The sequence below is a fragment of the Trichosurus vulpecula genome, chromosome 8 (assembly GCF_011100635.1).
Source record: "Trichosurus vulpecula isolate mTriVul1 chromosome 8, mTriVul1.pri, whole genome shotgun sequence".
Classification (NCBI taxonomy): Eukaryota; Metazoa; Chordata; class Mammalia; order Diprotodontia; family Phalangeridae; genus Trichosurus; species Trichosurus vulpecula.
This window is the reverse complement of record NC_050580.1, coordinates 139408915-139963791: the sequence shown is the minus strand read 5'-3', so window position 1 is coordinate 139963791 and position 554877 is coordinate 139408915. Positions and strand designations below refer to the sequence as shown.

General features: G+C 38.1%; 4 protein-coding genes and 2 pseudogenes across 8 annotated transcripts; all 6 read left to right on the top strand.

Annotated features, from left to right (window-relative positions):
- The first annotated feature begins 116317 nt into the window (after positions 1-116317).
- On the top strand, positions 116318-373276 carry PCSK6 (proprotein convertase subtilisin/kexin type 6). 4 transcript variants are annotated; one of them, XM_036735030.1, is made up of 22 exons: positions 116318-116655; positions 159694-159798; positions 189574-189684; positions 190078-190221; positions 192751-192827; positions 195564-195652; positions 219772-219944; positions 226407-226619; positions 235143-235243; positions 244430-244533; positions 248052-248169; positions 274141-274329; positions 284073-284209; positions 327899-328078; positions 328216-328254; positions 335933-336035; positions 338135-338331; positions 339557-339644; positions 350618-350721; positions 365828-365957; positions 370242-370354; positions 371659-373276. In XM_036735030.1, exons 1-22 carry the CDS (start codon positions 116362-116364, stop codon positions 371754-371756), a joined length of 2907 nt encoding a protein of 968 aa, XP_036590925.1. In that variant the 5' UTR covers positions 116318-116361; the 3' UTR covers positions 371757-373276. The 4 variants fall into 4 exon arrangements, 3 of the variants coding, with proteins under 3 accessions (XP_036590925.1, XP_036590926.1, XP_036590928.1); XM_036735031.1 differs by lacking the exon at positions 328216-328254 and having other exon boundaries at positions 116341-116655; positions 371659-373270; XM_036735033.1 differs by lacking the exons at positions 350618-350721; positions 370242-370354; positions 371659-373276 and having other exon boundaries at positions 116341-116655; positions 365828-365953.
- On the top strand, positions 239415-239920 carry LOC118828441 (annotated as a pseudogene).
- A 22936-nt stretch (positions 373277-396212) lies between the features above and the next one.
- Positions 396213-406719, top strand: SNRPA1 (small nuclear ribonucleoprotein polypeptide A'). The gene is made up of 9 exons (XM_036734167.1): positions 396213-396374; positions 398690-398837; positions 400529-400607; positions 402502-402548; positions 403069-403171; positions 403703-403782; positions 404170-404245; positions 405439-405532; positions 406393-406719. Exons 1-9 carry the CDS (start codon positions 396293-396295, stop codon positions 406449-406451), a joined length of 768 nt encoding a protein of 255 aa, XP_036590062.1. The 5' UTR covers positions 396213-396292; the 3' UTR covers positions 406452-406719.
- Positions 406720-410233: 3514 nt separating this feature from the next.
- Positions 410234-425396, top strand: SELENOS (selenoprotein S). 2 transcript variants are annotated; one of them, XM_036737151.1, is made up of 6 exons: positions 410234-410402; positions 411540-411677; positions 413464-413570; positions 419362-419454; positions 419557-419632; positions 424475-425396. In XM_036737151.1, exons 1-6 carry the CDS (start codon positions 410252-410254, stop codon positions 424552-424554), a joined length of 645 nt encoding a protein of 214 aa, XP_036593046.1. In that variant the 5' UTR covers positions 410234-410251; the 3' UTR covers positions 424555-425396. The 2 variants fall into 2 exon arrangements, with proteins under 2 accessions (XP_036593046.1, XP_036593047.1); XM_036737152.1 differs by having other exon boundaries at positions 410252-410402; positions 419560-419632.
- A 1660-nt stretch (positions 425397-427056) lies between these two features.
- On the top strand, positions 427057-443734 carry LOC118829632 (annotated as a pseudogene).
- A 27595-nt stretch (positions 443735-471329) lies between these two features.
- On the top strand, positions 471330-554273 carry CHSY1 (chondroitin sulfate synthase 1). The gene is made up of 3 exons (XM_036735699.1): positions 471330-472416; positions 485299-485794; positions 547814-554273. Exons 1-3 carry the CDS (start codon positions 472046-472048, stop codon positions 549404-549406), a joined length of 2460 nt encoding a protein of 819 aa, XP_036591594.1. The 5' UTR covers positions 471330-472045; the 3' UTR covers positions 549407-554273.
- The last annotated feature ends 604 nt before the right edge of the window (positions 554274-554877 follow it).

Genomic DNA, 554877 nt, shown 5'->3' with positions numbered 1-554877 from the left:
CCATAGATCAGGACCCTTCCTTCCCCCAAAAAAAGAAATTTAGAAATTGTTAAGAGAATTGGATCTGTATTGACTAAAGAAGGTAAGGAGGAGGACTGTTCCAAACAGATAGAGCTTTTGCAGACTGAATTAAAAATTAAGGTCTGCATCCATTAATTTATTAAACATTTTCATGCACTTTATGGTCTGCTAGATCCTGAATATAAAGAATTATTCAATCAGTACCCACCACCATCACCTTCCAAGAAACAAGCTTGAAAATAAATACATTTAATGCGCTCCTTGCAACTCACAAGGCACTGACAAGCAGCCAACTGGTGTGGTGCATTGTGATAATTTAACCGAAGTCCAAAACACCTAGATAATTAAGGTGAAGTTCATATCCAGCTAAGCAAGTTGCTCCCTCTATGCCAAATAGAGGTGGAAAAAAGGTACTTGAGTCACAGATGTTGCTATGAGAAACCTAAGCTGCAAAGAGCAGAGATTGACCCCCAAAAGAGGGAGCTAATTACTACGCAGCTGCATGCACTAGATCTGTGGCTGGCAACTTTTTAAATGAGCCGTGCCAAGGTTCTGACCCCTTTCCTTCTGGCATGTGGAGTGGGGGAAGGGAGGGTGTGTGCTGACCTTGAGCCAGCCTGCAACTCACCAGGAAGATGGAGCAAAAGAGAAGTTAAAGCACATGTTAGCTGCCAATTCTTGCAGAGAGTTGGGCCATGGGAGGAGTAATCAGTTCAAATGCCAATGAAAATCAGCCCATGTGACACCTTGGCACACATGCGGTGGGCTGCCAACCCCTACCCTACTCTGGATGTTTGTTCTTGTTACTAGCATCACCAAGGCTGCTGGGAAAAACAGAAACTTCTCTCTTACTCCATCTGGACATTTCTACAGTATTAACTTGTCTGTGGGCCCAGGGATCCTATAATGGATGAGCATCAAAAGGATCAGTAGAAATAAGGAAGGGATGAGCTGAGTGTTGGCAGGTGTGGCCTTTGAGCCATTCCTCACTCACTCCCCCAGGGATTAGAAAATGGTCCAAATTCCATTGAGTGTAAGTGTTTTAATATCAGTGTCTGTTAAATTTCTCTTACAATATAGAGAACTATATCTTGTTGGCTATCTCGGTCAGCTTTAGGATATTGGATTGAGGAAGAGTCATAAATTTTGTTTTCAATTTTGTTCTTTGGCTTTTACACTTCAGTCTGCCCCCAAAAGCTGAGCTTCTGCAAGTCACACTTGATATTCAGGTAAGGGAGAGACAAGAGGGGGAGCATGGAGCCAAAATAGGCTTCTCTCCTAAGAAATGGCTATCCCACTTTGAAACCGTGATCATAGATTTAAATGAGACCATTCCCAACAGAAAGGTTATATTTCACCATATAGCAGAGTATAGTAGAGGAAAGGATGCTGAATATGACATCAAGATAAGTAGGCTTGAATATGGTTTCTGCATCTTACTGCCGGAGCGACCTTAGCCAAATCACTCAACTTTTGGGGATCTCAGTTTTCTCAAGATCAAATGATCAGGTTAGACTAAGGTGATCTCTAAAGGATGTTCTAGCTCTAAATCTTTTGCTAAGAAGAATTTTTTACCAACCAATTCCTTTTTTTAATTTTCTTTTTTTTTATCCAAATGATCTCATATGTCATCCAATGCTCAGTGAGAGGTCTTTTCAATAGACTCTGAGCTTTCATCAAAGTGTATCTTTCTCCTGTTTTCTGTGCATTGCTGCAAAGTCAAGGAATTTTTCAGTTCTGATCCTCTGACATTTTGGTGCCCTTCTCTATGAGGGACATTTTTATACCCTTGGCTTTTCCCACTGAGAGCACTTCAAATACATTTCCACACCTGATGCAGTAGCACTCATGCTTGATGCTGTTCCTCTCATTATCTCTGCTTCTGGCTCTTTCTCCAGGGAGCATATTTTAGTTTCTATCCTGATTGCTAAGTAAAAAAGATCACTTTGGAGTAGGTAAGGAACTCTTTCCAAGCCTGCCTAGTAATTTCAAGAAATCATATAATGGTGGCTTGAAGTATAGGGACTGGACTGTGATTTTATTGATATGGGGAACTTCCAGGTGAGGAAACTCCTTCTACCAGTGCAGGTCAGCACCTTCTCTGAAATTTAGTCTTGGAGCATGGAGAGGTTGAGTGACCTGCCCTGGGTCACACAGTCACTATGTATCGGAGACGATACTCGAACCCAGGTTCTCCTGACTTCAGTCAGCTGTCTATTCTTCTATGATCTGTGTTTAATTCCATTTGTATATAAAGTCATCTAATGATCACGTTTACACAGTTCTTTTTCCAGTGGACTTCTCTCTGTCTCCCCCTCTTCTCTCTCTCTCCCCCTCTTCTGTCTGTCTGTCTGTCTGTCTGTCTGTCTCTCTCTCTCTCTCTCTCTCTCTCTCTCTCTCTCTCCCCCCCTCCTCTCTGTCTCAAACAAATAGGTTTATGATATGCCCTAGAACTGAAGCCTGATAAAAATCCTGTTATTGTTGGGTTTTTCCTCATACAACAATATGCACCTGATGAGTAGCAGCTACTATCTCCCTCCTTAAGTACCCCCACAGGCTGAGAATTGGGGTCTTGATGGGTTTTGCCACTATGCTATAATAGCCTGTTGGTTTTAGACCAGTAATATCTCTGCTTCTTTCTGATTCCATTTGCATTTATTACGATCATTTCATCTCTATTCTTTCCCTGGCTCATGTTACCATCAGCCTCTTTCATTTCTCCTCTCTCAGGCTTTTCTTCATCCTTTCTAAAGAAAATCTCTTGAATAGAGGTCCATCAATGGACATTGACTTGTGTCTAAAGGGTCACTGAAAGGTATAATATACCACATTAAATCTCCCAGGATCCTTATAAGGGATCATTTAATGTCTACATAAGGAAATCAAGACAGCAAAGGTCAGTGGCAGAAACTTGAATTCAAATTTTGAGAAAACTCAGTGGTCTTGCCACTAATAATAATAATAATAATTCAAATAATAATAATAATTCAAGTTTCTGTAGTACATTGCAAAGCCCTTTCCTCACTACAGTCAGTCAGTCAAAAAGCATTTATTAAATGCCTACTATGTGCCAGGCACTGTGATAAGTACTGGGGATGCTTTTGTTGTTGTCAAGTCGTTTATCAGTAGTGTCTGACTCTTTGTGACTCTATTTGGGATTTTCTTGGCAAAGATACTGGAGTGGTTTGCTATTTCCTTCTCCAGCTTATTTCACAGATGAGGAAATGGAAGCAAGCAGGGTTAAATGACTTGCCCAGGGTCACACAGCTAGTGTGTCTGAGACCAGATTTGAACTCAGGAAAACGAGTTTTCTTGACTCCAGGCCCAGCACTCTATACACAGTGCCACCTAGATAGAAAGAAAGGCAAATGACAGTTCCGTCCTTTGGGGAGCTCACAATCTAATAGGTGAGCCCACATCCTTGGTAGATAGCATAAATTTTATTATCCTTATTTTGCGGATGAGGAAACTGAGGCTCAGACAGGCTAAAGTGATGTACAGATAGTGAGCAATGGGAATATCATTCAAATTCAGGTCTTCTATGTCAAGTCAATGAACAAATCAATTCACAAGCATTTATTATATCCCTGTGCTAAGCATTGAGATACAAATACAATCCCTACTTTCAAGGAGTTTATAGGCCAAAGGGAGAGAGAAGTACACATGCATATATATATATATATATATATATATATACATATATATATATACACACATACATACATATATATACACAGAAAAAATATAAAGAATATATAAAAGCCTATGGTCTTTTCACACTACACTGTTTCTCACAGCAGGCATTTAATAAATGATTGCTTATCAATTGACAATAATTCACATTTATGTGGTGCCTTTAAGTACTCAGGATACTTTTCTCACAAGCTCCTCGAATCTTTTGCATTGTTTTGTATCCCCATTGTGGTTAGCACAGCTCATGGTACACAGTAGGTGCTTAATAAGTGTTTATTGACTGACTGAGCCTAATAATGCAAGTTGTACAAGTATTATTAATTTGCATTTTGATAATGAAAATCCGAGGCTAGAGAAGTTAACTGACTTGCTCGCTAAAGCTTGTGTTGTATACATGTACACATGCCCCCACTCTCTGGGACCACATCTATCTCCTTAATTCCCATCATCCCTGTTAATTTCGTTAAAAAGCATTAACTTAGTCCTTTCAATACAAATCATACCAACACTTGTTTTCTCCCAGGGATTTCTTAAGCAGGGAAGGAAGCTGGCACTATAATTTATCAGGGCTTATTTCTGCAATTATTTAAGTGCATTACTGGAGTGGGGATAAAACCACAGGTGGGCTGACTCTCCAGTTTTACACATGGCATTCCACACAGAGAACAGGAAAATCTCAAAGAGAATAGATATTGCTGAGTGTTTGTGAAGTAGTTCATTTGTTACCAAAATGAGCTAGTTCTCTTTCCTTCTCATGAAAGGTTTGGTATTCTTATAGGAAGTGATAAAATGGGATCCTATAACAATAGACTTTTCAAGCTAGAAGAAACCTTAGAAATTGACTAATCCAACCACCTCATTTGAGAGATGAGGAAAATGAAATCCAGAGAGGTCAGGGTTTGACCAGAGTCACCGAGCTAGCACGGGTAAGCGACTTGTCCAATTGGTCAAGCATTAGCTGCGCTATTCAATGTGTTTTACTTCTTTGTTCAGTAAATGGTGACATTTTGACTTAGATTATCTTTGTAGCCTTGCATCTCCCAAATGTCTTTGTGTTTGGAATGTGCATATAGCCTGTCTGTCAAAGTGTGGCTTTAAGGGGCCATATGCCTGCTTTTCATAGGGAATGCCATATGGGCGAACCCGAAAGTACTGATCTTGATGGTATGCTGCAGTTAGAAGTGCTGAGAAGTACACATGTTTAGCAGAATATTCAGTAGACAGAGAACAGGTAGCATATGGCCTGGTTCATTAGGAAAACTCATTCGGTTCTATCTTGCTAGAATTTTAAGCAGTGGATCCTTACATATTCTCATAGTAGAACTTACATTGCATGATGCACGACTTTAATGCTTTGTGTTTCTGATGACACTTCAGATCTAGTAGTATCTCACTCTTTCTTTTAGCCTCTTTCCTGGCTGTGTCTGCTCTCTTACTTAGTCTGACTTTCAGATTAGACATATCAATGATGTGGCAAAGACCTGGGAAAAGTAGCAGGGCGTGCGAAGATCTAGGTTTTAGTATTAGTGCTAATCTCACTAGCTATGAGACCTTGGGCAAGTTTCATAATCTCTCTGAAATTTTTTTAAGTATGGAAGACAAAGCAACATTTTATCGTGTCTGGGGAAGAGTAAGTAGATTGTGGGGTAGGCTGCATGAAGCATGAGGGTGCAAAGCAAAGTGTTGGAGCTCTAGAACAAAAGTTGGCCGTTGGAGGCACTAACTGAGCAGGTGAGTGAGAGGCTCTCCAAAAAAGGCAGAAGAAACAACAGCTGCTTCCAGGGGGTGGAAGTCAGTCCCAGTAGGAGTGGAGAAGCTATTGAGCCTGCCTTCCTATGAGATTGCCTCTGACAATGCACAGATCTTTGCCAAAAGATGATCCTTGCTGTTCCTGACATTTGTCTTTGAGTCGTCCAAGAGTTGACACGCCTTGGCATCAGAATAGTTTGTGAGGCAGAATGTCCCATATGTCTTACAACTCTTCTCAATGACCTCTGAGCAGTCACAGTTCACTTTGTCAAAAAGTGGGAAGCGCATGACCATGGGTCCCTTCTCCCTATCAAAGATGTCAGAGGGAGCCTTGGCTTCTTGGTTGAGCTTAGCCTCATCCACCAGAGGGAAGAAGATATTGTAGATTTGCAATGAGTTTCTTCATCTGTAAAAATGGAGATAATACTTGTGTGTGTGTGTGTATTTCTTACAACAGTCTGTGTGGTAGGTAGTATTATTATTTTCATTTTTACAGATGGAAAGGCTAAATCTTAGTCTGAATAGATAAGTGATTTGTTCATGATCACATAACTAATAATAATGATAATAACTAAATTTAGATAAGTTTTGCAGAGCACTTTTAATATACATATATATGATCCTATTTGATGTTCATAATTTTGAATTAGGTGCTATTATTATCCCCATTTTTACAGATGAGGAAACTGAGGCTGACAGAGGTTAAGTGATATACTCAGGGTCATACAGTTAGTAAGCATCTGAGCCGGGATTCAACTTGCATCTTTCTGGTTCCAAGTTCATCACTCTGTTCACCATGCCACTTAGTGTCTTACTTAGAATTTGAACCCAAGTCTCCTAATGTTGAGGCCAGTGTTCTATCCATTACACCATACTGCTTTCTGATTCCTGAATAACAACTCTGCTAAGTATATAAGTGTGAGATTGTAGAAGCATCTTTATTTTCCAGATGAGAAAACGGAGAATCAAGGAAATAAAGTGACATATCCATGATTATTTGACTACTAGGTATCCAAACTGAGATATAAGCCCAGCTCTTTGGATTCCCAATCTGGTTCTTTTTCTAGTTCAATGGAAAAGGCAGCGAGGCAGCATAGTGGGTAGAGTGCCAAATCTGGAGTTAGGAGGCTATAAGTTCAAATATTACTTCGGATAATTATTGTGTGCCCCTGGGCAAATCACTTAAGTTTTTTCAGCCTCAGTTTCCTCATCTGTAAGATGGCAAAAAAAATAAATAATAGCACCTATCTCAGAGGATCAAAGGAGATAATATATGTAAAGTGCTTTGTAAACCTTAAAGCACTATATAAATGTTATCAGTATTATCATCATCATCATTATTATAATCATCCTCATAATAATTATTATTACACTTTCTTTCTCCATCATCTTCCCAGTCTCCCAGGATCAAAAATGTCTGAATAATCTTGTTAGGGACCTATTATTCCCAGTTATGTAGCTCTCATTTATGCCTTGTGCTAAATTTCCCTTTGTCTCTCCTAAATTCCCTGCCTCCCCTCTTCTCCCGCTGCGCCCCACCTCCCATAGATACATATACACACAAATTCTTTTCCCATATGGAGACTGCAGGAATCTCAGAAAATTGCCATTCATGTATGCTGTGCAAGACAAAATATGACTATGCTTGTCATCACAATTCTCTAACCCTGCGGGGTGGGGAGTATGTTGAGGGAGGGGGGCAGTGGGTAGGGCTCAGAAAATAACCCAACCCCCAAACAGCCACATTCACACTAGAACCAACTCCTTATGCACCTGCCAGGGCTGCAACCCCCTGCATTATACTAATGCCCTCCCAACTCTTCCTCGTTCTCTCCTGTTCCCATATTTACCCCTTCTGCCCCAAACTGCTGTTTAAGCGGAAGGCAGCTAAGTAGGCAAGCGCATCTAGTTTTGGACTTGGCGTCAGGAAGACCTGAATTTGAATCCTGTCTCAGACACTTTTTGGCTGTGTGATCCTTGGGTAGGTCACTCAATCTTTTTCACCTCCATTTCCTTATTGGTAAAATAGGGTTAATAATAGCACCTATCTCCCAGGGTTGCAGCGAAGCTTAAATGAGATAACATATATAACGCATTTAGTAAATGTTATGGTGCTATATAAATGCGAGCTTTTATAACTACAAACTTCTAGGGCTTTATGCCTTTAACACTCCTGCATACTGTTCAATCGTTTCATTCCCCTCCTCTCTTTCCAAAATGCCTTTCAACTCGTTTACTCTATTCTCTGTTTTTACTCTTTTATTCAAAAGTGCCCATGCCATACCTTCTTTCACATACAGAGGTAATTTTCTTCTGCCATGCCTTAAATATGTTGAGAGTACGTACTAATGGGGACTTTTGTCTGTACTTTTAAAAAATTTATGCTTTTTGTTTTTCTACTATAGTTATTTCTGAATAAACTTCTTTGCCCATGACCTGTGCTTTATAAAATGACAAAAAAAGCAGTTAAAATCATCCAAGAGTCTGTATTGACAATCACGCAACATTCCACTTTCATAGTTCTCCACCTCTCTGAAGAAAAGAAGCTGATACATTTCCTCATCTCTTCTCTGGCGCCGAGCTTGGTGACTGTGATTAGTGTTCAGTCTTCTTTTGCTGTTTTTTTTTTCCATTTCATTATTGTAGTCATATTATTTTCCTTTCTGCTTACTTCATTCTATATCAGTCCATATAAGTCTTCTCATGTTTATTGGAATTCTTCATATTTGTAATTTCTTACCATTACATTCATGTATTACAATTTGCTTAGCCATTTGCCAGTTAGTGGACAACCCACCTTATTTTCAGTTCTTTCACTACCACCAAAAGTGCTGCTATGAATATTTCGGTATATATCAGGCCTCTCTATGTTTGACTCTCTTGGGTTGATACACACACACATATGTATATGTATATGTATATGTATATGTATATGTATATGTATATGTATATGTATATGTATATGTATACACATATATGTATATGTATACATATGTATATATAGGGGCATATATAGAAGCATATAAACAAATACATATATGTATAGGTATATCTATATATGGGTATATATACATGTATATATGTGTATATTTGTGTGTATGTGTATACATATACACATATACACAATACATATATACATGCATATACACACATATACATACACACATATATACAAATATATACATATATACACATACACATATATACACACATACACACATATACATACATGCGCATATATATACATATACACATATACATGCACACATATACATACATGCACAGATATACGTACATGCACATATATACATACACATACACATACACATATATACATATACATGCATGCACATATATACAAATATATACATATATACACATGCACATATATACAATATATACATATATACACACATATACATGTATACATACATATACACACATATACATACATGCACATATATACATATATACAAATATATACCCCTAGGAATTGGATCTCTGAGATTCCAGTATTTTTAAATTAGTCCTAGGGCATAACTTTTAGGAAACCACAAGAAGCCCTGTACCTCTACAGCCTTGAAAGCAAAGTCATACCAATTTTGTTAACGTCCTCAAAGTTAGACATATCTTTGATATACGCTCCTCCTTCTCCCCAATCTAGTCAGCTTTCAATTCCTGTAAATTCTTCTTTCCTAACTCTGTTGCATCAGGTCCTTTTTATCCATTCCTATTGCCATTGGCACCCCTCCCCCACAGTTCAATTCAGTTCAACAAACATTTATTCAGGCCATTGTCATCTCTTCTTTGAATAATTGCTATAGCCTCCTAACTGGTTTCTCTGCCTCCTATCTCTTCTTTCTCCAATCCATCTTGCACACTACTCGATCCGGTTAATCATGGCAGAAACTACTCAAAAACCTTCACTAGCTTGCTCTTACCTCTCGTTAAAGTCCAAATATCTTAATCAGTTTGACATTCAAGGTCCTCCATAATTCGGTCCTATTCTTTCTAGTTTACCTAATCTCCCCCAGTGTGGACCCTCTGCTTTCGCTTTAGCCAGGCTGGTCTGTTTACTTCCCTGGAGAACAACTCACTCATTTTTACCTTCACTTGTTGACTCATTATGTTTCAGAAATCATAGTTCTGGCACTTAGAAAATTGTAGGGTTCCCTATTACTCTCTTTTCTTAGATTATCTAAATCTTATCCTAGCTAAACTTATCCTTTAAAGAGCAACTCAAGTCCTCTATCTTCTATGAAATCTTGTCTAACCCACATTACTCTTTCCCTCTTCCTGATACCAATAACACTTGTTGTTTGACATATGAAAAGTCCAGGAGACATAATTTCTGGGTAATTAATCATTTTATTAATTATGGCTAGTGAATAATTAATAAAAAGATGGCCATTTGGCTTTCTCTTGTAAACCAAAGATGAATCATGAGGCCTCTCAATGCTTATATGCCATGGGAAGAGTGGGTGTTCCCAATAGGTGGCAATCAACTCTGATTGCCAACAATTAATGAGAGAATGAATATTATAATGAGAGGTAGACCTATTCTAATGAGGGGCCGGGGGATGACTTTGATTATGTTACTCTTACTCTCACACCATTACCCCATTACCTGGGGTAATCTAGACAAAGGGATCTACCCTTCACCCAGTCCTGAATTAGTAGGACATAATGGGCTGGAATTCACCTAGATTAGATTGGCTTTGTAAGGTTTTCTAGTTGTGTGGGGTAACAACTCCACCTAGATAAAATAGTCTAGATGGGGTAAATGTTGGGGCACGGTCAATAATCTTGAGAGACTGGATGAGGAAATAGGAAGAAAAAAACAACTCTGGATTCCACCCCCCCACACACATTAATTAGTTATTGATATAAGAGAGAAATAATGATTTCTCTCATGTGTCAATGAAATTATAAATTCTTTGAGGACAGATACCAAGTTTTAAAAATCCTCATATTCCCCCACGGTGTTAAGTGTAATGCTAGGAAAATAATAGATGTCAAATGAAGGAATATATGGACAAAGAGGAAATTAATCTTGGGTGCCGCATGTCTTCTCTTGCATAGGTTAGCTCAGCTACAAGGACATTTTGATGTGGCATTTTGATTATCCTGCATCTCAGTCGCCATATAAGAACACCCTGCAGACTGGGCAAAGCCTTCTTCATGATAATAATAACAGCCTAATATGTTAATGGGGGGCTTTTGTGTACCTTACCTCATTTGATTATCATAAAAAAATCTGTGAAGTCAGTAGGGAATGCACTGAAGAGAGAGAATGAGGTGGAGAGAAGTGATTTGCTCAAAGTCACACCTTGAATAAATAGTAGAATCAGGAATCAACCTTGGTCTGCTGACTCCATACAAAACTACAATTCCTTCCCCACTACATGACGCTGCCTTTTGCTTGGTGGGTATAAAGAAACATCACTTTCTAAATTCCAAGATTCACAATTCTTCCTCTTGGAAGATTATAGGACAAACTGAGGGGAACAGACAAAGTTGACATGGAACTAGTTTGTAGCTTTGAGTAACCTGGCTTGAGCTTTTTGGTTCTAGATTGGCCCTTGGAGAACCCAGCCTGAGATAGGGTGTGTATTAGTGATGAGTGTGAGAGAGTATATAAAATTATTATTACATAATTAATAATTAGATAATACAGATATTATTAGATATTATATGGGGGAAAGGAAAGCAATAAGCATTTATTAAGCACCTACTATGTGCCACCTACTGTGTTAAACACTGTACCAATATTATCTCAGTTGGTCTCTTGGAGTTCCTGAACCCCCTAGAAAAATGGAAACGGTGGCAATTTTCTCTAGTCCTGAGGTCTGGGTATGTAGAGGGAGTCAAAAATGGCTCCCTAAATCTGTTACTACAGTACTATGTCATTAGTCACAGAGGCTGAGTAATACCATAAAGAGATCATGTTTCTGCCTTTTTGAATGTTCACTGAGTAAAAAGAGAAAGGAAGGAGGTTTTTTTTTTCTTGCCAATGTAGAAAGACAATGATTTTGTTGTTGCAAGGAAGTAGGGTAGAGGTCTTCAGTATAGTGCCTAAGGCTTGTATGGAATTATAAACATATGATTGGGAGTTGAGAGTAGTAGCTGCTTTACCCAACTTCTTTGCAATTTTGCCAAGGGGAGCCCTGGGAATGATGTTCTATGACCAGGAGATAATAAAGGAATTTTTAAATCATAACTCAAATGAGTTAAAAGGAGAGATGTAAATGCCCACAGAGGAGACAAAGTACTAAAAAGACAGACTTTAAAATGTTCAAGGGCACTACTAGTTAGGTGACTATGTACAACTGCCTGGACCTACATCACAAAAGGATTAACCATATCCACCGGGTTAGAAATTAAAAGGCCCCAAAACCTGCCCGACTCTGATGCAGAAAAAGAAGTCACACCGCCTTCAAAGACCAGCTGTTGGTAGTAGAGAGCAGCCGCAGAGCCGGCCAGCAAAACAATAGATCAGTGAGTAGTGTAGACTAGTCCAGAGTAGTGGAAGACCTCAACTTAATGGTGACAGCAACTCACCTAGTGACATCACCAGAGGACAAGAGCAGCTCTGCAGCATCAGAAGTAGGAATTACCCCAGGCATATGGGTACCCTTCACTTGTTCTCTGAACAAACATATTCCCCATACTTTTCTAACTGGAATTATGATACTTGTTCATATGTTTCTTGTATGTGTCCCTTCTCTCACTATTGGTGTGGTAGCCTATAGCATAGTGTACCCTCTGTGAATGGGAGATCTTTCTTGTCACTTATTTTGCCATGCTGTTGGATAAAATGCCTTTCGCATTGAAATAATACGTCCTTTGGATGGTCCAGTAAAAGTAAAAATGTTGATGGGGACTTATGAACCTCCATGAGTTTTTGAGTGGATTCTGACACCTCCCTCCCCAAATACCTGAAACTTGGGTTAATTTTCTGGGGGCCCATGTCTAAATAGGGATTAAGATGCTATATCTCTTTCTATACATAATTAATTCATGCATTGAGGGTAGAGGAAGGGTGCCCCTGAACTTTGTACATCTTCAAAAGAAAGACTCCTGCAATGGATATTTTGATTCACCTTACTACAAGGACTATACTGACCTTACTATTATTATGTGCATCAGTAGAATTATTCTTCATACATCAGTCCTTCAAGAATCCATTATCTTATCTGTGCAGGTATGCCCTCCATTAATGCAAATTTGGACTCCTCTATACATTAGACAGTTTCAGGAATTACTAAAACCTCCATCATTTATCAACTTGTAGACAACCCACTGGTGACAAGCCTCTCTGTTTTTAGCTCAGCTTGCTCTCATATAATATGTGTATATGTATATATATATATATACATATACATATATATATATACATATATACGCAGTATTATGAAGCCTATAAAGACCTAAAAGCAAAGGTGCTCAATTTCTACCTGTTTTTTTTTGCTAAGATAGATAATTGGGATTTATAATAAAACGTGAGATCTATTGGTTTTAAAAGTACCAGTTTGGAGCTTGTCTTAACGGACTGTTGAATTCAGTGGTATTGTTCAATACAAGACAGACATCTTACATCTCCTGGGCTCTGACATTGTTATTGTTCTCCAGTCTGGATAAAATTAAGAAAAATCTCTTGCAGCTACTGCTCTTTCTACCACTGATTCATTTCCTGTTTGGTTGACTCCATAAAATACCATCTATCTCCAATAGACACATTTGGTAAGAAGCAGATAGCTGCATTTTTCAACTGTTTGATTGTGACAAAGAGATTGCTTTTTGTTTTTCTGCTCCAATGAAGGCTCACACATCTCTCTGGAATGAATTTCAAGAAACATTCATATTGGGAATGGTCCTTCCTTCACCTGAGCCAGTTGCAGCTCTCATTTATTCCGAGTACCCAAAGACCAGGCACAAGCTCAGATAGCAGATTGTCCTTTTCCTCAATTTCATCTTTCCTCAGAGGAAGCCAAAATAATATCCTTCTAAGGATTTGATTTGTTCATACATTTCAATAGCAGAAAAGGAATTTGTTTAATTGTTACAATGGGGAATTTCAATTGCATAATTGTCTCTCAAAAAGCATTCTACTGATTTAAAAAAAAAGCCTTAGTTTTGTTCCTGTGTGATATTCTTAGGTGGAGAGGGGAAATGTGCTCTTCTGGAAGGAGATAAAGTTTCTTCCAGAAACTTCTTCCCTAGAAAGTCAGACGATGTCACCGTCACTCCTAATTAGTTCACATATTCCCATAACTGGTTACCAACATGGAGTCCAAACACTACAGAAAACCTCAATGGCTTAATAGAGATGCTCTTGTCCTAGTGTGGGAAATGTTAGGAACAGCTTGACATGGATGAGAGTTTTGGGTTTCACTTTGATTGCTAATGACCTAGGAGTAATTCATAGGAATAGAATAATAAACAAAGATCTTGCCAGATTTCAAAATCCCAGCTCATTCCTTCCAATAGCTTCTTTCAGCTCTGCTAGTGTGTTGATAAGTAAGATGTGCACACCACAGACATCTTGTTTTCTCTTTCCTGAAGTCTGCCACCTTTTATCTCTGTACTCCTTTCTCATCTGTCATGCATATTTTTGGTTTCATTTAAGTCATGGATCCATAAAGCCCCATTTATGTGTTTTTTTCTTCAAGAGAAGCAGTGTGGTATAACAGAAAGATTTCTAAACTGGAAGTCTCAGCTCTATCACTAATTTCTGTGTGACCAGAGGCAAATCTCTGAGTCTCAGTTTCTTCATGTATAAAATGAGGCAGTAGGAATAGTGTGGTCACCAAGAACTTGTTATTTAGTTGTTTTTTAGTCATGTCCAACTCTCTGTGACCCCATTTGGGGTTTTCTTACAAAAATATTGGAGTGGTTTGCCATTGCCTTCTACAGCTCATTTTACAGATGAGGAACTGAGGCAAACAGGGTTTGGTGACTTTCCCAGGGTCACTATATTAGGAAGGCAGAATTTATGATTTCAAAGAGAATCTCATATGTGCCTGAAAGGTTCGGAACTGCAGGATATAAGGAATTCTCTAGGCAGAAGGCAGGAGAACTAAAGCATGTATTTACACTCCACAGTAATAGGCCCATAAACCAGCATCCCCATTTTGATATTTTCATCAAAAGCTTCCAGGCCCAATAAGTCCGCCTCACAAGGGTAACCAGGAGGCCACAGAGAAGCAAGATGGTATAAGGCAAAATCGTATACATGCTTCCCCTCTACGGTACGAAGATTACCCACTGGCCTCCAGTCCTTGCTCAGCACTCCTCACTCCACGTGGGTCAGCTCTGCTATGGGCAGCTCAGCTTCGCCTGTAGGCGTCTCTGGCTCCAACCGGATTGGTTCTTGAGCTGGCCCCTCCCCCTAGCGAAGACTAGGTTAACACCCAACAGGGCGTGGCTCTGGAGTTAACACCTCCCCCCAGCCAGCCCCATGACTCATCACACAGGAAGTTTTCTGCTCGCAGGCCATGAGTCTCTGGACTTCCTGCCCCGGAAGAGGTCACACAGGAAGTTCTCCGCTCCCAGGTATAGCCCAGCGAGGCTCAATGAGGTAAGCTGAGTCACTCAAAGAAAACAAAGGCCACTCTGGCTACAGTCACACAACTAGTAAGTGTCTGAGGCTGGATTTGAACTCAGGAAGATGAGTCTTTCTGACTTCAGGCCCAGCCCTCTATCCACTTTGGCACCTAGCTGTCCCTTCCAAGAATTCTTCCAGCTCAAGTCAATCCACAAGCATCTATTAAGCACCTACTATGTGGTATGCAATATGCTAGACACTGGGGATTACAAAGACAAACTGTCTCAAGGCACTTACATTCCATCTCTATGTATACTCTAAACTTCTCCAAGAGACAGGAGGTTTTGTTCTAAATCTTTATAATACTCAACTACCAAATACATTTTATATGTGAATTTGTTTGGACTTTTCATTTTGGCACTTGAAATTATGATTTTTATTATAATAGTAATAACTAATAATAGCATTTGCATAGTATTTTAAAGTTTGCTTAGTATTTCATGTATACTCCTTCGATTCCTTTAATTTGGAGGATAGCTTATGCACAGACCCAAAACTAGGGCAGAGCTTTCTTCCAGGATACCAAAATTTAGGGAGCAGAGGACACTGACAGTACTTGTACTCTTTCAGCAGGCATAAACAACCAAGCTTAGCATATAATTATCAAGAATAATTAGTTATGATGCTGAGTGAAGTGAGCAGAACCTGGAGAACATTGTATACAGTGACAGCAACATTGTGCGATGATCAACTTTGATAGACTTGGCTCTTCTCAGCAATAAAATGACCTAAGACAATTCCAAAAGACTCATGATGGAAAATGCTATCCACATCCAGAGAAAGAACTATGGAGTCTGAATGCAGATCTAAGCATACTGTTTTCTTTCTCTCTCTTTTTTTCTTTCTCATGGTTTTTCCCTTTTGTTCTGACTCTTCTTTCACAACATGACTAATGTGGAAATATGTTTAATGTGATTGTACATGTATAGCCTATATCAGATTGCATGCTGTCTTGGGGAGGAGGGAAAATTTAGAACTCAAAATCTTATAAAAGTGAATGTTGAAAAGTAAAATTAATTAATTAATATAAAAAAGAATAATTAGTTACAATAGTAAACTACTAGCTAGTACACTTCTCATTCCAGTGGTTACACTGTAGGTGAGATCTTCTTCGTACAGACCTCAACCTGCATCCTTTCCTAGAAGCAACCCCAGAAGCCCCTCCAACCCTACCACTTAATTTTTTTAAAAGTCAACTTGAAGGTATTTTTCCTTTTATTCATGCTGCTTGCATGATGTGCAAGTGTGATTCATAGTGCTTGCTTTGGGTGCCAAAATCATTAGCTTAACAAATGTTTTTTGATTGACTGAAAATAGTTGATAAATATTTTTTACTCTTAATATTTTATTTTTTCCAATTACATGTAAAAACAATCTTTAGCCATCTTCTTTTTAAAATTTTGAGTTCCAAATTCTCTCCCACCCTTTCTCCCCTCACCACTCACTGAGAAGGCAAGCAGTTTAATAAAGGTTATACATGTGCAGGCATGCAAAGCATACCTCTATATTTGTCATATTTTGAAAGAAAACACAGATAAAAAAAAACTTCAAGAAAAAATAAAGTAAAAAAAAAACCCTTGATTTGCCTTCAGAGTCCATCAGTTTTTTCTCTGGAGTTAGACAGCATTCTTCATCATAGGTCCTTGAGAACTGTCTTGGATCTTTGTATTGCTGAGAATAGCTAAGTCATTTATAATTGATCATTGCACAATTCGTACAATGTTTTCCTAGTTCTGCTCACTTCGTTTAGCATCACAGTTCATGTAAATCTTTCCAGGTTTTTTCCAAAAGCATCCTGCTAATCATTTCTTATAGCACAATAATATTCCATCACAATCATGTCCCACTTCTTGTTCAGTCATTCCCCAGTTGATGGGCATCCCCTCAATTTCCAACTCTTTGCCACCACAAAAAGAGCTGCTACAAACATTTTTGTATATATAGGTCCTTTTCCTTCTCTTTCTTAGATTTTCTTACTCATTTCTGCAGCATATGATTTTTTTAAAGCATAAATTAGTTTAGATTATTTGTTTGACCATCAAGCATAATTAACTAGTGTTGTGATGATTTAGCTCATAAATCTCTTCAGTTGAGTAAGGGTGTGTGTTTTTTGGGGACTACAGCACTAGCTTTGCCATTTATTTGGCCCTAAGAAAGGTCCATAGGGAAAAAAGGATTATAGTCTCATGGAAAGAGCACTAGCTTTGAGGTTAGAAGAGCCAAGCTCTTCTTGACACCAAGCTCTGATTAGAGATTACTGTCTCCATGACCTTGGGCAAATCATAACAGCTCTCTGTCTTTCATCATTTGCAAAATAATGATGACTGTAGCTATAGTATAGGTTACATGAATTATTGAGGATAAAATGAAATACTAGATGGAAATTGCTTTGAAAAACTAGACCAATAAGTAAATTCCAAGTGGTATTTTTGTTAGGCTATTATTCTTATTTGGATTTTTCTATTAATCATTGGAGTCAGGAGTTAGAAAAAGAAGGCTATGGTTATATAGTATATGGTTAGAAGTTATCTTAAAGCATACCACACAGTATATAATGCATAAATTCTAGGCCCACTTTCCCAACTCAAACTCAAAACACCAGATTAGGTATCCAAACAGTGACTAGCTATGTCTCTCATCAGGATTCTAGGGATACTCCTGGGGGGCTAGGATATGGAGATACATACATACATATACATATACATATACATATACATATACATATACATATACATATACATATACATATACATATACATATACGTATTTGCAAGGCAATCCGGGTTAAGTGACTTGCCCAGGGTCATGCAGCTAGTAAGTGTCAAGTGTCTGAGGGCAGATTTGAACTGAAGTCCTCCTGACTCCAGGGCTGAAATATCTTTCTTTCTAATACGATTACTCATGAGCCTTCATCTAGTGTGTCGTAATATCAATTGCCAGTTTCTCTCTCCAACATGAGATGAGGAAATATAGCACAAACCATTTTTGATGAGAAAGTACAGCAAGAACCAAAGTCAATTTGTCTTGGAAACCAGGAGCTCATCATCCAGCACGTCTGTTTCTGGGTAGAGTAGATTAAAACTTAAAGTAGTGATTTCTGGCCATTCTTCTCTCCTCCCCACTTGGCCAAGTTAGTTTCTAAGTGTGACATAGCCAGTGGATGAGTTACTCTCTTGCTTGAAGGTCATGGTGTCTTAGTTGTTAGATCAATTTGTTGCTGGCCTGGGTCAAGCAGGTTGCTACTTAGGGCTGGCTCTTCACTGGCCATGATGGGCAATGCTACCAGCAGACTCTGCTATGGACTCCAGTTGCAAGACTTCTGGTGAATCTTTTAACCTTTCAAAACTTATAAGGCCATAACCTGATCTGTCCTATTTCTGATATTCATTCACCTAAAATCAGGAAAGAATAAATTCAACAGAGAGAAAAATAGTGAGCCATGTGTTCATAGCCACAGAGTGACTAGGCAAGATATAGGGGCTCAGGCCCCTCCTTCATCCAGAGGCTCACAGTGGTTCTTCCTCCTTACTTGAAAGCTGGGATAGGGAGGAGGAGAGGGAGGGAAGGAGGAAAGGAGGGATGGAGGGAAGGAGGGAGGGAGGGGGAGAGAGAGGGGGGAGTTCATCTGTTTGTGTCTTTCATATACACATTCAGTTCCAGCTTAGTAGCAAATTAAAAAAGGTTTTATTGCCACACAATAAGGCAATAGGAAATAGAATACCTGTCGGTGCTCTGCAGAAGGGAAAGGATCCTTTTATCACACAGTTTTGGAAGTAGTCTCACCAAGCCTCCATATAGATTGCAGCAGGAAGAATACATTGTGCATACTTGAATGATTGATCCTTATTGGCCAGAATTCATCCCTCCAGTACAGATGTAAACGTTTTCCATATTGCAATACATAAAAGGGGGTCCTACCCAAAGTACATGAAGGGTAAATTTGTAGGTATTATGGGCTGGAGATGGTTGTAGAGGAGTGCTTAGTGTCAGAGATTTGGAGGGGATTGCAGTTCTTCTGGAAGTAGACTTTCTATTACCACTATCAGGAAGGTAGGAAAATTGAGTTGTGGAAACAGGAAGGCAAAAACTATTGATAATAGCCTTGATAAGGGTATCCCATTCTGAAACTAGCTGTAGTTAGCAGACATAAGGTGAGAGGTTCAGGGCTTCTTTGCTGGTGTTAAAGGCTGGCCCATTATGTGGTAGATGTAGTTGTCTTTGAAGGAGGAAAAAAGTTTCAGGTAAGACCTATTCACAAAAAATAATACCGCTGTGAGAGTCTAATGTTCCTGGATAGGTTTTTTCCCCCTTTGTCTGTCTATGTGTTTTCTGGTGCTGTCTTCCTGAAGAAGTCCTGTGTGACAAACTATGCTGTGGATTGCCAGGGTTCTTGGACACAGAGATCAATAGAGTGTTTGGCAGTGATGAGTCTATGTAATGAAGTCAGCGACAAAAGCCTCTTTATAACACCTAAGACTTTAATTACTTAAAGTTGGGAAACTACCAGCAAATTTGAATGAACTTTCCCCGCAACTCACTCCTCTTCCATTCTTTCCTCATGGCAGATTCCCTATGAGCATTTTCAAACTAGAGTCCAAGGGTCTTTCTTGAACCCAAATAGGTCAACATCCCTTTCCCTACCCCTCATCCAAGGCCATGTATCATGTTGCTCAATCAAGGCAAGGCTTGTGGTACTAGACACCAGAGGCAAAAAAATTCCCAGTTATGTCTATGGTACTGATTCAGTTTTTTGCCTGGATTTCCTCTTTGGACTCTAAGCCTTCCATCTATAGCTTTATAACCAATTTTTACTGTTGTTCAGTCATTTCGGTCATGTCTGACACTTTGTGACCCCATTTGGAGTTTTCTTGGCAAAGATGCTGGAGTGGTTTGCCATTTCCTTCTCCAGCTCTTGGCTCTATGTTGCCATGCTAAATGCTTTGCCTTCTGTTTCTGTTATAGCCTTCTCCTGCCCACAGAGAAGACTCAGACCCTCCCATCCCTGGTACCACTCCTAGGGGCATCTGGGAAGAACATTACAAGGCAAAACTATTAAGATGAAATTTGATAGATAAATTCAAAGTCCCACATACAGAATTTATTTTGTAAAAAGAAAGATAAATTTCGGAGGTATAGAATAGAGAAATTTCGGCTTATCAGTAGTTCAGTTGAAAAAACTCTAGAGGTTTAGATGACTAAAAGCTCATATAAACCAAAAGAAGGATCAGAGTTGCAAAAGTAGCTAAAGAAATCATGGGATAAACTAGTAGAAAATAGTGTCCATGTTAAGGAGTGCAATAGTTCTACTACTTTAGTCTGCATGGGTCGGACAGTGTTTTATACCATGTTTTAATAAGTATATTGACAAACTCAAGCATGCTTAGTGAAGGGTGACCAGGATGGTGATAGTCTAGAAACTATCTTAAATGAAGAATAGTTGAAGGAATTAGGGATGTTTAGTGTGAAAAAGAAGAAACAGGAAGAATATTATAGTTATCTTAATGCATTTGAGAACTCTCGTGTGAAAGAGGGATTAGAATCGTTCCGTTTGTATCCAGAAGGCAGAAATTGCATACCTGATTACCCCCTACAGGATTGAGGGCTACTCTCATGCTCCTTGAAGCAGTGGGCCAGGGAAAAACTTGCTTTTCATTCTCATTCCCCAGTCCATCCTTTGGCCACTTTCCTTCTGTGAGGTCCAACCCATCCATCTTAATCACCCAGCCTAAAATATCATCATAGGACATTAGGATCTATTCTAGTTCTGACAATTGCCTGCTGGCCTAACTCATAGATTCAAGACACCCTGATGAGTGAAGTACTGAACAAAAGGCCCTGGGTGAATGTTAACCTGCTCAATGTACCAATTGCATGCTTCAGAACCAGGAGATTGGTCCAGGAGAGTTGAGTTAAATGAGAAATTCAGGCCATCAACAAACTTTGGCACCTTTTTGCTTTGTATAAGCTCTTGATTGCCTGTCTAGGGGAGAGTTTCTCTCAAGAAAGTTTCTCTTTGCTTTTCCAGTAAAGGCCACAAAAAAACAAGCTCTAATCTCTATAAGAATATGCCCAAAGACAGCTGTGAATCCGATTTTCTCTCCATTTCCATTTCTTCCTCCTCTGTCTCCTCAGTCACTCACAAGGATCAAAGATCTAAAATATAGCTCTGGATGCAGAGGTAATAGTATCTTGCTTCCCTACCACTCACTATCCTGAAAGTCACAGAAACTGAAGGAACATTTCTAATAAACTTCGGAGATTGAACTTTTCTTGTATAGAAGGAGAAAGTTGGTAAGTGATTTTGGGAGCCACCACTTCCTCACCCCAATTTGGACATAGGGAACCATAGCATTACCTCCTGTCTCCAGTCTATCCTGAAGCCTCCGTCAGCTGAACTGAATATCTTTTAATAAATCTCATTTAGCATGTAAGTCTAGTGTGAGGATTTTCTCCTTTTCCTTTCCACAATGAGGATGGTGACTCATTCCATAATCAAAGATTTGCAGAGATCTTTGCCTGCTAATGTAGGAACTGAAATGAGTACTGGAACCTATCAAGTCTCTTCATTTTATAACTGACACTCAGGCAAATAGCCCTCATTTGAATTGCTTCAGTGAGTGGGCTCAATATATACAGTCATGCCTTTATTCTTCCTTTCTCAAGGAATTCAGTATCTGGTTTGGAGTCTTTTCCCCTGCCAATCCCTGCCCTCATACTTGGGGACTTTGGTGAACAGATTTTCTCCCTCGTTTTTCCCCTCAAACACCTTGGCCTCCTAATTCTCAGATTTCTGAAATTCCAGGGCCCTCCATCTTCATATATCTGCCACATATAGATAGTCAAGCCCTTGTTCTGACCATCTCCTGTAACTGTTTCACCTACGTGACTTATTACTCCTAAATTCTCTTCTTTGGTAGCTATCTCCCATCCTTCTACATTTCCTGCTTTTTTATTCCTCTTAACCCAATCATCTTTGACCTCTCTCTGTTCTCCCAATCCACGCCCCCTGCTCTAGACTTACTTAACTCTTGTCACAGTCTTGACCTATGATTGGCTAATTCAAACATAACTATACTCACTTGCTCCCTTGTTTTATTCACATTTTGCCAAATATAACCTTGAGTTAAAAACTGCCTCCTTCTCTTATTACCGAAGTGCTACTGAGCACAGCTGGACAAAGTCACACAACCACATTGACTGGACTCACTGCAAACATGCTATCTGATGTTACCCGAGCCTTCAGTGCTTAACAGTAACCATTTCATTCTTCCCTTATTGATTATCAAATGTTCTGTAGCAACTATTCCAAATTTCCTTTCTCCCCAAATTTCCTCTGTCCCCAAATTTCCTCTATCTCTTCTTCCTCAGTCCCTATTAGCAGAGGACCTCACTTCCTACTTCCCTGAAAAAAAAAACAGAGCTTATCTGTAACAAGTTCCCTCTCCTCCCCTACCCCATACCCCAAAACTCCTCTTCATCATCCTCCTTTCTTTCCTCTTTTGCTACAGGCTCTGATCAGTGGCCATTCTCTTCATCAAAGCCAACCCCTCCCTTGGAGCTCTTGCTCCTTCATTATTTTGTCTCTCTTAGGAAGTTGCCCTACACAATCATTCTCTTTCTATCATCTTCAATCTCTCCTTATCCACTAGCCCTTTCCCTATAACTATGCCTCAGTCTCCCCTATACTGAAAAAAAAAAACATGTCCTTCATTTGACCTTGCTGTCCTCTTAAACTATTTTCCCTCTAACTCTCCCCTCTCCTATAACCAAACTCCTTGACAGGGTCATATACACGAATTGCCTGCATTTCCTCACCTTCTAGTCATTTATCATTCTTTTGCAGTCTCTCTTCTCACCCTATCACATATCCTGAACTGCTTTTTCCCAAGGATAACACTTCTCTCTTAACTGTTAAACCCAAATTTGGATGTCCTACAGACATGGCGAATATAACACATCCAAAATGGAACTTGTTATATTTTTCCCAAGTTTAATCCCTCCTCTCAACTTTCCTACTTCTGTTGAGGGAGCTACTACCTTTCCAGTGACTCATTCAGCTTGAGACCTTGGAGTCATCTTCAACTCTTCTGTACTCCACACCCATACGCTATGAGTTGCCAGGTCTCATCAATTCAATTTAACAACTGACTTTCAGTGCCTGTGCTTGTAGGTGGGGACATAAAAGTAACAAATAAAAAACATCCTAACCTCTTCAACGTCTCTCTCGTGTCTATCCCTTTCTTTCCCTTCACTTAGCTCCTACCTTAAGACCTCATCACCTTCTCATTGCCTATGGCAATAGCTTCTTAATTAGTTTCTGACTTTTAGTCTCTCCCATATCCAATCCATCCTTCCCACAGCTATCAATCAACAAGCATTAGTTATGAGCCTGCTATATGCCAGATTTGTGGTAGAGCCTTCTAAGCTCATATTGGTCTGATCATAATGATTCATGGATGGGGCTAGCCCCTCTGGTGTGATGGCTTGCCAGCTCCTTTTCAGGGCTGGTTCCATCTTCACCCAACTCTCATTTGTGGCTCTAAGAAGCTGAAGCACATACAGTAGACATATCTGGTGAAACTATCTCAGCAGATGGGCTAAACCAGGTTGATGGTAACCAACAGACCTCAAACTCATTTGTGAATTAGAGGGGATGTCTACCCCAAGTATATGAAGACTTCCCCTAAGGCAGAATGTACAGATGAGAACGATTTGTTCCAAAAGCCATGAAGCAGGATTGGTGGAGCCACTGTATTGTGGCCCATCACCAGTTTTCCTGACTTTTGTCCTGCCACTGGACTTCTATGACTCTGGAAGAGAGAGTGAGGCTTATAGCTTCATTCAACTCCACCTCACTTAAATCCAATTCATGGATGGGTCGAGACATCATCTGATGATGTCATTGATTATCTCCCAAAGGAAGGAAAAACAACTAGCATTTCAGCTGATTTTTGAAGGAAACAAGGTATTCTAAGAGTCAGAGATAAGGAATGGTAGGATAATAGGCCTAGGGACAATGGATATAATGAAGGGACATGGAGTTTTATGTGTGAGAAACAGCAAGAAGGTCATTCTGGCTGGAGTAAAAGCCACAAACAAGCACGTAACATACAACAAAGATGGGAAGGTAAGTTGGGGCCAGATTTTGAAACGCTTTAAAAGATACAGTAGTTTACATTTGAGCCTTAAGGCAATAAGAAGCCATTAGAGTTTACTGAGTAGGGGAGTGACTTGGTCAGATGCCAGCAGCTATCAAGTTCCTGAGGCCCAACTCCCTAACCCTAAGTCCCTTTCTTCTTTAAGGAAGGTGGGCATAGCCCTGAGGCCTACAGCTTTTATCAGACTAGGGAGATTTCTAGGCCTGCCTAGAGAGAGGCCTTAGAGGCTAGACAGAGGGACCTTAGACACTCAGTTTTTTCCACCATTCAGTTGACACACCATCTACCTAAAGACACTGGCAGCGACCATTCCTAGAATTTGAAACTGAAGAAAAAATGGCCTGGAGGCTGTCACCTGGAAGCCACCCCCCCTCAATTCCACTGAGCCCTCTTTTTCCTCCCTCACTCTTCCTCCCATCTACTTCTCTTAAGCAGTATGACTCATTCAGGGTTTGTCATGCTGTTTCCCTGCTTGTCCTCATCTCTAGTCAGGATCTGGATATCACTGGAAAAATGTGTCATCCTCTTGGCTCTCCCGACAGTGCCTCATGTCTGCTTGTCAGAGGAGGTCATATCTTTGGTGGGGCAAAGAGGGGAGGGAAGGTTTCAGCACCGAGGGAACTTAGATACAGTCATAATATCAAGAGCAGATCAGGTGTCTTAGCTCTCCCACCGTTCCATCATCTCCTGTCCCTCTTCCCTATCCCACTTCTGTCAATTTTCTCCCTGTTATTTTCCTTCGTATGCTTGAGAACAGACATGAGTACATGCTCTGTGTCAATAAAATGCTCAGCCAGAAGTGGTATTTTTTTTTCTTGTGGTTTTACCTCTTGATTTCTTTGCGTCTCTATTCTTAATGGTATGTTCTATCATTATAGTCTCTCTCTGTGTCTGTGTCTGTCTGTCTCTTCATCTCTTCATACATACACATGTGTGTATATATATATGTATATACATACATATGTGTATATGTATGTGTGTGTGTGTGTGTGTGTGTGTGTGTGTATGTTTGGGTAGTATCTAAATGAAGGTGGCCAGGTTGGTGAAGAGCTTCAAGTTCATGTCATGTGAGGCTTGGTTGAAGTAAGTGGGGATGTTTCATATGAAGAAGAGTATAATGGGAGTGGGGAGGTAAGGGGGAAGGGCTGCTGCCTTCAAATATTGGTGTCCATCAAATATGAAGGGTTGTAATGTATAAGAGGGAGTAGATTTGTCCTTGGTCTCAGAGGGTAGAACTAGGGACAACAGATGGAAGTTGCAAAGAGGCCATTTTTGGCTAGATGTAGGGAAAAGCTTCCTAAGAATTAGAACTCTCCAGAAATTAAACAGATTGCCTTGGGAAATAGCAGGTTCCACCTCACTTCAATTTCTCCAGAAAATATTGGATGACTACTTATTTAGTGCAATAGCTAGGTGGTACAGTGGATAGAGTGCTGGGCCTGGAGTCAGGAAGTCCTGAATTCAAATCTAGCCTCAGATATGTACTAGCTGTATGACCCTGGTCAAGTCACTTAACCCCATTTGCCTCAGTTTCTTCATCTGTAAAATGAGCTGGAGAAGGAAAAGGCAAACCCCTCCAGTATCATTGCCAAGAAAAACACAGATGAGGTTGGGAAGGGTCAGACATGACTAAAAATGACTAAACAACTTTAGTATGTTTTCCAGGGGACTCTTTATCAGGTACGGGTTAGATCTGAGTTCCCTTCCATCTCAGCTTGGTCCCAGGTAGATTCAGTTATTGACTTCTATTTCTTTATCACTGATCTTGATACATGCTTAGTTATAGTGTTTGATGCAGATCTATTTAACACTGGAATCTCTTCATTTCAGTTTGTCAAGGTTTGAGGGCCTCTCCTGTAACTGCTGCCCTAGCAGAAGGAAGATGTATTTAGGTTCAGCTTAATGAAGAACTTGGTAACAATTAGAGCTCTTTGTTAAAAAACAAAGAAACCACAGAGCTTTTTGTTTTATTTTTGTTCAAAAATAGAACGTACTTCCCTGGGAGGTAATGAGTTTTCCTTCACTGGAAGTGTTCAAGCAGAGCAGAATTCTCTCACGGGGTGGGAAATTGGACTAGATCTCTTCTACAATTCCTTCCCACAATAAGACTCTATAATTCTAGCAATTCATGACACCCCTTAGCTGTGTGACAGTGCTCTAAGACTCAGTTTCTGCATTTGTAATGGGAATAATTATGTAATAGTAATCTTTTAATGCTATGAGGAAACCAAGGACAGTGCATTGTAAACCTTAAAGCACAATGTAAATGTGAACTTTTATTTCAGGATGGTTGGTTGAGTGAAATTGAGATTGGTTTTTTTCTCCCCCCAAACAAGTTTGTGTGTGCTGATACAGCTTCAATATCCTTGAAATAATTCATTCCTGTTTCCTGCACTGCTTAGAGGATCGTAGTATGGATTAAAGAACTAATGTTTGCAAATCCCCTGGCAGAATTCACAGGGGAAAAACACATAATTCATGCAGAAAATATTATTCTGCATTCTATGGCTGTATTACCTGGATAGTTGCAAATGCTGCTTTCTAGACTAGTATGCTCTTCCCACCATTGCGTCATTCAGGGAAAATAAATATTTTTCAAGTTGAAGATATTTGACTTCCTGTCCATCAGTGAAAGATGATGCAGTCACTTTAACAGGCAGCTGAGAAAAGTGAAACTACTAAAAGATGAGATTCAGTCATTTAAAATCTGACAGGAAGCAGAGAGGGCTTTGGATGACTAATGCTTTTATCTATTGCAGCTGCCAGGACCGGCTTCTGATCTTGTGCCAAAAGACTTTGTAGAAATGCCAGGTAGATAGTTAAGAACAGATGTGTCCTATATGAAGAGGTATTGGCTTTAAATACAAATACAGGAGCAAGACTGGGTAGATTGTCTTTCCACATCTTGAAAAGTGCTTTGTGCCTTTCAGGAATGACACATTTGCAGTATATGCCATCTGCTTAGAAGACCCATGCAGTATAAAAAGTGAAACCCTCACTGAAGTGTCATCAGAATGTTACAAACTTGTCTACATCAGCCAAACTGGTCTTGTCCTAGTCTGCTTCAGTAAGCTGGACATATGTTTCTTTCTATACCCTCTGGACTGGAAGTTTATATTGTCTTATTTTTTTTGTCAACTCCTAGTTCTCTTTGGACTCAATCCTTTGTTCGATTCAATAAGATGTCCTAAAGAATTTCTTGCACTTAATGGAAAAGTTAATGTGTTTTAAGAATGCAGGCACATTTCCTGTATTAATGGAGCGCTACTAATGATTCAAGACCAAAAACTCATGCTGGATGTTAGATCTCAGCCCTGGTATTCAGTGCGTTGTTTTTTTTTGTTTGTTTGTTTTTTGCTGGGGGTACTCCCATTGATACTAGCATTATTTGCATTGAACGAATGTAGGAGTGAATGAATGAATGATAAAGATTTTTATTAAGCACTTAGTATGTGCCTTGTACTGTGCTAAGCAACGAGGATATGCTTGCATATAAGAAAGCAAAACAGTCCCTACTCTCAAGATGCCTACATTCTAATGGGAGAAAACCACATAAAGGGGACTTAGAAGGGGTGGGAGGAGAACCAGTATTAATTTCTTCAAAAATGCCTACTGTTGCAAGCTACATCTTCCTGATTCAGGCTAGGTGTTGGTCTCATTCAACAAATGTTATTAAGTTCTGAACACTTACTGTGTAGTCAGCCCTATTATGCTATGGAGGAGACAGAATAAAAACAAGAAATTCCCTGCCTTACACACACACACACACACACACACACACACACAAAATTTATAGCAGTGCTTTTTATTATAGCAAATAACTGGAAACAAAAGTGATATCTATCAATTAGGGGAATCTCTGAACAAAGTATGTACATAAATGCAATGGAATATTATGTCATAAAATGATAAAAGGGGTGGTTTCAGAGAAACCTGAAAAGACTTACATGGACTGATGCAGAATGAAATGAGCAGAACCAGGAGATTATACAATAACAGCTTTACTGTAAATAAAGACAGTTTGGGAGGACTTAAGAATTTTCACTCTTGCAGTGAGTTATTACTCCAGGGGACAGAGAGGTAATGGACTAAAATGTAGAATGAGACACATGTTTTTGGACATGGCAAAGTATGGATTTGTTGTCCTTGACTGTTTTTTTTTTCTTTTAAATCTATCTCTCTGTCTGTCTAGTCTCCTTATCTCACCCAAGCTGGAATTAAGGGGCCTACTTACAGGCTAAAGCCACTGTGATTGGCATAAGAGCTTTGATTTGCTCCATTTCTAACATGGGTGTGTTTGCCCCTCCATGGGTAACCTGGTAGTGTCCCCTGCCTTCCAACAGCTTGTCACATCTACTGCAGCCAGTGCAGACACTTGTTCAGCTTAATCCACTGCAGCTCAGAACTCTCAAGCTCAAAGATCCACCAGCCTCAGCCTCCTTGATAGCAAGAATGACAGGTATTGACCACCATGCCTAGCTTATTTGTTTATTTACATGCATCTATAATCTATTCCTCTGACCTCCCACTGAATAGCAACAACAACAATAAAAACCAAACCTAAAACAAAATAAAAATGAAAACCCTCATCATAAACACCCAGTCCACTAAAAACAAATACCTATATTGGCCACGCCCCCCAAAATGTTTCTGCATTTTAAGTTCATTCTCTCTCTGGCAGGAGGTATGTGTTTCATCTTCAATGTTCTAGACTCATGGTTTGTTGTTGAATTCATCAGAGTTCTAAAGTCTTTTAAAGCTGTTTTTCTCTAAAATGTTATTATTGTACAAATTGCTCTCCCAGTTTTTCTCACTTCTTTCTACATTAGAACATATACTTGTTTCTTTTGAAACTGTCCACTTTGTCATTTCTTATGGCATAATATTTTATTATATTCATATATCATTATATACATCCCAATTTTATATATATATATATATATATATATATATATATATGTATGTATATATATACTTTCCAATAAGAGGATACCCCTTTAGTCCATTTCTTGGCTACTATGAAAAGAGTTGCTACAATCTATAGACATTTTTGTGCATATAGGTTCTTTTTCTCTTTATCTACTCTAATAGGTCTAGTATATAATCTATAGTCTATAGTGTATAGCCAGGTCAAAGGATATGGACAATTTCATACCTTTTGGGGGCATAGTTCCAAATCACTCTCCAGGATGGCTGGATCAATTTGCAGCATGACCAATAGTACACTGATGTGTTTGTTTTTCCCAAAGATCCTTCAACATTTGTCATTTTTCTCTTTTATCAGACTATGCTTACTTGTTACAAGGACTGTTTTCTTTCTTTCTTTTTTAAATGGAGGAAGACAGCAGTTAGGGTTTGCTTATTTTTAGGGAGCTATAGCTGGCAACAAAAAGAAAAAGGTCACTGAAGCATTATTTTAAATGCATACAAGAAAACTAGAGAAAGTTCAGAAGGAAACACAAGGAGGATAGCTTTGAAAGTAAATGTTAATTTTATTATATACTGAAAAAACAAGTTCATAATAGATTTATATTTTCACATATAATCTTCTTTTTCTGTTCTGCATTGCATGTAGAAATGTTCCTTTTTTGGTGTTCATTAAAATCAGAATAAAAAAAAGAATTATTTTAAAACTAAAAAAAGAGAAATGGTCCCTGCCCTCAAAGGGCTTATAGTTCAGTTCACAAAATCATGGGGCCACATATCTATGTCTGGGAGGAACCTCTGAGCATCTAGACCAACTCCTCATTTTTAAAAAATATTCAAATCTATCTGTGATCTCATAGCTTTAGAAGTCCCCTTCAGTGATACAGATGATAACCTATGGATGCCTGCCCATTCTATTGCCAGGTATTCCCTTAAGGCTGCTATAGAACGTCTAGTCACCATGTTTGAGGCCCTCCTTGTTTTCTCCTGACATTTTGAGAGTACAAGTGAAGCTCTCTGGCTGTCCACTTGTTATTCCTAGTTCATGTCACATGACCAAATCATCTTCTCTTCCTATCATGCAATTTCTTGATGATATCTTTTACTCTTATTTTTCTTCAGAGTTCCTTATTGGTTATATTTCACAGCCTGCTTAAACCTACTATGGACTTTTCCATTGCCCTCTGTTTTATATACTGATTTTCAATTCCTTAGAAACAATTGCATTCCATATCTGGCTATCACCTGTAGAACATTAGTACTGAAAAGATAGGTCTTTGTGCTCATGGAAAGAAATTTCGCTATTTCTTCAAACCAACCAAACTTACTCTCCCTCTGTTCAATTCTAGCGCCAATTTTCTTATCCATTTGCACCGTTTGTCTCAGATATACACACTGATGGACAAACTCTGTATGGTGTCCATTCAAATGCATGTTAAAATCTGAACAACAGACATTTCTTCTTCTACTTTGTCTTTCCTGTGTGGATGGACATATTAAGCACCTTTCAGTGATTGTAGATCTTTTCCAGGAGGCTAATGTTCTGGGGCTTGATGTAAACATCCACAAGTAGAAGTTTCTCACCCTACACTGAGAATTCCTCTTAGACCTTGGACTGTGTCATAGATCTCTCTTATTACAGTGATATTCCTTTGGGGGTTATACATCTCGCTGTTTTATGTCTTACCTGAGCTTTATTATGAGGCTATCGAATAGGGTTGTTTCTGTTGCTATATTTTCCAAGGAATATTGAATGATTTTGATATATGAATGGGAGACACCTTGTAAAAAAAATTAAAACCCTGTAAAGCAATACCTTGGTTGACAAATCAAATGAGTTTCCATAATAATCAATAAATACAATGTTCTCTTCCCTCCCACCCCCCAGTTAATTGTGAAATGGTAAGGATGTGGTTCATCGTTGAATATCACTTGCAAAATCCCGCTTTTTCCCCACTAATAACTATTGTCAATAAGAATGTCCTTGATTCTTCTACGGATGATACATAATGATTGATTTTGTGTAGATGGGAGAATAGACATATAGGTTGGTATTAATTGATGTTCTTTCTGTCTTTTTTTTAAGTATTAAGAAGTTCCAAGATTTTTTCCCATGGTTTTAATATGGATGAATGCATGAAGCATTTATTGAGCACTTTTGGGATGCCTCACACTGTACTAAGTATTGGGCATACAAATACAAGCAAGCAAGACCTCTTACCTTCAAGGAGCTTATATTCTTTAAGATTTTTTTTATTAATTTAATATATTTAGTTTTCAGCATTGATTTTCACAAAAGTTTGAATTACAAATTTTTTCCCCATTTCTACCCTCCCCCCCACTCCAAGATGGCATATGTTCTGGTTGCTCTGTTCCCCGGTCAGCCCTCCCTTCTGTCACCCCACTCCCCTCCCATCCCCTTTTCCCATTCCTTTCTTGTAGGGCAAGATGAATTTCTATGCCCCATTGCCTGTGTATCTTATTTTCTAGTTGCATGCAAAAACTTCTCTTCATTCAGGTATCATGTATATTGGAACCTCAAGACTCTCACTGTTGTAATATCTCCAGCATGGGCCTCTTGTAAATATACTTGGTCCAATCCAGTTGCTTTTTCCTTTTTTCTTTCTTTTTAGTACTATTTCTACTTCCTTTTTAAACACATTGAGGACAGTGATGTCCAGGTCCCAGGTGTGGTGATTCCACTGTCTTTTATGATGTAAATAGCTTGATGAAATAATGGTTGCAAATATTTCCCCTCCCCTGCCTTCTCCTTCCCTTATCTTTGTAGTACCTCCTTTTCTTGCTGGAAAACCTTCAGGATTGCTTTGCCTGTTGTCATATCTTGCCAAGTTTTCTTTAAACTGGTTTTTACCCTCTATTGCTTCTCTCTGCTTTATGAGATGATATTGCTCATAATTATCCATCATCATTCATATTATTTTACAAGCAAGTTTTATACAGGGTGCTCTAAATGTTTTAATACCTTAAAATGACACTAAAACTTTTGTGATACACTGTATTATTACCTAGTACGTGGCAGCTGGCCAATTCTGTTTGTCAAGTGACTCTAGTATTTGCTGGCTAAGGCATTTTCTGGGCTCTTTGGTCTCCTTTTGTGATAATTAATTTACATTGGTTAAACTTCTGGATAAAATTATTACAGTTGATGTTGATGTCATTTCTTTTGTCCATTCCCCAATTTTTATTGTCAGTTACTTGTTTAAATAGCTTAGAGTTAATTTGTTTCACTTGTAAGTTATGTTTTTTTTACTGTTATTCTTTATTCTCCCTCCCTCCCTCCCTCCCTCTCTCTCTCTCTCAGACAATTCTGATCTTAGTTCTGTTGAGTCAGTGACCTGGCTGTACCTGGTGTGGCATACGAGCTGATTGAAAGATAATTCCTCCTATCACTAATTAATTTTTCCTGTCTGTTAAAATATTTATTTCATTCTTTATAGTATTATTTGGTGTTTGCCACATTTAGCACCTAACAATTCCTTTTTGGAACAAAGTATCCATGATATTGATCCACATGTCTTTGGCCTTTCTCATTCCTTTTTTCTAAACCATGCTTATTTCTACACTTCCTTACATTTTCCCACCTTTGCCCTAAAGTCACCAAGTATCAGAGTGCATGACAATTTGATTTGAAGCAAGTTATCATTATAGAATTTCTCTTTCACTCCATCCTCAGTAACTCTTTTGTTTAATAGGTTCTAATTATTTTTATGGTAATCTTTTTGAGATGGCAGTAGCCAGTATACTGATAAATTTCATGCATAAATTGACCTGTGCTGAACTGATGCTAAGTGAAGTGAGCAGAACCAAGAGAACATTGTACAGAGTATTAGCAATATTGTGTGATGATCAACTTTGATAAATGTGGCTCTTCTCAGCAATGCAGGGATCTAAGAGAATTCCAAAAGACTCATGATGAAAGAACTCAGAGAAAGAACTATGGAGTCTGAATGCAGATCAAAGCATACTATTTTCACTTTTTTGTTGTTTTTTTCTTTCTCAAGGGTTTTTCCCTTTTGTTCTGACTCTTCTTTCACAACATGACTAATGTGGAAATATGTTTAATATGATTGTACATGTATAGCCTATATCAGATTGCTTGCTGTATTGGGGAGGGAAGAGGGAAGGGAGGGAGGAAAAAAATTTGGAACTCAAAATCTTACAAAAGTGAATGTTGAAAACTAAAGAAAGAAAGAAGTTGACCTATATGCCTTTCAGCCTGTGTAAACTCACGAACAATTTTCCTAAATGGCACCCTCTTGAGTAGAATAGGGGAGATTTCTGTCTTCTGTATGACATGATCCCAGAATCAATCCATAGAGGTGTCATTTTCTATATAGCACCACCTTGGTAAATGGCCTGCAGGTAACTCCAAGCATGACAGTAGCTAAGAGTGAGAATTAGGGGATCAGGTCTATTAGAGAAAGGGAAATTTCCCAAGTAATATTGCCTCTGAGAAAGAAAAGGATCCTTCATTGGGCAGTGAAAGGGACCCCAACTTGGGGAAGCTAAAGACCTAAACATTAGCATACCTGTCGATATTGAGTGATATGGGCAGTTAGGTTCAATGGGAAGTGCTGTTGCTTTTTCTGCAACCCCAGTTACCTTCTCTTGGGAATATAGGGGCTATCTGAATGATTTGTGTTTTCTGGATCTGCTTATAAGTTCTTGTAAGTCCATTGAGAGTCTGTCATATGTGTGCTCTGTTTCTGCTTATAGCCTTCTGTGAGCCTTCTGCATTTTCTTTGGGGTGAAAGAAAAGCTGTCTCCTATCTGTTACTCATATTGTTACTTGATAGGCTTGTAGAAGAACTAGGATCCTTTTGATACACATTTCTGTAAGCCTAAGTTTAAGCTCTATTTAAGTTATATTTGGAGTAAACTCCAGCTGGAGGCCTAACAAGTCAAAGACAGAAGGAATGACCCTCCTTTGGTGTGCCCAAACGACTGGATTTAGCATTATGAGCTTAGATCTTTGAGAGATCCTGAGCCACGGGTTATACCTCTTTTATAAACTGCTTCATTATGCTTCTCAAAGAAGGGCAATGGTGAAAAGTGATAGACAAACAATTATTACGTAGCCATAAGTTACGCAAGCCATCTTATGAGGAGGACATTAATTGAACTTTTAAAGAATGATAATATATATTGCTTTTAAAAATCCTTTTCTTGTTTTTATATCATCTACATTTTCCACTAGAGCCCTTGCTATCCTCCTTCCTCTCTCGGAGAGATATTCCTTATAACAAAGAATAAGAGCGAGGGGGAAAAAATAACAAGGCTAACCAACATGCCAACCAAGTTAGACATTATAGGTAAGAGTTTCATGTGCACACTCTCCCCCATTCCCTCCAAAGAAGGGAAGAAGGTGCAAATGTGAAAATAATGGACATTTCTTATAGTGCTTTAAGCACATACTTTTCTCACAATATCTCTGTGAGTTTAATAGTCCAGGTTTTAGTGTCCCCACTTTCCAGATGAGGAAACTGGGGTTCTTTTTTTAGGGTCACAAAGCTAGTCAGTGAGGGAGTTCAGATTTCATCTTAGTTCTTCTGACTCTATATCCTATAATTAATTCACTATATTGCATGAATTAGAAATAGGAGCTTTCCACAGACTATGAATTTGGCCTCAGATCATTTTAATTGGTCTGACACATGTAGAATCCAAAAAGCTCCATTTACCTTCCATGTGGTCAATAAAAGGCAACACTGGAATTCACCTTTCATGTAGGATTTATATATTTCCTGGATGACAGCCCAAACATTACTGGCACTCCCTGGCAGCTCCCAGGATGAGATACGTTGAAGGCTCTGCAAGCTTGTGATCCAACATGTAACAATGGTAATTTCCTGGGTGGCACTTTTTAGATTTCTACATTCATAGAAGGAAAGCTATTGGGGAAACTCTCTTTGAAGTTCAGTAATAAAATGCATCTTGCTTAATCAAGCCACATGGTCAAATCTGTAACATATCTTTTTTTTTTTATTAAAACGCTTTTTTTTTTTTTACGAGATCTCATGTGAGAACCTAATAGCTCCTGTGAGGGCTGTTTGGAATCTGTAAACAATGCCAAGTGATTTCTCATTTCACCATGAAAATGTGCCAAAGTCAGTAAAATAACTTGATTAGTCAAAAGCCCCTTCAATGATATGCAATAAATACCTGACCACAGTGAAAATACTTTTCATCTGTGGATATCAGAGCACTTTGGAAACATTGCAACTGCATATCTTCAAATAGTGTTAGCTCAGTGTTAGAAGGAAATAAAAGGCAAGTCCATAAGGAACCGTCAACATTCAAAAGAAAAAAAATACTAAGGGGTGGGGGTGCAGTGTGGCACAGTGCAAAGGGTTCTGGATTTATCATTAGAGTTCCCTATATTTGAAATCCTAGCTTTTCCACTGTGTCACCTTGGGCAAGTTATTAATGTCTCTGGAATTCAGTTTCCTCATCTGTAAGAAGTGGGGGTTGGACTCAGTGGCTTCCAACATCCTTTCTAGTGCTATATATCTATATACATATATATTACCATATACACATACATCCATACACTAATACATAACCATTCCTTTTTTGGACACTTGCTTTATGGATAGCATTTTACTGGGCATTCGTAACAGATGAGAGATAGTGTGTTCTACAGGAGATAGAGTTAGCCTTGGATTCAGGAATACCCAGATTCAAATCCTGCCTCCAATAAGTGCTGGTTGTAGGACCTGAGGCGAATCAGTTAACCTCTCAGTGGCCTCAGAGGACTTTCTAAGACTTCAAGTTGCCAAGTTTATGTTTATCTGCCTTGGTAGAAGGTACTTTCTCATCTCTATTTCCCTAAATTAAAGAAATCACAGGACCTTATTTTTGATTATCACTCTGAACTACTTTTTGCTATTACAACCCAATTCCTCTACAGAGCAAGCATGACACACACATATGCAGAAGAATCCATAACATGCCTACTTCTATCCTAGGTCCTTTTTTCTTTCCCCTCTATACTTTTGGTAAACTAATGGGCTCCAGTTATCTCCATGTAGATGACTCCCTGATCCATGTACCCAGCTTCAGTCTGCCCCCTGAGCTTATGTCTGGCATTACCTCTTGCTATTGGACATTTCGAACTCAACGTCCTGGAGACATTTTAACAGAAGGTTCTTAATCTGGGTCTGTAAATTTTTAAAAATTTATTTTTAACATTCATTTTAAAAACTTTGAGTTCTAAATTTTGAGTTCTCTTTCCACCCCTCCCCCCATACTCTATGATCCAGCCAAACTGGCATTCTCTCTGTTCCTCACATCCAATACTCCATCTCCTACCTCTATCCCTTTGAACTAGCTATTCCATGGGACTAGAAAATACACCCTCCATAATTATAGCTCATAGAGTCCTTCTCTTTAAGTTGCAACTCAAGCATCATCTTCTGCATAAAGACTTTCCTGATACCCCCTAACCCTCCCCTTCCAAGCTACTTGCATTAAACTATTTTGTATATGTTTGTATTCACTTTCTATTTATATGTGTTCTTATTCTCTACACCATCAGAATGTTAAGCTCTTGCAAGTAGGGATTATTTTATTCTTTCTACTTGTATCCTCAGAGTTTAGAACAGTGCCTGGCACATAGTAGGTAATTAATAAATATTTGTTGATTGTTGATTAACTACAATTTAAAGCACAGATGAATGTGCCATATATCTTGTTTGTACATAGTTATTTGCATATTGTCTCCCATGTTAGTCTATGAGCTTCATGGAACAGGGACTATTTTTTGCTATTTTTCATATCCCCATACCTTGGCACGGTCCTTGGGACATAGTAGGTTCTTGGTAAATGCTTCTTGACTTGTACTATATCATTTATCACTTAATTTTATGTACTCTTATGTTATTCACTTTATTTCATATGTATTAGTCTAATTTCTAAAGACCTCAAGAGCATCAATCATAACTCATAAATGGCATTAACGATCACTTTTGTATGTCCCTAAAGAGCCTTGAATAATTTAGTTAAAAGATCACTAGAGAAGACCTGGATCCAAATCCTGATACTTCCACTTAGACCCCCAGTGTGGGCTTGGTCAAGTTATTTAATCTCTGGGCCTCAATTTCCTCAATCCATAAAATGAGGCTGTTCATCTGGATGATGTTTAAGTTCCTTTCTAATATCCTATCATTCAAAATTGAGCATATATTAGAATAAATTGAGTGCTAGGATAGTTGAAAGATTATGCGAAACAAAAGAGAATCTATAAGATGCCAATGGCAGGGGAGTTTTCAGAAGGCAATTAAGATTCACGACCTTTGTTGGAGGCTGTGTGATGTTACATACTCGAACTATTCCATGAACCTAAATTTGTAGAAAATCTGAATCTTCTATGAAGGACTACTCTACCTTCTGCATCCTCAGCAGGGGGTTCTGTAAGACTCAGTGGTAGTGGGGACAGGTGGCCAGGGACAGGAGGAGCAAGATGTAGGAAGAAGAAATAAGAGAAGAAATAGATGTTTTAAGAGCTTTATAGCTGTAGTGGGACTACAAAATCTCCTTCTTCTTTGGCACTGATCCCTTCTTAATGCAACTTTGTTAGTCCCTTGGAAGCCAGATTTGAACTACCCCTATCTTTTGGAGATAATTCACAGATAAACACCAGGATAATTTGGGAAAGCAAGCCCAGCTTAACTGTAGGAATGTGGGGAACAGAAAGACAAGTGGGGAGAGAGCAGGAGTGTTCCTCTAAACTCTAAGACTCACAGTGGGAAGAGGGATGTATTTGTAATAATATGAGTGGAAGGCATGTACCACCTGCCCTGGGGTTTGAAAGCAGGCAAACAATGCTGATCCCAGAGTAAGTGGCACACACATAATTACACACATTCCTTTCCCCATCCAGTCTTGGAGTTTAGAGAGACATCCCTATATGGATTTCAAGAGAGAGACTTGTTTGAATAGTGCAGGAAGGGAATATTCCTATAGAACCTTTAGAGATATGGAAAGTAAAAGTTCAAAGACTACATGACTTGGTGGACAAAGCATATTAAAGAATTTTGAAAGAATGGAGGTCTTTTTGCCCTGAGCTATGTTTTTTTTTAACTATAAACAGTCAAAAGAGTTAAGGGCTCCAATGTGGTCATTTCATATGAAGCCATGGTTAAAGAACTGATCTTCTGGGGGGTAAATCAATATTCTCCATCTGCTGGAGAAGAGAAGAACTGTATGTCAGCAAAGGAGCTAAACTACAGGGAGGGAAGCAGAAATTTATAGGAATCTGGGACCAGCAATGTCTAGTGAGAACTGCCAAGGAAAAAGAAATGAGTCACAAAGATGCCCTGGAGAAGAGCATTGATATGTAGGAGCAAACTCTAACTTTTCCATTTTGCCAATGCACTTGGTACCACCTGAAAAACTAAATAGGTCTCAAGAAGCAAGGTTGATCAGAGAGAAGGGAGGAAAGCACAGGGAAGAGTTTTTTTTTTTCCTTTAACTTCTTGAGCTTGGAAGTAAGTTATTTCTGTGTCTGCTAGTTTGTAAATAAACTTGTTCTTACGTTTTAGCCTTGTGAACCTGAGTGCTTGTAAAAGGAGCTGATGGCTTCCCTTGGGGGAGCAATTATATGAGAGATCATCAAGAGTAGAAGAAGAAAAGATTATTAATGGTAGCTGGTGACTCTCTGCTGAGCCATACTGAGGCAACAATTTGTTATATTGATATTAACAGAAGTATGCTCCCTTATTTTAACAGAAGTATGCTCCCTTATTAGAACAAATTTCCAAGACATGATGAGGATTTCAAGATTAATAAACATGCATTGATTTAATTTTTAAATCCCTTTCTTCATTATAGTCATAAAAAAAGTGGTAGGCTATCCTTTTCAGTCATTTCAGTCATGTCCAACTCTTTGTGACCCTATTTGAGGGTCTTTTTGCAAAGACACAAGAGTGGTTTACCATTCCTTCTCTGGCTCATTTTACAGATGGGGAAACTGAAGCAAACAGGGTTAAGTGACTTGCACAGGGTCACACAGCTAGTAAGTATCTGAAGCTGGATTTGAGCTCAAGTTTTTCTGACTGACCCCAGGTCTGGCACTCTATCCACTATGACACCTAGCTGCCCCCCTTAGACACTTTAGATCCAGTTTGAGTTTTTTCTTTCTTAGAAATTTACATTCTGGAAGGCATCTTTTTCCCCCCTCATAAGCCTGTTTCATTCACATGAAGAATATGTTAATCAGTGTCTCTATTTTCTTTGATTATTTTCTTTAAAACATTAGGATAGTTAGCTGTCCCGTCCTCATCTGCCCTGGTCTCTCAGGTATTTTTAACATAATGCAATTGAACTCTATTTTTTGTAAGCAATTAAACCAACCAATGCTGGAGTAAAAATTCTGCCACCACCCACTTCATTTTCACTTTCTTTCACTGCCTTAAATACACTTGAAGCTTTTGTCTGGATGACTACTCTGCTAAGTGAAATGCATCTTTTATTAGAATTCTCAATCTATACAGCTAAAAGATGGTCCATTTGTATCACTGTAAGACTTCTGTTCCTTGTAGTTGTAATGCATCTTTGCCTTTTTCTTTTCCTTTGCCTGCATGTTTGATGATGCTCTGTGGTGTAGATGCAGTTATTCTGACATTCTCATTCTATTTTACAGTTCCTATGACCATGTTCAAGACATTCAATTTCACCACATTTTTTTTTTCAGTGTAACAAGCCTCTTTTTTTAAAATTTGGCAGTATTTCCATTAAAGTCTTCCTCTTTTTTGTACATTCTGTTAAGGGCTCTTTTAAAAAATTAGCACAGTTGTTGGTAATGTGGTGTGCAGCAGTACATCACATCTACATGTAATGATAGGCAATTACAGACGGACAATGTAGTGGTTAAATGTTAAAACCTTTGATCCACTTTGCTCACAACACATAATTGAATTTTGGCTCACCTTAAATGCAACGTGGTATCATTTTATAATTCCCAATTAATTGAATTTTGCACTATTTGATCATGAATTGCAACCTAGTTCTAGTCCCCTGAACCGAGGGTGCACTCTCCCTATTACACTCATTTTTGGTGGAGAGTGGACTCAAAGTTAAAGTGGTTGCTACAAAGCATTCCTCCCCCATCCTGGGAGGGCTACTCCGTGGATCTGGGAGCCGTTTTCTACCTTTGAGAAGTTCCTACTAAGTTTACTGCAGGATGTGGAGTACCCAATAGACAAGTTCTTTCTTGTAGGTCATAGTGTCTCAGCTGTTGAGCTGATTCACTCCTGGGCTGGGTCCCTGACTGATCCTCAGGGCTGGCCCCTCACTGGACTTGGCTACTGATGCTACTCGCTCTAGTTGTTGAGGGGTCCTTTAATGTTTCTCCCAACACAAGGTTGTAACCCAGTCTGCTTTGTCTCTGATACACACTCACTCTGTCATTTGCAAAGGCAAGTAATAAAAGATGAATATAAAAGCTTGGCACAGTCCTGAGATCAGAAAAGAACAAAACTTTGTTGTTGTTTTCAGTCATGTCTGACTCTTTGTGACCCCCATCTGGGGCTTTCTTGGCAAAGAAAATGGTGTGGTTTTCCATTTGTTTCTCCAGCTAATTTTACAGATGAGGAAACTGAGGCAAACAGGGTGAAGTGACTTGCCCAGGGTCACACAGCTAGGAAGTATCTGAGGCTAGATTTGAATTCACAAAGATGAGTCTTCCTGACTTCAGACCTGGAACTCTATCCACTGAGCCACCTTTCTATGTACCACTGAAGAATAAATATATAGGGATAAAAAACAAGCAAAGAAAAAACACCCAAGCAATGCATTCACACCCACAGCCAGGTAGGAGAACTCACAGAAATTACTGCCTCATTCACCACCAGAGAAGGCAGAGAAAGTTCATTTGTTCAAACTTTTTGTACCCAGTCAGTTCTAGCACAGCAAATAATTACAAGGCTTTTCAGTACCATCCAGCAAGCAGACAGGAAACAGGATGCTTTTGTGGGTACTGAAGCACAAGAAAAGGGTTCCTCCATCATGCATTTCTGGAAGCAGGCTCAACAAGTATCCACATGAATCAGACAGTGGAAGAGAATATCGTGCATGCTGTTAAGGCCTGAGACCACGTTGGCCTGTCGCCTCGTTATGGTAATGATGGGCAAATTCAATCATTTGGATGTCTGCTGGATTTCACTCTCTCCCAAAAGAAGAACAGCTTATACTTTCTTGGCTTGCCTTAATGATAATCTTATCTTTTGAAAAGTAGAGGAAACAATGGTGGGGAGCTGCTATTCTAGTCCTGCTTGTCACTAATAAGAAGGAACTAGTTGCTGAAGTAGACATGGTGAGAATCTTGGGCAGAAGTGACTACTTGGTCTTAAAATTTGTAATTGAGAAGGTGAAGAAATCTGAGCACAGTCTGACTTGTACATGAGATTTGGGGAGAACAGATTTCAAATGCTTCAGGGAAAAGACAGGTTGAATCCCAGGGACTAAAATTCGACAGAAACAGTCAACTCATGAGAAAGCTCTCAAGAATAAAATTCTGAAGGTACTAAAAGAAACAATTCTTGTGAGTAGGAAAAGGGGGTGTTGCCTAAAACGATGAGTGTGGATACAGAAGGAACTCATAGATGAATTTGGAGTTTAATAAAGTCATATAAAAGAGATGGGAACAAAAGCACATGATGGAGGAATGAATACAAAAATATGGGACGCTCCTGTTCTTCTATTAGAAGTGCCAAATCGGGGCAGGTAGGTGGCACAGTGAGTAGAGCACCAGTCCTGGAATCAGGAGGACCTGAGTTCAAATCCGGCCTCAGACACATGACACACTAGCTGTGTGACCTTGGGCAAGTCGTTTAACCCCAACTGCCCTGCCTTCCCCTCTCCAAATAAATAAATTAATTAATTTAAAAAATGAAGTTCCAAATCTCAGAATGAGCTGAGGCTATTAATGAATGGTCTAGAGTAACAAAAAAGGTGGAAGTTTTCAAAGAAACAGAAGTATATGCTCAAGGTTACACGGCTGCCAGGTCAGGGGAAGAATGAAACAACATTTATTGAGGACCTGTGTTAAGCCCTTCACAAATACTGACTCATTCGATCCTTAAAACAACACTTTATAGCTAAGGAAACTGAGGTATACAGCCATTAATTGACTTGCCTGGTGTTGAGACTGGATTTAAACTGGACTGGAGTCATCTTCCTGAGTTCAAATCTGGCCTCAGATACTTACTAGCTGTATGACTCTGTGCAATTCATTTAACCCTGTTTGCCTTAGTTTCCTCATCTGTAAGATGAGCTGGAGAAGGAAATGGAGAACCATTCGGTTTCTCTGCCAAGAAAACCACAAACCAGGGTCATGAAGAGTCATTCACAACTGAAATGACTGAACAATAACTTCCTAACTGAAGAGAACAGAGCCCGGTGCTCTCTCTACTGAGCTTGTAGGTGCCTCTGTAGAAGAGGTGGTTTCCCCACCCAGAGGCTTACAACATCTTTTTCTCCTCACTTAAAATCTACCAGAGAGAGAGGTCAAATTCTTCCGTTGGACCCTTTTGTATGTATTCAGTTTGGCAGAGTAGACAATTAAAAGGCTTTTTATCACCATACAGAGAGCAAACAGTCACAGAATAATTATAGATATTATGAAATGGAGGTAAAAGCTCTCTTTATTCATGCCTGCAAACAAGGATAATGTTCACAGCAAGCCCCCATGCGGGTTGGATGCTTTGGGGTGGAGGGGATGATGATAGACAACAGAAAACATAACTACCCGATGATGCTCATTTTGATTAAGGTCTCTCTGCTAAGGAGCATAATCTTTGAATTGGTTTAGAAAATGGCAGATAGGGAGTTGATACCAAAGATAAGCAAAACAGCAGCTGGCTCCCCTTCAGGAATATGTCAGCAGACCCAGATGAACTGCATCCCAGCGTAGTGAATAAACACTAGCATTCTGCATATCACATCTATGGATTTTCACAGCTGTCCCACATGTGTAGATTACACTCCCACTTCATCTCTGCCTCTTAGAATACCTAGCTTCTTCCAAGGCTCCTCTCAGATGCCACTTCCTAGAGGAAATCTTTTCTAATCCCCTGAGAAATTTTCTATCTCTCTATCTCTCTCTGTGTCCCTCTTTTCAAGTTGTTTTATTTACTTATTCATTTGCTTGTGTATATTCCCTAATAGAACATAAGCTCCTTTTAAAAAATATTTTTAAAATGAACATTTCCATATACAAAGTAGAGTAGATAATAAGGATCGTAAATGAAACCACAAATCTCTCTTATGTACAGCCAGATTTTCCTATTAAGTAGATAATAAATTCTACCTTCCTTTCAAAGTTGTCCTACTTGTATATGTTTCCTTCTGAACTTCCTTTTGTTTGCTTCTATGCATTTAAAATGCTTTCATGATCCTCTTTCCTTTCTTTCCTTTTTTGATGATAATATTGCTAACTCACGTTCCCTCCCAATTCTTCCTTGGGGGAAAAAAAGAAAAAAACGAAATCCTTGTAGTGATAATAACAAGAATGTTGTTCAGTCATTGCTGAGTCATGTCCAACTCTTCTGACTCCATTTGCGGTTTTCTTGGCAAAGATACTAGAGTGGTATGTCATTTCCTTCTCCAGTTCATTTTACAGATGAAGAAACTGAAGCAAGTGAGGTTAAGTGACTTGCCCAGGGTCACACAGCTAGTACGTGTCTGAGACCAGATTTGAACTCAGGAAGATGAGTCTTCCTGATTGCAGGTCTGGCACTCTCTCCAATGTGCCACCTATTTGCCCTAATAACAATAATAGCCAACATTGATAGAGTACTTTAAGGTTCACAATTTACTTTTTAAATAATACCTTCTTGATCTTCACAACAATCCTGGGAGGCAGGTATTATTATTATCCCCATTTTATAGGTGAAGAAACTGAGGCAGAAAGAGGCTAAATGACTACCTAGGGTCACACAGCTAATAAGTATCTGAGGCTAGATTTGAACTCAGGTCTTCCAGACTTCAGGTCCAGAACTTTATCAGGAAATTGTCAAGTAAAACAAATCCACGTGTTGGCTGTGTTCAAAAACGTATGTCTTATTCTGCACCTGGAGGCCATCACCTCTCTGTTATGACATGGGTAGCATGCTTCATTGCTAGTCCTCTAGAGTCATGGTTGGTTAATTCATTGATAATTTTTTTTTGTCTTTCAAAGTTGTTTTTCTTTACTAATTCTACTTTACTCTGCTTCAATTCACCAAATCCTCCCAGGATTCCTGAAACCATACCTTTTATCATTTCTAACCAGCAATAATATTCCATTGTAGAACACAAGCACCTTGAGGGCAGAGCATGTTTGAAATTTCTGTGCTTTGCATACAGTAAATTCTTAATAAATGCTTGTTGAATGAAGTTACTGAGCCATTTGAGTTTTTGAAGAATGGGAGAGATATCATAGGACTGAAGAAAGGCAAATGTCAGTTTAAAAAAAGAAAGGAAGGAAGTGGAGTCTGAAAACTATAAGCCAGTAAGCTGCATGAGAAGATTAAAATCAATTCTGCATCATTTATTTATTGATCCTATTATAAGTAATTGATTTTGTCCTGTAAATAAATGCTTTTGTCTAGTTACTGCTTAAGTTCCGGTTCTTTGTCTCTGAACTTAGAGTTCAGCTGGCCTGTAATAGGTTAAGTTTAAGTATCCAGCTCTTCTTGCCTCAAGGAATTTAACTGGCATTGGAGAATGCATGTGAACACAAGGGAGTCTGGGCTTCATAGCTTTAATCCACCAAGCTGTCCTTCAGGGATTTCTAGTTTGCCATCCAAAAATCTGGGCCTATCTTGTACCTGAAGTCAAACAACGAGCACTTCTTAGTCTCGTGAGAAAAGAAGCCAGCTCATTGCTGGCCTCTATCATCAAACTTCCAACCAATCATGTTGTTCTCTGGGCCTTAGCTTAGTAATCAATCGTTTTGTACTTAAATCCATAATGTCATCTAGCCTGTTCTATTCTTTGCTCTGTACTCCCCAAAACTTATTTTAGGGAACTGTCCATCTGCTCAAGGTCTCTGAAATAATGGAGGTAAACCATTGGTCCATTTATTGGCAGGCAGCATGACCCTGTTAATAAATGTTATCTTGCTCGGAGATTTGCCCAGATTTACATAATTAGGAAGTGTCTGAGGCTGGATTCAAACTCAGGTTTTCCTGACTCCTAGTCCAGTGGGTGCCCCTAGCTGGACAAAACATATATGTATCACACACACACACACACACACACACACATGTGCACACGCACAGATGTACATAGGCTTTGTTTTTTTTTTCTTTTTTTCCAGTTGGAGGGGAAAGTGGGAAGGAAAGAGGGACTGTGGATAGATTTTAAAAAAATTAAATTAAATTAAAAAATCAACCCCTGCACCCCCAGGTATTTCTAGTCCTACCCTTTAAGTCCAAGCCAAATAAGCTTGCTTCTTCTTCCACATGAAAAGCTTTTAAATATTTAAAGACAGATCAAGTTCTCACTTCTTCATGCTATAGTTTCTTCAACACCTTTTTTCCTTTTTGGAGGAGAGTGTTGCTAATTTTTGAAACCCCTTCTAACAATACAGACCAGCAACTTTTCTGTAACTTATACTGTTAGAGAGTTGCTCGAGGGCATTGAGAGTTACATATACTTATCCAGGGTCATGCTGGCATTTTGTATCTCAGACAGGACTTCAGTTTGGCTCTTCCTCTATTCACTATGTCATGGTCATCTTCATAGGGTGGGTTTGTTTGCTTGCCTCTGTGTGTGTGTGTGTCTGTGTGTAGATATATAGTAAAGTAAAATAAATTCCCACAATGGTTGTGTCTGAAAATGTATATCTTATTCTGTAACTCGAGTCAATCCTCTCTGTCTGGAGGCAGGGTAGCATACTTCCAACATCAATCCTCTAGAAACATAGTTAGTGATTGCGTTGCATTGATCATAGTTCTTCAAGTCTTTTAAAGTTTTCGTCACAATAATTTTATTTTTATTGTACAAATAGTTCTGATTCTGCTTACTTTTCTCTGCATCACTTCATACAAGTCTTCCTAGATTTCTGTGAAACAATGTGGGGGTAACTTTGCAAAGAGGTCAAATCAGGCTTGATGAAAGAAGAACCTACTAACAATTAGAGCCCTCTAAAAGTGAAATGGGCTGGCTTGAGAGATACTGACTATGGAGGGTCCTGGATCATGGGAACACCAAGACAATAAAAATATAATATAGTAGAAAACTTTTAAAGGAGGAGAAAAAGATAAGGGGGGAGTGTTTACTTCCAGAAGTGGGGGAGACCCCAACACTGTACTTGCAATGTAGACAGGCTAAAAAAGGAAATTCTCAGCATCAGAAATTGGATCCAGGTGGACCCTTCCTTGAGTGCGAGCTCCAGGTAATCAGCCCCCCTTTAAAGAACTCTTTAAAAGCTCTTTGTCTAAGAACCAGTCAGTAAGTGGGTTCTTCAGTGTTACAGAACACAGAAAGACAAATACAAGGATTTATATTTGCCTAGTACAGGCAGTGGTAACCACACCTTTAGAATCAAGAGGGAACTTTTGTTCAATCTGTCTTTTCATATAAAGTCTTCTACAAATTCCCCCTGGGCAGCTAGGTGGCCCAGTGGATAGAGTGCCCCGCCTGGAGTTAGGAAGACTCATCTTCCTGAGTTCGAATCTGGACACTTCCTAGTGGTGTGACTCTGGGCAAATCACTTAACCCTGTTTTCCTCCATTTTTGTCTTCATCGTCCTCATCAATTCAACTCAATTCAAATCAATTCAATTCAGCCAATATGTCTTTTTTTTCCCAATATGTCTTAAAAGTGCTCACAATATGCAAGACATCGGATTAGATATTGGGAACATTTGTGATAAGTGTAACAAAGGTTTAGAAAACTATTTCCCAGACATATTGGTAGTCTATGCTTCGGAGCATTGGACATCCCTATTAAATTGAAGAGGAAAAAGAAATACCCTCCATCCTTATGCTAATGATCACTCAGTCAAGGATTTTCCTCCAGTTGATAAACTTTGTTGTGTAATATTGTGAATTGCATGCTCCACTGTTGAGGATCCATTCTTTTATACTGAGAGAAGCGTGCAAATACCATTCCAGCTTTTCTGGGCTATAAACCCCTTTTCATTGGCTATGAGCCAAGAAAGCAAGAAAATGTACCTGGGTTATTGTTGATGTTGTGTTTTGTCCTTCATTCTGGAAGAGGACCTTGACATCGGGAAATGATGACATGACTTGCAATTGACTTTGATTTGAGTGAGAGAGGGCTGTGCAAGGTAACCAGCCTCACTTTCTCCTCCAGAGCCATCTGGGTTCAGTGGCCTGGTATTTACCAGGACGACTGGAGATGGGCAGGATACATAAATATACCTGGGAGGAGAAAGCAGAAGGAAGCTCAGAGGGGGGTACAGATAATCAGGACAGTTTTGTTATTGCATTAGTACTAAGTTTCACATGAACTTTAAAAAAACTGTATAAAACAGAAGCTCAGGTTTCCTACATAGTTCTCTTGTCTTCTTTGTATGTTGAAATGTTTGTTGACATTTAACTTTACAATAAAAATAATTTTTTAAAAGAAAGATAAGATACCTGGACTCTACATATCATAAGGAAGACTTGAGCACAGGAGTTAAAGGAGATTTACCAGTTCCTTCATGAACCCCTGAAATACAATCAAAATTCTGGCTGTTAAAGTGCCCATCATGTATACAATCAAAGGCCAAGAAAAGTTAAGACCATTCCTTTATCTTGTTGACAAAAAGGCTTACTGGGGGCTAATCCTAAATCCTGTTATTTTAGTTTTCTTTCTCAAAAAACGTACATATATCTGTTTCCATTTTCCTGTCAACTTCCCTGAAGCTAGGAGCCCTGCCATCACACTATCCCAGGCTCTTTATATGAAGTGAGTGAATTGGACACAAAGCCTCAAAATATGGATTTCTGAGAGTTAAGTCATTTAACTTCCCCATGTCTCAATTTACTCATCTTAAAATGGGGAGAACCACCATCTCACATGCCTTATGAAGTTTTGTTGTCTTTGTTTTGTTAATCATATGAGAGGATATAGATGAAAGAGATTTGAAAAATATAAAGTGCCACACAGATACAAAGTAGTTGTTGTAAGAGCTACCTGATTCCTGGGGTTGTGGTGAGCTAAATCAGACTTTAGAGGGATAATGAGGAAAACTATGATTTCACAGATGGAGAGTGAAATGTTCTCTATGCCAATGCAGGTTGGCACCTTCTTTGAAAGGAATGTTTCCTAGAGCACTGAGAGCCAAGTGACATGCCTGGAGTCCCAATGCCAACATTTGTCCAAGATGGATCTTCTTACAGTGGAACATCATTCTGTCCTGCTGGCCCCCTTCACCCATTGGTGAGTTCCCCTGGGAGCCTCCATTTTGGGGAAGGGCCCAGCCTAACCAATCTTCATGTCCTTTCTTGATGTGCTTCTGACTTTCTGGACTTCAACATCATTCTTTCCAGTGGCTATCTTCACCACTCTCCCTTTTTAAGTCTTTTGTGTGTTGTCTTTCCCCAACAAAATATAAGCCCTTTGAGGCCAGGGATTGTCTTTTTGCTTGTGTTCTTATTCCTAATGCTTAATTCCATAACTGGGAAATAGCACTTAATAAATGCTTGTTGTCTTGCCATCCATCCATCCATCCATCCACCCAGACCATCTCATAATCTGCCTCCCACACTTCCCTCACTCTTCCACCTCCATCAATCACTGATCCCCAGTCCACTATATGTGTCCTCTTCCTCTATAGGAATGTAATTGTCTCTCTCAAATATATTTCTTATCCCCAACATTTATCACAGTCCCTAGCACGTAATGCTAATAAATAAATAAAGCACGCAATAGCTTAATAAATGCTTTTTCATTCATTTATTCATTCACTGAACCATGCTAATCTCCAGCCAACTTACTATTTAAAAAGTCTTAGGGACTGATTTTGTTTTTCATACTCTAGCCATTTCCTAATACACCACTCTCCTCAACCTCCCACAACTCCACATCGAATCCTCTCTTATAATAATGAAAAACAATTAAGTGAAACTGGTGGACAAAATGACCTCATCTAATAGCATATGCAGCATTCCCTCTCACAGGGCCTCACTCTCTTCTCTGAGACCAAGATTGGTTCTTGAACTTAAGTTGAATTAGTCTGAGTTTTAGTATTGTTTTCATTTACATTATAGTGGTGGTTGAAAATATTATTCTCTTACTTCAGTGTACTTTGATCCATATTAGCTCATAGAATTCTTTGCATGTTTTTCTGAATTCCTCATAATCATTATTTCTTACAGTACAATAGTATTTTGTTGTTGTTGTTAAATGGGTTCAATTGTGTCCAAGTCTTCTTGACCCCATTTGAGGTTTTCTCAGCAAAAGAAAAAAACTACTGAAGTGGTTTGCTATTTCCTTCTCCAGTTCATTCTACAGATGAGAAACTGAGGCAAACAGGGTTAAGTGACTTGCTTAGGGTCACACAGCTAATAAGTGTTTGAGGCCAGATTTAAACTCAAGAAGATGAGTCTTCCTGACTCCAGACTTGGTGCTCTATCTATCATACCACCTCACTGCCCTGTATAATAGTATACATATGCCCAGGGATGAAATCTCTGAGTCAAAGGGTATAAACAATTTTGTATCTTTTCTTACATATTGGCAAGTTATTTTCCAGAATAGTTGGACTGATTCACAGCTTCACACTGTACCTCACTGACTGCCTACCGACATGTTCAGGGATGACCTTGGAAAAGTCACTTTAACTGTCTTAGTCTCAGTTTTTATCACCTATAAAATAAGAGGTTTGGATTAGATAGTATTTAAGATGCTTTCCAGTTCTGACATTTTCTGAATCTATGAACCTATGGATATAGGTATAATAAATGGATTACTAAAAGTGACACAGTTTAGAGGTTTTCAGAGAAAAGTCCCTGACAAAAATTTTGGCCCCCAAACACCATACCCTTGGATCAGAAAAGTTGGGAGTAAGAAGAAGGTACTGGGCGCTAGTGGGAGGGGAGGGATACAGAAAGGCAGAAAGAAGGGGCCTGAACACAAGTGTCACCTGAATACCAGTTTTGACTAGAATCTGCCTCTGAACATCAACATTGAGACTATCAGATGTCCTGAATGTTACTGGGTTTCAGGCCCTTCATAAGGCAAAGAATTGGGAGGAAAAGGCAGAGATTATAGCTCCAGGGAGGAGGGCTTCTCTTATGATGGAGGGGAAGCTGCAATCAGTGAAACAACACAGCAAGTCCATTTCTGGGTTCGGTATTGTTATGCTACCACCTCATCACCTCTAATCATGACACCAACATTCTCCCTTCTTCTTCTTCTTAGCACCTACTCCCAACCTAATCATGTATTAGTAGGAAGAGTGAAGGAGGCAAAGAAGCCTGGTTCAAATCCTACGCTTGCCCCTTACTATCTATGTTGCTTTTGGCAATTCATATCATCTCTCTGCGCCAAAACATGTAAAACAAAAGGATTGGACAAGATATTCTCTAGGTCTGCTCCAGCTCAAAATCTGATCACCCAGACCAACATTTCATGAGTCAATGAACAAACATTAAATGTCTACTCTGTGCCAGCCACTGTGCTCACCTCTGGGAAAAGAAATATAAAAAGGAGATAGTCTTTTCCCTCAAGGACCTCTCATTCTCCTGAGGGGACCCATGTTCACAGATAAGGAAAAAAAAGATGAATATAAAATAAATACCTGGTGGAACAGGAAAGGAGGTGAATGGGATGGATAATTGTGAAGACTTCACAGGGTATGTCTAATCGAGTAGGAGAGGTTTTGGGATTTGGCTTTGTGATTTTGGAAGGTCAGGGCCTGGAGCTGTGGGCATGCCCTTCCCCCCCCCCCCCCAGATGTTAGAAGATAATGAACTTCCTGTGAGCTATTTGTTCTCTGCTCCAGGAAGGTCTCTCCTCTCCCTGCCCCCCCCATTTCTTCTCCTAGACTTTCAGATGCCACCCTGGCAGTTGAGTTCTGATAGGGAAAACTTGAATGGACCAGATTAATCTTGGTCTTCTGCCTAGTTTTCACACCTAGACTGTAAGCCCACCTCCCAGCCAATGGTGAGAAGGGATAGAGGTGGGTGGGGATCTTTTTCATTAAGAGTATAAATTAAGGCAGGTTCCCTTTTACCTCGCCTCCTCCATTATGGAGGTATGCCCAAATCTTGCAAGGTTTGTAAAATAAATTTATTTTGTTTCTCCTAAGGATGTCTCTCCTATTATTTAAAAATCCTGTCCCAAACAGAGGTATCACTTGAGTGGATATTTCCCCTCCAGGTTGCACCCTTGACTGCCCTATACTTTCTTTACTATGCCTTTCTTCACCTTCTAAGCTTACTCTACACCCCCCCTTCACCCCCCCACCCCCACTGACTTCACAGAAGTACCGACACCCTCTCCCTTTGATTGGCTTGTTCCTCCTAGGACCTTCATTTTAAAGAGAGCCCTCAGGCCAGACTCTTCAGGCTGCTATCCTGACTCTCCCATGCTTTATCTATAATGTTCTATACCAAGTATTTTCACTTCTTTTCTCCTCTCTCCCCCTTTTAAGCTTCTTTTTACATGTTTCATATGTTACATTAAAATATAAACTGCTTGAGGGCAGGGGCTATCTTTCTGCTTGCATTTTTATACTCAGCATTTAGTACAGTGCCTGGTGGGCAATAAACACTTAACAAGGACCTGTTAGAATGTTGACTTGATTTGACTAGGGTTCCCAGAGGCAAACATGAGGAAAAAGAGCATTCCAGGCAGGGAGGGTGATTGTGAAATTCCATGTGGTGTATAAATAAGGAATAACAAGTAAGCCAATCTAGCTGGAATTCAGCATGTATAAGGGAGATTAATGTGTAATCAGCCTAGAGCCGTAACCAGGATCCAGACTGTGAAGACCATTAAATACCGAACAATTTCCTCATCTATAAAATGAGAAGAATGATCCTAGAGATAATGAGGAGGTAGGGACATTTCTTGAGCAGGGGAGTGACATGGCTATACCCGTGCTTTGAGAATAATAATTTGGACAGCTGTGTGGAAGATGGATTAGAAAGGGAAGTGGCTCAATGCAGGGAAAGTCCAATGAAGAGGCTGTAAACACCTGAGCTAGGTAAAGTATCAGTGGTATGAGTAGAAAGAAGAGATGTTGAGGAGATCTGATCCACGAGACTTAGTAACTCATTGCAAATTCAGGACAAGTGAAAATGAAAAGTCAACGATGAGTCCTAGGTTGCAAAATTGGGTTTGGGTGACTGACAAAAAAATGTGGTGCTCTAAGCAGAAACAGAGAAGTTAGGAGGAGGGATGGGATTTGAGGAGAATGATAATGTGTTCTGTTTTGGACATGTTGAGCCTGTGGTACTTATGGAACATTCAGATAAAGTGTGTAGGAGGCAATTGGAGATGTGGGACTGAAACCCAGGAGAGAGATGACTTTGACCTGTAGGCTTGGGAATTATTTGCATAGAAATAATTATTGATTCTATGGTAGCTAATGAGATGAGCAACAGAGGGAGAAGAATTGTTTATATTCTGATTTAGAGATCTTAACACTGGGTATATACCCCTAGGACATCAAGGACAAAAAGAAGGGGTCGGTATGTAACTACATATGCATAAAATCACAATTTTCAGTGGTAGCAAAAAAGTGAATGCTGATTGATTGGAGACTGCTGAACAAATGGTGAAGTATAAATATAATGGTATACTATTGCCCTGTAAGAAATGATGCATTTGAGGAATTCAGAAAAACATGGGAAGAATTATATGAGCTAATATAGATCAAAGTAAGTAGAAGCAAAGAAACAATATAAACTACCAACTCCTATTCTTATTGACCTCTAAAGGGATTCAGCCTGAGCTGAGAGATAACTAGTTTATCCCTCTCACTCTCTAGCTTAAATGGTACCTAAACTTCCTAGCAAATGCTTTGTTCTTGCTTAGTTCTGTCTGATTCTTTATGACCTCATTTGGGATTTTCTTGGCAAAGATATTAGAATGGTTTGCTATTTCCTTCTCCTTTGACAGAGATGAGAAACTGAGTTAAGTGACTTGTCCAGGGTCACACAGGTAGTAAGTGTCTGAAGCCAGATTTGAACTCAGAAAGATGAGTCTTCCTGACTCCAGGCCCAGCACTTTATATACTGTTCCACCTAGCTGCCCTTTCTCTTAAAGATCAAGGAAAAGTTATCCTACTACAAATTGTCATCGCCTAAAATGAAATGTGAATACTAAATTGGGAGTGAAATTTCTTTAGCTTAGAAGTTTCCCTATGTTATTTGCAAAGCTAAATAAGCCTTATGGAGCAGGGGCAAGAAAATGAAACCCAGTGTAGAAAATGCATTAAAGATCAGACTATGAAATGGTACAAGGAATATGACAAATAAACAAAGGCCGACTGGTATAAAGAGAGTTTGTTTCCAATGCTCTTTCTGTTTCCGTGAGCTAAGCCACTATCAAAACTGGCAAAGAAATCTGTTGACTTTGAAAGAAAATTATCTTGACCCTTCCTGTGTTCTATATTTCTGAGAGATGCAGCTCAGATACCATATCTCAATAATGCCATTTGTTAGCATGACTTTTTCCTAAGATGGTTCAGTAGGAAATGTCCTCTGTAATTCAGTGGGGGCAACAGAATGCATTTGTCTCTAGGTTGATTTTGAGTGTTCATTTTCTAAATGATTTCCCTGGCAAGCACTGAAGCAGCTGCACTTCAGCATTTAATTAGTCATTTTTTTTTTTTAAAGCGGGACTGGGTCAAAGAATCCTTAGTTTGGAAAGACGAAAAAGAAACCTTCCTCTGTTCTCCCCGGCCCCACAGCTTCTCTCTTTAGGCTCCCGAGTGCCACAAATTCGGTGGCTCTGGTGCCAAATCTGGGGCTGTCCCCACAAAGTTAGGTTCAAAGGTGGATTTTAATATTTAATAACCCCCCCAGGTATCCGCCATAAGTTTATCCAGTTAAATGTGTAATTGGGAGCTCCTGCCCATAGACTGGTGCCTCTGTTGACAAGACCTTAAAGACCAGTTTCTCACTGGTTCCTAAATAGGCTTTTATAGCCGAGGCTTACAGATACAGTACTTTTTTTCAAAGGCTTTATACAGCAATTAATGAACTGCAAGCAAATACCTAAACCTCAGATCCCGAAAGACTTGCCAAATTCTTTGCTGCTGGTGGAGATTCTAATAGCAGTATTTGTTCTCTTAAGTTACCCCAAACAAGGAATATTTTACATCCATAAATAGCTGCTTTTTTGGGGACAGGTGAGCCACAGCAAGGATTTTTTTTTAAAAGGAGAAACAGAAAATGCATTATGCCTGAAGAAATTCCCAAGGATGTCCCATATATTCCTGGCAGGAAATACCATGTAATTTTCCTCACTTCAATGCCAATTTTCCTTATTTTTAATTTTAATGAATGAAGGTTCCAGAATTACCCTGTTAATGCCACTCTTTCCATTCCCATTCCACTCCCCCTCCCCCTTCCCCATTATTGTTATTCTGAGACTTGCTTTTCCTCTCGTCTCTTTTCCGCCCATGTGCTGGGTTGCTGTGAACTTGGCTGTTAGAATAATACTTGTTGGCAAGGAGGTCTGTGACACTGGACAGCAAAGTTTCTGTGGAAGAGTATATAGCCAACATAAAAAACCCAAGCAGAGTCAAATCAGTCAGGGGATAAAGAGAAAGAGGGCCATTCCATCTCCCTAGGTAGTAACTATGGCCTTTGCAGCTCAACAGACCACTGTAATTTCTTCCTAACTTCAATTCAGCAAAACAAAAAGAGGAGGCAATAAAACAGATGTTCCTCCCCACCTCATGCTTCACGCACCACACATTATGACAATATGAAACACTGCAGGAAGGGTTTCAAGGACTTCTGTATCTCAGTGGATCTCATTGACATGTATACCATATCCAGCAATACACACGACAATCCATCCACTCATTTGTGTCCCTTGATGAATCCTCCCAACAGGATTTACCCAAGGTGTTAGAGGCCTTCCCCTGGATCTTTTAGCATTTGCTCAATGGAGCATCCAAGTTGTCTGTCTCATCCCTCAGTCTCTTTATGTGACCAGCCACCTTGTTTTTTGATCATACATTTCCTAGATAACTTCTTTTCCACTGCTTTAAGGAGTACAGCTCACTGTTGGCAATATGGTACAGTCATATTGTCCTTTTTTCACCCCCAACTTTGATTCTTTTGAGATTTTTGTCTTCCATGATTTCCAATCATACGCTGGGAGAATAGTGTCTGAGATTTGGAGCTAATAATGCATCAAAAATAGTATTTTTTTATGTATTTGTTGTATCTTTTATGTACTTGCTATGTATCTATATGTTATTTCTCCTGTTTGAATATGAGCTCCTTGAGAAGAGGGATGGTTTTTGTCTTTTTTTGTATCCCCAGCACTTAACATAGTGTCTGGCACATAGTACTCCTGTTTCATAAATCATTTTTCATTGATTGATTGATCTTTTCCCTGTATCATGATGCCTCTAAAGCATCAGTATTAAAAAATGGGTTGTTATGGCAGGGAGAAGCTTGGAATAATTAAGAGCCTTTTGCAATTAACCAAATGCACTAATTCAATGGACTACCCACTCAAGAGTATTGGCTTTGGCATTTGAGGAGTTGAGTTCAGATACCACTTCTGAAGCTTACTACCTGTGTAATTTGGGGCAAGTCATTTAACCATCCTAGGCCTCAGTTTTCTTATCAGTAAAATAATGAAGATGACTTCTCAGTTCCTTTCTTTCTCTAGGTCTGTTATCCTATGATCTTTTGAGCTCCATGTTATAAACTGGACAAGAGGTATTTTTCTTCCATTTGATTTTTCCTATGTGGATTCTTAAGCCAATCCATTTTGAGTAAGTCTATAGTATTTTGGGAGTTGATTCAACCAACCTAATATCATTTGCAAAGAAGAGATTAAAGAGGACCTCCCCAACTCTAAAGCAACCCTTTTCTATTTGGAGTCTATGAGTAAAGAACAAGGCAAATCCTCCCAATAGGAGGCAATTATAAACACCTTTAACCAATGTTCTTCATGATAATCAAAAGATGGTTTGGACAAACTTAGCTCTACAACTGCAACTATTTGCAGTGTTCCAAATGCTCAAATTTTTAGCTTATGGTTGTATGAGTCTTATATGACCCAGAAGGACTGGAATTTAAGAATACTTCAAAGAACCATACAAATTTTTACATCAATGAGCATGCCTGATCCTTCTAGTGTTAACACATACTCAGTCAAATTATATATGTATGTGTGTGTGTGTGCATATATATATATTTAAAAATCAACAGTAAATACAATAGTATCTAAATTATATGGCTCAAACTTGTAGTTTATTGTAGAAAATCAACCCTGAAATCCTTCCTTTACTCTTACTTTTATTAAGGCTAGACTTAATATATTTGGAGATCATTCTCACATGGATTTTGTAACGATGAGACAGTAGGCATATGATTCTGGGTTGATAGTTGCTCGCATGCTTTTGATCACTTTGGGGATAATTATTCCATGTGTGATTTAAAAAACTGTTTAAAATTTTGAAAATAAGTCTCTCAATGCCTTCAAAATCATGTCAACCCCAGCATGTATTTCCTGACTTCATCCCTACTGCCATTTATACTTCCCGATTTGGGGTGCAGGGGGTGTTCAGGGAGGATTAGCACCTCTGGTGTGAGGCTCTGCCAAGTCCTTTTCAGGGCTGCTCATTCACCTTTAGTGTCCACCTTCATCCAACTCTGAACTGTGGCTCCAAGAAACTGCAACAAGAGTGGGGAACCTGTGGCCTCAAGGCCACATGTGGCCTTCTAGGTCCTTGGGTGTGGCCTTTTGGCTGAGACCAAGCTTGCAGAACAAATCCTTTTATTAAGGGGATTTGTTCTGTGAAGTCTGGATTCAGTCAAAGGGTTGCACTTGAGGACCTACAGGGCCACATATAGCCCCAAAGTAAAACCGTTTTGGCAGACAGGCTAAACCAGGTTGAAGGTAACTGACAGGCCTCAAATCCATCAGTAAGTTAGAAAGATGTGTACCCCAAGCATGTGAACATTTCCCCTGGTGAAATGGGCAGATGAGAACAAGTTGTTCCAATGACCTTGAAGGTGGCTGAAGCAGGAGCTGCAAGCACTTAGATCTTGGTCAGATATCATAGAAACATTGTAAAGTAGACCAAGGTTTTTGTGGTTACCCATATTTTATTCCCTTTCACCTCACTGTAGCCTAGGTATCCCCACAATGCTTTTGAACCCCTAGAGGTTAGTAGGCCTGAAACCTGACCTCCATCAGAATGGGTGGATAAGAACAATTTGTTCTAACAACCATGAAGTCAGCTGAAGCAGGTGCTGTGGAGGGCTTAGAGCTTGGTCAGACATCAAAGATGCCCAAGTCATGCACGGCATCCTGGGCCAGCCGGTCATCTTGACTTTTGTCTTGCCACTGAACTTTGGTGACTCTGGAAGAGAGACTGAGGCTGATGACTTTGTGCAACTCTGTCACACTTCAATCCAATTCATGCACAAGTCAAAACATCACCTGTGACGTCATTGGTCCTCTTCAGAAACAAAAGATGAGCAGCAGCATCCTGATATAAAATGTAAGGGACAAGACTGCTTAAGTCCAAATGTGGCAGGACCACTGTGACTGATGATGAGAAGAGATCACAGGCTGAAAATTCTGTTTCATTTTGCACTTACTTGCTGTCACCTTGTCCTTCCTGGCCTTGGAGACCTTTTATAAGTGAAGGTCCAAATACAGTTGACATTCCTCACTGACACCCAATTACCCAACTGCAAAGCACTTTTTCATAAGGAAGCATTGTTGTAAGTATCAAATTAGATGCTTTTAAAGTAGTTATCACATTACCTGGCACATAGTAGGTGCTTAATAGATGTCTTGTTCCCTTTCTTCACTATTTTTCTTTTTCTCTTCACCTGCCTTTACCGCTGTCTGTGCCCTCCCTCCTCGACTCTCTCTTTCTGACCCTTTCCTTCTCTAGATACAACAAAGAAGTAAAGTATATTTTATTATGTATTCATCTTTTAAAGTTTCATGTTTCCTCTTCTTAAAAACCATATTAGTTTTCTGTTTTATATTTCTCCGATAAAATAGCTAAAGTTAGTTGTAAGTTGCTTTTTATTTAGATGGGAACTTCATTCTCTTGTTATTCCCTGTAACTTAGTGGTCCAGCCCATCCTTACATTCAGCTGCAATGTTTTTATGTCTAATGGTTCCATTTATATTAAGAATGTTAATATTGATAAATAAAGTTGTGTATAACCCAGCAAAAGTAGGTAACACTTGTTTTATATGCGGAGTTTGTTGCTGAGTTTGTTGGTTCCTGAAGGTCCTGTCTTGGGCTAAGTAGAATATTAACCCACCTACCTCTGCATCATTTTCAGTTGAGAGGAAGGATGGCATAGTGAAAAGAAAACTGCATCTGCTATCAGAGTAGCTGGGTTCAAATCCCAGCTTTGCAACTGTACCTGTATTACCTTGGACAAGTCAGTTTACCTAGTGTATATATTCTATACCTCAAATAGACGAGCTTTAACATACCTTTTAGTTCTAAATCTATAGACCTTAATGATCACTGAAACTTTCTGGTAACTGATAATTTTACCAGAAATTCCTTTTAGTCACAATTCTTGTTGAAAATAATTTGAAACACATGTACACTTTCCTACCATCATGAACACAATATGACGAGCTTCATTACATTGTTAATTGATTCCTAAAGACTTTCCAGTGTTTCAGAGTCAACTACTACACCTGCATTCCCTTTGTAAAATGCTAGAATGATTTCTCTAGAAGGCGTGGAACTACTACCTTACAGGGGAAAAAATGTATGAAGTTTGCAAATAAAAAGGAACTTACAACTACCTGTAGCTATTTTATTGGAGAAGTATAAAACAGAACAGAAAACTAATACAGTTTTTAAGAACAGGGAGCAAGAAACTTTAAAAAATGAGTACACAATAAAATATAGTTTGCTTCTTTGCTATGTCTACAGAAAGAATGAAAAGGGGAGAGAATTAGGGAGGGGAAGTTCAGGGAGAGATAGAGGTGAATGAAGAGTAAAGAAATGGAGAAAAAAGGGGAGAGAGGAAAGGAAGGGAAGGCAAAAGAAGAAAAGAACAAGAGGGAGAAGGAAAGAGAGAGAGAAGAGAGAAGATGAGAGAAGAGAAGAGGAGAGAAGAGAAGAGAAGAGAAGAGAAGAGAAGAGAAGAGAAGAGAAGAGAAGAGAAGAGAAGAGAAGAGAAGAGAAGAGAAGAGAAGAGAAGAGAAGAGGAGAGGAGAGGAGAAGAGAAGACTTATGACAAGGAAATAAAAAGTAGTAGAGAGACCTCACTACAGCCAGAAAGAGTCAGAGCCAGAGATAGAAGCTACCACCTCAACTCTTTCCAGTAACTCCTGTTTTCCATACCTGACCTATCACCTCTCCATTCTACCTTACCTCCTAATTCCCCGACTCCAACTCATTAAAATCTCCCTCCTCCAGCTTAGCACCCAGTTTATAATTGGCCCAGAACCTGAGGCACCAATACCTTCAGCCTCTCACCTGCCCATGGGGCCTGAGAATCATGGCTACTCTCATTTCCACCAGTTCCTTACTTCATCACTCTGCTGCCAAAAGAATTCTAGAGAACTTACCTTTAGAAATCTGCCGAGTGTCAGTTTCTTTGTCACTAAGACTACCACCTCAGAGTTCATCAGAAAGGTAAAGATGCCTCAGTGTGGGACACTGGCACCCGTATCTTACTGTAGAAGCTCTCAGGCAGGCACACTATTGTGTTGGTTGACATTGATGCCAGAAAGGTTGAGGGTGACAGTAAACTTTAGAAGTCTCGCTTTGGGATGATTATATTTAAAGTGAGTAGTAAATCTTGTCTCATGGGCATAATGACTGTAGAATTGAGAGAGAGAGAGAGAGAAACACAATTGTTTTATTTTCTTTAGGAAAAATTGCTTTGCAGTTCGGTCATTGCCTGGATGTCAGTGAACAATATCAACTGTATTTGCACATAAATATCCACCTACAACAGGGCTTTTAGGATAAGATGAAGTAGGAAATATGTGGCCCAAGGTGGGGACAGCCCAAAGATCTTCTAACACAATACTACCTACCAGTCAGTTATTTCTAGAGATCACCCTGTCTCTAGCATGTATAAACCATCCAAAGGTTTCACAGAGTACACCACAGAATCAGAGATATGAATAGTAGATGGCTATCCTCTCAAAGCATTAAGATGCTGGTCACATATACATGCGGGGTAAGGAATATAGGTAGGAAAAGAAAGAAGGAGGACATGGGGAGAATGACTGGAGTCAAGGAAGGTGTTAGCAATAATAATGTCATTGAATGAGCCTCATTGACAGATATCTGGATTCTCTCAGCAAACAAAATTGGGGTTTCCAAATGCCTCAGCTACCTTTGTGGCCCTGGTGACAGCAGCAATATGGTGCCACCACAAAGTCCATCTGAATTCAAGCTCTTAAAAAAGTAATAAATCCAGCAGGGCCATCCCAAAGAGTTGTACATGTGTGGGACAAAAAAAAAAAAATTAAACTCAGAGGCTATTCAAGTAGAAAGTAAAAAGTAATTTTATTACTACCCCACAGGAAAGGGCAGTCTCTGAACCCATAGGAAATCAGTAGGGAGAGGCAGAGCCCAGAGGGCAAAACTTAGCTTTTATACCCTAACACAAATAACCCACCCCACCACTGACCTTTTACTCTCATTGGTGGAGTTCAGGCTCACAATCTCGAGAGAAATCTAACCCAGGTACAAGGAGCAAGAAAACGCTAATTGAGCCAATGACAATTCTTAAGAACACTTCTATCCTTATTTGGAGAGGCTCATGCTGAGATGGTAGTGGGGAGGAAGTGGGTCTGGCTTCTCTAAATTCCGGATTCCTATAGGTCAGGTGATTTCTTAGTAACTCGAGACTTAGGCCTAGCTGTCAATCAGAAGCCCCGAGTCCCCACCTCTATTAATCCCACTTAATTCACAGAAAGGCTGAGACCCAGATTCCATGAGAGGGCTTCACCATCCCCCTCATATGTGAGGGCAATCACCATGAATGCTCCCTCCTTCCCCCCTTTCACCAACATGTTTATAGCATATGAAATCAGGTCAAAACGAGCATCAAGGGCAACCTGAGGGTTGTGTGAGGGAGGGGCTAAGGGCAGTCTCATTCACTTTTCCCTGATAATTGGGGTAGAAGTAGAATGATGAGTGGGACCTCTCATGAAATCATGAAATCTAAATCTCAACCTTTCAGTAAATTGAATGGGATCAGCATGGATCAGGGCTTCTGATTGACAGCTAGGTCTAAGTCTCTAGTTACTGAGAAATCACCCGACCCATAGGAATCCGGAACTTAGAGTAGCTGGACCCACTTCCTCCCGACTACCACCTCAGCACGAGCCTCACCAAATAAGGAAAAAAGATGTTTTTCACTTCCTTGTTCCTGGGTTAGATTTCTCACGAGATTGTGAGCCTGAACTCCACCAATGAGGGTGAAAGTCAATGGTGGGAGGAGGATGGAACTGCTAAGGTATACAGTCACGCTTCACTTCCTGTACTGCACCTCTCCTACTAGCTCGCTGCTGGTAGCGATGACACCCTTTCTCATGAGATCGTAATAAAGAAGTTTTCTGTTTCTACCTGGAGAAACCTCTGGGTTTTTTTTTTTACTAAATGCTGGGTGGTCTCACCCCACACAATGGGCTGATTCCATACGTAAGAGTCTTAGATTTGTTTGGCATCAAGCCTCTTTCTTGAGCCTTGATACTTCCTTGAGTGACTACCCAGTCACCAGGGAGCACAGGACTGAAGCAAACATCTTTATTTTTCCACATGCTCTAGGGAGAGCTCCAGTAGTGATTGAGGTAGCAATTAAACATATGAAAGGCAAGAGAAATAAGAACTGAGAGGAAAGGTCAAAAGAACTGGTATTTTATCCTGAAGAAGACAAGTTGTAGAAATTGTTTTCTCTGGCCAGGAGAATTATCCTTGGACTAGAAAGGACAGAACAAAAAATGGCTAATAAAGAGTTAAATTTTAACCTAATAAAAAGAGACTGAGAGAACACCTTCCTGCCCTGGCTAAGTACAGGCCATTAGATTCAGGTGAGCTATATCCCAGGGTATTAAAAGACTGGCAAACAAGATTGCTGAACCACTATCAGTGATCTTTAAAAGATCATGGAATATGAGAAAAGTGCAAGAATACTAAAGAAAAGCAGGGCCTGTCTAAATTCTCAAAATGAAAGAGAGTTGAGTCTGCAAACTGTATAACAGTGGTACTGATCATTCTGGGGCAAAGTACTAGAACATGATTACTAAAGAAGTAGTTAAGTAACATCTAGAAGAAGAAACAATGAATTAGTTGTTCTAGACTAAATACATTTCTTTTTGTCAGGATTACTAAACTGATATAACAGGGGAATGATATACATAATATTTAAAAATTTTTTGACAAAGTTCTGATGTTATTCTTGTGGACAAGATGGAGAGATATGGGCTAGAAGATGGTTTGGTTAAATGTATTCAGAACTGGTTTAATTTCTGGGTCTAATGAGAAGTCATTAATGAATTGATATCAACTTGGAAGGCAGTCATTAATGGACTGTCCCAGAAATCTGTTTGGTCCTGTGTTGTTTAGTATTTTTATCAGCGACTTGGGTAAATGCATAGATGATGTGCTTGTTGAATTTACAGATGACAGAAAGCTAGGAGGGCTTGCTAAGATAGGATCATAGGACAACAGATCTAGAGTAGAAGGTGCCCCAGAGGTCATCTAGTCCAAGTGACTTCTCCAAGACCATCCAGAATCTTCTATCTCCAGAGTCAGGGTTCTTTATCCTGTACCATAACATATTAATCACAATCAGGATCCAAAAAGTACCAAACATTTGGGTGGTTGGCAACACTCCCAAGTGGGCCTGAACCAGATTAAAATGTAATTGGGAAACATTTAACAAAATAAAATACAATAAAACAAAGATAGCATTACATCTAAATCAATATGTGGCCCACAGGGGTCATTATGCATGGATGAGTGTCCCTCATTTCTATTTGAATTTAACACCACTAGTCTACATCATTGAGTTGAACCTAAGAAAGTAAAATTTGAGAGGAATGAATATAAAGGTTTATACTTGGGCTCAAAATAATCAACTTACATATACACGTACATCAGGGCTGTCCAAAATGCACCTGCCGGCTACATGCGGCCCCCAGTGCGATTTATGATTTATGCAGTCTGCCTACAAGCATAGAAATTTACAGAAATGCTTTAGTAAACGAAGCCGAGCTACCACAGAGCTCTCGCTAAAATGGCAAATCAAAATATATTGTCTATTGTTTCAATAAAAACCTAAGTTGGACAGCCCTGATATACGTTATGGAGAAATTCAGGTCTAGAGAGCCATTTTTCTGAAAAGGATCTAGGAGTTTTAGTAGGCTGGACAAACAATAAAGTCAACAGTATCATATGGCATCCCAAAAGACTAATGTGATATTGGACAATATTATAAGCAACATAATGTCTAGGACTTAGGTAGGTGATAGCCATATTACAGTCTTTCCTAGTCAATCCATACTTGGAGGATTTTATTTAGTTCCATGCACAACATTTTAGTAATGATATTGACAAACCTGAGACTATCCAGAGAAATCAGGATGGTGAAACAACCGGAGATCAGTGCAAGGAACCAGGAATTGTTGTTTGTCCTTCATTCTCAAAGAGGACCATGATGTCAGGAAGGTGATACCACAACATGCAAGTGAATTGGATTTAAGTGAGGGAGGGCTGTGCAAAGTCACCAGCCTGACTTTCTCCTCTGGAGCCATCTGGGACCAGTGGTAAGCTATAGATCAGGATGACTGTAGATGGCCCGGGATGTAGTGGGAGACCTTGGCCTTTTTAAGCTAAGGTCTTTAATGGGTCTTAGTCTGACTGAGGCAATGCCCATTCAGTGATTAAGGCTAGGTAAGAAATGAGGCAAAGAATGGCCTCTTTTACCTAGTTAAAAAAAATCAATCTGGAAGGAGAAGACCCTTAGGGTTTCTGGTCAAAACAGAAACAGTTGCTATTGTCATTCACTCTGAGCCATCATTGTTATCCAATCAATGAAAGCCAGAGTGATTTGGGTTTCCATGATCAAAATTTACATTCCTTTGGGCAGAGGACCTGCATGTAAGGGTATTATACACTATGTGGACAGAGGGAGAGGAAGGAGGAAAGAGGGAGAAGAAAGAGGAAAAGAGAGGGAGGAGAGAAGACGAAAGGAGAGGAAAGGAGAGGATGGAGGGAAGGAGAGGAGACTGAAAGAACCAGAAATACTTAAAGTGAAGAAGAGAAGACTTAGGGGATATATGTTAGCTGTCTAAAAGTATTTGATGGTGAGAGGCAGCATGGTGTAGTGGCAAAAACATAAGCCTTGCAGTCAAGAGGATCTCACTTTGAATCTTGCCTCTGCATTTATTAGCTATGTGACCTTTGGTAAGTCATTTAATTTCTCTAAGCCTCAGTTTCCTCATCTGTAAAATTATATAATAATAATCTCCACCTCACAGGGTTATTGTGAATATCCAATGAGATACTGTATGTAAAGCAATTTATAAGCCTAAATGTTAGCTGTTATTATTTGGAGGGCTGTCATGTAGGAGGATTGTATTTGCACTGTTTAGTTCCAGAGGGAAGAACTAAGGGCAATGGGTGGTAGAAACTGCAGAAGGCAGATATGGACTCCATGGAAGGATAAACTTTCTCATGGAGTCATCCAAAAATGGAGTGGGCTGCCTTGGGAAGTAACCAGTTTCCCCTTAATTGAGCCTTTCATGTGAAGGTTGGATAACCACTTATTTGATATGTTTTATGATCCCTTCAAAGTCTGTTTCTGTGACCTGACATAATAACTACATGTCCATGGAGACTTAACCTATCTGAGCCTGTTTCCTTTTTTATAAGATGAGCATAATAAGATACTTTTTCTACCTACCTTACAGAGTTAATTCAAAGGAAATGCTTCATAAACCCTAAAGTGCTATAGGGACAGCTAGGTGATGCAGTGGATAGGGTGCCTGTCTTCTTCCTGAGTTCTTCCTGAGTTACTAGCTGTGTAGCCCTGGGCAAGTCACTTCACCCTGTTTGCCTCAGTTTCCTTATCTGTAAAATGAGCTAGACAAGGAAATGGCAAAGTACTTCAGTTTCTTTGCAAGAAAACCCCAAATGGGATCAGGAAGAGTTGGACATGACTAAAATGACTAAACAAAAAAAGTGCTATAGAAATAAGTTATGTGGACTTGGATTATGGTCAGTGGTCCTCTAGTGCTACTGACTTAACAATAAGAGAAAATGGACTTCAGATTGTATATGGACTCATTTCTTTGTTAGGATTTTTAAACACAACAATGAGTTATTCAGGGAGTCCATGGAATTTCCTTCCCAGAATGGCTTAGGGAATCATCTACATCAGATGATTTGTTCGCTATCTCCCACATCTTCTTGTGAATATAGTAGCCACATAAAGACCTCATGTGTTTTTTTTTAATCATCCTCCATATTTTTTTTTTCTCACTGAAATGGAAACCATCGCAGAAACCAATACACATTGATATTCCAGGTGAGAATATTGCTTGTTGAATGTAGGAACAAAATCTGCTGTGTTTGTTTCAGGAACCTTGAAAATAGAAGACATACTGGTACTAGTGAAGTACAAAATCAGATGGGCACAAATCAAAAATTCAATTTTTAATTTCCATAAAATTCCAAATTCTAAAGAAAGAGTTAAGTTCAGTTAAACAAATATTTATCGAACTGCTACTATATGCCTTACATTAGCCAGCAAAACAAAGTTCTGGCATGAAAGAGAAACAGTACTTGATGCTTTCCATATTTAAATGAAAAACAAAAACAAGATGGAGCATGAAATATTTTTTTTTCCTTTCTACTTAATGGAATGAGGAGGCCATGGCATTGTTCCTAAAACACTATTCGGTCTTTGTTATTCCATTGATAACATCATGTTGAACCCTCTATATTTCATGTTGAAATCTGCTGTCCTCATCACCTAACAGTTTGCACTCATCACACCAAACTCTGGAAGTTTGCATGAATACTTTAATGAAGTCCTTGGCTTTGCCATTTGAGGCCACGCCACTTACTTAGCATGAACTTGGACAGAGTCCGAACACAAAAAGTTCAGCCAGAAAAGTATCACTGTATCCAGCAGGAACCAAAACATGCACACATGTGCAGACAAACCCCAATTTCCCAATTTTGACTAACCTCCAGTAAACACAGGTGCAGGAATGATTCCTATTAGAGAATGAAGTTACATTATCAGCATCCACTCTACTCCTGGCTACATCCTTTCAACACAAAACAATGTGTAAACATTGCTACACTGGACTTTGAGGAAGCTACAAATGGCCCTGAATGGCCTGAAATGCAATGCCAAAATGTTCCTACATATTTTATCCAATACTCATTTCCATATGGGAACAGTATTTTAAAATTAGTCGCCTTTCACAGACTATTTTTTATCTACAAAAGGACTGAATATGAAAGCAGTCTTAGCAAGGACCTAACAATGTGAACATAGCTTGGGGCTTGATTTTGCCTTTCTTTCCCCCTAACCCCCATTCTTGCGTGAATTCAGTTGAAGCTACAAAGCAGGCATTTCTGGTGATTAGAACATTGGTTTAGAAATTAGGAGACCTGGACTCCCTCCTGTCCTTCTACTGGATTTTCTGAATAGCTAAGTAGGCTATTTCATTTCTTTGCCATGATTTCTACATCTGTATAATGAGGATAATGTTACCCAGGAAGGAAGCTTAGTGAATTTTAATTCTATTCTGTCCTTTCTCTTCTGTGTTCTTATTTCTGATTTTGATTTTTTGCTCTTCTTTAGTCTATTCTTCTTTCTGTCCCAGGTCACTTTGTGGAATGTGAACACTGAAACATGGGTAGTAATACGACAGCAATGCCTAGCACGTATAGACTATTTTTATTTGAAAGAGCTTAAGGTGCTTTATATCATTGTCATCTCATTTGTCTGTACAAAATTTAAAAAAGAAAATGAAAGAAAGGGAGATTTGGAAAAAAGAGAGAAAGGAAAGTTTGGAAGAATTCTGATTCTATGAGTGTAAGGAAGGCAGTTGCTACCTACTATTATTACTGTGTTACTGGTGGGGAGATGATGACTGTGTAAAGTCATATATCAATCACCATGTTGGAGTTACAAATAAAGACAACAGATTTTGTTCAGTACTCAAACACAGAATGCAGACATTCAGTCTGGTAGTCAATTTTCCTAAGGAAAATGAAATTCTAAAAATATTTGCTCTTACTTTAAAAAGTGCTCCTGTTGAAACTTCCCAATTTTAGCTGCATTCCTGACTTGGGTGTCAAAATTGTTGATCTTTTTATTTTCCTTTTAGAGTTTAAAGATGAATTTTTGAGAGAAAATTGCTTGCAAATGCAAGAACAATCCAAAGAAGGGAGAAATGTTAACTCCTTTTTGAAAAATCTCACCAATTTCAAATGATATCATAATGCTGCCCCCACAGATATCCATTCTTTCTTAAAAAATTCATTTCATTTTTAATTTATGGAATAAAACAAGCATTTCCATAACACAGTATAATAAAAAAGATGATTGCACAAGAAACTTCAAATCTATTATGTACAACTTGCTATTCCTTTTAAGTATATAATAAAGTTATCATGTAAATTTCTTTTTCTTTTTTAGATATCCATTCTTAGAGGCTTCCCTCACTTCTAATTATGCAGTTCACCCAGTAGTTTGAGGACACAAAAATGGTGCTAAGTAGCAAATCTCTTTGAGTTGCTATAGTGAGACTTTTGGAGTATCCAGTATAATTGTGAATACCAGTTAGGCCAGCACAAAAGGAAGCAAGCCCCCAGGTGAAAGTTGAGCTCACAAATTACGATGATGACTCACTCTGAACAGAGATGTTCCTGGGGAGGTGTTATGCCTCATCCCAAGTAATTCTCTTCACATGCTAGATTTTTATCTTGACCAGTACAGCCTCCAATTTGCAAATTTTATTAATAGACGTATATTAGCACGCAGGCCTATTTAGAAGCAGAGTCCTTCCAATTACCTAAGAATAACAAAGAGCATAACACTGTTAGAAGCAAGAGATTGGAGAAGTTGGCTTGCACCTAGGTCCTCTGGGACTTAGTGAAAAAGTCATTGTATGATAAACACTTGATCAACCCTGAGCCCTCTACTGGAAGCAGGACTGACTCTTTTAGAATTGGGACAAGTAGGAACTGTGGCTTCTGATCCACACTCTGATGCCAACTAGCTGGAATCAGCCTCAGTTTCCTCAACTGAATATCACTCCTCATTGTAGGACTCCTCAAAATTGCTTTTATCCTCAACGCACTCACAAGTTCACATAGGAGAGAGACTTGTTTATAGTTTGTTATTTTCCTTTCAGAGTTCTTCCCCACGGCCCAGTTGCACAATTATCGTTGGGCTTGCAGCTGTTTTAGGGAGATGAGTTGAAAGAGCACCCGACTGGAAAGCAGAAGATGTAGGTTCTCCTCCTGGCACGGTTGCCAAGTAGCTGTGCAACCACAGGCAAATCACATAACCTATCCAGGCCTCAGTTTTCTCCATCATAAAATGAGAGGGTTGGTAAGGTTGGCATCCCTATAAAAGCCAAATCCAACTGTTTGGCAAGCAGATCAATAATCCCTCTCTTCAAGCTTAGCATTAACTGACCCAGATTTTGGTTAGTTTCTCATCTTACTCCTGCTAGTCATCCTATTTATCCTCAGATCCTCCCTAGGCTCATAACTCCACTGTCCAACTTATTCCCTGGGTATTTCTCATCACTTCTATTCTGTCCTTGTCTAACGCCTAGACCTTGGCTCAAATTAAGACTACTTTTCCCAGCATTCCCTGACTGCCAATGATCTGTACTAGTAATGACCAATAGCTATTGACCCTAGGCTGTCATTCCCTGGATCAGGTCTTGTGCTAATTATGTGATATCCTGAACAGAACTGAGATAGGTATAGAAGTTATTTCTTCACTCACCACTGGTTATGTGTGCTTCATCTAGACCCTCTGATATCTGATCCTCTGTCTGATTTCTTTTGGGTCGCCATATATTTTCCTTTTAGGCCACAAGTATGTGTTTGCTATTGTAACTAACCTCAAGAATTGTAATAAACGGGACTATGAAAACCCAACTGCACAGGGAGTAGTGGATACAGTGGTCAAATTAGGGTCAGGAAGACCTGAGTTCAAATTCTGTTTTAGATATTTATTAGTTGTATGTCCCTGGGTAAGTCACCACCTCTCTCAGGCTCAATTTCTTCATGTGTAAAATGGGGTAGTAATAGCACTTACCTCAAAGTGTTCTTGTGCAGATCAAATGAAAGAAAATATGTAAAGTCCTTTGTGAAGCATTATTTAAATGTTAGTTTTAATTGATGGACTTTTAAATTTGTAGCTTGGCTGTAAGAATCAGGTGGATGAAAACTTTTGGATCTTTAAAGGTATCACCAGTTGACTTCTAATGATGGACTCCCACTGATAATAAATCTCTACATATTTACTGGCTTTTCCCTGGCTGCCTACAAACCAAAATACCTAAATCTCTCCATTATTGAAAAAACCCAAAAAGTTCATTAGATACTACCACACCAGCCAACCATCATCCTCTCCTCATCAAACTCCTTGTTAGAATTTAAGTTCCTTGAAAATAGGCACTTTTTCTTTTGCTTTTTCTTTGTATTCTCATCATTTTGCCTAGTGCCTGGCACATAGTAAGCACTTAAAAATGCTTAATTAATTGACTCAAAATCATCAGAGATGCACAGTATGTCATTCACTCCATCAATCCATTTATTCATTCAATAAATATTTATTAGATCCCTATGATCTGCTCAGGATTGTGTTAGGTATCATAAAGTTATTTTTAAAAAATTATATTTATTCCTTGTTCTCATCCAGTCAATAAATGTTGAGTGCCAGGCACTGTGCTAAGCACTGGGGATACAAATATAACTAAAAACAACAATTTAATAGGGGAAGACAACATATACAAGAAAGCTGAGAAGTGGGGAAAGGAAGTAGGGAGGAAAAAGGTACCTGTTGGAGCGGGAAGTGAGGAGAATGACAGTTACAAAGAAGTCCAAAAACCTTAAAGCTGATGGAAAATGGGGAGGAAAAAATGTGCTGAAGCCTCTCCCTTAAACAGAGGCTCAGGAGGCCATTGCCCTGTCCTCTAGTCAAAGGGTCTAGTCAGAAGGGCAGAAGGTATTGACAATATATGAGCACCAGATAGATTCAATCTTGCAGAATAATGAAATTTCCAAATGATGAGTTTCCTGGGGAAGGAAAGCATGATGGAGAGATCTAGAGAGGTCCTAAAGCAGGGTAGCTAATGGGAAATGGGGAGCTTCCTCAAGAAGCTTATAGTTTAACTGGGAGGACAAGACCAACACATTGGAAAAACTACATTGACAGAACAAGATAATGTATATATGTCACAAAGCTGTAAATAGTTAAGTGCCAAATGATTTAGTCCTGTCTGTACCTGACAGTAAGTGCTATGAGTTTATGGGAGAAAGTTTCTGTCCTGGAAATTTGGGACAGTGACTGCCACTATCATACTTGTTCTCTAGGAGTCTTCTGATTGCCTAAATTTCTTGGCCTAAATGTGGATACTTTCCCCTTAATTTGGCAAAGATAAGATAGGAATTTTCAAGAGGAGCTTTCCTTGATAACTAAGGTAAGTAGAAAATGAAACAACAGAAATCACAAAAGCAAAGAAGAATTCTTGTTTGAAGATCTGCTTGGTTGACACAGCGTATACAGAACTCAGCCCTCAATTCTATTTCTTGTCTCATGTTAAAGGGAAGGAAAAAAAATGATTAAATGCTTACTATGTGCCAGATGCTATACTAAGTGCTTTACAAATATCTCATTTGATCCTCACAACAATCCACAGAGGTGGGTGCTCTTATTACCCTCATTTTACACATAAGGAAACCAAGGCAGACAGAGATTAAGTAACTTGCTCAGAATCACACAACTAGTAAGCTTCTGAGGCTGGATTTCAGGTCTTCCTGACTCCAGGGATGATGCATTATTCACTTTGCCAACTAGATCACTGGCCCTAACCATTATTCTTTGAGTTTCGGATCTGTGGTCACTTCCCCCACCTTTCCTTGAGTTTTATTGGGGGGTCGCTTTCACCCGCTTTCCTTGAGCTCTGAAGTCCTGGATTTCTAAAAGTCTTCCTGCTCTCAATCCTTTTCTCGTTGAGTGTCAGTTTCTCTGCTGTGAAGACATTCCCCTCTTTTGCTCCCTTCATCAACCCACAGAAAAACTATCTTCACTCTGGCCTTTGTCTTTCTAAGTCCATGTGGTTCTGATCAGCAGCACCATCACTGAAGAAAACTATTTGCTTCATGTCAATCCCCTTTAATGGGAAGCATCAGACCATTTTCTCCTCCTATATCAAAGCTTATCTATCCCCATTTGAACCTCCCAATCTCTGCGGGATAACTTTAGTTCTCAGCTTATTGCAGAGCTAAGATGACTGACATCCTATAAATCCTATCATATCTTTCCTAGGTTGTTACCATCTCTACCACTTACTCAGGTTGTCTTTGGAGACTCAGCATCAACACTGTGATGTAGTAACACATTTCCTGGGGAGTGGTCTTTGAGAACCCTATCATCACAACTCTATAATATGAAAAATACTTTGAACATATAATAATAACAATACACTATGTATACCAACAGAGGGTTGCTTCCTTCATAATGTGCAAAGGAGGTATCCTACTAGGATAATTTTGTGTGTAGGTTCTCCTTTATTAACCTCTCCCATTGCTTCTCCCATTCTCCTTTTTGGAGGGGGGAAGTGTAGAAAATGGATAAAGAACTGACCTTGGAGCCAAGCTCTGCAGGGGATAGACTGGATTGGGGGGAAACTTTAGGTAGGGACCAATTAAAAGACTATTGCAACAGCCCAGGACAGAGGTCAAGAGGACCTAAACTAGAGTGGTGGCTTTGTGAGTGGAAAGAAAGGGATATATCTGAGAGATGTGGAGAAAGAAAGTCCAAAATTTGGCTACTGAATGACTTGGTGGGATGAGTGAGAGTGGGGAAGAGAAAGTGACACCAAGGTTGTGAACCTCAGGGACTGGAATGATGTGACTTTGGAAAAAGCAGCTTCAGTTGAATGAGAAGTTTGGAAGTCAGTCTACAGAGTATGAAGAATCAAGGGAGGAGAAGTAGAGGCCTCTAGTGTAGACAGCTTTTTCAAGGAGGCTAACCAAGAAAGGAGGAGAGATACTATATTGAGGGATTTTTTTTAAGGATGGAAGATGAATGCAAATGTTTGTACACAGCAGAGAAGCAGCCAGTAGACAGGAAGAGATTGAGAGAGGAGGGATTATTGTGGAGGCAATCTCCTGGAGATTGTGCTTTATAATAAAGCCCGGGTCTGACCATGTCACCTCCCCATTCAATATATTCCAGTGGCTACCTACTACCTCTGGGATCAAATATAAAATCCCATTTGGCTTTTAAAACACTTCATAAAAGCCTTTCTGTTCCTCTTCCCACCTCTACTTTCTCATCTTCTTTCACCTTACACCTCTCCATGTATTCTCTAGCCCAGTGACACTTGGCCTCCTTATGGTTCCTCATATACAACAACCCATCTCCTGACACTGGATTTTCACTAATTGTCCCCATGTCTGGAATGCTCTCCTTCCTCATCTCCGTCTCTTGACTTTGAGTTGCATCTAACATCTGCTTTCTGCCAGAAGCCTTTCCCAACCCCCTTTAATGCTAGGGTCTTAGAGCTAAGATTATTTTCAATTTATCCTATATCTATCTTTTTTATACATAGCTGTTTGCATGTTGCCTCCTCCATTAGACTGTGAGCTCTGTAAGTATAGGGACTATTTTTTTGCTTTGCTTTGTATCCCCAGAATTTAATACAATGTCTGGTACATAACAGGCTCTTAGTAAACGCTTGTTAACTTTATTTCACATGGTTTTTAGTTCAGTGATTTTTTAGTCATGTCTGATTCTTCGTGACCCCATTTGGGGTTTTCTTGGCAAAGATACTTGATGGTTTGCTATTTCCTTCTTCAGCTCATTTTTCAGATGAGGAAACCGAGGCAAACAGGGTAAAGTGACTTGTCCAGGATCACATAACTAGGAAGTGTCTGAGGCCAGATTTGAACTCAGGAAGATGAGTCTTCCTGACTCAGGCCAGGTACTCTATTGCGCTGTGCTACCTAGCTGCCCTTCTCAGTGTTTAGCTGGGTTATAAATGCTTATTAACTTGACTTGATACTTGCAGATGGGAGGGGATCAAAGGTACATGTAAGGGGTCAGCCTTGGAAAGGAGGACATTAAAGAATTTTAAAAAACAATATAATAGGGTGAAAGTCTGTTGGAGGGTTTTACATAATCAAAGGTCAAGTTTTCCTTCACAGCTTCAGTCCTCCAAAAATCTATCTTCCAAATAGGATATAGAGTGGCAACACATTATTATTTCATATAAATCAACCCAAAGGTCATTGGACATAATTCATAGGGAAGTAGCTTATTAATAGGGAAATGCTAGTAGCAAAGTACTTAGGTCCTACCAAGTTCCCCACCCCTGTCCTACACTCTTCGACAAACTCTTTTGAGTCAATCCTTAAGGTCCACATCTGACCAACACAGGAACAGTGTTATTAGCCTGATGAAACGAATTTCCTGCACAGGCTTTTTTCTTCCTCCCTTTACTTCTAAATAAAGCATCTTTTGGTTCTTGCTGCATAATTGCAGAGCATGATTACTTTTAGAGTGGAGGTATTCTTACCTTGGCTCTCAGGCTCTATGTGGTTCTTTCATGTTTGATTTCTGTCTCTTTTAAGCCTCTAATTTTATATTTCTATATTAGCTTACATTAGTTTCTAAAAGGCTTCCAGTGATCATGTGACTCTTTTACTTAATGGCAATTGCCAACATGGTTCCCAAGTTACATAATTCTAGAGAGCTTTGGGCTAATCACCTGGCCTCTACTTGTTTTTATGAAGAAAAAAAGCCAAACAAATATTTAAAATAGATAAAAAACTATTTGTACTTGGTTGGTGTGCAATAACTTGAAAAAAAAGAATAACTAGGTTTGCACTTTCATATTCTCGTGTCCCTGAATCCATGTTTTCAACTTTCAGACGACTTTAGAAACAAGTTCTGTAGGGTAGTTATACTTGTAATGAAAAGTCAAAGATTTAAACATTATTAGATATGACGATCAATTTTTTCTTAGCAAAAGTAACAATGACCTAATACAGAGCCCTAAAACCTTATGTAAATATGATAACAATCATACACTTAACCACAGTGTTTTACTCTGTCTGTCATGGCATATCTATCAATAAACTGGGCCAAAACACTATCCCAGTTAAGCACATACACTAGTATTGGTAGGAATGTCAGAATCAGACAGCTACCATCAGTAGCTCAGGATCAACCTGAATTTGAAAGGTAGGAAGGACAGTGACTTGTAGTAATGTCCCACAGGAGTCAGCCCTAGGTCCAATATTATGCAATATTTTAATCAGTGACCCAGATGATGATGAAATAGAGAACATTCTTATTGGTTTGCAGATAATAGCAATCTTGGGGTGGGATGGGGTGGGGGAGGTATGTATGACAGCACCTAGGAAAATGGAAGTGGAATGGGATTAGAATTCAAAGTTAGACCCCAATAAGAGTACTCACAATTGAAGAATGACTTGTAGAAGATTCATGAAGGGCAATGTCAGAGATCCAGGAAGATGATTAAATGATGGAGAAATAAAAACCTGTAGTCAACAGTTCAAGAAGACTGAATGAAAGATGTTACAAATAAAGTACATGGCTCTTTGTAGACTCCTCTATTATCATGGAGAACAATGGGAAGGAGGGAGAGAAGGAGTCCTTCCTGCTGAAGGACCTTGAGAAGAAACTGGAGGGCAGGCCCAGCAACACTCAACCAGGCATGGAAACTCTCTTGGACTCACAGAGTGGCAAAAGATAATGCTTTGTCTAGCTCAATATCCTGTCACTTATTTGTCTGGTACCAAGTAACAGAGATGTTTTCTTGCTATTTGGCTTTCCTATGCTTCCTGGTTTTGCCTAAGCCCTTTCAGCCTCATGAATCCTCTGTCTTGGCCTTTGCCCTTGACTTGTTGGCACCATGGCCAAAGAAGTATAAATTTAGAGCTGTCAGGGTACTTACAGGCCATTGAACACACGCTTCTCATTTTACAGATGAAGAAACTGAGACCTGGAGAGATTAAATGGCTTGCCAAAGTCATACAGGTAGCAAGAAGCAGAGTTGAGATCAGAGCTGGCAGGGATTTTAGAGGTCATCTGGTCCAACTCTCCCAGTTCACAGGTAAGGTCCAGAGGAGTTCAGTCACTTGGGTAGTAAATGGAAGATGTGGGATTAAAATCCAAGTCCTCTGACTCCATATCCAGCATTTTTTCCACTGCATCAACTCCTTTTTTTATGAATGATTAAGTATAGTAGTAGCTAAAGGCAATGGAGAAAACCAGATATTCATTCAGGATCCCTTCCAGGCCTGTAATGCTTTGATTTATTCTTTAGCATCAGATGACAGCTAGGTGGCATAATGCATAGGGCAGTGGACCTGTATCAGGAAGACCTCCTCAAATCCAGCTTCAGACATTTACCATTTGTGTGATCCTGGGCAAGTCATTTAACATCAGTCTGCCTCAGTTTCTCCATCTACAAAATAGGGATAATAATAACACCTACTCCCCCTCCCTGGGTTGTTGTGAGGGTAAGTTATTAGTAGATGACTTTTCTTGCCACTTAGAGCAATTGTATTTGCCTTAAAGAGATCAATGTCTCTAATTTATTTACCAAGCCTGGCAGTTAGTTGGTGTAGTGTCCTTTCTCATATTTGTATAGAGAGCTATCAAATGGTGGAGGGAGAGTGAGGGGGAGTCATCTTTACTACATGAATAAAATTCACCTGCAGAAAGAAAAGGTTGTTCCAGTTGTGGGTTTACGGGTTAACTAAGAGCCAATCCTAAGTGTCACTTTGGGTCCTTCCAGCTGCAAGGCTGTGTTTCATGCCAACCACATTTAGCTGAAAGCCAGGAGGGCAGAAGCTCTGTATCATTAATAGATCTCACTGTTCCCCTGAGGCCAGCGTAATGGGTGCTTCCTTCCGTGGCCTAAGCTTTGCTGTGATTCCTATTTACCTAGAATGGATGTTGGACAATAACCGTGTCCCCTTAAAAATCTTTCCACCGCCAGGAGACAGTCTGGGGTGTTTGTTAAATCCCTCATATAAATAGTTGTTTTTCCCAGTGACTGACCATCTCTCAATGTTAAATATTAACAAAAAGCTGCCTCCCCAGCTGCTTGGAAAGCTTTCTGTTTTAAATATTTAAATAATTGCTTTTCATGTCCCCGAGTGACTGCTTGACTCAAGTGGTTCTGTAACTAGTTTTGTCTGTTTGGTTATTAAATTGCAGTAAATGTCAAACATTTATTTTGGGTTTTTTATTATTGTTATTGTCCTTTCTGTCTGAATGGTTTTAAATTTTAAAGAATTGCTTCTTATACCTCCTGGAAATCTTAGGACAACATTTGGCTCCAAAGCAAATCAACCTAGAGGTTGTGTGGTGGATGCCCTGTGATTTTTCACTCCTGTTTCATCTTTATATCAAAGGATTGCTATCACACATTGCCTTTAAACTCAGTCAAATGCACGTGTCCCTAGTACCCAGGCCATTGTGTCGTGTAGGTATGGGGGAGGGAGAGGAATGGGATGAGGTGTAAACATCTAGTGACTTGTGGAAATGTGGGAGCTGAGCATACACATTTGGCCCTAAGACATCATCTCTCTGTTCTCATCAGGATTTTATGCTTCTACAATGACTGTTATCTGCTGCGGGCATCGTTTTGATGTGCAGAACAGAGGATTATAAACTCAGGTAAAGACTAAACAGCAGGAGCAGATGAACATAGCACTGCAGCTGTGGGGAAACTATGTTGTGCTCCATAATGGAGAGAGGGTGGAGAAAAGGGATCACAGCCAACCAGGAGGGCAATGCTTGATTGGAGGGGCTTGGGTTCTCAGATGTGCTGAGCTGTACTAGGGGATTCCAGGTTCCACCAAAAAATTCATTGCAACCACAGAATTTTGTGACATCCTGCTAGAAGCCGCGGGTCTCACCCAAATTCAGCTGCAAAAACTTTGATGGTCCCCAATTGAGGTTGCTGGAGAAAGCCATAATGTGTATGAATTTGTTTGGATTTCTGCTTCCTTGGTTTGTGGTTTGTGGATGAAATTATCTCGCAAGTCACTAAAACTCCATAAAAATGGGCAGCCAGTTCATTTGACCTCCATTTACCAAGGAGAAATGGAACAGGTGCACCTACTTCTCCCCCTTCAAATTCTAGTGTGATAGGAGTTTAGGAAATATGAATTGGACTCGTGATTTAATTGATATAGGGAAGTCCCTCTACCTAAACAGGTTCAGACCTATTAGGAAACTTATAGTCTTAGAAAGTTGCCTAGAACACTGAGAGGTTGCCCTGGGTTAAACAGTCAAACATTATCAGAAGTATTTGAACTTATATCTTCCTGACTCTGAGACTGGCTTACTACCTACTACTGTCTCTGACACTTACTCATTTCTGGATTCTCTCGCTCTGCCTTTTCAGCAGAGTCCCAGAATGCCACTCAGTGGGAAGGGAGGGAGGTTGAGTTTCCAAAATGTATAGTATAGGCCAATGATCCCTAATACAGGCTTTTGCTGTATTCCAAAGGATCCCCAAGTATCTTAAAGGCTTCACTATAAAATCATCATGACCACTGATCTCAACCTGGAAGGGACTCCAGAGGCCACCTAATCCAACTCCTTTATTTGTACTGATGAGGAATCTGAGGCCTGGAGAGGCTAAGGGTGAGAATACTACAATATTCCTTAGAAACAAAGAAGAAATCCTCCAAAGCAAAGCTAATTTTAACTTAATTTTACTTCGACCAAGGAATCATGATGAAAGCCCCAAATTCTCTCTAATTTACTTTCACTTTATTAAGAAATATTTTTGTTATATATAATAGTTTTGTGAGACAGGAAGTAGGAAAGGAAATAGGTGTTGCAAAATCAAATTAACAAAGATATAGCTTGTGAATTACAAAAAGATTGGGAATCCCAGGATTCCTCCCAAAAAAGGATTACATTTTTTTAAAAAATCCCTCTAACATGTTTATTGGTGGTGCCTTACAGGGAAATTAAGGGCATAATTAGAGAGATTATACTCCATGGTTAGAAAACAGATCTTAGGAGGGTCAGAATACGCAGAGGCTGAGGCAAGGGTCAACAGTGATAAAGAACGAATGAAGATAAGTCCAAGAAATAGAGAACACAGCAGCAGACTCTCCCCCAAAGAGCATTTCATCAAAGTTTCCCATGAGGGGTCAGCTGTTTCATTAGCTGTGGAAGTGCTCCATATTTTGTTTTTTGGTTCTATGTCATTGATTTCTGAAGGCATTTAACACACTGTTTTCCTAGAGTTTCCTGGAGATTTTCTGGATCTGTTTGTCTCAATGAAAGTAACACAAGGCTGGTATGTGTCTTCCCAAGCTGGCTTTTATTTATTTAACTTCTCAAATTTTTGCTTCTGGACAAAAGCATGTTTGCCTTATCTCTTTTGTGCTCTGTCAGGATTGCTGAGACATCCCCAAGTTTTCAGATGCCTGAGAATTTCATTTAGGGAAGGAAACTGCCTACGAGTAAGGCAATCAGTCACTTTACTAGTGAGCAAAGCCCTTTACATATATCATCTCTTTTTTTTTTTGGAGGGGGAAGGCAGGGCAATTGGGGTTAAGGTCACACAGCTAGTAAGTGTGTCAAGTGTCTGAGGCTGGATTTGAACTCAGGTCCTCCTGACTCCAGGGCCAGTGCTCTACGCACTGCACCACCTAGCTGCCCCTACATACATCATCTCATTGGATCCTCACAACCCTGTGAGGTAGGTGCTAACCTCATTTTACAGATGAGGATACTGAGACAGACAGAGGTCATACAGCTAGTGTTTGAGGCATATTTGGAACTCAGATCTTCTTGACTACAAGTTTGGCATATCGTGCCAACTGGACAACGAGGTGGCACTGTGAATAGAGTGCTGGGCCTCCTGGTGAGTTTAAATCTGCCCTCAGACTACTTCCTAGCTGGGTGACCCTGGGCAAGTCACTTGACCCTATTTGCCTCAGTTTTCTCATCAGTAAAATGAGCTGGAGAAGGAAATGGCAAACCACTCCAGTATCCTTGCCAAGAATACCCCAAATGGGGTCATACGGAGTCAGACACGACTGAAAATGACTTAACAACAATAACATCCTGTGTCAAGCTGATGATCAGGATGGTTTCAAGTAGGACCAACCGGTACAACACTAGTTGTTGTACTATGTAGTATGTACTATTATACTTCATATATTTTTTTGATTCTTAGGAGCCAGTGGTATAGTGGTATAGCCAGAGCCCAATTAACCAGCATTACAAGGTTCCTGCCAGGCCTTCAAAGCTACTGTAGGGCACACAAAATTTCAACTGTATCTCATCACTATGACAGGCATTCTCCCTCTCTGTTGTTGCCCCCACCCCATGGCACGAACACACTTTGGACTTTGAGGTTACTTTGTGATTTCTGCAAGAGCAGCAGCCGCTGCCACAGCATCATTATCTGTCTCATCTTTTCAAGTAGAGTTCGGTTAGAAATGATCCTGGGACAAATCTCTATATGGCTCTTATTCTTTTATATTGAATATTCCTCAGACGATTGCACAGACAGATAAAATAACTTCTTTTTTTGGAGTTGAATAAAAGCATTGGGACATAAGTTCATCTTCCTTAGGTTCACTGAAGTCACCTTGAGGACAACTCTGGTAGCAGGATGATATGTAATTTATTCTGTCACCATAAGATTTTGATTTCTTCTGCTAGGTTTTCATATTAATAACATACCTTGGGCCATCTTCCCCATGTAATTCTTCATTTGTAATGTGTTGCAGCCTCGTCATACCCGTCACTTGCCTCTCCACTGCCTTTTAGGTGATCCTCAACTTCAGTTCTTTGGAAACTGTGATATTTCACAATTCACAACCATATAACAACACTGGGGAAAAAACCCTGATCTTAAAAACATAAGCCATTGTTTTAGGGAGAAGCCTGGAATTACTAGCAGCCTGGCATGATTTTCCAAAGACAATGCTACTTATTGCTCCTTCTCCTCCTCTTCAATTCTTGGCCCATATCCTCGTCCATTTGTTGTATCTGCCCATGATACGTGTAATAATGATGGACCAGCTTTTATGTGCTGTCCATACAACTTCTTATTGTAGACTGCAACATAGACATTCTTTATCCATTTGCTTTTTTTCCTATGAGGATAGTTTGATTGAACCCTAAGATCTGAGTTCAAATTTGGTCTCAGATACTTTATTAGTTGTGTGACCCTGGACAAGTCACTTAACCCTTTTTTATTTCAATTTCCTCATCTGTCAAATGAGCTGGAGAAGGAAATGGCAAACCCCTCCTGTATCTTTGCCACAAAAATTCCAAATGGGGTCACAAAGAATTGGGCATGACTGAAACAACTGAACAACAGCAACCTTTAAGTGATGATGTATTTTGTTCAGGAGGCTCTGCAGTATTCCGGAGCTTGATGTTGTCAGTGCCACGTCATCTTTTGAGGCATCTAGGTGGCACAGTGGATATAGCGATGGACTTGGAGTCAAGCATTAATAAGTGGTACAACCCTCGGCAAGTAACTTAACTTCTATCTGCCTCAGTTTCCCCATCTGAAAAATGGGGATAATAAGAGTACCTACCTCCAAGGATTGTTGGTTGGAAGAATAAAATGAGATAAAGTTTACAAAGCACTTGGTAAACCTGAAAGACTATATAAATTCTAGTTGTCATCATCGTCGTCGTCATCATCATCATCATTATCATCAGTGAGCAGAAGCATCTGGAAGACCCTCCTTCATTTGTACTCTACACTGCTTTTGGATACAAATCCTACTTCCTATGGTTACTAGCTGTGTGATCTTGGCCAAACCATTTAATTTTTCTGGGCCTCTATTTCCTAATCTGTATAATGTCATGGTGATGACTGATCACATCAGTGCCTAATAGATCGCTAGGCATCCTAAGTGCATGTAATGACAATTGTGCCATTCCCGTCTGAATAGTTTGGAGCCCAAACGTGGAAGTATATAGAAACTTTGGGCGGCTAGGTGTCCTGGAGTCAGGAAGACTCATCTTTCAGAGTTCAAATCTGGCCTCAGACACTCACTGGCTCTGTGGCCCTGGGCAAGTCATTTAATCCTGTTTGCCTCAGTTTCCTCATGTGTAAAATGAGCTGGAGAAGGAAATGGAAAACTATTACAGTATCTTTGCCAAGAAAACTACAGATGGAGTCATGAAGAGTAGGGCACAACTAAAACACGACCAAACAACAAAAAAGAAACACTGGAAACAAGCAGGCCTAAAAATGTGGCCAGTGCTACTTAAAATAAATTAATAGGATCATAGATTTTAGGGCTAGAAGAGGCCATCCAGTCTAACCTCTTTGTTTTACAGGAAACTGGGGCTCAGAGGAATAGTGACTTGCCTAAGGTCACATCGCTAGTTAAATGGTGGAGCTGGAATGTGAACCCAGCTACTATAACTCATCTATCACGCTTTCCACTAGAACATGCCGTATTCCTGTCACATGACTTTTTTTCTTTTTTGGCAAAGAGCATCAATGTGCTTAACCTCATTAAATGTTTGTAGGAGGTTAGTCTAGTACAAGGGTGAGATATTCTTGGTGCCCATTTGATGAGGGTGGAGCTGAAACTAGTAGAAATTTTAAAGGATGCATGTTTCTTCTGAATATACCAGGCAGCCAGGCTGTTATATTCAATGCTGTAACTGGGGCTGGGCATGGCAGGGCTATTTCTCAACAATAGTTCTTCCAGGTGGATGTACTCTGGCTCAGTAAGAGATTCTATCTTCCTCAGAAATAGGCCTGTGTTTCACAAGGCAACCTACCTGGCTGCCTGTCTCGTTCCCAATCATCACCTGCAGCAGTGCAACCAAGGGGAGGGGCTCAGATGCATGAAGCAACTCCCAAATAGTTGTTTCTTTCTCACCCCTGAAACCCTTTCTTCTTGGCTGCCCTGACCCCTTTTCTATCCTCTCAGGTGAGGTGACTAGCTTTGCTGGTTTGGTTTGGATGGTCTTAGTTTTTGACAGCCTGTCCCAGATGAACAAGCTCCCCAGGAAATGTCCTTGGCAAACTCTCTTCTTTTGTTCCCTTGGCCCCAGACAAAAATACCAACAGACTGTGAAGTGCTTAGAGTTATTTTGCGAATTGCCATTTCTTGTTGTTCAGTCATTTCAGTTGTGTCCGACTCTTCATGACTCGTCATTTGGGGTTTTCTTGACAAAGATACTGGAGTGGTTTGCCATTTCCTTCTCCAGCTTATTTTACAGATGGGGAAACTAAAGCAAATAGGGTTAAGTGACTTGCCCAAGGTCACATAGATAGCAAGTGTCTGAGGCTGGATTTTGAACTCCTGACTCCAGGACTGGTGCTCCATCCACTGAGCCACCTTCCTACCCTGAATTACCATAGCTGAACTTAAAACAAACACATATATATCTAGTTATATGGTACTTCATAAAATAATTGTCAGGGTTTTGAAGATTATCTACTTCTTGGAAACTGAGACCCAAAGCCTGGAGGACAGAGCTACCCAGAAAAAAGGCTTCCTTCATCCCAAGTAATTTTTCCTTGGGGACTATTCCAGCTAAAACAATAGTTCTTATCCTTTTTGTATCATAGATCCCTTTGGAACTCTGGTAAAGCTAATGGATCCCTTTTCAGAAAAATATTTTTAAATGTATAAGATCGGACATACAAGATTACAGAGTAAACCAGTTGTATTGACATGCAGTTATCAGATATTAAAAAGGCAAGTTCATAGACCCTAGCTTAAGAACCCTTGAGCCTCATCACCATAGGAGGCTTTGGAGAATAAAAACAAATTCATTCTTCTCATTTTCTTGCAACCTGCCTTCACTGACACTTATCCCTACTATCCCTGGCTTCTGCCCATGTTGGCTAATTAGAACAGTTATTTTACTCTTGGAGATTCTAACATCTCTTCTCTCTTGAATGACTTAATGGTGAGGGAAAGAAAAAAATCAGTTCCCTCTAGTACTTTTTACATATTTAGAACTTCAGTAAGGATATTTTTTCCTTGCCTTTCCAAAAAATCCACTCCAGTAAATATTCTGCCCTCCCAATTGTCCTTTTAGACCAGACCTCTTCTGGTCTCTATGCTCTTTTCCTCCTTACATTTTTGCATTCATTCAATTTTCCCAATTTCCCCTTTGTGTACTCATCCTCCAATCTTGTTTTCTTTTCTCTCTCTTTTAGGAACATGATCACATTGATGGGCTTAAAGATCCATTAAGAGAACATGTATGTTTAGTCCTGATGATGCTATACCCCAGTTTTTAGATTCGAATAAAGATGCATAGATTGTACTATGTTTAATTTTTTTCTTTTTTTTTTTGGCCTTGTAGTTTCAATATGTGGAAATTATGTAAATAATGCTTTCCTTTTGTATACAAAGTGTACGTAGACTGATATGCAAATTAACATTTTTCTTTTGATTTAAAAGTCCTGGCAGTTTTTCAGGTATTACTATAGCAATGCACATATGTTCCCATCAAAACTAGTTTGGGTTTTTTAAAATAGCATTTAAGACAAAGTTTGGGGCACAGGTATATACCTTTTCCTATAGGCTTTGCCTTGGCATTGCCTTACTCGTTTCAATTTTTAATTTGATCAGAGTTTTTTAGGTTTAATACTTTAGCATTTCCGTTTTGACGATATTTTTTAAATGACTGCTATTAACCCCATGATAGGCTTACATATCATGAAGTTCAATAATTCTTACATCCATCCACTGCTCTGCAATATTTATATGATGGGAATTAAAATCATGTAGCTGCCATGATAAACTTTCATTCCCTTACTACCTCCTGTACCTTCTCATAGAACTGGAGTGTGGCACTATCCCAAGAAGAATAAACTTAATATTAATGATGATAATACTTTTTACTTGGTCTAGAAAAAATATTTCAAATATAGCAGAGGCAAGGACATCAATGTTGACTTGGGGCTATTTACCAGGAAATGCTTGTACTTGTTATTATGTCAAGAGTTTGTATACTGAAAGTAAGATATTTTTTTTCTTGTCACTGGGGGCCATATTTCTCTAGAACTGCTACATCTAAAATCAAATAGGATGCTGTAATACAAATTTCAATGATTTGCTTTGAAATCCCTATGACTTGCTTGCAGACAAAATGGTGATAGTGGAGAGGTGGCACGTATTTTCCCTTGAGAGAATAATTTCCTTTCAGAGCTGCTCTACTTGTCATTCAGTCAACAATAAGTATTCATTAAACACTTACCAGCACTTAGCCAGGCACTGTGCTAAGCACTAGATGTGTGTACATTATTGGTTGAGTTGTAGGTTATGTTTTCTTCAGTATGTAATAATAGGTTGTCCCTCATGAAACACTCAGCATCCTGGCATACTGGCCAATAACTATATACTATATAAATGCAGGTAGTGATGTGTCCTAAAAGCAAACATCCAACCTAATGGATCAAGGTGGCCCACGTGGAATCCTGCCCTTTGTCCTTGTACCTTTGAGAAATTGCAAAGGCCTATGGGTCCTCTTTAGGTGGCAAGTTTGGATTGAAGTTGGTTATCTTCAGAATGTCATTCTTAGCTTTGAGCATATAATAGAAAATTGAAAGGGTGGAGGGATGGTATACGGCAGTGGCACAAACTTGAATAAAAATGAAGCCACCCAACTATAAATAAGGATCCCTGTGGGCCGTGTATTGACCTAGCTTTAAAATGTAATGTTAACTCTTTTATTGTATTTTAATTTTGTTCAATATTTTCCAATTACATTTTAATCTGGTTCAGCCACTTGGGATGTCAGAACATGTTTGCCACCTCTAGGGTAGCGATAGGCATTAGATGACCAGTAGTTGCTATAGATGCCTTATATATTATAGAACACCTCTAGTGTTCTATAATGTTCTAATACAAAAATTGGAGTTCTTGGAAGATCCGTAGGCAAATAGTATAGTAGCAGAAAAGCTACTGGTCTAGGAGTCAGAAGACCTGGGTTGGAATCTCAAATGCAACAGTTGTCAACTGCATGACTGTTCAAGTCACTTGACCACCCAACTGCAATTTATTTATATTTAAGATAGAGAAATAACTCTCTTCCAGAGTCACTGAAGTCCAGTAGCAAGACAAAAGCCAAGATGACTTGCAATGGCCCAGGATGCAGCCTTGGTGTTTTTGACATGCTCCACAGTGCCTGCTTCAGCCACCATAATGGCTGTGGGAACAAATTATTCTCATCTACCCACTCGGGTGGGAAAAGTCTTCATGTACTTGGCATAGACCTCCCCTAACTCACCAATAGGTTTAAGACCCATCAGCTCTACCCTTAACATCAGTTTACTGGGGTATGGCCACTGTGTATATTGCAGCTTCTTGGAGCCACAGGTGAGAGTTGAGTGAATCAAGTGGACTCCAAAGGTGCATGAGCAGCCCTGTAAAGGGCTGGGCAAGCTCTTGCACCAGAGGTGCTAGTCCTCTCTGATCACCCCATACACCCTTCTGGAAACCATAAGGTGCCATGGAAATGTTAAGTATTATGATTGTTATAATTATAAATGAAAAAGCTGCAAGTGGGGTAAGATCTACAGTCCAAGTTTCAGCCATCTGAAATAGAAGACTTGAGTTCTAGTGTAGGTTCTTCCACAGATTTTCACAGTTTGACCTCAAATAATTTCCATACTTGAAATCCTGATGGTAAGCAAGAAATACTAATTCTTTTTAATCCACCCCAAGTCCAAAGTGTTTTGACAGTTACCATCTATATGGCTCACAGAGAACTTTGGATAAATGGCTCATGTTAGTACAGAGTTACTCCAGGTTCCAGGATTTCTTTCGTGAGGGCCATAGTTCAAGAATTACTTGGAACACTGCTGGATGCATTATGCTAAGGCAGGAGAAATAATCCTGGAGAAGTTAAATGAGCATCCATATTCTTTCTTAGTTGACAGAAGAAACTGTTTTTTATACCTTGCATGTTAGCTGGCTCTTCTCCAGTAATGATTACAGAATTTTCTCCTAGAGTTTTTTTTCCACCAGGGACCATCTTTTGTGTAATCCATCAGCAGTGTGACTCACTCAGACAATGTATTCTGCTCAAGCATCAATAAAACAACAGCCCTTTGATGATGTGTTAGCGTAATACATCATCAGAGCAACAGGTCACTCTGATGAGGTATTACTACTATCTATCATCAGCATGAGACCTTCTGATAACATATTATTCACAAAAGAGCATCATCCTAGGAACAATAAACCCAAGCACTAACTCAGCTTAATTTCAAAATGAAAGAGATGCAGCTTTGAGTTGCTCATTTGATCCATGATGCAAAAACCCAGTATTTTTTTGAGTTATGATAACAGATCCTGCTGCAAAAAATTCAGTTTTAGATTCATCCCTGGCAGGCCATAATGTCACCATCAAGCCCCTGCACAGTTTGCACAGTTAAGTGTGCATGGAGCTAGTTGTTCAGAAGCTCAGAAGGTCAATTACTTCTTATTCTCATCTAAGGGGAAAGCTAATAATATTTTCATGCTGCGGATCCTGCAGATACAGAAAGGCTTATCAAGGAACAGAAAAATGGGACACCCTCAATGAAATGCCAACAAACAAAAATGATCACGAAACTGATACCACCCAGGTGCTCAGGAACACTGCTAATGGCTCTTCAAAAATGCATCCTGTTAGAGATTTTTAAGCAGCTCTAAAGGTTTACAACTGAATGAATTCAAAGAAAGAGGAAAAGAACTGATAAGTACAAAAATAATTATAATTCTTTTATGGGGGCAAAGAATTGGAAACTGAAGGGATGCCCATTAACTAGGGAACGGCTGAACAAGTCATAGTATCTGAATGTGATGGAATACTATTATTCTGTAAGAAATGATGAAGGCGGTGATTTCAGATAAGCCTGGAAAGACTTATGAACAGATAAGGTGTTATATTGGAATTTTACTCTAATTGAACAAGGTATGATGTAGTTGGCTGCCAGCTTGAAATCTACATACATTGCTGTGCAATGCTAGAACCGTACTGGTTTGACGAAGACATTCCACCTATATGCTGTTCTTATAAGTTGCTAATGTGAAGTGTCTACAGCTTATTTGGATAGATGGTCAAGGCCATTTTGCATTACAATTAACATAGCCACAGAACAATCTCTTTAGCTCAGTAGACAGGCTTGCTGGCTCAGTTTTATGTTCTGTCTTTCTATACAACAAGAGATTTTCTTGTTCTATATTCATAAAGGAAGGGAAAGATTTTCATTGCTTTCCATTTTGTTCGGTACATTGAGATGTTTCAAGCAAAACTCTCTTTAGGCTATGTCTACACTGAAGAGACTACCATGGGCAAAATTGACAATCAGTATAATCGATTCTAAAATGGCAAAATGTCCATAAAATGAGAAAATCTGATTCTTGCTTTATAAATATACAGTGGTATCCAGGAGTAAGCTTGGGCAACTTAACAAAGTTAAAGGATGAGACGTTTCTTTGGGACTTTGATTATGCATCCTTGATAGGTTAGAAAATTCCATTGATCAACTGAATTCTTGCATCAAGGGATAATTAGATTGGGTCAGGATTTTATAAACCTGAATTTCACCTGATGCTCAGCCTATAAAGAGACTCAGAGCTGAAAGACCAGAGATCTAAGAGTGAATTTTGGTCTTTACAGTAGTGAAGCCTATACATTATCACAGACTCCCAAAGACCACAGACTCAACTTAGTCCCATAGAAGGCAGCTATGGGAAGAGAGTGACAGAACCTCCTACCTTGAGAGATGGCAGAAACTAGGAAACTTGATTGAGTATTGAGATCTCCTGGACTAGGAATTCTTGGGTTGAGCTAGGTAGAGGTGATTAGTGGTGTAACCTTAACCACAGAAGTGGCAGCTATGGACAAGGGATTCACATGGCGCTAGGAGAGGAAACAACCACATGTCTTTAGCGATGGAAGTAGTAAAGGATGGTGGTGGAGATAATTGGAGTTCCAGAACTGCAAGTCTCTGGAAGAATTACCAGGGATTCTAGACCCATCTTCTGGAGGAGTATTGACGACCCCAGTGCCAAGCCTTCTAAGAGAGAAGGAAGATTGCCAATGCCTCATGAAGGAAAAAAGTAGTTCTTTCAAGATGCTAGAATACTAGAGAGAAGAGGAGAAAGTATGTGTCTCCTGGGGCTGTAGGAGCAGCAAGGCACTGAGCTACAATGTGAGTGGGGGAGCAAACCTGAATCTACTCCCAAGATTCAGTCACAGTACAATAGAAAGAGGTTGCTTCACTAAGTACACAAATGGGAAATTTCTTTCAAGGGAGGTCCAAACCCTTAAGGTAGTACTATAAACCTAGAGGACTATATAATTCCCTAATCAGGGGTTAATTTTTTACACATCATGGACTCCTTTGGCATTTTAATGAAGTCCATGGACCCCCTTCTTAGTATATTGTTTTTAAATGCATAAAATAAAATTCATAGGATTATAAAGGAAACCAATTATACTGAAATATCGTGAGTAGATAGGAAATCTGTATTCACATCTTAAGTCTAGAATTTTAACTCTCATCAAAACAATATTCAACCACAGTTCTAATAGCTATAGTCATATTGGTCTATGGTAAATTTGGATCTAATATACATAGTAATTTTGAAGTAGTAATGAGGATAAATGACATTTTGAGATATCAGTAACAACTGTAATGTCATACGAATATATCTGTGATCTCTATTGGTGACAAAGTCACCAAAAATGTGACTACTACTGTGGTTTATTGCTTATATTCATAATTAACAGAAAAGTTAAATTTCAGTTAGAAGTTAGTGAAAATTAAGATGTATTTTTCCAATCAAAGTTCACAAGTCCCCTGAAATCAATTCACACACACCTTGAAAGTCTCTGAATACTAGGTTAAGAACCTCTCCTGTAACTCTGGAGCTAGAAGGGCCCTCAGAAAACATCTAGTCCAATTTTGCACCATGTCAGACAGGTAGTAAGGATGAAACCCAGGATTTGGACTCAGGGTTTACGACTCCAAGGTCAGTGCTTTTTCTACTATACCATTCTGGTGAGGGGCTTTCCAGAGTTATGGGTTAATTCTCTAGCAATATCATGTGCAAAATTCAGCTGTCTCAAGCTCTTAGGGTAGTACTATTAGTCTAAAGGAGTTTGTATATCCCTAGGGGAGTTGGAGAACTCAACAGGTGGTCAAGAGGTAATTCTCTAGGACTTCCAAATTTGTTTACCTTCCTAGGAGAGTTTAGACCACAGAGTGATGCTGTGAGTCTGAAGGACTGTATTGGTCTATAAGGACAGAATATGACTCAGGGGAGGGAAAAGCCAAATTATATCAAACATTTATGGGCTATTGTGAATCCTTTACATAGTTGTGCATTTTTTGTGGGGTGGAAGAAAGGTCTCCTGTACATGGTACAGGAGTGCTTATTACAGCCCTTATACCCACATCTATGCGTAGACACAAGATAAATTCTGACATTTCTGGAAAAAAGCCTGGCTGGAGGCAAAATGAGATAACTTCTGTGGTTCCTAGGGGAAATTCTGGGTAAGAAGTCCTTCAAGATTGAACTTGTACAAATATAAGTTTCAGGTTCTAGACCACAGATTGCATAACCCTATATATAACTCTTCATTCTACCCTACTAGGAATTCATTTTATTAAATCCAGGAGGAATTCTTTTGTTGGATTGGAGGCTGGACCAGATGATTTCTATCCCCTAACTTTAAGAACCAATATACAAGAAGAGGAGAGTTTCTCTAAATAACTCTTTCGCTAAAGGTTTCCCTCTGCTTATCATATGATGCTGTCCTGGAAGTGTCATTGACTACTCTAACCTTTTACCTGCATCTGAGGTTTCCTGATATAAGAACATCATTTATATATCACTTTGATATTTTCCATTTCAAAAAAGGTGATACATGGTTATAAAAATGGGCAGGTTTATTAATTCCTCCAGGCTACTTTCAATGTCATTATCTTTTGCACAAATACATGGCATTTTACTGTCACTACATTTCCTTTAATTTTAATTGTCCCTCTGTTTCTCTTCCCTTCTACAGTAGGCTAGCCCCCTTTAACGATGCTGCTGGGCAGATCCCCAAAAGTATGTTTATGTGAATGACAATGTACTGATGCCCCATCACTTAAAATGAGAAATCACATCTAATTTCTGTAAGACATATGGGAAAGATAAGAATGCATAATCATGGCAACGAATAGTTCTGAGTGTACACAAGGGAGAATTATTATGAAACTGATGGGCTGTTAATACATGGTTTGAAAGGTACCTAGATATTCATTGACATGATAGATCATAATTGCTCCAAAGGAAATATTAATAACCAGATCAGGACTTTGATCTATTTTCCATTATATATCTGCATTGAATTTAAATTTCCCTATAGCTTAGGGCTAATGAATTATTTCAAAATTTCTCTCTTAGAAGAATGTTAAGGTAATATGTGAATAGCAGATGTAGTTGATAGTGTGACAATACTTTGCCTTTTAACCTGTTGATTTTGGTTTTCATTTTTTCCAACAAAGTTTTATCTCTTTCTCTCACTTCCTTTTCCCTCTCCAAAAGAAAGAAAAACAAAACTCTCATAACAAATATGCTTAGTCAGGCAAAACACATTTCATATTGTTAATGTAAGAAAAAAAATCTATCCTGTCCTGCACCTTGACTCTATCATTCCTCTGTCAGGCACTGGGTAGCTAGTGTGTTCTATCACCAGGCTTCTGCAATCATGGCCGGTCATTGAGTCGATCAGAGTTCTTCAGTATTTCAATAACTTGTTGATTGTGGAAATAGAGCAGCCTTCCTAGTTTTTCTGTCCAGTCATGAATCACTCAAATGCAGTCCTCTTAGAAAACAAGGGGGAGTATGGTTGGCACACCCTAACTTACCATTAAAAGGAAGCCATGTGAGGTACATTCCCATTGTGTAGTGACCTGTTTCCTTTCCCTGAGTCTGCTTGAGGATTAATCACACTCGACAGGCTCCCAGTTCCTAATTATTAGTTATCATTTTGGTTCTCTAGTTCACACTGTCTCCATTTCTTGCTACTTGTTCATCTCAGTTTTTCCTTGGCTATGCTCTGGTATATATTGTTGACTACTCCAGAGGTTTTAGCATTCTGGTTTCTTTCTCCATTTCATATCCCTTCTCTATATCTATCTCTGGATCCCTAGCTATAGATGCAAAGTCTGACTTTTAACACATCTTAGGCTCAGTCTTGCTGTTAGTCTTTTATCTCTTGACATACTTTAACAGAACATGATACTTTTTTCGCAGATCTGGGATAAAGCATTTATTTGTTCTAGGAATGGTTTGAAAATTGTAGCCCCTAAGTGTTCCTGTCCACCAGAGGATCAGGGTTTCACTGTAACATGGGAGACTTGATTTATGATGGAATAAAACATTATGTGTCACAGAGAATGTAATTTTACAAGATTAAAAATGTGTGCATTTACTAGCTATGTGACCCTTGATGAGTCGTACAGCCTCTTAGTGCTCTAAACAACTCTCGAAGACTGCGTTGCATGGAAGGTACTGACATGTATTAGAAAAGGGAGTTTCCTCCATGTCAATGAACTCCTAGGTCCAGTTCTTATTACTATCCTTTCCTGCATCACTAGATAGCTGCTGACCTAGCTACCTCTAGTCTTGGCTCCTCTGTTGTTTGCAATCCACTCATGGACTACCAACATTTAAGAATTCAAAAAATAAAAGAATATAATTCAAGGCCAAAACTATAGTGAATATAACTTGATTTCTATTTGCTGATTTAAAAAGCACTTGCAGATTTTGCAGTCCCTTCAGCCATCAAGAACACTAATTATTGTATTTTAGATACTGGGAAGTGTTAGTTGATAGAGAGTTTCAGTTGATAGTATGCTGGATAAATCATTTTTACTGTGATTTCTTCTTCGATAGAAAATGTTCTACCCCCTTTTCACTCTTTACCTTTATGGTACAGTATTTTTCATTAAAAGACTATATTGTTGACAGATGGCTTTTTCTCCTCATAGCAGACTCCTCATTGAATGCAAGAGTGAACGAATGAACTGGTTATAATGGTTTGTGTAATAGATTACAGATTTACTCTCTTGTTTCCCTGTTTCCACCCTTAAACATAGCTGGCAATATTAAATGAAGTATGGTTTCCCCAGGAGCTTAGTATGGCAAGAGATAACTGTTATGTTTACATCTATTTGGCTGCTCCATTCAAGAGGAAGAAATGCATAAGTTTAGTGAAAAAAGCAAAGAATGTATAGATAGCATTGCACATGTGTGTGTGTACACATGTATTGGGGAATGAGGGTCTCCTCAAACAAGTTACGTTCTTTGAGATGAGCTCCTGACTTAAAATTTATCCTAATGGCCATTAGAAAAAATAATTTAAAGGAAAGCAATTAGAAAATATTGGGGGGTGGGGAAGAAGATATTATTAAATAAGGGGAAGTAAGAGGGAAGAAAGAAGAGGTCCCTTTGTGTCTAACATTACACCTTTTGTAAAAAGTTTTCACTGTTATGTCCATATAGGTGGAGAAGGGAGAGTAAGTTCTTTAGAAAGAAACTTTGCAGGATTTAGTGCTATATGAATCGAACTACTATGGAGTACTTTAGAGAGTTAGACAAAATAAAACAACATTCATTTGGAGGATAGGGGTCTAGAATTTCAAGGGAAATAATGAAAAAAAGTAGGAATAAAGAGGGAATAGCATTTCTAGACCTCAAATTATATTACAAAGCAGTAGTAATCAAAACTCTTTTGGTATTGGTTAAAAAATTTAAAACTAAATCAGATAAACAGCCTATATAAGAAAGAATCAGAAACAATAAAAAACAATAACCCATTTCTCAATAAACTCGAGAATATAAATTATTTGGAAGAAGTACTCTCTTTGGGACAAGAATTCCTGTGAAAACTAGAAAGCAATTTGGCCAAGATTAGATCTATGCCAACCACAAAAAATCTAAAAATGGATAGTTAAGTCAAATATTAAGGGTTACACCCTAAAAAATTAGAGGAGAACAAAATTAGATACAGCTATGACTAAGGGACAACTTCTCAACCAAAGAAGTGATAGGGGTGACAACAAAGAGTAAAAAACAATTTCAATTACCTGAAGTTGAAAAACTTTTGCAAGAACAAAATTAATGCAACTAGAATAATAAGAGAAATTGTTAATTGGGTAAAATCTTTGCATCAAATACTTCTGATGAGCTTCTAATATCCAGGGTATTTAGAGTAATATAAATATATACAACCTAGAGTCACTCACACAAATATAAAAAAAAGATTAATAAGTAGCCCAAGGATTCAAATAGTTCTCAAAAGAATAATTAACAGCTCTATAAATTATTAGCCATATAAAATTGCTCTAAATAACCAATAATGAGAGAAATACAAATAAAAACAACTCAGGTTTTGTTATAGATGGCAAAAATTTATTGAGGATGTCAAAAGATGCAAAAAAGAAAACACTAGAAGAGTTACAGAAAGATAGGCATATCAGTACACTACTAGCAAAGTTATGATTTAGTCTGATCATTATGGGAATCAGTTTGGAATTATGGTTTTTTTTTAAAAAGTGACTAAAATGTCCATACCCTTAGCCTCAGAGATCTCACTTCTAGGCTCCTATTGGGCCCTTAAGGTAATAATAACAATAGTTAGTAATAAGGTAATAATTAAGACTAAATATTAAATATTGATAACAATAAGTAAATAATAAGGTAATCATGGCCTCTAAGGCAATCATAGCAATAGCTAGTATTTATATCATGCTTTGAAATTTGCAAAGTACTAGACATATGTCATTTCATTTGATCCTCCTAACAACCCTGTGAGGTAGGTGTTATTATTACCTACATTTTACTTTTAGTGAAAATGAAGCTGGGAGAGGTTAACTGACCGACCCTGGTTCACACACAGATGAAGTATCTGAGGCAATATTTGACCTCAGATCTTCCTAACTCCAAGCACAGTGCTCTTATCCACTACACCGCCTAGCTACCTAGGTCTACAGGTTCCCTCCTCTTCCACTTTAACGAATTTATTTTAGATAAAAGGTACGAATTCAATTACTTTTGAGTCCCCAGGAAGGAAAATTACTAACATTTAGGGGGCTTGGTTTTTCTACTGAACTTTAGATTTTTCTTCAGCTAACTCCTGCCTTCTTTGTGGCAAAATTAAGTTTATTGGAAATGTATGGGCAACAAAATATCATATCATATTATTATGTTATGTTACATAATATCATGTAATATCATATTATATATTATATTACATATTTTAGTGTCTATGAATAGACAGACACTTGCATGGGAAATCTTATCTTTTCTTGGGACTTCTCTCAGCCTGGGTTTCCTACTCAGACCCTTCTTGATGTCTCTCTTCTCTTCCTCAGGTCAGAGTTACCTTTGCTCCTCCTGGGTGTTTTACGATGGAAACTTGCTCCAATTTCTGGAATCTAATACCTTCTTAACTTCTTTGATAATTTACATGTGATTTTTGAAGATTTACCAATTTTCCTCACCCTACCCAAACACAATTCTTGTGCAATATATTCCAGTTCAAATGCCTTTTAACATTTAGTCTAAGGCCTATGAATGTTTGATTGATATACGCTTATCTATCATGGCTAAAATGAGGTGGGGATGATTTTAACCTCACCCTTTAAAAAAAAACCCTGCAGGTTCTCTCTGTCGTTAAACAATGTCTTGTCCTCACATTTACTTTGCTCATTTATTCACTCAACAAGCATTTATTAAGCTACTACTGGTAATTACTACACTAAACACTGGGGTTACGAAAATAAAAACTAAATAACCCTTCCATCAAGGAGTTTACATCCTATTAGAGGAAATCAACATGAACACAGAGAAGCAAATATAAAAATATCTACAATGTAATTTTCAAAGGAAAGAAAACTAGCAATTTCTTCCCTAACAGGAAGAAATTGGAAACCCTCCTTTATGGCAGGTAGGTCAGGATGTGAGGTAAGAGCAGACAAAAGATTTGCTCTCCCAAGTTTCTACATCTTCCCCTTCACCACCTCCTCCTACTCCCAATTTCATCTCACTAAGCCTTCTCCCTTACTTAATTCAAATAGCTTCTCAAATACCATCTTCTACAAGAATGGATTACTTCAGTTCCTATATATACATATGAGATTGTTCCATGTTTTAGTGCCTACTCCTCTTTTTTTATTGTATCAAGACCTGTAATAAGCACCAACATGAGCTTGGTTAGACACTAACAAAGAATGGCGTTAGTACATAATCCTTTGGTCTAATCATAGTACATTCAAATATTTTCAACCTAGAAACTGATTTCTCTCTATGAAGCTTTCTGTCAAAACATTACTGATAGGTTTTCCCCAACCTAATTTCATTTTATGCATTTGACTCTCCCCCACTACCACTAAATGCATTTAACCCTTGGTTGACACTTAAGCTTGGTCTCATAGAATGTTAGAGTTGGACAGGGCCCTAAAAATCATCTAATGCAACACCTTTGTTTTAATTATGAGGAAACTGTGCACCAGAGAAAGAAAATGACCTGCCCAAGGTTACATAGCTAAGAAGTGACAGAGTCAGGACTAGAGCCCAGGGCTCTTGATTCCCAGCCAATTCTCCCTGTATTCTTCTTCAGAATGTAAATACTTAATCTTTCCCTGTGTGTTTCCATGAATTCATGATCTTACTGATGTAGTACTCCCCCAGCAGTGCAGTTTGTCACTCATTTATACCTTCTTATCCTGTGCTATTTTTATCCATGTTCTCTCATCAGTCTTTCAGATGACCTATTCAATGCTCTGTAGGCCTTCCTCCAGGTCTTTTAACATTCCATAGGCATTAGTTGGATACTCAGGCTATCCATCTATTATCTTTATGTAAAAGGGTGGATGTAATTCTCTCCTCCATACACATGCCTGCATGGCCACACACACACACACACACACACACACACACACACACATACACACACCCTCAATTGGTGTAGTCACAGATAGAGAGTTTTTAATGTGGTAACACTGTGTTTAAAATGCAAGTCTGTGTCCTTCTGAGGTATGAACAAGTCTCTGTATTAGTAAGGCAAGATTCACAATGTGGTATTGATGGTGACCATGAATATGCTTGTATAGTTCAAATCACAAAATATAAGAGACTCTATATAGAAGGCAGAAGAGTAAAACATTTATTCAGAGACCAGAGGATCAAATCCCAAAACCAATAATTCCAATTCGACATAGCAACACTTGTATCCCAAAAACCAATAAATCCTCTTTAATGTGACAGCAAGGAAATTAAAACACAATATTACAGCAAGTAGCCAAGGCATCCTGTAACTTTCCTCTCTGCTAGGGCCCTCCCATACACTCACTCAGGAATTCTAACTCTCTGCTTGCCTGTGTCCTCCCTCAGTTCTGAAAGCCTTTGCAGTTCTCAGAGCCCTTCCAGTTCTCTCTTCCTGTCTCTGACTCAGTCAGCCATCTCTAGCAGTTCTTGCTTAAAGGCTACCCTCAGGGTATATACCCTGAGGTATATGTGTGTGTGTATGTATGTGTGTGTGTGTGTGTGTGTGTGTGTATTACACATATACCTGGTTAAGGGCCCCAAGGGCTTCACACCCAATCAGCAAAAAAAGTGTGGGCCTGGGGCTTCACACCTAGTTAGCAAAAGGGTGTGGGTCTTTCTACAAACAAGTCTCCCCTAATCAAGCTTCCTTTAACTAGCTCCACCTGAGGCAGGGAAGATCTTTAATCACATTAACACCATAGTCTCTTAAGTGAATCAGAAGGATCAATATGATTGTATAAACAGAACACTGGTCATGCCTACAAGGACCACTAGAAGGCTGAGTTGCTAATTCTAGGAATTCTAAGTCAAAAGAGGCAGAAGAACCAACCCTCTGAAAGAAAATCACTTGTGTGTGTCTGGGTGGGGTAGGGAGAAATAATGTCTTATTTTAACCGATACTTGAATAACTTTGCTAAGAACTAACTCTAACGGCTAATTGTTATTTTTTTTTGTCTTTGCAATCCTATATATTTTATTGAATTCATTTAAAAACATAATTTCCTTTGCTACAGTTTTGTACTTTTTTCTGCTTGATTGATGTATTGGATACAGTACTGGTTTACAGAGGTTTTTACATATTTTAAAGGTCATTCATGTGTCCAAGTATCTTGCAAAAATAATTTTTTTCTTTACCTTTGACTTATTTTTCATCTTTTACTTTTTTTCTAGACTCTGTGGTATTGTGGGGTTTTTTTAATCAATATAAATGAAATCTACTTTGGCACAGTTTAGGAATTGTAAATGACTAAGAATTATTTTGTGAGCATATCCTTTGAACACTATACATGAATGAATACAATTTTTTTGCATATCAATAAAAGTTCTATACTAGTGCTAGTTGGAGGTATTTATTAAGTAGATGTTTATTTAGACTAATGGCTAATTGTTAATGGAAAACATGGTGGCATCTTGTGAACTCTAGTCTTAGAAAGGGAGCCTCATAGGCTGTCCCTAGAATTTTGAAGTGGTAACCATCATTTAAGGAAGATGCCACTTCTTTTGTTTAACTCATCATTGGTAATGAGCTGCAGCCGTTTTATACCCACCATACAACTCTCTAGTGCCCTTTAGGCCACCTTAATTTTCATTCCTTTAGATTGTGATGTTCCATGATTCAAAACCACATTTAATTACCAGGAGAATATATTTTGTTAAAAAGATGAATGTTTTTTCACCCCAGGAAGCAGCTGGTATCATTGAAAATGCTAAGCAATCTCAATAGTGCACTTCAGTCTACTCTCCTCCCTCTAGGCTAGATGTTCTTAACCTTTTGTGTGCCATGGACTTCTTTGGCAGTCTGGTGAAGCCTATGAATCCACTCTCAGAATAAAGTTTTTAAGTGCAAAAATAAAAGATTATAAGAGAAACCAATTATTTCAACATACAATTATTCAAATATTTTTTAAAAGTTCATAGGCTCTAGATTAAGAATCCCTGCTCTAGGCAATTCTGGGTAGTGCATCCACGAACAAGAGCCATGGGAAGAACAGTGTCCCTCAACCTACCAGACTTGTTTCTAGGCCAGTCCTCTAAGATATTGAGGGGAGAAATCATTGTTAGATATGGGGCCCACTTTCCTCATTACTATCAGTGACAACTACTGACCAACTACCATCAACAGGAATATAAATACAGGAGACCTGGGCATGGCAGTAATACTCCCCAATGCATCTAGCCCAGGCCTCATGACCATCATCTGGGAGGGCTCCTGTAGAGAAGGAGGCCAGTCATCCCCGCCAAATGCCAACCAACTGCCACTCATAAAGGGGAGCCAGAAAACCAGAAGGCAAGGGAAGGAGGAGAAGAAGGGTGTTAATGTGACAGGTAAGAGGATGAGGAATCTGGAAACAAAGTCCAGACATGAGTGAAAGGGAAGCATGACTTGGGCCCCAGGGTAAAAATCAACAATCAACCTTTTCTGCCTCTTTGCCACCATCACCGCAAAAAAACAGAAGAGAGGGCACACAGAACTGAGGACCAATTTGAATTTTGCTTTATTTATGGGTTGCCAAGGCCAAAGAATTCATCATGACCAGCAATTGGTGATGAGCATAAAATTGTATTTAGCTACAATGATCTTTGGATGACAAACAGTCTGTGTCTGGAGTTAAACTTGATGCCTTTTCCAGCTTCCTAGAACCTGTAAGAATTTTTATTCCACTAGCATTGCCTTAGAGGGCCCAGGATCACTTCCATGCTAAAATGAGACATTTACATAAACATTTTGTAAAGGACAGAATTTTTTTTGTGTGTTGTCTATCATCTATTGCATGCTGTGGTTCATTCATTGATCACACTGTTTGGATTCATCAGCTTCTGTTTTGAATTGCAGTCCAATTCAAACACAATTTAAATTGTGTCCAAGAGGACACATTTTTATGGGTAGCACTTAGCACCTAACACCTTGCATGAATGTATACTTAATACTTGCAAAAGCTTTTGATAATGATTTAGATGCTACAAAAAGGAAATCCTTGGAGAACTACTTGATCTTGTAGTGGGCAAAAACAGTGAAAATGAAATTCAACCCTCTCTTCTAATTTCTTTTAGCTTTCAGGAGGCAGCAAGGTGGTAGAATAGAAAGACAGCTAGGGCTGGAGCCAGGAAGACCTGAATTCAAATCCAGCCTCAGACAATTACTAACTCAGGGACCCTGGACAATTTCACTCAACCATGGTCTGCCTCAATTTTTTCAACTGTAAAATGGGGATAATAATGGCACTTACCTCCCACAGTTGTTATGAGGATCAAATGAGATAATATTTGTAAAGTGCCTGGCATATAGCAGATGCTACATAAAGTCTTATTTCCTTCCTTCCTTCCTTTCATAGACTCTTAGATTTGGAAGACATTCTGGCAGTCTTCTAGCCTAATCTTACACCCAAAGCAAGAACCCCTCTGCATCATCCCCAGACAGGCAGACATTTAGCTTCTGCTTGAACATTTCTAATGATTAGGTGCTCACTTGAGACAGAGAGAGATTAAGTAACTTGCCTGAGGTCCTATCGTTAGTAATGGTCGAACAGGGATTAGAGCTAATGCCTCCTGGCTTCTAATCCTGTCTGTTTTCCACTGTACCACATCATGATCCTGCTGCTCAGAAAGGCTGAATTTTTTTTTATGTCATAAGTTACTACCTGTATAACCTTGGGCAAATCATTTTCCCTCCTTCCCTTCCCCCCCACCCCTACCCCGGCCTCAATTTCCTCATATTTAAAATGAAGAGGTTGGACTAGATGGCCTCCAGCTGTAGATCTATGTTCCTATGAACACCATACTGAAAGAATTTGAATAGAAAATATGCCTGTGTGTTTGTAAGCATGGGAAACTGGGAGCTGGATAAAGCTGTCACAGGTAATGAACATATTCCTGACTCTGCTCCATGCCTCCTTGCCTGTCATGAAGAAAACACAATGACTGACAAGAGGATTTATTTTCACCAGTGAGAGAATGGCTTATAATTTATGGCCAGCAGAGTCAGCTTCTACCAAGTCATTAAAGTCTTCTTTTTGTAGACAGTAATAAATTGTCATATCACCAATGCTGACATAACATGTTCCATTTTAAGTGTCCCATAATTTTTATTTTTAAGAGAATATTCATATTGGATGGCAGAACTCATGGGCTTTTGAGTGCTACTCTGGAGAAAAGCACTTTTTTTTTTTTAAAAAGTGTGTGCTATTTAACTTCCAAGATGCCATTTGCAGGAATAGGTTTGACTTTCTGACAGACATCAGGGGGCGGCAAGATGGCTCTGGCCCATCATGCAGCACTGTGACTTGTCCTTCAGGAGAAAGGCTTCAAGTAGGCTAAAATAGCACACTGCTAATGAACTATCTGTGGAGGTGGTCTGCTTTTCTTATCTCAAAAGGCAGTGCTCTTCGAGAAGGTATTCTGTCAGATCAAAAAGCAGATAAAGGAGAAGACTTTGCATATTCTCCCCAAAGGCATCTGTCTAGGACTCAATAAGAGGAAACTCCAAAGTAGGGTATACAAGAAAATTCATTTGGGTACAAGTGAAATATTAGACTCTCTATTTACCTCTTTTTAGGTCTAAAGAAAAGAGAAATAAACTAAGCTTTACTGATATTTAATGTACAAATTGACACTGGCACCCTTAGTTGGTCCACGTGTCATACAGAGTATTGTAGGGGAGTTGTAGTGAGGTGGAAATGATCCTGACATTCTGAAACACCATCTTTGGTACTTTTCCAGTTTGGGAATATATCACCCTCAGGCACACCACACTCTGTTGGCTGGGTGCCATTTCTCTTTCCATGTTTGTCCACTTTAGAAGATGATACATTTTGTTTCACATCCCTAAAGAGAGTATTATAAAGAAGGGGAGACACTCCTTTGTGTATCTGGCAACACTGGGTATACTGATATCTATATCTACAGGTCTTAAGTGTTCAAAGGCTATCATTTGGATGAATAGTATCTCCTCCCTTACCTTGTAGTAGAGAGACCACCATTGATAACCCTCCTCTCCATCTTTGTTCCTTTGAATCCTTTGATTATCATCTAAAACCTTCATGCTACTATACCATAATGGAGGAGCAGAAGGTGCCCTTTTAGAGGATTGCTCAGTTTTTTAAATCTTCCCCCTTCTTCCCTTTTACCTTTCACAGGAATGTATGGTGGTATTTTATACTACTAGTGCTTCAAGAATAATATGGAACATCTACAAAGGTATTTGACTGGGAAGAGGGGATGTCTAGCTGGATTTTGGCCATCTTAAAATGAGACAGTACTCCTTAAATGCTGCAGAATGGTTACAATCCAGGTCTCATACATTCTTCAGCTACCCTAATCCTCCAGGTTTATTCCACTTATCTCTTTATCTCATCTGTGACTACTTTTAAGAGGCAAATACATGTTAATAATGATGATACTGATACTCTTGCTAGAAACTCTCTAGAGGTTGTTCTTAAATGATACATTTACCTTTCCAACAGGAGGGTAATATATAGAGGACTGTCTTATCTTTCAAATGAAGTATAAGACAATTGATGTGTAATGACCAGAAGCACAGAATACCAGAGTTGGAAGGGACCAGAAAAGCCATTTAGTACAACTGATACCCGGACAAGAAATCCCTCTAAGACATACCCGAAAATAATCATTCAACCCTTATTTGAAGACCTCTAGTAGAGTACTGGAGATGGGGAGAGAACAACTATACCCCCATGATATTTCTCCTAGGAATAGGTGTTATCTGTGGCAATATCACATGGACTTTTCCAAATTCAAACATTAGTCTATGCTAAAGCTATGGTCTTATTCAAAATCTTATCTAAGTCATTTTTATTGAGTTTGGATAAATTCTCCTTGCTGTTCTCACTGGAAAGAATATTCTTTTTCTCCTTGTTATGTTATTTGATAGTGTTGTGCATTGGTGAAAAACTATAGTTAATGCCTGTAGTAGAGGTGGCTGCATTTCAAAAATTAGCACGTCATAATATTTGTTTATCTATTTCAGCAGTGCTAGCTTAATTAGACTCTTTCTTTAATGAGGATGAAATAAGCTGTGATTCCTGAACAAAGATCGCCATTCAGTACACAGCACTATTGTGTTTTTTACTGGTTTATGGTGAATAACAAAATATGGGGGGGGGGAGTTAGAAAAGGATAAAGAACTAGTCCAAATGTTCATGAAAAGGGCAGTCCACTAAATCATTTGAGCAGCAGAAAGACTATGTTTACAAACATTTCAAAATTTTCAAAAAAATTAATAGCAAGTAGTTGGAATAAATACTATTTGCCTGAACTTTCTAAAATATGTGACAAGAATGAAAATGGTGGTTTATTCTGAACTGTTTTGTCATAGTAGAATGTCCCAGAGGTCTCAGATATGGAAAAACAGAATGAGAATATATTGATTGGCTGGATTGAGAAGGTATATACAGAGTTGTACCTAGGGTGGCATAACTGGGGCTCAGTTCCCATGATAGTGAAATTTAGAGGGGACTTTAGAGAGCAGTAGCATAAACATAGCTGTGTTTTATACTAATGGATATAATCCAAGAGAGCTCTTCCACAGACTGTCCCATCAGCATTACATTGTCCCATAGTATCTCTCCCTATGATACCTGGTGTCTCACACTTTCACCAACTAAATTTCTTATGAGTAGATAGGAGGGCATTTTTTCACATTGCTTGGTCCTTTTATAAAGCTTACCCCCAGCACCAAAATTCCTAGTTAAGGCTCTGGGAAGGCATCTTTCCATCTATTTCCTGGCTATTTGAAGGCCTGAAAAAACAACTGAATTTGGATAGCATTGGTGCCTTTTAAAAACACTTTTGCAGTATTGATTAAAAAAAAGTCTCAAATATATTTTAAGAAACCATAAATCCATAATGTAGATTCAAATCAGATAACTGGAAACCTATTTTAGATGTCATTTATGTTTAAATAATCCCACTCTTGCTCTCAAACTTCAGCTAAATTAGGGTTCCTGTCTCTGCTATTAACAAACAGTTCTAAATGTCTGTCATCCCCCAAATATAAGTTTAAGTTAAAGAAAGGTTAATAATGAGAACAGTTCCATAGGAAGTTATACTGAAATCACAGCTGTGGCTCAATAGCAAAGATATTTTGTTACTTACAATGAGCACAAATGAATACAAACTCTGCTAAAGGTTCTTAAATCTCTATCCTGGTCTTAGGAGTAGGAGGAAGGTAAGGAAAAGGAGATAGTTGTCAGCATAGCTTCTTCACTCATAGGGCTCTTATTTTATTGAACACACTGACTCATCTTCCAAATATTTTGCACTTACATAGTTAACATACCTCCTTCTATGCAGGAATCTCAAAACCCATTAAGTATTGCAACACTCTAGTTACAGGGATATTAAGAATAAACTACAGTATGAGGGTAAAAATTTGCTCTGGGTTTGGTCATGTGCATATGCTAGGTGTCTCCTCCATAAGTGTAAACAAGACAATGCATCTCTCTAATGCTATTCCTTAATTGTCTTGTATTGTATAAAAGAGGAGTTTATAAGGGACAAGATGTATCTATCTGGACAGGTTTGTGACCAAATCTTGAAGAAAATAACATCAGATTATGTTTCAATTCCTTTATAGAAAACATCCTGGGATTTAATGTATCTTAAAAAGCTATTCATTCCTTTCTTCCCTAAATCAGCCCATGTGACACTAACCACTCCTTTCTTTAAACCTATTAGAAGAAAGTAACTAGCCTAGTAAAAGAAATAAATGATTACATCTATGATCTTGCCTTATTTAAATTGTGGGTCAGGAGCTTACAGGAATTTTCTCATAAAGTATGCTAGGCAGTTATAATATGGTTCAAATTTTTGAGATGAAATTTAATAGTGGGGATAAATATAAGATTCCACACTTGAATCTTTTTTAAAAAATTAACTGTTCAACTATAGGATACCCTAGGGTGAAGAGGCTAGATAGCAGTTCATGTGAAAAAAGACCTAACCTATTGTAGGGGCTGGGCTATCACACCTGAGCAAGACTGACTCTATGTTGTCTAGCCAGCCATTTTTGATCCCTGAATGTTCCAAGGCAACACTCATGCAAGTTAAGTAAGGCTGGGCATCATACAATGCTCTTTCCCAGATATGCTCTTACCCAAACATGCTCTTTTTAAAAACATGCGCCTAATCCTTATTCCTTAAACTTGTTCTTTGTTCACATTGCAACCTGTTTGGTGGGCTCACTTCTGACCACACACATTTTCTGGTGACTGAAATCCCATATATAAGACATCATATCCTATAACCAGGGCTTTGGGGTATAAACCTTCTATACACATGATTCCCAAACTACTAAGCCTAATAAATGTGTTCCTTGCTCTGATCCCAGCAACATCAATGTTAGTCTTTCTGTGACCTCCTCTGGCTCTTTGCCACCTGTCAGCTATTCTATAGACTTTAATCTCAATATGAGTCAGTAGTGTAATTTGGCCACCAAAAAAGCTAATATATTCACAGGCTGCATTAATAGTAGGATAGTATCCAGCACAAGCAACCTGATAGTCCTGCTGTATTTGACCTTGGTCAGATCATATCTGGAGTACTATGTTTATTTATGGAGGAACTACTTTTAGTATTCCATTCAATTCATTTTGTTTTGATTCAACAAATACTTTTGGTATACAGAGAACTGTGGTAGATGCTGGGGAGATACAAAGTTTAGTTAAGACATGATCCCTACCTCCAGTAGGGGGATAAGATAGGAAGACATCGACCAGATGAAAAGTACCAGAAGATAGTGACAAGGGTGGTGAGGGTAATCATAGGTATGTCACACAAAGATCAGCTGAATGAATTGGAGAGAAGAAACCAATATATTCATTTCTCTGAACTAAGTGTAGCCTAGAGAAGAGAAGACTTATGGGAAATAAGAGAGTTGTCTTCAAATATATGAAAAGAGGCTATTAGATTTATTTTCCTTGGCCCCAGCAGACAAAATTAGGATTAGTGGGATAGAAACCACGGGGAAGCATATCTCAACTCAACACAACTTTATAACCATTAAAGCTGGCTTTAAAAAAATGCACTAGGCTGCTTCAGGAGATATTTAGTTCTTTGACATGAGAAATCTTTAAATGGAAGTTGGGTGATCACTTGTCAGTGATAATAAGAGCAACAGTAATTCACTTCTATATTTAAAGTTGACAAAGCACTTTCTTCACAACAATCTTATGAGGGTAGGTATTACATATATTTATCTCTTTGAGAAAATGAGGCCCGGGGAGGTAAGGTAATGTTCTCAGAGTCACACATCTAGTAGAGGGAATTAGGTTTCAGGTATGATTGGATTAGATGACCTTGTAGGATCATAGAATTTAAAGCTGACAGGGACCTTAAAGAATACCAGTCTAACTCTTTTGTTTCCAACTTGAAGATTCTATGTATATTGGAAAGACTTTTTGCCTTTTCATTCCCTGCTATTTAATATTCATGACCATCTGCATATGTCTACAAATGAAATTCATTCTTCTGTACTCTTCTTATGTACTCAGATTTAAAATAACTTTTGATTACTTAAAGTCATAATTTCCTGCCTTTCTTCTCCTTCTCTCTTCAACCCATTTTTCTACCTTGCTTCTTTCTCCATAATCAATAATCTATAGCAACAGGTTATCCTTTGAGGATGGTGATTTTGTGAGCTCTAGTGTCTGTAGTCAACTTTTTGCAAGCACATTCTATAGTTACATCAGAAATTAATATGGCTATCCAGCTCTTGAGGGAGAAAAACAACGACAAAAACACTTCCAAGTTTCAAGTTTTCTTTGATACGGGGCACAGAGCTTTCTGCCTATCCATCTACTTGGTTTCAGTACAGTGCCTGGTACACAGTAGATACTTAATAAATGTTTACTGAATGAATGAACCTTTAAGACACAGCTTAAATGAGGTCTTCTCCATGATGCCTTTCATGATCTCAACTGAATGTGATCTTTTACTCCTAGAACTTTGCATAGCATTTTCTACTTCTCTAATGTTGAAACAGAGATGTACAAGGGGTAGCTGGGTAGCACAGTGGATAGAGTGCTGGGCTTGGAGTCAGGAAGACCTGAGTTCAAATCTAGCTTGGATACTTACTGTGTAATACTGGGATAGTCACCTAATATCTCTCATTTTTCTCATCTGGAAAATGAAGATATTACCTGCTTCATAGGGATGTTTGGAAACTCAAAGGCAATAATATACATAAAATGCTTTATAAACTTTAAAATACCTTATAAATAGTAGCTATTATTATTGTGCTTAATTCCATTATGCATATATAAATGTATATATGTGTACAAGTACATAAATACACATACATGTATATTTGTGCATATATATTTATATGATAAACACATGTGCATATGTCTGCATGTTTATATACATGTACATATATACATATATTTCTATACATATATACATAATAAAATGAAGCACAATACAATTTATATTTTATATGTATATAAATATGTATGTATATATATATAATATATCTATCATGTCCCTTTACTATTTTGTGAGTTCTAAGAGGGCAGGTATATATCTTATCTATGTTTATGTAACCCTCAATTTCAAGTACAGATGTTTCTGCAAATAATAGTTATTTAACAAATTGTTAAATTGAATTGAAGTAGGTAAAGTGGGCAGCTGCTAATCATATAAGAACCTGGACAACAGGCCTGGAAAGAGACAGACATAACCAGAAAGGAGTGCCAAGAGCCATGGCAATGCTAGGAGAAACATGCCATGAGTTCTTCCCTCAATTTTTTTTTTATCATTTTTCAATATGTTTTTCAGTTTTCCCTCTAAATAGGAGTCTCCTCAGAAAACTTCAGTCTATGGTAATCATATATCCTATATTTGGGGAAGATGATACTAATTTCAAACATTCCTATCCCCTTAAGCTGTCAAAATATATCAAACTGCCAACATTTTGGCAAAAAGCAACTGAATATATGATCAGGAAGCATTTTGATTACACTATTGAGAACCACAAAAAATAAGAACTATAGGCTCAAGAAACATGCACATCTGTAGCCAGGTAAACAGTATATATGCATAGATTGTGTGCAGTATAGGTGGTGTAAACCAAGCTAAGAGGTGGCAATGATTGGCCATTGCCTTTGAACAACATGCAAACACTACCATCAAAGTTCAGTTGTTTTCAATGCAGAAATGACTGACCTCACGTTATGATTTTTGATTTGTAAAATATGGTCATTGGAATCACAGAACATATTTATGAAAGTTGAAAAACTAACTTGAAGTTGAATGAAAATTTATATCCAGTTACAGAACTGGAAAAACCCTTAAGTAAGAAATAGTAATGACCTGAGAGTTTCAGGGTAGGATAGTTGGATTGATAATTACAAAAGAACAGTGAGTTTGGACCAGGGAGATGGTAAGAACATTATTAAGTACAAAGAATGTGTTACAGATTAGGGGTGGGATCACTGGATTTATAGCTGAGAGAATCCTTCAAGATCATCTAATCCAAATTCTATAGATAAGGAAACTGTGACTTAGAGTAATGGTGTCAAACTCAAATAGAAAGATCTCTGCAGGCCACAATTGACTTAGAAAACCATAAATTAATATCTATGTCCTATTGTCTTTTCATTTATTTTGTTAAACAATTAGCTGTACTTGGGGGTTTTGCAGGCTGCATGTGGCCTTCCAGAGCGGTGAGTTTGACACCTCTGACTTAGAGGAAGGAAGTGGGGCCATCAAGGTCACACAGGTAGTATGGAGTAGAGCTAGGAATACAGCGTAACCTATATTCTCTTTCTCCAAATCTAGTGCTCATCTTCTTTCATCCTGGGACAATGACCCCAGTGAGAGGAGAATACCATAAGCAGAAGATACAAAATTTTCATTATAATTTAGGTAGACTAAAACATTTAGCTGCACTTAACTCAGAGAAATTTGAGTGTATAATGGCTTTGGGGGGAGGGTCAGTGCAATGGACCCTAAAAATATCCAATCGTTTCACAGTGACATTTCCCCCACCTTGCAAAAAAATCCCACTGGGACCATCTTCACTCAAATGATATAGGCTGGTTAGCTTTCCCAATGGACATCCTAAATCAACTCGCGTCATACAGACTTCCTATTGATTTATACAATGGCAGGATTAGCTCAACGTGTTATGTTGTCTGTTGCACTGGAAGAATGCTGGCTATCGGTCAGTAAGAAAAGGAAGCATCCTTATCCTACCCCTTTCCTCTCCCTTCCCGTAGGGAACTTGTTAGGTGAGGAAAAAAGGCTTCTTGGTGACAGTAAGGACAAGGAAACTCTGAGAGGTTAATTTCTCTCCCCAGGGTCCTTTGTACCTATTATATGCTACATATTATATGTTGGAGTTGAGATCAGTTTTAACATTTACTCTTTAATAGGCAGAGGCAGTATTTGTTAAGCAAGGCTCTAGGAATCAGTAAAATCCATTATTACTACTGAAAAAAAAAACCAAACAAGCAATTCCTGAAATTCTTTCATTGAAGTTATCTAGATGATTTGCCATCAGTAGCCTATTTTGAAAATGACAAAATTAAATACAGGTGTACTCTGCCTTAATCACCACATTTGAAAATCCAAACTCACATGGCAGATAAATTAGTATTCTTCACTTTACAACTGGGATTCACTTCAAGTTTCTTTACACTCCCTACCCCACTAAAAAAAAAAAAAAAACCAAACAACTCTGTTACATTTAAAATGTCATATGGTTTGGTTTGCAAAAATTCATTTAGATGCATATTTTCAAGAATGTTATCTATTGCCTAAAGTGATTTCTAGATCCAGACAAAATATTAATGAAAGTGTTTGCCGCCCTGTAATTTTTTGTATTGAATATTGCTTGGAATAAATGGGCCATAAGCTGGTCCATAGAGCTCTTGAACAGTATTTGTTCAAATAGACTTTGATTTGTAGTATCAAGGAGACTGAGGACATATAATTAAGATGTTGAAATTATCATCATGAACTTTTCTTTACACTGAGTGTTTCAGGGGAGATGCACTACACTAAGAACCTTTAAAGGAATTAATTCTCTGTTTCCCATTTCTGCCTTAATTTCTACTTTGTTTATGACGAGTTAAATAGCTTATATAGACTGTAAAATTCAGGATTTGGCAGTGTTAAAGTGGTATAGCCCTGAAGTTCTCTCTAGAAAGTTGAACACTTAGCACGTAATAAATCCGATCCCTGCAGGAAGAAGAGTAAAGTCCTATTACAGATCCTATCATGATGCAAAGGGCTGCTACAACAGTGATTGAGCTAGCTAATCCTGCCACAGTATAAATCAATAGGAAGTCCATATGAGGTGAATTGATTCAAGATGTCCATTTGGGAAAGCTAACCAGCCTATATCATTTGAGTGAAGAAGATTCCAGTGTTTGTTTGGGTTTTTTTTGGGGGGGGATGTCTGAATTGATTGGATTTTTTTTAGGGCCCATGACACTGACCCTCCCCCCCAAAGCCATTATACACTCAAATTTCTCTGAGTTAAATGCAGCTAAAAGTCTTAGTCTACCTAAATTATAATGAAAATTTCATATCTTCTGCTTGTGGTACTCTCCTCTCATTGGGGTCATTGTCCCATGAAGAAAGAGCTGGTCGTAGGATCATAGATTTAGACATGGAAGGGATCTTAGAGGTCATTGCATTCAATCCTTTAATTTTATAAATAAGGAAACAGCTTTAGTTTGGACCTCAGGGAGGTCCAGGGTCACACTGGTAGTAAATAGCAGAGCAGGATTCAAAGCCACTGACTCCAAACCTAATCTTCTTTCCATTGCAACACACAGCCTCTAAGTACATCCTGCTAAATAATATACCTGACTGCCAAGGGCAAGTTTGGTGGTTTAGGGTGTACCCTGAAAAAATGGCTTAGATTATATGCTGCTATAGATTTACATTTAGACTGAATGGCTGTGCAGCTAGGTGAGAAGGTTATTTGTGCCTTTGGAGAGTTTGAGAACCCTAGCTTCTCTCTTCAGGATGGTCTTTTTCTCTAATTTAGATTTTTCCAAAACATGGTTTCAGGACTCTTAAGGCTTTTTAGGACTGTATAAGGAGCTCAAAGAGGAAGATGAAAAGAACTGCTAAGGAGCCAAATTTAAGTGAAAGTTGAAGAGATTGCAAATTAGTTTTCTAACCTTTTTTATGCCATCAATCCCTTTGGGAGTGTGGTAAAATCCAAGCTTTTGAAGCAATAACTCACTTTTGGACAAAAACCACTGGGAAAAATGGAAACAGTCTGGCAGAAACTAGGCATGGACCAACATTTCATGCCACATTCCAAGATAAGGTTAAAATGGATACATGATTTAAATATAAAGGGTGATATCATAAGCAAATTAAGAAAGCATGAAAAGAAATACCTGTCAGTTGTGTGGATATGACCAAAGAAGAGATAGAGAGGATCACAGGAGATATGGATAATTTTTATTACATTAAAAAGATTTTACACAAACAAAACCAAAATAAGAAGGAAAGTAGGAAACGAGGGGAAAATCTTTTCATAGGAAGTTTCTCTGAGAAAGGTCTCATTTCTCAAAGATTGAGCCAAATTTATAAAAATAAGAGCCATTCCCCAACTGACAAAATGGTCAAAGGATAAGAACAGGTAGTTTTCAGAAGAAGAAATCAAAGCTATCTACAGTCATATGAAAAAATATTTATGAAGCCAGGTTAAGACTACCAGCAAGCCATCTAACCTCAGTCTCACTTTTCTCATCTGTAAAATAAAGATTATAATATGGTAGGATTGTGAGGACCATGTGAGATAATACATGTGAAGTCTCTTCAAACCTCAAAGTGCTACATAAATGTTAGCTATTGTTGTTGTTTAAAGCTGTTAACAAGAATTAAATGCTTACTAAGCCTATGAACAAAGGAGTCTGGTAAACTTGTAGAGGGGAATGAGTATGTCTATTTAACTTGATCTGCATCTTGCTGAGTACAGTGTTACGTGAAAAGACAGAAAGCTACCTTATGCCAGCTGTGAAGCATAGTATGATTAAGATAAATTTAGGTACAGAACTCAGAAGGAAAGGGTCCTTGAAATTTCAAGATGCCAAAAGGAGTCTTAGAAAGAAAACATTTGGGAATGTTGGACATAGTTTTTCCTCTATTTCACATCATGCCTTGTATTCTGCCACTTGTTATGGGATGAATCATAGCAGCAGAAAGGATGAATCACATTAATTATGGAACTAAAAACCTAAGTCTAGAAAGGATGTTGAGAAGTCATCTAGTTTAATCTAGCCACCCTCTGCTCCCCTAGTTTCTCCTTCCCTCCATTCCTCCCCCTATTCAACTATTAAACTATAGATTTTGGAGAGCTCATACTTCTGCTTGGCAGGGCTCAATATAGGCACAATCATTGTTAGCAACAGAAGATCAGATAAGAAACCAATTCCATACCTCCTTCAAGGTCCCAGTATATTTTACTGCTTCCTTCAGTAAACAGATTAAGAATCTGAGATTGGCCTAAGATGATCTCTCAAATCCTCTTCATCTCTAAATCTATGACATTGTGAACTTGATCCTTGTAAAAGCTGGAAGAGTCTTCAAGAGGGGTAGGAAAACATGATATTCTGAAGAAGCTATAGAATGCCTGAGGAAATACCAAAAGAGGGAGGTCTTCTATACTTCTGCTCTCCATCTAACTACCTGCATCCATAGAACCAAACTCTAGAGTTGGAAGGGGCCAACCCTCCTTATTTTACAGTTGTGGAAATTGAAGCCCAGGCAAGTTATGATTTGCTCAGGGTCATACAGGTAATAAGCATTAATGGCAAGATCTGAACCAAGGTCCTCTGACCCCCAAACCACCTGAACTCTGCCCTTTGCATGTCCATAATATAAAAATTTAGATCAATACTTCAAGAATCTGTGATTTTTGTTGGTGTGAATACTCCCTTCACATCACACTGCAGTCCTCAGCAGCCTGTATTTGTGATATGCTCTGGCCAAACATTTCATTTAGGGAGGAACCTCTCAGAATTCAGCTAGGCTAGTCTTCAACTATAGACACATAGCCTATCGAGATGCTCATAGTTAAAGCCTTTCTAGCTTAACATGAAGGGCCTGCTACAGCCTGCGTTCTGTTGGCATAAATGACTAATCCAATTCAAATGAGATATGTTATTAAATAAGATAACATATGTAAACCTTTTTTGCAAACCTTAAGGTATTAAATGAATGCTAGCTCTTTTTTTTTAATAGGCAACTAGACTTCATGGTAGATAGAGTGGAAGACCTAGTCAGGAAGACCTGAGTTCAAATGCTGCCTGACACTTATCAGCTGTGCCACTATTAGCAAGTCTGTTTCTCAGCCTCACTTTCCTCATCTGTAAAATGGGAATCGTAATAGCACCTACCTCATAGGAGTGATAGAGAGTTGATAGAGAGATCAAATGAGATGATATAATGCTTTTCAGATCTGGAAGTGCTGTGTAATATGGGCTGTTACTATTATGGTTCAATTCAACAAACATTGAATGCCTACTGTATGACAGACATAGGACTAGTTACTAAATATACAAACAAAAAAAATGAAAGTCCTTACCTTCTAGGAGTTTACTCTCAGGGTGGGGAGGAGATAACATGAGCAGAATATATATATATATATATACGTACGTATATGTATATATATATGTGCATACATACACACACACACACACGTGTGTGTGTGTGTGTACATACTAATATGGAAGGGAAGGGAACACTTGAGGTGGAGGGATAGATAGTCTTTTTGTTAGAAGTACCACTGAAGCTGAACACAAAGAAAGCTTGGGATTTGAAGATATAGTGGCAAAGGACAGCTAAATTTCAGGCATGGGGACCAGTCATTGCAAAGATCCAGAATTAGGAAATGGAAGGTCATGTTTGGGGGAACAGCAAGTGAGTTTGGCAAGAACACTGAGTATGTTAGGGAAATTAACATATGATAAATAAGCCTGGGAAGGTAGGCTGGAGCTGGATGGTGATGGACTTTAAAAATCAAACACAGGAGTTTGCATTTTCACCCCAAAACAAGAGGGAGACCTGGAAGTTCCTAAGCAGGGGAGTGGAATGGTCACACCTATGCTTTAAGAACCAAGGGTGTCCTTCATGCCACAAGGAGGCATCAGAGAACTGTTTTAGGAAGGGAGGAAGGAAGAAAAAGAGGAAGGAAGGGGAAAAGGAAGGAGAGAAGAAAGGAAGGAAGAAAAAAGTAAGGAAAGAAGGAAAAAGGAATGGAGCAAGGAAAAACAGAAGAAAAAACAGCAAGGAAATAAAAAAGGAAAAAGGGAGGGAGGAAGGAAGGAAAAAAGGGAGAGGAGGAAGAAAGAGAGAAGGGAAGGAAGTAGGAAAAGAAGGTAGGAAACAAGCATTTATTAAGAACCTAATATGCACTGGGCACTATGCTAAGTGCTTTACAACATCCCATTTGATCCACACAACAACCTTGGGAGGTGTGTGTGTATAAAATTCCCATTTGACAAATGAGGAAACTGAGGCAGACAGACGTTAAGTGACTTGTTCAGAGTCAAATATGGGAAAGGAATAAGAATTTACATAGCACCTACTATGTGCCAAGTACTGTGCTAAGCACTTTACAAATATTATCTCATTTTAGTGCAGGAATATCAAAATTTAACACATAAAACTTGAAGACATTCATTGTATGTTCTGGATGTTTGTCTGCTTTATCTTTGACTGCCTAGTAAACACTAGAGGGTAAAGGCAATCTTTGTTGAACTCTGTAGAGTTTCTAAGCTCAGTGCTTTATACCAGTGAATATGTCTTATAGAAAATGCTTTGGATGATATTTAGAATTGCAAGCCAGAGCTCTATAAAAGGGAAACAGGACGGGTGAAATGGGCAGATGTCCACTGCATTTGAAGCTCTACCATCCCCAAACTCCAAGGCCCTTGGAATTAGGGTGCCATCTGAGCAGGGAGTTCAAACTTCAAAGGAATTTTACAGTAGCATTTTCTATTTAAGAATGCCTGGCATAGGAAAAGGACACACTTTTCCTGTGCAATCTGGGATCACAAGGCCCCTAGAAGAAATAAATGGGATGAAGATGGGAAGGGAGATGGAAATGGATGTTCCTCACAAAAGATCCTGGACTCTGCACAAAGCGCTGCTCAGTCTAAAGACTTGCTCTGTTGACCAGTGGGCCTCTGGAAAGAGCCACCTAGTGTCAGCAGAGAATACTTTGCCGTAACATTGCACAAAACTTAGCACTTAAAAATACCAAATCACCAGATTCAAAGATCTAAGAAATCATTAAATTTGAAACCCAAAAATGATTTATGTAAATAAATAATTTAAATATAAGCTATAATTTACTGCTATCCAGTTATCTAGTCCAATCCTCTCATCTTACAAATAAGGGCACTTAATGATAAAGAGGTTAAGTGATTCATAAGGAAACAGCTAAGTTAGTAGCAAAGCCAGGCCTACCATCGTACCTTTGACCCTGCATTGATAATTCCCTATGGCACCTCTTGGATACACAGGACATAGACTTAGAACTGGAAGCGGCCTTGAGAAATTACCTAGTCCAAACCTCTTATTTTACAAATGGAGAAACTGAGTTCCACACAGGTTAACTAACTCAGCAGAGTTCTTGGCACATAGGTTGATTAATGGAAAAGCACTCCTTGTGTCTTAACTCTAGACGCAAAGTTCCAAGATATCTCATGAGTATAGAGGCTCCATAGCTGAAAAGCTGGAAGGAACCCAAGAAGTAATTAGTCTAGCAACACCTTCGTTTGGTTGGAGGCAGCTAGGTGGAAAAGTAGCCAGAGTGCTGCAGTTGGAGTCTCAAAGACTTGGATCCCAGTCCTGCCTCAGACAGGAGCAACAACTAACAGTATAACGTTGGGCAAATCATTTACTCTCAGCCTCCCCCGCCCCTCGCCCCCCCTCCCGTTTCCTTGCCTGTAATATGGAGATAATAATAGCCCTATTTCATAGGGTCATGGCGAGAAAATAAAGATAATAGCACAAGGTCGTTGTGAGAATCGAGTGAGATAATAAATTATTAAGTAATAAATTAACTCAAACGAGATGACAAATGTAAAGCGCTTTGCAAATCTTAAGCTCCATATAAATGTTAGCTGTTTTACAGATGAGGAAACTGAGGCTTAAAGGTACTAATTGGCATGTCCAAAGTCACAAGCCCAAGTGGAAGCAGCACACGGCACACTGGAACCTCTGTCTCCGAATCCAGCACTCTTTCTACTCACGACGCAGCCTTGATCTTGTATCCCATATCCCTAATTGTTTTATATGTTGTGTCTCTCTTTCCTAACACTGCGGTAACTTCCCTGAAGGCAGGGATCAAGTCCTCCATAGCATTTCCCACATAGCGCGTCAGTCAGTAGCTGGGAGCTCTACCCTACCTGACCCTCGACCCACTTTCCCGGGGCCGGCGGACTGGCTGCCTCGCGCTCCCCGAGGCGCACCGGGAGCTCGGGGCGGCGCGGGGGATCAGCCCGTGAGGCTCCACACGAGCGCGGCACGAGTCGGAGCTCCTCCCGGGAACTTTCCTGGAGCCTCGGCGAGAATGCGCCTCAGCCTTCTTCCCTCCCTCGCGCCCTCCCACCCTCCCTTCCTCCCTCACGGCGGCGCTTCCCAGGAGCGGCGCTGGCTTTAAAAAGCCCCAACCCCACCCCCCCAGCCCTGCACTCTGCACAGGCACTTGAGCAAGCCGGGCTAAAGCCATGCGGTGCTCGCAGCTGCCCCGATCCCTTAGGCTGCTGCGTGCTGGAGGAGGAGAAGGAGGAGGAGACAGAGGAGGACGCGGCGGCGGCGGCGGTAGCACCAGGAGGGGGACAGGCTCTCGGCCGCTGGCTATGCGCTGCTGGAGCTGGCTCCTGGTGCTCGCGCTGCCCACCGCTTGCGCGGCGCTGCGGTCCCCCACAGTCTATACCAACCACTGGGCTGTGGAAGTGCTCGGAGGACCAGCCGAGGCGGACCGAGTCGCTTCGGCGCATGGGTATCTGAACTTGGGACAGGTAAGTGGCGAAGGGCAAACTTTTCCCCGCGCGCGCTGCAGGTCCCCCGTGGTGTCCTTGGCACCGAAAAGGAAATGGAGCTTCCGTCCTCTCTGACCTCGCCTTACCTCTTTTCATCTCCTCTTCTCTCCCACAAACCCCTGTCAGGGAGTGGCTGCTGGCTCCTGCGTCCCAACAAGCCCTAACCTGGGCACACCAGTGCGTCCTGACCGGGTCCTACCCTGGGGAGGGTTGAGGTTATCCCCAGCTGTGCTAGGAGTGCACAGGGAGGGAGGAAGAGAAAGAAGATGAAATACAGCAGCGGCAAGAGGCTGCGGGAGGAGGCAGGACGCCGGCTGCCAAGAGATGGGCAAAAAGAAAGCCCAGTTCATGGGGTCAGAACTGAACTCTGAAGTTGAGGTGCCCAGCTTTAACTTGGCGGTCTCTTTCTTGTTTGGGATGGTGTGGATGTGTGTGTTTGTGAAGAGTGTGGGAGTTGTGGACTGGCGCCGCCGCAGCACTCAAGGTTGTTTGTGACGATAGATGAAGACTTCAGTAAGTGTCGATAACTTATGTCGTGCGCCTATACACAGACGCGTACGGTTTGCGGCAAGGTAAAAGAAAAGTAGTTTTCGAAGGATAGAAAAGTACCAGGAAGCTTTTGGATTTCATCCTGGAAGCCTGGGCTTGGACACTTGGTTTCGAAAGCGGGTTAGGGAAGCTCGCCGGGTGTTTGAACCAGAAACTGGGTAAAAAGAGGCTCGACCCACCTGTCTGCTTTTCCCTTTGGCTGAAGAGGAACTCACTCTTCCCCCCGCCCCCGAACGCCCCCACCACTCATCCCCCCCTCCTCTTGCCTCCCATTTCGGCAAACTATCGTGCTCTTCCTTCCTACAATTCTCCCAACTCCCATGTCCTCTGTGGCTGAGGTTTCTGCGGCTGAATATAAAATTCCACGTTCAAAGACTTCTGTCCTACAACTCAGGCCAGCTCTTTTTTCTAGTCTGACCCTAGTAGAATTTCTCGGTTCTGGGTGTGCTTGTCGACTTGTAGGCAGAGGCGGATGGGGAAATTAGGGATCTCAGCACTATACTAACAATTGGGCTGGTGAAGAGAATTGTTAAATTCAGCAAATCATTATTTAATTTGGGCAGAATCACATGAGTCTGTATCGTCCTCAGCTTGTGCATAAAGCGGAACGATTTTGACTGAGCCCAGAAATGCAGGTGAATACCTAAGGGATGAGTAGGGGATGAAGCATGTAAGGCCATTGAGTAAACAACGGCATATGAGACCTAATAGATCCATCCTAAACTAGTGAGAGCCTTAGTCCAAACCATAGACATTCTAGTCCAGGGATTTAGTCTTCTGTACTCTGTAATGGAAACAACACATAGAGAAGAAGCAAGGGGACCCCTGAGAAATGAGCAACTGTCTCTGCATGTTGTCAATGATGATTGAAATGAATGTCTTAACAGCAGTAGTATGCCCATGGAAAACCCAGTGGTGCTCTAGATGAGACGTGTAAGCTTTCTGGAAGTGAATGTGCCAAATCATATTCTTAGGGGAGGAAAGTGACTTTGTAAGTAAACGAGCCATGGCCGAACCAAATTACTCCCCGGATTATTTGCAGGTAAAACCGAAGAGAGGCAGGACTGAGTCCCTCTCTCATTACTCTGAAGCCAGCCAACAGTGTAAAGGGTTGTCAGAAGTATGAATGGGGTGGGGAGGAAGAACGAGATTTATAGTTCACAGAGAGAGCGATTAGTAGGCTGAAATGTATAGCCTCATCTGGGAATTACACTCCAAGATGTGGTTAACAAGTATATGCAAACTACAGACATAAAGGATCAAATCAAGTTAAAGATAAGCTCTTCTTGTAATTCAAAGTCCAGCACCATGCAGTGTTAAATTTAGTTTTATCATTATCCATGACAGAACCCAGCAAAGTGTGGTGCTGCCTAATCTAAACGGAATTTTCTTTGCATCGTAAGTCTTATATTGATACTGTTAATGTGCAGTGTGTGGTCTTCTGTAAAAGTAATCTCAGTCATTTGAACTGTATTTGTGGTTTTATCAAATTTTTGCAATGGCTGGTCATAGTTTATCTGAAAGAATATAATTAACTGGGTGATTTTTTTTTCTGGTTCAAGTCCCTTCAAGCATTGCTGTGATTTAACATTTTACTTTCATCATATAACTGAATTTGTTTCTATCAGTAGTTCTTAAATCTTTATTCTCTAATTCTCCAGATGTGAAAAGGTGTTCCTCGGGGTTTTATCCTGGGTTTATTGCTTTTCATGTTTGCTTAGAGTCTGCCAGCTCTGTGTTCACAGTTCACTGCCTCTCTGTCCAGGTGGCACTGCAATTTGTCTTACTGTCAAGGTATCTCTTGAAGTATGCTATAAATTACAAAGAGACTGAATTGTTGGCTTGTATAATTAAACATACAAACTGGAATTTAAGTTAAGGCATAAGTGCCTGGACCAGACCAAAGCAGTGCTTTGAGCTCCAATATCCAATATCCAGTGTACAGTATCCTTTCTACAATATCTACAAATGAGCCAGTGATGGCAGTATAATTCTTCCGACTCTAACTTCATCAGAAGTTCTCCAGGCAGGTCACATAGTCTATTCCATCCTTATTTTGTGGGTGGAGAAGGAAGGAAGGAAGGAAGGAGGAGGAGGAGATACTATGACCCTTACCACACAAGGAGTTTGTGAGTTTTCCAAGGTCACAGTAAGTAACTGCTGTACCACATGGGATCATCCACATAACTGAATTAAATCTATTAAAATAGTGTCATGTGACTTCAGTATGAGGTAGCAACATGTCAAGAATACTGAGAATGAAGATCCTTTGAGAACACTGATTGATAATTTTAAAGTAAAAAAGAGATACACTGTATAAGAACTTAATGTTTGAATGAATTGTTATATTTTGAGGAGTTACATACAGGGACCTATGATTGCATCTTTAAGCACAAACTTCTTGTATGGAAACTTCCTCTAGTTTATGTAGATTGGCAACTGTTCTTCATCTTAAAAGTCTTAGAGATATTCCTGCAACACTGAGAGGTTAAATCAGCTAGTATGTGTCAGAGACAGGAGTTGACCCAGGTTTTCCTTACTCCCAATCTGGCCCTTTATTTTTTATGCCTTAAATGCCTTAGTACTTAGCACAGAGCCTGGCCCACGGTAGGTACTTAAATGCCACTCGACTTGACTCTTTAATGATTATTAAAAGGAGACTTTTGAAACTTATGAGACCTCAACTAACAAGTGAAAAAAATAGTCCTTTGTTTTCTACTACTTTTCCTCTCTTCTGTTCCCAAACCAATCTTGCTTTACTTTTTCTTTTAAACGAACTGCTCCTATGGAAAAAGGCCAGGAGCATTCAAGCACCTGCTTAACAACTCATAAAAAAGAAAATCTAATTTGTAGTTTTCAGCTGGGAGTATTTGTGAGTATTGGATGAAGGTATTAACTCTCTTTTTCAAGTGAGCCAATCAATGAACAGAGGAAGGGACTTGTACAGTTTCACATAGAAATTCAGGTTTCTTCCTTATGCTTTCTTTAGTCACTAGTCTGAATACTCTTTTTTCAAAGCAACTTAAAAAAAAAACCTCTCCAACTTAATAGGCCATTCAAATTTATGCTCTATTCCTACCCTAGCCCTGGGTCCTCGTAGATCTTTGTTAAGCTCTACATTAATGCTTAATTATTTTTCTTTTAAAGTAACTGGTATCCTTATTAAATTAACATGGTGCAAAGATATTTTAAATTATCTAGTCTCTTCTGACTAGTAAGGTCATACTGTTAATTAGTAGCAGAATCAAGGTATCCTGACTTCTAGTTACAGTGCTTTCTCCATTATAGTGTGTTGCCCTCTATAGATTGATCTTTAAAGAAATGCTGTACCTACTCAAAGTATTGTGTTTTTGCCGGTGACTTGGAATGCTGATGACTTGGAGGGAGGAGTTTATAAATGGGTAACCTAAAAATTAGATGATCTTTGCAATCAAACTCAAAACAGTTCTGTGTTTAGCTTATTCAAATTACCCTTTTCTTTAGGGATGGGCTTAAGCTTTACACTTTCCCTTAAATTCTTACTGTAGCCTAGGGTTCTGAGCTGGGGATAGGGGTGAGGGTGAGAGTGGGGATGGGGAAGCAGGCTCACTGCCAAATCTCTAAAATGTCTTCCTGCCATAGATGATTTTAAGCCTGTCTTAAATGTTTTTTACTTATAATAGTGGCTGATCACTGCACACCTGGCATTGAATTTCAGATGGTCCTTAAGCAATTCCTGTCAATGAGAGAATGATGATGCTAAAGACTTCTTGTTCTTATGATTAAAAAGTAAAGCTACAACCTGAACTGAACTGAAGGGATAAGAAACAGTTATTAAAAAGTTGCAACAACAAGAATGCCAATAGGAACAGGATAGAGGAGGAGGTTTGCAACACAGTAGTCATGCACTATGTCTTTTTTTTTTTTCTAATCTGGCATTTCAAATAACATATTGTTGCATCGGAGAATGTGCTTCGAGTCATCTGTCCATCCTTAGAACTCAGAGCCTAGGGCAAATTAGACTGTGTGTCTCCTTCCCTGGTGTTTTATATGGGTGAAATTAGGCTAAAATGAACATGAAGGGCAACCTTGAAGAAAAGGAGCCCATATGATACAGTGTATAGCTCACTGGATTGGGGGCATGACTTTATTGACCATGTGTCTTTGAGAAAGTCATTTAATCTTTCTTAGCTTCAGTTATCTCATCTGTAAAATGGGTAAGTTGGACCAACTGATTTCACAATCAATATCTTAGATATCATCAAAGGGCCACAAGAGAAGTGTCTGGGAAAGGGAAGACCCAGTGCTTTGTCTTGGCTTGTGGGCAAGAGAGGATTGTTAGGGGTGATTTTTATATGTTTTCCACCAGCTGGTCATGCTACTACCTCTTTCTTTCCAAAGTACTTTAGTTGGCAGTTAGCAAAGACAATTGATCTAACGTAACAGAGATGTCCCCAAATCTAGGGTATAAGGCCCTTTAACTCTTTTGCTCTAACATTGGCTAAGGTCATGATGTTCTGAATTTCCTCCCTGGGTCGTCTATAGAGACATACCAAAAGTTATGCCATGCTAACATCTGGCTAGCCACATTTTCATAGTTCTTGGACCTAGATATGGAAGGAAACTCAGAGCTGTTTTAGTCCAGTCCCCTCATTTTATACGTGAAGGATATGAGGCCCAGGGAAGTTGAGTCCAAGGTCAAACTGGTAGTAAGTATAAGAAGCAGGATTTTAACCCAGGTCCAATAAATCCAGAGCCAGTGTTCTTCAAAGGTGCTTCTCATGGTAACTGATTCTGTTATAGTCTTAGTAAAATAATTAGTCATTCTTTGATGTCCCTGTTACTCTTCTGCTTGGGTATTTTGAAGACCTAGCTGTATTTACAGGGTCCTTAGTCCAGTTTCACTAAATAATGGTGATGAATAGCCCCTTCCGCTGTCTAGCAGTTCACACTTCATAGGATGAAATTGGCAGACACGTGTAACCATAGTAACAGGGCCATCAATACCCTTAGTGTAGTAATGATGGCACTGCAAAGAAGAAACACTTTCTCATTGTTTCGCACTTAGTCACTGCAGACATAAACAAGCTGAGCTCTGCAGTACAGTACAACCTAAGACTCAGACGTAGTTTGATTTACCTTTCTTCGCATAAAACTGTTCTTTGAATTTGTCCAGAAAGAGAGAATCAATTTCAGTTTCTAACACACTTCAGTGGCACCTGAATTTCTGCCATGGGGCAGAATTGTTCGTTACTGGAATCCTAAGCTGATCTGCCTCTTTCTACCCAAATATTGTGTAAATCAGTCTCTTCTGTGGGCACTAACCATTGCAACTGAATAATACGCCTGAAGACCCCAAGACTAAATAATCAATAAGACTATACCTTTATGACAGTACATATTTTGTCAGTGAATAAACAGAGAACTTGGTTTCCCAGCCTTTATTTCATACAACAAAATTTTCTACAATATTCAGAGGAGTTACAATATTCAAAGGACCAGGGATCCTTTATTGACTATTTAGATTCATCTTGTCTATTTTTCAATACTTCCTTCTTGTTTTATATATATTGTTGTTGTTTGTCCTTCATTCTTTTTTTTTTAGTTTTTTTTAAAATTTATTTATTTATTTTTAGTTTACCACACATGGTTCTACATAATTTTGAGTTCCAGATTTTCTCCCCTCCCTCCCCCCTCCCTTCCCAAGACGGCATGGAATCTCATATAACTACCATGTATAACTTCGCATTGAATTAATTTATACACTAGTCAAGTTGTGGAGAAGAATTATGACCAATGGAATGAATCATGAGAAAGAAGAAACAGAACCAAAAAAAAAAAACCAAAAACAAAAGAGAAGCAAAAAAGGCAAGCATGTAGTGCGCCTCAATCTGTATTCAAACTTCACAGTTCTTTCTCTGGATGAAGATAGCATTCTCCATCGAGAGTCCCCTGGAGTTGTCCTTGCACGTTAGGTTGCTGAGAAGAGCAAAGTATGTCAGGGTTGGTCCTCATGGAATCCATATATCTGTGGCTGTGCACAACGTTCTCCTGGCTCTGCTCCACTCACTCAGCGTTATGTCGTGTAGGTTTTTCCAGGTTGTTACGAAGTCTGCATCATCCCCATTTCTTATGGCACAATAGTATTCCATCACCTTCATATACCACAGCTTGTTCAGCCATTCCCCAATTGATGGGCATCCCTTTGATTTCCAGTTCTTGGCTACCACAAAAAGAGCCACTATAAATATCCTTGTACATATGGGTCCTTTTCCCACTTGTGTGATTTCTTTGGGATACAACCCTAGAAGTGGTATTGCTGGGTCAAAGGGTATGAACATTTCTATAGCTCTTTGGGCATAGTTCCAAACAGCTCTCCAAAATGGCTGAATCAGCTCACAACTCCACCAGCAATGCAACAATGTTCCAATTTCCCCACATCCTTTCCAGCATTTATCATTTTCCTGTTTTGTTATTTTAGCCAATCTGACAGGAGAGATGTGGTATCTAAGAGTTGTTTTGATTTGCATTTCTCTAATCAGTAGTGATTCAGAGCATTTTTTCATTTGTCCTTCATTCTTGAAAAGGACCATGACATCAGGGAGGTGATGCCATGACATATAAGTGAATTGGATTTAAGTGAAGGAGGGCTGTGCAAAGTCACCAGCTTCACTTTCTCTTCTGGAGCCATCTCTGTCCAGTGGCTAAATATACATATACATACATACATATATACATATATGTATGTGTGTACAAATATATGTATGTGTGTATATATGTCTGTGTGTGTATGTTATATACACATATATAGTGGGAGGAAAGAAGAGGGATATGGAAAAATTCTTGGAGTAGAAGAATTGTGTTGATGGATCTATGTGGAAAACAATGGAGACTCTTTATGATTCTTCAAATGAATAGTTCATCTTGGACCCGTTCTTCTATAGAAGTCATATAGGGTGAACAGGGCAAAAGGCTGATTTCATTAATGTTGCTACATACATAACAATAACTCCACTAAAGTCCTACTTGGATCAATGCCTTATGGCACAGAAGTGATCCTGGATTCTTGGAATCTGTCAGCAGAGCCCATAATCTGCCAGATTCTACTAACCTTCAGTTAGTAATTAGCCTGATGATAGACTTTCTATAGTTGGAGGACCAGACCAGCTAAGTTCAGAATCTGAACACTAAGGGGCTGGCTGTCAGGTAGGGAATTATTTTTGGGTGCAGCAACTCCTAGAGACCATTTCACAAGGGGTTAAAGGGTTGTGACCTGTGTCAGCGGAGGAACACATCAACAAAAAAGAAATTTCAGAAGAACTGTTTTGGGCCAGTGAGTATTTATGATAATTTCTTAGCAGTCACATTTTCTGGGTTATCAAGTCTCTTGCCACTTACTTATATCTAACAGTTAAGCAAAGCTTACTTCATAAACCAAAGACCGAGTGCCACCAGTGTGTTCAGTTAATGCTTATGGGTATTTCTTTGTGCTATTAGACCTAGAGCATAAGCAAGGGGAAGGAAAAAAGAGAGTGGAAAAATATATGGGAGTAAGAGGCTAAGAATCAATATATGTAAATTTTTACAAAATCTTGTAGCTTTTTTTCTTTTGTGTCCCCTCCCTATCACTTTTAAAAGTTTGTGTACCTATCAGCTTTACTGAATTTTAAAATATATCCATAGTTGTTGTGTTGGTCATGTGATATTGGATGACCAGTCTATTGAGTTCATTTGTCGGTGTGTGTTTGTGTGTGTGTGTGTGTGTGTGTGTGTGTGTGTGTATGTATGGAGGGGTAGGGAGAAGGGAGGAAGGGGGGCTAGGTACTGCAGATAGACAATGAATTAGGCCCAAAATTTAATAGGAGGAAGAGAGTAGGATGGATTGCATTTGGAAAATTATGCAGTGCTTTTAATGATCTCAAGCTGCTCTCCTGCGTGTGCGCACACCCATACACACACACACACACACACACACACACACACACACACACACGCACACATGCTTCCTTTTAAAACAAATGTTCTCCAAGTGATGCTTGATGGTCATAACTTGTGGAGTCCTCTAACTGCTGAAGGATAAAAGTTGTGAATGACTCAACTAATAGATGCATTCTGGCTGAAAGCTGGTTGTTGCTTACTTCCAACAACTACCTACATACAAGAAGTGAGATAAAGTAAGTCATTCATGAAAATATATAATCAGAAAAGGAGATAGGCCAATCATTTAGCAAGAGCACATAGTGATAAACAGTTGAAGTGCTATTATGGGGCCCAAAAGATATAAGCAGTTCCAGAAGGCGGCCTCAGTTCATTAAGTAGATACTTTTTTGGAGAATTAATGAGAGAATATGGGAAAGAATAACACAGAATGAGATTTGGTTGGAATGTGAGCTGTACTGATGGAGGTAATACCTACATCCACAAATCATGAAGCCACTGAAGAATGTCCTTTTATGTGTTTGGTGCTGCCTATTCTGTCTTCTTTTTCTTCACTTCATATAATTCTTTGCATATTCTTTATATTTTATTATGGTGGAATGATATTCCAAGGAGATTCCCATGTGGATCAGATGGTTGGCTCTATGTTGTCTATCTTTAGCCCTGCCTAGCCATTTCACTAGTGCATGCCATTGGTTACAAAACTGACTCATTCTTTCAGCAAACATTTTCAAAGCACCTATTACTTCCTATAACAAGGCCTTTGTGCCTTTTCTATTTTCCATTTTATCATCAGTTCTTCTGAGGGCCCCTCCCCCCAACCCAACCCATCAGGTCGTGAGCAACGAATACTTGATGGCTCAGGAATTCGGAACTTGAAGTCTATTTAGTTTTCCCATTTTTTCTTTCGTATATGGTTACATTGGAGGTGTGTAGTTTTGTGTGTATTAGACCCCAAATATCTGGACTTATGCCTTGTTGTCTCAGGCTGAATTTACTTAGGTGTGTCTGTCCCAGGACAGGTTTTAAAAAAGGTCAATGCCCATTTTATTAAAAAAAAATATGGCCACCATGTCTAACCACACATTTTGAACTTTACCCATTTTTTCCCTTAAAAAAATGGCCCATGTTTGCATGCCTGCTGATAAAGCTTCATTTCTGTGAAGAAAAAATAAACTTTATTTTTGTCACACTGTCAAAATAACTTCATAGCTGAACTCACTGACTATCTCCTTGTGCATATATCTTAATTTCTTAGTTGCAGTAAGATGAAGCTAAGAATAGAAAGTTAGGCTTAGTTTAGTGGCTTGAACCAGATGTTTACTTGTCCCAAGGCTTTGCCAATTCACAACTGCCACAGCACATCATTTTAGGATGAGATGAAAAGTCCAGTGATGGAGATTGTTGTTCTCTGTCCCTATGGTGCTTGGTGCTTGTAACTTGTAACCGAACAGACGCTTCCTTGTCCAAATACGTGTTTGTGGTAAATAAGCATTTTGTTTTGTTTTGCTTTTTTTTAGAGAAACATGTTTTCCTATGTGCCTGTGAAAAGTGATTATGGTGGGAACACAGTAAACCCAAGTCAAATTTTCTGGTACATTTTCCTTTACTATTATTGACTTCTCGGTGCTTTTCAAATCTTAAAGCACTGTGTCAGTGTGAGATGATGGTTGTTGTTATTATTAGTAAATGCAAGCAAAACTCCCTGGTTGAGTATTTTTTTTCCAAATTAATAAACTGAATGTAGTAAGAAACTTCTTATAAAGCTAGTGTTGGGTGGGGGCGGGGCAGAGCTAACACTGATAGTTCAGGCTATGTCAGGATTTTCTTGTATAAAGAGATGATTCAACCTATGATGCATATGCATCTGTGTAAAACAAGCTGTGTCAGAAAGTTGTTCTTTTGTATTCAATTCTAATTAAGCTAGGTAATTTCCCAAACTGATAATTTTGCTATCTTTTTTAATGCTTATTAACAAATACCCCTGAAAGTTTCCATGTTCAGTATGTGTTAGAGCTAAGTGTTTTTTTCTTTTCTTTTCTTTTCCTTTCTTTTTGGCAGGTAAGAGTTTGATAAGCGTTCTTAGCCACATATAAGTCAATCTTCGGGGTACTCTCTTTTTCTTACTGAAAGTTTATTCTACTTTCCAGTAATTTGTTCCTTTCCTGAAGTTAGTCACTTAAACCTCTTCTTTTTACTTCATCCATACTGCCTTCTATGCCAAAGGTTGCCTTTCTCTCCTTGCCAAGAGACTAGTCATTCCCCTCCCTAAGTCTCTCCTGGAAATTTGCTGCCTCAAAGAAGTCTTTCAATGACTAGCCACCACCATTGAGATTTTTTTAAAATACCAAGGAAACTTGTCCTTCTGAGGGTTGCACATCTTTTCCCAATGTGTGTCTCTGTTTTTTTGTGAATCATGCAATCTGTATAAATGAAATTGGAAAACTAGAGAGCAAGGCCTGTGTCTCTACATGTGCCATACAGAACATAGCATTGATGCTCAACAAGTAATTAGGACTAATTTACAGAGGCATGAGGAAGTAATTATCTGACTGAACCTGCCTAATCCATTTTGAATGACGTGTTTTTATCTTTTCATAGATTCTTGTAAATGTTAAGTGCAGTTTGGCTTAGAGTTGTCCTTGATAGTTGAAGGCAAGATCTATTCACATTGTTAGATGGATGGAAAGATCCAAAATGGCCAGTAGTTCTTTCTATAATTAGCATGTATTAATGACTCTTAACTATTCTTTGAGGTCTGTTGCTTTTTACAACTTGTCCTCTTTGCCTCATAGGGATCTTTGATTCATATGAGCCATTCCTTCTCTAGATCCAGTACTACAGGTTTGTCTCTGTCAGCTGGTTTCCCAATAGCCAATGGTTGTGGCATCTGTTTGAAGTATGGGTTTACAGTGGGTCATAGTCTTTCTTAGGCCTTCCTTGCTTATTCATCTAACCTCACCATTAAAAATATTCTTAGAGTCAGGACTCAAGGGCAAAAAGAATTTTTGAAATATTACCGATATAGTAGGAAGTACAATACAAAGTTTTTATTTAAAGAAAAGAGGATATGTAGTTTTCTAGGAATAGAAGCTTAAATTTAAGTAGACAGAAATGTGATCAATGGGATTTTCTATGGGATCCGTGTGTGTGTATGTGTGTGTGTGTGTGTGTGTGTGTGTACATGTGCATGCTACCCTTTTAGATCACTGAATTGTACTCTAGAGACATAAAAAAATTAATGTGACTGCCTAACAAAAACACTTCTTTCCTTGAGATTTATGGGTTGTATGATCAATGAGATGTCAGATTAGTCACTTAAAATATTTTCACCATTCTCCAAATCCCTTCCATACCCAAAAGAAGTTATGCATGAGATTTAGTATAACTACAATTAAATCCATAGAAGAAGAGGACAAAATTCTAGACCAGATAAAATCCTTTATCAATTAACATTGGAGAACTCTAATATGTAGAATGTTCCCCAAACATTTCTCCCTCACAAGCCTCATTGCTCCCAGAATAGGAGCACAGACAAACTTAGGGGCTTGTATAGAGCCTGACCCTAGAGACCTATGTTGTTTCAATGACTCTGCCTAAACACCCTGCAAGAAATGGCAGATATAGATTCTACCCAGTTACATGAAGGAAAAGAGAGAGGAGGAGAAATTAAGTAGGCTTAAACATTCTCCCTTATGACTGGGGTGTGGCTCCAGAGTAGGGACTATCCTCTCACCTCTCTGCAGCTTTAATAACTCTACCTGAACATCTTAGCTCTTTCCCAACTCTGTTAGAAGCTTCAGATATTGACTCTGCTCAGCCGTGTGAAAGAAGGAAGGAAAAGAGAGGTGCCAGCATGCATGGCTGATACCAGTCCTATCTCCCTCCACAAAGGTTACTCAGGGTAGAGATCCAAGATGACAGACTTTATGTCCTCTGATGTTAGAAAGTTGAGGCAGCCTTTCACCATCATTTCAGATGCCTGCTCACCAGGGAGGGTGGGAAGCCAGATAGTACGTGATGAAGAAATAAAAAAGAGGCCAAAATGCTGAAGAATATCAAGAGAAAAAGCTTCAACAAATGTCTCTCACATGCATGTACTTTCTCAACAGAGATAATCCTAAAACCAGAAGGAAAAAAATGAATAGCATGTTAGAGAATACAACACTTTTACCAAATATTATAATAAGGAAACTAAGCCAAATTTGAAGAAAGAATCTAGTAGTAGTAATAGTAATAATAGCATTTATAGAGTACTTAGAAGTTTTTAAAATAATTTATATATTGTCTCAGGATAGTCTCACAGCAACCCTGGAAGGTAGATGCTATTATCCCCATTTTGTTGTTGTTATTCAGTCATTTCAGTTGGGTCTGACTCTTTGTGACCCCTTTTAGGGTTTTCTTGGCCAGGATACTGAAGTGGTTTGCCATTTCCTTTTCCAGCCCATTTTGCAGATGAGGAAATTGAAGAAGATAGAGGTTAATCGACTTGCCTAGGATCACATAGCTAGTAAGTATCTGAGGTCAGATTTGAATTCAGGCCTTCCCGACACCAGGTCCCACACTCTGATCCAGGTCTATATACAACCTATATACAGCCCAAGGGCTGCTTGCAGCTTGCCAAAGGATTTCAGGTGGCCAATGGAAAACATCCTTTGTATGTAGAGGAAATCCTTTGGCGTGCTGTGACTCATGGCAAGCGACCCAGCAGGCTGCAGGTTGTATAGGCCTGCTTTAAACCCTGTACCATCTAGCTATCTAGCTGTGGATGCCCCACAGAACATGGAACAACAAGAAACTCTAGAAGAATTCAAAAGAGAAATACAATCCATCAAGTAAGGAATTAAGAATGAATATAGGTTAGAAATTGAATCTCAATGCAGAACTTTTCAAAAACACAACAGATTTTTAAGGAAAAACTAAATCAATCATAAAAATCTTTCTAAAGAGTTGAAAAGATAGATTTATTTAGAACACAAAAATACTAAAATGAAGGAAAATTTGGCTGAAAAACAGTGAAGGGCAGTAGCATTAAAAGAACACATGAATTCTATACAAACCATTTGAAGATAGGAGAAAAACAAAGTACCTTTGGAATCAAAAGAATCCCAGAAGAATATGACGAATGAAAAACCTGAATATCACAATGAAGGAAATAATACAAGAAAATAGTCCAGAACTTGTGCAAATATATAGTGAATCTATTGAGAGAATACATGGGTCACTGCCAGAAAAAAAATCTCACAATTAAAACTCTCAGATACATAGTGATTAAATGTTCCAAGTGCAATGTCAAATTTTACATGTGTCCAGGAGAAAAACTGTCAAATATGAAGAAAAAGGAAGTTGAGTAACAAGATTATTCTTTAGTCTCAAGAAATCACAGAAGGAAATGGAATAGGATATGCAGGAAAAAAAAACCAAAGGAACTCATTATGCAATCCAAAATGACATACCTTGAAAATATAAGCTTAATCATGAATGGAAAAAAAACATTCAAGAAGAGATCATCCTGTCGTATGGGAAAACAAAACAAGTGATCAGAATATTAAACATATAAAAACTCCATACAGAGGGAATATAAGAAGTAAATAAGTACAGGTACCAAGTAAGGAATAAATAATAAAATTATTTAATGTTTCCAGGTTATTACTTTTTTTTTTTAAAGCACTTGATTTGAAGACAAAAGACCTCCAAGTTGGAATCCCACCTTCAGCATTCCCTAGGTGTGTGATTTAAGACAATTCATTTAACTATTTGAACCTCAGTGTCTTAATCTATAAAATAGAGATGATATTTGCTCTGCCCACTGTTATAAGAATCAGATAAGATAATGAATGTAAAAGACTTTATAAACTTAAAGCTTTAAGCAAATGAAAGTAGTGTTTGTAGCTCTTATGGTTCTTCAATGCATAGAGATGACAGTGGGTTTATGAAGACTGTGCCAGCAGAGCCCAAGGTCTGGAAGGTCCTACCAAGATGGAAAGGATTCAGGTTAGGGCCATTAACACACTATGTTTCTGTCAGCCGAAGACTAGGCTAACTAACACTAGAGAAAGACCTATCAATCACCTGACTGACTAGAGTGATGATTTTTTTTTTCAAATCTACTGAGGCATAGCAGGGGTGGGAAACCTGTGGCCCTCTAGGTCCTCAAGTGTGGCCCTTTGACTAAATCCAAACTTGATGGAACAAATCCCCTTAATAAAAGGATTTGTTCTGTAAAACTTGGACTCAATCAAAAGTCCACACCCAAGGACTTAGAAGGCCACATGTGGCCTGGAGGCTATAGGTTCCCCACTCCTGGAGAGCCATTATATGTGTCAGTTGAACCCAATTTCTAGAAGGTGGTAGTAGTAGTGGTGGTGGTGGTGGTGGTGGTGGTGGTGGTAGTAGTAGTGGTAGTAGTGGTGGTGAGAACAATGTACAAATTAATACCAAAGCATCATTTTAGAATAATAAGGGCTAAATTGTGGTGATAACCACCTTTTATTATGTCTTCCTGTACATGGGAGGTAAGGCTTTCAGGAGATACAAAAGACAGAAGAATTAGAATTTGTTTTTCACACTCAATCATTTTTCATTCAATTCTGTCTCATTAGGATTTTCCTAATAATATTATGTGAGTTACTGGCTTCCAGTGGAATTTGCAGGTTATCTTGACCTGTTTAAATGAAACATCACCCTATAGTCCCTATAAAAAGAGGTATTCCTTTTAGTGCTATCTTGTTTGTCACAGCTTGAAATTTCCAAGTTGTATGTAAATGTATTATGTCAAGTAATTTCTTTGTTTCTTGCTGCCTAGGCCAAATGTTGAAGTTGAAATTATTAAGAATTTTATGTGTACAGCATCTTTTGTTTTATATAAAACCAACTCATCACTTACTGGTAATTTAGTACATTTACATAAAATGGGAATGAGGAGAGATGAGAAGAATAAAAGCATTTTTGTAGTAGTTGTTTTATTTATAGATTCTTCTAATTCTATTAAAACAAATGCCTGAGGGATATAAAGCTTGGAATAAGTAATACATAATAGAAGTGGAGGAATTTGAAACTCAAAGAAGAAACCATTAATGCTGAAATAAGATTTGATTCTTAGTATCATGAGGAGTAAGTGGCATTTTTCTAAAATAAAACAATCATATAGTATGCCATACGGGGAAGATGAATTAAAATAGGTACTTGGTAAAGGGAGAATTTGAAAGCAAAACATAAAATATCACACAATGAAAAGGAGAAAGTGTTAAGTTGACTCAAGGCAGAAAAATATACAGATAACAGTAACTATAGTTTACAGACAAGTAAATAAAATGACTGTCATAAAAAGCACTAAAGCTAATTAAATATTTAATGTGCTTTAAAAAAGTTGGCAAAATATGATGTATTAAATATGGTAAAATATGTAAATAAGTATAATATTTGCCTGGCATGTTCAGGCACCAGTTCAGTGCCTCACTTCCAATCTCTTGCACATTAAAACATGGACTTTTAATTAGAGACACTAAACTTGAGAGACAGTAAGCCAAATCAAACAAGCATTGCTTATATTATGAAAGCTAAAAGGCACTGTCTAGAAAGTCAACCTTGTGTTGAATAAATGAGTGAGTGAGATAATCACTACTCTTAAAAGGAAAGGCATTTTTAAGGATTATTTGAATAAGGAAGTAGGACTGCCTTCTGGCTTCCAAGAATAAAATCTAAAGAAAGAAGAAGCAGCTCAAAATGAGACAATACCAGAATTGGAAAGGACCTCAGAAGCCATCTATCTAACCTACATTTGAACATCAACAAGAAGCAGTCATCCTGATGCCAGCTTTAAAACTACTATAGAGGCAAAACCCACATTCTCCCGAGGTAATCCATTCTAAAGTATTTAGATAGCTCTAATTATTGGGAAGTATTTCCTTATATCAAGCATAAGTCTATGGCGGCTTTCTAATGTAGCTAGTGTGTCCCTTTGGAGCAAGCAGAACAGGTTTTAACCCTTTTTCCACCTGGTAGTTCTTTAAATACTTGAAGATAAGCCTCATGTCTCCCCTAAATCTTCCTTTCTCTGGGCCAAACAGCCCTAATTCCTTCAAAATTAGGTAAGACCTGATTGCTGCCCTTTTGGAGCTTATAGGAGGAGGAGACATGAACGTATAAAATTATAACACACATCTTGTTCAATTCAAGGTCATCCCCCTCATTTTATAGATGAGTATATTGAGGCCCAAGGAGGTGGTGACTTACCAAGGTCACATAAATAGTAAGCACCAGAGTTGGTATTTGAATGTAGTTTCTCCTACTCTTGGAGGCAGGATGACCTGAGTTCAAATCTAGCCTCAAACATTTGAGGACAGGGACTGTCTTTTGCCTCTTTTTGTATCCCTGGTGCTTAGTGCAGTGGTTGGCACATAGTAGATACTTGATAAATATTTATTGATTGATTGACCTTGGCCAAATCAGTTAACTGTTATTTGCCTCAGTTTCCCTGTCTGAAAAATGGGGATAATAATAGAACCTACCTCACAGAGTTGTTGTGCAGATCAATTAAGATGAAGCAATCGAGTAAATTTACAATTAAGTAAAGTGCTTAACACAATGCCTGGTGCACATAGTAGGTGCTATACAAATGTTATTATTATTGTTATTATTACTTTAGAGCCAGTGTTCTTTCCACTGTACCATGCTGTCCTGAGTAATATCATTTTAGAACTGATAGGAATCATGAAGAATATCAAATCCATTAAACTGCTCATGAGAGAAAGAAAAGAGAATAAAGATCAAGCCCTAAAGGAAGCTGTTAACAACTTCCTATGTAGGGATCAATGTAAGATACATTTTTTTTTGCTTTGTTTTGTTTTTATTTGTATATTCTCAGAAAAGAATGTAAGCAGGAACCCCAACTGGAATAGAAAAATAACTGGTGAGAAGCTGATTAAGTTATATATATCTATTCAAGTCCAAAAAATGTGATAAATATGCTCTTAATGATGCACCTGAGATTATTGAAGAGCCATTTTATTGCCCTTGGTCAAATGTATATCAGGCATATACAAGTGGTGACTTTTGTGCCTGTCCAGAACAAATATTGAGAAGTACAGAACTAAAAGCATGGGTGGTTAATGCTACTGATGCCAAAAAGCAACATTCTTTCTTTCTCTCTTTTCTTGTTTTGTTTTTTTCTCTTTTATTCTTGCCTTTTTCTTCTGTCTTTCCACCTTGTTGCAATAAGTGATTAGAAAGGGTAGGATCAGGTGTCATGAAACACATCCATTTTGGCCACTACCCAACATAAAACCTTACTAAGGATTGGTTTAGCACATCATTTCTCAAAGTATGATCTGTAGACCCCTCATCAACCTTTTAGGTGATTCATGGGCACAAAACTATTTTCATAATAATACTAAGATTTTTTTGCCTATTAAGATAGGTAAACATCTCACTATTTACAACTAGATTTTAGTATTTCCAACAACCTATCAGTGTGAGGCCAGATTGATTCTCTTCATGTACTTAAAAAAATTATATGGCCCAGACTGAATGCAGAAGCAGATATGAGAGTCCAGCTGTCTTCTATTAAACCAAACATTATAGAGATTTCCAAAAATATGTAAAAGAAGGCCATTCTTTCCACTGATTTTTTTGGTTTCAGAAAATTATTATTTTTCATGAAATGTTATATTACTATGTTATTGGTTCATTGTTATTTCAAAAATAAATTAATAAACATTTTGAAAATTTATCAGTTTTAATATCTAACATAATGAGTATCTGTATATATAATCCACAAAAACAAAAACACTTCGGGATTCTCAATAATTTTTAAGAGTGTAATGAGGTCCTGAGACCAAAAAGCTTGAAAATTACTGGTCTACAACCTAAACATGAATATGTACCACACATTTTTCTAGTAACTCACTTCATTGAAGCTATGTACTCTGTGTGAATGTTATTGTCATGTTTGCAGATTACAACCTTTTCATCCTATGTAATTCTTGTCTGTGTCCTTCCATAAATGATCCACCTAATATTCCAGAGGTCTTCTTTTAATACTTTGTGACTACTTAGGGCAACTAGTATCTTTCTCTCAAATCACATGAAGAACCTGCCCTTTTTCTAGTCATATATGTTATGGACATATTTTGTACTACCTCTTGTATATCAGTCATCATTGGCAAATTATTGATTTTGCCTTTGTAACATTTCTTGTATACTCCCCTGACCCTGCCACCACCCTGATGTCGGTTCTTATTACTCATGCCTAGACTTCTGCAATAGCTTTCTGGTTGGTCTCCATGCCTCAAGTTACTCTCCACTCCCGGCAGTCCTCCATTCATCTGTCAGATTGATTTGAAATGGCAGGTCTGACCACATCATCCCCTATTCAGTAACCTCTAGTGACTCCCTATCATGTTCAGAATCAAATATAAAATCCTCATTGGCATTCAAAACCCTTCATAACCTGGACCCCTCCTATCTTTTATTACCTGCCTACCCCCATTACCCAATCCACCCCCTTACTCTGCATCCAATGACACCAGCCTCCTTGTTGTTCCTAGAACAAGGACATTCCATCCTCTGACTCTGGGCATTTTCATCAGCCAATTCCTTTGTCTGGGATTCTTTCCCTTCTCTTCTGCTTACTCTGCCTTCTTTTAAGTCCCAGCCAACATCCTACCTTCTATAGGGAACCTTTCCTGATCTGTCTTATTACAAATGCCTTCCCTCTCTTGATTATCCCCAAATTATCTCGATATCTTGAGTGGACATAGTTGTTTTTCATGTTGTCTCCCCATTAGACTGTGAACTACTTGAGGTCAGAGGGTTTTTTTTGCCTTTATTGTTTCCCCAGTGCTTAGCAAAGTGTCTGTGCCACATGGTAAAACTAATCTAAGAAATGTACATCCTTCCTCTTCTTTATTTTTCCTATTTTGATGACTAGGTTTATCGCTTTTTAGTGACAATGTGACTCGTTGGGAAGGTTCTGTTGTGTTCTGAGTCTTGATAAAATCATCCACAAATAAGAACATCTATAGGGCTTCTTCATCAATACACAATCTCTTGCCAGGTCATGTGAGCAATAGGATAGGGAACTAGACCTTTTCTCCAGTCCCCACTAACTTCAGGGGGAAAACCCCCAAAGAGGAATTGTGCCCCATATGTAGAGCACTTAGAATTGAATCTATAGGGCAAGAAGCCCCTAAAGGGAAAAGCTCATAAGTTAATAGTGAGAAACCTTAAGGCACTACTCACTCAGCTCTCCTTCACCAAGAGCCTCCCTATTCCAGAAGGGTATACAACTAATGCAGGGTTTGTGCTTTGGGGACTCACTTGTGCAATTCCCTGTTGCTCTAGCGATTCTGCTGGTGTATTCCTCCCCTGCCCTTCCTCCCTCATACTGTTGCAGCAATCAATGCACAATTGTTCTGCACAGCTATATGAGGAAGAAGGAGTAGTAGAGGAACCGTGCTTCCCTCTGCTTGGGGTAAGCCCTAGCCAAGTCCAGTGGAGGCAAAAACACGAAGCAACCACTTTATGATCCTTCAACTCTGTAAAAAGGGGCAAATGCTGTCTATTCAGCCCAGTCAGGGAACTAAAGAAAAGAGAGAACTGGGGTTGGGATTTAGCATGTGTGGCTGCACCAGGCCTGAAATAAAGAGGATTGGAATTCAAGTTGGTTCCAGTTTAGTTCCCCCAGAAGTTACTTGAGGCAAAGACTGAGGTTGCTGAAAAGCAAATTCTCTAATGTGAGATGAGCCAGAGACAGTGTTATCATCTAGGCTTGTAGGAATATGCTGCACCAAAGGGGGAAGAGTCAGAAAGTAAGCAAAAGGAGAAAATAAGCAGAAAAAAGGTTAAAACTACAAAATTTCATCAAAAACCTGGAGTACAAGCAGATAAATCAACAGAGAAGACAACTAAAATTAGAAGGGAGGACAACTACCTAAACATCCAAAAGATTAGAAACTTTTCTAGATAACAATTACAAGATAAAGGAAATGGAACAATACCTGATGGAACACAAAATACTGTTGATTACCAGGAGAACATGGAACCGCAATAGGATGTTCCATGGTGATTCAAGAAAGAAAGTCTTGAGAAAAGATAGAAGAGGACAAATGGAAGGATTTAAGTCTCAGGGGACTGTGATGCCTGTCTTCAGCTATTTAATGCACTATATGAAGGAGAGATTAGACTTGTTCTATTTAGCCTCAGAGGGCAGAACCAGGAATAATGGGTGGAAGTGGTGACAATTAACTAAGTCAGAAAAAAAAAATTAGCAGGCTGCTTCAAAAGGTAGTGGATTCTCTCTCATTGGAGGTCTTACTGCAGAGGCTGAATGACTGCTTGTCAGGTATATTATGTGGAAATTCCTTTCATTTATGGAATGGGTTGGATTGCCATAGAGGTCCCTTCCAACAAGAAATTGTGTGTGTGTGTGTGTGTGTGTACATACATATGAATATATATGTATGTATATACACAAATTATCTATATATATGTACACACAAATATACATATATATACACACACACACACGGGGGGGGGGAAGCAATTCAGCTAGTAAGGAGATCTATTAATTAGAATATGAGGAATCATTTGAAAATGTTTGAATGAATCTTTATTTGCTATTATGGAAATAAAAGTTTTGAGAGTTGAGAGATGCATAGCAGAGATTTAAAAAAGAGTATAGCTTCTGCAGGAGCTTTTTCCTTTGAATCTGACTAATTTAAACATTACCCTCACCTTGCCAATTAAGTGTTGGAAAGAAGACCCTAGGAAAAAAGAAGCCAAAAGGCAAAGAACTTACAAACACTTGTGCATTGTGTTGGTAAAAACCACATATTCTGTTTTGTTATTCAATGAAAGAGAACAAAATTAGTTGTATTAAAGTATTATTGTAAGAGTGAATAGAAACCACAAGTGAGGTGTGATAGAATTAACTTTTTTGATTGAAAGTTGTCTGAACATTAGTTATCCAGGAAAGTGTTAGAATGCCTAAGAATAAGCATAAAGTGCTTCAGGTCTTTCCATATGAGGACAAAAGGTTCTTTTATGCCCTCTAGAAAAAAAAATACAGCAAAGGTTAAAGTTATTGTAAAGACTTTATAAAACTGGTGTTTTAAGCAGCTTATTTGGTGTGTTGAAAGTTTGCTTCAAGGCACTGAAACAAAATTACTTGGAGAGGAAAGGTGGTGAGAATGAAGCAAAGGTGTAAGGTACAATAAAGGCCTCCCCCGAACGCTTGAAATGATGAAAGGAAACCTGACTAGATCTAGATCTGTCACACTTAACTAGTCAAACTCGACTAACTGACTTGCCGACATAGAGGTTGAGAATTTTGAGAACAGTGGTACATTTAGCCACTGTCTTGGACCTCTTTGAAAAGTTAAAAAAAATACAGGAACAATACTAGAACAAATCACACATGAATTTAAAACAGAGTGTGTTTTGACATGTGGGCCACTCTGAAGATTAGGCCTATATTAATATATAATTGGATATAGAGAATATGGAAATGTGACTGTTTAGTATCATTTTTTAAAAGTTTTTCACAGATAAATTTTTATCTTAATGGATAATGTAGGGTACTATTTAGGTTGAAAGAATTTGAAATCTAGAACTTTCAGGAGTAGGTAGGTAGAAAATTTCACTGCTACCAAAGTATGATAGTGCATCCTAGTCTTATTAGGTATCATAAACTTAAAAAGACAAGGAAATAGATTAAATTTGGAAACTTTGGATATAGGTTCAGAGGGAGATAGTTTTGTAATTGTGGGTTTAGGGGAAATTATCAAAGGGAAGATCCTACATTTGAGAAAGTGCTCCAGATTTCTGAAAGTGCTCATTTATAGTTCATAACACTCAGTATGTTACTTGACTACCGTGTTAACATCTTTTTCTCTGAAATTTTCAACTCTATCTAGTGTAGAATTTTTTTCCCTGAGAAAATCTGCTTCTTGTGAAGATAAAAGGAAAATAAGATTTGTTTTATGGAAATTTACTTTGTTTCCAACCTTATTGGAATGCATCCTTTCCATAAAATGAGAAGTAAATACCTTTATTTTATTTAGCTGTAATACCTTTATTTTGCATGAACAAAAGAGGCTGAGAAATTAATCTTTTTTCTTGTTAGAAGAAAAGTTGCACCATCTTTTAAAAATCTTACGGTCATTTTTCCCCTTCCAGCCCCATCCTGCCTTCACATTAAAGAATCAACAAGTAATGATATTCCACCACCTCTGACCTCATCCCTCCCCCATAGAAGGGATACCTTCTTGGTTCCTAATATTAAAATGTATTTTTGCCTATCATTTCAATACACATCTGTGAAATGGGAATTAAACTTAAGAAGTGTGGGAAAGGTGGTGAAGTTAATGTCCCATTATTCCTATCAAACCTTTTTATAAGTAGCTTAAGAAGCAATGTGGTGGGAAGGTTAGAAGCATAAATCCAATATATAACAGAAAACAATCCCCTAACTTAATAAAATATAGACAAACTCATACGAGATACAAATGTAGCCCATGGCACCGACCCTCAATATGCTCTCTTCTTGGGTTGGGTTTAGCATGCTCACCCCACCTATGCCATGCTGTCAGGTCAAGGCGGTTCCCCACAGGGGTTGACCTTGTGGCTACAACTCACTCTTGGTATTCTAGGGATAATCCTGGTGTGGATCAAGACATGTATCTAGGGGCAGCTAGGTGGCTCAGTGAGTAGAGCACTGGTCCTGGAGGCAGGAGGACCTGAGTTCAAATGCGGCTTCAGACACTTGACACACTTACTAGCTGTGTGACCTTGGGCAAGTCACTTAACTGCAATTGCCCTGCCTTCCCTCCTGCAAAAAAAAAAGACATATCTACTACTCACAATTGTAGGTCTTGAGTCGCACTGGTACACTTCCCATTTAAACAAATCCATCAAGATAACACCATTCGCTCTTAGTTATGAAACCTTTACTAACAGGAGGCAAAACTGATAGTAACCATAAAATGTCTATCCATTAACTGGGTTTACACTCTTCCACAAAGGGATACGGTATCCATGGCAGAGAAGGGGCATTCATTTTCCAAAATCTAACAAGGAGGTTCATGAATAGGAAAATACAGGTACCTGGTATAGTTTCCAACTCTGGACCATAAACCTTGATACCCTTGATTGCTTTAGGGAACAGTTTGTGGTACATATCACTCACTGGAAGGAACTATTTATTCTATATCTCTTCACTGCCCTACTGGGTAAGGCCCCTTTTCTTCTATGCTTGGACTGCTAAAGCAGTGTTAAACTCTTTTAGGAAGCAGCAGCATTAAACCTGGTATCTACATCAGGGGTGGGGAACCTGCCTGTGGCCTCAAGGCCACATGTGGCTGTCTAGGTCCTCAAGTGCAGCCCTTTGACTGAATCAAATGAAGTTTGGATATATATTATTGGAGATACATAGATAGACCTTCCCAGGTCTGCTTCCGTGGTTGAGTGATAATGCAGTACTTTCAGTGAAAAGCAGTTACCTTAAGCTTGGAATCTACACAAGTATTCAGGTCTGTTATCTGTACTTTGAGGGGTTTCCTCCTCTCAAGCCATAGAGAGTAGTAAAGGGTAATGCATGCAAATCTCTGAAGGTTTTTTCTTCTCTAAAACTTCTCTCAAGATGGGACTAAAGAGCAAAACAGATTTTTCTAATCCAGTTCTTTACACGAGAGGATTCTTCTTCTATTCAGCTCCCAGCATCAGTGCTCTCTTCTGTTTAAATCAGTTCCCTGAATCAACTACAGAGCCTGCCTTTCTCTAGTCATCTGGTCTCAGATGTGCTCTTCTTCTGGCTTTTCTGTTCTGTTGGCTTATATTTTCTATCTTCTCTCTTCTGATACTAGTTTTTACATCTGCTTCCCTAGCCACAATTTCTTGTAGCTTCTAATACTCTGAATCAGCATCTCCTCAAGTGTAGTGACCTACCTGTATCTAGGGGGATAAGGACTGGAGCTGTGATTTCATTGGGAATTCCAAGGTAGGAAAATTCCCTCTCCCAATGTGGGCCAGCACTTTCTCTGCAACTTATGTTCTTAGAGGATTGCCTAGAACAGAGTTCTAAGAGGTTAAGTGACTTGCCCAGGGTCACAATGGCCACTATACACAATATACAAGTGTAACTTGAATTTAGCTTTGAGACCATTTTACTACTTACTACACCATGCTGTGTGTCTCTTAGGCTAAGAAACCAAAAGTCCACATTTCTGTCAGGTGTGACGCAAAAAGTCCATGAAATGTGGAATTTTGTTTATACATACACATATGTGCAGATATGCATACATACACACATATCTATGTATATGTATATATATATGTACATATGTTTCCTAATAGTCCCCAAACAGTTATTTTATTCATAACAATAAATTTCTAAGTCCTAAAAATAGTCATGTATGTAGCTACTGGGAAATACTTTTGCCTCTGAGGTACTGTTTTTTCTCAGGACCTCTCAGAATTGTCTTTTTCCCGAAGCCACATTTCTGTGTGCTTCTCACACAAATTGCCCCTTTCAGTAAATAAAATATCCAAATAAGAATAGGGTAGTACTTTGCACAAGCCTAATGTGGTAGCTACTGCAAATGAACGAAGGAAACTGTTCTTTACAATTTTTAATATGATGCCGTATTAAATACCTTATTTTGCTTTTTAAATGTCATGCTATAATTAACTTTGAATGGAAATGGAAATTAGGGTGCAGGGGAGAGAATGTGACAATTTTTTTTAATAATGATAAAACATCTAAAAATTTTCCCTTCCAAGGTCTTGTACCTAAACTCATTGATGCATGCTGGGAAGAGTTAAAGACTTCATTGAGGAATATCCTCGTGAATCTATATAATATCAGGTACAAAAGACCCATAATGCAAAAAAATAAAAAAGGTTAAAGCTACAGTCTTGGTTGGAAACTTAGTTATACAGTATATTGTGATTTAAGGGAGGGGTGTCCTCCTTCAAATTGTATTTTGGTGAAATCATAACAGATGTCTCATCACTTAGCTTTTTTTTCTTTTTAATTATTGGCCTGGAGTTGGATCACAGAAGCAAAATGTCATCTCTTGCTACCCTCTACATCTGCTGTTAATTAGAATTCTTGAAGTTTGTGCATGAATATAGAAGTTAATTTAAATTTTTCTTATCTTAAAAAAGCTGATCCTGAGCCATCTTAATAGTCTGTCAGATCTCAGACACAGAATTTTAGAGCTGGAAATCACCTTAGAGGTCATCAAGTCTAACCCTCTCATTTTTTATGGATTAGGAAATTGAGGCCCAGTGGGGTTAAATAATTTTTAGCCCAAGGTCACACATAGCTAGTTAATGTCAGAGCTTAAACTAAAGCTTCATTCACAGTGAAATGGATGATCTGGGGTCCTGCTAGGATGAATCTCAGTTTAGCCACTATATCAAGTGCCTTCTATGTGCCAGGCCCTGGAAATACAAAGAAAGAAGTGAAACAGTCCATGGGAATTCATAAATAAGTAAGTAAAGGTTATATACACATAGTACGAATGGGGTGAGGGACTTAAAATTGTGAGATTGGTTCCCTAACCAACTCTGTTGATGTAATTACAGATAGTAAAGGACATGTAATAGAGAAAATGTGTTGATGTATTCAACTAAGTGCCAATAGGAATCGATACCATTTTACTCCTTTATAATATGTCAGGTATTCTTTTTAATGGAATTGGAGAGGCAGTTTTGCATTGGTTAGATGAAGATTGGGCATGTTACTAATGGCTCTTGAAAGATAAGCCTGCCAGACTGTCAGGGGATGGAGCAACTTTGTGGATCATAACCCCTGTGTCTCTACCAGAGGGCAATGGGATGGGGTAGAGCATTTTCTTTCCTGCATGAGCCGTCATCAGTCTTGGTATCTTGTTGTGAAACTACTTCCCTGTAAGGAGACACTTCATCCAACAGGGAGCAGAGATAGACTGAGAGAAATAGAGAGTAGAGGATAGTAAGCAGCTTTGAGGAGCCGAAGCAGAAAGGACAGCCAAGCATGGATTCAAGAGAAAATAGCTGTGGATTTGAGAATTAAGCATTCGAGAAAAATAGACCTAGTAAGTTAATCTTGCCCTGCAGAGACTCGGTTCCTAAGGAGAGCAGTACCATAAAAAGAGAAAGTACATCAGGATTCTGTAGTACCAAAGATGTAATTGCCTTTGTTTTACATATGTATATGTATGTATAGATAGATCTAGATCTCCTATAAGTGTGCCTCACTACCATAGTATTTTGAAGTTTATGCTTACTCTTTCCACAAATGTTATATGTGGTATGGGAGACTCCACCATAGTGTTATATATGGTAGAGTGTTTTGTAGCTACTGTCCTTGTCCATCTTAATAAATGTCTTTTCTTTGAGCTAATTACATCTACTGGCTCGCTATTAAGAGTAAGTTCACCAGTGGGGACTCGTGTACTATGGTTTTAATAGTACAATCCCTACTCTGAGGTTCAAACTGAAAGACCTAGAAGTGTTGATTTGGGGACATATCCCAGAGGAAATTCCATATACATAATAAATCCAAATTATTGGGTGGGGAGCTAAGGAGGAGAGAAGTACTAGGTAGGAGAATCAAGAAAAGTCTTTTGAAGGAGGTGACATTTGACCTGAGCTTTAAAGGAAGCTAGTGGTTCCAAGAAGTAGAAATGAGGGAGAAGTGGATTAGAGGCATGAGAGACAACCTATGCAAAGACAGAGCAGAAGATGGAATGTCATGTCTAGGGACAAAGTAAGAAAAACCAGGCTAATATTTAAGTGCCTGGCTAAACTGTAACCAGGTCACATTTGAGTCACTCCATTGTCATCAGTTTATGAGAATATTAAGTGTACTTTGGTGGCTTTTCTGATGATAGGAATCCTCTTCTTGGCTTCTGTTTTCCCCTTCAAGAAAAACCACATAATAAAAGGGGTCACAGGAGTTAAAACTGTTTGGGGCTGAAAATCATCTGTAATTATACTTGGTCCATGTCAAAGGAACATTATTTCTCTTCCATTTCCATCCTGTGACCTTGATGGATGTCCATACCTTTGGCAAAGACACCTGAATTATTCAACTACAAACATGAATGTTGTGTGTGTATTTGTATTCGAAAGTTCTTGTTTGGAAAAATTATGGTCTGAGTTAGAGTTCCTATTAATAGCATGTTCCTAGTTAACAGGATTTCTAGTGATTAATTATGGCATTTGGTTTTAGGAAAAAATACCAGGGTAGGGGATGGAAAGTTAGAGAAGAAATTGATTATTTTAAAAGTTTAAAAACTGAAGGGCCATTTCTTTGAAAATATTCTAAAATTCCTTTGAGTTGAGGACCACTCAACACTTCTTTTATTTCTTTGTTTCAAACCTAATCTAAAATATTCCTATGAAAAGGACTGAAAACCCTTCTAATTTTTCGATTTATTTAAAACACCATATAAGTGTTTTTTTAGTTCAATTTTCAGTTCCAAATTCTCCCTTCCTCCCCCATTGAGAAGGCAAGAAAGAACAGAACCCATTACATATATTATATATGTATATATAGTCATTCAAAACAAATTTCCATAGTAGCCATATTGAATGGAACGAAGGAAGAAAGAAGGAAGGAAAGAAAAAAGGAAAGAAAATATGCTTCAGTAGGTGAGTCCGTTGACTCTCTATCTTGAAGTGGATGGCATGTTTCATCATGAGTCCTTAGGAATTGTGATGAGTCACTGTGTTAATCAGAGTTACTAGGTGTTTCAAGTTGATTATCTGTGTAATATTGCTGTTACTGTATAAACTGTTCTCCTGGTTCTACTCATTTCCTTTTGAATCAGTTCATACAAGCCTTCCCAGATAAACAATGACTTGTTTGGTCATTCCCCAATTTATGGACATCTCTTTCCTCCCCCGCCCCCCCCCCCGAGTTTCTCTGATTCTTTGCCACCACAAAAAGAACTCCTAAAAATATTTTTATACATGTGTTCTTTTTTTTTTTTTTAGATTTTTTTTTCCAGGGGGGAGGCAGGGCAATTGGGGTTAAGATCACACAGCTAGTAAGCATGTCAAGTGTCTGAGGCCAGATTTGAACTCCGATGCTCCTGACTTCAGGGCCAGTGCTCTACTCAGTGCACCACCTAGCTGCCCCTTAAATGTGTGTTCTTTTCCTCTTTCTTTAATCTCTCTAGGGTACAGACCTAGTAATGGAATCCGTGGGTCAAAATGCACAGTTGAATAGATTTTGGGGTTTAGGAATTGTTAGACTAGTTCACAGCTCCACCAGTAGTGCACCATTGTATCTATTTTTCTACATCTTCTCCAGCATTTGTCATTTCCTTTTTTTCATCTTGGCCAATCCAGTGGGTATGAAGTGGTACCTCAGAGTTGTGTTAATTTGCATGTCTCTAATTATTAGTGACTTAGAGCATTTTTTAATATGGCTATTGACAGCTTCGAAATCTTCCTTTGAAAACTGCCTATTCATATTCTTTGACCACTTATCAGCTGGGGAATCAGCACCATACAAACATGAGCCTAGCAACCTCTCTCTCTGACCTTCACAATTTAGCATGGTTTGGAGCACATTCAGAAAGGATATGGTAACGTTAAGTACAAGATAGAAGAGCTTCATAGCCTCAACTATTACACAGATTCTACAGTATTTCACATATTTATAACATGTTAACTGTTTAGATATTTAACTTTTTAAGACATCAGCCCTGAATTTAAGTTGGAATAAGCATAACTAGTGAAATAAATTATTTCTTTCTGAACCAACTGTAGACTAGAAGCAGTAGATTACACAAGCCACTTGACAATTTTTTTTTCTGTAGGCTGGACACCCATAAGTACTGGAAATTAAATATGTGTCTCTAATGAACCAGATCCTTTACTCTGTGTCTACATGCCACCAAAGCAACTGATTTAAAAGTAGGAAAAAATTGAATTGATGTCATAGAAACACAAAAACTTCATTTTCTCAGAATTTACTGATTTCTCCCCTTTTTTCAACCTCAATTAAGTTGTTTGATGTTGTTAATGGAATCAGTAGAAACATTTATCCTGTCTCATTTCTTAAGCATATGCTACCTTCAAGTATAGAAGTGTTGTTACATGTCATTGGATATAGAGTTAAGGGACTTTAGAGATTATCTTAGTCTAGCCATCATTTTATAGATGAAGAAACTGAGAGAGGGGGTGACTTAGCTGAGGTCACATAAGTACTGGAGCTGGGACCCTGATCCTGGTTCTGTGGCTCCAAATCCGGTGTTTCCATCGCATTTCACTGCCCTCTCATATTTTCTTCTTCTTATTCCCTCTTATCCTTGGCTCTATTCTCTTGGCTCATCCTCAAGCGCTCCTGGCATCTCGACGCTCTCTCTCTCTCTGACTCTCTCTCTCTCTCTCTCTCTGACTCTCTCTCTCTCTCTCTCTCTCTGACTCACTCTCTCTCTCTCTCTCTGACTCACTCTCTCTCTCTCTCTCTGACTCTCTCTCTCTGACTCTCTTTCTCTCTCTCTGACTCTCTTTCTCTCTCTCTCTCTGACTCTCTTTCTCTCTCTCTCTGACTCTCTTTCTCTCTCTCTCTGACTCTCTTTCTCTCTCTCTCTATGACTCTCTCTCTCTCTCTCTCTTCAATACTGGATTTCTTTCACCCAACTCTGTGTTTATTATTTTTATCCAATTCAAGGAACTTCTCTATGTAACCTGCAATAAGGCATTTTAACAGGTTGGAAGGAGTTTGTTTTATTTAAACAACATGAAATGCACCGCCCCCATCCTCAGCCCCTGCCCTAGACAACTTCAGTATATGTTATATTTTAACCACTAGGAACAAGAGACTCCCAGGAACCCTCTGGTCTCCAATATGTCAACTCTGAGTACTTAGTAGGCTTTTCCTATATTGTGTGTTAACTGCAATTATGTCCCCTTTCTTCTTAATGAAGTATCATAAACTGCAAAGCCTGTCTGAAACAACCAAATGGATCCATTACAATGCTTTTGTAACCTTATCTTACCTTGATCAGGCTAACTGAATTGCTCGGTGTATATATCTATACACCCATTAATAGCTTTTTAAAAAATGGGTCACACTTTATGTCTACTTGTGAATTGAAGAACCTCTTTGTTAGGACAAACTTGGAGTTACTACTGACCCTGGTCAAAAGGGGACATTTGTTCAGCAGTCCTGAGAATTGTCAGTGTGAAGAAGCCTCTTTCCCTGCCTTTTCCAGTGCTCCATAAAGAAAATGGAGAGTATCATGGACTAAAAGCTAGAAGGGACCTCAGAGGCAGGCCACCTAGTCCAACCTCTTCATGAGACCCAGGGTAGTTAAGTGTCTTGCACAAAATCATATAGTAGTATCTTTTGGGGGGGGGCAGGGCAATTGGGGTTAAGTGACTTGCCCAAGGTCACACAGCTAGTACGTGTGTGAAGTGTCTGGGGTCGGATTTGAACTCAGGTTCTCCTGACTCCAGGGCCGCTGCTCTACTCACTGCGCCACCTAGCTGCCCTATATAGTAGTATCTTGACTAAAATGACACAGGTAGTAAGTAGGAGAGGTGAGATTTGAACCTGGAGCCAGTGCTCTTTACAGTGCACCCTCTTGCCTCTAAGAGGTATGAGAATCGGGGCCAGGGAACCAGGCAGAGTAAGTATACCATAGGAGAACCAAATTAGCATTATAAGTACATTGCACAGAATCCGTTGGCTTGTGGAACCAGCTGCACTTGACAAACAACCCTAGAAGGTAGCATCCCTCTCTTTAAATGCATACTTCCCATTGTTAATCAGGCCACATGCATTTTTGAAGAGCTTAATTACACAGTGTTATGTTTTGAGTGATAGGATGAGAACAACTTGGAACCATGCCAACTTACCCTCTAGGAGTTCACTGTTTGCTGCCCTTCACATAAAGCTAGCCTTCTTTGTGCCCAGCACACATATGCATGCACTCCTCCCCCACCCCCCACACACTCTTAATCAACCTTAGTTTTCAGTAGAGAAGGGGGTTGTGGTCCCTAACATGTAGTAACAGATTTCTCACTTAGATACAGAGTTATGGGGAAAATTCCAAATAAGTGATTGTTAGTGCTGAAGAAAGACTTTATCATTAATTCTAGACCATAATTTCTTTTTCTTTCATTAAAAAATTTTTAAAGGCATGTTGTGCTGGAGATTATAGATTTGGATATGGAAAGGACCTTAGAGGTCATCCAATCTAACCCCTTCATTTTACAAATGGGGAAGGTGAGGCACAGCAAAGTTATTTGCCCAAGGCCATACAGGTAGTATTAAGGAGATTGAATTTAGGAAACAATTGGAAAGATGAATTCTAAGTGTCCCAGAAGAAAATCCTTCTCCAGGATGACTTAGAAAAGTTTTATTCAAAGTGAGATGTTGAAATCTCTGAGATTTCATATTCAGAATTTCTGACTTGTGTCTTAGCTAGACTAGGCTGTGGCCAAATCACCACATCAAACCTCCTCATCTGAATACAGAAGCCATGGTGGTTTAGACATACATAGCTCAACAGTTGAAGTTAAATGATTTTGTTGTTTATAACAGGTCGAACAGCTCTGTTGTGTACTGTGGAGATATGCAGTGTAGTAGGACCATTTGGGGAGCTGGAGGGAGTTGCGCAATATAAATACTGGGTTGTAAGAGACCTAAGTTGTGATTATTTTAATAGCATAATGCTACTGTTTATGTATTTGTCTGAAATAGGAAGTAGTTTATTTTTTAAATGCATAAAAAACACCATCTCCCCCACCCCCACTTCCTTAACTTTAAATGCTGGGAGCCCAAATGCTGGCTAAATATAGAGCCTGTCTCCCTTCTTATTTATAACTTTCTCCAGACTGAAGTCGCCAGGGTGAGCCGGAATTAATTTGGTGTGTGTTTTTATAGGCTCTAATTAGTTGGGTGTTTTTTTTTTCGTTGTTGTTGTTTTTAAGCAAACGGACTGTGATCAATAATGTCACATAACTGCATTCAAAATCCTGGACCTCTAGGAAGTCTCTTCACAGAAAGTCACGTCCAGATGATGACCTTGAGGAGGCATAGCCCCTTGAATGCAAACACAGTGCAGCTGCTCGGCAAGTTGTGTCTCTGAACATCTGTTTTGCAGCCAGGGGGAGTCATCATGAGTGATAAAATGAATAGCATTTTTGCAACGTCAGAACATACATCTATAATCCATTCTTTCTGAGACCTTGAATTGTGACATTTCTTGACTACTTGACTGTTCTCCAAGGAAGGGTTTAATGGCATATGGAGAGATAAGTGTGTCATTTTTGTGTACGGAAATATGCACTTTGCAACACAACCTCTTCTCCAAGAGTATTGCTTACTCTTGGACTTATGAAGTTGCACATGTGTTGGAATCTACATCACATGAATTGTACTAAGATGCAGCAGGGTTGTGTCTTTTATCAGAGGAAGGAGTATACTGATAAAATCATAGATCCCTGAAATATTGAAGGAAGGAAATGTCAGCATCCTCACTGAGTTTGCCAGATGATACAAACGTAGCTTGGATGAACAAGACAAGATTTTCCTTCTCATCCTCCACCCTTGTCCCTCCGGGTGTTTATAAAATATTACAGTCTCTTATTGTCTTTTAATATTCAGCAATATTTGGTGAGCTAAAATCACTCAGGGTGTCTATAAGCCTTTACTACTAATGTCTCCCAGCACAACTCAGTGCAAATGCACCATGTTTCCTACAAGGATGGAATTTGAGGCTTTCCCTCCTCACTCTTTAAAAAGAAAGAGTTGAACTTCCTATACACAGACACAGACACACACACACACACACACACACACACACACACAGAGTCATCATGGGTCTTACCTTTTCACATTTGGCTTAACACTCTTTCTTTATTTGGTATTGCTTATTGACCAGTGGTCTTTGATGAAGATATTCTCCACAATTATTTGTGTGAGAGGACATGTACACCCAAGGGTATATTTTGTAGTAGGCAAGGGGCATTAAGGGAGAGCTTCAAAGTCTAAAGGATAAAATATTTCCATGGGATAACAGGGTACTTCTTTTTTAAAAATTTTATTTTTTTGTTTGTTTTTAGTTTTCAACATTCACTTCCATAAGATTTTGAGTTCCAAATTTTCTCCCCCACCCCAAGACAACCTGCAATCTGATATAGGTTCTGCATATGCATTCATATTAAACATATTTTCACATTAGTCATGCTGTAAAGAAGAATTAGAGCCAATGGGAGGAACTATGAGAAAAAAAAATAAACAAAAAAAAGAGCAAATAGTATGCTTCAATCTGCATTCAGACTCCATAGTTCTTTTTCTGGATTTGGACAGCATTTTCTATCATGAGTCTTTTGGAGTTGTCTTAGATCCTTGCATTGCTAAGAAGAGGTAAGTCTATCAAAGTTAGTCAGTCATCGCACAATGTTGCTGTTACTGTGTACAGTGTTCTCCTGTTTCTCCTCACTTTACTCAGCATTGGTTCATCTAAATCTTTCCAGGTTTTTTCTGAAGTCCACCTGCTCATCATTTCTTATGGAACAATAGTATTCTATTACATTCATATACCAGAACTTGTTTAGCCATTTCCCAATTGATGGGCATCCCCTCAATTTCCAGTTCTTGGACATAGCAGGGTACTTCTAATGAAGAATTCTGTGTTATCTTAACCAGGAACCACTTGTGTGACCTTAGGCAAATTGTTTTACTTGTCCTCAGTTTCTGTATCCAGAGAGGGGAAAATGCTACAAAACTAGTTTTCAGGCATGTTGTGGGATGTTCACTTAATGCTTATGGTCATTTGGCTTTTTTTTAACCCAGGATTACAAAGTGGGATCCAACTGAGATGCTAATGTAGAGTTTTTGTTATATGATTCTGTTGTTTAAAATTCTTCCATCAATACATACTGCCTACATGATAAAAAACCAAACTCCTAGGCATGTATTTAAGGCCCTCTGTGATCTGGACCCAACCTATATTTCCAATCTCTACTACTTATTTATACACATCTTCTCAAACAGGTACTGGTCTTTTCATCCTCCCTGATTTACTTGTACTTTCTCACTTCCATTCCTTTGCCAACATTGGTTGCTGCAAGTGAAATCTTACCTGTTTTATCTTCTCAACCACATCCTCCCGTATTTTAAGGCATATCTGAAGTCTACCAAGGCCTTCTTGAAACACTTCTATCCATGATACCCCTCATTGAAGTCATAGCTCTATGAGATCTTTGCTCTTTTGTGATTAAACTTTATAGTGTTTGATTTTTCAGGTATATTTCATACCCCCAATTATAACTATCTTATCTCTTTGTAAACCACCCTACCCCTCTATGCACTACCACCCCAGCACTGAATCTAGTGATTTGCATAAAGTAGGTGCTCATTAATTGTTTGGTTTTTTGAGTTTGTTGTCATGACTAACCAAAACATACAAGTTGTTTATTTAACACTCTCCTGTCAAAAAGAAAATCTAGATTTTTTTCATTGTATGTACTTGGATCCTTTTCCTTCATATGTTCTTTGCCAAGAAACTTTAGTGGGAATTCTTTTATAATTAGTTTCTATCAGCTGACAGGTTTAATTATAATCTAGTACTGTGCTCCCCAATGAAGTGGGGCCCAACATATATAACCATATCTTAAGATTGGCCAAGATTTTAATATTCTTGATGTTGCTATTGTAGTTTTGTAAGTAGCAAGATCAGATTAAAGGCATAGATTTAATTTACAGGTATGACATTCTTTTGTATTCCTTATAGGGAAGAGGTCTAATGATCTTGGTGTGGAGGGCATTAAATCTCTTATACTTCTAGGATCCAGGATTAGGCTTTTGGCAAGGTAGAACTGAATCGTAACATATCTCAAATAATCTTTGGAGTTATACAATAAAAAAACATTTTCCGTTCCTAGGAAAGGGAAAGAGAGGGCTAGCCATCTCAGAGGGATAATCGTGCTGTAAAAACTATTATTCCCTGTTAGGAAAGCAAACTAGTTGCTGTCTGAAGCTAGGACACCATTTTCCAAAGTATAATTAAACAGTATAGTATGAACACTCTTATAGCAGAAATATACTATATTGTTGCAGGAAAAATATAGCAATTGTGAAATGGCACAAAGCAGCTGGTTCAGATGGAGGAACTGATTTAATTACAATAAAAATACTCATTTGAAGAAACAGTATTTTTATAAAGAGCATTTTTTAAAAACCTACATTTTGATTTTTAAAAATATATCTGGTCTCAATATGTTTTTGCTCTTTTTAATCTCTTTACATAAGAAGTGTTTTTAAATGGAGGATCAAGTAAGATGTGTATAAAGCCTTTTTGCAAACCTTTACGCTCTACATAAATGTTAGCTATCATCATGAGTATTACTACACACCAACACTTATCCAACTATCCTTGAATATTTACAAAGAAAATGCCTTACTGATGTTGTAAATGAATAGGAACAATTCTGGATTTGGCTATTTTTGTGTCTATGTATCTGTTGATGTCCAAGGGGGATGTCCATAGTGAGAGTATAGTGGACAGACAATTAGACCTGGAGTCGAGAGAGCCATGGGCTTCTGTAGCTTCTTTTGCCTCATCTGTGCAATGAATGGTTTGAATGAGTTCTTTCTCCTGTTCATTTAGTCTACACTGTTTTAGGAGAAATATCTCTTCTCTGAGTTCACATGGTGGGTAACTGCTGCCAAATACACACACACACACACACACACACACATATACATACATACATATATATATATATATATATATATATATATATATATATATATATATATACACACATATACATACACACACACCACAACACAAAATATGGAGGTAAAAGCTTAGGTTTTATCATTATGCTCAAGTATAATAACATGGTTGTTCAGGACTTGGAGAAAACCTGAACAATCATGAGAATTCTGACAAGGCTTCTTATAGGCAAAATGAAGTCAGAGTGACAGAGAAATAATTCATTATCTGTTGCAATCTTGTACATTCCTCTTAGGTCATAAAAGTTAAAGAGAAGATAGATTCATAATCCCGTACTTCCTTCAATGTCATAAAACTTGGACAAACTTAGTTAAACAGAGTCAATCTTATAGATCCCCTAAGGAAACAAATTTCATCAAACAGACTCTGTAGGTAAACTAAATCAGGTTACAGATTAAACTACATTTAGAGGGCTTACAAATAGACCCATTGAGGAGGAGGATTTACATGTTGCCAAGGAGTCAGGGACAGCTGAGATTCTTTCTCTGGCTTCTTATCTAAGGAATGCTTAAGGCTAAATTTTCACATCCCATGTGGGACACATTTTGGTCAGATGAGGTTAATATTAAGACAGACTTTTAGTTAACCAAAATTTTCAGGAGGAATAAAAGGAAATAAAAAATTCCTATAACAATATCTTACCATAGGGAGACCATCAAATGTGTGTCCTACTTTTCAAGTTCATGGAATTATGTGTGAGTGACAGCTAGACTAGATGTTGATGTTTCTGTAATCCTGTTTGAATTTCAACAAGGTAAAGAGAGGTTAAAAAAGTAAGATTCTAGGACTGTGGCTTCAAACTCAAATATAAATGGATGCCTACTGTTTGCATATTGACTTAGGAAACCACAAATTGACATTATCTGTGCTGTATTGTATTTTTATTTTGCTAAACAATTCCCAATCGAGTTTTAATCTGGTTTGCCCACAGGCAGGAAGGTGCCTCTGCTCTAGAGGATGCCAAGTAAATACTATAAGACAGCCATTTGCTTTAGCTGAGATTCCCTTTATAGGGCCAACTATGTTTCTTGATACAGAATGCTTGATGTGACAGAGCCATATCTGTGTATGCCTGAATTAGTGTTAACAGCAAGCACCCTACCATGCCCAGGATGGCCTGCTAGCACAGGTTCTTTGATCTGCTTTTAAAGGGGTCAACAATCTTACTTTAATTAAACATATATATCATTCACTTAGTTCAGGTGAGAGGTCAGCACCCTGAATGTAGAGAAAATACAAGCAGAGAAAACAGCGCAGATCAACAGACAGGGCTTCCAACTGTCTGACCAAAGCAATATATACATAGTCACCAGAGAAGGAAGCACCAACATCTGGGTTTTCAAAGTTGTGGGGGGAAGGAAGAGGGGCTCTCCTTAATAGCTACTCAGAGTTTTGCTCCCCAAATCACAGGAATATTCTTCCCGTGAGTGAGCCCTGAAGCAAAATGCAAACCTCAGAATATACATACAGCCTATATACAGCCGGAAGGCATCACAATGCTCATGCTTCAGTGCCTAATTACCAAAATGGTAGCCTTCAAGCAAGCAAGCTTCCCCAATAAGCAAGCTTTCCTTTTAAGCAAGCTCTTCCCCACAGTGGGCTCCACATAACTCAGGAAGTATCACAGCTGTGAAAGCAGCAAAACATCCGTGGCTGAAAGCATGTGGTCACATTAACCTATTAATGGACAGGGAAGATCTTCCTATTCCATTAACATTATACTTGGTGGCGGTGGGCAAATCATATCACCTCCCTGATCTCCTGTTTCTTCATATTTCAAGTGTGGGGGTTGAATTCAATAATTTCCAAGTGTCCTTCCTGTTCTATAATTTGATATGACTATGAATCCTCTCTACTCTTCCCTCCCCTACCACCCATATTCCCTTTATACTGTTTACACTGTTCCTATGATAAAAACCTTGGAGTTGGATTAGATCTCCTCCAAAGTCTATTTGAGCTCTAAATTGATGTTTCTATTATTTGTCAGCATAGGACTAAATGTAGGAAGGCCACTGATTCCTAGATTATGGCATAGCAAGTGATAGAGTCAGGCAAAAACAAAACAAAACCAATGGTAAAAACTGAAGCATGATTCAAAAAAAATATGCTGATGTTTTATTTTTAGATAAATTTCCTTTAAATTTATGTCTTCATGCACATAGATTCATACAAATACTTCTTTATAAAAGCAAAGCTTAGCAAGTCTGGACTCTTACTTTTAGTGTAAAGGTCCCTATTTATGATTCAGGCACTTTCAACTTGCATCCTTCAATGTAAGACTTGAGATTGCATCTTGGCCATTTGACTCTAATCATGAAGTTATGGTTGTTGTTATTTTTCAGTCATTTCCTACTTTTTGTTACCCAGTTTGCAATTTTCTAGGCAAGGCTATTGGAATGGTTTGCCATTTTCTTCTGCAGCTCACTTTACAAATGTGGAAACTGAGGCGAACAGGGTTAAGTGACTTGCCCAGGGTCACACAGCTAGTAAATATCTGAGGTCACATTTGAACTCAGTTCTTCCTGGCTCCAGGCTTTGTAATCTGTTCACTTAACCACCTAGCTCCCCTAAAGTGAGGGTGAGGGTGGTGGTGGTTATTGATAGGAATAGATGATAGGATATCAGTCTACAATCATTTATTAAGTGTTTGCTATGTGCCAAACTTTGGCAATACAAATGCAAGCAAAAATAAAGGCACTCTCTGCCCTCAAAAAGCTTATATTTTCATGAAGGAAGAAAACACATAAAAGGGAAGTTGAAAAGTGGGGTGAAGAAGAAGGTACTTAGACTTGAGCATAGGATCATGGAGGATAAGTTTGGAGGGGCTGGGGGGGGTAGACTGAGAGAAAGAGAAAGTGAGAGAGATGATCTGAAGCCCTTTCTCCACTTTGGGGAAAAACTTACCAGTGGCGGAAGGACCAGCAGGAACAGAGTCAGGAGGCAGCCAAGGTGTGGTAGTTAAATCCAGAGAATTAGGGATAGCTAGCCTGGAGGCCTTCACTAAAATGGTGCTTGTGGGAAAAACACAACAATGGAAGTTTTCCCTTCATTCCTCCCCCCTTCATCATGACCTCTAGAACAAGGGCCACCAACTCCAGGCACAGCAGAATCTAGGAGAGATAACTTCCTGTTATTTTCAGATTTTTTCCCTTTTCCACCCCAAACTTTCCTCTGGCTTTGTAGTAATAGGAAATAGTAATGCTGGTGTCTTTGGCTGCCACCACTCCTTTATGCAGTCTCATGGGCTCAGAGTCATTGGGAGTGGCTCTTTCTATGACTGTGATGGGCTGGATACCACAAACAGAAGTAGAGTACTGGTTGCTACAACACACAGGTGTTCCTCTGCCTGGTCAGCCCCATGGGGATCCATCAGCTCTGTGGTCAGCGCACTGATGGCTTGAGAAGATCTGTCCCTGCAGGCTCTGGACTTGTTGAGTAGCAATTAAGCACTGACATGACGATGAAGGAAACAGGAAAGAGGATGTTTGAGCGATTAGTGAACTGCTGCAAAATTAGAGAAAAGGCAGCTCTCAGTAAGTTAGAACATACCTGCATGTATGGTGCAACCCAGAGGGTGAGCAAGCTTAGCTGCCCCCAGAATTTGATGTGGTGTGCACGTGTAGATTGACAGCTCTTTTACTCTTGCCAATTGAGAATTTATTTTACTTCGAGTTTCTTCTTTTTCTTTGAATAGTAATCAGCTTGAATGGCTACAGTTTAAGACCAATACACAGCAAGCAGATAAGTTAACATAACACCTCCAAGGAATGGTGCTAGCTTGTAAGTAAACATGGTAATTAAATATTGCCACAAGTTAAGACTTCATTAATGCCTTCAATGTATAAATAGCAGCCCTGACTTAGTTTATGAGCTAGGCTTTTGACATAATTTTTCACTTCATTAAAGACAAGTGTAGGGTTCTGTACCTGGGGGGAAGAAAAATAAAGTCCACAAATGTAAAACAGGGAAGAAAAAAAATGCGGAAGTATGGCAGCAAAAGGTCTAGGGGTTAGATCCACTAATAAGCTAACTGATTGCATTAGCTAGAAAGCTCAAAACTAGAAGGAATAAATAAAACTCTAGCATATATGAATGATGAGGGAATAAACAATACTACTTCACGGTAAAGATTATTTAATGAAGGATGATGACCAGCTCTGAGCTCCATAGGTAAAAATGATTGTAGAAGATTCAGAGAGGGCTTGCAGGTTAGAAAATGAGATGTTAGGAATTGGGAATTATTTAGCCTGAAGACAGGGTTTTTGAAGGCCTATTTAGTATATTAGCAATTTATAAACATAAAAAGGGCTACAGTTTAGAATTGGAGCAGCTAGGTGACACAGGGGGATAGGGTGCTGGCATGGGAGTAATGAAGACCTGAGTTCAAATTGGGCCTTAGACACTTACTAGCTGTGTGACCCTGGGCAAGTCACTTAATCCTTTTTGCCTCAGTTCCCTCATCTGTAAAATGAGCTGGAGAAGGAAATGCAAACCACTCCCATATCTTTGTCAAGAAAACTCCCAGTAGGGTCACAAAGACTTGGACATGACTGAAAAACAACTTAGCCATCACCATAACAATTTAGAATACCAGGACTAGGTGTCTCAATAGTCAATGAAAGTAGAATGAACAGAAGGCTTTAAACTATAGCACAATGGATTTAGGATAAATATTAAAAGGTTCTGACCTCCGTGATTGTTGTACATTGGAATGAGTATGGAGAAAAGTTGCAGAATTTCTTTCCTTGAAGATATTTCAAATCAGAATAAAAGTTTTATTTCTTGGGGTGGGGAGTGGGGGTATGCAGCTTAAGTATGGTGGTCCTGCCTGAAGACAGGAGACTATACCACTAGATTATGTTTCAAGATATCTTCTACCCTTCAGAATGTATGATTCTGTAATTTGTTCTGAGAAATTGCATTTAAGCAGAAAATGGGAAAACTCCAGGAATTTTGATAATTATCTAGCTCTTTCACAATGAGGATAAAAGACAACTATTTGTGTTTTTATTGGACTCATTATTTCAGCTCAGTACAAACATTTATTCTTAGAAACTTTACCAATGGGGTAGAAAGGATGGAGTATTTTTCCTTCTTTAAAAAAAAGATATTTTGGTATTAGATTGAGCCTTAAAAATCATCTGGTCCCAACACCTTCATTTTATAGATGAAGAAACTAAGAGAGAGATATTAAGTGACTTGCCCAAAGTCAAACAGATAGTAAACGGTGAGGCAGAATTTGAACTGGTTTCTTTGACTCCAAATCCAATGAACTTTATGTCATTTTGGCCACTAGAGAATTTTAGTTCAGCCTTTAAGTAGACTGGGCCCTGAAAAAACACAACTAGCTAGTGAACGTTTAGATGGTAGTGTGATATTTAGTCTCACAACATTCAGTGGAAAATGTTTTTTGGTAATATAATTTATCAATATGTATCTAAAAGAGATATTTTAATTCATCTCTATGTTAATTTCATTTCATTTAATTTCATTTACTCTCATGAGTTCAATTGTTATTTCTGTGCAGATGACTTCTAGATCCAAACAACTGACTCCAGGTCTTCACTTGAGCTTTAGGCCCATTTTATCAACTACTGATTGGACATTTTAAACTGTATCTCCAGCAGTCATTTCTAACTCTACATGCCCCAAACAAAATTCACAATCTTTTCTTCTCAAACCTTCCCTTCTTTCTCATTTCCCTATTTCTATCGAGGACGCTACGACCTCTATTTTGGATGAGGACACTGTGGTCAGCCAAGTTTACAAGTCTGCAAATCATCCTCAGCTTTTCAAACTCCCTCGTACCATTGACGCCTCCTTGTCCTGCAAGTCCTATTGATGCTGTCTTCACAACATCCCTTCTTCCCATTTAGATAACTACCACTTAATCCCATTTCTATGGAAGTATTGCAGTAACCTCTTAACTGGTCTGTCTTCCCACTTCAGAATCTCTTGCCTCCCCAATCCCTCCTTCACACAGCTGCCACATTGATATTTTCAAAGCAAAGTTTTGACCACTCCCGTTTTCAAGGGGCCCTGTTGACTTATAAGATCAGGCCTTCCCTGATATCCCCAATGACTAATGCCTGCCCCACTCTCCAAAATGATGTTATACTTAATTTGTATATATTTTGTTTTCTTAAATGCATTCATGTTGTTTTCTCATAATAGAGTATAACCTCTCTGAGGCCAGGGACTGCTTCATTTTCATCTTTGTACCCTGAACACCCCAGGCATAAATAAGCATTTTAACAAATGATTGTTAAATGAGATAGAAGTTGAAGAGTTTATAATATTTCAATGGCAGCAAGCATTAGTGATGCCAAAAATAAGAGGGCCATTGAAACTTTTTTTTTAAATGTACTGAAAACATTAGAAAGATGTTTACAAGGAAGCACAGATTACCAGGACACTTTTGAAAGTAATATAGAGAATATATTATATATGTGTATATATGTGTGCATGTATATATTTGTGTGCATGTATGTATGTATATACATATATGTATATATATAAATATACATATATATACATAAGCAAGCAGCATAAAGTAGAAATTCATGGTTTAATAGAGAATCCTCTGTATTCTGTGTATAAAATGCATTGTGGGGAGCATTTAAGATCAAAACTTTTTAAAAATTATTTTAAAATAATATATAAAAAGGCAAAGTTTTCTTGAGAAACAAAACAAAGTTCAGTTTGAAGAAGTACAAAATTGTAATAAGGATTGGTAGATTTTTCCACCTACTTACAAGATTGCAGTGACGGCAATATCCTTTTTCTTGTTTTGCAGATTGGAAACCTAGAGAACTACTACCATTTTTATCACAGCAAAACGTTTAAAAGATCAACCTTCAGTAGCAGAGGCACCCACACCTTCCTCAGAATGGATCCAAAGGTAAATATTTCTGGTCCCCAGGTAAAATTCCTATCTGAGATGCAAAATAGTGTTTTTTTCCCCTTTGGTTCATGCCATTAGTTCCGAACAGGGCTGTGAAGAGGAGTCTGTAACTTTCTTTAGATCCGTTTCCAATAAAAATCAACTCAGTGTCCGCCTGTCTGGATAAGAACTGGACAAACTAAAAATATTACTTGGCAATCTTACTTTTAGGGCCAGCCTGGTGTGACCATTAGCTAAGAATTAACTTACTGGTATCATAAGTAGTTTTGAAACCACCACAAAAAACAATTATAAGAAACTCAGTATCTGAATCTTTCTGTAAAGATAGGAAGCTTGAGTAATTTTTCCAGTATTGGAATTAGAAATTAGGTAACCTTCCCTCTGAGATCACTTTCAGTTTTCCTCAAATGTCTTGCTCATCTGTGATTGTTTGCATGTAGTGTTATTGCCAATTAGAAGGTGAACTTCGTGAGGTTGGGGGATGTTTTTGCTTCTCTTTGTTTCCCCAGCAGTTGGTACAATGCCTGGCACATAAGTAGGTACTTAACAAATGCTTATTATTGTTGTAGTTAGTAAAATCTAACATTGGGGCAGCGAGGTGCCGTAGATAGCGTGCTGGGCCTAGAGTCAGGAAGGCTCATCTCCCTGAGATCAAATCTGACCTCAAACACTTACTGGCTGCGTGACCTTGGACAAGTCACTCAACTCTTTGCCTCAGTTTCCTCATCTGTAGCATGAGCTGGAGAAGGAAACAGCAAACCACTCCAATATCTTTGTGGGGTCACAAAGAGTTGGACACAACTGAATAACAACAAGAAGCATTGACATAACACATTAAGGTTTATACTTTACATATAATTTTCTCATTTGACTGTCATAACAGCCCTGCTAAATAGGTGCTTTTATTATCCCCATTTTACCAGTGAGAATATTGAGGCTGAGAAAGGTTAAGTGATTTACCCAGTGTCACATGGCTTCTAAGTTCTCGCTGCAAGATTTTAACTCAAGTCTGCTGGCCTCTAAGTCTAGCACTCTATCCACTTTGCCACTCATATGCATATCAGTTTTATGACATTTAATGTAGCAACAGTTAATGATGAACTTAAAAACATAGATGGAAAAGTTTATTCTTTCCTTACACCTTTTAGAAAGTGGTTCCTTATAAGTTCATGTGTGCATCTAGCATTGCCATTTTGATTTTTATTTAGCTTCATCATACACATGTGACTGTTTGAAAATTTATGTAGATGCTGTTGTGATTAATAAAATATAAATTTACTTAGAAGTATTACTGAATGCCTAAGGTCTTTTTGTCATTTTTTAAAAATCAATGGATTCTTATAGTATAGCTACTTTGGTGATGGGGTCTGATAATTTTTTTAATGTAAAAATGGGTTGCATTTGCTCCCCAAATTGGAATTCATTGCTTAGATCAAATATGTTTAGTTTTTACAGTTCTTTATAATGTGTCCTGAACCTGCTTTTTCCTATATGCAATCTTTATTTTAGCCAAATTGGCTTTCTCGCTTTTCCTCATACATAGCATTCTGTTTTCAATCTCCACGCTTTTGTAGTGGTTGTCTTCCATGTTTGGGAGGAATTTCCACTTCATAATGTATCTCTTTCTCTTAGACTGTCACATATTTTCTACCTGAAGACTTTCCTGATTGGCCTCTCCCACCAAAATTTACCTTGTGTGTGTGTGTGTGTGTGTGTGTGTGTGTGTGTACTTATTTAAATGTATGATGTCTCCCTCCATAGAGTAGAAAATCCTTGGGGGTAAAGGACTGTTTAATTCTTGTCTCTGTATCCTCTGCACCTAGCATAGTGCCTGGCATATAGTAGGTACCCAATAAAGCTTGTTGGTCGATTGACTGAAAAGAGTGCTAACAAGAAGGAAATTCGTAAACATGCATAATCTGGAGGAAGTGTTCCATTTTTAAGTTTTAAATAATTCATCTTTACTAGATGGTTATATTGACTTCCTAAAAGATCTAATCTTGCTAAATATTGATGCTCTTTAAATGTTACAATATTAAAACAGTGTTGTTCAATCAAGTTATCTCATTGGTCTTTCAAAAAGCAGCAGTAGGCACAGGCAGCCTCCGACTCCCCAATAGGTCATATTCCAAAGGTTTATTTGTAAGTTGCCTCCTTGGAGCACAGATGCATTTTTCCATAAAAATAGTGCTTTAATGGATACCTAGGTCCTTAGGCCAGGCTGCAAAAAGCTTATTTAACCTAGAATGTATTTGATGTTTTAGTACTATTTCAACTATATTTAGCCACCTTTTAAAACCCTGTTATATGGAAAAATAAATTTTGAGTTTTAACTTTGGATACCACATCTCGCCTTGCTCCTGCCTTGATGATAGTAGCTCTCCAAGCCTTGCAACTGGAGAGCTGTTGGCTTTGTCTAGAACATGAGTCTTTAACCTCGGAGTTCATGAATCTATTTTAAGAAAATTTTGATAAGCCTATTTCAATATAGTTCTAGGTGTTTTTTAGGTGTTTAAAAACATCTCATCGAGGTGTTCCTAGGCTTTATCAGACTACCAAAGGGGTCAGTGGCCCAGAAAAAGTTAAGAACCCCTAGCCCAGATTGAGTAACTTTTTACTTTCTCTATGTGTGTGTATGTGCATGTGTATACATACACACATATATACATTGACATATGTGTATATGCATTTACACATATATGCATTTATGTTTATACCTATGTAGATATGTCAAAGGTCTCCTTTAAGCCCCCGATTTTCTGAAGTGGCTAAAAAGTCAGGGAGAGCTGCCTTTGGAAAAGGTAGATGATCTGACATGGGTGCTTCTTAATGAGGCTCACTTCACCTTTTTTTGGAGGATGTTCGTAATGTTTGAAGCATTTTTATATGCAATAATTTCTCATTTCTTGAACATTTTTGTTTTCTTTTTTTACTGTGAACCTTAGTTATCAAAGAGACGTTTCAATATTCAAAGAAGAATGAAGAGAGGCTTTTCTTCTATTTTTTCTCCTTGGTTTATGATAGATGTGGAACAAGACTGTATTTCTGGATGGGTACTTGGATGGCAAGGTTACCAAAATGCCCAAAATGTAGTCTTCAGTAAGAAGTAAAGCAAAGTTTTCAATTGTATGTTCCTGAAGACTTAGGTAGTGGGAGGAGGGCAGGCAGACTTGATTGCATGCATTAGTTTGTCTGAATTCATGTGAAGCCACGTGCAAAAAATAAACAGAATCTAGTCATGGAGGAAATGTGAGCTATGTGGTAGTGCTGAAATGGAAGAGATAAGGTTGCAAGTGGTCTACCATAGTTGAAAGAAAAAATCTTGGCTGGGGAAGAAGGTTAATCTGGCTTTTTATTTTCTCCCTTCCTTGGCTATAAGCAAGCAATTGATCCACTATGAAGACAACATCTTACTCAGCGTTAGAATCGCAAACATTAATTGAATGGTCAGCACTCAGGTAGAATGCCCTGAGAACCAAGCTATTTGCTGAAATACTGAGAATGCCTTGAAGAGGGGAAAAAAAGGAGAACTGTTACTTTTCTGCATAGTTCTTTATTCTTTGAGGCCTCTAAGGAATCTGTTGTTACTTAAACATAAGAGCCAGGAATCACTAGAAATTTGAGACTTCCAGATTCTAATCTGTGCTCTGTCAGTGCTAAGTGGAATCTACTTTCCCTTGTTTTTTTTTTAAACATCCAGTTTTTTCTTTAAAATGGTACTGAGTTGCCAAGCTTTTCTGCCTTATTCTTCCATTCATTCTCTGAAAAAATATTTAGTGTACTCTGTGCTCAGTCAACAAGCTTTTATTAAATTCCTACTATGCACTAGGCACTAGGGATACATACAATGAATTAAACAATCCCTATACTATGGGATGAGTTTTTGGGGACAGCTCTTTACCTCAGTTTACAAGTGAGGTATATACCTTTATGACATTTCTAGGATGGTTATCTATTATCTAGGTGGTGTTGTTCAGTCCTTTGAGTCATATCTGACTCTTTGTAACCCCTATTGGGGGTTTTCTTTGCAAAGATACTGGAGTGTTTTTGCCGTTTCCTTCTCCAGCTCATTTTACAGATGAGGAAACTGAGGTAAACAGGGTTAAGTGACTTACCAGAGTCATACAACCAATATGTGTCTCAGGCTGGATTTGAACTCATGAAGATGAGTCTTCCTGCTTCCAAGCCTAGTCCTTATCTACTGTGCTACCTAGCTACCTAGCTGCCTCTAGAGTGTGTCCCATGAGTGGATTCAAACTCTTAGGAATGTTTAGCTACTTTATTTTACTCTGTCTTTGACTGGAGGAGCCAGGGCTGAAAGGAAGCCTAGAGGTCTTCTAGTCCAACCTCTTCCATTTTACAGATTAGGAAACTGAAACCTAGAAAAGTTGTGACTTGCCCAAAGTTAAATGGATAGTAAGTAGCAAAACCATGGCTCAAATCAAGGTCTTTTGACTCTGAATCCCATGTTCTTTCCAGTTGTCTCCTCAAGGAATTCAAAAGGGTGGGCATATGTATTCTTTCTGAAACTCTTTTGCATAGTTCAAATAGAAATTCCTTTCATATAGTACTTCTTAATAACCTTCAGAATGGGTTGACATCAAAGCCATCCTGCCAGTAAAAAAAGGGGGGGGTAGGATGAAGAAAAGGCAAGCAGTCCAAACATTCCAGCCTAGCTAAAAACTTGACATGATTGGCTGATTGTTTCTCACTGTTCTAATTAAATTTGTAGCCCTAGGGAAGGCATAGAAAGCATCTGAACCAATTATGTATTCAGAATTGAAACTGAAATACCTCTGTTTAAATTAGCCTAGTTTAATGCAAACCAAATCAATTAGCTGTCCGTCTTACTACTATTTACTTTACCCGGCCTTTCTAGCCAAAAATTTGGCAAAATTAGTTGACTTTTATGTAAGTGTTTAGCATTATCCTTTATTGTAGCCAATCTGTAATTTTCTGTATTTACAAAGTATTTTGCAACACGTTGGCATGAGGAGCCCTATATGATTAATATTCTTCATGAAAGGAAAGCTGTGGTTTAATATTATTCTGAGGCATTGGGAAGCAAAGTCACCATAGTTTGAATGAGCAAACCAGAAATGAATGTTATAGAACTTATAAAGAATAAAGCTCAATCAGATGCAGATGGTCTTGTCTTTTCCTTCTCCTTTGTCCCTAGAGTATAAAAATACTTTGGTAAATGGTGGAATTTATAGTCTGCCCCTCTTTCTGTGCACATAAAGCTGAGAGATTGTGCATATTGTGAAAATGGATAGGGCAGTACCCTCTTTTCCACTTCAACCTATCAAAAGGCCTTTAACTTTTCAGGGAAGGAAGAGGTCATAGCACTCTGCTAGGCACTCTTCAAAGAGAAACTTACAGTCTATATTCATCATCTGTTTGGTGTTCAGTCTACCATGTTTGAAAAAAGAATCAGGGAACATGGTCAGCCACTGCTGGAATGTAGGCTCATGTTGGGTTGTTCAGTCAGCCCAACCACTGAGGGTTCTCCTCAGTGTGAAATATCAGTCATAGAGCTTTTCCAAGGGCTGTCATTTAAGCAAACTGAAAGCATTTGTTTTCAACTTGTACTTTTGCCAGAAGTCTGGAGAAGGGTGGATGCTGCAGATCAGCCAATAGTTGAAAAGACTTACAAATAAAAAATTACTTGTTCCAAATGCATTCCAAACTGGCTGATGGTAGGAGATTGCTGCCTATGTTATCCAAATCTGACATTTTAACCTGATGACTTTGGTCTAGCTTGCTGTTTTCTCCCATCTCTCATTCAAAGACTTAAAATTGCAAAAGAAAGGAGTTCTCTTTGATTAACACTTGGCATTTTATAGGTGGAAGAGACAAAGCACTTAGGGGAGGGGTTTACACCCCTACTTCACTGCCTCAATTTTCCACAAGTCCCTGATAAGCTGTTTGAAGACCTGCGGTAGGCATTAAGCTTTGCAGTATGGAAAGTTTCTCCAAGAGCCTTGCATTTTCCAGCAGTGATGGAAAGCTTTAAGCAGATCTTTCCATTACCTGCAGCTGGGATTTTATCTGACAGTTTTGTTTGCTAGAGTTGCTAAACAGACAAACAAGACTTTCTGGCAAATGAAAGCAAATAACAAGCGATCGTAATGACCACAGGGTTTGCTTAATAATGAGCATAGTCCCATTTTAATCGGGTCCTTCCAAAACTATCCCTTGTAGAGCAGAAACCAATAATATGAAGTAGAATCCAAGAGCTACTATGAAGCATAGATAGCAAATTAAGTCCTGCTCATTTTCTCGCCCTCATCATGCCCTACTTTGTTGCATAGTGACCTCCCAAGAAGATTTTCTACCTGAACCACAGAAAGGATTCAGGACAAGATGTCTTTTCATGTAGCCAGTAAAATCTTACTAATTTCTACTGCCTTGTAGAAGAAATAGTGTGAAGTGGTAAAATGTCTGAATTACTAAGAAATATATTTTTATTACTTCTAAATATATACAAAACCTGTAATAAATTTATAAGTAAGTTTTTCTAAGAAGTCCTGCTGAGCCTACTTTAATTACTAGGCAAGATGCATTTGTAATTAGCACATTGTAAGTAAATTGATGATGCTTTGAAATACCCTCTTAAGTCAAGGAGTCTCCCTTGCCATTCTGTCAATACTATAAGTGCCCCCCTTTTAAAAATGCAACAGATTTTTTTTTCTGAAAGTTTGTATGTGAATTGTATTTTTGTATATCAAGTAATTTCGAAAGCCACTGGAACACTTGACAATGAAAAAGTGAATAAAAAGCTTCATTTTTTTCTATTTATGGATATTTATGTATCATGTTTACTTAAAGCCTTGGGTCTTCTTCAGTGAGATCTGATTACTCATAAGCAATTGTCCTGATAGTTTATAAAGTTAAAATTGGGATGGTACTGGACCTGTGATTTTATTGATATAGAGAATCTCCAGGTGAAGAAACTCCCACTACCAGTGCAGGTTAACACCTTTTTCAACTTACAACCACAGAGAATTGCATGGGAACACTCAGAGGTAAAGTCACTTGCTTAGGATGACACAACTAGCACGTGTCAGAGACGGAATTTGAATTTTAATGCAGGTCTTCCTAATACTGTTATTCCATGTAGTCTTTTTATGACACGGAATTGGATGATGAGTACATTAGCATGTAATTCTGGAACAAATTCTGCAGATGGATATTGAGTTGAGCCCAGAGTTGAGCAGGTGGAAGGAGGTGGTCTGCAGAGCATTTGGAAAACTACACAGTCCTTTTAACAATTCTAAACTGCTGCCTCAGGCAAAAACCCATCTTTTTACCATACATGTTCTTCTGGTGATGTTCTATAGTTGTGATCTTGAATTCAGTTCGTCAAGAATTTAGTAAGAGCCTAACTAGTACAGGGCATGGTGCTACGCTGGGAACGCATAAATTTTTGAGAAATTAATGTGACTGATTAATTAAAAAGCATTTATTAAGCATATCTTATATGACATGCCCTTTGTTAGGTACTGGGATACAAGGACAAAAATAAGATAGTTCCTGCCCTCAAGAAGCTTCGATTTTATTAGGGATCTCTCTATTATGGCATATAAAAGGATGGTGGCCAGAGCAGAGAGTTTTGGTCCAGGTCAGGGATTCTTAAACTGGGATCTTCGAACTAAAGTTTTGATAACTATTTTCAAAATAAGTGGTTTCCTTTCTAATTCTATGTATTTTATTTCATGGACTTAAAAACATTCTCAGAAGGGAACAATAGGTTTCAAAACTACCAAAGGTGTCCATGACACACAAAAAAATGGTTAGGACTCCTTGACGTAGGTAGTCCTAGAGCTTGTCAGCGGAACCATGGAGGGTGGGGGTATATTATCATGACCTTCCCAGTAGCAATGGCAGCATTGATTTGATTATTACTCCTGGAGCAAAAGGTGAAACATCAGGATTGGACCAGAGGTGGGAAAGGGAAGTAAAGAGCAGTTTGCAGGATGCTGTCACTTGGTATTCTTCTGTATGGTTTGATAAGATGACCCAAAAGTCAATGGAGAGACACATGGTGGGCACAAGTGGGTTGTAGCATATTTGCATTGATTATGCACAAAAGGTGCATAAGGCATATTATTGAGGAAATAGATGATTGGAGAAGGATGTGAAGTACTATGACTAATACAAGAGATAAGATGTATGCCTTTAGTGAGCCTTTCATACCTCAATGAAATCTAAAAAGACCCAAAAGAAGACCTTGAACATGCTGGGTAAACATTCTATAAAGTATCTATGGATGAAAATGACACAGGATGAGAAGGCATATGTAGATTGTTATAGGCACTACTAGAGGAAGTACATCAATTAAGATTTTAGATTCATTGACATGTAAGCTTAAAGCAAATTATAACTTGTGAGATTCCTCAGAAATGTACTACAGCCCTGGTAAATTATTAGAAAATCCAAATTAGTGGCATTCTGACTTTTACTAAGTGTTGGTATTAACAGTTTTAATCAAAATGTAAAAAATGAAGTTAGATTTTATAGCTAAATGTGTGACCTTAATTACCAACACCAGAAAAAATAACTGACATAAATAATGTACTTTTACTCTTGCAAAAATGCTTTATATAGGAGTTCCTATTCTATCTTAGGATAAAAAGCCTCATATTTGAGCCTCACAACAACTTCATGCAACAGGTACTTCTGGTATTACTGTCTCTACATTTTACAGATGAGAAAACAGGCTGGGAGAAGTTAAATGAATTGTATGGAGTATTAAGGTTAATAATTGTTAAAGGCAGTATTCAAGCTCAATCTTCCTAACTCTGTATTGGGATTCTGTCCAATATACCATGTGACCTCCTAGAAATATCATTTTGGTGGCAGCTATAGACTGATGACATAAAATAGTCTGATTATATGATTACTAACTGTATCTCAGGTGCAGGAGGAGAAGACTAGTGTGTTCCACTTCAACCTATTCTGTCTTCATTTTCAGTAAGCAGAGGCAGGTACCATAGAATGACAATTGACATACTGATTTCTTTCAATAAAAATAATTCTAATAATATTGTTCAATTCTGTCCTTTTTTAATACTTAGAATACTTTCATACTTCTTTACCTCATTTCATCTTCCCAAAAGCCCTGTGAGGTATGCAAGACTGGAATTACCTTTAAAGCTGTGGCTACTGTGGTTACTTGAAACTTCCAGGAACCCCGAGGCATTTGCATTTTCACTTTTGAATATTATGTTTGGACATTGGCAGTATTTGGATTGTTTTTTTTTAAATAAATTTTGGATCCATGATTTCATTGGTAAGAATAATTTCATGGGTTTGGATTTCAACCTTTCCATGCTTCTTTACCTTGTGTGATTTTTTTCCACTTCTTTTCATAAAGCCTTTCATGAAGGCAGATCCTCACTAAATGTACTAGATACAACTAGTCTGTTTTCACTCATACTCTTCCTCTCCCCTTTTCCCCATGTAAACATACATGAAGTTCAAGCCCTCATTAACTCTTGTTATCGTAACAGGCTCCTAACTTGTCTCCCTGCCTCTCATCTATTCCCTCTCCAAATCCATCTTTCACATAGATGCCAAAGTAGTCTTAATGGACAGGTCTGGACGTGCCGCATTCCTGTTTAACAATCTTGAGTGGCTTCTCATCCTCTCTAGGATAGAATATGAACTCCTAAGGCACCCTGAAATTTGGAACCCATCCACCTTTCTAACCTTATTCCACATAACTCCCCTTTACACACTGTGTTCAAGCCAAACTGGACGACTCTTAGCTATACTTTGTTCTCAGCTTACACATACTTGTCTCAATGCTTTTCTTCAGGCTTTCCCCCAAGCCTATAGTAAACTCCCTACACATGTCCACCTGTTGCAATTCTTCACTTCCTTCAAGATTCAGCTGAGGTATAACCCTTTTGTGAAACCTTACCTTACCTTTCCACCCTGGCCCCTAAATAAAAATGACCTCTCTTCCTCTACAAATCTCCTAGGAGTATTTTGTCTGTATCTCCTTTTTCTTTATAATATTCTGCCATGTATTATATTTATCTGTAAAAACACTGAATAATAGGGGCAGCTAGGTGGTACAGTAAGTAGAGCACTGGCCCTGGAGTCAGGAGGACTTGAGTTCAAATGTGGCCTCAGACACTTGACACACTTACTAGCTGTGTGACCTTGGGCAAGTCACTTAAACCCAATTGCCTTACCTTCCCCCCCTCCAAAAACAAACAAAACCACTGAATAATGTCTGTTAGCCTATAACTTGAGGATGTAGATCATATCATTTTTAATTGTTGTATCCCCAGTGCCTACCAAAATGCCTTATGTACTCATTCAAATGGACCAGTGATTTCACTGATGTGGGTATTTCCTCCAGTGAAGCAGATTGCAATTCTACCGTGCCTACCCATTGTGTCACATTTTTATCTGTCTCCTCATAAGTTTGACACTGGAGACCTTATTTTTTCTTGACATTTTTTAGACGATAACCTTGGAGCATAAACATTGTACTTTGGTTTTCTCCTGCTTTTGCCCTGATAATAAACCATCTTTTTCATTTATATGATTCTTTTTTGACTTCTTTTATTCCAGTTCTCTTTCATGATTCTTTGTGTGTAATATGCTGTAGCCAGTTCATACTTACCATGTGCCTCTCCATCACTTTCTGGGTGATATTCCTTTTTATTTCTCTGAAGACTGTAAGGTTCCATGGTTAAGTATACAATAATGAAAAAATATTGGTGTTAAAAAAAGGGCTTTTGTTTCAAGAAGATTGGGATCTTTAAAAGCCCTTTGCTCTTTTCCAAAGGCAATCCAGCCATACTTCTTTTTAATTCTGGGTCAAATTAATTATCCCCCTGAAGTCTCAGTGTCTCTCTCTCTCTTTCCTTTTCCCTCTTCTTTTTTCTGTCTTTCACATGTTACAAAATTGATAATAGCAACATGTATACATGTGTCTATATAAATATACACACATTGCTGTTATAAACATATATATTTATCTATACATACACATCAATGTGTGTGTATGTGTGTATCTATATACAGACAGACAGATATAGACAAACCCTATAGGTTATCCATTCCTTCATCTCCTTGGTTTTTCACATGAATGCTTATCAAACTCTTGAGTGGCTATAAATTTCATAAGGAGGCTCTCTAATGTTCCAGGGCAACCAACACCACGCCATACACAAACAGATGCATCTGAGTTCCAAAGACACTGTTTCTTTTGTTGTTCTATCATTTTCAATCATGTCTGACTCTTCATGACCCCATTTGAGGTTTTCTTGGCAAAGATACTGGATTGGTTTGCCACTCCTTCTCCAGTTCACTTTATAGATGAGGAATCTGAGACGTACAGGGCTAAGTGACTTCGCCCAGGATCACGTAGCTAAGTGTCTGAGGCCAGATTTGAACTCAGGAAGACAAATCTTCCTGACTTCAGGCCTGTCACTCTATCCACTGTGCCACCTAGCTGCCCCACCATTTTTAGGGAATCCTTATGTGACATGGAATTGACACCAGATCTTCTTCGTGACAGTGGTAAATACCTTTGGTGAGCATACATATTGCTCTATGCCTCACTTGATAGTAAAGACCAAAATGTCATCAAACAAGGTTATCCCTGTTTTGTGTTCTTCAAGCAGTCATATAATTTTGATGTATGTATGTAAGATACTTTGTTGGAAAAGAGCCTTTAAAGTAGTCTTCTTGCTCCACTGAAACAAATGCTTTTTATAGTAAAATAAAATAAGTAAAGTGGGATCTTTCAGTCAACTGTATGATGATAAAGGTGTGCCATACCGAGGAATATCACGTTTTAGGAATATATTCCTGTTCCTTTTTAATATCTGCTTAAAGCTATGTACAGTGATGTATAGATAATTTTCCTGTAAATTTTTATAAATGGAGCAATAGATATCTGTCTCAGTACTTGCGAGTATTTTCTTTAGTCATCTTTTTTTTTAAGTAGTGATAAGGCTCTAGATTGTTTTCATCCCTTTAGTATCTCTCCATCTTTCAGATCCCTTAAGAATCAATCCTTCAGCTCCATCACAATTGTTGCCTCCAGCATAGACTTCTCTGTGTATATCTGGTCTGATCCAGCTTCTTTTCTCAATCTTGTTCTCTTTGGTATTATTTCTAGCTCTTCTAGAAGCAAATCTGGGATTATGATATTATAGTCTAAGTGTAGTAGATTCCTTCATGGTAAAAAGAGGTATACATACTTTTGCAGATCTTTTCTATATTTCATTTGCTCGTTGTCATCCTTCCAGTTTTATCCTTAAGTGCCTCTGGGGTGATTTTGCTTAGTTGGGTCTTTTGCCAAGCTTTTCAAGTGGTTTTAACCTCTATTGCTTTGCTCTGTTTTATGAGGCAACATAGCTCATGATCTACTACCGTCCTCCTCTGTAAATTTTACAAACAAATTTATATTCTAAACTGGTGTTGTCTTTGGCTGCCATATTTCACTACTTGGCAAGTATATCAAGAATTTATTAAGGTGGTTTTAAAGTTTTTTGTTTTAATTAATGTGACAGTTGCTTTATATCAGTTAAACTTCTACATAAAATTGTTCTAATTGGTGTATAATTGGTATAATTGGTCCTTTCTTTCATATAATATTTTTAAACATCATTAACTTCTTTGAGTAAATCAAATTCAATTGTTTTAATTATATTCCATCTTTTAAAATTTTTTATTTTTTATTCTAGCTTTGCATTAATGTTGATCTTGTTATAAAAAACATTTGTGATCTGACTGTACACAGACAACTGATTAACAAATGAGCCATTTCCTGTCTAAAACAGAATGCATTATATTTTCCTCCCAACCCTCTCCTTTTCCCATCTTTCCTATCACTATTGAGAGCACCACAATCTCTCCAGTTACCTAGACTTCCAACTTCAGTGTCACCCTCAACTCTCCACTCATATTCACTCTACATATCCAATCTGCTGTATACACACCATGTATTTGATATGCTATTGAATTTTGTCATTTCTTCCTTTGCAACATCTCTTGAATAAATCACCCCTTTCCTTCCATTCATGAAACTCCCACTCTGGTGTAGGCCCTCTTCAACTCTTGCCAGGACTATTGAAATAACTTTTACCTGATTTCCCTGCGTCAAATCTCTCCCCATTGCAAATCTGTCTTCCAGTCAGCTGCCAAAATGACTTTTCTAAAGTATGTCTGCCCATGTCAACCCCCTATTTAATAAACCTCAGTGGGTTCCTGTTACCTCTGAGCTCAAATATAAAGTCCTCTGTTTGGCATTTAAAACGCTTAACCTGAATGCTTTTTGCCTTTTCAGTCTGTTTACATTTTATTCCCCTCTACAGACTCCATGATCCAGCTACGCAGGCTAATTTGTTGCTCCTCCATATGACATTTCATCGTCCAATTCTGTGCCTTTTCATTGGATGTCACCCATTGCTAGAATGCTTCCCCTCCTCACTTCTGCCTTCCTTCAAGACTCATCTCGAATCCCACCTTCTGCAAGAGACCTTTCCTGGCCCTCTCAGCTCCTAGTGTCTTCCCTCTAAGATTGTCTTTCGTTTACACTTTGTGTATCTTTTATGCATATATCGTCTCCTCTGTGAGAATGTGAGGTCCTCAAAGGAAAAGATTGTGCTTTTCGCCTTTATTTGTACCCCCAGCCCTTAGCACAGTGCCTGGCACAGAGCAAGTGCTTAATTAATGCTTGTTGACTCAAGTGACTCATCTCTTAAAATATAATCAATGTTATTTTTAAATGATGTTTTCTCGCCATGTCCAGCACTTTCCAGTGTTTTCTCAGAGGAAGTATTCGTGATGTATAAGCATGAAGCTTCTATGTAGTCTACAAGTTTTTAGCTTCTTCCCATTTCTCATTTCTAATCCATATTTTTCACTGTTCTTGTTTGTTCTCACCATTACATCGAAGTCGCTGAGGATCAAAGTATATGTTGATTTAATTTGTGGTGTCACTTCAGTTTTGCATATACTCTTTCTTCCTTTTCATCCTGTGTAACAGATATTGGTGCATAAGGTGCAATTATTTTCATGGTATTCTTTTTGCAGGTACTATGAAATGACCACATATCCCATGACATGATGTGGATGCACAATAAAACTAGTCATTTATTTGCTTGTCTAGGCATGTGAGCCATCCTTTCATCTTTGCTACAATTTTCATCTCTATTCTGTTTTTTGGTGAAAATTCTAAGATTTATACAATTAAGTTCCTCTAGTAGCATGTGCTGAGAGTATCAATAACCAGGTTAAAATTGATATAGAATCTGAAAATTGTGTGATTCTTAGCACCCCCTTAATAAAAGCATTTGTTCTGTAAAACTTGGACTTGAATCCAAACCTCACAGAACAAGTCCCCATTAATAAAAGGATTTGTTCTGTAAAACTTGGACTAAAAGGTCTGCACTTGAGGACCTAGCTATATGTGGCCTTGAGGCTGCAGGTTCCCCACCCCTGGTTAGATTATCTTATGAAGTTCTTTGTTCCAGTCCATTCTTGAGGTTTGGGAACTTAGAGAACGTCTTGCAGTGGAGTTGGATAGGCCAGTAATGGTTGGTGCAATAGGCCTTTATTTTAGTACATTTTAACTCACAAAGGAGAAGAGTTGAGACCTAAAATAAGATTTTCATAAAATGAGAGAGCTGGGCCAAGATACCCAAGATCTCTTCTGAACTCTACATCTATGACCCTGTTATTATAAATCGCCCACAAGCTGCCAGGGATCTTTACCCTCAAATTGCCTAGGAATCAACATCAGAACAACCCCCACAAATACATGCACTGACTCACAAAAATTAACACTTCTTCTGCTTCCACGTAGTCATATCATTCTCTACAAACACTTTTACTGTACTTTCTTGAAGCACAACATTAACATTTGGTCCATACTAAGGTCCCTGCATTCCATACTTGGTGACAGAAGGAATTGGAAGCTATTGAGTAGAAACACCCAAGGGCTGGCTTCTAGTCGTGTTTGTCCACTGATTAACAGAATTTTGATACTCTTTTCAAGGCCAAGGGGAGGTAATTAATGATTGTAGACATCTGCACTGTCTGCCTCTTCCCTACACAGCTGTCTGGCTGCTCTTGGGTTCTTAGTCCTAACATCTGCTTTCATTTATAGTGAGAATGTCAATATGAATGAGGTTCAGTTGTTCCAATGACCATTAGGAAATGATTACTTTAAGAGTACCAAACATTAAATTAATGTTTTAAAAACTGTTTCTTAATACCCAGTAATGCCCATTTCTAGCAGGACTGAGGCCCTTTATTGGATAAGTATCTATTTTATGAATGTCTGTGGCAAAAAATAAATATTATTGAGAATATGAAGAATTCTGAAAAAGACAGATCACTGAAACTCTTATCTCATTTGATCCTTATAACCATAACTGATACAATACTTATTTGAGATTTGCAAAGTACTTTACATAGTATCATAACTTGATTCTCATAATAACCTTGTGAGGCAAGGTACTACAGGTGTTTTTATTCCCATTTTATAGATAAAGAAACTGAGACTCAGAGAAGTAAAGGGATTTGACCATAGTTATAGAGCTAATAAATGTGAAAGGCAAAATAGGCATCAGTATCCATACTTTATACATGAGGTACAGAGAAGCTATGATTAACCAAGGTCACCTGATGAGGAAGATAGCTGGGACTAGAATGTAAATCTCCAGCTCTTGCTTCATTTTGCCTATCTATAGGATTTTGACCAAACATGTTGGTGTGCAAAGATGTATTCATCAGAACCCCAAATCTATTTTCACATCTGCTCCTCCAGGCTCTTTATAAATTTATTCTCACCCTGAACATGATGCCAGTTTAATAGACTTAGAAACAGGAAGGATGAAGGACTTATCTCAAGTCTATGGGAATCATGCGTTCTAGATATCCCAACAGATAGGCTCAACTTCAAGAAGAGAATACACACGTTATTTTTGACATTCTATTTTTTAAATTTGGAATTCTAAATTCTCTCCTTTCCTCCAGCCCTTTCCCCACCCATTACGGAGGCAAAGCAATATGATACCCATTACACGTGTGAAGTCATGTAAACCCACTATAAGATAGGGGTAGTCCCGAGAGACCAGCCATGGTACACAGTTAGAGTCTGTGTTTACCAGTTTACCAGTTTACCAGTGACCAGTCTGTAGAAGATGCTTAATATCTCTTCCTCTGGTATTTAATAATTTAAGAATGGAGAGGTAGCAACATAATTGTTCCACATTATTGATTTTGGGACTCAAAGAAAAGGAGAATAGATGAAGAATTTGGGCTAAAACTTTTTTTAAAAGAACTTTGGCTGTTGTAAATTCAGTTACTGTCTTCTTGGGTTCTCTCTTTTTCTCCAATCTACCAAAGTGGGATTGGCGAATTTGACCCCTAACTCCCAAGGATCCAACTATAATCATTTACTCTCCTTTTTTCATATATTGCATTAGAGTTTTAGAAAAATGTCCAAACTGTCTGAGAGTTGTCATTTCTAGCTATACCTTAAACAAGAATTTAGATGACTTCTGAAATTAACTGACTTCCTTTCCATCCCCTTTCTGAGTAGTATCTGGGCTCTCTCCTTCCTGTTCTTGAGCCAGTCATCCCCTTCCTCCCTTTTCCCTAGGTGCCAATGGTACCTCTGCAATACCTCTAACTTAGTGTAATAGGTCCCTATAACTCTGATCTATTAGCAAATTCAAGCGGCCCTATCCTGTCCAACTGTATCATATAGTCTCAGGTATTTAAGGATGGAGTTTAAGCTTTTTATGGTCCAAATTTTAAATATCTAGGAACATATCTTCCTTTTACAGTGTTGCTGCTATGATTGAATTAACCACTTCTAGCAATTGTTTTACTGAAATTTAAATTTTTTCAGAATCAAGACAGGGAATACCTGTTATAAATCTCCAAAAAAGAAAGCAGATTTTTCTATGGTCACTGTTGTAGTCCAATTGGGTAAATGAATAGTAATCTGTGTTGACTGACAGTTCCTTCTTCACTGCCAGCCAATCCAATCTGATGATTTATAGATCTGTTCAGGGGATAGTTATGAGCTGGCCTAGCATTCAATAGACTTTCCCTGTTTAAGGAAAAGGATAAATGAGGAGAGGATAGTGCAGACTGCTAGGATTCATCATAAATACTTCAGAGAAAATAGGGAAATACCTTTCAGTTATATGGTCCATCAATAAACATTTATTAAGTTACTTTACTTTAGTGAAGTCTTTTGTAGTTCAACTGTCCAGTATTCGACTAGCCAATGAGGAATGTCATCAGGAGTATTGGGGTACTGCTAATTAAGTAGCTTTTGTTTCTTCCTTGAATCTCTAGATCAGAGGATCTTTGAGATAGAATTGGAAAGGAGTTTAGAGGTTGTTGCATCCAACCTCTCATTTTATAGATGAAGAAACTGAGGTCTAGAAAGCTTGAGTTACTTGCTCGTGGTTACAAAGGGTAGTAAGTGGCAGAGCTGGAATTCTAACCAAATCCTATGGCCCCAAATTTAGAACTTTGTACCACACTGTTGCCTTTAGGAACAAATGCAAAATTCTCTGTTTGGCATTCAAAACCCTTTTAAACCTATCCTCCTCCTACCTCTCCAGTCTTCTTACACTTTATTCCCTGACATAGTCTTTCATTGAGTGACACTGGCCTCCTAGCTGTTCTATGAATAAGACATTCCATCCATCAGCTTCCACCATTTTCTCTGGCTGTCTCACATGCCTGTAGGGCTCTCCATACTCAGCTCTGACTACTGATCTCCCAGGCTTCCTTTAAGTCGCAACTAAAATCCCACCTTCCACAGGAAGCCTTAATATCAGATTATTTGATTATTTCCTATTTATCTTACACGTGACTTGCTTTGTATATATTTGTTTGCATGTTGTCCTCCCCTATTAGATTGGAAGCTCCTTAAAGTCAGGGACTGTCTTTTGCCTCTTGCCTCTTTTTTGTATCCACGGTGCTTAGCACAGTGCCTGGCACATAGTAGGCACTTAAGAAATGTTTATTGATTGATTAATTGATTGAAAGAACTTTAGATATGCTGACAACAAAGATTTCCCCCTCCAAATTCATCATAAAGATTTCTTATGCAGACTCTGAATTTGTTTTAAGGATGACAGATAAGGTCTTCAGAACAGTTCAGCAAAGATCTTCATTTTGGTAAAGACAGAATTTCACAAATGTGGAATGTTAGAGTTGGTAGGATCTTTAGAAGTCATCTTGTCCAATCATCTCTCCCCTTGTACCTGAGGAAGCTGAGCGCTAGAGTGGTGAAGTTATTTTCCTAAGTGTCTATAAGAGTTAGATAGTGTCTATAAGAGGATTCCTGTTCTCAGAATTTGCTTTAAATTGGCCAAAGCAGCATATGGGAATTTCTCAGATTGTTGTTTAGTTATTTTAATTGTGTCCAACTCTTTGTGACTCTATTGGGGGTTTTCTTGGCGAAGATACTGGAGCAGGTTACCATTTTCTTCTTCAGCTTATTTTACAGATGAGGAACTGAGGCCATCAAGTTAGGTGACTCGTCCAGGGTCACACAGCTATTAAGTATCTGAGGCTGAATTTGAACTCACAACGTGAGCCTGCTGACTGCAGGCCCAGCACTCTATCCACTGGATCACCTAGCTGCTTCGATTTCTCATGCATAAAATTTTTAAAAGGTTATTGAATTTCTCATCCTCTTTTCTGAACAACACATCCAGAGCCAACTTCCAGGAAACATTTCAGAAAAGACCTTCTTTCAGTCTGTAATTTCTGAGGAGTGGGTAGGAATCAGCTCCCCAAAAAGGCAGAAGTTGCTTTGGGAATGTTTGCGAAGAACAAGGAAAGAGTTATCTGGTTCGTGCCACTTGTCATTACTTTTGCACCTTCTACAAACTAATCAGTTCCCAGCAAATAATTGGCCCCAACCATCTGAGAGAGCAACATCTTTAGCAGGTGGGTAATTCACACAGCTTTGCAGTGTTTAAATCAAGTGTGCTTTATATTTAATGCTTTGCTTTAGGATCCCTAATAGCACTCTCTAAGTTGGCTTTTTTTGAGTTAGTCAAAACTCTGAGTAGACAGGGGACTAGTCTTGCTCCTATAGATTTGAGGTGGGTCTCATGGAGCCCCATGAGTCTCTGTACCTTCTCCTACCCCACCCCAACACCCAAACCTTACTAAGCTATTCTGGTAATGTCTACAGTTCTCTGTACTGCGTTCTAGCTGAAAGAGTTTTAGGGCAGAGCTTGTGTTTGAGGAATCAATATAGATCAATAGCCTTGTTTAGAAGGACAGCTGATGTGCTTCTCTGCCCTAGTGTTTTCAGTTATGTGACATTGGTTCCATGAGTGTAAGTTGCGAAACCACCATCTGTTGTTCACCTTATCCAAGACCAACAGTTTGTAATGGTTTTCCCTGATATTTTGGCAGCATGACAGTGGCTTACAAGTGAAAAATAAGTAGCGAAAATTTAAAAGGCATCCTTAAGGAAACCACGCTAGAGCACTCTGTACACCTGAGATCATGTTAATAATGGAGTAATTCCAGATTTAAAGGGTACATGTTCAGAGCATTGCCAAGACTCTTTGAAGTCTCTTTATTTCTTCTGACAGTTTGGTATGGACTTTCTTTTTGTTTCATTTTAGATATTGATATTGATAAGTGAAGAATTTTGCTAACATCCTATGAAGATGCCTTGTCATGGAGCGGATGGGGTTTGGGGGAGGAACTAAGTTATGACAGCACAGCACAGCCTTCTGACAGCTCTTGCTACCTTGGAAAGGCTTCAAGAATAGACCTGGTGATGCACAATATGTTTGTCATCCAAGGACCAGCCTGGCCAAGATTGAAGAGGCTCAGTGCCAGAAAGTTGGCTGCCAGGAGCTGAATGTTTCTGGCCACAGGAGTTCATGAGGAGCATGGAGGGGTTGCTATCTGTTTCAGTGGAGGGAGTACACTTAGCACAATGACTGGCGTATAGCGTGCGCTTAATACATGTTTATAGATTGATTGCCAGTGAAATAACAGATCTCTTGATGTGTATAGTAGCGAAGGAAACAATTTGAGCTTCATCTTTCATCCATTTGATCAGCAAAGCATTTCTTTAGAGTATACTACGTGCTAGGCACCATGCTAGGTGCTGGTATGTTAAGAGTCTAAGGAAGGACTTTGCAAATGGGGTGGGGGGGAGTTAGAAGGGAAAGGGGCTACATCCCCCTGCTTTTTTTAAAAACACCTACTGACTAGAAAAATCCAGGTACTTTATACAGATTCCCTAAGAAATATGATTTGTGTTTGTATGGGCTGAAAGTGGCATTTGGCAAACCTTGCCCTTTCCAAAATCACTTATATTTGACCTTCCTGAATGTCAGGCACCACTAAAAAGCCAACAAATGTCATTCTCGTAGACATTAAAACCCAAACTACACTTCCTTCTCAGAAGCATAATCTTTTAAAGCTATTTTTGGTTACAGCATATTTGTAAAGTTTAGAATCTGAAACCTGCTAATTTCATTTTAATGGTGGAGCCCTTGGAGAAAGCTCTAAGCAAACCTCAAATCCTAAGGTGACATTTCCCCTTGTGCCTAATTTCTACTTTTTTTTTATTAAGGAAGATAAAGTACTTTTGCTGCTACTGCATTTGGGGAAAACCCTTTGAATTTGTTAGAGTAAGTTTGCCAACCAGTAAATTGGCACCTACCTATGTATCTTAAAGCCCTACCTGGAAGGGTAAATCTTCAATAAGTGCTTACTAGGAAAGGAAATAAGCATTTCTCTAGCACCCACTCCATGCCAGGCACTGTGCTAAGTGCTTTACAAATATTACCTCATTTGATCTTTTCCTGATCATTGTGAGATGGGTGCTAATTATTATCTGTATTTTAGTTGAGGAAACAGGTAAGCAGAAGTTGAATGATTTAATCTGAAGCCAGGTCTTCTGGACTCTAGGTCCAGCAATACATCCACTCAGCCACCTATTGCCTATTATGTGCCAAGGATTAAGCTAAGACAAAAGCCAAACACTTCCTGCCCTCAGCCTTACATTATATTCTGGGAGACGACATGTGCATATGTAAGTAGACACAACCTTAGTTTGGGGAGGAAAAGTAAATGTAGCTTTGAGAAGCAGGAAAATCTTGAAGAAGGTGGTATTTGAAGGAAGCTAAGGATTCAGAGAGGCAGCAGTGAGAGGAGAGGCATTCTAGACATTGAGGAATTGGCATGGCAAAGGAATAAAGACAAGAGATGGAGTGATGTGCACAAGGAACAGTGTTATTGTTGGTGGCCAGTTGTTTTAGTAATGTCCAACTTTTCATGACCCCATTTGGGGTTTGTTTAGCAAAGATACTGGAGTGGTTTGTCATTTCCTTCTCCTGCCCATTTTACAGAGGAGGAAACTGAGGCAAATAAGAGTTAAGTAACTTGCCCAGGGTCACACAGCTAGTAAATGTATGAGGCCAAATTTCAGGTCTTCCTGACTTTAGGCCTGACACTCTATCCACTGTGCCACCTAGCCACCCTTTAAGAAATAGTACTAAGGCTGATTGGGTAGGACTGTTGTGTGCATAAAACCAAGTAAATGTAATAGGCTATTAAGGGAAGAGGACCAGGTTGTGAAAAGTGTTAAATGTCAGAAGAGCTTACAATTTGATTCTAGATATAGTAGGGAGTTGCTTAAGTTTTAAGTAAGGGAATGACATGGTTAAATCTGTACTTTAGGAAAATCTCTTGAGCAGCTGAGTACAGAATGGATTGGACTGCAGAGAGACTTGAAGCACTTACACCAGGTAGAAGAATATTTCAGTAGTCCAAGCAAGAGTCATTCCCTGTTTGATAAATGGTTAAAGGATATGAATAGGTAGTTTTTTGATGAAGAAATCAAAACTATATATAGTCATATTAAAAATGCTCTAAGTCATTGATTAGAGACACTCAAATTAAAACAACTTTGAGATATCATCTCACACCTACCAGATTGGCTAAAATGATAGAAGAGGAAAATGACAAATGTTGGAGGGTATATGGAAAAATTGGGACACTAATACACTGTTGATGGAACTGTGAACTGATGCATCCATTTTGGAAAGCAATCTAGGATTATGCCCAAAGAGTTATAAAAATGTGTATACCTTTTGACCCAGCAATATCACTGTTAAGTCTGTTTCCCAAGGTAATCAGGGGAAAAAGGAAAAGAACTTATATGTTCTAAAATATTTATAGCAAAAATTGATTTTACATGTAACTGGAAGAAAAATCAAATATTATTTAATAAAAATATTTATAGCAGCTCTTTTTATAGTGGCAAAGAACTGGAAATTGAGGGTATACCCATGAATTGGGGAAGGGCTACTGATAAACAGAAGTATGCATAGTATGGTTTTGTGTGTGTGTGTGTGTGTGTGTGTGTGTGTGTGTGTGTGTGAGAGAGAGAGAAATGGTGGCCTTCTCTAGTGCAGGGTGGGGAGAAAGGGAATTTGGAACTTAAAATGAACAAATAAATAAAATAAAACTCCTAAATTAATTGAAAAAAAATAGTCCAAGCAAGAGATATGATACGAGGGGCTAAACTAGGATTGGTGGCCACCTGAGCGGGAAGAAAGGGACAGATGTAAGAGAAGTAGGGAATGTAGAAATGACAAGATTTGGCAAGTGAATAAGGTACCAAGAATGAGATCTGGTTTGTAAGCCTGGATGACTGACAGAATGCCTTTGACAAAAAATAGGTGCATTTGAGAGAGGGGTTGGTGTGCAGGAAAATATAAATGATGATGGGAATCCTTGGAATTCCCATCGGTGAGTGTCCTCTCCTTTGCTTTGCTAAGAGATTCCCTTTTCAGTTCATTACTTCCTCTAACTCTCCTCTTCTAGCCCTTCCACACAAATGAAAAGCAAAGATTCTTCCTAAAATAGTTGGGAAACTATGTTCTAACCATACATTCAAATTTTCGCTTTTTTCTTTTTTAGTTGTTACTTTTTAACTTATTTTTTTACTTTTAGAAGTATTTTTATTTCTAAATTCCCATAGCTTAGAAGTCAGTATGCACAGTGATGTGGAAAATATATGCTATTGTGAGCTTACAGATGATTTTTTTTTAAGTAGAAACTCCTAATGCCTAGAACATAGAAGTTTTGAGGGACTTGGTGTCAGTATGTTTTCCTTCCTTTAAAGTATGACATGATCAAAAGCAAAGCTTCAATTTAAAATACCATCAAAATAAACTGCCTCAAAATACATAATGTGCCTTTTTTTTCCTACCCTTTGGCACTGTGTTCACATTCACGTGCATGTCTGTGTGGTGTCCTTGCTAAGTAGAACAGTATTTTGGAGTGTGCTAAAGAATTTTTCAAAGAAAAACAACAAAAGCAGTGATCTTTCAAGTTTTGAGAGATGAAGCTCATCATTTCTTCACAAGTTCTGTTAACTTAGCCAATGAGATATCTGTGCAAATATTATATTTCTTCTACAGTTCTTTGGCCATATATAGTCTACTAACTATCCTATACTGAGGTATAGAAAGAATTGACCTTATATGAAGGAAAGTCTCTCCTTACTGCAATCTTTTAAATGACTTTTTTTTTTTTTTTAGTAAATTCCCTTTTGGGTGGGAAGATGTCATCTTCGTGTGTTATCGGCTAAATTACTGTTTCTTATGTGCTAAAGCTGAATGCTGAGTTAATTGGTAATGAGTCACCAAAATAGTCTTCTGACCAGGCAAGAAAGACAGAATAACACTAGCTTTCAGCTTAGATCACAGATCCAAAAGGAAACCCAGGTGTCTGGGTGGCTGATTGAAGATAATTGCAAAAAGAATTAAGTCAAACAGAAGCTGAGAACTGATAGGCCAGGAATGTAACTCTGCTTAGACCAAAGAGTCAGAAGAAAGGGTCTTAAATAGACTCTCCTGCTTCCCTGGCGCAGTGCCTATCAATCAGTCAGTTAAATAGCTAACATTTATTAAGCACATACTATTTACCAGGAAACTTTGGGAATATAAAGAAAAAGCAAGAAGAGTCCTTGACATCAAGAAGCTTACCTTCCAAGATTGTTGTTTGTCCTTCGTTTTTGAAGAGGACCGATGACATCATGAGATGATAGCTTGATTCGTATATGAATTGGACTTAAGCGAGGCCAGCTGCAGGAAGTCATCAGCTTCACAAAGGAAATACAAGGTAGCCTTAGAGGGGAAGGCATTAGTAGCTGTGGGGGGGGGGGGGGGGGACTAGGAAAGGCCTATGACTCTTGAAGGAAGCTAGAGATTCTAAGAGGCAGAAGAGAGGAAGGATGGTGTTCCACACATATGCTAGGTGGTTAATTAATAAATGCTTGTTGATAGATTTATTGATTGAGATGGCGACCACTGAAGCCCAGGGCAGGAAATCCCAAACCTCAATCTTTTCCTGGGACTCCCTTTTCTATAAAAACAGCATCCTTGGCTTCGCAAAATAATGACAGCAAAATAATGTGGGGGCGCAGTGCTTTACAGATAATAAGCAAGTCAAAGAAACCTCCTCTAACAAATTAAAGAACAAAGCTGGAACAATGTGAGTTAGATTCCAAGCAAGAAATACCAAAAGCAAAATGTAATCTCATTAGAAAAATATCAACATAATTTATCATTTTATACCAAGAAATATTTTAAAGGTCATATGCTCACATTAGAAGATGTAGAAAGGGTCTTTGATAAAATTTAATTCAAGTCAATAAACATTTAATAAGTACCTGCAAATGTGGAAGACACTTTATAGGTACTGAACATACAAAGACAAAAAAAAGACAAACTTCTTGCCCTCAAGGAGCTTACAATCTAGTTGGGGGAGCAGGGGAAGGATACAGAATATAGTTAGATAAGTAATAAGAAAAATATGAGGAGAGAACACTAAATAACTAGAATCAGGGAAGGCACTATAGAAGAAGACAACTGAGCTAATACTTGAAGTATGGCTGAGGATTTTAAAGAAGAAGATTTTTCCTCAAGTAGATGAAAGGATTGGGTAGAAAAACAAGGGTCAACATATAAAATAAAACTACTCAAAGCATTTCTACGGGGAAAAAACAGATACAAAACATGGAACATGCTATTTATACCCCCATTCTATCCCCATAGGTTGACCCTGGATGAGGTCAGGGTTGGAACCTGTCATAGGCAGGTTTCCGGGCACTGTTGGAAGCTTTCCCACTTTCGGTGAGTTAGGGGAATGCTGTAGCAGAGAAGTTTGTGTACTAAGCATTAGGGGCTAGAAACTCCAGTGACAAGTCCAACCAAGGGCACTTGTCAAGATATAGGCTGTGAAGCTGACTGATGGAAAGGAATGTCTGGAATGGAAGCTGGGTCAAAATTAGGCTCAAAAAAAGTCAGAGGGAGCAGTGAGGTCTGAGATCAGGCTCCAGGACTTTGCTAATAAATTTGAAAACAGGAAGTTGGACTTTGGCAAAGAATTCTGCTACATGTAATGCTGTCAGTGTTTGCTAACTCCACCCACCAACTTTGTCTCAATTTAACCTAGCAAGATAGTACCTGCTATGGCTAGATTCGTCAATAGCCATGGCAGTATTGAAATATTTGGGTGCCCAATTTAACCACTTCTATTGACTGTATGTATTATCAGAACTGTTAGCAATCACCATAAAACAAGACAAATATTGGTGAGATTAACATAGCAAATGAAGCAGTCCAAATAATGTTTACTGATGGCAAACTTACATACTAAGAAGATCAAATGGTCCCAATAGTAACTGAAAATAATTGTGGCAGTAAGTAGCTGTATCAAATTCTCAGACTCAAAAGCATTAAGCAATTATCAAAATGATCACGTATGGGGCAAAAACATAAAAATAGATCAGTGGAACAGAATGGAGATGCCAGTATCCAATAAACCTACAGAAGATAGAAACTACAGAAAGGGTTAATTATTTAATAAATATTGAGAAGAACACATAGTAGGATGGCAGAAAATAAATTTTGATAACCTCTCTGTATGATACATCAAATTCCAGTTGAATAATAGATTCTTGCTTTAAGGAATTGTGATTCATCAGCGCGGGATATTCCAACAACAGCATAGATCAAAACTCCCCATGATTTCACAGTCTTTTTGGGTTCTTGCAACCACAATAATGTTAACTTGTGACTAACTTATACAATTCATCACAAGGCTAGCACTCAAAGCCTGTCTAGCTGGATAGGATTTGTCAGAGCTTGTGTTCTTCTATCATAGCCTTAAAGAACCCAGAGGTCTCTCCACTCCATGATAAGGCATCAAAATGGGATTTTACTGATGGAACCATAGGTTAAGCAAAATAACCTATAAGAAACAGAATAAAATGGGATTATTTATTTATGCATTACTCGGGAGATGTTATCTATTGAACATATAAAAGTCCTATTAGATGATTCAGTTATATAAACAGAAAAAACTCTACAACAAAAAATAGTTTAACTGAAATAAAAAGAAAAATTATAGATTGAGAAAAATATTTGTTGCAAATGGAACAAAACTTCCAAAATTTTGCAAGAAACAGTTACAAATATTCTAATGGAAAAATGCTCAGACAACACACATAAATAATAACTTTTAAAATTCCACTTTTCTAATGACCAAAGAAATGAAAACCAAAACACTTCTGAGATGCCTACCAAATTAACAAAACAACCAAAAGCCTAACAATGACTAAACGATACTGGTGGAGCTGTTGATAAATAAATATATACTTACATTGTTGTTGAAATTGCCAAATGATGAAATCTTTTTGGGGAGCAATTTGATACTTGGAGAACAGTCTCTCCCTCCATTAGATTTTTCTACCCATTGGATTATGAGCTTCTCAAAGGACTCTCTTGCTTCTTTGTGTATCCCTAGCACAATTGTGAAAAACTGGGAACAAGCTACATCTAATTTTATTCAACAAACATGTACTAATCATCTACTTTGTGCAAAGTACTGGGAATACAAAGACAAAAATCAAACATTCCCTGCCCTCAAAAAAGATCTTCCTTCCTAAACTCAGTCCTCCCTGGCTAGAAGCATGTTAGCCAGTGGCCAATCCCATTGCTGATGTGGACATAAGTTTTGATGTGCTCCATTTCTGACCCTTTCTAGTGCCCCTGGCTTAGGCAGCCTGGTGGTTTCCAGCTCCTAGCAGCTCACTGTATTGATGTCAGATTTAGTGTAGAAACCTAATTGGTCTTTCACCCTTCTGTAGCTCATAACTCCCAAGTATAAGTCATCCACTAGTCTTTACCTGCCCAGGAGCCAAAGATTTCATGACATGTATACAGAAAAAGGAATACAAAGAAATTTCAAGAGAGAAAGAGCTACTTAGAAAGGGAAAGTCTCACTATTGGTGGGATCAGGAAAGACAGGTCTGAGATCAGGCTCCTGAAGTGTGCTTTAAGGAAAGCTAGCAATTCTAAGAGGTGGTGTTAAGGAAGGAGTGCATTCCAGACATGGGAGAAGGCCTCTTCAAAGGCAAGGAGATTACACATAAAATGCTGACTTCAAGGGAACAATTATCAGACATAGGTATGGACAGAACATGGACCACCAGTACTTGTAGGCCAGTTTGTATACCTGTACCTTAACTGTCTCCCTGTACATAGTTTTGTCTTTATAAATCCTTATACCTTGAATTACAACATAAACTCCTTAAGAAAAGTGATAGTTTGGTTCAACCTATTTGTATGCCTAGTTCTTGTTCATTAAATGCAGTAACTTACCTGAGGGTGTTGCTGTCAGAGGCTTGCTACAAAGAGGTGTCCAAAATAAGGACCAAGTTCTTGGGTTGTGGGAGCCTGACATATCATCATATCCTAACATCAGGACTATCTTATGAGAGAATAGCAGAATATTCCAAACTTGGTTATCTGGAATCACTCATCAGTGATAATTTAGGTGCCCAGGTTCTCACATTAATTCTTCCAAACAAATGAATTGAAGTCAGTGTACTTTACTAAACACCTAACTGTTAACCAAGGAGTAACTTATACACTAGGCAAGTGAGGTTCTCTGTGTGCTCATTATTGCAAATGAAATACTAGGTAACTTGGTCTTTTCATTTGTATTCCATAGGAGATTGCCATGGTTATTTCAAGCAATAGGCTATTAATGAATAGAGTAACTAGCATGATACAATGCTGGGAATGTCTCTGTACTACCAAAAAAATTAATCCTGGAGAGCTTATAGTCATTTAATGGTATGTGCGATTGTGTTTTTAAAATATGGTATCTAAAAGTGACTTCATTTGAAATGAAATGTTGTCTTAGAATGCAGCTATTTTCTGTCAGGTAACAGTTATTGTATTCTAGGAGATAGGTGTGTATGTGTGTATCTATCTATCTATCTATCTATCTATCTTTAGTAAGATGAACCTGCAAAGTGTCATCAGGCAATATGATGAACAGTGTCTGAATTTATTGGCTGACTTGCCATAGAAATATTTGATAGTTCATTTAAATTACCTGGCGGTTTACACGTGGGATTTTTATTTACTGTTCACTCTGGAGTTTGGATTGTGTTTTACTTTGTAGAGATCATATTTTACTTTGAAGAGAAAAAATATGTTATTGTTGATCAGTGTTTAATAAGCTCACATGAGCTTTGTTGTAGTGAGTGCTGCAGTACTGTCCTCTTATTTTTAAGTTATACCAATCCTTTTTAAGAAACCATTTTGTCCCAGCATCCTAACATGTTTTTGTCACAAAATTGTCATTTTTTGCTAACTTGTTTTGAAACCTAATCTGTGGTTTCACTTGGGTAGTGAATGCAGTTAGCACCTACTCTTCCATTTCTAGCCTTGGAATTGCCTGGGGTCATTAAGAGAATAAATGACTGAGATGACAGAGCCAGTTTGTGTCCAAGGTGGAACTTATGAAGGTCTTCCTGTATAAACTACACTGACTGGATTTATTCCATCCTTTTCCCTAGTGGTGATCCATGTGACGACAGGCTAGAAGAGTCTTTCCTACCCTTTTGTTCATGGACCATCTAAGTAGCACTCTTCTTTTGCAGAGGCAATTGCCCAGTAGATTCAAGACAGATGACCAAAGTCGAAAGCCAGTCTAGGTTTTTGCTAGAACCAGTGAATTCCTTTTTCTTGCAAAAGTTCCCAAGAGAAAAAGATTATTATTTTCTTACTTACATTATTCCCTTCTCATCATCATTCTGTGTAATTGCTTACTTTTCCTCGAACCTCTTCAGGACTAAGGTGACCAGGCATCCCAATTTTGAACATCTTTCAGGAGAATGTCCTAAAAAATCTTGCCAATCCACCTTTTTTCCATTTCACAAATTTAATCACTGGTTCAAATTCCTTCACTATTTTAAAGATGCTTGATTTTGTAGGTATGAGTATTCTTTTTGTCATAGATCATAGTTCCATACCTTAATAAACAGACCTCACAATTTGCTCTTGGTGAAAAATTCATCCTTTTGCAACAACCCTTCTGGTCTATGGGTCTTTCTGAACTGAGCTTGGGTGGTTCTTAGGCAACAGACACTTTACACTGGTCAGCCCCATCCTGTACTCCAAGCCTTGGTAGGATGTTCTGCTGCTTATACCCTACTGGTATAGATGTAGAGAATCAACATATATCAAATGAGATAACACCTATAAAGGGCTTAGCACAGTGCCTGGCACATAGTAAACACTATGTAAATGTTAGCTATAAGAATGATGACGATGATGATGATAATGATGCAAATAGAAATCTACATTACATGTGACACAGCAGAAAGTAGGAAGTAATAGAATTTTTCTCATATGGTAGGTGAAGTGGCTACAACAACAAGAAGTTAAACGGAGAGTGAAGAGGCATGTTCGAAGTGATGCACATTCCATTTATTTCAATGACCCGATATGGTCCAACATGTGGTACATGGTAAGCAGAAGTGCCTTCCTTTCAGAAGTATTTTAGGTATTAGTAAGTCAGTTTTATCCATATTCTTGTGACTAAATGATCAGGTGCCCCAGAAGAATACATGGATAGGGAAAAACCCACTGAAAAATGGATGAAGCTTCTCTACGGAAATGATGGAGAAAGCTTAGAACAGAACAACCAAATGCAATAATTCATCTTTACTCCTGGGGAAATAAATTAGTTATTTGAAATAAAGCCTATTACTTAAAGCATGAGGAGAGTTGTTATTTTATCATTTGTCCATAAGCATACATGAATATAGTCATGCCTGAGCTCTTAAATTACTACCAGTTGGATAGATGGAATGTATTATGGTTCAGCTTCTGTGTTTTGGGGATTCATTTATTTGCTTAGCACTGCGGGGATAAGCACAGTCGCTGCCGATCGGAAATGAATGTCCCTGCAGCATGGAAGAGAGGCTACACGGGAAAAAATGTTGTGGTGACCATTCTGGATGATGGAATAGAGAGGAATCACCCAGACCTGGCAGCTAACTATGTAAGTTGAACTTTATTTTATTTATACTTCCCTTGGTGTAGATGCGATAATGTATAGCCTCATAGGATTGTTTTATATTGTCTGTTTATTTTTCTCCAAAGAGAAATAGCCTTTAAAAGGCTCTGCCTGGATTTTCCAGACAATTACATCCTTCTACAAAAATTTTAGTTTCTTCCATAGCAGCTTCCACTTTAACTTTGCTTAAATTATTTTGAGTCTTAAAAACCAAGGATTTGAATTCAAATTTCACAAGCAAATGCTTGTTATTTTGTTTCATTTTTTTAACATTGAAAAATCACATTTTCTCAACTTGCTATCTGGCTTCATCTCATCCTGACTGTCACCCGTGTCCAAAATCATATTGCATACTACAGGCAAAGAACATAAATGTAGCCAGCTGCAATGTGATAGCACTATTTGATAGGTAGGTAGGTGGGAGGGAGGGAGGGAAGAAAGGAGGGACAGTTATTGACCTCAAGAAATTTCTATTCACCTGGTGGGATGAAACATGTCATGTAATGTCAGAAGGAAAGGAACTCAAAGAACCTTTAAAAGAAAATTAGCCCTAGAGAAGAATGAGGTTAATTCTACTTCCACAGCTGAGAATGATAAAATATAAATTCAGTGGATGGTAGGTGGAAATATAGCCTGTTGCTTGTACATGTGCTATGGTGTTGCAGCTGTCTACATTGTCCCTGGCATGAAGTTCTGTTTGGGACATGGGCAACGGTCAAACGAGGATGAAGCCAGAAATCCAGTTGATAAAAGCTGATTTTTCAGTATTAAATATATACACACATAATATACACAAATATATATACACACACACACACACTTTTTTTTCCTAACCACTACCACAGGCAATAGCACGGCTACTATGATACCTTCAGAGAATCATTTGACCAGAGTAAGGAGATCCTTTCATTCTGAGGCTCAAGAACAAATTTTGTGTTTGAGCATTGGCCTTTGAAAACATTCTGGAGATGATGATAATGATGATTTTTTATTAAGATAACTGCTTTTGGAGGCTGAATAAAAGAAATTAGCTATAAATATATTCTCTGTAGGCTCACTGGCAACACCCTTGATACAACTCTAGGAGCAGACAGGACAATGAAAATGATATTATTATTATGATTATTACATGCAGCGTATTTAAAAAGTCTTAGTACAACTTTAAGCTATTAAAGTTTAAAACTGAACTAAGACTTTTGGGACAATCCTGTATTTTCTGTTACATTCTTCTGTCCTGGGGTCTCTGTCTGACCCTTCATTCATTCTGGCCTTTGGGGCTGCTGAGGATGGCTTAGCACAGTTCCTGGCACATAGTAGGCACTTGATAATTGTTGATTTAACTTGACATTATTATATAATAATGTGTAAATAGCATATAGTATTACTATATTTTATTATAAGACAGGGACTGGACCACTGACTTCATTAGCAAGAGCAACCCTCATGTGAAGAAATTCCTTCTACCAAAATGAGTCTCAGAGAATTGCCATATGGCACTGAAAATTTAAGTGACTTGCCCAGGTTCACACAGTCAGTATGTGTCAGAGGTGAGACTTGAATGCAGATTCTCCTGGCTCTAAGGCCAGCTCTCTATCCACTATCCCATCCTGTCCATATTAAATTATATGATATGTTACATTCTATAAAAAGGAATTGGGTTGTGGGATATTATTATAATAATATCACTGTTGTCCTTTCTGCTCCCACAGCTTAGCCAAAGGATGTTTTAGTGAGCCTACAAAGACTGCACATACGTCATCACATTTTTATTCACCTGTAAAAAGCAGCTACCTGAGCAGTCATCCATAGGACATTAATTATAAAGGAATAATAGCAGGATAGGAACTTGTCTCAGTTCCATTTCTGTCTGAATCCTATTGTAAAAGATGAGAATAAGATAAACACAAATTAAAACCATGAAGGAGCAGGACAGGGTAATGCCATTCCTGTTGTTCTATCTGAAACTGAAACAATCCCAGGGATGCTCTCAGAGAATCTCTGTAGACTCTTGTATCCTAATACGCTTATTTGTTTGCGCAACAGATCTCAGAACATTATATATACAAGAATATTTAAGGAATGCAACTTGTCCTTGGACTGTTTCTTTCTGAACTTCATTAAAATATGAAAAGAATGAAGTAAAAATAATTTAGATGATAATAATAACCGGAGACTATAAGATACATAGTATTGCCAAGCACTTTATATGCAGGGCTGTTACAACTGAGAATTTCGGCTTATTAAAGTTATGAAGATTGTGCTTGGACTATAAATTCAAGTTTAGATTTTAATCTCTACCTAAATTATCTGATTGAAATAGAGAAATTACATGATAGGACTGTTGTACCCTGTAGATCAGGCACTTTTGGTAGACGTTTTCTGCAACCATTGTCCATCTATTTCTATTTTAGAAAAAGAAATAAAATGTAGATTGTGAATGCTCTAAATGTAGATAGGGCTTCTGTGTGTTGTCTAATTTGTATTCCTTCACTTACTGAGACACATTAATTTTAGGATGCCTATGCAAGTTATGATGTCAATGGAAATGACTATGATCCTTCTCCACGCTATGATGCCAGCAATGAAAATAAGTATGTCTTTTCTTCTCTTTCTCAGACACCTAAAAGTAATATTATACACAGAGAAGCCTAATAAAATAAATGAAATTCAAATGCTTACTTACTTTCGGATGTGGTTTTAGGTTCCTTTGGAAACCTTAACGTTCATAAGTTGATAAGAGGCAAGGTAGCATAGTAGAAAGAGCACTTAGCTTGAAGTCAGGATCATAGATTTAGAACTGGAAGATACCACAGAGGTCATCTAGTCCAGCCCCTTCATTTTACAAATGAGGAAACTAAATTTAAGTGAATTGCCTAAGGTCATACAAGAAGAAAGTGGCAAAGTAGGATTCGAACCCAGGTCCTCTTACTCAAATCTAGTATTTTTTCCATGATCCCACACTGCCTCCCTTGTATAGGTTTGAATCTTGCCTTAGATATTTAACTAACTATGTGACACTGGGCACACCCCTGTTCTTTCTCAGCCTCAGCTTCCTCATATATAAAATGTATTCACAATAGTACTGATTTCATAGGGCTGTTGTGAAACTCAAATGAGATAGAGAGATGAATATAAAGTATTTTATAAATCATAAAATGCCATGTAATTATCAGCTATTATTATGTACTTTTGTTTTATTACTGTATAAAGGGTATCATATAGGAACACACAGAAGTTTAAAACTTCTACTGTAACACTTTAAGGTGTGCAAATTGTTTTATATGTTATTTTATTTGGCTTTCACAACATTCCTGTGAGGCAAGTGCAGTAGGTATCACTAGTCCCATTTTACAGACAAGGAACCAAGGCTGAACGACTTGCCCAAGCTCACATGGTAAGTATCTAAGGCAGCATTGGAATCTAGGTTTTCTTGAGCTCAAGTCCAGTGTTTTAGCCATTCTACTACATTGCTGACTTAGAACTGGTCTTTTCCAGGCATCAGTGGGCATTAGTCACTGATACTGGTCAATAATAGCTAGAAAAAGCCTTCTCTTTTTCTTTATGTATTCTAATTTTTATACCCTGTTTCATTAAAAACTATTCTAAATATTTTGATATTATTCCTAAGTCTGGCTCCTCCCTGACTGCTAGACTTTGAAGTAGTTGGTAATTATGTTCTGAGCTAAAGAGGACTCTCAGCTGCCCACAGAAAGGAATAGCCCCTGGACCATTAGAAAACGTCAGAGCTTTTTTCCTGTTGCTGGTAATTGGTGGAGTAGGCATTACTGGTAGTTGGCTCCTGCGTCTTTGTGACAGAGTATGTTGAAAGTGAAATACACAGTTTGTGGAGAATAGAGTATTGTTGGAGTGTTATTGTTAGACTTGGAATGATTCATAGCATAAGAGAGAGAGAGTGGTTAACTAGTTAACACCAGAGTGAGAGAGCCGAGGGTGTGTGAGTCAGTGCATGTGTTTGTGGAGGTTGTTAAGGTGTGGATCCCTAAGCAATTTGAGGGTGTGTTTCAGGCCTTTCAATGCAGATCCTTGGAGGGGTAGGGAACAAGGAGAATGAAGGTCCTGAAACTAGGTGGAGGCTGACAATCCTCCCCTTGTGACTTGAGCCTTGAAAACAAGTGTGCCCTTGGTCCAAGCCTGATTCCTATAGAATGCTTCTAATAATTGGTAACAGTGATTATAAAGCTCTAGAAGATGGAGCTAGCCAATGAACACAATCCGGAACCCGCAGTAGTCTCCATACATGAAAAGAGAGAGCTTGGGGTGGGAATGTGACAATGGAGGAAGAAGAGTAGAATACAGACTTGTGCAGAATCTGTATGAGAGTGTAATTAATGACAAGCAGCGCCTGGGAGGCCGGCATGATCATAGTGACTGGAGAGCTGGCCTCAGAATCAGGAAAATGGGTTCAAGTCCTGCATCTGACATAAACTGTCTGTGTGACATGAGGCAAGTTGCTTCATTTATCCCCATAGAGCTATGTATAAAAATGCTGGGCCCTGATAATTTAATAAATGAAATAAAATTTGCTAAGGTCGCTCTACCAACCAGTCAAAAACCCTGCTTCAAAAGTTCTGTTCATACCGTACATCCTAAGTTGTTCAATATGAAGGACTCCCCTCACAAAATGTAGAGTAATTCTGTTGTGAAGTTTTGATTCCTGAAGAGCAGGCTTGAATCTTGCTGTTGAGAGAGTGGACTAAGGGAATCCTGTTAACAGCAGTAGATTGAACAAGTCAGTGAAAAATAGAGAATCTCTTTGAAAGGACTGAGTCATAACTATTTTTAAGGGAGGCCTTTAATTTGGCTAATGATACAAATCCTCCATGGACTCTCCTCGTGGTTTTCATTTTTAAAGCTCCCCATATTTTTGTTTTCCAGTAGAGGGATTGACAGGAAGCAGCACATTTTAAAACGGGGTCATTCCTGTGAAAGGCAATTCATTTTGCTGGTAATTTCTTTGTAGTCCCCTGGCTGCTGTTGAGCATTAAATCAAGAGCATTCTTTCTCAGCTTCTGTTTAAATGGCTGTAGGAATGAGCACCATGGCATTGTTGCAGCATCACATGGGAAGGGAATACAGGCTATGATTGGGGATAGATATTGGGGTGAATAATGGCATAACTACACGAGACTATTAGCAAAAGTGCTGGTGGCAAAGAGGATGAAGAATATGAATCATCAGTAAGAGTCCCATGCTTGCAAATATGTGTCTTGCTGCACTTAACTTGGGGTAATGCTGTGAAATCTTTGAAACTTTCTGCACACTTCTCCTGATCTCTTTTTTTTCCCTCCTCCCCCCATCTGCTCTAGGCATGGTACTCGCTGTGCTGGTGAAGTCGCTGCCTCAGCAAACAATTCCTATTGTATAGTGGGCATTGCGTACAACGCAAAGATAGGAGGTAAGTGGAGGCTTGGGTGGCTTCTCTTTCACAGGACTGATCTGACAACTTAATCCATTACATTTCTTCAGTCATCCCCGGCCATTTGTCCTAAAGTCTTTACAAGAGTCATCTACAGGTGATTTAGGAGCATCCTCTAGGAGGTTATTAGTAAGTAATCATCTTTATCATTTCACAGGTAATGCCGTGCATGTAGTAGGTGCTTAATAAATGCTTGTTGACTGACTTACTAACTGAAATAGGTAGAAACTCTAAGATCCCTTTGTATTTATTGTTTGTTGATTTCAAAAAAGGCATGTGCTTTGTTACAACAAAAGACTGCCTTATAGACTCTTTTACAACAAGCTGTCTCCTGGTCATACATCAAAATCATTCAATATATCTTAGAAGATATGACAAGAGAAATAGTCCTATTCCATACCACCCCCACCCCATATTAAACATCAGACAAAGCATAAAATATAATGGTTTTTTGCTTCCTAAAGATATTCACCACTGTGGTGGAAGAGATCCTACCTAGAGTTCAAGTAGAAAAGATTTTCCTTATAGGTGGTTAGATCCTCTAGATGTTCTTGTTTTTAGATGACATCATACTAATTGCATTGAGCCCCAGAACATTGTAACATCTATAGGGAGAGATATATAATCACTCAAAGGAGTTTAGTCTATCTCTTTTGCCCAGATTTCAATGTGCATTTGTGGTGTTGTCCTATGGAGTTTGTCCATCATTGTGTATGTCTAGTACAATCAATACAAATGGAGTACAAGTTGGATCCAGAGTGCCATAGGAAGATAAGAACAGGTTGGATAGCCTTTGGGAAACTGCAGAGTTGCTTTACTCACCCCAAGCTTCCCACAAAATCCAGGGCCCATTTTTTAATACTAACATTCTACTAGGAAAAATGGGGGAGAAGGAGAGAGAGAGAGATTGAAGCATCTTTTTAAAAATTGCACAGAAGATAGCAAAAGAGGCAGAAAAAATCACAGACAAGCAGGACAACTTTGAAAGTTATATGTTGAATTTATCATATATTTGAAAAGATATACACAATATGCTAAACCATATATAAAATAGATTCACAGTTTCATGATCAATCTTGTTTTTTGTTTAACTATGTATGTGGAAAAAAACCAAAAAATAATATCCTGCCATTTTTGCTATGTGGTAGGAAGACATAAAATACAATGGCCTCAGAATAAGCATAATAAGTATCAGACAGAAGGCAATAGAGAGGCACATGGTGGATGTGAATAGGCTGCAAAATATAACTAGTGAAGAACTTGAAAGAGAAAAGAAGCATTATCAAAAACTGTATAATAGGAAGAGAAGATGGACTGGTCATGTGGCAAGAGTGATGGATGACAGGTAGACAGAGCGTTCTACTGGTGCCCTCGATTGTCAGAAGAAATGGGAGGATTGCCTTCATCACATTGAGTAGATCCCTTGTGGTAAAATTACAAGATGACATGAACAAAAACCACAGAATGAGCAGACATCAATAGGTTGTGTGTGATCTGCATTACTGGAGGGAACTTCTGAATCTGTGAGATCACAGCCTTTTTATCATAATGGATAGAATTAGGGCTCCTGACTGACTTAAGTTTAAATACTGCCTCAGACATTTACTCTCTGTGTAACCCTGGGCAAGTCATTTAACCTTTGTCTTCATCAGTTTCCTACATGTAAAATGAGGATGATTTGCATCTACCTTACAGGGTTGCCATAAGGATCACATAAGATTTTACACACACACACACACACACACAGAGTGTACTTTGAAAACCTCAGGTACTTGTCAGCTAGTATTTCTTTGCTCAATCTACATTACATGCTACTGCCAGACTGATATTGCTAAAAATACCTCTTTGCCCAACACCTGCCACTCCCTACTCAAACCTCTCCCCCCCCTCCCCCGCCCCCACCACTGGATCCACTTCACCTCTAGGAGAAAGTGCCAGTTCCTTAGCCTAGTAAGGAAAGTCCACCATTATCTAACCTCACCCTAGCAATCTTGCAAGAACCCTCTGATTTAGCCAGACTGGGCTACTCATTATCCAATACTTCTGCTCTCTTTCCTTGTCTTCTACCTCCCCCCCCCGCCCCACCATTTTCTCATGCTAGTCCTACTAGCATTCAAGGACCAGCTCAAGTTCCATAGCCTCCATAAAGTCTACCCTGAGCATCATGGCACCCTCTTACTACACTAGTACTGAGCATAAGGAGGAGGAAAAGATCCTTACTTATTGTTTGTACCTTTCATTTGGGATAGCTGATTATATACTGCCTTTCATGTCACCTGCTCTTTATTTTTTCATATATGCATGCCTTGCCTCTCCATGCTTTCAAAGAGCATGAAATACTGTGTGAAGTTTCTTCCTATCTTTTATGGTGCCTATCATTTTCTTCTTCATTTGTCACATATTTATTGAGCACCTACTACATGCATCGCACTCTGCTAACAGATGAAAGGATGCAAAAAAATGTTTTATGTAGGTAGTTGGCACTCAATAAATATTTATTGAATGAATTTATAGTAAAAGTCAGTAAGTATTAGGCAACTAGGTAACCAACCTCCTATATAGCCTTTCCAATCATTCTCTTGTTTGGATGTGTACTCATTATTCCTTCAACAGATGAGTTTCAGAAAACAAATAGTGAGGAAGGCGGCACTTCTACCTTTCCATCTCTTCCTTTTTAATTTAATTTAATCCTCTCCCTTTTTAATTTCTCTCAATGTAAGGCAGCTTTCTCAGAGTGGCTTGCATATAAATAAAAGAGGAGGGAAAACAGATTCTCTGGAATCATCTTGCTTTAATGAAGTTTTTCTGCTTTAAAAGCAAGAACTTGGGGCAGCTAGGTGGCGCAGTGAGTAGGGTACCGGCCCTGGAGTCAGGAGGACCTGAGTTCAAATCCAGCCTCAGATGCTTACTAGCTGTGTAACCCTGGGCAAACCACATACCCCTCTTTGCCTCAGTTTCCTCATCTATAAAATGAGCTGGAGTAGGAAATGGCAAACCCCTTCAGTTTTTTGCCAAGAATACCCCAAATGGGGTCACAAAGATTTGGACACAACTAATGGACTAAACAACAAACAGCAAAAACATGCTGGGCACTGGGAATACAAAAAGAAAACGAAAACAATCTCAGCCTTCAAAGCACTTCAAGTCTATTGGGGGGAGACAACATGTACACATGTAGGTATATACATAATAGATACAAGGTGACTTTGGCAGGGGGGAAGATACCACAGCCAAGGAGAATCAGGAAAAGCCTCATGTAGAAAGCAGGATATGAGCTGAGCCTTGAAGGAAACTAGGCATCAGATGAGCTAAGAGATCTGATGTAGTACATTTGGAAGATGCTAACATAGTGTCTTTGCTACCATTCATTTCTCTGGTGTTAGGCTGAGAATGTAAATAGCCTACCTGGCTAACCAGCTACCGTGAATTTTGCATTACTCCACTGGAATTTACCACTGGGGAAATTTAAAAAAAAGTTTTGCTGCTTTTTATGTAAGTAAAACACATTTAGGTCTGTGTTAACAGATATCAAAGGATAATGCTTGGATATTCCCAATCCTGTACATTTTACCCTGAAGAATGAGAAGCAATATGGTGCTGAGTAAAGAACACTGAATTTCAAAAATCATGGACCTGAGATTGAATACAGACTCTGCCATTTATCATCTGCGTGTCCTTGAATGAATCATTTAAACTCCCTAGGTCTTGGTTGCCTTAAATGAAAAAATTAAAGCGTTAGATTAAGATAAAGTCTAAGATCTATCAAGCCTATAAACAGAATACAGTTGGGATGGGGAGCATCTACAAAGTAAGTCATCAAGTATTTAGTGTGTACAGCCCCATATGAAGAGCCGAGAAACATGCAAATGACATGTTCTCTGCCATCTCTGGCTGGGGTTTCATGGTTAGGAGAAAAGTACTGAAGGGGTCAGAAATGAGCAGGGCTGAAGGGAGAGAATATGTGTGTGTGTGGTCGGAGATGGGCACAATCAGTCAACCAGCATAGTTCTTTAGATGCTTAATTCTTAGTCATTGGGGATACAAATTCAATGAATGAAAATATCCCTATGCTCTGGGAGCTTATAGTCTAACAGGGAAGACAAGAAGTACATATGTGGGTATTTACAGAATAAATATAAAGAGAATAAATGTAAATAAATACAAAGTAGTTAATACAGGGCCATTGGAGAGGGATGGCATGAGCAGTTGGGGAAATCAGGAAGGACTTCATGTAGAAGGTATTGCTTGAGCTGTCTCTTAAAAGAGTTCTCTGAAGCTGAGGTCAGGAGAGAGGGCATTTCAGGAATGGAGGATGACCAATGCAAAATTATGGAAACAGGAGATGAAGTGCCATCTATGAGGAACAGAGAGAAAGCCAGATATTGTAGAGTGGGGGAAGAGCAGTAATGTCATTGTTGTTTGTTTTTTCTTTTCAAAGAGGACCAGTGATATCACAGATCATGATGTATTGACTTGTGAGTGAATTGGACTTAAGTGGGGCAGAGTTACACAAAGTCATCAAACCAACTGGCGATGGCCTAGGATATAGTGGATGACCTTGGTGTCTTCAATGTCTGACCAAGCTCTAAGCACTCCACAGCTCCTGCTTCAGCTGCCTTCATGGCCATTGGAACATTCTGCCAGGGAAGGTTTTCACCCGCTTGAGGTAGACATTCCCCTACCTCAGTGATGGATATTGAGGCCTGTCAGTTACTATCAGCCATCTACCAGGGGGTGGTCACTGCACATGCCACACCTTAGTAAACCTTTTCTGCAGACAGGCTGACCCAACAGTGTCAAATACAACAGACAGGCTGAGTCCAAACCTGATGGACTGAAAAAAAGACCATCAGATTGGGCAATTAAGAAGTGGTTGAAAAGAAAATAAGGATAGAGACCTATGTAAAACTGAGTGTCAATTATAATCACATGCTACTATAGGTAGAGACAGTCAGTGAAAGTCCCAGAAATAAAAATTGTCTTCCTTGAATTGAAAGACATATAAAAATAACTTACCTAGTAAATATTTTAGTGCCACAAATTTAATTACTTTTCAATGTACTCCTACGTATATTTCTTTTCAGTGGGCGCTTTTCTAGGGATTTGACTTAAATTTGAGGGTGGTCTGCATTTAAACATATGTGTGACATATTTCTACACTGTGAGCCTCTTCAAGTTCTTCAGCTAAAAAAAGAGATAACATTGCTACATTTCTGAACTCTAACGATTTCCAAGGTCCCTTCCACCTCTAAAAATATATGCTTCTCAATTTCTAACCACAACTCCAGAAGATTTATGATGAAATATGCTACCCACCTCCTGATAGAGAGATGAAAGACTCAAAGTGATGATTGAGATATTTATATTTTTTGGACATGGCTAATGTAGGAATTTGTTTTGCTAGGCTACACATTTGTTGCAAGGGCCTGTGGGTGAGGGCGATGAGAGTAGGAGGAATGGGAGGGAAAGAATGTGGCTTTTGGTTAGTCGAAAAAAATTAGAATATAATCTGAGTTTAATGTATGTGCATATTTATGTGAATATATATGCAGATATATGTTTATACATACATGTATAAATATGTATGCATGTGAATACATAGATAAGTATGTGTATGTATGCATGTGGATATATGTAAATATAATAACTAATGTTTATATAGCTCTTACTATGTGGCAGGCACTGTGCTAAGTGTTTTACAATTATTATCAACTTTGATCCTCATAACAACCCTGTGAGGTAGGTGCCATTATTATCCCCACTTCATAGATGAGGAAACTAAGGCAAACAGAGGTTAAGTGACTTGCCCAGGGTCACGCAGTTTTTAAGTGTCCGAGGCCAGATTTGAACTTAGGTCTTCCTGACTCCAAGCTCAATCCACTGCACCACCTAGCAGCTATATATATGTATCCACAAATATACATTAATATTAACTTAATCAATCTGATCTGAAATTTCAAAAGAACAAAGGAAGCCTTTCCTGTAACATGCTCACACTTAAGTATTTCCTTTCTCATTGTAATTGAGCCAAATGAATAGTCTGTATCCTTCTCACTTGAATTGGCCTTGCATTATCCAGTGCTCCTGGCTGTCCTCTATCTTTCTTCATCCTGAAGTATAAAATCTAAGCCAACAGAACTCACCATTTCACAAAGATGGCCCTAGGAAGAAATATCTATGTAATCTTTTAAAAAGCACTGTTATTTTAGTGTCCTTGAAGACCATACCTTTCAGCTTATTCAGAGGAATAGAGTTAGATTAAGTTTTCTGAAACACAGGCTCTATCTGTGTGCAAGAAGCAGATGCCGTATGGCATGAGAGCCACCTGGGTGTTCTTTTTGACTCCCCATGATTGATGCAGATAATTGAATGGCCAATTTTATTATACTTAGCAGTACTGATTATGGAGAGGGCCAAAATAAAGAAGGATCTGTGCTCTAGTCTGGTCTTTCACTCTTGCTGTATGTCTAAACGTGACTTTGAGGAACTCAGGATTACAAGAGCCAACTCTATATGTAGTCATATATTTATGTACAGGTATTTCTTCATAGAATTGATGGGTTCTTGAAGCGGTAGCTGCAAAACATGCTTCTGTAAATTGAATCTCATTTTCTACCTGGCATTCATTTTAAAATTGAAATATGTCCTCTAGAAAAAAATAACATTTAAATATAAAAATTACAAGAAGTATCAACCATATTTTCATAGGTGTAAAGTTAAAGCAATAGAACATTGCTATCATTGTTCTAGAAAGGGTGAGTCAATGGATTGCCCTATTGTTCCACTCCTCTGTCATCTCTGTGTCTTCACAGACCCAAGCTTCCAAGGCTGGCCACCATTCCCCTATAAGTGCTCTCTCCCTCTTTAGAATATAAGCTTCTTGAGGGCAGAGATTGTCTTGCCTTTGTATTCTACCCTTAAGGCTTGGCAAATAGTACACTCCGGAAAAAAATATATTTTCATTCATTGACTCATACAGCAAAATCGTTCTAGTACGTATTTGATGAAACTCAAAAAGTATGATTTTATTCTGAAACCTTATTCCCATGAGGCCAGATCCATGTGACAGAGAGATATACCTTGGATTTTGTCTAGGCCTCTAAACTTAATCTATGTATCTCTCAAATTAAATGTTTTCTATTCAAGCCCTCAAGCTTGTGTGCTATCTGTTGAACTGTCATGGAATTGGGGAGCAATCACTGAACTTTGTGTCATTTTTAATATTCCTTCTAAGTCCTTCAGTTTAACAAACAATGAGCATCTGCTGCCTCCAAGACATTGTGTTAGGCACAATACCCATACAAGGCTAGAATTAGCCCAGACTCTGCAGTTGAGGAGTCTATGAGTTTATGGGTAGTAGGACAAACATGATATAGGAGAGTGAGAGAAAGTCAACACAGAGATCGAGTCAAAGGCTATAAGAAACTTGAAGCGGGGACAGCCCAGTTTCATGTGAGGGGAAGGGGGACGAATGATGTCAATACTCCTCATGGAAGAATTGTCAACTGAGTTTAGACTTCAATAGACAGAGATGGAGGGTGACATTCTGAACCCTGAGAAAGTCACTTCATTCTTCTGAGAATGTGTCCTCATCTGTAAAGTGAGGATAATTTTATCAATAGTATCTCCATGAGGTTGTTGTGAAGACTGAGTAAACACAATGTACTCAAAGTACTTTACAAATGCTATACAGGAGGTCCCAAAAGAATTAATGCCATTTTAAGCTATTGGAGCTTAATAGCTCGTGTGTGTGTGTGTGTGTGTGCGCGCGCGCACGCGCACGCAGATGAGCTATTGACCTCTAATAGCTTTAAACTGCTCTAATTCTTTTGGGACACCCTGTGTAGCATTTGTTAATAGAAATGTGCACGTGTGTGCTGGCACACACACCCCAAATGCTATACGGGGTGTCCCAAAAGATTTAGTGAAGTTTTAAGCTTTTAGAGTTCAACAGCTTGTGTGTGTGTTTGTGTGTGTATGAACACACACACATTTCTGTTAACAAATAGTATACAGTATCCCAAAAGAACTAGTTCCATTTTAAGCTATTACAGCTTAATAGCTCTTACACAGACACACACATGCACACGCGCACACGCACACGCACACACACACACACACACAGAGCTTCTATTAAATACTATACAGTGTCCCAAAAGAATTAGTGCAGTCTTATGCTATTAGAGCCCCATAGATTAAAACTGCTCTAATTCTTCTGAGACACCCAGTGTAGCATTTAATAGAGATGTGTGTGTACACACATGCACACACACAAATATATGTATACATATAACAAAGCAATTAAACTTTAATAGCCTAAAATTGCACTAATTCTTTTGGGACACCCTGTATAATTTAGCAATTATAGTTATTTTTGTTATTATTATAGGTTGGAGCCAGATTGTGGAGAACCTCAAATTGCAGAGTTAGGATTTTATTTGGTAGGCAACAGGCAGCCATGGAATGTTTTTGAGTAAAGAGCGACAAACATAGTGGTATCTTTTTTATGGTTTGGACCTGTGATCTCATTGATTTAGGGAGCTACCCAATGAGGATACTCTACCAATACATATATGTGGCTGTTCTGCAGCTTATAGACTTAGAAAGCTCTCAGGGACACTGAGAGGTTAAATGATTCCCAGGGTCATACAGCCAGTATATGTCAGATATAGGACTTGGACCCAGATCATTCTGTCATTAAGGCCAGATCTCTGTCCAATGTATCACACTTCTCTCAGGACTGTTCAACAATCCCTTCTGGCTCTTTTTCCAAAGAAGGAGTGGTACTTTAGAAAGATGACCTAGGTAGCCATGTGATGGATGTCTTGAAGAGAGAATAGACTGTAGGTAGGAAGAAGATTAGGGCCTGAACTGGGGTGTTTGCAGTGGGAGTGGAGGGGAAAGGCTGGATGCCAGGGATAGTTTGGAATTAGGAACAACAGGATTAGATGTGTGGAGGGAGGGTAAAGAATCAGGAATGACTTCAAGGTTACCCAGCCTGGGAGCCTGGGAGGATAGCAGTGGCATAATAGAAATAGAGAACAGAAGGGAGGGGAAGATTTAGAGGGAAAGAGAGGATGAGTTCAGTTTAAGACACATTTAGTTTGAAGGACCAGCAGAACATCCAGGGAGAGTCAGCCAGTAGGCAGTTAGGAATATAGGACTGGGACTCTGGTGAGAAGCTGAGGGTGGAGATACAGGTCTGACAGTGATCTGCATAGAGGTGATAATTGAAGCCATGGGAATGGATGAGATCACCCCAGGAGACAGTATAGAGCAAGAAGAGGGCCAAAAATAAAACCTTGGGGAAGGAGGAGGATGTAGAGTCAGCAGAAGGAACAAAAGGAGTGGTCAGAGAGTCATGAGACTTTCTTTTCCATGACAGCCTGCTTATCTTTCTCAATGGGATATTTGGTAGATCATTATCATCATTCACAACTTCTTTACTTTAGATTTCTTCATAGTGATTCTCCCTGTTTACCTTGTTAGTAATAAGCTATAATTCTTAATCGTTTATAATGACTTCTACCAGATATTCTTGCTGCTTGATGACTGAAACTACTTTCCACGTCCCATCCACTTCATTAAGTAATATTGGTTCTTAGTGTTCTGAAATATGAGAGAACCATATGACAAAGGTGTAGGGAATTAAAAGTCTGACTCTGAGTTTGTCATATCTTCCAACCTCCCATTTTTCACTTGTAAGGTCGAGGCTGGTCATTCTGCTTACAGAAGTCATTGAGAAATAAAGTTGCTACAAAATACATATATTACTATTGGTGATGCTGGTAATGTTAGTGAAACTGGAAATTGTGTTAGAAGCTGCAACATCTCTGCCTGAATTTCATTTTCCAGGAGCCTAGGAATGAATCGGCATCCAAGTATTTGCCTTCTGGTTTTAACTCAAAGGCCACAGTTGGTTAGTGGTAAAAACATTAGATGGATTGTACCACTATCCTGTTACAGGCAAATCAGCTCATTTTTCTGGGCCTTAGGTTCCTCATCTGTCACATAGGGACATTGAACTAGATGACCTTCCAAGTGCCTTCCAGGTCTACCATTCTATGAGTCCAAAGTGTGCCCAGGGCATTTGAACTCAAAGGAGGCTTTGATGGTAACCTGTCTGCACCCTTCTGTTTACAGAATTCACATTCCCTTTTTGCATCCACTGACCTTTTTTCCCCCCCTCTAATGTAAAAATCAAAGACTAATTCTCTCCTCCTTGATAGAGAAAATAACACAGAGACCTAAAAAAAGAGAAGGGTGCATATTATTCTGACTCTTCTTTCCTCCCATTTAATTCTCTCATTTCCTTTGAATTCTTAATTGTTTTGTCCTTTCCCCCTTTTCCCTTGCTAATTTCATTCCTCCTGTTTTCCTATTTGTCTCTCCCTGGCATCTCCCATGAAAATAATAATAATGACTTCCCTCTCTGTAGTGCTTGAAGGATTTACTAATCTATCTCCTCCCAATACCCCTCTGAAAGATGCCATTTCTCCCCTTGGCATGTGACCTGTTTCTTGTTTGCATCATGTTGGGTGCGACAGTGCAGTGACATTCACTGATCACTTTTAAATTTGGCATCTGAGCTACTGTGGGTGAAGGCTTTTGTGAGGAATAGGAGTTTTCTGTTCAATCAGTTCTACATAGGAAGGTAGTGTTTGTAAAGGGAAGTGAGGGGTGGCAAAAGCAGGGCTAGACGAAATCAGCCAGTTACATTCTTGGGGAAAATGGGCTGTTCATTTGTCCAGTTATCCCTTTCCCCCTCTTCCCAAACTTTTGAGTAGTCCAATGCCATTCATTGATTTGCTCTTGGCCAATGGACTAACTAGCTGGTGCATATGTGTTGGCATGCCACTGGGGAAACCAGAAACACACTAATGCTGTCCCATTGGCTGGAGCTGATGTCAGCGCTGCTCCTGAGTGCAATGACTTCATTCCTGGTTCTAGGCTAAAAGTTGCCCTGTACCAAAGCACACAAGGTAAGGGCAACCTCTCAAAGGAAAAGAACTTTTCAATTAGAAGAGCAAGTTGAATCTAGATCTCTAGAAGAATGAAAATTGAATTAGAATCACCTCAGTGTTCCTGTTTGGGTTCTCATAAGACTCCAGTCTGTTTAGCATGACTCCAAACCCAGAAGACAGTAATAAAAAGAATCTAGTAAGTCAGTCTTTCACTTATTAGCACTGAGTCCCTTTCCTAATCTACTATTATGTAAGCAAATTTTCCCTTTCTCTGATTTTGCAAGGACCCCCTTCTAACACTTCTCATACCTGCTCACTCCAAAGCCAAGGGAGTGTCAGAATCCTACTGGACATTACCAGCCTCATCATCCAACCTCCTTTCTTATCCAGTTAAGGCTCATGTCACTGTGACAAGTAACTACTCCAGAGGAGGTTCATAGAATCCTAAAATTAAAACTAGAAAAGACCTCAGAGATCCTCTAGTCTAACCTCCCTCTCTCATTTTACAGACAAGGAAACAGACCTAAGGAGGTTAGGTAACTTGCCTAAGTGCTTAATACACAGGTATTAAGCATTAGAGGTAGGATTTGAACCCACCATTCCCCTCGAATCCAGGGCTCCTTTTTTGCTGTATCACAACTTGCCCTTAACTTTCTTCATATTAGTAAGCAGTAGCAGTAGTGGAAAGAACTCTAGATGTTGGAGGATCTGCTTTTGAATTCTCAAAATGTGCTACTTACTACTTGGGTGACAAGTAACATAACCTCTCTGAGCCTGTGTCCTCATCTATAAAATTAGTTTCCTCTTTTATAAAATGAGTTCTCTTCTAACCCTAAATCCTGTGATCCTGTAACCTATCTGACCTCTATCACTTAACCCTCTTCATCTATAAAATCAGAATGATAATACTTACATTGCTAACCTAGGATTGTTAAGAAGTACTATTATAAACCTCAAAGCTCTATAGAAATAGGATTTCCTATAAGCATAACCTATTGAAAGTATTCTGTTTTTCTGGTCTATTTCCCAATATGCAAAGTCAAAGGGGTCTTCTTTGACTTTTGATAAAAAAGCTGTTCAGGGGGGAAAGAGAATTAAGTTGCTCTCTTTAATGTGCATGGCAACATAACATAGAGGCCAAGGCAGGATAGAGATGCTAGTATTTTTTACTGAACTGAAATTTTGAAGCCAAATGCTTTGTCACATGGGTATACTCTGCTTGTATTTGTCTCATTAACTGGGAGACTCACCTGGAGGATAAAATAGGGACTATTTCCAGAATCTCCTCTCCTCTACACATTTCGATTAAGAATATGCATTTTTCTTGTTTATGTTTACTATTTTTTCTCGGAAGGAAAAGTAAACACCAAGCACCACTTTCCAGTAAATGCTCAATATTTTGTGTGGGAAGCTTAATCATTTCCCCCCCTTTTCATAAACATGAAAATGTTAAGTACATAATAGCCAAATTAATCTGTGCTGGTAAATTGGCTAATTATGCTAATTTTGAATTTACAGAATTCAGTCTCATTAGTATTTTCATTAACCAGTTCAGACTTTTGAGTATTTTAAGGGAAGATTTTAAGCTACAGATTAATTTCAACAGCTACCAAGTGCATTTTCAGCAGTAATGGGGATTAAAATATGTTGAAAGGTTTCTGAGATTAAGCAAATTTATTTATGATGCCAATTTAGAAGCTAGCACTAACAAGCGAAAGGTTTGCTTGCTGTCTTCTTTTCATTACTCGTTTCTGGATTCTGAGTTGCCGTAAATAGATAAGAGCCTTGTGTCAACCCAAGGTACTTCTGCTTTGATTTTCATTCTTCTAGAGTCTTACTTCTTTTTTGTTCTCTTACCTGGGCAGTTCTTCACTCTTGTCTGGATGCTCCTACCTTGTATTCTTTGGTGCAAGTGAAATATGGAAATTTAGCTTTGGGACCAAGGATAAAAACCCACCTCACTGGGGATATCAATTGAGTGCAAGGTCAAATTTAGATTTCAGCATGAAATGGGTGCTGCCACTGCCATCTACTTCTGGATTTTTCAGTAGATTGATCTAGACCATATTTGCATGAGTAGTGCAGATAATCCAAATCATTATATTAGTTATGTTCATGTTGTGGTCCCTCAGGATCTCTTGGTATTGAACTACCCCCTCTTCTCAGACCCAGATAGAGATAGTAGGTCCTGCTTCCAGCCCAGGCCCTGCAGCCATCAACAAGGAAAAAAAACCACTGTGTAGAAGGGATCACCTTTGCCAACACCAATTGGCAGGTAATCCCAAGAGCCTCAGGAGTGGCAGGATCCCCCAGACTTTGGGTCCTATTTTTAGGCCCAACCTTTGTAGCCATCATAATGGGAAACAACCTTCATGGAAATGGTGCCTGGTACCTGCTTCTGTGGGAGCCATAGCTACTGAAGATCCAGAAAAAAAGAGGGGGTTGCCATGATAGTACTTGGTGGGTCAAATGGCTCAACACCAGAAACGTGATTTCATCAGTGGAAGTGATGTTGAAGATAATGCGGTAGCATCTGCTTCACCGCTATACCCCAAGAGTCATGGGACCTCTCCATCTGACTTGCAGCCAAAAACTTCTGCATGTGTCGTCTCTCTCGTTAGAATGTAAACTACTCAGGAACAAGAGCTGTCTTCTCTTTCTATTTGTATCCCCAGTGAATAGCACAGTGCTTGGTACACTGTAAGTGCTTACTAAATACTTTTCCCCTCCATTCATTCATTCAAACTTGAAGTCCAGGATACTGAATGAATATGATCTCAGGCTATATAACAATATACGATGCTGGTTTGTAGCTCTGTGCTTTTCTTAATATCAGTTCAACAAACTTTAAAAAAAATTTCTACCATAGAAAGGCTGATTGTATTTAAAAGGTATGTAATTCCTGCCTTGGAGAAGGTTGCTCGGTGAAGAAATAGGTCGTTTGCAATAGTAACTCAAATTTGTATAGTGCCATACAACTTGAAAAGGCATTTCCATACAATAGCCCCGTGGGGTGGACATTAGTGATATAGTTCTCTCTGGTGCAAGGCTCAGTAAGGTTAAATGATCTGTCAAAAGCCCCAAAGTGTCAGAATTGAGACAAACTCAGGCCTTTTATTTCCAAGCCTAGCATTTTTCCTACTACATCACCATAAACGTATGTACGTAAAAGCAGTGAATGTCAGAGCTCTAAGGTTGCTTATAGAATCCAGCCGTCTCATTTTTCGGATGAGGAAGCTGACATTCAGATACATCAAATCCATGATACAGCAGAAAGAGGGCAGGGTGTGGGGTCAGAGAACACAGCCTCAAAGTGTGACATTGCCACTTACTACCTATGTGACCTTGGACAAGTAACTTTATCTCTATTGGGCTCAGGTTCCTAAATTGTAAAATAAAGAGGTTGAACTAAATGGTCTCTGAGGTTCTATCCAGTTCTAAATCTATGATCTTATGAACCTATAATAATATATTAATTATATATTATATTAATTACATATTATATTACATTATATATTACATTAAGCTAGTCACCATAGAGCAAAATATATTATAAGGTAATAATTTATTATATTATATTATTGTCATATGATAGCATTTACATGGAGCTTTAAGGTTTGCAAATCACTTTTCAAATATTATCTTCATTTGAGCCTCACAACAATACTGAAAGAAAGGCACCATTCTTACTATTCTTGCCATTTTACAGTTGGGGAATTGAGGCATACCTTGTCCAGCTAATGCTTATCTGAGGCTAGATTTGAACTCATATCTTCCTGACTCCATATCAAGTCTATCCACTATACCACCAAGCTGCCTAAAAAATATATTTGTCTCAGACCTCACTAGAGAAAGTTAAGTGTCCAGAGGACCTCATTAGAAGGCATTCCATCTGTACTCAGTATTTAAATACATAGGCCATCTCATCCATGTTGGTATTTCCTCCAGCCATGCAGATTGCAACCCATCTAGACTAGCCCCATCCTGTGTGACTCCTGTCCATATCCTCCCTTTTCACAACAGGGGATCTAAGGAGTTTTACTTGATTTCACTTGACATTGTGAAGATTTTTGTTTCTTTGTACCTGTGATTTCATCGATGTAGGAGTCATATCTAACTCCCTCTGCCAATGAAGGTTTACATCTATAACTTGATAATCTTAAGGAATGAGCTCTCTGAGATGATGACAGACTAAATGACTTGCCCAGGGTCAACGTGTCAGAAGTGGGACTTGAACCCAGGTCCTCCTGACTCTGAAGCTAACCCTGTCTACCATGCCATACTTCTTCCTTGAGAACAAGTTGACCAAATGGTTCAATGCTAATGTAATGTACTTTATAGTGGTGAACTAATTCCAGTTACTATTTCTTCTTTGGAAAGAGGTGATGTGGTAACCAGCTAGAGGAAGGCATGAAGAGCAAGAAGCTTCCTCCAGCTCTAATTTATGACTGGGTAACAGCTTATCTCCCAGGCGTTTCATATAACAAATATGAATGCAAATATCCCCTGACAGGTTTGGAAGCCACAGCTATGGCCCCTTTTTTAATTTGCCTTTTCAAATGAGTGTTGTGATGTGTGTGCATATTTAGAGGAAATGAGATCACTTTGTCTCTAGCAACAATAAAAGCTGACAAAAACCCTTAGATTTGTAACGTTTCTAAGCAACTTCATAGGGAAAAAAAAAACAACCAAAACTCACTTTACGTAGAGCTGCTGATCATGAGCAGAACCTACTGTAGTTCTCACTGAAGAGCTATTCTCAGAGAATTTACTAAAATGAACTCGGGATTAATGAGCAAAAGTTGTTGGGGGAGGCCTATTTGTCACACTCCAAAAGCAACACTCTAATTTTATTTGCCACTATTCATTGCTCTTGCATTACTTTCCCCTAGCTGTGGGCAAAATACATTACAACTCAATAAACAAAAAAATGGGTCTGGCATTTTCCCCCCTTCCATGAAATTCCTTACTGTCTGTACTTTCAAGCTTTTATTAGAGGAAATTCTTTGGCCTCCCTCTTCCTTTTTATTGTTTTTGAGTTTTAATTTTCCCAGAAAGTTTTCAGGAAAGAAAAAAAAATAGTTGTCATGTGGGAGCACTGGATTTAGATGGTAAGCTTCTTGAAGGCAGTAACTGGTTTTTGCCTCTTTCTGTATCACCAGCACTTAGTACAGCGTCTGGCACATAAGAGGCACTTAATAAATGTTTGTTAATCGATTAACTGATTTGGAATTTTTGTTCATTTGTTTCAGTTGTCTCTGACTCTTCATGACCCCATTTGGGTTTGTTTGGTTTTTTTTTTTTTTTGCAAAGATACTGGAGTGGTTTGCCATTTGACAGATGAGGGAACTGAGGCAAACAGGGTTAAGTGATTTGCCCAGGGTCCCACAGCTAGTAAGTGTCTGAGGCTGGATTTGAACTTAGGTCTTTCTGACTCCAGGTCTGGTGCTCTATCTACTGTGCCACTTACCTGCCTGTCAGGAAACTATTGAGAAAGAATCTGCCTTAATACCACCCTAGGTTTCCTCAATGAAAATCAGCCAGAGACACAAAGTAATGGGTTGCTCTGAAGTGCCATCTTCCACATAACGTAATGGCTATATTTTTGCCCCACAAAAGTTGTCTCTAGGATTTCACTTTTGAATTATAGCTACAGTACCATGCTGGTAAGCTCTACACCTGTCACCTTGAAAAGAATCTTTCACCGAGGCAACAACATCAAGTCAATTTGCAACCAAAATGATTTGTCCAAATTATTTTTGAACCTAAAATGTATAAGAAATGGTCTTTCATTAAAGAAGCAATTATTATTTTTCTTCCATTTGTCACTCTCTGATCATTTGAAACACAAATGACTAATATGGGAACAGCAGGTTTGCTCTGAAAGTATTTATCTTTTCTTTAGGCAGCTTGTCAGTGTTGTTTGTGAAAATATATGCTTCATTAAAATCCAAATAAATTATGCTTTAGAGTGCATCAGTCAGACTTTTAAAAATGATGATGAGAGGCAGATATTTGTAAATTGCCTGAGTCTTTTATTTCTATATATTTTTAGATGTTTCTTGAAAGCTATTTGTTCCTGTTCAAAAATTATGCATTATAACAAAAATGCATGGTTCATAGACATGGAGGTTTTAAAATCATCAAAGTGGCTCTTTATAACAAGAAATTTAGAATTAGGCCTGGGTAATCTATAGATTGACTGGTCTATATATAAGCTCCTCTTCTGAAATTTTTTCTTTGACAGATTGCATATCTTTATACAAGAAGATTGAAGACAGTGGATTTGTAATACTCTGCCTGCTAGAGACACTGTTTGGGGAGCCATACAATCTAAGATAGATTTGGTGGTCTATTTGCGACCTTTGTGGGAGTCGTGTGAATAGTAGCTGTGCTTTTCAGTCTCTTCATAAAAAGAGGATTTAGTGAGTGTGGAAATCCAGACTAACATGACTACCCTGGAATTCTCTCAACCCAGAATGGATTTATCTTGGAGGAAAGAGAGGATAGGATGGATAGAGTGAAGAGTTCAAAATTATTCTTTTCCAGGCTTAGGCAGTTAGGCAGCACTGAACTTAAAATCCAGAAGACCTGACTTCAAATTGTATATCACGCACTTAATGACTGTGTGACATTGGGCAGATCACTTAACTTCTCTGTACCTCAGTTTCCTTATCTGTAAAATGCAGATAGGGGCAGCTAGGTAGTGCAGTAGATAGAGTGCCAGGCCTAGAGTCAGACTCATCTTCCTGAGTTCAAGTCTGGCCTCAGACACTTACTAGCTGTGTGACCTTGGGCAAGTCACTTAACCCTGTTTGCCTGTTTTCTCATATGTAAAATTAGCTAGAGAAGGAAATGGCAAACCACTCCAGTATCTCTGCCAAGAAAATCCCAAGTGGGGTCACAAAGAGTCAGACACAACTGAAACAACTGAACAGCAACACTTCACAAGTTTGTCGTTAGGACCAAATGAGATAACAGTCATAACATGCTTTACAAACCTTAAAGAGCTATATAAATGCTATTATTATTATTATTTGTAAAAAGAGGAAATCGGGATTCAATGATCTCTAAAGTCTCTTTCATCTCTAAATCTATGATCCTATCCAGTGTTCTTACGAACCTAGTTGGATAATATGGCAAGCATCATTCTATGTGTCAAAGGGAAAATAAGTAAAATTGCAAATATCTAGAGCATTATAATTGATATGAAAAGTTTCTGGACCCACAGCTGTCTGTCTCAGGCAGAGAAGTCATATGAGAGAAACTTGCTGTGTCACCGACACCTACTGCTCGCTTTCAAAATGTATTCTTCATGACCTACCCACCTCCCCCAACCTACTATGTGGTTATCCTCGGAACTCTCAATTGAACAATCATCACACCTAAATCAGATATTGGACCAAGCTTTCTTTCTCCAAGAGGGTTCTTTTCTTGGAGCTCTCTTAATTACCCCTAATCATGGGGTAGGATTCAGTACAAATAAGAGCAGACAGGGCTCTCCTTTCAGAGTTAATGGAAGTTTCCTGTGGATCAGATAACTGAGGAAGCAGTATCAAATGTGGCACTATCGTCTTAATAACCTGAAAAAATGGAATTAACTTTTAATAGACTAACTGACTAACCATCTGAGCCCAGATGCTCAAGGTAGCAGGAGTCTGAAATCAGTTCCCAAAATGGTAAGGAAATGTCTGGGTACTAGGAGGAAAAATGATGATCCTGAAGTTAAATTTATTTGCCCTGTTTCTTTTCTTTCAAGGCCTCCAAGCTATAAAAAGATTATTCTTCTAATGGGTTCAGCTTGCTCCTCAATCACAAGTCATGAGCAATTTGGCTGACACCTTTCCAATGGCCCATGGCACTGTTGTTGAACTTATGACGTCTCCCTGTCCTTGGCCTTGGGTATTATTTTGCTATAGTTTTTTTACTCACAATTCATTTCAAGTAACATTACCATCCATTTGAATTTTTCACTCAGAGAGCCCAGGAATTGAGACCTGTGAGTGGTGTCTGGATATACTTATGTTCCAGTCACTCTGACCTATGTTTTACTGGATTCCCTGGATCAAGATGCTGTCAGTATTTCCATGGACCAGTCAATCACCTCACTGGCTGGGAGAACCTAGCACAAGAAGTTATAGATATATTTCTAAAGCATTATAGCATGTTTCATTTAAGAAATACCTAGGAAAATGTGAATTTCCAAAGTTGATAAGTTTAGGGAGTTCTTTATTCTTTTTATAAAATGAATTTGGGGAATTCTTTAAATAGCAAGTATCTTCTACACAAAATCCATTTAAATGTTCTTTTACAAACCATTAACTACAACTTGACAGTGTGGCTAGAGGGCTGATGGATGTAAAAACTAATGTGTTAGGGATTACAGCCAATTGAATATCAATCAGAAATGAAGATAGAGCATCTCTAGAATAATAATTTAAGTCAATGAGAAAATAGGATTTAATTAACAGATAATTTCTCAGGAACTTGGTTATTGCAGAAAGCTAAGTATATCCTCCAGGGAATGATCTCCAAAGTAGGGGCTGTGCTAGACCTTGCTGGGGATATATAACCTTTCCCCAAGGGGTATGGGAACCAACCAATGAGAAGGTGGGAAGATTGGTCACATCCCTCCCTTCCCCTCATAGTTATTTATGGGACTTATCTCCAACAAATCCACACCTAGTCTTGTTCCTCAGCATTTCCCCATTTTTGGTCCCCGCTTCCACCAGCCCTGTGTAAACTTTTGCTACAACCCCCCATTCTGAACCCAGACTCCCCTTGTTAGTGCAGTTACAACTTAAGCACTGCCCAGGGCAGAAACCATGCAGTGTTATCAGAAAAATCCGCACCCCCCCCCCACACAATACAACATACCTATATCCTCTACCCTCTAAATTACCTAGGTCATTCCTTGAAGGGCCAGCTTTGCATTCTGGGGTCCTGAGGTAAGAGCTTCACCCTACCTTTTGAATGGTACTCAATGAGTCCCATAGAATGAGCAGGTATGAAAAAGTTGCAATTTGAGTTACTGATCTCATTGCATTGTTCCCCCTCCTCCCCAACCCAACTCTCTTCTGTACTTCCTTATTTCTGTTCAGTGTGCCATCATGTCACCTAAGTCTTCCACCACAGCACCATCTTTGGTTCCTTGATCTCTTTCACTTTACCTATCCAATCAGTTGCCAGATCTTGTTGTTACCAAGACCAAATGTCTAGCACCTTTTCTTCTCTCTACTTACCATAGCCACCACCCTAGTCCTGGACCTAATTGGCTCTTGTTTAGACTTTTGCAATGGCTTTCTAATTAGTCTCTCTGCCTCATCTCTCTCCACTCCAATCCATCTCCCAAAGTTATTTTCCTGAAGTAAAGGTCTGACTGAATCACTCCAATTGTCAATAAGCTCCAGAAGCAACCTATTGATTCTAGAATCAAATGTTATTTCATGTTTGTTTCATCCTTTTCAATTTCTTTTTTGTGTATGTAAATTTTATAATATAAACAATTACTACTTCAGTACTATGGCATATCATTTATAAATAAGCAAATATCCACATTCTTGGGATATTTGCTCAAAAACATTTTACTAGTGGGGCTATGTGGTCCAAGAAGTTTGGAGACCACTGTTTAGCCAGAGCTAAGTCTAGGCTCTTAGTGATTCAAAGAGGATTGAAAGCTAAAAGGAACTTTCATTAGATACAGAAACTGAGGGCTAGAGATGCTAAGTGACTTGACCATGCTTGCATAGATAAATAGTTTAACAGAGCTGGAATTTAGAATCAGGTCTTCTGATTTCAGATCCATTACTCTATCTGTTATACTGCCACTGATGCATCCTTTTCCGTTCTGGTGACAGTGCATATGCCTGCCTCACTAATACCCTTATATTGCTGTCTTCACTTTCTAGGCTAATTAGTCCTCCTGCAAGACAGAAGGTTTAAGAAATTTTAACATTTTACCAGTGAAATAAGCTATTTTAGGCTAAATACCTCTTAAAACATTTATACTTGCTCATTAACTCTAATATGGGGTTGAAATTTAAATTTTCATTTCATGGAAGAATTCATTATCTCACATCTGAACTCGGTGTGTTAGGGGTATACACCAGAACACCTGGGTGGGGTACCCAGATTGCTGAGGAGGCCAATCTATTGAATCACTTAAGATCACGAGGTTCTTATGGATAGGAAAAAATTTTTATTCATACATCTCCCTGCCCCACCTCCCTCCCAGTAGAATATCCTGCCTTCTACTTGACCGAGTGTGAATTTCCTCTTCTCCTCTATTCAACATCTCAAAACCCCTTGTCTCCTCCTTCAGTCTGCTGAAGAGGCAGCCCATCTCCTGATCAAGGCCAACATGTACCTTTGATCCCATCCCTTTCCATCTTTTCCATCACATTCATACACCTCCCCCAAGAACCTAATCTCCCTTCTCCCAATTGTTTTCTCTAATTTCTCCTCATCCCTGCTGCCTGCAAGCAAATTTAGGACTCCTCCATCATTTAAAAACAGCCACAGCAAAAACAAAAACCTCTCTCTTAACCCTACCATTCCCTCAGGTTTTATTCTCTCATCTCTCCTCCTTTCATAGCCAAACTACTAGAAAAAGACGTCTATGCTCCTTGTCTCCACTAGCTCTTCCCTTACTCATTTATCTCCTTGAAGTCTGGCTTCTGACCTTGTCACTGAACCAAAACTGCTCTCTTCAAAGTTACTCTTACTGGCCAGCTCCATTAGCCTTATCTTAGTGCCCAGCCTTCTTGACCCTTTTGTGGCATTTGATGCTATTGCCCAGTCTCTTTGCCTAGCTAATTTCTCCTTTCAGGGTTTTCATAACTGTTCTTTCTTGATTCTTTCTTGTTTCTTCTATGTATCTGATCAATCCTTCTCAGTCTCCTTTGCTGGATCACCACCATTTGTGTCCTGCCCTGTAGGTATGGTTGCATCCTGACATTCTGTTCTGGACCTTCTCATCCCTCTCTATGCCTTTGCTTTTGGTGATCTTATGGGTTCAGTTATTTTCTCCATGCAACTACTTCCAAAATCCACTTTTATCCACTTGCCCAAGCTCTAATATCCCATCACTAACTTCTCATTGGACATTGACAACTGAGTGCCTTTTAGTCATCTAAAACTCAGTATGTCCAAAACAGAACTCATTAAAAAAATCCCAATCCCAAACCCACCCCTTTTCCTAACTTTCTTATTTCTGTCTAGTCCACCACTATCCCCTTCAGTCCCCAAGTTTCACAACCTGGAAGTCATAATCGACTCTTTATTCTCATTTACTCCAGTATCGTATTTATTCTACCTCCACACATCTCTTGCATCTGTTCTCTCCTTTCCTCCACCATGGTCTACCCACCTCTCATTGGAATTATTACAGTAGCTCCCTAATTATTCCCCCAGACTCATTTCCCTCCTCTCCATTCCATCTTCCACTCAGCTGCCAGAGTGACATTCTTACAGGATGGGCCTAACCATGTCACTGCCCTGCACAAGAAACTTCAGTGGCATTCTTTGACCAAACAGGCCTCTACTGGCTTTTCCTTATAGACAAAACATTCCCTCTTCTATCTCTGAGCCTTTACACAGGCTGCAACCCTAGTCACCCACCCTCTCTAGAAGATACTTCCACCACGTGCCACATCTTCAAATCCCTATTCCCTTCAAAGCCTAGCCCCTCTTAGATGAGGCCTTCCCTGAGCCCAGCTCCTAGTGTCCCCCTCCACAAATTATTCTGCATTATAGTGTATATATATTTGGTGTTCACTTATAAAGGTACACATAAGTGGTCCCCCCAATAAATACAAGCTTCTTGAAGGAAGTTACTTTTTCTTTTTGCCTTTGCACCCCCAGTGCCCTAGCATATAGTAGGCCTTTAATAAATGATTGTTGATTGATTTGATGGTAGGTACTTAATAAATGTTGGATTTGTTGATTGAATAAGTGAATGGTTAGGGATTTACTGAGTTTGGACCAAAAAAAATCTTTATTTTCTATTTTAATGATGAGTGGGGCAAGAGGCAACTGTGGAATGACAGGCACAGGAGATGTGGGTAGAACACCACCCTCTGGCCATCTTTCTTCTTGGACAGTAATGGGGATGAGTGCCCTTCCTAGAAGGTTTGATACTGATAGTTCACCCTGGTCCAAATGGTTGATGATGATGATGATGATGATGATGATGATAACTAGCAATTATGTAGGACCTCAAGGTTTCTAAAGCACTTGACGTATCTTATTTGAGCTGCACAATGGTTCTATGAGTCCTATTATTATCTTATTATTATATAATATAATTATTATATATTTATATGTGATATTTATATAATTTATATATTATAATTTATATTTATATAATATTTTATATTTATATATTATATCAGTCCTACTATGATTTTACAGATGAGGAAATTGAAGTTGACAGATCCCCAGGATCACAGAGCTACGAGTCAGGATTTGTATTCAGACCTTCCTGACTCCAACTCAAGTATCCTAGCCACTGTACCACTTAGGTACACTAATATAAGTGATATGGTGGGTAACCCCTTGGACCCTCCACGAAAGGCCTGCTGCCAGAACATCGAGGAGAGGGCTTAATATTTTATAGGTGTAAAAACCAATGACTCGATTATTCATGAATTTAAATGGGGGGGGGTGCAGGTAGAGAATTGATGTCAGTTGAAATAATTAAAAGATCCTAGCATCCATTTGTAGATATACGAGTTGTGAGTTTGGGGGTGAAAAAAGGCAAAACCGGATCAGCATGAGTATGTTGGGGAAAAAACGGTCCACCTTATAAATTTTAAAGTTGTTTTGCTTTATTTGCTTCTTTCTCATATTAGAAACACTTTACAGTGTGGCCTGAGGTGTCGTTTTAATTCTTTCACATCTAGGAACAAATCCACCGGTGCAGAGAGGGAAGAAAGGTTTCCAAAATAACTTTTAAAAAAGAAATTCATTCTAGGGAACTCATTAGGGTACACACAGTGTCATTGTTTTAAGCTGTTTGGGCCTTTGTAAGGCTTTCCGTGTGCCGCAGTGGCTCACAGAGGCCTTTGATTGTAATCACTGCACTTTCATAAAAGCCGTGAAGCACTAACTCCTAATGTTGTTTTGTGCTTTTAGGCATTCGTATGTTAGATGGCGATGTAACAGATGTTGTGGAAGCGAAGTCACTTGGCATCAGACCCAATTACATTGACATCTACAGCGCGAGCTGGGGGCCGGATGACGATGGGAAGACAGTGGATGGTCCTGGCCGCTTGGCCAAACAAGCTTTTGAGTACGGCATTAAAAAGGTGTGGGTAACGGGGTGCTGGAGAATAGCTCTCCTGTTGATGGTATTTCATTTTGTTTAGATTTAAATGTCTCCAGTGTAAATAACCCCATTAAGTTTGACTGCCATACTGTGTGGATGTGCAAGCAGGTGTGTAATTGTGGTCTTACAAAATAGCCATCCAGAAATTCAGGCAGAGGTACTCTGAATTCAGGCTACAGATTTATAGTGCTCGGGGAAAATGGGCAACGTTGGGTTTTGTGTGTCTACTCCGAGAAGCTCGCTCACACAGAATGCCTTCTAATTAGACCTAATGGAAAACAGCAATATGTTATTTTCAATTAGTGGTTCCATCATCAGTAGGAAATTCTAATTTAGAATGGCCACTCTTTATAGTGGTACAGTATGTCATGATGGAAAACTACCGGATTTAGAAGACCTGAGTTCCAATCTAAACTCTGCTAATTACTACTTAAGGGCAGCTAGGTAGCTCAGTGGTTAGAGCACTGAGCCTGGAGTACGGAAGACCTGAATTTAAATCCAGCCTCAGACACTTACTAGCTGTGTGACCCTGGGCAAGTCACTTAACCATGTTTGCCTCAGTTTCTCCATCTGTAAAATGAGCTGGAGAAAGACACGGCAAACCACTCTAGTATCTTTGTCAAGAAAACCCCAAAAGGGGTCATGAAGAGTTAGGTATGACTGAAATGACTGAGCAAGAACAAAATTACTACTTATATGATCTTGGACAAGCCTCTTACCCTCTCTAGTGTTATTTCCTTATTTGTAAAAAAGAATATGCTTGACTTTGACTCCTTCTAGCTCCCCTTATATTAAGATAATATTTAGGATTTCTTAAGTAGATACCTCCATTAGATAAATCAGGATATTGGTAAGGCAGGCTCTGTACTCCTAGCACCTGAGGGGTGTCAGTTCAGCAAATATTTATTAAATGCCTACTATGGGCAAAATTGAGAGCTGGGGCATATAAAGATGAATATAACAGGTCTTGCCTTCAAGAGGCTTACATTCTCTTGCCTCTTCCCTCTTGCTACAGACTGTGACTACTTTGGGACTTAAAATGTACTTAGAGGTCTCTTGTGTTTATTTTCATTAAGACATTTTGAAGAAACAAAATAAAATATTAGAGGAATAAAAACTTGGCTCCAATTCTCAGATTTCTCTCCTTTTTTTATCCTTGTTTCAGCTTTTAAAGTTTCTAAACACACCTTGTTTCTTCTAGTGACACGAGAGGAAGCCTTATATAGTAGGAGAAGCACTGAACTGCAAGTCGAAAGACCTGATTTCTAATTCCAGCTCTGCCACTAAGTAACCATGTGTGATAGGATCAGTATCTCCCAGGGTACCCAGGGGACTAAGACCAAGCCAGGTCATCTTTGATGCAGCTTGCTGGTGGGCTCAGGCTGTGTTGATATGGCTTCCTGCACCCTTACGGGCATAAAAGGCCTAACTAATGTGGAGTCAGAGGCTCTTCAGATGTGGCAGATGTCTTAAAACCTTTAAGTAACTAGGTGACTCAGTGGATAGAAGACCAGACATGAAGTCAAGAAGACTCAAGTTCAAATCTGACTTCAGTCACTTATAAGCTGTATGGCTCTGAGTAAATCACTTACCCTTTGTCTGACTCAGTTTCCTCATTTATTAAACGAGTTCAGACTAGATGATCTCTAATATTATTTTGAACTTAGAAGGTATATGATTCCATTTGATTTCTTCAGAGACCTTTGTACATGGTAGGTACTTAAACAAATGTTGAATTCAAATATTTTTGTTGACCTGGGCCGTATAAAAAGGCATCCCTTAGTCAGTGTTGTGAAGCTTGACCTTTGAGAGATGTGTGTTTGTTGTGCTTCAGAAATGATTGACTAAGACTGAGAATTCAGCTCCCGATGTCTTTGGACCTTTGGACAATCGTTCGGTGGAGCACACTTATATTTTTGTAAGATAAAATGTATAGAGAGAAAAAAAGGGAAACCAGATTCATGTCTATATGAAGCCACAACAATAGCAATAGATAGCATGTGAATTTTTAAAAATTCAGCAGCTTCACAAGAAGTGTCACCAGCAAATGTATAGAAGTTATTATAAGAAAACATTGGAGTCTTTTATTCAACATGCCTGACAATCTATGAGCTTATTTGTATCAGATGTTTCTTGGTAAAGAGGAATTAAAAAATCTTAAAATAAAGCTTAGATTAATCTTCACAGTGGGGGCCTCCATTTCCTAGGTAGGAAGCATCACTTTTAATGTTTTAATTTCCTACTGTCATGTGTATAGAAATAAGCATATGACGTTGTAAGACTTCGGAGATGGTCATTCTTTATGGTTTCAAGAGACCTCTAATACTACAAACTCCAACTTTAGATAAATTCCTGATTAGGTTTATGCAAACAGTAAAAATAAAATCACACACATATTCTGTTACCTGAAATATCAAAATAATTAAGGCAGAAGTGTTTGGGGCTTGAATTGTTCATTCACTTGATGTTATCTAATATTGTTTTCATCACAGTACTTGTACACAGTTGAGGCAGCTAGGTAGCATAGAGCTCTGGGCCTGAAGTCAGGAAGACCTGAGTTCAAATATGGCCTCAGACACTTAGTGGCCATGTAATCCTGGGCAAGTCACTTTACCTCTGTCTGCCTCAGTTTCTTCAACTATAAAATGGGGTAATAATTGCACCTGTGTCCCAGGGCTGTTGTGAAGCTCAAATGAGATAATATTTATAAAGTGCTTAGCCTAGTGCCTGGCACATGGTAGGTGCTTAGTAAATGTTTGTTCCTTTCTCCTTGTACATATTAGACACTCAAGAAATGTTTAGTGTATGGATGAATGGGTAGAAAGTTTGAGTAATACTTTATTTTCATTCTCTTCCCTTAAGGCAAAAAAATATATGATTGGGTTTTCATCATTTTAGCAAAGTAGAGAAATTTCAAATGGAACCAAGCAGTTTCCCCCAAATGTGCTTGTCACAGATTTCTGAAATATTAGATTATGATCTAAGGGAAGGAGTACTGGCCCTAGGAATCAGACAACAAAAAAAACTACGCTCTGGGCCCTCTGTATCAAATTAGTTATGCAACTTCGATGAGCCTCTGTGGGCCTCAGTTCCCTCATCTGTAAAACAGGCTTGGAGTACATGGTTTTTAAAGACCCTTTAAACTGAAGTAAAACGTCCTGTGTGAGGACCCTTAAAAGTGAAGCATTCTATTGCATTAAATTGAAAATTCTCTTACAAATGGAAGGACCTTGAGCCATGCCACCATTCTCATTCATTCTTATTCATCCCACTCCCAATTTTTTTCATAAATTCCTTCTTTGATACGAGGTGATGGTGGTGATATGGGTGGGAAAACTTTTAAATTCATCATTAGGCATATAATAAAACCTCCTCTGAATGGTTTGGCATCACAAAATGCTTTAGCGCACGTATGGATTTGTCATTCTGCTGTGAGAGGCCACACGTTGCTGTAGCTGCTAACAGATGGCAGACATTTACTAGACCTCGGCAGCGGAGCTTTTGAGTTCATGGATGAACTCTTCTGCTCACAGGCACAAAGCTGATGGATGTTTTGATCAGGTCAGTGCTGTGGCTTTAATGAATAAAATATTCGAGTTCAAGGGTAGGGTTTACATTTCATGTGATACCTTCATATTCTACCATAAGCAATTTAAGCAACAGCCTATGAAAATACATACCTTAGCTATTGATGCTTTGAAGTGTCTGAGTTTACAGGTAATAAACATACACTGAGAAAATGGTAAACAGACTTCTTTTTAAATGTGTAATAGCATAAGCTGTGCTATTTCTCTCCCTCCTCTTCTTTGCCTTCTGATTTCCTTGGCAACCCTCAAGTCTCAGTTAAAATCTTTCCTCCTACAAGAAGCTTTTCCCAATCGTCCTTAATGCTATTTCCTTTTCCCTGTTGATTATCTCCAATATATTATATATATGTATGCATTTATTTATCTATTTATATATAAGAATATATACATATATCTACATGCATCTATTTGGAGATATATAAATATTTACATATGAATGCATATGTATACACATGTCTTCAATGTAAATTGGAAATAATATATAGATATCTAAACATATGTATGCACATGTATATATTTATACATGTATTATGTATGTATTGTTGGCATGTCATTTCTCCCATTAGACTGTGAGTTCCTTGAGTGTAAGGACTGTTTTTGTCTTCCTTTATTTCTCCAGTGCTTAGCACACTATCTGGCACACAATAGGTCCTTAATAAATGTTTATTGGCTTGATTCTTTAGCCAGAGTATATAGCTGTTTAGATCATTTTGACTGACATTGTAGTAAAAGTGATGCATGTTCTACTTTGTCAAAATGACAGTATTTTATAAAGAACTTTGTTGAATGCATGTTGGGGAGGGGGATAATATTCTTCAAAGTCAGATTAAATATGGGCAGGAAATATTTCTTGAATTGGATTATTGTTACTGAGAATGGACTGATTTGAGGTGTTCTCAGCTCTTTGGAGATCATGTATATGCACAAATGTATCTATTTGTTTTGTGGAGTCAGGAAGATCCGAGTTCAAATTCTACCTCAGACACTTCCTAGCTGTGTAATCTAGGCAAGCCACATAATTTCCCTTAGCTTCAGTTTCCGCATCTGTAAAAGTGAGATAATGATAGCACCCAACTCCATAGGGTTGTTGTAAAGATCAAATTAATATTAAATATTAATAATGAAACTTTAAAGAATTACATAAGTGTCAGCTGCTGTTATCAGCATCCTCAGCATCATCATTATTACTTTGTACATTGTTCCAAAGGGTTGACTCATCAGATAAATGTGAATAGCCTTTCTACTCATGTTTTGGCTGTGCTAATTATTTTAGTCAAGTCTGACAATCCCACTTTTTAAATTTAGAAAGGAATCCTTATAGTGTAGTAGCTTATATGCAGAGACAGTGCATGCAAATGAATAAATTTTTCTTATATTCTCTGTTAACTTCTCCTTGCTGGAGAAAATGCAAAGAATGATAAAAATAAAATAATCTGACAGGCCATTTGATCTATGCATACAACTAGCTGATGGGTTACTGCACAGAAAGACCTACATGGTAGAAGTTGGCTTTAATTTTCTGAATGTGATTTTGGTATTTCCTACCAGGAGCAGGGTCTCAAAATTGCATCAGCCCAAAATTAGAAACAGGATTTTAGATTTGAGGTTGAAAACTGTCTCCAAATCTAACAGTGAGCTAGCCAAAATTAGGAACAGTAGTGCTACTTCACCATATATCTCAATCCCCAATTCAGTTGGGGTTAGCCATTTGGTCTGGAAAGCTTATGTCATTGAGGGTGAATAACAAGCACTGGCCAAGATTTTAGTGATTTGGGGAGACAGATGGTGTGGTTCTGGGTAGTTATTGCTGAATAGCAGGGCTCTTTTTAGCAATTTGATTAGTTCTTTCAGGCTAATTCAGTTAGTTTGACCATTTTCTTACAGTCAAAATGATTGACAACACAGATGTATGCATAGATACATCCTATGCGACTCTAGTGGCAATACACTAAAACCTACCTGTAACATGTCATTTCTGTTGTTTTCATTTGTACTCTAAAAAAAACTTAACATAAATATACTAAATATTCCTAGGTTTTACTCTCTCAATCTGCCATCACATTGGTGTGGTTGTGTATTATTTTCATTAGGCCATCAAGGAGCAACACAAACCCCCACGAAAAACAGCATTTTGTTTATTTAAAAAGAGATCTCTCATCTCTAAATCATTCTTCCCTTTTCCTACTTTTAGTGCTCGTGTTTTTCTTCCTAAAATGTTCAAATACGTTTAATAAGATCCTAGAATTAGAGCTAGAAGGGATTTCAGAGGTAATTGATTTTAATCTTTTCATTTTTACAGATGAGGAAACTGAGGCTTAGAGAAGTTAAGTGACATCCTCATAGTCGCATAGCTACTAAGCATCACAAAGGGGATTTGGACCCAGGTTTTACTGACCCCAAGTTCATCATGCTAATGCTGTGCTACTTGTTGAGACTAATCTTGTACCAGAATTCTACATCTCTAAATCCCCAATTAAAAGGTTAAATTTAGTCATAATTGGCAACCTGTATATTATTTGGCGCACAGTAGGTTTTGAAAATATATTATTATGAGTGGTGACCCAAAAACTTATGTCCTTATTTTGAAATTACAAGAGTATGGTCATGTCTCTCCATTATTCTACAAGCCTCTGTTACCTCAAGCAAAAATACTATGTTAAAATACAGAATGTAAATCTTGCCTTTTTATGCTTTTGCTATTATATTTAGGTAGGTAGGGTAAAGAGGAGGATCAGAATGAATGTGAAATTCTAATTCTTTTAGTAGAAAATACCACTAGAGATTTTAGAGTGGAGTTATTGCCTCATTTTAGTAACCCGCTTCCCTCACTTCCACCATCCATCTTTAATTTTTAGGGTCGCCAGGGCTTAGGCTCCATCTTTGTCTGGGCTTCAGGAAACGGAGGAAGAGAAGGTGACTATTGCTCCTGTGATGGCTACACCAATAGCATATACACTATCTCTGTCAGTAGTACCACAGAGAATGGTTATAAACCTTGGTATCTTGAGGAGTGTGCTTCTACATTGGCTACAACCTACAGCAGTGGAGCATTTTATGAAGGAAAAATCGTAAGTTGTATGTGCTTCTTTCTAATCTACTTGAAGAATTTATGAAATGACTTGTAAAATTTCTATCTGGGGCTTTAATTGGGAAAAATATTTGATATTTTATGTCAGATGGGCAGAGTAGAATGACTGTTCTGTCATCAGCAGCTTCATTTTACTTCAGAATTAACTATTTAAATGTAAAGGTAAGTCATAGAACTTTGGAATTCAGGAGAGAAGAAAACAGATTCTTTTCCACTTTCTTGGGCTTTTCTTTTTGACGTTAATGCAAAAACACAAAATCCATAGAGTTTCTAATATCTAAAAATAATGATTAAGAACCAATTTAAATAAACTATCAACTCTGGCAAAAAAAAAAGACAGTGGACAGAAGTAAAGACAGCAATTCAAATATTTCTTGAGAATTTTTTACCTATGCAAAACAACTGACATGACTAGAGACAAAAATCATCTAAGAACTACCTCATCAAGAAAACACAATCTCCTTGTAAAACAGAAAAACATAGCAGCAAAGATCAACACCTTTGCTATTTAGACGATGTGTAAAACACTATGAAGAAGAATGCAAAACTAAAGTGTTATCACCTTTCAAAGTGTAGCAGTTGAAGAAAGCAATTCTAAAGAGAGAGAAATCCAGATCTATTAAACAATCCCAAGAGTATTTGTTTGTACATGAAGCCAATTGAGACAATAAATCAATTCAAAGTAGAACAGACCTATTAGCATTTTTGTGGCCATTTATTTTTGAAGAGGGGCAAATATCATAACTACCACATTTAGATTCTGCCCCCTCAGTACCTAATGTACCTTGTGAAAAAGTGGCCAAGTCACTTAAGAAGGGAAAATATGGAAAAAACAAAAAACAAAACCAACTGCAAATAACCAAATGAATATAGAGGAAATTTTTGCTAAAGAACATAATTTTGAGAAACTTTGGGATCAATTTTCAAATTATCTTAAACAGAGGAATAATATCTGGTACCCTGAATCTAAGAGCCTTGGGAATAGCAATGCTTCCAGCCCAGTGCCGTCGGTCATCACCTTGGATATATAGCCTGGCAACATCTCCTACAGAGTCTGCTGCCACTACAACTGAAGGCCCAGAAAAGGAAGTTCTTGCTACCAAAGTCCTTGGCACTGTCACACACAGATATGTTTTTATAAGGGGAAAGGACATTAAGGACATCATCATTAATGACATCATCTCTGGGGCTGCAGCCTGAGGACCATAGGATGTTTCCATCTTACTTGCAGGTGAAACTTTTCTGCATGCTGTCTCCCCTGCATTAGAGCTTGAGCTCCTTGAGAACTAGGGCTGTCTTACATTTCTGTTTGTATCCCCACACTTAGCACAGTACTTTGCACACAATAAGCATTTTTTAAAAAATTTTATTTATTAAAATTTTAATTTATGGGATAAAACAAGCATTTCCCTTACATAGTATAATAAAAAGTATAGTATACTTAGTATAGTATACATAACATAGTATAATAAAAAAAAGATTGCATATGAAACTGCAAATCCATTATGTACATTTTGCTACTCCCTTTAAGGTTATCATGTAAATTTCTTTTTTCCCCTTTTTTCCTTTTTTCTTCCCTCCCTCCACCTTAGAGATGGCTACCATTAGACCCAAATATGTATGCATATATATGTCATATATATAAAACCATTCTATACATAGTTCATACATATTCATAGTTTCTCTGGATGCAAATAATTTCTTCCTTCACATGTCCCTTTGCAGTTAATTTGGGTATTTATAACAGTCAAAAAGACTTATTCACTCAAAGTTGTTCTTAAAACAATATTGTTACAGTGTTCAATATTCCTTTGGTTCTGCTCATTTCACTCTTCATTATTTCATGTAAGTCTTTCCCTGTTTTTCTAAGATCATTAAGACCATCATTTCTTATAGCACAGTAATATTCTGTCACAATATACCACAACTTGTTTAGCTATTCCCCAATTGACAGGTATCTCCACAGTTTCTAGTTCTTTGCCACCAGAAAGAGAGCTGCTATAAACATTTTAGAATATATATGTTCTTTTCATTTTTCCTTATCTTTGGAAACACACCTAGTAGTGGTATTGCTGGGTCAAAGTATATAGGCAGTTTAATAACTCTTTGGGCATAATTCCAGATTGCTTTCCAAAAAGCACTTCTTAAATGTTTTATTTTTTCACTCATTCATTTATGGAAAATGTTGGAAAAGATAACTGGTTGTTCTTTTATTATTAAAAAGTGACTGAGGGGTAACAAGGTGGTGCAGTAGATAGAGCACCAGCCCTGGAGTCAGGAGGAACTGAGTTCAAATCTGACTTCAAACACTTACTATCTGTGTGACCTTAGGCAAGTTACTTAACCCTGATTGCCTCCAAAAATTTTTTTTAAAAAAAGATTGAAAAAATAATAATACGCAACATGTTAATAGTGCTTTAAGGTTTGTAAAGCATTTTATATCTATTATGTAAATTGACCTACTATCTTATTTGATTAACCATCAACCTCCATGCCTTCTAACTTATCTCTTTAAACTCTTACTGAGAATGGCTTATGCTCTCTCAGAAATTAATTTACTCCCTGCTCCTCGTACTTCACAAAGCACTTGCATCCTTATCATGCATTATAAGGTATTATGTTGTACCAAAGAAATCTATAAGTTACATATTCAGAAGTGTCATGGAAGATATTATGTAGAAAAATCCAAACAAAAGAAGGATTCCCTATTGGTGGTGAAGTTCCCTAAATGTTATTGTCCACATATGACACTGTAACATTTACTTCAAGACGGATTCCTCAAAACTTCAGGAAATCCATTGTAGTATGAAAGAGATTGGTCTTAAGTATGCACACGAACCCCACCCCTCACTACCCCCGAAAAATGCTTGCTGCTGGGTAGACAATGACATGAAGCTGGACGGGGACCAGCAAAATGTATATCTTAGATAAGTGCTATAGATAGTCAGTGACCAGGGCCTAAAATTGAGCAGGAGAAAGAAATCAGCCTGTATTGCTCTGGGAAAATTCTAGACTGCTTTAAATGATTCCTAACTTCTCATCATCCACAAATCTCATTTCATTAACACCAGTATTTTGATGGTGCTACATGACTATGAACTAACTTTACAAATAATCTAAAGGACAGCAGAAATCCATCAATCAGTAAACATTTATTAAGTACTCAGTACGGGTCAGGCACTGTGCTAAACACTGGGGATCAAAAAAAGAGGCAAAAGACAGTCTGTGACCTCAGGGAGCTTGCAAACTAATGAGAAAGATACCGCACAAACAAATATACACATATCAAGCTATATACAGGATAAATACGAGATAATTGAAAGAGCAAAAGTACCGGAATTAAGAGGAGTTTAGGGAAAGCTTCCTGAAGGGGAAAAGCAGGTTGGGGCACTTACTAACAGTACTTTGCCCAGGATAAATAAATGCAAACCGTAAAAGACATTGCTGACAACACATATGACCATAAAAGATGGTGGGCCCATTATATAGTGAGAATGAGAGATAATATAAGAACAGCATAGTTGCTCTAAAATACCCTCTGTTTAAAAAAAACAGAATGGGAAAAAGGCTTTCAATGTACTGAGTGGATTCCTTGAAAATGACTTCTGGAAAGACACAGACAGGAATTTCACAGGATGAGAAAGTGTGAGGGGACTGTGATCTATACCCATGATATAATGGATTTCTCAAACAACATCAAGTTGACCATTTGTCAAAATGTTTCAAAACTGGGATGGAGCAAAAAGATTCTTGGATGAGGAGTTAGGAGACCTGGGTTTTAGTTCTAATTCTGCCACAAAACTGCTATGTAACCTAGGGCAAATCATGTTATCTCTCTGGCCCTCGTTTATATAACCAGAGTGATGGGCTAGATGTCATTTCTATAACTGAAATTCTGATTTTACTTGGGATTCTGTCAATAAGTTCAATTTCCACATGTAAATGGAGTGAGGGAAGGATACTACTCTAGGTGTTTAGAGACAGATTTTTTCATGGATATGTCTTGAATGTTCTCTGTTTTTATCAATTATCCTCTTCCATTATAGGGATTTTTCCTTTGTACATGAAAGCAGTATTTTAGAATTTAAATCTATAAATTCATGGGAAATGAGCATTAGTTTAACTCTGATTTATCTTAACACAGTCTTTTAAAAAATATTTGGGTGGGTTTAAAGATTGATATTTTACTAACTTTTTAAACTGTCTTAAATTTAAAAGTAATGCATAATTCAAATTATTGGTTATTAAAGGGGTCATTTTACACATGGTTAGGCCAAAACTGTAATGTTAGACAGAAACAGTTTAATTTTAAAGCTCACTAGCATTGCTTTATTACCCCTGCTGCTGAGCCACATCTTTAGAAATTATGTGCAAATTTATTTTTATGTTTTTCTGTAGAAGCACACAGGCTTCCTGTTCTGGTCTGCTCTGAACCAACCAGAAAGGTCAGCTATAATAGCTCTCAGCACAGCCTGGCAGCGACTCTGACTAGTTTACTATGTTATTAATTCAATGTAGTATTTTCCTTTTCTCTTGGAATATGTGTTCCCAGGATATGCTGCTGAGATTCTGAATGGTGTCCTTATCTACTGGCTCCTTCCCTGCTGCCTTGCAAACTGGCCTGGGGCTGGCTTCTCCATCCCTAGAAAACCTTTACTTGACCCTGCTGTACACTCAAGTGCTTATCTTATATCTTTTCTCCCTTTCATGGTCAAACTCCTAGAAAAAAGCTGTCTACACTCATTTCTTCTAACAGTGTCACTTCTCATTCATTTTTCTAACCCCTTTCTGTCCCTAGGGCTTCAATGAAACTTATCTCCATAGGTTAGTGATCTCTTAATTGCTACATTTCCTAGCCTTTTCAAAGTCTTTCTACTTGTATTCTCTGCATCTTTTGACATTGTTGGGCACTTTCTCCTGCTAGATACTTTCTCCTCCCTGGATTTTCATTACATGTTTATCTGCTGGCTTTTCTTCCTGCTTGTCCGATCACTTCTTCCCAGTGTCCTTTGCTGGTTAGGCAGTCATACCCTATTCCTTAAGCATGGGTGTGTCTCAGGGCTCAGTCCTCAGTCCTGTTCACATGTTAGTTATTTCTTCAGCTCCATGAATTCAATGATCATCTTCATAAGGTGAACTTCCATGTCTATATATTGTCCAGTCCTCTCCTTCCCCTGAGCTTTTGCATCCCACCAGTGGCTTTCTTGGATTTATCCACCCAAATATCCCATCTCAAATTCAGTGTGCCCAAATTAAATTCATTGAACCTACCCCTGCTAGACAATTTATTATTACTCTTATAGGCATCAACATCATCAAGCCACCTTGGTTCGCAACCAGAGAGTCATTCTTGACTCTTCACTCTTCCTCACCCCCATATTCAATCAGTTGCCCCATCTTATAAACTTTGTCTGTATAACACCTTTCTGCCTACAAGACTACTACCCTAATTTAGGTCCTTATCACTTCTTGCCTAAAATTTTGCAACAGCATCTTACTTGGTCTTCTTGCTTCTGGTCTCTCTCCTCTCTGAGGATAAACATCTGGGAGGCTTCCTTTGTGGGGCTGCCCGAATCATCCTTAAGTACAGGTCTGAACATAGCATTTCCCTACTCAGGAACCTCTGATGACTTCCTGTTGACTCTAGGATAAAATATAAACTTTTCACCTTCGTATTTAAAGCTTTTCAGAACCTGCCTCCAGCCTAGCTTTCCAGGCTTCTTTCACATCACTTCTTATCCTGCATTCTGTGTTCTTGATAAATTAGCTTGGACTTGACATTCCAGCTCCCACCTCCTTGCCTTTCCATAGGCCACCCCACCCCCCCCCCCGTGCCTCTCCTTCCCTTTGCCTCTTAAAATGAATCCTTAGCTTATTTTAAGGCTCATGGGCCATATACTATAGGAATCCTTTCTTGATAGGTGGCATAATATAGTGGAAAGATGAAAGGATTTGAGACCAGAGAACTTGCCACTTACTACCCGTGTGACTTTGAATGTCATTTAATCTCTCCAAACCTCTTTGATATCAGAGAATTGAAAAATTAATAATTTTTTAAAATGAAGGCATTGGACCAGATGGCATCTAAGTGCCTTCCAGCTTCAAAAATGGGATCCTGTGAGCTTGTATTTCCTTATCTATAATCATGCTTAGAACATAAAATCCTTGAGGGAAGGTAATGTTTCACTTTCACCATTCTATCCCCAGGGCTTCATAGATGATAAGCAATGAATAAACATAAATGCTTGTTGAATGAAAGTGAATTTAGTCAAGTTTAAGTATTGACTTGCTCAAGTCTTATTTAACCAAAGCTTATGTCGAAGCCTGACGAGGGCCAATTGATTGAACTAAAAGTTTGGAGCATGTGTTATAGTGTACTGTAGACTTGGTGCTGCTTTGATGGTATCTCTCAACCCATGGAAGCAATGGCATAGCTTTATTTGCTTAATAAGCACTGCATATGTGCAAGAGTTAGAAGTAGGCAAAATCCTTTGATACAAATTAAGACATTTCTTTTCTCTTAGAGATGATGTGATGGTAAGAATTTCTTGTTTTCTTAAGCTTAGTGGCAATTTCCTATGATATAATGATAGCTTGGGCAATTTACACACACACACACACACACACACACACATCCACTCCAGCTTAGTAAAAACATCTCCTTTGTAACTTGGGTTTCTAGTTTTATTTTTGGTCTTTTCATCTATCCGTCACTCATAATTAAGCTTTCCCATGTTCTTTCATAAGGAAAGCCCTTCCTGGAAAGTGTAGTATTTGACTTAGCAGAACTAGGAAAAATGTACATCTCTCCAACCCATACCAGACTATCCTTTACACCCACCTTCTCCTCCTTTGAAAGATATTTGCCACAGCTATTCTCATGTGTTTCCTACCCTCTTACCCAGCTGGTATAGTTATACTGGCAGGGATGGGGAGGGCAGTGAATTTCCATTAACTCCCTCACATAATCTTCTGCTGTCTAGCAGATGTACTCATACAGGTCAGTCTCCCTGCTTCACCAGTCTCCATACATACTACACCCTACATTTATACAGTAAAACATTCAGGAAGAGAACCTATAATACTTTGAAGAGCATCTGGCTGGGGGGAGAGGGAGTCATTATTCTGAAAGGTTATGAAGGATTGTTATGGGATTCTTAGTACTTAGTGGAAATTGTGCCCTTCAACTCGTGATCCTCTGAGTAGGGGAGCATCTGCCTTGCAAATACTTCCCAAGATCCTTTGGCTTTATCATCTGACCTGCTACTCTTCTTGCCTAAGTTCTACTCTGCCTTTCTTTCTGTCATGAACGAAACATAAACAGGAACCCTCCTTTATGTCTGGTCTCACTCAGTTAGACTATGAGCTTCTTGAGACGCAGAAATGCCTCTGTTTTGATTAGTATCTCCAGAACTTGATCCATAGTAAATGCTTTTCCATTCCATTTCATTGCACAACTAAGATAATAAATAATTCTTGGAAAATATACCTGAAGATGAGCAATAACTTCCCAGACATGCATGGATGAATGCAATAAAAGTAACTCCCTAATGTTTCACTCCTCCTCCCAATTTTTATAGTATCCAAATAGCTGACAGGACAGAGGCACCATATTACAGACCAGTAGCCACCTGTTGATAAATAATATACAGTCCAAGTTCATAGAAGTCAGGTTAAAGTGAAGTGGAAGCTCAGAAACCAGATCCAACATCTTCTTTTCTAAGAGGACCATAAACTTTTTTTTTTGTTAACTCACTGATAAGTGGGAGTGGGAGATTGTTCCATGTTTACAGGCTTTTGTGAAGAAGAAAATGTGTTTTGCATAGCCAGCCTCAAAGCTCAGACAGTAGCTGTTTGTATAAAAAGTACTGGTGGAGAACGTATGATCTTTTTTTGATGTGCAGGCAAAAGTGCTATTCTGAATCATATGGTCACCTATGTGAGAGGTGTTGACATAACTCTCGTCGAGATATTTCCTACTGCTTTAAATTGCTAGAGTGACTCATGCTGTTAACTGCTAGTGCCATTGGCAAGTGTAGTGACTCACTAGATAGCAATGACTGAGAAACACAGTGCCCAGAAACCCAGAGGAGAATGGAAGTGTGAGGTGGCCTTTATTTTTTTTCAGGAACAATGAAGCTCATATGTGATATCACCCTATCTGTTTATGTTAGATCGACACTTGTTGATTTTCTACCCACATTCATAGCCCCAACAGTCATGGTCCTGGATGATCCACATTTTATACACCAAAGCACAATAACTGCCCAAAGAGATCTGGAAATATTTTAAAACTCTGAGTTTTTAATTAGTTCTTGGCCTTGGTTTTGATCTCTGAATCAAACTGCCCACTCCTACGGGAAAGGTCTCCTGCTGTGCACATCTTCATGTACTTGCATCTTAAATAAATTCTTATGCTCCTTGAACTCAGATCTATCTTGTTGACTCCGCGGTGAAATCATGGAAGGTGCCTCACTGTGTGCTGTGACATTCTCACCCATAGGTTACCACTGATTTACGTCAGCGCTGCACCGATGGCCACACGGGGACCTCTGTGTCCGCGCCTATGGTGGCCGGTATTATTGCCTTGGCTTTAGAAGCAAAGTAAGTTAACACGTTCATTATTATTTTTTAAGGCAGTCAATGCCGAATGCTTATGTGACCTATTGTTATTAGGACCATAAGAACACTACATGTGTTTGGTTTTATGAGGACAGACGTAACTTAATCTGCATGTGGAGACGTAGTTGGGCCCTATTAATGACAGCAATACTGTCTCCCTTTCTGTGTTATACACTAAGGCAATGCCTTTGTACTACATTAGTTTTCCTTATGCTAATAAATTGCTAGTAAAATGTTAAAGGTTTTTTTTGGCTGTCAGCCACAAAGAAACTTAAAAGATGTCTGTATGTGGATGTGGATGGGGGTGGGAAAAGGAGAAGATTGGCTGTATATGCCTTCTCAGGGTCAAAAGAGAATGTTAGTTTGTTTCAAACAAATGTCCACCGTAAATGGGCCATAACAAGTCGGTCATTTATTGTATCCATTTGTTGTAGATTTAAGATTTTAAAAAGATTTAAAAAGAACTCTTAAAATGTTTAAATACTTCTAATTATGTATTTTTAAAGATGCTAATATGCCTGCAGCTAACTGGAATAGAATATGATTACTATGAATTTAACAAAGAAACTATTAAATGTTTTTAGTTTGAGTACAAATAGGTCAGTTTCTGTGTCCTGAAGCTCTTGAAAAACTCTAAATAAGTTGTTACTTTCAGGGAAAGTTGCATCCACATACTCAGCAATTTATTGGGTTTTTTTTTTTTTTTACATTTCCTCCCCTTTTCTTTTTGGAAACTTGCAATGAATTTTTTATTCAGTGCCAGTAGCATAAACTAACAAGATATAGCCTTCATCTATTACCAAATCCTTCTGACTATGGTGCAAGTAAACCCTGTGTTATAGGAAATGCATACATTAAAATCAGAGGGTTGTCTTCTTCATCATTTTAACTGTTCCTCAGAAACATATGCATAGCTAAAAAGATAACTCTAAATGATGTATAGAATTTTGAACTTATAGGAAGTAAGTTTATTTTACAGAAATGAGCATAACTTTAAAGAATTTTTGGACGGATTTAGGAAGCATGTTAGGAGGCAGCCCTTAAGCCAAGTGCCATATTGCTTCCTCATTCTATTACCTATTGTAAGTTCTTTAACAAATAGAGAAAGGGAACAGAAAATGTCAGAGATCTATGAGTATGAAATCAAAGGGTTCCCTAAAAGGAAGAAGATCTCATGGGCCACAGGTGGACAAGGGCACATAGAACCTTATTCAAGAAATAGTTATGGAATTTCTTTTTCCAACTTTTCCAACTTTATGAGGCAGTGTAGTTCAGTGGAAAGCATACTGCATCCCAGTTCTTCCACTTAGGACCTGTGTGATCTTGGGCAAGTTCCTTAACTTCTTTGGGCCTCAATCTCCTTACCCTTAAAAATGAGGGGTTTGACTAAATCTCTGAAGTCCTCTTTAGCTCAAAATTTATGATCCTTGGCCTGTAATCCTATGACTTTATCATGAAAATCAGAGGGAAAACAGGATTTTCTTAACAGAAACTTGGTTTTATAGTTTGTTGGAACCCATGTCTTTTGTTCTAAAGCAATGGAAACCCCTGTATCAAAACTTTCTAGATGACTAGTTTTTTAGCCTCAGTTAGTTAGGCACAGTTTATTTTTTTTATTATAGGAAGCTGACATTTTTATTCCTGAACCTGCGAAAGAGCATTGGACTGGGAACCAGAAAACCTGAGTTCTAGTACCAGCTCTGCCACTCACTTACCAGGGGGTAAGTTGCAAATGAGGGAATTGGACTAGATGACCATTAGGGTCCCTTCCAACTCTGATCCATGATTCTATGAACATGTGGTTGGAAATAGTGAGTTTAGTAATTATTCCTGTCTTAACTATGAGTATTTCAGGGGGAAAAAATACAGTGGAAGTCCCTGGGGCAAGTATTATATATGAGATGGTACCTGATCTCTTCCTTGCCGCTCCTATTATTCTCTAAGTAAACTCGAAAAAAAAAATCCAGATCTAGACCTGCAATGATAAGAAAATCCCTCCGCACTTCCTGGCTCTGTGTGGCCAATGATACCTATTGGGACATTCAGAAGTAACCTTGCCTAGTACCATTCAGATAGGTAACACTTCTAGACTGGACCTAGAACCTAGTTTCATTATCCATGCTCTAGTCCTAGTATGTGCCATATGAAACCCTTGGAATAGCCTAAGCCATGACCCCAGATCAATACAGACCCCCCAAAAACAACACACACATACACACACACACATCCCATCATAACAACACAAAAGAGGAAACAGAGGACCAGTTATCATGGGTGCCACAACTTTACCTTATCTTTCAACCTCCAAGCACTTTCCCTCCATTCACCCTATTGACTCTCACAGCATATTTTCTCAACACTGAGGGAAGATAGTTTTTCTCCAAAATGCGCCAGGCTTCTTCTTCTATCTGACTTACCTGACAAAAGTGCTGGGGTAAGCAACCGCCACTTGATTAATCCATTTGTCAAAGCCCCAGAGCATCCTATGCTCACTGAGAGGTACCAGGTATTCTCCCTTTCCCCTCCAGATCCTAGGAGTAGTGTCCTCCCTATCATTCTGAGATACTGAATGGGAGCACTGGCAGGTGTCACTGGCCCTCAGGTTCCCCTGTAATCAAAATCAAAGCAGTATTGGACTTGATGGATTCTTCCCTCCAATCCCTATAAAGGGCCCCTTCTTCTCTGATAATTCCTATAAAAGAAGAGAGGAGAAATGGGATTTTCCTATCATTTTGCCCTTTTCCTCTCAAATGGGATAGCCAAGGCCAACCTACCTTATTGAGAGGGGAACTAAAAGGATCAATTTTTAGCTGTTAGTGAGAGGGGTGCAAATAGGGCTTATTTTTACAAGTGATTGAAGGCAGCCATCAGGGCCTCTAAAGGAATTATGTTTCAAGAGGAAAAGAGTGGTAGGCCAAGAGAAGATCTGACAATACATAGAAAAGAGCAGAAGGAAGTTCAGAAAGGGACACATACAGTCAATTTAACACATACTTTAAAAAAGAGTAAACCAGAGGCTGCCTTGGGTCAAGCCAAAGGCTGCCAGTTCTATAAGTTCTAGATAGGGAGAGGCAGAGGGCAAGAACAGAGCCCAAAGCAGTGATCTAAAGGCGGACTTCTCGGAACACGGAGTTAAGGAGAATACGTCCTAAAAGGGAGTAGTAGCTCTCAGTAAAGTCATGGAATCATAGGATTTGGAGCTGGAAAAAGGCCTGAGAAATTATCTAGACCAATTGTTCATTTAATAGGTGAGGAAACTGAGGCCCAAAGAGTTGAGGCAACTTGTTCAAAGTTACACACCTACTAAATGTCAAAGTCAGGATTTGAACCCGGATCCTCTGACTCTGAATCCAAGGTTCTTTCTGCTTTTATCAAACTGCCTCTACAACTGCTTGTCTTAAGCAATCTCCTTGCCCTTTAGGGTGGTGCTGTTTGTTTAAGGACAGTAACACATTAGCCACGCCCCTTTCTTTCTGGGCTGTGTTGGTATTGTTGTGAGCTGGAAGGTTTACCGTGTTCCCTCTTTGTACCACCACACCTGGTGTGCTGTCGGCCTAGATATTAAGGTTGTTTTGGGAGAGCAGATAGTGACCTTTATATGGCAAGCATTTGCTGATTCACAGAAGCCAGATTACTAGGCACTGAGAAGTAGTAAGGAATCAATTGATCCCAGGCTCTTTGCTAAATGCTGAGGATACAATGAAAAAATAAAAAGTGTCCACGCCTTCAAGGAATTCACATCCTACTGGGGGAAATAGATAGATAGATAGATAGATAGATAGATAGATAGATAGATAGATAGAAAAGATGGTAGAACAGCTAAAAGGTAACCTTGGAGAGAAAGCATTAGCAGCTGGGTGACTAGTGATGACAGTGATGTTTTGAGCTAAGTCTGGAAAAAGCCATGGATTTAAGAGGCAGAAGTGAAGAAGGAGTGTATGCCAGGCATAGGGGGATATCAGTGAAAAGATATGAAGATAAGGAGATGGATTGTGGTGTGTGAAACATGACAAGTCAGCTGGTATGACAGGATTGAGTACATGGAAGGGAGCAATGTGTAAAAAGGCTAAAAAAATAGGAAGGCGGCGGCAGTGGCGGTGGTGGTAGTAGGCTTGGCAGTAGCGGTTGAGTCTCGGCGGGCAGACGGGGGTCCAGTCGTTGGAATAGAAGTCTCTCAAAATGGCAGATGACCTGGACTTTGAGACAGGGGATGCAGGGGCATCAGCTACCTTTCCCATGCAGTGCTCTGCCTTGAGCAAGAATGGCTTTGTGGTGCTCAAAGGCCGGCCCTGTAAGATAGTTGAGATGTCCACCTCCAAGACTGGAAAGCATGGCCATGCCAAGGTTCATCTGGTTGGTATTGATATCTTTACTGGGAAGAAATATGAAGATATTTGCCCTTCAACCCCCATACTGGATATGTCCAATATCAAGAGAAATGATTTCCAGCTGATTGGGATTCAGGATGGCTACCTGTCACTGCTCTAGGACAGTGGGGAGGTAAGGGAGGACCTTCGTTTACCTGAGGGTGACCTTGGCAAGGAGATTGAGCAGAAGTATGATTGTGGAGAAGAGATCCTGATAATGGTGCTGCCAGCCATGACAGAGGAAGCAGCTGTTGCAATCAAGGCCATGGCAAAGTAACTGGCCCCCAGGGTGGTGGTGGCGGCGGCGGCGGCGGCAGCAGCAGCAGTGATCAGCACATGAAGAGGCCTTCCCTCTCCTCCCCTGCCTGGTCAGGCTTTGGCCCCACCCTGGCTGGACACCTACTCTATTCCTTTGATGTTTTATTTTGGTTTTTTTTTCTCTCAATCTGGGGAGCTCCCCCCACCCCCACCCCTTTAGTCAAGCCCTATCTCCCCCAACCCCTTGGACAAGATGGGGGCAGGGCCTTGGTAAAACTGCCCCCTTCTCTCCCCTACCTCACACTACAGCCCTGGTGGGGGAGAGGGGATGGGGGCTCCTTGAGATTTAGTTTTTTTCTTTTTTATTATTCAATCTGGAAGCAGAAAGCTGTGGATTTTGGATTCTGGCAAAAATCCTCTGCCACCTCTCCCTACCTATCCTGTCTGGTCCCCTTGTTCCCTATACCTCACCTAGCACCACTTCATCCTCTAACAGGGGACCAGACCCCCTCCTCCATCTGCCTGTGTCTTTCTCCAAATCTCCTTAGTGGGAGAAGGGACAGGAATGGGGAGGGGCTCTATTCCCATCCTCAGGCATCCAGGAGGGCCCCTAGCACCCATGGGCCCTACCCCTCCTTTCGGTTTTCTCACTGACACATTTGTTAAAAATCAAACCTGAATAAAACTACAAGTTTAATATGAAAAAAAATAGGAAGAGACAAGATGATGAAGAGCCTTAAATGCCCAACATAGGACTTTATATTAGATAGTAGGGGTAATAGGGAGCCCACTGGAATTCTGCCAAGTATAGGTGTGACAGGGTCAGACACATGCTTTAGGACAGTCATCTTGGCAGCTTTGTGAAGGTTAGATTAGAATGGTGAGAGACTTGACATAGAGAAACCAAATAGGACGGTATTGCAATAGTACAGATGATAGGTAATGAGAAACTTAGCTAACGTGGTGGTTACATGAGTAAAGAGAAGGGAATGTATTTTAGAAATCTTGTGGAGATTTTTAAAAAATGGCAAGTTTTGGTGATAGTTTGGATATATGGTATAAGAAGCAAAAGTGAAGAATGAACTAAAGTTGTGAGTCTGCATGACTGGAAGGATGCTGGTGCTATCAATAGTAATAGGGAAGTTCAGAAGAGAGGCAGATTGTGGCGAAAAGATAATGAGTTCTTTTTAACATGTTGGGTTTCAGATGCCTATGGAATTTCTAATTCAAACTGTCCATTAGGTAGCTGGTGATAGAGAACTGGAGCTCAGGAAAGAGACTAAGATTGGATATTTAATTCTGGGAATTGTCTCCATAGTTGAATCTATGGGAGCCAATGAGATCAAGTAAGAATACAAAGAGAAAAGAGAAGACCCAAGACAGCCACAGTTTGTGTGCGTTACCAAGCAAAAGACACTGACAAGGATCAGTCTGAAATATAGGAGAAAAACCAAGAGAGATCAATGTCATGAAAATCCAGAAAGGAGAAAGTATCCAGGAGGATACTAGTCAACAAAGCCAAATACTGAAAACAAGTCAAGAAGTATAGGGTTTGAAAAAGCACCATTAGATTTGGCATTTAAGATATAATTAGTCATTTTGGATAGAGTCGTTTCAATTCAATGATAAGGTCAGAAGCTATCGTGTAGTAGTTAAGGGAAAGGAGAGGAGAGAAATCGAAGGCACCAAACATGTCTTTTTTTCAAGTAATGTAACAGAGAAGAGGAAGAGATATAAGACTATATTTGGAGGGATCATAAATCATTTTGTTTTTAAGGATTAGAAGCATGGATCATGTTTGTAAGCAACAGAGGAAGAACCAATAGATAGGAAGTGATTGAAGATTAGAGAGACAGGAGAATAATAGTGGAAACAATTTGCTGGAGAAGACAGGAGGCAGTAGGATTAAGGAAGTTCAAATAGTGTTAAAAAGTAAAAAAAGTTAAAAAGTAAAATAAAGCTGAAAGATAAGGAGAAGCAAGAGTTGATGGAAGGATTTTCAGGTTAGTGGAGATGTGAACATAGTTTTAGTTGGAGGGGAAGGAATCAGGGGGAAGGGCAAGGTTGAAGATTCAGAACAGACTGGGCATGACTAATTGAGCCAGGTCCCAGAAGGGGGATGGAACGAAGGTAAAAGCTTTGGTAGAGAGGAAGGAAACTTCTTTATTTGAGACAGGAGTGAAATAAGAAAGAATGAGAGATGGCATAGATAAATTTTGTGGAGGGCAGTTAAAGAAATTCATGATCCAAGCTTTCCATCAAAAAGAAACCACAAATAGGGAATCTTTGTCACATGACAACTTGTCTTTCCTCTTTATCCCTTGAGCTTTATACTCTCCAGATTATCTTCTGGTTTCATGATACCTGACTTCTGTCCTGCATCTTCTATCAAGCAGTTCACCTGAATATCTGCTCTACCTGATTCAATTCAGATTGGGTCTTAATGTCCATTCCTGTTGTACCCTTAGCATCAGCCTTTGCCAGCTTCCTCCCTAACCATCCCTCAAGCCCTGTTCTAGGACTTTGACCTACCCTGGCATCCAGGCCACAGGAACTGGCCAATAACCTTTAATTTTCTACTACTCTCAAAGGGACTCAATAGCCCGCTTTAGACAGACTCAGTCATCTCAGCTAAGTAGGAAAGCTGGCTTATCTGCTGAAAGTGAGATGGGTAAGGTAGAGCTGGGGAGTTAGAAGGGAACAGGAGAGTTTTGAATCAGTCATGTTATGGGATGCAATAGGAGTTCAGTGCCTTAGAGAGAACACTTAGTGACTTAGATACTGTAGGTGTTCCCTTCCCTAGCTCAAATAAGCAGTGGGTAGTTGATGCCTGAGGATTGCTGTGGCCAAAAATTTAATCACCTTGTTGCTACTCTGGTAATGATCCTCTCCAAATTAAGCTAGACTAGTTCTTAGATGACATAAATGTGTCACCAGGCCCATATTTAAAGCCTTGGTAGTATGGTAGGCCGTTTTGCTGACTTTGGAAAGCTCAGGTCGACTGAGGCATCAGAGAAGGAATTTAATGAAGAGAATCAACCAGAGATGAGTAAAAGGGTTGCCAGGCAGTTGTAAAGGTCCAAATGAGCTTGCATAACATGGATTTATAAGAACTTTATACTTTATGCAATTTGTATTATAACTTATATAATTTAAATCATGATTTTGTGAATTTCTACAGCAAAGCACAGCAGCTTTGGAGCAAAAAAAAAATCCAGACACCAAAAAACTATTAAATGCCATCTATTTGGCAAAACAGAGATGAAGTAAAAGTTGAAAGGGGTAAAGGATTCTTGGGGGTTGGCATGTAACAACATTGTTGACCATGGGGCCCAGGCTAAGTATAGAGGCAAGTGAAGCCACAAGAAGTCTGGTGGACCTAGTATTTGAAGAGTTAGAGTAGAGGCCTGGAAGTAACAATAAGGATGAAGGAACAACTCAGTTATGGTTAAGGAGTAATATATATGGAGGGAGAGGGGCTTGTGGAGAGTGCAGGGAATTTCAGAGTTAGAGACCTAGAGGTTTTACAGTTTCAAGGGATGTTGAGGCCATGTTAGTGGAGAGCTGAGGCAGTGTGGAAGTAAAGCTTCTTTATCTTGGATTTTAAAAAAAGCCATAAATGACCCTGGGGCTCGAGAACCTTGATGACAGAGAAGTCAGAAGGAATACTGATTATTGTTCTATTTTATTCTTTTAAAAGTGTATTGACAGGAGATAGTTATAAAAGCAGGGAAAATACTGATGGGCAGGTAAATTTTATACTAAATTTCCCTTTTTAAAAATAAAATGAATATATTCTACATACTAATTGAAGATGTAAATTTTGTAACCTTCAGGCCCAAGCAATAGGTAGTTGGATTGGGGATTTTTATAGAATGTAGCCTTAATTTACTGTATACTGTAAAAATGTATTACCAGAATGCATATCCCTCATGGAATTTAGGATAGGGGTAGGTGCTCAATAAATGTTGTGAAAGGAAGTCATTGAAAGATGACTGCTGTGTGCCAGTCAAAGCCTTTTACAAATGCTTCCTTATTTTATTCTCCCCAAATCCTGGGAGGTAAATGCTATTATCGTTCCAATTTTACAGTTAAGAAACTGAGGCAGACAGAGATTAAGTGACTTGCCCAGGGTCACACAGCTAATAAGTGTCTGAGGCAGGATTTGAAATCAGGTCTTCCTGACTTCAGGCCCAGTGCTCTATCCACCATTCCCCCTAATGGCCTCACAGCCCTTCCTACTTAACCTCGTTCCACTTTTAGAAATTCTTAGATAGATTATGGTACAAATGGATGGCAAGTTGAGGTGTTGGATGCTTAAAGGTTTTAAGCACGTGGATTTTTTATATCTTACTACATTTCATCTCGATATTCAGTTGCTGAAAACTATTCCTAAAGGGAGGCAATGCAAATCCACTAAAGAATATTCTCCTTGGTCTCAGGATGCTTGCTGAAATCTAAATTCTACATGCTGCCAATGTGGGGTGCATCAGTCGGCATTTCAGGGCATCATCTTTATCATCCTGTTTTTGTATTTTTGTAGCAACCAGTTAACCTGGAGGGATGTTCAGCATCTGCTTGTGAAAACATCCAGGCCGGCTCATCTGAAAGCAAGTGACTGGAAAGTAAATGGAGCAGGTCACAAAGGTGAGGTGAATGGTTTCAATTACCTTTGACACTATTTTGAGTGGGCCAGTAATTCTGAACCATCATTTTGTACAATGTCTCTATTTACCTTAAAGTGTGTTTGGATTTTTTTTACAGTAGTAGTAGCTAGCATTTGTATCTGTAGTGCTTTAAGGTTTGCAAAGCACATTACAATTATTATTTCATTTTATCTCCACCATGGCCCTGAAAGGAAGGTAAAGGCTATTATGAACCTGATTTTACTGATAAGAGAACTGAGGCAGAAAGCTTAAATGACTTGCCCAGAGAGACACAGCTAATAAGTGTCTGAGGCTAGATTTGAACTCTGGTTTTTTGGTTTTGTTTTTTTTTTTTTTGATTCCAGGTCCAGTGCTCTATCCACTGCACCACAGCTTGCTTACTTTTGGAAGCAAAAATAAGTTTAATTCACTTAAATGTTTAAAAGTCAATACCTTGGAATCTTGCTATAACACTGAGGAAATTAATAATATCAGAAATTTATGTAACGATTTAATGTGCACAGTGCTTTACACACATATAATTTTATCCTCATATCAACCCTGTAAGGTTGGTGCTATTAATCTCCAAGACAGTGTGTGTCTCAAAGGGTGTGCCTGGGAACACTAACATGCCATAAGTTTCATTAGTTGTGCTGTGAAATTTTGCTTTTCACATATCCATTTAAAATATCATAAATTATAAAATACTCTTTTGCCTCCATCCTTTTGAGCTTACGATTAATGTTATGAACTACCAGGATGCAAACAAAACAAAATTCAGTCTGCTACCTTCTCTTCCCAGCTTGGTATGGAGAAGATCACAATAGTCACAAAAGTCTGGAGGCCCAAAGCTGCCTCCGCCAGTGTGAGGCATGAGGAAATAAAAAAAGACAAGGCTGGGGGGACGTCAAGGGGAAGGAAAGGCAGAAGAATCCCAAAGTATGGATGATGGGTTTGAAGTCCTAGTTGCCTGGGAACTCTTTCTTGTTGCCGACCCAGGCAATGAATGTGCCATGACTCCTCATGGCGAAGAAAAACAATTTCAGTTTCACTTCCAGCTCCGAAATTCTATCACCCTACGTAAGACTTCATCCCAGGAGATTTAGTTAATGTAGTATCCAAAGCAGCAATATGGCAGGCCCAGAACCTACACCCCAAGTGTTTGCCCGCTTTAGTTTTTAGTTTCTGATGAGGCTGCAAGGGAACTCAGACGGTAGCATTATAGCAACACTTCTAGTATATTCCCTATAAACTCTAAAACAGGCTGTCTATCAAACAGTAAGATTTAGAAACTCCAGAAAGCCAAAAAACAGACAAACATTGGATCAGACCATCTTAACTATTTTTTTGTGTTGAGGCGGATAGAGTGGATAGAGTTCTGGGTCTAGAAGGTCCAGGAAGATCTAACTTCTCAGACATTTACTTTACCAGCTGTGTGACCCTGGACAAATCACTTAACCTGTTTCCTCAACTTTAGAGTGGGGATGATAACCACACCTCTTCCCAGGGTTGTTGTGAGGACCAAAAAAGTAATATTTGTAAAGTATTTAGCACAGTGCCTGGCACATAGTAAATAATATATACTTATTTCCTTCTTCTGTCTTTCCCCACCCCTCCATGATGGATTCTACTGGAAATATGGTAAAGCCTAGTGACTCCGTCTCAGAATCATGCTATAAATGCACAAAATAAAATATATTCAAATAGGGTTACCAAGGAAACCAGTTATGTAGAAATACAGTTGTATCAAATTTTTTTTTAAAGTTTATGAACTCTGGATTAAGAACCCCTGTACTGGAATTCACATAAAGATAAGGTAGTTGATAATGGAGATTTTTGCAGTGGAATTGCTTCTGTTTGGTTCATGTATAATTTGAAAGATCATAGTGTACTATTTGGGGAGTGTGTGTGTGTGTGTGTGTGTGTGTGAGAGAGAGAGAGAGAGAGAGAGAGAGAGAGAATCTGTAGCTATATTTATTTTTCTATTTAGTAGCCTAGGACCAAAACATTTTGAAATCACTCAGCTTTATGTTTATTTAGTTTTTAAAATATACATCTAATCCAAATATAATAAACTTCGGGGGATATAATTGTAATCCACTTGAGTCCCATTATATAATGTTGCTGAAAGATGAATAGGCTACTGATTAAGACTTGGGGTGGGGGTTTTGAACACTTTTGTGGCCAGTGGGGTACTATACCAGAGTTTTATTTGTATTTAAAATTTAGCCTATTAAAACACAAAAACAAATTGTAACTGCTTATAACTTTCTGTGTCTTCAAATTAGACTTTTAAATATCTAATCCTTGATGGTCTAGATCACCAGTGGTGACAGGTTCCTTCTTTAACTGTCCAACATAGTACCAAATAATAAACAATAGCATTACACTGAGGCTTCTAGTATATTCCCTATGCACACTAAAGCAGGCTGTGTAGACATCAAAGGATAGGATTTAGGAATTTCAAAAAGTAAGAAACTGGAAGCAGGGCTTGTCAACTATTTTTTGTATCAAGGTATCTATATAACCTAATGGATAGTACCATTATACCCTGCATATAGTTGTTGTTTTTTTAAATAGGGAAGCAAGAAAAGCGAATGTAGCATGATTTCAACGTAATTTATCCTACATTGCATGTGATAATAATTTTCAGTTTACAGAATCACAGAAATTGTCAGTTGGGAGGGACCTCAGAGGCCATCTGGTCTAACTTGTAACAAAAGGAATCCCCACTATCTTATACCCAACAAGTGATTATCTAGTCTTAAAAGATTGAAGATCAAGAAAATGGAGGGCCCCCCCACACACACACACACATCTCTGTTGGCAATACATTCTTCTTTTGGACAGTTCAAATTGTTGGCAAGTTTTTCCTGACATCAGGCCTAAATTTACTTATTTACTGCTCCTGTTTCTGTTCACCAGATCCAAATGGAATCATTCTAGTCTCTCTTCTACATGACAGCCCTCCAGATATTTGAAGATGACTATTACATCCCCCAGGAGTCTTTGCTTTCTCAAGCTAACTATGTTTAGTTCCTTCAAAAAGAGGATTGTTTGCTCTTTACGAATAAGAGCAAAGGTTGAAGTCTATGATTGCCTTGCATCGCCAGTTACCTCCCTCTTTCCATGACTGCTCACCACATATTCTGACCTTTTAGGGAAGATTTGGGTTGGAATCCTCCTTCAGATAGTTATTATATGTGTGACCCTGGGCAAGTCACTTAACCTTTCTAAGACTCAGTTTCCTTTTCTGTAAAATGGGAATTCCAATGGCAACCAAAGAGGGTTGTCGTGAGGATCGAATAAGAAGATATGTAAAGTGTTTTGCAAACCTTAAAGTGCTATATAAGCAAGACTAGGAGAAAGATTTTCAGTTTGTCTAAGAACCTGTCATTTCCTTGCCATGTAGCTTGTACCATGGTCAGTGAGTCATAGCACAAGATTCCAGACATGAATGGCATTGAAAAGATCCAAATTTTAAAAAAAGGCCAGATTCTGAAGCTTCTGTCTTTTTAGTTAGCCATCTGTATGGATTTGGCTTGGTGGATGCGGAAGGTATTGTAGTTGAAGCTAAGAAATGGAAAGCTGTGCCCTCTCAGCATATGTGCGTTGCAGCATCAGACAAGAGACCCAGGTGAGTTTTTGCTCTGGCTTTGTATAACTTTTCATGTGAATCCTTGTCATCCTATATTTAAGGCTCTTTTAAGGTGACCGTGTGTGTGTGTGCATGCACACTCATGCATATGTACGCTTGCACACATGCATGCCCATACATGGACCTTAGGAACACTGTGGCATTTGCTTTCTTTTCAGGATTGGTTTGATAACAAAGCAGATGATCTGGGACATGGAAGAAGATCCCTCCAAGTTCACTATATGTCACGCCCAAGCACTCCAAGATAAAAACACCATTAGTCGGTCAATTCTGACCTAACTTCTGAGAGGCTTTCCATAAAAACAGGCATACAGAGTCAAACCACTGGTTCATCCAATTCAGTTTCTTATCTCTGTGATGTTTTATGTCAGGGCATGATCATTGCCTTCCATGTCAGCAAATTTAAAAGTTAGAGAGATATTCCCAAATAATTCTATCTGTCTAATAACTCATTATTTCTCCTCATTCATTTCTAGAGTAAGTGGTTCCATATAGTGATCAATGGCCTAGAATACCTTCTTTCAAATTTCTAGTTCTAATACTCACTACAATTCAACAAATGCTCATTGAGTGCCTGTTACATACAAAACACCATGTTAATTGCTGAGGACATAAAGATTTTTAAATGACGTGTAAAGAATGGTAAACTGGAAGACAGGAAGATTTCAGTTCAAATCCTGCTTCAGTTATTTACTGGCTCTGTGATTTTGGGCAAGTCACAACCTTTCTCTGCCTCTTTCCCCTCATCTGTCAGTCAGTAAACATGTGCGCAGTGCCTACGATGTGCCAGACACTGTGCTAGGCACTGGGGATACAAAGAAAAACAGCTCCTGTTGTCCATGAACTCACAGTCTAGTGGGTAATTGGAATCTTTCAATCTAAGGTCCCTTTCAGCTCTGTATTTATGATCCTTTCATTCTACTGGAAGGACCACAACTTTGACATAGATATTCTAAGATTTAGTGAACAAGTTCATACTCAAACCTTAGGAACACCCTTGAGGTACCACACCCACATTGAGAATGTTTATCAGGCATTACTGCTCTGGACTGATCAAAACTCAAACTGTAATTGCTTTGTATTTCAGTTTTTTAAAAAATAGATATATCCATTCATTGTGAATTTCTAAATAAGATTTCCAGTCTATAAAGTGAATCAGACAGTAGATCCTAAATACATTAGTAGAGAAAAGCAGGTTGTACTCCTTATAAATTCTGTATTTGCAATTATTCCAGTTTAGGAGGGAAAGAGTGTCCCTATAGTTCTTATTCATTGAAAAAAAATTGGCTATAAATATTATTATTGGATAATATGTGCTTGAGAATGAAATATCTATAAAAGGTGGTGGTGGTGGTTGTTTTAATTTGTGAACTAAGGCAGAATATCATGTGTCAAAACACATCTTTCTGAAATGGTTCCATTCCTTCTAATAAATACCCTACCCTACTGCCAAAGAAATTTGAGAAAGTATTTGGAGTTAACATGAAGGGAAGTGTTTTGTTTTGCTTTTTCTTTTTAGAAGTTGTATTTTCATAGTTCTGCTAACTCCATAGATTGTCACCTGGATATGTTCTCTAACATACCTCACAGACAGACATGCAAACATTCAAATAGCAGTCTTAAACTCTGAAAGACCATTTACTGTAGAGCCTATAACTGTCTCATTCAGAAGCAGACTTCATAAAATAAAAGGGTAAGGTTTTTCATGTTTATTTATTTTAAGAGATGCTTTGGGTAAAGTGAGAGTCTTACTCACAAAGAATAGGCATACAGAGTCAAACCAACGGTCCATCTAATTCACTTTCTTATCTCTGTGATGTTTTAGGTCAGGGAATGATGATCGCCTCCTATGTCATCAAGTTTAAAAGTTAGAGAGTTATTCCCAAATAGCTCTAATTTTTTAATAACTCGTTATTTTCTCAGGTCGTGATGGCTTTTAAGAACATCTAGAACAGAAAGACACAAACACTGTTGGACGTAAGATAGGAGTTGTCCCTGCAGCTTTGATTCAATTTGCTGACCAAACATTTGGCCTCTTTCACAGTATTGGTGTCTCCAATTTAAAAAGATCTGTTTGTATGCTTTTCCCTTTCAGGGCAACTCCTGAATAAAGCATTTTTTACCACTGCCAGAAATATATTTTTTTAAGGGAGAGTGGTGCCTAGGTAGGGGAACGATTGTTTTTATTTTATTTTTTTTTTCAATAAAAGCACAAAGTCTAGACAGTGCAAGTTGAGGGGAACAGTTATAACATACAATGTAGCATTGTTCTTTTCCTTTGAGGAAAGCAGAAATTCAACCAGTTTCATCAGGAGATGAATCTGACTCCTATTAGATAAGCATAAAGATTTACGTTTCATTTAAAGCTATCCAGAACTATTCAGAATACCCAACAAAATTACCACCCCTGGCTTTATACTTACTTTCCTCATCAACCCACCCAATCCCACCTCAACCATCTCTAAGGAAATGAAAATCAGAAACAATTTGACATCACTTTGCAGTAATAAGAGGTGTGTGAATAGCAGAAACATTTTTTCTTTTTTTTTAACTTTCTGCCCTTTGACACTGCCTCAGCTGACTCCAGTACAGAGTGATATTCTTTCTGCAATAGATAGTTTGATTGAGCACCATCAGACTTGAGAATAAGCTTGGGACAAGATGTCAAGCCCTTGGGTAAAGTTAAGAACCATTTGTTTTGCCTAAGCCTTTAGAAAACTGTTTCACATGGGCTTTGAAGGTCTTTTGGTGGCTCGATGACTGTTAGTTTTGCTAATTTAAAAGAAAAAAGGTGGGAGGGAAGGAGCAGCCTTTAGAGTTGGGGCAGTTTTCACGGCTAGCAGCAGCTTTGCTCTACCCCTTTTATCTTCATGTCTTCTGGGTGTGGTTTCTCCCTGCCTGCATCTGTCTAGTTCTTGAGTTTTCCTCCACCTCTGCCTTTTTCAGCATCTCTCCCTCTCATCCTGGAATCAGTTTTTGAGCAGTTCCTAGGATCTTCTGTCCACCCCAAACCAGGTCAAAGCCTCCTCCTTCAATGGTGAGTAGCAGAAAGAGAGAGAGTAAGAGAGAGAAATAGAATCTTTTCCCATGGATTCCTCTTCCTAATACATGTGTGCTTGTGTGCCTCCCTTCGCATAGAAGGAGAATGTGCTTCTGGGATGGGACAAATGGTTGGATAGTGCTGCTCATAGTACTGAACTTTGGAAAATAGACTTTGAAAGTGACTCAGGATATGGTTGTCTCTGATTCTTGACTCTCCTGGAAGTATTCTGAATTTGAAGGATAAATGGATACAAATATGAAGCAGTATTTTGATGTCGTAAAGTCCCTGTACATTCCCATGAGTGCTGGTAATAGTGGAAGAAGTTACAATAAGATGGATCTGGTTCAGTCTTTCCATCTAGCCCAATCATTCAGCCTCATCTTTTTGGGATAAGGTCATTGTTAAAAGAGAAGGATTTAGCGTTGGATATAAAGGTGAAGGCTTCTTCCCTTATATGTTGACTCAGTGTTCTCTGCCATTCCTCAGGAAATAGCATTGCTGCTTTTATTGGCCTGAATTATACAAGCCCACTTGGGTTGGAGTGTGTTTAAATAGACAAGATTAATCCCAAAATGGCATTTAATTTATTTAGTAAAAGATGGCATACCCTGTATCAAAGAGAATATCTTTGCTACTTAAGTGAAAAGGTCATCCAGAAAAGACCCCAACCTATAAATATGATAGTATAAGCAGGAGAATTTATACTTCTAGATAAAGAATCCTAGAACTTAGGGAGTAGTTCCAGGTAGATAATTAGGGGTAAAGGAATTTTATCTTTCCAATTCTGACTTTTCTCTTAGTAAACAATCATAATATATATCCTTTAGAGGATAGAGTTTCAAATGTAAGTGAGCTGAATGAAAGCAAGGGACAGTATGCTGGGAAAAAATTAAAAACAGTAACTGTCCATTACTTTCTTGGAGCTCATTAATAGGAATTTATATTGTAAAGGCATATATATTACAAATAATATGATTGTAAGAGATTCTTCTTTTCAACACTTTGTTGTATAGATGATTTCCGCAGTGTAGATACTTCCTATTATATTTGTTAAAACTGAAGACTAATAAAATCTGGCTAATGTGTCAGGGAAAAAACAATCAGTAAATTCCTCATGAAATTATAGGTCTAGATTATTTTTAAAGTCATGTATCAAGATTCTGTTTTCACTTGTATTGTGAAGGAAAATCATTTGTTAGAGTTACATGGTGTGATTGAAGATGTCAGCAGACAAAAGTGTTGGCTAAGCCTACGTTCCCGCTGTGAAATTCAAATATAATTATAAAAACTAATCAATTTTCATTTGCTCATGGAGTTATAATGGCCTTAATCTAGACTGAGCATCTCACTTTGACAAGAGGAGTATAGCCATCACCCCATTTAGTAAATTTATAAGTTCTTCCCTGCTGCAGACCATGCATATGTCTACATTCCATGGGAATGGAGCTGAAATTGTGTTTATTTTGTTTTTAAAATAGCGTTTCTCCAAGGTGAAAAAAATTAAAATTACTGCAATGTTTTGGGAGAAAAAGAAACCTAATTTTTAAATGTCTTATGTATCCCTTGAAATTCTCTAAGTCTCTTTTATCCTTACTTTATTAATAATTCAGAGCTCTATGAAAAATGCTAAAATTTCCCTTATTCATCTCTGAAGTAACATAGTTTTAGATCTTTCTTAGGACAAATATTAAGACACCTATTACAACCAATTAAAAAAAACCTAGAGGAAAGCCTCCAATAAATAGGGTAGAGATTCTCTACAGAGGATCAAGGGAAGAGCAGAAATAAAAATCACATAGGATAGGGGTAGAGATGGGTTACAGTCTCCAAGGATGGAGGAAATCATGCATCTATTGAATTATCAAACATTAGACAAGCTTAAAGACAGTAAGATCTAACATACAAATTTTGTTACTTTAAACTGGTTTGAGAAATTATAATGCCTACTGGGTTGATAATTTAGCATTGGTCTGTGCTTATCTAAGTGAAAAAAATGTGTAATCCACAAGTAACAGTTGATTATTCATGCTAATGGTGGAGGGAGAAGGCACAGATTCAATTTAATTAAAATGAAAGGGTCAGACTAGATGACCTAATTAGGGTCCCTTACAAAGTGGAATGCCTGCTATTTATTCATTCACTAAATGATTATTTATTAAATGCAAATAGTATATTCAAATCACTGTACTATGTACTATAGGGGATGGAAATATGAAGATATTTAAGCATGATCTCTACCACTATAGATCTTACAATCTGGCTTGGAGAACATGACAAACACAAATGTGCAATAATGTAAAATAACTAGACTGGAAAATAAAATATAAGGACTTAAGGGTGGGTAGGTGAGGCTTACTCCAGGAGTCAGGGACAACTTTCTGGAGGAGATAATATATGAAGTGGGTCGTGGAGGATGGACATAACATCAAAAGGGAAAGATGAATTGGAGGGGAAATCCAAATATAGGAAATGGTATGAACAAAGGCTCTGTATGCTGAGCACTGTTCTAGGTGGCTTAGAGGATACAAGAGAAATGAAACATATGTTCCCTTTGCACAAGGAGTGTCCCAGCCTCACTTAGGAGATAATTCCTACTCACAATAAGCTCGTATTCTAATGGGACTGACAAGTACATATTAAAATATGTATTGAATAAGTATAAAGTCAATAAACAAAATACATAAAAAGCAGTTATATACAAGGTAATTTTGGAGGGAGGGCACCAGCAATTAGGGGAGGGGGAACCAAGAAAGGCTTCCTGTCTGAGCTGTAGAGAAGGAGGCGGAGATAGGAGGGCAAGAAGGGATGGAAATAAGCATTGTTATATCACCTACCACGTGCCAGACACCGTGCTAAGTGCTTTTTACAGATCCTTCATAAAAACCCCATGAGGTAGATACTATTATTATCCCCATTTTACAGCTGAGGAATCAGCCAAAAAATGGTGAAATAACTTTCCCAGGGTCATACCACTATGAAGCATCTCAAGCTGGATTTGAATTCGCATCTTCCCGAGTCCTGGCCCAGAACTCTATGCCCTGTACTACCTAGCTGCCTCAGGGTAAGCAGGCTGTACATTCCAGGCATGGAGAATGGCGGGTGCAAAGACACAGAGATAGGGATTAGAGCATCACATAACACAGAGAAACAAAGAAGGCCAATGTAGGTGAGCTTCAAAATGCCAGAAGGAAGTGATGAACATGAGACTGGGAAGCCTGGTAGGGGGCGGGTTGTAAAGGGTTTTAGAAGCTAAATGGAGGAATGCGGTTGTGTTATACTGAGAGTGGGTATTATAGGAAGTCACATACACTAGATATTATAGAGGGGATATTATAGAAGTCACAATAGAGACCCGAGAGGGGACATTCCACCATGGGGTGACAACAGCCCTGCAGATGTGGAAGTCACATGCACGGCATCTAGTGTACAATAAAGAGAGTGGCCTGTCTGGAAGTAAGGGTTAGAGTTGAGAAGCTAAATGGGAAGACGGGGCCATATTTTGAAGGGCCTTGAATTCCAAGAGGAGGCGTTTGGATTTGATATCAGGTCAACAGTTAGCAAACCTTTTGGTCTCAAGACCCCTTTACCCTCTTAAACATTACTGAGGACCGCCTCCCCTCCCCAACTCCACCGAGAGCTTTTCTTTATGTGGGTTTTATTTATCAATATTTCCCATGTGAGAAGCTAAAATGCCTTAATCTTATTATAAAATTGTTAGGACCTCATGGATCTCCTGAAAGGATCCCCAGGCCACACTTTGAGAACCATTGTTTTTGGTAGTACTGAGTAGCAATATTCATTCATTCATTCAACTAGATGGCACAGGGAATAGAACACTGAACTTGGGATCAGGAAGACCTGAGTTCAAATCCAGCCTCAGACATTTATTAGCTGTGTGACCTTGGACAAGTCATTTAGTGTCCATGTGTCTCAATTTCTTCTTCAGCAAAATGAAAATAATACTAGTACCTATCCCATGGTTTCTGAGAGGATAAAATGAGAAAATATTTGTAAAACACTTTGCGTACTTAAAGTGCTATATAAATGCTAGCTATTGTTACGATTAATTATTACTATTCAATAAGCATTCATTAAGCACTATTCTAGGTACCAGGGATTCAGATAAAAAACACATAGCGCCTTCCTTTAAGGAGCTAACATTCTACTAGAGAGAAATAGTATAAATAGTGCAAAGCCAATGTGAAGTGACAAGAGAAGACACTAAAAACTGGGGTGATCAAGAAAGGCCCCCTGTAGAAGGTGTCACTTGAGCAGATCCTTGAAAAAAAAGCCGGGGTTCATCTCTGAAAAAAATCAGGGGTCATCTCTGTGGAGGCGATTCCCAGATCTATATAGCCAGCCTTAGCCTCTCCCCTCCCAAGGCATACACCTGCATCCCCAGCTGCCTCTTGGGCATCTTAAGCTGGATATCCTATAAGCAGTTCAAATTCCAAATGACCAAAATAGAACTTACTATGTTTCCCCTCCACCAACTCGTCCCTTTTTCTGAACTTTCCTACTACTGTCAGGAGAACCATCATAGTCTCAGTCATCGAGGCTTGCAACTTTGGTGTTGCCCTTAGCTCCCTACTCTTATCCCACGCATCTAAACCAGCTGCCAAATTCTGCCCTTTTTGCCTTCACTATATCTCTTATACATGCCCCTTTCTCCACTCACACAACCTCCACCCTAACTCAGGCTGTTATCCCTTCTGTTCTGGGTTATTGCAATAAACACACTACTAAGAAGCTGAGGCTGGCTTTGAACTCAGGTCTTCCTGACTCCAAGTTTAGTGTTCTCTCCACTGTGCCACCTAGATGAATAAATGAATGTTGTTATTCTATATTGCAATTTTTTTAAAGCATAGGTCTGACCACATCGTTCCTCTCCTCCATTTAGCAAATTCCAGTGACTCCCTATTACCTTGAGGATCAAATATAAAATACTGTTTAGCATTCAGAGCTCTTCATAACCTTATCCCTTCCTACCTTCTCAGTCTTTTTACACATTAGCCCATGCCACACACTATATGATTCAGCTACACTGACCTTCTTGGTTTTCCTTGCAAATAAATTTCCCACATTCATGCTTTTCACTGACTGACTCCATACCTAGACTGCTTTTCCTCCTCATCTCCTCCTTTTAGCTTCCCTAACTTTCTCTAAGACTTAACTAAAATCCTTTCTTTTGCAGAAGTCCTTTCCTAGTCCCCTCAGCTTCTAGAGGCTTCCCCTCTGAAACTGCCTTCCATTTACTCTGTATCCAACTAGTATATAGCTGCTTATTTACATGTTGTTTTCCCCATTAGACTGTGAGCTCTTTGAAGGCTGGGACTATTTTTACCTTTATTGGTACTCTCAGAATGCATCACAATGCTTAACACAGGGTAAGCATTTAAAAACTTGTTGACCAAGTGACTGACTGAATGTTGTAGATGGGGAACAAAAAATTAGACCAGTATGGTAGGAATGCGTAAAATAGGTGAGGATGAATGATGTGAAATAAGTATGGAAAGATGAGTTGGAGTCAGATCGTGATGGGCCCTAAATGTCACATTGGGGAGTTTGCATTTCATCCTAGAGGCAAAAGAGAGCCATTGAAGTTTCTTGAGTAAGGAAGAAGTTGTAGGAAAACCAGGAGAGAGTAGGATCACAAAAGCCTAGGGAGGGAAAAACATGCAGGAGGAAGGAGTAGTCCACAAGATATGAACAAGGCTGAGGATGGAGAAGATGACATCAGATCTAACAGTTAAGATATCATTGACTGCCAAGGCTAGGGCAGTTTTAGTTGAAAGAAGGGATCAGAAAACTGAACCATATTGAAAAATGAATGAAAGAAGGGGAAGTAGAGATAAGCGTGTACCACTTTTACTAGAAGGTTATCTGTGAAAGTGAAGATATGGATAATAGGTTGGGGGAATGGTACAGTCAAGTGAAGTTTTTTTAAGGATCAGGCAGAGCTAAGCTTGATTGTAAGCATCAGGGAAGGAGCCAGTAGATAGAGAGATTGTAGATTAGAGAGAGAAATAGGATGACTGGGGGGGGGGTATGCCGGAGAAGATGGAAGGGGGTGGGTTCAAGGTCATGAGCGTACGGGTAGGTCTTGGTTAAGTGAGCTGGAGCAAAGGAGATAATGGAGGATGATATCAAAAGAGTCTGAGATATAAAACAGGAGAGAAGGAAAAGAAAAGGTTTTATTTAACCAGTTGTGTGGAATGTGATAGAGAATCATTTAAGAATGGATTTTAAAATTACCATGCAGCCATGAGATTATTTATGATAGGCCTATTCAGCATAGTTGGGTGACTTCCTCATTCAGCATCACATGAGTAGGATCAGAGAAAGTAGATGGTGGTAATATCCCAAAGACTGAATGTCAGCAAGGACCTCCAATAGGAAAAGGGAGATGGAAGTTTTTTTCTTTAATTAGAAGAGTAGTTGAACTGGTTTATTTTAGCATCAAGATTGATATGGGAAGAAAGTGAGTCAAAGAAGGAGTAATGACCAAAGATAGCACCAAGAGGTTGAATGACTCCCTCCCATGGTGAGGATAAGAAGAAATTTAGGAGAAATGAGAGACAGGAAACAATAGGAAATTATGATGAGATGAATTTTAGGCTTCATAGGAAGTGAAACTTATATGGGTGATGGTGAGATCAAGAGTTGGACCATCCTTGAGTGCAGCTAAGGTAGAAATCATGGTACAAAAAGGTTGATGAACTGGGTTTTCAAGGATATAGCAACATGTGTATTGAATTCTTTCAAGAATAAGGGCAAGGTCCGTGATGGAGATGAAGATTGTAAAAGGAACATGATAAAAGCAGTGTTTTGGGAAAAATAAGATGACATTAGCATCCAGGATAAATTGGGTAGGAGAGAAAGGAAGGAGGAAAACTTATTAGGAAGCTATAGTTGTAAATATGGGCATGATTTCAAGACCTAGACCAGATAAGGACAAGAATAGGGTTGGGAGGACTCAGGGATAAGGAAAGTTATGGTCACATAGGTCTTGACAGTGGAAACTGAGGGAGGGGAGTAAACTCCAGAGATACCTTACAGGATCCGTTGAAGCCTAAAACCAATTTGACTTTGGTATGTTGTCAGAGAACGACAGACACCATACACAGTCCTTCAATGAATTCCTATAGCATTCATTATCATCTCCATCATGTGTGGAGGGGATCAGCATAGTGTAGGGAAAATAGCAATTCCACTACAATATTCAGTTGGAGTCTGAGGGACTGGGTTCAAATCCACTCTGTCACTTACCACCTTTGTGGCCATCTCTGGACCATCATTTCACAGTATTTTAGAGCTAAAGAGAACTTGGAAATCATCTAATTCAATCTGTTCATTTTCTAAATGAGAAAACTGTGACCCAGAAAGTAATCTGCCCAAGTTCACACAGTGTCTCTTAACTGTCTATACCTATGTGCCCTGGGCATAGATAGGCTCACCTGCCAAGTGAAGCATTTGGACTAGGTGACCTAGAGGGCCAAGGAGGGGAAGGGATCCTGAAGCTTCTGTGTCTCCCAGGTAAAAATACATAATCCTTTCATTAGTGTTTGAATTCCTTCATTATCTGATGTCACATTGACTTTTCCTCATGCACAGTAGGATCCAGCCCTATATACAATATTCTATCCCTAGCCCCTTTTCTATATAGATATGACATGAATGCTCTGCCACCTTTCTTGGGATCTGTAGCTCCATATAATGTTCACTTAGTGCTACTCTCCACCAAGTTCTTTTGTTTATATTCTCTCCCCGTCTCTCCCCGTCTCTCCCCGTCTCTCCCCGTCTCTCCCCGTCTCTCCCCCTCTCCCCCTCCCTCTCCTTCTCCCTCCCCCCTCCCCCTCTCTGTCTCCCACCCTTTCCCACCCTCTCCCTCTCTCCCCCTCTCCCCACTTTCTCCCCACTCTCTTCTCACTCTCTTCTTCCCCCCCCTCCAAAGTTTTTTGAATCAACTAAACTGAATTCCATTGCCTCTAAAGTTCCCTCCAGCATTAAAGTTTTATGAGCCTATGATAGCTCATGTTTTACAGCAGTCCCCAACTTGTGAATATTGAACAGAGCGGTGGGATATGTCTAGAGCCCCACTCTGAGGAGATAATTGCTCTTTGTTCCATAGTTCAAATGATCTGTTATCTTATAAAGATGTTGTGGTATAGGTAAGTGCATTCTCTTATGCTGACACAGAGTATTAATAAGTTACTAGTGGGCACAATTACATACCCATCACTCTACTCACCTGCCCTTTGATGTTAGCAGAGTGGGAGATATGTTCCTGCTGTCCCTAATTTAAACTTGGAATACGTTTTCCAAATTCTGTGGAAAAATACATTATAAGTTCAAAGAACTGATTTTCAAATAAGATTTGCAATATAACCTGTTTGTAAGTTAGGATTGCTTATATTGTAATTTATTTACATGATTTATCCCCCCTCCCCAACTAGAATGTAAGCTTCTATAAAATGATGTTATCTTGTGTGATGCCTTTGCACAAAGGAGGACACAATAAATGTTGAAAGATTAAATGGATGTACAAACATTTACATACACTCAGATATCACCCCACTTTTTATTTTCAGTCCTGATCCGAAGTTTGGACCTGATTAAACAGGCCTTCGATCATTATGGAAAATCAGCAAAGTAGGGAATCTATTTAAAGATAGTCTAAATTTAGCTGTAGTTTTAACCTAAAAAGCATTAGCCGTCATGAACAAAGAATTACTACATTGTAGCCATGAATGGAGCTTTGTATTTAGTGCCTTGTAAAAACCACAATAGGATGTCAGTAAAGCATTACATCTTATTTCTTTGTTCTGCTCATCTTAAGAAAAGGTAGGCACTCCCAACAGCAACCTAAAAGAAAACTAACTTGATAGAAATGCAAATACTACATGTTATATTACCTGATTGCTTCATTAATCTAGAGCAAACTTGTCTATCAATTCAGATTAATGGATAGTCTTTTCACAAAACAAACAAACAAAATCCCCTTTTTTAAAGACCAAGAATGGAATCAGTTTATTTCCAAAATGAAGGTCTGTTAAAGAGAATTTCATTGAAGAAAATAAGCAATATAAGATAGAAATTTGTAGTTACGCAAATTCCTAAAACAATGTATCTGCTATAGACACTAATTATCTTAGAAGAGGCGCTACTCCCATTTTAAAGGTAATTTTTCTCCTAGCCCTCAAATCTTAGAGAGTATCAAAGCCTTCAGTTGTCACAATATGCTTTAAAAGATTACATTGTCACATTTTTGGCACTACTTTCTTCTAGTCTAATGTAATAAAATCTCCCCAGATTAATCATAATCCTCTTTGATCATTCACTTAATCTATCTTGGGTACTCCTTTATTGTATATCATTTGTACTGTCAAATTGTAATACAGTAAAGAAAAAAAAATAGAACTCAAATAATTTGAACCTTCAATCCAAATTTTCCTCCTCTGCATTCTGTTTTTATGAAGAAGATATATAAGACAATAAAGTTGTATCAAGAATTTGGCAAGAGGAAAAAACAATAAAAATGCCACAAAGGGCTCAGTACACACATTCAGCTCAGTGTCCTCTTTTACAGATACTGCAAACGCAGCTATATTGTAACAGAAAGAGGGCTGGATTTAAGACTCTGAAAAATCAGGTTCTAACTCTGACTCCCTTGCTAATTGGTTACGTAACCTTGGACAAATCATTTAGCCACTCTGAACCTGTTTCCTAATCTATAAAACAGGCATGATAATACATTCGCTACTTTAGAAGTTATGAGAGCCAAATGAAGCAATCCATGTAAACAGTTTTGTACTATAAATCTTAAAGCATGATCTCACAGAATCTCAGAATTGGAAGCAACTTCAGAGATCATTTAGTCTCATTCATAGATGAGCAGTAATGCTTCCTCTGATGGCACCAACAAGTAAAGGATGATCATACAGCTCCTGCTTGAAGATGTACAGTAGTGGAGAACTCACTACCTCCTCAGGAAGCCAATTCCACTTTTGGACAGCTCTAATTGTTAGGATACTTTTTCTTGCATTCAGCCAAAATTTACTTTGCAACTTTTACCAGTTGCTTCTAGTTCTGCCCCACAGAGTCAAGCAGAATAAGTCTAATTCTTCCTCCACATGACAGGGCTTTAAATCTGCTACGACAAAACACACACACACACACACACACACACACACACACACACACTCACACACTCACACACTCTTAATCTCCTATGCCTAGGAGATTAGGGTTGTTGTTTTTTTTTAAATAGCCCATTTAAAAAAAAAAGATAGCCTATTTCCTTTCAGTCTCCTCCAAGCAAAATAACCCCAATTTTTAAAAGAGAATCAAATGTTTTCCATTGTCTTTAATTGCATGCCACACCTTGGACTCATAGAATTTTCTGTCCACTAAAATCTCTAGGTCTTTTTCACATGATCAATTGTCTTGCCTCATCTCTCCCATCCAGTATTTGGGCAGTTGTATTGTGACCTTTACATTTTATCTTTAATAATGGCACACATGCAGCTAAAAAATTAGAGACCCTTCTTGAAGAAGAGGAAACTGAATATTCTGAAGAAGCAACTGCTTATCTTCTAAGCAATGATAAATTCATAAAAAATTATTTTTCATTCATAAATATTCATAAATTCATAAAAACAATCAGATGAGAGATAATCCAAAGGAAGAAGAGAATAATGGTGATTGGTGATTCCTTACTAAGGCATACTGAGGAAACCATGTGTTGCCCTGATAATAGGAAAGGTTGTTGTCTTCCTAGGACATGTATGTAAAACATAACAGAGAACTTTAATGAATTACCATTACCATTTTCTAATGATTCACATCGACACAAATGACATTGTTAGAAGGAGGCTAAAGTCTTGGGCAAGAGACTAATTCTACTTTCCTACTTCTATACATTGAAAACAAGGAATGCAGAAAAGAAAATTTGATTTGGGAATTAAATGCCTGCTTAAGAAGATGGTGTCTGAGAATCTATTTGGCATTCCATACCACAATTTAAAGCACAAGGATTACAGCATCCTGGCCAGGTTTAGAGTATGCTTAACAAAGGCTGGTAAGAATGTGTTCCCTAGTATCTTGCAAATATAATGAAAAGAGCTTAAAATATAAAGGAATGGGAGGAGGGGGGAGAGAAATCTGTGTATATCTACCAAGTTTGATACTACTGTAAAGGAGGAAAAATAGTAACTGGGATGTCCAGAAATTCACAGAAGACACAATCCAAGAAAAGAGAAAGTAGTAAGATCCATGACGTTAGATGTCTATAAACATTCCTGGTTTAGACAACTAAAGAAGGAATTAGAGATCCTAAAAAAATAAGGCAAATTTGACTTTATAGTCATTGATGAGACTTTAAATGCAACACATGGTGAGTATATGTCCTTAAAAGAGTGCACTTCATTCAAAAACAGTAGGACAGCTAAAAGGTAAGGGTGATGGAGAAGCTTTTGTATATTAAGAAGCCATACTTCTGAGGAAATCCAGAGGGAGAAGGAGCATTTAAGTAAACAGTAGGAGGAGAAACAGCAGCAGTTTTGTCATTGGAGCATAACACAATATGACGCCTGTGCAGAAAGAGAAAAGGGGTAAGGAATTTAGGAAATAGGTCACAAGTTTGGTAAACAAGCATGAGATAGTAGTGATAGGAGACTTCCATTATCTGCATATTTCCTGGAGCTGTCTCTCTGCCAAGAACATAACAGCTGATGATTTCTTCATTTGTCTTAATGCTGATTTCATCCTTCAAAAGGTAGAGAAACCAACAAGAGGAAAATTTTTTAAACCTGATTCTCATTAGCAGGGAAAACTGTTTGCTGGAATGGGAAGGACAGTAACCTTAAGTAGAAATGACCACTTCCTCCTAGAGTTTGTGTTAGGAAAGAAAAGCCAGGCATAGTTTGATAGGCACCCTAGATTTTGGGAGAGATGTTTTTAAAGGGTTCAAGGAAAGTTTAGGTTCATAGGCTGCTAGAGATTAAAATTCTACAGGGAAAGTCAGTCCATGCAGGATGCTGGGAAGTTTTCATGAATTAAATTCTGAACTCACAAAGAGAAACAATTCTGTTGACAAGGAAAAAGGGGAGTTGCTTGAGGAGACCAATGTAGATGCGGAGGAAACTTACTAAATTGAATTTTTTAAAAAGATAAATACTTCAAAAGAAATCAAAAGTGTATGACAAAAGATAAATACAAGAACATAGTTCTGTAAAAATATTATCAGAAGTGCTAAAGCTCTGAATGAGCTGAAACTGTCAAGAAAGTTAAAAAAAAGAAAATGGTGAGTTTTTTTTTTAAAGACTGTCTCAGAAAGAGAAGAAATAAAAGAAGAAACAGGACCATTATTTGGGATGGATAGAGTAATGAAGACTGACAACAAAGAGAAAGCATAAACCACCTAGCTCTCATTTTGTTTCTGATTTTTCTGCCAAGGAGAATGACCTTTGCATAGGAGATATGACAGAACAAAAATGGATAGCGGAGTTGATACACAATTTAAGCAAGAGAGCACCTGACTGCCCCTAATGAATTCAAATGACCTGAATCATATGAATTATATCCTAGTATGCTAAAATAACTGGCAGGTGTGATTACATATATTTAAAGATTATTTTATAACAGTAAAGATTTTTAAATTGTGGAGGATAGGAGAGGCACCATAAGATTGGAGGACAACTGTCCTATTTGTCAAAAAAAAATGAAAGTAAGGTCTATAAACCAATGAACTTGAATTTGATTCATGGGAAAATTTTTTAGAATATATAATTTTTAAATAGTTAAGTAACATCTAGAAAAGGAAGTGGTAATTATAAAGAGCCAGAATGGCTTCATCCAAAACAAGTCATGCCCAGCTAACCTTCTTCCTTTTTTTTTTTTGACAGAGTTACTAAACTGGTAGAACAGGGTACTACTACAGATTGAATTTGCCTACACTTTAGCAAAACATTTACTGAATTATATTCTTGTAGAAAAGATCAAGAGATATAAGCTAAGTGATAATATTGTTGGATGGATTTGGAACTGGTTGAATGACTAGACTCAAAAAAGCATTTGTTAATGGTCAGTATTATCTTGATTATCTTGACAGGAGGTCTCCAGTGGATTGCCCAAGGATCTGTGTTGTTTAACATTTTTATCAGTGATCTAGATAAAGGCATAGTTGGCATGCTTATCAAATAAGAATTGGGTATATTGTAGTAGCAACTTCGTTTTGTACATGTTTGACTAGATAACCACCAAGATGCCTTCCCACTGTGGAATTCTGTAAAATTTAGTCCATTATTTTAACCTGGAAAGATCTTTTTAGAGATGTTTAAATCTCTTGTCCAACATGTTAGCTATCCCTCTAAGTTTCGTGACATCTGCCAATTTGATAAATATGCCATATATGTGTGCCTTAGTTTACATAACATACAAATGTTTAAACTGATCCTTTAGTTTACATTACACTGAGTCGATCAGTTCCATATATACCTTATTATACTATTATGTAAACCTCAACTATTCATACTGTCTGATGAGCAATGCATGCCTCCGTAAATCCCGATATTCCATGTCTTCTTTCCCTTGATTTACCAGTCAGAAAGGAAATGAAGTTAGTCTGGGCATGATCTGTCCTTCATGGATAAGTTGATTAGTTACCTGGGTGTCTACTTGAGTCTCTTTACACAAATCACACTTTTGTAGCTCTTAGCAATCACCATTTCACTTTATAAACACTCAATCCTCTATAATTTTGCAGGTAATTGAAGCAATTAGTCTATGGTTTAAAGTCTCCTTGTTTTTCCTTTTGTTGGAAATCTGAACATTTGCTGATCTGTAGTCTTGTGAAAGTACTCCCACTCAGCCATCGTTTTTCTAAAATCACCCGAAATGTCATTACTGACATTGCCCTGGGTTGTTGTTCATCTAATCCTGCTAACTTGAATTCATGGAAGAAAGCTAAATCCTCTCAACATTTCCTCTTCTTGGGTTTCAATATACTGTTAGTTACTCTTGTTCTGTCATTCCATCTCTGAAAGTCATTCTCCTCATTAAAGCATACTTACTTCATTGTGCCAAGGATATTTGATTCCATCAGTAATGGTACTTCCTCCACCAATGCAAATTATAATACTTCTGTGTCTTGAAAGATGCTTGAGAGTTGCTGTGACTGTCTTATCCTGTGGATGTCCTGGTGATGTGCCTCTGAACTTAGCCTAATCTATAGATAGGAGACATGCAATTAATTATGGACTAGACCATTATTTAAAATTTTCCATCTTGGTAAACAGAAGCACAATAAAAGTTGATTGATTCTGCTTTCCCATTATCATCTACCCTTAGTTTAATCTTTAATCTTCCTCTTGTTTTCAACATTGGTTTTTTTTAAAAAGTGTTTTTTCTGTCCTTCATATTTATAACCAGTGATTCTTGAGGCATCTGACATTATTCTTGTCAGTTTAGGCCACTTCTTTATTTTTATCCTTAATTTATTGTCCTTGTTTCCATCTTCTGCATGACTTTTAAAATTCTAAATTGGTCAATGAGGTCCCTGTGTATCCACATGGGTATCTTTGAATAATGTTCATTCTTACTCCCTTATTGGTATCATTTATTTATGTTACCAGAATTTTATTCTTGAGAACATCCCCTCCCTTTTTAGTCAACTTCCCCTAGAAAATTTCAGGCCATAGAATCTGACTTATACTTCTAAATTTTTTTTCTCTCAAATATCGGGTTTACATTAGATTATGCCTGACCATCGCTGCCTATCTATTATGAATTTTCTAATAGAGTGTTCACTTCCTCTCAAGGTTTCCATGATTTCTACTTTAGCAATAAGTTTCTTCTTATAGATCAGAACCAGATCCAGAGAAGCTATTGCTTGCATCACTTCTTCCACCTCCTAAAATTTAAATTATCATTAAGTAAAAAAAGAAACAACAAAACTCATCAGCTGCTCTTCTTAACATAGCGAAGCTCATGCAGGTGCCCATGTAATTGAAATCCCCCAGTTCTGCGATACTAGGTTTCCCTGCAAGGTTTGTGATTTATTTCTTGAACTTTTATCTACTTCGTACCACAATATTGCTTCTGAATTATTCCCACCATGATGTTGTTTCTCCTTTTGTTGACCCTTAGCCAAATTCTTTTTACTACATCTCCCCTCCATTTCATAGATTTCCTTTGGGGAGTATAGCTTTTCAGTATACAATGCTGCTCTACAATCCTTTTTATTAATATGTTCATCTTGAATACGGTATACTCTTCCATGACCACATTCCAGTTGTAAGCCCCATTCCATTAAATCATAGTGGTGCCTATGAAATCAATGTCATTGAGTCATAATTGATATAGTTCCCCTTGTTTATTATCCATATTCTGCATATTTGTGTATGGATATCTGGAGCTAGTAGTTTTATTACAATATCTCTTCTTGGATATTGTTTCCTGTGAATTACAACTCCTCTCCACTGATAGTCTTCTTCTTGTGCAATACCTGCTATGAATTCTATTATAACTACCGGTGGATAAAGATTCAGGATTTTCTTTCTCTCCTTCCATTTTTAATGTAAAGCCCTTTCAGCTCTATAAGTATGCTGGCAGACATGTTTTGTTTTTTTTTTTACCAGCACTAATCAGATTCCACACTCCATCTATTTGGGTCTTGGATCTTTGCTGCCCCATTGTCTTCCAAGACATTATTAAAAATAATAGCTTACATGTCAGTGTAATTTATTACTATGAAGCTATTAATATTACTGCACAATACCATGCAATGAAAATTGCTCTTCTGAGAGTTGACCCTAGGACCCTAAAAGATCTTCTTTCATCAAAGAAAGATTCATTTATGTTCAGCAGTCTGTATTTACAAAGGTAAGATAGAAGTAATACATTATAGACAGATTTTCAACAGCAAAGGAAGAGTAAGTTAGGGATTGCACGTAATTCTTTCAAATCCCTTGTGAAGGCTTTGAACAGAACATTCATTTAACAAATAGAGAGATAATAGAGCTTTAGAGCCAGATGAGACTTTATCCTCTTGCTTGGCTTAATTTATAGATGCAGAAAATGAGATGGAAAGGCTAAGTGACTTGCCCAGTTCATATAGCTATTAGTGGAAGAGTCAGGACTACAGACTACACCTTGATTCTCCTATTTTTTTCCACTATAACAAACCATGGCACACAAAGGGATGGGTCCCCATCCTTGAAGGTGCCAAGTTAGGATAATGTTGAGGCAAGAATGGGAATGGACAGATGTTAAGAGCTAGGAAGGGCCATAAAAGATCACAAAATTGTGAATAGTTTGAGCTAAAAAGAGAACTTAGAAATATTTCATCTAGTCTAACACTGTCATTTTACAGAGGAGGAAACTGAGGCCTGAAGACATGAAGTAATCCATTCAGGGTCCCTTGACTCACTAGTAGCATACTTCCTATACCCTTCTTCATCTCTCTGAAAATGTTTTATGAGTGTAAAGGAATCCAGGATCCTGTTGTCAACCCTTGGTGGGTTTTTTTTCCCTTGATATTTAAAAGCATTGTATCTTTGACTTTAAAAGTGTTTCTTTCTTATTTGAGAAACAGAAGATAGCACATTTATGGAAAATGGAAGCCCAAGCCCAAGCAGTAACTTACTGGTCTTCCAGCATTTGAAGAGTTATTATTTAGGCTTCTGACCAGTTATTCTCTTCTTTTACAAGTAGAAATGACCTGAGAAGAGAACAAAAATTCAGTTAAATTTGACATGAGATTAACTTGATTAGAAAAGGAATTAAACTCTAGCATATAGTTGCAAAGGAAGTATCCTTCCTGTATCACTTAAGATCCTTTTAAGATAAGTCACCCTACTGGATCTCTTCAGATCCACTATGATAAGGTCTTATGCAATAATTTTGTACTGATTAGACAGGGAGAGGTGTCCTAGACACAAAAGAGCAAGCAGTTTGAAAGGGCTGCTTTCTTGTCGATCACATCTATAGGCAACTTCCAAAATCATATAGAGAGAAAGCTTGATGGACTGTTTCCCACAGTGGAATACAAGGATCCCATCACTTGTATGCTGAGATCCTTTCTTGTTCACTTGCTGCTGACATCTCTAGGAAACCTCCAAAATCAGCTAGAATGGATCATTCCCAAATGGGGAATTCCCAAATGAGAAACTGTAATTACAACTCTGCCCTGATATAATCTTGAGTTATTTTGTTATTAATATTCCTAGCATCAAGAGGTGGGATACTTAACCCATTGAGGTCCTTTTTAGCATTTGAATCTGATTTTATATACTTGGGGTGCCAGTTTGTACATAGTACAAAATATATGGTTTTCCGTTCTCTCCTTCTAATTGAGCTGCTTTTGTTAGACTGACATAATCATTTCTCTCACACTCACTAATTACCCTTCAAATAAGTAAACAGGATTCAAATGAATTACATTATCCATTTGTTTTAAATTATTGACTAGATGTGATATAACTCAACTGTTTGATAGGTTGTGATGTAGTTTCTGATATAAGCCTATTCATTTCCTTTTTTTTTCTTTTGGGTTAAAATGGACTAAGGCCTTTTTGATTCCTAGCAAGTGATAGTTGTTGATATCTGTCCTTACCATTTACATGTGAAATATTTGTGGCTCTGAGTCATTGAAGTTTGCCCTGATAGCAAAAAGTACTTCGAAAACTGTAATTTTAGAGCTATTTTATTTGCATAGTTGGTTTGTGCTTCCACGAAAGTCCTACTTAGAAGTCTCATCATTGCTTGGAAATGAACCTAGATTCTTGAAAGCTTTGGTAATAAAATAGAAGTTCCCATAGGCCCTAAAAGTCAGAAAGACTTTAGTCCTTGAGCACGGGCCAAGGACATATCTTTTATCCAAGAACTAGACTAAATAAATTCAGGGAGGATCATCATCACATTGGAGCTCCATAGTGGTGAATTTGAGTGGCATAGAAATATGGTGTTCAGATATAGCATCCATGAAGCCTCTTTCATCATTAACCTCCAAGTGTTGATATGTTGTATGGGAAGGTGATAGTTTTGAGCATGCCATCCTCCATTTTGCCTTGGTACCAATTATTTTTAATTTTTCCACAAATTAAGGCTTATCCCTAGAGTAAACCCTAACCACACATGATCTGTATCTGGACTAATCTTTCACAGACTTCTGAGAATCCTGACCTTGACATCCCTATAAACCACTCCCAGTGACTTACAGTCATGTTATGTTACCTTTCACCATCTGATCAATATGACTTCTCACTGCATTAATTAAGTCACTTCTACCATAATTCTCTGTTCACAATTTGTTCTTAGTGCTCCATACTCCACTTTGTCACAGACACACCAGGCTAGATCTTGCACTACCATAGCAAACAACAATCACCAGCTTTGGGAGAACCACTTCACACTCCTTTATACCCCAACCATTAATTATCAATACAGACCAGTTTGGGCTCTTTAGGTTTTCCATGAATAAGCTGTCTGTCTTTCAAGTCAAACATTTCCAAAGACCAAAACTGTTGTTGTTGGTGGTAGTATTTTGATAAGAACCAATAAATAAAATGCAAATTAATAGATTATATGCATATGTGTAGTATGTGAAATTATTATCCATATAGAGATTTGTGCCTTTAATTAAAGTCTTAATTATACACCTTTCTTACTATCCCAAGAAATTAGTGAGGTGAGAGTCACTTTGCCTTCTCAGTTCTATAATTTGCCATTTTGTGTAAAAACAAACCTTTACTAAAATCTTACTCTTGTGACTCATCATGGGTGTGGAGGTGACCTTGGGCTCTCAAAGACCATGCCAATGAAGGCCAGATTTTGGCAAGTCCTGTGACACTGGCTAGCTTTCAAGTACTGGCCCAATCGGTTGTCTATTGCCCAAAGACCAGCCTAGCTAAGCTTGGCAAGGTGATGAATTTTATTTGGCTACGGCAACTCAGGGAGGAAGGGCTGCAATCTGCACTGGTGCAGAGAATGCCCACACTGTTAAAATTTGAGAACTTTGGAAGTGTTGAAGTAAGCATGCCAACTAAATTCTGAAATTAAAAATTGTAATATCTTGTAACTTAAGGCTTTGTCCTGAGTCTACATAGGTGACAATGTCTGTGTTTCCAAAACTAAATGGTGATTTTTAACTGTTTCCAAAGCAAGGACAGTCTCGCTTACTTAGATTCATAGGGTCATAGACTTGGAGTTGGTAGAGAACCTTAAAGGTCTTCAAATCCAACTTCTTTATAGATGAAGAAGCTGAGGCCCAGAGTGCACAGGGTAAATGCTAGAACTGGGGTTCAAACTCATTTCCTCTGACTCTGCATTCTGTGCCTATTCTGTGATACCACACTAAGGGTAATAAGTATGACTACATTCAGGCAGTTAGTAGTAAAACACTTAAAAAGATAACAATATTACAGGCTCACACAATTGGAGTTGGAAAGGACTTTAGAAATTATTGAGTCCGACCCCCTCATTTTATAGATGAGGAAGCTGAGACTTAAGGAGTTGAAGTGGCTAGCCCAAGATCATACAGGTAGCAAGTGTCTGAGCTGGTGTTTAGCCCAGGTCCTCCTAACTCTAAGCCTAGTGCCCTTTCCACTACAGATTGCTGCCTCGCCAATACATGTTGCAATCATATTACAATTGGTTGATTGTTCTTTCTTTAGGTATTGACATTAGTTGGATCTCTGTGGTAAAACGTTAGTTATACAGATTCAGTCTTTAGCCAGAAACTTTTGTTTTGTCACACTTGCCTGTTTGTTTTAAGTTTCTAACTTATGGGAGTGGGATGGGGAGTGAAGTCCTTTTGAGTCCCTTTAAGACACCTGGTTTCACATCATCATTTGAATTCAAATAATATCTATAGTATAGTGAATATCACAAGAATTACCAGAGTCTTTGGTCTGTGGTACAATTTCTGAACCACATTAAGGCTTCTGTTTGCTTTAGTTTGGTACAGGTGCTATACATTTGAAAAGTGTAAGAATTTGGGGTGTGAGTTGCTTTATTGTCATGCTTTTGATTAATAAATAGAAACCATGATTCCAAATCCTCTGAAAATAATAGATTACCTCTGATGGTTATGTTTTTTTCCTCTTCACACCCTGCCTGACTGCATCTGCCCTCCCCACTTTATTTCCTTAATGCATGAAAATTTATTTACCTGGATATGCACAACATGGCAGTGGGTTGAGAATCTCTCAAAGGCTTTCCGAGTCTGTTCTCCATCTGCCATGGTGGGTACCACTAAACAACAAACATAGGCAGTAAAACTTTGGAGGAGGCAATGAAAGGAGCCAGCATCTCTAAATCAATTGGTGGTATATGCAAATCATGTTTTCAAATATTTACAGATTCTCAGAGGGAATTACATCACTGTTTATAACTATTTTGATTGTTTTTTATGACTAAGGCAAAATGGAGCCAAGCGATGTAATTCCTAAGAGCCTCTGAGCATATGCTTACAAACCTCCCAAGAGGGAAATCTGGGGCATAATAGGAAAACTGCTCCCTCTAATAAATTGTGCATTAACAACATAGTAAGGGAATTATTAATGTGATGGTGGGTGGTGGTTGTTTATATAGCAAAGAATGCAATCTTTCTTCATTTTGAAAATCTTGATTGTTAAAGACCCAGAAGCTATGAAGATGTGAAAGAAATGTTCAGGCAGAATGGGTGGGTTTGTGCCACAGGAATTTAGGTACAGCATTTAGATTGAATTTAATTTTAACCAGTTGTTTTGTCTGGGGAATGTATTAGATAATGCATATGGAAACAAGACTCATGTCATTGGTGTTCCGTTCTACCCTTAGATTCCTGTTTGAATGTGAAAGCTGCACTGAGTTTATAACGTAGATCAGTGGTGTCAAACCTAAATAGAAATTGGGACTAATATACTGTACAGAAGGATCCCTACAGCTGCATATTAACCTAGAAAATCACAAATTAACATTTTCTATGTTCTATTGTATTTTTATTTATTTTGTTAAATGTTTTTCAACTACTTTTAATCTGGTTCAGGCAGCAATTAGGAGTGTTGAATGCTTCTATGCCGCTTCCTGTTTGAGGCATCCGATGTAGATTATCTTTTCATTTTCCTACTTGTGGGGGAAGGGGGAGAAGTCCAGGAAAATGAAACTTTAGTCAGGCTTGGGGGATCATGATTTCTCTGTAGGAGCCTTCTAGCCACCTGCTGATTCTTGGGTCATGACAGCATAGGAAGGAAAAGTACCAGCAAGTTTTTCCCTTTTTCCTTCCCTCACATCACACCTTTACTCACTTTTATGTTACGTCTTCCATATTCTTGTGTGCTAAGCCGCACGTTCTTCAACATCAAGCCCTACATTTCCAAAACCCAGCCTTTAGATAAATGCACCTTGTGGTGCCTTTATATCATCATCACAAACCCTCTAGTAAGATGTACTAAAACGTATAATCACGATTTAGAAATAGCCAAGTGGGGCACACCCTTACACAAAGAAATTGTTCTCAAACCACTAGATTTTCAAAAATAGAAACAGTGATTGTATTATTATCCTATCTTCTGTGAGCTAAAACCTCATGCGTTGGGCTTATCTTAGAAGAAGCTAAAGAGAAGGGGTAAAGGTCTCAGAATCAAGCAGCAGTACTGTGGTATCTATTTGAACCTGTGAACAACTTGCCTTGCTGGCAATTCTCCTTGGGTGGCTACCCTGCCCCGAGTCTTTTTCCTCAATGCCTATTCCCCAGACACAGAAGACCAGTGATACTTCAGAGGCCACCCCCCCACCCCACCACTTCTTATTGAACTGACCGGACCTCTCAGATGGACACAGAATTCACACAAGAATATGAGAACTCAGGACACCACAAGACCACCCTGGCTATATCACTGTAATGAAGAGCCATTTTCCTTCTGCCAAGCATTTAAGTGGCCATTTTCTTCACTTTGCCCAACAGAATGATGCCTCAACTTCCACCACAAGTAGTCCTATCCTCATTGGATCCTGGTTAAATGCCACCTTGCTTGAGTGGGATCCACCAGTGTCTTTAACTGGAGTCAGCACCAGTGCACTCCTGCCTGTGTTTCCTATATTCTGTTGAGACCTTCTCTTGCTTTCTTGTTGATCACATCTATAGGAAACTTCCAAAATCATATAGAGAGAAAGCTTGATATGCTGTTTCCCATAGTGGGATACAAAGAGCCCACGCTGAGAACCTTTCTTGTTCACTTGCTGCTGACATCTCTAGGAAATCTCCAAAATCATAAGACTTAGGAAATGATACAGAGAAAGCCTAAAGTGGTATTTCACAAAGTGGAATACAAGGAACCCATTACTTGGAGGTCCCCAGGGCCCAAAAACACCTCTTATATTTTGTTTTATACACATCTGTGGAAAAATGGAACTGAGTAGGCTTGATCCACCAATCAATCAATGAACATTTATTAAGCACCTACTGGGTGTCAGGCACTGCGCTAAGCACTGAGGATACAAAAAGAGACAAAAGACACTTACCTTTGTCCTTTTTGTGGTGGGGGGGGATGTGAAACATGGAGGGGGGCATACATTTTTAAAAAATATTTACACAGTTTGTTGCATTTTAGAAGCTTGTTTAAATTGGCAGGTAATGAATTAAGGAGTAGGTGCTGGGGAAAATAATAGTATAGGACCTAGGAATGATTGTGTTGGTGGGAAAGAAAGGAAAACAAATAAAATATTTGGAGCTATTGTTAAAAAAAAGGTTGGAGGACCAGTAGTGGAAACTGATTTATCAAAGTTGAAATTAATAAAGTACTAGAGATATCCTTAACAGAAAAAAAGTGGGGACTGCTAATCTATTCATGTAGAAAGTGAATACTTCATCATTCTCTCTCTCTCTCTCTCTCTCTCTCTCTCTCTCTCTCTCTCTCTCTCTCCAGGATTATTCCCATTGAGCAAACTCTTCGGACAACAGCCCTGACAAATGCATGTGCAGACCATTTTGACCAACGAGTGGTTTTTCTGGAGCATGTTGTGGTCCGAATTTCTATCTCACACCCACGGCGAGGAGACCTTCAGATTCACCTGATTTCTCCCTCAGGAACCAAATCTCAACTTTTGGCAAGGAGGTAAAAATTCAAGCTGTGCTTGTGAGGAGCATGGTTTCAGCCAGTATTTACAGCTGCAGATGACACTGTAGTTAGTTTCGAGTACAGAATGTCCCTAAAAGAACTGTCACTTAGAACAAAGAGTAAAACTTCCACATGATTTCCAGTCTATCAGTTTTTCTGGTTTTTTTTTTCCCTAGCAACTAGAAGTATCCCTTTTATAGCCATATATTCAGGTGTCTATATCTGTTTTTATATTTGTATCTATCTATATATATGTATATGAGTACATGTATCCATAATTATAAATAGATATTTCAATATTTCAGTATATACAAAATGTCATCTATTTAAAAAGTACTGGAAACCTAGTCTATTTTTTATTCTTTCTTGGAAAACTTTCCAAAGGGGAAAAAAAGAAGGGAATATTTTTAGTGGAAAAAGAAGTAGAATAGTCCCTATGAATTTAATTACACTTGAGATGTGCATTTGAAGTGATTTTTTTAGCCATATTCTTTTGGAATTTTAATTGAGAACCTCCATGGTCACATTTTATTTCTCTTCTTATCCAGTACTTAATTGAATTTTAAAGCTTGAATGTACTGGGAAGGTTTATTTTGGAGACTTTGTTTATCTTGGGGGTGAGAGGCCAGGTCTGTACAGAGGGCTTACTAGTACCACATTTTAGCATAACCCATGAGAAATTTCCCATATTTAGGATTCAAAGTAAGTGTTTGAGTGCTTCAACTAAAGCTGGATGTAGATTAGTGTAGAAACGTAGAGTCATCTCCGAAATTTAAAAACAACTGGAAATGTTTTGTTGCAACTGTGTGATATATAAGTAATTGGAAATGAATTCATTTTGCCATATGTTTAGGTTGGGCAGAAGGGTGGGGGATAAGGGCTGAGAGAGAATGTTTCTTTCCCTTTTAATGGGAGCAAAGTAGTAGAGGAAGAAGAGGAGATTCAAAGAGGGAAAGAGAATTAAGTTAGGAAAAAGGAGATGGGGTGGGGAGGACCTGAGAGACATGGTCTACATGGAAAGGTAGAAATTGCACTGGTTTTGGAGTGAGAGGACTTGAGTACAAATCCCATCTCTGATGCTTACTTAACCTGTGAGGGCCTTAGACCTTTTACAGAACCTCATCCCTATAAATGAGGGTTTGGGACTATGTGGCCTTTGAGGTGTCTTCTGGCTCTAAATATGTGATCTTTTGAGAGGTAGGAAGAGAGAAAATATGAGTGAGAATGATCAGAGGCATGCTCCAGACTTTGTGACCACTCAGAAAGGAGAGTGTTGAATTGTTACCAAGAGAAGAATCAGAATGTGGTTTTCTTCTGCTTTTCTTGCCCATACTACCATCCCATCCTAACCCATCTCAGCCTAGTTCTGCTGCATTGATTAAGATGATTGCCACATAGAAATTAGTTTAATTCCCATTGAGAATCTTGGAGAACCTATTGCTTTGGAGAATAATATTGCACCTAACCATTTTTCTACAAATATAATGCCCTTTACAAATAAAGATTAGGTTCCTGACCCACAGTCAATACGTATGTGCTCTGAGATGTTTTTCCAGAGGTGTCAATGAACTGTGTGCTCAGCTAATCTATTCACATTCATTCTCTGTGCCACTTCTCTCACACATACACACACACACACACACACACACACACACACACACACACACACACGTAAAACATCTGACTCCATTTAGGAATGGATATTGTAAAAAAAAAAAAAACACAGAAAGAAAGAAAAGAAATGGATACTGTGGTTCTAGCACCCAAGTTTTTGTTAGCATGTTCTTAAGTACTTGATAGAGGGCACACCCATGACCTTTGGCCTCATTAGCTCTGTGAGCTAGCCAAATAAGTTAACTAGCCATGACATTCTAGAATAATGAGGCCATTTCTACAGGAAAGTTCCATTACACTACCTCTGTTTCTAAGACTTCTCCACATAAGTGGGTGTATGTTCTTAATATACAATGCTGTCCCATTCCCCATCACACACACATACACACACAAATCCTGTTTCTTTTCAATAAATTACATCCTTCCAGAGTCACAGTCCAGTCCTGGTTATAAACCCCACAAAATCTCAGTGATGCTAATGAGGTTAAATTGGCCTCCTTTTTTAAGGATCTCTGGTTTATCTTGCTTGTTTGCTATACTTGGTAGATTTGTGCATAAATATTACTGAAACCATAGCCTAAACCTAACCCACAATTCTCTTTTCTTGAATTTTGTCTCCTATGAACTCGTGGGTTTCTTAAACTTCTTTTCTTCCTACATTTTAGTTACTCTCTGTCGTATTTCAATTGTAGGATATACATAGATGACCTCCTTTTCTTTTCCTTTACCCCTAAATGCCCTTTTGATTAGATTTGTAAGTCTTCACATGAGTGCACTCTTGTGGAGTAGGCTTTATTAGTAACACCCTAAAAAAATAAAAATAAATTTAAAAAATAAATAAAAATTAAAAAAAATTAGTAACACCATCCCTTGCTAGGAAATGGCTATTTCTGTATGTTAAGCCATCGTTCAGAAATTGATAACCCATTTTCATCTTCTTCAACAACTGTTCATTTCCCAAATCTGATTATCTCTTCTTTGTCTCTTGCCTTCAGTGATCAACAGTGATGAAAACAGCATCTGTTCGCTTATGGTCTTCAGATTCCTACCCCAAACATCTAAAACTCAACACATCCAAAACTTTGTCTTTCCAGTTACCAATGTTCACAACTTGGTTGTCACCTCTGATTTCTCACTCTCGCTGACCCATCTATCTAATCAGTTGCCAGATCTTGTCATTTCTACTACAGCTATCTTTACATCCATTCCTCTCCCTCCTACTCATCATTATCTACTCATCAGCTCTTGCTCAGACTATTGCATTAACCCTTTGATTGTCTCCCTATCTCAAATCTCTCCACATTCCAATCCATATTCCACATACCCATTAAAGTGATTTTCCTAAAGCCCAAGTATGACCATGTTACTCTGGTATTCAATAAACTCCAGTGGCTCCTTATTCAAGGATCAATTTATAAACCCCTGTTTGGCATCTTAAAACCCATTACAAGCTGACTACAACATGCATTTCTAACTGTGTTACAAATCATTCACATTCATACTCATACAATCCAGCTACAGTAGCTTCCTTACTGTTCATCATGCATGACTCTCAGCTCCGCTTCTGTCTGGAATTCACTCCCTGTTTTCCTCCATTTCTTATTTTTGTTGTTGTTCAGTTATTTCAGTCATGTCCAACTCTTCATGTCCCCATTTGAGATTTTCTTGGCAAAGATACTAGAGTAGTTTGCCATTTCCTTCTCCAGCTCATTTTATAGATGAGAGAGCGGAGGCAAACAAGGTTAAGAGACTTGCCCAGGGTCACATAGCTAGTAAGTGTCTGAGGCTGGATTTGAACTTAGGTCTTCCTGACTTCAGGCCTAGCTTTCTCTCCATTCTGCCAACTATCTCCCCACTTCTTATAGTTTCCTTTAAGGCTTAGCTCAGGTGCCACCATCTACATGAGGTACAACCCCAGCTCCTACTGCTTTCCCTTGCAAATCCATTTTGTATCTATACCTGTCTAGGTACACATCTTAATACCTTCATTACTTCTTAAGAAAAAGAGTAGTTTCATTTTTCTCTTTTTATCCCTGGGGCCTAAAATAATGCCTGGCATAGAGTCAGCACTTAATAAATACTTAATTACTAAGTGATTGATTAACAATCTTTGGCAATGCTTTCTAGATTCCTTCTGGCAGTATCTTTCGTGCTCATATGAATCATGAGAAGTGGGTAATTTTCATCCATTTTGATTAGTCTTGAGAGACTTTTCTGTCACATCTTGAGGAAGCAATAGAAGTCTCTCTTATTGTCAGCAGGCTGACAAATAACTGCCTCAGGATTTCTTAGCTGGAAGGTCACCCACCACCAATCATCACCTTTCTTCTCTTCTTCTTCTGATGCCTACTGGATTACCTCTCATCTGTGGATTTACTTCATCATTTCTTGGATGAGAAACAACTGCTATTTAATCTTTCTAGGCTTCAGTTTCTTTATCTGTAAACTGAGGTGTTTGGAGTCAAATGACACTTCCTAAATTTTCCTATGTTTCTTGACGCTTCAAGATCTGGGATTTCTTCACTATGGATACTCCCCTGCCACAGACAAAGAGTAGATTGAGTAGATGTAGTTCTGTGGTGTTGTTTTTTTTTGTAAAATTTTTATTAAGATGTTTGTTTTACTAAAATATTATTAAAACCATCACTTGCCTATAGTCATACATATGAGAAGCTAACGTAAATACTTGGATTACCTTTTCTTGTAGGCTTTTGCACACAGCTCATCCACTTCATCCTGGAAGTACCATCCTCTTGGAGAGGGTGAGGCAAGGAAACTGGTAGCAAGGGTACAGGGTAATAAGGCAGCCAGAGTCTCATCCCTTGGAGGAACAGGGCAAAGGAAGACAAGGGGGCTGATTTGGAGAGTAGAGTAGTAGGGAATGAAAAGGGCTGTCACTTTACCAGCTGAGGCAAGCTGGGAGTTGTGCCAGTGACATCCAGCCTTGGAGTTGAAGAAGAAAGTGAAGAGAGGTTGCTGGACTGGCTGGCTATGTTTTCCCCTGTTCCTGCCTCTTGAACAGATAGTAGTTCTGTATTTGAGAACTGCTGTGGATAAAAAAAAAATCACCATCCTCTAGCCAACCTGATTCTTTGAGCTGAGGCTGAATCTAATAAGTTGACTTGAAAAGTAAAGACATCTACAGATAGACACTATTTTAAAAGCAAATAATAATACAGTTAAGAATGAAGAGTGGCCCATCCATATCACATAGTACCCTTCCCAGTGATACATAAAAAAGAATCCCCCCAGCTCTACCAATCTTCCCTTTGCTTTTATATCCTCTCTCTTTTCCTGTTTTCATTTCTTCTTATTTAATCTTTAGCTTCCCATTCTGATTCCTGTCCTTGAGGCAATTATGATAAAAAGAAAAAAAAGGAATTGGATGTTCTCAGTTTTATTTAAAAATAATTCATTTTCTGGGAATTACCACCTACATTTGTTGCACTGTAATAAATGTCTAGGCATTTTAAAAAATGAGCTGAGATTGTTGATCAGTCTTCTGAATCTTGAGAAGAATTCTTTTTCCAAGGCAGATAGGATAATGGCAAAAAAACTTTTCACCCTGGTTGGATTAATTACCCTCTCCTTTCTTTCATTTCTTGCTTAATTCTGCAGTTTCTTCAGACTGCCATTGAAACTAACTTGACAATCCTTTTGGCAACTTGGCAGTCATAGGGATTATTTACTCTTGCACGTTTCAATTATTTTGGAACCAGTTCAGTACTTTGTGAAAACAGGGCTTCACTATGGCTGTTCCTTAGATGATAGGGAGTTCATTTCTTTCTTTATTATAACAAGACAAAAACTGTACCAGGAATACCTTCCCTCTGTTAATTTTTTCTTATTTGCTCTGTATGGGGGCAGCTAGGTGGCACAGTGGATAGAGTGCTGGGTGTGGAGTTGATAAAACTCATCTTCCTGAGTTCAAATCTGGCCTCACACTTAGTAGCTGTGTGACCTTGGGCAAGTCACTTAACTCTATTAATCTCAGTTCCTCCTCTTTTTAAATGAGCTGCAGAAGGAAATGGCAAACCACTCCAGTATCTTTGCCAAGAAAACACCCAACAGGGTCATGGAGGGTCAGATACAACTGAAATGATTAGACAACAAGTTTATCCTGTATATAGCTTGCTTTGTATATATTTGTTTGCATGTTGTTTTCCTGCCATTAGATTGTAAGCTTCTTGAGGACAGGGATTGACTTTTGCCTCTTTCTGTATTCCCAGCATTCAGTACAGTGCCTTGACACATAGTAAGTGCTTAATCACTTTTTGTTGACTGATTTTTATTTTTTTTACCCAAAATTAAAATGAATATTTTGCCTGAGGGCCTATAGAATTTAATAATTGTGTAGATTTAGCATCCTTTAGATGTTTTAAATTTTATTTTTCAAAAGGAGGTTGGAAAGCAAAACCAGGAAAAAACATCACACTACAAGGAGACTAGAGTTGTTTTCTCCAAAGAGAAGACTTAGGGATGATTCAGTCGTTGTCTTCAAGGAAGTGAAGGCTATTATCATATACAGGATACTGTTCAGGTGTTTTCAAGATCTTTTGAGACTAGAATAGAAGAGAAAGGGTAAAAACTGAACACATGGTACTTTTAAGTTATATTTCCAGATGGTCTTTGTAACAGGAAGGAAGAAAATTGATTAATTAGTAAACATTTTCTAAGTGCCTACACTATGCCAGGCACTATGCTAGGCACTAGGCATTTATGGATTGAAAAAGAGAAAAAAGACAGTTCCTGTCCACAAGGAGCTTACCAAAAAAGTTGTCAAATCCTGGAATAGATTGTTCATGTAAAGCATTTTGCAGACTATAAAACTATAAATGTGAGCTATTGATTATTATCACTGTGACCTCATTCTTCTCTTTTTTGATGAAGTGCAGATAGAAATGGATGAGGACAAGTTGATATTTCTGCTATTCTTTTATATCCAGTATCTTGGGGAGTAAAACAATAGCTTTTTTGTAATTGACTAAGGGTACTGGGATGTAAACTCATCTTATTTTTCAGTTGTTCAGTTGCCTTTCAGTGGTGTCCTATTCTCTGTGATCCCATTTGGGGTTATCTTGGCAAAGATACTGGAGTGGTTTGTCGTTTCCTTCTCCAGCTCATTTTACAGATGAGGAAACAGAGACAAACAGGGTTAAGTGACTTACCCAGGGTCACATAGCTAGGAAGTGTCTGAGGCTGGCTTTAAACTCAGGAAGATGAGTCTTCCTGACTCCAGGCCTGGTACTCTTATCTACTGTACCACCTACATCCCTATTCATTCTATTTAGGTTCATTGAAAGTATCTTTCAGACAACTTCAGTAACAGATAGGGCCTCAGGGATAACATGCACCTAATCTTCCTCCCATCTGATTTTAATCCTTCCACTACATCCCTGTATTTTGATTTTTTTTTCATTTCATACAATTTGGAGATTGATTATTCATTGTGCAGTTCTCTACTAAAAATATGATTCTTAAATTTTTATGGAGCTAACTGATGTCCCAGTGGTTGTGGACAACAGTTTTCTGTGGTGATGTGCCAGTTCCAGGATAGTTTACTTGTTGAATTATCAAGGTTATTTTGGAGCTTTGTTTTTGTAGTGCAGGGATCTGGAGTATGTTAGCTGATAAAGGAAAATGACCTTCTGGTCTGTACTTTAGCCACCTGATCTTGTCTTTCTAGGTGTCCTGTTATTATTTTTGTTGTCACTGCTATCTCATTTTCCCTTTTTTTTTGGATGGACTCAACACTGAAACAGTCTAAGTACAAGCCAACATCCTGTCATTGTTATTTTATAGTTAATGTTACACAGATTAATGTGCAGGTAGATAAAATTCCGTAGCTTTTTAAATAATTAAATGAGCATTTGGGTTTATAAATTCACCTTCTGTAGACTTAAAGACAATTCCAGGAGCAGCTAGGACAACAAGGATTATATGCACCTTGTCCTGTTCCCAAATGGTTTTAATTTTGTTCCCTTGGGTCTCTATATTTTTTTAAAGCTTCTTATTCCACATATTTTGGAGATTATGGATATTTGATCAGCAACATCTATTTAAAATATTGCTCTTAAATTTTTATGGATCAACTCAAGAGTGATAGTACAAGTCTGTAATCCCAACCACCAGGGAGATTGAGAGTAGGAGGTGCATTGAGCTGTGCCAATCAGTTGTCAGAATTGTTTGGCATCAGTATGGTGAGCCCCCGGAAGCAGAGGGCCACTAGGTTGCCTAAGGGAGAATGGACCAGCCTGGGTTGGAATTAGAGAAGGTCAAAGTGGCTGTATTGAATATACATGGAATAGACCATGAGTAGCCTGTATACTTCCAGCCTGGGAGGGATGGGGAGACCTAGTCTTTAAATAAGAAAATGAATGAATGAAAAAATCAGGCACTTGGAGGTAACAGCTCTGTCTCTAGTGACGCTATACTTTAGTACGATTCTTTTGCTGAATTCTTCAGAATATTCTGATGGTTTGTATTTGTAGTAAAGGGGGTTTGTTGGCTATTAGTTTACAAAATAACAAGTTTCTTGTCTGTAATTCTAACTACCTGATCAGGTTTTTCTAGGTATCCAATAGCTGTTAAATTTTTACAACCTGTCGCATTGTACTTTTTGTTGCATAATTTATTTGGATCAATGATTTGGGCTCCTTAAAGGTGAATTTTGTGTAATTTTGAGTAGCAATGACCTGATTCTGAAACAGTCACCAATCTCTTCTTTTTCTGTAAACACATATGTATGACTCAGCCTTTTATTCTGTACTTCTTTGCTAGTCGAATCCATATGGATGTCATCTATGGAGTGATGCACCTTCTGATTCCATTTATATTATTATAGTCATAACTATTATAAAAACATAATGTTTTATTAATGTGACTATTAACATTTGTACTGGTGATATGGTTATACTTTGCTTTTATCATTAAGGAAGGCTATAGAATCTCCTTTGGAGGTTTGTGGGTTATTCTTTTTTTTAATAGGACGTATTTTTGTCTATTTGAGATCATTTAAGTACAGCTGCAGTGAAATCAGAGGGACAGGATGGGTGATCTCTTTTAAGATTCATGTGGCCCTCCCCTGTCATGCTTGGCTATGTGGCACAGTGAAAAGATCACTAGGTTTGGAATCAGAAGCCCTAAATCCAAATCCCGCCTTGAACATTTACAGTAACAGGATCTTTGATGTAAAACTGAAAGGCACTTCAGAGCCCATCGAAACTAAGGCCCAAGTAAGTTAATGGCTTTGTCAAGGTCACACAGGTAGTATAAGCATCAGAGATGGGGTTTGAACTCAGTTACTCTGACACTAGAGTCCCTATGCCACCCTTACTAGATGGGCATGTCATTTAATCTCTTTGGGCCTAGGTTCCTCATCTTTAACATGAGTGTGGAACAGGCATGGACTGGGTTCCCTCTAAGGTCTCTTTTAGCTGTAAATCTATGATCGTAATTTTCATGACATTATTTAGAAAATAACAAGTCTCTTATTTATTTTTCTGTTTATCTTCTCACTTAAACCTCAACTATTTAAAAAAATTTAGTTGTATGTGATCAGAGAGCAAAAATTTTGTCAGGAAGCATTGTGAAGACATTTTAAAATATTTCTTCATTTGTTTCCTTCAGAACTAACAGACAAAATTATCTATAGGAACAAGCTCTAAGTAAACAGTGAAAGTTGCAGATATCAAGTAGACAATGCTCATTAAGTTCTGCTGCTTAAGTTGTGTGGTATAATATGCACCATCTTTCAGAAATGAAGCTATTGCTGACATAGTCAAGGTCAGAAAAGCTCTCAGTCTGACAGCCATGCCCTCTGGACTCCCTTAATTTATCCTTATCTTTGTTAAATAACTAAAGTCAGGAATATAGTCCAAAAACAAAGATTAGGAGTATAGCCTATAGCCAGGAAAGAAAGCTTATGAGCCTATAAGGTATAATGAGGTGGCCTATACTACAGAACCAGACTGGATCTCACTAACATGTTCTAATCATGCCTTCCCTAGGCATGGCAAATTGGAACAATAATTCCAACCTATAATTTTGGTGAAGAAAGATTCTATTCTTTGGAATTCAGATTTTTCTCCCCCTGTTGTTTACTGATATCAAATCTCAAATTACAGATTACTTGATCATTCTAATGATGGCTTTACCAACTGGGAATTTATGACTGTACACTGCTGGGGAGAAAAAGCTGAAGGAGAATGGACTTTAGAAGTCCATGATATACCATCCCAGGTCCGTAATCCAGAGAAACAAGGTAAGTGACTTTTGTGAATGGAACAATAATATTCGTGATTAAAATTTTTTTGGCTTCAAGTTTAATGAATCTCATGGCAATTTTACTATTAAAGCTCTTTTGTTAACCAAAAAAAATGATATTTCTTTATTTGTAACCTCTATTCAGTGATGTATCTCTTTTCCACATCATATAGCACTCTTATTCCTATGCTGTAACAGGACAGCTTTTTTAAACTTCTTCTTCCCCTTTGGACAGGATAAAAAATTGGAGGTGTGTATATTTCTAAAAAGTCACTTTTTATTGGATTTTCATAGGTATTTCCCTTTCCTTTTCCATTTTTCTGTGACACTTTCCAAAGGAGTGAATCAGTTCCAAAGAGAGGAGAGAGGGTGACATAGCCTGCCTCTAGACATTCCAAATGTTTAACTTTCCTGTTTTGTTAGGTGTGGGAAAGATGTCACTGACCTACTTTATCCCCCCCCCCTCCCAAAAAAAACCAAAACTCAAGTCATTGTGAATTCTTAAAAGAGAATACCCCAGTCCTTAAAATTACTAAAAATTTTCCATTTGATTATTAACACTTAAGGTCACTCTGTTGTCATTGACATTCAGTAATTTGTTTGCCATGTCAGTGAATATCTAATGTAATCCAGTGTTGCATGATGGATTGTTGAGACCTTTGGTTTATGAGTTATGGGAAAGCATGTGGAAACTGGTGCTTTTTCAATTGATTTTTTTATTTGTACATTTCATTAGTGTAAACTCTGTATCCATTACCTCCATCTTCCCTGTAACCATAGATGAGGTTCACCTTGGCATACACAGTCTGTCACAAATCTCTTTGGTTCATGCCCTCACCCAGGGTTTCTCCTGAGAACATCAAAGCAGAGCACCAAATGTAAAAGAAGTCTTACAGAATCAAATAGAAAATGCAAAGGACTAGTTACTAGGCATGGATGGGTTGTTATCTCTCTGAATCATTAGAGGGAAAACCCACAATTCATCACTAAGCCACACAAGTGTTGGACAACACGTTTTAGATGCTCGAAAATTCCATCTAAAGGAAGGCATTTATTTCGCTAAAGTTAAATCCCATGGATTACAATTATAGTCGAAATTGTATCTGAACCCATAAATGATCACAAGACCTCACTTTCCCCCAGGAACATTTTACAATCAGTTTAGACTTTAGAGTGTCACCCTGGTGCTGAGGCCAATTCACAAGTGAACAAAGAACTCAGGATTCCTAAGAGTCAAACACTGTTCTCCTTTGGTGGGCCCTAACACCCCTCGAGACCTAGACAGTTCATGTAACTAGCAATACAAACTGAGAGATAGATTTGCTTTGCTCCTCCACACCAAGACTCCCTTCTAATCTTATCCTGTTTCATCTTTTTTCCTATACGGATGGTGTACCCTGCAGGCTTCCTTCCAGGTCCTAGGGAGGCTAGCTGTTTCCATCTCCTCTCCAACCTTCTCTAACCCAAAGTCAGTCTCTCTCTGCATTTTCATCTGGCAATGCTTCCTTCTGTCTTGGTAGGGGGATGGGAGAGGGAGCATGTGGAGGCACTAGGTTTTTTCTAGGTCCTAGAGTGTGTGTATTTATTGCCAGTTCTCCCATTATTTAGCACCTCTTGAAACTCAATGGCCCTAAATCTCTGTGCTAACAAGGACCATAAAAGGAACCATTTTCTCTTTGACTTGTTTAGAAAAGTAACGTCAGTCAGCAAACATTTATTAAGTGCTTACTGTGTTCCAAGCACTGTGCTAAATGACAAGAATACAAATAGAAGGAAAGACAACCCCTGCCCTCTGGGAGCTTCTATTCTAATAAGGGAAGACAACATATAAAAGGAAGCTGACAGAGGGTTGAGGGGGAGGTGTAAGAAAGGAGTACAGCCTGTAGGAGAATGAGGCATACAAGGCCTGAGTGCCCTCCTTAAGGAAGTTGTAGGAGGAGCGCTCCAATCAGAGGGAGAGGCTTCAGGACAGAGGGTACTTTCAATGTGGGAATTCCAGTGCTGCAGTGAACAGTGAAGCTTCCACCATGCTAGGCCACGACAGAGGACCTCTGGGGTATAGCTAGAATGTCTAGGTTTCCATAGATATTGGTAAAAGGATAAAGCTCCTGTATAGGCACTCATGATAATATGCATATGAGGTCAAGAACAGACTTTATTTCTCCCACACAGGAAACATAGAACATGCAAAGGACTCACAAGAGTCTATAGATAGATGTAATACTTATTGTGATACATAAGCCCCCCTGAAAGAGAATTTTACGTGGAATTACCAGTGGAATAAATCTGTCATTCTTGTAAATCCCTAGCTTTCCAGAAGGAAGGAAAGAACAGGGGAGGAAGGGGGGAAGAAAGGAAAGAAAGGAACATTTATTAAGTGTCTACTTTGTGGTAGGCATAGTGATAAGTGCTTTACAAATATTATCTCATTTAATCCTCACAACAATCCTGGGATAGGTGCTATTATTATCCCCATTTTTCAGCTGAAGAACTTGAGGCAGACAAAGATTAAGTGAAGTTAAGCCCAGGGTCACACAGCTAGTAAATGTCTGAGGCTGAATTTGAATTCCCTTTTTCCTGACTCCAGGCTCAGTACTCTATCCACTGCACCACCTAATTAGGTTCATAGGAGGTTCACAGGATTTTACATAGTCCCCCCAAACCCGTTCTACCCTGTGATTTGGTCTTGGGAGACAGTATTGTAACTGAGAGGGCAAGAAGACCTAGTCTCAAATCCTGCCTCAGATACTTACTAGCTGTGTGACTCTGGGTAAGTCAGAAAGCAGACGTGTGTACATGCGTACATGTACATGTATGTGTGGATATATTTATATGTATGTGTATATATGTATATTTGTATGTGTGTGGAGATATATATATGTATTTGTTTATTTGTCTTGAATCTTGATAGATCATAAACTTCTTGAGAGCTATGTTTTATATTTCTTTAGTCACCTACACAGTGCCTAGCATATGCTAGATGTAAAAGTATTTGATAAATACTTGTTGAATAATTTGATGCCAAATAAATGACTACTTTCCAAATCTGTCTTGCTTTAGATTGCCACTCAGAACTCCCAACAGTTTTAAAAAAGACACTTCCTCCCTGCTTTTAAAAAGAACTACAATTCAATTTGTACATTAAAAAAATCAATCCAGTCTTTTCCAAAGGAAGATATGTAGCCCATTATTAAATTGGAATTTGAAATCCCTTCTTTTAATGATAGGGTAGGATTCAGTATGTTTATGTATATGTGTATATATATGTATATATGTGTATATATATGGTTTTTTTTAAATGACAAGAATCTTTACTTCTTGCTTGGCCCGAATTTTCCTAGTGCATATGTGATATTTATACACATGTGTGTGATTGCTATGTGCTAAATACTGAGAATACAAATACAAGAGGAAAGAAAGACAGTTTCTGTCCTCAAGGAACTTTCATTCTCACAAGGGAAGACAAAAATATAAAAGGAAGCTGAAAAAAGGAGGATGGGGAGGAGTAAAAAAGGAATACCACCTGTAGAAGAATAAGGCATATCTGGCCTGAGTGCCCTCCTTAAGCAGGTTCTGGGAGGAGCCCTCCAATCAAAGGGAAAGGCTTTGCAGCAGAGGATTCTTCCAGTATGTGAATTCCAGTGTTTCACTGAGGCTTTGAGATAAAACCTCTACAATATGTGTATATGTACATAGATGTAGATATGTGTGTATATGTGTATGTATGCATATATACATATATGCATATACCTATACACGCACACCCCTAATACGTGTGTGTGTGTGTGTGTGTGTGTGTGTGTGTGTGTGTGAAGTCAGTGTGTATTCAGTAAGGATTCCATTACTGAGTAAGTCTCTCCTTTCTTATAATAACAAATGATGTGCAGCCAGGATGACAGCCCAGTTATTTCTAGAAGCAAATCAACACAAATTTCCTCATAACTGAATTCTCTTTCTTGTCGGAGAAAATGAAGATAAAGTAGACTGAAAACCACTGTCTTCACACTTTCAGAAACATTCGTGGAGGAGACATGAATTAACATTCATGGGAGCATAATATTCTGTTCTGTGGAATTAAAATAGTTATACTCCATTTAGAAAACATTTATTGAGCACCTATTGTGTGCCAGGCAGTGTGCCAAATAGTCCTGGGGAGTCCTGGGCATACAAAGATGTAGGACATGCTCCAAGTCCTCAAGGAATGTCTACTATCACAATCCCTTCACTGAAAGGCACAGATATTGTCACTGAGCTCCTGCATTTCAAGTGGACCCAGAAAATAAGGAAGATTTGTTTATTTTGTGAAAGGCAAACAATACAAAGGACTTTTCTGTAATAGTTCCTTGAGGGCCTTGAATTTAAATCTATATCCCTTAAGTGTATCAAAATTACTTCCAGCCAATCTTGAGGAAATTAAGTACATATAATTATTACATATTCTGTTAAAAGCACTAATGGGGACTTTGGAGGGGTGCTTGGATACCACCCAAGATGGCTCGTATATGAGACTTCTATGCATCACCTTTTTAATGTGGCCTAGTAGCACTGACACAGAGGATAACATATCATTACCAATATAGAGCCACCATTTTTGCAGTTGTATGATAAGAGTAGTTTGCCTATGACTGTCCTTAAATAAAATTGCTACTCCTACATCTACCTCCTTTGACTTGTATAATTTGGCAAAATAACAAATTTCACTCTACAATCTTTATCATCTCTTCTAACATTCTTCCTTCCCCCTTCAACATTTTTAACTTTTGTTACGTATTCTGTTCTGACTACTCTGTTTGACCCACATTCATAATGTATAGCAAAAAGATTATAAGGTAAATACCAATCAGCAACAGATGAATGTTGCAACACATTAATAAAAACATAATGCAAAAAAGGTGGGAGTAATTCTCTGTGTTTAATCATTAGTCAGGCCCTTGTTAGATTACTCTTTCCAGTTTTGTCTCCAAATTCAAAATGGGGAGAGAGAAAATAGACACATTCAAAAGAAATAAATGGAAAATAACACTTGTGAGGAAAAGTTAAAGGAGTTAGTGTTATTTTGTCTAAATTAATAGCTCACTAGTGACTGCTAAATGATCTCTTATAGTAACATTAATGTTTTTAATATGACGGTGACTATATTTTTGCTTCTGGATTGCATAATAACCCACATTAGTATCTTGTCAAAAGAAATGGCAATTTTTTTATTGGTTTTGATGTGTTTTCACAACTGGTCATCCATGGGGCCTTTTATGTCTCCTATGTGGCCCACAGACTGTAAAAGTTGGAAAACCACCGGGAAAGTAAATAACAAATTGAAGAATCCTTTACTATCTACAGCTCTTTGAAGGATTATTTGAAAGATGTAATAGGCAGTTATGGCACAAGTGAAAAACAATTAATTAGGACTTAGCAGCTCCTTACTTTTATGTCACTAACTTGATATATGACTTCAGACTCCCATAAAAATTCTGATACCTCATAGTAGTATGGAGTTGACTCAAAAGCTTTGAAGTATTGGCCCAGTAGTAGATGATGTATTGCTGTCCAAGATCCAGTCTAATTAAGTAGGAGATACCTATAACCAGGAGTTCAGCCACTAAGTGATGAACTGGTCACCAAGTGATCCGTGAAACAGGTAAAAATCAAAGTGGACCTCAATCCTGTATATAACCCTTCTGCTTTCACTGTGATATTGTAGAGTGGAAGAGAAGGGCTAAGAGGGTGCTAAGAGCCACACAGTAATTCTTTGACTAAATATAAACACTAATTTCACTGCTGGGATTCTTAATGTGTCATCTTTGTCCAAAGATTTACAAACTGACATAGTACAATTGTAGAAGATAGGAGAAAGATCCATATTGATATTGACATCCTCATTATAAGTGAAATCAAAAGGCATGAAGTTACAGCTCAATGAAAGAATACCTATAAAGATTTCCTCAGACAGTCAAATAAGGGAGTAGTGAAAATGATTTTATTATGTGCCTAAAGACAATAAGGAAATCTCTCATTTGGTGCGATGCTTGGCCAGCCTTGTCTTTTAGTACTCATGATGAACATATCAGACCACTGTGAAGAGAGATTTAGCCTTCACACCAATATCTGTTGCAGAAAACAAATAAGTAGAGAAATTCTATACAGAGCTAGATAAGATCTTTCAAATTAAGTGAACATAAACTTTGAGTTATGATGCACTCAGTCTAAAACTCAGCAGAGGGGAGGATGGCAAAAACTGTATTAGGCAAATTAATAATCAAAAGTAAGCACAAAAATTTTGAATGTTAAAATAAACAATTTAAAATGAAAAATGACTGAACTAATAAAACAAAGCACCACTTCTTAAAAACATAGCAAAATTCATAAAGTATTAATTTGATTAGAAAAATCAAACTAACAATAAAAATGAAAAGAGAATTCATTAAAAAAAAGAAAGGAAATGAAGAAAATTCTCAGAAACTACTATACCTAATTATATGGCAACAAAACTGAACATACAAATTAAATAGATGTATATATACAAAAGACCCAAATTAACAAAACTGGGCATAGATAACCTTGATAACCTAATCTTGGAAAAAGACATTAAACCAAAAATGAAGTCTCATAGGAAAAAAAAACCCTGATATATCCCAAGAGACTGAGCAGTAAATTCTGTCAAAGATTTGAAAAATACCAATTCTTGTGTTGCAATCTATGTTCAAAAATAGAGAAAGAAGTCATTTTGCTAAATTCTTTCTGTGGGACAGACACAGTCTTAATTCCCAAACAAGGGCAGAATAAAGAAGAGAAATATAATTGCAGACAAATATCACAAATCATTTTTGATGCAAAAATATTAAATAAAATACTGGTACAGAGAGTATGGAAATATATCCAATTTTTTTCCCCTTACAATCAAGTTAGATGTGTGCAAGGATCAAAATTAGGAAAATAATCAAAAGTCATATTCCCAAAAACTATATGACTGTGTGTCAATAGATACAGAAAAAAATCCTTCAATAAGAAACTTCTGTTTATGTCGAAAACAGTAAAAAGCTCAGGAATGAAATATTTCTTTGATATGATCAAAGGCATATGTACAAATTCAAGAGTGTGCATTATTTATAACAAAGAAACACTGGAAAATCTCCTAATAGGTTAAAGCAGGCATTCCTTCCTTTCTGTTAATGAACAGCAGAAAATCACAAGTAGTATGTATTGTTCAAAATTGTTATATTAAATGGTTGTTAATAGTTCACTCCCCCATCCACCCCAGAAAGTACTGCCATGGACTAGATTAGAAGGAAGAAAGGAAGGAAAGAAAGGAGGGAGGGAAGAAGTAAAGAAAGAAAGAAAACAAACTTTTATTAAGTGCCTATTATGTGTCTTTTATTATGCACTTTACAAACATTATCTCATTTAATCTCATTCACATTAATTAATCTCATTCACATTCACATCACTCTCAATCACATTCACAAATATTGTGTCATTTAATCCTCCCAACAACCAACCCTGTGAGCTAGGTGCTATTATATCCCTATTTTACCATTGAGGAAACTGAGGTAAACAGAGTTTAAATGACCTGCCCAGGTCACACAATTAGTAAGTGTCTGAGGTTAGATTTGAACTCTGTTCTTCCTGACCCCAAGTCAATGGCTCTTATCTTTTGCATTACCTAGCTGCCTCAATAATGGTAATAATTATGTGATAAAATATTCTGATTTAATCAAGAACCTGGGCGTAATTTTGTGTGCACTTCCTCCACCAGTGGAGATGGTAACCCACTGAAAACTTGGTCTTAGAAAGTTGCCCAAAGCTCCGGGAGATAAAGTAATTTGTCCATGATCACACAAGTAGAAGAGGCAGAATTGAACTCACGCTTTCCCAATTCCAAGTCCGTCTGTCTATCCACTATGCACCCTCCCTATAGTCTTCATACACCAGAGGAAATAAATTTAGCTATATTAAGAGATACTAAACGTGAAGGGTATTTCCTAATGAGGAAATTGATTAAAGAATAGAAAACAAGAGCTCATGTGTTTTCCATCCTTGTAAATCTTTAACATAAATATCAGTCATCATCCTTATATGGCTGTGTCAGAAGACTGATACAGTCAGTGTCATTGTTCCCAGTGTACTCTCCAGCTCTGAAATTCTATAATTTAATGGAATTTTCCTGGGATATTTTTCAGTATTGTCAAGAAATTTTCTTTGTCTATTCCCATAGAGGGTTCTAGGGATGGCATAAACCTACCAGGGCTTGTTGTTCCCCATGTCTTTTGCCAGAAATAACAAGTGCAGGCGAGTGTTATATCATTGTTATATTACAATAAATTCTTTCTCATCATGATGAGGACTGATTTCTAGGAGATGATTAACCTTTCTCTGTTTCCATCTTCTCAGCCATTGCAATCAACAGCTCTTTCTCCCCATTTGTTCCTTAGAGATTAAGAAGGGATTAGCTTGCCATTGATCCAACTGGAATCTTTTTTATAACATTGGTAATTTAAATGCACTCTCTGATTAGATACCACTGTTACATAGATGCACCCCTGTACAGTCTGTTTGCAATATGAATATCTGACCATAGACCATGCATTGAACCATTTTCATTAGCTTGGAAGCTGTAGCCACCCAGGGAGGCATGCTGAAGAGGGTAACTAAACAGAGTGTATGAGGATCCCTGCTGAGTAAAGAGGAAAGAATAGAAAAAGAGCAAAAGAGGGAGACTTATTATCCATCTGCCTTCCTATGCATGTACCTCATTTTACTCATGTAATTTCAATTTGCATTGTGCTTTTTGGAAGCAAAGTTATTTCACATATATTGTCTGAATTGATTTGTTTCCCAGGATAGTAACAGTTCACATTTATATTTTAATCTTAAAGGAGATCTGTGATCCTGTGAACATGGATACTCCCATCAATAATGCATATCATATGCCATCCACACCTTCTCATCCTATGTGACTCTTCTCTTGTATCTTCCCTTAAATCCTCCTCCACTCAACATGGTCAGGTCTTCCTCTAGATCTCTTGGGGAGATACCAATAAAGCACATAGTCTGTCACTCACATTTTCATAGAGTTCCTTAAAGTTTGCAAAGCACTTTCCTCATAATATCTCATAAAGTCAGTGGAATAAGAATTATTTTTCCCACTTTGCAAATTAGGAAACCAAGATGTAGATAGTTTAAGTGAGTGAAACACTGCTGCACAACTGATAAGCAGCAAAGCAAAACCATAAAGACCTCTTAGGAGGTCATTACAATAGTCTACCTCCTTTTTTTAAACTTTTCATCTCTCCCATGAATTGTAGTTGGATTTGTGCCCAAGCTTCATTTTTCTTTGAGGCTTTACAAGTAGATATTTTGGAGTCATTCTTTTCTAAGTTTGTGTTTTGGGCATCCCTATGACCATAATAGCGATTTTTGGTGGGATTGCTTTTTGTTTGCTCATTCTACCAATTTACTTCTTGACTTTGAACTTTATGTGACATCATGTTATTCCAGGATCTTAGGGATAGCTCAGTTTGGGATCTGTAAGCCTTCAGAACTCCCAAAGTGGTGTAATCTAGGGAAAAGTCCAATTCCCTACCCTCGTGGTTTGAGTTCAAGCAAGTTCCTGACCTGGGTTTTGGTCTGCTCAACACTCCAATGGGCTTGTCCTCAGTTGCAAGTTCCAGTAGACTGTTGCTGGATCAGCCACAATTACCAAGCTGGGAAGCTCTGCACGTTCTGAGGGATGGAATGGAGGCTCCCCTTTGGTCTGGGATTCTTGCCCTAGTTATTCCACTACAGGCTTCAGAATGGGCTGAGGGCTGGAGCTGAGACCCTTCTTTCTTTATGGAATCAGAGCCACACAACTACTGCTCGCTTCTGAATTTGTTCCTTGGTACAGCCTAGGGGCTATAACAACCTACCCTGGAATGCCACCCTGTTGAAAATCCCCTCCTCATTCCACTCTTGATCTCTGACCCAGAACGGAGTAGTGAGTGACAGAGCTGTCAACTGGCACCTGTTCCAGAACCTAACATGAGGTCACTCTGCCCTTTTATGGGCCTGGGACCTTATCTTGCCATGGTGCACACCTTGTCCTCTTTCAGTTCCTGGGTTATGGAATGCTCTACCCAGCATCCTCCTAACCAGATCCTGTCCTCAGTATCCCCAGACCTCTCAGTCTCCTTAACCCAATCTGGGCTAGGAAAAATGACTCACTAATTTTTTCTTGGATTTACCAAGTAAGACTTGGTTTGATGTATGTTCTAGATCTTTGTGGAAAAGATATATTAAAGAATCTGGGCTATACTCTAACTCATTACAATAGTTGATAAGAAAAGAGGAAGGCCAAAATTAGGGTGGTTAGAATAGGATTGGAATTGAATTGTCTAATTTGAGAGAAATGAGAAACAATAGGACACTAATTATATGAGGGAATAGGTGTGAGGGAGAAAGAGAATCCAAAATAATTCCAGGAGTGTGAGCCTAGGTTACTAGGATGATACTGGATAGTAGTGCATCAAAATAGAAATAGAAAAACAGTGGGAAGTGAATGTATATGAGAAATTCTGTTTTGGATGTGTTGCTTTTGATAGCCAGTGGGCTGGCTATCCAAGTGACAAGAACTTGAATGGACTGGTGGAGTTAGCTGTTATTTAAAGTGAACTCTCAGTAGCCCAGAATGGTAAAATGGCCATCACCTATGGCACTTGAGCAAAAGTTGGTATGCAGAACAGTTTTTAATTGGCCTGTAGTCGAGTTATTAATGTCATGCTCAGTGCCAGGCTTCCTGCAAAGAGGCACTGCTTGGTGCAAAAGTTGGCTGCAGTTATTTAATCCCTCCCTTGCTTTTGATTCAGTGGCCAGAGGGCAACTTGCAGTGAACAATTCTCCAATGAATCTGAATCTGAATGTTTATCAGTACCCAAGAAATAAAGGGGTCAGCACCTTGTCCCGCAGAGGAGAGACAGAGACAGAAAGATTGATCTTGTAAAAATCTAGCAACGTTCCAAAATCCTTCCATTCTCCAAAGAGGAAGTGGCAATAGACCTGACCTGCCAAGCATGATGGCCATTCAAATACCTGACCAAGCATCACTGACTTTTCAAATACCTTGCTAGTAAGAATTTAGCCAGATATAAAATGCATCTATAAAACTTTGGAAGGAAAAGAAGAGAGCTTATTCAAAGCAAAGCAAGCAAAAGCAGGAAAACAAGACACACAATTACTGCAACAATGCAAATGGAAGGAATAATCACAAGAAAATGAAAACTCAATGCTGTGAAGTTATAATAACAAAGAGATGATATGGCATCTTTCTTCCCTTATTTATTGAAGTAGGGGACTATTATTGTGGAACACTACAGATGTCAGACTTTTTCAATATTTTGTTTTTACTGAGCTGGGTTAATTTTTCCTCTTTTCAAAATTTTCTGCTATATGTTATCGATCTTCAGGAAGGGGATGGGGAGAGGTAGATTGGGAAATGTAAATTACATGAAAACATAAATTATCAATAACATGCTGAGTTTTTGAAGGCAAGGAAGAAGGGAAAAAACAAAATAAGGAGATAAATGAAGAGAGAGGAGAAAAAGGAAAGGGGAATAAGAAAAGAAAGAAATACAAGAAGGGGAAGAAAGAGGAAAAGAAAGGATAAGAAAAAAGAGCAGCCACTAGCATTTTTATACTTTTTTGTTTTTACAAGTTATGAGGTTTTTATTAGACTCTATTACTTCATTTAGGATTCTATTTTGAGAGGGTAAAGAAATTGCAAAGGAGCCAGAGGGAGAAAAAACTATAAAACTATTATAGTTTTGAAAACTGTATCCTAGTAGGAAAGGTTAAAGTAGTTGGGATCATTTAAGCCTGAAATATAACCAAAAATTTGTAAAAGAGTGTTATTAGAAGGAAGTTGTTCAACTCTTCTTTCTCCACTGAAAATTGAGCAAAAAAAAAATGGGTTTTGAATGTACCCAAAATATTCTGTCAAGTGCATTTGCTAGGTTGGTTGTTTTTATTTACCTATTTTTCTGTTACAACTTTCTAACATTTAACACTGTCCAGTGATGGAATCATCAATTGTCTTGAAAGTAAGATGTTCCTTAGTACTGGTGCTATTGAGGGATGTATATAAAGGAAAGACTTTTTTAAAGTACCAATAAAACTTTAATTTAAAAAAATTCAGCAGAAGCTATTTAGATTAGAAATGAGGAAGCCTTCATTAGTCATTAGTGATTAAACTTGACTTCTGATCGATGGATAGCATCCCTGAAGAACTTTTATCCTAGAAAAGGAAATGGGCCTTTTCTGGATTGTTTAAGGGCAAAGAGGTGGTACATCTTTTTAATGCTCCAATTCTAGTTGTATGACCTTGATCTCTCTTGACTCAATTTCCTCACCTATGAAGTGGAGATTTAACATATACCTCACAGGGTTGTTGTGAAAATGAAATGAGATCATGGATGTGAAAGCACTTTGTTAGAAGTAGTCTCATTATCAGCATTATAATTATGGTACCTTTTTTTAGTCTTTTCTTTAACCCTCTACAAACAGTATAACATTTGAATGTCTAGTGAATGCCCACACGTGAGAGATGATAAAATATAGAAAGTACATGATCACCAGAGACACGATACTTATGCTTGAGTTGAACCCAAAGTATTGATTAGTGGGTCAACGTACATTTACTAGAAGGTCTGTAGTAGAAAACTCAGAGGTTCTTTCATTCATGATTCTTCCTTCCGCATCATCCTATTGCATCCATTCCTTTTGCAAAGCTCTGCTTATTCTGCATTCACAGTTTCATCCATCCTATTATCTCCATTCATGATTCAGACCTTCAACAACTTTTACATGAACTATTGCGATAAGCCTCATAATGGGCTTCCTGTTTCCTGCATTCCCCTCTCCAAACCAGCCACTGGAATTGTCCAAATGATCTCCATAATGCACAAAACTGTGTTACCCAGCATGCTCAAAAAGTTTCACTGGCTCCCTATTGCCTCTAGGGTAAAATGCAAACTTAGCAGCTTGATATTTGAGGCCTTCTACAATCTAGCTGCAACCTAATTTTCCAACATTATTTCGTATTACTCCCCTTTGCCTACTCAGAGTTCTAGCCAAATGAATCTACCAGCTGTTCCCCAAATCTGATACTATATCATCTACCTCCATGCCTTTCTACATACATTCCAAATGCTTGGAATGCACTCCTCCCTCATCTCCACTTCTCAAAATCTCTGCCTTCAGGTGCCACATGATATTAAGAATCTGGAAAGTGTCCAAAGCATGGCAGCCAAGATAGTAAAGAGCCTGGAGTCCGTAATATATGAGGGAGGATTTGTTTTTTAAATTGGGCAAATTTAGCTTATGAAAAAGAAAACTGAGGGTCTGAGGTAAGGGTGGAAGAGGACATGATAGATGTATTTAAGTATTTGAAAGGCTATCATAGGGAAGAAGGGTTAGACATGTCCTGTTTGGTCTTAGAGGGCAGACTCAGGAGGACTAGGTGGAGGCTGACTTCAGCTTGATATCAGGAAAGACTTCCTCCCAATTAGAGCTCCCAAAAATACCTCAAGAAATATTAGGTTCCCTTCCTTGGAGATCTTCAAGCAGAGACTAAATAATCGTGCATCGGGTGTGTTATAATAAAGATTCCTTCATGTATAGATTTGATTATGGGGCCACTGATGCCCTTTCTAACTACAAAATTCTGGGATTTTGTAGTTCTCTATGAAAACTTTCTCTAACCTCCACCCCAGGCCCCTGGTCTTCAATGTTCTCTGTCTTCTCAAATGACCTTACATTTACTGATCTATATACATGTGACATTCTCCAAAAGAATGAAGGCAAGGACTATTACTTGTCTTTGTTGCACCCAGAGCAATACCCTGTCCTTTGAAGGCACTTAATAAATGTTTGTTAAAGTGAGAAGAGAAGGGGGGCGGAGCCAAGATGGCGGCTGGTAAGCAGGGACTAGAGTGAGCTCCTTACCCAGTCCCTCCAAAAACCTATAAAAAATGGCTCTGAACCAATTCTAGAATGGCAGAACCCACAGAACAGCAGAGGGAAGCAGGGCTCCAGCCCAGGACAGCCTGGATGGTCTCTGGGTGAGGTCTATTCCACACAGAGCTAGGAACAGAGTGGAGCAGAGCCCAGCCTGAGCGGCGTGGAACAACCAAACTTGGAGTCGGGTGGATGGGGCCCCTAGAGCCCTGAATATGTGAGCTGTGGCAGTTACCAGACCCCTCGACCCACAAACACCAGAAAGACTGCGGAGAAGGTTAGTGGGAAAAGCTGCGGGAGTGGAAGGAGTTCGCGGTTCAGCTTCCAGCCCCAGGGGCAGCAGAGGTGGGGCAGCTACAGTTGCTGCTGCTTCTGGCCCCAGGCCCACCTGGTGGGAGGAATTAAGTGGCGGATCAGAGCAGGAGTGCAACAGCCTGCTGAAGATCTAAGCCCAGCCTGGACTGGGGGTTCTTGGGGAAGGAGTAGTGCGGGTCTGACAGAGCTGGCACCTCCCCCCCAAACGTAGAACATAGAACTTGTTAGTCTACAAGCAGTCATACCCCACTGAAAAACTCAAGGGTCAAGTTAGTTGGTTGGGAATATGGCCAGGCAGCGAAAATGCGCCCAGATTCAGTCTCAGACTTTGGACTCTTTCTTTGGTGACAAAGAAGACCAAAACATACAGCCTAAAGAAGACAACAAAGTCATAGAGCCTACAACAAAAGCCTCCAAGAAAAACATGAACTGGCCCCAGGCCATGGAAGAACTCAAAAAGGATTTGGAAAAGCAAGTTAGAGAAGTAGAGGAAAAATTGGGAAGAGAAATGAGAAGGATGCGAGAAAACCATGAAAAACAAATCAATGACTGACTAAAGGAGACCCAAAAAAATACTGAAAAATACACTGAAGAAAACAACACCTTAAAAAAACAGACTAACTCAAATGGCAAAAGAGCTCCAAAAAGCCAATGAGGAGAAGAATGCCTTGAAAGGCAGAATTAGCCAAATGGAAAAGGAGGTCCAAAAGACCACTGAAGAAAATACTACTTTAAAAATTAGATTGGAGCAAGTGGAAGCTAGTGACTTTATGAGAAATCAAGATATTATAAAACAGAACCAAAGGAATGAAAAAATGGAAGACAATGTGAAATATCTCCTTGGAAAAACCACTGACCTGGAAAATAGATCCAGGAGAGATAATTTAAAAATTATTGGACTACCTGAAAGCCATGATCAAAAAAAGAGCCTAGATATCATCTTTCAAGAAATTATCAAGGAGAACTGCCCTGATATTCTAGAGCCACAGGGCAAAATAGAAATTGAAAGAATCCATCGATTGCCTCCTCAAATAGATCCCAAAAAGAAATCTTCTAGGAATATTGTCGCCAAATTCCAGAGCTCCCAGATCAAGGAGAAAATACTGCAAGCAGCCAGAAAGAAACAATTTGAGTATTGTGGAAACCCAATCAGAATAACCCAAGATCTGGCAGCTTCTACATTAAGAGATCGAAGGGCTTGGAATGCGATATCCCGGAGGTCAATGGAGCTAGGATTAAAACCTAGAATCACCTACCCAGCAAAACTGAGTATCATGTTCCAAGGCAAAATATGGATTTTCAATAAAATAGAGGACTTTCAAGCTTTCTCAGTGAAAAGACCAGAACTGAATAGAAAATTTGCCTTTCAAACACAAGAATCAAGAGAAGCATGAAAAGGTAATCAAGAAACGGAAATTGCAAGGGACTTACTAAAGTTGAACTGTTTTGTTTACATTCCTACATGGAAAGATGATGTGTATGATTCATGAAACCTCAGTATTAGGGTAGTTGAAGGGAATATGCATATATATATGTATATGTTTATGTATATATATAAGTGAAGGTGTATGTATGTATATATCTATGTGTATATGTATGTATGTGTATATATATGTGTTTATATGTGTGTGTGTGTGTGTGTATATATATATATATATATATATATATATGTAAAAGAGAGAGAGCAGACACAGGGTGAGTTGAAGATATCTAAAAGAAATAAAATGAAATTAAGGGATGAGAGAGCAACATACTGAGAGAGGGAGATAGGGAGAGATAGAATGGGGTGGATTATCTCGCATAAAGGTGGCAAGAGGAAGCAGTTCTGTGGGAGGAGGGGAGAGGGCAGGTGAGGGGGGAATGAGTGAACCTTGCTCTCATCAGATTTGGCATGAGGGGGAATACCATACATACTCAGTTGGGTATCTTACCTCACAGGAAAGAAGAGGGAGGAAGATAAAAAAAAAATAAAAGGGGGGGGGATGATGGAGGGGAGGGCAGATGAGGGTGGAGGTAATCAAAACAAACACTTTGGAAAGGGGACAGGGTCAAGGGAGAAAATTCAATAAAGCGGGATGGGTTGGGAAGGAGCAAAATGTAGTTAGCCTTTCACAACGTGAGTATTGTGGAAGGGTTATACATAATGATACATGCGTGGCCTAGGTTGAATTGCTCAACTTCTTAGGGAGGGTGGGTGGGAAGGGAAGAGGGGAGAGAATTTGGAACTCAAAGTTTTAAAATCAGATGTTCAAAAAAAAAAAAGTTTTTGCATGCAACTAAAAAATAAGATACACAGGCAATGGGGCGTAGAAATTTATCTTGCCCTACAAGAAAGGAAGGGAAAAGGGGATGAGAGGGGAGGGGGGTGATAGAGGGGAGGGCTGACTGGGGAACAGGGCAACCAGAATATATGCCATCTTGGAGTGGGGGGAGGGTAGAAATGGGGAGAAAATTTGTAATTCAAACTGTTGTGAAAATCAATGCTGAAAACCAAATATGTTAAATAAATAAATTTAAATTAAATTAAAAAAAATAAAGTGAGAAGAGAAAACTTGGGGGAACATGACAGTAGTCTTCAAATATGTGAGGGCCGTTGTATGGGAAAAGAGGATAGACGTGTTCTGTATCTCCAGATGATAGAATTCAAATAAATGGGTGACAGTTACTGAAACTTAGACTTTGGATCAGTATATCCAATAACAGAGCTATCAGTCCAATGGTAGAACTTTGCTGTCTTGGAAAGCAGGGCACTAGGATGCTCTTGGTCACCGATACTGAGAAACAACTAGGTCTCACTGGACCTGAAGTCAGGAAGATCCAAGTTCAAGTCCTACTCAGAGACGTGCTAGCTTGTGACCATGGGCAAGTCATGTAACCTCTGCCTCAGTTTCCTCATTTGTAAAATGAGGATAAAATGAGATAATTGTAAAGCGCTTTTCAATCCTTAAAGTAATATGTAAGTGCTAGATATTATCATGATTATTATTATTATTACTGTCATATAGCAAGGGTTAAATGACAGTTGGTTAGGAACATGTGATAGAAGGAATTCCTTTAGAGGAAAGTAGATTTAAGTAGATGGCCTCTAAGGTTCCTTTAAACTCTAAGGTGTTAGGATTATAGATGTCACAACACTATGATTGCTTGGGTAATTAAAGTGAGGTGTAGATTGGGCCACCATGTTGTTAATTTTTTCAGTGTAGACCTGGATTAGAAGTACTTTGGCCAGTATAATGGCCCTTTGCTGTGCCCCTAGTATTTGGTGATCAGTTGCTAATAGTAGTGTCTCACTTATCCTTAATCAGGTGGTCTACACTGATCAGATTAACTTCATGATGGCCAAGTCTCCATTTCCCTTTGTGTTGGGTAGATGGGCCCAATTCATCAACGAAAGCATACTAAGTATCAAGTGCAGATACCCAGAGAGCAGTAAACATTTAATTCTCTTCCATGCTTCCTTCGATAATTCTCAAAACTTTGAACCAAACCCTTAAGAGGCAGCATGGCCCAGTGGATAGAGGCAGGAGCCAGGAAAACCAGGGTTCATGTCCTGCCTCTGACTTGCACTGACCATGTGATTCTGAGAAAACCACTCAATCTCCTAGTGTTCCCAGGAACTCCCTAAAACTTTAAGTTGCAATGAAGGTGCTATATTGGTGGAGGATGGTTCCTCAGCTGGAAATTCCTCTACCAATAAAATCACAGGTCTAAGCTCTATCCCTTAAAACTAACAGACCCTTTGCTCTGGATGAAAAGCTTTAATATCTTTGTCACTGGTTTTAATTTCCTTCAAATCTACATAACTTCATTACTTGTGTTATTCTTTCAACACAAAATTTTTAATTAGCTTAAAAGCCCAGTGAATACTGGGTAAGTTATTAAGCAATGAAGTGAGTGTGATGATAGTGTGATTTATTCTCAATCTTATGCCAAATTGAGCTTAGTTTTAAATGATTAGATTTCGACATAATTGGGTTGTTTTTGTTTTTTCAGTTCACAGTAGCGAATTAATCAGCATCATACAAAATAGTTAACATTTATGTAGTGCTTACTATGTGCCAGGTACTATACTGAGTGATTTCCAAATATTATCTCATTTGATCTGCACAACAACCTGGGAAGGTAGGTACTATTATTATCTGCATTTTACAAGTGAGGAAACTGAGGCAAACAAGTTATGTGACTTGTCTGTGCTCACACAGCTAGTAAGTTGGACTGGATTTGAATTCAGGTCTTACTGACTCTAGACCCTGAGCTCTATCCACCAAGTCATCTTGCTACCCCCCAGTGGAAAGATCACAAGCTCTGGCTGGCAGCAGAAGGCTGGGTTCAAATCCTACCTCTGATGATTACTACTCGGGTGAGCTTGGTTAAGTCTCCTAACTTCTGTAGGCCTCAGCGTCTTCATCTCTGAAATGAAGGAGTTAGACCAGAAGGACTTTGAGGTCCCTCCTAATTCTAGATCTATGGTTCTGTTACTACACATTTCCCTCTTCTGTTCTTATGCCAAGGAAAGAACTGAGTTTTGTTGAATTGTCTCCTTCCAAAAGGATACAGCTCAGAGATTTACTGAACATACAGTCATATTTACAGCTAAGCAGGGCAGTCAGCTGCAAAACCAGGAATATCTGGGTGCCAGTCTCTCTTCTGACACATAATAGCTGTCTCACCTTGGGCAAATCACTTAACTTTTCAGTCCTCCTCAATCTCTTTCACTGGATCCTCATCCAGGTCCCACCTGCTAACCATAAATGTCCCCTCAACGCTCTGTGTTCTTTTCTCTTCTCTCTCTATTATTTTGTTGAGGATCTGTCTCATCAGCTCCCCTGGATTCAATTATCATCTCTATGCAGATGATTCTTAGATCTATTTATCTATCCTAACATTTTTCCTGCCCTCTGGTCTCACATTTCCAACTGCTTATTGGTCATCTCATACTGGGTATCCCAAAGATATGTTAAATTTGACAGGTCCAAACCTGAATTCATTGTCCTTTCACCCAAACCCTTCCTTCTTCCTAACTTTCCTATCATCATCATCTTCCAAGGCACCTAGATTCAAAGCCTAGGTGTCATCCTCAACTCCTAATTCTTTATCACCTCCCCACATCCAAGCCGTTGCCAAGTCTTGTCTGCTTGTCATTGCAATATCTCTTGTCTTTGCCTCTTCTTCACTGACATTTGCCACCACACTGGTGCAGGCCCTCCTCACCTTACCCCTGGACTATTGCTGTAACCTTCTGATTGTTCTTTCTCTTTTCAGTCTCTCCCTCACCTCCAGTATATCCTCCACTCAGCTTTCAGAGAGACTTTCCTAAAGCGCAAGCTAATCTGACCATGTCACCTTCTCTCCATCCCTACATTTAATAAACTCCTGTGACTCTCTTCTCTGTTACATCCAAAATCAAATATAAATGCCCTGTTGGGCTTTTAAAAGTCTTAATAACCTGGCCCCTTCCTACCTTTCCAGTCTTTTTGCAAGTTACTCCCCTCTGTTTATTCTGTGATTCATTGACTCTGGCCTCCTTTCAGGTCCTCCCACAAGACACTCCCTCTCTCAACTCCCTGCATTTTCACTCGCTGCCCCCCATGCCTAGACTTCTCTCCTTCCTGTTCTCTGCCTCCTGGCTCCCGTCAAGTCTCTGCTAAAATCCCAACTAATGTGTCAAGGCTTTCCCAAGATATCCGCACCCCCCCCACCCCAATATCTTCCCTCTAAGATCTTCTCCAGCTCATCTTGTATTTCTCTTGTTTGGACCTAGTTGTTTTCATGTCACCTCGCTAGACTGAGTTCCCTGAGAAGGGACTGTTTTTACTTTGGTGTACATCCCCGTTGCTTAGCACAGTGCCTGGCACATAGTAAGTGCTTAATAAATGTTTGTTGACATCAAAATAATAATAACTTGCATTTGCATAGCATTTTAAGGTTTACAAAGCACTTTACAAATATCAGCCATGTTATCCTCCCAATAATCCTGGGAGGTAGGTGCTATTATCCCTATTTTACAGATGAGGAAGTTGAGACACAGAAAAGTTAAATGACTTGCCCAGGGTCACACAGCTAGGAAATGTATTGGATTTGAACTTGGGTCTTCCAGGTTCCAAGAATAATATCCTTCTGGTGAGAATGCATGTACTTCTCCCACCCCTACATGTTGATATCCTGAGGCAAAGCCCCATTTTTTCTATTCTATTTATGACTTTGGCAATCATTACCTTCTTTAAATTGCTGGAGCAATTATCTACACCATTCTTTTAGCGCTTAGCAGATATCATATTTTGTATTTAGTTATTTTTTTCATGTATGTAAGCCCTATTTTCTCAAGTAGATTAAAAACTTCTTAGGGCCAAGGATTGTATGTGCTTCTTTGCACATAGTAAGTGATGTTGGTTCATTTATTTGGATTCAGTGAACATTTATTAACCACCTGTTGTATGCATGATACCTTGTTAAACCCTGGGCCACAAAGACAAAAAAGGAAATAATCCTTACACTTAAAGAACTTAAAGTCTACCAATTGTTGTGCTTTCTCTCTGTAGGATTTGAAAAGTCCCCATAGTTGCTTGGCTCATAAATGCAAACTGAACCCCTCATTACTTAGTTACAAATCCAAGCTCACCTACCACATTTCAGGAAAGAAACATCCATCTCATCCTTTATTCTCATGGTGAGAACTACAATTTTAGGTACTATCATTTAAATGGAAAAACATATGGAACTCACTTTCCAATCTTCTTTATGAGTAAACATAATGCATTTTCTTTCATGGCTCCAGGGGGGTTGTTTTTACGTATTTGAAGCCATACAGTAGCAAATAAACTGTCATAGGCAATTTATGGTATTTTTTTAAAGTTTTCTGTTATTTTCTTAAAAAGTAGGAATTCACTTTTTTCTCTTACTGATTAAAACTTTCTTCTTTTCGCTGATATTAGCCCACCCGCTGTATCACAGTAGGCCCACAGTCACCACATTTTTTTTTATTTAAATTTATTTATTTAACATATTTGGTTTTCAGCATTGATTTTCACAACAGTTTGAATTACAAATTTTCTCCCCATTTCTACCCTCCCCCCCACTCCAAGATGGCATATATTCTGGTTGCCCTGTTCCCCAGTCAGCCCTTCCCTCTATCACCCCCCTCCCCTCTCATCCCCTTTTCCCTTCCTTTCTTGTAGGGCAAGATAAATTTCTACGCCCCATTGCCTGTGTATCTTATTTTTTAGTTGCATGCAAAAACTTTTTTTTGTTTGTTTTTGAACATCTGTTTTTAAAACTTTGAGTTCCAAATTCTCTCCCCTCTTCCCTTCCCACCCACCCTCCCTAAGAAGTTGAGCACTTCAACCTAGGCCACGCATGTATCATTATGTATAACCCTTCCACAATACTCATGTTGTGAAAGGCTAACTACATTTTGCTCCTTCCCAACCCATCCCGCTTTATTGAATTTTCTCCCTTGACCCTGTCCCCTTTCCAAAGTGTTTGTTTTGATTACCTCCACCCCCATCTGCCCTCCCCTCCATCATCCCCCCCCTTTTATTTTTTTTTTATCTTCCTCCCTCTTCTTTCCTGTGAGGTAAGATACCCAACTGAGTATGTATGATATTCCCTCCTCATGCCAAATCTGATGAGAGCAAGGTTCACTCATTCCCCCCTCACCTGCCCTCTCCCCTCCTCCCACAGAACTGCTTCCTCTTGCCACCTTTATGCGAGATAATCCATCCCATTGTATCTCTCCCTATCTCCCTCTCTCAGTATGTTGCTCTCTCATTCCTTAATTTCATTTTATTTCTTTTAGATATCTTCCCTTCATCTTCAACTCACCCTGCGTCTGCTCTCTCTCTTTTACATATATATATAATGTATATATATATATATATATATATATATATATATAAAAACACACACATATATATATATACACATACATACACATGCATACATATACACATAGATACATACATACATACACATTCACCTATATATATACATAAACATATATATATGTGCATATTCCCTTCAACTACCCTAATACTGAGGTCTCATGAATCATACACATCATCTTTCCATGTAGGAATGTAAACAAAGCAGTTCAACTTTAGTAAGTCCCTTGCAATTTCCGTTACTTGATTACCTTTTCATGCTTCTCTTGATTCTTGAGTTTGAAAGTCAAATTTTCTATTCACTTCTGGTCTTTTCACGGAGAAAGCTTGAAAGTCCTCTATTTTATTGAAAATCCATATTTTGCCTTGGAACATGATACTCAGTTTTGCTGGGTAGGTGATTCTAGGTTTTAATCCTAGCTCCATTGACCTCCGGAATATCGCATTCCAAGCCCTTCGATCTCTTAATGTAGAAGCTGCCAGATCTTGGGTTATTCTGATTGGGTTTCCACAATACTCAAATTGTTTCTTTCTGGCTGCTTGCAGTATTTTCTCCTTGATCTGGGAGCTCTGGAATTTGATGACAATATTCCTAGGAGATTTCTTTTGGGGATCTATTTGAGGAGGTGATCGATGGATTCTTTCAATTTCTATTTTGCCCTATGGTTCTAGAATATCAGGGCAGTTCTCCTTGATAATGTCTTGAAAGATGGTATCTAGGCTCTTTTTTTGATCATGGCTTTCAGGTAGTCCAATAATTTTTAAGTTATCTCTCCTGGATCTATTTTCCAGGTCAGTGGTTTTTCCAAGGAGATATTTCACATTGTCTTCCATTTTTTCATTCCTTTGGTTCTGTTTTATAATATCTTGATTTCTCATAAAGTCACTAGCTTCCACTTGCTCCAATCTAATTTTTAAAGTAGTATTTTCTTCAGTGGTCTTTTGGACCTCCTTTTCCATTTGGCTAATTCTGCCTTTCAAGGCATTCTTCTCCTCATTGGCTTTTTGGAGCTCTTTTGCCATTTGAGTTAGTCTGTTTTTTAAGGTGTTGTTTTCTTCAGTGTATTTTTCAGTATTTTTTTGGGTCTCCTTTAGCAAGTCATTGACTTGTTTTTCATGGTTTTCTCGCATCCTTCTCATTTCTCTTCCCAATTTTTCCTCTACTTCTCTAACTTGCTTTTCCAAATTCTTTTTGAGCTCTTCCATGACCTGGGACCAGTTCCTGTTTTTCTTGGAGGTTTCTGTTGTAGGCTCTTTGACTTTATTAATTTCTTCTGTCTGTATGTTTTGGTCTTCTTTGTCAACAAAGAAAGAATGCAAAGTCTGAGACTGAATCTGGGTGCGTTTTCGCTGCCTGGCCATATTCCCAACCAACTAACTTGACCCTTGAGTTTTTCAGTGGGGTATGACTGCTTGTAGACTAACGAGTTCTATGTTCTACGTTTGGGGGGGAGGTGCCAGCTCTGTCAGACCCGCACTACTCCTTCCCCAAGAACCCCCAGTCCAGGCTGGGCTTAGATCTTCAGCAGGCTGTTGCACTCCTGCTCTGATCCACCACTTAATTCCTCCCACCAGGTGGGCCTGGAGCCGGAAGTAACAACAGCTGTAGCTGCCCCACCTCCACTGCCCCCGGGGGCTGGAAGCTGAACCGGAACTCCTTCTACTCCCTCAGCTTTTCCCACTAACCTTCTCCGCAGTCTTTGGTGTTTGTGGGTTGAGAAGTCTCGTAACTGCCGCAGCTCACTGAATCAGGGCGCTAGGGCCCCCTCCGCCCGGCTTCTGGTCTGGATGGTCCATGCCGCTCAGGCTGGGCTCTGCTCCACTCCGTTCCCAGCTCCCAGCTCCGAGCTCCGTGTGGAATAGACCTCACCCAGAGACCATCCAGGCTGTCCTGGGCTGGAGCCCTGCTTCCCTCTGCTGTTTTGTGGGTTCTGCCGTTCTAGAATTGGTTCAGAGACATTTTTTATAAGTTTTTGGAGGGTCTCGGTACAGAGCTCACACTATTCCCTGCTTACCAGCCACCATCTTGGCTCCGCCCCCTCCAGTCACCACATTTTACAAACCAAAAATTATGTTACATAATCTGACAAAGGGATAGCCCTTTCAGAAAGTCTTGTTAAAAATATGCTTTCATTTCTCCAAATCAGGACTGCCTCAGAGAATCCTGAACATTGGGTTGCTATATCTGTGGAGCCTCCTACTATTTTACTTTCTTGTTCTTGGGCTAGCTCTTCTAGTTTCCTAAAGGATTCAGGGGTTCCCCTCACCCATTTGTCATCTCCCTCATCTTCAATCTATTTCTTCTGCCTGAATTTCTCGCCTCCTGAGTTCAATGCAAAAACCTAATGTAGTTTTGCAATTTATTTCCCTAAAGCTTACCCTTATAAGCATTTCTAAGAGTTTTTGCTGCTGCTAAGTATAGAACAGAGTGCTGGGGGAGAAGGGAAAAGTGTTTTTAAAAAATCATATAGTAACAGGAATACCTAATCATTATATGAATGTAAAAGGAGCCAAGCCTGACCTTTCATTTTTCTTTTTCACTCTAATTCAGAGAATTGCTTCCCTTCCTGTCTCCACTTACCCCAGCAAGGCATGGAGAATTAGTCCATTCAGCTTTGTAGTCCAGGGGGATGGGGAGTGGGTGTGGTTGCTGAGCTATCCTGATCGGTCAGTATGTAACTGAAAACTTACCTAACCTACACTATCTGGCTGCTAGCCATCTACCAAGAAACCAAGATGAGTATACATTTTGCCATCCCTCTTGTAGCTCCCTTCTCTTCCCCAACTCTTGATTCTTGCTCTGAAAACAGTAAACAGAGCAATGTTACAATTGCTAATAGAAAGGGTGTGACAGCAATTTCCCTTCCTTTGACTCCCACTGCCCTGTCTATATTCTTCATGTAGAAGACAAGCTTCTTGAGGCCAAGGACTATATTGCTTTTGTCCCCAATAGCTAGCACAGTGCCTGGTTAAATAATAGATGCTTAAAAATTCTTTCTTATCATTCATTCGTTGAACACCTACTGTGCTAGGCACTGGGGATACAAAGAGCTTCCCCATCCAAAAAAAAAAAACCAAAAACAAAAAACCCCCTATGATCCTTGCCTTTAAGATGTTTACATTGTGCTGATAGGACAATTACTTATATTTTAGGTCTCATCTTTCTTACTGCCTGCCTTGCTTTTTCACTGATTCATCTCTGTGTCCAAATATTAAGAACAAGCCTGGCCCAGCACACATGATCCCTCTAAGCATCACATCCACTTTTTCTCTAGTACCAGACCCTGTAGGAGAAAACAAAAATGGCTAGTGAGATTTATTTGTTTTACAAATTATATACTCCGGAAAGTTATCTTTCATCAGCATCTCCGTGCTTTATAGGATCAGTGATGTAAAACTGGAAAGGAAACTTAGAGTGCATCAAGTCTAACCCCCTCAGGAAACTGAGGCAGAGAGAGGTTACATGACTTTCTGCCCAAGGTCGTACAGCTAGGAAATATCCAGGATATAAGTCTTCTTGACTCTAAATCCCATTGCCCTGTCTACAATTCCATGTTGCTTCATGGAGTAAAGTCATCTTGGGTCCTTTTCTTACATGCCTGAATTTCTAAAAATATCCATACATGTGCCTCATTTCTTTCTCTCTCCACTAGCATCCTTGGTGGCCATAGGGCTGGGAACTTTGCTTCCTTCAAAGCTGTGCACAAAGAATGGGTGATCTTTACAAAAATAGCGTTGTAGATATCATTTAGGTTGATTGTAATATTTGGTTAATTAGAGCTGCTTCCTCCTCTCATCCTGTTGACAAGGTTTTGGGCTAAATTGCTTCACTGGTCTTCAGTAAGGTTTCCTAAATTCTAGTTTTAGGGTATGCCTTTATGGGGTGGCCTTTTTCATTTAATTTTTGTGATTAGAAGATAACCAAATTAAATGGAAATACAAGCTGCCTAAGACAGCAGCAGCAGGTAATGCCTTTGTTGGCTTGGGAAGGGACTGGTAGGAATCAGTTCACTGGAAACCTTGGTTATACTTAAACTGCTAGACAATAGAATTTTTAAAAATTAACTTTGATTAACTCTGATTAAAGCTACTTTGTGTCCACCACAGCTACTTAGCACAATAAACACCTCAAATAAATAGCTGTTGACTCCAAAATGTGTCTTACATGTCCTATCCCGGCCATGATTTTTTCCTTTGCATCTTGACCCTGCTTAGAAGATCTCTGGCTTCTGGAGGGCACCATAATAAAGATAGCATAAAAGCAAGGGTTCTTATTCTGGTGTCCATGAATTTGTTTTAGATAGATAGATAATTGTTTTTCAGTATAATTGGTTTTCTTTGTAACCCTATGCATTTTATGTGTTTAACATTTTGATTCTGAGAAGGGGTCCATTGACTTCACAGATTGCTAAAGGGGTCTATGATTTTTAAAAATGGCTAAGAAACCCTGGTAGAAAGAGTTTTGATCTAATGCAAAGTGATATCCTAGCAATTATTCTACCAGCAACTTTGCAAGCTAAGCTGAAAATGATTTAAACATTTCAAAATAAAGTTTTACTGATTTAGAAATGTAAAAACCATTTGTAGCTCCCTGAAGGCAGGCCAGGCTTGGCTGTTAGGACTGTAGTTTGCCCATCCCTGACGTAAAGGATCCTAGACTTAAAGCTGAAAGGGTTCTTAGAAGTCATCTGGTCCGACCCCCTCATTTTACCAATAAAAAAATTGAGGCCCAGAGAAAGTAAGGGACTTGACAAGGTCACATGGGTAGTAGACATCAGAATTAGATTGTTCTTTCTGTTGCATTGCTTTTGTCTTTCTTTGTATCCCCCCCCTCCCAGCACTTAGCACAGTGCCTGGCACCTAATAAATGATTAAGAAATACTTGCTGATTTATAGACTTGCACAGCCCTGTCTTTCTTCCATTCTCCCTGCTAGATCCACTTTGATCTGATCCCTGACTTGGCCTACCTTTTGGAGACAATGCCTGGTGCCTCCTATTCACCAAGTGTAAATTACTGCCTACTCCACACTGGGCTCAACTACCAGAATAATATCTAAAGTAAGGCAACCAGGGCTCTTACATCCGAGGGCTAACATATAGTAAACGCCATGGGAATGGCAGTGACTGTCAAGCCTGAGACATCCCTGTGTGGAATGATGTGGTGATCCCCATTCTATTACCTGCCCCAGGCCACCTAGAACTCTGGCACTCCCTAGGACCCCATTCTCCTCACTGCCATGGCACCTTACCTATTGCCTCCCCCTGAACTAGCTTATTGGCATTTGGGAGGTCAAGAACCATCTGTTATACTGCAGGGGTACAGGCCACACCCTTTCTACTGTGATTATACCCAGGGCACAGTGCCCCATGCTCTTGCTTCTACTTCTCACTTGAATTTTCCATGGCCACAAAGATTCCTAGTTCTAGCTCCACTGACTTGGAATCAGAAACATGGGCTTTCAAATCCCACCAGTTAACTAACTGGGTAACTATGGGCATACCGTTGACCTCCTTGATCTTCGGTTTCTTCCTCTATGGAACAATAATAACCTGTTTTACCTACCTCACAGGATTTTTGTGAGGTTCAAATGCACTAATACACATAAAACACTGTGAAAACCTTAAAATTCTATATAAAGGTCAGCTGCTACTATTATCATCACCAGCAGACTCTCTCTTCTACTTAAGGGACAAGCCTCTCTCTCACCTCTTTGGATATTGATTCATCCTTGGCTCTTCTGACCCATGGCTCTATGCACCCTCTAGTTTTCTCAACTGCCAGCTCTTGTCACTGTCTCCCACATGTCCTCAGAGGGTAGTTAGTTTTCCTCTGAGTGTCTTACCTCCACCCCTGGACAGGGCCAGTGGGACAGAACCATAACTTCCCCCAAAATATCAAGGCCTCATGATGATGGGCCACCAGTCAAAGACACAAGGCACAGAAGCAGCCCCAGTCCTTTCTTCTTCCCACTCTAAAAAAGCAGGTTTTCTACAGCCACCTAGGAAGTGCCCTGTTGCCTTTTGGGAAAATCCAAAGCTGCATAGCCCAGTATAGAGATTTGCTCCAGTTTCGTTGTGAAAAAAGCATTAACTCTACCTGACCTCTAGTGAATCTAAGAACTTAAAAATGAAGAAATTCTGGGTGTAGCAGAAAAGGCGAACCTGAACTTTGTTTCAAATGAAAAAAAAAGAGTCTGAGAACCAGATTCTTAACATGGCCAATAAATTTTTCTGCTCCTCATCTTTTCTTTTTGTAAACACCTTTTTTTCCCCCAGGCAAAATAAATTTTTAAAAAATCATCTAATAGCCACCTGGCTTTAAAACTGTTTGGCTAGATGATAGATGGCAGATTGGATTAACTTTTCTATTTCTTTTGTATGCCTGCTTATCTGTTTTTCTGGTATCAGAGCCAAGTAAACCACTTTAAGAAGTTCCCACAAATCTTGGTTTTCTTAGGAACTTAGCACAGTAAACTTGACACCACCAGCTGGCTCCATTTGACTTCCATCCTTCATTTTTTCCTCCACACAAACCTGAGAGCGGAAACTGGGGATCGAAGTGGGCAAACTCAGGTCAGAACTTCATTATTTTTAGCCAAGATCTTACAAGACTTAAGGAGCAAGGAATGAATACAATGTGATCAACTCTCCTTCTGTCAAGGTTGCTATAGAGGGGATTTCATATTTCAGTCCTGGGTGGGACTTAAACGACTTCAGAAATCCTTTCCAACTCTGGGGTTCAGTGGTCTTTAAAACAAATTACAAAGATTAAAGCAGAATAAAGTTAAGAGAGGGAAAATTCAAGGCTTGGGTTAGGTTTTGGATGAAAGCCAAGAGGATGATAAGTACATGGGATCCTGTTTAAAGCACCCACCCTCATGATCCCTGTTATAGGTCTGTGTTGTATTAGAAGAGAGAACTTCTTATATAATTTTTGGCTCCTTCGGGAATTCAGCTTTCATGCATTTTCACAGACTCATCCCCACCCTCATACCTGGAATAAATTCACTTCTATCTGCCTATTGAAGTCCTCTTTCTTCAAGGTGCAGTTCAGATGCAACCTCTCTAGAAAGCTTTTCTTTCCCGAGCAAAAAGTAGTATCTTCCTCCACACATTTTCCTAAAACACCATGGGTCTCTCTTTTGCACCCATTACTCTTATTTATGTACATGCCATATACCCATCTTTTAGACGTTAAGTTCCTTGAGGGCAGGAATGGTGTCATTTTTCATCTTTGTATCATCAATACTAAGTCCAGTGCTTTATGTATAATAGATACTTAATCAATGATTGTTGAACTTTATTGAATTAAAATAAAAATTAGAGATCATCTATCTCATCTACCCCCTCCTTTTTACTTCCTTCTGTCTTTTTTTTCTGATTAACAAGCATTAATTTTCTCTTCGTCCTACTTCTTCCTTCCCTCCTCCCCCACCACCAATGAACGTTTGAAAAGAAAAATCTTGTAATAAATGTGCATAAGCAAAAGAAACAAGCCATGTCCAAAAAATGTATCTCATTCTGCATTTCAAGTCTTTGGTAGGAAATACATAGCATGATTGATCTTTGGTTCTCTGGGATCATAATTGGCCATTGTATTGATCAGAATTCTAAAATCTTTTAAAGTTACTTTCTCTTTAGAATGTTATTGTCATTGTATAAATTATTCTCCTGGATCTGCTCACTTCACTCTGTAACCTTTTATAGAGGTCTTCCTAGTTTCTAAAACTGTCCATTTTGTGACTTTTTATGGCACAGTAATCCCTTATATATACCATAATTTGTTCAGCCATTCCCCAAAAGGTTGGCATTCCCTCCAGGTTTATTTCTACTATGAAAAGAACTGTTATAAGCATTTTTGTATATGTGGATCCTTTTCCTCTTTCTTTGATCTCTTTCGGGGTATAGACCTAGTAGTGGTATAACTGGGTCAAAAGATCTGCATAGTTTGCAGATTTGGGGGGATTATTCCAAAATGCTTTCTGGAACAGCTCTACCAAAGATGCACAAGTATGCCTGTTTTCCTGCATCCCCTCCAACATTTGTCATTTTTCTCTTTTGTCGTCTTTATTAATCTGGTGGGTGTAAGCTAGAATTTAGGTTGTTTTAATTTGCATTTCTCTATTTGTGATTTGAAACATTTTTTCATATGATCATTGATAGCTTGAATTCTTCTCCCCTTGAAAACAGCCTTTTCATATCCTTTTACTATCAATTGTAGAAGGGCTCTTATTTTTATTTTTTTAATTTATTTTTTATTTTTAGTTTACAACACTCAGTTCCACAAGCTATTGGGTTCCAAATTTTCTCTCCCTCCCACTCCTCCTCCCAGCCCCCCCAAGATGGCATGCAATCCAATGTAGGTTCCACATATACCTTCACCCTGAACTTATAAACACAGTAGTCCAGTTGTAATGAAAAATTATAACCAATGGAATGAATCATGAGAAAGGAGAAACAAAACAAAAAAAAAAGAGAGCAAAAAGTCTGCCTCAATCTGCATTCAGACTCCATAATTCTTTCTCCGGATGTGCATAGCTTTTTCCATCATGAGTCATTTGGAGCTGTCTGAACCTTGCATTGATGAGAGGAGTCAAGTCTATCAAAGTTAGTCCTTATAGATACTGTGTGTCTGCAATCGTGTATAATGATCTCCTGGTTCTGCTCCCCTCATTCAGTATCAATTCGTATACGTCATTCCAGGTTATAATGAAATCCGTCTGCTCCTCATTTCTTATAGCACAATTCCATTATACTCATATACCATAGTTTGTTTAGCCATTCCTCAATTGGTGGGCATCCCCTTGATTTCCAATTTTTTAGGGCTCTTATTTTTAGAAGTTTGAACCAGTTCCTTTTAAAGCTTGAAAATCAGAACTGTGTTTGAGAAACTTGCTGCAAAGACTTTTCCCCCAGGTCACTGTTTCCCTTCTAATTTTAACTGTGTTGATTTTGTTTGTTCAAAATATTTTAAATGTTATATAATAAAAATTTTTATCTTTTGTGATCCTTTCTATTCCATGTGTAGTCATGAGCTCTTCCCCTTTCCATCGATCTGACAGGTAAATTCTTCCTTGCTCCTCTAATTTGTTTCTGATGTCACTACAACTATGTCACATATCCATTTGGAGGTCATCTTGGTATATGTTGTGAGATGCTGGTCTATACCTAGTTTCTGCCTGACTGCTTTCCAGTTTTGCCTGAAGTTTTTACCAAATAGTGAGTCCCTTCCCCCCAGACTGGAGTATTTAGGTTTACTGAACGTTATGCTACTGTGGGTTTGTTTGTTTTTTTCATTATGCTGTGTGCCTACTTGGTTTGAGTGAGTTACCTCTCTGTATCTTGACTAGTACCAAATAATTTTGACGAATACTGCTATGTAGTATAGTTTGAGATCTGGCACTCAGAAAGTCCAAAAAAGTGAAGGACACCAGCCTCCTGGCTCTTCCATGAACAAAATATACCATCTTGTGGCTCTGGGCATTTTCTCTGGTTGTCCCCCATGCCTGGAATGCTCTCTCTCCTCTGTTATGCCTACTAATTGCCCTGTTTTAAGTATAAACCAAAATTCCTTCTTTTATTGGCAGCATTCCTCAACTTCTCTTAATTCTAGTGCCTTCCTTCTGTTAATTATTTACTATTTATAGGAATTACATACAATTATATACAATTCCTGGATATAGTTTGCTTTGTATATGTTTGTTTGCATGTTGTCGCTCCCATTTGACTATAAGCTCATTGAAGGCAGGGACTGTCTTTTGCTTCTTTTTGTAACCCAGTGTTTAGCATAGTGCCTGGCACATGGTAGGCACTTAATAAATATTTACTGATCGATTGATTTGCTCAAGGCTAAATATCTAGCAGGTACAAACCTAAGACTCAGACCTTGGTTTCTTAGCTCTAAATCTAATCTTCTTTCCCTTTAACACATTATATTTTGTACCATACTTATTTGTCTCTATGTCTTACACCCATTATTAAATTCATTATTAAACTCTGAGTTCCTTGAAGGTAGGTACTGGACCATATTTCATCTTTGTATCCCCTCTTCTCAGTAGATACCAAGCATATAGCAAATACTTAAGAAATATTTGTAGATTAAATCAATTGGAGACTAAGAGTCCAAGACAGATCTGAGTTTGATCAAATTCCATTAGACTACCCTGAATTATGCTAAGGTTTCAGTGTCCCTGCTCTTCAGAAATAGACTTCCCTGAACAGAAAGTTAAGGAATCAAGAGACATGAAGGAAGAAGAAGAGAAAATAATCCTTTTTAATGTTCTTGAAAACCATTTGTGCTTTTCTCATTCTACCTGTGATTTTTTTTTGTCATGTGCCTTTTTATTGTCTCGTATTATTATACAAGCAAAGGAAAATTGAACAAAAACTAAAAATTCACCACATGCATTAAATTTTCCATATTATGGAGCCACAGTTGACTGTGTATATGTATGTGTACATATATACACACATATATACATATAGATAACAGTTAAAAGTGAGGGAATGAGTGGTTTTCTTTCCCCTTAAATTTTGTGCTGTATTATATAACTTTGGTTATCTCCTTTTCCATTAAAAATTTGCATCATCATCTTCTGATTTCATTTCATTGAATCTTTTTTGCCTTTTCTTCCCTTCAAAGCATGTCTCTCCCCATTTTATTGTTAGCTTTTTGGACATCTGTTTTGATCTACTCTCTACTTCATCTGATCAGTGTTAAGTTTTATGGTCTGTATTTATTGCTCAGTCTGTCCTGTTAGATACACTGCTGGTCAGAAAGTCACATTTAGTGCATTTGCCTTCTCTATAGTTTTTAAAATTGGCCACTAAACTTTCATCTCTTAAAAAGGTGACTATAGTATATGACCCCACTGTTTTACAAAGCCAAGATTAAAAAGAAACATCCCTGATACAACTTAGAAGAAGCAGTCAGAGGTTTGTTTGTTTTTAACAGTTTTCAAATAACCCTTATAGCAATAGCTGACACTTATGTGATGCTTTAATGTTTGCCTTTTGTTTTACTAGGCACTCATTCTCTTATCTGAGTCTCACAACAGCCTTAAGTATTATAGGTATTACTATACTTATTTTATAAACCAGCAAACTGAAGCTGAGAAAGATTCAGTGACTTGCGATAAATGGTCATGCTCATGGTCATGGTCATAAGAATCAGAGATGGGTCTTGGAACCATGTCTTCCTGACTTTATAAGCCATGCTGCCTCTAATGAACTTTATAAGCCATGCTGCCTCTAATGAACACTAAGATTTTTTAAAAATTTTATTCCAATCATATTTTGAATTAGTATTACCCCTCTGTTTCAACAATCTGGCTAGCAGCTGCTGTGGGGGTGAAAAACCAACACAAGCCCAACAACAAGAACGCTGCCAGCATAGGTTCTTTTGATCTGCTTTACTAAGGAAAGCAACATTAAGGGGTTAACAAGCTTACTTTAATTCAGCATACAAATACCATTCACTTAGTTCAGGGGAAGAAGTCAGCACTCTGAACTTCGGAGCAAATACAAACAAATTACAAACATCGACAGACAGAGCAAATATAATTCATAGTTACCAACATCTAGGTTCAGCCCGGGAGCTCATAACAAGGCCTGGCCCAGAGGCACACGTGCCACCATGGCTGTGGGTAAGAGCTCCGAAAATGAGAAAGCCAACCCCTGGTTTTATATCTTTTTCAGGGTCAAGAGTGAGTCACACATGTGACTCACCCAAGTGACCTGAAATCGTCAAAAGAGGCTGCTTAAACCCACTTGGTGTAAAAGCCTCTGATGTCCCAAACAGGCCATTCAAACCCATGCAAACTAGGCCCTCCCCTGAGGCAAGGAGGTCACCAAGGACTCCCAATCCAATCAAGGAAACAAAGGCCAAACTCTTCAAGGGCACTTGGTTGAACTGAGTGCTAAGAGCCCATTTTGATTGCCAACACACCCTCCCTTTCCCAATTACCACCTTTTCTCCCAGGAGTTTATGTTTCAAAAAATAAATTTACTAACTTATTTTGGAGGAAAGTATAATACCCGTTTATGAATTTATGATCAGCCTGAATTTCTGCTCTATTCAGGCAATCAACAAGCAAGTATTAAGTACCTATTATATATCAGGCACTGTGCCAGGCCCTGGAAATACAAATTTAAAAAATGAAACAGTCCCTGACCTTAAATGTGTACACAAGACACACATGTGTACATCTAAATAGGTACAAAATAAATGGAAGGTAAGTTTTTGGTGGCTACCTCCAAAAAGGTAGCATGATATAATAGACAGGAAATAACTTCAAACTCATGAAGACCAAGGTTCAAGGTTTCACCTTTGACACCCACTGGTGACGTGACCCCCGCAGTTTAAAACGTTCAGGTGCTCCAGGTAACCCAATAAAACTGTAAGTTACAAAGTAGGCACTCATTTAAGTTTCTACACTGGAAATTCCTTGAACCAATGAAATCACAGGACCAGTACAAAAATAAAAAACAAAACACATCTATCTATCCATACATCTGTCTATCTATCTATCTGTCTGTCTGTCTGTCTGTCCATCTCTCTGTCTGTGTATCTATCTATCTTCCCAAGGGACTGACCAATTTTGTAGTATGGATATGGGAGGAAGAGTGGATTTAAGTTATACTACAGGATAGAATTTAAATTTTTAAAAGATTTTCAATGTCTTCAACTACCAAATTAATGGATTATAGTTTTAGGGAGAATGAAATTCATTGTATAGGGGAAAAAAATGCACATTTATTGACAGTTTTCTCTATCCTGCCCTTTTCAACAAATATTTGTTGAAGTGAATTTTTCACCCAAATAAAAATGGGTCATAGGACTCTTAAATCCTGTTCTTGACACTTTTCTTGATGTCTTTATATGACCAACGGGGTTGTAATTCAGATGCTGATTATCCATTGGGCATGCAGACCAGGCTTTTGCTTTCACTTCCTCTGTTATGCTGCCTATTTTCAGGCATTTCTTTGATGTTTGTTTCCCACCCTAAAAGTGGGAAATGAAAAGGAGAAGAGAAAATTCTAGTCAGGTGATTTTCTTCAAATTCAGCAAAAATGTATTCAGAACCTACTTTATCCAATACACTTCTCTGAGTCCCAAGGGACAAAGATAAATAAGAAACCTCCCTGCCTTCGAGACTGTTACAGTCTAGTGGGGGGGGGGGGAGAAGAAGGGAGTGGAAAATAGCTATGATATAAAATAGAATAAGATACGTACATGGAAGTGCTGTGAAAATTCATAGAGAAGGAAGAAATCAATTCTGGCTGGGGGAATCAGGGAACGCTTCATAGAGGGGTTGATTTTTAACCTGGACCTTGAAGAATATGTAAGATTTCAGTAGGAAAAGATGATGAACATGGGCATTCTAGGCACAGAGAATACTGTAAGGAAAGGTCTGAAATGGTAAAGCTTTAGGGAAGAGGTCAGTTGAATACCACAGTCCTACTAAATCATGGGATTTAGAGCTAGAAAGAGCCTTAGAGACCAAGGGGTTCATCTCTTTCATTTTACAAATGAAGAAAATGAGGCCCAGAATGGTCATGCAGCCTGGCTAAAGCATAGAGTAGGATGAACTGAGTCTGTTATTTTCTTACTTAGAGATTGTGGAATGTAGAAATAGAAAAGATCTTAGTCTTTCCTAATCCAATGCTATTGGAACCTATGAAAAATTTGCTTTGTTGAAAGCTGCCAAAGTGAAATTTTGGTTATCAGTACCTTTCATATATCGGTGTTCTTTCTTTCTTGTCCATGTAACTATAGAATTGAGGACTTAGAGATCGATTGTGTTTTCAAAAGCATAAAATATACCAGGTTAAAATGCCTTATGTACAGCAACCATATACCCTGGATTGTCCAGACTATTCCCAATTTTGAGAAAAGAAAATAGGTTTTTAATGAGGCTTTGCAAATGGAATTTCCATTATCAGACCATGTTCTCTGATTTGTTTTTAGCTTGACCAAAAAAAATTGGTTACTGCGCTTTTCTACATATGTGGAACAATTTGGAAGATGTGGGGACAAAATATTTTGGGGTAGAGTGGAAAAAATACCGGATATGACATTAGAAAAATTGAGTGGGGCAGCTGGCGGCGCAGTGGGTAGAGTACCGGCCCTGGAGTCAGGAGGACCTGAGTTCAAATCCTGCCTCAGACACTTACTAGCTGTGTGACCTTGGGCAAGTCACTTAACCCTAATGGCCCTACCTTCTCCCCCTCCCCCCCCCAAAAAAAGGAAAAAAGAAAAATTGAGTTCAAATCCCCATACGGCTAATTACTACCTGTGTGACTTTAAGCAAGTCACTTGTCCTCTTTGGGTGTCAGTTTCTTCATTTGTTTAAAAAAAAAAGTTTAGACTACATAATTACTAAGGACCCTTTCATTTTAAAATCACATGAAACCATCTATTTTGACTAGGAAAATGGAGGGGGGGAAGTGGTATGTGAAAAATAATACATTGGACTCAATGAAAAGGCAATCTGGTATAATGAATTGAGTGTTGGACTCTAAAGCAAAAAGACCTAGCCAAAAGGTCTGTTCAGATCCCATCACTGACAGTAGTTGTATGACCATGGATAATGAATGATATTACTTGTTCTCATCTAATTAACAAGCTCAAATGAATACTTCTGAAGTAGAGGTGAAACAAATGCTGCTTGACATCAATTTAGGAGGAAAGAAAGAAATTGTCCAAGGTAGGCACTCAGCCTAAACTTTGCTATTTTCTTAATATATGCTATTGGTAGAACTCAACCTAATGGTAAAGTATCATTTTTAAGGAAGCCTATAAAAACAGATGATTATTTCAGAGGATTTCAGAACAAGTATTTAGCTTGCTTTGGATATATTTGCACATTATCTCCCCTATTATACTGTAAGCTCCTTGAGGGCAGGGACTCTCTTTTGCCTCTTTTCTGTATCCCCACCGTTTAGCATGGTACTTGACATATAGTAGGCACTTAATAAATGTTTATTGATTGACTGATAGAAGAGACTTCAAAATCCAGCTAGTGCATACCTGAATAAGAATCCTAATCTACCACATCCCTGACAAATGGCAATCCAGTCTTTGAAAGTTTCCAGGGAAAGGGAACCCACTACTTCTTTAGGTAGTCCATTGTACTTTTGAGTAGCTCTAATTATTAAGCAGTTATTCTTCACCTCAAAGCTAAACTTGCCTATGGGTAATATGCATTCCAAAATTCTAGTTCTGCCTTTAGGTCCTAGAATAACTAACCCAATCTCCCTTCCACACATGCCAGCCTGTCAAAGACTTGAACACAACTACTAACCGTAACATATCTTCCTTCAGTCTTCTCTCAACTAAATCGATTCGCCTAAGGCATGCTCTCAAGGCCCTTTATCATTCTTTTTGTTGTCAACTGTATGCTTTTTAGTTTATCAGTGCACTTCCTAAAATGGGGGACCCAAATTGAATTTATTCCTTTAGATGTGATCTCATCCAGACCGGACAATAATAGTATTATTAGTTCCACTGTCCTACATATGATGGCCCTCTTAATGCAGCCTAAGATTGAATTAGGTTTTTTGGCTGCCATATTATATTGTCAACTTACATTGATTTTAGTCCCCCAAAATCTTATTAGCTGAACTATCTAGCAATGTATTGTACTTACAATATTGATTTTTTTTGAAAGCAAGTATAAGACATCATCTCATTTATCCCTTTTAAACTTCATTTTATTTGATTCAGCTCAATGTTCTAGGTTGTCAAGATCTTTTTGGATCCTGATTCTGTCATACAGTATGTCAGCTATCCCTCCTAGCTTTGTGCTTTCTGCACATTTGATTTGGATATAGCCCATGCCTTTATCAAAGTCAACAATAAACATGTTAAACACCATAGAGCTAAGTATAGATCCATGGAGATTCCATGGTGTCATTGAACCATTAGTGATTATTCTTTGCATCAGACCATTCTACTCATTCTGAACCCACCTATCATCTGGCCTAAATATTTCCCATCTTTTACAAAAGGATATCATGAGTAATGTGGTCAAATGCTTATCTAAAATCTAGATAAATTATATCTCTGGCATTACCCTAATCTATCAGTCTAGGAATCCTCTCAGAAAATGGAATGGTTTGTCTGGCATTAACTATTCTTGGTAAGGCCATGCTGGTTCACTCTTATCCTCACTTGCTTTTCATTAGCCATCCCTTTAATAGCATGCTCTAGAATTCTGCTAAGAATTGAAATCAGGCTGACTAGACTATGGTTTGAATACTATTCTGTTCCTTTTTTTTAAGATCAGGGCATTTACTTTCTGCAGTTCTGTGGTAGCATTCCTAGTCTTGATGATTTTTCAAAGTGGGCCAACAGTGGCTTAGCAGTAACATCAGCCAAATCATTTGGTGCCATAGTATGTAGACCTGGTTACGTTTGGGCCTGGTTACTTGAATTTATCAAGGTATTCACTTATTATCTCCTTATTTAGCTTGTCTATCAACTCCATATTAACTATTTTTATTTTCCCTTTTCTAGTAAAATGATCATTCTTCTTGGTAGAGAAAATAGAAGCAGAATAACAACTTAGTAGCTATATATTCTCTCTGTCGTCTGTTACCATCATTCCATCAAGTCCAAGTAGTAATCCTATCCTTTCTCAGATTCTACCCTTCTTTTCAATACAGATTTTTTTTAATACCCATTTTGTCATCCCTAGCTTTTGACACCAACCTTGGCTCATCCTGAGCTTTAGTATTCCTGGTATTATAGGACTGTGCCATAATTTTGCGTTTATCCTTCCTTACCTATCCTTACTTTCGTCTTCTAAACATGTATTTTTTGACAAGTTTAAGTTGATGAGTTTCATGTTCATCCACATTTGTCTCTTTTGACAACTCTCTCTTTTCCTAAATATCAGAACTGATTATATATCTGCCTTCATAATTTAATTCTGTAAAATCTTATATGCCTTCTGAGCTAACTTTCCCCTATAGATTTCTGGTCCATAGGTTTCTTCATATCCTTGCCCTGAATTCTTTTAAATTTGCTTTCTCCAAAAGTAGGAGATATGCATATATCTCTATATACAGATATGTATGTATGTATATATGTGTTTAGACAGACAGACAGACAGACACACACACACACACACACATATATATATATATATATATATATATATATATATATATATATATATATATATATATATACACACCCAGCTTTCCTTTCTCTATCACAAATTCTAAGGTATGGTAATCACCTCCCAGCAAGGTTCTCATCATTACCACCTAGCAACCAATCCCTTCTTATCAGTGAGACCCAGATCAAGAATATTGATTCCCCTTGGTGATTCAGTGACCTTTTGAAGGATGAAATTATAATCAAGGCAAACTGAGAAATTATTAACTGTTATGATTTTGTCAGATCAAGAGATCCAACAGATATCCAGATAATTGAAACCCTTCACTACTTCTATGTCATACTACATTTGTGATATTTTTCCTGTATTTCTCCTGTATTTCTTTATTCTTTCCAGGGGTTTCTAGAGTCCTCTAGTTCACTTTGTTTGATACTTACACTTTACACATTTGTGCCAAACCATCTCATCTCATTGCTTTTATTACTGCATTTTGTCTCCTTTGGATTTCTAGATGTCTCTACTGATCTTCTTCCACTGCAATTATTAAAAGAAGCTAGGTAGAATAACACCAGACTATTTGCTGGTCAGGAAGACCTGAATTTAATTCAGCCTCAGACACTTACTAGTGTGACCCTAGGCAAGTCACTCAATATCCTCATTTGTAATTAAAGATAATCACAGAATCCACTTCAGGGTTGTCGTGAGGATTTAATTAGATTAATATATTATATAAGTATATAAATGTTAGCTATTATTCATTAATATTAATTATATTATGAGATTATATAAATGTTAGCTACTATAATTATTGTTTGGCATTTCATTTTATGTATATAGGTAGGGAATGTTTATCCCTCTCCTTTCTTTTTCAGTTTAAAGTCTCTTTGCTTATATTTGCAAGACTCTGGGAAAATACATTACCAACTCTCATTAGAACAATCCATTACAGGTTAGGAACCTGTAATTCCTATATTTTAGAAATAGTATTGAAGTCTAAATCCCATTCTCAAACACTACTTTCTTAACCAATTGTTCACTTTTCAATCTGCTTTTCTCTTCTGGCTGCTTTGTTTCAATTAGCAGCAGTGATGAAAAAACCACCTGTCCTCTTTATAGCTTTATTTTCTTGCCCATATCGTTCTAATCTTTGCCAATGCTTTCTCAATTCCTTCTTACTTTCTAGATTACTATTGTGTACATACTGATCCCAAAAGGTCAATAGTAATCATTGATTTTGACAATACTTGGGAAGTTATCTGTTTTGTCTTGGATACATGACCCAAGAAGACAACAGACTTCTCTATTATTGTCAACAAAGAGCTGCCTCAATATCCCTCAGCAAGGAATCATCAACAACCACTACTTTTCTCTTTTTCCCCAACTTTTGTTGGATGAGTCCTCACTTGATAACACCAGTGGAGCTACATCATTTTTCTGTGGAAGGTAAGCAGCTGTTTTTACCTCAGAAGTTCTAGTTCCTTCCACTCCAAGAAGAGCTTCATCTCTGTTCCTTAGCCCCAGTTGTTCACTGGTCCTTTTCTCCTCTCTGTCATTTTTTTTATACTTCAGCCTCCTTACACAGTTCAAGATTCTCTTCTGGGTCTCAATTTTTTCTTTGTGTAATCAATCACCCTTACTCCACTTAAAGTAACTCAGGAGAAGATGTTACACCCTGATATCTTTATCAGGTAAGAACACCTCTACTGAATCTATCAATTAAACTAAGGACATGCAGCTAATCAATCAATTTGGAAGGAGTGAAATCCATTGGCTGAAATGAAATGAAACACAGAAAGTTTATTGAATTGTTTAAAAAGATTCAGTCATGCCCTAATGATTTTAGATAAAAGAGCAGGTATTTTTGGAGCCCAGGATTCAAGTGCCTGACCAGCTCAGTGATGAAAACAATTCTAGCCATGCCCCTGAGGTAGAATCACTTGGGGGAGAGGAATCTTTGTTCCCTCCAACCTCTCTTCCAAACCAGAGTAAGACTGTTTGCCAACTCCAAAAGATCAAGAAGACTTCGACTTCCTAGCAGAATGCTATCAGTCTCCCTAGGAATAGCTGATGGCTGTGTCTGCATCAAGAACTGAAGATAAACTAGACACATTGAGAAAAGGCATCTTCAACATTTTAGAAGGAGCCCAGCAGAAAGCTACATCATAGCTAAGGAATCTTGTGAGGGCTCCATGAAGGGGAGAAAACTACTTCCAACAAAAGGACTTCTTGGAGTTATGAGTGACCATCTTTGTCTAAGTTTGAGCCCATTTTCCCCTGGACTCTGGATGTACTTGTGTGAGACTGTATCCTTGGTTTGGGTGGGGTGAGGTTGTACCACATCTTCCTGTGTACAAACTTAGTAATAAGGCTAATTGTCTGACTGGCTGATTAATATCAATGAATAATCATTTTGGGGAAGTACACTGGTGGGGGCTTATGTGCTACAGTACTAAAACATTATCCCTAACCTTTCAGGGCAAGATTCCCCTCAAACCCTGAAAGGGGTAGTAACCTTGCTCTAGGGAACCAATGTTTCAGCATAAATGGAATTTATGATGGTAGTCCCAGAGTGTGTGCTCTGGTTTTTCACTTTGGTTTTCGCATTGAAGCTTGCTTTTTTTTAAGAATCATTTCCTTCTCCCTGATAATTTAAGAGAGTAGAAAGGCATTCTTCAAGCCTCCTTTACTATTTCTTTTAGGAGAGAGATCCATATATGCTTTTAGCATAGATAGTCATAGTCATGACAGAAATATAAAAATGTTATATTTAATGCAAGTTTCTGCCCTCCATAACTACTTAAATGAGATCCTCAGTCCTTTGTCATCCTTCCTGGGCCCTGGAGAAAACTGCTTTCTACAAGTTATCGTGAGATGCTCAATTCTGGACTTTCCAGTGTTCTTGTCTCATAAGCTTCTCATGTTGTTTGCACCTTAATATTTTTACCCTACTCCCTTTCCATTATCTAACTAATTTCATATCTTATCTTCTAACTTCTCTTAAAAACTTGTCTTATCTTGTTTTTCTTTTCAAAACATACTGCTCTCTCATCTTTAGTCCTTCCAAATTTCTCTTCCCTGATTTAAATCTCTGACCTTCCTCGCAATTAAAAAATAAATAAATAACCTCCAACTCTACCCCAGAATTCCTCCTTCTTCTACTGTTTCTTCAGTTTAAAACCTTCTGCTTTTCCTCCATACAATCTTCTCTCACCATAGCCCAAGTAGAATGTAAATATCCTTCCCCCTAACAATTGCTGTGACTCAGTTATACTTAACCCCAACATTTCTTTGTATGGGTCATTTCCCAACTCCATATTTTGCTTCAGTGATAGCTGTTTCTTATACTGAACAGATTTGTTTTACCTGTTCAACAAAACAAAATTTCTTTTTACCTACATTTATCTTTACTCTCTGCTCCCACCTAGCAACTTTGTTTTGTAATCTTCCATAAAGTTTATGGTTTTTTTTTTTTCAAACTGAATCAAATCAGAAAACCTCCTGGGGCTGATGCTTTTTAATGTCTTGTTTATTTTGTGGCAATAGTACTACTTTGGGTAATAGTCTTGAAAAAAAAAGTGTACACCCAAACCACAGAACTAAATCCTGAACCCTGGGGAGGTTTCCTTTGTTTATCACACTGAAACCATAGCTGAAAATAAGAATCTAATTTTAGTGATGTCTTAGGACCAACTTATTTTACTCAAGTGTTTTGGGAGACATTTCTAAAGTATAGAAATTCATTTCTCTCAAATTATAGCTTATAAAACCCCATGGTTCTCTTTGCATAGTTATTATACTACTAACTTAATCACAGTTTATCATTCAAAACTTAAAACATTGAGATTTTTCCTTAGCTATTTTGAAATGTACCTTTAATTTGATCCTAAGGAATAGAGAGCAAATGAAGATTCGTGACAAATGAGTAGAAATTAATTTTGCTGAGTGTTTTTTTTACAGTGTTCCTCCCATTAATATGGTCTATGTTTCTATATTTCTTGGAAATGACTAATAGTTAATGGTGAGCCACATAAAAAGGCATTCAGAAAATCACATACTTTTAAATTATTTTGCTCACACATATTTTTATAACCTTTTCTATCTGTTGAGAAGCTCAATGGCCAGGCCTTTATAGCAGCTTCAGTGCGGTAGGTTCAGATCTGAGGAGCTTTTATTCATATTCGCTATTCTGGGAGAAAGCAGCGATGGAGAACAATTTACATTTTCCTTCATTGTTATTATTATTAATGCTTTAAGGTTTATGAAGGACTTGTGTGATCAGCTAGAAAGCAAGCTGCAATTTAAAGAAAACGAGCAATGTTGCAGCCACAGATTAGTTGTGTGCTTCCTGGTTGTATGTACAATGACTTTTTCCTACCTTTCAGGGAAGTTGAAAGAATGGAGCCTTATTTTATATGGGACGGCTGAGCACCCTTACAATACATTTAGCTCCCATCAGTCTCGGTCAAGGATGCTGGAGATTTCAACACCAGAGCTTGAACCATCCAAAGCTGCTTTGTTTCATAAACAAGTGGAGGCCACAGAAGATGAGGAAGATTATTCAGGTAAAAGCTTAAGGAGGAGAGGCCTTTTAAGTGACTGTAGCTTAAAACGTGGGGACTATTCCCACGAAGGGTGGGTGGTATAATTTTGCTTTCTTTTTTCTTGGAAATAATAATAATGATAATTTGCACTTACACAGCTCCTTCCATCCAAGGCTCTCCTAATATTTTACAGACAAGTAAGTATTCTGCAAACAAGTAAGTACTTTCCAACCTTTCCCAGATGGGGAGATTGAGATATGATAGCCCCATAGCATATTCATTGTTACCCTCTTTCCTTCCAAGGATCCTATTTTCATTTTTAACTTCAGTAATTCCATTCCCATGTGTGTTCCTTAATGCCCTTTAGTGCACTTCCTTTGAGAGAACCATCAACTGTCTATGTATCTTGTATATACGTAGTTATTTACATATCTCCCCCCATTAGAATGAGAGTTCCCTGCAGACAGGAACTGTGTTTGTTTGGTGGTTTTTTGTATTCACGGCTCTTAGCATTGTGCCTGGAACATAGTAAGCACGTAATAAATGCTTATTCACTGACTTTCACTTTCAAAATGAATTCAATCCTTAAAGCCTCACTGAAGAGGTATATATGGCTTGAACCAATTTGCCATAAGAAAGTTTTTTATTAAGACAGAGGAATAATGAAAGGAGCGGGATTTTATTGGATTCAGCCATAGCCTTACAGAAGAGCTAATAAAAGATTGATTGTGAGCCCTGGAAGGATCAGGTCAACAGATATTGATGCTATACAAGGAAAGACTTATAAACATTTTACAGAATGTTATAGAAAATGCCTTCTGCTGATACTTTGCTCTGGCCATACTAGTAAAAATATTTTCAGCACCGTTTAGATTTGATTGTGTCCCTGACTTTAAACTACTGTGTTGGTGCCAGAGATAATCAGTTTTGAGGTCAGATGTATAACTAGTATATGAGGGGGAAAGGGAATTCACACTTTGATATGAAGGTTTCAGTTGTTTACATTTAATCACAGTCTTAGGTCTAGTTCTAGTAGACAGGTAATGGATATGATGCATAAAATCTTGAGAACGCTCTTTTTGTTTAATGGAACTAATTCTATGCCCTCTGCCTTTAAGAGAAACTAGGTTGCCCTAATTTTGCAGATTTTCCTTAGATAAATATTATGAATGCTTGATAAATTATGGAAGATATTTAAGCATATTGATGTTTAAATTATGCAATATCTTTCTGAAAAATAACAAGATGGAGAATTCAAACCTCTGTGAATGATTTGCATTCTGGCTTCAGCTGGTACCCATCAAGCATAAATTACTGTTGACTCAGTTTTAAAATTTCACCTACCCTTCCTTTAACACAGCATTGCATTATGCATTCCCTGATCTACTGTGCATTTCTTTCTCTGTGGTTTATAAGTTATGGCAAGAATAAATAATTACTAATGAGTGACTGATTCTCCCCCAAAATTTACTTCTGAATTTGGCTTTATACACTGTATTTGCATTATAATACCATCCTTGAGAATTCTTATCTTGAAACTGGCTTTTATTGAGGTACTTGTAGTTCTTCAGTAACTAAACTCCTTTGAATGGTGACCAAAACAATTCTACCATATTTTCAAATCCTACTCCGTACTGTTGTGGTGAAGTTTGGATGCAGTTTTCACGGAAAATATCTTTTTATTGTTATGTGAAGGTTTAGAAGCATCCTTGTAAATTATCTCAAATTTCTAATTAGGCAGCTTACCTTGATAAAGGATAAAAGCAAAGTCTATTTACAGAATGATCAGGAACTACCAAGATGCCTCAACATAGCCCAGAAAAAAAGAGAAATTGATCAGTTAACCAGTCAGCAATATTATTGTGATGCCGTGGTGTAGAGAGCACTATAATTAAGTGCTGGGGGAAGTTACAAAGGAAGAAGGTGGATTTTTGAGGAACTTTCAAATTAATGAGGGAAAGAAGATAAATATAAGTGAATACAAACTAGAACACGAATGGCAAATGTCTTCACACACTCAGCCAATTATAGAAGCTCAACAAAGAAAGATAAACAAATGCTTAAGGATTGGTGAGCTATGGGAGTAACCTGAGCCAGGTGCTTTTTATCATGGAAGACTTTATGAAGGAGGTAAATCTTAATATTTAAAAACTTGAGTTGTTTTTATTCAGTGAATAAAGCCTTGCTCTATGTTGGTTAATAAGCATTTATCAGACATCCTCAGGCTCCAAAGAAGATTTTTGTTTTTACCTGAGGTAAACAGTTTGGTATGTAGGGTGGTAAAATTATTAGGATAAGCCACAAATTCTTCTCCTTTACATTGTACTGGGTGTCCCTAAAGTCTGGACACATAGGCAAAAATATGTATTTTGAAATATTTGGAATATTAACAAACCTTAGCCCCCTTGACTTCTTTTTCTGGGGTACGCTAAAGGAGAAGGTGTACTCAGTGAAAATCACAGATGCAACACACCTGATTGAACGCATAAAGAGCGAATGTGCTAAAATTGATGGCAATGTGGAGTTACTGCATCGAGTTCAAGTGAGTCTTGCAAAGCGCATCAACCTTTGCATCACAAATGATGGAAATCATATTGAAGATGTTATTTGCTAATATTCCAATTAAATAAAATGTTGAAAATTTCATTCATTTCATTTCTGGAAAATACACATTTTTGCCTATGTGTCCAGACTTTAGGAACACTCTGTACAGTATAAACTCTAGCCTTAAACAGAAATTTCAAAACTTCTTTATGTGACCTTGTCTCTGCAACCTTCCTTCTCTCTTATACTCTAAAATATGCTCTCTGACACTCCCCCCCCCTCCCCATGTAATAGACATTTCATTTGTAGGTTAAAGAATTTCAGGGGATTATCTCTTGCTTCTATCTCCCTTCCTCCTTCATTCCCTCTCAAACCTCTGTCCTAGTTAAGATTGAGGAAAAGAGGTCATTTTTATAAAACAAAATCATTCCCTAAGCACTCTAAATGGGGGCGGGGGCGCGTTTCAAGGAGAAGCAGGCCCAGAATATGGCTGTTTCTCATCTCTGTCAATACTGCTGCCGCAGTGATGGTCTATGATGCTGAAAAATGTAGACAAATGGCCAAAGAATGCATAGAATGAGCTCAGTAATCTACGCAAATGTGTTTTCCAATCCACCCACGAACTGGAAACAATTGCACAATGAAACAGGGATTTGAATTAAAGGCATTTTCAAATGATAGCACCACAAATTGGCTCAAAGTGATATTGAACAAGTAAAGAATAAAATCTCTTATAGTGAGTGAAATTAGAATCAGTCCCAAAGCAATCTGAAACTGTATAAAAGTTAAGTGGGAGGGGGGAGTCAAATAAATGATAAACATTGGAAATTTCAGGGAGAACTGAAGATAACATAAAATGTCTACCTGTCTCAACCAGAAACCTTGATGGTAAAGGCTGGAGGAGGGGGGCAGGGAAAAGAGAAGAATAACAACATATAGAGATTTCTCCAGGGACAAAAATGTTATGAAGAAAAAAAAGGTTTAGGATGGGAATTTAGGAAGGAAAGAACTCATGATGGAGAATTTGGAAAATCAACAATGTTAAACCTTAAGGGAAAGAGAGAAAATATACATGTGTAGTACATCAAGATCTGGAAACTTTTTAAAGATGATGTAAAAAATAAGGACTTTGTTTTCCAAGGCAAAATGGTTCATTATTGGCTGGATAAAATGGGGACATTTTTCTTTCCTCACATTCCCCTGGGAAATTTCTGCCTCCTTTCTGTGTCTGCATTAACTTCTCCCCTAACAGCTAAAAATAATAGTTTGCATTTATAGAGTGTTTTCCCTCCTAAAACTTAAAGGCCTTAATAATGTACTATTTAGCTTCTCTTCATATCCCCATGGAATCCCTATGAGTCAGGTATGTGTATATAAACTTCCAATAAGGGATGGGGGAGGAAAAATATCCTATCAAAACTGGCTTAAAGACCATGCCTGGTAGGCTGACAGCCTGCAGCTTTGTCAAACCAGAAGAAGAGAATTTCATGTCATCTACAGAAAGTAGTATAGTCTAAGTGTTTTTAGGAGTTTAAAACTGGTGACAATCTCTGTTCCACTCAGAGAGTGGAAGAAGAAACAGTTGCTAGGAGTTTTCAGAGGACAGTTGATCTCTTCTTAAATTTCATCACTCATAATCCCAACAGTGTGAAATTTTGAGACAGTCTGTCCAGGATACCAACAATCATAAGAACAGCAGTATTTATTAAGCACCTGCTGCATGCAGAACCTTGTGCTAAGCACTAGAAAGATACAAAGGTAAGCTCAAGGATCTTATAGTCTAATAGGGGGACGCTAACAGAGGTAGCTATAATCAAATACATTAGTATAACAAAACAGTACTCTATAGAGTTTGAGGGGAAAATACTTGCTAATGGAAGGGATTAGGGAAGGCCTCATGGAGGAGGTAGCATTTAAAGAAAGGATGAGTACTACTCTATCTTTGCCAAGAAAACCCCAAATGGGGTCATGAAAACTCAGACATGACTTAAAACAACTCTCAAAGGATAATTTTTGAATGGAAGTCTGAGTTATTCCTTCCAATTGGCTGACCCTTGAAACTAATTAAGAAAAACTCAATGCTATAGCATTCTACGTGGCTTTGTTGCCTGTGAAAAGTTAATCAATACTGTGACAATGAATAGAATCTCAGTCAAAAGGGACCCAACCCATACCTGAACAGTTATCCCCTTTACATAATCTCTCAGAAGTTAGCATCCAATTACCTCTTTTAATTAGCTCATTCCATTTTTGGATAGATGTGGTTGTTAAGAAGTTTTTCCTTACTTCATGCCAAATCCTGCCTCTTAGCAAACCACTACTATTCCTCCTGGTTTAGCCTCTGGGGTCACGGAGAACAAGTCTAGTTTTTCTTGTAACCCTTCAGATACTTGAAGACAGCTTATTGTTGGGAGTTTTTCATCCTGGGTTTTTTGAGAGCTCAGGAAGAATCTTAGTCACCAGGATGTCCAAATTACCCAAGGTCAAGTAAAGTGAGTAGCCAAAAATGGAAGGAAAAGACATTTATTAGTGCACTAAGGAAGACTGCTCACTGATGGCAGCTTCAACTTTTTAGAGTACAGATTGGGTTTTTATAACATTTTAGGCTTTCTTGGAGTACACAGCCAATCAACAGCATTCTGCCCCAGAAAAGAACTGGGGGATGTGTGCAAGCTTTGGAGGTCACAGTAGTAGTTGTAAAGGTCAGGTTTGTTCTGCAGCCAAATTCATTTCTCTATGGTTAGTCTTATCAGAATTCCCCACTTTGGCAGACAATCTCTAATATAGTAGAGGTATCCTTTTAAAATAGAATCATTCTTCTTCCTGTTTTTGCCAATGAGAGAAATAAAGCATAAGAGGTGACTTTATCTGGAGAGAGCATGTTTTCCCCAAACTCACTGTACCCATATTCATCCTCCTGCACACTAACATGTCACCACTGAGTTTCTTCATCTCTAGGATCAGCATCTCTAAGTTCCTTTGGCCAATTCTTAGTCTCCAGTCCTCTCACCATCCTGGTCGCCTTATTCTGCAGCTTGTTAATGTCCTTCCTAAATGTGGTACCTGGAAATGCATACAATACCACCAATCTGATCTGACCCCTATCACTACCATTGCCTTCTTCCTCCAAGACACTATATCTTTTAGTGAAGCCCAAGATCAATTTAGCTTTCTTGGCCACCATGTCCAATGTTCACTCACATTGAGCTTGTAGTCCACTACAACCCGCAGAACTTTCGTAAAATCACGAAGTTCAAAGGGCATGAAAAGTCAGCACACCCAGCCCCTTCTTCTATGCAAGACCACACCCAAACTATACCAAACAAATGAAAACCCATCCTATTTTTATAAGGCAATTTCATAACCTCCCTCGTTAAATCATTCTCTGTTGGTAAAGCTTTCCTTCCACGGACACTCCTGCCTCTGCATGCCTTTGCCCATGCTATTTTCCCTGCCTTGAGATCTCACACTCCTCCCTGTTTCTCTGAATCTCCCCCTCTATCCTTCACACTCCAGCACAAGTCCCGCCTTTTCTGGGAAAACTTCGTAGACTGCTCCAGTCCACAACGCTCTGTCCTTCTGAATTCCTATAGCACTTATTATCCATCCTCTTTCATATACATGCTTACCTATACATACGTATACGTATATATTTGTGTGTACAGACAGATATCTAGATAGCATTCCAGTATATCTGAAAAAAAAATCCCGAACAGGATCACAGTCAGATGTGACTGAAAAACAGCCTCAGCAAGAATATACATACACATACACATATAATACATGTACATCATATCTACATATGTGTATACGCACATATTTGTATGTGCATAGGTGTATTTATATTATATATGTATGTATGTGTTCAGTCCAGGCCTATGATTTCATTGGGAGAGCAAGATGAGGAAAATGTTCTTTGACTTAAAATCTTAGAGAATTTCCCAGGACATAGAGATATTATGTGACTTGTCCAAGCTCACACAGAGAGTACGTTCCAAGAGCAAAACTTGAACACAGGTCTTTTATGACCCCCGGGTCGGTACTATATCCACTATGCCACATCTCACTTTTTCATATGCTGCCTTTTATTGTTTGTTCTGTGTGTTAGTCTAAAGGTCCTCAGAAGGAAGGGTACAAATACTTCTTTTATATTTCTCGAAATTCTTTGGTGCCTTGGACATAGTGGGTGATTAGTATTTGGTGATCATGGGTTGACTTAATTAGATAATTCTTGAAGCTTTTACACCAAGCTTATACTGATCTATAAAATGGGGATAATAAAAGCACCTACCTCCCAGGATTTTTGTGAGGATCCAATGCTTAGCCTGTGTAAAGCATTTCGGAAAGCCTTAAATTGCTATATTAATGCTATTGTTATTGTCATTAATATTATTATTCTCCTGCTTTAAGTTTTCAGCTTTCTTCTGTAATTAGTGGTGACAAAAGCGACTGGTCACCCTGAATTTTTCACATATATGAATAGTTTTATTAAGTCAACCTCCCCCGCCCCCCACCCGCCCAGCATTCTATTTTACAGGTTAAATAATTCTCGCTCCTTCATTGTTCCTCGTAATTTTTTAATTCCATAATTATTTTGATTACATTCCCATGAAACCCTGTCCAAGGCATTCTCTTAAACTGGGTTCTCAGAATACAACAAAGGACTCTAGCTGAGGTCCAGCTAAGATAACAAGAGGGTTACCTCCTGTTTTAAAAGGATAAAATTTTGAGCCAGAAGGCACCTTCAAGATGTCTAATGTGAACTCTCTTGTTTTACTGAGGCTGAACTGGAGTATGATCCTGGGTTCACAGATTCAGAGCTAGAAGGGGCCTTGGAGGCAACTCCCTGATTTTACAGATAAGAAAACTCTGGCCTAGAGAGGTTACGTAATTTGCCCAAGGTCCCTTAGGTAGTCAGTACCAGAGCTGGGTTTTGACCCCTGCCTCTCTGATTCCAAATACAGCATACTTTATATTGAATTCCCTGTATTTTTTTTTTTGCTTTTTAATGTTGAACTCATTTATTTCAGGTATCATGAATAGTTGGTAGCAGAGACAAAATTTGAGCCCAAAATTTAACCTTCAAGCTCCAAATCCAGTCTTCTTTTTACAATACCTTTGTTAAAATTTCTGTACTTATAGTTTCGCCTTTTAATGTAAACATTAAGAGTCATGATGGTGCATCGGTTTCTATGTATACAAAAAAGGGACCAGATTAGGCATTTTCTCATTATCTTGGACCTTTGATGTCAGGGTTGGATATTCTTCATGAAGTTGTTTCATTGATAGAAATCATCTCTTTAAATGAAAGAAAATACTTATTTCTTTAAGGTGTTTGTCATCCAGAGTGTGGCGACAAAGGGTGTGATGGACCAAAAGCTGACCAGTGCTTGAACTGTATCCATTATAGTCTCGGAAGTATCAAAACTGGCAGGTAATGAATGAGAAATGCCTTCTTTATTTTTCAGGTTCAGCACTGTAGAATCATAAATCCAAAGTAGGCATAAGAAGATGACCAGTTCTACTGGTGCCCAACCTTACATACTCCCTACAGTAGATCCTGAACAGTGCTGACTCTGGTGTTCAAATACTGGGTTCAGATCCTATCTCTGACACTGAACCTAGTCCTATGACCTTGCACAAGTCATTTAATCTCCCTCGTTCTCAGTGTCTTCATTTATAAAAAGTGGAATTGGCCTAGATGACTTCTGAGGTCCCTTCCAGCTCAAGAGTTAATATCTTGTAACCCTGCTTCAGAATAATCATGAATCACGACAGTTAAAATCATCACGAATGAGTGTCCAATAACGTGATGGGCTTTCCACAGGGTCTGGCTCAACAACATCTCTTGAAAATGCTGCAGGAGAAATAGTGCCACACCCTAAAAGCTTGTCCTTTTATTTTCCTTAAGGAATAAGAGGGAAAGCTTAATTACATTTGGAAAGTACCCAGGCTGAAGACGACAAATGTAGAGTGAGAATAAAGTTTAATATTCTCTTGGTCTTAATTAGTCCACTGCCCACAAAATGGAAATTAACCAGGGGCTAACTGCTTTGGGAATGTATACAAGTAACATTCAAGGACCAAAAAAAAAAATACCCAAAAGTCTAAAAATTATCACAAAATAATAGATTTAGAGCTGTGACCAGAGGTCTCAGACACTGGTACAATCCATAAAACTCCTATGTGGCCAGAACCAGATTAAAATGTAATTGGCTGATGTTTAATAAAATAAAAATACAATATAATGTAGATATCATTAATTTGTAGTTTTTAAGGAAATATGCAGCCTGCAGAGTTCCATTTCTATTTGAGTTTGACACCACTAATGTAGACACAGAATCTTAGATCTCTATGACCTCAGAGGTCATCTAGTCCAAGTCCTTCATTTTACAGATAAGGAAAATCATACATAGGGAGGTTAAGGACTTGCCTAAAAGTCCCCACAGGTAGTAACTGGCAAAGTCAGAATTCAAACCCAGGTCATTTGTCCCAATAACCAGTACTCTACACTATAGCATCCTGTCTGTATAAACTGGAAAATAATTATTTATTTGACAGATCAGAGCCTATATTCTTTATTTTTCTGAATTCTAGTTTCAGAAATTAAATTTTTACTTTAAAAAATGTGATTTTTACTAGACTTACCATACTAGTGGGAATACAGCTACCATGTAAAAGTTCACTTGTGTCCTCTTAGCTCCGATAGCTATAGGTAGGATTCTTTCCCCTAGCAGCTGGAAAGGTTGGTAAATGACCTGTGGACCACAGATAGGTGCTTTTTATTGTTCTCTAGAATATACACTACACTTATTCTAATTATCAAGGGTTCTGTTAGTCTCTCCCTATTTCAGTGTCTTTCCTTCTCTCCTCTGTTTTCCTTCTTCTGTCTACATGTTCTATTCTGCTTTCACCAGGTGTAGCCTATATTCACCTAAGGGTGCTGGCCCAGCCTAGTCTCTTCACTACTGACCATCCCCTCTCCTCACTGGCTTCCACAGTTGGTCTTACTCAGGTCATCTGTTGACTTAATACGGTCAGCTGTCTGTGGTCGGTAGGCAAGACAATCAGAACTCCAATAACTGGTGCATCTTCCCAAGCAATATGCCCCTGAAATAAAACTCCAGTGTATCTTTCCATTTAGTAAATTCAGGGGATAGGAAATGGAAAATTTCTTCCTATTGTAAGAATTGCCTTTATTGATCTGTACAAGAAATAACCTCAGTTGATTAAGAAAAAAGTCACCAAGAACTTCTACTTGGATTTTTTAAAATCTGTCTTCCAACTGTGCTTTGCCAATGTAATCACAATTTGTTTTCAAAATTCATTTATGGGTCTCTAATTTATAAAAGATTATACTAGTACCTGATTGATGCTATTGAGTTTTTTCAAAAACACATAATTCCCTTTCCTTGTAAAAGAATTTCCTGTTTCCATATATACCCCAGTGTGCCAATGTTAAAAGTATAGAATGCCTTAGTTGTGCTATACCCAGTGCTGTTGGGGTACTTATTGAGTCTTCCTCTTTCCCAGGAAATGTGTGAATATTTGCCCCTTGGGATACTTCGGTGATTCTATATCAAAGAGGTGTCGAAGGTGTAGTAGGGGATGTGAGACCTGCATAGGCAGGAGTCAGAATCAGTGCCTATCCTGCCGACGTGGCTTTTACTACCATCAGGAATTGAACACCTGTGTGACTCTGTGTCCAGCTGGCTTTTATGAGGATGAAAGTAAGTGTGATCGTCTTTAAGTTTATAGAAGACATGATTGTCCACAAGGAGTTAAGAATGCTGAATTGACTCTTAACTATTCAGGGGCTGATCATCCTCCATGCCTGGGTCTTCCAAGCCCCTTGCTAACTTCTCACTATTCATCCTCAGGAAGAAGGGAGAGGTTGTCAAACTCAAATTAGCTGAATATTACATGCTAACAGTACATGCACCCAGGGAAAGAGGTTTGAACTAAAACTAAAATGAGGTTTTTGTGTAATCCACAGACTTAATATGTACCAAGCTAATGGCCACTGGTGAAAGACAAATTAGTAGATCAGAAATGAACAGAATAAAAGTTATTTAAGTTCTTACTAAGTGCTAGATATTGTGCTACCTACTGGGAATGCAAATACATTTTTCCCTTTTTGAAAGGGAAAAATCAAGTCTTACAGTTGGAAAATTTTAATTTAGCCTAACTTAAGTGGGATGGGAAGGAAAGGGATTATAGCAACTACTGTGTGCCAGGCATTGTGTTAAGCACTTTACAAATATATCTCATCTGATCCTCACAACAACCTTGAGAAATAGGTGCTGTTATTATCCCTATTTTAGAGTTTTATCCCTATATCTAGAGTTGAGGAAACTGAGGCAGAGGTCAAGCGACTTGCCAGGGTCACATAGCTGTGTCTGAGGCCAGATTTGAACTTAGGTCTTCCTAACTCTAGGCCTAGTTCTTTATCCATTGTGCTCCCTAGCTGCCTAAAGGACTGACCAATAGGTTCCTTGACCTCACATCTATTTAGCTTTTTATATGGTCTCAGGTTATTCTATCATGGGATCATAAATTTAGAGCTCATAGGGACCTGAGAATCCAGCCCCTTCATTTCACAAACAAGAAAGTTGAGGTTCAGAGAGGTTAAATTTTTGCCCAGGATCACACAACTATTAAGTGTCTGAGATGAGATTGAAACCCAGGTTTTCTTGACTCCAAGCCCATTGGAATATGTTCTCCAATACCGTGCCTTTTTATTTTATTAGCATATTGCCTATTTCTGGAAGTTGCTAATCTATGAATAGTTTTCCCATCGTGGCTTTGAAACTTTGGAAGATTTTGTTGTTGTTTTTAGACACTTTTGCTTATGCAGACTTCATTTACATTCTTTTCTACCATTTCTTTCCTTCTGCATATACTCTTCTGCCCCCAAATCTCTTACCCCCTTCTCTGTTTTCTTCTTTTGCACAGGTCAGAAATATTGCTTTAAATGTCATCCAAACTGTAAAAAGTGTGTTGATGAACCAGAAAAATGTACCATATGCAAAGAAGGATTCAGGTAAAACACTGGCTTTGAGGATACAAAAACTGGTTTCAAACCTGAGGATTTCAGTGGTTTTCACTATTTTTAGTTTCTATCATTTAATTTCTCATGTTTATTCATTAGTTCATAAAGTTACGGTTCCAGCAACCCCAAACTAATTCAATGTAAGAATTCTTGGTCCATTTAAATTCATGCTTTCATTATAGGATTATTGTGGAGATTTTTAAGAGTAGGAGTTAAATGAAATGAGTTAAAACAATGGAATTTTTAAATGAATTTGAGGAATCAGTAAAATTAGTTCCATATCATAGCATAATATAGTGCTTGGTGGTGAAAGAGGTGAGAAGTAGTGACGGGAACCAAGCTCCTGTCCTTTTGAGTGATTTAATTTCCTCCCACTATCACTACTCAGTCCTGAGCAAACCACTTCAGAGCCTCAAATCCTTCTTTTCCTTTCCCTATCTCTTCTCTCTCTCTCCTTTTTGTCTCTTTCTCCTTCTTTGTGTTCTCCTTTCCCAAATGTCCTCATCCTCCAAAGGAATCAATGGGGGAGGATAATAAGGGTTTAAGTGGGAGGAAAGGTGTCCCAGTTCCTTTTTCTTTCTCCAAGATCAAACATAGCTTCATAAAGAAATGATTGGGTACAAACTTTCTTTAAAATTATACTAAAAACCACTAGCGATTTTGTTTTACTTGAAATAACCTTCCAAAGAGTTGCTTAGCTAACTAACATAAGTATTCATTTTTTGTTTGTTCCTCAAAAAAACCTCAAAGCATTATATAAGAATATTTTTGAAAAAATTTAAGAATGATTGCTGTTGCAAATATTCCAACTATAAAAATTATCAATTATAAATGAAATTGCTAAAAATATTTGGAAGAAGTGTTGTCCTTATTAAAAGGAGTAGGCAGTCACCCAGGTAGTATTTGGGGAGCAATGGTAAATGTTGGCTTCCCTACACTCAAAATATCTCCCCACCTGCATGTCAAGGTGCCTACAATCCTGCTATCAGGAATTCATTGCTTTTCCAAGTGGTCTTTTTTTTTTAAAAATGGAATTACTACTTCCAGGAAATAACAGGTTCAATCACTAACATTTTAGATGTGAATTAGTTTATTCTATTACTTTTTTCCTAACAGAATAAACTGGGTTGGTAGACAGGGATACCCAGCAGCCCTGGATATCTTGGGAGGAAAACAGGGAAAGAATAGTGAAAGGAGATTAAAAAAAAAAGTAGGGGAAAAGGCACTAGAGATACCAAAGATAAACTTCATTTACTTCATAATTTGAAAGGCCTGATCCTACTAGGAACAGTCCATAGAGTTTCAAGCAATAATCTAGTTCTGCAGGGAAACTTAGGGTTTAAGTGCTTTGCCCAAGGTCACACAAGTAGTAACTAATAGTGCCAGTATTTAAGCCTCCATCGTCAGACTCCAAATCTGGTGTTATTTCCACTGTACCCAGACAAGCTCTGTAGTAGGGGTTCTTCAGGGGTGTGTGTGTGTGTGTGTGTGTGTGTGTGTGTGTGTGTGTGTGTGTGTGTAGTGGACCCCTTGGGGAGTCTGATGAAACTTATGGATCCCTTTTCAGAATAATGGCTTGAAATCCATAAAATAAAATACAAAGGATTACAAAGGAAACTAAAGGTTATTGAAAATAAAGATGTAATCTTTTTCTCATCCAAGGTAGCAGACCACCCCCCCGCCCCGAGCTCTATCCACAGACCCCTTGGGGTTAAAAACTCCTTTATATCATTCACCTAACTATAGCAAAGTCAGACAAGAAGGATGAACAGAGAAGAAAGAGAACACAAAACAGAGAGAGGGGAAGGCGAGGTGATAGAAAAAAAATCAGAAAAAATTGGCTGATTCAACTAGTAAAAGCAAATAATCCAAGGATTTGATTGTGTTCTATATCTGTCCTAAAACCATGACCAAGAAGCTAGAGAGAGAGAGAGAGGGAGAGGGAGAGGGAGAGGGAGAGGGAGAGGGAGAGGGAGAGAGAGAGAGAGAGAGAGAGAGAGAGAGAGAGAGAGAGAGAGAGAGAGAGAGAGAGGGAGAGAGAGAGAGTCTCTCTCTCACTCTCTGAAGCCTATTTCCTAAATTGGTAACTGAAGAAGGCAGGGTGGCTTCTGAAATGTTATAAATCAATCCTGCCAATTTCTTAACACTGCTCTGTTAGGAGAAATGCTGAAATGACTGGGAGCATCCTGGTGACCTTGTATCCAGTTCTGAAGGTATATTTGAGAAAGGTTAAGTTAAATGTTCAATTCCTTGCATTTTGTAGTAGGAAGAAAGTAGCCTCTTTAACAATAGCTACTTTCCAAAAAAAAAAAAATATAGAAACACCAGTGCTGGAGATGACAGACTTTTCAGAAAGAAGAGTAAAAATTGAAAACATTGTCAGCTATAATCCACAGAAAGCTTTTATTGTACAATATCCTTTTTAAGCTATGACTTCAAATCATCCCTGTCATGTTAAAGCAGTTAGAGACCCAGCAGTAGCTGCTTCCCCTAGACTGTCTGGCTCTTCAGGAGACTAAATTGTAAGAAATGTTACATGTGGGAATGTTAGTTATTAAAGGCATGATTTAACTGCCAGTCACAATGACCCCATGCTACGACAAGGAAAAGACCTCTTGTGTTCTTGCTTAAAATACTTGCCATCGCTGGCACACAAACATGTTGTTGCAGAGTGGCTTTTTAATCCCAAGAAGTCACAAAAACTCCTTGATGTTAAATACAAGTACCTAGACTTGACATATTCCCGAGTGATATCTTTACATGTTCAGCTGCAACAGTTAGCAGTAGCACAATAATCCTGGGCACTGAAGCAGCAGGGGAAATATTAATGTCAAGATCGTAAGTCACGCACCAGAGTAAAAAAGATATTAACAAAATCGTGCGAAAATTATAACTCTGTCAATGAACTTACCTATTTTAGTCCACAGAACCATAAGTCAGTCATAGGATCATGATTCCTATGGTGTCACTGCTTGGGAGAGGGACATTTGGGGACAAAACATTTTAAAAGAAATTATGCTTAGATCTCTGTCTTCAGACAAATATGACTGGAAGTAATGGGACTTCTCAAGTGGACATTCAACAAATATTTATTAAGTATTTGCCGAGGAGGTGTGCGCTGGGGGAGGTACAAAATGTCAATGTGACCAGGTCCTGCCCTTGTAGAGTGTGCTGCATAGTATAGGGAAAAGACGCCTATAAAGATATACACTATTGGGGGGCAGGGCGTGCAATCAGAACTATAATTTCATCAATGCAGGGATCTGTTATTGTAGAAAATTCCTGAACCAATGCAAATCAGCAACTCCTAGTGTTAAAAAGTTCTCTGGGGGCGTGGCTTGCTCACAGTCACACAGCTAGAATGTGTCAAAGACAGAACTTGAACCTAGACTGTAAGGCCAGCCCTCTATTTACTATACATTACACAATATTACATCAAAAATATATCGGAGAAGTACCAAACAAGATAGCATGTGAAATCCAATCATCTGCTGGAGAAAATTGTTACCAAATGGGGAAATCAGGAGGGACTTCTCAAAGGAGGTGGCCTTTGAGTTGGATATCAAAGGAATTCAGCAAGTGAAGCGGGTTGGGGTGGGGAGAACATCAACAGCATTGAGAACAATATCAACAAAGGCATAGATAGGAAAGAATTGGACATGTGTATAGGGCAGAATAGTCTAATTTATCTTGGAATGTAGCAATATACAGTTGAAAAGGTGGGGTGGCACCAAATGGTACAGCAAAGGAGTTCATAACCAGATTTATGCATAAGAAAAATTATTCTGGCAGTAATAATGAAGGATGGATTAGAGAGGGCAATGTTAGGAAGCTACTGCAACAGTCTAAGTGGGTGGTAATGAATGAGAGCTTCTAAGAGGGTGGTGGCAATGGAAATAGGAAGTAGGAAACATATGCAAGAGGTGTTACAAAGGCTTAGTAACTGAGTGGATTCCAGATAAAGGAGAAGGGGAGGAGTTAAAGATATGCCCTGGGTTTTGAACCTGGGAGATTGGTTGAAGGATTCTGGAACTGACTGAAAAACAACAGTAAAGGATACACATGTTGGGGGTGGGAAAGAGATAATAAATGTGATTTGGGGCATGTTGAGTTTGAGGTATGGGGGAAAGGGAGGGTACCCAGAAGAGATGACTCATCTGGAGCTTTAAGATAGAGGTCAGGACTAGAGGTACAGGCTTGAGACCACCTGCACAGAGGTGATAATTGAAGCCACAGGGCTTAATGAAATGTCCAAGGAAGAGAATAAAGAAGGAAAGGGGAAGAGAATAAAGAAGGAAAAAAGAACAGAGAACAGAAAAATGCCTACCTAAGGGAGTTAGGAGGTGGACACGGGACCAGTAAAGAAGACGGGAGAATTAAAGAAGGGAAACATCTCAGAGTGTGGTGTCTCTGAAGGAGAGGGGGGATGAGAAAGGAATATTAGCAACAGCAGCAGAATGTGGACTAAACAAAGGCCATCGAATCACTCTACTGGGAAATCATTAGTGACCTTTGAGCATGCAGTTTCAATAGAGGAGGTGGAAGCCTGATTGCAAGTGCTTGAGGATAGAGTGGGTGCTGAGGGGTGGGGAACCTATGGCCTCGAGGCTGCATGTGGCCCTCTAGGTCCTCAAGTGCAACCCTGTGACTGAATTTAAAATCAAAGGGCCACACTTGAGGACCAGAGGGCCACATGCAGCCTTGAGGCTGCGGGTTCCCCACCCGTGGGATACATTAGGGTAGACTTTTTTTTTTTCAAGAAGGTTCCCAGAAAAGGAAAATGAATCAACAAACACACACTTATTAAGTGCTTACTCTGGGCCTAAACAGGCAGCTGGGTGGGTCCGTGGATAAGCGCTGGACCTGGAGTCAGGAAGACCTGAGTTCAAATTTAGCCTCAGACACCTACTAGCTGTGACCTTGGGCAAGTCATCACCTCTGCCTTAACCCACTGGCGAAGGAAATGGCAAACCACACCAGTATCTTTGCCAAGAAAACCCCATAAACAGTCTGGTCCATGGAGTCCTGAAGAGTCAGACATGACTGAACAGAACTGTGCCTAAAGAGCTAGAGATACAACTACAAAAGCAAAGGCAACCTCTGTCCTCAAAGTACTTCATTTTACCGGAGTAAGACGGATGAGACTAAAAGATGGCCTTAAAGAGTCAAGTGAAGACTTTTTTTTTATCCCAAGGAGACAGAGCTGTGTGTATTTCTATGTACATTTTAGGCAGATGGGAATGAGTTAGTAAAGGAGAAGTTCGGATATATTTGTGAGGTGGAGGAGAAGGGAGAAACAGACAGTAAGTGTTAAAGCAAGGCCTAGGAAGAGATAGGAGGAAATAAAATGAAAAGTGGGGTACAAGTATTAGCCTTTATGAATGAATACTTCCTCCTACTCAATGACCAATGGGAAGGAGCAGAAAGTGGGAGACGAAATCGTGGCTCTGAATGGTCATGCGTTGGTAGGCATAACGGATATGAAGGCTGGCTAGAATAGCAGCTTTTCATCTTGTAGTTTCATCAATCTATTACAGAAGAGCTGAAGGACAATAGTAAATAGTACCTAGGTCAATGCCAGGTGTTCTCTGGACACTTTACTGTTTGATGGTAATTTGTAATGCTATTCGGGTATTGAGGAACATGTACTTATGGAACTACGTGCTTACTTTATTAGGATATAATATTTACAAAGTGATAAGACCCTTAGCTATCCTTTATCCTGGTAGATTGTAATGCAGTTTGGTGTCCTTTGGTTTTTAACGGGCCCTGAGCATTCAGGACAAATTCACAATGAAAAAATCATTGACTATCTTTGAAGCTTTTACAACTAATTGTTTAGTTAATATTTTTTCCAATCACGTGTAAAAACAATTTTTAACATTCTTTTTTTTAAATTTTGAGTTCCAAATTCTCTTCTCCCTCCCATCCCTTTCCCCTCCCAATGATGGCAAGCAATTTGATATAGGCTGTACATGTGCAGTCATACACAACACATTTCTACATTAGTCACGTTAACCACTAATTTCATAAGCATCCCAATCTCATTTTTTTTAGCCACCAGAAGTCTTTGAGTTCTTTCATTGTTCTGACTTTTCATCTACTGTATTGATGGCCACAAAAGATGACAAATCCAACATCAGAATCCCAGGTGGAAGAGAAGATTAAGGAATGCTAAAAACAGATCCTGATTTGTCATAGCCTTCCACTCAATTCAGCAAACACTGACACAGATTCCACTATAAAAGGCACCGTAGGGAGTGGATCAGATGTGTCCACTCAGGTGAAAGGTCCTTGAGGGCATTCAGTCAGTCACTGAGCATTCATTTATTAAGGCTTACTCAGACATTTTTTTCCTATGTTACTTGTTCTCTGTGGTATCTGTTTTGGCAGAAGTATGTAGATAGGCACACCGCTAAGCTCTGGGGATACAAAAAGATTCAAAAAGCAGAGTAGCCCCAGCTCTTGATGAGCTTGCATTCTAATGGGGGAAATATCAATCAATCAACTAAGGATGTACACGATATGTACGGAATACATGGAAGGTGATCTGAAAAGAGAAGGCACTAGCAGCTGGGGGGACTAGGGAAGGCCTCTTGCATAAGATGGCCTTTAAGGAGTCCAGGAATGCTGAGACAGAGGTGAAGGAGAGCATTCCAGGTATGGAGGACAGCCCTAGCAAAGCCATGGAGATGGAAGACAGTGAGTCTGAGGAACTCCAGGTCAGCCTGTTTGAAGACATTCAGTGACAGTGAACTTACTGCCTTCTACAGTAGCACATTCCACTTTTGGACAGCTGAGTGGTGCAGGGCCTGGTGTCAGGAAGTTCACATCTAACCTCAGATACTGACTAGCTGGGTGACCCTGGGCAAATCACTTTACCCTGTTTGCCTCAGTTTCCTCATCTGTAAAATGAGCTGGAGAAGCAAATGGCAAACCACTCCAGTGTCTTTGCCAAGAACACCCCAAATGGGGTCATGAAAAGTCAGAATGACTGAACAACAACAAAATTTTAGGAAGTTGTCACTTATATCAGATGTAAATAAACCTCCCTACAAATCCTACCCATTGATCCTAGTTCTTAACTCTTTGGGCCAAGCTTGAATAAACCTAATCTTCCATCACCAGGATTTGGGCAGGGAAGGAAGGAATAAGTTTTAAATCAGGATCCAGGGCCTGCTATCTCTGGAAGCACCCAAATCCAAATGGCTGACATAGAGCAAGATGTCAGGGCCAGGAGTGGAGACTGCGAGGGTAGTAATCTACAGAGAATGTCAGAAAACAGATGATCTGTCTGACTCAACTAGTTTCTCCAAAGCTTTATCTGTTTATGGTAATGGTATACATTCCCTTGCACTGTCAGCTTAATGTAGTCATCTTTGGTTTCCTAAATTGCTATTCAATTTCCCCTTTTATCTAATCTGCTTTTTTTTTTTAACAAGGTATTTCTTCCATAACCATATGCTAGGCATGAATCCAATCCAGCAAGTCTTAGTGATACCAATAAGAGCAAAATTACCCTGCTGCATTTGGACATCTTATCTTGTTATTACCTATATTCTCTGCATTTTTGTGTAGATATTGGAGGTCATGAGTTTTATTACTGCTCTTCTTGAATATTGTCTTCTTTGAATCAGGTCTCTCCACAGACATTTTTTTCCTATGTTACTTGTTCTCCACGGTATCTATTTTGGCAGAAGTATGTAGATAGTTTTCACAGACCACCCCCCCCCCCCGGCCAACCCCGTTCCCAATTTTCATCTTAAAGTCTTGTTGATCAAAATCATGTCTCTGCAAAAATGTATTTTTACAAGCCCTCATTAGACTCACTTCATCTCCCGCCAAGATCTCATCATTACCATGTTGTTAGCCATAATCTAGAAATCCAAAATACAGTTTTCAAATATCTTTCCAGCCTGTGATGGAAGTTTTGAGAGTGAAAATCTGTCCTTTTTGATGGAATCCCCCACCTTCAATCAGAAGCAATGATTAAAAAACAGAAACAGAGTGACACCTAGGCCCCTAAGGTCTTCAATTTCCTGACCAGAGTTTCATGGTAACTAGAAATGCTTTCTAGGTTATTCTGACAGTATTATTTGTTCCCATGTGAATCAAAAGTAGTCAGTGGTTATCAAGTTTGACAAGTCTCTGGACTCATGCCTGAATATGTGCTTCAGGAAGACAGAATATTTCCCTGTTCTTCATGTCAGTTTGACAGATGGCAACTTGGATAACCCTTAGCCAGAAATCACCATCCACCATTGTGGAATACAGGAAAGAGTTGACTGGATTTGAGATCAGAAGACCTGAGTTTGAATCCTGGCTCTGCCCTCATGGTCTTGGGAAATCACTTAACCCCGGTGGTTCTCCATTTCCTCAAGTATAAGTTGAGGAAATCTAATGAGATGACTTCTGATGTCCTTTCTGGCTACTAGATTTGATCATATAAATATCGAGTGGCCTCTCCTGGCAGCATTGTTATCATTCTTTGGAGCTTAAGACATTGCTTCCTTCTCAGAGAGTCCAGCTCTGTCCATCATAGGAAGAGGAAAGAAAGGGAACAAGTATTTATTAGGCACCTGCCATGTGCTAGTGAGAGTAGTTCCAAGAAGCTATAGCACAGGCAGTAGCCGTACCCTGGTAAAACCATCTCAGCAGGGGGGCTAAACCAGGTTAAGGGTAACTGACAGGCCTCAAACCCATCAGTGAGTTAGGGGGTGTCTACCTCAAGCTCATGAAGAACAGGAAGATGAGAACAATTTGTTCCAATGGCCATGAAGGCAGCCAAAGCAGGTGCCATGGAGGCTTAGAACTTGGTCAGACATTAAAGAGGCCAAGGTCATCCACTGCATCTCAGGCCATTGCCAGTCATCTTGACTTCTGCCACTGGATTTTGATGACTCTGGAAGAAAGAGTGAGGCTGATGCCTTTGTACGACTCTGTCTCAATTAAATCCAATTCGTGCTTGAGTCAGGATGTCACCCCATGTTGTCATTGGTCCTCTTCTAAGATGAAGGATGAGAAACAACTATGTGCTAAGAGCTTCTCAAATCTAATCTCATGTGATTCTCACAACAATCCTGTGAGGTAGGTGCTTTCATTATCCCCATTTTAAAGTAGAAGAAACTTAGGCAGAGGTTAAGTGACTTGCCAAGGGCCACACAGCTAGTAAATGTCTAAGGTCAAATTTGAATTCAGGTCTTCCTGACCCCAGGCCCAGCGCTCTATCCACTGTACCACCTAACTGCCCCAGCCCCTCTTCTTAGAGGAAGAGCTTCAGAATGATTTCCTAGCTCCAAGCACTAAGCCTGGAGAGAAGAAGGCCTGAGTTCAATCCTGCCTCAGACACATAGTAGCTGTGTGACCTTAGGCAAGTCACCTAACCTCTGCCTCAGTTTCCTCAACTGTTAAGCAGGGATAATAAACAGAACCTACCTCCCAGGGTTGTTGTGAGGATCAAATAAGAAAACAGGCACAGTGCCTGACACATAGCAGATAAATGCTTGTCTCCTCCCTTCCTTCTACCAGAGGTTAGAAAGTCTTTCTTTGTTCCCTTTTCTATGCCATATTCTTCTACCTTTCAAACTTCTGACACAGGGTAGGATGTCCTCTCTGCCTTTTTAATTTAATTTAAATTTTTTAAATTTGTTTTTCCTCTTTGTTTCTGCTTTGAAATATATTCCTTTCTTTCAAGGAACACTTCCTTCTTCATAAACTAGAGGGAAAAGGGTCCCACTCTCTCTACAAGTGGAGAGACCAGCCTGCATTTTTTCATACACATATAGCTATTGCTTGGCACTAGCAGATACACAAATAAAGCATACTCTTTTCAGGATAACCAGAAAATTTCACTTCTCCTCCATCCTGGCTTGATCTGAGATCCTCCCTTCTCTTTCTCTTGCTGCTAGGCCTTGTGGTAATTTTTTTGACTTTTAGGCCTGGTCTGCACCTGACATTGGGTCCCTTTCTAAAATGAGCCTATATTGTAATAGCACCAGGATCCTCTGTCCCCTTGCAAGTCCTAAAGAGTAGGCTCTCTGACCTGGAGGAAGGTCCTGGGGTTGTCCTAGGCCATGGTTCCCAAACCTAACTGGGACATGACTAAAAGTGACCTCTGGGAATGAATTGGTGTTTAAGTGAATACAGTCGTCCTAAAAACAGGCACTAACTTAGTATAGTTATATTATCATTTCCACCCCTTAATGATACCACCTCTATTCCATAAATGCTAAAATGGAATTCATGGCTCAGAAGCAAGGGATGACCACTTCAGTTGAGCTAGAAATACACGAGAATGTTTGAGTCTTCTGTCTTTGTGATTATGGTTAAAGTTTAGGAAAAGCTGGTTAAAAGAGATTATCAGAAACCAATAGAAGAAATGGTTGCTGGAACTTAGCTTTAGAAGCCTCGGCCACCCCCAGCCTTTCAATAGATAATGCGTTGGTTCAGCCTTGGGAAAGTTTAGAAAGTGACATCCCTGTTGTAGAGGAGTTGTAGAAAGTTTACCAGAGCCAAGATGCTTTGCCTATTGGCATTCCTTAAAGCATCACTGGTTCAGAGCTGGAAGGGAGTTTGGAGGTCATCTGATCCAACCACTTCATTTTACAGGTGAAGAAACTAAGGCCCAGAAAATGTAAATGATTTGCCCAGGTTTATCCAAGCAGTATTGCGGAGCTGGGAGCTGAACCAAGGTCCTCTGAGTACAAATCCCTCACTATTCCCACTGAACCACAAGCTTTTGGTTAGAACAGGCACTGGGCATGAGGACTGCCAACTCAGACTTGGCCACTGACCCAGTTTATGATAGCATCTCGTCTTTCATTGTCTCTAAATTGTTAAGTGAGAAAAATAGATGTTTGTGAAGAACTTTAATTTCCTCCCAATGAAAGATGTTTGAGGGCAAAACATAATTGTGTTAGACTTTGGTATAAATGTTAAATTCTGTCCTTTGTTCCCTTCAACAGTCTAGCAGGAGGTAGCTGCATTCTAGACTGTGCACCAGGCACATATTTCAATTCCGAGTTGATCAAATGTGAGAAGTGCCATTCTACCTGTCAAACATGTGTAGGTAAGTTAATTATCTGCAAGCAGGCTTTTATTTCATTGCAATCAACAGTAATAAACTCAATTAGCAGCAGGTAAATAGCCTTACTATGTGAAATTGGAAAAAAAAAGTAGTGGTTCATGAACTTCAACATTTATTGTCGCTTTAAGACACAAAGGTACACTTTGAGCTGCCCTGCCTGGCCTTCCAAGCATTTTAAACCAAACCAAGCAGTGTCTGTTTCCCATCTGTGAAATGAATGCTAAGTGCTAATGAGCCTATCTTCCCTTGAAGCTCCCTACTTGACACTGAATGCAGTTAATAACTAAATGGCTTTGACTTCAGAATGTCTCTTTTAAAGATTGAGAGGACTTAAAGGCATTTGGGGATTATGACAGTGAATGCGATGGCTTTCTGAAACCTAACCTCCATTTTCTTTATGTGTTTTCCCTTTGAACATCTTGTTCCAATAGCCACAGTTCTATAGATTTTTTATGTTAAAATTATCTTTCCAAAAAATTGAGTAGCATATTTATGATAGCACAGATATCTACTAGATTCATTTTTATGTTAAATAGTTGGCAAACTCTCATCCTTTATCTGCAATCCTATTCTGATGGCTCATTATGGTGTAAAACTCACCCTGGGTTCCCAACAGCCCTTGCCAGGAGAACACAAAATCTATGAAGCTCTAGCTATTCAATCCAACATAATATTAAGTGCCTACTGTTTACAAGGCACTGCCTAGATGCTGAGGATCCAAAGACAAAAATGAAACAGTCCCCGCTCTCAAGTAGTTTACTATATTTCTCTACATAGCATGTACAGGAATTAGTAGATACAAGGCAGTTTGAGGTAGAAGAGAGAATTAAAGGCTAGAGGGAATCACAAAGGACATGACAGACATCTGGTGAAAATTCTCTTTGAACTCAAGATGAAGAGGGAGCACTCTCCAGGCATAGGGGATGACTTCTACAGAAGTGCAGGGGCAGCAGTTGGAATACGGGTTCTGGGAACAGCTGGTAGACATGTTTGACTGGAATACAGAGTACATGGGGGGACAGCTAGGTGGTGCAGTGCATAGAATGCCAGCCCTGGAGTCAGGAGGACCTGAGTTCAAGTCCAACCTCAGACATTAGCTATGCCTGGGCAAGTCACTTAACCCCAATTGCCTCCCTTCCACCAAAAAAAAAAAAAGAGTACATGAAGGAGAGTAATATGAAATAAGGCTGGAATCAGAGGTCAGAGTCAGGAGAGCATTAAATGCCTAGGGAATTTTTATTTTATCCTATTAAAAATAGGCAGCCACTGAAAGCTTTTGAGCAGGGGAGTGACACTGTCAGACTTATGCCCTAGGAAGATTATATTTTATGAGCCAATCACAAAGCTATTTCCATAGTCTCAGCAAGAGGCAAGGAATATCTGAACTGGGACAGTGGCCATGTGAGTGGGAAAAAAGAGAGGTATTATGGAGAGCAAAGAGGATGAAGAAGGGGGAAAAGTCAAGGACAACTCCATGTAACCAAGATGATAGTAATATCCTTGTCAGAAATAAAGAAGTATAGAAGACAGGGGCATATTTAGGAAGGGAACGATAAGTTCTGTTTTGAATACATCCAGTTTGAAATGCTGAAGGGGCATCCAAATGGAGATGTGCAGCAGGCACATCTCTGATGTGGGAACAAAGTTTAGGATAGAGATTAAGATTTAATTTGGGAGTCATCTGCATAAACATTTTAGTTGGACCCATTAGAGCTAATGAAATCCCTAAGGGAGAGAGTGTAGAGAAAGCCAAGGAGGGCCCAAGACAGAAAACTTTGAGAGATAGCATATTTATGGGATGAGAAACAGCCAATAAATCAGAAAAGGAGACCAGCATGTATGACTAGCAAACGAGTAGTATCACAGAAGCCAAGGAAAAAGTAGGAGGTGGCCAACAGTACTATAAGCTGCAGAAAAGTTAAGGAGAATGAGAACTAAGAGAAGGCCGTGGGAATTAGCAGCTGCCCTTGGAAACCCTGGACAGAACACTTTTTAGAAGCATGTTAGGGTCAGAAATCTAATTTTAAGTGATGGAGAAGTTATTAGTTAGGAAATTAAGGCAACCAAAATAGGAGATTCTTCCTAGGACCTTGTCAGTGAAAGGGAGCAGAGTCATAGATAATAGTTTGAGAGGATGGCAGAGTCAAGAAAAGGTTCATTAAGATTAAGGAAAGAAACAGTTGATTGGGTCTTATCCACCCCCCACTGCCCAGCCCTCCAGGGTCTGTGATGACTCAGCACAGTGTCTATGCAAGAGAAGCTTCTATTTCTATAGGTTATTAACATCAAACATATGGATCCAGGCATATAAGCATCTGATGGGGTTGGCAGTAAATTATGGCTGAGCATCTGAATCAGTAAATACCTGCTGACTAGATCCCCTGGACCAGACTGCACTCACTCTTGGCACTGGCCCTATGGATTCATCTCAGGATGTTGGTTATGAGGTACAACCATCATGTTGTAGAGGAACAAGCACATGGCTCTCAACCTCTAAGTCTAGAAATACAGACATTCTGATAACTTTGGTGTTCTGAATCTCAGGATCTCTGTTGGATGTGAATTACCTATTGTACAGGCCCTCTGCTGCCTATATTCCCTGAAGCTATGAATCTCTTATGTTTCTGAGAACTCCAGTGGTAGCTTAGTACTTTGGGTTGAGGATCCCTGCAAGGAAAGAAAGCTAAACTGAATTTATACTTGGCACCAGAAAGGCAGAAAAAACTCAAAAAATTTTCAAATATGGGCCCAGCAAGGGACTCTGTGTCTGTTACTCAAAGCTCAATCTAGCTAAGTTCAAAGAAACTAATCACCAGAAGGTTGGCCACTAAATAATAGATTTCCTTTGGCCACAACTCATGAAAATTCATAAAGACAGTATAGAGGAGTTGTAATCTGCATCCGTAAAAGAAATACTAGCATCAATAAAATCGTAGTCTTTTGAAGTATTGAAGAAGATAATATCTTATCAAGTTTCCATACATGTATGTGTAAAATTGCATAAACATAAAATTGTATTGTGGATTGAAATCTATTTCAGGTCAAATTGAATACTCTAGGCTTCCCCACTTCCTTCCCTTGTTGTCTCAGTGTCGCCGTATTTTACATAACCTTTGATCTTATCCCTGTTTCCCAGAATCCTCATTATAGTGAGCTTTCACTGAAGTAGGAGTTTAAAAATTACAATTCAGCAAAATAACCATTCACATCATGCCTTTCTTCTGAAGAGCCCTGGAGAGTTAATGTGCCTTCTCTTGTTTGACCTTGTACATCTTCTGAACGAAATAGGCCACAGTTTACAGATCTGGGGGACTATCTGCATTTTCAAAATGTGGAAATCAAGTAGAGAAGGGAATTTGCTTGTGTAGGATTACAGAATTAAATAGGAAGAGAGCTAGGAATGGAAGTAAAGACACTCCCCACTCCCCAACCTCAGAGTGTAAAGTGGTTATAAAGGGTGAAATTCTCTATATGGCACCATTCATTTTGCAAAGATGAACAGCCAGTTAAACCATCTTCTACATTGATCCCCTTACTCATAATGTTCCTCAAAACTTCAATAACAGCTTACAGCGTCAAGCATGTAGAAGCTATTAAAGAAAAACTACTCTGGAAATTTAAGAAACTACTAATGTATCAACATTCAAGGCTGCATGTCTTCTTTTAAAAGAAATTTTCACTTAGAATATTCAAAAGGCAGCGTGGCTTAGTAGCTAGAGAGCCAGCTTCAAAACCTGGGTTCTGGTCCTTTCTGATACATACTGGCTATGTGATTCTGTGCACATCACTTAATCTTTCAGTTCTCTAGGCAGTTCCCTAAGACTATAAGTAGAAGAGAAGGTACCAACCTACATCAGTAGAGGGAGTTTCCTCATTTGGAAGTTCTCTCCCTTTGCCAATGAAATCAAGAATCTAGTCCTTATTCCTATAATCCTCTAATTCTTCAAAATCTCTTTTTGCTTCTTCCAGTTAATATGGCAGCCAGGTACAATTTATCACTCTCTACACAAAAGTCTTTATTGGCTCCCAATTTCCTACTTCATGTAGAATGCCCTTTGCCTGGCATTCAAGGCTCTCCATAATTTGATCTTAACCTGTCTTTCTAGCTAAACCAGACTGTTTACCACTCCCTAAGCAGACCTCAACTTTTCCCAGTTTTGCTCACCCTCTGCTTGAAATGCTCTTCCCTCCAGCTCTGCCTGTCCAGTTCCTTTCATCCTTCAACTTGCAAATGAAATGCCAAGTCTTCCCTAAAGCCTTCCTTCAACCTTTATTTCCAATTCCCATAGCGCTTTACAAGTATTTTACTGTAATTCACTTCCACAAATATATTATGTCTTATAATTATTTGTGTACAAGTCTGATTGCTTTCCCTGATGTGTGAGAGCAAGGGGCTAATGGTTTGTTAGCTCTTGTGTTCCTATCAGCATCTTACATAGACTGAAATAGCTACTCAAGAAATATTCACTGGATGAATTAATGTCAAGGAGTTCTTTCTTTAATAGTCTAGTATGAGCTAACCTTTACTTCTTGAAATATGACGACAGACATATATGAAGCTTACCGGAAAAATTAAGATTTTGATTTTCAACCTAGTCATGAACCATGGACGCTGAATTCATTTATCCTGTCCAATACTAAAAGGTGATTTCAGATTCCACTCTCTTTCAGTTACTGTTTTCCTGTGGCCAATTACTCTTTGTTTATCCCTTGCTGATTAAGAAGCATCTTAATAGGTTCAGCCCTGTGGGCTACTGTTGAGAATGCTGGATTTCAGGTGAAGGAAATTTTAACCACCTGTGCTCTTCCCTTTCACGGTCTTTTGTGATTTACCACTTTATTTGAGTTTTTTTTTTTGAAATGCAGGTTCCAAAATTGCCATCAGTGGAATTGCATGCTAACTTTCATACTGCTGCCTAAAAAGGCTTTTTATCATGGGTAATGTTTGGAGTGTAGCAGGGTGCTCTTCTCATTTCACCTCTGCACATGGCTCCTCTTTTATCCTTTCTCCAGTCAGGCAGTCCTTTCAACATCTCACTGCATTGCTCTTGATCACTCCTCATTATCTGTTGTCACACCCAATATAGCAGCATCTGTAAGCTTGAAAACCATGCTGTCATTGCCTTTTTTTTTTTAATCCAGTGCCACGGTTGAAGGGTTGCTGTAACTGAAATCTAGGTACTGTCTCCAGTTAATGTCTTTCCAACCTAAAGTATTCCGCTGGCAAATCTTCCTTTCTTGTTCTTTGGCCAGTTCACAGTCTATCATCATTAATCTCTTGGATGGTATTTGGAGGTCAAATGCTGTCTTGATGTCAGATTTTGAGATCCTTCCACAGCTCTTGTTTGTCCATTACTCTGAATCTGTGAGGCATGGCCTTCTAGAACATCTGAGTCTGCAGTTATTCAATTGAACACCTGTGCCCAGGTCTAATGGTCCATGCAAGTTTTAAAATCCCTTTGTGCTTATTCTTTGGGGAGTCTTAGATGGTAATGATATTGTCACTATATTTCAATCCTTTGACTAGACATACCTGAGACATTTCTGTTATGGTAAACCCAGGGGAAATGCCTAGAGAGATTGAGGAATATAACTATGGGCCCTGGAGTATAGTTGTTTGATGGAAAAAAACAAATCACCTTTTCATTCACCATTTGTAAGGAGCTACTGCTGTAAGACTAAGAATAAAAAACCCACTAACCCTGTCTAGAGTCTAATTTTCATTAAATTCTATCTACATGTGGTCTAAGTAGTAACAGAGATTTGCCATCGGTTGGTTACATAAAGGTTAGCTATCTGGAATAAAGAAATTTAGTCACTATGAGTTTATCTAGTGCTGTTTTGATCCAAGTATTACTTCTGTGTCAGGAAGCCATTTCTAAAGCTTTTTTGCCTTTTTTTAAGGCCAAATCTATGATTTAATTGAAATAAGAAACTCCCTGGAATGAAACTCCATCTACTAGACAATGCAGATCAGCAATTGTTTTGCAGTCTATGGTCTCAGAGAGTGACTTGGGACATTGAGAAATTAAATGTCACATAGCCAATGTATACCAGTGTCTTAAACTTTGATATTTCTGATTCTGAGGCCACCTCCCTATCCACTACACTATACTGTCTCTCTTGCCCCCAAATAATTTGGATAACTTGGAAGTTTTCCTAGTTATGCCCAAGAATGAGTCATTTCATGTGATGAACATAAAAGAATGCACTAGAAAAACTGTAATGATTATCCTATTGGTATGACTGTATGATGGATTACCAGAATGCAAAAAGTAGGTTGACCTAGCAAAAGAAAATTTTTCCATTGTGCCCCTCTTATCAATCCTAACCACCTCCTTGTTTTCCAAATGCAAATCCTAGACACCATTACATTTCATCAGTTTTCTTGAATTCATTCTATATTCTTTTGGGTTTGGCTTTCATAGTTTTAAAGAAATAGGATTATTTAAATTTGATTTTCATGCATATCCTTAAGGAAATAGACTATTATGACGACAGTAAAATCTCTAAGCAATTCATGTTCACTAGCTTGAATCCCATTTATCAAATGTGGTACATTTCCTGGAACTAACTCTATTCATTGATCTTCTTGGTAAGTAAACAAGAAAGCTGACTTAGACTTCTTTAAGAAAATTCCTTTTTCCTATTCAAATTCCAGTCAATGTAAATATAGTTTACTATGTTTCCTTCCTAGTCTTTTTACTTATTACTCTTACTATTCTTCTATACATTTCTAGATCTATTTCCTTGCTTAAGTCATTCATGGACTTCTTCTGTATTCTAAACTTGGAGTGTTGTTGCCAACTAGTCTTAGAGGTCTCCTTTTCCCTAGCATCTAGAAACAGCAGAAAAGCATTGTCTAGTACATGAGATCCTGAGAAGCAGATGATCTTGGATCTCTTCTAAGTTTCACCACAATCGTGAAACTAAACAGTGTCATAGACCTGCCAGTTATCTCGAGAGATCATCTACAACAAGTTTTCATCCTCTAGGTAAGTCAATACCTAAACCAGGTTTTCTCATTTACAAAGATCTTCAGGCATGGTAATCCCAACACTCTTTCTGTCCGGCCATTGTTTCATCGCTCAGAGAGTACTACAGAGATTCTTTGTATGAAATCACAATCTGGCAGTAGTTTAATTGGGCTTCGTCTTGTCTTGGGTCTCCTGGAAGATAGGGAACAATTCACTAGCATCCTTTTCATGTCTTTCATGGGCTTAAGGAGCAAGACACCCTTTAGTCTTCTCTAAATTTTGTCAACTTTTCCTCTTTGATCAATTTTCCATAAAGTCATTTTGACTGTCCTTCTCTGGAATCTCTCCATTTAATTTTTTTTATTATTTTTTAAGACTGGGTCTCTCCATCTCACTCAGCTGTGCAGTGCAGTAGACACTTGCTGGTCTAGTCCATCCTCTGATTGGCACAGAAGTTTTGACCTGCTCCATTTCTGACCTGGGCTAGTGAGCCCCTCCCTACAGGCAACCTGGTTCCTCCAACTGACTCACCATACTGATACCATACCTACTGCAGACACCTGATTGGCATGACCCACTGCACCTCAGAGCTCCCAAGCTCAAGAGATCTGCCAGCCTCAGCCTTCCCAGTAACAGGGTTCACAGAATGCCCCACCATATTTAGTTCCATGTTTATTTTTAATGCATGGAGAAGAAATCTCAACCCAATACTACAGAAATGGCCTAATCATCGATACTTAGGGAATATAGCTATATTTCTTCTTAGCTCTTCTTTGTTCAGTGTTCCTCATTTGTAAAATGAGGAGAATCTCACAAAACCTCAGCATTTCAAAAGACCTCAGAGGCCACCTAACTCATCTTGTAACCAAATAATGATCCTCTCTATCCAGCCTCTGCATGAAGATATCTAGGAAGGAGAAAGTTCTGAGGCAGTACTTTGGGATAATTCTAATTATTAGGAACTAACTTTTTTGCCCATTCTCTTAGTTCTGCCCTCTGGAATCAAGCAGGACAAGCTTGATCACTCTTGCACAAGACAGATCTTCACATATTTGAAGACAGCCAACATGTCTCACCTGAGTTTTTTTTTCTGCTTCATCCTAAATTTTTCCTCTTCCTTCAACTGATTAATATACAGTATGCTCTCAAGGTCTTTCACTATTCTAGTTGATCCAGATACTCCCAAGTTTATCATTGTCCTTCTTAAAATGTGGTACCCAGAATTGAACATAATACTCCAAAGGTAGTCTGAACTGAGCAGAGAACAATAAAACTATCACCTTCCTAGTCACCTGGTCATTATATCCCTCCTAATGTAGTCTGAGATAGAATTAGCTTTTTTCGTTTCCATGTCGCACTGTTGACTCATATGTAGCTTGCAGCCCAGTGAAATCCCCAGATCTTTTACAGATGACCTGCTGTCTAGCAACATTTCTCTTTGTTTGTATTCATATGGTTGATTTTTTAAATACAAGTATATGATCTTACATTTTGTGGTCAGCTTATTAATTCCAGTATTCTAGCCTGTTGAGAAATTTCAAGTTCTGTATCATCTAAAAGTGTGATAAATATGCTGTCTTTTCCTTCTTCCAAGTCATTGTTTTGTTTTGTTTTTAAATATGAAACAGTACCAGGCCAAGCATATATCCTTGGGGCATTCTACCAAAGACTTACTCCCAGTTGACATCAAACCATTAATGACTACTCTTTGAATCCAGTCATTCAACCAGTTTGTAATTCAACTAACTGTATAATCAAGCCTTTATTTCCCCATCTTGTCTGCTAGAATTAATATGAATGACTATCAAATGCTTTGCTAAATTCTAAGTAAATTCTGTTTACAACATTTCACTGATCTGTCACTTTAGTAATCCTATCAAGAAAGGAAATGAGATTAGTCTAGCATGATTTGTTCATGATGAAGGCATCTAGAATTTTGGCAATCATTGCTTCCCTTTCTAGATTTTCACTAACCATTTCCTTAATAAAATGTTCTAAAATTTTGCCAGGAATCAAAACCAATTTCATTTGACTATTGTGAGGAAATCATGGGTAATGTACTGAGACGGAACACAAGCATTCAGAGCATGACAAGTCAGGCAGTTTATTACTCATGGTATTCAAATATGTGGCCTTTCAAGTCCCCAGGCAGGGGGGATGTGTGCCCCACCCAAGGGTATAGAATTCTGGGTCTCTGCCCTTATATGTGATTATTGTTGCTGGGCAGATTCATAGGGACCAAGTGGGAGGGGGACCTTAGGGCAGTCAATTAGTGGGTGGCCCAGACTACAAACCCTCCCTACTTTATCAATCATAAAGGCACTATGATTAGGAAACTTTGCTAATTTTGCATACATGAATTAGATGAAGTTTGCTAAACTATGATCAGGATACCTAAATGAAGCTGACTAAACCAGTTGTTGGACCATATTTGGTAATAGGAACTTCCTGGTACATAGGCAAGTTAAGTCAATGATCAAACCCAGAGTCACTTCTGTCAGTTAAGGCATAACAATATTCCAATCCTCACAACTATGATTTATAGACTCTACTCTCTTCATTTTTTTTTTGAAAATCGGAACAAAATTTGTATTCCATGAGGCCTTTGGCACCTCTTCTATTCTTCATGATCTATCAGAAGTCACTCGTGTATCATTCACAAACACAAATCTCATAAATCACTCATATATAACAAATCACTATAGCTCAGCAATAACATTTGCCAGATTTTTCCATGCCCTTGGACACAGTTTGTCAAGGCCTGGTTGTTAGAACATGTCAAGAGTAGCCAGGTACTCTCTTACTCTATCTCTACCTGTCTTGGATTTCAACTCCTTCTAGCTCCTATTTCTTCTATCTTTTCCTGTACAAAGATCATTTACCTCAGCAGAGAAAACAGAAGAAAAATAAGTGTCAAATGGTTTGGCTTTCTCTCACACTTATCATTACCTGTTATTGTCATGTGTTATCCCATCTAGCCCAAGCAGTGGTGTTATACTTTTTTTGATCCTACTCTGCTTTGTCACCCTTGAAACTATTTTATAGGATGCCAACCTCTCATATCTGTTCTTGCTTTCATCCTCTATATGTCTTTTTTTTAAAATTCAAGTAGATCAATGAATTCCCCGAGTATCTACATTAGTCTCTTTAGGCCATTTCCTTTTTTTCTCCTCATCAAAATTGTTTATCTCTGTATCTTCAGAATTTTATTCTTGAGAGCTTCCAAGCCTTCTTGAACCAACTTATTCCATAGAATTGTAGACCTTGGTATCCTACCCATCCTTTCTCTGGAACATTTGAAATTGATGCTCCTGATCATTAAGTACATGTGCTCAGCTTTTCCTTTCTGTACCATAAATTCTGAAGGTAAGTGGTCATTTCTATCCAAGGCGCCAACATTTTTACCACAGCAACCAGGTCCTCCTTGTTAGTCAAATTTGTGCTAAGAATAGCACTTTCCTTCAATGGTTCTATCCACATTTCGAAGGATAAGATTATCATAAACATTTTGTTAAACTGAATTGAATCATTAAGTATAAAAATAATCAGCTAAACTGCTCTTGGAAAAAAGAGGTAATTCAGCTAATTCAAGTCCTTCATTCCTACTATATCATGTGTCTTTCTGTACTGATAGTATAACGTTTCTTGAACTCCCCAACTATTTATCTGTGTGATACTTCAGTGACAATATTACTTCTGTTTCTATTTCCATTGTGACATGGATTCAAGGCCCTTAACCAACCTGATTCTCCCCATCTGGATGCTTTTTGGCTTCTCAATATCATGCTTAAACTATGGCCCCCATAACTGAAAACAATATTCTAAATGAATCCTGATGAGATACTCCTTATTCCTAGAAGCTATGCACCTCTTAATTCAGCCCAAGATCACATTAGCTTTTTTGGCATCTATAACATACTTCTGACTCATTGAATTTGCTATGCTCTAAAACCCTCAGATCTTAACACCACGTATTCCCCATCTTCTATTTGTGAAATTGATTTTTTTGTGCCTAAGCATAATGCTTTACATTTATCTTTATTGAATTTCATCTTATTAATTTCAGTCCAATTCTTTACCCCTTCAAGATCCTATTGGATCCTGACTTTGTCATCCAATGTGTTAGCTAACCTCAGATTTATGTCATCTGCATGCCTTTGTCTAAGTCATTGAGAGAAATGTTAAACAACATAGAGCTAAGTATAGAATCCCAAGGTACTCCCATTGAAGAACATCTGCCATGATGACATTCCTCTTGCCCCTTCAACCTCTCTTTTAGGACAGTGACAAAGCATCACTTTGAGCTTAGATAGCAATTATCTGCCCCGACAGAAAGACACTACTGGAAGCAAGATTCTTAATCCTTTGTTTTTTTCTTGCTAATAGTTCTTGTATTTTGTAAGAATTACTTGTCATCATTTTGTCAAGGGCACAGTGGAGACAGTTTATTTTCAAAAGTACTTCCGTTTCCTGTATGAATAAAAAATAAAAAATTATCTTGCCATGTTAGTGTTCCCTATTACACTTGCAAATGATATTTTCTTGAAATTTTGGGACCCTAATCATAAATTATCTTTCTGCAAACTAAATGCTGCCCTCTTTGTTCTCTATGTATACCCCAGCTTCCTTTTTGAAAGAAAAAATGATTCAGAATTTAGAAGAGACCTCAAATAAAGGGCCAGTCATTTCTATGTTAAAATGTAAATGTGTGACCTTAAGTGTTGTTAGAGCACAGTAGAATTCTGTGGCAATTACCTTTAAAATGCAGGTGCATATTTTGAAGTACTAATGAGAAATACTGCAAATAAATATATCCCAAGAAGGAAATAAAGCCCAGCTTTCCTAACTCTTAGCCCTGTGCCTTTGGCCAGGATGTTGAAATCCATCCTCCCTCCAGGGTAAAGGGACACAAGCCCTTCCAAAGCAGTAGTCCCTGGTTTCATGAATCAGGACAAGCAGCTAGAGGGAAGGGGGTGGAGCTGGAGGGGTGGTTCTCTTTTCTTCCAGAATCACTTTGACCCCAAGTTAACTTTCTACATACCCTGTTCCCCTGGGAAGTTTAAATGGTTTATTAGGGTAAAGCTTAAGGGGAAGAAAAGTCCTAGAGATGGAGGACTATCTCCATCTATACTTTGTCATTTTAGTGCCTTCACCCTATACCACCAATCTCCTGGGGCAGATTGTGTAGAAAGAAAGAACTTCTAGCCTTGGGGAAGCACTTCAGATGACGCTGGGGGGTGCCAAGTTCCTTCCCCTCCCTTAAGTGTCCTGACTGCTGGCCTCGTAGTGTGGCCTACCATACTTTCAACTGAGCCTTCATAAACAATTCCTGAGTTCTGGGCCTCAGGAAAGTGTGAAAAGCCAAGGAGGGCAAAATTTGGGGGGAAAGAAAAGGCCCCTGGGATCTAGGAGGAAGAAGCATCACTATGAAGACACAGAGCTCCACCAGGGAGAGAAGCACTGTCTCCCTTCCCTCTCCACAGGCTGACACCAGGCTGAGGAGGGAAAGACCCCTTCCAGCCCAAGGCTAGGCCTTGTCAGTGGAACCCTGGGGAATTTCTGCAGACAGTCACTGATCCCTCAATGATGGTGTTCTCACCCCTACTCCCATTATCACCAGCTCCTGCCTGGCCACTACTCCACCATTAAACCACCAGGCATCCTCCAGGCATTCTTTCTTAGAGGAGGATAAAAGCTATTCCTTAAATTTCATACCCTGGAATACAGTTTTTCCTTAGCTGTGATTCTAGTTCTATCAAAACCTGTCCTGTCCCCTATAGGAGCAGTACTCCAATTCTTTGCCAAGATTAAGAGAGTAAAGTGAATTTTACTTGAGATGCTTCACCTGTAAATGTCTAGTAGAGGGGTGGGGAACCTGTGGCCTCAAGGCTACACATGGCCCTCTATGGCCTCAAGTGTGGCCCTTTGAATCTGGATTTATTCTGTGAAGTTTGGATTCAGTTACAGGGCTGCACTTGAGGACCTAGAGGGCCACATGTGTCCTCAAGGCTGCAGGTTCCCCACCCCTGTTACTTCCCAAGTCTCTTCTATAGTAAATGTTACTTGTGTTTAGCCTGTCTTTGTGTGATGTACTTTATTTAATATACAAGGTAAAGGAAAATGGTACTGAAAGAAGACCTGAAACAATGAGGGAAATCTGGGACCGAAAGGTCAAGTTAGAGAAAGAAGAAATCTATTCCCTTTATATTCTGGCAGTCAGGGTGTCAAGTTGCCATCATTGAGGAGACAAGACAGGATGTCATGTTCCATTCATTATATCTGTATCCACCACATTCTTCTCTTACTATCCTTATGGGCACCTCATTTGCCTCACCCTGTTTGAAGTCATAAGCCTCTTTGTTTTTTTCCTCAGCATTGTCTTTGTTCACCTTGACTCCATTAAAACCACCGTAAAGGAGAAAGATCTGGGGAGGTGAGAGAAAATTACTCCTAACCACAGGCAAGGTTACTTTCCTCTCCTGTGGTGACTGCTCGGATTATTTAGCAGGAAAGAAGTGATCAGAGGCTTAGTAGGAATGAAGTCATGTTCAGATAACTGTAATACAGGTTATCATAATATTATAGTAACTTGTTTGCATAGTGCTTTATGGTTTACAACATTCTTTTGTCACAACCCAGAAATCTTCAGTGGCTCCTTACTGCATCCATGCTAAAATACAAAATATTCAACCTGACATTTAAAGCCTTCTATAATATGGCTGCCACATACCTTTCCAATCTTATTTTATAATACTGTCTTTTACAAGCTTTCCAATTCAATCAAACAATTTTACTAGCTATTTTCCTTAAACAGCATTACATATGTGACCTTGGGCAATCACTTGACATCCCCAGGTGTCAGTTTCCTCATCTGTTAAAATAAGAGAATTGGACCAGATGCCTTCTAAAGTCCCTTCCAGTTCTTAAAATTTTTGTGATTCTGAAATATATACCCTGGTACAATAATAATAAAGTTGGCAGCTAAGAGCCCTTCTCTTTAATGTTGTCTGGAAGAATATCCTTAATGGGATGTCAACTTAATGCATCTTTCAGTGACCATTGAATAGTATGAGTCAGATATTATCTGCTTTGAAATTAGACTTCAAGGGAATGAACCAGATTCCTTTACAAAAAAATCCAGCAGGTACTGGTTATCTAGGAACATCTGGAGTCATTTCTCCCCACTGTTTAAAAGTCTAAGAAATTAGCCAGGTGTCATCTTACTGCCCTTCTCTAAAGCATCAGATGTTGCTGACTGCTGGGAGGTGAGTTGCTACTGCCAGGCTCAACTGCCTAACACAAGGTGGTAAATCCCCTTCTGACTCTGCCTCATTGCTGACTTCTTCATCCTTTTCTATCTTCCTCTTGGGGTTCCTGGCTTCATTTCACTCCTCCAGGACTTTCCGATAGCTTATCTACCACTGATTTTACACCTTGGCAATAAAAGACAAAGCCAATGCATGTTCCTCTACCTATACATTTAAAAAGTCTCTTCCTACTTGGCCAATATTATCTAATAACAGGCCTAACAAAGCTCATTGAGAAACTGTGAAATAAAGGCTAAATGAGAGAATATCAGCAAGTACAATATGAGACATGGTTAAATGCAGCATGGTATCATAGGAAGGGCTCTAAACCTGGAAACAAGAGACCTAGGTTCAAGTCCCAAGCTCTCTCACCTCCTACTTGTGTGATCTTAGGCAAATGACTTAATCCCCATGAACCTCAGTGTAGGGGATAATAATATTTCCACTACCTTTCTCACAAATGTGATAAGGAAGGAGTTTTATGGACCTTATGTATGACAAATCGGTGCACTGTTATCTGGATTGTTATTATATTTTGACTTCGCCTCTATGTCCCCCAGGCATGTCATTATTAGTCTTCATCTACCAGACTTGTGAAGTACTCAAATACTATCACTTAAGGAGTGTAGCCTAGGGACTCACTTAAGCTGCCTGCCCAACTTGCTCTTCTTACCCAAGGGTCACTGAATTGGGCTGAGAGCCACTGTTACCTCTCTGCCCCACTTTGAACAATGTGGCATTGATACCGCACAGTAATTATCATTTGTGGTTTTTAAAATTGGCTTCTTTTCCTGTATTTTCCAGGGCCAGGCAAAGAAGAATGTATCTATTGTGTCAACAATTTTAAAATCCATGAGAAGAAATGTGTCCCGGGCTGCAACGAAGGATTTTATTTTGCCAAGGTGCCAGGTTTCCTGCAGAAAGTGTGTGCAAGGTACATAATCCTTTCTTGGAAGTTCTTGAGACCAAATAGGATCGTGGTTCATTAGGTGACAATGAAACAACTTATATGAAGTCCCAAAACCTGGTCCCCACAGGAGTGGGGTTTATGTGTAGGCTTTGTGTAAGCTTTTTGTGTCTTTTATCTTATTTCATCTCCATTACTAACCTTTCAAGGCAAGGATTATCCTCATTTTATAGAAGAGGAAAGCAAGAGAGAGCAGTTAGTGATTTACTCAAGATCACAAAGCCAGGATTAGAGGCCGTGTGGTCAGAATTCTGTATGCTATATCACAGACATACAAGTACGGCCTCTTCAAAATGCTATGGTTTATATTGTGAAAATAATCACAAAAGTGATAATGGATAGCATTTCGTACGACACTTTGTGCTCACAAAGCTCTTTACATGAGCTCTCATATTAAATTTTAACAAAGGAAAAAGACTGGTAGGGTAACGGCAGTTACTGATGCCATTTTACAGATGAGAAAACTAAGATTTAACTAAGGTTAGGTGACTTGCGCAGCTAGTAAGTATTTGAGGCAGAATTCAAACCCATAACTTCCTAACGCCACGTCCACCACTCTGTCCATTTTCCTGCACTGCCCCTTCAATAGGCATATTTGTTCTAACTATATGTAAGCTTGTCCATATCAGTGAGGAGATGCTGCTGTATCCTTCAGTTCTGGATATGCACGTAGAATCCATAAGTAACCTAGTACACTTCAGGCACAATCCAGGGAAAGAGACGCTCAGTCTGAAATAAGGTAATGACCAGTAAAGATCCCTCAGAAGGATTGTTATGAGCAAAAGTGTTGAGTCCCAGGATTCGACTAGATTCCAAATCTAGTAACCAACACTGTATAATTCTAGCCTTTCTTCCCCAACTCCCCATAGCCCATCCCTAGGATATGGTTGGTTCTCTTCCCTGCTTACCTTGCAGCTATTATGTGCTACAGGTAATTGGAAAAAAAAACAACTGACTCACCATTCTGCAAATAGAGCTTCCTAAACTTGTGGTGTCAAATTCAAATAGAAATGAGGAAGCCATTAAACCAATACATAAGGATCCCTGTGGGCCACGTATTAACTTAGAAAACCACATACCAACATTATCTATGTTCTATTGTATTTGTTTTATTAAATATTTCCCAATTACATTTTAAACTGGTCTGGACTGACGTGTCCAGGCTCTAAGGGCCTGGGCTGTGTGTTTAACACCTTTGACCTAGACCATGTCTCCCAGCTTACTGATTGGCCTTACTTGGTCATTAAAGCTGCTTAATAAATGTTTTTAATTGATTGAACAATGCTTCTGGACACTGATAGCTAGACTTATTAAAAACACTACCTCTTCCTAAACTTTAGAAAACGTAGCAGAGGTTGTCTTTTAATTTTAGCTATTCTAAGCATTGTTCTTGTTGTGACTTAATACAGTTATTATATACACCCTCTGTTGAACATAATACTGGTTTAATTTCTTTAGTGGCCCTTTACCTCAGTTCAGTCAGAAATGCATCCCTTTGACTTTATACACTGAGTACTATGGTAACCAAGAAATATTTTAGGCTGACTTGCTTTTCTAATAAATATCTGTAGAATAAGACAGATCTCCCCCCTTTCCTTTCCCAGTGGACTTGTATTTTCTCTCAAGTACAACTGGTTTCCCATTTCTAGACAGGTACTTGCAAGAAAGAGAGTATCCTTTCCTTCATTAGTGCTTATGATGGCCTTGACAGAGATCCAGCTCTTGACAAGCCTCGATCCATCATTTTTAACTAATTATGTCCACAGGAGTTCCTCCTCCACTGGTGGGCTTGCTGTAGAGGGTTGTCTTTTGATAACTGCTTCAGTTTGTTCCCCCCTTTTGCTTTTTTAAAAAGAGATTTACTAAGCTAATGAGAGGACAATGAGTTATATACATTTCTATGATCTTATGAAAGACTCAATTTTGGTGCTGATTATTTCACAGATATACTGATGTGTATTCCCCTATGTCTTTAGTTAGCTTGCAGGGCTAATTTGCTCAGCTTCAACTTTCCTTGCTGAGTCTTGATCTGGCCCTGAACTCTTCTCTGAAGCAAACTCTTTTCTTTTAACCAGCCAGATGGTTCTTGTATAATTAAACTAAATATCTCTAACCCAGGGAAAGCTTGGAATTGAAAGATAATAATCTCTTTCAAAGGATGAAAGCTATTCTTGCTTCTTCTACAAGTTTAGGGACTTGGTGTGAATACTCACAGGAGGCAGTGAGAAGAGCCGCTAGCTTTGGAGTCCTTGCTAGCTCCTAGCTTCAGGGCCTGCCTCTGTTACTAATTACAGATGTGCCCACAAGCAAGTTATTTCATGGTGGGCCTCACCTTCCTCCTCCATACAGTGCGAGAGTTGAACGAAATGAACTCTGTCCACTCCAAATCCATGATCCTATTAGTGTGTCCCAAAAGCATCTTGGGATAGAAGGTGGCCGCTATTGAATCAGCCATGGTGAGAGGCAGTATGGGGTAATTGATTAAAAAAAATGGCCTGGGAGATAGAAAAACCTGGGCTTACGTCCTGTCTCAGATTTGTATTGGCATTGTGACCCTAGATAAGTAACTTGAGCTCTTAGCATCTTAGGCAACTCACTGATTTGCAAATAAGGTGCACACCTGCATCAGTCAAGAAAATTTCTTCAAGCTCCCTATAATAATCAAAACACAAGTCCAGTTCCTGTCATATCCTAGCCTCAGCCATGGTTCAATTTAATAAGTGGAGATTAAGTACCTCATATACTTCCCTGTCATGTTACTTTAAAAATTGGACTACTGATGAAATGTTGAATTTAGTTTGGCATTTCTTGAAATATATATGTATATGTAACTTACGTATACATTATATATTCATATATATGTGTGTATGTATAATCTGTATAAAGTTCTAAGGTTTATAAATCACTTTCCTTACAACTCTGTGAGGTAAAAAGTACAAGAATGATCCCATTTCACAGATGAGGAAACTGAGGCATAAGGAAGTTGACTGACTTGTCCATGGTCATACATAATATCTAAGTGTTGAAGCCAGGATTCAAACACAAATCTTTCAAGCCCCTACTATCTGCCAGGCACCGTGCTAAGTGCTGGACATCAAGAAGTTTAATAATAGCAAATCTCATTAGTTTAAAAATGCTGCCAACTTTAAAGATTCCACCTTGCCATACACATAAGGTGAAGAGGCATCCCTTCAGTATGGGTTTCATAGGACAAACAATGCTATGGAAGCACTTTTACCACTTCTACAGTTGCCCACATCCCAGAGTTTTTCCTAGTCCAACCCAGGTTTTGTTATTGGTATTCCATTAAAATCTACCAAACTGCTATTGAAGTGGAGTTTTTTTTTTCCCCAGGGACACAGGACACCAACATCATTCTACACACAGCAGGTGTTCTGAGAATACTTATTAAATACAAGGCTAATGGGGAAAATTCAAGCCAGGACATGAACTTGCTAGTAACAATACAAATTAGCTATTCCATTTTCCTTATTTAAGTTACTGTTCAGGAAACATGCTGGATTGATGGATCCTTAAGATTTCCCTTTTGTCAATAAATAAATCTGGCACAGACAACTTACATCATTCAGCCTTCTCAGCATCCTCTGTGAAATCCTGCCACTGTAGCCAATCTAGTCTTTAACTGACATTGATAAGAAAGGTGATGGAGCAATTTGGGAAACTGTGAAAGCCTGGTCCCTAAGGACTAAACCAAGAAAATTCATTCGATTGGTTCAAGCCATATCATTGCAGCCATTTTGTTTAAGACACACACATAACAAAATCACTAAAACTTTTATTCTGGATGGATGACTGTTTTATTATCATAACAGAGATCCTAGCAACAAGAATATTTATCAGTGAGACATAACCCAAGTGCTTGAAGTTCCTACCAGAAGTATAATCTGTCATCATCACAACTCTTTGTTAAGTATCTTAACTTTGTGGGGGAGCGGGGACCGCAACAAAACAGGCACGAAGAGAGAGACCATCCCATATCCTAAACATATTTACCTTAAGCAGTAGAGTGATATGGTCAGACCTCTACTTTGAGTATAATCAGTATCTTACCATACTCCTGTTTCCTCGAATCAGCTATCTTAATATGGAGCCTCTGTATTGGATTATCTGTTTATACAATGGGTCAGGCTTCACCAAAAGCAACCCAGGGCACTCAGCAACATGTTAAGGACTTGGAAAGGGTTTGAGAGCATTTTCCAAGTGAGTTTATGACTTTATTTCCTCCAACAGGTGTGAAGAAAATTGTTTACATTGTGAAGGCTCTAGCAAGAATTGTGTCAAGTGTAAAGCTGGCTTCATGCTGGTTGGAAACACGTGTATAGCAAATGATACCTGCAGCAATGGTCAGTAACCCTAACGTAACTGAACTGAATTGCATCTTTTACTATATATTGTCCAAAGTTACAGAATAAGAGAGGGAAGGATACCCAACATAAGAGTTATATCCTTTAAGTTGCGTATTATTAAGTTTTGAGTAGGACACCATCTTCGTTACATCATTTAAGAAAAAAAAAGGGAAGAGAAATTCACCTCTTCTATCATATTTTCTTAATATTGAAGTGACTTTCTTAGGAATTTTCCAGTTGATTCCTTAGAATTTGAAAACACGTGGGGGAACCTTAGAAATTACACAACCTTTATTTTGCAGGTAAGGATATGGTAGTATAAAAAAGTAAGGTGGCTTGCTCAAGGCCACACAGCTAGTTAGTAGCAAAACTGAGACTAGAATGTAGGTCTTCTGAGTCCTAGTTTGGTTGTCTTCCAAAGTATCATCTCACATACCGATGAGAATCACTGGACTGACAACACAGGTATGTTAATGTCTTGCACTGTTTCTACCATTCCAGAAATATGATGGCCAGTGCAGGCATAATTAGAATCTAAGCCAGGGGTGGGGAACCTGTGGCCTCAAGGCTACATGTGGCCTTCTAGGTCCTTGGGTGCAGCCTTTTGACCGAGTCCAAGTTTTACAGAACAAATCCTTTTATTAAGAGGATTTGTTCTATGAACTTTAGATTCCGTCAAAGGGCTGCACTTGAGGTCCTAGAGGGCCACATGTGGCCTCGATGCTGCAGGTTCCCCACCCCTGATCTAAGCAAGCCTTGTATTACCATTGATGTAGATTCATAGCTAAAAGATACCATAGTCAGCTACTCCAGACATCCACACCCCATTTTACAGATGAGCAGACTGAGGTCTAGAGAGGTTAAGTGACTTATCTGAGATCATACCAAACGTAGTCAGTTGGCAGAGCCAGATTCAAACTCAGTACTGATTCCATTATACCATGCTCCCCCTCTGTTGTGCTAAAGGGTGAACTGGGACTTCAGGGAGGGAAGGTTCCAAAGGGATATGGATAGGGCAGCACCTATCAATTTATTTAGTTTATGATTAGCAAAAGGCAAAGAAATTTTTTAAATTGAGGATCCAGAATTTAACTTCCTTTTAAAGGGTAGAAAGGTCCCTGTTCAAATTATCTTCATATTTAGCGATTTTTGGTTTTTTGTATAATACATAAAACTCGTGAACTGTGCTGTTCTTCATGACAGGATTTGCTTTTCCACACATTCCTTTTGGTATCTTAATGCAAAAAGCCTCATGATACATTTTCTCTTTTTTTATTTTTTCTATGAACATGGGACTCCAGCTGCGGAAATGTTTTGTGAAATGGTGAAATCGAATAATCTCTGTGAACGGAAGCTTTTCACACAGCTTTGCTGTCGGACATGTCTTCTGGCTGGATAGGGCGATTCAGTGTCTGTACCCAAGAAAGACCGTGTCCTGCAAGTCCAGTTTTGCCCAACTTTTAGGACAAAGTATTTTTTTCAGTTTGGGGAAAGTTTTCATATAGTGCTGTTGAGGACGCTCTTTTACGTTTGACAGTTTTAATCTCACCATGAACTTTTTTCTTCAGCATTGTCTCTTTTTTAACACAAGATGGAATTTTTTTATTGTTGTGGAAGTCTCAAGGGCCAACTTTTGAAATGGTGATATTAATTCTTTCAAACACAGGGTCCCCTGAGCTGCAATGGATATATAACTTGTGTACCTTGGCCATATTAGCCAAATCTTCTTAACAGATCCAGAATGGAAACAGAGAATTTAAAGATTCCATGCTCAGGACTCATAGCAGCATGTGAGAACATGGGTTAACTGAATCTCCAAAACCAAAGCAAGAAGGGAAGAAATCTAAAATAAAAGGTGTTTCTCCCCACCTTGTGCTATTGGATGGCACCACTGTAAATCTATATAGGATAGTTAAAACAATAGAATACATTTGTGTTCTAGCCACACATACAGTGAAGAATTGAATAAGTCACAAACTTGAATGTCAAGCAAAATAATTAAATTGGCCATTTTATGAGACCAAATATGTTGCAGTTTTGGCCATCTCTGGAGACACTGTCTATTTCTACTTACTAAAGCTAATTCTGAAACGATTGTTAATGGTTTACCCATTCAAACCCAAAAACCAAATCAGAAGATTCTTACTTTTTCCACAGAGCTCTACTACTGAGATCAGTTTACCACATTATTCATATTGCTGCAGATCTTCTATCAGTAGGGTTTTTTTTTTAATTTTAAATCTCAGTAAAGCCAGTTTACTTGTATCAATACATGTCTCTGATAAATTCTTCCAGAGGATGATGGCAGAGTATGTTAGGCATTCCAATGAATAAGCCAAGAAAAAACCCTAATTATACTAAGCAATTTTGTCAAGCAAATCAAAACCTATTCAGTGAATTTTTAAGAAAATCACTTGTTGTTTTATGGAATTGCTTTTAAAATATATTTGGTGACATTTATTTTAAGTAACTTATGCAGTTGTGGGTTTTTTTTTTCAGTAGATGTGTTTTTAAGGCAAATGGACACATTTTTGTGTGTGCTGTGGGCCTATATGGACAAAGAATGACTTATTCTTCCTTGAAGCATTTGTGGATATCATTTTTTAAGCTATGTGTTCTAATTTTTGCCAATGTTAATTATTTTGAAAAGTGTTTCATATTTTTGCAGTGATGCACAGATCTGCTTGGTCAAATCATTTTAGTATGGAAATAACAGGATTTTGCCTTAAATTTTCTTTGAATAGCATTTTTTCACTACTTTGCCCTATTCCCTTCTTCCGCCTCTAATGCACTGGCCTTTTCCTCCATGAGCAGGTGAGAACCATGAGCTGCATGGATCAACAACCAAAAACAAAAACCCCCAAAACAAAGAGAATAAAATTTCAAGCACTAAGTTAATAAAAACAATTAACATCCCATAATAAAAGAGCCTGCATTTCTTTCTAATTCACAAAAATTTTTAAAAGTCATTGACCACTGTGTGAAATGGAAATATATAGTTGAATTTATATCTTGTTTTGTTTGTCTACACACAAAGTTTGCATCTCTTTAAGAAATACTGAAGTAGTATGGTTGAGAAGTCTAGTTCTAAAGTGTCACTTATGAAAAAATGAAGGATAAAAGAAATAAGGGAGAAAGCAAATGAGGCAGGAAGCTAATAATCTGTTTTTAACCCTACTGTGAAAGTACTCAGCCCATAGGTTGAGTTGTGGGGTTTGAGTGAGAAAAAAGAATATAGCACACCTCAGACTTTGGAAAATAAAAAAAACTAAGGGATCTTCTCACAAGGAAAGAAGCTCTTCCTCATCTCTATTGTCAAGTCTATTGAAGGAAAACTAATTTCACTTCCAGTGCCAACTATCTGATTTAGCTCATACATTGGAGTTACTCTCCCAAAAACTCACTTGCAATTGTTGGATTAGGTCCCCAGAGCTCAACAACTACTAGTCCCTTAAGGTCTATGGAGAGCAGTGAAGGGATGTCTTTCTAATAGCTCATAAGCCCCCATTGTTGTGTGTTCCCCTTTTACTACCAGTTGATATCAATTAGTCAGACTTAATTATCTTTTAGAAAAAGATTTTTACTAAAGTTGTATGGTAAGAATAGTAAGTACAAAACATCTCCTCCCTCTATCCCCCCAAAAAGTCTGTGACATACTCTCCAACAAATTAGTTCAGAGTCCAGGAGAAAGAGAGTTTAAGCTCAGAGAGCATATGTGGCTAAGAGGTACCTGACAGCTCCTAAAAGTTCTTCTGCAGAAGTCCTCAAGATGCCCCTCTTAGGTATAGTGTAGCTTTTTTGCTAGGCTCCTTAGAGGGCCTTGAATCTCCTTTCTTCATCATATCTAGTCTATCCTTGTCTCCTGATGCAAATATTACCATCAGCCATGACTGTCCCTGGGACACTGCTAGTATACTGATGAAAAAGTTCAAATCCTACAGCCCTCCAAAGATCATGAGATCCTCCTCTCACCAAGGTCTGAGAAGTCAGGAGGTGGAAGGAAAAGAGATAGAAACTAAGACTGAGGCCAGGGCTTTTCTCTTCTTACACCTCTGTGCAATTCCTTCTCAGAGGCTTGGCTATAAGAATTCACCCCAACCTACCAGACTTTCAATTCCTTTGGTTCCAAAATGGTCTGATATTTTATGGATGACCCAAACAGAATGACCAAGTTTCCTCAACCAATCTCAACACATTTCCTGTGCAACATCACTTCTTTTCATTTAATGACTAAATTGATCAAATATTTTTCCATACTTAAGCCAAAATCTGTGATTAATTCCATAGATTTGTGTGGCCTTGCTCACCATGTTGACCATGTTACTCAGTAACAGACATCAGAATGTCGCATCTTGTCATTTTAAGTGGGGTGAGGTCATTGATGGCCTTGATCGATCTCCAATCTTACACTAATAATATTGCATTTTGCTTCTTTAGTTGTAGTTTCAAGACTTATCAAGCCACTTTGCAAATGTGAGATAATTCAATTACAGTTCAATTACAAATCTGACAGTGGAGGAACACGAACAGGATTTTTAACATGTTTATATAGTTCAACACACATCACTATCCTCTGGGAGCTTATAACTTAAATGTGTGACAATGTATAGTCCAAGACTACTTAACACCAATATTAGAAACTATCTCCTCTATTTTTGCTCCATATCAGATGTCCAATGTGAAGTGACCAATATGATTGAGGGAACAAATAACATCTTCAGTGTCTTCACAGAGACTCATGAGTAGCTTCCAATTCAACAATCTAATTCCATTGACTAAGCACCCACTAAGTGAAAGAGGCTGCCATCGGCACCCAGGGTACGGGAAAAAGAGATGGAAATGGGGGAGGGGGAGGGAGGAGAAAAAGATTATCCAAGGTTTCCCACTTGAATGAGCATGATGGTTCTTTCAAAAGAAATAGGGAGTTTGTTGGGAGGTGGGTTTCAGAGGCATAACCCACCTATCACTCATGTGTGGGCCACTTTTATAGCTCCACACATATAGGAGAGTATGGGGTGGGAATCAGTTCATTAATGAGAATATGTTGTTTAGGAAATTTTTTTAAAGATAATCAGTATGTCATGGGGTTATATTTATACCCCAAATGCTGAGCCGTGGGTCCTGTATCCCTGGTCAGCTACAACCATAAAAATAAAACTGAAAGAACCAAAGGACAAGGGTGGGAATAATGTAGGTGAAGACTAGGCAGAAAATCAGAAAGTAAACTAGTTAGGGAAGCTGAAAGAGCTTTTCTCCATGCCTAGGCCTGTCCTTGACTCCATTCTACCGCTCCACTAGCAAAGAACAGGCTGTGATGAATGATTACAGTTTCATGTAGATAAATACAAATAAGCCAGCTGTGCTGAGAATCATTCAAAAGGCAAGACAAGATGCTTCCTCCAGTGACAGAATGGCAAGTAAAAAAGTGGAATCAAGAGCTGACCCAAGTTCCAGAGTTTCCCAACTAATTGGACTTTGACCCTTCCAGAAGCCATGATTAGAAAAACAAGTGAGAAACACTTGTTAGCTTTAAATTGGTTTGGGGAAGGTAAGACTTAAGAGGAACAGTGGGCACACAGACTTGTTTTAGTGTATTTGGTTTTATTCGTTGTATTTTTATAATAAGTAAAGTGCAGTACACAATCAAGTCATGCTTGTATGGTCAATTCCATTATGCTACACTTTGTGATTGAGGTCCATTGAAATGCAACAGGGAAAGGAAGAGGACAGATGTTTTCTGGTTGGAAGAGACTGAGGACTTACTGGATAAATCCACACTGACCACACCCCTGGACTGATGAAGGACCCAGAAAGAAAATAGAACCAGGGTCCAGAGATCACCGGCTGTCTGAAAACTAGCTTGGTGGTTCCTCCTGAACACCCCTTGGTATATTGGGTGGAATATATAACCAATCACCAGTCAGTACAAGTTTGTCAGTGCCGGCCTTTTATAAATAAAGAGGGTCTGCTAACTGGGCCAGAGCACCCCCTGGTGGCTAAAAATACAAATACAGTGGGTTCTGGTAGGAACATTAAAATTAGTTAGTCTTTCCTAGCGTTAAAACCAGAAGTCGGTAATTATCTGTTGATTTGCTGTCAGAGAAGCAAAGAGTTCAAAGAACACTACAGAACATTCAACAAACATTTCACTTCAACAAACATGTATCAAGTATCTACTATGTGCAAGGTATGTGCTAGTCAATGGAATGCAAAAACAAAAAGGCAGTCTTCATACTTAAGGAGATTACCTTAAGGGCATGGTGGAGATAAAATTTGTACACAGATAAATACAATGCAAGGCAGAAAGTGATTGCATCAATGGAAATATCTAGACAAAGTTCTTTTTAAAAATTTGTGGACAGAGAGAACACTTTCAACTTTACATAATACAGCTGAAAAAGGTTTGGCCCAGTTATTTGGGACTTGCGAAGTCAAACAATTAATGAAAGGGCTAGGCCAGAGGTGGGGAACCCTTAATAAAAGGATTTGTTCTGTGAAGTTTGGATTCTGTCAAAAGGCTGCACTTGAGGACCTAGAGGGCCATATGTGGCCTCGAGGCTGCAGTTTCCCACCCCTGGGCTAGACTAAAAACCAAGTTAGTCCACTGCTCTGATTTTCACCTCAACCTTTATATTTATGCTGTATATATTTTCACATATACCTGTCTCTCCCAGTACAGTGTAAACTCCTTGCAAATAGAGATAGTTTAATTCTTTATACTTGTACCGCTCTAGCACATAGTAGGTGTTCAATAAGTAGGGAAGAAGAAGTTGTAGGGAAGAGTTGCCCTACGTGTAGCAGGGCTGGAAGGGAAACAGAATAGACATCTCTAGCCTCTTCTTCCCACCCCGCCCCCTTTCTCTAAGGAAGGCTCTCATTCCTGATAGAAAGGGAAAAAGGAGGTTGGGTCTAGAGGCCATTCTCTGCTCTCTTCAGGGAGAGGTGGGTACCATGCTAGAATTATATCTGTCTTCTCTCTTAAATATTATTGGTCTATAAGATATGATCTGGTTCATACTAACTTCTGATCACTTTGTTTTTCTGGGGAAAAGGGAGAACAAACATTTATCAAGCACCTAATTATATGCAAGCTCTATATCCAAGTCTTGACCCCTTTCCCACCAAAATACCAGTTCCACAATGAACACACATGGAGAATAGCAAAGAAATCCATTTATCCAAATCATAGGAAAACAGAAATCAGAAAAGGTATACATAAGAGAATAAATACCCAATAATACAAAATGAAGAAGCTTTCCCATTGGGAGTCAGATAACTCAGCTCAACCCAAAAATGTCCTTGATCTCACCTAAGCGGAAACTCCCTGCATTCTCTAGAGTTCCAAGCTGGAAATAAGGACATGATAGAAATTTCCAGCTCCCCTCATATCTTCTCAGAATCTTTTCCTTCAGCAACCTGAAATGGGGTTGGCAGAAGCCCCCAAAGCAACTCAATGCTTGAAGAGTCCCAAAGAAGAAATCTGATGAGTGCCCAAAGGGGACTTGCCCTGAAGAGTCCCAAAATGGACTCAAAAGGAACTGGTGAAGAACTGAAGCTCTCTCCTCTCTCAACAACTCCACCCCATCCCTCATCCAGAGCAGGACATTCAACTTTACCATTAAGGAGAGAGTACTGATGGGCTTTGGACAGGGATTACATATGGATTGATTGGAAAGGATTACACCTCATATAGACACAGACCTAATGAGAGAGTAAAGCATTTTTCAAATTTGACCAAACACCTAATTACATGCAGAGCACTGTATCAGGCTATGTAGATACAAGGATAGAAATGAAAAACAGGGCGGCTGGAAAGCGAGGACTTGAGTGAGCTCCCCTGCCCAGGTCCCTCCAAACACCTATAAAAATGGCTCTGAACAAATTCTAGAACTGCAGAACTCACAAAACAGCAGAAGGAAGCAGGGCTCCAGCCCAGGACAGCCTGGATGGTCGCATGGAGCTGGGAGAGGAGCAGAGCAGAGCCTAGCATGAGTCGCGCCTAGACCAACCAGACCACAAGCCGGGCACAACAGGCCCTAGCACCCTGAATCAGTGAGCTGTGGCAGTTACCAGACTTCTCAACACACAAACACCAAAGACAATAGAGAAGGTTAGTGGGAAAAGCTGCAGGGGACAGAGTGAAAGGAGTTCGAGGTTCAGCCACCACCCGAGGGACAGGAGAGGTGATGCAGCTCTGAAGCAGCTTACAGAGGTACAGCTTCAGTTGCTTCTGGCCCCAGGCCCACCTGGTGGGAGGAATTAAGTGGTGGATCTGAGTGGGAGTACAGAGCCAGCTTAGATCTGAGTCTGCTCTGGGTTGGCAGTTTTTGGGGGCAGAGTAGCACTGTTGCAGCAGAGCTTGCTGTGTAGAAATAGCTCTGAAAACAACAGCACAGCCCCTCAAGCTTGGGACAAAGTACTCTATACTCTACAAGCAGTCATACCCCAATGAAAAATTCAAGGGTCAAGTAAGTTGGCTGGAAACATGGCCAGGTAGCAAAAAAGAACTCAGATTCAGACTCAGACTTTGGAATCTTTCTTTGGTGACAAAGAAGACCAAAACATACAGCCAGAAGAAGTCAACAAAGTCAAAGAGCCTACATCAAAAGCCTCCAAGAAAAACATGAGCTTGTCTCAAGCCATGCAAGAGCTCAAAAAGGATTTGGAAAAGCAAGTTAGAGAAGTAGAGGAAAAATTAGGAAGAGAAATGAGAGTGATGTGAGAAAACCATAAAAAACAAGTCAATACTGAAGAAAATAACACCTTGAAAAACAGACTAACTCAAATGGCAAAAGAACTCCAAAAAGCCAATGAGGAGAAGAATGCCTTGAAAGGCAGAATTAGCCAAATGGAAAAGGAGGTCCAAAAGACCACTGAAGAAAATACTACCTTAAAAATTAGACTGGAGCAAGTGGAAGCTAGTGACTTTATGAGAAATCAAGATATTATAAAACAGAACCAAAGGAATGAAAAAATGGAAGACAATGTGAAATATCCCATTGGAAAAACCACTGACCTGGAAAATAGATCCAGGAGAGATAATTTAAAAATTATTGGACTACCTGAAAGCCATGATCAAAAAAAGAGCCTAGATATCATCTTTCAAGAAATTATCAAGGAGAACTGCCCTGATATTCTAAAGTCAGAGGGTAAAATAGAAATTGAAAGAATCCACCAATCACCTCCTGAAAAAGATCCCAAAAAGAAAACTCCTAGCAACATTGTCACCAAATTCCAGAGCTCCCAGATCAAGGAGAAAATACTGCAAGCAGCCAGAAAGAAACAATTTGAGTATTGTGGAAATACAATCAGAATAACACAAGATCTAGCAGCTTGTACATTAAGGGATTGAAGGGCTTGGAATATGATATTCTGGAGGTCAATGGAGCTAGGATTAAAATCAAGAATCACCTACTGAGCAAAACTGAGTATCATGCTCCAAGGCAAAATATGGATTTTCAATAAAATAGAGGACTTTCAAGTTTTCTCAGTGAAAAGACCAGGGCTGAATAGAAAATCTGACTTTCCAACACAAGAATCAAGAGAAACATGAAAAGGTAAACAAGAAAGAGAAATCATAAGGAACTTACTAAAGTTGAACTGTTTTGTTTACATTCCTACATGGAAAGATGATGGTATAGTTCATGAGACCTCAGTATTAGGGTAAATGAAGGGAATAAATATATATAGAGAGAGGGGGGGGTGGGCACAGGGTGAGTTGAATACGAAGGGATGATATCTAAAAAAATAAAATAAAATTAAGGGATGAGAGAGAAATTTATTGAGAGAAGGAGAAAGGGAGAGATAGAATGGGGTAAATCATCTTGCCTAAACATGGCAAGAAAAAGCCGTTCTGTAGGAAGGGAAGAGGGGCCAGGTGAGGGCCCCTAGTTAGTCTTTCACAACATGAATATTGTGGAAGGGCTTTACATAATGATATGCATGTGGCCTATGTTGAATTGCATGCTTTCTTAGGGAGGATGGGTGGAGAGGGAAGAGGGGAGAGAATTTGGAACTCAAAGTTTTAAAAGCAGATGTTCAAAAAAAAGTTTTTGCATGCAACTATGAAATAAGACATACAGGCAATGGAGCATAGAAAGCTATCTTGCCCTACAAGAAAATAAGGGAAAAGGGGATGGGGGGAGTGGGGTGACAGAAGGGAGGGCTGACTGGGGAACAGGGCAACCAGAATATATGCCATCTTGGAGTGGGGGAGGGTAGAAATGGGGAGAAAATTTGTAATTCAAACTCTTGTGAAAATCAATGCTGAAAACTAAAAATATTAAATAAATTAAATAAACAAATAAAAAGAAATGAAAAACAGTCCTTGCTCTGAGTGATCAATAAATAACATAGTTAGAAAAAATATACTTATTCTGTGGAACAATTTGCTTCAAAAAGAACAAAGGATCATAGTATCATAGAGCTAGAGTAGGAAAGAACCTCTGAGGCCATCTAATCCACATATCTCATTTTATAAACAAAACAAAAAAAAATGGTCCCAGGGAGGTTGTGACTTGCTGACAGACATATAGGTAATTAGCATGAAAAATCAGATTTGGACTCATGTCCTCTGATTTTGGAACCAGTTCCTCAAAGGGGGGGGGGAGGAGCGGAGAAAGAATAAAGAGGAGAGAGAGAACATGAGCAAGCAAGGACCCTAATGCATCAAATTCAATCTTTAAGCCTTCTCTTAAACAAGCCAGAATCAAAAGCTCTAAGATTCTGCTTCCTGTCTAATGGAGAGCATAATCCCATATCCTCATATTCCATTAACACATATTCTTATTTTTGTTTCTTCATGTTTCCTCACATCTCACTACAACATCACAATACAAATCCTCATTGTTGACAGAAGAGTACCACCATCAAGCACCCAAGAAAGTTAACCTTTTGTTGTATAGGATTCCTCTTAATTCACTTCCCCCACTGAAATTTAAATTGGAGTCACCCACAGATACTCTAGAAGTCACTTTAGTCACTGATTTAGAAGTCACTTAACCAATGTTTAGATGAAATGCCTCATTATACTGTAATGGCAATAGGAGACAAAGAAGTTTTTCACTTTGTTCAGAAAAATTCTATACAGTGACATTATCTTTGCCAACAGAGTAGTTAAGAAATGGAAATCAAAAGAGGAAATTCTTTCCAGAGCTATTTTATTTTTGCCAAATGGAGATGAAGAAAACCATCTGTGAGGCAGTGTTCATTTGCCATGGAAGAAAAAAAAAGTGTACATATTTTCCACAAATAAATAAATAAATACCATACTGTTCAGCTCTTATTTTTTTTTTAAAGAAATGAGAAGGCTATCTGATAGAGTAACCCCACCAAGTGGTGTTCTCTGGAATTGTACATGCTTTTAAAAATTTTTGCAGTTTCCTATTATTTTCCCCCTTTTTTGTTTGTTTTTCCTTTCTTTTTTTTTTAAAGTGTTTTTGTTTTTTTTTTTAATTTCAGAACATCATAAAAACCCCCATTATCCTCTTTTGAACCCCCCACTGCATACAATCCAGAAAACAGGTAAACCAACATACAATGACTGTGACGGATGGTACCCATACAACCTTACCCTTTTAGCAGTTACCTGTTTGTTAAAGCAAGGGGCAAGTGAAGCAGGAGGTCACCTGATAGGGGCAAGTCAAACTACCACCACTTTGCCTACCATATCCCCCCAACCCTGATGGAGACCGTCTAGGACCTTGAATACAAGAATCATGGGATTAGAACTGTCCCCTAACTGTTCCATTGTGGGAAAAGGGACCACTTACCTCACCAAAATCACCACCTGCTGACCAACTGCCATTTACAAGAAGTGATAGCATCCCCCAAGCCACCAGTCTTGCTTTTAGGAAGACCCTCCCGAGGCAACACTTCACACATAATAAGTACTAAGTGCTTTATTCATTCTTTCAGATGGGTTTTGAAAGTTAGTACCAACAATTTACAATGTTTTTAATCTTTCAGTTTAGGACTGGATTTGTAGTTAGAGGACCTGTCTTTAGTCACTGACTGCACCACTTACTAGCAATGTGATCTTGGGCAAGTATTTAAGCTCAGCTTCCGTTTCCTCATCTGTAAAATGAGAGGGTTGGACTCAGTGGTGTTAATCTACTTATCCCAGTGCTTGCTTGCAACACCTGCCCCGAAAGGCTCTTGGAAGGGCAATCAGTGCCAATAAAAATTTCCCAACGGACTGAGCCTAGCAGCACAAGGAGCTCCCCAGGAGAATGTAGAGAAGCCCAGCATGGAAATGCCAGCTAATGTGGGTGCGGGAATAGGGAATAATGGGCACAAAGGAGTGTCTGATTACTTCTTCAGAAAGTTCCCCTGGGCTACAAGTAGAGCAGAGAGTCAGAGAGAGACAAGGAGAGGAACAGGGAGAGAGACAGACAGTCAGAAAGAGGGAGAGCAACAAAGAAATACAGATATAGACCAAGACACATAGAGACAGAGACGAAGAAGAGTAGGAAGAAAGAAGACAGAGACAGAGATAAACAGAACCAGAGACACAAAGAGACAGAGGAAGAGAGGAAAGAGAGAAAAAAATAACATATTCAGGGGGGCATTCTAAGAAAGGTGCTTTATAAACTTCAAAACACCATATAAAAGTGAGCTGTTGTTATAATGATAGAACACTGTGCTATCTCACTGTACACAGACAGCTGACTAAGGGATAACTTCCACATCAATGTGTACATTCATTCAGACCACTGACTTGTTACAGCAAAGATCAAAATTAGTAAAAGTCAAGAAGAAAGAAGAATGAGAAAGATATAGCATGTATTTGAAACAAGTCAATCCTGAACTGTGAAAACAAGTAATCAGCAATGAGTAATGTAAAACAGATGTCAGAACTGACATCAACATCTATTACAATATTTTATATAGAAGTTTAACTGTTATAAAACTATTGCCACAACAAGACAACCAAAACAGCCTTAGTCAGCAAACATTTGACTTATTTGCCCAGCAGAGGAATATGGTAGACAAAGGCCATACCAGTTTAGAATATAAACTTGCTTGTAATATCTTATGAAGAAAGATGATAAACTATCATGAATAGTATTTTCTTATAAAGCAGACAGAAATAGTGGAGGGTAAGACCAGTTTATTGAAAGCTTAGTAACCAAGCATAGTCACCCTGAGGACTTTTAAGAATGAATGCAGAAGGCCAACAAATAAAATTAAAATGGAAAAGATTTGTAAAGATGATTATAACAAACTGTTTCCACCACAAAGGACAGAAAATCTTTTAACTTGAACCTTAACTACAATCCCAGATAATAACTTCAGGTGAAGTAGAAATGGTGTGTGTGTGTGTGTGCGCGCGTGCACACGCACACACACACCCTTAGGAAAAGTAGCCAGATTGGACCAAATGTATACAGAGGATGTAAGATTTGCGCCTAGCCTTGAAAGACTTAGACATTAAAAAAGGACAGATATTCTAGGCAGAAAGATTGGTGTGAGCAAAGCATATAGTATGTTCAAATTCAGGAAGAAATTCAACAAATATTTACTAAATGCTTACTAGGTCCAAAGCACTAGGCTTGGGGAACAGTGCAAAGTGATATTTGTTTAAGTAGATTTTGTGTATGGCAATAATGAAATCGTTGCATAAAAGACAGCTGGTCATTAGCAGTGGCTAAGCATTACACATACACAATGTCTATAGCCCAAGTCACAAGGGTAACACACTTTATGTACAGGGATGCAAGAGAAGGCACTGAGGCACAGTTTGGGGGATTTATAAGCAAGAGGAAATTTGAAAGTTTTTTGAGTAGTGATATACTATTACTCAGGTTCAAATTATGGGAGCCACGATATGGTAGCAAAAAAACCCTTTTACTAAAGGTGGTAAAAATTAAGCGAGAAAGGTTATGTTTCTAGCAGTATTTCTCAATGCAATCCTTGTGAAAATGCCACTAGTATATTATGAACCTTTCAACATCCCTGGCTTGGTTCAGGCTTCAACAAGACAGTTTGCAGCAATCCTGTTTGTTCAGCCTGTCCTCTGGTAGCAAGAAAGAGTCACAATAGGTATCACCAGGTGATCGTTATAAATAAAGGACTTTCACTGGTCACTCACTACCTGACTGAGGAGGTTTGCCCTGTATCATATGGAGGAGAGAGTGTTGCATATCATTCTGTTGACCAGTTTCCAACATGGTCCTTACTATAGCTGAAATTAACAGAGACCCCTTTGTTCACCCTGTCTTTCCATATTAAATCCTCCACAAATTCCCTGTCCTTTACAAGTACAAAGCAGTGTCTTAGAAAGATTAATGTGGCAGCATGTGTAGGATATACTGAAAGGAGGAGAGACTAAAGGCAGGGAGAACTTTTAAGAGGTTGTTGCAGTAGTACTGGCAAGAGGTGGTGAGGGCACCTTGTGGGGCTGAAATGTAGAGAAAAAGACAAATGAAAGAGAGATTGGGGAAGGAAGAATGGACAGAAACTTTAGTGTCTGATTGAATTTGTCAAGAGAGAGAGTGGGCCATGTAAGTTATAGTTTTTAAGCTCTAGTAACTCAGAGAGATGACAGAAGTGATGACCTTGACAGACCCCTACTCTGATCATCCCTCAAGTATGTGAGCAATGTCATTAAAAGAGGGAAGAGGAAACATTCAAACTCTCTTTTCAAAATAATCAAGAATAATAAACCATGTTGCATTTTTCTGTCATTACTTCATTACTTCAAGTGAACTGTGTCAAGTCAAGCCAATAAGTGTACTTTTTCTCATTGACATGAGTACTCCCTGGATCAGACTATAACCCCTCCCTATCTCCACATCCTGTGTGACTCTTGTTCACATTCTCCCATAAAGTTTCTGCTGGAGATACACCTAATATGATGGGAGACATCTAGATTGCTTGACATTGCATGGACACCAATATAGCCTATAGTCTATCCATCAGTTGATTATCCCTCATTCTCCACATGATAGGCCTATCTCTCTGATGATATCCTTTAAGTGTTTTATTGCTATACAATTCTTCTTTGGCAATATGCTGTAACCTCCCACACCTACCAGGTGCTCTCTCTTGCCCTTTGAATGACCCAACTTTAATTCTTTGGAAACTATGGTATTCCATGACTTACAGCCATGAAATATTACTGGAAGAATATTGATGTTAAAAAGATGGGTCTTTGGAAGAAGTCTGGAGCCACTAAAAGCACTGCGCAAGTTCCCAAATGCCAGTAAAGCTCCTTTCTTCCTCCTATTTAATTCTGCTCTGATTTATTGTCCATCTGCATTATTTGTCCAAGCTATATATTTTAACAAATCGCCTCTTTTGACAATCCTTGAACTTCATATCAGTCTGGAAAATAGGCATTCTTTATCCACATGGTTCTTTCCTGCAAAGATGGATAGGACAAACTTGAATTATCATGAATCTCCCTTAGAAGGCTCTTTAGTATTCTGGGGACTGATGCAATCAATACAAAGTCACCCACAAACCAGAGTCACTGGGGATTTCATCATCTGTAGGGAATTCCTTTTTAATAAATGTTAGTTCCACTGAATTGAATTTTGCTTCTGATCTCTACATCTTCTTTAAAAATGGCAAATACTTTGGCAAACATACACGTTCCCATTTTATGCCTTACTTGATATTAATAGAAGCTTATCAAATAATCTCTGTTATATCTTTCTAATAATGTTAAATGGTCTTGTAATATGCTTAGGAAATGCCTTTTAAGAAGGTATTCTAGTTACCAAATAAAAAATTTTTATGGTTAACAAACAGTAAGTATATTGGGAACTTCCATTCGACATCTTTCAATCAATTGCATGATTGTAAAGATATAATCTGCCTATTCCTTTCTCGTATTTTCATCAAGGATGCTCTTAACACATGTTTAGGTTATTCTCATAAAGATTCCATAGAGAGGAAACAGATGTTTTATGAGTTGGGAGTTGTGAATATTTCCTTAATTGCCTCTTTTTAGTAACATAAGGTATAGAATTTTTTGGCAAGCATTTTGTATCTTTCCATTTTTCAGATTCTTCAGCAACCTCAAACTACTCTCTCCTGGAGCACTGGCCTCTTTCGTACACTTGATCTAGTGTTCTATTACCTCAGGTAAATTTCTAATTGCAAGTTAATAAGGACAAGATGTTTTTAATCTAGTTACAGGTGTTTAAGAATGGATATGACCTTGAGGAGACTAAGTAGGAATATCATATTGATTAGACCTCTGTTCTTGCCTCCACTCTGGAGCATGATATCAAAGGCAACAGGGAAAAGAAGGTGGTTTATTCTGTATTTAAATCTCTATGTGCACCCACACAACACTTACACAAAAATGTTCACATATGTATATCTTTGATATACGGCCTTTGACCATGTGATTCTCCACTCATTTAATCATGTGTAAATTATCATATAAGAAGTCAAAAAGTTGTCTTTCTACCAAATCCTTATCTTTTGAAAATCAACTCCTTTCTTGTGTTCTTAAGGCCATAGTTTGATTTTTAGCCTGTACCTTTGAATTTTACCAGTGGAGGGAACTCCCAAGAGAGGTTATTCTCTCTACCAATACAGATTAACAACTATTCCACAATTTATAGTCTTAGAGAATGAGTCTCCTAGGACACTGAGAGGTTAGAGGTCCAGGGTCACACAGACTGTATGTGTCAGAAGTAGCATTCTCCTTACTCCAGGGACTATAATATCATACAGTTATTTTTCAGGTAGAGATCATGGGGAGTAGAAACTCTGGAGTTTTTATTTATGCTGTTCCTTACCATTTTGTCACCAGCTGTGGACTTTGTTTATTTGTTTTGGATGGGGGAGAGAAGATTTTTTTCCCCCTTACTGGCTTTCCTGTATTGTCTGGAGCTTGTGTCAAACCTCACAGTGACAGAAATTTCAAAGCAAAACATTTATTTTGCATTTCTTAAATTAAATTTAAGATTATTTATTATACTGCAGAATCACTGAAGAAGTCCTGAGTATGCAGTACTTCTGGTCTCTGGTGTTCTACTTCTTAAAGCTATTTAGAGTAGATACTCATTTCTGAACAGGTTAAAATCATTGTAGTTTCTCCCACTCACTCACCCCTACCATCTTCCACAATTACTTTCCCATCTTCTATTTTTCCAAACTTTTCCTCCATTTGTCCCCTTCCTCTTCCCCTCTTCCCTTTAGCCTTTCCTTCCACTCCTTTTCTCTTTCCCTTTTTTCTTCTTTTCCCTTCCCTGTTTCCTTCTCTTCCCTCTCTTTTCTTTCCTCTCCTCTCCTTTCCCTTTTCTTCTCCTCCTTTCCCTTCCTTTAATTTCTTTTTCCTTCTCTTCTCTTCTTTTGTATGCCTAACCCAAAAAGCATACTGTCCTAGTTCCTTTTTTATACCCTCTGCTACTTTGTTGATCTTGCCATATTCCTTATAACTTCTTGTTCATCTCCCAGTATACTGGTATTGCTCAATAAAAACTAAATTAGACCATTAAGCAGGAATTATTTTCTGAAATAGAAATCATTTCGCAGATCATAAGAGTCTTTAGAAATTTTTACATTTGCTTTTAACATACAACTTTAGCCATCCAGTTCAACTCAACAAGTAGATTAAGATCATGTTGTGTGCTAGGCACTGGGGACACTCAAATATTAAAATGGCTCTGTGATGTCACCAATTTAGAAGTTCCCTCCAACAATGCAGATTGCAACCTGTCCATACCTTCCTATACTATGGGATTCTTGTTTGTATCTAACCAGAAGTTCAAAACAAAAGACCAACCCAACATACTGAAGGCTTTCCTCACTTTCTGCTGACTTTGCAAGGATACCAATGGAGCACTCAGACTGTCTACCTGTCATTCCTTACCCTAGCCATATGATGAGTCCATCTTCCCTTCCAAGCATACAACTTCTTAATATTATCTTTTACTTCTGTTTCTCTCCAAAGTTCCTCGTGTTTTATGTTGCAGCAAGCTCATAATGATTGCTCTCTGTGTGATACTCATTTTTTAATTCTTTTCAGACTACTGTATTCCACGTCTCACTGACACACAACAATAGCAGTAGCATATTGGTGTTACAAAGATAGGCTTTTACTCTCATGGGAAGCTTGGGTCATTAATGGAATTTTACAATTTCCTAAGGCAACCTAGCCTTCTTTCATTCTCCTGTTTAACTTTTGGTCCAATACATTGTCCATCTATGATGTCCCTCCCACACATACTACATTCTGATGGACAAGTTCTATAGGTTGCCTATGCAAATGCCTGTTATAACCTGGGTAACAAACACTCTTCATCCACTTGATCTTTCCTTTATGGATGATCAGGCCAAATTCTTTTGAATGGTTACAGACTTCAGAGCGTTCTGTGTTCTGAGGTTTGATTAAATCAATGTCATCTGCAAACAGAAGCATGGCAAACTTCACTATCAGGCTCTTCACTGGGTTTTATACTTTGCATTGGCGACAACTTTAAGAATAAAGCATGCTCCACGTGATGACTCCATAGGCCAATTCACCCTTGCTCCACATAGGTACAGAGTGTCCCTAAAGCCTCAGTGTAGTTTTAAGCTTTTTGGAAAATTATTATGAGAAGGCTGCAACATATAATCAATAAGGAACATTAGAGAAGAACAGGAATAAAAGATAATAAGAAATTGTATAACTGGAAGAGGAAATGGACTGGCCATATGGCTCGGGCAAGGAATAAACAGCCTGAGTGCTCCACTGGTACCCATAAGCTATTAATTTTTAAAACCGGACTAAGACTTTGGGGATGCCCTGCATATCTTCCTTTTTATGCCCTCCCTGATGTTAGCGATTGGGAGATCCTTGAATAGGATTGTTTCTTTTATTATATCCCTTGAGGAATCTTAAATGACTTTTGTTTGTGGATGGGACATACCTTTTCAAAACACTCTGTAAGTTGGTATTTTGCTCTACCAAATCAAATGTGTTTTTTAAATCAAAAAACAATAAACATATTAGGGTGTGACATCTTTCAGTAAATCATTCAACAAGCATTTATTAAGCACTTACAATTGCAGGTACTATGCTAAGTGCTAGGAATACAAATAGAACCAGATACAGTCCCTGACCTGAAGGAGCTTACATTATAATGGAGGAAGACAACACGTAAAAAGCAGTTGAGAAGCAGGAAGGGTGGGGGAGGGAAGAAGATCCCAGAGTCAAGGCATGACAGAGAAAATCTTTGAGACATCAGTTAGCAGTGCAGCCTGGAGAGGGATGAAGACATCTTTGACCCAGGCCTCCTCCTTAAATTGGAGGTTCTGGGATAAACCAGCCAATCAGGAGGTAAGGCCTCAGGGGCAGAGAGGACTTCCAATGTGAATCAATTATGAAACAGTAAAGTCCAATGTTCATTGTTGCTTATGATTACCTGCTTATTCCATATTAATATCTTCATCAAAGATACTTTTGATTCATGTGTGATGCCTCTCAAAGATTCTACCCCAGGAAATAAAGGTACTAGAGATATGAAGATTAAAGTTGATATAACCTCTGCCCTCAAAAAACCTATAGTGTAGTAAGTTGTATTTTGGAGATAGATAGATAGACAGATAGATATATGCATCTGTGTGTATATAATTTATATATATATACATATATATATATACACACATATATATACATACACATGTATACGTGCCTCTGTGTGCGTATGTGTGTGTGTGTATACACATACCATCATTCAAGGTAGAAAATGATTAAGTAGATAGGGAGATCTAACAGAGAGCCTGGGAGATTCAAGGAAAGGAGAAGCACTTCTAGATGGGGGAACTATAGAAAACATCATGGATTAGAGAGCCTTTGAAGGAGGATTAGAAGTGGGGAAGAGAGGGAAAAAAAAGAAGGGGGGAAGAGTCTACATTGGGGACAGTATATGAAAAGGCAAATGGCAGTACAAGCAAAATGAAATTGAGAAAGATCTCATCTTGCTCAAAGTTGAGCAATAATAGCTAATACATTGGCTACAAGAATCAATGGTGGTCTAGATCAGGGCTGCCTAAAATGCAGCCCACAGTGCAATTTTATGCGGCCCGCCTGTGGGTTTTAATTTTCACAAGCAAAAAAATAAAATAATAATATTCATGGAATGCATATTAGATTTTTTAATTCCATCACTAATAATCTCATTGATGTTAATTTTCTTTGGTGTTTTTAAGCAGTAATACAGATGGAACATATCACATGGAATTTTCAGTTGATCTGTGGGATATGTTCTGTCTGTATGTTGCACCTACCTTTATACTGTTGTGTTGTCGCTTTGTTGTTTTGCGTTTGCTTTCATGCTTCACCCCTTTGCCTGTTGTATTGATGATGCACATTCCCCCACTTTCTATTAGTGTACTGTATTTTTTATTCTGGGTGTGGCCCTCGCATAATTATTTTATTTTAATACAGCCCTAAGATAACCTAAGGTTGGACAGCCCTGGTCTAGATTGATGGATCAAATATAAGTGGAAATTTAGCATGGATAGCTGTAGGGCAAGTAGGTAGAGCCCTGGATGGAGTGCTCAGCCTGTAGTCAGGAAGATCTGAGTTCAAATTCAGCCTCAGACACTTAACTAGCTGTGTGCCCCAGAGCAAGTTACTTAATCTGCCTCAGTGTAGAATAGGGATAATAACGGCAACCACCTCCCAAGGTTGTTGTGAGGATCAAATGAGACAGTAAAGCACTTAGTGTAGTACCTGGCACATAGTAGGTACTATATGAATGCTGGCTATTATCAATGCCCCATGCAAGTTCAAAAAGTCAGCAGTACATGTACAGGATAGGAAAAGTATAGCTAGACAGCAGTTTTTACAAACAAAAGGCACACAAGTTATAGTGGCTTACATATTCAACACAAGCCAACAGTTGTGATATGGAAGCCAAGAAACTTAATGCACTCTTACCATAACCTTAAAATATTCCACTCTGATGATTCATACTGTCATAGGAGTGAGCATGGTTCACAAAGGCTATGCTAGCAGAATGCTAACCATCATAAACTCTAACAGAAGTAAAAGGCTTTGAAAATGGGCCTTGGAACAGCCTGTTTATCATCTGAGTAGTAGTCTTGTCAAATTCAGAGAGCGTGAAGCACCAGATGTTTAGAAAACAGGTAAAGATTTTTTGTAACCATTTGAGCCTTGAAATTGTGAACTTAGGCTGTATTAATAGAAATTTGATGTTCAGAATGAGGGAGATGATGGTCTTACTATTTTCTGCCCTGATCAGGCTATTTCTACAATATTATTCTTAGTGTTAGGTACCTTACTTTTGAAAGGACATTGACAAGTTGATGTGAATCCAAAGGAAGATGGTCAGGATAGTGAGTGAACTGGAAAACTTGCCTGTCATACTTAGATCAGCTGAAGGAACTGGAAGTGTTTAGCCTGGAAAAGAGAAGCATTGCAGGGTGGGAGGGGAAATGAACACTGTCTTCAAGTTTTAAAAGAACTGATGTGTGGAAGAAGGATTGGGTTTGTTTTACTTGGCTCTCAATGGTAGAATGAAGAATAATGAAATGGAATTTGAAGAGAGTATGATTTTGGCTTGCTAAAAGGAAAGTTTTCCTAACAATCAGAATTATCCAAAAGTGGAATGGGATACATTAGAAAGTAATGAATTCTCCATCACTGAAGGCCTTTAATCAAAGGATTAATTAACAAGCATTTACTAAGTGCAAACTATGTACCAAACAACACACTAAGTGCTGGAGATACAAAGAAAAAATAATGAAACTTTTTCTGACTCCAAGGAGATTGCAGTGTATCGTGGGAGTCAGAATATTCACAAATAACTATACAGTATGTGTTGCCCATATAGATTATGTGTGTCTATGTGGGTTTGTCTAAATATGGCTCACAGGAAGTTACGAATAGATAGATATCTCTAGACTCTCTTCTTCCCTTCTCTTTCCAAGGCAGACTTTGATTCCTGCCAGGAGGGGAGCAGGAGACTGGGGCCACAAGACTGATCATTCTGCTTCCCTCTGAGAGGAGATACCAGGTGAGAATTGTATCTGCTCTTCTAAATATTGTTAGCCTAGGGGAAATAAATTATAGGTTCAAGCTGAGTTCTATATCTCTATCTCTTAATGGGAAAGGATTGCCCCAAAGCTATATGTCCAAGGCTTGAGCCAGTTTTACAATGAGCACGTATAGCAAATAAACCAAATTACCCAAGCCGAGCAAACAAAAATCTGAAAAATTATACAGAAAAGAATACACTAGAAAATATACAAAGTAAATAAATTCTCTCACTGGAAATAAGTTATCTCATCTCAACAAATAGAGTCCCAGAACTCACCAAAGAGGAAATTCCCCAAAGTCTCTAGTGTGGAAAGCTGGGGATAGGACCATGATTGAGACACCAACTCCTCTACATGATACAGTCTTTTTCTCCCTCCATGGACTTCTCCCTAAAGAAAATCCGGAATCATGCATCTTCTCTCTTGAAGGTGAAAGCCAGAAGACCCAGGATTTCTCGAGAGGGTTAACAGACTTTCTAGGCTAATAACAGTTCCAGAAAAATTGATAGCCCTTGCAATATTACTTTAAATTGTTTAAAAATAAATAAGTAATGTAAGTTAATATTTTATATTTAAGTTTCATGAGAATAACTGATGGGATTTATAAAAAAAATTGGATCTATTTGGGGGCTTCTTGGTCCTACCAATACATATGGACTCAATACTGTTTATTGTACATACTGGATTTTGTATAGCACTGTTTGACTTATAATCTGATGTGTCAAAAAGTTTTAGTCCAGGATAAAGGACATAAGTAATGTAATATGTACACTAAGATTACTAGGATGGGGGGCAGCAAATCTTTTCCACATTGGAGTTTGAGGCTGCTGCTTTGAGCTGAAGAGACACAAAACAAGGGATCGTAGAAGCAAGAAATTAAAGCCTCAGACTCTAATTAAACTATAATTAAATTAGAAATTAAGGTCTTGGAGCTATAACCTAAGCTAATGGTAAGAAACCAAAGCTGAAACTGTAGATTAAGCTTGATTACTATGTGCTAGCAAGAGGTAAAAATAGTGGTTAAAATGAACCAAATGCTGTTCTAAGAATGTAACAAGAAAACTAAAACTATCTTTAGAGATTTTGCAAGTGTTAAGATCTCATGGGTTCTTGAGATTATATGCTATGACCTGTTCGGATGTTTGGGTTGCTTTTCTATCTCCTTGAGATGAACATTCTGTCCTCATTTGTAACTCTATCTGTTAATGCTAAGCCAAAGATACATGCTTAGACTGTTCTTGAAAATACATTAAAAGAGCCATTCCTTAACAGATATATGCCAAAGAATATGAACAGGCAATTTTCAAAGGAAGAAATCCAAGCTCCAAATAATCATGTGGAAAAGTACTCCAAATCACTAATAATTAAAGAAATGCAAATTAAAGTAACTTTGGGGCTCTGTTTCATATCCATTGGACTGAAAAAGACGACAAAAGAGAAAAATGACAAATGTTGGATGAGCTATGGGAAAACAGGCACACCACTTCTTTGTTGGAGCTGTGAACTGATCCAGCTATTTTGGAAAGCAATATATGGGTTAGGACCCAAAAGTTACTAAACAGCACATACCCTTTGACACAACTACATCACTACTAGGCCCATACTCTGAAAGAAATCAAAGAAGGAGGAAAGGACATATACGTACAAAAATATTTATTGCAATACTTTTCACAGTAGCCAAAATTTGAAAACTAAAGGGGTATATGCTTATTGGGGAATGGCTAAAAAATATTGTGGTATGTGTGAGTAATGGAATATTACTGTGTCATAAGAAAAAAACACGGGAAGAATTCTACGAATTTATGTCAAAGTGAGCAGAACTATAACAGCTTGTGTAACTACAACACTGTAGGCAAAAGCAACTTTGAAAGACTTTAAAATTCTGATCAGTGGAACAATAAACCATGATTTCAGAGGACTAAAGATGAACTACTTTCTTCCCTCCACAGAGGTTAATAATGCAGAGATGACTAATGCAGAAATTTGTTTGGACTATGCCTGTTCGAGTTGTGGGTTTCTTTTAGGTTGTTCAGTGAGGGGTGGGACATTGAAATGGACGAATTAGAAATGCATGTAAATTTTTTTTAAAAAAAGAAGAAAATATATGAAAGCCTCCAGATTAGGCTTGATACTGGAGTCAATATGTCAATATAGAACACTCTCCTGGCAACTGCATGATTTAATAAACCTTTTATTCTACTTGATATAGCTGTAAACAATGCAGAGACTTTTTCCTTTAACATCTTCCACCATGTCAGCCTGTCCAAAAAGCGCTGGATGTGCCCTGGCCCCCTAAGGGCAATTTATGTGCCTGTCTACAAGCATAGAAATTTACATAAATGCTTTAGTAAACAAAGAGGAGCTACTGCAGAGCTCTCACTAAAATGGCAAATCAAAATATATTGTCTATTGTTTCAATAAAAACCTAAGGTTAAAGACAGCCCCCTTAGTAGATGACATAAATGAAATGCTGTGGCACCCAGCAAATCCATCATCTAAATGCCAGAATTTTGCTAACAAGTATCCCTCAGCTAGCTGGGTTGGTCTTTGGACAGTGGGCTGTATACCTTCTCCATTTTGGAGGAACCTCATAGAGCACAAAATCATAGAAGATTTTAGATGGAATAATCCATCTATGGTGCTCTGTTTTTTTTCTGATGCAATTCTAATTATTATGGCCCAAGTATAGGTCAGCAGGTATTGTCCATGAAAAAAGGCATAGAAATAATATTCCTTGCAAATTTACTAGGAGTGTAAGTCTGCCGTTACATTTCTACAGATTGGTTTTATGTATATTTATAACTTGATACTTTATTTCCTTTTAAATACATTGTTTCTATGCAACACTTCACAACACTCAAACGAATGTCTCTTCAAAGTGCATACCACGCCCACCCCCACCCCCACAATCATCAGAGGCTGGTTTAACTTTCTACTTTTGTAACATTCAGAAATGATGTATGCTCTAACTTAGATATTACGATACCAACATTGTTCTGTTGCTTATATTTGACCACCTCTTGGAGTTATCTGTATTTACATTGTTGCTCTCAAAGGTCGATTGTAACTTCTTACTTTCGTAAAATACGGGAAAGATGTGTGCCGTAACTTTGATAGTATACTACTAACCTTGTTCTGTTCCTTGTTATTGACCACCAGCTTTGCTGCCTCTTGATGTGATCTGTATTTACATTGTTGCTCTATGCTGTTCTTTTAATTCGGATTTCTTAATTCTTCATCACCACTTTCTACAAATCTTACCACGTTCCCCTGAAGTTTGCATATTTATCATCCCTTATGATGTAATGAATTCCATTACATTTACATACCAGTTCATTTTGTCATTTCCCAGTCTCCGGCACATAGTTTAAAAAAAATAAAATGTTTCTATGAATATTTTTGTACACGTGAGTCTTTTCTTGCTATAAATAAATTAATCGGAGTAGCAGAATCTTTTCTTCACCAAATGCTTTCCATAACCAGAAGCATCAAATGAGGTAACACGTGCCAAGCGCTCCGAAAATCTTAAAGCTCTCTATAAATGTTAGCTACTAGCCGAAGGGATGCGTCACCAACAAATTGGCGGGTCTTCCCTCAGCCTACCATGCATATAGTTAGCCCTATTTTTGCAAAAGATTCTTAGCAAGCCTCTAAGACACAAACAAGGAACTTCCACGTGAGCCACGCCAAGAGGCTTTAAAACCGTGAGTGCCGGGAGCTCGATTGGGACTTAGGTAGAAGTTGCGGCGGAAAACTGGTTGTAGTTCCGGTCTCTGTGTGTCGGCAATCGATGGCTTTGGCCTGAACACGCTGCAGCCTCCTGAGGCCCCTGATTGGCTCTGCTACCGCGGAGGCGGTGCGCTGGGGCTGCTGGGTATTCTTTGGGGGCCGGAAAGAGCGGCCTCGGTGGTGCCTTGTGGCGACGAGATGGTGAAGCTCACGGCGGAACTCATCGAGCAGGCGGCTCAGTACACCAACGCCGTGCGAGATCGTGAGCTTGACCTGCGAGGTAGGGTCGGGGCACAGGAAGGAGCGATGGAAGGGGGCCCGCGGCCCCGGGCTGGGTCCTGGAGCGCGTGGCGGCCTGCGCGCGCCTAGCAGGCCTGCGGGCGGCCTTTTCTGAAGCTGTAGAGCCGCAGCCCGCCAGGCTGTGCGGTTCAGCCTCCGCGACCCGAACACGGATGAGGCAACTGAGGCCCGCTCGGGATGGCGAGGGGATGTGTTCGAGGTCTGCCCACTAGGCCCCCGTGACCCTCGCAAACAGAATAGATGAGGTTGGGTTTTCTTGGCGCCTAAGAGAGTAACTCTTTGGAGAGCACGAAAAGCACTTCCCGAAACGCTACCTCCTACCACCACCGCCCCCCCCCAGCAATGTGCTTCATTTGCTGTTCTTTGTAGCTACCACTTCCCTTAACTTTCTCTCCTCTCCCGTTATCAGCTATCTATAGATGCTGTCATGGGGATCCCTCATCTTTTTGTTTACCGCCCAGTGATTCTCGTTTCATTTTGTGACACTGCCCTCCACCCCGGACCTCTTAGCTCCAGCGGTTTTGTTCTTTGCACCACCCCCTGCCTTCACACTTTCTCCTGTCGTGGTGATGTTCAGATGTTAATCTTTAGCTTCCCCACCCCCCTATCCCCCCCGCTGCGTTGTCTGTAATGTTCATAAGTTTTTCATTCTGACCTATCTCCCTTTTATTACCCTTAGTAGTCTATCCGCTAAGATGCAAAATTGGAAGGCAGACTTCAGGTTAGTTGTGATGTTTATTAGCTAATTTGCACATAGAGACCACATCCTGTCTTAGTTGGGAGCTGTACTGTATCTTAGTTGAATTAAGTTAACCTCAACTAAAATTTAATGAACTAGGTACAGTGCACTAAGGGGAAATATCACAATAAAATGGACTTTGAGGCCCAAGCAAGTGGTTAGGCAGATGTGAAGAATTAGGTTCTGTGTGTGAAAAGAGTTTTAAATTGGTTTTGTTTTTTTTGTTTTTTTAAGCTAGCTTTGAGTCCCAGTTTCCTTGCTTGATACTTGTATAACCTTGATATCATCACTTCAGCTCTCCGGGCCTCAGTTTCCTTATTTGTAAAATGAAGGGGTTGGACTAGATTACTTCAAACCGAAGGGATTTTAAGGTTAAAATGGAATTCTATCTCGGTGTGAAAGTGCATGAGTTACAATATGAGAGAGATTTCATGGAAGGAAGGCATCATTCTGGAACATGGTAATGACACTAGGATGGGGAGATTGACCATTCATCCTTTTCCCATTGCTTAGGTAGCCTTTGGAAATCTCATTCCCGTAATTTCATGAATTATATGTTGAACCCAGGAGCAGTTTTTAAAAAAAAATTCATAAAACTAAATTGGATGTAGATCAAGTTTCACCTTTCTAAGAGAATTTTCCCTGATAGGCCAACTCTTTTGTCTTTGAATATCTGTTTATTGCCATATATTTAGATTTAATTTAATGATACTTTTTTGTACACTTCCCAGGAAACACATAGTCACCCCCAACAAAGTATATTCCCCAAAACTAGGTTAACAGAACAGAGAATTGTGTGCTTTAACTTAGTTGGCATTGTAGCAACTTCTAATTGTATTTGACCAAGTTTTTCTGCCTTTTAATATTTTTCTTTGTTTGCAGTGACATATCTATATATGTATGTGTGTGTGTACTTTCTTCGCTATCACCTGTTACAAATCAAATAATTTGTTTCTCTGAAATCTTCATATTTGTCATTTCTTATAGCACAGATTAACACACTATGTTATTTATTCATCCACTATAAATTTTTCATCCATTCCCCAGTGGTTGGGGCACATATTAGTTTTAATTTTTTATTGTCACAATTTATGCTGTAGACAGTTTTGTACATTTCAGTCTTTTTCTTGTATCTTTGATACCTAGTCCCAGCTTCAGAATCTCTTGTTAAGAGTATGCACAGTTCAGTAACTGTTTTGGATGATTCCAAATTGTTTTCAAGAATGGTTGAACCTGTTCATAACTCCACTAGCAGTAATTTAGCATTATCGCCTTGTGTTGTTATTTAAATGCTTCATATGTGTATCATCTCACAATAGGTTAGAAGTTCTAATATGGGTAGAAACTATACATTTCTTTTGTGTCATCCTCAAAACTTACTAAGTACTTGTTAGTTAACAGTTATTTGGTGAATGAAGAATTGCTAGTGCTCTCTCTCATGCTATAGATTTCTAAAATTATAAACAACACCTGATTTAGTTTACTGACACTGTTAATTTAGGGTATGGTATACATTGACTCCTTCAATGTAATCTGATATCTTTCCTGTTTTCTAGGATATAAGATTCCTGTAATTGAAAACTTGGGGGCTACCTTGGATCAATTTGATGCTATTGATTTTTCTGATAATGAAATCCGGAAGTTGGATGGTTTTCCCTTGTTGAAAAGATTGAAAACATTATTGGTGAATAACAATAGAATATGGTAAGTGTTATTTTTTCCTCCGAGTTAGCTGTTTACCTTAAAGCATGGTAAATAGCTGCAGGTATTGAATTTCAAGTATGCTGAAATTTTTTAAAGCTGAAAAGTTTTTTTCTTTCACAGATACTCAATTCATGACAGTGCTTTAATCCTAATTTCTACTTCATTTATCCAAAATTCACATTGCAAAAGATCATCCAAATGAGATTTGCTACTGACAGGTTTAGTTTAGTAACTTTTTATTGCCCTCTTTTGTTGTTTATTGTTTGGTGTTTTCTATGCATGTGCAGGTTTTAATTATGAAATGAGAGTAAGTAAAAGACCTGTGCAATTATAATATACTGACTTTTTCTATCTCACCTAGTTGACACTTTGTGTCTGCCTCTTGTACTAGATTTTATCCTGTATTTATGGTTCCGTCTGCTATCTTGAAACATCATGCTAGCCAACAGAAAAAAACAAAATGTTAATTGGTCATATTTTCATGAAATTTGATGTGTGTGCCAAGCACGGAGCTAAAGCTTAAAAGAAAAAATCACCCTTTGCCTTTAAAAAAAAAGTTTATATTGCTCCTAATACTGGGTAAAACTTATGTATGCAACTTAGGTTGGTTAATGTTTAATGTGTAGGACTTCATCTCTGAGTGAGGTCTGTTGTTTGTAGAATGACCTATATTTGAGTAGAAACAGCTGTCAGTTTTTTTTTTCTCTTAAAGTAGAAAGAGCTGCCTCTGGGGATTGTGGGTTCTCTATTATTGAAGGCCTCCAATCAGAGATTAGAGGACTAGTACTCAGTTTATGTTGAGGGGAACCCTGTTTGAGTTGGTCTAGGATGTGATGCCCTATGTGGACCGAGGAACGGGAAAGAAGAGAAAAGAGTTGTGCTGCCAGATGGCCAGTTCCACTAATGGGCAGTTCGTTTTCTACATACCTTTGGTTGCTGTTTGTCCTTCCTTCTGGAAGAGAACTACTTAAGTCACACCCTTAACTATGTGCTTTGGCCCAAGGGAATATAAATCTTAATCTCTGAAACTTTAAAACCCCAAATCACTCTTGCTCTCTTTGACTGGCAAGTAATAGGTCCCAGGCCAAGCACTACTTGGTTATTGTTTGGGCCCTGAATAGCTCAGAGTGAATGTAAATAGCAATTGTTTCTGTTTGGGCCAGGAACCCTGGGGGTCTTCCCCTCTCAGATTGTTTTTTTGGGGTGGGGGGTGTCTATTGTCTATTGTCTGCCTCAAGTTCCTATTAAGCCTTAATCACTGAGTGGGCTCTGCCTCTGTGGAACTGAGTCCTGTAAGACCTTAGCTTAAAAAAGCCAAGGGCCGGCCCCCTATGCATCCTGGGCCATGTCCAGTTGTCCTGATCTGTATCTGGCCACTGGTCCCAGATGGCTCTGGAGGAGAAAGTGAGACTGGTAACTTTGCACCACCTTCCCTCGCTTAAATCCAGTTCACTTGCATGTCATGGCATCACCTCCCTCATGGCATGATCCTCTTCAAGAAGGAGGGACAAACTGCAATGAGTTGGTACGTCTAGAGGACATTCAATTCTGAGTTTCTATGGTTTTGTGAATTGATTACATAAGAAAAATAAATCTTGCTTATATTTAGGTTTCTTTAGGTTTTAAGTAAAAAGCTTTTTTCTTACTTGATTCACTTATTGGTTTTGTTATAATAATCTTTTTTGTTTTAGCCGAATAGGTGAGGGACTCGATCAGGCCCTGCCTAGCCTGAGAGAACTTATTCTTACCAACAATAGTATTGTGGAATTGGTAAGTTGAAAAAAAATTTTGAGTAATCATTTCAAATATAGATCGAAAAAAAGTTTTTAAAAAAATTTAAATTTCTATTCTAAATTTATTTTCTTAAATAGAGGCCAGGAAAACTTGCTCTTCTTTCATCTCTGGCCTTTATTTGCATCTAGAGACTACAAAACATTGTGTCTATCATCAAATAAACTTGGGGAGATAGATCATCCACTAATTAGGAAAAAGAAAACCCTAATATTTGGTAGTAAGTTGCAGGGGAATAACCAGGAAAAATTGGGAGAAGAGACATTCTCTTTTTTAAAAGAACTAGAGATTGGTGAGGCAGGATGCAAACTTAAAAGTAAGATTCTTTTTTCCACTATTCATATCACTAATCAAGTATCACCTTTGAATGTAGTTTAATTGCCATGTTTGACAAGTTTTTGAAGTGTAAAGTGTTTATACTATAGAATGCTTGTGATTTCTTTAGATTTTATATATAGTTTGTCTCAAGTTAACATTGGTAGGGTATATATAATACAGTGATAGAGCATATTTTAATGATGTTTGCAGAAGTAATAGGTGGTTCAAAGCCATTTGTCTTCCCATTGTTGACCTTTTAATACATAGTCTTTGCTTTAAATAAATTTTTATTGTAATGGTAAATCTTTAGGAAAAGAGGAACAACACTCTTTTTTACATTGTCCTTAGATTTCATCTGTTCAATAGCATTGATATTGCAAGATCCAGGAAATGGCTGTCATAGGCCCCATCATAAGAAAAAGGTTACCAGCCAGTACGGCAACCCTACTTGGAACCTGTGTGGGGAATATGACTCAGTTCATTTAAGGAGCAACTCTTCCATGATGGTGGTTATAAGGCTATATATAACCCTTTACATTGTGCAGGCGCATGAGGGCACCCAGCTTATGGTTGAAGCCAAAACTCTTTGGTTAGCTACATTTCCTAGTTTTCATGCATGTCTTCTTCTGAAGTTGAGGGCAGTTTAATGTAGTAGGAGCACTGACGTAGGTTTTAATTTCCACTCTGCCACATACAAGTTTTGTAAACTTTGGCAGATCATTCCACTTTTGAACCCCAGTTTTCTCAGCTTTAAATTAGGCATAATATATTACTTATTTATTACACAGGGCTATTGCAAGGATCAAATGAAATCATGTAAATTATAATGCACTGTGATAGCATTTATGTAACTTTAAAATTTGCAAAGCACTTTGAATACATTTTATCAATTGATCCTGACATTGACTGTTATGTGCATATGGTATCCCTGTTGTAAAATGTAAACTCCTTGAGAACAGAAAGTGCTTTGCTGTGTCTTCACATTCCTAGTACCTTGCATAGAGCAAACTTTATGAAAGTTTGTTGAATTGAACCTTGTGAAGTACATACTGCAGAGACTTTTATCCCCATTTTAAAGAGGAGAAGCCTGGAGCTCAGCAAGATTAAGTAACTTGCCCTTTCACTCATCTAGTACCTATCAGATCTGGGAATCACTCTGTAGCCAGCACTAATGCTACTTCAGCCTGTCCCATACAGAATGGAAGCTAGTACTACTTTTATTGAAAATGAGCCATTAGCAACAACTCTACAAATGACCCAATAAGGTAATGAAGTGAAATCTAGAAGAGGTAGGTACTAGATGTGCCCTAAGTCACAGTCATTTAGTTTTGAATTACGAATTGCAAGCATACAATTTTTATAGCCCATATTTCCCTTATACAAGTTTATTTTCTGATTCATTCAGCACGTTGCTACCACACTAATATATGCGTAGTAGCTTTTTTTTAAGAGTAGAGTAGCTATTGAAAAACAATTTATATGAATTTGTCACTAAAGCAGTAGCTCAGTTATGGAGTATCTCAGTTATTGAGATAATATATGACTTGTTTTTCAGGGTGATCTGGATCCTTTGGCAACTCTCAAATCACTGACTTACCTGAGGTATGGAATCAGTTCTGTCATAGTGGTTATTATTAGTACAGCCCTACAAAAATCACAAACCTACCAGGACCTAGAATCATCTAATTGAAGGTCATCTAATTCTGCCTTACTCCCTCCCAAACCTCCAGTTTTACAGATGAGTCCAAAAGAGGTTAAATGAATTGACTTAAGGTCAAATCAGCTAGCCATTAGTGATTAATTATGGGCCTTCTGATTGTACCAAGTTCAGTTTTGCCTTCAAACACCTCTGAAAGAAATCGCCACAATAGAAAATAAAGATTTTTGATACAAAATTTAAAATTTGCCCAGTGGTCTTAGTATTGTCTCTCTTCCTGGAGTTGGTTTTACTCCACCATCAGGTAATACGATTCTATTACATTGAAATATAGAAAGAATAGTTAAAACTTTGTAAATTGTGAATTTTTAAAATCCATTTATTAGACTTTCTTATTATGGCCTTCCTTTGAATGTTATTGCTTTGGATAAGATTAGAGAAAATGCTGTTTCCCTTTCCTTGTAGTATTTTGAGAAATCCTGTAACAAATAAGAAACATTATCGACTATATGTAATCCATAAAGTCCCACAAGTCAGAGTATTGGATTTCCAGAAAGTGAAACTAAAAGTAAGTATTTGTATTTTTTATTATGTAAATTAGAGTCCTTTCTGGTTTTAGTGGATGCTGTACTTGTATTTGCTATTTTGAGTTCATTTTCTCTTAACTTTGTTCCAGTGAGGACTACGGGAGATAAGCCTATAACTGAGCTAATTGTGTTGTTTCATTTGTAACAAGGTTTGCTATAGATTTCTGTATCTGGTAAAACCCAGGTATAAACCATCTGTCATCCTTTATATGAAGGAGTGACCATGGCCAAATGATGACCATCACAAAAGAGATATTATTTCATCAGGGAATACTTCTTTCCAATAAGGGAGAGATGGGCCATTTCTCAGGAACCAGTACCCAGTGAAAACAAAAACATAATGTCTCCTTTTGATTTCATACTTGATTCTCAAAATTTGGTCTTTTTACATTGAGTCTCTTTACCACCCTAAAGTTTTTTCAGGGAGATTTCCTTCAGTATTTTCTGAGGAATACATCAAAATGTGTGTGGTGTTCCTGTTTACATTAACTCTATGTATGGTATCGCTGTAGGAGCGTCAGGAGGCAGAGAAAATGTTCAAGGGCAAACGGGGTGCACAGCTTGCAAAGGATATTGCCAGGAGAACCAAAACGTAAGACACAGATACACAACTTAAATGGAATTCACCTTCAGAAACACCACTTGTTTTGCAGTTTGCAGCCTACAAATTAAAATTAAATAACAGTTATCAGTGATCATTGTAGTGTTCCGTAGGTGTTCTTGGTTCATGATTTGACTGGTTGACTCCTTGCAACATGCTAAATTTTTTTCCAAATTAGCAAAGCAGACATAATAGCATTTCATCTGCTTTCTCCATAGGAAGGTAAACTGTACTGGAGTTTCTGAAGGAGAGAATTCTTGTATCAGTTTGTTAACAAAGATAAGATACTACACTGGTTGAATTACTTTCAAAACTTTGAAAGTAAAAGAGAAGCATTTTCTTTTGGTCTGGATTTAACTTCTCCTTTTTCTTTTTAAGTTTTAATCCAGGTGCTGGTTTACCAACTGATAAAAAGAAAGGTGGGCCATCTCCAGGAGATGTAGAAGCCATTAAGGTAATATATTGAAGGAACATTACTGAGAGAGTTCCAAGATAGAACTGTAGCAGATTAAATATGAAACTTTATAAGTCTTAGTAACTCTTGGATGTTCCAAGGTGAGGACATAATAGAATTTGCTGTAGTTTTTAGTCTTGGTTCTATTTTTACGAGAAGAAAACTAGCATGAAATTAAACTTTTTTTTCCACAGTCCATATTTTGACTTGAGATCCTCATCCTGAATTTTTACAGGCTAGGATTTGGCATTTTCCTGGCCTCTTCGCTGCCTTTTATTATGGAGGGACTTCTTGCAGTAAACAACTCTGATCTGTCTGAAAATGGAACAACTACTTTTGCCTAAAAAGCCTTTTTTATTTCACATCTTTAGTGTATCCCAGAGGTGTTGAACTAGGCCTACGTACTCCAGAGTGCAGCCCAGACCACATTAAAATGTAATTAAAAATGTTTAACAAAAATTAAAACACAGTACAAAATAAGACAATGTTAATTTGTGGTTTTATAAGTCAATATGTGACCTGTAGGGATGTATCCAATAGCCAGTCTTAGATGTATGATTGAAGGGAAGCTATAACTATGAAATATGATTGTGTCTTCATAAACTGGCCACAGTATGAATATGCTTTGATTAACTAATACTTTAGTATATAATACCACCTTTACTTTTCTCATTTAAGGACCTTTGAAGTACTCTTTTGTTAATAACTTTTAATTAACTTCGAGATAATAAATTACAATTATCCCTTCCACTTCAAGGGGGCTAGGGGCATGGTGATCTGGAAAATCTAAAAATTTAAATCTAAACATTTTTGGCCCTCCCTTCATAGTAGAGAAGAAGTCTGAAGAACTATGGTACTAAAAGATAAAATGTGTTGATGTTATATGATCTTATACATATATTTTATGCATTTCTGAGTTTCTAAACTTTTTTTGAGTCATCAGCTGGCCGCCTACATGCCGTAGCTTCCGCAAAACTCCCCCAGTATTCCCATTTAATAATACCAACCCACTATATATTGAAACTGCAGTGGGAAAGTCACGATGTAGAAGGGATAACTATCATTTTTTGAATCTTTCATTATATTTAAACCATCTAGTATGCTACTGAACATTTGCTATGATTCTCTGAAAAACTAGATATTTTCAAAATTTTAAAGAAAAATTATGCATTTCATTTTGCTTTTCCTTCCAGAATGCTATTGCTAATGCATCTACTCTGGCTGAAGTGGAGCGACTGAAGGGATTGTTACAGTCTGGTCAAATACCTGGCAGAGAACGCAAATCAGGTTTCTAAAGTTCATTTCCTCATACTACTAAGATTGCATTCAGTGACTGGTTAAAGCAAAATGTTGATGGCAAAGATGTTTTAAGATCTATAAAGATCAGTTGATAAAGAAAATTGTAATGATAGGATATATCTGTTTAAAGCTCATAATTATTTCTATTGCTAAAGTAGGAAAGGAAAGAACTGGTATGATGAAGGCACTCTAGAGATAACGATCAGAGATTATGCAAAAATGTGATTCAGTCAGTCATTTAATGATTATTAAGCAAGTTTTATGACTCTGAATTCTCTTGAAATATTATACTTAATCAGAAGGCACAAAAAGGAACAGTGAGGTAGGTACAATGATGATGAATTTCAGAGGCACCATTCTCCACTGTTTGCTATCTTTTTAGAGTTGCCTGTTGGCCAGCTATCTTAACTTTTCCCTTCAGGTACTGGCGTTCTAAAAGGTCTGTTGCCCTGATTCTACTAGAGTAGCAGCACAAACATTAGACTATTGCAGCAAAAAATTTTCTGGCCCAACTCCCTAGTTTAGCTAGACTTAGAGAGTTACTTAAAGACAATGCCCCAGAATCTGTTATCAGTTGTTGGATAGACTTAGCCCTTCATTTGGTTTCAGTGTTTTGGCTTAGCTTGAACTGATTATGTACTAGTACTAGCATTACTAGTAAATATGACCACTTTGTTAAAAAGTTTGTTTAGTTTCAATACACAACAAAAATTCACATTTGCTGCCCCCACAAAATGATTATTGTATGTCATTTTTCATACTGCACTACATAGGAATGTGATACATGAGAGAATGAAATGCTTTCACTGGCATTTCTACTAAAATCAATAATGATTTTTTCCTTTCAGGGCCCACAGATGATGGTGAAGAAGAAATGGAAGAAGACACAGTTGCTAATGGATCTTGAATTTTGTGTTCACAGTCTTGGAGTATATGTAGAATGTCAGTGCCTCTTAAACTGAGTAGTTTTTTTTGTTTGTTTGGGGGTTTGGCGGGGTGGAAGGGGGGGGTTATCATGGAATAGGTTAATATACTTGTTCCTTGAAGCAGAGTAGAGTTCAGAAGCATTACTAAAATGCTTGAAAATGCCATTGTAAATTTTTAATGTACATTTTGAAATTGAATAAACTTTTTTCTATGATGATAAGAATAAATAAGACCTTTATTGTGCTGTTTCCAAGGTCTCGTTTTTATAGTAATATATTTCACGAAAATAAGTATTGCTGCCCATGAATTTGTAGGTGAAGTTGGTTTTTTTTTAATTTTCTGGAGTGAGCAGGTCCATAAACATAAAGCTGAAATTAAGATTTTTTTTCATTGTTTCACTCAGTAAATTTTAACTCTATTCAGTTTTCTTTTTAGATAATTTTCTTAGAAAACAGTGGTAACAGCCTAAAGAGTTACATTGGGTACCATTAATTACACCCTAAATATATAAACAATATCCTCTCCTTATTTACCTTTGCTTGTAAGGAATACAATATAACTTTAGAAGCAATTTCTGATTACAAACAAAAGATGGTGATAGGGCCCCTGCCTTCCTTCTAATCTATGTGATTAAACTAGATTGAATGAATCATTCAGTTAACATTTACTTGGTACATAACTATGTTATAAAATCATGCTAAATCTGCTACTGGGGTTGGAGACTACCAGAGTTAGGGCATGGTAAGGAGATTAGAAAGTGGTGTAAAGGCCTGGACCTCACCCCACCCCCAAAATACAAGAAAATCTTATCTATCAGAGTCTGGGACCTAGAAGCCTAGTCCAAGTTTGTGGTGGAGATGGAAAGAGAATAGTATGGTGAGGATATAGCTGGGGAGTGGAAGCTATAGACTTTTTGAAGATGTTGTATTGTTCAGGTTGGACTGGGTGACCTTGGAGGTCTCTTCCCTCTCTAATTATCAGCCATATTAGAGGTAATGGCAGTGTCATTGGCTCTGTGCTTCCTGAGACCACAGGTTCTCATCGTCAATCACACTAAACCAAACCATCACAGAACATGCCTAGAATGAGATACTGGTCAGGAAAGGATATTTTGGTTTGAAAAATTACCAAGATAGTGAATGAGGCCCAAGGAGAGTAGATTGACATTTCCCTTCCGGTGGCAATGGCAGTATTGGGTCGATTATCATTTGCTGTCCCGTTTTCATGTCTGGCTTCCAAATCAGTAATAAACACTGCCCTGGCCTTGGGTTTGTAAGTGGACTGCCCATTTGTACCACTCACCGTCTTTGTGATTTCTCAGGCCAAAACTACCTTCCCTGGCTACCACTGTTCATATTTGTCTACCCCTTTAGAATGTTAGCTCCTTGCTTTTGTATATATCCCCAGCAGTTAGCACAAAGCTTGTCATTCATAAGTATTCATTGTTCATGCTCTACCTGGAGTTAAACTGAATTTCTAACTTCTGGGGTTGGAGTCAAATGAAGGAAATTAATATTTTGCTATTATATTGACAATCAAATTAGGATTAAGGCTTTTTCTATTTTATAATTGAGGAACCAGCCCCTGTAGATCAGTCAGCTAGCCTCTGAAGGACATAGCTGATAGAGGAGATTGCCCTAGTCCTCGGGGAACATACTCCTCTGTCTTGGACAGGACCCCACCCAACTAGGACATCTTCTATTTAGAGTGTAGATAGAATCTAATGTAGATGATTTCTTGCTGTTGCAAAATAAACCCATATCCTTACATTCCTCCATTGGAGTTTAGGATGACCCAGTTAAAGAAGGAGAAAACCAACCAGAATGGTGTGGGTGGAGATGATTTCCTCTGTCCAGATTGCTGGAGGCAGCTGAGTTTTGTGATCAAGCCCTTTTCTTAGCAGAAAGAGCTGAAGATACATCAAACTCCACTCATTAAAGTGTCCACCGATCAGGGTTGATTTTTACTTGTCAGGGGGTCCCTCTTTTCCAAAAGTATGTTAAGACTTTCAGCCTTTCTATGTTTTGTCTAGTTACCCAGAGAAACCACTGACCATCAATGTATTGATCATTAAATAGCCTAATAAAGTTATTAATTACTCAGAAACTCTCAGGTTTTTAATTGTCACAACTAACCTGGAATCTCTTGTTAGCATAGACTGATGACTTTCCTGTCAGTGGATGAAAATTGCACTTGTCCCCCCAAAAATCTTTCTATCATATACTGAAGGAGCTCTCAGTTCTAATTGGGTAACCAGGCACTCCAAAGGAAGCAAACCAACGAGAGTGTAATAATAGCTCTTGTGGGGAAGATCTTCAAGGGTTTCTACCCTGTGTGATGTTTAGTCAATGAATGCCACACTACTGGAAAAGAAAGGAACTAATTTTCACATATATTAGCTAGGTTTTACAAAATACTAAGTAACCTGTACTAGTAACAAAGGACTGGAATACAGACTTTCTAACTCCAGATTAAGTGCTCTTACCAGGACACCATATTGTCACTATAGTTTTACATCTGTGGAAGTATAGTCCCCTTTCACTGTTATCTCTCCTTGCCTCAATGAGAACCCTTTCTCCCTCTCTATCCCTCTTCCAAACTAACCATAAAGGAATAATGCTATTTCCAAATTTGCAGACCAAAATGCTTCTCCCTGGCCACCACTACTTTTGTGTCTCCTAGTCTAACATAATCTCTTTAAAGTAAGGACTGTCTTCACTTTTCTGTTTGTATGCTTAGTTCCTAGTACTGTGCTTAGTACTTAGTAAATGCTTTTTAACCCATACCCATTAAGTGCCTTATTGCCCTACATACAGTGGTGTAATGGTAAATGTTTAACAACTTGTTCTCCGAACAAATGTGCACACAACAACATATCTTTAAGTTTAATCTTTAACACTTTCTCCATCACTTAAGTCTAGATCAACAAAACAATAAACCCTGATTAATAGGTTTGTTGATTTCTGAGGAGTTTAGGGGCATTCCTGAGTCTGTTAGAGCTGGCTTCAGCACCACCCCCAACCCCCATACTATAGCAACTGTACCTGGAAAGTTATGTATAGTGACCCGAAGGTGTAGCGGTAAGCTTTTTATAGTGAGCTGCCCAGTTCAACTGGGAGGATAATACAATTAAAAACTGCAGTGGCTCTTGGAGTCAGTGAAATTTGAATTGACCTGCTGACAGTCAGTGCAGCATTCTGTTCAATATACCATAGCTACAGTCTGGAGGTCTAGGTAGAGTGCATTCCAGGAACGGGAGACAGTCCGTTTAAAAGGCACAGAATCCGGAGATAGGGTATGAAATGACCAGTAAGCAGTCCAGTTTGGCTGGAATTTAGGAAGGTGTGGAGGAGGATGACACTTCGGGAAAGGTAGGCTGGCGCCTGGAGCCACTCTGTGAAGGGCTTTTAAAACCAAACCGCGATGAGGTTCAATACACATTTGATCAAACAGGTGTTGAACTGGAAGTGGGTCAAGTCGTGAGTGCACGGGAATGCCTCGCGTTCATTACAAAGAACTTGAACTCTTTTCTCCCTCTTCCTGACTCCGCCCTCTCCCTCCTCCTCCTCCTCCTCCTCCCTCTCCCCACCCCTCTTTCCCTTCTTAATCCCCCGCCCCTACCTCTTCCCTCTTCCCCATCCAACCACTCCGGCTTCTTTTCCATTTCTCCGCCTCCTCTACCCGTCGGAGCCCGCCTCGCTTCTCTCTGATTGGCTGTCCCCGTTGACGCTTCGGCGCTGCATTGGCCGGAGGGGCGGGGGCTCCCGTTCCGCCAGACGAATGGTGTGTTTGCACGAGCTGGTCTGTATCCCGGATCCTCCGACCTTAAAACGAGCAGCGACGGCCTGGAAAATGGACCCGGACGAGGAGAAGCGGCTGCTGGCTAAGCCAGCCTTAGAACAGGAGGGAATCCGCTTTCTCCAGAACACAGGTGAGCCGGTCGGAACCTTTGAAGGGATAACGTACAAACTGGTCTGCTCTTTCCTTGCCGCGTCCTGCCGCGGGAGCCGCGGAGGTTGTGGCAGTGGCGTGGCGGGGCGTGGTGGGCCGGCGAGAGACTGAGGGTAGGGAGACCGGTGCAAAGGTCCGGGGAGCGCTCGCCCGACCCTCACCCCAGGAACCGTTAGTCAGTGCGGCGGCGCGTGCACCCTCTCCCCACCCCGCCTCCACTCCCACCCCTGGAACTCGGCCTTCTCACGTCCCCGGCAGCGTCCTCAGCAACTCGGTGCCAGAGACGCCGGGTCATGTTCGCTGGAGCTCCCCTTGGACGTGTCTGCCCATCCCTGCTCGGAGTCCAAGGCAGGGGGCCCGAGGTCGAGCCCCACAGTGAAACCTCGGCCTCCTCCGCTGGGCAGTCAAGTTCAGCGTGACGGTGCAGTCCTGTGCTTGGGGAGCATGGGTCTGGATAAACGTGCCGCTCGCCCCAGCAGGGAGGAAGTCGCCGGGCTGAAGCTGAAGAGAGAAAGGGGACCTTTCAACTAACGAGTAGTGGGGTGGGGGGAGGAGGGTCCTCAGTAGAAGCAAACACAAAACCCATTGCATGTGAGGACGAGGGTTCGCACCCCGCCCCCCTCTACCCCCCCCCCCCCCCCAGGCAAGAGTCAAGCTTGGGAAGCTTCGGGCGCATTGGTGCGACCACCACTCCCCCCGCACACACACACCCAGCTTGTGACTTTCTGAAATGAAATCGACTTTTTGTGTCCTTTATGAATCCTTCGGTGGTTCGTAGTGTGAGACATGAGTCCCTTTTCGTCCAACCCAGTTGACTCTTGGAAGTGAGCACCTGGAGGAGCAGGGACTGTCATTTGCCATTTTTTGTATCCCCCCAGCACTCATATTGAGTGACTGGCCCACCCAACCCCCAAGTTATCTATTTCACGTGATACTTAAATTGTTTCTCAACTCCTTGCAGCACTTGGATTGTTTTGCATGAGTCATGCCAATAGCAATTGTCACACCTGGAGTTTGCTTATGTGGCCTTATGTTTCCTTTGAGGGAAAAGTCAGCTGACAGAGATAGAGACACCAATGTGAGAATGGCTAATAACTTTTTTTTTTCATTTTTCTAGTGGGCTGGCTGCTTTCCAATTATGGCTGGTACCTTCTTTTCAGCTTGGTTATTCTGTACCTCATCTTTCAAAAGCTTTCCGGTAACTTCAGAGTCATGACACAAAGAAGCTTGGATGCATCGGGTGCATCCAATATAGGTCTGTAGTTGCAAATAAATAAATAAGAAATGTGAAAATAGAAGTGATGTCCTGGGCACCTAATTATTTTTACACTTAGACATCATGTAATTAATGATATCAAGATGGTGGTAGCTTTAAAAAGAAGAGTTGGAATTTAAATACATTTTGATGAATATACTGTTGATTTATTCTTGATCTAGGATTATAATTGTATGAAAGTTCCTTGAATTTTCACCTTGATAGTATGCTTTACATGGTATATAACATTTCATTGTTTTGTATTTTATAAGTAGCACTTTATAGGATTGATTAAAAATAAAATTTCGCAGTTTTCCCAAAAGGGTAGTTCTATGTCTTTTATACCTATTTATAGACCTGTATCAAGGCTTAAAAAATTTTCCTCTTTGGATCTGCAAGTCAGCTTCCAAATTTAGGAGCCATGTGAATTTTCTTGGTTTTTAAGGAAAAGAAAAATCAAGGAAAGAGAGGCAACCTGTTGCTTTAAGGCAATATTGGCATCCAGTCTCAAGTCACAGCTCAAATAATAGTCATCAGAGGAATCTGGAAGGATTCAATTCAGTTGACATTTTATCAAGTGCCTGCTGGGTCTTTAAGCCTCAGAGGGAAGCAAAGACTGTCTTTGGATGTTAGCTGAAGTCTAGATGACTAGTGGGGATCCTTTACTTCTGCCATCTAAACCTGGAACTGCTATAATTTTGACTGAAAACCCTAAGTTAACTCGTAACTGCTGTAGTTTGCATTACTGCCACATTGCTACAAACTACCATGCTTCAAATTCTTATGCTTATAAAAATTAAATGAACATGTACCCAATCTCAAAAGAAATTGTAGCCAGGTTTATTAGGGTTTGGGTTTTTTGTTTTGTTTCTTTTTTTTGGCAACCTGACACTCAGGATATATCCAGTACTAGGATACAATTCTTAACATTAAATTTGTGAGTCATCTAGGATCCTGTCTGGTTATTTTAAAGTCACAGCCTTGTTTGTTGTTTGTTTGTTTGACTAAAGCTGATATTAAGCAGTCTTATTCACCCCACTTGGCTCCTGACTAAATTTTGACTCTTTCCCTGAAAATAAAGGACTAAAATTTTGTATTTAAAAAATATTTTTTTTTGTTTTTTCCCCTTTGATTATGAATTTTTAAAAAAAGTATTTTGGAAAGACCCGTAGACTTTAACAGGCTACCAAAGGAGTACATTACATTAAAAACAATTAGGAACTCCTGCTCTAAAGCAATATCTTTACATAATTCCTGACTCGGATTTCTCTCATAGCTCTAAAACCTATGCCCTCCTCACCTCTACCTCTTAGAATCCTTCAATTTTGTTCAGGTGACATATCCAGGAAAGTTTTTCTCATCTACCTGTCTTCCCATCCTTATCCTCAAAAAGATTTTATTCTTTCCTCTCCATCAAATTGTCATTACCCCTCATGTTACAGATGAAAAAAACTGAGGCCCAGAAAGTGACTTGTCCAAGGTCACTACAGGTAGCAAGTAGAACTAAATAAAAATTAAGGAAAAACCAGGATTCCAACCCTGGGCTCTCTACCTCCAAATCAAGAGGTGTTTTTTTTTTTCCCCATTGAACCATGGTGCTTCACTGCCAAGCTGCTGAATTTTAGTAATAAAATATCTTCCAAAATATAAGTACTCATAAAACTAAAAACAAACTAGAACTGTATGGAATAAATATATTAATGGGGAATGGGAAGTGATTTTTTTTTACATTTTCTTGTTTTTCAAAGTAATGTTTTGTGATTCTTTTCCTGTCTTGATTTTCTAGAACCTGATGTTGTTGTTAAACAACAGGAAGCTTTAGCAGCTGCTCGTTTGAGAATGCAAGAAGAATTAAATAAACAAGCTGAAAAGTATAAAGAAAAATTAAAGCAGGTATGAAAGATTGGGGCTAATAGGCTTTTAAAAAACTTTTATTTAATACTTATGTGTGTATTGGGGATCACATGGGAAGAGTAGTTTTTCATGTTTTTATTTTTCTCATTTGATTCCAGAATCTGGAATATCTTCGTATACTTCTTATCCTTTTTTGTTCCATCATATATCTCTACCTAGGACAAGAAGTTGCTTATTCTGGATAGTGGGAATCGTGTAGTATGGCACATAACCAAATGTTCTTTGCATATTTTGTTCTCTTATTATTACTAAAGTATTTCTGTGCTGTCTCAAGAATATACACTTTGTGCACATTGACTTTACCTTACATGAGTAAGTTCCTTTAGTCCATTGACTGTTTTCAGCAATGCACATGTTGATTGATTTGAGAGTTGAGTGCTACGTTCCTAAGTATAGTTTATCTTGCCTAATGCAACTTCTGTTGTGCATTCTTCATATGGTAGTTTAATTTAGCAGCAAAGAAGGTTTCCATTATATATCAAATACTGTTACTATGAGAATCTCTGTGTAACAAACTGTCTATGTAAGAAGCTTCAAAATGCCACCCGAATGCAAATAAATTTTTTACTCACCACATGAATACAGATAGCAAGAACTCCTTTGTAGAAGTTATTAATTCATTGAACAAATATTTTTAAAAATGAACTATTGGTAATATATTTTATTTTTATGTTATCTACATTTGGTACCATGTCCTTTCCCTCACCTCTTCCAGAGAACCATCCTTTATAACAAAGAAAAAAAGAAAGTTCAACAAAATTAACATTTTAAAAAAGTCTGACATTGTATGCAGTGTTCCACAAAATTCCTTTGCCTCTGCAAAGAAGAGTAGAAGTGTCTTCTTTTATCTCTTCTTTGGGGTCCCAGCTTCCTGTTTTCTCTTTGTTGTTCTTTCCATTTACATTGTTTTGGTCATTGTGTAGATTGTTTTCTTGGTTCTGTTCACTGAATTTTGCATCAGTTCATGGAAACCTTTCCATGCTTCTCTGTGTTCATTATATTCATTGTTTCTGACAACATAGTGATATTCCATTACACTCATGTACCGCAGTTCATTTGGCTATTTCCCAGTCGCTGAGCATCTGCTTTATTTTAAGTTCTTTGCTACTACAGAAAATGCTGCTTTGAATATTTTGGTGTGTCTTGGGACCTTTGTGCCTAGTAGTGCCATCTCTGGTACAAATGGTATGGACATTTTAGTCTCTGCTTTCAGTTAGTCCTAATAGTCCATTAACGTGCCTAACTTGCATTAGTGTACCTAACTTTTCACAATCCCTCCAACATTGTCTTTCTGTCTTTTGTCATCTTTGCCACTTTTCTGGGTGTAGGGTGAAACCTCAGAGTTGAGCGACCATTTTAAACTGATTACTATATTGCTTGGGTGTAAAAAGATAAAAGAACCACTTATAACTGAAGTGCTGAAGTATAGAATATTGTTTTAAGTGATTTGAGGATGGTCTTATAGAAATATTAATTTCCTGAACTGTCTACAAAAATCTACAAAATACTCATTGAGACTCTCTGAAGAAGGCTTTTAGATCACCATTTCTGGGAAGGGAGGAAGCTCATACAACTGTGGGATAAGATTGAAGTGATAGAAATGTAAAAAATATCAGGCCTTTCATCCAGGATTTTGTACGACAAAGTAATTATCACAAAAACTATCTAATATTTATCAAAAAATAGATACATCAGTGGAGTAGAACAGATGCCCAATTAAATTTGCATAAAAGATTAACATTTGATATATTCGTAGAAAATAAAAAAATCAGACATAGTGATCTCAAAGACAGGATGTATAGGGACAACTTAAGGATTAAAGGCCTCTCAGAAGCATGTGACAGTTCCAACTTGAATGCTGTAATACAAGAAAATCACCCCAAACTTGAAAACAAAGTGCCAAGCAAAAGAATTCACAGATGACCTTCAGAAATTTTTTTAGAAAAATGCTTATCTTGCAAATTCCAATATACATAATGATTAAATTTTAACAGTTTTGTGACAGACAATAAATTAAGGAAATTTGAATGACACAAGACTCTTCTCTATCAGAAACAGAAGAAAGGAATGAAATAATCTAAAAGCACAGGAGTTCAAGAAGTACCCAAAGTGACATAACTTGCAAACCTGAAGTTCAGTAAAAGAGAGGCGTTAACCATTCCTACAAAAACTAATGCATGTAGATTGTTTGTTTTGTAAATGCCTCAGTTAAGAAAAATACAAGAAATGTAAATAAATACAAATACCAAGGAAAATAATGAAAGAAATTACCCCATCTTTAAAGACTATTAAAAGGAAAAAAAAAACTGGAGAAGAAAAACAAATATGGGAATTAAAAAAAACACAGAAAAAATTCTTTATTTAACAAATATCTTAAAAATTATTTAAAATATGGAAAAAATAATACATCTTTCTTAATTGTGGGGAGATAGTGTTTTCTGTTTAATGAATGCAGTTATTAGGGGCAAGGTAGACATTAAGATTTCTATTCAGTACAAGAACAAAATGTGGAAATATATATATGATAAATGACAGAAAAACTTGACATCTAACATACTTAATGGACATTTTTTTTTAAAAATTCAAGGTAGAATGGTTGGCAGATATGAAAGCAGAATTTTCAAAAGAGGAAAAAATTGTTAGTAACTTAAAAATGCTGTACCCAGTAAGTCAAAGAGATACAAATTTAAACACCTTGGACACGTCAGCACACAACATCAAATTAGTAAAAATTATTAAAAGCAATGAAATGATGTTAGCAGGGTTTTGAAAAAAATAGGTTAATTTTGAGTTGGTAGAATTGAAAATTTGTAGACTCCTTTAGGAGGCTAGTCTGGCAGTAAAAAGCAACAAAAATAACCATACCCTTTCCCTTAATAATTCCATTGTTGAGAAATATCATAAAATAACAAAAAACTAACTGTTTAAAGATTTTTCATAGCATTCTAATTGTATCTATTTGTGTGTGTGTATATATGTCTCTCTGTGTATGTACATATGTTTGCATATGAAATAATCTAAATGTCTAACAGTAGGGTAATAGTTAAATAAATTGTGACCAGCAAATGTGAGGAATATAAGTAGATATAGAAATAAATTCATGATAAAATGCAAAACAGAGCTAGAAGAAAAGACTACATACTCCAACCATATTAAAAGAAAAGGGAGCAAATAATATTTCTGAGGGAGGCTTAGTGATAGACTGAAAAGTTACAGTATTAAGACTAAATATAAATAATTATTAAAGTTTAGTTGTGTTGATGTTCAATATTAATTTCATAGCAAGTTACTTTAAAAAATGAAAGTCATAAAGTTAGTAGAGATGAGTATAAAGCCTGGCATTTAGATTTTTAAAAACCAGCTATAAATGCAGTATCTGTTTGAAAGCACTTTATTAAAAAGTAAAATGCTTTTAGTATGTGGCAAGCTCAATATGAGTCAAGAGTATGATGTAGCAGCCACAACTGCTAATATGATCTTTGTTAGAATAATAGAAGTTGTGTCCAGAATGAGGGAGGCAGTAGTTCTATTGTATATTCCTCAGACCATGGCTGAAGTATTGGTCACACTCTGGGTACTTCATTTCAGAAGGGAAAGTGACAGGAGTGCATACAAATAAGGATACCCAAAATCTTAAAGGGATTTGAAATCTTGGTTAATTGGAAATGGTTAAATGAACTGAGAATACTTAAAGAAGAGAAAATGTAGAGGGGGCCAGATATTTTAAAGATCTGCATGTGGAAGAGACTGTAGGTTTGTTTTGCATGGCCCCAGAAGGGCAGAAGATAGAGAACAGGACATTGAGATTTCTGGAGGCAGTGTGGTACAATAGAAAGAATGCTGAATTTGAGATCAGGGGACATAGGTTCAGCTTCTAACTTTGCATTTTATTTCCCTGTGTGACTTTGGGTTGATCATTTAACCTCTGTAGGTCCTTAGTTTTCTCATCTATGAAACAAAGGGAGTAGACTAAAATGACTCCTTGAGATCTTTGTCAGATCTCTATCTGTGAGCCTATTAAGAAAGATTTGAACTCAGCAGAAGGAAAATACTTCCTAAAATATCAATTAGAGCTGTCTAGGAATGGAACAAAGTGGTTGTCATTAAATGTGTTCAAAGGAAATAGGGAAACTATTTCTTGTAAATGTAGACAGGATTCACACTTTGGGTAGAAGTCGGTCTAGGTTACCCAGAATCCCTTCTAACAGTACCCTCCAAAAAAGTTAAAATATGAGCTACTTGCCACCCATAACTAATTAGGCCATTTTCAAAAGGAAAATGGAAATAATTGTGAAATTCAAAGACATTCTGGGGTTCAAAGTACATTTATTACACTATCGCTATACTGAAAAAACAGGAAATCCTTTCTGGTTTTGTTAACAGTTTTTACTTTTTAAAAAAGGTATGTAATTTTGGCTATATTGAAGCTGAAAAATGCCATTATGGAATAAGGACTGGGCTTTCTATTAAAATGCACAATTCATCTAACATTTTGAGCAAAGTTTTACAAATATTTCACAGCAAACCATGAACTATATTCATATTCAGTTTTATAGTGTTCTTTTATAGGTAATCTAGAAAAGTTTAGAGAAAACCACTCTACCTAACCTGGTCAGAACCAATGTCTAATCAGTCTAGGTTATATGGTAAACATTAAGGAAATATTTGTATAACTTCTTAATCTGTGGATTTGAGTATCCAAAGAAATTAAGTAGTTTAAAAGTATTATATGAAGATAAATATGCTCCTTTCTGGCTTTAAAAATACCCTTGTTGAAGAAAAAAAAGACCAGACTACATGAGTTATTCAGTTATAGTAAAATAATTACTCATTGTTTGAATGAATTTTTATTCTAGTTAGTAAATCAAAAATATCCATGATTGTTGACTTGTTGAATTATAAGTGATCTATTTCTCAATGGCATCTTATTTACCTTGGATAAATAGCCAAATCATTCTGTTTTTTTTGATGTAGCTGGAACTTAATCACTTCTTTAAAATGTTTAGTATGTCTTTTTTAGAAATGAATGAATCTTGCATGTCAGCATGAAGTTTTATCAAATAAGAATGTTCTCTTTGTATAAAACAGAAACTTAGTTGCTTCTCTAACAAATTATTTAAATTAAAACCATGCTTTAAGAGTTCCAGAAACTTAGTATGGAACAGAGGGAAAGACCATGGGATTTAGTCAGGGATGTGGGTTCACATCCTGTCTTTGCTACTTACTTCTTGTGTGACCTATTTGAAGCTTCACATTGCTCATCTATAAAATGAAATGGCTAGAAGAATTGGCCTGGGCTAGCCATAACTGGATCATAGATGCAGAGCGAGAAAGAGCCACAGAGGCCACTAGTCCATCATTTTATAATCATGCCCAGGAAGGAAAAGTAACTTGGCCAAGGTTATTGCTCATTCTTTCCTATTTCTTTTCTCTTGATATAAGACCTTTTGCTGTCTTGTTTTCTAGTTCTCTCCTTGGCAAAAGCTTCTGTGGCACTCCTTTTGCATACTTGGAGGTATAGGAGGAATTGTGTGCAAAAGTGAATGTTTTGGTTTTGTTTCTAATTAAGTTGACAGTTCAGCAGTTCAACAGGCTTCAATTTTAAAATTGTTTTAAAAACTCAAGAAAAGGAAAATTTTGTGACAAAGGTTTAAGATATAAAAGACTTGTCAAGTGTTTTTAGGATAATGGTTTGAGAATTGTATGCATTATGTGTTTACATAAACATGTAAACATGTATATGTTAATGATTACCATATTTAATCCTTAGCTTGAAGAGGAGAAAAGAAGACAGAAGATAGAGATGTGGGAAAGCATGCAAGAAGGAAAAAGCTATAAAGGAAGTGCTAAAAAGCGGCCAGAGGTGACAAATTTTATCCTATAGTTTCACATTATAAGTGAATTACTTTTAAAATAAGATTTGAAAATTACTTATAGAAAGCATATTTGTTTTATATATCAACAGCAGAACCCTGAACCTGGTTCTTCGAGTTCTTCAACTATACCAAAGCCTAAATCTGACAGAAAACCTTTGCGAAGTGGTAAGTACTAACTAAATTGTTTTGTTGAAAGCAGTTTTAGTTCTTGGATATATTTAATAAAGGAAGCACATTGTATTATGCTTAAAATGGACTTTAGGGCCCATAAACCCATAGAAAAATTGGTATGAAAGAACAGTCATTCATTATCACACTCAAAAACTGGACAACTGCTGCTTTCATGCTCTGAAACCAGTGAGTTAGAAGTCAGGAAGTGAGATCAAAATCCTTGTAGTTGCCCCTGTTTGTAATCAACTGTAATAACTGGCCTGAGAGGCTCAAATGAGTTTTGGGGAAAAAGATTTTTTTTAATTCTAATAAGTTTGTGGATACAGAGATATGAGTTCTCACTTTACAAATGAGGAAACTGAGGCACAGAGAAACTTAAGTGGCTTGTCCAAGGTCACACAGGTAGTAAGTGTCAGAGGCAGGATTTGAATCAAAATCTTCTGACTCCAAGGCTAGTGGCCTTTGTACTGTATCACAAGTGTCATTTTATAAAATTTTAAATTCCCAATTCATTATATGGTTCTACTGTCATTTTTCTCTTTTACCCATTTTGACACTAAATCATATTTCATTTTATAGTCTCCATTTTATATATTAAGATTCTTGTTATAAAACAGTTCTTTGAGAGTGAGACACTAGACATGACATTTCTTTTATTCTCCTGTAGGATGTGAGAGGTGAGTGTATTTTGCAGGAAATGTAGTTTTTATAATAATGAAATTTTGCTATATTAATTACAGTTAACATGAAAAATATAATGAGCCCCTGGGGAAAGGGACAAATTGTGAATCACACAATTTGTGATGGTTTTATCAAAATGCTGTTTTATGTCATTTGCTGGATGAAGGTAGAAGGTGGAAGGAAGGGGACCAAACTATGTACCATTCTGCTGAACTTTTTTTTAATTTAATATTTTATTTTTCCCCAATTACATGTAAAAACAACTTCAGCATTCTTATTTTTTTTTCCAAATTCTCTTCTACCCTTCCTTCTCATCTCCCTACATTGACAAAGCAAGCAATTTGACCTAGGCTATACATGTGTAGTCAGTCTGCTGAACTTTCTAATCTAAATTAATTAACCTAAAGAAGAGGAAAAAGGATCTGAAGGATAATTAGAGGGAAATTCTTATCTGTGTTAGGTGTTAATGGGTGGGAAAATGTAAGGACTGTGTGAACATTTGAAACTAAGAAACAAATTTGAGGTTTTGTAAAGTGGAAGGAGCTATAATCTCCAAGGAAGACAGTACAACTTGTCTTCCAAGGAATGATGAAGTAGTTTGTGAAGATGCTCTGAGGTCAGAGTCCATTCAGGGTCAGAGAAGATATATAAAAAGTAGTTGTGATTTGTGACTTTGTGTTGAAAGGACCCTAAAGCAGCTGTATATTTGTCTAATAACAGTAAGGAAGACTCTTGTTTTCCTGGATCATTTATGTAAGACAGGGTTGTCCAGCCTTAGGTTTTTATTGAAACAATAGACAATATATTTTGATTTGCCATTTTAGTGAGAGCTCTGCAGTAGCTGGGCTTCATTTACTAAAGCATTTATGTAAATTTCTACGCTTGTAGGTGGGCCACATAAATCGTGCGGGCTGCATTTTGGACAGCCCTGATGTAAGACATGACAGAATCTCTCAAGGCTCATAGATTTAGAGCTCGAAGGAAACTTAGAGGCCATCTGGTTTTACTTCCTTATTTTACAGATAAGGAAACTGACATTGAGGGAGATGAAATGACTTTTTGAAAGTCAACCAACAAAGTATACATGTGAGCCCAGGTCCTCTGATTCTAACTCTAGTGTTTTTCTGCTGTATTATTCTTCCTCCCACTCCTCAACTTGGATGACTTGTGATTCATGTAAACATAAATGACTTGCCAGAAGGAACCCAGAAAGTAGTGCCAAAGATTATAAAGTCTTGGGCAAGGAACTGAAGATTTAGGACACAAGTGGTTTTTCTCACTTGCTGCCCCTTGAAAATAAATTGTTCAGAGGAGAAAACAGATTTGGGTAGTGAGCAGCTGATTATGGAGATGGTTTCTGAGAATAGGAATTTTTTGTTTATTTTTTATAACAGCAATGACAAACTTGAGGCCAGGGATGGAACATAGCTAAGAAGTGGTACTAATTTGCTTGGAGGCCTAACAAATCTAACAAGAACTTTAAAGTGAAAAGGAAGGAGAAAGAAATCTACTTATACATATAAATGCTTATGTGTGTAAGAAATTAGATACCAAAAAGAATGTAGGAACACCTTATAACGTAGGAGAAGAATATGTTCCATTTCTCAAAACGCAGAATCTGAGAAAGGAACCAGTAATAATACCCAGTGGCTTCTGATATACAGATGTCCAAATGTACACTGTAAGTAACAAGATAAATGAGATTCTAACACAAGCAGGCAAAGTTGATTTCATGGCAATCTCACAGAGATTTGTTAAGGTCTATTACTTAGATGTTGCTCTGGAAGTGTATATACCAAATTAAGAAGAAATAGTTAAATGATGAAGGAGGAGTAGCATTGGATATTAAGACAATATATTTGAATAGGGAAATGGGGAAAGAGGATGCATGTTGGAGAGCGTTTAGGTAAAATAACCTAGAGACAGAAACAGAAGTGATATTGTCATCAGAGTACACTAAAGTAATCAAGTGGTTCAGGAAGTGGATGATTAGCTTGGCATGCACATAAAATAATAGTGATAAAGACCTCAGTTATCCAGGCATCTGCTGAAGCATTCTCTCTGCCCGAAGCAGAGCAACTAATCATGTCTGGAATTGCCACAGTATAATAAATGCCTCCTTCATGATATCGTTAATCAAGTCTAATCCCCTCATTTTACAGATTAGGAAACTGACATGGTGCTCGATATCACATAAATAGTAGGTAGTAGAGACAAGATTTGAACCCACGTTTTTAGACTCAAATCTCATTGCTGTTTCTGCTATACCACTCCAATCAATAAGAAAAAAAATCCATTTTTTTTTTCATTCTTACTAGCAGGGAAGAGCTAGTTGCTGGGGTGGAAATGATGGGAACAAAAGATGGAAGCAAGGGCAGTTAACAGGGTTTGAATACAAAAGCTCAACACAGTCCTATGTCAGACATGCTAAAGCTCAGTGAATCAGAGACATTAAGAATATCATGAAGGTTTTGAGCTAGAGTGTGGAAAGGGGGCATATCTCTTTCTAGGGAATGAAGAAGATGGTAACAATTGACAGCACAAATGATGTAAAGCTGCTACATTTTTAATTTACTTATATTCTGTACCAAGGAGAATGATCTTCAGACTGGAAAGAACAAGAAGTGTGGCTAACACAAGATAAGTAAGAAGATAGTAGGAACACCAAGTTGTCTTTGTGATGAGTTCAAGTCACCTGGCACAAATAATATAGCTAAGGTTACTGAATGAATTGGTTGATGTAATTATTAAGCCACTGATCTTTGAAAGACTGAGGAAAAAAGTAAACTTTAGAACTAAAGAAATGCAGATACTGTCCTATTTTTTTCAGAAATCTACAACAGAATTTACTCTAAACCATAAGGTAGTGATCTGAGCTTAGGTTCCTGGTAAATTTTTGGAGTGTTATTAAAGAGATGGTTGACAGTGTTACTAAAGGAATAGGTAAACCTAGATTTTACCCAGGCATTTGACAGTCTTTCATTCTATTGGTAAAAGATAAGAGAAATTTGTGCTAAATAATACCATTAGGTGAATTAAGATCTGGTGAAAACCAGTTTTTAATGGTTTAAGGCCAAACTGGAATGAGGTCTCCAGTGGAATGCCCAGGGATCCTTGGTGGGCCTTGTGCTACTGGACATTTTTTTCCCCATGATTTAGATAAAGGCATAGATAGCACACTTAATCGTATTTACAGATGACACAAAACTGAGGTGGAACAGATGATCCAGTATGCTGGAAGAAAGTCAGGATTCCAAAAAAAAAACAAAAACTTGACAGTGAAATTGAACCAGATGTAATATGATGAAATGTAAGTGGAATCAATATAAAGTTTTCTACTGGGTTCGGAAATTCAACTTCACATAAGGGAGACATGGTTAGACAGCAGTTTGTGTGAAAAAGATCTAGGGATATTTGTGGATTGCAAACTCAGTATGAGTCAACAGTGTGATTGTGGTAACCACATACCTAATAAAATCTCAGGCTACATTAAAACAGTCATTACTTTTAGGAATGAGGAAATGATAATTCCAGTGTCTTTAACTTTGGTCGACCATATACAAAGTATTATGTTCAGTTCTGAGTGCCATATTTTAGAAAGGACATTGAAGCTGGAGAATTCTTGGAGAGTCCATGCTGTATGAGGATTGACTGTAGGGCCATAGGTTTACCCTGGAGAAAAGAAGGGCTGTCATGTGAAAGAGGGGTTAGACTTGTTTGGTTTTGGCCCAAGAAGCCAGAACTACTAGCAGAATTATACCGAAGGGGAGTGGGCTGTTTTTGGAAGGTAGTGGCTTTCCTCTCATTGGAGATTATTGAATGATCACTTTGGGATGTTTTTCAGGCATGAATTAGATCAGATGACTACTGAGGCCCCTTTCAACTCTGAAATTACATTACTTCTGTGATGCTATAAGTGGGTCACTCTTGGTTGATAGAGATATCTCTTCAAAGTCTGTTCACTATTGACTTCGACATACCAAAAAAAAATTCCATTTGGTATTGAATGAGTTAGGGAAAGCGAAGTCTTTTCATTACTTAATTTTGTGTGTGTGTGTGTGTGTGTGTGTGTGTGTCCTATATTATGTTTACTGCTGACTTTCAAAGATAACTGGAGATTGATGGCTTTAGTGACAATTTTCTTTGTCATTCTAGGTTATAACCCTTTGTCTGGAGAAGGAGGTGGAACGTGTTCATGGAGACCAGGACGTAGAGGACCCTCATCTGGTGGATGAGGTTAAGAATCTTGCTTATGTCTCTTGACATTAGCAAGATAAGTTTTAGCCCACTATTCAGCTGCCTAGCGTATGCTTTTCACAGTGACAACTTAAAGGGAAGTGGCGTTTAGCTCAGTTACTATAAATGTAGTTTCATTTAAAGGTCAGAGGCGATAAAAGTTATACATAATGCCAATAGGATAGGATTTAGGGAGTGTTGTACATGGCATTATTTTAGTTTAACGTATTTAAAAAATTATTTTAAATCATTTTTGTTGACTGATCATAGATGGAATATAGTCTTTCAGATGGTAATTAATAACCTTTATAGAAAGGCCTCATCATGATATTTTAATCATTTGAACGTTCATGACTATAGATGAGTCTCTGTGACAGGCTGCGCAGAATGATGTCTTCCTTATAAATGGTGAACTCACCAGTGAGGATTACTGATGATAGATAGTTGGTGGTGTTTTTTCTGTATATCCTTTTTTTATGCATAGAGCTTTGTAAAATACTGTAAATATTAAAAATACAAAGAGCCTTTCTCAGCATCTTTTTATTAAACTAGATATGATATAGTGGAAGGAACTCCAGCTCTGGAATCAGATGACTTGGGTTCACATTCTTCTTTCTGACATTTACTAAATGGAGGGGTTGAAAGTCCTTTCCAACACTGGAACTATGATTTTTATAAATTCTCTTATCTTCATGCTTTGATTCTCAATCTCTCCACTATATCTCACCCAATCGAGGACAGGCGACATATGTAGGAATTTAGAAAAATATGGCCCTCTGGTTTTGTTTAAGCTTCTCATCTGTTTTGTTTTAAAAATAAAGCCAGTGTATTTTGAGTAAAATTGTGGATTTATAGAGGATCTCTTTTTTTTGATATGCTTGTGTTATAGTACTTCTTGGTCACTTATCAAGGATGCCTATGAAGGAGTAGAAAAATGGCTGTCTCTAAAGTGGCAATAAGTAAATTATAATTTTAAATTATTGTAAGAAAATAAATTTGAAAGGCATATGTAAATTGTACTTAAGTACTTCCCTGGATACGTGATTAGTATGTGTATCCCTCATACCAGGGAAAGTCATTCATATCCACTTATCCTGATGTATTTTTCAGCGTAGTGAATGTGCTAGTGCAGTAGAGGCCTTCCTCTGGCCAGTGAAGTACTTGAGCTGTCTATGTTACACTGAATTCTTCCTGACTGAAAGAAGAACGTTTATTAAGCACTTATTACTTGCCAAGCACTGGGAATACAAATAGAAAAGCTGGACGATCCCTGACCTCAGGAAGCTTACATTCTAATGGAGAAGACAATACGTATTGGGGGATTAAGGTTTGAAAAGTTACCAAGATGGTGGTTGGCATACCACCTATTCTCTCTCTCTGTCATTCTTTGTCTCTCTGTCATTCTCTTTCTCTCTTCCTGTCTCCCTGTCTCTCTCTCTCTCCCTTTCCCTCCCTATTTCTCTCCATATATAGCCTTCATTTGATGTCTTTTTGCACCTAAGCAATATTGCTCAGCTTGTTCAACCTACTGCTTACTTTCCTCTTGGCTTACCTAAAATTTTGATTCTTCTGAAATTGTGGTATTCAGTGATATTAATAGTACTAAAAAAAGATGGACACAATATGATTTGGGGTTATTGAAAGCACTGCACAGTTTTCTAAATGTAATCAACTGAGTTCTAAATCCCTCTTATTTAGAGTACCTATGCTGCCATCAGGGCTAGTGGAGAAGAAGGATGGCCTTGGAACCAGGGACACCTAAATTCAAGTCCTGCCTCTGCTGTATACCTTCTGTGTTACTGGAGCAAGTCACCTAACCTCTCAGTATTCTGGGCGACTCTCTTGTTGACCTGTATTCGTAGAGGGAGCATCTTCACCTGGAAGTTCCCTCATCAGGGAAATCCCAGGTCCAGTCCCTGCCTCCTGTTCTATATCTGTACTGTCTAAGAATGGGCTAGCTAGAACATGTCTTCTGCCAGTAATTAGACATACTTCTGCAGAGGGAAAGGGTAATCCTTGCCTGCAGCTAAAGTCTGAATTGGGAGGAGAGAAAATGTGCCAGAGTATCTGCAAAATGCTAAAGAAGAAAACTGGAGGCATAGAGCAGGGTTTAAAGGCCAGGGCAGCCATTCTAGGATTAGGAAGCAAACATTTAGGGAGCTGACCATTTGGCTCAACGTGTTTCCCAGAGCTTCATTTTTAAAAAATTGCTGCAACTTGAATTCTCTGCCTTTGCTTAGTGCCGTAACAGTATAGTCATGCTTAGGGTTTACCAGGCTTCCTGTTTTAGCCACACCTTAAGCTTAGAAAAATCTCAGTGAACCATAAGCCTTTAGCTTGTGAGGTGGTGTTGATTGTCAGTGTCTGACAGTTCCTGTGGTATATGCTGGCCCCTATGTTTCCTTCTTAGGCCTGTAGCCTAGGGTAGTAAAGGGACCTCCAAATCCTTTCTGTATTGGATAGATCCTAAACACATTTTTCTTACACATTGGCAATCAGCCATGGTGGATTCAGAGAAGAGATTGCAATTGAGGTGTCAAGAAAAGGCAGAATACAAGGTAACTGTGGAGTGAAGATGATCTCCATAGATGGTAGGGCACCAGATTAAGTGACACAGAAGGCATGCTGCCCTTCCTGCCAGTTTTTAGGAAAGTCTAGCAGTGCAGAGGCTGTGAGAACTGAGGAGATCCCTGTGGGTCTCAGTGTTGACTGGCTCCTTATTGGCCACTCTGGCTGTTCATAGGACATATTGAAAGACAGCCTGTGTCATCCCTCTTCTCCCAAGTAAGTAATCAGTGACTACTGAAACTTCAGTGTTGTGGGATTAGGGTAGAAGGAATGCCATGGTGGGAACTAGAGTTCGTAAAGAAGTGTTTCCATCGGTACAACTGCAGCACTCAGGCTGTCCATGTTATTCCTGAGTATCTAATCCCAGAAACATTAAGTGCCTACTGTGTGCCAAGTGCTAAGGATATATTTAATAAAAAGACAGTCCCTGCCTTAAAGAAGTTGATAATCTAAAGGTTTGTCTCTCACTACATAACTTATTCATCTTCTTTCTTATCTCATTTCCTTGATGACATTTTTATGCCACTTTTTGCATGCAAGAGGCTATTGTCTTTGTATCACCTGAAAATTTGTTTCTTTAGATACATTGCTGGAAAAATAGTGATGTTAAAAAGATGGATTTTTGTGTGAAGGACTAACTTGTGGTGGAGGGGGTGGGGAGGGGTCATTGAACATCTATAATTTTCCAAATTCAGTCCAGTAATTTTCCTCCTCCAGTAAGATTCATATCATTGTCCATCTGTGGTACCTACCCAAAATATAAGAACATAGGCACATCTGGTTGTCTGTCATAATCAAGGCAATATACATTCTTAAGCCAGTTAATTTTTCCAAGGTAGATTGTTTGGCTAATCACTCAAGTGCCCATATATCTTACTGGTAAGGCATCGTAACATTCTAGGGCTTGATGCAGATACCACAATGTCATCTCAGACTCTGAAGTTCTGTGATCCATTAAACAGGAACAGCTATAAATGAAGGGTTTGTACTGAAGGAGATACATCCATTGGAGATATTGAACTTGAGAGCACAAAGGCATTAGTGGGCCTACGATTCCATGGATGTATAGATGAGAGCTGGACCTGATTCTCCAATATCTTGGAGATAAGATTTTGAAGTTGATGTTAAGTATAAATTCAGTCTAACCCATGGAGAAAGACAAAGATGCTAACAGGCAAATGTGAATATCTCTTCCTCACACTTTCCAGTTTCTGGTGTCATAGTCCATGGTGAATGAATTATGTGACTACATCACAATCATCTGCTACCACCAAGATCTCAGAAATCTAGCCATAGAGAATGAGATGTACACTAGAATAAAGTTTCTCAAACCTTTTTTGGTTATGTACAGTATTCTTTGTCAAAAAGAATTTCAACAGTTGATAACAAAGAAAGATTCTCAAACAGTCAAGCCTTCAGATCCATCAACCTTGACCTGGTCATTAGGATTCCTCTGTCTCTTATTCTCTTTGCTCCCCCACCCCCACCCTCTTTTCATTAGTTTCTTAGGACTTGCTCTGGAGGAGGTGATATCAGTCTCTGAGGCCATGCTTAGAAGAACAAACCACAAAGTAAACCTTAGAGCAAGAGTTGGGAATTTCGAGGCATTCCTAATTGAAACTCACAGCGTAGTAGTGTCCTTCTGTATACCCTTTAAGAATCACTGCACTAGATAGTCTATTCTCAGAAATGCATTGATCTATCAGAGCTTCTTATACCTGTACCCTCAGCTTATAATATTTAGGAGAACAATCTGTGGCAGCTGGTGCTAATGCCTCTGTGTTGACACTGCTAAAATGACAATGGATATGGAAAGGTGGGGGCCTTGAAAACCGTGGTTGTTGCCGCCACCTATAACTGTGCTGCCTCTACCACCTTGAGCCCTGAAATTATTGTCTAATTATAAATGTTTTCATTTCTCTCTTTGCCTCACTCTTCCTAAACTTAATCTTACCATAACCTCCAGTCCCTGTATCATTTTGCCTCACTTTTTTTCCTTCACAGTCGACCACGTGGTTCAGCTCTACAATATCTGTTTCCCTTGAATTCCTTGTCCCCTAGTTTTTTCCCCACTCTGTTGCCAGCCCCAGCTCTTTTTTTCTAACATATCTTCACTCCTTTCTTGAACCCGAAGTTATGCAAATAGTTGAATACTGCTAGAGAAAGTCACATAACCCTGCTGATTCAGTACATTACCTTTTTTTTTGCTTTCTTTTTTTTTTTCTCAACTAGAAGTATACATAGAGGAGATCCAGGTATGGAGGGATAGATTCTCAAAGTAGGAGGAAGAAGGAAAGGAAATACTGAAAAAAGATGACCAAAAGAATAATCACTGACCTATATCCCCACTTTCCCTCGTAAGGATCATTTATACATGAATCATTGACAATTTTGAGGAAGGTATTGGTAGGAAAGAGGCATGCTTTCACAAGTATAGTAGTATTCTACAGTGGACCATATCTTTTCATCTTTAATCTTTTTAGAATTATTTTTAAAAACTATAGTTTTATTACTTAACAGCCAACATTTGTAAAGTGCTTACTCTGTGTCTAGTCCTAATATTTCTTCTGAATTTCAATCCATTTTGCCATCTCTTTCCATTATGGGCAAGTTCATTTCATTAACTTTTACAGTGTTAACCTTTTTTTCCTTTCATCAAATCATTATTTAAAAACTCAGCAATAGGGTTTTTTTTTCCTGTTTATATTGCTTGGAATATTTCCATTCTTCAACCTCTCCCAGTCAAAACCTAAATCACTGGGTCTTATTCCATTCTCTTCCCCCCACATTCACATACCTTTTTTTGTAATTAGCCTGCCATAGTTATACTCTGTTTTTGCTTTAGACATTCCCCTTCCTGATTCCCACCTTCCAGGCCAGACACCTCACCTTCCACTTCCTGTTCCTAGCCCCTTCCCCTACTCATTTTATTACATTTCTACTAATACAACTTTTAACCTTTCCTTGTCAATCTGCAAAGATAGTTTTGAATCCCTTATTATTGCTCCCTCATGTTCCACCAATATGTCTAAATTACTTTCATGTGAGGTACCTCATTTTTGAGAAATATGAATTTCCTCCCCTCGCTTTCTCCTAGAGAACTTTAAAAAAAAATACCTAGTTCAGAGCTTATCCTTTTTTCCTCTATGTCTCTTGTACAAGGAACAGCTCTCAAATGATAATTTTTTACTTCCCTTCTCATTGTTGGTGAGCAGTTTTGAGTGATTCTGACTGTGGTTACTTGGTTATGTGATCTGTCTCTGCCTTACTGCTTGTAGTATTTTCTTTCTGATTTGGAAGCCCTATAGTTTAGCAACTATGCATCTTGGGGAGTTAAATCTGAGATTCCTGTCTGGTGACATCCTATTCATTCTATTCATTGCTACTTTGCTTTCTGCTTCCAACACTTTGGGGCATTTTTTCTTTTATGATTTCCTGAGTTATGGTATTCAGATATCTTTGTTTAATTTTTTCTTGGAGACTAATTCTTCTTGGCTTGTCTCTCCATTCTATGTCTTCTAGGTCAGTTGCTTTGATGATACAGACCTTATATGTTTTTCCAATTTCTGTGTCTTTTACCTTTGTTCCAAAAATTCTTGTATTATTCAATTTTTTAGTTCTGTGTTTTTCTTCTTTTTCAAGGTATCCAATTTCTTGCTAAGATTTTTCCAGTTCTAAGCTGTTAATTCTTTTTTATTTAGTGTTCTAATTTTACTCTTTATCTCTTCCATTATTTTGTTAGGTCTTCCAAACATTCTCAATGTTCTTATGGCCACTCCATTTGTCCTTTCTGGGGTTTAGTAGTAGTTATTACAAAATCGTTTTCTTATTCGGGAGGTTTCTCCACAATTTGAATAGAAATTCTTCTACTCTATAATATTTCTATATGTTTTGAGGTTATAGAGGGGAATTGAGCTTAGATACCACTCAGGCTTGATGATATTACTAGAAGTCCTCGCTCTTGAACTTCTATCCAATATAGCCACCTATCTGCTAGACACTTCTATTTCCATGTTCCATTGGCATCCCAAACTTAGTATGACTAAAATAGAACTACTGCTATTCCCCTGTAAACCTCCAAACTTTTGAGAGCACTACCACCCTTCTAATCAATCTTGGGGTCATCCTTGATCCTTGAAGCATTTATTATATGCTGACTGGTATTGAACACTGTGTTAAGTGTTGAACATATAGAGTGCATCAAAAGGCACAAAGAATGAAACAGTTCCTACAAAAAAGAGCTTACATTCTAACAGGATAGGCAACAAAGACATTTATAAATGTGTGCAGCATGCATTTAAAGTGAATACAAATAAATTCAGAATAGTTAACTACAAAATAGTGTGAAAAGGAGGTAACTCGCAATTGGATGGGTCTAGAAAGGCTTCATACAGAAAAAGGTATTTTGAGTTATTAAAGGAAAAAGACTTTATCAGGCAGAGGTAAAGAGTGTATTCTAGGTATGTGGGGACAGCCAGTTACATCTTGAAGGGAGCTGGGGTTCTGATTGGCAAAAAGTAAATAGAGCATTCCATGCATGGGAGACAGTTTGTGCTAAGGGACAGAATCAAGAGATGGAATATCAAGTTCAGAAAATAGCTGGTAGGCCAGTTAGTCTTTAACAGAAAGTATTTGAAGGGAAATAATAGAAAATATGCCTGGAAAGATAGATCTGGAATGTGAAAAGTCTTAAATACCAGACCAAGTTTATAGTTTATTCAAAAGGCATAAGGACTACAGAAGATTTTTGAGCAGGTAATTGATGTCAAATTTGTGTCTTAGAACTTTTTATTTAATGGCTGTGTTTAGTATACAGTGAAGAAGGGAGAACCTAGTAGAAGTAACCTCAATTATAAGGCTATTGTAAAAGTCCAGGTAAAAGTGAAGAACCTAAGCAAAGGTAGTGGCTGTAGGCATGGAGAGAGAGCTGGATGTGAGATATGTTGTACAGGTCAGCTTGACAAGAGTTGTCAACTTTAGATATGGTCATATACTAGATTTTACCCTTACCTACTGTTCAGCACAACTGGAGGACATCTTACAATCCTATTGATTAAATACATTATAAATTTATACTATTCAACATCCCCTGGTCCCTCACTGTGACAAGGCAGTTGATTTGTCTTCCACTATTCCCACAAAAGGGATTCCAAACCTTTTCTTCCCTTCCCATTCGTCCTACAATGTCTCTTCTACCAGCTCAGCTGAGGACCTCAACTCTTTACTGAGCAAACAAGCTATTAGATGTGATCTCCCTGCTCACCCATTCTCTTCATCCCCAAACCCCTTGACATAATATCCCACCTTCTTTCTCACAGCCAAGGTTAGTGCTTTTACTTGTGCCCTTGATTCAAATTTTCCAGCAGACTGGATCCTTAATTACCCTCTCAAAACTTCAAACTCTCTCTGTCTGCTGGTTCCTTTCTCCTTTATTACTTCAACTATCTCCAAGTCTCCTCCATTCTAAAAACAAAAAGCACTTTATCCTACCATCCACTTAAACAGTCTTTCCTCCCTATGTTAGCCAAATTCTTTGAAACTAAAAAAGAGAATGGAATAATATATTCCTAAGGGCAAGACTCAACCCAAAGTGACATGTCCTGTAAGCTTAATTCTAATCAGCGAAAAATATGGGCATTCAATAAAAGAGAGGCATTTGAGCAGTCCTACCAAAAAACAAAGGCATCTAGGTAGCTCAGTGGATAGAGCACTGGGCCTGGAGTCAAGAAGACCTGAGTTTCAAATTCAGCCTCAGGCACTAGCTGTGTGACTCTGGACAAGTCATTTAACCTCCGTTTGCCTCAATCTACTGAAGAAGGAAATGGCAAACCACTTTAGTATCTTTGCCAAGAAAACCCCATACAGGATCACAGAGTCAGACATGACTGAACAACAACCAAAAACCAGAACACATAAGCAGATTATTTGTTTTGCAGACATCCCAGACAATATAAACACAAGATAAACAAATATAATAACCAAGGCAGGTGCCAGTTATTAAATAACACCCATAAACAGAAAAGGATGTGGGGAGACCTGTGGGGTTAAAAACAGAGGAACCAGTAAGAGATTCTTTAAAAATACAAGAAAAGACATGGGTGAAAGTAGGCCTTGAATAGAAGTAATGCTATTGGAACAGGCCTGAAGCACTATGATCTAAGCTACCACATACTTTCTATGGGTGAATCAATACTTTTTCATTGTGCTTATGAGAGAGTAAGTAAATGGCAGAATGGGGAGGCGCATGAGCAGGAAAAAAAATAGGAAGATAATGGTGTGTGACATAATGTTGAGTCAATATGAAACAATAAAGAGAAAACAACCCCTATACTCAGTCTCTCAGAAAGAAGAGAGGCTACAGGAGAAAGGGGAGGTGGCAAAGAGAGGGATTGAAATGAGAAAAAAGGGAAATCTTGATTCAACAGTGGGAGGGGGTTCTGCTGAAGAATACTCCCATGGGGGTGAGGGGAAAAATAGTCTTTAATAGGAGATGAGGACCTTAACTGGGAATAAACCATAGGAATTTGGTACCTACCTTTGAGTGTTGTGCCTCCCTAGATAGCATCCTGCATCAGAAGGGGAATCAGCTACTAGAGGCAACTGACATCGAAAGGTGAGAGGACACAGACCCAGAAAAAAGATTTTGTTTCAGATGGGGTAAAATGTCTATAAGGAAGTCAAGATTAATAATAAATTGCATAATCAGGTCACAGAAAAAGGTGTATGCTGGGACAGTACTTATATTGTCTCTGTCTCCTTTAGGAATTGATTCTTTTAAGTGTGAGACACAACAGGAAAAAGGAGGGCAGAATCTCCAATGCAATGCACCTCAGAAGCTTTCATTCCATGAGGAATAGAAAGGGTAAAGAAAGCATAAATATAAGGACCATGAATCAAAGAACAGAAGTTTAAAATAAGATAAGTAGTGAGGAGGATGAGGGAAATTCTTTTTAGAAAAAGGAGCAAAATTTTTTTAGGGTAAAAATTAGAAGAATAAGAGGAAGTTTTCTACTGCTATTGACTGAAATAGGAAGAAAAATGAATAAAACACCCAAAATGAAGAAAGAATGATAATTAGGAGAAGAGTACTTGAGGGTGAGGAGAAGGAAGCCTGTCAGAAATAAAGTTGTTTAAAGTAGATTAAGCAAAAATAAAGAGGAAAATACAAGGAAGAAAACTAAAAATCCTAATTGAGGAAAAAAATTTGGGGTACAAATGAAGGAAAACATAACTCTGATAACTTGAAATGGATTTAAAAGGTCAGCAAACTAAAATTGAAGGCCAAGTCCTATCTTTATAGGGCTTAAGCTATGACTGAGATTTATATTTTAAATACAATAAAACTTTATTTTAAAATATAAAAAAAAAAAATTCTTATCCCAGAGCTATACAAAAGCAAGCTGTGGATGGGATTTAGTTCCCTTCATCGTTGCTGATCCCTTATTTCAACAATACAACAAAACTTTTAAGAGAATGACAAAGTTGATAAAAACAAAATCCCACTATTAAAAGAAACATACCCAAAGACATAAAATAAAAATTAGGAGCTGGAACAAGTGAATCCAAAACAGGAATTGTGATCATGTTATAAAAGGAAAAACAAAAATTCACACTATAAAAAGAGATTAGCAAGAATACCAAATTATGCTAAAGGAAACAACCAATATCAACATTAAATGTATCAACATTAAATGTATGTGCTCCAAATGCCTTAATACAATTCATAAAGGATAAAACTGAATTATGAGAAGACATTGTAATACAGCAACAGGAACAAATCTAACAATTTGAAAATATAGAATTGAATTATTGGAGAAACGAGCTAATAGACATAGCAGTCTTCTATATGGGACTGCTAAAGAATATACCCATTTTTAAACACCACATAAAACTTAAAACTATGACCATGTTTTGGGCACACATATATTTCAAATACATGTAAAAAAGCAGAAGTAAATATCTTTGACAATGAAATAAAGCTAATATTCAGGGAGACAGACCCAAATGGGAACTTAACGTTAAAATCCTAAATTGCGAATGGGCCAAAGAACAAATCATAGAAACAATAATTATGTGAAAGAAAATGATAATCAGGAAACAACATGTCAAAATTTCTAGAATGCAGCTAAAACAGTCCTCTGGGGGAAAAAACATATCCCTAAAAGCATGTTAACAAAATAGAAAAGAAGATTCATGAACTGAATGTATGTCTTTTTTCTAAATTAGGAAGCCAAAAAATAAACTCCAAAAAAGCACAAAAGATGATACATGAAGGTTAAAGGAGAAACAAATGGGAAAAAATTTAAGACTACAGAAATGATAAAACTAAAAGGTGGTTATTTGAATAGACTAATAAATTGATAACTTGGTTAAATAGAAAATCAGATCCACAAAATAACAAAGAAACAAGGTGAAATCAGCAAAACTAGAAGAAATTAAAAGAATAATCAGAACTACTATACTCAGTTTTATACTACCAAAACCAAGATCAAAAAAAGTAATAGAGAAATATCTTCAGAAACATAAAATTCCCAAACTAACAGAAGACTGTTCTCATAAAGGGAAGCATTGAAATTTCTGGTCATGATTGTTTCACAAGGGAATTCTATTAAACTTTTAAAGAATGATCAGCATCAATGTGCAAAAATTACTCAAAAACTGAGAAAGAAAACACTCTGATGCCTCTGGGACAACTACAGTTCTAATACTTAAACCAGGGAAGGTTAAAGCAAAAAAGGTGAACTATATAACAAAATCATTAATGAACATTTATAAATTTTAAATGAAATCCTTTTAAGTGGACTATAGCAAATCATCCAAGAAAAAAAATTCATTATGATCAAGCTGGATTTATACCAAGGACACATGAATGGTTCAACATTAAGGAAAAAAAAATATGAAAAACAAAAGCATCTCAAACCACATGATTTGTCTGTAGAGGCTTTGACAAAGTCCAACAACCATACTAAAAGTTCTATAAAGTAGCAGGCATAGAGGGATCTTTTTTAAAAATATAAATAATAAAATATATAATAATAAATAAAATAATATATAATAAATAATATATAGTATATAATGTAATATAAATAAAATAATACATAATAGATAATAAAATAATATAATAAAACCAAAAGCAAGTATCATATACAATAGGAACATACTAGGAGCTATCCTAGTAAATACAGGAGTAAAGGACGATGCTCATTTTTAAAAATTATTTGATGTGGTTCTAGAAATACTAGCAATTGCAATTAGGCAAAAGAAACTAAAGACATAAAGATAGACAAATTGGGGATAGAGGCATCCCTATTTATCAATGACACGATTGAGACAACTGCTTCAGCAAAGTTCAGGCTACAAAATAAGCCCACAAAAATCAGCAGCATTTCTATATAATAGTAACTAAATCTAAGAGGAGAAAAATAGAAAGAGAATTTACTATACAAAATAACTAGAGAATGCATAAAATGTATTGTGTGCTTGTCCTTTGTTCTTGAAGAAGACCAATAAAAAAAATATGTAAGGATCAGCCTATCAAAGTCCGCAAAATTTTTGTATAGATTTAATTTCAAAGTGCTCCTTAAAGAAAGTATTGTTTGAACAATATAAGTATCTGGAGGAATATTCAGTGTTCATGGTTGGGATATTTCAATATATTAAAAATGACCATACTGTCAAAGTTAATTCACAGTTTTAATGCTATACCAATCAAACTATCAGAGAGATACTTTGCAGAATTCAATAAAATAATATAATTCATTTGGAGAAGCTGAAGACCTAGAATATCAGGGAAAACAATTTAAAGGATAGAGATAAAGAGGGAATAGTACTTCTAGACCTCAAATTATAAGGAAGCAGTCATTAAAACCATTTGTTATTGGTTAAAAGCTAGAGAATTAGATCAAGGGAACAGATTAGACAAGGAAGAATCAGAAATAATGGAGCTCAGTAGCCCCACTGTTCAATAAACCAGAAAACATGTTAAAAAAAATCTATTTGATAAAAATGGCTGGGAAAACTAGAAAATAGTCTGGAATTAATTAGGCTTATACCAACATCTTATGCTATATTCCACAATAAATTTGAAATGTACATGGGACCTTGTTATTAAAGAAGTAGAAGAGGAGCAGATCATGTGCCTTTCACAGCTATGAATAGGAGATGTATTCTTAACCAAACAAGGGATGGAGTCAATTATAAAAGGTAAAAGTAGATAAATTTGATCACATGAAACTAAAAAGGTTTTGCACAAACAAAATACACCTAGAATAAGAAAAGAAGCAATTGAATGGGAATTTTTTAAATCAAATTTCTTAGAGGTGGGTTTTATATCCAAGATATATAACCAACAAACAGATTTGCATATGTATGCATATGTGTGTGTATAACCACCAAAAGCCATTCCCTGATAAGTGACCTAAGGATATCAATACACAGTTCTAAAAAGACTTGCAAATCTATTAATAACCATATGAAACAATGTTTCAAATCACCAACAATAAGAGAAATGCAAATCAATACAACTCCTGGGTTTCACTGCACACCTAGCAAATTGTCAAAGATGATATAAAATGGTAATAATCAATTTTGGAGGAAGTATGGAAAGATCCACATTGTTAGTGGAGCTATGAATTAAGACAATCATTTTTTAATTTTAATTTTTTTAATTTTATTTGTTTTTAGTTTTCAACATTCACTTCTGTAAGATTTTGAGTTCTAAATTTTCTCCCCCTCTCTCCATTCTCCCTTCCCCAAGACATGTAGTCTGCTATAGGCTATACATGTACAATCATATTAAACATATTTCCACATTAGTCATGTTGTAAAGAAGAATTAGAACAAAGGGAAAAACCACAAGAAAGAAGAAACGAGAGAGAGAGAGAAAGAGAGAGAGAGAAAATAGTATACTTTGATCTTCATTCAGGCTCCATAGTTCTTTCTCTGCATGTGGATAGATTTTCCATTGTGTCAAACAAAATAAAAAAATAGAAGAAAATGTAAAATACTGCAATGGAAAAACAGCTGACCTGGAAAATAGATCCAGGAGAGATAATTTAAGAATTACTGGTCTACCTGAAAGCCATGATCAAAAAAAGAGCCTGGACAGCATCTTTCAAGAAGTTATCATTGAAAGCTGCCCTGAAGTCCTAAGATAATCCTTTTGGAAAGCACTTTAATATTACACCGATTGAATGACTAAAATATCCAAATGCTCTTTGGCATATAAAGTCCAATACTAGACTAGGGCCAGCTAGGTGATGCAATGTCTGGCCTGGTGTCCAGAAGACTCATCTTCCTGAGTTTAAATCTGGCCTCAGACACTGACTAGCTGTCTGACCCTGGACAAGTTACTTAATCCTGTTTGCCTCAGTTTCCTCATCTGTAAAATGAGCTGGAAGGAAATGACAAACCACTCCAGTATCTTTGCCAAGAAACCCCCACATCTAGTCACAGAAAGTCAGACATGACTGAAACAACTGAACAACAACACTAGATTTATACCTCGAGTGGGTCAGCAATTGAAGAAAGTCTCCATATACCCTAAAATATTTATAGCAATTTTACTTTTAGTTGTTTCAAAGAATTGGAAGCAAAGTAGATGCCCATCTTTTGGCAAATGGCTAAACAAATTGGGTTACCTTAATGAATCTTATCGAGCTGTAAGAAATGAAAAGTATGAGTTCAGAGAAAGATCTAATGCAAAGCAAAGTAAACAGAACCAAGAAAACAATATACACAATGATGATAGCCATGTGAGTGGAAAGAACAAACACAAATCAAAAATAAATGTTGCAGAATTACTAAGAACAAGTATGTCTCCAAAGAAAAAATGACAGGACACCTAGACCCCACTCTCGTAGAAGTGGGAGGTGCATGGCTGTGGTACATTGCATATATTTTCAGGTTTTTTTTTTTTGATGTTTTAATGATTTTTGCTTCTTTTTTTCTTTTAAAAAAATTTGTTACATGAGATGGCTCTTTGGAAGGGGAAAAGAAAGTAATATTGGGTGAAATTCTGGTGATGTGAAAAAAAGCAATATCATTATTTTTAAATTATGTTCTAGAAATGTGTTCCTAATCAGTAGTAAATAAGATACATATTTATTAAAACAGCTCTGGAGTTCCACTTCATATCCCTCGGGGTTGTAGAGAGGATAAAAGATAAATATAGTGTCAGAGTGGTTTGAAGAAGTCAGGCACACTAATTCACTGTTGGACAAGCTGTTAACAACCATTCTGTAAACAGTTTGCAATTATGTTAGAAAAGTCAGTTACCTCTTCATATCCTTTGAAATAGTGATTACTACTGGGCATAAAACCCAAGTATGTCAAAGACCAAAAAAATTATAGACTCTTCATATACCAAAATGTTCATAGCAGTTTTAATAACAGCAACAATGTGGACATAAAATAGGTGCGCATTGATTGGCAACAAGTGAATAAATTCTGATATGTGAATGTAATGGACTGAAAATTTACCATTAAAATAATGACTATGAAGAATTTAGAAAAACATAGGAAGATGTATGAATGATGCAGAGCAAAGTAAACAGAGGCAGAACAATATACACAAGGACTTCAATGGTATAAATTAAAAACACTAAAAAATCAACTGAACTCTAATTAATTGTAATGACTAATCTCAGTCCCAGAGAATAGGTAATGAAATACTCACCTTCTTTTAACAGGTAATAGATTGTAGGTAGAATGTGGTAAACAAGCTGTCACACTCAGTAAGAATGTTTACTGGTTTTGTTTAACATTTTCTTTTTACAACGGGGAAAGTCTCATTTGTCTGGGAGTATGCTAGGAAATAACTGATGTTAAAACAATCCACATTAATAAAAGCTTTTTAAAAAATTAAATATAGTAATCAATACCTACGGCATCCCATAATCTACCACTCATGTATCCCTGCCTACAAAACGGCATGCGGCTCACTGGGCTTGACCTATTCTTAAAAAAGTCATGCCAACTCTTTGTGGTTACTGCTTCCTTTTCAATGTTTACAAACTATTCCTTTAAAAGTATATTATGTAATTTTTTCAGGAATAGAAAGTAAATTTATTGACGTATAATTTACAGAGTCTATTCTCATCTCTTTTTTTGAAAATTGGATGAACGTTCCCCTTTGTCTGTTTTGGTACTTTATCTCCTATTCTCCAGTTTTTCAAAGATCACTGTTAGTAGCTCGCTAATCATATTTGTTGATTCTTTTAGTATCCTGAAATATAGTTTCATTGCTGTAGTCCATAAGATTATAGAATCATAGAGTCTGCAGAGCTGGGAGGAACCTTAGAAGTCATTAAGATCAACCCCTTCATTTTAGAAATTAAAAACCTGAGGCCCAGACAGGTTAAATGACTTTCCTGAGAATACTGAGATAGTAAGTGGCGAGTCTGATATTCAAATACAAGTTCATTGACTCCAAATCCAGCATTCTTTACACTGCATCATATTGCCTTCTTTTTCGTCTCTCTTATTGTTGTATAGGGAGCTCACATTTAGAGATAAATTAATGCTTATGTTGTTGAGTCATTTCATGACTCATGTCCATGTTGAGTCATGTCCAACTCTTCATGACCCCTTTTGGGGTTTTCTTGGCAAAGATACTGGAGTGATTTGTAATGTCCTTCTCCAGTCCAATTTACAGATGAGGAACTGAGGCAAACAGGGTTAAATCAAGGTCACACAGCTAGTAGGCTAGATTTGAACTCAAGATGAGTCTTCCTGATTCCAAGCCCAGTGCTCTATCCACTGCACCACCTAGCTGCCAAATTAATGCTCATAGGACAGCTTTAATTTTTTTATTCTTTGCTTTTTTTCTCCTTTTGTAAAAACCACTCTGCCATCTTTGCAAAAGTGGGAGTCCCACTGAACTGGGGACCATATTGTTAAATTATTCATCACCTCCTTTTCAAATTGATGGTAATAAATTCCTTCATGTTTGCCTAGTATGGTCCTCAAATGTGTTGATAGGACCTTATCCAAAGCTGGTTTATGCTTGGTAGAACCTGCCAGAGTGTGCTACCCTGACATGGGTGTTTGTCAACCCAGCATCACCTTCATAACAAAATGAGGTACCCGAACAGGATTTTTGTGGAGGTTACCATCCTCTGTTACTCTGCCTGTCTTCTTCCTTCCAGTATCTCCAGCTAGGCAGAGCATGGAATTAACATTGTCCAAGTAGTATAAGTCTGACATCGTCATTTCTACGTACAAGACCCTTCAGTGACTCTATGTTGTCTCTAGAATAAAATACAAATTCTCTGTTCTAGTATTTAGAATACTAGAATTTAATATTTAGAATACATCCAAAATCTAGCTCTCACCTACTTTTCCAGTTTTATTTCATGTTACTGTCTTTCACATACTGTGTTCTAGTGAAGTTGGACTATTGCTTTTCCTAAATTGAGATCCCATCTCTTGTTTCCATGCACCCATAAAGACCACACAGTTCCTTTCTCACCCCCGTCTCCCCAAATTGCCATCTTCTTTTAAGCCTCAGATCCTAAGCCATCTCTCCCCTGAAGTATTCCCTGAGTTTCCAATTATTAGTGTTCCCCCTCTCCTGGCATTACCTTGTATTTATTCATTTTCTATCTATACTGTATCACCTATCCCACACCCAAGTCTAATGTGTAAAGATGGCAGTGACTTGGAATAGCTGTAGGAATGCTGGACAAAGTCACCACTTCTAATGATCCCTCCACTGTTGCTAAGTAAAGCTCCAGGGTGATTTGCGCAGCCCTGGTGTTAGCTCTTCATGGCATGATGGGACATGAAAACAGTTTACTTACCAAGTGCATCTGGAGAGTTCTTGCTGAAGGAGAAGTAATCAAAAAGAGAACCTCACAGACTCTTTGTTGTAGTGGCTGAGTGCAGTTGTGGGTCTGACTTAGAAAAAAGCCGAGATGATAAGCAGCAAATAGCATCACGAAAATGAAATAGTAATGTCATAGAGGGAATAATTGGCTATAGATATGGAAGGTGCAAAAATAAAATGTATTGTAGCAAATAACATAAAAATAAATTAAATGTATTCTAACATCAGAAATAACGGGCTATTGATGTGGAAGTCATTTGTATGCCAGCTCTTTATGTATAATCAGACTATCGACTTGTTAGCGCAAAGATCAGAACCAATTCCAAATAAGAAAACAGAATAAAAATGAGAAAAAGATACAGCATACAGTTCAGGCAGTTTCAACCTAATCTAGTTAAATAAGCTGCTTAATGAAAAAAGGAAATGGATTTTTAAAAATCAATACAAATATCAGTACACACAATTACTATTACTTTGGGAATACTTTAACCAATGTAAATCAGTCAGTACGATGAGATCAAAAGAACCCAGAAACCACTGTTAACTATCAAATACTTGATCTTGTCAAGTGTAGAGATGTGACAGCAAAGGACAAGAGTAATATTGAATATAAAATTGCTTATGAAATCTGGAGGAAGTTGAAATGGCAGGAGGCGCTTAGAGAATCTGTGGTAGTGACCAAAGCCCCCGGAGATCAGGGCCTGCTTCTTCCTCAGATCAGCTGAGTGGGATGAGTACCTTGCCCTGGACAGCCTTTTTTGCATATAGAAGTGATAAAGATTTTATCACCTTCCCAGTCAGTGAGCACACAGTTCAATGTTCCAGTGGCAACGTGGGAGACATGATTCAGAAACTTTATTCATGCTCAAGAAGATGATGAAGATGAAGAATGTCAAAGAGACCTTTCTTATGTTCAGATTTTATGATGGAGGCTCAGAGAGAAGTAGACATCAAATTATCAGCTCCCTGCTTCCCAAGAAAGAAGAGCCCTGTGAGTTGGTGTAATGCCTCTTCAAGGGTGCCAAAGAATATGCAACAGAAGCTGTAGGTTAAATGGCCAAGAGCCCTGATGATACAAGCCAAAACCATTTGCAAGGAGCAGGTGCCCATCTCAAGGAAGCCTCAGAAAAAGGAGTCTGCCTATAACAGGACAATGACAACAATAGTCCAGCCAAGATGTGCATATAGTAATTGAAACTCTGAAAGAGGAGGTTCCAGAGAAGCTTTTTTCAGATGGTGGCTGAGGCTCACTCCTTAGCAGTGGTGAGCTGAGCTGAGAAGGTACCAGCACCCATCACATGCCCAGCTTCTAATCTGTCTGTAGAGAAGAAATGCCTATAGAGCCAAAAAGGTTATCATGTGGAGGAGAGGCCAACTTGGACATGGAAGAGTGCCAAGAATCAGGCTTTGTAAAGCGCAAGAGAGCTTTCATGGGTAAAGATCAGACATGAGACAGCACTATCCTCCTGCTAATGAACACAAACTCTCCTGCCTGGCAGGCAGAAATTGAAGCCAAAGCCAGTTCATCTGTCACAATTGATGAGATAAAGCCCATGACCAACACCCAAGTCTGGTTTGCTGATGGTAAAAGACTGTACCAAAAATTTAACCACTGTCACAGGATCAGTGATATCCAGCTTTTTATTGTCAATGCTCCATCAGCAATGGCAGCCATGATCTTTATCCTTATGGCCATCTTTCCAAATAAAGTCCTGGCCTACGAGAACCAGACCTTGAATGAGGGCAACCTGCCCAATACTGCCATTGTCTAGCAATTAATATAACACCTGCCCTCCCCGCAACCTCCCTACTCTCTTTCTCCCTCTCCCTCTGTTCCTCCTCTTCTTCTCAACTTTACTCTCTCCCACCCTTCTCCCCCCTCCCGTTTGTCACTCTGTCCCCTGTAGGCCCTGGGCAGCATGGTGTCATGTCTCTCTTTAGCTGAGGGTTTTTAAATCTTTGTTGGACTTTTGTTTTTATCTTTAGTTACATTTTCTAGGTTTTGTTTGGATCAGTGAACTTGTAAAAATTAATAAAAACATACAAAAATCTTATGGAGGAGGATGGTGGAAGATTATGAATAGTATTGCTTCATTAAACAGTGAGAATCAGTGATGAGAAATACAAGTTAGTAAGCTCAGCAAGAGTCCCAATTGAGTGAAATTATCTTGAGGCCTTTTAAGAGTGAAACTAGAAATAGAAGAATTAACTGACAAAAAATGGAAAAGTTATGTCAATGATACACAGATGCTTTATGTTATCTAATTTCAACTGCTCTCACTGCAGCAAGGCAATGCTTTTACTATAATAATAATGATAATGCTAACATTTATATAACACTTAATAATCTCATTCAATCCTCACAACTCTGCGAGGTAAGTATTGTTATTATCCCCACTTTACAGATGAGGAAACAGAAACCAACAGTGACTTACCCAGGGTCACACAGCTAATAAGGGTTTGAGGCTGGGTTTGAACTCAGGTCTTCCTGACTCCAGGTCCAGCATTCTACCCACCGTACCACATAGCCACCTTTCTACTCTAACTGATTCTCTCTTCCACTCTTCTCAAGCCTCCTTCACTAATCCCTGAGAAAACAGGCCATCCATTTTGAGCCCTACTTCTCTGCATCTCATATCCCTCATTCTCTCTTCACTGCAGTCTCTGATAAAGAGGTGGCCCTTCTCACCAAGGTCAGTCCCTACATATGTATGCTCATGATCCCATTCCCTCTAGTTTTCCCTAGCAAATTGTCCCTACAATCATCCCCTTTCTTGCTTATCTTTTAGTGTCTCCCTAAAGTCTTATTTTTTTCCTACTGCTTACAAACACCTGCCTAGAATCTCCCATATTTTTTACTTTTAAAAACTCTTCTAAACCATATCATTTCCTCAAGCTGTACAGTTCTCCTTTATCACTCTTCCCTTTGTTAGTGAAACTTCTAGAAAAAAAGCTATCTATATTCATTGCTATTTCCTCTCTTCTTGCTCTCTTCTCAGCCCTTTGCGATCAGGATTCCAACCTCATCACTGGATAAAAACTGCTCTCTCCACAGCTACCAACACTTAATTGCCAAATCTGGTAGCCTCTTCTCAATCTACATATTCATGGTATCTTTCTCTCTTGGTTTTCCTCCTGTCCATCTGACTACTCTTATTCAGATTCTTTTGCTGGATTGTCATCCATATATACCCCCAAACTGTGAGTATACTCCGAGGCTCTATCTTGGACCCTCTTCTATATACTCTGGCTTAGTGACCTGATCAACTTATATGGATTTAATTATGATCTTTCTGTTGACAACATGCAGATCTATGCACCCCCAGTTACTCTGCTAAGTTCCAATCATATTACAAACTGCCTACTGGACATTTTAAACTGAATCTCCTGTAGACATCTCATATTCAACATGTTCAAAGCACTATCTTTACCCCTAAACCTACCCCTTTAAAACTTCCTTATTTCGAGGGGGCAGAGCCAAGATGGCAGCTGGAAAGCAGGGACTTGTGTGAGCTCCCCGCCAGCTCCCTCCAAAAACCTATAAAAATGGCTCTGAACAAATTCTAGAACTGCAGAACCCACAAAATAGCAGAGGGAAGCAGGGATCCAGCCCAGGACAGCCTGGATGGTCACTGGATGAGGTCTATCCCAGTGTGGGCGGCAGCAGGACCAACCAGACCGGGAGCGGGGTGGAATAGGCCCTAGTGCCCTGAATCAGTGAGCTGTGGCAGTTGCCAGACTTCTCAACCCACAAACACCAAAGACAACAGAGAAGGTTAGTGAGAAAAGCTGCGGGGGACATAGTGAAAAGAGTTCGTGGTTTGGCCACCACCCCAGGGGCAGTGGGGGTGGTGCAGCTACAGAACTACAGCTGTAGTTCCTTCTGACCCCAGGCCCACCTGGTGGGAGGAATTAAGTGGCAGATCAGAGCAGGAGTGCAGAGCCTGCTTAAGATTTGCATCAGATCCGGGTTGGCGGTTCTTGGGGAAGGAGGAGTGCTGGTGTGGCAGAGCTGGCTGTATAGAAATAGCTCTGAAATCAACAGCGCATCCCCTCAAGCTTGGAACAAAGTACTCTTTACTCTACAAGCAGTCATACCCCAACGAAAAACTCAAGCATCAAGTAAGTTGGCTGGGAACATGGCCAGGCAGCGAAAACAGACTCAGATTCAGTTTTAGACTTTGGAATCTTTCTTTGGTGACAAAGAAGACCAAAACATACAGCCAGAAGAAGTCAACAAAGTCAAAGAGCCTACATCAAAAGCCTCCAAGAAAAACATGAACTGGTCTCAGGCCATGGAAGAGCTCAAAAAAGGATTTGTAAAAGCAAGTTAGAGAAGTAGAGGAAAAATTAGGATGAGAAATGAGAATGATGCAAGAAAACCATGAAAAACAAGTCAATGAATTGCTAAAGGAGACCCCCCAAAAATACTGAAAAAAGTATTGAAGAAAACTTCCTTATTTCTGTAGATGATGCTACCATCCTTCCATTTACCTGGGTTCACTCCTCAGTGTCATCCTTAACTCTTCACTCTCATTTACTCCCACATGTACAGTCAGTTGCCAAACCTTTTCATTTCTACCTTTGTAACATCTCTCATCTATCCCCCTTTTCTCTTCTCTCATGGCCACCATCCTAATTCAGATTTTAATCATTATCATCTCTTACCTAGACTATTGCAACAGTCTCCTAATTTTTTTCCCTTCTTCAAGTTTCCTCATTCCAGTATATCCTCCACATACCTGTCAAAATGATTTTCCTAAAGTATTAAGTCTATGTTACTCTCATGCTTAATAAATTCCAACTAGCTCTTTGTTACCTTAAATATTAAACATAACTTTCTTTGTTTGACATTATAATCCTTCACATCTTGACTCCAGTCTACCTTTCCAGCTTTATTATACATTACTTCCTTTTACACATACCAAGGTCCAGCCAAACTGATCTTCTTACAATTCCTCATACGTGACACTCCTCCTGCCTTTGTACAGTCCAGAAAGCATACTCTTTTCACTTTTGCTGCTTGGATTCCCTAGCTTCTTTTAAGGGTCAATTCAAGTGCTATTGTTTTACATGAAGTCTTTCCTTATTACTCTAGCTGGCTTCCCTCCACCCCAAATTATCTATCTATTTATCTGCCTCCCATTGCCAAATTGTACAATTCTGGAAGGCAGGGATATTTCAAATTTGTCTTTTCACAATATCTCAAACACAGTAGGTGCTTAATAAATGCTTGATTGATATCAACTGCAATGCAATTACTACGTCTACTATACCTTGCTTATTATTACTGAAAAAGGTAACTGGGAAAATCCTCATAACAAGCTACATGCCTAACATCCCATCTCTACAACATTTATAAGAGTAATCTGCACACTCCTTGAAGGTACACTTGATAAAGTTTGAGAAGAAAACCAAGAGGATTTTGCAAGTAATATTCTTCAACAGATCACCTCTACAGTTACACAATTGGGTGATATGTACAAAGAATTCAAGATGTCACACCTATTGTTTGTTGACTATTAAATAAAGCATTTAATTTGATAGATAAAAATGCTATCTTTTGAAGTCTTTTTTTTCCATGCATGTGATAAAATCCTACAAGATCCTTTGAAGGATATAATAATAGAGAACACTTTATTTAAGGACCTACTGTTCATTAGTACCTAGTGAGGCACAAAACAAGGAAACACATACTCACAAAAGGATTTTTGCTATCATTGAAGATGTCTACTGCACAATTCGAATTAAAGAGGGATTTTCTGGATGATGAGGTTCTCCAGAAACTCCTGTTTATACATGATTTTGTACTGATTTTATTAAGACTAAAACATTTCAGAGCTTCCCTAATGAGATCCAAAACTCAAAAGAAGTCATTGTAACCACTTACATGATAAACACAGAATCATAGAATTTGAGAATTGAAAAGGACTTCAGCAGCCCTCCAGAATGATCCATACACCAAAGGAATCCCTACCATAATAAACCCAACAAACTGTCATCCAGTTCCTTTTTAAAGACCTCCAAAGAAGGAGAACCTACTACCTTTCATGGCAGCTTATTCTATTTTTAAACATCTGTTAGGAAGTTTTTGCTGATATCAAACTTAAATTCTTTTCAACTTCCACTCATTATCCTGCTTTTCCCTTCTGGATCCAAACAGAACAAATCTAATCTCTCTTCCACATGAAAGCCCTTCAAATTCTTGAAAACAGATATCCTTCCTCTAACCCTGAGTGTTCTTTTTCACAGTCAAAATATGCCCAATTCCTTCAAAATTTTCATATGTGTGACACGGACTCAAGGCCATACATACTATCCCGATTATCCTCCCGATTATCCTCCTCGATTATCCTCGAGGATCTCCAATCTCCAATAAACTGTGGGAAAGGGAGGGTAGAAAAGGGAAGGGCAGAAAAGGAAGGGAATATATAATATATATGAATATATATTATAAATGTGTGGGACAAACCACAGGCTCAAAATAAACAAAAACAGAGGTGTCTCAGTTTTCTCAAGGTAGAAACAAAACAGAAGCTTTATTTGATCAAGTCTCGCGAGAATTGGGCATCTCCCACTACCAGGGTGGGATGGTAGTGCAGAGAGGCAAGGGGGAGAAGGCAAGCAAGGGGATATATAACCTTGTACAAACAATTCTAAGAAATTCCACCCCTAGAGGCTGGACCCCTGTCCCTATTTGCTGGGACAGGTGGCCTCACAATCTATCCCAGAATAAGTTTATCCAATACTAGCACAGAAACTACAGAATTACCTTATAGGGAAATCTCAATGTTAAGATGACGGCATGCGAGTAGGCTAGGGGAGGGAGAGAGGGGGAGACCACCTGATTTCCCCAAAATCATATGATTTACAGGAAAACGAAACTTAGGCCTAGTGAGGTCTACATCCTAACTAAATTTATACTATCTGAGTATTACCTTGCTTGATTTATTCATGGGAAGCTTTCACAAACAATCTTGTATCCCACACAATAAATATGTAATATACATTTATATATTGCTTGCTATGTGACAGACACTGTGCTAAACGCTGTACAATTATTATCTTCCAGGCAGGCATTGTGCTAAGAGCTTTACAAATATCCCGTTTAATCCATTTGATCCATAAAATCCACATATATGGTCTAGGAATGGGAGGGAGAATTCTTTCTGGGAAAAAATGTTTTTTAAGCTTTAATTATTAATTAAAAAGCATTTGTTCTCTCTCCCTTTCCCTTTCCAGTGGTGTCCACCCCCATCCCAATGAAATAAACAAAAAAATAAAACCCTCATAATGAATATGCATCAAGCAAGATGATTTCCTAGAGGAAGGATTCTAAGAAACTCCAAGGGTCTTCTCTCTTTGGTAGATTAATTCCTTATGGTTATCAGTCTAGCTACTTATTGACTTGGAGGCTAGGGAGAGTTTAGTCCTGAGGGAATGAAGAATGACAAGAGGGAATCATGCAGCAAGCTCAAGTAGTAGGGGAAGTGTAGATGAATAATGGGGGCAATAACTAAGAAGAGGAGGCCCAAATAGTCCTTAAACCCAATGGGGCTCTGTGCTTTGAACAGTTGATAGGGGAAAGTAAGAAAATTGGAAGTATGACTCTTCTACACAGCTAGCAAATCACTGTTCATAGTATCTGCACTAACAGCAAGAATGGTGTGTGTCAAGACACAGAAATAAACACAGACTCATTCCCATATTTTAACTAAAAAATGGCAGGTGTGTCCTTAAAGAAGTATGTGTGGCTGCGATAAGCACAGATTTTAGACCCGATCTTGAGATCTGGTCTGCTCAAGAACAGTCACATTAAATGTTAGCTTATAGTTTTTTGGTTTTTTTTTTAAAAGGCAAAATCTACCTGATTTTTTGTGAAGAAAAGAACTTTAATAAACAATGTAAGTACTGCCTTTTACTCCAAAACTGTATCCCCACTATTAACAGTTATTGTTCTTGAGTGAATGTTTAGAATTTAACATAGTGATAATGATTATATCTAAGACCTAGAAGGCAGCTAGGTGGTACAGTGGATAGAGTACTGGGCTTGGAGTCAGGAAGACTCTCTTTATAAGTTCAAATCCAACCTCAGACACTGACAAGCTGTGTGACTCTGGGCAAGTCACTTAACCCAGTTTGCCTCAGTTTGTCATCTGTAAAATGGATTGGAGAAGGACATGGCAAACCACTCCAGTATCTTTGCTAGCAAAACCCCAAATTGAGTCATGAGGAGTCAGAAACAACTCAATAACACCTAATAGTTTATACTTATCTCAGTTTAAATTTAATCAGGGGTATGAGAAAGATATGGAAATGACACATTTTCTACAGCTACCTACAAGATATCAATCTGAAAAATGATACTGGCGATATATACAATAATTCATCTACTAATTTGTAACAATTGATTTGTGGAGAAGACACAAGACTAAGAATCTGTATTTTCTAAGAAGATCCAAGATCTCAGTGATATAACAATAGAACATATTATATAGGTTAAAATTTACAAGGAGGAAGATTTTTAGTTTAATAAGTAAGGAACTTTCTAATAGTTAGAGGTGTTCCAATATGTAAAGAGTTATTTTGTTAGGTAGTGAGGTCCCTATCAATTAGTTGGTCAAGAAGGAGCTATCAAATGCCAAGCAGAGACTGGAAGAATATTTACCATAGGTGTTGTAGAAAGGATCCTTCCATTAGGTAGAAGACTAGATTCAATGAATTCTAAGATTCTTATTCTAAGTCTTTTACATTTTCCCATCAGTTAGCTAAAAACATTGCGTAAAAAAGCAGCACAGTTTGTTGGCTTTAAGATCAATCTACGTAGTTAGCCTTCCTGAGTTACTTGGTGAATTCAGGTTGACTGCTGAACTTTGTTGTTGGGGAATCTTCTGACATGAAACACATTTAGGGGAATTATCAGATAAATAATAGTTTCACTTTCCAAGCATAATGAAAAAAATTTACCTGATAAAAGCTTCTCTAAATGTACAACTGGTACAGTTCATCAAAATTAATTCTATGAATACAGTATAGCATATTATCGTAATCATGCCAGGAGACTGGACTAATACTTGTACTATACCTGTCTATAAGTAGTTGTAAGATCTCAGAGGATATAATCTGACCCCAAGTATATCCAAATTCATGTAATAACAAATTATGTCATTAGGTTCACCTGTCTTTCTTGTGCTAGCTTTACTTTTAATAATTCCAAGAGTAATGGAAGTTAAACATCTTAGGCACTTGTTTATAAATGGAATGAGGGTCTGATCTTCACAAAAGTCTATTTGAGGGTGTGCTCACAACCAATAGATATAGTTCAAATGTCATAAAATATCTCATACACCCCAAGTAGCCTTAGGAGATATTGTATATGCAATATGTGTATATAATATGAATATAATATATTTACTATTATGTGAATCCTTATTTAAATAGATTTAATTATTAAATTCAACTCATTCAGCAAACTACTGCATGTATAACTGTCAGAAATGATATAATGATTTTTAAATAGGCTGAATGCAGAATTAATTCCTAAACTCTTTGCAAGTACATGATGACAAACTCTTATCTAATTAAAGCATAGGTCTGACCATGGTCACCCCTCACTCAATAACCTCTAATGACTCCCTATTACTATTAGAATAAAATATAAACTCTTTCATTTGTCATTTTTTTTTGCATCTTTACTCTTCCCATTTTCCCATATTTCCTTCATGTTACTCCCCTCCATGTATTCTACAATCCAGTCATACTGGCCTACATGACATTCCTCACACATGATTCCTTATGCCTGTGCCTTTGCACTGGCTGTACCCTATGCCTAGAATACTTTCCCAATTTGCCTTTCTTTCTTGAAATCCCTGGCTTCCTTTAAGACAGCTCAAGTATCACCTTCTACAGAAGGCCTTTCCTCTTTCCCTTTCCTATTAGTGCCTTCCCCTCTAAGGCTACCTTCTTTCCATCAGCTCTGTATATGTCTTCAAATACCTATTTATACTGTCTCCCCAATTAAAATGTAAACTTCTTGAAAGCAGGGATTTTTTTATTTGTATTCTCAATGCCTAGCAGAGTGTCTCAAAATAAGTGATTAATAAATACTTATTGAGTGATTATTTTATTTTTTGCCTTCTCTTGATTTTCTTTGGATTTGAGGTTTCCCTTGTTATTCCAGATTGGTTTAATTTTTGAAATGTCCAACACTTAATTATGCCATTTAAAATTATAGCATTTAAATATTATTCAACAAATGACCTTCTGTGGTATATCTATCTACATAAGACTGTCATAACTCTAATAACAGGTTTTCATGTCTATAGTAATTTTTGATAGGGTTATTAGTTAATCAGGATGCAATAAACTTAGAAACTTAGAGTTTTTTAAAGTACTGGAAAAATTTCCCAGTTTTACTGCAGTGTGCAAAAGGATGACTCATTCTTAGATATCCAATGCTCTATTCCAAGAACAGTTCAGCTTCTAAATACTGAAGTTCCCTTTAACCTTTCACCAATTTATATACAATGTGTTGAAATACTGTGGGAGTGTTTTGTAATTATAATTACCTTCCTCCATTAGTAACATGTTTCAACACTGTTTAGATGGAGAATTTCTGCCTTCTTTGCTGAATTCCATAGCTGGAGGAACAAGTTGCTGGAACAAATAGTGAAACAGTTCTTGTAATGCTTCCTTTTCTCACTTTACAAGTGATGTTCTCATAGTATTTGGCCGTTTCAGCACATCATACTATTTGCTGCAGTTATCACACTGTATAACGCTAAACCTAACTTTGGAAAAATGAAAGACAATTGCAAAATAGAAATAATGAGGGTTGGGGAAAATAACAGATAAGAATTACAACTTCTTGAAGTTTGAAGTTTTAAAGAGGGGCTAAACCTTAGCTTTAATGAAGTACAAATCTTTAGTTAGTTACTATGTAATAAAAATTGTTACCCTAATTTTCCTATCCTAATCATCTTCCACCAACATTTAAAATTAAATTTATGGTTGAAGTAACAGTTTGTAAAAAGAATATGTCTTATTACCTTAATAAGATATTAGGAATAAGTTTGTCAACTTAGCATAACTGATTCCATTTTGTTTTAAGCCTTTATTTGGTGACTGGGTTATTTTGCGTAAGCTGTTTTTTTCAATAGGGCATCTAGGTGGCACAGGGGATAGAGCACAGCACCTGAAGTCAGAAAAACTAATCTTCCTGAGTTCAAATGTGGCCTCTGATACTTACTAGCTGTGTGATTCTGGGCGAGTTACATAATCCTGTTTGCCTCAATTTGCTCATCTGTAAAATGGGCTGGAGCTTCAGGCTCTCTGCCAAGAAAACCCCAAATGGGGTGATGAATAGTCTGATATGACTGCAGCGACTTGTCATGACATAGTAAATAACATGTAGACTCTCTGATGGGACAGTCCACCATTGAAAAATATTGTAAACAGCTTTATCAGTAGCTGATGTAATGAACTGCCAATCAAATTATTAGTGTAACCCAAGTCTTAAAACTCATCAGGATGGGACTATCTCCTCATTGCTAGAGATCAATGTCATGTGTAAGGGGTGCAGTGAAATTGGCAAGAACAGGGGAGAGCAGATCTCACCGACTCTAATCTGAGTCCCCCACCCATGCAGGTGTGGGGCATTGAACTCTACCTATGAGGAGAAAGCCCCATACCAAGTTACATTAGGAACACATATAGCTAGAACTATAAGAGACACACCAGAGGTCATATTAGCCTGCTTCTGGGTCATGTTTAGGATAGGCTCTTGAATTCCCCATCCTTGAAAGTCAAGAAGCCTTTGTTCACTTGAGGGCAGTGCTACCTGATGGAGATTTGCCAGATGACTGCTGTGGAAGGAGACACATGACCTCTGGCTGAGCAGAGAAAGAACTTTACATTTACCAGGACCTCTAAGAAGTAAGATGGTGGTTTGTTCTTAGAGGGGCTGTTTTTGTATTGCTTGCATATATTGATAATAAAATTTGGTTATACATTTAAAAGTGTGAATCTAATTGGTGTTTGGTGTTTCTGTTGCACTAGTTAGTATATGTAATGGTAAATTGGCTATAAGTGTGCACTATAGGTCAATGTGTAAAGTATAGCATACAGTGTTCATTTGGATATATAATAAGAAAATTGGGCTATACTTTTTGATAGTCTACTACTTTGGCTAAATAGGCCAAGGTCACTGGGGTCATCTTGATTTACCCTGAGTTCCTTGCTCTGGAGTTGTCAGTCTCATCAATGGAGACCTAACCTCTATGGTACTCCAATTCTATTCCCACCTCAAATTACCAAGGAATAATCTTATATTTGCTTCTAGTCTAAGGGGAGCTGGGTTGGGAGGGGGAAGTTGTTTTTCAAGGTACCCAGAAAACAAACATGATTCAGGTATGGAATAAGTATTTTTAATCCCACATAGAAAAGGAACATCAAACAATAAAGAGTCACAGAATGTCATTATTTGACAAAATACTGGGAAAACTTTGATAGCAGTCTGGTGTAAAAAAAATTAAATTTAGACCAGTGCCTTACACCATATATCAAGATAAGTTCCAAATGGAAACATGACTTAGATATAAAAGGTCACATTGTAAGCAAATTAGAAAAACAAGGGAGAAACTACCTTTTGGACCTATGGCTAGGGAAAGAGTTTGTGACCAAACAAGGGACTGAGAGGATTATGAAGGATAAGTGAATAATTCTGATTGCATAAAATCTAAAAGTTGTTGCACAAACCAACCCAAAGCAACTACTATTAGAAGGGAAACAACTGGGAAGGGGAGTGCATTTGCAGCAAGATTCTTTGATAAGAGTCTCATTTATAAAATATGTAAGGAATTTGATTCAAATTTATAAAATTAAGAGCCATTCCCCAAATGATAAATATACAAGATATGAAATGGCAGTTCTCAAGGAAATATATCTAAATTATCTATAGCCATACAAAAACATGTTCCAAATCACTAATAATTATGAAAATGCAAATTATATTGAAAATGTTGGCAAAAAAAGAAAAATGGCAAATTCTAGGAGAGGCTGTAGACAAATAGGCACATGGATACATTATTGGTAGAACAATGAATTGGTACAACCATTCTACCAGGTGTTCCTAAAGTCTGGACACATAGGAAATGTGGAGTTATTGCATCAAGTTCACATGAATCTTGCAAAGCGCATCAACCTTTGCATCAGAGATGATGGAAATCATATTGGAGATGTTATTTGTTAATATTCCAATTAAATAAAATGTTGAAAATTTCATTCATTTCATTTCTTGAAAATATGCATTTTTGCTATGTGTCCAGACTTTAGGAACACCCTGTAGAAAGCAATTTGTAATTCCTCCAAAAATCACTACATTTCCAATACTACTAGTAGGTCTATAGCTGAAAGGAATTCAAGAAAGAGCCAAAGGTCCTACATGTGCAAAAATATTTATAGCACCTCTTTTTGTTGTGGCAAAGGACTGGAAACTAAGGGAGTGCCCATCAATTAAGGAAAAGCTGAACTGATTATGGTATATGAAAGTAATGGAATACTATTGTGCTGTAAGAAATGATGAATGAGGATAGTTTCAGAGAAGCCTGAGAAAACTTGCATGAATTGAGAATAATCAGAAAAGCAATTGATACAAAATATTATAAAAACAAATAATTTTGAAAGACATAAGAACTCTGATCTATATATTGATCAACCACAATTCCAGAGGATCAGAGATGAAAAATTCTACCTACCTCCTGAAACAGAAGAAAGGGACTAAGTATGCAGATGAGGTATATCTTTGGGCATAGTCAACATAGGAATTAGTTTTGCTGACTATATATATTTATCACAGGGTCTGTATTTCTTTTATTTTCCCCCAGCAGGATGATCGGGAGAACCCAAATACTTGATGATTGGAAAATAAAATAAAATTTAATTAAAAAATAAAAACAAAAAGAATCATAGGATTATTACCGTCAGTTGAAAGGCAAGTCTCACTGGGACATTTACAACAGGACTGGTCATTATTAGCAATATTGCATTTCACCTTCACTGAGTATAGCCAGATAAATGCTAAGTGGGTTTTCTTTCCAGTGGTTTCTCTCTCTGTAGTCAACTGTTTCCTTCTCTGTCTTGGGTCTGCTGCCTCTGCTGCTGTTTTGTCACTATTATTGCTCTGGTGCCCCAGAAAGGGAGTAAGAGGAAGACACCAGCTGACTTTCAAGATCTCACAAAGCCCTGTACCAAAGGAAAGAAGATACAAACAAACCCCCAAAATCAGTTTGCCTGAGAGGCCACTTACTCACCATAAGTAGAGGAAAGGCTATCTCCCCATTCACCTTTGAGGATTTCAGGTTTACCCTTTGATAACAGAACTGATGTGAGGGGCCCCAGAGTGTGCTACACTAGACTGCATTTCCTTCATTATTTGCCGTATTACAAGATTTTTTTTTAGCAGAAATGGTCACAGAAATTCTGATAATTGTCATAGTTTTAGAGTTATTCATTCACCACTGGTACATGTTGGCTAGGTATAATTTAGTTGTATTCATGTCTTCATGTTCAGGGATATCCCAAGACAAGTAAAGGAGGAAAGTTGAGGACACTGTGTATCTACTACTCACCTTCCCTTTCCTCTATATTCTTTACATGAAGTTTATACAGGAGAAATTAGATTAAAATTAATATAAAAGGCAGATGTGATGGGGTTGTTTTTTGCTTTGTTTTGTTTTCTTTTGTTGTTGTGTAGTGCCATTTCCACTCTGGAAATATCCTAGAATCACAACCTAGCAACCGGCAAGATGCCCCAAAGCACAGAGTACAAGTTAATTTTTTAATATTTCATTTTCCCCCTCTATATATAAAACAATTTTTAACATTCATATTTTAAAATTTTGAGTTCCAAATTCTCTCCATGACTCCTACTCCTCCCACCCCCCAACTGAAAAGGTAAACAATTTGATATAGATTATGTATGTGCAGTCATGCAAAACATTTCCATATTAGTCATGTTATAAAAGAAAATAGACCCCCCCAAAATAAGAAAAAGAAAGAAAATTTTTTAAAAAGTATGCTTCAATCCATATTCAGACTCCATTGGTTCTTTCTCTGGAGATGGATAGCATTTTTTCATAAGTCTTTCAGAATTATCTTGGATCATTGTATTGTTGAGTATAGCCATAATCATTCACAGCTGATTGTTATACAATATTGCTGTTACTGTTCTCCTGGCTCTGTTCACTTCACTTTGCATCAATTCATGTATGTTTTTCCAGGTTTTTATGAGAGCATCCTGATCAGCATTTCTCATAATAGTAAAGTAGTATTCCATCACAATCATATACCATAGTTTAACCATTCCCCAAATGATGGGCATCTCCTCAATTTTCAATTCTTTGCCACCACAAAAAGAGCTGCTACAAGTAATTTTGTACATATAGGTCCTTTTCCTTTTTGTTGTTTATCTATTTGTGATACAGACATTGTAGTGGTATTGCCAGGTCAAATGCATAGTTATATAGCCCTTTGGGTATAGTTACAAGTTGCTCTACAGAATGGTTAAATCAGTTCACAACTCTACCAATAGCATATTAGCATCTCAATTCCCCACATACCCTCCAAAATTTTGTCATTTTCCCTTTCTGTTAAATTAGCCAATCTGATAGGTGAAGGGTGGTACCTCAGGATCATTTTAATTTGTATTTCTCTTATCAATAGTAATAGAGCAGTTTTTCACATGACTATGGGTAGCTTGATTATTTTTTTTTCTGCAAACTACCTGATCATATCCTTTGACCATTTATCAATTGGGGAATGGCTCTTATTTTTATAAATTTAAGTCATTTCTTCATATATTTGAGAAATGAGGCCTTTATCAGAGATACTTGCTGTAAATTTTTTCACACTTATGATTACTAACTGTATTTCCCTCTATCCTATTTTCCCCCTGTTTATCCTACTCTCTCCCTTGTCATCCTATCCATCCTCAAAAGTGTTTTGCTTCTGACTACCACCTCCCCCAATCTTCCCTCCCTTCTATCAGCCACCCTCCCCTTTTCTTATCCCCTTCCCCTCCTACTTTCTGGTAGGGTAAGATAGGTTTCTATACTTTAGTGTGTATGTTATTCTCTCTTTGAGCCAATTCCAATGAGAATAAGGTTGAAGAGCTCATGCCCAGTCCTCCCATCTTCCCCTCCACTGTAAAAACTCTTTTATGCCTCTTTTATGTGAGATAATTTATCCCATTCTACCTCTTTCTTCCCCCTTCTCCCAGTGCAGTCCTCTTTCTTACCCCCTAATTTTATTTTTAAGAGAGCATCTCATCATACTCAATTCATACCCATGTCCTCTGTCTGTCTATCCATCTAAGAATTTAAACAGTTTAACCTTATTGAATTCTTTATGATTTCTCTTTCCAGTTGGCCTTTTTATGCTTCTCTTGAGTCTTGTATTTGAAAGTCATATTTTCTTGTCAGCTGTGGTATTTTCATCAAGAAAAGTCCTCTGTTTCACTGACTGTCTGTCCATTTTTTTCCCCTGAAGGATTATGCTCAGTTTTGCTGAGGGTGATTCTTGGTTGTAATCCTAGCTTCTTTGCCCTCCAGAATATCGTATTCCAAGTCCTCTGCTCCTTTAACATGGAAACTGCTAAATCTAGTGTTGTCTTGACTGTGGCTCCGTGATATTGAATTGTTTCTTTATGGCTGCTTGCAATATTTTTTCCTTGACCTGGGAGCTCTGGAATTTGGCTATGATATTCCTGGGAGTTTTTATTCTGGGATCTCTTTCAGGAGGTGATCAGTGGATTCTTTCCATTTGTATTTTACCCTCTTGTTCTAGAATATCAGGACAGTTTTCCCTGATAATTTCTTGAAAGATGATGTGTAGGCTCTTTTTTTTAATCATGGCTGTCAGATAGTCCAATAATTATTAAATTATCCCTTCTGAGTCTGTTTTCCAAGTCAGTTGTTTTTCCAATGGGATATTTCACATTTTCTTCTATTTTTCATTCTTTTGGTTTTGTTTTTTTGCTTCTTGATGTCTCATGGAGTCATTAGCTTCCATTTGCCCAGTTTTCATTTTTAAAGAATTATTTCCTTCACTGACCTTTTGTACCTCCTTTTCCATTTGACCAATTCTACATTTTAAGAAGTTCTTTTCTTCAGTGAATTTTTGTACATTTTTTTCCATTTGGTTAAGTATGCTTTTTAAAGAATTCTTGTTTTCAGTGAATTTTTGTGCCTCTTTTACCATTTGGCCTATTTTTTAAGGTGCTATTTTCTTCAGTATTTTTTTGTGCCTCCTTTACCAATGTGTTTACTCTTTTTGTAATTTTCATGTATCATTGTCATTTCTTTTCCCCAATTTTTCCTCTACCCCTTTTATTTGATTTTTAAAAATCCTTTTTGAATCTGGAAAGACTTACATGAACTAATGCAAAGTGAAGTGAGCAGAACCAGTAGAACAGTGTACACAGTAAAAGCAACATTGTGCAATGATCGACTATGGCTGACTTAGCTCTTAGCAATACAATGATCTAAGACAATTCCAAAAGACTTATGATGGAAAATGCTATTCACATCCAGAGAAAGAACTGATGGAATCTGAATGCAGATCAAGCATCCTATTTTCACTTTCTTTATTTTTTCATTTTTTTCTTTTTGCAAACTGTGATTTTTTTTTGCAAATTGTTTCTTCTTTCACAACATGACTAATATGGAAATAGGTTTTACATGATTACATATATATGTGTGTGTGTATATATATGTATACATACATACATATATAGATATGTAACCTATATCAAATGCCTTACTATCTTAGGGAGGGAGAAAATTTGGAACTCAAAATTTTATTTAAAAAATGAATGTCAAAAATTGTCTTTACATATAATTGGAAAAATACTATTTTTAAAAACCCCTTTTTGAGCTTTTCCAGGAATTCTTTTTGGGCCTGAGAACAATTCACTTTTTTTGAGACTTTAGATGTAGCAGTTTTGACTTTGTTGTCTTCTTCTGAGTTTATGTTTTGATTTTCTTGTCACCATAATAACTTTCTATGGTCAGGGTCCTTATTTGTTGTCTTCTCATTTTCCCGGCCTTTTTCTTGACTTATACCTTTATATTAAAGGTGGGCTCTGCTCCTGGGGTAAAGGAGGCATCACCCCAAACCTCAAGGTTTTTTGTGCTGCTGTTTTCAGAGCTAGTTCTGGGGGGTTGTAAGCTTTTCAGTTTTTCCACAGTGGTATGATCTAAGGAGAGGTGTGCTACTTTCCTAGCCTGTGTTCTGGTCTGTGAGTGACCACAGTCACCCTTGTGGCCAAGTTCAGGAACACTATTCACCCCGGTACTGAAATCTAGGACTGGCACCCAGGACTGTGACCCAGATCTGAGTATGGATAACAGAATACTGCATCCAGTACCAGCAAAGCTTCTTCTGATTAGTTGTCTGACACCTTACTGTCTATGGGCTGAGAGCTCTGAAAGTGGCCACCATTGAGTCAGTAGTTCCCAAGGCCTGTTGCTGGTTTCCTCTGGCACAGCCTATACTGGTGCAGCCTTCACTGGGCTACACTCCACACTCACCCCTACAAACCTTGTAAGTTGTCTTAGGCTAGAAAATTCTTTCACCTCATTCTTTTGTGGGTTATGCTGCTTCAGAATTTGTTTTGAAGCAATATTTAAAGATGTTTGGACAGGAATTTGGGAGAACTCAGGTGAGTCCCTGCCTTTTTTCCAGAGTCCAAGTTAATTATCCGGATTTGGTGTTTCTCTGTATTAGTACATGAGTTGTAAGCATATTTGATCTTGTGATATATAGTTGCATGTATCATAGAGAATTATTACAGCTTAAAGTTTTACAAAATAACTTTTCAAAATTTTCAAGATTCTTTTATAGAGGCTGTACTATATGAATTTTTCTGTAGCTTATGATTGGTTAACACAAAACAAAGGAAATTTTTATTGAACTATTTGGTTAGGAGAAAATCAGAATGAAAATAAGTTTCTAATTACTAATTTGTTTGGAACCTGCTAAGAATAAGCTTTTCTACCTCAAAGGACTGTGAATAGAAACAATATAATATTAAAAATAAATTGGTGCACTCTCTTTGGTTCCGTTATGACTATTTGCTCTTTAGGTACAACTGTCTTACCAAAAGAGGGCGCCATTGTTCTAAAATTTCACAGATTCCACTCAGATCTTTATTTTAAATAACAACTATCGAAGTCATCCTGCAAATTTTCTGAAAGATTGATACTGTCCCTTGTTTAATGAAGCAAAGGGAAAAAAGAGAAATCAGAAAAGGAGCAGCACCACTGGACTACCAGAGTTATATGGCAAAAAAGAAAAGATGATCTAGAGCAAGGGAACTTAACTAGGGTCCATGGATCCCCCTAGATTTCAAGGGGTCTATGAACTTAAAATTCTTAATATTTTTGGTAATTGCATCTCAATAGAATTGTTTTTCTTTTTATTTCAATGTATTTTATATATTTAAAAAAATATTCTGAAAAGGGTTCATGGGCTTCACTAGATTGTCAGAGGGGTCCATAATACATGCTAAAAGGTTAGCATAAAATTTCCCAAAAGAAATCAGAATCCAAATGTAAGAGAAAAATCAATATAACCATTCTCCTAAGACACAAAAAGCTTTTGATGTTCCAGAAGGAGAATTCAGACTACAAAAATGTGCCCTTGACCTCCAGCTGGGAGAATCTAGTTGGTAAATAATAATGATAACATTCCTTACATATAGCACTTTGGTCATATCATTTTCGTATATATTGTCTCTTTTAATCTTGACAGCAATTTTATTAGGTAAGCTGTGCTAGTATTATCTCTGTTTTATAAGGGAATAAAGTGATTGGCTCAAAGTCACAATAGCAGGGGGCTGGGGAATCCATAAATAAGGTGGAGAGAGGAATAAGAAAAAGAGACTGGGGAATATTTTGAAAGAAATAGAACAATATAGATGAGATAAGGCTATCTCCATGGTCAAGGAAAATTTCTAAAGTTGTACAAAGGAAATCATATAAGTAACTATTGAATGGAGGTCAATGAATTTATCAGTCAGTAAGCATTTATTAAGTATCTTGTATGTGCCAGACACTGTGCTAACCACTGAAGATACAAAGAGAAGCAAGAGACAGTCCTTGCAAGGGGGCTCTCAAGGAACATGCAATCTAATGAATTTCCTAGGTCTTAATCAGTTGCAGGATGATGGATGCCATATGGTGGAAAGAAAATATCTGGGGCATACTTAACCTAGAATGTGACAAATTCTGGGTTCTGATCCTAGCTCTGTTGCTTACTAATTATATCATTTTACCTCTCAAGGTATCATTCTTTTTCCTGTAAAGTGAATGGATTGAATGAGATGATCTACAATCTAACTCTAAAATTCTATATCTCTAAGATCTACAAATATCATTTTAGAGTCAATAATTGTGAAGACATAGGCTCATCTATTGTTTTCCACTTACTGTAGGTGTATAAATATTGGTTGAATATGCCAAGACTTGAAGAAATTCACTAAAAACTATTACATGTATTATAAAAATATTTGTGAACATATGTTCATGGATATATTAATAAAAGATTTAAAGAAATAGAACCTAGCTCTGGGTTTAGGATTATCCAGAGTACATTGGAACACACACATATTTTATTGACCATTTATCTTGGCAGTTTTATTTTTCGTATTTTTCAATATTTTTAAATTTATGCTTCTTTCCTTTATAGTTCAAATATACCAATTGCATATGCAATTTGATTTTTTTTCTTCTTGAAGCAATTTTATCTTTCATTAGGCATAAAATGAGATAGTCAAAGTTTAGTAACTCATGTTTTCTCATAGCACATTGACCTGAAAAATACTGTATTTTAAACAAAAAGGCATTAATACATCTAAACATTTGACTGAGTTCCTTTGTCTGTACTAATACTATCTTTAGAGAATCTGGAAATGTTTTTAAAGATAAATGCTATCTCTGTGTAGCAGATGGAAAAAGCAAATGATTTCACTACATAAGGGTTAAGTTGGAGACAGGAAATGTCTTGTCCCATGTCCTTTGCTTTAAGGTTATCTCCCAAAGAACACACAAGCAGTTTTACTGCATAGTCTATGTAACAGCAGCCAACTTTGTCCTGGTTAGTAGGATCATAATTTATCTATTCAATATTCCATAATTCCAGTCTCTCTCTCTCTCTCTCTCTCTCTCTCTCTCTCTCTCTCTCTCTCTCTCTCTCTCTCTTTTCCTCTGTCCTCCCTCCCTCTCTCTCCTCCCTTTCTTTCTCTCTCTGTGTCTGTCTTTCTCCTCCTTCCCCGCTTCCCACTCTTCCCCCCCACCCTTCTCTCTCCCTTTCATTTCTGTATCTTCAAAAAGGCAGTGCAACTAGTTGTGTATTTGACCTCAGCTAAAGGTTGGAGAAACAGTGTAGCATAGTGAATAGTGGACTAGAACTGGAATCAGAGTGATTGGATTCAAATCTTGTCTCTGACATTTATTAGCTATGTGACCATGAGTAAGTCATGTAACCTCTCTGAGTCTCAGGCAATTTCCTAAGACTTGTCCACTATGTTATAGTCCCAATAAATCCCATATAATTTGGCTCTTTAAAAAGAAATTAAGGGGCAGCTAGGTGGCACAGTGAGTAGAGCACCAGCCCTGGACCAGGAGGACCTGAGTTCAAATTCTGCCTCAGACACTTGACATACTTACTAGCTGTGTGACCTTGGGCAAGTCACTTAACCCCGATTGCCCTGCCTTCCTCCCTCCAAAAAAAAAGAGAAAGAAATTAAATATTCACTTTAAAGTAATTAGAAATGTTATAAATTTCTGAGTAAAACCTGAGTATGCTGTTTGCTATGGAAACTGACAGGTAGTAAAGTATATTTATTTCTGAAATTGAAGGAAATACATTAGTCAAGCATGTAATTATTATTAATTATAATCTAGTTTTAAAACTAATCACTATTATTAATACAATTTTCTCAGTAATAACAATACCATTATTGCTGGTTTGCATATGTAGAGGGAGTTTCCTCATTGGGAATAGATGGAATCATAGGTCTAGTTTTTAAAAAATCTAACACAGCAGCATATATTTGTATACACATGCCCATATAGCTGTGAATGAGCAGGATAAGTATTTCTATTTCTCTTTTGTAGATGAGGAAATGGAGGCTGAGGAGTTAGATGACTTGCCCAAGGTGATACGGCCTATCAAGTGGTTTGGTCTTCTAACTCCTGGTCTTGTCATCACACACATCTTCAACAACTATAGCATATGGGTAAAGTAATAGGTAAAGCCCATTACATGAGGAATAAGTCTGAGGTAACAAGTATACTGTTCTATTGCTTTGTATAGTGTTTTACTTTTCCAAAGACTTTGATATCATTTATTTAATTTTATTCTCACCATTGTTAGGAAATAATATCATCTTCTTTTTATAGGTAAGTAAAATGTGAATAAGAGAGGTTAAGTGGTTTGCCCAAAGTTAGTGGTAAAACTGAGACTCAGTCCATTAACTTCCACTGTGAAGCTATTTCCACCACACAATGAAAGCGATCAGCTGCTTTCTTTATGGCTTCGGTTCTACATCTTCATAAAATGTTTGTTTGAAGAATATGCACTATGACTGGTATTTTGAGCATATGTGTCAAATTGGAAAAAGAATTTCAACATGGTTCTATTCTTATTGTCAAACAAAAGCCATTTCATTTCATGAAGTGCCTTTTCAAAAAAAAAATCTCCTATAATAAGCAAATTGTTTTAAAGTGCTTTCCCCCACCCCTGCCCCATGCTACATGATTTGTAACTTTATGTTTCTGACTGGGTTACACTTAAGGTTACTGTATCTTTTAGTTAAAGATCTGTAATTTTTGGGAATAGAATCAAACGCCTCATTCAGATATGGTATAGAAAGATACTCTGTTCACCCATCTCTAAATGTCAGAACATTCACTCTACATATAGAGTATAATCCTCATGTTTTCGAGGAGACACCACTGCAAAGATTAGGAAACAGGGAAATTAATAGGAAACTAACTAGGATATTGCTTCTCATAGTTTAATAGCAAAAAGGAGTCTTAAAAATATTGTAATTAGGAGAGAGGCACTTTGTAGAGTGGCTAGAGTGCTGGATTTGGGTTCAGATCCTGCCTCAGGCATTTATTAGCTATGTGCTCCTGGGAAAATCGTTTACTTTTCTCAGCCTTAGTTTCCTCTTCTATAAAGTGGAGATAATTGTGGTTTTCAAACCATTAAAATAACTAATTGTAAGCCTTGAAATCTTATATAAATGTTAACTATGATGATGATGATTTATATAAAATAATTATTATGCATCTTCATGTTAGAAGACTAACAAAATCTTCTTAAAGGTATCTTATTGAGTCTCTCTCCTTTGCCTTAAAGGGGACCTTTATAAAAGCACTAAGCAAATTATAGGAATCCTTGTCTGTGGACTTCAATAGGGTCTCTCGACATTCTTAATTAGTTGCCAGAAAACATTTAAGATGCTGACCGAGCATTTCTAAGAAATTGCTGTAAATGATAAGAAATGCAATATATACTACATAGAATTCTATGTCTCATTAACATAGAAAATGTAAAGAGTCTGGGAAGTTATAAATTACGGGAAAAATTAGTCAATCAACAAGCGTTTATAAAGTACCAATTATGTGCCAGGCATTGTGCTAGGCACTGGAGAAACAAAAATAAAAATGAAATCATCATTGCCCTCAAGGAGCTTACATTCTATAGCAGAAGAAACATGTACACACACACACTATATGTATATATATACATACACACACGCATACACACACATACATATATACACACATATATAATGTACGTGTATGCACACAATTTGGTAGGAAAGTCATTAATGTGTATGTGTGTGTGTATGTGTATGTGTGTGTGTGCCTGTGCACTCAAATCAGGAAAGGCATAATATAAAAGGTGGCAGGGATTCTAAGAGGTATCAGTGAGGAGGAAGGGAATTCTAGATATAATTCTAGGATAACCTATTCAAATGCACAAAGATGCAAGATGGAATGTTGTTTATTAAGAACAGCAAGAGGACTAGTCTGGTTTGACTGTGACCATAGAGTATGTGAAGGGAAGAAATATATAATAATCCTGGAAAGGTAGGTTGGAAGTGCTTTGTGAAAGGTTTTAACTGCTACAGGAGTTTTTTATTTGATTTTAGAGGTAATAAGGAGTTACAATGGAGATCACTGAGCAAGAAATAAATTAAAATTAATAAATTAATTATTAAATTAAAAAATATAAACAAGGGTTCCAATGGATAGTCAGTTACTTATAAATAAATTGACATAGAATTTTAAAAACAGACTTTTAAAAGCCAACACAAAAATCATAATATTTTAGCATCCACTTCAAATCTTTCACTTTAGAGATGGCCTAGGAAGGTTAAATGACTTACCCTTAGTTACACAATTGGCTGTAGCCATCAGTAAAGCCCACAGTTTCTAATCCAGTGTATCATATCAGCTGTGCAAGAAAATATTAATTAGGTAGTTGTATACTTTCGATATTAATTAGACTTGAAGATTGCTTTGTATTTATGTGGTACCCTTGCAAGAATGCCTGATTAACATTAGCATAATCATTTTTTTTCAGGGTGAAGAAATGAAATTCAATTATTGCCTTGGGATAGAAGAGTAGGTCATTAGTGCAGTTAAATCTAAAAATTAGATCTCCTAATCCAAAGTCTTTCCTTAATGCATTGAGTAAAGCTCTGTTCAAACACTTTTTTTTAACTTCCAAAAATAAGTAAAGTGATTAATACTGAACTGTTTTGTCTTTAAAGAATTATGTTTAGACATAATTCATTCTTTATTCTCCTGAAATCATTCAATTTATTATCTCTATTTAGATGATTCTCACACCTTCATATTCAGCCCTAGTTTCTCTTCTTTCTGAGCATAAAATAAAAATAATAATAGAATTTACTTCTTAGGGTTGTATTGAGAATTAGATGAGATAATATTTTGTAAGTATTTAATATAGCACCTGGAACATGGTAGGCACTTAACACTTATTTCCTTCCTTCCTTCCTTTCTTTCTTCCTTCTTCCCTTCCTTCCCTCCCTCCTTCCTTCCTTCCCAAGCTATAGTCAAGCATCCCAATTGCTTTTGGTGTCCTCTAGACATCTCAAACTTAAGATATCAAAGGAGAATTCATTATCTTTCCTCTCAAACCCTCCCCTTTTCTGAAATTCCTTATTATTGGTTTAATTGGACACCACCATTCTCCCAGCCACCCAGGCTAGAAACTTTGGTGTCATCTTCAACGCCTCAGCCTCTCACCCCACACATCCATTCCATTTCCATATCTTGTAAGTTCTATTTTCAAATCTTTCCAAAATTTCCTCTTCACTCCACTCACATAGCGACCACCTTAGTTCAGGCCCCATCACCTATGGATTGGACTACTGCAATAACCTTCTAACTGGTCTCTCTGCCTCAAGTGTCTCCCTATTTCAATCCTCTTAGCTGCCAGGATGGTTTTTCTAAAGTATAGTTCTGACCTTGCTCAATGAGCTCCAATGGCTATTATGTCCATATACTCTGTACTCTCTTGATTGTATATGGTTATTTACATGTTGTCTCCCTCATTAGAATAAAAGCTCCTTATTGAACTGCCTTTTTTTTTGGTCTTTCTTTGCATACTCCACATTTAGCATAGTGCCTGGTACCCAGGGTAGCACTTAATAAATACCTGTTGACTGGCTGTTTTTTTTTTTGATGTTTTAATTATGAACTTGACAAATGTAAAAATTTCCATATTCAAAGAACAGAAAGATTATATGAAATCATGATCACTACTAAAGCCTCTTTTTAAAGAATATATTAACTTTAACACTATAGCACCAATGCTTCTCTGTTTGTATCCCTTTCTAAACTTTCTTTTCTCTGTATTTTTAAATGTTTCATTTATTTTCTTGTCTTTTTTCTGTATCACTATCACTCCGCCTCTCTCCTTCACAACTCTTCTCCCCAAATGCAAGCCCCTCCTTATAATAGTCAAGCAAAACAAATGCACCTATTTTGTCTGAAAATGTCTCATTCTGAACTTCTAGTCCACCCCATCTATGCTAAGAATCTTTTTCTTACTCAAAATAGGGCAGAAAATGTTTGTCTTTATTGCCATTACATTGAATTCATCCAGATCTAGTCAGATTTGTGTATTACATAAAAATTGACTAACATTGTGAATTATGAGACTGTAACTGAGTTTGAAGGTTCTGATGATTTACTCTGCATTTGTGGCTTATGGCCTTCCTGAAAATCCCTTTCAATGGAATTAGAACCTTTAATTCATGGTTATGTGTTCTATATTCTTCTGAAGACCACTGTTGTAATACCATATTCTCTGCACAACTAGTGTATTATTTTTAGATGTGGATCACCACTTAGAGAGGGGAAAAGTCTGTGGGATGGTGGGCAATGAGCTATTCTTTGACATATGTCACAAATGGCAATGGAAAGCAGTAATTCTGAATAAGGAAAAGTGACCCCATTGCAGCTAAGAGTGGGTATGGCCCATGGATATCTTATATGTCTTTTTATATCACATACATCTTGACACTTTTAATTTTGGCCAAAATATAAATGATTCAAGGATTTTATTTCCTTAGGTCACTTTTAGCTAATCGTCACTGAAAAAAGACTCAACCTATACTATTCACTCTATGCCTTTTATTCCCCAAATAAGTTTAATGAAAGGCACCTATCTTGGTCCTGGAAATATTGTTTTGCACTCCAGGATACTTTCACTTAAGAATATTAATATACTGGCAGTTAAGTACAGCTTCATATATCTTCTTAGTTTTTATTTTTTCTGTATACGTACATTTTAAAATTAGAGGCACTCCCAGAAAGTCTGTCTTTTGGCAATCCAGAATACTGTTTGTAAATAGGTTGTCTCAATAATAGTTGTAGACTTTTATATAAAACTTTAAGGTTTGCAAAACCCTTTACATACATTATGCTCTTTGAGCCTCACAAGAGCCTTGTGAAGTACAGAGGGCAGTATTACCTCCATTTTATAATTGAGGAAACTGAGGGTGAGAGGTTACCTTAGGTGCCTACAGTCACAGGGGTACTCGGGCCTCTTCTCATTTCAAGTCCAGCAGTCTATCTACTTCCACACTGAGCTATAGGTGGAGCAGTCCAGTAGTTCATTAGCCTATGTAAGTTTCAATTTCCTCTTTTGAAAAATGAGGAGGCTGGACTAGATTACCTCTAAGGTCCCTACCAACTCTGAAAATACTCTCACATTGCAATTAAGGGAACTGAAAGCATGGTCTAGTGAATAGAGAGCTGGCATTAAAGCCAGGAAAATCTGGGTTCAAAATCTTGCCTCTGACATATACGGGATGTGTGACCCTGTGCAAGTCACGTAGCTTTTCAGTGTTCTAAGCAACTCAGACTATAAATTGCAGAGAAGATGCTGACCTGCCTTGGTAGGAGTTTCTTCACTTGAGTTCTCTACACCAATGAAATCTAAGTTCCAGTCCCTGTCTCATTGTAATGAAAAGTAATATTTATCATCATTGATGTCAGCTGTAAGCTCTTTGAAAGTAGAGCGGTTTTAACCTAGAGCCCTTGTCACAGAATAGATCCTAGGTGGAATGAATTGGACAATAAATTAAGGGCCTTTGAAATGCAAAGGGAGAGTGACAAGGCTGATTAACATAGTCCAAAACACTGATACATCGACATCTGAGCAATGATAGTGAGTTGAGAAAAGTTGCGTGGTCAGAGTGGAGGGTGCAGTAGTTTGTGATTTCGCTGAGGACAGATGGTAGAGTAGGTGGATATATATCATGATTTGACAGGTGTCAGGAAAGCTCCACCCCATTTTATTGCATGGCTCAGACAAGCAATCTCCAGAAATTTTATCAGGATACATTGTCTTGACTTACCCCCTCAAAGAAAATGTAAAAACAAAAACAAAAAAATCGCTGGGATGAAATATACATAAAGCTCATCAGTCCTTGCACAGTTTCTGATTCTTGGCAGAAATATTTTGTTAGGCATATGGGAAGAGAAAATAAGGTTAGGAAAGATGTTTGATCTACAAGGCTATAAGGAAAGTGATAAGAAAATCCATAATTTGTCAAATAGGCTGCACTAGAAGAGAGGTTGGATTTAAATGTGAGATTGAGGATCTTCCCTCCTCCCTCCGCCAATTTTGCCTTAGGACCAGTCTTAATCAGAGAGCGAAGATTGGGGTGAGGAGGATAATGTTGAAACCCTCAGGGTACGTAAAAACAAACAAATCATCAGAGGAATCCCCCCCAAGCAAGCAGGTGCTAGCTTCCAGAAGAGAAACAGGCCCAGGCATTGATAGAAGATCCAGGATTTTGAAAAGGAACATTTAAAAAAAGGAAAAAAGAAAAGAAATGGAAACTTGTCTATGCATAAAACATTAGCACCAAGACGCGTTTCCACTTTTCCTCCTCCTGCCAAAGCCAGCGACCCCCTCAGCCTGCCCCCCCCTCACATCCCTGGCTCCCCCAGACTGGCAGAAGCCCTTCTCTCGGGGCCTCCGGGATGACACGGGGCGGTTCGGCCCCGCAGGTAGCGGCAGGGCTGACGTAGCCCCGAGCCCAACCAGTGCAGACGTGGGCAGCTCCACCGTCGGTGGGGCCGAGAAAAGGAGGGGGGGTTGGGGGCCCAGCGTGGCCAGGCTCCCCTCCCACCCTGGCGGGGCCGGGGCCAGACCCCTCCCTTTCCTTTTCCACGTCAGGTTTCTAGGGAGGCGAGGCCGCAGCGGTTAGACGGGGCGCGGGCGTGGCGCGGAGGGGCACAGGCGGCGGCGGCACGCCCTGGCGGAGCGGCGGCGGCGGCGGCGGCCCGGCCGGGCTCGGCTCGCTCCCAGACCCGGTGGATAACGGGCTCAGGGGCTGGACGGAGGGGAGGGTGCGGCTCAGGCACTGCCCCGGGTGCTGAATCCCGCCCAGTCTCGCCTCCAGACCCAAGACCGTTAGCCGCCCTCCCCTCTGGGCCCCAGGGGTGGCTATCCTCCTCTCCTCGCCCGGGGTGCCGCGGAACCGGGGGCTAGAGCTGAGCGCGCCTGGGATGAGGGGATGTTAGGGCCGGGAGGAGCAAGAGGGAGGGGGCAGGAGGGAGGAGGAAGAAGGAGGGGACTTAGCTAGGGAGGGTTCTTTTCTCTCTCGGTCTCTTTTTATTTTTTTATTTTTGGCCAAACTTTGGCCACGTGAACCGCCCCCCATTCACTTTTGCGCCAATGGGGCAGCGAGGACGGATCCCGAGCGAGGCCACGGGACCACTGCCGCGGCAGCCGCTTCATAACGCGCTGTGCGTGACGTGAGGGGCTCCTGTTGCAATGGCGAGCTGAGCCGGAGGATGTGCAGCAGCAGCGGCGGCGCCGCCGGCGACTACGAGGGCAGGGGTAGTGCTAGCCTAGCGGAGCCCAGCCAGTGCGAGGGGCAGGGGAAAGGCAGGCACGGGAGATCCCCGCTGCGGGACGCGCTGCCACTCCGGCCCCGAGACGCCGAGCGGGAGCCCTCGCTGCCGCTCTCTGGTCCCACTGCCGTCTCCTCTTCCTCCTCCTCCTCCTCCTTCTCCTCCTCCGGCGCCGCCGCCGCCGCGCGCCGGGCATGGTCCCTTCTTAAAGGCGCAGGAGCGCGGCGGGGGTGGGAGGGGGGGCGCGGGCAGAACAAAGCGCCAGTGCTCGCGGGGCGAGCGCGGGGCCTGCGGGCGGATTAGGAGGACCCCGAGGAGCCATGGGTATGCGGGACCGGCCGCAGGCGCGGCTGTGCTGCCTGTCCTCGGCCCGGGGCCGCTAGGACAGACAGGGTGGCCTCCCCAGACCGGGGTGCCGTGACGGGCCAGCTCTCTCCCGCCGGCCGGTGAAGGGAGCGGACGAGGGACTGCAGCGGGCGAGCCCCTGGCCGGAACCGCGGAGCGCAGCGCCGAGCAGCGCGGCGCAGTGGGGTCGGGCCGGCTGGGAGGAGGCTGCCCCCAGGGGAGGTGGCTGTTTTTCAGGGGGCGAGGGAGGCTGTGCGGCCGGCGGGCAGTTGGGGAATGGCTGGAAGAAGCCGCCGCTCCTGGCTCAGTGTGTTGCTAGGGCTCATCCTGGGCTTCATCCTGGCGTCAAGGCTGATCCTGCCCCGCGCTTCGGAGCTGAAGAAAGCGGGTCACCGGCGCAAAGCCAGCCCGGAGGGCTGCCGTCTGCAGCAGCAGCAGCTGCAGGATCTGCCACCGCAGCAGCAGCAGCAGCCCCCTGTGCTGGCGCTCGGCGGGGCGCGCGAGGACTCCCGGGGCTCGCTGCTGTGGCCTCCGGAGCTGGCCGCTGGCGGCCACCCGGACGACCTACCCCGGGCCAAGAACTTTCTCTTTGTGGGAGTCATGACAGCCCAGAAGTATCTGGAGAACCGAGCCGTGGCCGCCTACAAGTGAGTGTTGCCTGCGTAGCCTCCTCATCTGTCCCGGGCAGGTCCTCGGGGCATTTGATTTCATCTTCGCTCCTCGTCCCTAGCGGCTCCAGCCTCTTCCCTAGCTTGTGATGGTTCGGGAGGGCGGGGAATGTCCTTCTGAATCTGCTTCTCTGTCAGATGGGACCTGTTTAAACCTGAAGGAGAGCATTAGCTATTCCCTTGTGTTTGGGGGTGGTGGGGTCTTTAGATGATACACAGCCAGATACACTATTCCTGCTTCCTGACGGCTATAGCCCTCTCTTGAGAAAGCTAGAGGGATTCCAACTGTGCCTTATCTGCATGGATACCTTCTCTGTGTCTCCACAGGCACACAAAGGTACATCCATATTTTATTTAGGCCAGGAGTTTTTAATCTGGGGTCCGTGGACCATTCGGTCCTTGGATAGATTTTCAAAAGGATTTGTGAATTTGGATGGGGAGAAATTACATCTTTATTTTCACTAATTTCTAACTGAATTTTAGCATTTCCTTGAAGTATTTTAATGCATTATTCTGAGAAGCGTCCATCACACACACCCACAAAACGTTAAGAACCCCCGATTTAGACTTGAGAACCTCTTGGAATGAGCATTTGACTCTTAAAAATTAAAGGATGCCTACAAGGAATTCTGCCACTCCAAACTGAATTTGTCCAAAACAGCTGCTATTTTTTGAAGCACTTATAACTTCCTGGCATCTAACAGCCAAAAGAGAAGCGTCTTTGTTGTCAGTTAAGATAGCTATCCTAATAAATCAAGACTGGTTTTGATCATTGTAATTGGACTTCTATAAATAGGAGAGCAGGGAGAGATCTATTGTGGTTTTATAATAGAATAGGAATTTTAAGTGTCTTTATTTTGGGAGGTACTATTTTTAATAACCAAAATACAATTTAAAAAATAATGGCTTTCAATAAATACTCAGGTATTAATGTATATTTTTAAAATTTTAGACCTTTTTCCTTTTTGTGGTAGAATATTAGGTGTGTGGGGGGGCATAATATTTATGTACTTAAGAATGAAAGAAATTTGTGTTAAATAATAATTAGTAAAGTTAAGAGTAATAATTACTTACTGCAGTATTCAGCATGAGTTAGAAAAATGGATGAGTTCGTGTTCAGAATGAGCACTAGGCACTAACCAAATAGGCTTTGTAAAGAAATTTTCTGGAATGATGGCAGACTTTGTTAAACTATGGCTGAAACTGAATTAATTTTGCCATAAATTAGATAATGGGAAAAGATAATATGTCTGTTTTCTTGAAATTGAATCTTTAAAAAAGCTTTATTGCTTATATATGAGAGGTTTAAGACACATGTCAGAAAGTTGGTCTGCTTATGTATACCACCATAGTAACAAATAGATGGAAAACTATCAATTTCCAGAATATGAGAGTGCTGAGTTGGGATTTACATTATATTGTAAATATGTGCTTTGGACCCTAGATCACATCTGACTCATTATTAGCCTCAGTCTCCTTTTTCTTTTTTCCAGAAATTAGTAGTGAAGATCAAAAAAGAGTCTGGGACTGAATATACCAGAAGGGAAGAAAAGAGTTAGGAAGACACTCAAGTAATAGTGGGGAATTACAGTAATATATATGTATATATATGTGCATATATATGTATAAATTTATGTTTGATCTTAAAGTTTCCTTTATGTTAACATACATTCACAGTTCAGATTTATCATGCAGGGTTACTGACTGGTAAGCCAAAGAAATGTGTAGTGGAGTTTAGTGGATGGTAGATTGGTCTGAGCATCAGAAGAACTATTGTGTTCTGTAGTAAATTGATTCCCTGTTACCTTATGTGAGTCACTTAAATTTTCTTGGAACCTTTCCATTATGAAATGAATGAAATATTTTCATCATGGTATAGTGCTAGAGACTTAGAGCCATGAAGGCCTAGGTTCAAATGCTGCCCCTGACAGTAACTGTATGGCCATGGACAAGTCATTTAATCCCTGTGTGCAAGAAAAGAAGCATTTATTAAGCATGGGCTAGGTGTCCCACATATGCTAAGTGCTTTACACATATCTCATTTGTTCCTCAACAGCAACCCTGGGAGGTAGGTGCTATTATTATTCCCAAGGAAATTGAGGCAGACAGAAGTTAGGTGGCTTGTCTAGGGTCACAGTACATTGTATTTGAGACAAATTTTGAACTAGGGTCTTCCTGACTGCAGGTCTACTACACCACTTTAGCTTCTTCATTTATAAAAGGAGAATGATAATATCTGCCTCCCAGTAATGTTGTATATGAAAGGCTTTGCATACTTTAGAGTGACATATAAACATCAATTATTCAGTGTGGTTGCGAAAATATTGTATGTTCAAGTGAAAACCATTGTATAAATTTACTGTCGGTTATTTTTGGCAGCAATCTTTTTTGAATATAGCTTATGATATCTTACTACCCTGTGGTTAAGTTATCAGTTGTGTGACACAGCAAATCCAATCTTATTTTGAAGTCTGACCAGTATGATTAATATTTCCTACAGCCTGGGCTGTTATATTTTACATCTTCTTGACTTTGGCTCACTCTTCACTTCCAGATGCCCCTTTGCTTTGTCTTCCATGCTTCTCTAATGGATACTCTTGGAATATTTTAAGAAAGGTATAAATATCAATCATTTTGCCTTCAGTGTCTTTATTACTCTCTTTTTTGTGATACCACTACCCTTTCCTTCCTTCTGTTGCCATTCACTTTCCTTGGTTCCTTTAAAACAAAATTAATAATCTCTTTTTTAGGACTTTCTCTTATTCCCCAATTGAGGAAGCAGTTAGGATTCAGAGGGCTTGTGAGGTGAACTTTGCTAATTGGTTGGGCTTTGGTGCTATGCAGCCTAACATTCCCCTAATCTCAAGATAGTTTTGACTGACTTTGAGGTGTCATTCAACCAGGTAATTTTTGACCCAAGAGAGAATTGATTTGACTTGGATTTGGTGATTACAGACTAGTTAGTCAGTCAGTAAACATTTATTAAGTACCTACTATGTGCCAGGTACTCTGCGATGTGTTGGAATTACAAAGAAAGGCAAAAGATAGTCCTTGCTCTTAAAGAGTTTGCAATCTAATGAGGAAGATAACAAGCAAATAAATATGCACAAATAAACTATATACAGGATAAATGGGAAATAATTAACAGAGGGAAGGTGCTAAAGATAAGAAGAGTTGGGAAAATCTTTCTGTAGAAGGAGAAATTTTAGTTGGAACTTGTAGGAAGCCAGATGTGATGGGACAGCATTTGTAGGCATGAGGAGACAGCCAGAAAAAATGACTGAAACCCAGACATGGAACATCTCATTCATAGAACAGCAAGGGGGCCAGTGTCACTTGATGGATGGGTGCATGGAGGGGAGTAAGACTTAAGAATACTGGAAAGGTAGGAGTAGGGGTAGGGAAAGGGGCTTAGTGTATGAAGGACTTTGAATAACGAACAGAGGATTTTGTATTTGATTTATACCTTAGAGTTAGGTTTGACCATTTTTAAGGTGAAAGTCAATGTTCAGCCCTTAAATGAAGTAACAGAGTCATTTTGGTGCAAATTTAGGTTTAAACCTTTTGTTGTAGCAAAGATGGTACTTGGTTAATGGACCTGGATGTACTCGAACCTATGTTAGTATAAATTACTCTGTACAATGAATGACACTCTTACTATATGTAGTTACTATATACAGTAATAACCTTGAAGTCATTGGAGATCACTGTATTCAGTACCCTCATTTTATAGATGAAGAGACCAGGGCCCCAACAATTGGTGTAGGTTTTTTCAAAGTCACACAGATAGGGAGTAGCAGAGTTGGGATTTTTTGACAACAAATCAGTGTGGGTTTTTTTTTTTTTAAACTATACCATACTCCTTTGTTTTGCAGTGATGCAAAAAAAAATACCTAAAAACAAAAAAAAAAATGAAGACTGGAGTAGCCAGAATAGATCTCACAAAGTCAATACAGTAAAAGCTTTTCTTCTGACCGTGGGGTGCTTGCTCAGACGGAGGCTCTCTGCTTACTTGTGCTTTGCACATAATTCTAACAAGTCAAAAGAAGTAAATTAGAGGGGGGAGCTGTTATAGGCTGATACAGTGAAAAGTAATCAATAGTCTGACAGCAAGTGAACAGGAAACTAGAAAGAGCAAACTCAAGATTTTGAATATAGTAGCCTGGGGCCAACAGCCCTATGCACCCCACTGAGGCCTTGCTGTATTGCAGTAGTGTACAATCACTGGCAGGCTCTTGTGTATAGTATCAAAAGCCTGGAATTTCTCTCAGCTTTGCTACCTGCTACTGATGAGGTTTGCGTATAACATTTAAATTCTCTAAAACTCAGTTTTCTCACTTATTAAATCAGAATAAAATACTCAAACTACTTGCTTCATAGTTCTGTGAACTTAAATGAGATAAATGTAATTGTTGCAAAGCTTCTGTATAAATAAGAGATGTTTATAATAACATGTATTCACAAAGATGGACCTTGAGTCATCCGGAAAAGGTTAAATTCATTATGCTCTTAAGGAAATGTATGATACATTTTTAAAAGATTATCCAAACTGTATAAAAAAAAGAAAAGAAAACAAACTGCTGCTTGAATAAAGCTCAACTATATTCAGAAAACTTGACCATTTGGAATGACTCATCCCCAGACGGTTCTAAAAGGCCTGGAGTCTACTGTATTTTCTTTTTATATTTGAAGGGTATGTATTTTCTAGGTAACTTATTTGGGTCTTAGATTTATCACATCTTGAAGTACGTGACTTGGTCAGAGTAATTTTTCTACTTACTGTCAGAGGGTGGTCAGAAATCCTTATTGGTCCATCATTGGTTTATCAATTGAAATTGACAGTCAGAAACAGTGCAGTGTAGATAAACACAAGAAAGTTAAATTACTGAGATGAGGATTTTTTTCTCCCGGCAAGAATGACTGGGAAAAATAGAAATGCATTTTGGCAGAAATTAGGTTTAGACCCACAGCTGATATCATACCCCCACAATAAATTCAAAATGGATATAAAAATTAAATATGAAAAGACAAAATACATCAATAAAATGCATTTCATAAGCTGGGATACAATATTAAAGTAAAGGGGGGAAAGTTTTTGAAAACTTGGATCCACAGATTGGTATACTATATGCCCTATGTTGATTATCAGCTATGGGTTGTTTGGAGACTTTGGTAGGAGGAAAGAAAGGGAAGACAATCTGTGTTTTTTCTGTTTTTTGTTTGTTGACATCTTTCCTAGAGTTTCAGTTCAGCAAGCATTTAAGTATCCACATACTTGCTACACATTGTTGTTAGAAAAAGCAAACAGTTTTTTCTCTCCAGCAGCTTATTATACACCTCTGGTGGAAAACAACCTGTACACACATAAATAAATACAAAATACAGGGTAAATATAAAGTGAGTGGGTGAGATGTTAGGAAGGTCCCTAACAGACATAGAGGATTAGGGAAGGAGGTGGTACTTCAGCTGAACTTTGAAAGGATCTACAGAGATGGATGGAGATAATTTAAGAGATGGAGATGAAGGAGAGCATTCCAAGAATGGAAGATAGTCTATGCAAAGGTGTGGAGAAGGAGACGAAATGTGGTACATACAGAATGGCAGCCAGTGGGCATGTTTGGACCAGTGAGTACCTGAAAGAATGACAGGCAGTAAACCTGGAAAGGTAGGTTAGAGTCAAGTTGTAAAGGGCTTTAAATACTAAATGGAGGAGTTTGCATTTCACCCTAGATCAAGGGGTTCCTTAACCTGCTGTCCCTGAACTTGTTTCTTTTTAATATTTTGATAGCTGTATTTCAGCATAGTCAGTTTCTTTTATAAACCTATGTACTTAATTTTATACATTTTAAAACATTATTCTGAAAAGGGGTTCGTAGGTTTCACCAGGGGTTAATGAAACAACAAAAAAGTTAAGAGCCCCTCTCACTCAGAGGCATTAATGAGTCACACCTTTTAGAGCAAGGGAGTGACATTTTCCTTCATGTGCTTGAGTGGAGAGGGGAGAGAAAGGGTTCAGGAAAACAAATTAGCCTCTTGCAGAAGTCCAGGTCAGAGGTGATGAGATCCCTGAATACCAGTGGTTGTGGTATGAGTAGAGAGGGGTATGGATTTGAGACATCAACTGATCAGGACTTGAGCTGGTAGTAATATTGGCTCATATTTATATGGTATTTTGCAGCTTAACAAATCATTTGCCTTACAGTAATTCTGTGAGTATAAATAGTGCACATATTATTGTCCCAATTTTGTAGATGAGAAAACTAAGGCTATGCCTAACATCTTTGGGTAATATACAAATTGATAAGTATACTATTTATGCCTTTGTCCTAGTCACTAATTAAAAATGTTCAATGTTGCAGGACCAAGCATAGATTCTTGGGACACTACAGTTAAGCCTTCCTTCTAAGTTGAAGTATTACTGACTACACTTTGGTTCTGACCATTCACCAAGTTCTGAATTCATTTAGTTGTATTGTTGTCTATCCCACAGCTTTTCCCCAAAGCTAGCCTGAGACTTGGTAGCTACTTTTCTAAATTGTGGCTAAACTGTATCTATCTATAACATTTTCCTGAGTATCGATCTAGTAATCCTTTCTAAAGGCAGTGAAGTTAATTTGTTGTGGCTTTCTTACCTACCTTCTATTTTCTATTTAGGTCATTAAAAAAGTTGAAATTGGTTGAACTTGTATTTTTTTAACCTGTGTGACTCTGTACATATTCTCTTATATAAATTATCCAGAAGGTTCTGTACAATGTGTCCAAAACCTTCCTCTACGCTTCTTAACTTTATATAGGAAGTCCCTCCCTTATGTATAGTAATGACAGCAAGGCCTCTTTCCTTTTCTGATCAATTATCTTTTGGTGATATCTTTTATGCAAAATTTTTCATGTAATTCATCATCAGTACTATGCTAAAGCCTACTTATGAATCTCTACATTGCTTCTTGGGTAACCTATAGTTTTCATTCTAGTTTAGAGAGTGTGATATTCTGTGATTTTTAGCTATGTTCTGTTATAGAAGAATATTGATGTTAAAATGATTTTTGTTTTGGAGAGAAAAGTAGTCTAATTTCTAATGTGCATATTTTGTTGAAATAATTGGTCTAAATAGAGAAAGCATTTCTTTTCAAACATATAAAAATATGTAAATATGGTTTTAGTTCAAAGCAAGCCTTCACATAAGCTGGCATAGTTGGAAGTGATGAAGTTGAGGTTAGAGACCTGGCTTGAATTATGCCTTGGACATTGTAACTTCATAACCACAGGCAAGTTTTATTTGACCACTCTGATTTTCAATTTCCTCACTGATAAGATGAATTTTTACCTTCCCTCACAATTTTGATTCTTTAGACGTTGTGATTTTCCATAATTTACAATCATATAGCATCATTGGAAGAACATGTGTATTAAAAATATCTTTTTGTGTCAGTAATTACCTTAGGATCAATGATGACTTTATACATTTAAAACAAATGGAATCTACCCTGTTCTTTATCCCATCCATTTCTGGGCTTAGCTCATTCATTGTCTACCTGCAGTGTCTCTTGCAAAGGGCAGTGGAGAGGGACAAATGGTAAGTATAAATAGGGTGCAGCATGTTACCAACAGTGAATTTATAAAATTCATTTTATTCATGGTATAAAAAATATCCAGTAAGTGCAAGATCAAAAAAGGAGATGGGCTGGACATGTGATGAAGGGGGTTAACATGTATGTAGTTAAAGCAGAGTGCTAAAGAACTGTGGCTATTGTTATTTAATCAGTGTCATATGTTATTCCTGGAACCATATAAAAATATAGTATTCTCATAGACTGAATTATCTCCCTGCAGCATTCTCTTCACATTTCCTAGAAAAAAGTTGGAAATATAATTTGGGGTAGATTTTTCAGCTTTTTGATTGGATAGCAGAGAGAGAAATTGGGGGGGGTGTCAATATTCTGTTACTGTATTTTTCCCTGGTAGGTACATTGTTTCTTTGATGTACTGTGGGTATTTATTAAATATTCCTGGGAATAAAAAAATTGCTGGTAGAATTTTGTGATTTAGCAAGCTTTACATATGTATATGTAAAAGAAACTGTCCCGTAAAATTTGCTTGGATTTGAACCTGAGAGAAGTTAGTGCATGCTGGATGGCTGAGTTTTTTTTTAAATACGTAAATCACAATCAATGAATAGACCTCACTTTTCAAAGAAGGGAAAATCTTAAAAATGTGCTCCATCTTATAGAAAAAAAACGGTCCTTGCCCTATGTCCATTGAAGAAGAGGAAGTAAAAGGAATTCTCTTATTTTAGCCACAACCTCTCAGAATTAACCCCCAGTTTCTTTTATAAACCTATGTACTTAATTTAAATATGCATTTTCATTAACAACCTAACAGCCAGTCTTTTTTTTTAAACAACTCTCAGCCACAGAGAGTCTCAGAATTTGTTTTCCAAAAGCACCATGAACAAAAAAGCTTGTAATAAGATTTTGAGATTTAAGGGATGTTGTTACTTTCCCCCCTCAACCCTTTTACTTGCTCCACTAAGTATCTACTCTCTGTTTCTTAGTTGTTGGGCTACCAGCAAACAGGATTTGTATGGGAGCATTGCTGAGAGGGCCAGTAGCCTCCAACATAAAGGGGCCTGTATCTTTTCCTAGACTCTGGACTATTCTGTCAAACATATAAGGGCATAGGTATGTTTCCAGGCACAATGCCATATTCTGGAGACATAAAGATGAAAAATAATACAATCTTTTCCTCAAGGACAATATTAGTGATGTGTCTACAGGTAAGTATAATGCAGAGTAGAATGTGATACAAGCAAAGGAAAGATTCAGGGTGCTCTAGGAAGACTTGAGGAAAAAGAGGAGGACTTTCAAGGGTAAGCTTTCCTATAGAAGGTAGCAGATCTGAGCTGAGGGATAGAAGGATTTAGGCAGGCAGAGGTGTGAAGAGGCCTGGGAAGATGCATGGAAATGAGAAGGGACAGGAGTAACATAATAGGGCCACAGAATTGGTTGGGAGTCAGATGGAGGATATTAAATACCAAGTTAAGGATTTGTATTTTGTTCTATAGGCAGTTGGTACCCACTACAGGTTTTTGAGTTGGGAATTGATATTGCCAGCCCTCTCCTATAGGTAGGAATGTTTATTTTGAACAGGGGAAAGATTGGAGTCAAAGAGACTAGTTTGGAGGCTTATAGATTAGACTAGGCAAGAGGTGATAGGCCTTCAGAATGAGAATAGTGGTGGTGTGAGTAGAGATGAGGATCAAATGTGAGCAGTGTTGTGGAGCTTGAATCAAAAGATTTGGCAGAACTACAAGAAAGGAAGGGAAAAGGGGATGAGAGGGGAGGGGGGTGATAGAGGGGAGGGCTGACTGGGGAACAGGGCAACCAGAATATAAGCCATCTTGGAGTGGGGGGGAGGGTAGAAATGGGGAGAAAATTTGTAATTCAAAATGTTGTGAAAATCAATGCTGAAAACCAAATATGTTAAATAAATAAATTGCATTAAAAAAATACATATCAGCACTTAAAAGAATAAATATGATTAAACTATTAAAAAAAAAAGATTTGGCAGAAGGTGGAAGAAGGTTATGGAGAAGGGAGAGTCAGAAGTAAATCTGAGGTTTCAAACCTGGGTAATTGGAAGGTTAATGGTACCATCAAAAGAAAAAGGGGATTTGGAAGAAATGACAAATTCAAGAGGAAATTTAAGGAGTTCAGTTGCCATCTTCTTGAACCCTTCCTTGGAGAATATAAGACAAGTAAAAGTTCAAAACTTTTATTTAAAATAGAAAATACAGCAAAAACCATTGCCCAAATGTACTACTTAACTACTAATTTAATCAGTCTTGTATTGAATGGTGGTAGATAAACTATTGGTTAGTCAGAGTTACTTCTGTTATATTGACAATATTATACTTTGCTCAGTTACTCTAACTTCATGTTTCCAGTTACTACTAGAAAAACCAGGTGACCTAGTCATACTTGGAATACCATAGATATTCTGTGTGTTTCAGCATGAGAAAAACCTCTTCCTTGCTTTTCATATGTCTTTCGTGATGTCATTTGTTATGGTTTTGTATCCTGTTAAAAATTTTTCTAATTCTGTTAACACTATTGATCCCAGTAACACTAAATTCAAAAGCACTTAAAAGTGTCATAGCTCCTAATTTGTTCTGTAGCCAGAGAAAACTTTATGCATGAAATAATTAAAGTTAAACTACAATTTTCATTGATTTGTATTTCTAAGTCTTAAGTGAACATTAAGAAGGAAAGTAGGTGCTTGCAATGAGATGTCAAGTCCATACTTCCATTTTAAGATTAAATGCAAAGTAAAAATCCCCTCCCAAATTGAAACTATGACTGTCAGTATAATTGTTATTTTATATGTAGTTAGGGTATTTTGGCAGATGGACATAAGTGGAAAATTTTTATATATTTAAAGTTTGGTCAAATTTAAATTCCATAATGTTTAAGTTCTCACTCTTAGGTAGTATTTCTTCCTCTCCCCACTTTCTTTTACTTCATCAACATAATTTTTAGATTAATATACTGACTAAAACATGAAATTAGATTAAAATTTTTTTATCATATCACCTGTTCTTAAATTTAAAGATTATCCATGGAGTAATGAGTAAGTGGAACTTCTGAATAATAGTCATTGACACTGTTTCTGTTGCCCAGTCAGACTTAAAGGGTGACTGAGCACAACCAAGTTACATTATAGTCTGCTAACCTTCACTGTGGGTTCTGCAGCATTATTAGTAGGTAAGGAAGAGGAGATAGGGTCCTAAATTGTAAAGAGGAAAAAATGTTTAAGTGGTAAGTGGATTGGAAAAATTGTTCTTCCTTACAAGCATAATTCTTGCATTTTAGAGACTCTTGGTAAATGTTTGTTGAATTGAATTTGAAGGTGATAAATAGCAGTAGGTAGAGACTGAATGGATGGATGAGCTGAAGACTCAGTAGATGAGATGATCAAAGTGATAGAATTGGTTCAAATTTTGTAGTATAGGATTTTGATGGACTTATGTAACCTAATGAGAAAAATGGGATTGCATAACTCGATCTTGCCTTTTAAATAGATAAATTTATTTGTTTTTAGTAATGGAAGCTTTTGAAATAGCAGAATTTGACTTCCTGTACTTTTTACTTTTCTTCCTTTATTTGTCTTTGTTTTGTTGGATGTAACGTATAATATGCCCAGCTAAACTTGCTCATTTTTTTTTCTGTACCACTAGTCTTGAAGAACATGTGTTAGTACAGAATATCTTAGAACTGTCTTTTAGGCTGTTGCCCAAGCAATGTTGGAGTTATAATCTGTTCTTTGAGACAAAGCCACGATGATCAGTTTGCTCAGTGTTTAGAATGCTTTGTTAATGTGGAATATCATAATGGATTTTGCATCTTTTTTTCACTTCACTGTTATTTAAAAAGTAATTCTTATAAGTCCCTCAAAATGGACGATTATTTAAAAGTAAACCCTTAGAACCTTGAATTTTGTTCCAGAACAAAATTATGCCATTTTTGAACTACTAAGGCATCTTACTTGAAAAAGATTCTTATTCCTCAGGAAGCTTAAGAATCTCCTTTGTATTCAATTCAGACAACAGTAACTGAATGCCTACTATGTGTGGTGAGATCCAGTGTTAGGCACTGGGAATATAAGAATGGAAAATGGCATAGTTCCTGACCTCAGGGAACTTGCTTTTCTCAAACTACTAGTTACAAAGAACAGAAATACAGACATCATACTCTTTGTTTCTTCTGTTACCTAAAAATGAATAGCTAAAAACAACCCCAAAGCAGAGAGGCTTTTAACAAAGTTTTGAGGTTGTTGTCTGTATTCCAAATTAGTTAAAACATGAACTTGGGACTGTCATTTTTGTTATAATCCTAGATTTAAAAGATAAGATAATGAATTAAGATACTTTTTGATTCCTACCTTCTTCATGGTCTCTTAAAGCCCATGTTTTATATTACTGGGCAGCAGTGAGAAGTATCATGGTGTAATAGAGGATGAGGATTGTGCTAAAAGTGAGAAGAGCTAGATGCATGGGACCTTAGATTGAGAACTGGAAGGGACCTTAGAGATCATCTCATCTGACCCTGTCCTTTTATGGATGAAGAAACCAAGATGGAGAGATGTTAAGTGACTTGACCAGGATCTCACAGGTATAAGTGGCAGAATTCGGATTCATAGTTACACCCTCCAGCTCAAAATCAAATGCTGTTCACTGCCTCATGTCTGGTTTTGGTTGTCATTGTTGTGAGACTTGAGCAGATCACTTAATCTCTAGGCTTGTATTTTAAAATTGGAGAAAATGTTTGTCCTGCCTACCTTAAAAGGCTATTGTGAGGAGTAAATTAGATAATGTAAGTGAATCGGTTTTCAAAGCTGTGTACTTTTTGATTAAAGAGAACAAGTGATTTAAAGACATGGAAATTCAGACCATAGTTCTTTGGAGATAAGGGAAGTCTGGATTCAGAGAATTCCCTTGCTTCTGCTCCATACACAGCACTTCTTCTGGATACCTGCATCCATGAGTAATGGTCCTTGGTGCCTTGTAAATCTGATTTCTAATTATAGTTATTCAGGAAAATTTAAGTATGAAGGGAACATTTTGATACTCCACACTTTACCCCATGGCATTCTTTGTAACTGGATTTGATCTTTGGCATCAGCAAGTTTTCAGTTAGAAATAATAGAGGGAGATAAAGCAGTTTGCTTTTCATTCTTATGAAAAGCTCTAATTTTTCAGAATGAGCAGATAGCTAAACTCTGCAAACATTAAGTATGAAAGATTATTGAAAATGAAAGTGGTTTCTCTCTAATTTGATCTCTAATTGGAATTTATTTTAATTCTAGAACATGGTCCAAGACAATTCCTGGGAAAGTTGAATTCTTCTCTAGTGAGGGTTCAGACACATCCATACCAATTCCTATAGTGCCACTACAGGGTGTGGATGACTCCTATCCACCCCAGAAGAAGTCCTTTATGATGCTCAAGTATATGCACGACCACTACTTGGACAAGTATGAATGGTTTATGAGAGCTGATGATGATGTTTACATCAAAGGAGATCGTCTGGAGAATTTTCTAAGGAGTTTGAATAGCAGTGAACCCCTCTTTCTTGGGCAGACAGGACTGGGCACAACAGAAGAGATGGGAAAATTGGCTCTGGAGCCTGGCGAGAACTTCTGCATGGGTGGTCCTGGTGTGATCATGAGCCGAGAGGTTCTTCGAAGAATGGTACCACACATTGGAGAATGCTTGAGAGAAATGTATACAACCCATGAAGATGTGGAGGTGGGACGGTGTGTCCGGAGATTTGCAGGAGTACAGTGTGTCTGGTCCTATGAGGTAAGAACAAAGTTGTTTAATAGATTGTAAAAATTTTTGGCTTTTAGTACTGAATCAGTATGGGAAATTCATATATCCCTCTCACATTGAAAGTTCTGTTATGAAGTTATCACATGCCCTTCATATTTTTGTTTCTGATTTGTGTTTCACTTTTTCCCCTAACAAGTTTCACATTTCTTTTTTTTATATTTAATGTGAAGGATCCTCTGTTTTTCTTCCACAAATATTGCTTTCAGTTTTTAATAGTGGTGCTTGGTTTTTGTTACTTAATCCTGAAAAAGAAATTAATTCACTGTAATTGTTTCCAGCCTATAGTTAACAAAGAGTGGAACATGAGAGAGGGATTTTCAAACTTGTGTAGTCAAATAATTGCATTTCACAGGTAAGGAACCTGAGGCCCAAACTAGTTAAATGACTTGTCTAAAGTCATGACCATATCAAGAGGTCATCTTAATTCAATTAAACGTTTCAAAAATTATACTGCTACATATAAGACATTCTTCTAGGCAAGGTGAAATACAAAGATAAAAGGCATATTTCCTGTCTTCAAAGGCCTTATAGTTTAGTGGGGGAGAATGAATTTGTATAAATAGGCAATACAAAATGGCAAGTAAAAGTATAGGAGAGGGACAAACAAAAGGGAATAAGATCTATGAAAGATGTGATTCCTTCCGGGTATGGGAGGGTAAGGTATGGAAATAGGGTGGAGTTCAATACAGGAAGTTTGATTTGGGCCTTGCAGAATAGGTAAGATTTTTATATTGAGATGGGAGAGGTTGAAGGTATAGAGAAGAAATTAAAATTAATTCTGGATATAGGAGAGGACACACAAATAGAAAACATCTAGATAAGTTTGGAGAATGAATGGTATAGTTTGAAGGATCATTGATTAGAATAGTCTGGGGAAAGTTGAAACCAGACTGTCGAATGACTGCCTGTAAGACTAAGAAGTTTGAACTTTACTTGGTAGGCAGTGGGGAGCCATTGAAAGTTTTTGAGCAAGAAAATGACATGGTTTGCAAAGCAAGGTTTGATCCAACAATAATAGGTTTGATATAGAAAAAATATTTCTTCAGAAGTAGCAATTGAAAATTATTTGCTAATAATGAAGTAGAAGGTCCTTCATACTCTGTTGCATTCCTCATTCCTTCAAAATGAAGCTTTAAAAAATTATGATGACTTTTATGTTTGTACTTCAATTCAGAGATACTATTTTACTAGGAAGTGTTTTTGAAAAATGGGATACTTTTCTCTCATGTAGTAATATATGCAAGGAAAGGAAATTACATAATTAAGGATGCATAATATGTAGCAAACAGTTAATTTCATTTGAGATAAATTTGCCCAAATAGTTGATCATAGAAGCATTTTATCCTTGCCAATGCATGCTTTTAAATTTCTTCTAATCAGAGTTTCTTCTGGTTGAAATTTTAGAGATATGCACATTTTCAGTGCTGCAGGGAGTATCCTTTGTTTTCATTTCAAGTTATAAAATCACAAAGTTATGTAGTAAAGACAAGACTTGATCAGAGTGCACACTTTGATCTCTTCCACCTTAGATTGCATTGGCAATAAGCTAAATACGTGTAAGGGATCTTATTTTTCAAAGGTAAAAGATAGCTAAGAGAGTCCACGAGAAAACACAGCTGTTTTGAGGATTTTATGGAGTTGTAAGCAGCTGTCTTATGGATTCTGTATTTCTGGCTTCCTATTAAAACAGAAGTATTTTTCATGCTTAATTATGTGAATAGAAGCTCAGGATATGCAATATTCTGAAATTTTATTTTTTAACTAAAGATATTAAACTAATTTTTGTTGTTTGTTTTTACATCACCTTTATTTCCTAATGTATCTCGGCACCCCACCCCCTGAGAGTGTCTTATAACACAGAATTTAGAAATGGGAAAAATAGTTTAGCAAAACTCTAATCAACATTGAAATTGTGCTGTTTTTCACATCCTCCTTTGTATCTATGAAGAAATGAGGGACAGTATCTTCTCATATGTCTTTTTTGAGAATAATTTTGGTCATAATTTCTCAACATTTAGTTTGTGTTGTTGCTCTTCTTTCTCATTTACACTGTTCTCATCACAGTGCACATTGTTTTCTTTGTTCTTCTTCTTTGACTTTTCGTCAGTTTATATAGGTGTTTCTGTGCTTCTTTGTATTCATCATCTTTATTTTTTCTTACAGCATATTCTGTTATTCATTTACCACAGCTTGTTTAGCCTGTCCCCAGTTGGCAGGCATATACTTTGTAGCTCTTTGCTGCTACAAAATGTGCTACTATGACTATTTTGGTACCTTTCTATTTGTCGCTGACCTCCTTGGGAGAGGAGATTTGCTGGGCAAAGAAATCTTTGAATTAAAAAATAGGGACATTTTAGCGAATTTCTTAGCTTAATTCCAAATTACTTTACAGAATGATTGAACGAATTTGGAGTTTATCAACCAATCATTAGTATGCCTATTTTTTCCACAATCCCTCCAACACTGACTAAATTGTCACCTTTGACAATTGTCTCAATGTGAAGTGAAATTTCTGGATTATTTTTATTAACCATTTCTCTTATAGTTAGTTATTTGGAGTATTCTTTATGATTGTTAATAGTTTCAGGTGCCTGTGAGAACTGTTTATTCTCAATTATTGACTACTTATCTTTGGGGGGTTTGGCTTCTATTCTCATATATTTCTATTAGGTGCCTTTTTATCTTGGATGTGAAACCCTTGTTAGAGACATTTGATAAAAATATTTTCCCCAATTTCATGCTTTGCTTCTTGTCCTAGTTGCATTAATTTTGCTAATGCAAAAAGCTTTTAAATTTTATGTAATTAAAATAATTTTATCTTTTGTAACCACCTCTAACTCATCTGGTTAAGAATTCACCCTTGCAAGGGTATTATAAATGTACTTTTTTGTAGTGTCTGTCATATCTGTTTGTTTTGATGTACACTTTAAAGGCTAGTGTACTGGTGGCCACTTTCTTTTAGATGAATGTCAGTATAGGGGGGTTAGAGCTTATGTTTTCAATGTTCTTTATAGCATTAGCAAAAGAGTTGGTCCCAAAACTAGAAGAGGTCTCCTGGGCACCCTGTTTCTCAGATGCCGTGAGATCCTCATCTTACCTAGTGTCCTAAGAATTGACTAACTATCATTTCTGGAAACCTGGAAGGAAGATTCAATATCAGTGTGACATTGAGGTTACTTTATCAGATGAAAGTGTGAAGGCCCAAGAGAATTGTAGTTGAAAATGGAGGTAGAAGAATTGGATTTTCCGTGGAGTTTGAGTTGACCAGCAATGCCATTGTTGCTTCCTGGGTATCTGGAAGTTGGTAGCCTGGTGAATAGCAGCCCCTCCAGCACTTAGGTGAGTAGAAGCCTTAGACAGAACCCTGGCTGCTTGGTATGAAAGGTGGCACTTCTTCACAATTACTTTCTTGGCATCCTTTGTCACTTGTATTGAATTTTTAAGGTATCTAGAAAAAAGCTATAGAGTATGGTTGGATAATGAGAGTTGCTCTTTACAGAGTTCTTATTTTAATTGAGGTGTGGCATTCAAGCCTTTGTCTTTAGTGGAGGTTATTATATGCACCGTTTAAAAGTTTTTTTTCTCTGTAGTATCAGAAAAAAAATGCCTTCCACTTCCTCCCAGCTCTGTAGTAAGGGAATAGCAATAGTCAAACTCTATTTTACCTAGTGATGTTGTCTTAATTGCATGTGTGTTATGCTTCCTAAGGGCAAGGATTTTGTTTTGCAATGGCCTGTACAAAATGGGTGCTCAAATTTTTGTTGAATCAGTCAGTAAGCATTTGTTAAGCAATACTACGTACTGAGCACTGTGCTGTGATGATACTGAGACAAAGTGAAATGGTTCTGTTCTTGAGGAGTTTACGGTCTTGTGCATTACATAGGTGTAGACAAGATAATCTGGTGTGCGGCTGAGATCAGGAAAGGCTTTATAGCAGAGGTAGTGCTTGGACTGAAACTTGAAGGAAGCCAGAGAAACTAAAAAGCAGAGAAGAGGAAAAATAATATTCTGGGCATAGGGGACAGATAATGCAAAGGCATAAAATAATGTAAGAGGAGAGAAGGCGGTATCACTGGGTTGTAAATCGTGTGAATGAAGGGAAACAATATGTAATTAGACTGGATTGCTTGGTTGGCCAGATTGTGCAGAGTTTTAAATGCCAAATGGGAGTTTCTGTTTATTCCTATGAGTAATAGAGAACCACTGGAGTTTAAGTAGGGAATGACATGGTCAGACCTATGCTTAAGAAAATCACTGTGGCAGCCATATAGAGGATGGACTGGAATGTGGAGATGTTCGAGGCCAGGAGACCATGTGAAATGTATAAACTTTGAAAGTCTAAACTTTAGACTTTTCTAACAGACCAAGTGAAGGTGACAAGGGCCAGAATAAGAATGTGGCTATGTGAGTGGACAGAAGGGAATATATATGTATGTATGTGTGTATGTATGTATGTACAGGGTGTTCCTAAAGTCTGGACATATAGGCAAAAATGCATATTTTCAAGAAATGAAATGAATGAAATTTTCAACAATATTTTATTTAATTGGAATATTAACAAATAACATCTTCAATATGATTTCCATCATTTGCGATGCAAGGGTTGATGCGCTTTGCAAGATTCACGTGAACTCAATGCAACAACTCCACATTGCCATCATTTTTAGCACATTCACTCTTTATGTGTTCAGTCAAGTGTGTTGCATCTGTGATTTTCATTGAGTACACCTTCTCCTTTAGCATACGCCAGAAAAAGAAGTGAAGGGGGTTAAAGTCTGTTAATATTCCAAATATTTCAAAGTATGCATTTTTGCCTATGTGTCCAGACTTTAGGAACACCCTACACATGCAAGATATATTGTAGACTTATACATTATAAGTTTTGACCACTGGGAGGCAAGTAGGATGAGTGGAAGTATTGTTTTGGACCTGGTGACTTTGAAATCCAGCAGGTAGGAGGTGATGTGAAACTGGAGCTCAAGAGAGAGGCTAGCGCTAGTACACAGATCTGGAAGACATCAGCATGATAATGATAATTAAACACATGAAAGCTGATAAAGTCACTGAGATAGTGTAGAGGGGACCCAGGACAGAGCCTTAGGATTACATCCACAGTCGAGGGTGGGATATAGAATATGAACCAGCAGAGGAAACTGAGGAGTGGTAAGACAGGAAGGAGAACTAGGAAGGCATATTTACATGAAAATCCAGAGAAGGGAAAATATATAAAAAGAGAGTAGTGTGGTCAGTAGTGTCCCATGCTGCAGGTTTAGAAGGATGAGGAGAGACACAGACAAACAGTCACCATCTGTTCTGGCATTTGGGAGTTGATTGATAACTTTAGGGAGAGCAGTTTCTGTTGAGTGAAGTTGGGAGCCAGATGTCAAGGGGTTGAGAAGTAAGAGGAAAGGAAATGTGAGGCTTAATCTCCTGACTCCTAATCCAGTGTTCTTTTTGCTAAAGATTTCTTTCTGTAGTGATGGTACAGAGTGAAGAGAATCTTGTTAGGTAAAATTTTGTATTTAATTTATATGGTTGTAAAAAATCTTATTTTTTTATTATTTCCATATCATTTTGATGAAATAATGGATGAACTAATTTACATATTATTAACAATGGCCCATATTGTCATCTAAAATGCAGAACATTTATTAAACACCAGGTGTCTATTACTACAAACAGTATATTAGGACTAGCTGAAATGTAGAGGTTAGTGTAGAGATAAAATAAAATGCAGGCTTTGCCTCCAATCTAATAGGATAAGACAAATGCATACATAACACAAATAGACAAAATAAGTGTAAAAGAGAAATCTTGATAGATTAGTATGAAAAATTTGAGAATAGAGAAATAGCATAACAGCATTTTAGGGTTACCTGTTGAGGAATTATACCTGTTAGAACACTTCTAACAGTTTTATCAGAGTTTTAAAACCTTTGGTATAATAAATACTTGACTTTAAGGTTCCATCAAGATTAGTCATTGTATTACCAGAAATTAAGAAGAGTTCTTCACAGTATAACTTTTATTAAAAAGACTACACTTATACCTAGTATCTTAATTTAGGTTGTAATTTATTATGCAGAATTGAATTGTATTCTCTGGTCTTTTAGCTCGTCTGTGAAGGCCAGAGGATTTATTCTTTACCAAATAGAAATAATGACCTGATGATTATTTTTATATCGTTGAAATGCAGAATTAAAGCAATTGGAGAATTAAAGCAAGTTCACTTCTAAATTAGTAATGTAGTATTTGTAATGTTTCTCTAGTATAGACCTGATTTCATTTTCATAGAGCAAGAAATGATTGCAGGTTAAATTCCAAGGCGATTGTAGTGTTTTAATAGTAATTTTATGGCAATAGCCATTTGCGATAGGCTTCAGCATAGCTATGAGAGAGACTAGCACTTGGGTATGCCGCAAGAGAAAGAGAAGGGTTGTGTTATTCCTTCTTTCCTATGTTACTTGGAGGTAGTGCCTGGGAAGAAGGGAAATGGCAGTAGGAGGGCATTTCAGTATGTAGAATCAAGATGTATGTTCAATTCCTACTTCTTGACACTTGCTGGTTGTGAGAACATAATTAAGTAGCTTAATGTCTCCAATCCTCAGTTTCCCCCTGATTGCAATGTGTTTAACCAAACTAAATAATCCTGTAGTAGATGTCCAGCTCCAGTGGTATGTGTGAGGCCCACCTGGCATAAGTCAGCTCCATACTTGGAAACCCTTCTGGCCTGGACAGTAGGCAAAATGGAATTAAAGAGAGTGAGGAGAAATTTTACTTTGTATAGCTCCCCTGTGGTACACTCATCTTAAACCACACTACTTAATACTGTGCCATTCTAAGCAACCATGAACACTCTAGGTTGCTGTGATCTTCCGTAAGTTACAGGTGACCTATATATGTGACCTTTTAAACGTATCTTAATTTTATAAGGTTTCTTTGTGACGGAACTTTTTTTTAAATGATCACTTTAAAAATGGAATGTTATTTCTCCTGAACTGTTTTTAAATAATCTTTTAAAAACATACATTTAATAACAATTTCCTGTATAAGTTTATATGGATTCCTGATTGTAGTTAGTCTTATTAGCTGGAGTTCTCTTTAAGTCTTGCCAAAAATCTTGATTATTTTAGAGATGTAATTTGTCTTTTTGAAGCTCCCCTAATTAGAGGAATGTAAGATCTGAACTCATAGCGTTTTGTTTTATATAAAGCCTATATCATAGAAAACCTACCATCAATTAGTAGAAGACTGTATGAGGAGTTTAATCTTGTTTTTCTTTTTCAGTCACCTTTGTACCCCCTATGTTTTGGAAAGTAATCAAGGTTATTTCTGTATGTAAAAGGCAGCAAGCATGCTTTCTTAAGCTATCTTAAAATGATACTTGAAGATAGGCACAGTGGATTGAGTGGATTCCTAATCAGTCAGTGAACAAACATCCCTTGCATCTGTATTGTGTGCCCTAACCTGTGGCAGGTCTTGTGGGAAAAGACTGTAAAATGTGGCCTTACCTTCTGAGATTTGACCGTTTAGTTGGGGAAATAAAACATGTATATATGAGGAAATTGGATACGAAATTAAGAGCTAATCTGTGTGGCATGTACTATAATGATACTAGTTCAGAGGAGAGCGAGATCACTGATATTCCTGTGGTAGGGGATACCACAGGGGAGGGGATAAAAACAAGACTTACAATGAAGCATAATGTAAAAAACAGTGCTTTAGATATTGTTGGAATAGATTATAAAGGAAGGTTGTGTTCTGACTTGCTTCAGTAGCCTAGAATTTTTTAAATTTTTGAATGTTTCCTATGGAGTAGGTACAAAACTTATTTATAGATGACTCAAGACCTCTACCTAAGACAGAGTTAGGAGCCAGGAAAGAAGGAGGCAAAAAGGACCTCAGAGCAGCCAAAATAGATGCAGCAAAGTCTATTCACTGAAACTCACTTTTAATTATAAGGCAACCCCTCAGGCCCTTACTCAGAGACTATTTACCCACACTATACATACAATTATAATGAGCTTGATTATCTGTTTTCCAAGTCCAGGGCAAATGAGAAGCAACGCATTAGAGATAAGGAGGAAGATTGTTACAGTCAGACCTGCTGGTGCCCTGGTGCCCTTTGGAGCTTTTGTGATATTCCGTGCTCTAACTCCCCTGTATTCCTAGACCTTTTTTTTTTCTTCTCACTCATAAATGAAACTTGGCATTCCTTGGGGAAACCACATGCCCCAGAACTCTTTTAGCTAGAACCCACTCAGTCTTCCATTGTCCTTAACTCCCAGGACTAGGAGGAGGGGTTATTTCCAGAACATTCTGCTTCCTAACATCTGTGTCCTTGCCTCTTCAGAAGTCCACGTTTTTATTCTACCCTTTCTCTGTTTTTATTGTTTTAGTCTACTGGCCTCCCCATCAGTCTCCCAGCTATTTTGTTGAACTTAGCCACCATATTCCAGCAGCATCCTACCTTCTAGGCAAACTGGCTTATTTACTGTGTCCTCTCTTCCACCTCCCATCTTCATGCCTTGGCTAGACTGACCCCCGCCTCCCAATTCTTGCCATGCTTTTCCTCTTTACCCTCTAGAAATTCCTAGCTCCTTTAAAGATTAAGGTTAAATACTTCCTCCTTTATGAGGTCTTTCTTATTTCTTTCTCCCTAGTCCTCCACAATTACACTGCATTTACTTTGTGTATATTTTGTATGTGGGGGGTAGCATGGAGTTAGTGGATAGAGAGCTGACTTAGGAGTCAGAAAGACCTGGGTTCCAGTTGTACTCTGATACATAACTTGTTTTGTGACTCTTGGTAAGTCATTGAACCTCAATGACCAGGGTAATGCTCTAGGACTATTTAAAAGTGTGAACCATGAAAATTAATTAATTTATGTATATGTTGTGCTCCAGAATGTAGGTTTCTTGGGGTGCTTAATTTTTATCTTTCTATCTCTAGTGCCTAGCATAGTGCCCAGAGTATACTAGATTCTTTTAACAAGTTTGCTGAATTGAACTATTCACTGAAGTATTTGTGTTCACAGCCCTTTTAGCATCTTAACTTCTTCTTTCACCTCTTCATGACTGTCTTCTCTATCCCAATGACTTGCTTAGACCTTAGATCATACCATTTCACAGAACTGTGCCATACTGAAGCTTATCAGTCTATACCATAGAATTCCTCATCCTTTGGGCCTTTCATTACTCTAGACCTGCTAATCATCATCCATTGGTAATCCTAAACATGTGACTTTTCCTTTCACTAGGCTGTTAAATACTGCTGGGAAAGAAAATCACAAAGTGGGGGTTTTGCCCACTACAAATTTATGGTTATATATATTCAGTTGAGGCTTCACTGCTATCTAATAATACACTTGAATTCTGTGTCTTATTGACTGTGGGACATATCAGAAACTTTTCCCTCATTTCTCAAGCCTTTTACTATACCTTCCTTTCCAGAAGCTTCCTACTTCAGATTTAGGCCATGTGAAAGGAGTTTCCACAATTCTCCTTTTTCAGTCTTCAAAACTTCCCAGGCATCATTGTGCTCTTTGCGCTTTACTTCTGGATCACAGAGAAAGAGATATTCCTAATCGCAATTAGGTTAATTCCTCTACTCACGCTCTTGAATCCCATTCTTCCCTATCTCTTCCTTCCATCACCTTGTTCTAGCTATCCCCCTCATCTATCTTGAATTCTTCTCTCTTTTTTTTGATAGTTATCTTCCTGTCTGCTTGCAAAATGCTTGGTTCTCTCCAGTTTGGAAAATGACTTCCTTTGGCCCATCTACCCAAACTATGTCTCCCTTTCTTTACTGCCAGTTTCCTTTAAAAAGTTGTCTATATGTGATTCTTCTACTCTTTTACCACTTGCTTTCTCCTCTGCCTCTTGCACCTCAGCTCCTGCTCCTACAGTGCTACTGAAACAAAGATCAGTCATGGTCATGCAGTCTGGTAGCTTTTTCCTATCTTTATCTTCCTTAATGTTTGTGTGGAATCTGATATTATTGACCATCCACTACTTTATATCTACTCCCTTGGACTCTATTCTCCTGATTCTTTTCATCTCTCTCTAAAATGTTTCTTCCCTTTTTTTCCTTCCTCCCAGACTTCTTCCCAGTCCCTTAAGGTGATCCCCAAAATTCTACCTAGCAATCTTTATTTTTTTCAGCAGTCTGTCACTCCCATCACCTCTAGACAGACAATTCCCGAGTCTCCATTTCTCTGTCTCCTTGTATCTTTCTCTTATCCAACACAGTTTGTTTTTCCTTTTGAAGCCTTGGTGTTCAAAGAAGACATTCTCAGAGCTATCTTGAAAACATAGATATTGAAAACCCTCATTCCTGGTTTTAACTGGCAAGTGGAGGTCTTACCAAAAAGAAATGTTGGCCCATGTTTCAAACAATTATTATTAAAGTTGACTAAAGTTTTGCCTATTTCACTTAAATATTTAGACAATATTGTAATTTTGACAGGCTGAGAAATAATAATCTTAATATTAAAGCAATATACAGGGTGTACCTAAAATCTTCTAAAATTGTAAATGATTGCTGTGCACTATGTGAGTTTTAGCTAACTGACTTCTAGGAAATGTAAGACAGAAAATTCTTTGTTTTAGAAGGCTGCAGAATGCTGGCCCTTTTAAAGAGTTTATCATGTAAGCAAGCTTATGATGTACCATGTTATTGCTATAAGAAGTTTGTAACAGCACTACTGGAGCAAAATTTGTCCCCGGCTAAAAAGGATCTTTCAATGTTCAGTTAGCAATTTAATGCTAACTTTATTGGTAACGTCATCAAGGTTAATCCTGTAGTATTTTGTTTCTCTATTTTCTCTCAATGAACCCTTAAAGGAAAGAAAGGGGAAAAAAATTATGTCTGTAACTTATTTTCTATGACTTTTTTATATTTTAGAAATTCTCCCCTTCCACACTTGAGTATTGTGAATAACAATATTCCTTTAAACACATTTATGTAGTAAATGCTTTGGTTTTTTTTAAAAGAACATGGGTTTTAAAGATAAAGCCCTAATATTAACCTACTTTTCATTGTTATAAAATGTGGTACGGTTTATTTTTACAGATCAAAAAGAGGGTAACAGGTTTATTATTTTTATCTTTTGTTCATTTATATTATAAGACAATTTATCTGTAATGTGTGTGAAATGTCTAGGGATATTTTGAATCTATTTGATATTCTACTTGCTGTGTTATTTCACATTTGCCCCTTTTTCTCCTCCACTTCTACATCTGCTATATAAAACTTAGATGTGACCTGTAATCAGTGCCATTTTCTAGTGCTTATACAGTTTTTTTTTCTTTGAAAGATACCTCATTTTTAGGGTCACAGACTGCATTCAAATCAGTGTGGTATCTATAAGTAGATTTGTAATTTAGAAGTCGTAGCTACAGCCAGCTCTTGATTTAGCTGCCTTATAAGACAGATAATTTTTTAAAAGTCCTGATAATATAAAAATAATTAGTGTTTTAATTTTAGAGTGCACAATAATGCTTTTGGTGCACACAAGATTCATTAAACTTTAGAACTAGGAGGAACTTTAGAGATCATCTTGTCCAATAGTTAATCCTCTCGTATCCTATCACAGATGAAGAAAGCCTATAGAGATGGTCTTATGCCCCATAGCATATTGCCATTTAGTGACCTATTTTCCCAATTAGATTTTGCTGGGAAAAATAAAAGAAATACGTTAGATCATACACATATAACATTTGGGCAGCAAGGGAAATCAACCCAGAGGTCTGCTTGGTGATGTTGAACCCAGTGTTACAAATTTGTTTTAGATAAATTATGTACAAGGAGAAATGAGATTTGTTTTTTTTAAAGTATACTATTTTAATTTATTTACTAATAGTACCTGACCATTATTATCACCTTTTACGGAGCTCTTCAAGAATATTAAACATTGACTGTTGGCTTCAATTTAAAATAATTATTTGCTACAATAAAACATTTTGCTAGAGTAAAACATAAAAATTATTTTCTTTTTGCTTCAACCCTTGTTGAAAATCTCTTTAAAGGGATGTATAAAAGTTAGCTTTTAATTGACATACTACTGGAAGAATTAGGAAATATGGATTCTAGTCTTGGTTCTGTCCTGTTGCTCTAGAAACTTGTCACAAGTCACTGAATTTGTCAGAGCTTCAACTTACTCTCCTGTAAAATAGGAGTCAGATTCGATTCTAAAGTGCAGCTTGCAAAATGAACTGTCTTGAAGGATTGTTTTTTCCTACTCATTTGAGGTCTTCAATGGCCAAGGGAGTAAGACTTGAACATTAACTATCCTTTGTTTATAACAGGCTTGAGATAGAAGAATTTGCATTAATTCAGTACCGCTCAGATATGATACTCTCCTTACTCATCTTTTTTTGCCATTTACTTTTGTCAAAAAAGTGAATTGCATAAAAAGTTTCAGTTTGCATTGTTAATTGAGGTTTTATTGTATTTTGACAAGTTCGAGAAACTTGGAAATGCTTCCTAGGGATTCCTTTTTGTGTGACTTTGAAAATAGACACTAAATAAAGACATAACTCTATCTGTATCTCTTCTAACATATGGTAATACCCTTTGCTATCAAAATGTCATGTTCTTGGTCATTACGTTTGCTGAAAATGTGGTTTTGTTTTTGCCTTTTTGGTTTAGGTATGGATCGCGTCTTGTTTTGTGACCTCTTTGGTACTCTCCAAATTCTTTGTAGTTTCACAAATTACAGTAGTATTCAATAGGTTTTTGAAAGTCTACATCTTTGTCCATCATTTCCCCATATTTATCACATGATTTTTGCTTAAGTGTCCTGTGAGTTTAGAAGAAAGAATGGTGGTAAAGGAAGTCTAAACAAGTTAGATGTTAAATGGGGGGAGTACTAGCATGAAAGGAGTGCTGTCACAATCAGGAAGAGCCTTTATGTGGCTGGCATTAGTGATCTGCATTTAATGTCAGTAGCTGGGTGACACAGTGGATAAAGATCAGGACATGGACTCAAGAAAACTAGAGTTCATATCTAGCCTCAGACACTTAATACCTGTGACCCTGGACAAGTCCCTTAACATCTGCTTGCCTCAGTTTCCTCATCTGTAAAATGGAGATAACAGTAGAACCTACCTCTCAGCGTTCTTGTGAGGGTCAGTTGAAATAATTATTGTAAAGCACTTAGCACAGTACCTGGCACATAGTAAGCACTATATAAATGTTAGCTATTCTTAGCTAGTAGTAGTAGTAGCAGCAGCAGCAGGGTTATTGTGAAGATCAAATGACATTAATATTTGTTAAAAGTGCTTAGCATCCTGCCTGGCACATAGTAGTTATTATGTAAATGTCAGTTATTATTATGCTATAAAAACGTAATTTAGTCACAAGACCAAGTGATAACATGTGATAGGTGGCTAATATATCATGCATTCCTGGAATATTGTTGGAAATAAGTAAACCACTAGAATGCAAACATCTTCGTTATAAAGATATTTGTTTATAAAGAGATTTAATATTCATGTGAATTTTTTTAGAGAGAAATCATCATCACAATAGCAGGTACAAATATCTCTTTAAATTGATTTTACATTATTGTTAAATTTCTTCCAATAGTCTCATGAATCACTAGAGGAAGACTTTGGCAGCTGGACCTTTCCTTTCTAGCCTTTAGTCAATCCAAAGCTTACTACACTAAAAACTAAACAGAGATTGACAAGAACATTCACTTTTGGAAGAGAAGCAGACTTTGATGCTGTAACTTTAGCTTCATAGACAAAATCTGTGGTTTGTCATCAGAAACAAATATGATTAAACATTGATTCAGCTTTTGTCGTTATGAATATTTTTGTTTTTGAAGCTTCAAAGGATTTCTTGGGCTTCATGTGTTTTTTAAATTACTTTTTCCATTTATGTCCCATATGTTATTCCTGTTGATTTTCCCATTTGACCGTGAAGTCACTTTTGCAGATTTGTATGTAAATATTATCTTCTTGAATTAATGTGCTTGTTAACTTTCTAGATTCTTTGAGGCCAGAGACAAGGTAGCCCTTCCTTTACAGCCATACTCTTAACTAATTCAGGAAGCAGTAATATTTTTTTTCTGTAAAGTCAAATTTAGAAGACTAAATTGTTCCTATGGTTTTAGGGTTGTAGTTGTAAGGTTAAAAATAGAATTACAGTATAAGATAAAAATGTTCAGTTGAGATCAAAGCTAAACACTAATTCTATTACATTGTTACTTTTGAAATTATATTTGCATAATATTCTTTGCTCTTTTATCTGTGAGTATTTTAAAATTATTTTTAGAAACTTTTGTTGATATTCTTAATTGATCTTTTGTTTTTACATCACCTTCATTTCCAAATATATCTCTGTTTCCTCCCCTACTCAGAGAGTTATTTTCTCTTGAAAAAAGTTAAGGCTTGAAGTCTACCTGCATATAGTACACAAAAGCCACAAAATAAACCAAACTAGTATTGTTTTTCTTCTCGAGTACCTGGTTACACAAATGAATTTTTGTAAGGTTGTTTTACAGGAGACATTTTTTCCTTTGGAGAAAAGCCTTTTTTATGTTTAACATTTGAAAGTAAGACACACTCCTAATGTGGGAGACACTTAAATGTACTGATGCAGACTGAAGTAAATAGAAGCTGGAAAATAATATAATACAGTGTAAATGGAAAGAAAAAACAATAAAAATAAAACTACTGTGAAATCTTTCTCTGATTCCAGAGAAAAGATGAGAAAATGTACCTTCCTTCCTTCTGTGCAGAGGTTCAGGGCTATGGGTGGGGGATATTGCATATACTGTCATTCATTTGATATGTTGCTCAGTTTCGCTGAACAGCTTATTTTTCTCTTTCCTCTTTTATTATGTGTTATAAGGAGTGACTTTTGGAGGAGGACAATTTGGAGAGAAGGATATATTTGGAAATGTAGGTAACATAAAAACAAAATATGCCAGTAAAAATTAATATTAAAATACATTGAAATCACAGATTTAGACCAAACACAAAAAATCCTTGCCTTTTTACACTCCAGTTTTAATAGTCTAAGCGCATAGTCAATATGAATATAAAAGATTTGAAAAAGTTCAGTAATGTACTTTGTAGAGGAAAATGAGTTTTTCTGTTTTGCAAAAGATAATGCATTTGAATAAGACATATAACTTAATAGATTTTGATGAAAAGCAAGGAAAAGACATCCCCTTTCTTGGCAAGGGAAAATTGTGTGTGTGTGTGTGTGTGTGTGTGTGTGTGTGTGATAGAAGGAGAAAGTTGTATAATTGAACATTTTGATTAAATATGAAGAGAGGCAGTAGTGAGTCAGGAAGATCTGAGTTCAAGTTTGGCCTCTAACACCTCCCAACTGTGTGAGCCTGGACTAGCCATTTTATCCCTTAATGCCTCAAGCTACTTTCTAAGAACATAAGATTCAGAGAATCCACAGCTGTGTATTTACAGAAGTGCCTCACTAGGAACACCCTATACCCAGAGGTCCAGCAAATGAACCTTAGCCAGCTCTCTATCCAAACACCTCACATTCTGGACTCAGTCATGGGGACTTGCAACAAATCACTTTTTAGCCTGTGATTTCCCCTTGGAAACCTCAGGATTTGTCTCATTTTTCCCAGAGTTTTCTCTGGGAATGGCAGAAAATAGCTGCTGTCTAGACCTCATAGACCAGAATTTTCCAGTTGTCCTCTTGATTTCATTGTGATTGCCCATACCTTGTATAAAACTGTTTTTTCAGGCTACTCTTGTCATACCCTCTGCATTGCTAGTGGGGACTCAGTTAAACATTTGTAGTCCTTGCAGATCATAGTAGAAAGTCTTCAGGCATCTGCCTGCACCCCCAATTCGGAATATGGCTTTAGGAAATGAGGAAGATTCCACAGAATCAGGTAGTTAATGCAACCTGTTGTCCTTTTTCTCTTTTCTGATTACCTTCTCTGCTGTTTTACCTCTTTCCCCTCTCTCCACCCTCCTCTTTCCATCTTGCATTTTAATATCACTATAAGCTGAACATGTTCGTGCTTGACTATAATTAGGATACGGAAAAATCTTAAGCTTCCTAACTGAGTTTTGGGATTTGACTTTCTTGTACATTATGGATATTTGTGTGCCTTTGGCAGTTGGCTCCTTAATGCACAGAACTTAGAAACTTTTTTTCCATTACCATTAAGGCTAAAACTACACAAACAGCTCACAAGTAAGACAAGTAAAAAAATGTGGAATATACTAATACTAAAATAATCCAAATAAAAATGAGTGACCTCAATTGAAGATCAAAAATATTTTGAAAGAACTCACACTGTTATGAATTTTTTGTCTGATTCCAAACAATCCTTGCGAGGTTGCAATTTATTTGTCTTTGAGCAGACCTAACAGAAGGGGTTCTGTCTGCTTCTGCCAAGAATTAAGTGAATGAAGTTGAGATCGCTGTGAACTGAGCATGGCTCTTGAAGAGAGAGAATTTTGCATACAGAATAGAATTATATGATAGAATCCTTTTAAATCAGGAGTTCTTAACTTTTTTATGTGTCATAGATGCTTTTGACTGTCTAGTGAAACTTACTGACCTCTTCTCGGAATAATGTTTTTAAATGCATAAAATAAAGTATATAGGATCACAAAGGAAACCAATTATATTAAAATGAAGATGCAATGTTTTTTCCCCATCCAAATTCACTAAACTCCAGAAATCTATGCATGGACCCCTTTATTGGAGGGTGAGGGGTTGGTCTGTGGATGCTAAGTTAAGAACTCCAACTTAAATGGCAATGGTTGGGGACAAGCCTGACATGCTTTAATAATAGTAGTAACTAACATGTAGTGTTTTAAGGTTTATAAAACATTACATGCATTATCTCATTTAATCCTCCCAACACTGTCAATAGGTGCCATTATTTATTTTCATTTTATAGATGAGGAAACTGAGGATGAGAACTGTTAAGCGACTAGCTCAGGATTATACAGCTAGTAAGTGTTGGCAGAACTTGAACTTGGGTTCATTCCTCATGTAAGTCCTTTTCCCTTTTCTTTGATCTCTTTGGAATACAGACCTAGTATTGATACTGCTGGGTCAACTATAGCCCTTTGGGCATAGTTCCAAGTTGTTTTCCAGAGTGGTTAGACAAAGAACAGGAATTCTTAACTTGGGGTCTATGAATCCCAAAAGGGTCTACGAATATATTTCTGGGGAGGTCTGTGAATTTGAATGGGAAAAAGTTACATTTTGATTTTCACTAATATCTACCTGAAATTTAACACTTTCTTCTATTATGAATGTTAGTCTCGAATGTTATTTAGAGATGGAGTCACCATGCTGCCTAAGGGGGAGAAAAGCAAGCTGGCCATGAAGCCACAATGGCAGAGTAAAGCACACAAGGATGTCCATTATCACCATTTCATTTCAACACAGAGCTAAAAATGCTATCTCTTGCAGTAAGACAAGAAAAAGAAATTGAGGGAATAACTGTATGTAAGTGACATGATTTACTAGAGAACCTTAGAAAGTCAACAACTAATTGAAATGATTAATAATTGCAGCAAAGTTGAAGGATATAAAAATAAACTCACATAAATCATCATTTATGTGTATTACCAACAGAATCTTATTCACATCTCTCCCCATTGCACATGCTTAACAGCTCACCATTTGGAAACTTTGAAAAGGATATACAGCTGATGCTCAGGGTTTAAAAAAATTTGTAGACAATAAGATTTAAAAGACAAATTAAATGTTACTTGGATTACTTGCATCTTGAGATTCCTTGCTATTAAATCATTATGCAGGATTTTTTTCTGACTAGATTATAGTTTTGAACCTATTTGCAAGACTTGTAATAGATTGTATGTCTGTTGTCCAAAGTCCAAGTTTGGAAAGTCTTCTCATAAGAAGGTTTGTTACCATGATAAGAAAAATTACAAGGGACTTGCCATCTCATTATCATGGAGGAACACCCATACCAGTGAAACCACTCATGGCAAATGACAAAATAAGAATTGTGGAAGAGAGTTTAAGAGAAGGACAGTGATGTGGGAAAAGTACCTTATGTCTTTGTCAAACCTATGGGGCATCTAATTATCCAAACTCTTTGAACATTGTTCAGCTCTGTCATCTACACCTCAGCTAAATTAAATTAGAGAGATTTCCCTAGCCATTTTAGAATGCAGTGACAGCCATTTTCCCAGCTAGAATCACTACAGCAAGCTATCCGCTACCATTATGATAGAAGCCTTCCTCTTCTTCCTTCTGATCCTTCCTCCCACTCTCCCAAACATATACAGGCTTGTAAGGCAAATCACTTTTTAGCTTTGTAGTTAATTAGTAACTTTGTGGTTGAGACCACCCAGATCCATCTTAGCCAGGATGCAAACAGTTTAGCCCAAATTACTGTTTTCTTTTTTTTTCTTAATTCAAGTCTAGGCAAGCATTGTGCTAAAAATTTGTGTTTGGATTTCTGACCTATTCTTTTAAAGTAGTATAAAGTTGCTAGAAGTTACCTTAGAGATTACTTTCATTGAAGGAAATTTGATTATCCCTTGTTTCAGAGTAACTTGAAGAGTTTTCAGACCTAGGAAATTTAAAGTGTACTATCTTAGAAACTCATAGTTAAAAAGGAACCTCAGAAGTAATAGAGTCCAACCCATAATTGTACAAGAATCACCTCTACAAAATTGGCCATTTAGTTTCCCATTTGATAAAGATCTCCAGTGTTAGAGATTTTACTACAGTGGTCTATAGAATCACTTTTGAAGATCTGCAGTTAGAAAATTTTTCCTATTTCTGATTCCCCCTTGCCCATCTCTGTCACCTTGGACTCCCTTTTTCACATGGCAACCACTGAAATATTTGAAGACAGGAGTCATGCACCTCCTAAGCTTTCCTTTTCTCCAGGTCAAGCATTCCAAGTTCCTTCGGCTAGTCTCTCTGGTATGATTCCAAATCCACCCTCCTTATCACCTTCCTTTACACACACACAAAAACTCTAGACAAGCTAAAGAGGGACACTCAGAACTAAACACAATGATAATTATAGCTGACATTTGTATGGCACTTAAAGATTTGCAAATGCTTTATATAAATTGACTGTTTGAGCCTTACAATCACCTTCAAAGACTACAGGGATATTTTGCATTTCTAGTCCCACATGAGAACACTGAAACTCAGAGAGGCTATTTGTTCCTGGCCTTTCCATGTTACCCTGCTACTTTTATCAATACTCCAGATTTGGTTTGACCAGGAGAAAATAAAGACTTTTTTTGGCTTCCCTGGAATACTGTAATCTCATATTGAATTTGTAGTTCTCTATTAGATCTTTTTCAAACCAACTACTTCCTATTAATGCCTTCCTTACATAAGCTACATCTTGGAATACTGAAAATGGCTGGCGTGATTGCTGAGCCATTACCAGTCTTTGGTAGGCTATGGGAGTGAGGAAGTGAAAAGGAAAAGACTGCAGGTCTAGAGAAGGACAAGCACTGACCCAATTTTCTCCTGCACAGTTCTTCATCAGAAAAGTACTATAGCCTGCTTGTCTCCACAGTACACATTTCCATTTTCTTTAGATGACCTACAACTGAGTTTGTGGCATTCTAAGACTATCAGCCATACAACATCATAGGAGTATAATAATAACACTTACATAATGCTTGAAGGTTTGCAAAGCACTTTACATATGATCGCATTAGATCCTCACAACAGCTCTATGAAGTAGATGCTCTTATTGTCTCTTACTTTACAGATAAGGAATTTGAGTCTGAGAGAGAGGTCAAGGGACTTGCCCAAAGTTACAGTTAAGTATCTGAGGCAGGATTTGAACTCAGGCCTTCCCAACTCTCAAATACAGCACTCCGTCCACTGTGCCATCGAGCTGCCATGATATCTGTCCTAAAGGAGTAGCTGTATGGATTGTCCATCTCTCCGTCGGTTTATGTACCTGTAAAATAGGGATGATGATAGTCACACCATCATAAAAGGATTGTGAGGCTCAAACAAAGTAGTACATGTTTTTGCTTTGCAAACCTAAAAGCTATGTACATGTTATCCAGCTGCAGATCATAGTTTATCTGGACAATAGGCATTTTATATCCATTTCATTTTTACTGTCTATCTTGAGTGATTATACATTTCATTTAGGGGGCTCTGCAATGTTCCCAGGTCTTTGCAGTCAATGGTGCAGTGTCATCTACTAGCAGGAGCATTTAGAGATGAAATTTAATAATGATAAATGTAGTCTTAAACTTGGATTAAACATATCTTAAGTATAAGTTGGAGAAGATATGGCTATGTAGTACCTTGTTAAATAAAGACTGAAGGATTTCAGTGGATTCCAGGATCAGTAGGAGTTTGACTTTGGGTGCTGGTGAATGGATTTTTGTTCAGGTCCAGATGAGACCAGATTGCATTTGAGTGTGCTTTATATTCAGATTCAGTGACCCTGTGGTACTATATGTGGAAAGTTCAATTTTTTTCAGTCGAAAGTCTTGATAAAAATATTGAGCAGAAAAGACACACTCTTGGTGGAATAGGCTAGACCTCCTTCCTTGCTGACTTTGACTGCTTTTTGCATTCAGTCATTCCCTGTTCTGAATCCATCTAGATTCAATGTTTCTGCTTGTGATATCCTCTATACCTCTGCTGAAAAGAGAGAGATAGATTTTATCCTCTGTTCTAGGACACTTAAAAGTTTAGTTTTCCTTTTACCAATTGTCTATTGTGCAGATTCCTTCCACTGATGCAGAAGACCATCAATTCATGTATAACTCCAGGCTCACAGAGCTAGGAGGTGTGTGTGGGATTATGGATCTAGAGCTTAAAGGGACCTTAAAAATTGTTTAGGCCAACCCTGTCGTTTTACAGAGAAGGAAGCTGTTGCCTAGAAAAGTTAAGTGACTTGCTTAAGGTCACACAGGTAGCTAGTGGCAGAGACAGCATTTGGAATAAGGTCCCATGACAACAAGTTCCTTCCACAGCACCCATTCTGCCTCTTCTTGACTTCAAGACTAGTTTCCTCTCTGTTACATCGCACTGTCTCCTCTATTTTTTTCTTTCTTTTTCAAAAATTATTTTGAATTTGATTAAACACTAGTAAACATGAACATTTCCATGTACAAAGATCACAAAAAGAGGATTGTATATGAAATCATGAAACTATCACGTACAGCTCGGTTTCTTTAAGTATATGTTAAATTTAGCGCAGAAGTTCCAACACTGCCTTGCTTGTCTATGTCTTTATGAATTTCCTCCCGTATGTAATTTTAAAGCATTTTATTGATACTTTATTTTTCTTTGGGAGGGGCATCACTATCAGTTCTCCCCCTCCCCTTTTTCTTTCCACCTAGAAAAAATTAAGCACTCTTCTTGTAACAAATAATTAAGCAAAAATCTATACATTGGTTGTATCCTCGAATAAGTTGGTAACGTTAATCATCAGCCTTCTAGAGTCTTGGTTGGTTATTGAATTCATCAGAGTCCTCAATTCTGTCAATTTGTTTTCCTTTACTATGTTGCAGTCATATAAATTGTACTTCTGATTTTGCTCACTTCACTCTTCCTTAAGTCCTGTAAATCTTCCAAATTTTCTTTGGATCTGTCACCATCATCATTTCTTATGGCACATTAACATTCCACTGGATTAATACAGCATAATTTGGGCACTTTCTTTGTTTTTAGTTCTTTACTACTGTAAATGTTTTTGTACCTATGAGTCTTCCTGCTGTGTTTGATCTCTTTGGGGTGTATGCTTAGTCCTGACCGGTTAAAGGGAATTGGTGGTGCAATGGATAGAGGATTGGGCCTAGAGTTGGACTTGAGTTCAGATGTGGCCTCAGGCACTTAATGGATCTGTGACCTTGGGCAAGTCACTTAATGTGTCTTTCTCAGCTTTAAAATGAGGATAATAATAGGACCTGCCTCCTAAGGTTGTTTTGAGGAGGAAATGAGATAAATTGTAAAAAAAAAATGTTTAGCATGGTGCCTGGCACATAGTAGACACTATATTAAGTGTTTATTTCCTCTCCTCCGTCCCCCCCCTCCTCTTAGGTGATATTCCTGTATCAAAATGTATGCAGTTTAGTGACTTTCTGGGTATAGTTCAGAATGTCTTTCTATAATGGTCTCTAATTTTAAGGAGATGTGCATATAGGAAGAACTTATTTTTTTCCTTCTTAGACAGTTTTTTCTCTAATGTAGTTAGTGTAATAGTTTCATTAGTGTAGGGCAGTCTTTCTATCAATGCAGATCACAATTCCCTGTGACCTAGTAGATAAAATCTAGTGAGTTGCCTGAGGCATAGGTAATAAATGACTTGCCCAAGGTCACACAGCTGTTATGTATCTGAAGCAGGATTTGGCTCCAAGTCTACTTGACTCTGCTTTTAAGTATTTTATCTTTACTACAAAGGAAAACAATATCAACAGTGTATTATGTACGTATTTCTGAACTGTGTTATAAGGTAGGGATGCAGAGATGAATGGAAAAGAATCCTTCCTCTCAAGGATCTTATATTCTACATGAATATCTATTTCTTGTTCTCTAGATGTGTGTTATGAAAATATTCAAGGATTCATTGATAGTTATTGCTGCCAGTCAAAACTATCAACATGCAGAGATCTGGGAGAAAAGCAACTTATGCACAGCATAGATTTATAATGTCCAACATAGGGGAGGGGGAAGAAGGATAATTCTTTTTGTTTTCCTATGGCAACTGCCAGCCAGGATGTAATCGTCCCTACAGGACCCTCCCAATCCAATTGTACCAAAGCTTTGAACTATTCTTTTATCCAAGTATGTCACACCTTCCCTTTTTTCCCAGTCAGACTCTTTTCCTTATTCCTATATCCATTCTTCCCTCTCTAGACTCGGTAGAGCTATAAGAATTGTTGAGATATGGGATATCTTTTGAAAAGTTATTTATTTTTATTCTGAACTTAACAAATACTAAATAAATGGGCATTTCCATATACATAGTAGAGCAGAAAAAGGATTTTACATGAAATTATAAATTATATATTTTTAAACATAAATAATAAATCTAATATGTAACTTTCAAGCTATCTTGCTTGTTTGTGATTCTTTCTGGCCTTCCTTTTGTTCTCTTCATGCATTTAAAAAAATGATTCAATGACCCTCTTTCCTTTCTGTTCTTTTTGGGGGCAGGACAGGCCACTACCCCATCTTTAGCCTCCCTCTTACTTCCCAAAGTTAAAAAGAAAACCCTTGTGACAAATGTATGGTCAAGCAAAACAAGTTCTCACATTGGCTGTGTCTGAAAATATATGTCTGTCTTTGCATTTTGAGTCTACCACCCCTCTGTGGAGTGCATATCATAGTTACCCTTTACATTCCCATTCTCACTTTACATATGAGGAAAACAAGGCTCAGAGCAGTTATTTGCTCATGGTAACATAGGAAGTATCCAGAATTTTTTCTACTCTACTATGGTAGTTAGTATAGTATAGGCTCTTATGACCTCTCACCTTGACTATTGTTAATAGTTTCTTAATTGGCTTCCCTAGCTCAAGTCTCTCCAGTCTATTAGCCACATAGCTGCAAAAGTGATTTTCCAAAATTACAGTCTGATTATATCACATTTGTGATTTTTCTTAAATCACAGATTTAACCACCTCATTCCTCTACTCATTTAACTCCAGGGGCTCCATGTTGCTTCCAGGGTTAGTTATAATTCCTCTTTTTGGAATTTAAAACTACTTCTCTAATCAGTTTGAGAAATTTGTTAATTCTTTTGAAATAAATTTCTTTTTTTGTTTTAAAAAGTAGTTTGCCAGTGATTCAACAACCGTGTGTGTATTTGTTTGTGGCTTATAATTTCTTTACTCTAAGATCTTGAAGAATACTGGAAAATTTGGTATAAGAAAATAACTAAAAAGAGAATGTATTAATAACTTATTGCTCAACTGTTATTAATAAAACACATTAAAACGAAGACTGTAAGATTTTCATTGGGTTTAAAATTGTAATAAATCTTATAAATCACTTGATCTAACTCCTTTACTTTATAGATAAATGAGGTTCACATAGGTAAAATGACTTGCTAATTTATCAAAAAGGCTGTAAGTAGCAGAATAAGGATTCAAACCCAGCTCCTCTTGCTGCTATACTATACGTCCTTCCCATGAGCATGGTGTCAGCAGTAAGAATATATTTTTATTAAACTATCCTTTGTCTGAAAATTTTGATCAAAAAGTACCCTAGAGGTGAAGGGAGGTGATATGTGCATAGTGACAGCCCATGGCAAGATGGTCTGGATTGACAGCTGTATAGGATGTGAAACAATAATTTTTGATGTGGGAATTCAAAGTATTTTGAACCTGAGATAGTTATCCTCTGAGACCTATGACATAGTAGTTGGAAGGGTGCCCCCCAGGCGCTACACTGTGGGGACAGTATAGAGAGAAGAAAAGAGGCCCAAGACAATTTCATCTTTTCTTTAGCTATTAATTATGGTAAAGCAATGCCAAAAAAGAAAAGATGAAATTTCAGGCCTTGAATATGATTTGGGGTATATAAGTGGCAGAATGGATAAAATGTAGACCCTGGAGTCAGGAGGACCTGAGTTCAAATGTGGTCTCGGACACTAGCAGTGTGACCCTGGGCAAGTCACTTTAATCCTGGTTGCCTCAGTTTTCTCATCTGTAAATTGAGGCTTGTTGGCCTTAGGTAACACATTTCAACTGGGAATTTATTTAGCTTTAATTTTTTAAGAAGAAACTTGTCAAATTTATTTATGAAGGGGAAATAGGAGGACATTTCCACTAGATGGCCACTGTCTCTGTGTATGCATATATGTTTTTGAAGAAAAATCTATGTACCAAAGGTTATGTTTTCAATGCTTTGTAATGTTATTATTTTATTTAGGCAGTGTTGGATATGGTGGGGAAATTGTCTCTAGAGACTTAAAGAAAAATATCCTACCAGCTCTGATAGGGTAGATCAGTGTGTCACATTCTGGGTTGGGAACCAGATTAAAGGGGAATAAAAATACAGGAGAACATGGATAATGTTAATTCATGATTTTCTAAGTCAATGCGCAATTGCAGGAATCTGTTTTTGAGTATGACACCATTTGTGTACCTAATATGAATGGATAGTATTTCGCTTGATATAACTAAAACTTATTTTTCTTTTTAAAAAATCTAAATGAATAATATTTGAATATGTTAAATATTGTTAAAGTACCACAGATAGTGATATTCTTCCTATGTGAAGGCTTTATGGGTGTAACTCTTTCCTCCTCTTTCAGCCAAATAGTTCTATTTTCAGTAACATATAGAAACCCTTTTCTGTTTTAGGTATTAAAAGGTTTTTTTTTTTAAACATTAAATGCTTTGTGATTTTAAAAAGACACAAAGAATAGTTTATGGGTCTGGGAAACCTATAGCAGGTACATTTCTTTTCCAGTAACTTGTATCTCATATTGTTAGTATATGTGTGTGTGTGTTCCTACATATATTGTTTTTAGGGAATAAGATTTCTATTCTTCCCACTCCACTCATTATCACCAACTAACCAAACTATTCATGTTACAATATTAACGTTGGTATTTGGTAACACAGTTGTCTTCTTTCATTGAATAATTTTCTAGCTATATTTTTCTCTTTGTAGAAATAATTTACATTTATTCAGTTTCTTTTTAAGTTGATCAAATTGACAACAACTCTTCATCATGATTAAATAACCTAATATCCCAGGATCAATTAGAATCAATGAATGAGTTAATAATAAACTATTATATCAAGTTCCCTTTTTATGCATTCTAAATTTTAGGTCCCTGTATTGATACTTTTGCTTAATTCTTATTCTTAAGACTGAAAACTGATTTGAGAGCTATGAACTTTATGTTTTTTTGTGAATGTTTTCGATCTGATCCACTAGTTACACGTAAAACCATTTTCCCTTAACCTTTCTTTTCATAGACTTATTCTTCTCTGTAGCTTAAACACTACCATAGGGAGAAAAGGATAAACAGATGTCATAGCAAGAGGCGTTGATAGCAGAGATGAATTTGTTGCTCTTTAAATGAAATAAATGTCAGATAAAATATTCTAGATAGTTTTGATTCTTGTATCTTTATCAAACTATCTAAAACAGAAATCATTTCTGAGAATGTAAAATGGTTTTACTCTATAGGCAGTTTCTATCTATAAACCTCTAGTTTTAGAATTTGGCAGAATTGCTGTGATTATTTCTTTACTCATATACACATTTAGTACTTTAATAATAAGAATTAATGCATTTTTAACCAATTCCAAAATTAAAATTCTTCATTTTAATTAAATTAATAGCTGTATTTTAGAGAGTACAGAGATTTTGTTATAAGAACTATCATTGGTACAGACATAAAATTTTCCAAAATTTTTGTTCAGATGGAATGCTAGCCTTCTAATCTGGCTTCTTTCCACAGTAACCGTTAAAAATTTTGTTAGAGATCCATGTTTTCTTGTAGTTATCAGAAAGTGTTACAGGATCTACACAGACATGATGATCTATACCAATATCACTGCCAAACTTTTGCTTGGATAAATGAATATTCTCATTCCTACATAGTGCATCTCATTTGCTCTGACTGAATCATCAGTGGTTAGAGTGTGGCAATTTAGTGACTAGAAGGCACAGTAAATTATTGGTTATAATTTGATGTCATGCCCACAGCATAGCAAGCAAAAAGGATGAATTAGAGGCAGGAATAGTAACAGATTTTTTTGTCCAGGAAACCTCAAAGGATATAATGTGCTATTGCCATGTTGATTACTTTATAAAAAATTTTTTTGAACCAAAAGATAAAATAAGAAAACCTCAAGCTTCACAATAGTGCCAATAATAAAAATAACTTCTAGAACAAAGATTTGGACCTCATCTGTCTTCTATAACTTATTGAACAAAAGTTGCTCCTTTTTAAAAGACTTTTGGGACACCCTGTGTATGTATTTGTTTTTCGGTCATAGAAACTGATCTTTTAAGGTGACTGGCTTCTCTTGAGTTGTCACATGGGTCTTTGGGGGGAAAAGAAAAGGCACATAGAGTGCCATTGATTCCATACCCATGAACATTTCTTGCTGGTCCTCTATTAAGCAGTAGTTGTTTGACTACAAAGTAATGTTTTTTCTTTAAAAAATATATTCTTCAATCAATAAAAATCTACCCTCTCTCCCTCCCCTCAACTGTTCCCCCATGGAGAATGAAGGAAAAAATAAAACCCTTGTTACAAACATGTATAGTCAAGCAAAACAAATTTTCACATTGGCCATGTCCAAAAAAAAAATTCACTTCATTCTGTATTATGAATCCTTTATCTCTCTTCTAGGAGGTAGGTTGCATGTTTCTTTCATCATTATTTCTTTGGAATCAATGTTGACGGTTACATGGATTAGAGTTCCTAATTCTTTTGAAGTTGTTGGTTTTTACATGTTGTTTTATATAAATTATTCTCCTGGTTCTGTTCACTTCACTCTGCATTAGTTCATATGTCTTCCCAGGTTTCTTTGAAAACATCCCCTTCATTATTTCTTAAGTACAATAGTATTATATCACATGTATATACCAGAACTTGTGTAGCTATTCCCTGAATAATAGCCTTCCATCAGATACTCATACTTTGCTATCTCAAAAAGAACTATTAATATTTTTGTGCATCCTTAGGGGTTTATTTGGCTTAGGATAATCCCTCCTTTAATCTATCCTCCCTCTAATTCTTTTTCCTGGTTCTCTTTTCTCTTCGAGTCTTCTATTGATTAAAATGTGTTTTTGTACCCAACTCTGTGTGTGTGGGTGGGGGGTGGAGGGTGGGGGGTGTGTGCTCTTGGACACTCAGCCTCCTTTGACCAATTCAAATAAGAGTGAGATGTCAGCCATTCCTCCCACCCCCTCCTCCTTGTTTGTATAAATTGTCTATTTTCACACCCTGATTTTGTGAGATAATTTCCCTAACTTTTCCCTTCTCCTTACCCTCCCCTCTCCCCAAATTCCTCTTCCCTTTCCTTTGTTTGAACTTTTGAGTTTCTCTGCAGGTCTAATCTTTCCATTAGGAATGTTTGGAAGTCCTCTAGTTCATTAAAGATCTATTTTCCCCCCTGCAGGATTATATTTAGTTTTCCCTTATTTTTTGACTCTAAGCCTTTGCCTTAGGGAATATATTTCAAGCTCTCTGATCCTTTATATTTGTGGCTGCTCAATCATGTGTAATCCTAACTCTGGCTCTTTGGTACTTGAATTTTTTCTTTCTAGATGCTTGCAGTATTTTTTCTTTGATCTGAAGTCCTGGCTTTTTAGCTATAATGATCCTTGGGGGTTTTCTTTTGGGGGCTAGTGACCAGTAGATTTCTTCAGTTTCCACTTTGCTCTCTGCTACTATGTAATCCAGGTAGTTTCTTTGAAGATTTCTTGAAATATGATTTCTAGGTGCTTGTTTTTGTCATGGCATTTAGATATTCTTGATTCTTAAATCTTTTCTTCTCAATCTGTTTTACAGGTAAGTTGTTTTTGCTATGAGATATTTAACAATTTTCTCTCATTTTTTCATTCTTGACTGTCCTATTTGTTGATGTAGTTATTCCTAAGGTCAGACCAGAAAGAAAAAAACCCAACTCTCCCTCCCCCCATTTTGCTTACTGATTTGTCTGTTTTCTGAGTGTGAATGAGAGAAAATTTCTCTAGTAACCTAAGGATGGAAGTTATCATTGTCAAATAAATTTAGCATTTGAATCCTTATTGAAAGTTTAGTGATTACAAAGTATCAGGAACATTATGAGAGGCAGAGTATCATAGTTGATAGGGTACTGGACCTGGTCAGGAGGTTCTGGGTTAAAATCCTTTCTTAGAAAGTTACTAGCTGTTTGACTCAGGGGAAGTCACTTAACCACTTTGTGTTTCTGTGACTCAGCTTCCCTTTTTGCAAAATAAGGGAGTTAGTTTTAATGGCATTCTAAGGTATCTTCTAGTTCTAAATCTTTGATCCTATGATGAGCCTTTTATTCCTTACTACTTTAAAAAAAATCTAAACATATAAATTAGTACATATCATAAATTAACATTTTTAAGACCAGCTATGAATTGGTGTCAATGCTAACACTAGATATGCTAGTAGCTGTGAACTTCTTACCAGATGTGCTACTGTTGCTAAATCTCATTTCACATCTGCTTGTTGTCTTTCTTCCAGTTTTTCCGCCATTACAACAGATACTCTCAGAATGCTTTGGCTTAGATGAATTTCATATTAAACTTTCTGAAAGCTCATTTTTCTCACTGTGACTTTCCATCCATCTGTGAGGAAATGACGTTTGTGATTTTACATCTTTGCCTATATGATGTTTTACAAATGAATTTACACACAAAACCTATGTCTCAATTATCTGGCTAGCATTTTCATTTGGCAAGTAGCTCCAGAGTTTGCTGGCTCACTGTGGTGACTCTTGTCTTGAATCAGTTAAAACTTTCTAAGAAAGGAGGATAAGAATCTGGGGGGTACAAAGTGTAGGGAGTGATGTGCAGCACTACACTAACCCTGAGGGAGAGAGTCAGTGCCTCAAGGAGTTTACTTTCTCTTTATTCCTGAGCTCCGTTAGTCTTTCTAGGATTGCCTTGATTGGCCCTAAGTAAAGATAAAAAGTTAGGGTGGGATAGCAATTCCAAACATCCAGGAGAGATAAAATTCCTTATTTCTTCCAGAGAAGGTAAGTTTCCTATACAGCCTTGAAAGTGTAGGGTATTTAAATCAATAATTAGAGAACTCCCAATAATGGGTAAATTCATTAGCTCTCCTGGAAATTTTGCATGTTTTTCTGCTAATTTTAATATTTTTCTAGATTGGAGGAGGTTGGGTTTTGTTTTTCATGAGAGTAAGGGTAATTATTTGGCTACAAAAAGTGTTTTTACGGTACTTTTGGGTCACATGGAGCAATAAGATGGAGGACTAGACATTGTCTTTGATCTCCACAATTTCTCATACTTCTCCAAAACAGAAATTATATTCCAAAAATAAAGCTATTTCAGCTGTCTGCATAGTCTAGGACTATTTGTTGTTGTTCATCCTTTGTTCTCTAAGAGGACCAATGACACCAGGACAGTGATGTCTTGACTTTCAAATGTATTGGATTTAAGTGAGGCAGAACAGTGCAGAGTTATCAGCCTCACTCTCTCCTCCATAGTCATCAGAGTCCAGTGGCAAGATAGGTCAAGACCACTGATAATGGCCCCGGATGCAATGGGAGACCTTGACCTTTGTAAACTAAGGTCTTTCCCAGGGCTCAGTTTGTCCGAGGCAACAACCATTCAGTGATTAAAAGCTAGGTAAGAATTGAGGCAAAAGATGGCCTATTTTGCCTTCACAAAAGAATCAGTCTCTGGTAGGGGAAGATCCTCAGAGTTTCTGGCCATTGCAGAAGGACAACTAGAATCTGAAAGGTTTAAAAAAAAAAACTCCATGAACTGATAGCCCCTTGACCCAGAACTTACTCAGCACCTCTCTCTCATCTTCCACAATACTAGTGCAAAGCTACAGTAGAAGACCCAAGGACCTGACACAAGCTTTCAACAAAACCCACCCCCACACCCAGTTCCCTCTTCTTCTTACCCAGCCTGAGGCATCCAGTAACTGCAACCCCATAGCATCTGTGCTGCAAAGTTCTGAACTGCTGGTGTTGTGCCAGAGCAGTAAGGAACAGAGGGAGGATAAGACTGGGGGGGAGTGGTACAGAGTGTAGGGTGTGATGTGCAGCACTACACTAAACCTGAGGGAGAGAGCACAACATCCAGCTGTGGCCAGTTCTGACCATCCAGAAGCGACTTGGGGCAGACCTAGACTAGTAAACTATGAATTACCCAGTGTTTAAGGAGGCCAAGTTGCATGCAGCCTGGATCTCAAACCATCTCAGCCTCCTCCCATACTGGGCAATTCGTGGTCAGAGGAATTATCGAAGGGAAAAAGAGACCGAAACAAGCATTTTTAATCAGATTTTTTTTTCCTAGATTTCTTTAAATAAGTTCAGTTTTAAGACTTTTCTTTGAAGCCTTAAAGAAAATGAGTTTGAGCTTCTGTAAGCCAACAGTATAGTCTTATGAAATAATTATATAAGGAAGGATTAGCCATCCTTGGTCAGAATTTCTGTTTATATAGGTTTTATCTTGGTATCAGAATGAAATTGTGCACTTGCCTGTTAGGGATACTGTATGTGTGTCTTGAGAGAATATAAAATAAATGTTTAAATTTTATCATAGGCAATTCACATTATTCTCTCCTCCCTCCCTCCCATTCTAAATGTACGTAGCTTCCTAAAAATTTTAATTTATGTTTTTCCATGTTCTTTAAGAGTTATAATCTAGACATTTTATCTGTTTTTAGTTTGGGGCTAAAAAGGTAGTATTCATGACATTGAATTTAGTATACCACAAATTATAATGCTGGGGGAAAATACCATGTATTTTTTTCAGACTCCAAGATTATTCAGTTAAATTTTAGTTTTGTTTCATTTTTTAAAATTGGATAGTATTCATAATTAATTTTCCCAGTCTACAGTATTTTGCATAAAAGCTTCTTTGATTCTGAAATCACCTTTTTTTTCCCCTAGTAACGTATGAAAAATATTTAGAGTTAGTAGGGACCTCAAAGATAATACAGTTCTATTTCCTGATTTTACAAATATAGAAACCAAGGCACAAAGACACAAGAGCGGGGACTTTTTTCCATTTCATTGTCCTCTTGCTTAGCACAGTACATTGCCCTTAATGAAGGTTGTTTTATTAGATTGCATCAGAAGTTACTTGCTCAGGAAGATTCAAATAGTATGTAGAGCCAGGACTTAAACTCAGATCCTTTGACACCAGTTCCAGCATCTTTTTGCTAAACGTGTTACCTCTTACTTTAAATTACAGGAAGGTGGTTTGCTTACTCTTTGATATTTTGTCTACATAAAACAATTCATTTGACTTTCATGATTGTCCAGATATTTAGTGATAGTTCAGTCACTCAACATGTATTTTGAAGTACTTATTATTTAAGAAAGGCAAAAATACAGTCTCTGCCCTCAAGGAATTTATATTCTAATGGGGGAGACAATATGCAAAAAATTGTATGTGCTAGATATACATGTTATAAATGAAAGAAGTAATCTTAGAAGAAAGGTACTAGTGATAGGAGGTCCTGGGAAAGGCCTCCTGCAGGTGGTGGAATTGGAACTGAGTCTTGATGGAAGCCAGGGAATCCAAGAGATGAAGATAAAAGAGAACATTCCCGGTATGGGGTCTGCCATTCTAAAGATATGGAGTTGGGAAATAGAGGAACTTGTGGGAGGAGATGCAGAAAGACCAGTGCTCTTAGACCCCCAGATGTGGAGAAGGGTGTAAAGAGCAAGAAGACTGGAGATGTGGGAACAGGACAGATCATGAGAGCTTTAGATGCTAGAGGATGCTGTATATGCTGATGGGAATAGAGAGACACTAGAGTTTATAGAACAGCAGGGTGATGTAGTAAAACCTGTGCTCTGGGAACTTCATCATTGCAGCTGATTAAAGGACAGATTGGATTTGGGAGAGGCCCAAGGCAAAGTGACCAGCCAGAAGGCTGTTGTGCTCAGTGATGAGGGCCTGTACCAGGCCACTGACTGAGTTTAGCCATGAAGTAGAGGAAAGCTCTAGGTCAATAGCTAGCAGGGATTGTCAGATCAAGTGAGGGTTTTCGAGGATGAGGGAGACAGGGGTGTTTGTGGGCAATAGAGAAGGAGCCAGTAGAGAAAGAGAGATTGAAGATTACAGAAAGAATGGGGACAATCTACTGGAGCAGATATAATGGAATGGGATCATGAGGTTTTGTTTGGGCATGGAGAAAGGCCATCTTTTTGTGTGAAATAGGTGAAGCAATATTTGTTTGGATGATAAGGAATAGTAGACAATTTAAGAATTAGACTTTATGACATGGAATATGAAATTTTTGTTAAGAGAGTTGTAGCATTAACAATTTGTTTTATTTAGGTAAAATAGCTATATGCCTCCCTTTTATGTAATAGGTGTGTTCCTGAAAATCAATACATAAATTGAATTTTCATCAATTGAATCGTTTTAAATGTACTAGTAGAAGAGATCACTATCAAAGAAATAGTTGAATTTTCTTTTTTCTTTTTATAATTAATTTTTTTATTTTCAGTTTCAAATTCTCTCCCTCCCTCCATCCTTTCCCCCACCAACTGAGAAAACAAGAAATATGATGTCCATAATACATGAGAAGTCATGCAAAACACATTTCCATTTTAGCCATATTGTGAAAAAAAGAAAAGCAGGAAAAATAAAGAAAATGAAAGAAAGTATGCTTCAGTCTGCACTCAGAGTTCGTCATCTCTCTCTCAGGAAGTGGATAGCATTTTTCTCCATGATTCCTTTAGTGTTATCATGGATCATTGTTATTGATCAGAATAGCTAACTGTCTTTCACAGTTGATTATCATTACAATATTGCTAATACTGTGTACAATGTTCTATACCTGTTCACTTCATTTTGTATCAGCTTATATAAATCTTCTCAGGTTTTTCTGAAACCATCCCCTTTGTCATTTCATATAGTAAAATAGCACTCCAGCACAAGCATATACCATAGCTTGTTCAACCAATTGATGGATATCTCCTCAATTTCCAATTCTTTGCCACCACAAAAAGAACTGCTATAAATACTTTAGTACATATGAGTCTTTTTCCTTTCTCCTTAATCTCTTTGTAGTACAGAACATATACAAACCCATTTTTTTATTTCTTAGTTGACTGTAATAGTAGTTGATAATTTGAGATTTAGGTATGTTTGTGGGTCCATAAAAAGACTTTTGATTGAAATAAATAGCCTAATAGCCTTAGCAAAGAAGCAATTGGATAATAGTAACATCTCTAGAATATTTTAAGGGGTTTTATTTGTTTTTATTTACTATGACTCCTTCATTATTAGCGTTATCTATAAAAATATCATTTGGGTATACTTGAAATCAAGTAGTATCCTAAGACCTTAATAACTTTTTTGTACTATAGGAAAATCTATCTGAATTTAGTAGGATACTGTTTTGTTCTTTGTGATTTATTTTAGATAGCACAGAAGTATTTATTTTGAATGACTTTATTGTAGAAAATTCAACAACTAGAATCAGACAAGACACTGCTACTAGCAGTTATGACACTACCATTAAGCTGCTGCCAGTGTTAAAAAGAAGTTTGCGCAATTGTGTGCTCTTCAGAAGGGGGGCAAAAGTAAGGAGAAGGACTAACAAGCCTTTAGCAAACCTGGTGGAAGACCGGGGATGCTACCTACAGCACTCAAGTCTCTCTCTCCCTTTTCTTACTGTGAGTGAGCTTGGCTTCCCTGCTTGCAGAGCATAAATAGCTACATGTCCAAATGGATAGGGGCAGTTAGGTGGCACAGTGAATAGTGTTCTGGGCCTGGAGTAAGTAAGTATCTTCCTGAGTTCAAAACTGGCCTCAGACATTTACTAGCTGTGTGACCCTGGACAATTCACTTAGTTCTGTTTGTCTTAGAATTCCTCATCTGTAAATGAACTGGAGAAAGAAATGGCAAACCTCTCTAGTATCTTTGCCAGGAAAACCTCAAATAGGGTAACAAAGAATTGGACACAACTAAAAACAACAGCAGCCGTAACAAAAAACAAGTGGTTAAGGGAGAGCTTCCTTTGGGGGAAATTGTTGAAGTAAAGTGTATATCCTTTCTGTTATATGAAGGGTTGGTTTTATAACAAGTTCCTCATTGGTGCCAAATATCCTGGGTCTTATATATGTGTATGAGCACTTTGATCACCTGAATAATCTAGGCAGAATATCTAGCTCTTCAGGCCGCTGGACTTGGAGTCAGGAAGGCCTGAGTTAAAATGTCATCGCAGACCCTAGCTGTGTGACTTTGGGTAAGTCTGGTAACCTTTCTCTGCCTCACTTTCCTCAACAGTAAAATAGGGAAAATAACAGCACCTATTTAGAGAGTTATTGTGAGGATCAAATGAGATGATGTGCAAAAAGCTTTGCAAACCTGTATCTTACTCAGTGATTTGTATATTGCAAAACACTACAATGGAATGATTGAGTATATTTGAAAAACCTCAGAAAAAGGGTGGATCTTTTTTGAATGTAACTTGTCAAAACTTGATTTATATAGCTTTTTGGGATTAAGTTGGAGTACTCATTCCTAGCCACTTACATGCATGTATGTATATGTGTAATTTATTTTTTTTCTAGTTAGTGAATCTTTTCTTCCCACTTACCCCACCAAATTTAAAACAAAACAAAAATTAAAGCCCTCAAAACATAGCTACATAGATCAGCAAAACCAATTCCCATATTATTCAATCCAGAAATACATATTCTTTCTGCATTTTAAGTCTGTCACTTCTATAAGTGAGTGGTGTGTTTCATCTTCATTCTTTTGTACTTGTAACTTATCATTGTGTTGATCGAAGTTCTAAAGTCTTTCAAAATTATTTTTCTCTGTAATAGTAGTTTTCTTGAAGTGTGGTCTAGACCCTGGGGGGGTCCTCAAGACCCTTTGAGGGGATTTACAAAGTCAAAGTTATTTTTATAGTAATGCAAAGGCATTATTTGCCTATTAAAATATTGCTCCATTTTCAAACAACATATATGTGTGAAGTCATATTGTCTTCATATATTTCAACTAAAACAACACATCATAATAGATTGAATGCATAAATAGATATAAAGAATCCAGCCATTTTTTTGTTAAGCCAGATATTAAAATGATTTACAGAAATATGTGAAATAATGCCAAACTTCTAAATTTTTTATTTTGTAAAATATAGTTATCTTTCATAAAATGCTATTTATATTAACAGTAATGGTTTATCTTTATTTTAATGAATTTATAAATTAATATATTAAAAATTATCAGTTTTAATTTCTAATATTGATAGATATAATCCACATATAGAAGAAGCTCTTTGTGATCCTTCATAATTTTTTAAAATGTGAAGAGATGGTCCTGAGACAAAAAGTTTGAGAACCACTGCTCACTAATGTTGTCATCATTGTATAAGTTATCCTCCTAGTTCTGTGCACTTTGTATCAGTTTGTAAAAATATTCTGAAATTGTCTATTTTTATAATTTCTTTGGCATAATTGATATTCCATCACAGACTTATTCCACTGTTTGTTTATCTGTTCCCTGATAGGAAGACGGACATCCCTTAATCTACAGTTGGGGCTACCATGAAAAAAGTTTCTATAACTATTTTTGTACATGTACTTTTTTTCTTTCTTTGATTTCTTTTAGCGTATAGGCCTGTAGTGGTTTAGGATTGAGAGAATGTGCAGGAGGTATGTACCATTTGATAACTTCCTGAGCATAGTTCCAAATTGCTTTCCATAACATCTAGATCAGTTCATAACTTCCACCAGTAGTATACTAATGTACCTGTTTATCCATAGCCCCTCCAACATTTGTCGTTTTCATCTTCTGTCATCTTTACCAGTCTGTTAGTTTGAAGGGGGAACAGCAAAGTTGCTTTAATGTACATTTTAAAAATTATTAATAACACTGTTTTTGTTTGTTGATAGCTTGAATGTCTTCCTTTGAAAACTGCCCATTCATATCCTTTGACCTTTTATCTGTTGGGGAATGGCTCTTCATCTTATAAATTTGATTGAGTTACTTATATACCTCGGATTTGAGACTTTTGTCAGAAAAACTAATCGCCAAAAAAAAAAAATTCCCCAGTTAATTTTTCCCCTTCCATTTATTTATTTTTTTCTTTATTAGCTTTCCTAGCCATTTATAAAAAAGAAACAAGAAAAATAACAACCCCAAGACTGTGATTGACCTCAGCTTGTAAATGCTATTATTTACCCTTGCTTCTGAAGCAGGAGTTGTCTTTTTTCCTGTCTTTCTTCCATTTTTAGCAGATTTGGCTTCTGGAAAAATAGTCTTCCTATGTCCTCATAAACTGTATTATTCAACAACTTCTTTGGAATGGCAGCTTATCCATGCAGGTAGGCAGGAGGAAAGGAAGGAATTTGGTTATTATATAATATGGGACATTTGTGGAGATAGCAAGCCAGAGTAGACAGCTAAAATTTCCAGATTTTCTAGGCTTCCTAGATATTATTAAACTGCTAAACACAAATACTCTTATAGAAAGGGGGCAAAAGTTCTGAAATCTGATGTAAAGGTTGATTTCCTTTAAATGTGATATTTTTAATGTCTTTGAGTATCTATTTCACTTCATCATTCTACCTAAGGATCCAGTTGGTAAAAATACATTTGGCCACAGCTTAAATATTCCATTTTTTAAGTTAGGAAAAGCCCTAGCTGTATTCTCATCCCTGGAAGAAACTACTCAAATTAAATCCTTCATCATATTTACAATGCTTGCTTTAAATTTTTCTTGATGCTCTCAGTCTAGTAGTGTTTTCTTCAAACAAATATAATAATGATGATTTTACTATATTTGTTTAGTTTTCAGGAAGCTTTTGCATGCATTGTCTCTTTGGACCCTGAGAATAATCCATATCCCCATTTTGCACATAGAGTAAGTGGCCCACTAAGACTGGTATGTGAGTGAAGCCCCCCATCTTCTAAATTGACCAGCACTCTTTCTGCAACACCTTGTTTGTAGCACACTCTACAATATTGTTAGAATTACCAAAATTTGACACAGAGACCCTGTGTGAGCACATGCTGTTTGAAAAATGGCACTGATAGCCTTAACACAGGGTTGCCACAGACCTTCAATGTGTAAAAAACACAGTATCTGTGAAACACAATAAAGCAAAGTGCAATAAAACAAGCTATGCCTGTATAAGGATTCACTGTGGTCTGGTGGTTGTATGTACCCAACTGTTATCTGTATGTATTGCCTTACTCCGAAAACCTGAAAGTACCAATTCTTAGCCGTTTCACAACTGGTTTCATTTTTTTCACTGAGAGAAAAGCATTTGCATGCATTGAATTTTAAACACACGCACGTGCGCACACACACACACACACGCACGCACACACACACACACACACACCCCTTGCATTTCCGAGAAATCATATGCCCACAACACAATAAAACACTCTCATCACAGTGACTATCTTACAGTGGTCACAGTATTCTGCATTGTTGGAATATTTCTCAAAAAAGCTTATGGCATGCTGCAAGACGCTCCTACATAGCAAAAGATCAGGCTGCCTCTTGTTTGTATAGGAAGAACCAGTATACATTATATCCAGATATTATCACTTTAAAATTCTATTGCAAATAATGTGCAAATAGATGAGCGTTCAATAATTTCAATTTGTCAGATTGTTGTATTGTGTAAAAGAAGAGGAACCTTTAGAATATTGTGGTCAATTAGTTATATGGAACTGACATTTTAACAAACACTGGAAAGAAAAGTCACATAGACTTTACATATACATAGTGAATTTAAGGGATGCTTAAAATGGTTATTTCTTAAGCCTCTGTTATTATTCTTTTTAAAAAAATTATTGGATAATATTGTCTGCAGATAAGTGCTTTCACAGTTTATGGAATTTTAGCATGGAAATAATTTCTGAAGTACTGCATAGTAGGCAGTTAATCTTAGGGTTAAGGCTTTCAAAATTCACGTCTAATAGGCTTGATTAACGTAACTAAGGAGTTACGTTCTGATTGATCAAAACATTTAATTTACCTACATAAAATACATTTCAGCTTTGAAGAATATGAGTTTGTGGTTCAGGATTAAGTGTTTTAAATACTTTTCAAAACAATGTTACAGTATTTTAATAACCTAACTTCTGTATTCTGTTAATAGCCAGACTGAAGTTCAGGATTCCAAATATCTTAATTGGTAAAAATCAGGAAATAACCTTAACATTGGAATGGTTTCTTTACAGTTTTGCCACAAATATTCTTTTTAATGCTCTTCCTTTTTTGGCTTTAAAATAGCTTTGAAAATTAGATTAATTGCAAATTATTAACTGAATTTATTTAGTGACATTCACTTTTAGACAGTGCAGTATCAATTCATTGCTGTTTTGCAAAATTATTAGAGGATGAATTCCTGTGGACCTGGTCCGCTCTTAGAAGTGACTCATCTTTCATCTGCATTTTAAAGCACTTAACTATGTGCTATGTGCTGGAAATACAAAGAATTTTTTTAAGGATACCACCCTTACAGCTATATATAAAGAAAATTCTGTAGCTAAAAATCAAAAGTGCATGGGAGCCTTAGAGTGATTGGACTCTTCAGAGTTTCTTATATTTAGAAAAGTTGTCTTCTGTTGTCAGAAAAGAAAAATGAATATTGTAGCAGCCTTGCTAGAAATCACACAAATGGACCAAATGATCTCTTAAAATCCTTAGTTGTTCTATGGGTCTTTGAAAAATATTTTTAAATGCCAAACTTAAAGTTTTTTTCCACCAATACTTGACTCATTGTTGATACTTGATGATTCTCATTTTCCAAGGTTTTGGCCAGTTGGTCTAGAGTCTAAGGGTGGGGAACCTGTGACCTTGAGACTACATGTGGCCGTCTAGGTCCTCAAGGGCAGCCCTTTGATTGAATCTAAACTTCAAAGTACAAATCTCCTAATAAAGGGATTTGTACTGTAAAACTTGGAATCAGTCAAAAAGCTGCACCCAAGGACCTAGAAGGCCACATGTAGCCTTGAGGCCACAGGTTCCCCACCCCTGTTCTAGACAGCCAGTGCTAGAGAGACAGTAGTGTAGGGCTTAGAAGTCCTTAGATTGAAAAAGTCCTTGGGAAAGTCACAACCTCCCAATGGCCCAGGCAGCACTAGAGTACTGTAAATAATATACAGTTCAGAGGAAGGTGGAAGTTCACAGGTCCAGATATTAAACGTTTCTTATTTTTCTGTGTATATACTATGCTGCTATTTTTCAACTTTTCTCATATAACATATATAGCCATAGGAAGATAGATTTAAAATTGAAAGGGACCTTTGAGGTCATCTTATGTACCCTCCTCATTTTATAGATGAGGAAACTAAGAACCAGATAGGTTGAATCAGTTGCCCAGGGTGACACAGATAGTTAATAGCAGAAAAAGAATTTGAACCCAGATCCTTCAACACCAAACCTAGTGTTTTTGCCACATACAACATTTAAAGGAAGTTCTCTCATCCATGTGGGTATTCTCTCTTTTTGTGAATAATCGTCCATCTATGCCTTTTTTTTTCCCTGTGTGATTGTTGTCAGAGTTCTTTTGTAAATCCTCTGATAGAAGCCTTCCCTTGGGTCCTTTTTACATTTGTAATGGAAGCACTTTACCTGTCCCAATGTTTATGTTATTTTCCTACAAAACCATTTTGGGTTATCCATCATGCCACTTTTTGAACATAGTTCACCACTGATAATATATTATAATTTACTTGTGCCATTTTATTATCTTTTGAACCACCTGCAATAGATTAAATATTAAAATCTTTATGAGAATATTTAATAATATGTAATATCTAAAGTGTTAACTTTAAATTCGCAGTTATAGCTAGCATCAGTATAGCTTATTTTATACAATAAGTATATTACTGGACAGCTGTGTGTTAACTGGGTTTTTGGAAATCCAGTTATTTTAAGTACTCTTATGACATGTGGTTATTTAAAGGAATCCTTTAAAGATCGTGTAAAGAATCTTTCTTAAAGTGAATAATTGCCTCCTCATTTATTTTGTGGAAGTCAGACTCTATTTGAGTTGAGTTTTCTTAAAGTGGAGTTGTTTGGAAAACAGAATAACCAAAGGAAGTAGTCATTTCATTTTCTATGTTCTTCTGAAAAGGACTATTTTAGTAATATAAGTCCAAGTTAAAACAAATGCTGAATAGGTTTCTCTCTTTGGACCTTAGGATTTATTTAATCAAGTCAGAAAGGTTAGAAGACTGGGATTCAAACATGGGTCATATCCATATCCATTCTACTGTATCATGTTTTTGAAGCTAGATTTTAAAAATTTATTTTCACTTAATTGGATGCATATGTCTTGAAAAAGTCTAATTATTTCACGGAGAATTGATGCCATATAATTTGAAGCTAACATAAACCTGTGAACAAGACATTTCTGAAGGTTAATTAAATATTTCATTAAAAACATTTAGCCAAAGTCATGCCTTTGTATGTTAATTGTGAAGTGAGAGTTACTGTTTAACTTATATTGGAACAGGTGGTAGGTGTTTACCGTCATTTAACCCCACAAAGAACAGAACTCAACAGGGACAGTCAGAACACTGTCTTCCCATTCAAGTAGTACTTGTTATAGAAATGCTGATACTCCTATTTAAAAACATATAAAGTGAGACTATGTAATATATAAAATTGGGGGAGGGGAATCAGCTTTTTAAAATAACTATTCTTCATTAATAAAACTTATTTGAAAGATGTTAGGCATTCTACAGGTGCCTGAGAACTATTCATCCAGATGACAGATGCAAAATAAAGAAACCGTTAGATGCTTTTATTACGAGCACTGTTAATAACACCAGTTGGTGGATCAATTGAGTGATCATAGCAGTCTCTGCATTTGTATCACTTCCACATATCAGAATACCAAGTACACTTTTCAAAAGCCAGTGAAAGAAGAGACTACCTTAACAGGGAATAAAGAAACCAATTGTTACTGCCACTTTACCTGACAGAAACCAACTTTGTTTACAAAGAGAACTTTAATGTGTCCATTTCATACCACTTAAACTGCCCTGAAAACCAGAAAAGTGAACTGTCCTTCCATACCTTTCTCCATAGAGTGAGCTTTTTCATTTAAATTATTTTTCAAGTTTGTTCCTCTTTTCGATGCTCTATCACTTCTCTATTCTTTTTGTTTAACAAAACACCTGCTATAGTTACTGTATGGCCTTTATCATTCTGTGCATTCATGTGTTTGTATAAATCTGCTTTTGATGTTTAAAATCTTTTAAATGCCTTTCAACAGCCTACTCATTCAAATCCTAGCAGTCAGGCTCAGGGCTTTGCTCTGAGCTGGTTTTTGGCTGCTATCATTTTAGACATCATCTCTAATAGAACAATCTATTATGGCACTCTTTCAGATCAGTTTCCTTTGTAGAAAATCAAGAAGCCCAGTGGTTATAATTTAAATGCTTTTAATGAGTATTCTGGTATAAATAATAATGGTAAGAAGGGAAAATGTCCAGAAGAGACCAACATTAATCAAGGAATATACTGAGTCTGATGATTATTACCCCACCCCAAAATAATTATTATCCCTACCCCACCCCTGCCAAAATCTTCCTTTAGGGATTGATGTTTGAAGATAAAAACCTAGTTGGTGCTTACTTTCTTTTGGGAGGACTGCTGATTTCTCTGATTTTTCTTAAGAAGAACTGGTATGTTTTGTGATTTTTGAATACTGGTTTTTTTTTAAGAAACCTAACCGCCAACTAATAAATGAGAAATTATTTTGATGTTGCTATGCCCATTTCTTTTTTCCTTTGGGAACTCTTTGGAAGTTTTTTTTTTCATTTGTCTGTAGCCTTTATCATTTGTCCTTCATCTTCCTTTCAGAAAGGTTAGTTGCTTGATGACATGGAAATTGGAAGAGTGTATCTGTTAAGAATGTAAATGGTCAGAATGAGCTGTGATCATACATATTTCTTTTGGTATATCAGTCAAAGGACATGCACATAAAAAACACTAAAACAAATTTTTAAAAGGTAGGCTTCTCTTTTTAAAGAAAATACTGGTGTAGGTTTTATAATCAATGAAATCATTACTGCTGTACCTCCTTAACTTAACACACACACACACACACACACACACACACACACACACACACACACACACACACACACACACACACACACACACACACACCCCCTCTCTTTCTCTGTGGGATCAGAGCCTTTCCAAGGTTAAGGAGAAAAGTTCACTATTTTAATTGAAACTGACATTTAGGATAAAAGGAGGAGAGGAGGGAGTAAGAAAGAATTGACTATGCCAGAAATGCAAAATTACCTTGCAGGAACATCTTTTTTAAAATTAATAAACATGCCTGGAAGAAAATGAAATAAAAAGAAAAGAGGTTGTATTAGCAGCTATTGTCATGGTGGAGAACTACCTTGAAAATTCTGGTACTGCTTGCTTTTGTGAATCATGGGATTAAGCAGTTCTCCCTCTTTGTTCAACTAAAAGGTGAAGTTAAGGAATGAGACAGAAGTGAGGTCATTGCCAACCAGTACAATGGTCAAATATGTTCATTTCCCTGTTTGGAACTTTTTCAGAACTTTCTATAACTTGGATATTGACCTTATATTGGAAACCAGTGACCTATGGTAGGTAGCCTTCTGCCATTTTTGCCTTTTGTCTTTTTTTCTGCTTGAAAATCAATAATTTCATCTTGTCTCCTAGAGAGTCAAAGCAGATATTTTAAGCCCAATTTTTTGAAGTTGGAATGTTCTAACAAAGTTGGCTATAATATGAAGCTTCAGTAAAATGAATTTTTATTATTAAAGTTGAAACCTCAAAAAGCAAAGACTACTAAAGAACCGTATACACAATAGTATAAATGAAGACAACACTGAAGGCAACAGAATTTAGGCCAATGTCAGTTTCAGATTGCCATGATTAGAATATATTTTACTTTCTGTTAGGAAGTAGTAAAGTATAATAGTTTGCATTTTAAAAAAAGTTAAATATGCTATTAGTTGCAATCATTATATTGGATTTTAAAAATGCATTTTGTTGGAGTCTTTTGTCATTATATTACTCATTTCTGGGGAAATATCTTGTCACTCCCTCATCCTTCTTCCCTTTTGAACCATCATTTGAAATAAAAATAACGAAGGGAAAACCTAATACAGTGGCCACATTTAATACAGTATACAACATTCTTTTGGAGTAGTCCATAGACAATTAAAATTAAATGTTTTTTCTTATTGTTTAAATGAGAAAGAACTACTGGATTGGGCAAGGATTGATGGTATAATAAAGCAATTGTGTCAAAATAAAATCTATCAATTTTTAAAAATTAAACTCCAACAGATAGACTTGGAGAACATAACTACGTCCGGGTCTATGTCATGACCTTAGGATGTGTAGAGTATTTTTATAATTTTTTTTTAACACTAGTGATTCTTGGAGCTCTTTGCAGTTCTATTCTGCTTTAGTCCTTAGATCTTTCTCAAATCACAGAAAATCTTTAGGCCTAGTGATCCCCTTCACTGATATTTCTAACATAGAACCTTTCTTTAATTTATCTGAGCATTTGCATTGTTCACTAGGATTGCACTGCAACACAGCATCACCCTTTCCCTTATAGGTATTGCTGAGATATAGAATTGAAGCATTAGAGCGCGAAGTATAGCAATCATCTATTCTGATTCCTTGATTTAACAAATAAACTCTTTCAGTTTCTTTAAATGACTTGTCACGGTCACACAGCTAGTAAACTAGGATTCACATCTTGGTTGTCTGACTCTAGTGTTCATCCCATGATTCCACATTGTCTCTACATAAATTATGCAACAGCTCCTTAGAGTTTGAAACTTTAGGTTCTATAAAATGAACCTTATTAATATATACTTAAAATTCTGGGTTTGTTAAAAAAAAGAGAAAACAAGTTTACTTAAAGAGAGGGATACAATAAAATCAATGCAAATATTGAAAATTTCTTCAAGTAAATATTTAGATTTTGGAAATATTTCATCTTACAGAGCTGCCATGGGGTTAGATTTTTAGTGATACAGTTAGCAGGAGTAAAAGATGTGGAAGTATTGAAGGGAGCAATAGAAGAGATTAGAATGAAAGTGTATAATGAGGTTAGTAGTCTGAACTCCAGTCCAAAGAACAATAGTAATTAATGTGATTGGTATTTTAGTATTGCTTTGATATGTTAGTTTCTAAGGGTGAACCCTCTTAGTCCTCCTTTGATCTTTGGGGACATTGAGAAATAATGTCTCCCAAATATTGTATCTTTATTCCTGTGTCTATTCCTTTTTTCATATTGCTTCTTACTATTATGTTCTGTTCCACCTTCTGAGTTATCTAAGACCTACCTGTCCTTCAGGGTCTAACTCAAGTCCTCTCTTCTATGAAGGACTCTTTGAGTTGTCCCAGTCCACAGTGTCTTTTATTCAAAGAGCACTTAACTGTCTGTACCATACATTTGGCATTTGTTATGTGCATCTTGTTTTATATATATATATATATATATATATATACACACACACACACATATTTAAAATGCATGTGTTCTCTTTTTCCAGGTAGTATATAAGCTCCTTGAGGCTAAGGAGATTGTTTTATATTGCTTAATACCACTAAGCTTAGCCTAGTGCTTTACTTGTAGTAGATGTTTAGTAAATGTCTGATAGTAGCATAGGACAGTTGAATCATATAGGGAATTCTATCCTTTCAAATTTGTTGTGGAATAATTTGTGTTCCTGAAACTTTTTTTTTTAGTAAAGGAGGCAAAATTGTTTGGAATTCAGGAATATGGGAGGCATTGAAGAATTAAGTTTGACAGATCATAGGAAGCCAAGTAAAACCTGGCTTTCTGGTTTTACATATCTTTTTTAAAAAACCCTTTAAACCAAATACCATTTCTTCTTAAGAGAAATTTGTTTTTATTTACTAATTTGCTAAAAACTTACCAAGCCAAATTCTGTTCTTCAGTACTTTTTTGGTATACTACTTTTATGGACTATTTCAAAATTGTAGCATCAGAATATAGATAACTTAAAATATTTTATGGCATTGGCAGTACTTTAAGTTCTAAATTTGGAAGTTTTTGAAAATACTTTTTATGAAAGAGTCATTATGTTATATTTATTGCCCCAGAAGTTATTAAAGTGTGCTGTTATGAATTGTACATTCTTTCCATAACCATTCTTATTTTATGATGGAGCTGGAGACTAGGTTTTTACAGGGTGGGAACAGTTCTTAGGAATGTATTGTTACCCTTTAATGCTCCAAATATAGTTTTCCCCAGTGAAGACAGAATCCTGTAATATTCTTGTAACTTCAGCCACACCAGTGGTGATGGAAGAACAGAGGCTTATAATCATAAAATGAAATATATAGCAACTTTTTTGTTATTCCATGTAGATTTGTAGAACTTTAGAGTTTGAAGGGACTGAGATCATCTAGTCCATTTCCTCCTTGACAGATGAGGAAATGGAGGTCTGGAGAGGTGGCTCTAAAGTCCCATGAGAAAACCAAGTACTGCACTTGGAGAGTAATTCCAAGTTCTTTCAGGCAACTAACACTTTTTTCTGAGCTTTTTCTTTGTTTGTTTTTAGATTTGGGAGGGTCCTTAAAGCTATCCAATCAATCAGTCTGTGAGCACTTATTAAGTACCTACCCTGTGCCAGTCACTTTACTAGGCTGTGGAAATACAAAGACAAAAATGAAACCTCTCCTCCTCTTAAGGAAGATTGCCCTCTATCTGTCCTAACAATGTGCACACAGATAAATCAATGAAAGATGCATGCACAAAGTAAATATAAGAAAATCCTGGGGTAGGGGAGGAAGTTCTAACAACTGAGGAAATCTGGAAAGGCTTGATCTAGGAGGTGGTGCTTGAGCTGAGTGTTGAAGGAAACTAGGAATCCTAGGGAACAAAAGTAAACAGGGACTCTTGTCTACTAAATGTAGCTCTCTGGTGTGTACAAAAGGCCTTGTCAGTTGAATGCACATAAGAAATGATGGAGAGAAAAAAATCAAAATTCCCCAGATGTCAGCATCCTGGTGCAAATTCCCACTTTACCCTCTGCTAGGTAAGGCTCTGCCTCTTTATATGTCTTCCACGTATATAAATTAATCCCTGGTCTCCCACAGGAGTTTTAATCTTATAATTCCAAATACCTCCTGGGTACCTCTACCGAGATGGCCCACCAGTGCTCAAATTTAACATGTCCAAAACTAAACTGTCATTCACACTCTGTCTTTCTATTTCTTTTCCCCATTCCTCAACAAAATCTGACCCTCCCTCTAATTTTTCTATTTCTTTTTGGTGCAACATCATCTTCCTAGTCTCTCATGTCCACAGTTGTGGAATCATCTCCTTTTTTTAACCCTCAGTTTTATTATTTTATTCTCAACTTAAACGCCAAATAAAATTAGCATTTCCATATGTGTGTTTGTTTGTGTATATACATGTACACAGACATATATGCTTTTCTTTGTATATATGTATACACATATACACAACAGCAAATGTTTACTGTATACAGCTTGTTTATAATAAATTCAACATGTAACTGTTTTTACTCTAAAAAGAAACTTTGCTCATTGCATTTCAATTCATGTAGTTTTGAGTCCATGCAGTCGAGGAGATTAGCACAATTATTTATTTCTTACGGGGAGAAATGTGTGTTGAGGGAAGAGGAGTAAGAAAAGTTTGTTTCCCTGAGCCCTTGGGGCACAAAAGGTCCAAAGGAAGCCAGCCCTTGATTATGACTGGAGAGAATTGTCTACCTAGCGATCTATGAAATTAGATATATTTGCTGGAGGAGACAAATTATGGTTAAGGCAGCTGTTATTGTTGCCTGTAGGCAGTTCACCTGCCCCTGAAGGACAGACCTTGGGAAGAAGTGGTGCAGAGTATAGAGATATTTCTGCAGGCATACTCTTCAAGGAAATGAAGATAGGCTGTCATTGAACATTTCTCTTTCTGTAGTATTAGATGTACGGCTCAACATATTGATTCCTTTAAAAAAGACTAAAAGGAAAAAAAATTTAAATTGTATCCTCCATTGGTGGACATTCTGGTAACTATCACATTGCTGGCTGCCACCATTCTCTCCCAGTGCCATGCAGAAGTCTAGTTCGGGGCAACAGCATGTAATTTTCAAAGCTGTCTTGATTGTGATTTCTTCTGGCCTTCTGTTCTCTTTTGTGCATTTTTTAAAAATTGCTTCAGTGACCCCCATTTCTTTGGTAACCCTAACCCTAGCTTGCTTCTTCCTCCCACCCCTATTCCCCTTTTGTAGTCACTTTGGGTTCTCTTCTCTTACTCATATCTTATGTGTATTCAATTGCCAAGGCCTATTGATTCTATCTCATTCATTTTTTTATAGTCTTTCCTTGCCATTCACACTGCTACCACATTACTTTTGCCTCTCCTCTTATATATATTATTGTAGTAGCCATCTAGCTGGTTATATTGTCTCCGGTTTATCTCTCCAATCTATTCTCCATGCTACTGTCCAAGTAATTTTCCTAATACTGTTCTGTTTATGTCACTCATATTCAAAAGCCATCTGTGCTTATACCTGCCTTACATGCTAAATAAAAGATGAATTTGCTGTTCAAGGTCCTTCACAATTTGTCTGTGGTCTGTCTGCCTTTACAGCCTTATTTGATACTATGTCCCTTCATGTTATCCACATTCTGTCCAAACTGAACTTCTTACCATTCCCTGTTTTCATTCTGCCTTCTGTTTCATGCTTATTTCTCTCCCCCTAGTGCTAGGAGTACACGTCTTCCATTCACACCCACACAAATACATCTGTCTATCTGTTGCTCTTTCTACCAAGTCAGAATTTAGGTGACACCTTCTCCAGTTTCTCGTTATGTCTGTACCTCTCCTTTTCATTTCTGTCACTTGCAGTTTTATCATATGTACATATACACACCCCTAGACCGTAAGCCTCTTGAGAGCAGAGCCTGTTTGATGTCATCTTTGTATTCCCGGTGCCTAGAATGCCAAAAAGAATTAAATTGAAATGTGTCAAACTGTATCTTTAGGATTGCGGCAGCAGCCTAATCTGGAGCTATGAGTAATTCTTTAGGGGCTGTTTGCTGGCTGCTGGCTGGATTACATATAAATTGCCTTATTTTTAAGTCTCTTTTTTTTCCCCATGTGCTGCCTTTTTTCCTGTGAGTTTTCCTGACTATAACACAACATTACTTTCACTCAAAATTTTTGGGGTTTAGCCAATGGTGTCCATAACAACTATACTACAGTTTAAATATTGTCTGTAACAGAATGACGAACATTAACATTTTTAAAGGCTTCAACGGGTTTAAAATAAATATTAGTCAATAAAAATTTACTCTTCTTTATAACACTACCTTTAGAGCACTCAAAACAGTCTCAAAGAAATTAATAATGACCATAGAAAGAGTCTCTTAAAAAACTGTAAAATTATTGTTAAGGGTTTGAGGACAAATTTTCCTAGCAAGTACTCAGTCAATTTGTCATGCTAATAAGCTTTAACTTCTAATAGAAACTTTTAATGGAAAACCATTAATAGTGTAATATCCGTTTCTATTATTTGAATTTTTGCCCATTTTCTATTTCTACATTTTTATAGCCAAACTGAAAATATATGTAAATGTGTTTATATTAATATATCAAGAATTAGGAAAGGGAAGAAATTGCAATGGTACTTTAGTACTATAAACCTAGTATACCAGGTTTAAAAAATCTTCAGTTTTTTTTAATTTCAGAATATTTTCTAATGAAATGGACCAAGTGGGGGAATGTAATTATTCATGTGTAGGAAATAGTTTTTCCCCCCAAAATAAAATGATTAATAACATTCCTTCATAGGGCACTTACAAAGAAATAACTTCCAGAACCCTGAGCATTTAATTTAAGAATTTATCTTTTTTCTAATGACCATTCTCATTACCAGATGGTTTTCCTTCTTTCTTTTTTGTTTTTGGCTGCACACAACAAGCCACTTGTGAAATTGTCTCCGTAAATATAAAGTGGTTGTGATCTTCATCAGTGGAGGTAGTACCATCAATTAAAATCAGCTTTTCTTCTGAGTAATACTAGTAAGTCTTAAAAATTTAATTACAACTTTAGGTATTCTGTAAGTTTTTACTATAAATTCCTCCTTTTAAATTTAATGTCCCTTGTTTCAAAACTTAGTACCTCTAAGGGTGCCTCTGCTTCCTTTCTTGTCATTCTCTTAATGCTACAGTCTAACTTCAGATCTCTTCATTTAGCCAAAACTGCTTCTCCAAAGTTACTTGTGATCTCATAATTACTAAATGATCTTTCCTCAGTCCTCATCTCTCTTGACCTCTGCCTCCTTTGATACTATTGACCACCCTCTTCTCCTTGCCATTCTCTTTAGGTTTTCAGGACACTACTCTACCGATTCTCCTCCTATCTTTCTGACCACTCCTTCTCAATCACTTTTACTGGCTCTTTGTCCAGGTGACTCCCACTAACTGTGGGTGTGCCATAGGGCTCTATCCTGGGCCCTCTTCTCTTTTCCCTTTATACTATTTCACTTGAGTCAATTATCATCTCTATGCCTATTATTCTCAAATACACAGCCCTGACTTCTCTTGCATCTCCAACTGCTTATCAGACATCTCCAGCTGGAAGTCCTATAGACCCGTTAATGTGACCCAAACTGAACTCCTCTCTCCCCCAAACCCTTTCCTCTTCCTGACTGCCCTGTTACTTTTGAAGGTACCACCCTTCTTCCAGTTGCCCAGGCTCACAACCTGGGTGTCATCCTCAGCTCTTCACTCTCTTTCACCCTCCATGTTGCCTTCCCAGCATGCCCTCTTCTCTCCTCTGACACTGCCATTACCATAGTATAGGCTCTTATCACTTAACAGTTGGGCTATTGCGTAACTTGTTAGTTGGTCTGCCCACTCTAGTCTATCCTCCAGTCACTTGTTATGGTGAGTTTTCTGAAGCATAAGACTGGCCATCTCATCTCCCTACTTAATAAATTCCAGCTGGCTCCCTAACACCTGCAGGATCAAATGTCAAGTCACCTGTTTGGTGTTCAAAACTCTTCATAACCTGCCCCTCCTCCTCCCCCCTTTTTGGTCTTTTTATGCCTAGTTATACCTTCTGCTGGATCACATGCTCTGTGTTCCAGTGACTTGACCTTGCTGTTACTCAAGCAAAACCCTCCATCTCCCCACTGGGCATTTTCACTGGCTGCCCCCCATGCCTGGCATGCTCATGTTTCCCTTTTAACTTCCCAGACTTCCTTCAAGACCCAATTAAAATCCCACCTTCTACAGGAAGCCTTTCTTGATCCCCCTTAACTCCAGTGCCTTCCCTTTTATTGATCATTTCCAATTTATCCTGTGTATAGTTTGTATAGAGTTAGTGTTCATGTCATCTCATTAGACTCTGGGTTCCTTGAGATCAGGGACCATCTTTAACCTCTCTTTGTGTTCCCAACACTTAGCATAATGCCTGATATGCAGTAGCCACTTAATAAATGTTTATTGTCTGACTGACCATGCCAAAAAATAAAAAATGTCTGCAGCCAAGAAATCTTATCATGAGTGTATGTGTACTTATTAATTATTGGAAAGTGGGATCAAGCACAGAAGTTACGTAATTCTATTGGTACTCAGCAACCTAGCAGGTATTTTCACTCACCATTCTGTAGGAATACTTCAGCAACCTATAGTTTTATTGGTGTGCACAGATGCAGATTGCAATACTCCCATGACTTAGGTGGTTTGGTATAACTAACTTGATTTCTCTGTGCTGTGTCCATGCCAATCCAGTAAGCATCTTAACTGTACCACAAGCACCTACTTTGTGATAAAATCAGTCCCTTTCTTTGAGGAGCTTACTTTCTACTAGGGAAATTCAAGCAATAAAGAGCTAAGTACATACATGAAAATGTAGAGGGAGTTGCAGTACAGGTATATCTTGGAGATTTTGTAGGTTCAGTTCCAGACCACTGCAACAAAGTGACTGTCTCAAGAAAGCAAGTTGCACAAATTTTTTGGTTTCTTAGTGCATAAAAAGTTACGTTTATGTTTATACTACACACCTTATACTAGTAAGTGTGCAACAGTATTATATCTAAACAAACAATATATATACCTTAATTAAAACAAGTTTACTGCAAAAAAAAACCCCTGCTAACCATAATCTTTTTGCTGGTGGAAGATCTTGCTACAGTGTCGATGGCTGCTAACTGATCAAGGTAGTGGTTGCTGAAGGTTGGGGTGGCTGTGGCAATTTCTTAAAATAAGACAGCAATGGAGTTTGCCATATGGATTGACTCTTCCTTTCACTTGAACATGTAGAGGCCATTGTACAGTTATTAATTGGCCTGTTTTCAATATTGTTGCTTCTCAGGGAACAGCGAGGCTGGAGGAGAGGGAGAAAGATGGGGGAATGGCTGGTCAGTGGAGCAGTCATAACACACAACATTTGTTGATAAGTTCACCATCGTATATGAGTGCAGTTTGTGCTGCCTCAAAACAATTACAGTTGTAACATCAAAAATCACAAATTGTGATCACACATCACAATAACATATAATAACAATGAAAAAGTTTGACATATTGTGAGAATTACCAAAATGTGACACAGATGCAATGTCAGCACATGCTGCTGGGAAAATGGCACCAGTTGACTAGCTTGACTCAAGGTTGCCACAAACTTCCAATTTGTAAGAAACACAACATCTGTGAAGCACAATAAAACTAGATATGCTTATATTGAATAGGAGGTCCAGGAAAGGCATCTAGTTACCAAGATAAATAATGATGGAGTAGCAGCTATAACATAGGACCTCTCCCATAGGAGAGTGGGATAGAAGCTGAGCCTTTAGGGAAGCTAGGGATTTTAAGAGTTGAAGTCAAGACAGAATGCATTCTAGGTAAGGGTAAGGGCACCTCATGCAAAGGCACGAAGGAAGGAGATGAAATATAGAATTTGGATAACAATAAATAGTCTAGTTTGGCTAGAATGTATAGTATATAGAGGGGAGCAATATGGAAAGAAGCCTGAAAACACATGCTGGAGCCAGATGATGAAGGATTTTTAAATGCCAAACTATAATTCTATAATTTTTCTTGGAGGCAACAAGAAGTCACTAAAGATTTCTGAGTGGTTGGATGATGTGGTCAGGCCTGCGTTTTAGAAATGTTAATTTGGTGGCCGTGTAGAAAATGGTTTGGAAAAGGGAGAGATGGGAAGAAATAATTAGGAGACTATTACAACAGTTCAGGAGAGACATGATCTTGTATTGAAAGTCTGATATTGGATTGCAAGCTCTGTGAAAAGAGACAATATGACAGATGCAAGATTTGTTGCAAAGGTATAATCGATAAAACTTGGTATCCGATTACATAAGGGGAGAGAGGATTGGCGAAGGAGAGGGATGAGTCGAGGATGATTCAGAGGTTGTGAACCTAGGTAACTGGAAGAATGGGGTACCCTCAAAGGGCACCTCCTCCACAATCTTCTCACTAGCTGCTTCACCACTAAACATGTATCTCCTCCTCCCCCTCCACTTTTCCCTCTTCTTTTCTGGAAGTAAGAAGTGTGATTATATCAGCTCTGCTATTTTTCTTGCATGGGTTATGTCACTCTACTCCCCCTACTTGCAATCCCTGTGATTTTCTCCCCTTCCTGCCACAACTCCCTTATGTGTGTTGTTTCTAACCATTAGTATGTAAACTCCTTGATGGTAGGGTTTGTCTTTGCCTTTGGATTTGTATACTTCAGTGTTCAGCAAAGTGCTAGGCACATAGTAAGTGCTTAAGAAATTCTTTTTTCATTCAAGTTGAAGGAATAGTGCTTTTAAGAGATTAAGGTACAGTCTCTTTTGCATGAGATGCCTAAAGGACTTTCTGTCACAGGATGCCATGCCATACAACAATTGGTGATGTAGGACTGGACATGTCTTAAAAGAGAAATCAATGTTGGATGTATAGTCTTGGAAGTCACTTTTTAGAGATGATAATTGATAATTGAACCCTTGGAAGCTGATTAAATCACCAAGAAAGGATGCAGGAAAAAAAAAGAAGGGAGCCCAGGTCAGAGCTTTGAGAGACAATCCACAAATGAGAAGCAGAACATGGATGATGATCTAGCAACGAAGGCTGAGAAGGAATGGTAAAGCAAATAGAACAAGGAAGTGTCATGGACACATGAAAAGCAAGGGAGAAGAGACTGGCCAAAACTGTCAAATGATACAGAGAAGTCAAGATGGATGAGTACCAAGAAGAGGCAGCTGGATTTAGCAGTCAAGAGATTGTTGATAACCCAGAGCAGCTTCCAGTGAGTTGTGGTAGCAAGAGTTTTTCATTATTACTAATATTTGTTAACATTGTTAACAAATGCCTAGTTTTCAGGTTCTTTTTTTGATCATTGCTTGAAAAGACATGAATGAGGCACAGTGGTGAAATTCCTAATGACTGCTAGCTATTTCTGATCTTTTCTGTGAGGACTCTAATGGCCGTACTGAAACTGCTCCCCCAGAGCTGCCAGTGCTCTCTTAACCACCAGCTTGCATGACCTTGTCTCAGTCCTCTCTTCTTTCGCCCATCTGTTACATTTGAAACTGTTGATCCCCTTCTCTTCCTGGACACTTTATCTTCAGGTTTTTGTGACACTGTTCTATTGGTTTTCCTCCTGTCTGTCTGACTTCTCTGTTCAGTCTTCTTTGCTGGCTCATCACCCATCTCTCACCCCGCAAACTGTGGCTGAGCTCCCAGACTGTATAGGCCCTCTTCTTTTCTCCTTCTGCAGAGGGCATTTTAACTTTTTGTGTCATGGGCCTCTTTTGTAGTCTGATAAAGCCTGTGGATGCACCCCTTCTCAGGATGTTTTTACCTGCATAAAGGATTGTTGTTCAGTCATTTCGGTCGTGTCTGACTCTTTATGACCCCGTTTGGAGTTTTCTTGGTAAAGATACTGGAGTGGTTTGCCATTTCCTCCTCCAGCTCATTTTACACATGAGGGAACTGAGGCAGACAGGGTTAAGTGGCATGTCCAGGGTCACATAGGGAGTCAGGCCCGATTAGAACTCCCAGAGGTGAGTCTTCCTGACTTTGGGCCCAGAACTCTATCCACTGTACCAGCTAGCTGCATAAAGGATATAGAATCACAAAGGATTATAAAGGAAGCCACTTGTATTTTTTTTTTGAGGCAATTGGAGTTAAGTGACTTGCCTAAGGTCACACAGCTAGGAAGTGTCAAGTATCTGAGTTCAGATTTGAACTCAGGCACTCCTGACTCCAAGGCCAGTGCTCTATTCACTTCAACACCTAGCTGCCCCAGAAGCCACTTATGTTAAAATACTACAGTTACCAAAATGTTTTTTTAATAAGTCCACAGACCCCAGGTTAAGAACACTTGCTCTACATTCTGGGTCACTGTACTATTTTCCATGGGCTTAACTATCACCTCTATGCAGATAATTCAAACATGTACATATTCAGCCCCAGTGTCTTCCCCACCTTCATCACCAGTTGTCTAGTAGACATTTCAAACTGGATTTTCCACAGGCTTATTAAACTCAACATGTCCAAAATTGAATTCATCTTTCCTTCCAAACTCTTTCTTCCAAATTTATCTATTTCTAATGAAGTCACCACCATCCTTCCAGTCTCCCAGGTTCACAGCCTCCACTTTCTCCTGCCCTTCTCACTCTTCCTCACCATACAGACATATACGTGTGTGTGTTGGGGGGGGGTGGTATATGTTATATGTTATTAGACGTTATTCTCCTTCCAGCTCTCTCCAGTCCAGCCACACTGGCCTCTTCTCTGTTCCTCATCTCCCATCTCTGAGCCTTTGTGTTGTCCATCCTCCATACCTGGATCACACTCCCTCTTATGCATTGTCCATCCTCCATACCCGGGTTGCACTCCCTTTTACCTCTGTCTCAGAGAATATATTTCTTCTTTCAAAAAGGGAGTTCAAACATACTGTCTTCTGCCTGAAGTCTTTCCTGATCCCCCTAAATGCTAGTATTCTCCCCAAACTACCTTGTATTTAATTACTTTCCATATAGTAGCATTTATTAACTATCTCTATGTGTTTATATATTTGCTTGTTTCACCCGTTAGAAAGTAATCTCACTGCAGATAGGAATTATTTCATTCTTTGTATTTACATCGTCAGCACCTAGCAGAGTGCCTGGCATGTAGTAGGCACTTAAAAATACTTACTGATTGTTGACTGACACATGAGAGTCTCAGGAAGAACCTAGAAATCCTTACTAGGACTTATAAGGTCCTAGGCAAGACATTAGAGACACTGCTGCTAATTTGTAGGCCAGATTTTTAGGAAGAGAGAAGGGAAGCTGATAAGTGAATACCTGATTAAGAAAATGATGAGAATGGGATTTAGATTTCTCAACTACAGCTTAAAATGTAGAATGGCCATGGATTGAACAGATACTTTGAAGGATGTATAAATTTTCTAGAAGCTTGCAGCTCTGATTAAGAAGGCTATAAACTGAAAGGGGGAAAGGGAGAAAACAGCCTGCATCTAGTTACCAAGATAAATAATGATGGAGTAGCAGCTATAACATAGGAAGCTTAGTTGTAAAAAGACATCCGCAAGAGACCAAGAAAGAAGCAAGCAGTGCCCCTCATGACATACAGCTGCCTATTGTTATCAATGTGTAGAATCAAGTTAACAAGTAAGATAAATAAGAGCATCATGCAAGGGGGCAAATTTAACCTTTTAGCTATCAGTGAGACTTGGAATGATGCTCTGTCCAATCCAGCAAGCCCTAGGAAAGTAGATTGTCTTCAAAAGAGACAGAGTGGGGGAGGAAATAGCATTGCATATTAAGAAGATATATTGATGTGAAGAACTAGAGTAGCAAAACATGGTGGAGAACACCTGGGTAAAGGTCAGTGGAGGGAGAAGAAGATGCACTACTTATGTAGAACACCTAGAGAGGAGGAAATGACGCCCATTTCTGTAGTACTTGTCTACAACAGTCTGTAATGTGGGTATTTGATACTTCCATGTACCTATGATACTCGTCACTGTGCATCACTTTCCAATGGTGCAGAAGGTCCTGTGTGATTCCTGTCCAACCTTAGGTTTTTATTGAAACAAAAGACAATATATTTTGATTTGCCATTTTAGTGAGAGCTCTGCACTAGCTGGGCTTTGTTTACTAAAGAACTTATGTAAATTTCTGTGCTTGTAGGTGGGCTGCATTTTGGACAGCCCTGCCATAAATCATTCACAAGTAAGCACCCTCTAGGCTAGGGTTCTTTCTCTAGATCGCTTGGTATATTGCATAGATAACCAGGGTAACATGCTGACTATCTATCAGTTATGCTTCAGTCTCGCTTCATGACCGACCTCTCTCCTTTTCTGGTCATACCATTCCATGATGATAGCTTTTATGTTACTTCTCGTGAACAATTCTTCGTTGGTGCTTTGTTTCTTTTTGCCCTGTTGTTGACCGACAACTGCAATTCTTTAGAATGGATCAGATCTAATGGAACTAAATTTAATAAAGAGAATGTAGAGTCCTAACTTGGATTAAAAAAATTAAAGTACAAAACAGCATTTTTCTTGTCCAAAATCTGGGCCTTCTAGGAGACTGCAAACTCAGTGTAATTTATAGGTACAACATGATGATTTAAACAGTTAATGTGAAAGCAATACATGGAAGTTTGAGAGAGAAAGATATAGTATTGCTCCAAAACTTCTGACAACTTGGCTGATCCAGAAGTGGAACAGGCTCTCGTGTCAGCTACAGACACATTGCTGACATGATGGATAAAGTGCTAGACTTTGAGTCCAAAGCCCTGAGTTTTGTAAGACACTTACTATCTATGTGACCCTGGGCAAATCGCTTAATTTCTTAGCCTTAGTTTCTTTGTCAAATGGGTATAACAGCACCTGCCTCATAGGATTGTGATTATGTTCTACTCTTACAAGAAGTCTTTAAGTAAAGGCTGTTATAGAAGGATATTCCTGTGTAGGTTGAACAAGATGATCTCTGAGGTCCCTTCCAAATAAGATTATATGGTTCTCTTAAAGATTAAAGTTCATCTAAAAGTTCACCACTTAGTAAAAGCTTGAATTGTTAGCTTAAAAAAATCATCATTTTTGCTTTACATTTGTATAATACTGAGAACTTTTTCAAGGTGCCTTCAAATTGTTATTTTATCCTTCAAACAACTTTGTGAGGTAGAAAAATAAGTAACTACCTCTGTTTTATAATAATAGCTTATATTTATATAATACTTGATATTTATATAACACTTTTAAAAATATTTATTTTTAGTTTTCAGCATTCATTTCCACAAGATTTTGAGTTCCGAATTTTCTCTCCATCTCTCCCCTCCCCCCATCCCAAGATGGCATGCATTCTGATTACCCCTTCCCCCAGTGTGTCCTCCTTCTATCACCCTACCCCTTATCCCCTTCCCCCTTACTTCCTTATAGGGCAAGATAGATGTCTATACCCCATTGCCTGTATATCTTATTTCCCAGTTGCATGTAAAAACAATTTTTAACATTTGTTTTTAAAACTCTGAGTTCCACATTCTTTCCCTTCTTCCATCCTCATCCACCCTCATTGAGAAGACAAGCAATTCGATATAGGTTGTACATGTGTCCTTATGCAAAACACTTCCATAATAGTCATGTTGTGAAAGACTATATTTCCCACCATCCTATCCCGCCCCTCATTTATTCTGTTTTCTCCTTTAACCCTGTCCCTTTTCAAAAGTGTTTACTTCTGACTACCCCTCTCCCAATCTGCCTTCCCTTCTGTCATCACCGTCTCTTATCCCCTTCCCCTCTACTTTCCTGTAAGGTAAGATACTCAATTGAGTGTGTATGTTATTCCCTCCTTAAGCCATATCATTCCTTCATATTCAACTTACCCTGTGCCCTCTGTGTGTGTGTGTATACACGCACACACACAAATATTCCCTTCAACTACCCTAATACTGAGAAGTGTCTCTTTAACACTTTATTTTTGAAGTACTTTCTTTACAACTAAAAAAATTAGAGCCAAGAACAAAATACAAATATACTGATTTCTAGCCCAGTGTTCTTTCTACTAGTTATGCTGACATAAATGTTTTTTCATTGCTATAGTGAAAACCCAGTTATCTGAATACTATAAAAGCACCATGGTATAGTGGAAGCAATAATGAACTTGGAGTTAAGAGACCGATTTCAATTCCTGGTTCTGTCATTTACTGGTTTCATGATCCCAAGAAGCCGTGTAGAATAAACATATGTAGAATATATAGAATAAAGATTAAAAACCTGAATACCAAGGCTATTCAGGTCAAGTCAAATCAACAGGTATTTATAAAATGTTCCAGATGCTACCCTAAGTATTGGGATTACAAATTCAAGCAAAAAGGAGGACAGTCTCTGCCCTTAAGGAGCTTAAATTCTAGTGAGAAAACATTTACAAGAAGGGAGCTAAGAGTGGAGGAGGGGATGGAAAAGTTACCCATGTGGTGGCAGGATGGAAAAGCCTGGAGAGTCAGGAGTGGAAATTGGAGTGAAATAAAGGAGTGAACATGACTGAGCTGGACATTTTGCCAGACTAGAGCTTCAAGGGTGAATGGATCTTCTAGAGTGAGAAGGCTACAGGAGCTTGGAAGAGAATCCAGAGAGTCAACAGCAGACCGAGAGAAGAGTGTTGTAAGAAAACTATAAATATGACCTGCTAATGTTAGAGGACTGGGACTAGGCCCCAACTATCTTAATCTTTGTGTTAGGACCAGTCTTCTAAAACCTATTTACTTGGTTTTGCAGTTGCTTTCTAATCCTGTTGTACCAAAAGATTAGTTTCCCCTTTATTCACTGTCCTCACTGGTTAGTCTTAGAATCAGAAGACTTGTTTTCCAATGTTAGTTCCACCACCTACTGAGTGACAATGGGCAAGACATTTATTGATAAACTCTTTAAGTTTCTGCAAAATAGTGATACTTGTACTACCTCCCTCAGAGGGTTCTTATAAGGAAAACACTCTGTAAACTTTCATTAAGGCATTTAGAAATGGGAGCTATCATTCCTTTCTGTTGTCTCATGAGATCTTTGCTTTCTCTGTTATAGTTTTACTTCTGTTCAAGTCCAATTCTCTTTGTCATTCAGCTAAACATTTAAAGGAGAAATGAAAAAGGAGACTGAGGAGGTAGACATTGTTCCAGAGTAATTCTTCCTGTGCCAGAACATGATCTGAAACCTGGAATCTCGGAATTTCAGCCTCTTAGAAGGAGCTTCAGAGGCCATAGAATCCAAAACCTACCTAGCCAGTCAGTCATCTCAGCTGCAATATGCCCAAAGTAGTCGTGTTCTGATTTTATGATTTCCCCCGTATACTTTGCAAATATCTTCTTAACCATATGATACAGTGCCTGACATTCTGCTGGAGTCATTCATTCTGTCATTCTCATTTGTTAAATCCTGAATGAAACTTCTTTTAAAACAATTAATAAATAAGTGTGAACCTGAATTGAAGCAGTATTTCATTTAAGTGTTTCCTCTGTTTCAGAAGTAGTAGTAGCTAGAGGAAACCACTCTCTTGTATTTCTCTATTTCTCTCCACCCCCCCCCCCGCCCCAATTTAATTGGTACAGAATGAATGTTACAAATTATCCAGAAAAAAAAACTGACTGAATTTTCTAGCTCTGCACATTGCTCTTCTCAGGTATTGGCTTGCTTTTTCTTGTATTTGACTTTGTGACTCAGATGCTAGTTTTGGCAAAAAGAAAAACTACAAATTTCTGGCTCAAAGTTGCGGGTTTTGTGCCTTCTGTTGCTGTGGATAATTGAAAGTTAACTTGATTAGTGTTTGATTAGGAGATAGTATTCAGTACCTGATTGAATACCACATACCTTAAGTACTCATTATTGCACTAATCATTTGACTTTTCAGCAGGTAGATGCCAAATTATAGGTATTTTATTTCTTTGCCTAATATAATTAACTTGAACTAAATTTCATTTGGCTGTTATCCCATCAGGCTGCCAGAGTTCTAAGGAATTCTTAAAATTGTAGCATTAAGAGACAGGAGCAATTAGAGCTAAAATTTTATCCCTGGTTTCTTTTGAAATAATTCAACTTTAATAATTAAATTTTCAGCCTATGCTATAAATTGCATGAAAATGCATTTTTTTACAGCAAATTATTCTCCAGTATAATAGTTTTCAGATACAGACATTCTAACTAGGATACTTTAAACTTGTGTCTGAATCTCAAAAATACTCTTGAGGGAAGGGAACACAGAGGAGTATAAAAATCATAGTATAGTAATACCTATAATCAGGTCTCACTTGTTTTGCTAAGTTTGCTTTTGCTATTGAACATCTATTTTAAACTTTTCAGGATCAGTTATACTTACCTGTATAAATTAGCAATTTAATTTGTGACAATGCTTTTTATATTTTTGAATCTTTTTAAATGATTAGGTTTTTCTAAAGACTTTAAATATTTATAGTGTTTAGTTATTCAGCTTTACTGAGGAATAAAACGTAACTATTTAGTCTTTATTCTTTGAAGAGATTAGCTCCAAGTTTGTTTCCTAGTCTATTTTTTAAGAAGTACTTATAAGGATTCTGGCCTCATATTCTTTGTCTTTTAATATGTCCCTTATAGCATAAAAGTTGTTTCCTGCCACTTTGAAGAGCCTGCAGCTTCAATTTTAGGGGGATGGGGGTCTAAAAGGTTGTAGCTGCAATATGTGGGTTTCTCTGGAGGAGGGAATGGGGGTCTTTAAGATATTTCAAAATGTTACCAGATACCTGCCCCTCTCTCATCCTGGAGATTTTGCCAGATTTGCCAGATTACTGTAAGAGGCATAGTACGAGTTTTTGCTAACCCTACAATTTTGGGGGGATAGGGAAAGAAGACTAATAGCATCCTGCTATTTACGTCCTCAGTTTGAGAAGCATAGCCCTTGAGCCTCTTTAGCTAGTGATGAACATTGGTCTCAAGAATGCCAACTTAAGGATATCTCTGTGTTACGTCAGCAAGTACTCACTCACCTCCTTATAGAACACTCAGGAATAATTTTCTGGATATTCCACTGTTGACTATAATATGTTAATCACAAACTTCGGATACCAAGTATGCAAATTACTATTAACAATAATTATTTACAGCTCTTCCTTCATTAGCTTTCTGTTAATATTTCCCATAATCCTCTTACAGCTGGTCAAGTTATAACCAATGCCTTTTATGTATTATAATTTATTCAGAAAGATTTATTCTTCAGGATCTTTAGAGTGGGCTAACACGTAGATCGAGAATTGCTGAAGTAGATCAGAACTAAAAATTATATAATATTAAAATGATAACTTTGTTTATCTTTTTTTTTCAAAACTAGATGCAGCAGCTGTTTTATGAGAACTATGAACAGAACAAAAAGGGTTACATCCGAGATCTGCACAACAGCAAAATCCACCGAGCTATAACTTTACATCCCAACAAAAACCCTCCTTACCAATATAGACTTCACAGCTACATGTTGAGTCGCAAAATAGCTGAACTGCGTCACCGAACCATACAGCTTCACAGAGAAATTGTTTTAATGAGCAAATACAGTAACACAGAGATTCACAAAGAAGATCTCCAGTTGGGAATTCCACCTTCTTTTATGAGGTTTCAGCCACGCCAGCGTGAGGAGATTTTAGAATGGGAGTTTCTTACTGGAAAATACTTGTATTCAGCTACTGATGGCCAGCCCCCCAGGAGAGGGATGGACTCTTCTCAGAGGGAAGCTTTGGAAGACATTGTTATGCAGGTCATGGAAATGATCAATGCAAATGCTAAGACCAGGGGGCGAATTATTGATTTCAAGGAAATACAGTATGGTTATCGTAGAGTCAATCCTATGTATGGGGCTGAATATATTCTCGACCTTCTACTCCTGTACAAAAAACATAAAGGGAAAAAAATGACTGTTCCTGTGAGAAGGCACGCCTACTTACAGCAGACCTTCAGCAAGATCCAGTTTATGGAGCATGAAGAAATGGATGCCAAAGACTTGGCCAACAAAATTAACCAGGAATCTGGATCCTTATCTTTTCTCTCAAATTCCCTGAAGATGTTTGTTCCTTTTCAGCTTCCTGGGTCAAAAAATGAAAACAAAGAACCCAAAGATACAAAGATAAATATCTTGATTCCTTTGTCTGGACGATTTGACATGTTTGTGAGATTTATGGGGAATTTTGAAAAGACATGTCTCATTCCAAATCAAAGTGTCAAGCTTGTTGTCCTGCTTTTCAATTCTGACTCTAACCCTGACAAAGCAAAACAAGTAGAATTGATGAGAGATTATCATGTTAAATATCCTAAAGCTGATATGCAGATTTTGCCAGTTTCTGGAGAATTCTCAAGAGCTCTGGCTCTTGAAGTTGGATCTTCTCAGTTTAGTAATGAATCTTTGCTGTTCTTCTGTGATGTTGACCTGGTGTTTACTACAGAATTTCTACAGCGATGTCGAGCAAATACGGTTTTGGGCCAACAAATATATTTTCCAATCATCTTCAGCCAGTATGATCCAAAGATTGTTTATAGTGGGACAGTTCCCAGTGACAACCATTTTGCCTTTACTCAAAAAACTGGCTTCTGGAGAAACTATGGGTTTGGCATTACTTGTATTTATAAGGGAGATCTTGTTAGAGTAGGTGGCTTTGATGTTTCTATTCAAGGTTGGGGACTTGAGGATGTGGACCTTTTCAACAAAGTGGTTCAAGCTGGTTTGAAGACTTTTAGAAGCCAAGAAGTTGGAGTCGTCCATGTTCACCATCCTGTCTTTTGTGATCCTAATCTTGATCCCAAACAGTACAAAATGTGCTTAGGATCTAAAGCATCAACATATGGATCTACACAGCAGTTGGCTGAATTATGGCTAGAAAAAAATGACCCAAATTATGGGAAAAGCAGCAATAATAATGGCTCAGTGAGGACAGCCTGATGTCCAGCTCTGCTGGATAAGACTCATTTTTTAATTATCTAATTTATTTTTAAAAATTTTAATATGATAGGTCATTTTTGAAGTCCACACAAGGATCTATTTTAGAAGTGATTTTCTTACAAAGAACTCCTTAGAGACTGAGCTTTTTGAACAAAAATGTGATCAATATTTGCCTTTGAACACATCTTGTTGAACATTATGTAGCAATCCTGCATAATTGTGACTTGAAATAGAACTATGATGAACAAAAAATCTTTTTTTTAACCTTTCCATTCCAGACTTCTTTGCTATGGTTCTATAGTAGAGAACATGAACATTAATGCAAAGTATTATTGTAACAAAACACTGTACCTTTGGTAAATGTTCTGTTGTGACTGTTAACATTGCACAGATTCTACCTTTTTTCTTTTTCAAAAAGATTTTTATTTTTTAAAAAAGCCATTACATGTTCAAGTTTATAAAATAAGAAAGTATGACAGTAGTTGTGTCATTATCTTCAAAATTATTTTCAAAGGTTATTTCACCCAAATTATAATTTTGTTGTGATCTTGTAACTTTTGGGGAAGGGGAAGGGGGAAAAGCACAATATGTTATGTGGTTATTCATAGCAATTTGTTTGGCATTAAGTCCTAAATGGATTTGAATCATATTCCAAGGGGAATTTAGTATTTCTCCTTTCCTGGTCCTTTACTTTAAAGCTGAAAGGCAATATGTTAATATTTAGTCTGGCAAAGCAGAATTATTGTTGCAAATCTAAAGTATATAAGTAAACTTTTAAAAAATTCCCTCCCTGATGAGGACATTGGGGAAACAATATACAGTGTTCTGTATTTCTAACTGCATTCACTTTATCCCATTTGTGTTATGTTGAAGATGATTATTTCATTTTTTGAAAACTGCTTTATTTTTCTGTATCTGATATACCTTTTAATTTATTTAATAACCATGGTGTAGATTCCTGTCCTATTTTTGAATGCCTGTTAGTTATTAATATTTGTGTGTATTAGGAATTTTAAAAATCACTGTTAGTGTATGTCTTCTTTGCAGTAAACTGATCTCCAAAGAGTTCTTTTTGAAAAGTTTTTTTTTTCCTCCCACCTATAATTTGTAGTCTTTCCATTTTACAAATTAAGTGATTTTGGACATTTTTGGTGCTCATACATTAAAGGAAAACAAGTCAAACGGATCTGTATATGATTGCATCAGAAAACTTAAATTTGTTTTAAAATTACAGATTGAATGTGCCTTAATGAAAGGAAATCTTTTTTCATTTAGAGTTCAAACTGATAGAATTGCCATTTTAATATATTATTTGAGACCTACCTATGTGTAAATAGCTGGTTGCTCAGATGGAAAAATAAACTAGTGAATGATATTTTTTTTATTTTATTTTTTAGCACCATTTAGTCTCATTCCTAGTTTAAATGAAGAATGTTATGACATTTGGATAGGAGAAGGAGGGATAGCATACGTATTTTAAAGACTGACCAATGATAAAATGATTCTTTGAGCTATAGTTTTTCTGTGAAACTAATTTATAAGTACTTATCCATGCATTTATTCATGGAATGAACTCTCCCTTTGTCTTTTCCCCATACTATCTAGTTAACTGCGTTCTTGAGAGTTTTAGGATAGAGCTGTAGGATAAATTACATATTGTTGGCATATATAATCCAATAATAAAATAACATACACAGTGAGACCTTTGGTGCCAGGGCTGAGTAAACTTTTGTGGTAGAGTATTAAACTCCCAGAATAGGTATTTATAGCATAATTACTGTCAAGTCCCAAGATAATGATATTATACTTTCAATAGGAATTGCTATAATTCAATATAATTGACAGTCTTTTTTATGGCAAATTTTAGCCTTTCCAGGGGAAAGAACAGATTAAAAAAGCCCTTAACAAATAAAAAGAACCTGCTTATTGTTATTAATTCTGACAAAGTAGTTTAATTTCTCTCTTCCCTTCTTCTTCATAATAAATTGTAGAACTTAAAGAAAATGAGATTTTTTTTGGTAGGGTAGCTATATTTTTTCCTTTTTAAAATTGATTAAAATTTTCTGATCTTAAATTTTGCCAATCTAGGTAAGGATTGAGTCATGTTCACCTATTGATAACCTATGTTTGAGCTTACTAAAAATTTAGTCTTCCATAAGTGAAAATTACAAGATAAAATTCTCATATAAACAAAGTTTACTTCTCTTATACACATGATACTAAAGGTGGAACTTTAACATCAATTGCAGAATCAATTAATTTGGGGAGGATATACCTGAGTCTTGTTCCTGGCTTTAGAAATTGTTTCCTCCCAAAGTGGTCTCAAACTCAAATTGAAACAGGGACACTAACCCTTCTGCAGGCTACATGTTGACTTAGAAAACCACATAATAACATTATATCCTATTGTATTTTCATTTATTTTGTTAAATATTTCCCAATTACATTTTAATCTGGTTCAGCAGCTGGGGGGTGGTGCATTTAAAACTCCTGATCCAAAACATAAATGGTTTCGGGCCATTAAGGTAACTATTTAGGGACTTGCTATTGTCGTTATCAGATGTTATCCTCATCGTATATAAGAATTAGTGCTTTCTAATTTTACTGCCTCTCAAGATAGATTAGAATCCTTACAGAAGTCCCTCACCAGGACCTGAGGCTTTCCAAAACTCCATAGTAGTAGTTAGTCTCAGGCAATGTGGTTTTTCTCTTTCCAGTCTTGACCACAGTTCACCAACATCTCTGCCACAGGGTAGCATAGGAGGCCCTTACTTAGCACATCAGCCCTAAACCACTTCTCAGGTAGCTACCACAATGGGCTCCTTGTCATCTTCAACTCTGCAAAACTAATTGTAGAAGGCAACTAGGAGGACTTTTCTGAGCTTCGGGTTGCAAGCTGGGCCCTGTCACTTTCCCTTGTATCCTGACCAGCCCCTGTTATACGTCATCTTTTTAAAGAAAGTTAAGCAGTGATTTCTTTGAAGTGGTTTATGTGACGCTCTGTCTAGAATTGGGCACAGAATGAATTTCCCAAATGGCACAATGACAAGGTCCAACACTGCATTGGGAGTAAGGAGATTATGACCTTAAGCTAGTCTCTTCTCCTCTGTTCTTTTCAGTTTTCCTCATCTGTTAAATGGGACGATAACGAATCTTTCCAAGTCTTAAGCTCCTGTGTTCCTATGGAAATGTGGTAGGTTGTTTAGTAGTGCCATTGCTGCAGAACAGAAAATGGAATCATGTACAAATTCCAGGCAGACATTGGTAATCTATTATTTCCTGTGGAAGGGATCCCTTTTCAAGTAATCAAGTCTTTTCTCTTTTGCAGAGGGCCAAGATCAACACTTTAAACTCAGATCAAGAGTTAGTCACCCTAAATCTTAGCTGTCTAAATGTCATTGAGAATGTCTGGTTATCCTCCCATCTAACTATGAAAGCAGACAGTGGGCCCGTGGAAAATATGTTCCTTTACCTTAGTGTTTTAGAGAACAGTAACTGAAAAAACAAAGTCCAGGAGAAAAGATAATGAAACATACCTCTCTCCAGACCTGTGCCTTAGGAAACAGCTTTTTGAATGGCATACAGGGTGTCAGGGGTGTTAGGGAGTCCAACGATGGGAAAAGGAGAGAAGAGGAAAATTGCTAAATGTGCCTTGGGGCAGTATAAAATTTAAAACTAAGAAAAAAAATTAGATTGAAATAAAACAAATCTTTTCTTTCCCTGGATTAATCATATGTCTCACTTATCAGCCAAACTGACAAATTCTTTTCAAATACGTAAGCAGAGTCTATCTTAAGCCTCCTTCCTGCCCTGCCTTCTTACCACATCTCAACCAAATCTTCCAGTCCACATGGCCAAGACAGGACAATAACGCACAGAAATGCTATTTCTCTCTCAATAGCAGATAAGGAAGTAGGGATATTTATAGTAAAGTATTTTCATCTTAAGTAGGATGTTTCTCAACTTTATACCCCTAATTTTATTGTGGCATTTATCTGATCTCACTTTTTTTTCTCATGTTACTGTACACATTCACATATATGATGTGATGCACATCATTTTCCCCCTTAATCTTGAGTTCTTGATGAGATTATACAAACATATTGGTCTTTTTTTCCTCTATGCAGCCAACCCTTTTCATCTCCATGAATATATGTGTGTCCAGTAAAGGAAATGGGTTTTAAGAGTCTTTCACCTTCCCATCGTAAAAACTATTTCTGCTGAGGATGTTTTTGAGGACTGAACTGATGTTTCCAAACTTATCCCTGAAGTTTGGATCCCATCACTTATGAAACAAGGATTCCACCCGCCATGGAACCTGGAGGACCAAAGCCCTAAATCTTATTGGTACTGCATTTTGACAAGGCTGATTACTAATAGCTAGGTGTCATGATGTTGAGAATTTATGCAGATTCAGACTACTAATAAGATGCCCTTACAGACTTTTTTTTTTGGCCTAACTGGAAATGTAATGCATTCTCTTAGCTTCATTAAATATAGTCCTGGGGAATCAAACTATATTACTGTTATAAATTGATAACTGGCATCACAGATTGGTAAAGTAGGTTATATGCTAAAATTCTGGAAGTCTCTTTATGTGATGACACCAAGTGGATTGTATTTTCTTTACTCCAAGAAATTACCTGCTTTGCTTCCCTCAGTTTTTAGTGCCCACAAAAAAAGCTTCCTCTTTGCTGGAGTTAAAAATGTTGCTTAAACAAAATCTACTTAGTCTGAAATATTTTTTTATTGACGTAACCTCACATTGCTATGTAGTAAATTAGATTAAATCAATTAAATCATTTTGCATGACTAGCAGTAGAAAAGTGCTTCACTGTGTGGCCACTCTGTTAATGGCTTAATTTTTTGAAAGGATTGTTTGATATTTGTTGGGGGTAAGGGTGGGTGGGATTTTTCATTATCTGTATGATAAATGAAAGTACACATTCAAAGCAAATTAGGGGTTTGCATGTAATTAATGCAATAAAACAATATAAACATCTGTTATTTGGTATTAAAAGTATTACATTAAATTGAAAGTTAATTATTGCAATTGTCAGGTTCATCATTTCCTAACTTAATCCCCCAAATTTTTGGTTTTAACATTTTAGCTATTCCTCCTTTAAAATGGTGTGTCAATAATCAGCTCCTTTTTTGTTCCAAACTTGTGATTTTATCTGTGTAGGAACTCCCTACTCCAATGCAGATGGCCAGCTCTTTGTAACTTAAGTCTTAAGAGAGTTGCCTGGAAGCACTGAGAGGTTGTGACGTCCCATGGTCACATACTTTCTCAAGGACAGTTCTCGGATCTTACTCTAAAATCTGCCTTCTTAGTTCACTATTTCATGCTACCTCTCACACACCATTTGTTATTCCTAACTGACATAAATAAGTAAATGGGAGAGAAATTTGACCATATTATTTAGTACTAAAAATTTGTCAAACTCTGGAATATTTAAAATGGAATTAAT

Coding starts and splice junctions, on each gene's coding strand:
- PCSK6 (XM_036735030.1), top strand. CDS start 116,362: ATGCGGTGCTCGCAGCTGCCCCGATCCCTTAGGCTGCTGCGTGCTGGA. Junction 159,799..189,573: donor TCCTCAGAATGGATCCAAAG/GTAAATATTTCT, acceptor CTCATATGGTAG/GTGAAGTGGCTACAACAACA. Junction 248,170..274,140: donor GCATCAGACAAGAGACCCAG/GTGAGTTTTTGC, acceptor CTCTCTCTCCAG/GATTATTCCCATTGAGCAAA.
- SNRPA1 (XM_036734167.1), top strand. CDS start 396,293: ATGGTGAAGCTCACGGCGGAACTCATCGAGCAGGCGGCTCAGTACACC. Junction 398,838..400,528: donor GTGAATAACAATAGAATATG/GTAAGTGTTATT, acceptor TTTTTGTTTTAG/CCGAATAGGTGAGGGACTCG. Junction 400,608..402,501: donor ACAATAGTATTGTGGAATTG/GTAAGTTGAAAA, acceptor CTTGTTTTTCAG/GGTGATCTGGATCCTTTGGC.
- SELENOS (XM_036737151.1), top strand. CDS start 410,252: ATGGTGTGTTTGCACGAGCTGGTCTGTATCCCGGATCCTCCGACCTTA. Junction 411,678..413,463: donor ATCGGGTGCATCCAATATAG/GTCTGTAGTTGC, acceptor TTGATTTTCTAG/AACCTGATGTTGTTGTTAAA. Junction 419,455..419,556: donor GTGCTAAAAAGCGGCCAGAG/GTGACAAATTTT, acceptor ATATATCAACAG/CAGAACCCTGAACCTGGTTC.
- CHSY1 (XM_036735699.1), top strand. CDS start 472,046: ATGGCTGGAAGAAGCCGCCGCTCCTGGCTCAGTGTGTTGCTAGGGCTC. Junction 472,417..485,298: donor CGAGCCGTGGCCGCCTACAA/GTGAGTGTTGCC, acceptor TTTTAATTCTAG/AACATGGTCCAAGACAATTC. Junction 485,795..547,813: donor AGTGTGTCTGGTCCTATGAG/GTAAGAACAAAG, acceptor TTTCAAAACTAG/ATGCAGCAGCTGTTTTATGA.